Genomic DNA, 547,016 nt, shown 5'->3' on the forward strand with positions numbered 1-547,016 from the left:
TTCATATGACACACTAATCCCTCATAACCCAGTTAACCATAACATGTGAGTGCAGTCAGTGAACCTGTTCACTAGACCTGTTCACCTAGATTGAAGAGTCCTGTGTGTGTCATAGAGACGGCCTACATCAGTGAGGAAACCCTGGAAACTGAAGGGGTTAATTTGAGTTCCAAACTAGCTTTTGGCAGCATTGAAGCTTCCGGCCTAATATGGCTTCCTCAAAGAGAACTTTGGAAAATGCTTGCTTCCATGTCTTTACTTGGAGTTGGGGTTTTTCTGGAACGCTGACAGCTTTCTCTGATCTATCAGGTAATCTGAGGTTAGCAGTCTCTTCTCTCTTCCATGTGTCTCTTTCAAAAAGATAGCGTCGGAAAGCCTCCCAGCAAAAATGGGCTTCCCTAGGCCCTCCATCACTGCACACGTTTATAAAATGTGCTGAACCAGTTAATTAAGCCAGGAGCATATTGACGTTGTGCTAAACTTTGTTAATTCTTCGTGAGGGTGAGCATGTTATATGCAAACACAAGGAGTGTGCTTAGATTACAGATCAATGTATTGTGCAAATCCAGAAAAATATTGTGTAAATACAGTATCTCTCTTTTTGTACATTTTGTCCATCCTGAAAACATACAAGGGGTGACTAGGGAATGATAAATTCCCTCAAATCTGCCTGTGTCCAGACTGAGTCTGGCTATGCTTTAGGAGGAGGTAGCACATCAGACTATCCCAGTTTCTTTCTTTCCTTCTTTCTTTCTTTCTTTCTTTCTTTCTTTCTTTCTTTCTTTCTTTCTTTCTTTCTTTCTTTCTTTCTTTTTGAAAGCTTAATGAATTAAACAATGACAACTTCCTTCTTCAGTCAGCTGTGTCACACAATGTCTTCCTGCTTTTGAGATTCCTCCATTTTACATGCATTGTTGTCTAATAATGGGATTAAAACTTTATTGGAGTCTTGTCATAAGTGATGTTGATATCTGGTAGCTGCACTTTCTTTGCATGTTAAAAAGGAGAGAGAGAAAGCGAGAGATGGATTCTGTTTGGAGTATAAGTGATAGCCAAGGAATAGTTCTTATGGATCAGGGGTGTCAAACTCGTGTTGTCATGGCAATGTCACGTGATGTATTGTGACTCCCCCCCTCTTCGCTAAACTGGGCGTGGCCAGCACATGACGCATTGGCCTACAGGCTGGGAGTTTGACACCCCTGTCATAGATTGAGACAATAAAACTGCAGCCACCTCCTAGAATAGGAAGACCATCCCATTCCCACAACCAACTCCATCCAGTTCTTCTGCATGTGATCCACCTCAGAGACTGGGAGAAGTTGTTCTGTGAGTAATTGGACCTAGCAAAAGAGGAATGGAAGGGGGTGGTGGGGTTAGAGTCCTCCTGCTTCCATTGTAGTTTGGTAGCTCTTTAAGAGGCAGAAGAAAGAGTGGGCTTGGGGTCTGACAGGACTGCTACATTTATTTCAGTGGGAATCCCTGGGTCAACTTTTTTGTAGATACAGGATACTGCAAGTAATGATTGTGACTGTGAGTATAATTCAGGATCCGTCAGTCTCCTGTATCTTCAGTCATTTCGGAGAACTGGTGTTGGATGTTGCATTAAATTTGTGAGCTTGTACTCCTGTGAATACAGGTAATCCTTGATTTACAACCACTATTGAGCCCAAAATTTATATTGCTGAATGAGACATATTAAGTGAGTTTTGCCCCATTTTACGGCCTTTCTTGTCACAGTTGTTTATTTATTTATTTATTTACTTGATTTCTATACCGCCCTTCTCCAACAGGACTCAGGGCAGTGAACAGCCAAGATAAAACATAACATATAAAATTTAAAAAACAGTTTAAAAGTCAATAAATAATTTTGGCCCTCAATTTAAAACAACCCAGTTAAAAAAAGTTTCAAATTAAAACCGAAAGGATGGGATCAAGCCAGCCCGGCCAGATGAAATAGATGTGTTTTCAAGGCCCGACGAAAAGTCCGGAGGTCTGGTATCGTGCGTATCTCTGGGGGTAGGTCGTTCCAGAGGGCAGGTGCCGCCACAGAGAAGGCTCTCCCCCTGAGGGTCACCAGCCAACATTGTCTGGCCGACGGCACCCTGAAGAGGCCCTCTCTGTGCGAGCGAACTGGCCGGTGGGAGGCTATTGGCGGCAGAAGGCGGTCTTGTAGATACCCCGGCCCTAAGCCATGGAGCGCTTTAAAGGTAGTCACCAACACCTTGAAGCGCACCCGGAAGACCACCGGAAGCCAGTGCAGCTCGCGCAGGAGAGGTGTCACATGGGAGCGCCCCGTCGCTCCCATAATCCCCCGCGCAGCCACATTCTGGACCAACTGGAGCCTCCGGGGGAGCCCCATGTAGAGAGCATTGCAGTAGTCCAGGCGGGAAGTGACGAGTGCCTGAGTGACCGTGTGTAGGGAGTCCCAATCTAGAAAGGGACGCAACTGGCGTATCAGGCAGACCTGATAAAAAGCCCCCCTGGCCACGGCCGTCATATGCTCTTCTAAAGACAGCCGTGCATCCAGGAGGATGCCCAAGTTGCGAGCCAGTGATTTGCCCCCAATAACCAACGATGGCACCAGCTGGCTATATCGGGACGCCGGAAGCCACAGCCACTCGGTCTTGGAAGGGTTGAGTCGGAGCCTGTTTCTCCCCATCCAGGCCCGCACAGCCTCCAGACACCGGGACATCACTTCAAGGGCATCGTTGGGGTGGCCTGGGGTGGAGATGTACAGTGAATCACAGCAATTGTTAAGTTGGTCACACAGTTGTTAAGTGAATCTGGCTTCCCCATTGACCTTGCTTGTTGGAAAGTCGCAAAAGGGAATCACATCATCCCAGGATACTGCAACTGTCCTAAATATGAGTCAGTTGTCAAGCATCTGAATTTGGATTTCGTGAGTATGGGGATGCTGCAATGGTTGTAAATGTGAAAAAGTGTCACTTTTTTTTAGTACCATTGTAACTTTGAACAGTCACTAAATGAACTGTTGTACGTTGAGGACTACCTGTAATGCAAGCACAAGAGCAGTTTGTGAGAGTTCAGAGCAGGTTGGAGAGGATATATGGGCTGGCTTCTATGAAGCCAAAAAGAGAAGGTGGGACACCAAACTGTGCCTTTCATGCACCACCGTATAACAATCAGAGGATATGAGAGCACTCTGGATTTTATCCTCAGTTTTCCGGGTGCCTTGGGTTATTCCAGCATTGGGCAGATTCTTGAGAGTTTGGGCACTTTTTGAAAGAAAAGGACTTGATCTACTAAAGACCAAACTGAGGATGTAATGCCAGCAGCCATGCCTGCTTAATCTATTGTGTTCCTTGTCATCCCATATCATTTGGAGTGGCGCAGAGTCTTGTATTTGCATGAAAAGAAGAAGGTTATCTATTTTCCCCAGCTCAGCAAATGTTTGGGGCAATGAACCGTAACAATTTAAAAGGGGGAAAGAGTTTAGCTATTCTTCTTAATATAACTCTTTGCTATAAAAATCAGACCCTTACCCAGCTTTATAAGCAAATGTGGAAGATGCAATTTAATAAATGTCACTGATGTTATTTGTTTCTCAATGGTCCTGAATGGATTGAGGCTCTAGATCTTCATGTGACACTGCAAATATCCCAGGCCTAAGCTTGTTTTCCTGATTTCTGCAGATCCCCACCCAAAAAAAAAAAAAAAAAAAAAGTTCCATGGGCTGAAGACAATGGTGGAGTTCTACAGATAGAAATTCTCAATTTCCAACTTGGGATTTTTTTGTAATATCTTTGCCTAATCTGGATCCATGTTTGTATCAATGAGTCTCTAATTTTATGTCTATGGAAATATGTCTTCCTTTTCTTCTCTGCGTCCCAAATATGGGCATGCCACCCTTTTTGCAAATCGTGGCCTTCTAGGGTAAGAATCCTCTTATTTTCCAGGGTAATCCAATCTCTTATCCAGACTAACTTAGCTGCCCTGTAATATATTTCCCAATCAGGGAGACCAAATCCACCTATATCTCTTCTGCCCCTTAAAATTTTGATAGAAAACCTCGGTTTTTTCCCCTCCCATATAAATTCTCTGATGATTTTGTCTAGTTCTAGAAAAAACTTTTTATCTAAATTTATCGGTATGTTTTGGAATAAGAATAATATTCTGGGGAGAATGTTCATCTTAATTGTGGCTATCTTGCCCAAAAGTGATAGTCTTATTTTCTTCCATCTGTCAAGGTCTTGTTTCATCTTTCTAATTAGGGGAGTGTAGTTGTCGTCTTTCAGGGTCGAACATCTTGATGTAATCCAAATTCCTAGGTATTTAATTTTTTTGGCAACCTGTAGTCCTAATACTTCTTCTATCTCGTTTTTCTGATTCTCAGTTGTATTCTTAATCAATACTTTGGTTTTAGTTTTGTTCAATATGAAGCCTGCCACCTCTCCATATTTACTCTAGCACTTTTGGTCCCGATTCTATGGGGTCTTCGAGAATTAGAGCTACGTCGTCTGCAAACGCTTGCGTCTTGTAAATCTCCTTCCTGATCTTCAATCCTTTTATTTCCTCATTAGATCTAATTTTCTGCAAAAGAACTTCTAAGGCCAAAATGAACAATAATGGGGATAGGGGACAACCTTGCCTTACTCCCTTACTAATTTGGAATGTTTTGGTCCTGTCCCCATTCACCAGAATGCTCGCCTTTTGGTTATTATAGATAGATTTAATCATCATTTCAAAATTTGTTCCGAATTTCATAATCTCAATTTGTTTAGTCATAAATTTCCAATTTAGATTGTCAAATGCCTTTTGGGCATCGACGAAGATTAGGGCCATCTGTTTTCCGGGGTGTTCTTCGTAGTACTCTAGGGTGTCTAGCACAATTCTCAAATTGTCTTTAATTTGCCTCCCCGGGAGGAATCCGTTCTGATCTTTGTATATCCAATTATTTAATATCTTTTTCATTCTTTCTGCCATTATGCCCATGAATAATTTATAGTCAGTATTTAGGAGCGAAATTGGTCTGTAATTTTGAATTTGTTTTGGGTCGGCACCTTCTTTCAGCACAAGTGTGACATGTGCCTCCTTCCATGACTCTGGGATTTTATATTCTGTCAGTGCATCATTAAAGATTTCTACCAATTTCGGTTGGAGTATTTCTTCTAATTTTTTGTATATTTCCCCTGGGAATCCATCGGGTCCTGGCACTTTGTTATTTTTCAATTTGGAAAGGGCCATTTTTAGTTTTTCAATTGTGATCTTTCTATTAAGCATATCTTTCTCTTCATCAGTTATTTGTGGGAGCACTGCATTTGTCAAATATTGTTCAATTTTATCATCCGGTACCTCCTCTTCTTTGTATAGGGATTCATAATATTCTCTCGCTCTACCCAATTTTTCTTCCTCTTTAGTCAATAGCTTGCCCTTAGAGTCTTCTAAGATATGAATTATACCCTTTTCATTTTCCTTTTTTAATTTATAGGCCAGCCACCTGCCCGATTTGATAGTATTCTCAAAAAGATGTTGTTTCGTTCTTTTCATTCTTTGTGCCAGTTCTTCTTGCTCCATGATATTTACTTCGTGCTTCCACATCATCCAATTTTCTTTAGCTACTTCATCTTCTGGGTTATCTTGAAGTTTTCTTTCTGATTCTCCCATGTGATTTAAATAATCTTCCAGGATCTTCCTTTCTTCTTTGTTTTTATGTACGGTATATGAAATCACGACTCCTCTCAGGTAAGCCTTCATAGTATCCCATACTATTGCGCGGGATGTGCCCTTGTTTTCATTTTCCTTGAAAAAGAAATTTATTTCTTCTTTGAGTTTTTGTATACAATCTCTATCGCCCAGTAGTTTAGCATTAAACCTCCACCGCCGTTGGTACTTTCTCTGTACAGACTTCCATCTAATTTCTGTTGGGTTATGGTCTGCCCAATCGTTCGGGTTGATTACAGCCGTTCCAATTTCTAACCCTAAATTCCTGCTAACCCATGCCATATCAATTCTAGACCACGACTTTTGTGCATTTGAAAAGAAGGTATATTGCCTATCGTTTGGGTGCAGGGTACGCCAAATATCAATTAGGTCTAATTCATCAACTAAATCGAAAAAAGCTCTCGGTAAGTTTGTCCTTTTATTTTTTTTTACTTTATTGCTCTTGTGGTCCTTCTCCGAGTCCACGATGCCATTAAAATCCCCTATCATACAGATTTCATTATATGCCATTTTTACTAGTTGTTCATGAAGTTTCTTGAAAAATTCTCCCTGTTTTTTATTTGGGGCATAAATGCCCACTAATAATACCTTGGAATTCCCTCTCTTAATTTCAATCATGAGGATTCTACCCTTTGTATCTTTAAACTTTTGCTCTGCTTCAATTCCTTTTTTTACATAGATTACCACCCCCCTCTTCTTTTTCTCTGCCAGTGAGACAAATGTTTGACCAAATTTTTTATATTCTAGACATTTACCCTCTTCTTTTTTTATGTGTACCTCTTGTAGACACATTATATCAACATTTTGTTTACCTAGTTTTGTTAATATTCTTTTCCTCTTTTTGTAGTCGTTTAAACCATTGACATTTACAGATATTAATTTCAAGTCATTCTCTATACCCCTGCCTGGTTACTGGTTCTTGTTTGTTCTTACGGCTCTTACTGGTCTTGCTTTCTTCCCTTTGGCTTCTTCTTCTTCTTCTGTCTTCTCCTCTACAGTTGCTTCATTTGTGTTCTGTTGGTGTAGGGCTTCCTCCTCCACTGCTACTGTCTCTAGTTCTTCTTTGCTACCCTGCTCTTCTTCCACACCTCTCAGCTGGTCAAGGAAATCTTGTGCTGTACTCAAACTTTCTATTTTAATTTTTCTTCCTTGCCAGGTTATTAGCATCCCTTCTGGGAGGAGCCACCTGAATAGTATCTTTCTTTTGTTCAACTGTATGGCCAAAAATCTGTATTCCTTTCTCATCTCCCGAACTCTTCTTGGTATCTGTTTTAGAATTATTATTTCTTTTCCTCGATATGTTATCTGTTCGTCTCTTGCCATGTTGTATAGAATATCTTTAACTTTTTTCCTTGCAAAACGGATATGTACTTCCCTGGGAAGCTTATTCCTTCTTGCATAGTTAGTCTGGACCCTGTATACGTCGTCCAACTCTCTAATTATCGCCTGTTTATCTTGTTGAAGTGCATCAGATATCAGCTCCTCCATCTTCTCGCCTAGATCTTCCTCTTCGTCCTCAACAACATTCTGAAATCGCAAGTGGAAGGAAGCCCTGTCCATCTCTAATCGGGTTATTGAATCTTCTAACTCTTTATTTTGACTTGTTAATGTTTGGTCCACGATATCCAATTTCTTTTCGGTTTGGACAATTCTTGTTTCGGCTTTTTGAATTCGTTGCTCATTATTAAATATTGATGTTTGGATTTCATTCATTTTCTGGTCCAATGCATGTATATCTGATTTTAATTTGACATGGTTATTTAACAGTTTTTCCTGCATTGCCATCATCGTTTCTTGAATCAAGGTTAACGACGCTTGCAGAGTTTGCATTGCCAGGCCTTCTGTTGATTTCTGTGTTGCCGGAGAGGTTGTAGTGATAGTGGGATTAGAGGGAGTCTTTTTTCCTGTTTTCCCCACTGTTGATGACATGTTTGTCATTTCTTTCAGGATTTTTTTTTGCTCTCTAATTATCCTATCAATGTTACTCCAAATTCTCATTCGCCAGTTAGCGCCTCTGTTATCTTTCTTTTATATATATATATATATATATTTCTATATCAAATTGTTTCTTGTAAATCTTTGGGTGAATAAAGCTAATTTTCCAGTGGACAATCACTATCAATATCTATAAAGGGGTCTAAATCTCTTCCCAACAATACCTTATATTCAATATATCGTTAATATTTATTAAGTTGGCTTAGCAGTTATAAGTTAGAAAATTTAATACTAGACAATCAATATATCAATCAATCAACAATTCACAATCAGTGTATCAATTAATTTAGCTAAGTGTTGTACTCTTAAATGCTTAAAATACTATAAATACTATATATAGGAATTTTAAATACTTGATTATAGATACAATTATAATTTTAAGTACTATAGATACTAAACAGCGGAATAAATATAGAGGAATTTAAAATACCATTGCTTGAAAATATAATATATATATCTAGCCCAAGAAAAAACAATTTATGGATATATTTACAATTCTTGCTGGTAATAGTAGTTTTAACAATCAGGATACTGGGAAAAGAGTATCTAGAGGCTCAAACGCTGTTAGCTAAATATTTTATATTCTTCTTCTTCTTTTTTTTTCCCTTTAAGATAATTTTAAATAATGATAATTTTTAAATAATTTTTAGAAAACTCCTTCAAACTCCTATATGACTATATACCAATGAATTAATTAGCTGAATACTGTAATTCTTATATTACTAAATATTAATAAATTAATATATAAAATATGCAAAGTTACTATAGATACAAGTGAGTATACTTAGATAATTAATTAATTAATTAAATGAATGCAAATCAAATAACACTATATAAGAGTATATCTTGTAAGCAAGAAAAGTCAAAACTTAAATAACCTAAAAATTAACAGTTCTTATTAATAACACTATTACTATGCAGAAGGTCAGGAAGTTAAGGACAGCGTTATCAAAAGTAAAAAGAATAAAGAGGAAAGCTATCAAGTTGCAATAAGGGACAAATGGTATTTTCCACAAAGATAAAGTTTTTTGATTTTGATTTTGATTTTTTTTTTCACTCAGTCATCAATCTCCTCCAATCCTTCCTTACCCACAGCTGAAGCTCTATGATAAATCTCGCAGCTAGATTGTCTCTATGCCTGTCCTTTTCAGTTTTTGCTCTGTCAGGCTTCTTTAATGGCTGCACTTCCTGTTCTCTGGTACAGGCAAGTAAGGTCCGATCTTCAGCTTAATTCACCTGATCCACCCCAATAGATGGGGGATGGAGAAAATGGGCAGATATAAAGATATCTTAGACGAAGGAGGGAAGCTTAAACCAAATGATACTTTACGAGAGCAAGGAATAATCTTAGATTGGTGGACCTATTCGCAAATAAAATCTAGATATCAGAAAGACAAAGAACAATACGGTTTAGAACTTGGATCAAATGGATTGGATAAAGTCCTGATGGGAACAAATAAAAAGATTCTGGCCAAACTATACACCAGTGGGCCTGGTGGCCCAGCAGACTGATAGCATTGTGATTAACACCAGCTGTCTGCAATTACTGCAGGTTCGAATCTCACCAGGCTCAAGGTTGACTCAGCCTTCCATCCTTTCTAAGGTAGGTAAATTGAGGACCCAGTTGTGGGGGCAATAATCTGACTTTGTATAAATATACAAAAGTATGAAGGCTATTGCTTAACGCATTGTAAGCCGCTCTGAGTCTCCGGAGAAGGGCGGCATATAAATCAAATTTTAAAAAAAAAACAACAACAATTATTTATTAGGTGATGAGAAGTCCGAAGATATCACAAAGAATCAAATAAATGCATGGGAGAAAAATATAGGGCGTGATATAAACTTTGGGGAATGGGAGGAGGCATGGAACAGGAATCTTAAACTGACTAGAGTGGTGGCCTACAAGGAAAACCATTACAAAATGCTCCATAGATGGTATTTAGCCCCGGCCAGACTAGCAAAGATATATCCTAATATACATCCCAATTGTTGGAAATGTGGTCACGGTCAAGGCACCTTCTTTCACATGTGGTGGACATGCCCGGAAGCGAAAGGATATTGGAATAAGATCAGGAAGTGGTTATATGAAATAATTGGCGAAGATATTGAACTAACACCAGAGATATTTCTCCTGGGAATAGTAAAGAAGCCATATGGAAAGGAAAAGATACATTTAATGATTCACATGATTACAGCTGCCAGATTGGCATACGCACAGTACTGGAAAGAGAAAACTCAACCACCAGAAGAGCTCACAATTAGGAAAACATTGGAGTGCGCAGAGATGACTAAATTAACCCATGAATTAAATGATGATGAGAAGTCAGTTTACTATATTGTGTGGGAAAGGTGGTACAAGTGGATGCATGATAAAATGAAAGAAAGACTTAAAGGTGTGTTAAATAATGGTTAAAAATGATTTGAAATATCACCAAGTATTATTTATGTAAATAGTTAAAACACTGCACATCCGATATCAACAGAAAATGACATTACATTTATGTTTTTTATGTTTTTGTTTATATGTTTTTCTTTTTCTCTGTTTGTAAAAAATCTTAATAAAGTTTAAAAAAAAAAAAAAATTCTCAATTTCTCCCCAAAATGGATTTTTTTTTTCAAGAATGGGCTGTTCTCTCCACTATCCTTGCCCAATCTTTCATATTCATTGCTAGTCCCTGGCCATCTCCATCCCCCATTCTCAGAATCTACATTGATTATTGCAAGTTGTACGGATGTCTCCAATACTGCTCAAGTAGTACAAGATCAAGGAGCAATAGATCTGTTGTGGCTGCATTTGACTGAATACCATTCTTTTATCCGCTGCTGGCAGCAAATGGATAAATAGATCTGTAACATCTTCCGTTAGCTTAGCTGCACTTTCACAAAGCCATTTGTTGGCTCCTTTGTCTACCAGATGTTGCATTGGTTGAAGTGGAGATGGGGGGGGGGAGAAGCGAGAAACTCACTGGACTGAATACCTGGCTCAGGAGCAAAGGCTGCTCTTAATGAAAAATTGACCGTAGGTAAGGTGGGGGCAGCTTCTGAGGCTTTAGTGTAGGGGTCGGCAACCTTAAACATTCAAAGAGCCACAAAGGTCCGAACTGGAAGCCCCCATTCAATTCTGGAGCCAACCGGAAGTCCGCTTCCCCCACCATAGAGGCTCCTCCTAGCGCGGTGTCCTTTTTTCTCTGCTGACTGGAAGTTTGGTTCCCCCCACCATAGAGTCGTCTCCTAGCACGGCATCCTTTTTCCTCTGCTGACTGGAAGTCGGTTGCCTCACCATAGAGTCTCCTCCTAGCACGACATCCTTTTCCCTCTACCTGTCCTAACTGAAAGCCCTATCTATTGTGGAGCCAACCAGCAACAGGGAGCCACAGCAGAGGGATGAAAGAGCCACATGCGGCTCCAGAGCCACGGGTTGCTGACCTCTGTTTAGTGTACCTGATTTCTTTCCTTTAAAAAATTTTTTTTGTTTCCTTCTATTTTCTTTGGTAGACATACCTTGGAAAAAACTGCCCAGCATCTAATTAGTTTGGACTCATCTTGGAAATTAAGCATAGTAGCACTGATTAGTACTTAGGTAGATCTCCAGGAGATATCAGGACTGTAGGGTAGATGGGGGTCTTGAAAGAGCTTTTTTTTTGAAGAAGAAAATGGCAAATCTCTTCCATATTATTGCCAATAATCAATTAGTACCTGCTGCCTTAAAACTTTTTGAGGCCAAAACATTGGCGCAAATTCTTTATGGGGCACAAACAGGAATCCTTGCAAAGAAAAACTTGCTAGAAACTATACAAACCAAATTCCTGCGAGCCAGCTTAGCTCCACCCAAAGGAACTCCAAATGCCCAGTTAAGAATTGAGACAGATATGCCTCAAATTCAGGTAAGAGCCTGGAAGATGATGATCATTTATTGGTTAAAAATTCATTAATTTCCAGAGGGACTGTCCCCGCTAGTGCTGACTGACAACTTCCCCTCCCCCTGGAAACAGGCGATAGATCACAAGCTGGGCTCTTATGGGCTCTCATCGATATTCGTAATGTCCCTCGGCTTTGACAAAGCAAAGCAAGTGGTAATTGATAGAATGAAGGACATGAAGTTCCAAGAAGAACTAAATAGGTTGCCTCTCCACAGTAGGGACAGAATCAAGCAGGGTGTGTGGGAATCAGCAGGATATCTAAATGATCTGATCTTCCCAAAACAAAGAATAGCTTTCTTCAGAGCCAGATTTAATATACTCCCCATAGCACTTCTCCAGGGTAGGTACAAGAGAACACCAATAGCAGAACGGGTATGCATATGTGGAAAGGGAGAAGTCGAAGATATCTCACATGTTTTATTGTACTGTGAGTTACACAGAGAATGTAGGTCAATATACATTCTCCCCTTACTAGAGAGATTGCCAGGGAGGACAGACAACTTTTATGTAGGCTTTCTCCTCCAAGACTCAAATTCGGTTACCACGCATGCAGTGGCAAAATTCTGTGTCGCTGCAATATCCACAAGAAAAAAATTGGTTACCGAATTATAATGTCAACTGGTGCCAATTTTTTGAGATATCTGTAACAATACATTTACTCACATACTTATCTGCTCTACACACATGTAAATTAGGTTTGAGATCATGTATTTTCATAACAGATGTTATTTTTCACGATTAATGTCAGTATTATTTTTAATTTATTGTATGTCTATTGCTGGTCAATGACCATAATAAAGTTTTATTCTATTTTATTCTTCCATATTATTGCCAAAAATCCTCACAAGAGCCTGTCCGTGAAGTCTTTGGGAGATTCTAACCCTTGCCTCAAAGAAGATTTTACTTTATACTCAGGGAAACTGAATTTGGAAGAAAAAACTTGGTAGGAGACAAGGTTTTGGCCAGTATGCCTGCTTACAGCGCTTCCACTTGGATTATAAGTGATTCTTTCTGCAAATTGTGAGTGATGGTCCAGAGCTGGATCCATGTTGAGCAGATCTAAATCTCTTGTGCTTTACTACTTCTTGGCATCAATTCCATCTTCTTGGAACTCCATTCTGCCTAAGCCGTATTTCTGACTTGAGAAAGAAAATTCATAATGCGTTTCACTGACTCATGACATACACTCTTTTCTACATGGTGAGTTATCTCCAGGTTAGAAATTGTGATTAACACAGTGACCCTTGGTTGGTCCTGCCCCAGCTGCAGCTGAAGTGATAACAAGAAAAATTGATTTTAATATAACTTTGGTGAGATAGATATTTTTCTTGAAAGGCCCTATGAATAGGAAATAGATTTTCCTTCCCCCCCTCCCCAGTAGTGTTCAGCTTCATTTCTTCTTATGGGTGATACTTCTTCCTAATGTAGTTGTCTTTTTCTTCTGCCACAACTCTTCCCTTTGACTATTTCAGGTTATAAAAAACTGTTTCAAGAGTTGTCCATATGATCCTTTTTTGTTTTCTAAGCCATTTCTGTTCTGACCTAGGCTTCCTTACAAAGTATACAGCACAATCTTAGTCCCGACAAACCTCTTTTATTCATACGGCTGTGAATTATTGTCATTCACAGACTGAAAGGCTTCTCCAACAGTCTTTCAGGGGAATGTTTATAAACACCCACCTTATCTTCCTTAGAATGCTGCCAGAGAACTAATTGCCAAACGTAGGGCAAGGCCAAACTTAGCACAGAGTCAAACAGAACTTTCCAAAGCTTTAACCGACCAGATGAACTAATTGCTTCCTGCAAAATCTCACATCCAGTTTGCTCCTCTTTTATGTTTTATGGAGGGACCAATCATCTCCAAGACTTACTCCCAAGTTGACCCTGTTTTCTTAATTGCTCTTGTCTTCTGGCAGCTCTGTGCATGCGCACACTGGGAACAGGCTCCTGCTGTTTTGCCTCGCTGATGTCAGACTCTGGAGGCTCTGAAGGCACCAAAGAACTACCAGATGGCCTTGGTCCTCTCTGCCTCCCACTCAGAGCCCTCATCCAAGCCTTCACCAGACTCCAGGACTGGCCCATGTTCCTCCCCAACCTCCTCACTGTCCGAATCTGCTGCCACTGGCAGGCCACAATAGAAAAAAGTCCCAGAAAAAAGTTTCTGGAATCTAAATTCCCCTCTTTCAGAGCATCTCATTTTTACATTAAGTATTAACATCATCTGCTGCTCCCCATTTCCTGCATGGAAGAAGTAGAATAAAACTGTAGATGTACAGGACAAAGGGGAAGGTAAATAAATCCTTGAATGAAGCTTTATTCTTGGTGACTACAAGAACACCTCCAGATAGTTTAATTTCCTTGGCACAATAACTTCTTTCAGAATTTTAGTGTTGTCTAGTTCTTAATTTACTGATCATTGCCCATCCGAAAACTAACCAACCTGGCTTAATTAATTTAGAAGCAGTTAAGGTTGTCCAGGCACTTCCACTTATTGTGGCTATAAGAGCAAAGATACTATATCAATCCAACGTGGCAACACGTTAGCAACATTATTGTTTATTCAGAAACTTTTCCCTACCATTCCAATTTTATGCTAAAAATATCACACTATGAACATCTTGAGAAGAATGTTGTTTAATGTCCTTAGCAGAAAACTTGCCTTCTTTGACATTTTCAACACTACTAAAAAAACCCACCCGCTTTTGATACTCATTTTGCAACCCTTACAGAAAATGTTTTTTGCTTATTTAAATTACCCTTATAAGCCTTCATTTCTCTTTAATTACCTCACTGGCCTTCATGTCTTTCTTATTATTCTACCATGTGGCCAATTGCTTTTATTATATTCTTGGTGTTTTTATAGATTCTCTGGTATTAACATGAATGTTATACAATTCTAAATTGGAGAATAATGGCTAATTCAGGAAGGAATCAAAAATAACAATACTGAGCAGTGTAGAAGAAAGTGACTATTCACACAAACATAATATGCCAAGTTCTTGTCAATCCTCAGTAGACATTGTTCCCAGCAATGGAAGGCACCAGTAAGTTTAACTACTGCATATTTTCCTTTGTAACTCAAAGTAAAAGTGGCAAACTGACTTTTAAGAATAATGTAAAGCTGGTAGATAAAGGATGAGATTTAGAGTATTTTTGAAAGTCTGCTCATATTTTAGAGGTATCCTGAAAAACAGAGGCTGCCACTAACTCTGAGCCCTGCTGGAATACGATCAGTCATCAAAATAAACATGTCCCCATTTCAAGCTCTTTGCTCTCTCCCCTAATGGAAGCACGATATTATTAAATCCGGTTATTATTTATTCATTCTTAGGTGATGTCTGAACCACGGCTGCTAGAGCAACTCATTTATAAGGACAGAAGCTCTATTAAACTCTGCAAATATTAGATGCATTCAGCAGTGATACCTCCCTCACAGGTATTAAAGCTAAAGGCATGCAGATGTAAAGCTCTCTTTTCTCCGGTTAGTTTTATAGATACCATCCAAGATTGTGCTGCCTACACCAAATGGCTGCCTGGATTTTAATATTTTCAATTCAGCCTCCCACATCTGGCTTGGTATCAGTTCACAAAGGCCTCCGAGCTATCAGGCTGCCAAAGCTATATGCAAAACAGTGCCTCTTGTTCTTTCAGAAAACACTGCTTTTCTGGTGTGCGTGTTTTAAGGACAGGCAAGGTAATTTAGAAATGAAATCAATTCTCACATCATGATTGTTGGAAGTCGCTGTTAGGAGTTCAGCAACATCTAGAGGGCCAGAATTGATCACATCTGGTTTAAGAGAAAATTAATATAGATTCCCAATGTACAAAGTAGGGTAGCCATCACCGGGCTGCAAAAATCCAGATAACCACTAGATGGCAACAAATGTGAATAGAAAGCACTAAAGAATTTTTTGGACATAGAGGAGTGATTCCCTCCTCCCACCACCCCCTACCCCGATTCTGGGATCTTCTTTTTGTGCTCTGTCTCTCGGCTATGACCTTTCCTTCCCTGACCTCTGAGGAATCCTTCACCTTTCTAAAATAATGGAACATGTACCACACCCTAAACCACAATTATTTGTTTGTTTATTCATAACACCCAGCCAGAAACTTAGTTAAATTTCTGCGCTAGTGGTTATGGCAGCATATATCACTGCCAATCTTATGTGGGCTAAATCACCAGCTGAAGAAAAGAGTCACTTTCTTTTGATAAAGTCTTATAGCAGTAGAATGTTTGCAACGCTTCCTGACCTCATTGGACAGACAGTTAGTGTTTGATCACTGTAGATAATAAATGGACCACTCCTTCCTCCTTCCCTCCCTCCCTCCCTCCCTCCGAGTGGAGTTAGTTTAACTCTCAGCATGATTTTGTTTGGGGTTACATCTAACTCCCAGAGGTTATTTGATGAATGGAATAATTAACTTATTTTGGGGGTTCCCGCAACACATTAGTACTGACATCGATCCAGTTAAGAATGTTGGGGAACAAGCCATTGTAGATCAAGGTTATGATTAAGGTTGAGTGGATGGCTAAGGATGAGTAGTTATCGCTCATCAGTCGAATTAATCAGATTATAGTTGATAATTAGTTTGGCAGGTTATCTGAGCCCAGTTACCCTTTAGTCTTTTGGGAAATGTAGAATAGCACTGGAGCATTGGCAGAGCAGACCGTTCTGCAGCAATGCTTGTGCTACACACCCACTTGCTTTTTCTCCTCCTTTGGTGTGTTTTGAAAAGATTGTGGAAAAGATTGTCTTTTCCACCAGCTGAGAGTCAGAATTATTTTTGTCTTGCCATTGTCCAGCAGAAAATGTTCTTTAGTGCAATTTGTTAAGATTCTTACCAAAAAGAAGAGGAACCAAGAAGCTAAAGTTGGATGTGATTTACCATGTCATTAGGGGTCTTGTTTAAGGCATTTGTTTGGTGAACGCCTTATCCAAGGTTACTGCTAAGCCAAGCTTAGTTTCTTGTGCAAATGCAGTTTTATAGTTAACAGTATTCTCTCATGACAGAAATCTGTGCAGTTCAAGAGAGGAACAGAAACGTCTGTCACACTAGCCTTTGAAGACCTATTCTATATCTTTCTGAAGCCAAAGACAGATTCAGTTTTCTGACCTTCTTGTGGGTTATAGAATAAGATATGTAAATCAAATTAGCATCACAAGAGAAGAAATGCTGAAGATAAATCCATGCAGGAGTTTCTAAAATCTCTTTAGCTGTTGGCGATAGATGTCGTATGTTCCATAGATTGAAATGAATTTCTTAGCACTGGCTCAAATGCTGTGCAGTTCTGAATATGTATTAATATTCCAACCTCTTCAAAAAGGTTATTTTTTAAAAAATCTACCCTTACCATAATGTGGTTTAGAGGATTATTCCCCCCAGTTTATTATATGGGGAAACCTATCACTGTTGGCAATTTTTTAAGAGCATCATTCTCCATTGTGATATTGTCCTTCAAAATTAATAGAAGCCATTGTGGAAATCCATTCTATTCCTGCATGATCTTCAGGTACAAAAACACTGTAAAGTAAAAGATCTTTGCTGTTTGAGAGTATCTCAAAATTGGTAAATATGCATCTTGGTTTTGGAGAGCTGCCTTGATGATTTATAAAAATAAATCATTTATATAACCCTTTATAAAAAACCTGCTGTTTGTTCTGCATTTTCACTGTCACTTGGTTTCTGTCCTGTTAGCTGCAACTTGTTCCATCCTCTGTGATGTATCAGAGAGACCTCTTTTTATTTTTCTCCTGTCCAGAACCGGCAGCTGTTTTTGTTCAATGCTGCCTGTTTATTAAAAAGGATCCATGGAGACCACCTGATGGTCAATATCTTCCAGTCACATAAGCCTTGATACAGATTAGCCAAGAGTCACATTTTAGCATGGAAAACCAAAGCTGAAAGGCAATAATGATTCTGAGTAAAACCAAGAGAATCTTGAAAAATGCAGATTTTGAGACTGGAACTCATGGAATGATTAGTGGAATGATGGAATCATGGAATGATTATTTGGGACAAGATAAAAAGAAGACTGCCCAAGAAATCCCCTGCATAAAAATGCCTTCTGCATAAAAATGCCTTCTTGCTCTTTTTAAAAATAAACCATGTTTTAATTTTTGCACTGTCCTGTTTTTAAAGACCATTGGATTATTGCTGATAGTTCTAGTTAGGCTTTCTTTTGTTATTTGTAAATTTCTCAATATAAACAGTATAGAAACAGAATAAATAACCAGCGATGCCTTTCCGACCATAAAACCTGTGTTCATTCTAAGCCATAAACCAACTAACCATGTTATGACCTAATATAATGAATCTGAAAGCAAGTGGACAAGGTGTGCTGGAATAACTACTGACTGAACAAGATCTCCAGCATTTGGGAGTAGCTCTTCAGATACTAGCCCAATAGTTTTAGTTGCTTGAGGAAGAGGAGAAGATAGTATTCATCTTGGAATCCCATTGAACTGGCAGATGTATCTTATTTCCACACTGGAAACACAAAAGGCCAGATGGGAATGGCTGAAGAAAAGCTGTCTTCCCCAAGGCAAATGGTGGCTGAACAGAATAAGCAGAGATTGTGCAGACTCTCTTAACAGAAGTGGTTACCTTAGTCAGCCAAATCTTGTATGTATTGAGGTACTGGTGTATTTATTTAAATTTAAACACCCATCCATCTAGCATAAGTAACTTTGGGTGATGAATGATGAATACCAAAAAGGTCAATATAATAATAAAAATGTGTGTATAATAATAAATATATATGTGGGCTTGCTTGCAGCAGTTCTTTCACTCCTGACTGAAGACTATTCCCCACTGCTGAATTATAAGTATCATCCATCCTCAGTCGACAGCATGAAATTTGCTGCCTCTGTTCCCTGACCTGCCTTTATTTCTCTGTTCAAAGTTATCACCAAATGGAGCAGTTCTGTGCAGCGTGTGTAACAGGCAAAGTGATTGGTTGAATCTGCTCGCTTTAGCAGTGCTGTTTCTCCATTCTCTTCATCCTCCTCAACTGGCGGGACAAACAACCACTAATCTCACTGCTAGAAAAGGAACAGGAAAAGTTTCTGTCGATCATCTTTCATTTTTTCCTTGTGCCCTCTTCTCCTTCACTCCATTCTGTCACAACCTCAATTGTACGAAGTTATTTTTTAAAAAAAGAACAAGAAGAAAGCAGCTGGGGATCATGAAGATAGATGAGTCACAAACAGTGGTGGGTTTCAAATTTTTTTACTACTGGCTCTGTGGGTGTGGCTTGGTGGGCATGGCATGGCTTGGTGGGCGTGGCTTGGTGGGCATGGCAGGGGAAGGATACTGTAAAATCCCCATTCCCAACCCACTCCAAGGGAAGGATACTGCAAAATCACCATTCCCACCCCACTCCAGGGGAAGGATACTGCAAAATCACCATTCCCACCCCACTCCAGGGGAAGGATACTGCAAAATCACCATTTCCTCCCGATCAGCTGGGACTTGGGAGGCAGAGAATAGATGGGGGCGGGGCCAGTCAGAATTTTTACTACTGGTTCTCCGAACTACTCAAAATTTCTGCTACTGGTTCTCCAGAACTGGTCAGAACCTGCTGAAACCCACCTCTGGTCACAAGTGGTAAATGCTGCTTAAGATTTCTCTTATCCTTCTTTTATAAAGGCAACAAATTTCACTACTTAGGAGGCTTTGTGTGTGTGTATAGTGGAGCTGTTGGTTCTATGATTTTGGTATCACCATGGTGGCGCAGTGGTTAGAGTGCAGTACTGCAGGCTACTTCTGCTGACTGCCAGCTGCCTGCAATTTGGCAGATCAAATCTCACCAGGCTCAAGGTTGACTCAGCCTTCCATCCTTCCGAGATGGGTAAAATGTGGACCCAAATTGTTGGGGGCAATATGCTGACTCTGTAAACCGCTTAGACAGGGCTGTAAAGCACTGTGAAGCGGTAGATAAGTCTAAATGCTATTGCTATCACAGTATTTCTACCTGTTATGCTATTTCATTTACTCCATTTCATTGTGATTCCATTCCATCGTTGCACTGTTTCATCCTTAGGCTAAATGGCATTGAAGTTCAAATGCTTCTAGTATTGCAAGCTGAGTGTTCTAGCATTATTATGTACTTCTGAAAGTGCACCAGTCCAGCACTGCTGTATCCAGTTCATTCTGCTCTCCAAAACAGGTTGGAAGCAGATGAGGCTGACCAAAAACCAAAGAGAAAGATTTGTGCTCATTCCAGCTGCTATATCCAATAAACCATCTTCCATTCTTACCTATTACTGGTGACCTGCCTTTGCCTCTGTTGTAATGGGTGGCGAAACATAATACCTTGCAGCTGAGAATGGATGCGGTCAGGAGAAAATTCTATTTGAGCACCGGTATAATTAAGACTGGCTTACACATGCCTCTTTCATGGGTTGGAGATGTGATGAAGGCAAGATCATGAGGATCTAGCAGAAAAAAGATGCTGCCAGGGCATTTCGAACCATAATTAGGTGCAAATGAAAAAGGGCATTTCCCCAAATGCGATCCATGACATCATCTTGAGTTATTCACTTATTGTGTTATCAGTAGTGAGAGCAGATGATCATCTCAGCAATGACTGGGTGATGCTAGGAGATGCTATACAGTAAATGGCCCTTTGGGAAATAGCCACATCAAAATAAACTTGATACTAAATAAGAAATCATCTGTTAGTTTCTATAGTTTATAGAATATTAAAGATTATTTTTCAAGGAAATATTTCCTGTTGAAACGCTGGTTGGATTCATGTAGGCTGTTTTCTCATGATCCACTTATTTGTGGTTGACATAACCATGACTTGCTCAATAATCACATGGGCCGAATATAGACTTAAGTTAAATGCTGACTAGTTTGCATTTCAAGGTAAATATGGTTAGATTATGATTCAATGTGTTGTGTGAACTCTGTCAATTGTCTTAATTCAGTAAACCAACAGTTATGTGCATGCAAGCATTGTACTCTGTTACTTAGCAAATGTGTGAATCCAGCCAAGTGTCTGTCAACAAAACCCTAGGCAAGGAGAATCTACTCCATTGATTGTAACTTGATTCAAATTGTTGCCTTGCAGATTCTCACAGCTATTATTGCTGCCATCTTTTGCTTCATTATCCCTCCACAAAGACCTTTGCTGGCATCATAAAACTTGGTTAAGCATTCAAGAAACAGCATTTCTTCATTTGTGAGGTTTTGAGAGATTTATTACTTGCATGTAATGATACCAAATACTTAAAACAACAATTCCATGCAACCCCCCCCCCAAAAAAACTATAGCAGTGAAGCAACTTGGCAGAAATACAAAGATTAAATCATTTTGATAAAGTGCAGTATAAAGTCTATCCAAAAGGAAGAACAAGAGTGAAAGCCACCAACATGGAGGAGGATTCTAAAAGTTACATAACTTTATTTAAAGACCTTGGGGGTGGGTGGGTGGTGGAAGTGGGATCAAAGACTGTCTCAACTTCATGATGGAAAAACAACATTGATGCTGATCTAATAAGAGAATCCTCACTGAAAAGGCCTGTCTATTAACCATCCTTTGTCTTTTTTGAAAATGATTTCTGGAGAACACTTGATGGGGATGTCTACTACAGGTAGTCCTTGCTTAATGACCCTAATTGGAACTGGCAACTCCATCAGTAAGTGAAGCAGTAATTAAGTGAAAAATCATGTGCCATCTCCCTGTTAGCAACAGTAATTCTGGCAGTCCCATTAAGCGGGACCTCAGGTGACCATGACTTGTGACCTCCTTCTGGCTTCCCCATTGAGTTTGCATGTGAGAGAAGCCTACTGGGAAGGACACAGATGATGATCATGTAATTGTAGGGATGCTACAATGGTTGTGTGAGGACTAGTCATAAGGCACCTTTTTCAGTGCCATCATAATTTCAAACTGTCACTAAATTCTAAACTCATTATGTGAGAATTACCTGTGCATAATGAGGTATCTGTATTGAAAGGTTGGCAGTTCAGCGGTTCGAATCCCGAGTGCTGTGTAATGGAGTGAGCTCACGTTACTTGTCCCAGCTTCTACCAACCTAGCAGTTCGAAAGCAAGTAAAAAATACAAGTAGAAAAATAGAGACCACCTTTGGTGGGAAGGTAACAGCGTTTCCTGAGCCTTCAGCGTTGAGTTAATGGACTGAGAGGATGAATAGCTTTTTTTTCATCTGTTCTTTCAGATGGAGGTCCCAGCATCAGAAAAGAGAATGGGATCCTAGAAGTGAACAACTGGCTATGTAGATGCTGACATGGCAAAGAGTTGGGACTCTTGGTCTGCATTGTATTTATAAGAAGGCTTTCTGTCAAGAGGTGGGGCATATTTCATAAAGAATGGGAAGAATGTGTTTAGCAGTTGTTTTGCCAATTTTATTAATGCTAAAAGGAAAAGGTGGCAAAAGCCCAAAATTGTGTATGCTGCCAAAAACTGGAAGCCAACAACACAGAAGATGAAAATAGAAGCATGAGGACTGAAGAGGAACTTAAAGATTGGCAGGAAACCACAATTTCAACTCAGTAGTTGATACCACTCACTACCTCAAACGTTTCTATTCCAGTGCAGAGAATATGGAAATCAAATTGGGAAAACCTGAAAACCTAACTCTGAAACTTGGTGAAATGATGCAGATATAAAGAAAACATGTTTGCACAGAAATTCATGAATCAGAGCATGGAAAACGTGTTGAAAGAGAGTGGACAAGAATAAAAGGCAAAGATACAGAAGGAATATTGTTACGAAGTTTATCATAGGCTGCTTGGGCAGATGGAATAATATGGAAGACACTTTTATAGCTGTGATGACCAAATGTTTTAAAAGACACATCTCAACTCCACTGACATATGCTGGAAATCTAAACCTTCCAAAAGTCTAAGATCCAACTAAATTTTCCCTCTCATGCCAACAAATTTGTTTGATAGAAGCTGGAAAGGAGGAACAAAGGAATCTGCTGCCCTGGATCTAATCCACACTAACAGGGAGGTATTAGTTCATGAAGTGAACATAATTGAAATCTTGTGAGAAAGTGAGCGTGTCATCCTTCAAGTTCATGCAATCAAAATGAGAAAGTCTAAAGAACAGTCAGATTTGTGTACTTTATTTCAGAAGAGCAGATTTTAATGAACTGAGGTGGAACATAGGTCAGGCCTTGAAATCACAAGAAGGGAAAGGAAACCTTGCAAAAGTCCAAATAGAAGAAAAATGTGGACATCTAAAGAGAGAGGTGTGGGTACACATAGAGCCTTTTAAGACGCTGCAAAGGAAATATATGTGAGAAATGCTCAAAACAACAACAAAAGGCTTTTTCAGGTACATCACAAAGTGAAGGAATAACAAAAGGCTTTTCAAATACATCATAAGATGGAAAAAAAAGAAGCTGTAGGTCAGTTACAGAAAAAAAGGTGAATTAGTTGATGGATGGTAGTGAGAAGGCACTACTCTTTACTCGTATTTTATGACTGTCTGTTCTCAAAAGGAAACAACCCTATCTGGTTATCATTGTGCCACTAATAGAAGGAGGAAGCTGAAGCTAAAAGAAGGTGAGGATAAAAGTTACTTTACTACTGCAATTTGAATGATTGAAGTCTTCAGGCCAGATGAATGACACCTTAGGGCATTGAAAAAACTAACAGAGGTGAATACGGAACTATCAAAAATGATCACACCTAATCTTTGAAAACTCCTGGAGAATTGGCAACGTCCTAGAAGACTGGAGGAGAACAAATATCATCTCCATCCTCACAAAAGAAGAGGGGGAGAAACTGAGAAACTGCAGTGTTGTCGGCTTAACGTCTGTATTGGTTGAGGTTTTCGAGCAGAATTAAGTAGAATGTTTGTGTGCATTTGGGTAGCAATGCAGCAATTATGTGCCACACAGTCACTTTTCAGAGTGATATGGGCGGCATATGAATTTAATAAATACATAAAATTAATAAGAGTAGCACATATTTGTTACAAATAAGTCACGCCAGAGTAACCTTATCTCCTCTGACAGTTTATAGATCAGGGGAATGTTGTGGACATAGTGTTATTTGCCAGCAATATGGGCTATTTAATATCTAGTTACATGGGTTACAACTAACCGGCTGATTGCATCCAGGGAGAATTCATAAATGGCTCCCCATGAGTATGAAGGTTAGTATCTAGATGTGTGCCATGGGGCACTGTCCTAGAGCCTGGGCTGTCCAACATTTTTATTAATGACCTGGATGATGAGTTTGAGAGGATTATTATCAAGTCTCCAAGTGGAACAAAGCTAGGAGAAGGAATGGATAAGAGTTTAGAAAAGAAAGATTTAAAAGATCTATACTGGCTTGAACAGTAGGTCCAAATGAACAGGATGAGATTTAATAGAGAGAGAATATAAAGTCCTGCACATGTATGAGGTATAGCATTGGTTTGGCAGGGGTACGTATAAAGAGGACCTGGATGTCCTAGTAAATCACAAATTGATTATGAGCCTGTAAATGTGGTGCAGCTGCTAAAAAAGGCAAATAATATTTTTTAATGTATTAGGAGAAATTGTCCCATTCTATCCATCCTTGGCAGGTTCATTTGGAACAGGAGACCTGTTCCAGACACCATAATTTAAAAAAAAAAATCACATGAACAAAATGAAATGAATGCAGAGGAAGGCTACTAAAATATGGTGAGGCAACTAGAAACCAGGTCCAGCGAGGAACAGTTTAAAAATCTGGGCATGTTTTAATTTGCAGAAGGAGAGACCTAAGAGAGGTTTAATACTTTTCAGATATCTAAATGATTGTCACACTGAAGAATGTGGGCTTATTCTTATTATTCCCCAACCGGAAAGTACATTCTGTTTTGATATTAGGAAGAATTTCTTGACAGATAAAACTGTTAACCAGGTTAACACTTGCATCATAATGTACAGGTAGTCCTTGGGGACTAGGAACTCTGTTGCTAAGTGACAGGATCATACAGTGAAAAAATCATGTCAACATGTAGACTTACGATGGTTACTCTGGTTGCGGCCATTAAGTGAATTGTGCACGGTCCATATTTCTGATGTTGCAAATAGTGATCACATGATTATGGGACACTGCAACCATCATAACTGCACACCGGCTGCCAAGCGCCTGAATTACAATCATGTGACTTTGGGGATGCTGCAACGGCTGCAATTTCAAGGACCAATCACAAGTCTCCTTGTTCAGCATTGTGGCAACTTTGAATGGCGACTCACTGAATGAGTAGATGCTTAATGAGGTTTACCCTTAATATGTTCCCCTCTCCCAGGGACCTTCAAACAGAGGCTAGATCACCATGTCTCACCTGGAATGCCCCTCCAAACCTGGAGTGTGAGAGAAATGGAGTTCACAACCTATGTGGCCTTTCTGGAAACGAAAAGTTTAAAAAGCTGAAATAATTTCAGTAATGTTACAGTAATGCTACCGGCTGTATAATGTCAGGGCATTTCATTCTGTCTGTGAGATTTTAATAGCTGCAATAAAATGAAGGTGAAGGAAGAATATAAAATATAGGTCTCCTTTTAATTTGAAACTTTAAAATTTAATTGAAACCTAATGACTTTTATTGGACAAGAAAATGCAAAAGAAATGCTCCAGGTGGGCACAAGATGGCACCAAATAAAATAATTCTGTCAGGTGCAAAGAATCAGGTCCACACATTAAGTTTTAATTAAACTGTTTTATGGCTTCTGCCTATGCACAAGAATCTAGTCAACTGTCAGCACTAAATTGGTGCTAGTTAAGAATTAGCAGAATTCAAGAGGGGGCTGGATTTGGATCACTTATGGGAACATAATTACTCTAGGTCAGAGATGGCTAACCTTTTCCGAATCACGTGCCCAAAGCATGCGCACAAAAGCGTGCATGAACCCCCAAAATGCAATGCGCGCGGAGCCCTGCACATGTGCCCCGTCCCCATGCATACATGGCACAGGTCCGGAGACCAGCTAGCTGGCGGGAGGTGCGTGCGCATGCACGGTGGAGCTGAACTGAGGTGACGGCTCGTGTGCCCACAGAGAGGGTGCTGTGTGCCACCTCTGCCACACTTGCCATAGGTTTGCCATCACAGCTCTAGATAGATTCCTCTCTTGACTCCGTCCCCGTGCTCTGTTTCCTCTTCTCCTACAAATTCTCTGTAAAGAGTTAGGAGACTGTAATTATATAGTTCATGAGAAAATCATAAATATCTTCTTGTGTAACCTTAGTAACCTAAGGTCTGATCCAAGACTGATACATCACAGTATTTTCTAAATCTGTATGATGAAATAAGAACGTAACATTGAGTTTCACCCAGAAAAAAGGAGGAAAAGCTAATACAAATTCCTGCTAGTCTTTTTTTTTTTTACTTATTTTATCTTATGAATGAGTAGTTACATTAACAATAATCTGATTTGAAATTACAAAAAACTAGTACCAGTTGCACCTGTTAGAACGTTGAGTTTAGCACTTACAAGTTTCTATTCTTGACTCAATATAACACATATTTTGGATAGTCTAGAACAGGGCTCACCAACCTTTCGGACCTCAGGGACCACTAAATTCATAATTTTAAATCCTGTGGACAACTAATATGATCTGCCTAATGACTGGCTGGGTGGGTGTGGCTAGGTGCTCATGTGACTGAGTGGGCGTGGCCAACTCTATGTCACTCATGTTAAGGGGCGCCTCACCAGCCTCTACTCACCCATCCCCTCCCAGCCATTCCTTGCCTGCCACCCCGGGCTCCTTAGGGCCCCAACAGGAAGCAGTTGTTGGAGCTAAGCAGCCACCACGAGAAAGAGTCGGAAAAACAGCTGGCTCAGTTCAAATTGGATCTGACCTAGAAGGAGGCTCAGCAGAAACACCTCACTGAGGACTAGGAGCATAGGCTTTCCAAGCAGAGGGAAGACCTGCGGGAGTGCAAGGCCAGGTACCGGCGCCTAGAGGCTCAGTGGGCTGAGATGGTCAGCCAGTTCCAGGCCATGATGCAGTCCCACTGGAACAAGGCCCTCCGGTTCTTTGCCACCAGTGGCACTTCCCTCCAGCCTTCCCCCAAAGCCCTGCACCGGGAGGCTGAAGCAGACCCCAAGTCAGAATTTCTTTCCCCCCTCCAACCCCAAAGGGGTCTTGCTGCAGCAACACAAAGGTTCATTCCATGTATCTGTCTCAGGGGCCGTAGTTTGAGGACCCCTGATTTAGTGCAATAGAAAAAAATGCAAATAATTTTTCTGCGGACCACCAAAATTTTCTCGCAGACCACCAGTGGTCCACAGACCACCAATTGGTGACCACTGGTCTAGAAGTTTCTCTCAGTGCTGCCATGTTTTTTTTCCTCTCTGAAGCAAACAGAACAGTATTGGGAGGGACAGCATGCAGGAAATGAAATTGTTTTTAAGTGCCTTAGGGCTTGGCAGGGTTTTTTTGTTTTTTTTAAACTAAAGCATGTGATCAGGGGGTGGGTATTCTGTTTTTCTTCATTGACAAAAAAAATAATCCAGTCTAAAATTAGCTTTTTCTCAAGCCATGTGCTGTGCAAGATGCTTCTCTAACTGTTGGCTTGTGAGACATCTTAGCAGGCTGCAGGCTCTACTTATAGAGCTGCCTAGCTAAGTCAAGCTAGGTTGCATCTGGTTTCTGGTGTAGGCTGTGTGCAGTGATGCGGAACTAGGCAATTAGCTTCTTATTCCACATCTGCATGAAACTTCAAAACAGTTCTGAGGTTTATAAAATAGACCTTGAATAAGCATTGGGCTGCCATGATCCATGCCTTGGCAAGGCAAAACAGCATTGGGTTTCATACCATATAGAGGATCTGTCCTGGGCATTTGAATATATTAGCTCAAATGACCCAACGTTGATATTTTTTTTAATTATAGGACTTGATTTCTTTGTCAGTGCTATTGTGCATTGTTTTCTGCAATAATATTTTTATTTGTGAAAATAATTAAGATGGGTATTACACGAGACAGAAAATAATTGTTTTACCCTATTCTGAGATGAAATTATCCACTAATGTTAAAAGATTTTTCTGCCCCTTGCCCTATTAGTCCATTCTAAAATAATTTTGACTATTACATATGTCCCAAATGGTGGACAGGCTGGAAGGATTACTGGGACTGGAGTCTCTCGTCATACCTCTGTCCATTTTCCACAAGGCTTCTGGTTTGTAAACGTTCAGTGTAAAAGTCAAAAAGTCACACTTTTGGCATGGACTCTGTTTCCCTCTTCAAACTCCCATTTCTGATGTCAATTTAAGAAATCCAGGAAGGCAGGATGTACATTAATCAGTTCATTCACTAGGGCATGGAGTATAAGGTTCAAAAGAGACTTTACGAAAGTGGTAAGTGTTAAAGGAAACGAAGAGCAGTACTCTGTACATGCTCAAGAAACAAATCAGTTGCTCCACTTACATATTTTTTGCAAGCAGCCTCCTGACTTATTTCCAGTCTTCTTTCCTCCTTTTTCTCTTTTAGTCCTTTTTCCAAATCTACTTGTGGCTGGTTTCGCCTCATTTTGTAGAATTTACACCTATTGACTGTCAAGGCTTGAGTAGCATCTTGTGTAATTTGCATTGGTTGTCATGAACTCTGGAGAACAAAATTATATTCTCAACATCTATTTTTGTCTGGAAGGATAAAAATAGCTTCCATAAAGCACACCCTGGAACAATTTATATTGTCCCCTTACCATGCAAACCAGCTAGCCTGCGTGGGCTCTTCTTGTCTAAAGACAAGCTGAAAATGAAGCTTTGGGTGTGTTAAACTGCCATAGTAATGCTGTGTCTGTTGGGAGTGTTACAATAAACCAGCAGTGATAGGAAACTGTCTTTTGCTTCCAAGCCCTTAAAGCAGAGACCAGTTTGCACAATTGAAAGAAAGGCTGCCTCTTCTTTAGTCTTTAGTCAGGACAGCAAGAGAGAGAGAGAGAGAGAGAGCTTTCTTATGCTGGATAAAGGCTTGCGTACATAGCCATCTGTAGGGTCTGTAGAAGTAAAAAAAGAAAATCTTCAGAAGGGGTATAAGAGACGCTAGAAACAAATAATAGAGATTCCCCGGGGTAGGGAATCTATGCTAATCTGCTGTTATATGACTAGAATTTCCCACAGCCCCAGCCAGGATATTCAGGATTATGCAGACTATAAACCAGCAAGATCTGTAGGAAACCACAGCGGAGGCCCCTTCTTAGTGCTTTCCTGCTCTGTGCTTTCCCACAGGACGATCTGAATGGCTGCAATGGAAATAATCTGCTGGGTGAGTCAGCTTGATCGGCTCCATTTTTCTTCTGCCCATGTATAGGCATGAGAGTGATCAGATCCATGGATTTCTCTTGGCCAGGGCCCTTCCTTTTAGGAAGGATGCTAAAAGAGAACTTTCCTGCCTGGTGCCATAACACACTTACAGGTTGGGAAAAGGTGGCCCCTTGTTTGATCTGCTGGAATAGGTATTGCAATCCCAGGAAACCAAGTACAATTTACATAAAAGCTTCCTTTTTTGTTCGCTTGTTTTTATCCTGCAGGAAGTACTGCAGTTATGGGTACAAATATAAAACATATATTTATAAATATAAAAGAGTCATAAAGAGATGTTGTGCTATTAGCAGCCATTTTTACCCTATAAAGATAGTTCTGGTGCAACCATCTATTGCAGGATGCTTGCTATAAAGTAGCCACTGATGTCACCACAGAAAGCCACAGCCCTCAACTATTTTAGACGCTAAGAAAAGGAGTTTGGAGTGATTCATTTTAAAGGAAAAAGGAGAGTTGGGTTCACACACAGTATAGTTCACACAGCCTAGTAGTAACTAAGTTCTCAAAGTAAGTAAGAAATACACAAGCAGATTATACCTCAACATTCTGGGTAAATAGAGTCCTAAAATGGAATGTAAATAGGCAGTTTGCCCTCTGTCGCCCTCTCCTGTCTTCGTTTGGTAGAACAGATTTTTCTCAACTTGGTGCCTTCCAGGCACTTAGAATAGATGAGCTGGAAGGGACCTTGGAGGTCTTCTAGTCCAGCCCCCTGCTCAAGCAGGAAAACCTATACCATTTTAGATAAATGACTGTCTAGACTCTTCTTTAAAAACATCCAGTGATGGAGGGCCTACGAGTTCTGCAGGCAAGCTGTTCTACTGGTTAATTGTTAAATTAAGAGTACAGGTACCAGAATGGTTGTACTGGGAATGCTGGTAGTTGTAGTCCCAACACATTTGGAAAGCAAGTGCAGTTTTATACCCACGTAGTCGCGTTGGCGCTTTTGGAATGAGGAGTCTGCAGTTAAACGCCGCCTATAGACGCTCATGGGCATTCTAGTTCTTTCAAATATTTCACTGCCATAACGTCCTAACTTGTGAGGGGGAAATGAGCGTGCAAGCAGGGGAGAAGAGGGGGCGACGATCTGCTTTTTTGGAGTAAGGGCTGGGCGAGAGCTCCTCCGCCAAGAGGCACCGTTCTTCCTCGCGGAATTGCGGACGTCTAATAAAGCGCACGCCCACGCCTCTTTAGCTTTTCCAGGCGGGTGGGGACCACGCGGGCGGTAGGCGACCCCCGGTGCTTCCCCTCCTTCTTCGCTAGTTCCTCCCACCGCCTGCACGCCCCACAGCCCCACCGGCGGCGCGCTTCCCCCTCCCTCCCGGAGGCTCTCGTTGGTGGCGTAGTCGCGCGCGGGGGAGCGGGAGGGACGCTCCGTCGGCTCTAGGCGCGAGCGTCTTTGGCCACCGCCACCGCCGCAGCCGGAGCGCCAGCAGAAGTCGCTCCGGAAAGGCTGCGAGTTGCTCGCTATGAAGCGGGCGCCTGGACAGAACTCGAGAGCGGCTCGGGACTCCCTCTGGGAGCCCAACTAGACATGAGGGCGATATTCTGGCGGAGTTTGTAACCTGCCCTGCCGCTTGAGGGAAAGAGCGGCTGTTCGCTGTCAGTCCTCGGTCGGGGTCTGCAGCCGCGGCTAAGCTGCCTCCTGCCTGTCCCGGGCGCGGTTTTCTTGGCTCGGTCCGAAGCCTACGAAGAGGATGGAGGCGCCGGCGCCGCCCTGCTCGAAGAAGAGCCTGTCCCTCTCGCTGCCGGTGCCGCGGGAGGGTCAGGCCACCCTCAAGCCGCCCCAACACCTTTGGAGGCAGCCCCGGACGCCCATCAAAATCAAGCACCGCGGCTACTCGGACACGGAGCGGCACCCCCACCGCCAGATCGAGAGGGCGGACGCCATGGACACGAGCGACCGTCCCGGCCTGAAGAAGTCTCGCATGTCCTGGCCATCTTCGTTCCACGGGACCACCACCAGCAGCGGCGGCGGCGGCGGTGGCCACAGCCACGGGGGCAAGCGGTGAGTTCAAAGCGCTCTTACCACGTGCGGGGGGTGGCGGCGGCGGGAGAGGAGCCCAGGTACTCGGGAATAGCCAAGGGCTGCGCCCAGAGAATGCGCCGCGCTGTGGGATTTGTGTCCGGATTGAGACGCCTTTTGCTGCTGTTTATAACTAAAGCGGTTCGGTTATCTTCGCTTGCCGGTGCCATTTCTTCCACCGCTCGCCGCTCTCCAGGTATAACCAGGACGCTGTTTCCTCGGTCCCGCAGCTTGCTTGGCAACTATAAAGTGCGCCCTTCCCTCTACCTGGAGAGCTGGCCCGGCCGCCTTCCCTCCGTCCTCTCGGCACCCACAGTCCTCGCAGCTGCCGCGGGCAGAGCAAACAACGTAATTGCTTATTGAGGCGGAAAAAGCACTCTCGGGTTGCTTGGAAAAGATACTCGTGGGACAGTTTGCAGAGCCCGAGTGAGCTTAGCCCTCTCTGAAGTTAGCAACCTGTTTTACTTCGGAGTTTGCCAAAGTGGCCCGGTGCTTGAAGGTTCCCACGCAGAGCAAACGAGATGTTCCCCATTTAACTATTTTAACACATAGATCCTCTCAAGTTCTCAATCCTGTTCAGGAGTCCAGCAGTTCATAACAACAACACGGTGCTGTTTGATAAGGATTTTCAGTAGAATGGAAAGCTCGAGCTCACTTTCTCAGTCCAATTGTCTGTGGATGTTTGGGTAGAAATTGGTGTGACTGGAGGCTTGGAAAGCAAAAGATTGCTGTTTTGGGTTGTAATACATCTTACAAGCCCAACTTCATGATTTGACTGTGAAATGCAAAAGAGAGAGACAGTGTAGCAACAGCAAACCTGTAACTCATTTTTAGAGAGAACTGTGGGTATTGTTGAAGTTGTGCTTCCCAGTTATTAACCAGTGCCTTGCTGCCCTTTTTTCTATGTATTGAGGCATACATAAAAAATGTATGGTGGGTCATTTTAAATGCCTTACGGAGATGTTAAATGCACATCAAGTTTGGTTTTTTCCAATTTTTGTCTTCCAGCGTTCTGAGTTTTAATAGATAATATGCTAAATCCTGCCTTTATCTGTGTGTCAGAATTCTTGCTGGTTTGGTTCACTGACTGCCCTCTCCCACAATATGCTGTTTCCTTTTAAATTCTAATTAACATTTTGTAACAGAAAGCAGAAGGGGCGGGGAGGAGAGAATGCTGTTAAATAAAATTTAAATCTGAAGGAACAAGTTGGTACTACTATTAGTTGAAGCATTATGTGAGGTTTTCAGCTTTATAGAAGATTTATAATATTTATAATAAATTGACTATTAGTGTTAATGAATTTAAGTGTGCTGATTAAATAAGTATAAGTATAAGTATAAGTAGATATATTGCTTGGCTTACTGTTGTGCTGAACTCGGAAAGCAAGCATCTTTTCACTTCATTTCAACATGCTAATCTTCATAGATCAACAGCTGTAAAGATCTGTTTTGTTTTGTTTTCTAGTCATTTTTGGAGGCTTGAGGATTATTAAGGCACACATACTCCTTAAAACATACTCCAGACTTCTTTACAAGTCCTTGGGTTTCTATGACTGATATTGAAGAATTCCTCAGCATGTGGGAATATATAGAAGAGGTAAAAGATAGAAACTTCAAAAGCCTAGGCTAGGTTTGTCCTTTTCTGATTAGCTATAACCTAACAGGCTGAAGTAATGTTGCTCAAGTGTACTGTAAGCACCAGGTAGCCAAAAGAACAGTTATTTGACTTACAGCATATGCCTTTTTATTTATTTATTTATTTTTTAATGAATTCCTATCCTGTTTGATTTCAAGCTGGTGTACACAGGAGTTCCATTTATATTCCCACAAAATCAGTCCTGTGAGCAGTTTATGCTGAGGAAGAATAATTGGCCAAAATTTATCCACCTAGTTCCATGTTTCAATTAGGATCTCTCCTAAAACTGCTACATCTGAGCTGCAAAATTTGAGGCACCCACTAGATGGCAGTAAAGAAGTAGTACTTTCTATATCTCTTTTCTGACATCTAGTGGCTATCTCAATTTTTATAGCCAAGTAAGAGAACTATCATATTTCCGTAGAGATTTATATTCAAAGGTAAGTCTTGGAGAGAGTTCTCCCAACCTATTTCTTCTCAATACTTCCTCAATACTCTGAGGACAGTTGCCTTCTCCTTATATGTAAGCAAAGTATGCATAATTTGCATAAGTCTGCTTCAAAGAGTCCTTGATCTAAGGATGAAAAACTTCTTAAACATGTTCAGGCATCTTTTTCATACAGGCAAATAGAAGCTTCTGGAATTCCATGGCCTTTAGTTACAGTGGCACAAAGAAGTCAGCCAGCCAGGCAGCCATGTACCCAAAGCTAACTTCTGTATAATCTGATTGCAAAAGTCAAATTGATGAATTCTTCTCACTAGTAGTAGTGAGTAGTAGAGGAGATAAGATGTAATTTTGTTCCATGTAAAAGCCCAAGAAAAGTATTCCATTGGTTTCCATGCTTCCTTCCGTTCTTGAATTTCTTATTGAAAATATTTACTGCATGTTTATTTTGCCTTTAAGACAGTGTTTGTGCGTGTTTGCCTTTGAGTTAGTGATGACTCCTGGCAACTACAATTCATTGCAGTTTCCTTGGCAAGATTTTGGAAGTGGTTTGCCCTTGCCTTCTTCCCAGGGTTGAGAGAGTGTGATTGGCCCAGTCACCCAGTAAGTTTGGTGTCTTAAGGCAGGACTAGAAGTTACCTCCTGGTTTCTAGCCTGGTGTCTTAACCACTACACCAAACTGGCTCTCATTAAGTCAGTTACCGCTCCAAAATTAGCTAACATTAAAAAGAGATAAAATGTCTAGATAAAAAAGCAAGATGCCACAAGGTTTCTTTTTCTCTATTCTGATATTTCTGTAAAATTTTTATAAGCATATAGAAAGGATAGACTCTCAATAATAGGTAGCAGTAACTTTTTGAATACTAGCATTCACTTGTAAAAAGGTTCTACAGGTAGTCCTTATATTTACAGAGATACGCCTGAACATACGAAGACAATGCTAATGTGGCCCAAAGTAGGTGTATAAAATTCACCAGCCATTAGTGGGTAGAGTTTAGGGTTATATGTAATACCACACCCCCCAAATTAGCAAAACAATTACATTGCTCAAAATGTAACTCAAACATATGCAAATTGGTTGCTAAAATCCAGCTTTTTAAAATGTGGATTGACTGGGTACATAACTTATTTTTTTAGCATATATACATACAGGTCACAGTTTAATATTAGACTGCAATTGCTTCACTTATATTTTGGAATGCCTTAGGCATTTTGCTAGACTTTGCAAGCTTGGAAGTACTAAAACTTAAAAACTGTTTTTTTTGGGGGTGGGGGTGGGGGTGGGGTTTGTATGTGGTTCTGTTCTCCCTTTCTATTGCCCTCTTCAAGCAGAGATCTATTTTTCCCCTTTCTCCTATATCTTTCCAATATCCTTTTAAGGTACCCACCTTTGCTAGTACATCTCTCATCTATGTGGGGTCTTTTGAAGCAGGCTGTCTTTGGGGTGGCTAACTTCAGATATCCACTGCCCACAGACAATCATTAGCTGTAATAGAACAGCACTGGCATTTTAAATGTATGGTTGTGAGAGTAAAGGGAAATTAAAAATCCTCTAAGTTTCTTTTCAAGTGAACTTCATTTCAGATCTCAAATGAAGCCTATCAAGAGTGTTCTCATTCCACTATCTCTAATAACCCTTGATTAATATTTTTATATCATTAATATGTTCTTTTCTAGCATGGTTCCACCATTTTAAAGAATTTGGGGAAAGTACAGCTCTCTGAAATGTTCCCTCTTTTTTTATCATATTGAGTTTAGTATTCAAAATTCTCAAAATACGATTTCTTGAATAGTCTTCTATGCATCTGATCTGTATAAACTGGTAACCTGACATATAGAAAGAAATATATATGAAACAAAACATGAAATCTGATAAATTCAGTATTGTTATCATATGGACTTTGCAAATCCTTGCTTTGTTCTCTATTTTTTTAAATATGTATAGGTAGAGAAAGAGAGAGAGAGAATTGCTGAATACTAACACATTTACCACTCATGAAACTTTTTAACTATGCGACACCTTGGCTGAATCATACAATACAACTGCAGTTCATGAAATTGCAGTTTATTTTTAAAGAATTAATTAAAGCTGTCACCAATGCTGATGTATTCCAAACGGAGATTTAACAAAACCTCTTCCAACCCCTGCAGTCAGAAAAAGAGCTATATAGGAACATGAAATGGCTAGAATATCATGGAACAAACATTATCGTTCCCTATGATTCATAGGGAGTAAGGGGAATCCAGTTAGCCTTTCACAAGACCTGTTTGTTTCCTCCAGCGTTTGGACCAGGAGGTTAGGTGAGCCGGGCTGTGGATGTGGGTTTTTTTTTTAATGATTAGGACTTATTGTGTACCTCAGGCATCATGAATCAGTTTTGTAACTGCTGTTCCAGTCCTTGTATACTGCCCAGAATTAACTGTTGTGCAATGGGGTCCGTATAGTTTAAGCAATAAATACATCCAGAAAGCTGTTGGTTTTGATCTTAACAGTATCTGCAAAACTCCCAAGATGCTTTTTGAAGCTTTTATTGAGATGCTGCTGCTCACAATAATATGGCAGGAGGTTACCCTGAAAAAAAGCCTTTATTGGAGTAGCTTTTTCAGCTGTGAAATACTCTTAAGAGATCTACTGAACATGTTCATCAAATATATTTAGTCTAAGATCTTCTTCCAGCTAATAATTTTGTTATTGCAGTATTTTTCTCCTTTCCCTTCTAAATTCTTGGGGCATATTATTTACTTACGCATTTGTTTGTTCAGTTTATGTGATGTCCTTATTATGGGTAGCTAACAAAGGTTCAAAATATGACAATATGGGAAAAAAGAATAAAGCATCAAAATAAGCCACACCGGGATCAAACAAAGATCTTACAGCATTACAGCAGGCTCATGGACCATGCTGGTCCAACATCTGGGAGAAGAACCACAGGTCCTCAGGACTTTCTTAAAGGCTAGCTGGGTGGAGCTATTAACATCTTTGTGGGAATGGAATCAATTGTGGCATAAGTCGAAGATTGCCTATAATATTCTTCAACTTTTTAAATGTCTGCTTTATCACATATATTCTATTTTCTGGCCTTTTTTTCTTGCAGGCCTATGTAAATTTCCAGCCTTTGGCTGTACTAAGAAATGTATTCATTGAAAGTGGAGCTCTGAACACAGAGATGTTGTATGGAGAAAATGTCTTCTAGCAATGTACAGTATGCTTAAAATAATCAAGCATAATTGCTTAAAAAATATCTGCAGCAGTATGATAGGAGATTTTTGTATTGCCCCTGAATTTGTAAATGCAAACTGAAAGTGACTGAAAGCTATAGCATTCACATCATTGAATTGGAGTTCTCAGTTCTTATACTTTAAGATACAACTTCTGATCGGTTTTATTGCAGTAGAAGGTGGAGATCCCTTGGTAAGACATCTTATGTGGTTATCTATCAATATTGCACAATATCTTGACGGATTACTTGTCGGTCTTCGGAGGCTGCAGCTTTTCATTGCATTGTTATATAAAGTATGATTCATGCATGGATGAAGACTATTTTAATACCTTTGGCCTGTGGGGAAAGACAGAACATCAGATATTTTATAAACCTGGCCGGTGATTGCCAGTGGCAAAGCATTTTTTGTGACACTCTTAAGGACTTTGAAGAATCCATGGTTCTGCTTGCAAAAATTGTAGTATTCCCACATGCAAATTCAGAAGCTGTTGCTTGATTCCAATATTTTACAAAACAATGAAAAGAGTCTGGAATAGTCTGTTACTTTAGTCTTTGAGTTGGAAAATGTGTATTTACTTAAAGTTGTTTTATGGAATATAGAAGCAGTCCTTGGATTGGGTAGCTGTGTGAATGTAGGAGAAACTAAGCAAAGAAAAACAAATGCTGAAGAAATTGAGGGAAAAAGCATTGAACCTGCGGTTTTTCTTTTCTTTCCTTTTCGCTTGAACCTGGGGAGATTGAAAGAATGGTGGTTCTTCCATTTCTAGTGCTCTATACACATTACTTCTGCCTCTGTGGAATTGCTTTGTTATTTTACACTAACCAATAGTAAATCACTCTGTGTGGCTCCATCGATAGAATTCTTAATTATTGATAGGTTGATTATGTGCTATCAAGTTGATGTCGACTCTTAATGATCACATAGATAGATTTTCTCTATGATAATCTGTCTCTACTCCAATCCTTCAAGTTTTTCAATGGTGCACCCATCACCACTGTAAGCGAGCCCATAATATAAGGATAATTTAAGCTTAGACATTTGTGCCTCAAGAGAAAAATCTGGATTGATTTTTTTCAGTTATGAATTTGTTTGTTTCCATGATGTCCCATGGTTCGCTAGCATTCCAGAGTTCAAAAGCAAGAATACTGCTGTTGCTACTTCAAAGTCCAACTTTCACATCCATAGAATGTCACAGGGAATATCATCGCTTGCATTACTAAGTAAAATACAGCAATATATTCAATTGAGTGTGGAGGTATCATCCCAGTACTGGATATGAGCCATTTATTAGTGTGATAGAGTAAAAGAAATATGGTTCCTTAACAGGTTACTTGGCAAGGGATTGATTGGAATGACCAATGCTTGGATCAAAGGCTGGGAGTATTTTGGTGCTTCACTGTTTTTTGTTTAAAGGATGTCAGGTGAAGATTATGTATGATGATTAGAAGGAAAACTATTTGATTTTCTGCCTCAGACCCTAAAATAGCTTATGCCAACCTTTGAGATGCTGTTTTATATAATGTAGTTTGAACCTTCTAATTGAGTCACAATTTCTTCCTAAAGATTCCCTGTGTTGAATCTTTAATATGGAATGCTATTTTTTTTTACCTACTGACATATACTCATTTTCTCTCCAGCTATGGAAATTTGACACTCACCAGGACATAGGCAATCAGTGCTGAAAGAGATAATTAGGTAACAAAGCTGTATGGTTGAAGGAAAATGACAATAACACATGAACTGAAGCCGGAAGGAAGATAAGAAATTGATTCTGTGTAGACACTTTGTTTGGTATTTAGGACTCAGGTTTCAGACTTGCAAGACACAAATTTGTGTGACATTTGCAGATTTAGACATTATTAGGATTTATTCAAATTTCACAGCAATGAAATCCAGCTGGTCAAGCCATTTCTAGATTCAGGAGCAGTGAATCATTTCTCGTTTCCAAGGTATTGTGCCCCTTAAGATCACAAAGCACTGCCGTCAAAACTGTTGCTTTAAGTTAGTTATTTACATGGTTTTCAGTATTCTTCTAGTGGGAAATATTGCAGTGTTGGGTGTCTTATTCCAATTCCTTTATGTAAAAGCTATTAGCCAAGACTAACTTAACTCTTAAGCCCTTCAATGTGAAAAATCGCACCGGGCCACAAATTGAAAAATGAATTCAAGCTACCAGATCTATTCTTCCTAAAGTAGTCAGGGAACTGAATAAACTTCATATCTATCCATTCATATCACATTTTTTAACTTTTTTTAAAAAAATTTAAAATTATTTTTTTTAAAAAAAATGCACCTTAATGTATATACAAGCCTGCTGTAAGTAATTAAAATCTATTTCAATATAAGACCACAAGTAGAGGAGTCATACTAATTCATTAAGTTTTTGTTTGCTATAAATGGATAAGATTGGTAAATTAATAAGACTACATCTAATAACTTTGTTATGATGTATTTTGGAATTTTAACCAGACACTATACAGCATATAGAGTAAAACTGGTTTTAGCAGTGAGTAGTGGGCAAAATAAAAATGAATTATATTTCCAGTGTAATTGTACCCAATGTCATATGGCACTGCTTTCCTTGCTGTATCAATACAGAGACGGCTTGATTTCTTCCATCCTTGATTTTAAGGAAAGGTTATCTGGTATTCACAATTAAGAATTTAGATTTGTAGAGACTAAAATGTGGCAGAGTTCAAAGGCTATCGTACTTTTAGATAGGATATTTCAATTCAACAAGTTAATTTTAATATCTCTTTCCCTAGTCATTACTCCTAGTAGCTTTTTTTCTATTTTGTTTGCTATGAATCCATATTTTAGTAACTGAAGTCTCCTCTGACACTCTAACAAAATAGCCTCTTAATTGGTGTCATTCACCAATAAGTCTCATTCTGCAAATAGTGAATTTTCTGAGGCTGAATCAGTGAAGTCTAATTAAACACTTTATTCTCTCACTGTCAAAATGAGTCTTGACTATACAGTTGACTTCAGGTTATTATTCAAATGTTGTAAAATGAGTATGGTAATGTTGGGGAAGGGAACCTACAAGCTGGAGTTGCTGTCCAGTCTTACAAATTACATTTCTCATGAAATCTCTTTGGAGATGAAATAAGCTGTAATCGAAATCCTTAGATAAGACATCACCTTATCTATTCTTTCCCAGCCCTCAAAACAAAACAAGCCACTGCTCTCTTAGGGTACATGTTTTTCTAGATGTAATGATTCCTATCAAAAGCATTTTTAGTCAAGTTATATTTAAGGTTAAATTGGCAAAACAAAATAAAAGGACAAAAAATGGAAATCTTGATAGCCTGGAGCTGTCAAGGTGATTAAGAACCAAAGGCAGTTATTTCTGGGGAAAAAAACAACCCTTTTTTACCTTTTAAAATTAAAAGGGAGTTAATTAGGAGTTAATTTTCCTCTCCATTGGAATGTTCTTCAGCCAGATTCTAGGCTCATTTCTGAAACAGACCCAGGAGGGAATCTAATGGAGTAATCTGGAATTAAAAGAAATGACTTGCATAGAAAGGCATTTTGTATCAAAATTATGCCATTAAAAACAAGGTTAGTATGATTTGATTTGAAAGAAATAGGATAAAAATCAGATAATTTCTAATAAGTCTGAAAAATGGACTATAATCAGGCTGTCCTCCTCTGACTTTAGAACCTCTGAGTCTGATTGTCCTATTTGTTTATCAGGAAAGAGAAAATACAGAACTTAGCTCCAGGACTGAATTAAAGCTTTCTCCACTATGGGAGAAAGGAACGGGGAGAACTGTAAATCCACTCTCTGTCCCATCATGGGCAAACCATTATTGAGGATTGCTAAAAGGAAGATGTGCAACATTGACTTTCCTCTTTGGATGCTGGAGCTCTTTCTCCAACCTCAAAATAAGGTATCAGAAATGCAGATGGACCTTTTTTTTTGGCAGTTTTTCCAAATGACCACTAGAACTGCAAATCTGACGTAGCATGAAAGAATAACACAGGTAGTGCTTGACTTACAACCATTCCTTTAGTGACTGTTCAAAGTTACAATGTCACTGGAAAAAGGGATTTAGGACCATTTTTCACGCTTACGACCAGTGTTGTAGCCTGTCGGCCACCGGCCCCTCCAGCAGTCAGATCAGAGGAGGAGAAGGCATGGGAGTCAGGATCAGCATCAAGGCAACCTGAGAGCTCCAAGTGGGAAGAGGGAATGGAGCTGTCAGAGAGAGAGAACAAAGGCGGAGCCTGGGCCATCCATCATCCCTCATCCCTCAGATGGAGAGTCAACAGCCCCCAGGTCTGGAGGTGGCTGATGAGGAAAAGGAGGAACAGCTGGGTCCAGTGCCTGACACGATGCGCAGAAGGCAGAGGAGAGGAGAGCAGTGGAAATCCATGGGTCTATCCTTGGAAAGGAAGAGCCACCACTGCTAGCGAAGCCTCACACCTAGATCTAGGGAAAAAAGGCAGAGGGTGGAGATGAATAGATGTGGCATACAACTATTCATCTTCTGGCTGTATGGACTTGTTAGCTTGTGGTGAGAGAGAAACTTTTTGCTGGGGCTGCCGGCACTCCTAATAAAGGAATTGTTGGATTAACTTCAGAGGGTTTGTCGTGTTTGGGGAGCTGGATCAGAACAGCAGCATCCCTGTGGTCACGTAATCAAAATTCGGATGCTTGGCAACATGACATGACAAGGGTCATGCAGTCATGTTTTATGACAAGCAATGTCAATAGGAAAGCCAGCTTCACTTAACAATCGTGTTACCAATTTAATAACTGCAATAATTCACTTAAGTATGGAAAGAAAGGTCATAGAATGAGGCAAAATTCACTTTAACTCTATTGCTTAGCAATGGAAATTTTGAGGCCAATTGTCATAAATTGAGGATTATCTGTACTTGGAAATGCAGAATATGTTTTCTGTAGTATAGGATAACTTCTAAAACATGATGGGAGCAGAACAAAAGGAATAGTGTTTAAATAGATATAACATGGACCAAGAAGCATTTCAGCATAGATATTGAAGATTCTACGAAATCAGGAATACAACTTTTAGTACCTGCTTTAATATTATGGCTGAATGGTATATAAGTCTGGATAAATGAATAAGAATTAAATGGAGATGTCTCTCCAAAATGGAGATAATTGTTGCATCTTATAGAATTGCCTATTCACAATATATTAGACATTAAGACACAACAACAAAAAATGCTCTCAGATTTTTTTTATAGTTGCAGTTGCTTAGCAAAAAAGCCAGGGAATGAGTTGTATAAGATCACTACAGACAGAATTTGATAATAACATTGGACATTAAAAATTATACCTATCACTCTACCATAAAAAGAATGCATGAATAAAAAGTACAATTTTTGCAACAATATATATGTTTTAAAAATGAGATTCTGTAAGATGGAACTAAGAGAAAATTGACTACGTTTATGGATTCCTACAAAAGAAATATAATTTATAGAAAAACGCAACAATATTTTTCAACAATGTAAAGCCTTAGGTTTGAAGATGCTATTCATCTTTTTGCTAATTTACATGAATGTTAATATGCAATTTCTTAATTGTTGTTTTCGTTTTCTGCATACGTCTATATTTATAGATTTCTGCTTTTAGTATGTGCTTAACAGTGATACTCAATATGTAATGATCAATCACACTGTAAAACTAAATAGGATAGCTCTCCTATCCTTTACATCTTTTCCATGCATGCTTTTACGGTACAGACCCAAGCTGGTGTTTGCTATTTAGGAAAGATCTTAATACTTTGAGATTTAACCAGGGTGGATAAAAATCAATGATTTTTTAAAAAAAATCAAAAAAATCGGATTTTTTTTTATTTAAATTGGATTTTTTTTATTTAAATCAGATTTTTTTGATTTTTATCGAATTTATTTTAATAAAAAACTTTTGGGGTAAAAATCTATCATAAGATAGTTTTCTATTTAAGATACATAAATAATTTAGTTTATTCAGCATGAAATGGAGCTTAGTTATGTAACACGAGGCTGTATATTCTGCAACACTGGGACTACCGGTGAGTCAACAGTGGGTCAAAGGAGTAGCAGAGATGACAGTTGCTCTTTAAAAATTATGATTTAAATCGAGTTGATTTAAATCAAGTCTTTTTACTAGCGATTTAAATCATGATTTAAATCATGATTTAAATCGACTCAATTTAAATCAAATCCACCCTGGATTTAACAAATGTTTCTTTTATGGAATACTTTCCATATGAATGTATTTTCTGAGAATCATTGAACATCTTGTTTATTGAGGAGCAGGTTTCTGTATAGTATATGTCCTGATCAGTAGTGGGTTCCTCTTACCTGCGCTACCGGTTCAGAACCAGAAGCACGCACCGCCACTACTACTGCTTCGCCCGAATTGGGGTAGAAACCCATCACTGGTCCTGATCTTGCACTTCTTGCAAAGTGCCCCACCAACATGCCTTCGATCTTGTTCTTATGTGTTCCCACAGACCATTTCCATATGAATAAATACGTTGCAGAGAGGTAAAACAAAAGCAAAGCAACAAACTGCATTTCAACAAGATATTTGCCTCATTACCACTGCAGGGGTAAATGCTGTCTTAGGCCTTTTTGTTCTGCCCATTCCACTATACTTAGTTTTGGCATGAGAGCAAACTAATATTTTAAGTCGGGGTCATTCACAGTTCTTGGATCTTTATTGATTTTGTGAACAATAGACTGCAGAACAAGAATAATAAGGCTATTTTAAAACCTCTTGACTCTTAGGACAAATTGACCCTTTCTTCCTGGATACAGGAAAAGAATTTGGTAATTGTTTCAAGTTCTGACTCTTCTGCATTCTTTAATTATGGGGTTGGGGCGGGGTTTGCTTCTCCAGGTATTTTTCTTGCAAAGGTCACAAAATACAGGCAAGTATGTTTCCTGTCTCTGGTGTGTGACAGGAACCCTTTTTTTTAATTGCAGGAAGGGTAAGGTTGCTGAGGAGAACATACATTTGCTACATTATTGCTAAGTGTTTAAAGTTCTGCGCCTCTTTCAACTTCTCAGTATTGCTCTCTAGACCACAATCGGCCAACGAAGGCTAAATCACAGGAAGGTGGAACTCTAGTCTTGCTTTTATGTATTATATTCAATATAAAAATAATTCAACACAATTTTAATAAATTATTATTTTTTTTGTTTTCTGAATATTAAAACAATAAAATAATTTTAAGGGCTGCATTTGAGCTGCAGAAATCTGTATGACCACTAGACGGTAGCAACATATTAGAAATTTCTGTATCACTTGCTACCACCTAGTGGTTATCTGGAAATCTACAGCCCATATATTTACCCATGTAAGGCTGTATGTTGCATTGCATTCAACTGTTTGCAGAGGTGGGCTGCTGCCAGTTCGTATTGGTTTGGGCGAACTGGTAGTTAAGATTCTGTGCAGTTCAGCGAACCAGCAGATACCACCATTGGCTGGCCTCGCCCCTGCTTGTTTTTTGGCCTGTTTTCTGGGCCCTTTTCAGGCCATTTTTGGCCCAAAAAATGGCTGGAAAACAGCCAGAAAACTGGGGGGGGGGAGTCCAAAAAATAGGTGGGGGCGGGGCCAGTCAGTGGTGGGATTATCCCCAACTGGCTGAATCCTGCCTCTGCCTTTGAGGAAAGTGGCCGGGAGGCAGGACTGGGTGTGATGAGTGATGCCACCCACCCAGTCACATGACCAACAGGCCATGCCTACCAAGCCAGAGAACTGGTTAAGTTACTCAAGTCCTACCACTGACTGTTTGGTTTTAAGAACTGAACTAGGCTAAAGAACGCAGCTCTGTGTAGGCAGTTCTTTGGGGCCCCTAGGGTGGCCCATGTTACACTGCTGTTCCACGAGCTGCACTGATTGCCAGTTTGCTTCTGAGTCCAAGATGTTGGTTATTATCTTTAAAGCCCTGCATGGCATCGGTCCAGGCTATCTGAGAAACCATCTCATCCCAATGGAACTAACCTGCCCTACCTATGCTGGCAGAAGAGGCCTGTTGCGGACTCCATCAGCCAAGGAATTCTGGCTGGCAAGATCCACGATATGAGCCTTTTTTGCTGTGGTGCCCACCCTCTTTGCTCTAATGGGTGAGTGGCACCTTGGAGGTGGTTAATGCATTGGACAGATCCTATCTCCTCCCCATGTGCCCTTTGCTCTCTATTGTGGTCTGCCAGCAGCCTGCGGAGCTGGCAGCGGAGTCAGACAGCGATGAGGCTGAGGAAGAACATGGACCAGTCCTGGAGGCTGAGGAAGGCCTGGATGAGGGCTCTGCGTCAGAGGCAGAGATGGGGCCACGGCCATCTGGGAGTGATGTGCGGACTCTAAAGCCTCCAGAGGCTGACAGCAGAGAGGCAGAGGAACAGGAGGAGCCTGTTTCTAGTGCATGCATGAGAAGAGCTGCCAGAAGGCAAGAGCAGCTAAAGCAAAGAGGACGACTCAGGAGTAGGGCCAAGAGATTATTGGCCCCTCCCATAAGGCTTAAAAGACCAGCAACAGCTCTTGGGCTTTTTGTCGGAAAACAACGTTGATAGACTTGTTCTTGTCTTGCTGCACTTATCTCTTCTCAGCGTCTTCTGCTTTTGAACTTTTGCCAAGAGAAGCCTGTGGCAGTTTGCCTAATTATACCAAGGTTGGTGATTAGACTGAAGAATTTGTGTTATGAAGAGTTTGTTTTGATTTAGTTTGGACTACGCTGAGAATGAGTTAATTCTCAGCTGCTCTAATAAAGTCTGTTTGTTTTGGAACTGTTTGTGTCGACTACTACCTACTTGGGCCTGGGTCACAACACTCTCTTCCTCCCATGTTGGTTAATTGAATTTTAACTGAATTTTAAATTTATGGTTTTTATTTAACATTTTATATTGTACTTTAATTATGTGACTATAAGCCGCCTAGAACACTTCAGCAAGATGGGCGATATACAAGTTTAATAATAAATAAATCAAGTAAAGCTACAAATTCAAACTTTAAATTCTTAAAAGCATAATCAAGGTTTTCCGCCTTTGCATCTTAAAAGCCTGGCAAGGCTGATCTGTAGCGGGTACCAGATTAGGGAAGATTGCCAGTTCTTAATACTTTGAGGCCTTTGCCCATTTGACATGAGAAAAAAATCACACCACTAGTTAGGCTTTTCTTCAAGTCCACAAGGCCGCTTCTGCAGTCTTGATATGGGAAAAAAATCAATTCAACCCCAAAGAATAGGAAAAAAAGTAGTTGAATTCAATAGAATGCCTCATCATGAAGTCAATTCTTAGCGGAACATTGATTGCAGATGCTAAAAGGGACATGATACAACAAGAACAAAATAGACGGAGTCTGTTTCCCAGAAACCTGCATTTTGTACTGGGCTAGGCCTAGGTCAAATTTTTATTAATATTTATTTCATGCATGCGAAGTTCCATTTGAAAATAAAAATGAGCTTGAAAAATGTAGTCCTTTGAGGGCTTTTGGTAATTGAGTTTGGTTCCAATAGTAGCATGTAATACATGTAGCTCAGGATTGAATTGTTAGGTTCTCTGTGTCTCTGAACTTACTCTTTTTCTTGCAAAGGTTTTATTACTAGGCTAGGTAAATCATGGGTGGTATAGCTTGCTGGCAGTTTATATATAATAACTATCCTATAAGCCTAGATTAGGCTATTGTTTCCTCTTTAATTGCTCTTTGAAGGAGGCATTGTTTTTCCTTCATTGTTCTAGTTTATGCTGGGCCCTGCTTATCTGAGTGCTGGTGTATAATGGGTTGGCTTAATTGGATAAACATAAAATAAAACCCCCTCTAACTTGCGTACTTCCTGAATAGTCTCTGGACTAGTTGAAAAAGGAAATATGATCTAGATTGACGCATGCTAATAAGCTATGATTTGTTTCATTCTTAATTTATTAAATTAACACCAGATGGCTCACATAATATACTAAAAGCCATAAACCATGATTGATAAACAGATGGTTGTCTCCATGCGATACATTACAGCAGATGAATAGTATTGTGGCTTAATGTATATGGACTAAGCAAATATGCTTACAGCCATTTACTTTTAAACTAGGTTTGGAGGTGGTAACAGAATAAAAGAGTTGGAAGGAACCCTGGAGGTCTTCTAGTCCAACCCTCTGCACAAACAGGAGACCCATACCATTCTGGACAAATGGCTGTCCAATCTCTTCTTTAAAAAATTCTTCATAACTGGCTTGGGGATTTGCATGTTGATAATTAGCTGCTTTGTCTTTATCTGAAAGCCTCAAAACAAATGTCTAATTGCCAAGTTATCTGGCTCCCCTTTAGAGCAACATCAACTCTAAGGAACTGTATTTCCCAATAGAGTATTTGTCCTGTACAGCAAATAACTACATTATGGACTAGGATGGCTGAATCTTATTAAGAAAATAGGCAAAACACAGAAGTTAATAGTTCAGTAGAATTTGCCACTTGAAATTTTGTCTTGGATTGTCAGCCAACCCTGGGACAATGACACGGCCAAATTAAGATTCTACCAAGATTTTCCTACTTGGACCAATTTAGATCATGGCTGGTTCACACATGCTAAGCCAAAACGTAATTACATTCTGACTTGGAATGATGCATGAACCCAATTGTTGCCTATGGAAACCTTATTTTATAATGTAATGTTACATATGAACCAGGACATTGTGGCTTGTTCAGCAAGCAATGGTCAAGATATTCTGCGGTTTAACATGATTCATGAACCAATCCATAGGTTAATGCCGATTTGAATGTTTTCAGCACAAAGTTATATGTAAACAAGGCTTTAACTATTGCTTAACTTTTGCTGGGCCTCTGCACAACTGGATATTTGCCAAGAATCCCTTAGGTTCCATAGCTTTTTTTTTTTTTTAAAGAGACAAGAGATAATATGTGGGGAATACTAACAACAATGAGGTAACTACACACCTCCCAACACAGCCTCCTGCTCTCCTAAAATGCCAAGGCAACCAGCTACCTATGGTCTAGCCATGATAAATGAATGTAGAATTGTGTATGTATGTGTGTTTCAAGAATCAGATGGAAAAACAATAAAAATACTTCAAAATCTTGAAGAATGCCCAGGAGATAACATCTGCTTCTGATTTTCTTTCACCCTGATGTTTTTTTAAAGATAGTCCTTTATTCTGCAAAAATAATGTGAAAACAAATAAACATTGTTTTCCACTCAGCCAGCCAAATGTGAAATGAGGCATATTAGATACATTGAACTCCACCACACTACCATCTACTCCATCTGCAAATCATTCCCAACAAATCCAGCCCAGATTTGCTTAATGTTGTCCTTATGCAGATCAAAGACATGTGGTTTATGTAACATAAGAATATTGTAAAACAGCCTAAGTGCTCCATAAGAGGAGTCCACTGAATATCATGTCAACAAACCAGGAGGACAAATGTCAGAAAATGTTGTGCGTTACCCTCTTCTAGATTTTTGTTATTTTGGTTTAGGAATTTTTCTTCCCATTGCGAGCTCAATAATTGGGGCATGAGAGAGGATTGTTAAAACTTGATGTTGTAGAGATCCAAAGCTGCTTTCATAGCAACCAGTGGTGGGTTGCCCTCGGTTCGGATCGGTTCACAAGAACCCGTAGTAAAACCGGCAGGAGGCTCCGCCTACTGACCCCGATGTCATCAGGATGCACAGAAGCTTCTGCGCATGTGCAGAAGCGTGCATGAGTGAATGAAGCGACCGTGCGTGGGCGGCTCCATTGCAAACCAGTAGTAAAGGTAAGTATAACCCACCCCTGATAGCAACCCTCTGCATTTCCCACTCTGTCTTCTTGGTAAGGGAGCAGAAACCATTGCAATGGTCTCGCGTGACGTCGTGCCCAAGGCACAATTGAGAAGCACGACACCATCTTCCCCAGCAGTTGCGACAGCTGGAGAAGAGGAATGGAGCAATGAGACAGAACTTGACGTATCAGGTCTTGAAGACTTGAAATCCTGTCTGGAGATAGAAAGACTTGACCCTGAATAGAATCTATCACCGCCCCCAAGTGCAGCAGTGATGTGGACGGGGAAAGGTGACTCTTGGGAAAATTTATTGAGAACACAGGGTTACAGGAATTGAGAGTGGTACCTACTGGAGTCACCATTGTTTTTCTGTTGGTAATAACTGTATTCATGAATGGGTGTAGTAATGGATGTATGTGGCTGCAGGTAGTCCTCAACTTTAAACCACAACTGAGACCAAGAATTTCTGTTGTTAAGCAAGGTGGTTGAGTTACACCTAATTTTATGACTTTTTTTGACATGATTGTTAAACAAATCATTGCGGTTAAGTGAATCATGTCATTAAGTCAGGGGTGGGCAAATGTGGCCCTTTTACAACCTGTGGACTTCAGCTCCCAGAATTCCTGAGACAGCTTGTCTCAGGAATTCTGGGAGTTGAAGTCCACAGGTTGTAAAAGGGCCACATTTGCCCACCCCTGCATTAAGTGAATCCAACTTCCCCCCGTTGCTTGCCAGAAGGCAGCTGGGAAAGTCTCAAATGGCCTTGGGGATGTCGAATTGTTGAAAGTGAGAGGACTGGTTGAAGGCCACTTTTTTCAGTGCCATTGTAACTTTGAATGGTCACTAAACATATTGTTGTAATTCAAGGACTACCTGTATTATCCACAGAAAACAAAAGCTGCTCTTTATTGGGAACAAAGTATTTATAGCTAAATTCCAGCAGGGAGACTTCTGGTTGCACACAGAGATTTGTGGTTTTGGAAGAGATTAGAAATCAGTTTGGGTTCTTCTTTTTTTTTTTTAAAAAAAAAAAAATCCCTTCCTGAATTTAAAATAATTATGAGGCCAATTATAAGATCAATTAGAAATAAAACTAATTATAAGACAGCACCATCTTGTGGTGTCTGCCATAGCACCAGACATGTGCCAATTTTGCTAAAAGCGCAGAGAACTTGTTCTTGCATAGGTGCGAAGCACTGTAAATGGTTCAGTGTGATCTACTCATTAAGAGATGCAATATATCAAACAGAATGTTTCCTAGTTCCATTTTCCTTTTCATAGCCTTAGGCTATGCTTCTTGGCTGAAAATGCCAAGCAGATTTATTTTGCTTTGATATACTGATGCACTTTTCATTAAAGTAGCTGTGGAATTAAAAATCAAAGCAACACAGCCTTTTATATAAGATCTGGATGGAAACTTTCAGAAAACTCTTATCGTGCTGTTCCTCTGCCTCACTCAGAATTTTATTGGAGGTGAAGAATTGATAAGTAAAATAATATTGTGTTTTTCATTTTGTGGTGGGGGTTGGGCTACGCTCTCTCTTTTCTAAAAAATCTTTTCAGAGGGAAAAGGAAGAAGAGCTGCACAATAGTTGGTGATTAGTAATACTCATCCTGGAAACACCAAAATACCATGTGAAGGCTCAGGGCTAGATTAAGTAAAAGCATTCAGAAGCACAAGCTGCTATCAGATCCTTTCTCCCTATTGCGTAAGTTCTTTTATCTGGTAGAGCATTTATTAAAGCAAATTCGCACCCTGACTGATTCAAACTTCAGTGTCAATAGTGTAATCACTTGCATGTCATGAAATTCTGAGTATGTTATAACTATACTTGTTCTTTTTTTTTTTTTTAACGGAGATGTTTTTTTCTCTCTCTCATAGAAAGACCTAAGCAGATCAGATCCCTCAGAATTTACAGTTTGGCTGTAGAAATTTTGTTTCACTACCTTACAGGTTGGGGCAGAGATCTTTTCAAATCCAGACTTATGGTCCGAAAGACTGTTTCCATCCAGCCCTACTTTCTGGTATTTTAAGTACAGGTCATCACTGATTTACAACCACATTTAGGACCAAAATTTCTGTTGCTAAGTGAGTTGTGCCTGCTTTTAAAAACTGTAGTCATTAAGCGAAACTAGCTTCCCCGATTGACTTTGCTTGTTGGAAGCCTGCTGGAAATGTTACAAATAGCATACACATGACCTGTTGTCATGTGCATCAACATGACAACATGTTGCTGCAACTATCATTGCCACATCCCAATTGCCAAATGCCCAAATTCTGATCACACCATGTGGATGCTGCAACAGTCATAAGCGTGGGGATCAGGACCTTTTTCTGTGCCATTGTAACTTCGAATGGTTGTTAAATGAATGGTTGCAAGTCAAGAACTACCTCTAGTTGGTTTACAATCTTCATAGATTGTCATCCAGCCAGTAATTTTGGAGTTTGATTTTTAAAAAGTACATATGCAGCTAATTTTTCTGGTTAAATAAAAGCTAGAAAGGAATGCTGCTTCTTGCTTTGGGGAAATGGAAAATGATAAGTGTATTTCATCATAGAAAGTAACTGTATATTCATAATATAAATCAGCAGTGTGTCAGTGGAGTAATACATATTTTTCTTGTGAGTGGGCTTTATAGTGCAGAAATTAGCAAGAACTGCAGAAGGAAGATAACACAACTTATGGAAGATAATTGAATTGTAGGCTTAAAATGGCCAGTGCTTTAAAAAAGAAAAAGGATAAACCTTTGCCTTCATATAAAATCCCATGCAAATTGAAACAGTGGATATGGAGATGGGATTAGTGTAGGAAGGTAGCAGGTTATGCAAGCCTTAGGAACAAAGAAGAGACTTTGCACCTGCAAGGATCATTGGGCCTTCAGAATTCCCCTTATCTGAACCCCTTGTGATGTTTTCCTCTCTCCCTCTGCCTCCTAAGGGAGGGGATTTGCTTTTTCAAACTGACAGCTGAGTGCATTTTGTCAATTTGACCTGTGATTGCTTGTATTGATGAAATGTTTAGCACCAACAAAGCTGGCAAACCATAGCACATTGCTGGTTGACAGTGTTTTCACCTTTTGCTAACAAATAAACTTCAGTGTGAACTCTAAAACAGTTTTAGGTCTTCCCATTTTTTTTGTCCCCTCCTATCACGAATTCATGAGCATTAATGTTCCAGGATTTCATCAACACTTGCAAAAAGCCATCAGAACTATTACCAGCCACCACAGCAGTGGGGGGTTGCTCTTGGTTCGCACCGGTTCACAAGAACCGGTAGTAAAAATTAGTAGTAGCTTGGAGAACCAGTAATAACATTGGCTGGCCACGCCCCCAAACCGGTCCCCAGCCTGGTTGCCACTCGCTTACCCCGCCCACCTCATCAGAGGCTTTAAAAAAAAAAAAAACTTTTAAAAGCATTTTTTCTACAACCTCTTAAGGGGCAAAACTCTGCTGGGCAAAACAAATACGCATTTTTGGCCAGCAGAGTGCTGCTGGAGGCCAGAGAGGCTGAAAATGGGCCACGCGGAGGTGCTGCAGGAGGACTGGATTGGACTGGATTATAATTATGTGGCCTCAAGTAAGTGCCTGATCTGGATAGAAAACAAGCAACATCCTATGTTAATACTACAGTTTAATGCCAGATTTTATATACTGTAGGTCCATTTAATCTATAATCAACAATCTATAATTGACAGCCATTTCTATTTACTATCCTGGAAATTTATCTCTGCTATTAGATCTTGTATTATCATGTTATTTATGCTATTGTATTTTTATTATTACTTGAATAATAAAAATACAATAGTATAAATAGCTTTTCTGCCCAGAAAAGCAATTTACTATTAAACAATATGGTATACATTTAGAAATAAAAAGTTCAGTGGAATGTGAAGAATAAGTAATAAATGTTTGCCATTAATATCTGGTAGAAGAGATAGGAAAATGGTTATAGTAAAGATCTGTGTAAAGAACGCAAAAAAATGCATTTTGAGCCTGTGTCAAACACCCACTATGGCCACACCTACCATGACCACGCCCAACCCTGGCCACACACACGCCGGCCTTCCAAAGTCAAACACAACCCTGATGTGGCCCTCAATGAAATTGAGTTTGACACCCTTGAGCTAGAGTAATTATATAATGAGATTTCTCTTTCCCAAAAGTACACATGTAACACACTTACATGTGTAGCTTTAGAGTAAAAAGTACATACAGCTATGTATATACATACGTATGTGTTATGTATGTGTTAGAACCCACATTTCAAAAAAGGCAAAGTTGGTATGTGAGAGAGAAGAAAACAGGAAGAATATTAAACACCAATTCAAACAATGCAGAAGTCAATTTTCTGAATGCACCCACTTTTTAAAAAAACTCTCAATCCCCCAACTGCACATACCCGCATTCCCATCAGACAAGCTACTCTCAAATGCAGAAATATGCTAATACATGTGTGCCCATACACACATAGGCACACCCTCCGGTCTCTTTCTAGTAAACTGCAGGAAGTAAGAAAAAAAAATATGGAGATATATTGAGGGGCACCTGCTCTGGGAAAACAAGAGAAAGAGGGCACAAAACTGGAATGGAGATAAAGTGAAGGAAGAAAGAAGAGGGATGTTAGAAATTATAAAAAAGATTATGAAAGAAAGGCTTAGCAAGCTATGGTTATTCTCCAGGTTCATCCATAGTTTGTAGTAGTTGTATCCAAAGTTATTTGCTCCAACCTGTTTATTTCTTTTCAAAATGCCTTCTATTCTTATCTGGGAGTAAGTAAGAAGACAGCTTCACCCTCCCACCCCCCCAAATTCATCAGTAATTATTGGGGAAAGAAAATTGTCATTCTTAGTATCCTACAAACACCCAAACAATCTAACATGCTTCTTTTCTGTTGGGAGTTTGAGCTGATAGAACAAGCTGTTTTGATTAAATATTCCAAAGGCTAGAAAATTCCCTGCGCTTTTCGTAAGCACTAGGCATTTTATTTTGTTTTGGTTTTTTTAAAATAACATTCCATTTAGTTATATAACCTTTTAGTTGTGACATTTAAAAAGTAATATATTAGAAACAGAACTGTCCTACACATTTTATCCTTGATTTCTTTTGTCAGAGAAATCTTTGTTCAGGTTGTACTTCAACATTGCTTTTGTTCTTGGGTTGTCTGTTGTATTATTCAAAGGTCTTCCAAGAAAAGATATTCTTCATAATTCAGGGATTCTTCATAACTCTGATTGCCTAATTAGGCCATTAGGAACTGCACCATCAAAGCCATTCTTCTGTCTTTGCATCTCATAGTTGTGTGTTTTGCAGAGAAATTGTATATTTTGATACTTGGTACATCCTGTTGTTACTTTATAAAAATTTAATTCTATGGGACACATTGAAGTGAACCAGGAAAAAGTTTGGTTAGAAACTAATGAATTACATATTAATTAAACCTTCAATTCATCATGAATACATAATATAACTCGGAACAGGCCTTGGTGGTACAGGGGTTTAAAGCACCCTGTTATTAAGCTTATTAAGACCAGCTGCCTGCAATTACTGCAGGGTTCGAATCTCGCCAAGGCTCAAGGTTGACTCAGCCTTCCATCCTTTCTAAGGTAGGTGAAATGAGGACCCAGTTGTGGGGGCAATAAGCTGACTTTGTATAAATATACAAAAGGATGAAGGCTATTGCTGAGCACATTGTAAGCCGCCCTGAGTCTTCGGAGAAGGGCGGCATATAAATCAAATTAAAAAAAAAACAAAAAAAAAAACAGGTGTGTAATATTCTGGTGGCCAGGAGTCATAATTGACCATAAATTGGAGATAGAGGCAGGAAGAACCTATTTAAAAGAAGTAAATGATATCAGGAGAAAGACTAAATTTGATTATTATAATTTCATATATTTATTATAATATAACTTTTTAATTAAATTTGGTATGATTCCATCCCATGTATTACTTCCTTCCAGGCATTTTTAAATTTGCAATTTTAATTTCAAGCTTTAGAGAAGTTGAGTGAGCTGTACCCAGAATTTATTATCCATGGAATCCAGGTCTGAAGGCTGAGCCACTTTGTTCTGATGTAACCAAGTTTCTTTATTGCTTCAATAAGGCCTTTCCAGCTTGATGCTTTTCTAGTACAGGTGTCTCCAAACTTTTAAGACTTGTGGACTTCAACTCCCAGAATTCCTCAGCCAGTTGCCAAGTTTGGAGATCCCTTTTCTAGTATATTGAAATTGTTTCTTATCAGCATGCTTTAGAAATACCTAGTTAATCCAAAATATAATTTCCACTAACCTACCTTTTGAATAATTTTTGAGTTCTGTATTTAATCTAGTCTTACCTGCCTAATTTAGTCAATAAATTTATTTTGGGGTATCTAATATGGCTCTTGTCAGCCTGATGCCCTTCCAATATGTTATAATTGCTGGCTAAAAATTTTGGTGACTCCTAATGTAGAGGATGCCAAGTTGGTGAGGCTACTTTAACGTTGGACTCCCTTTGGCTGGCTCCAGTGCCAATGAGACAGTGACAATGATACAACCTTTATTGTATCATCAGAACTGAAGATAGAGGATGCCAAGTTGGTGAGGCTACTTTAACGTTGGACTCCCTTTGGCTGGCTCCAGTGCCAATGAGACAGTGCCAATGATACAACCTTTATTGTATCATCAGAACTGAAGATAGTTGCTGTCTAGCTTTTAAGGCTGCTGCACCCATTTTACATCCTCCTGGATTTAATTTCAGTGTCTTTCCCTGTGCTCCCCACATCTTTTGCCCTGTGCTAGGTGGCAAATGTTATTTATGGACCTTTTCAGCATTCCTGTCCTAGGAAGCTCTGCCTCAATGGATGTCCTGCATCTAAAGCTGTTATCTGTGTGGTTTTAATCTAAGTGTTCCCAGTGCCACCTTTAAGCCTTACAATATTGCTGCTGTCCCTGCCATAAATTTGTATGAAACATGATGATGATCAGAGAGAAGCTAGATTTTCTTTAGAGATACAAAGTAGGTAATTACCTTTGGATTTTACATAGCTCCCTAGATTCCTTTCAAAGATCAATAAAATACAGATTAAGATTTATTACTGTTCCTTAGATAAAAGCATGTAATCAACAAATCCGAGTTGGAAGAATTGTAGAATTCAAATGTTAGACTTTTAGTCATATAACAGAATTAGAAATGACTAGGTATAATTCCAGCTGTTAATGATCTAGCCAGTAATGCTGGGCATATATAATACAGAACATCAATAGCTTCATAGCTGTTTTTGCCTAACTTTAAGCCATAGGATCGGTTCGAATCCCTAGTGCCGTGTAATGGGGTGAGCTCCCGGTACTTGTCGCAGCTTCTGCCAATCTAGCAGTTCCAAACCACGTAAAAAATGCAAGTAGAAAAATAAGGACCACTTTGGTGGGAAGGTAACAGCATTCCTTGCGACTTCGGCGTTTAGTCAGACCGGCCACATAACCACGGAGACGTCTTCGGACAGCGCTGGCTCTTCGGCTTAGAAACACAGATGAGCACCCATACCCTAGAGCCGGAAACAATTAGCATGCATGTGCAGGGGAACCTTTACTTTTACCTTAAGCCAGTGGTGGGATTCAAGTAATCTAACAACTGGTTCTCTGCCCTAATAATTTCTTCCAACAACCAGTTTGCCAAACTGCTCAAAAAGTTAACAACCAGTTCTCCCGAAGTGGTGCGAACTGGCTGAATCCCACCACTGCCTTAAGCCATAGGATGTTAAGTCACCAATGCATTATTGGTATTCTATATGTAGCCATCAGGCTTCAGCATAGCTATTTGGGTTTTTTGTTTTTCTGGACAAGCTAATTGCTACAGAGTTTACTGGGTGAAATAAAGTAGCATCAACTTCAGAATATAAATAGAGCTACATAAATTCTCCTAACTCTATTTCAGCTATCTAAATTCTGTTTCCCCGTAAATAACATAGTGGATTCTCCAAGCATGTATCATTACGGGACTGCCTTCTGCCACCGAGAGCCTCCCACCGGCCAGTACGCTCCCACAGAGAGGGGCTCCTCCGGGTGCCGTCCTGGCAGCCCCCGGGGGAGAGCTTTCTCTGTGGGAGCACCTGCCCTCTGGAACGAGCTCCCCCCGGACTATTCCGGACTTACGTACTTTCCGTCGGGCCCTCAAAACCTTTTTATTTCATCAAGGGCTCGTCTAATCTCTCCAATTGTGTATTTTAATTTGGATTTTTAATGGGGGATTTTAACTGTTGGGCCAAAATGTTTAATTTATTTTTAAATTGTTTTTAAATTTTGTATTTGATGTTTTTTACTTCTGGCTGTTCACTGCCCTGAGTCCTTTGGGAGAAGGGCAGTATATAAATTTAAATATTAAATTAAATTAAATTAAATTAAATTAAAGGGGTGCTTGAGAAGAGCAATGGCAAACAGGAATGATTTCATGCGTTTTCTGTCCCCTTGTCCCAGGATAGTCTCCAAGAGAGATGCAGATTGGGTTCATATGCAGCACATGGGTAGAATTCTTGAGTTGGCCACGTTGATTAGTTCATAATGCTAGGCACCAAAGGCTATTGTATAACCCACATTTGTTGGATTCATAAATCATGTTAAACTAACACCAATCAATCACATGATGGTTTAATGCGATGGTTCATCTTTGGAATGGATAATTATTGATTCGTTTATGAAATCTATCAACCCCCTCATGCCAGAGATTCAAGGCAATGTTCCAAATCAAACACAGTGTTAAATACAATAAAAACATACTTTTAAGCACAAACAGAAAATAATGACCCAGGTTTTCTTCTAGCCGCTTAATCACCAAAGGCCTTCCAGAAAATCCACCCTCATAAATCTAAAAGGCTATAAGAGGGGGATATTTTTCCTCAGGTTAGCTGACTCGAAGGAAGAGAGTAAGGCACTGAGAACACAGGCCTCTGTCTCCCTTCATACCTCTTGAGAGGAGAGGGCCTTCAGTAGGTATTCCCATTCACCCAGCACATGTGGGCAGAATGGATTGATTCACTTCTCTCCCTGTATGTGTAAAAAGTGAATAAGGTATACTTTATCTAAAGGGTTAGAAAAGGCATTGTGGACACAATACTGTTATCTGCTTGTTTCTTGAAAAACACCAGTGAGTGGTGTGTAGAGGATGCAGGGTCTGTAAAAAGAATAAGGTGACAGCAGGTGCCATGTGGGAAACCATTCAAAATTACAGGAAAAACTTTCAAGATTGGATTTGGCACAGGCTTTGAGAGAGCTGGCATTGGGAATGTAAGGGATAGTTGTCTTGGCATCTGTGCTTGGCTGATATTGTGGCCAGGTGTTTGGATACACAAGGATGAGGGGCCTGCAATAATGCATATGGAGTCGAGGGGTGCCACTGAGGCTGTGTCCACTTTGCGCACGAGAGTACATTAAATTAAACCCAGGAGGTCAAGACACAATGTTGCATGATGTCCACATCTACCCCCTTTCCTGTGATTGTAATCTCTACCCGTATCCCATTTTACAAAAAAATCGATATTAGGGCAATTAAAGTTGCAAATATAAACAGCAGTGCAAACTACCCATTTTGCTGGCAAATAATTCCTCATGATTGTACAATAAAACGATTTGGGCAAGCATCAGGGGTGCTTTGCAACAAGACATCTAAATTGTTTTTCTTTGATTACTTATTCCTGGAGAGATGTTCCCTCTGAATTTCCTTTCAAATTGGAGACAGTTGGTGTTTTCACATCTTCTGAGTAAGAAAGGTAGACGTTAGTAGTATTGTTTAGGACATTACTTTGACTCAGGCTGTTTGGTTGCAGTTTGATTTTAAGCAGTGGATCAGATGGCTCTGTGGTGCTCTTAGATTCTGCTCTTTTGGTTAGTGCTTGATAAGAACAGTAACATTAAATTAAATATCTAAGGCAACCTGTGGCTCTTCCCATCCCTAGCTGGTGTAGGAGCACAGTCATCACCCTTTAAGGCCATGCTTAATGATACCTTCAGACTTTCTACTAAGCAATAATATTTTTTGTAGACTTCTATGAAAAATTATTGCTGTTGAAATAAAAGACTAAACAGCATGAGTGAATGAATAGGGAGATCCAACAAGAGTTTGAAATCTTTTGTTCATAAAACTGAGAACACAGGAAAGTCCTCCCATCATCTACGTTGGATATACCATGCTTTTCTTCTTCCCAGAGGAGGGCACATATAGGTGGATTGTCTTTCAGGAAGAGAAGGTGAAAGTAGTAGAATCAAAAGGGCTCAAGGAGAATGTTTCTACAGTGTAAAACATCAGGGAAGGTAAGTTGTTCCTGAACAGGATAACTGAAGCCTCTCAGGAGGGACAGAGAAGTGAAGGCCAGATAACACAAAGAGAAAGATAAGTGGAAGCAAGTGGATGAGACGCTGCTTATGGAACTCAAACTCTCTTTCTAGAAGATAATATTAAGCCATCTGAGCAAAGCCTTATGAACACCAGCTTCATGGAATGGACTAGAAGATACCAAAGCATCCTTGAATGAAAAGGAGCACAAGAACCCTTTTGAGGAAGCAGAAGCTGGTTGTGGTGGAGGAATAGTTCTTTCAGTGTATAGATTCAATATGACACCAAGGGAAGTGGGTTATCTTCCAAGAACTCATATGCAGGATAGACTGTCAAGACTCTTCAAACTTTCCAATAACCATTCCTTCGTCCTGATTCAGGTGGGACAAATGATACTGGAAGAAACTATGAGGACTTGGGAAGAAAGGTGAAAGAACTTGGCACAGTGGCTAAAACACTGAGCTTGTTGATCAGAAAGGTTGGCAGTTCGGCAGTTCAAATCCCTAGGTTCAAATTGGAAGGTCTCCTGCGTGAGCAGGGGGTTGGACTAGATGACCGCCTTCCAACTCTGTTACTGTTAAAAAAAACTTGAATACTTTCATCAGTCCTTCTAGCTGAGGGCTATGTTGCAAGAAAAGAGAACAGGATCCTGAAAGCGAAGAAAAGTGTACATAGAAGATGCCACTGGCAAAGAAAAAGTTAAAGTACTGAGGCTTCCAAGAAACGCCCAAAGGAAGGGGGGGGGAGGCTTTTTCAGGGATTCCAGAAACAAAGGGAAAGCAAGAGAATGTAGGTCTCTTGCAAAAAGAAAGGGTGAATTGGTCAACAGGTGATAAGGAAAAGGCAGAATGTGTTGACTCATAATTTATGTTTCTCTTCTCTCAGAAAGGAAAGTAAAATCCTTAGCTGGCCATCACTGTACCACCATTAGAAGAGGGAACTGGAGTTCAAGATAGATCAGGTAAGGGCAACTTTGATGATTTAAATGAGGGCTCCAGGGCCGGATGAATTGCACCTTAGAGTACCAAACTACTCTAAGTTATTTAATATTTGAGAGCTCTTGGAGAATTGGCAATATCTCAGAAGATTAAAGGAGAGAAAATGTCATCCCAATTATATATATAAAAAAAAGGAAAGGCAGAGAAACCAGGAAATTACAGACCTGTCAGTTTGGCGTCTATACCAGGCAGGAATTACCCTATTGGAGAGATGGGCAGCATATAAATCTAATAAACAATTAAAGATCCTCAAACAGATTATTAAACAGCATGTTTGTGAGCATTTGAATAGTAACACAAAATGTGATATAGTGTTTAAGGCACCAGGCTAGAGACTGGGAGAGAGTGAGTTCTAGTCCCATCTTAGACATGCAGCCAGCTTGGGCCAGTCCCCCTCTCTCAATCCTGGGAAAGTGGCAATGGCAAACCACTCCTCCCACCAAAAAATGCCAAAGAAAACTGCTGAGACTAATCCAGGCAGTCACCAGGAGTCAAAAACTGACTCGAAGCTACACAAACTGTCAAGTAGTGGAAAAAGTTGTCCCATTAGGTTCTCCTTCGGTGGAGATTTTCAAACGGCATCAAGACCTGGAAGAGATTTCAAAAGCATTGATCAAATATTTTCCATGTGTGGTTGCATTGGGAGGACACATTTGTTGAGTTGAATTTGAAAAGGATTATCCTTTGTACTAAGATTCATTAGATGCCTTTCTTTCAGGTGTAAAAACTGATCAAGCAGCAGTCGCTTATATTGATCTGAAAACACTGAGAGCTCACAAAGAACATCTTCATCCATCAATGCCCACCTACTTTCCATTCAGATGAGCTATAGAAGAATGGAACCGTTAGAAGAAGCAACATCATCCAGTTGATGCCCTCTCTCCCTCTTGTAGAATAACAACAATACATCTGCACTCAAAAGAAATAAAACAAATGTCTAACTAACCTGTCCTTACTCCATGTTTTTCACATAAATATAAATTTGTCTGGTAGTTTGCAAAAAAACCCCACAAAACCAAACCCTGAGAGGTTGTTATAATAGGAAACTTCATGTTAGAAGATTGATTATAAAAGTGTAAACAAAAACATCCTCCAAAGACTCTGCAGCTATTTTGCTGCCATTCTCAGTTGCATTTAAGTGTTCGTGTTAGTTGTAAAGAGGAATTGCTAGCATGCCAGCAATTTTACAATGGAGTGCTTTCCCCAGTAATTATGAAAATAATTGCATGTTGCTCAGATGGCTAGTTGGTGGAATGGGAAAAAGTAAGCTCCTGATGATAAATGTAGAACTAGGTAAGCTATAACAGGTTGCTGAACATATCCGCCTGCACTGCAACCATCTGATCTGGTCGCCCCATCACTGTGAGAGAGTGAAGGGGCCCCAGCTTCATCCTGGCCAGCCTCCTTTGCCATCTCTCACCTCAATGACTATCTTTAAATTTCGCTGACATCCAAGGTTCCCCTTTTCCATCTCATCATACTTGTATGGCTTATACCTCGGCAGATTTGCTTGCGCTGCGAGATGCCCCCCTCTCGCGGCGATGGCCTTCCACTCTATCGAAGGCCTACCTTAAGGACGGGCTTTGGAGCCCCGAGAGGTGGCATGTTTTAAAGCGGGGATTGAGGGGTTTTTTAATTAGGGTTTTTAATAATCTTTTAAGGGGAACTGGGAGGGTGACCAAAGGGGATGGGGGGGGGGTAATCCACCTAGGTCAGGGCCCAGCCTGGCACAGGGTAACGGTCTGGAGGGCGCAGGATGAGGGATTGGGGATGTCATCAGCACGGTGGATGGGAGGGGCAGATATGGCGGGAGCAGAGGACCTTATCTTGTGCCGGGGGTGCGCACTCGCTACTTGAGAGCGATTGCACGCCCCGGTCCTCAAGGCTCCCCTCGGATACTAGGTGGCTCAGATACTCAGGACCTGGGCCTCCAGCTGATGCTGTGCAACGCCAGGTCCGTGGTAAATAAGGCCCCCCTCATTTACGATCTTATTCAAGAGGGGGGAGCGGACCTGGCGGGTATTACGGAGACCTGGTTGGGCCCGGAGGGAGGGGTCCCTCTGGTTGAGATGTGTCCACCTGGCTTCAGAGCATTCCATCAGCCGAGGGCCCAGGGGATGGGCGGGGGGGGTGGCGGTTATTATTAATGAAGGTCTGGGTCCGAGGGAGACCACTGTGCCACAGATTGCCGGGTGTGAGTCCCTCTTTGTGAGATGGGGTCATGGGGTTCAGATGGGCTTGCTGCTTACGTACCTGGCTCCCTGCCGCGTGGCAACGGCCCTGCCCGAGCTACTCGACATGATAGCCACGGTGGCAGTTGATACACCCAGGCTTATGGTCATGGGTGATTTCAATCTGCCGTCCGTTGGTGAAACGTCAGAGATGGCTCGGGAGTTCATGGCTTCCATGACGGCCATGGACCTGACCCAGTTAGTTCATGGCCCCACTCACGGGGGACACACGCTGGACCTGATTTTTGTCTCTGGCCAGTGGTTGACTGGTCTTATTATAGGGGATATAGACATGAAACCCTTGTCATGGTCAGATCACTCACTCCTTCGTCTGGACCTTCGAACCGCTACACCCCACCGCAGGGAGGCGGACCCAATTAGATGGATCCGCCCCAGGCGCCTGATGGCTCCTGATAGGTTCCAGACGGAGCTTGGGCCAATTCCTGAAGATCTGGCACACGACTCGGCCGAGGACCTGGTAGCTGCCTGGGATCGGGCGGCTGGTGGGGCCTTGGATCGAGTCGTGCCTTTGCTGCCTCTGACCCTGTGTCGATCCCTCGCGGCTCCTTGGTTCACCGAGGAGCTGAGGGAGATGAAACGCCGGAAAAGACGCCTAGAGAGCGGTTGGAGGGCCAGTCTCGCTGAATCTGACCGAACACTGGTAAGGTCGCATATTAAGACCTACCTAGTGGCGATAAAGACGGCAAAGTTTAACTACTTTTCCGCCTCTATTGCGTCATCAGGGAATCGTCCGGCCGCCCTGTTCAGGGTAACCCGCTCCCTGCTCCATCCGGGAGCGCGGGAGGATCCCTTGGAAGGCAGGGTGGAGGATTTCGGACAATACCTGTATGACAAAATCGCTCAGATCCGGGGGGATTTGGACTCTGACTGGGTAGATCAGGGCAGGGTGATGAGGAATAGTCTTGAGAATGTTACCTGGGAGGAGTTTGATGCTGTGACTCCGGATGATGTGGACAGGATTTTGGGGAGACTTAGTGCGGCCACATGTTTACTGGACCCGTGTCCCTCCTGGTTGGTACTGGCCTCCCGGGAGGTTACACGAGGCTGGCTCCAGGGTGTTATCAACGCTTCGTTGAGTGAGGGTCACTTCCCCGCCGCCTTGAAAGAAGCGGTGGTGAGGCCTCTCCTCAAGAAGCCGTCCCTGGATCTGGCAATATTGGCCAACTATCGTCCTGTCTCCAACCTTCGCTTCCTGGCGAAGGTTGTTGAGAGTGTGGTCGCGCGACAGTTTCCACAATTCTTGGAGGAAACATCCTATCTAGATCCGTTCCAGTCAGGTTTCAGGCCTGGACACAGCACGGAAACGGCATTGGTCGCGTTGGTTGATGATCTCTGGAGGGCTCGGGACAGGGGTTGTTCCTCTGTTCTGGTCCTGTTAGACCTCTCAGCGGCTTTTGATACCATCGACCATGGTATCATGCTGCACCGGTTGGAAGAGTTGGGGATGGGGGGCACCGTATTACGGTGGTTCTCCTCCTTTCTCTCCGACCGGTCGCAGTTCGTGTTGGCAGGGGGGCAGAGATCGACCTCAAGGCCTCTTATATGTGGAGTGCCTCAGGGGTCGGTCCTCTCGCCCCTCCTGTTCAACATTTATGTGAAGCCGCTGGGCGAGATCATCCGTGGCTTTGGGGTGAGATACCATCAGTACGCTGATGACACCCAGCTGTACATCTCCACCCCAGGCCACCCCAACGATGCCCTTGAAGTGATGTCCCAGTGCCTGGAGGCTGTGCGGATCTGGATGGGGAGGAACAGGCTCAGGCTCAACCCTTCCAAGACTGAGTGGCTGTGGCTCCCGGCATCCCGATATAGTCAGTTGACTCCATCACTGACTATTGGGGGCGAGTCTTTGGCCCCCATAGAGAGGGCTCGCAATCTGGGAGTCCTCCTGGATAGGCAGCTGTCCTTGGAGGAACATCTGACGGCTGTTACCAGGGGGACCTTTTGTCAGGTTCGCCTGGTCTGCCAGTTGCGGCCCTTTCTTGATCGGGATTCCCTGTGCACAGTCACTCATGCCCTCGTCACCTCTCGCCTTGACTACTGCAACGCTCTCTACATGGGGCTCCCCTTGAGGAGCACCCGGAGGCTCCAACTGGTCCAGAATGCAGCAGCGCGGGTAGTGACGGGAGCAGCCTGGCGCTCCCATGTAACACCACTCCTGCGCGAGCTGCACTGGCTCCCGGTGGTCTTCCGGGTGCGCTTCAAGGTGTTGGTTATCACCTTTAAAGCGCTCCATGGCATAGGGCCTAGCTATCTTCGAGACCGCCTGCTGCCACTGACGATCTCCCATCGACCCGTGCGCTCCCACAGAGAGGGCCTCCTCGGGGTGCCATCAGCCAAACAGTGCAGGCTGGTGACCCCCAGGGGGAGGGCCTTCTCTGTGGGGGCACCTACCCTCTGGAATCAATTGCCTCCAGAGATAAGGAGAATCCAAGACCTCGGTGCCTTCCGCCGTGCCCTTAAAACCTTCCTTTTCCAGCAAGCCGGGCTGGCCTAATTTTTTAAGTGTTTTTAAGTGTTTTGTTTATTGTTTTTAATTAATGGGGCCAAATTTATATATGTATATTTTAACTGTATTTTAATATTTGTACTTGATGTTTTTACTTGGCTGTTCACCGCCCTGAGTCCTCAGGGAGAAGGGCGGTATACAAATTCAAAATAAAATAAAATAAAATAAAATAAATATCTGGGACAGTGGGGGAGTAATGACTGGCTTGAATCCAAGAGAGGGGCAGAAGCAAGACTTCATGTATAAACATACATATAGTCTGCAGAACTAATGCAAAAGAAAAGACCAGCTCTGCTATGTTTCAAATAAACTCTAGTAGAGAAATAAATTGATTCCTTTCTCCCAAATAGACAATGAGATAAATCAGGTCTGGAACCAATCCCCAAGGGATACAGAGCTCCCTTGTGTATGAGAATCAGAGAGAATATATGAACTTTGACAAGATTACCTCTGTAACTTTTTATATTGGACTTGAATTTTCATTGCCACCTCCTGTTACGCCTAGAAACTCATCACCATCTACCCCAAGCCAAGCCTGTACAATATAAGAAAGCTTCATAACAGGATAGTATTCTTCAAACTGTACTCCCTTACAAATTTACTTATAAGAATGGATGGCAGAGTTGACATATACCCCAAGACCGCTGACTCAATCTAGGAACAGCTTTATCTGAAGAACAAAATTTTTGAGGGTACACAAGAATGAAATTTATTTATTTATTTATTTATTTATTTATTTATTTATTTATTTATTTATTTATTTATTTATTTATTTATTTATTTTATTCATTCAATTTCTATGCTGCCCCTCTCCGAAGACTCAGGGCAGCTCACAATGTATTTAAAATCATTATAAAAGCATTTAAAAATTAAAAACATTAAAACTCATTCACACCATTCATGGCCAGATCTCGCTGGATCGCAAGAGCAAGATCAACGGCCCCAGGCCTGCCGGAAAACCAGGTCTTCACCACTTTTCGGAAGGCCAATAGGGTGGGGATGGTCCGGATCTCTGGAGGTAACTGGAATTAAAAGATGGAGGAAGGACATCATTGAGGAAAAGGAATAACATTAAAGGAGGATATGGCTGAAGGATCTGACCACTCTTATACTACTTGGAGGACTCTGAGTATGAGAGTTGAGAATTGGAGTGCCTAAACGTAAAACCAATATGTGGAGGCTCTTAGTGGATAACAATCACTATGTGAATTTGGAGAGATACAGAGCCTGGCCCAGAAACATGTACTGATGATGATGATTATTTTTGGCTAAGGGCCAAGAAGGTGGCTTCATTCTAGCATTTTAAAGTTTGATCTAGGAGGAGGCATAAAGTATTTTATTATAAAGAGTCTATTTAAACAACCCTATTATAAAGGCTAAATACAGCCAAGCATTTAATGAAGTTTTCCAGATTCTTGCCTGCAAATGTAGCGAGCCCTAAAGATAACCAGCATACCTTTTTCAACCTGAGGCCAGCAGTTGTGTCGCTCATTATGTAGAGTTTAGTCTTGCCCTTCTTTTTGAAGAACAGTTCTTCAAATAAAGGGCATGATAAAACTACATGCAGGAGAGACAAGCAGAATAAATGAATGAGGAAGTTAATTCATCATATCTATTGTGACCCAGAAGAAAGAGCTAGAAATTGCAATTACCCTTTAAGCCAAAGTATACCATAGCACATAGCACCTCTGTAGTCAAAGAATTCTAATCATCAAATCCCAAGGTTAAAATTTCATTTATTTCAGTTTAAGCAAAAAGACCAAAAGTGGTTTCCAAGTAGAAATGAAGCTAGATAGTCTTTTCTTTAATCACAACAGTCAAAGCAGCCATTAACTTCACCATCCATTCTTCCATTGTTGGTATTTGCAAGTCCTTCCATTTCTGCACATAAAGAAGTCTTGCTGCTGTTAACATTTTTAAGAACAAAATTCCTTCCCCCCCCCTCATTTGTCCATGAAACCTAAGAAAAAAACATCTGGTTTCAAATGTACAGCCATGCGTTTCATTCAGTCATGCATTTCTTAATTAGCAATTAATCTCCTGCTGCAATTCACAGGCGTCAGAGATTCAGTTCTAATCAGAAATGGTTTTCCTCTAATAATAAGCTGGAAATGGGAGAAATGTCCAGGATGCCTGGTTTGCATTGTAGATGTTTATGTTCGTGCCCAGACTTCACATAGGCATATTTATGTGTGTACATATGCAGTATAAACATATATATCCCTGTTTCAATGTAATCATGTAAACTCTTGATAAATGGACATGCAAGTCTTCTGCATTTAGAATTCTAATTGCACTTCCATAGCACATTCAGGTGCACCTTTTCCCACCCACAGAAGCCTTGAAAAATCTATCTGGCATCCACATCCTCTAAAACAGACAAGCTAGCTATTGAAAAGAAAAGCAGACAAGAGATCTCTGTCTTTGCCACAGGCAAACAAAAGTTACAGTATATGAGATCCAAGGAAATGTTTTCTGTCTTTTTCCTCCCACTGCCCACTCTCAGCAGTACTACTTCCCCCATGAATAAACAGCCTCTTTCCCTCTGACACTGTGCTCTTGCTTGCAACAGAAACCAATGGCAGTAGTCACAAGAATAGTCACCAATAATAACTTCTTTGCACTGCTTTATATTGAAACCTCCCCTTATCCAGTGTTGGTTAAAGGTTGTGTACAATAGCTAAAATATACCTTCCCAACCTGCTGGATCAGGAGGTTGAAGGAAGCCTTATTTATTTAGGATGGGCTTGGCATCATTTGTCAATTTTTAAAAAAATACTTGCACTCAGTTTTCCCTGTGACCCGTCTTTCCTGTTTGCCAGACTTGATCTTAGAAACTGCTTGAAGTAGCTCCAGCCAGACACCAGGCACGATGGTGGATTTAATAAGCTTTGGGTGACCAAGCAAAGAGCCAGTTTTTCTTCTTCCAGCTCTGCAAAATGACATCAGTTATGAGTAATGCATCTTAACTTGGTTATCACTAGAACCAAATACACAAGGAGTATAGTTCTGAGTATTATATTTTTGGAACTAAATATTCTGGAAACCAGTTTAACAAATCTCCCACCTTTGGTGCCCCTTTACCTTATTATCTCCTCTTCTTTCCAGCACTGTTTTTCCTCCAAGCTTCATCTTAAAGTCTTCACTTGTTTACCATCCATTTATTTGATTTTGTTTCCTCCCTGTATGTGTCCTCAGAATCACTAGAAACAACTTTTTGTACACCCGCAGTGCACCATTGGTGCTAAAAACCTGTTTGCTGCTTTTCTTATTTGGAGGACAGAATCCTGCATGTTGAAAGATGGAAGGTGGTTGAATAATGTGAATGGACAGCTTCTGATGTGATCTTTATTTATTGACGCCCAGCTAAGTAGCAAGACTTGTCTGATTTTCAGAAACTAAGGAGGTGTCAATCTCTTTGCAGCAAAACACAGTCAGGGAAGCAAGAGTCACAGAGTTTCTTCAATTAGGTTTAATATCCAGCAATAAGGTACTAGGATCCAGAATCCTGGAAATTGACTGTACAATCCCCCTGCTTTCATTTAGGAGCAAATTCATTAAGGTGGGGTCTGTGCTTTGTTTTAACCTCCTTTTCCTCATTAAAGGACTCAGAGCATCTTTCCCAGGCGGATCTGATACAGAAATATCTGTCAGTGATATTTTGTCAGTGATGCTTTGAAATATTCTTTCTTTCTCTTTCTTTATTTTTTTTATTTATTTAGTTTGTCAAACATGTATAAGATAACAGATATAAGTATAAACATGATTATGAATACAGGATAAGGGTGCAAATAAATGGGGACAGTAGGACAGGGATGGTAGGCATGTTGGTGCGCTAATGCATGCCACTTATAGACCTCTTAGGAATGGGGTGAGGTCAACCGTAGAGCGTAGACAGTCTAAGCGGTTAAAGTTATGGGGGTTTGGGGATGTAACCACAGAGTCAGGTAGTGCATTCCAGGCATTGACCACTCTGTTGTTGAAGTCGTATTTTCTGCAATCGAGTTTGGAGCGGTTTACCTTAAGTTTGTATCTATTGTGTGCTTGTGTATTATTGCGGTTGAAGCTGAAATAGTCATTGACAGGTAGGACATTATAGCAGATAATTTTGTGTACTATGTTTAGGTCAGACCGAAGGTGGCGTAGTTCTAAGTTATCTAAGCCCAAAGTTTCAAGCCTGGTGGCATACGGTATTTTTCCCTTATAGAACATTTGCTGTGGTTAGTCCAATATTGTGTAGTTACCAAGAAAACTAGAGGGGTATGTGCAAAAAATCACTGGGAGTCAAGCATGATTCACAAGAATCCACCCTTTTAATGTATTGATAATGGAAGTTGGAAAACAGTAGTTGAGTGGAAATAGAATGATAATGGAAAGAAAGGCACAATATTAAGAGGTTAGATTAGAATCAGATATATTTTTTGCCTTTTCTTTCAGTACGCATAAAAACTAATGATCTTCAAACCATTAGAAGCAAGATGGTGTCATATTTTTCACTTATAATGTTATTACTGCATAATAGAGTCCTTTATGTCTCTGGGATATATTTGTTTGAAATGATTGAATATGTCCATGGCTCCCATGAAAACGTAAGAGCTTCGTTTTGTCATATTCAATGGAAAAAAACATAATACCCTTAATGTGTCAGTTGAGCATGTCAAGGACGACAGTCTCTTTTTTGATAGGGGAATTTTCCATTATATGAAATGTTCTACCCCAGCCTGCAATTCAAAGGATGCACTACAGAAAAAAAAAGTTTGTCTTCAGAGTGCTTTGAGGACCCTGATACTACTATGAAACTTCAAGCTGACAGTGTTAAATCAGACTTGGGTGCAGGTATAACTGGATCATCCCCAGATCTCAGAGCATTATGGGGTGGAACCAGTGGTGAAATGCAGCCGGTTCTATCTGGTTCTGGCGAACCGGTAGTGCCGGCGGCAGGAGGCTCCGCCCAGCCACCTGGATGTCATCACGTCCTGTTTTTGATGCTCTGCGCATGCACAGAGGTGTTGCACACGAGCAAAGCAAGCACACACACACGCTCCCATTTGCAAACCAGTAGCGAAGGTAAGTGGATTTCACCCCTGGGTGGAACTGTTTTGGATTCTGAAAACAATGAAATTTCTATCCTACTCTTCCTACCCTCTGTAACAGGGGTCTCCAAACCTGGCAATTTTAAGATTTGTAGACCAGTTGAAGAATTCTGATAATTGAAGTCTTAAAGTTGCCAAGTTTGGAGAGTCCTGCTCTATTAACAATGAATATCACAACAGAAAGGAGAGTCCAGGGAGTTTCTTGCCCAAATCTCAGATGTTTATCTTCACAGAGGTTTCAAATACACCTTCCTAATATATCAGTCTGGCCTGCCCTGCTGGGTATTTGTTTCTTTATCAAATTTCTTTGCCACCAACCTAGTTGAGGCAACTCAGGTGTGGTAGTAAAGACTCAGTTTAAAAACCAGCAAAAGTGATCTACTTGGAATTTTTCATATTGAAGGCAGACAAACTCAATTCAATTTTTTAATCTGCCACTTTCCCCGATGGCATGGGGAAATTGAGTTTCATGAACATCCCCTTTTTAGATACTGATTAAACTAGATAGCACTGGCCATTGTGTCTCTGACATGGCTTGGTAACTAAATAATGAATGATAGGAGATACGGGCTGGAAAATTATATATATTTTTTAAATTGCCAAAATAATGTCCCCACTCCACAAAGTCTACCTATAATCCAAAATAGATAATTAAAGCAAAAAGCTAGCCTTTCATAGCTCTTGAAATGGGTTGGACAATGTGTGAAATGTGAATTTTGGGATTTAACAGCCGAAAATTTTATTCAGGAAAAATGGTGTCAGATAAGCCTGGAAAATAATTATATATTGCCTGATAAATGAAATAGTCTTCCCCTACACCTTGACATGCATCTCTCTCAATTAATACTGTTGATTTTATTTGTGAAAGGTATTATTTTTTTCTTCCTTATTTAATTGGATCTTCCTAATTCTTTCTTGCTGAATCCCAACAATTCTCTTGAAACAATATAACTTGTTTATAATATAATTCATAACTTGTAAGGCAAAATCAAATTCTGTCACGGATTTGCTTCCCTTTCTATTAGACATTACCTGTTACATGTGAGCAAACAATTCAAGTCAAGCTAGCAAAGAAAGAATGTAATCTAGGCTGTTTTATGTCTGGGTAAATAAAGATTTAACATGACTGAAACAGCCACTCTGAAGCTGATTATTAAATTTCCTTCCTAACTCAAGCACTCAGATCACAGAGCTGGAAGAAAGGGTCCTAAGGGAAGGAAGTCAAGTGAGGTCCCTGAACTTTTAATGAAACCTGAAAACTCTTGTTTCTTACCATTTCTCCTTTCATCTGCCCCCAACTGCATCAGCTGAATTGCTTTGATGTCAGAGAATGCCAATACGGATTTCACCCTACCTGTGGATTGCTTCAGTTGGATTTACTAATGGAAATGTATTTTCGGTTGCATGGAAAACTCACACATGATAGCATGCTATTGCCTGGCAGAAAGTGAAGGGTAAGAAATGAAAGACTGGAGGAGGGGTCACTAAGCTACTTTGCCGATACCTTCTTGCTTGGAACTACGTGGCCATTTTTGAATGACAACATAAACATAAACCATGTTTGAGATGAGTTTGGGGCTCTCATGATTGTGATGAAGGGTGCCATGTCATTTCTGTTTTAATTGAATATCCCTGTTGCAGGATATGTCTTGCTTAGCAGCCAGATACATATTAAATACCTGATTACATGGTAATTAGTGTGTTTGATGAAAGACACACATTAAGAAGCTCTAAGATTAGTTTGCTATTAGCAGCAGAATAAAAGCTCTTCCTTCCAGTTTCCTCATTTGTAGGACCGATAGGAAAACAAACATGACAGAGACTGTAGCTTTTGATTAACTGATGGTGTCAAGGCTTAGCACTGTTTTGCTATATTTATCTCTCTAGCTATAGATGTATCAAACTAATTAACAAATGTATACATACATGCAATAGTAATTTTGTAGCAATGTAATAAAATAGAGGAGGGGAAAACAAGTCTGGAAAATCTGTGATAAGCATAAAACAATCTCCCAAAGTTTGATTATATTTTTTGAAAATTTCTTTCTTGGACTTTTGTCAAACTGCATGACTGCTTCAACCTTAATTCAAAAACTGACAAATAATAGATATTGACAATGCCTTGCTGTAGATGACTGTAAATGTCTCTTTTAGTATATGTAATTCTTTGTCAGCTTGATGTCTTGATAAATTGTAGCTAGAGAAGTGTCCAAAATCAACCTGATTTAAAGTATGTTTAAATCAGATTTATCCAGATTCAGTTTAACAATCTTGTTGATCTTGACCTATTATTGCCTCATTTTGGATTAAATCTGAAACTAATGATTTCAGGTTTTAGCTCCAGGGATTGCAACCAAGTCTCATTAAACATACCCTCCAATGTACCCAAAACATTGTTTTTGTATTAAACTCATTTTAAGGTTGAAGAAAACTAATTTTACATTATTGAAATCAATCAGTCACTGTCCACAAGAATCAAATATTCAACCTTATTGTGCCAGTAATCTTATAAAGAGCCAATTCCAATTTCATCAACTTTCTCTAAGACTATCTATTGGCTTAGGATCTACAATTCATGTTTCCAAAAACTCCAACACTATGCAACTTTAAAAACAGCAATGGCATCTGGAGTACATTTATTTATTACACACACACACACACACACACACACACACACACACACACAATACTATATAACTCTCAGCCCGTCAAATTTCAAATATTTGAACTGAATAAATTATTAAGAAACACTCTTGAGACAAAAACTTTTTTTTAGTTCTACGAAAGTTTTATAAATAACTTTCTCATTAAATTGTTCCAAAACATTAATATTAGGGGATTGCCCAATTTCCTCAGAACACAAACTTACCCATTTAAAAAAAACAACAGTTCAACGGTAAGCTTTTATTACAGTAAAAGAATCAAACTTAAATCTATGCACGTAAATAAGTTTATTGATATAACTACAGGCCATAACATAGTTATGCCATAAAATACCAATAAAAGGATAAAACAGTGAAATTAGAAGAAATAGAAATATTAGATGTAAACAGGTTATGCATAAGTAAAGCCAAAGCTACAGCTAAGAACTTGAGCATTTCTTTCTAAGCTTAAATGGCAGCAGAGCAAAAGTATTAACTTGGTTGCTGACCGTTGAAAACACATCTCTAAGAAGATAGCTCAGTTTTTCAGGGTCAGAGCAGGGATGAAATGCTGCCGGTTCACCTGAACCGGTAGTTAAAAATGCTTTAAAAAGTAAAAAAAAAAAAATGTTCCAAATATCAGCTGTGCGACACACGATCGTCAGAACTGTTTGTTTGTTTTTTTACTTTTTTAAAGCATTTTTAACAACCGGTTCCAACCAACCGGTAGTTAAAAATGCTTTTTAAAAAAAAAAAAAAAAAAGCAGGAAATCCAAAAGTGCGCATTTGGTGCAGACTGTGCATGTGCGGGCAGCAAACTGGTGGCGACCCCCAGAGGATTTCAGCACTGGATCAGAGTCCTTGAGTTCATCTACCATTAAAAACCTGGACCTGATCTCATTGTAAATGAGTCAGTGGAAGACCTAATGGATAATGTCCTCCATTTGACCAAGACCACAAGGACAGAGGGTTGTTCGTTGTTCAACAGGGAATTTACAAAATCTCCCTTTGAGGTATGCAGAGATGCAGGCAAAAAGATGTTAAAGTACTTCTCAGTGAAACACTGGTTATGTTTACTATGTGCTGGGACAGGCTTCTATGTTTTTTATGATACAGATATCAAGATGAACATGTGGATGATATTAGATCTGTGACTCAGTATTTTTCGTAGTAATCATGCAGATATTGAAATTGATCTCCACTCAAGGAGGAAGTAGAATAACAGAATTGGAAGGGACCTTGGAGGTTTTCTAGTTCAGCCACCTTCTCAAGCAGGAGACTCTATACCCATGATGGCAAACCTATGGCATGCGTGCCAGAGGTAGTACGCAGAGCCCTCTGCTGGCACATGCACCATTGCCCAGGACAGATCTCCGTGGTGTTTCTTTCGTGAGCTTCTGTTTCCCTGCAAATGACAAAACAGAAGCTCATGAAAGAGAAAGATCTTACCTCTTGCCGCGCTGCCGGTATTGGGATGCCTCGCCTTCCGCTGGCCAGCTGGTCTTCGGGTCTCTGCTGCGCATGTGTGCATATCCACGCATGCGCACATGCGTGCGTGTCTGCATGTCCGCCATATGCACATATGCGCATGCACATTTCAGTTTGGGCATGCGTGTGCACACAGTTTGGGCACTGGGTGTCTAAAAGGTTTGCCATCACTGCCCTATACCATTTCAGACAAATGGCTGCCCAGTCTCTTCTTAAATGCCTCCAGTAATGGAGCATCCAAAACTTCAGAAGGCAATCCATTCCACTGGTTAATTGTTCTCCCTGTTAGAAAATTTTTCCTTAGGTCTAGGTGGCTTCTGTCCTTGAACTCTTGTACAGTACAGTGATTTCAGTGGGCATCATTGTTTTGGTGTATGATTATTCGAGCGATAAGAGGTTCCTTGCAATGGATCCTTTTTAAGCCATTTTGTGCCCCAGCAAATGATAATACCTACATGGTTTGGTCTTTTAGGACTTCTTGATTGGTTCTTAGGATGTTGATGAAATCAAAGCATGTATCTTATCCTCCAGCTCTTGTTCAGCATTTTGTCTTATAAGCCTTATCATCTGGAAATTTAGTTGAGGAGCCCCTTACTTCACAGTACTTGCTGGTGTCAGATAAATGAACTACAGTCTTGTAAACCCCAAAGAAGATTAGCTTCCATTTGCATCGATGGCCATTAGCATGCAAAGAAAACGTAGAGGAGATCAGTTTGTTACTGGTTCTTTAACTCTGTGACTTATCAGTGAGGCAGACAAGGGAACTACTAGGTAAAAAAGAAATACAATTTTCTCCTGTTCTGTTTGCTGTGCTGAAGTCAGAATTCCACTTCTTCATTTCAACAACTTATTTTATGTTGGTAAGTATTTGTATTTAACTTGTTAAGTAAACTGTATACATCTTCCAGTACTGTACTACTCTACATCACTGGTGAGCAGTTGCCAGTCAGTCTTGGGACTGATGTTTTTAACAATACTTCTGGAGATGCCAGGCCTCTTCTGCAGGCAAAAACATATATTGCAGCACCGAGCAATAAACATCCCAGTTTAAATTATATTTGTGATATTTTTACAGTATCCCACCACCAGTCAAGTTGCCAACTAAGTAGCAGTTTTATTTGCTTATTTTGTACATCTCTGCGGCTTCCTGGGATGTCTTGCTGAGATGGTTTCTGAAGATTATGAAATAAGCTGTTGGTCAGCTCCATTGCCTTGCATACTTTATAAATCTCTGTGTGAGAGAAATATCAGGTGCTTGCCTAGGTTTTAGCACTGCAAATTGAGGGAAGGTTTATGAAACGAAGGATAATATGTTGTGATTACATTAATTATTTTCTTTATGGATGTTTAAAAGCAGCACAGAAATTTTCCACAGTCCCTCCTTTGGCATCCAGTTGTGTGGACATGGATGTTGTTCATTTATCTATTTAATCAGAAATATACAGGCTCAAATTATTACTGTAATGGAGGAAAAGATCCAGTTTGTTCCTTTATAAAGCAGAACTGAATCCTCATGAATGTCTGAGATTTTCAAAGCATCTGTCAATTGAGTCAGAACTAGCCTAGGTGTCAGGGTCTAGCACCTGGCCAATGCAGTTGAATAAACACGAAGTTCACCTAATCCAAGCATGAATGGACAAGAATGGTATTTTCCTTTCTTGTCACTGCGAATCTTAATACACAGCCAGGGTCATTAGTCTGACTGAAGTTATATCATTACATGTTTACCTTTTTAATACAGTCAAGTGTAGTGTACAGGTAGTCCTTGATTTACAACAGTTCATTCAGAGACCTTTTGAAGTTACAACAGTATTGAAAAACCGGTGACTCATAACCATTTTTCACACTTACAACCATTGGCGCATCCCATGGTCACATAATTAAAATTCAGACGGTAACTTACTCATATTTATGATGATTGCTGTGTTATCCCAGTGGTGTTATCCCAGTGGTGAAATTCAGTTGGTTGGCATGGTGTGGCTTGGTGGGAATTGGTAGGCATGGTGTGGCTGGGTGGGCACAGCTTGGTGGGTGTGGCAGGGGAAAGATACAGCAAAATCTCCATTCCCACCTCACTCCAGGGGAAGGATACTGCAAAATTTCCGTTCCCACCCCACTCCAGGGGAAGGATACTGCAAAATCTCCATTCCTACCCCACTCTGGGGCCAGCCAGATGTGGTATTTGCCAGTTCTCCAAACTACTCAAAATTTCCACTACCAGTTCTCCAGAACCTGCTGGATTTCACCCCTGTATTATCCCCTTTTGTGACCTTCTGACAAGCAAAGTCAATGGGGAACCCAGATTTACTTAACAATTGTGTTACTAACTTGAAAACTGCTGTGATTCACTTAACAACTGTGACAAGAAAAGTCGCAAAATGGGGCAAAATTCACTGAACTGTTTCATTTAGCAACAGAAATTTTGGGCACAGTTGTGGTCATAATTGGACTATATGTATTGATCTCTGCTATTGTCCTTGTCCTAAATTGCCCTTCCTCCCCAAATCCAACTAATTCTGACTCTGTACGTTTCATTTGTGCTGAATAAGTAAAGACATATTAAAACAAAAATAATGTTAATTGATGTAATCAATGTAGTCTTCCTTTGCTTACTCATTTCTCCATTACCCTATCTCTGTACCCTGATTTTAGGCTATAACCCTCTTGGGGAAACGATCTGTTACACTTGTTGATTGCGACGTGTCAGTCTCATAGATGATGCTCCATAAACAAATAATCAAAACAATGTCTTGAATAGCTTAATTAGAATATTCAGTTTATCAAAAGACTGCTTGCATTCTTTCCTTTCATTCATTTATTTTTATTATTTGGAAAGTAAATACAGATAATTACAAAGAAAAAGGATTGATATACACAAAATGGATAAAAATAAAAATCAGTAAACACTACAGTAATAAGTCACAAAGAAGAAAATGCCTCAGAACATCTTACTCAGATTTTTGCATGAAAGTACAAGAAGGCTGTTTTAAAACAGCAGATTGCGACCTCTCTGATTATAGAAAGGAAGTGAATCCAGATATTGAAGATGTATCTCCAAGGTTGGTTTTTTAAAAAATAGAAATAATTTGCATCCCTGACAGCCATGTTAAGAAACAAAGAAGACACCAATGGAAATTTTCGTTTGCCTTGGAAACAAAAAACAAAACAAAAAAAACATAATTACAAAGACAATCTCAGAAGTTTTATATAAAGAACTAACTGCTCAGGACTCTTTGGACAAGGAACAAAAAGACAATGCAAACAAAGAAAAAGGGTAATTAAACATAGCAGCATTGAGCTGAGTTCCTAATGGAGATGGCACTGATGTCACAAAACGCAAATGGATTAAATTCACTAATTAAAAAAAAAAAAGGGGGGGGGAGACACCTTCAGCAAGCCCAGTAAAGAAAATGGTGATATTATTTGCTTACCAGAAACACATATAAAAACAGACCAATTCAGTTCGTTAAAATAGGAAAAAATTAGGACAAGAATACTAAGCTACAGAAAGACTTAAGGAAAATGGAATAGCAATTTATCTGAAATCCAAGGAAGTATGGTAGCTGCAACACAGTTTTTTTCCTGTCCTGCTCTGTTTTTTAGTTTTTTTCCAGAACTCCTAGTTATTTTAGGCTAAGAGCATGGCTGTGGGTGCTTTTCCATATCCAGCACCAGCGCAGAAGCAACAAATTAAAGATAAAGCAGGAGGATTCCTAATTCTGAAATTAAGAAGAAAAAATTATAAAGCTGGCCTCCATCTATACCCCAAACAAAAATAAATAACAATTTTTAATAAAATACTTTTTTCAAATGATTGGATAAGTTTTAGGAGCTGAATACTTGTTCTTGAAGACATGAATTAAATATAAGGTCCAAATTTGGGTTTATTACACTGCAACAATGGGAATCATGAAAAAAAATCAGTAAAGTTCATCTCAAGTTATAATTTAGGGAAAAGTTGATATAATAGTTTTACAGATGGTACTCACTCCATCAATAGTGATAATCACATTTATCACATTTCCAGTAAATGGTACTTTTGTTTTTTTTAAAAAAAGTACTGGGGAGAAATTAAAAATAATTATTGCATATTTCTCTCTCTCTCTCTCTCTTTCTCTCTCTCTCTCTCTCTCTCACACACACACACACACACAACACACACACACAGAGTTTGAAATGAAACCTTAATTATTTCTACAAAGAATTGTTCCAGGCTATATAAACAAAAATATATATAATAAATATGGCACAACAGGAAAAGAGATAATTTGTCAGTGGGACAAATTATGTCCCACTAAATAAAGGATAAATAAGACTGGGAAATGAAATATAGAAAACATGCACCAAGGAAAAAATTCACAGCTTATATTCTCAATAAAAGCTTACTTAAATTTAAGGAAGAATGTTGTGTGTATGTGTGTCTGGGCAGGCTTAGATAATTACAGTTTCTGAGAAAAAATATTGATGAAAAACATTCCTTTCTTTTGAAGGGTTAACAGCTTTTTGGAAAGTAAACTGTTTGGATTTCTAAAGGCAATTGTCTGCCTGGCACCCATAGATGTTGGACCATTCTGATTTGCTCTGGCAAGGATGGGATGGCATTATTTTTATGCCCTCAATTTAAGCTCTACCATTCTTCAGACTATTTAGTCATTTATGAAAAGGAATTCATCCAATTTTAAGTTGGACAGGAAAAAAAAATGGGTGAAACATTAAAAAAAATTTTTTTTTGCCTGCCAACAGATTTGCCAGCTAGTAGCTTCACTTCCCACAGATATTATCAGCCGCCGCCTGTGAAATAAACTAAAAATAGATAGGATGAAATCCAATGGAGGCAAGAGACCTCCGGTTTGTTTTGTGTTGTGAATGAATGTCCCAGTCTTGGAAATTGCCTTAGGTCTCTTTGTGCCTTGCTATTCTTCATCTTCAAGAGATGTAATCCCACTCTGAGCCCAGGCTGAGCCAGCAGCCAAATGACTGAGGCTGCATCAGGAGGGAAAATGCAAAGAGCTGGAACTGTAGCTCAATTTTTTGTTCAAATTTTGCTGTTCGTTGACCAAATGAACAGTGTTTCATTTATGTAGTATGTAGTTTTTCTCCTCTGAGCTGCTTTGCAAGGGATTTGGAGAACCATGTGCACTAATAACCTGCAAAGCAGGTCAGGCTACTAGAACACTCACTTTCTCATACATAATAGCATATTCTCATAGATATGCTATTACCATTGACATATTTTATAATAATTAATAAATCTCAACCAGGACATATGAGAATCCAGACCTAAATGGCCTTCCTTTAATCTTCTTAAGAATGAGGTAAATCTGTTGATCGTGTGGCCTAGCACCTGAGTAAATAGGCTAGCCAAAGGATTAAATTAATTCCTGTTTTCAGCTCATTGCATTTAATAAAGAATCAAGGAGAGAAGAGTAAAAAAAATGGATGTTGTTAGCAATAAAACAAATTTAAGCTTATCAAGAACTTTAATCTTTCAGGGTGCTTTCAGGAGGAACTGAACAACAAGAAGTTAGGTCTGGACTCATGACCCTTGTTTAAAAAAGTCATCTAGTAAGAAGGAATGCAATGTTGCTTTCTGGAAACTGATTTTTCCAGATGAATTGGATTATGGCAGTAACCCTTCAGTCATTAGTGAAGGCTGTCCTAATTAACCTCTTTATGGATTGCTACTGTACAGCAGTGAAGGAATTTGCCATCCCAATGACTTTCTGAGCCATTGGAAGTATATATTGAGTGTGCACCATGATAAGCAGACCCTAGACAAGATCTCACTGGAGAAGGAAATGACAACTGACTTTTGAGTATTCCACCAAGAAAACCAAATAGAGTTTTGCAAATGGGATAATGTTCACTTGTTCTGGAAGATAAGCCCCTGGGTTGGAAAATATCCAGCAAGCTACTGAGAAAGACCAACGGGCAAGTTTAAATAACCTTGATGCTTATAGTGAGCTTGGATTTATACCAAAGAATACAAAAAGAAAGTCTGATACTGCAAATATATGTATACTATTAATAGATGGAATGCCAGAACCATGTACCAAAGCAAACTTGATGTTGTCTGAGAAGAAATGTCACGACTGAACACTGTCATTCTAAGAATCAATGAACTGAAATGGACTGGAATGGGCCACATCAAATCAAGGAAGCATATGATTTATTGTAGACAGGAAAATTATAGAAAAAATGAAGAAGTCATTGTTATTAATAAAAGGCTGTCAAAGTCATTGCTTATATACAAGCCACAATGGGAGTTCAAGGCAAACCAATCAATTATGATGATTCATTTGTATGCTCCAATCACAAATGCAAGAAGAGACTGGAAAGTTCTGTGGTGAATGTCAACATCTTGTTGACACAACAACAAAACAAGACCATTGCATTAATTATTGGAGACTGGAATATTAAAGTTGGAATTGAAATAGAATCTGGAAAAATGGGGAAATTTGCTAGATGAATCAAGAGACAGACTGATAGATTTCTGCCAAGGAAATTCAATTTTTATAACAAATGCTTTCTTCCAACAATCTAGGACACAACTCTACACATGGAAAAGCAAAGATGGAAAAACCATTTCTAGTTAGCAAAAACAGAAGCAGGTGCTAACCATGGACTTCTTGAAAAATGGCAACTGAAGAGAACAAAAACAAACTAACAAGGTAGAACTATAATAATCTTCTACACAATTATGCAGTGAAAGTAATTAATAAATTTAATATATCAGATCGGTCAGTGGACTGTCTGAAGAAATCAGCTGAATTTTGGGGCATCAGCAATGATGAAGCAAGTAAAATAATGCAGTAAGAAAAGAATATCAAATGACTATTTGCTGATTCATTGATACCGGTAATAGCTAAAGAAAGCCAAAAAGCAAAAAGCAATAGAGGCAGAAGAAATTTTCCCCAATTTAAATGTTGTGTCCTAGAAAAGAGCAAGAAGAGACGAGGAGTTATATCTATATTGGTGAAGCAAAATAATTGAAGATAAGGGCAAGAGATTTATTTAAGAAAATTGTAGAAAATAAGGAAAGCTTTTACACTCAGTGCAGGACCCGGTGTGCAATCTGGATGACCCCCTGGACTCATGACTCCTGCTCAAAGAGCAATTAGCAGTCATGGCTAGTAGGAGAGTCTTTGTTTTTTGTTGTGTGCCTGTTATGCCTGTTCCTGGATTGGACAGTTACTCCTGCCCTTGTCACCTCTCGATTGGATTACTGGATTACATGGGGATGCCCTTGAAAAGCGTCAGTTGGTGCAAAATGCAGGCAACATGGGCAGCTGTGTGCTTCTAAAACAGCACAAGTTATGCTTCTGCTCCATAAACTGCATTGGTTGCCAGTCTGAGTCCAATTCATGGTACTGGTTTTAAACTCTAAAGCCCTTAGTGGCACAGGTCTGCGTTATTTGAGGGACTGTCTCTCCCTGTTACATCTGCTTGTCCCGTCAGATCTGGCAGAAGAGAAATACTGTGTGTCCTGTCTCTCAGGGAATGACACTTGGTGAATTTGAGAAAAAGGGCTTTCTCTACTGTGGTGCCTGCCTTATAGAACATTCTCCCCCCTGAAATGCTCTGAATAGCTCCATCTCTCCTTATTTTTGAGAGGTCCCTCAAGATTTGGCTTTGGCATTAGGCCTGGTGTTTGAGAGGACTGGGGACATTTTGAAGGTGGATCCTTTGCTGATCTCTTGTGTTTATCTTTTTTGCTTAATATGACTGTCATGATTATTGTTTTGATACTTTTTTTTTTTTTGCTGTACTCCATTCAGGGTGACTTCTAGTGAGATGGGTGGTCATATAAATTTGATAAATAAGAAGATGCAGTTGAAGTGCTACTTGCAGTCTGCAACAGGATTGGAAAACATGGTAGTCTGCCCAGGAGACTGGAAAAAACCAATTTATATTCTACCGGTAGTGCAAAAAAAAAAAAAAAAAGAAAAGAAAAGAAAAGAAAAAAGATTTCTAAAGAATGCTCAGGCTATTGAACAAGTGTACTTCTTTCACATGGTTGCAAAAAAACACTCAAAATTCTGCAATCTAGATTTCAAAAGGACAAGAAACGAGAACTGTCATATATGCAAGGGGGATTCAGAAAAGGCAAGATCACATTGCTAATATCCAATGTATTATGGAAGACAAGACATTTCAAAAAGTTTTTTTGCTTATTGATTATATTAAGGCTTTTATTTGGATAAATCATAATAAATTATGCATAGCTCTTAAAAACGGATGTACAGGTAGTCCTCGGTTTATGAGCATTTATTTGACCACTGTTCAAAGTTATGACAGCACTGAAAAAATGGATTATAAGCAGTCCTTACACTTAGGACCATTGCAGAGTCTCTGGAACGTGATCATGATTTGAGCACTTGGCAACTGGCAGGCATTTACTGCCACTGCAGTGTCCTGGGGTCACCAGATTGCCATTTGCAACTTTCCCAGCCTGCTTTTTACAAGCAAAGTCAATGGTAAAACCCCGATTCACTTAGTAACCACAACAAAGAAGATAGTAAAATCAGGCACAGTCATGTGATGACTCACTTAATGACCATGTCACTTAGCCATGGAAGTTCCGGTCCAAATTGTGGTTGTAAATTGAGGGCTACCTATACTTTGGTGTCTCCTTTGTCCATTGAAGAATTTGTATGATGAACAGGAAGCAACAGTTGGAATGAAATTTTGTGTAGTTAAATGTATTTTCATATTACCATGTAAATTAGCAATCTCAGATGCTGTTGTGTCTTCTCTATCCACCATATACACTGAAGTCTATACAAAATCCTGGGCATTTTCTTATTAGTAAAAAAAATGCAGTTATTTAGTAGTTTGAACAATATTTGGCACTGCCCCTTTTTGTATTGGAATATGAATCGAATGCATCCATTTCCTTGATCCATTCCCACTGCTATGCTTTTGAAACTGATTACAGACTGCTAGTAATACTTAACTGCATTGTGATTCTACAACGTGTAGATTGGAGGCTATTATAAGGATTTTGGAAAATAAGGTTCATTGGATTTGGGGGAGAGGGGAATAAAGTATTTCAGACTGGGAGGTAGCTGTATAAATGATAACTTTTACTTGTTCCTTTCTGCTACACAGTGTTTGGAAAGCTGTCTTTTGATTGTGAAGATTGTGCCATGTATGGTTACAGTAGCTGCAGACCTCTGTAATTCTTTAGAAACCTAATCTTACAGACTTCATGGTAGCTTCAAAAAACCATTGTTTACATGATACCTTTCATAGTATTAGTCATGGTTTACTCCATTCTCGTATATAATTTTCCCCTGACAATAAATACCACTGAAAAGAACAAAAAACTGCTGCTGTTTGTAGTCTGCTATATGAAGATGGTGCAGAAACCTAGTTTCGGAATCACAAATATATGAAGAATCTACATTTTTTTTTTTCCAGATTATATTGTGGGAAAAAAATACCTAACCATCACTACTGCTTGAAGGACGAACCAGCGGTGAAATTCACTTACCTTCCCTACCAGTTCGCAAATGTGCATGCGCTGCATGCGCAAAGCCTTCTGCACATGCGCAGAGGCTTAAAATCATCGCAAAAAAGCAACGTCGTGACGTTCAGGCGGGTGGGTGGAGCCTCCCACAGCCACCACTACCGGTTCTCCCGAGCCGGATAGAACCGGCTGAATTTCACCCGTGGGACAAACCCCATTCCAGTGCCAGAATTAAGTTAGTGAGGAGGTGAAATCCCATCAAACTCCATGCCTTCCAGACCCATATGAAGACAGAAATAATTCATTGGTACTATATCATTGCTGGCCCAAAGCATTATATTATATTCTTAATCCTAATTATTCCCTTTTCTAGGAAGCACTTGGAATAAAAGCATATGCAGATCTGAGATGGAGCAAAGGAAAAGCAATCTCTCTTCTGAAAGGGAAGCACACTCCAGCTGTGACATGTTCCACAAATTAGCCAGAAAGTACATCATTGTCATGCACCTACCTGGACATAATCCAAAGGCAATTTACAACTACAAAATGTACTTAGAATGTTGCCTTGCAAGGTAGAAAATAAGTGTCTGAATAATTAATTATTTTGTGCCACCTAAATGAATTCAAAAGTGAATTCATTTAAGTAAGTAAAAAATGAATTCCCTGATGCCCAGCATTATCCCAACATCTATAGATCACATATTTCTGGCCATACCTGCTGTGTTGCTAATCTGTAGCACTGGAGTAAACATCTGATTAAACATGCTTAAAATATTTTGCTTACAAATTATTTTTGCAACTGAGAAAACTAGCAGCCTTTAATCATGGCTCCCAATTTATCCTTGGGTGGTTATCTGTCTGGGTTGGGATTATAGTAGAAATGTACTTTTAAAAAAAGCATTCCAAAGTTCCTAAATAAGAGGGGATAGATGTGATCCGGAGAGGCCATTATGTGGAATGGGAAGAGTTGCAGTTAATGAAATTCGGGGGACAGCATTGGAGTTTAATAAATGAAATTGCATTGCATCTTGAGAACAATCAGGATGCAGACACAGCATCTTTTGCTTCAACTCCTTCTTTGCTTTCCCAGTTTGCCATTCTTTAGAGCTAATGAATGTACAGTTGGCTTTCAAGCATATTTACCTTTGCATCTTTTAAGTAGGTAATTAATTTTGCGCCTTGTAAGGTGCTGGAAGAAATGAAACACACTATTGACATACAATAGCTAGCTTATTGTGTCTTCCAGCAAACTTCTGTTCCTATACAGTTTTGTTAAGGTTTGTTTCCAAAACACTGGAAGAGGGCTCAGTGTTGGGTACTAATGCTAAATAATGTATTTTCCTAGCATTGTGTAGATGTATTCCCTACATTACAGGTGGGCTCTTCATCCACTTAAATTGTTCAAGATAGTTGTTTCAGCAGAGCCACCTTGATAACCTTGGTATTTAGTGGTGGTTCTCTGCTAACAATCCTGGTATTGTGTATCAAACATAGAACATTGGTTCAATTTTGGTAGTATTGTTTTCTCTAAAAACGATTTGAGCAGTATGTTCAGTTCCAGGAGAGGAAAGCATCTTCTGGAAAGCATCCTGAAAGTAGAAGTAGGCAGTATGCATATATTTTATTTCAAGTGTTTCATATAAATGCTGCTCCTAAGGCAGCATTTAACATCCAGCTGCCTGCAATTACTGCGAGTTCAATTCTCACCAGGCTCAAGGTCGACTCAGCCTTCCATCCTTTCTAAGGTGGGTAAATTGAGGACCCAGTTTGTGGGGGCAATAAGCTGACTTTGTATAAATATACAAAAGTATGAAGGCTATTGCTTAACGTATTGTAAGCCGCCCTGAGTCTCCGGAGAAGGGCGGCATATAAATCAAATAAAAAAAAAAAAAGTCACATCCATAAAAAGTTGACAGTCAATACAATTCATTTAGTGACGGTTTGAAGTTACAATGGCACTGAAAAAAAGGCTTATGACTATTTTTCACACTTACGACTTGCAGCATCCCCATGGTCACATGATGAAAATTCAGACCCTTGGGGACTGACTCACATTTATGACCATTGTAATGTCCCGGGATCATGTGATCACCTTTTGTGACCTTCTGACAAGCAAAGTCAATGCCAGATTCACTTAACAACTGTGTTACTAATTTAACAACTGCAGTGATTCACTTAACAAATGTGGCAAGAAAAGTCGTAAAGTGGAGCAAAATTCACTTAAGAAATGTCTCACTTAGCAACAAAAATGTTGGGCTCAATTGTGATCGTAAGTTTAGGACTACCTGTATTATCCCTAAACTGTAAATGGAAATAAGGCCAGGAAGACAGCTAAATCTGACTGAGAGATGGTTTACTAAAATGTGCTTTTGGCATTAGAACTGATGAGGAACAGGGAATTCTGATCTTGCGCACTTAGTGGCTACACTGTGCAGCTCAAATGTGTGCCTTGAGCCAGTAATGATTTCACTCTGCATCTACATCAATCAGACTTATTGATTCTTGAAGTTCTGGAAACTGCAGTTGGTTCCAGCTATCCTTATTTAGAATAGTGTGAAATTCTATGCTTAATGCATGAATGTACTTATCTAGGAGGAATTCTAATTTTTTTCTATCTCTACAACCTTGCAGGGATAAAAAAAATTCTGCTTCATAAAGTTGCTTCTGAAGGGGAAGGGACCCAACTTGCAGATGCTTTACACAGAGAAGAAGATCACTGGTTCAGTCCCTGGCCTTTCTCATTTCAAAAGAGAGTAGGAACAAAGAAGATGTGGAAGAGGTTTGCTAAAGTCCTGAAGAGCTGCAGTCAGGCAATAAAAAAGCCAGAAGTGGCATAAAACATATTTTGCTAGGAGTGTATCTCATGAGCGGTATACATCAGGGGTGGGTTCTACTTACCTTTACTACCAGTTCACAGCGGGGCTGTGCGCGCGCAAAAGCGTTTTGATGACGTCAGGCTCGGTGGGCAGAGCCTCCTGCCAGTTTTACTACCAGTTCTGTAGAACCGGTGCGAACCAGGGGCAACCCACCACTGGTATACATGCTCTGCACAGAAGAAGCATGCATACTGGCAGGGAATTATGGGAAGAAATCACATACTGGCAGTAGAGAACACAGAGGCAGCTGCTCCTCATTGCTCCTAGCTTCTATGGGTCACAATAAATACTGTTCATTTGTCTCATACAAATGACGTTGTCTTTGTTTGACAAACATGGGGAAAAATGTAGCTACCAATAAGAGAACACGGGGTTTTTAAAACATCTATCAGCATCAAATACCTCAGCATTGCTGCTGATATTACTCATTCAGAAATACGTTGACTTCTAGTATTTTAGAAAGTTTTGCCTGCATGTTTTCCCCAGATTGTGCTGGCAAATAGTTAGAAAAGAAGTCTCTGAATATGAGGAGTTAATTTTCCTGAGTTTGTAGTATTGAGAAAATTGTACTTTATACTTTTCACTTTGTTTAGATATATTTTCTTTTAACAATTATTCTATTCAAGTGCAGCAATTGTTTATTATTTAATAATGGTGTAAAGGGGAAAGTAGGATCTATTTATATTTGCCATTGTTCTTGATAAGATGCAGCTGACTAATTTATTCATAAATATAGTAGCATTTTTTTATGGAGGCGTCATAAGAAGTTGGTGGTTATCTTTTTTTTTCTTTTTCTTTAAATAACTGTTCTACAAAGCAGTTGCTTGGGGGAATGTTTTTCTCCTAATCTTCCTCCTAAAAGGACCCTCTCCAGTGTTAATGATTAAGCTCTGCTTGCTTTTTTCTTATCATCTCACAACAGGTCCAGGCATTGCAAATGAAACTCACGTTTTAGCAGTTACAATTGGAAAAATAGCTTCTCATAGGGCTAACCTGATATCTCATCATTTTTTGAGGAAAAGACTTTGAGAAAACCCCTGTAAGGTCTGAATGAGAAAAAAATGAAGCTCAAATATACTCTCTTTTGAACTATCCTTCATGAGTGATAAGCATTCTCAAACTTGGGAAAGATTTATATGCTAATGATTACTAATCAATTTTGTGTAATGTTGTTGCAAATATCTGATTCCATGTAAACTGGAAAAGGGAAGGGGCTTAATATGGCATCATACCTAAAGATTGGTGGATGCAGTTAGTTATAGTGATGGAATTATAACATATTTGCAAACATGTTGACTGATTTGATTTTGATTGACATGTCATGGAGTATTCCTTAAACGTCTAGTATAAGGCTCATGCAATCTCAGAGGAGGAATAGATGTGACATTTAAATATCAATGTGAATATATTCTGAGTATATGCCAGTGCACTGTATGTACTTCTTACAGAATGGGAATGGAATAGCATAGCATAGCTCAAGCTTATTTGGCATAACCTGGCTTTTGGTCCCATTTGTGGCATATTGGTGCAAATGTGTCAAACCTAATTTTTACTGCCCTTACTGATAGCAGGTCATGCTGCTTGTGGAATGGCTGCAATGTAGTTTCTAACTTAAAATGTTATACAAATATCTTCAATTGACTAAAAGTAGGATGGATGGCAGAGGTCAGTCTCTATGGACTTATCTTGACAACCATGTCATACAAAATATTGCAACTTGACATGTAATAGAAGTAACTGCAAGTTTAAATCAAGAAACGAAGAAATGAAAAAGATGCATTCAATATGTTTCTGAAACTAATCTGTGTGTGTGTGTATGTCTCATAAATTATGAATTGGTGTTGTCTAAACGGTGGGTGCATATGAAAATAGGAAACTAGTTGATGTTTTTATGTTATGTCTTGTGAATTGTGGTAATGGAAGAATCAGGAGAAAAACTGCAATATGAAGGCAATCCATGGAAAGAAATTATTCTGCTTTGTATTATTACTTAATGGGTGGGAACAAAATGAGAGTCCACAAAAAGTGGTTGGGCCACTTGAAGCCTCAAGAATAAATGAGAATATTTACAGGAGAACCTATAAAATGTTCTTTAGTGAAAGAAGCTGTAGCTAAATCAGAATAACTGCAGGAAGAGAAAGAAAGAGTCCTGTATAAAAACATGTATTAGAAGACTGACCACCCAATAGAATGAATAGAAACAAACAAACGGAACTGAGTTAAAATGAACTGTGTTAATGTTACATATAATATTCATACCGAGAAAAAGATAGAAGAGTAAGATTTCTGCAAGGGAATGAGAGTGATATGCCAAAATACAGAAGTGAGTACTATAAATTCTGGTGTCCAAGAAAATTTGATTGGAAGGAAGTCATGAATGCTGTAAGATATTTTTTTTAAAAAAAGTTACAGATGCAGACATTGCAATTGAGGAAATGTTAAAATAATGGATACCTATTTATCTGGCAAGCTGTGTAACATTTAATGTGTTTGAAAACTCCAGTTCTCTTAACAATTTTAAGAATGCTGTTATTTATCCCATGTACAAGGGAAAGGTAGAAAGAGTAAATGCCAAAAGTTTGAGGGAAGATATTTGGCTGAATTTTGATCAAAAACATACCAAGGGATAATGAACGAAGTTTGAGAAATGCAGTGTAGTTTTATGCCAAGTATAGCATCACAGAAAATGTGTTTGGTCTTTAGCAGGTCATTGGGAATGAGTGAAGTTTATGTTTGATGATTTGCAAAAAGTGAGTTAATAAATTGGATTTTGGTTTGTTTTATGCAAACATGGAATTGAAAATTGGGTGCTGCCATAAGCATAGTATATTAAAGCATGCATATAAATAAAGGAATGCTTAGTGAATGGTTCAACTTGAAGAGAAGAGAAAGATGCGAGATGTTCCCTTGTTTTCATGTACTGTATAAATGTGTAATGAATGCTTGTGATATTAGAGGTGTGCTGGCTTGGGAGGAAATGTGTATGTACATTTGCATGCAGGTGATGCCATGTTGTTGTTAGAGAATACAAATGATGCAAAATTATGTTATATGATGCAATGAAGAGTATGGATTGGAAAGTTAAATATATATCAGTATCCAAGGTAGTTGTGCTTAACACCGAAGTAAATTATGTGTTATACATAAATAAGGAAAAACTAAAGCAAGAAGATGCATTTTTGTTCTTTGGTAGAATATTTAATGAAGATGAGAAAGTGGATTGAGTAATTGAATAATGGTGGTAGAAATGTAATGGATAATTTATGGTCTATTTCAAGAAATGAATGCTTGTTGAAGGAAGTAAAAGTGGCTATGCATAAGTGCAGTCTATATTGTGTGGAAGTGGGATTTCAATATGTCAGGAACACATAAAATAAGTTGAAATACAGTGATACTAGTTGTGTATGCTGTAAAGCAAAGAGACATACAGCCAAGAATGAATAGATGCTGAATGAATGTTGGTGGCACACAAGAGTGACTAGCACAAAAAAAGTACATTGAAAATAGGATTGTTCATATAGAGAGAATCAAAGAAGAATCAGATTGCAAAACAAATATTTGAAAGAAAAAGGAAGGAGTGATAAGGAAGGAGAAAACTGAAAAAGTAGTGGATGGATGGAGTTGGTGAGATCCTGAAAAAGAGAATCGTGAAAAGCTTAAAAAATAGAAGGAAATGTTTGAAGTACTTTATAGATGTGGTGAAAGCAACACTTGTTAACAAGAATAAGAAAATATGGATAGATATAGTGAAATTATTGTATATAAATTTATTCCTTTTGTTTAATTTCATGTCGTTTCCTATTTGAGGAGTCCTTGATGTTTGCTGAGCTTGATTGTCTATTTGAAGATGTTTCATTACCCAACTAGATAACATCATCAATGCTTCTTTGGTGATGCTACATAGGTGGATAATGAAACATCTGCAAATAAATAACCAAGTTTGGAGAGTACCAAGGACTCCACAATTCAACCCTGAACTACAGACACTTTTTTCTATTGCTTCCTATTTTTTATTCTTTTTCTACACTTTTCATAATGTTGCATATTGCATAGGGAAATAGCATGATGGATATCTATGTATGTATGAAAAGATTATTTTGAATAACTAATGTGAATCAGCTGAGTGGTTTGGCAAGGGTTTTTGCCTCTAGTGACTCCCAAGCTTCTAGGTTGGATATGTTGATCTTAGTCCTGGCATTTGCAGAGGTACTTGCATTTGAGTAGCCATCTGCTTTACTGATGCAAGTGCCAAGACAGGTTGTTCTGTGATTCTCTGTGTATAGTTGAGTTGCCTTTTTGGAGATGCAAAATCTTCTGTGTTCTGCATCTATCAATTTTTTTTATAACAGATGTTACAATGTGGCATTAATCCAGATCTTGACCGTATGGCAAATGGATTTGTTACTGATTGAAATTCTGAGGCACAATAAAGAAGCTACATTCAAGGGCTGCCCCAATTGAATAACCTTCCAATAAATTTAATTCTATTATTTTAATGCAAGCTTGGTGCAAGTGGAGGAGGGAAGCCGGTACATAAGCATCTTTAGGGGATATTATTCAGCCAAGCAATTAATGCTTATATTTATCGTTTTGTTCCATGCATAACAGCCTCTTGATTCAAGCAAACAGTATGGAATTCAGTTTACAGGGAATAAATAAGCATGATTTCTAAAGCAAAGCTATACTACTTATATATTCATTTTATAAAACGTATGTACCACCTCTGTCTTTTGAAATGTGCCCTTCAAAAATCCAAGATGAAGAGAGGTTCCAAGGTTGCTTGTATTGTACATATTCTTTTTAAGGATAGGTGAGAACTGTTACAATACAATAAAAACATTCTGAAGTATCCCTTCAGTTTATTAAACTCCTATGGCATCAATAATATCTAATCCCAGAAAATCCATCAAGCTCAATACTAACTGAACCTTCCTGCAGAAGACATCCAAAAGCAGCGTACTGACCCCAACCCAAAGGCCTCTGATGTTGAAGAAGGCAGGGGTGAGTGTGCAGAACTTATAGGAACATATGTCAAGATTTTTGAAGGAGAGGGCATCCCAGAGGAGCACATAGCCATGGGGTTGGTTAGTTCTCTGAAAGCCCTCCCACTGCCTTTTAACTCATTTTAATAGTATTTAACCACTTTTGCTTCCCCCTACATTTTTATGTACACCGAGAGCATATGCACCAAGACAAATTCCTTGTGTGTCCATTCACACTTCGCCAATAAAATTCTATTCTGTTCTATTTAACTTTTTTAATATACTGTTTTAGATACTAATTTTATTGTACAACACCCAGAGTCCCTCTTTGAAAGAGATAGGTGGTTCAGAAATGTGGAAAATAAATAAATAACAGTATTGATATTTTTGGACTTGGTGTTGGTGAAGACTTCTGAGAATATCATGGACAACCAAAAAACAAACAAATGGATCATCAAATGAATCAACTCCCTTGAGGCACAAAGGGCAATGCTCAACTTTTCCTACTTCAGACACATTGTGTGAAGACCTAACTCTCTAGAGAAGGCTCTAGAAGTCAACAATGACTTGATGGCACATAATCAATTAATCAATTTAAACTGAAATACCAGTGCTTGGAATTACGTACAGAGGCAAAAAAAAATGGTGCAATTGCTTAAGAATAAGAAGTTACTATCTGTGGAGTCATTCTACATTTTCAGTCCAGCAGTTATTTTCTCAGCTTAGAAGTCATTAAATGCTACTCCAAATGCAATACACTGCAGTACAAAAATCTTGAGTTTACTCAGATATTAGAACTATTCCTAGGTTATTTCTGTATGGGTAGGATATGATGTGATATGATATATGGTGATACTATATGAACAATTACTGTAGGCCTTGCTTAATGACCCTAATTGGAACTGGCAACTCTGCCACTAAGCAAAACAGTTGCTAAGTGGGAAATCATGTGACTCCACTGGAAACAGACAAAGGTAGCTAGTTTCAAGAGGGAAGGGGAGAAGGAAGTGGAAGGGGAGAGGAGAGGAGCTTTAGATTTTCTTTGCAGCAAATTTAAGTACAATTACAAAATTATCTCTTGTTCTATGACTACAAAAAGTAAAGCTCGCTTTTTTTTAATTATCCAAGCTTTTTTCTAATCATTAAAATTACAAATCATAAGTGCATTTTTTTTTTGTTTCATGCAAAAAGTCTATAAGGAGTATTTAATCAGCCATAAACGTTTTTCCTCCAAAATAAAATCTAAAACACTGCTAGAAAAGAAAAGGCTTGATGATGTATCAGTGTCAGACTTCCTCTTCTAAGTTTCCTTTGGGAAGACATTAAAAGTTATTAGTGCCACCACAAAGAAGTACCTACCTTGAAGTCTTAAGCACCTGGGACCTCAATAAAATGTACATGGAATACAGTATACAGGAACCTCAGCTGAGAAAGTGTTTTTGTATGTTATAATAGCCTCAGTAAGCCTCAGTTCAGCATCAGTAAGACTCTGAACAATATTTGAATATTGAGCAAATCCAGGAAAAGCAGTAAACAATGCAATAAATAGGCATATCTATATTGAAATAAACCCTATTTGTGCCTCATAGTATACATTAGCATCACATTTTTTTTTCTTTTTAACCCAGAAATCAATACACCAATTTTGGCTTTGTTTAAATACTGTACATTAAAATAAATATTTGTTTATACTGAAAATCTTTGTCAATCAAAGGCTCTTGCTTAACAAAGTTGGTTAGTACTGCCTCGCTCCATGGAAGTTTGTCGAATTGAGAAGCAATTATTTAATCCTCTGTTAGGAGATTCTATCCATTAATTGAAGAAAATAGTTTTAAAATGTAGCACAACATGACAATCCTGTCTGGGGTTAATGTGCTATCTCTAATCATTGACATTTAGAGTAATAAGGAACTTATTAAATGTTGAGTCTGAATCAGGGAAAGGAAATTGCATTCTAGAAATCTCATTAATACTGACAGTGTGGCCAAAGAAACATCTGTCAAGAAAAGGCAGAGGAGAGTTCAAAGGGGACCAGCAGAAATGAAGTGAATGTTTAGTACATATTGTAGGCCCAAGCCATTCTAACTTATGGAAGGCTAAATCATCTTCATATTTTCATTCCATATAAACAACAAGTATGGAGCAAGCATGTTTCAGTTGACTCAATTTAGCTTTCCAGGAGCAGTACTTTTGAAGTGCAGTGTAAGAAACATACATGCTGCTTACAAAGGTATGTATTTGGAAATCAGCAGGCTGCAAAGCAAAATGTCAATGCCAAGAACAATCTGAATTTCTATAGACTCGAGAGGCATTGGTAGAAGGTAAAATGATGGATCTTCCACAGTTGGATGTTTTATTTGCAAGTATGCCTCTCTATTCAGAATGTGACTGAGATCAGCTTTGCCACATAACATGCATACCCATCATACTATTCAGGGTAAGCAATGTTATGTACAATAATGTTTCTTAATCATGGCCGCTTGAGGATGTATGGACTTCATCTCCCAGAATTCCCCATCCAGCACAGCTGGCTGGGGAATTCTGGGAGTTGCAGTTCTCACATCTCGAAACCACTGAGGTTGAGAAACACTGCTGTAGAGAGTTAAGAAATACTGTAGTATGAGTAAGCCAAAGAAATTAGAGACACAAGGTAAGAAAAAGTCACTTGTTGAAAATGCTGCCATACAAATTGAACAAATAGATAGATAATAGATAACTACTGCTAGTTTATACCAGCACTACATCTCTCCACATCTTTCCTAATAAGCTATTTTTGCTTCTGGTATGTCCCTGTGCTGCTTTGTACAGTGCATTCTGTTCCTTAAACTTCACCTCGCTCTCTTTCAGGATTTCATCAAATCTATTTAATCACGATTTCTTTGTTTTCACCCTTTCCTCTTATGTTTGTTTTGAAGTTCAGCCCTCAATTCATTCTCTCTGTCAGACTTTACCCAGACCAATTTTTAATCTAGGAGGGGTGCAGCCAGAGAAACAGAAACAGAACTCTTGATAAAATAATTTTATTGCAGATACTAGAAAATTCACTAATAATGCAAAAAAATAAAATAAAAACCAAGCTATTGCAAAATATAAATCTTTATGCATATATATATAGTAGGCCTAGGGTTCAAATCTTAGTTTAGCACCAATTGAGATCTGTTCATTTCTTGTTAAGAAAGCTGGTTGATATTTTCCTCTTTCTAGACCCCATTCTACTGTACCACATTTGCTCCTATTCTTCACTGAATTTCTTCACTTAATTATGTGTTTAATTTGTGGTACCTATTCATTTGAGTCTATCTCTACTAGCTTTATAACATATCCTTCTATTTCCTCATTTGTTTATTATAATTTTTATATTCCTTAACTGCCCTATTCCCATTTTTATGAAAGTAGGTGTGTTTTAAAAGAATGAAAAGAGTACAAATTCTTAAAGAGAAAGGTAAGGAAAGTAAAGAACTATAATAAGTAAGTGAAAGAAGTACAAAGAAAGAATTAGAAAAGAGAAATTAGAAAAATAAAACATTGTAAAGAAGAAATTGTTTCCAATCATCTTGAAGCGGTTACAAGTACATTTGTATTGTACCTTCTTTCTCTAAGGTTACAATATAATTTTCTTTTTTTCATAGTCTACTATTTCTAATCATCAAACACATAAATCACAAGTTCATTTTTTTCTTCTTTTCAGCAAAAAGTCCATAAAGGGTTTCCAGTCACTAATACAAGTTGTCCTCGACTTACAACCGTTCATTTAGTGACCATTCAAAGTTATAACAGCTCTGAAAAAAGTGACTTACGACCATTTTTCACACTTACCACCATTGAGCATCCTTATGGTTACATGATCAAAATTTAGATGCTTGGCAAGTGACTCATATTTATGATGTTTGCAGTGTCCCGGGGTCATGTGATCGCCTTTTGTGATCTCCTGACAAGCAAAATCAGTGGGGGAGCTAAATTAATTTAACAACTGCAGTGATTCATTTAACAACTGTGGCAAGAAAGGTCGTAAAATGGAGCAAAATTCATTTAACAAATGTCTCACTTAGCAACATAAATTTTGGGCTCAATTGTGGTCGTAAGTCAAGTGCTCCTTGTATAGTTATTGTCCTTTGTCTAATCAAATAAGTCAATTTTGCCATCTTTGCTAATTCTGTCACCTTCACCCATCAATTTTGCCATTGTGGGTATTTTACAATCTTTCCATCTTTTGTATATAATACAAAAGATAATATATCTTTTATATATAATAGTCTTGCAACAGTCATCTTATATAAAAACCATCTTCCATAGCTCTTTTCTAATTTGTCTATCCATTAGAGTTAGACCTCAAAAGAAGAGCTCTAGTTTCAATTGAATGTTAATCTTCAAAATTCTTTGCATCGCTGTATGTATTTGAACCCAACATTTTCTGGTTCTTTTGAAGGCCCACCAGGCATGATAAAAAGACTTAATGTTTTCTACATCTCCAACTCTTATTCCATTTTAAAAAGGCAGTGGGCAAAATGCTACTCTTACATGCAAGCAATCCTCAGACAAGACACTGTCTACAACCCACTACCTTCCTGCTAGTATTTGCATTTCTATTTTTATTTTCTTGCCATTTATAAATACTTGCATTCTATTTTCCCTTTCACAACTCTTTTGGTCTTGGATACATTAAATTTCTGTTTCATATTCTTTGTTGTATCAGACCACAACCATCTGTTATTTGCTGCAAATTGATTTGGTTTTCTTCCAATAGTGTGGCAGTATTTGTATAAACAAGTACACCTATGTTAATGTTCCCAACCAACATACATCTGACTTATCACAAACATTCCTTATAGTTGTATCCACAAATACATTAAATATTTAAGAAACATTGCACATTCTTATTTGGTTTCTTGCTCATATTTGTTTCAGTGCTCCCATTGCTTGAGCATTCCATTGATTCTTGTTCACAATTCAGGAGGAGTCTGGTACCACCTTTTGGGGTTGACAGATGTTAATAACTGGCATAAACTTTCATGAGTTACACTGAAATTAAAGATTATGTCTTTTAATAATATTTGTTAGTCTGAAATGGTGCTACTAGAACCTTTGATTTCTTCCTGATCACATTACAGCAATCTTATTCAGCCCCCCCTCCCCCCACTTGGGTGATCTTTTTTCTCATAATTGCGGTATCCATAATGAGTAGAAACTTTAACAAAGAGGGGAAAAAACACAGCAAACTTAAGACTTTGGAAGGTAAATTCTGTGATTGATATTCTGTCATGCTTAAAGACTGGAACTTGTAAAACTAATTATATATTTGTGCATGTATAAGGAGGCAGCCTGGGAAAAAGTTGTGTTCTGTAATAATTTGCATTATGGTGCATATTGTGGGGGGGGGGGCTCTTTTCTTGCCATAGTTGTATATGATTTGCTGTACGCAGTTGTTTCTCCTCTTGTAGCAAATAAAGCATTGTGAACATGATCGTATTAACTTTCCAAAGCGTTGCTTGGGGAGAAATATTTGCAGATTGATTCTCCTTTATTCAGGATGTTTGAGAGAAAAATGTTGACTCATTTCCTTTATAATATGCAGTATTAGAAGCCATTATCCTGATCTTGTTTATAAGGTGTAACCATGGGTCAATACTAACTGAAAAGAAGTTTTATCTTCTTGGTTCTTCTTTCCCTGTACCTATTCATTTGTCTCCAGTGTACCAGCTTCACAAAGAAGCTATAGCTATAGACTGCTTATTCTAGATATAAGCAATCTCGAACAGTTAGAAATATATCGGATTAATTAGGTTATACACAGGCTATTGCAGTTTGTCAGCTGGGTTTGCTAACCATTCTGCTATGGTTTTCCTGCTGATTTTTCCAGGCCATGTCATTTTAGTGAGTAAATCCTCCTTGACCTATGTTGACTGAAAAAGCCAGCAAATAAAAATATACATCACTTGTTGACACTGTTGGCCATAAATCATGGCTAGGTTCTTTAGCCTGGTGTACCCATGGCCAAAACAACCAAAAAGGTAAATAAATATCTTTTATTTATGAATAAGTAAAGGTAGGTGCCCCACAAGTACAGGATGGAAGACCCTTAGGAAGGGAAGAGATAACTTTATATACAGTTTGAACATTGGAATGGGTTTGGAATGTTTTCTCTCATTGCATAGCATAATATAAGTCATAGGCCATCTAGAGAGCATGCTAACCCATAATATGCTTAGCAGGATCATTTAAATAAACTTCCTATGAACTGTGGGTGGAGAATTTGAAATGTTAATGAGAAAAAATGTCATAAGATTACTTAAGAATCCACGAAGAGACAAACCAGATATCAATTAACACTGAATAGTTCTCTATCTAATCAGAAAACAAACACACTTCTATCCTAGTCTGGAGAGCAAAGATAGTTTATCTTGCAATATGGGGATGTTGTATCAATTGGTCCATGAGTAGTAACAGAGTAAAATGTTTTCTACATTCCATTCTACAATGTTTTGATAAACTATTAACATTACATTTAAAAAAGAGAAAAATCGGTCAAAATAGAAGAAAACCCACACTTATCAAATATAACAATACTACAAAGTCCATGTGGTGTAGCCCTCAATATCTCTTGATTCTTATGAAGCCAGGTGAAAACCCAGCTGAATGGGTAGACTTTTTTCTAGCTTTTTGATGCCATTTTGGGCTTTGACTGCTATTGCTGGCTGGGAGATGATGGCAGTTAAAGTATGGATTCCAAGTCTGACCCTAATAAATAACTGGGAAAAGAAACTTAAATGTTCTTTTTGGAGACTTAACAGTAAAAGAAGGAATAATGTATATTATTCTCTGAGCTCATTTTAAAAGGACTGTGAAGCTGAAGGACAGCACAAATTCTATGCACTATTAAATCACCACTTTACCCAGGGTAATTGACTAAACTACAGTTGGTTAGATTCATTTAATAGGCCTAAACTCTGACTATAAACCACAGTAATTAGGTTACTACAATATTCTTTACCAAAATCAAATTAAAAACCATATGTCAGCTTAACCTGTGTGGCAAACCAAATCAAAGTCACTGGGTCCTGCCATTTTATTACTGTACTCAGAAAGATTTTTAAAAAAGAAAAGAAATCAAAATAGATTCCCATTTTCACCTAATGTGTTCATTCTCTTCTGCTAAAAAGAAGCAACCTGAGCCCTCTGTTTTACTTGCACAATATATTGTCTTTAGCATGTCATTTTGATAGTGAAGGTCCAGGTTTAATCCCTGTTTAGGAATGAAAACTTGTTTGAATGAAAATTTGTTTCCTAACCCATCTCTATCTCTCATGCAGATGGTTCCATAAGGTGGTCCCAGGGATAAAACAGAGAAAGGAAAAGGAAAAAAAGATAAAACAACTTAAGCCTCTGGAAAAATGGCAGGATATTAACATATGAAGTAGAAATCTGCACTGCTATTCTACCCATCTTTGAAGTGAGGACTTAGGTACATTTCCTTTGCTTTTTCTTTTTTGCTCCACATTTTCTCCCTATTCTAGGCAATCATATATTTTGGGTGCTTCGTGCTTCTGTTCCTCACTTTATATTAAAATATCATTAACTGCAGTAGATTTACATGTCTGATTATTTTCCTTCACATTTGACAAAACTGGCAATTCTTTGTGTTCTAAAAGAGCTCTGCAGAGATTTGACTCAGCCGTTCCTACAAATGGAACTCCGCAAAGATTAATTGTCTTCCTCTGCTTTTGATGGATGTAGAGGAGGTAATTTTGGTGCAGTTATAGACGTTGCTTAATCTCTCTCCCTCTCTGTTATTCCAAGTGTTGGATGAGTCACCTGCCTCTATTAAAAGTGATTCACATTTGTTTTAAAAACGCTTGGATAATATCCAGTTTACTAGAAAATCCCACACCAGCCAGCATGATGCACTCTCACAGCCTTCCAAAAATAGCTGCTGACAAGAAGGCCAAGCACTGATATTTCCCCAACGCCCCCGGCTTTGCTGCTGGCCTGTCAAAAGTGCCGGAAAGAGATGGTGTTGCATCCTATGGATTTTTATCTTAAAAACACAACAACCTTTATTTTACAAAAGTTCCACTGCGTCAAAGGGTTGCTAAATGCTATTGACTGATTGTGTAGTTTTCACCAAATAAATTTTTGGTTGAGCCTTCTCCCTACAAAACTTTTTTCCTTCTGTCTTTTAAAGACAACCATAGCAACATAGGAACAAGTCCTGTCAAACATTTCAAAACGGGGAGGGGGAAGAGAGCTGCCATTCTGTTTTTTGAAAAGTGTGGGATGCATTATCCTTTCGGAGCCTCAGCCATGCAAAAGATATATAATTGTATCAAGTACCACAGTAACAGGGCTGCTACGTGCTAGTCTGCTGGTAGAAAATCCCAGTTTTGAACTTTAAAGTCTTATTAAAGTCTTAAACAATCTTATTGTTGAACATATTTTCATCCTGTTTCATTTCTTAATAGAGGCATGATAGAATTATATATTTATGGAATTGAGGCACTGTGGTAAGAAATTAACATCACTGACAAAATGAAGAACATATTGGCTGAATTCATCTAAACCAGAATATGTCTTATTTGATGTTGGCTTAAAATGTTGTGTGAATCCATCTACTCTGTTTTTGGATTTGGCATGTGATGCTGATCCAGGAAATTAAAGTTTATTCATAAATCAGTAAATCCAAGCACTGACACCTGGGAGAGTGCAGTTAGTTTTATAGCTCATCTTAGATTTTAACATTTTAATATTGAATTTTATGTGTTTTATTGCTGTGAGCTGCCCTGAGTCCTTTTCGGAGAGAGGGCAGCATATAAGTTTGATAAATAAATAAAATAAAATAAATAAATAGATTTGGAACCTAATATTTTGATATCTGCCGTTTTATATGGCAATAGTGATAGCACTAAGACTTATATACCACTTCATAGGGCTCTCTAAGTGGTTTATAGAGTCAGCATATTTCCCCCTAGAATAACTAGTTAGATCTGTGTCTCTTCCATTTTGCTTTCTTAAAGGCTGCTCCAAATTGGTGGAAGATGTGGGACGTTCATAGTCTTTATGGTAAAATTATCCTCTGTTCCAGTTCTACCAGTTCCTTGTGGATTTGCAAGAAATTGGATGGTACAATTGGATTGTATGTGCATTGTAAATGTACATACAATGCACATACAATGCAATCCAAATAGTAGGTGCCCCCACAGAGAAGGCTCTCCCCCTGGGGGCTGCCAGTCGACATTGTTTGGCCGACGGCACCCGGAGGAGCCCCTTTCTATGAGAGTGTACCAGCCAGTGGGAGGCTACTGGTGGCAGCAGGCGGTCCCATAGATCAGTGGTCCCCAACCTTTTTATCGCTGTGGGCCAATCAGCCTTTGATAATTTTACCGTGGCCTGCTGAGCGCGCGCAGGGGTGGGGGCTTTGGGCCACATGTGCATAACTGCACGGGGCTCTCTTCCCTGGAGCCTTTGCACACGGCCCAGGAGCTTTTGCGCACGGCCCAGGAGCCTTTGCGCTGCAGCGTTCATGTCCCCCGGCCGCTGCGCGGCCCGGTGCCAGGTACTCCACGGCCCGGCACCGGTCCGCGGACCGGGGGTTGGGGACCACTGCCATAGATAACCAGGTCCTAAGCCATGGAGCGCTCTAAAGGTGGTAACCAAGACCTTGAAGCGCACACGGAAGACCACCGGGAGCCAGTATAGCTCACGCAGGAGAGGTGTTACATGGGAACGCCATGTCGCTCCCATAACCACCTGCGCGGCCGCACTCTGCGCCAGTTGGAGTCTCCCGGTGCTCCTCAAGGGGAGCCCCATGTAGAGAGTATTGCAGTAGTCCAGGCGGGAAGTGACAAGGGCATGAGTGACCATGCGTAAGGAGTCCTGATCCAAAAAGGGACGCAACTGGTGAATCAGGTGAATCTGATGAAAAATCCTCCCGGTCATGGCTGTCAAATGCTTTTCTAAAGACAGCCGCGAATCCAGGAGGACGCCCAAGTTGCAAGCCCTCTCCATGGGGGCCAGCGATTTGTCCCCAATAGTCAGTGATGGCACCAACTGACTATATCGGGACGTTGGAAACCATAGCCACTTGGTCTTGGATGGGTTGAGCCTGAGCCTGTTTCTCCCCATCCAGATCTGCATGGCCTCCAGGCACCGGGACATCACTTCAAGGGCATCGTTGGGGTGGTCCGGGGTGGAGATGTACAGCTGAGTATCATCAGTGTACTGATGGTACTTCACCCTGAAACCACGGATGATCTCGCCCAGCGGCTTTACATAAATGTTGAACAGAAGGGGCGAGAGGACCGACCTTTGTGGTACCCCACATATGAGGTGCCTCGGGGTCGACCTCTGCCCCCCTGCCAACACAGACTGCAACCGGTCGGAGAGAAAGGAGGAGAACCACTGCAAAACAGTGCCCCCCACCCCTAACTCTTCCAACCAGTGCAGCATGATACCATGGTCAATGGTATCAAAAGCCGCTGAGAGATCTAATAGGACCAGGACAGAGGAGCAACCTCTGTCCCGAGCCCTCCAGAGATCATCAACCAACGTGATCAATGCCGTTTCCGTGCTGTACCCAAGCCTGAAGCCCGACTGGAACGGATCCAGATACACCATTTCATCCAGGTGCTGGGGGAGCTGTCGCGCAACTGCCTAATCCTAAAGGATTAGGTTTCTTTGCTGCCTTGAGTTGGGCAGGATAAACCCCCCCACTTTAAAAAAAAAAGCCTTACATAGGGTGTTTGTCAAACATAACTGGAAGAAACTCAGCCACAAACAAATATTTTGGAGGGGCTCATCCTCCAGCACTTTATTGGCTCCTTGGAGAGAGAGGTGACTAGCCCAGTATCCTGCAGGAGAAGTCAGTTTCCACCAGATTATGGATATGGAGCACAACTTTCTCTTTTTACTCCACGTACATGCACTTCTGGCTAGTGTAGCTAGAGGGAAATAGAGGGCAAACCTCAAAAGAGAAGATGGAATGTGCATGACATTGTAAGGATAAGTAGATGTTATCAACAACTCAAAAGTTATTGTTGAAAATAATCTTGATTGTTGATAAGCGCTGTCAACATTGGAATTTCTGATAGTGGATAAGGGAAAGGGGGAAATTTGTTTAGTACTTAATTTCTAGCCTCTGTTTTCCATTTGGGTAGTTATTAAGTTTACAATTGATAGTACTTCACTCATACTTTTCGTTAATATTGTTGCTTGTACTTATACTTCTGTTAATTTTGCAAAATAAAATTATTTTTAAATGGTTTTTATTGCTCTTTGACTGTTGGAAATGACAGTGTAAAGCATCATGTATCGTGCTACTCTGCAAGCAAAACTTCCAGAAAAGTGGTTACTAACAACTCCATTTTGGTACAACTCCAATTAATATGTTTGAGATTAGAATTTATAAAGAGGCTGTGGATTTCAACGTATACCAACCCATATAAGAATTCTTGTTATCTCCATGTATGGCTGAAACTGCAGTCCGTTTATGCTTTAATTCCAAACTTCAGACGGGGCCTTCATAGGAAAAGCACATTGCTTTGTCCTCACACCTATTGGTTTCAGCATTTAGCTGCATATTTTAGTCATACCCAAGTTCCACTAGGTTTGTTCACCACCTTGAGTTATTTATAAAAATAATAAAGGAGGGATATGGATGGATGGATGGAGGAAAGAAAGAAAATGTTATGGCATCAGACACATTATTATCATCCTTTAAAGAAAGAATAAGTTTATTTTCTCCAAAGTTGAGAAACTGAGGTGGTTTGAACTATCGGTATTCAAATATTATACTTCTCACTATAATTTGGACATTAGCTAGTTTTTGTAAATGGCATATTAGTTACTTGTTGTGTTAACATGTTTTTACTAAATTTCACCATTGTGCTTGTTTTGCTTTCTTAACTTTTCTTCTTCTATTATTGTTGTTGTTGTTGTTATTATTATTATTATTTAAATGCACATGCCACATAACTTGCAAAACTCTGGGTGGTTACAGACAAAAAATGCAAATACAAGGGGGGAAAAATACAGCCAATGAAAAAATGAAAAAGTAAAGATAAGAAAAATTGTACTATCTTGTGATATATAGCTAGGAATAGTGCAGAGCAAAATTTGGCATCCATTTTTATTAGTCTCTTCCCTAATAAACAGTGATATATATGTTTAAAATAAAATCAGTAAAAATAACTAAAAAATTTAAAGCACATATCCTCTAATTTATGTTCGAGTACTGTATTTTCCAGCATATAAGACGACTTTTTAACACATGAAAATCTTCTCAAAAGTTGGGGGACGTCTTATACGCCGGGTGTCGTTCTCCTGTAACCAGGCAGACCAGCCCGAAAGGCTCTGACGAGCCTTAAATGGCTCTGGCGATCCAAGCTCTGACAATCCCAGCTGAGTTGCCTGCTAATCAGGCAACACATCTGGGATCGCCAGAGCCATGTAAAAGGAAAAAACTTTTTTTCTTTTACATGGCTCTGGCGATCCAAGCTCTGACGATCCCAGCTGAGTTGCCTGCTAATCAGGCAACGCAGCTGGGATTGCCAGAGCCATGTAAAAGGAAAAAAGATTTCCCCCTCCAGCTTGCTTACCTTAGCTGCTAGTCGCAACGCTTGCCTTGCTTCGCTTGCCTGAATCCACAAGCCACTCCCTGCCTGCAATCAAGCAGGCAGGGAGTTGTGGACTTCAACTCCCAGAATTCCTCAGCCAGCAAAACAAAGCTGGCGAGGAATTCTGGGAGTTGAAGTCTACAAGTCTTAAAGTTGCCAAGGTTGGAGACCCCTGTTCTATCGGGTAAGTTTTTTTCCTCTTTGGGAGCTTTAAAAAAAATAGTTAATTGGGGTTTTTTTTTAGTTGTTCTTTTTTAGACCTAGCCATTTAAAGTTTAGGAAGTTTTAAATTTAGTTTTCATATAAAAATAAAAATAAAATAAAATAAAATAATATTTGTGCAGCTTTCTGAGATTTAGTGTGTTTCTGTAGTGTTTCACTCTAATTACACAAACACACAAAATCTCATAAAGCTGTATGTGGAATTTTGTGTTTGTAAAGTGTGAAAGTTGTTTTTTTTGGGCTTTTTGTGGCTGTGTGAGGTTCCTGCTTGTTGCAGGGGCCATTTTGGGTCTAGCACAGCTGCTTTTACATTGTGGGTGAGCCAGTTGTGTTGTGTTGTGTGTGTGTAAAGTGTGAAAGTTGTTTTTTTGGGCCTTTTGTGGCTGTGTGAGGTTCCTGCTTGTTGCAGGGGCCATTTTGGGTCTAGCACAACTGCTTTTATATTGTGGGTGAGCCAGTTGATGTTTTTTTAATTTTTATTTGGTGTGCGTTGGAAGAGGGGTAGTCTTATATGGAGAGTATAGCCCAAACGCTATATTTTAACAGGAAAAGTCGGGGGTCATCTTATACGCCCAGTCATCTTATACTCCAGAAAATACGGTAGCTCCATTTAGTAAGTTAGAATACGGTTTTTTTTCCCTTTTAAAAACAGGAGGATGAGAAGATATAGAACATAGAATCATGGAGCTGGAAGGGACCTTGGAGATCTTGCCCTCGCCCAAGGCAGGAAACCTTATTCCACAAACAAAGTCAGGGGACATGGTGCTTCCTGATGTTGGTAATGGAAAGCTCTAATATAGTTTACTCTTGAGGTTTGCCAATCAGTTGTCACAGGTGTCCTGGAGACACCACATTTTTCAGAACGCAGTCTCTCAGCAGAACCCTTCCCTCAAAAAAGGGTTCAGTCTCCTTCATGTTGAACTCTGTTCCTGATGGTTTCATGGACACGTGTAGTTTTTTGTCAGTGACATGGAAATATTTTCTTTTATTTCACTTCTAGGTGTGTCCTAGAAGTAAAGAAGGATTCACTGGCAATTTTCCATTTAAGTCTCAGCCTTGCTTACCTTTCTCAATGAATCAAAATCAAGTTATTGCCATTTTGGGACCAAATAACCTTTCCTCTGACACTTTCCCCCCTACCCATAGAAGATTTTTTTTGGATGTATTCCTTAATGCAGATTTTCATCTTCTTCCTGTTCTGGAAGAGTAAATTTGTGAAGCCAATTAAGGACTGAGGTAATATATGATGGCAAATTAACAGCCTTAGCCAATTATCTTTCACTTATAGGGTTGATAAAACCCACATGAGAGTTTTTATTATCATTATCCAGGACTTTAGGAATATATTATTTGCTTGAGCTAATGGTCAGGAGCTGTAATGGAATGTATGGATGATTTTGGAGAACAAGAGGAAGAGATGCTGCCTAGGAAACAACCAGATCAGAGAGTCAGGAGCCCCCAGTGGTTTAATGGTCAGAGAAAGAAATTTTGGAAGGACTTGTCTTAATGGATCAAGCAGTTAAAAGTGCTGGCGGGAAGTTTCTATTTTCAGGCTTGCAAGTTTCTATTAATGTAGCCTTGCATTAAAATAGAACTAATTCATCAGTTGTGCTTCCTGTCTGGCTTACCTGAGAGGCTGACAGGAGCATTGCAGAGAGATTCAAGCCTTTCTAAATTCATTTGGATTCACATCAGAACACACATGCATCTACAAATAGCAATTTATTCAAATGATTCAAAAATGATTTTGCATTAACCAGAAAAAAGAAGTTGATATGAAGAACCTGCTGCTGTATTACTTTTCTTGTTTAGTTCTCTGTATGAAAGCTGAAATCTTTCATTTGCTTATCTGAAAATAGTTAGATCTATGAAATTGGGCTCCTGAATGCATGGATAAAATGCTTGGCATCTTGACCAATCACATAGCTCTTAGAAGGGCATTCCAAAATATTTTATCCTATTTTTTCTCTTATTAATTATCTTCTCTGCTTTAGCTTCCCTCAACCCTGGAAAGTATAATCCATCCTCTACTCACATCATCGTGCCCCAAAGTATATGATATTTAATTGCTGATTGGTGCCTTGTGGGAACACCTGGCCTTCATTTGGTCCAAGACTGATCAGCTGGCGGTTCTTGCAATCAATAATATTCTTAGCAATTATCTCCAAATGCATAAACCATAAGATTTCTATCAACAATCATTCTTTGAACTCAGTTTTCATAGACATGGATTAAGATTAAATCATTTACTTAAAACTATTTTGAATTTTCTTGGCATTATTTTTAAAAGTACTTCTTAAGGAATTATGCTTTTTAATTCTTATCCTTGATCTACGTTTGCCATTGCCCTCTTCCTGCTGTTCTTTCTGTATCTAACACATTGTCCATTTGTATCTATTCTTGAGCCTAAGAAGACAAAGCCATCTACCATCTTTGCCAACCATTTTTATTACACTACATTTGCCACCTACGTCTTCTTAATATTTAATGATGTAGATAAACTTTGGTAAGAAGCTTTTCTAATTCTTTCTAAGTAGATTTGTCTGAATATCCCAAAATTGATTTCCTCTGTCATCTTTTCCATTCTGCCATTTTTGTAGTATATTTTCTATATCAGTTAAACAGATACACTGACAATATGCATCCTTGTTTCATTACCTTCCCTATTTGGAACACTTTACTTTTCCCAGATTCAGTTCTCTCGGATACAAAAGATCAAAAGATCGTTGTTCATTTTAAAGATGCCTCAGAATAATAAAGTGTTCTTGGACCACCCATTAGACTTAATATATTCCTCATTTTGGTGTGATTTATGGTCTCGCTGTAATCTGTTGGCTATATATGGCTCTATTCTTCATTGTAATCTTTTTAATAAAACTTGATAAATGCAACGTGAGAAATTAAGGCAATGATTCAATAATACACACATTCTCTTACATCTCTCTTCTTCCACTTTTTTTAGATGCACCATTCTTTTCCAAACTCTGGGCCATACAATCTTATTCTATAGAGCTGCTAGTGCTTTAATTGTCTCATTGCCTACTGCTTTAAATATTTCAATGGGTGCTTATCTGCCTTGGTTTTTTGTTATTTGACAATGGTCTCTTCGGTCTCTTATCGGTCATACCTCATTTTCTAGTGAAAATGATTTTTGAACATATTATTTCTTAGCAAAAATTTCTGTCTTTAATTCTGTTTCTAATGGGTTTCCGTCTTCCTTTAATTTTATATCCCATTATCCTTGGAGGACACACATGAGTATTCCTAGTTAGATTTAAATGTTCATGTAATTTTGTTAAAAATATCTCTTATTTTATTTTTCTTGTTATATTCTGTGGGGACTGCTGGGCTACTTTTAATAGCTTTAGATTACCATAACCTTTGTTATTTGTTTCTGTAATGCAATGTATTGCTATCTTTTTGGCCTTTGAAAGCAATAGCAGTTAGATTTATATCTTCACTGTGCTTTACAGCCCTCTTTAAATGGTTTACAGAGTCAGCATATTGCCCCCCAAAAATCTGGGTCTTCATCTTACCGACCTCGGAAGGATGGAAGGATGAGTCAATCTTGAGTTGGTGAGAATCAAACTGCTGGCAGTTGGCAGAATTAGCCTGCAGTATTACATTCTAGCCACTGCACCACCTTGATGGTAAATTAATGAAGTATAATTGGTATATTTTCTATTCTTGACTTAAGATGCTTTTCTTCATTCTTCCTGGCTTGATTTTGACAGTATGTATTTGGTCATCCTATATTTCTTTAGTTGTCTAAGTCTTTTAATTTTTTACTTTTCTTCAAAATTTCCTCAACTTTTGTAACAGTTTGCTTTGAAAACCAGTCAGATCTACATCTCTCTTCATCTCTTTCCAAGCTCTGTAAGTTGCTATTTTCCGTTATCCATATATCGTTGTATCTGTTCCTTCTATATCTTTCTGGTATATCTATTCTCATTATTTCTGTAAACATAATATATATATTTGACACTAAAGCTTAATGTTGTGTTTCATAGTGCGCCCTTGGAGGTGCCATGGCTGATAGTTTACATTTTTCCATCATCTTTCACATTTTGTGGTTGATTGATTTTGATGTCCACCTAATAATGTACATGTGCAGAGATTAAATACTGAGCAGAAGTTGTCCAGTATGGTGGACAATAGCACTTAAGTTGATATTACACCTACATAACATTGATGTTTATGGGATAGCTACTAATACTAATAGATACAATCCAGTCATTAACTGGCTGTAGGGTCTCCTGCTTGAGCAGGGGGTTGCACTAGAAGACCTCCAAGGTCCCTTCCAGCTCTATTCTGATTGATTAATTTAAATTATAAGTTTTGATTCTGAAATGCCACTGGATGTTTTAGAGTTGCTGTTGGATTCACAGGTTTCAGAGAATCTAAAAGCTTATGCTCAGTTTTTGTTCAGGATATATGTGCACACTGAGAGGAGCTTCCCTGCAGATTTGCTTCTCCCAGGTCTGTTTTTCATCTGATAAGTATTGGAAATACAGATAGTCCTTGACTTGCAACCATTCGTGGCACTGGAAAAAGTGACTTATGTCCATTTTTGACACTTACAACCATTGCAGCATCCTGATGGACACATGATCAAAACTTGGGCATTTGGCAACTGACTCATATTCATAATGGTTGCACCGTCCCAAGGTCATATAATCACCTTTTGCGACCTTCTGACAAGTAAACTTAATAGTGAAGCCAGATTTGCTTAATAGCCATGTTGCTAACTTAAGAACTGCAGTGATTCACTTAACAACTGTGGCAAGGAAAGTCATAAAATGGGGCAAGATTAGCAAATGTCTCACTTAGCAGCAGAATTTTGGGCTCAATTGTGGAAGTAAGTCAAGGACTACCCATAGCTAAACAGGCCACCAGCTGGTGTCTGTTTCCTCTGCTGTTCAGAGCAATTGCTGGGCTGGAGAATTATTCTTCTCACCATCTCCATGCAGTTCGTGCACTGAGAAGAGAATGGAAGGGTAACTATCTTTGCCATAGTAAGATACTGAGTAGAGGAAAAGAGAATGGGAAGGTCTTGAGATAAAATCATTTTTGCCTATCCTTGTTCAATCTAGATCAGTGTTTCTCAATTTCACCAATTTTTAAGATGTCTGGACTAACTCTCAGAATTTCCTGGCCCGCTTAAAGTTGTTGAGATTGAGAAAAACTAATCTAGAGCTTCTCTTCGGAATCTAATCTAAATAAACACCACAATAATGATATTTCTCATCTTTTCTTCGCTTAAAGTACTGAGAAAGCTCTCCTCTTGTGCAGTGTTTCCTGAGTGAGAGATTTGCTCACTGCATTGTTTGCATGTTGCTTAGAAACCACTGTGCTTAATTTGAAGTGAAGGAATATGGAATTTCGCCCTATGTTGTTTGGTTTGATCTGTGATGGCACATTTATAAGGGAAGGGAAGATCTTGTCTTCCTCTTGCAGTGGTAGCCTTTGTTTGTGTGGTTTTGTAATGAAGACAAATTACTCTCTAGCACAACATCTATTCAATTAGGCTAAATGATACTTGGCCTCATTAACTTCCAGGCTTAACTGAGCTCTGAAAGATGCATATAAGGAAAGCACTCTTTGGTAACTTTCCTGGACAGCAGGAATCTCTACTCAGTTGTTGCTTACTCAGAAGAAGAAAATTTATGTCAGGCTTGATCTGAGTCTCTCTCTTTTAGAAAGCAGTATTAGAGTTTAAGGCTTTGGATGTTCCTTGCAGACAAATGGGCACAAATTATTTAATGCCATTCACTATTGTAAAGGGTTTCACTGTTCTGGGAAACGGGATTGGAAAATTGCTAGTCAGGGTGCAGTCAACTCATGTTCTCATATTCCTTCTGCTGTACTTTCTTGCATTGATTGCAGTCCTAAAACAGACTTTGCCCTGAAAACTTAAAAGTATCACCAGAGACATGAGCAGATATTAGTACTTTTGTGACCACAATTGGGACTAGCAACTCAGTCATTAAGCAGAGTGGTCATTAAGTGAAACCCCGACTGTGCTTATGATCTTATTTCAGCTTTCCTGTGTTTTACAGACCTGTGAAGATTATAAATGTGAGAATTTGTCCTAAAATTACTTTTTCATCACTGTCGTAACTGTGAATGGTTGCTAAACCAGGCAATCACTAAATGAGGACTGCCTGTAACATAAACCAGAGACAAAAGTATTGGAGCCACATATACCCCCCAGAGCCTTTCTACTGCAATGTTTTCTTTTTAAATGGACAGAAAAAAAGAAGTATTAAATCCCATATGGAATAATACTGTGAAGTATGTCTAATTAATTGAATAAGATCTTAAATACAATTACATGTAACCAGATTAGGTTTTTATTCTAGATTCATCCTCTTTTTTTTTTTTTTTTGGCGTCACAGTCACCACAATTATGTCACCCAAAACCCGTGATGGGCCTTAGCTTGAGGAAATGTGCAGATTCTTGGGGCATGTTCCCTGACTCACATTGGTGTCTCAGTTTTTGGTTTTTTTAAAAAAAAATCAGAGCCAACTTTATTAGTCTTTGATTTAAGAGTATTGTTGAAGGAAAGCAGATTGCTTATATCAGTTTATTGCTCTCATCCTTAACAATAAACTAAAACAGAACACAGCATTTAACAATAGGAAATTTGCTATTTCAAGAAGCCATGTGTTTGAAAATGGATTGCCAAGCCACTTAAAAATGTTTGTATATCCAGATTCACAACTACATTTGGCAGCGGGTATTGCAAATGTAACCACCTCCTTGGTTTCCTTCCCCCCCTTCTCATTTTACAAAATTTGAGAAGGGCTAGTTCAGAATTTTCTGTATAGTGGAATGAGTGGACTGTTTCTAGCAGAGTTGGAAAGATGACAATGCAAGCAGTAATTGCAGCCTTAAAATATAAATTATATTTTATTAATATATTGAAAATTATATTGTTCCTGATCATTCATAGCAGGCCGGAACAATTTTAAATCACAACTGAATACAACACTATAAATAAAAATGCAACTCTCATTCTATATATACGCCTAATGTTCTTCCTATATCACAGCTTGCATCATCTGAAATGCAAGAGTAAAAAAAGTCTCCATAACTTGGATGCCAGAACATACCTTTCCCTTTTGCACACAAATGCCTGAGTCTATTAAAGCTGTGGGTTAAAAGATCTTCCAAAGTGAAATGTTTCCCAAGTATATGAATAATTCAGAACAGGGATTCATCCAGTTTGTAATCCTCATTTGTCAATTTTGCATATCTATACTACAAACTGGGTGCCATTTTGCCAAAAATTCTTCAAACGTAGAGTGTTAAACAAGGTTCTGCATATGCCTGTATGTCCTACCAGATGTCCACATTTTCTTTATAAATGTGCACATTCACATGTAAATGTGCACATCCTTTAACAAGGTTGTGTGCAGTTCTTAGAGAGTTCTGATCCATAGAATGGCCAACGGTTGTACACAACTGAATGGCTTATGATGATGCATTTTGTCCAAAACAATTCTGAAAGCTATTTACAACTGCACAATAACACATGCATAATATTTATTGGCAGCTCTTTTCAAGTATACTGGTGCTTCATTTGTATGCTCTATGCTGTGAAATAAATTTCCTGAATTATTTCCAAAGCATTGCCTTGCTCTACAGGGTTGATGCCTGATCCTACTGACAACTAAGTCCTTGATCTGTCTTCACCCATTATCAGGCCTCCAGATAAACAACCTTTTGAACTGTTTGTCTTCTCTATGTCTGAGAGATATCTCCCAATTGCAGCAGGTAAATTGTCTGCCACCCAGATGTAAAATAGTCTAATAATTCCTGGATATATTTGCTTAAGAAGCGGGGGAGTTGTTCATTTTTTAAAAAGTGGTTTCCTATATGGGTAGGTTAGTTCAAGGGCAGGTTTAGCTCAAGGGCAGGAAAAGATAAAACACAACGCCCTGGAAACACATGATCCACATGCATGTAGTCCCATTAGAGATTCAGGTGCCAGCAAGCATAAGAGGGCTGTTAGAAAACAGATTGACTTTTTCCAAACAGTTATTAATATGGTAACAAGTACCAAATTAGCTGAGGACAGTTTGACTAATAACTTCATTTCTGTTTTTGATTAACAAAACATTGATCGACTCAATGATGAAAATGTTAAAAAAAAACAGAAGAAAAACATTTTTAAAAAGTGAAAATCAGAAAATATACAATAAAAGCAAAACACAGTTTGACGTGACTTTACTAAAAATTAAATATGTTGTTGATGATTTGTTCATACAGGATTCAATCAGGATTCAATCCTAATTTGATGGTACTTAGCTATGGCACATCTCCACTGGCAGAAAAGTTTGTTTGGACATGATGCAAAGAGAGAAAGTTGCCCAAGTGAAGATTTGGGATCTTCAGAGAATATTCTCCCTCTCCTCAAATTCACTAGGTCTGATACTTGCTTTGTCATTATGAGCCAACCAAGAATTGTGGACTGAAATAAACGTTGGTTTGATAAACCAACATTAATACGATCCAGGGTTGATGTCTGACTGGCTCTCTTAATCTTCCATACATTCAAGTGTGAACAAGTGGGATGACCCACCTGATACTGTTCTTTACAGAACAGTAAACCCCTCCCACCCTTCCTCTCTGCCTGAAGAGAGACCTTTAAATGTAAACACCCACCCCAATTCCTATTCTTACATTCCTGCTGGGGCTCTACAAACAGCTCCCTGAACAACCCAACACCCAAGGAAATAGACTAAAAGCTAGAATTCAGAATTAAAAATTAAATTTGCTCAGAACACTCTGCATTTGAAGCACCTAATCTGTATAGTAGGCACCGAAGGACAGTGCCTATTCCCTGACTGGAGTCAGGATCTCTCGATATCAATACCACTGGCCTTACACATGGTATAATACTGGTTGTCTCAATTTAATGTCTTTGAAATCTGGAGCTACCTATGCTACCAAGCCCTCCCATCGCCCCACCCAACACTCCCCTGTACCTTCAAAGGATAAAGGCAAACTTTAGATGGACACAAGAGTTTTGCTTTTTACATCCATTGAGAAGGGCTAGTAGAGGCAAATTTTTACTGAAAAAGTGGCCACAAAGAGAGGGAAGGGTTAAAGGTATAATCCCCTTTCCAAAGGCTGTATTCCTACAATTAGCCTTCTTCTGATGCAGGTTCTAGTCCCCCCCCCCCTACACACATGAATGAGTAATTGAGGATATTTGGGAAGGAGTTAAGACAAATACACCAATAAAAAAGAAAGTTCTTGTGTCTCATAGAGACATAACTGTTATCCCCTCTCCTTAGTTGGGTTCAACTGCATGGTACAAGTCCAGGGCAAGGCTCAACCAACAAGTATACCCAACAACCCCCAATCACAGTTCGTCCTTCAATGGGCCCTCTGTTTCCTCTTCATCCACTAACTAATTAACTAACTAACCAACTAACTAACCAACTAACTAACTTAGAGTTTGCTTTGCAGAAATTCATGCCTAAAAACAAGCCACTTCTGTGGGAAAAGCTAAAGGGAAGGGAGTATGTCTCTGTGGATGTATCCAGGTTCTCTTTTGGACTTTGCAGTTCCGCTAATGCAGGAATTCTCAAATTGGAAGTGGGTTACAGAACTTTTTTCAAACTGTGCAGGTGAAGCAGGAGTGCTGTCAAAACCCGCTTCTACTTTGTGAAAGGCCATAAGCATAGAGCAAGCCCAAGGCAAGTGTTGGCAGCACTCATGCACTGCCAGTACAAACCTGGTATCTTGTATAAGAAATGGGGAATAAAGCCTGCGGCAAATTTTAAAAGATTTCTGATCCCTTGGGGGTAGCCATCTGTCAAAAGTTCCACCCATCTTAACATTCCTGTAATTGGCAGATAGCTGGTGACTTCCACCATGGTGTCTGGAAGCATATCCGAAGTCTTTGTAAAAGCCAATATGTCATTGTTTTTATCCAAACTACCATAAGTATCTAGCCTTTCAAAATGGATTGGGGTTGCCATGTCATGAAGTTTGAGAACCCTGGTGCCGAAGTATTATGTGCAAATTCAGCTGGTATTTTAATTGGTTTCCCCAATCATTAAATATAATTTGTTTGGGTGCCCTCCAAATTCTTCTGAGTACCCTCTCCGCAGTGGTCACTATTTCTTAATGCAGCCTTCCCGTCCCTGGCCCTTCACACAAGTGGATCAACCTTAAGAATTCCCAGCCAGCATGCCATTATCCCCTTTGGGGGGAGAGTTTAAGTGTAGATAGTAATCTGTATGTTCTTTCCACATTTTAAAAAAAATAACGATGACCTAGCTTTCTTCCTCTTAAGATTTTGAGGAATTAATGTAGCCTGCTGTTAAATGTTAAAAAAACCACTATGTATAGATATTGTCGAAACTAGGATGCTGTGAAGTCTTTAACAGACTATTACTATATAATAATACATCATTTCTCCAACCACCAAAGACTAAATCATTTTTTAAAAAATCTGCTAGTAGGTGTGTTTACTAGGAAGCTCCACTGAACATTGTAGAATTGGCTCCTTCTGAATTATTTATTTATTTATTTATTTATTTATTTATTTATTTATTTATTTATTTATTTATTTATTTATTTATTTATCCGTCCGTCCGTCCGTCCGTCCGTCCGTCCGTCTGTCTATTCACATTTAGAAGCTGCCTATCTCCCAAACAGAACAACTGTAAATACGGTATGCAGAGAATTACTTTGCCCATCATTGGAGTGCAACATCATGACTTTCTTTTTTTTTAAAAAAAGACTTCAATGTTTTAATACAGTATTGTTTAGATTCTACTATGTGACAACATTCCTGTATTCCTACGTTGCTCACTATGAACTGTCTTGAAATCATTATGGTGGTTCATTTTCTCTATATTGATAAAAAGAGGTATCATTCCATTACTCTGTTTCTCATTATCTTGAACTCAGGCTAGTCAGTTGTGAACTGATTCAAAAGCAGAAACCAAAAAGCACTTCAGAACAGTGATTTTCCCCACCTTATTATTACTATTTCATATGGCAAAATAATATCCCACTTCTTGGGGTGAGAGTGAGGAACGCATTCTGATTCCATGCTGATATGAAGGCTATTTACAAAACTGGTTTTCTTTGCTACTCTCTGCCTGCACTGTTTTCTCTCTCATTTCAAAGCTGTTCAAGATGGTGCCTTTTGGTGTTGCTGAGCCCATTATGGTGGATAGTTTAGGGAAATGTAGGGATGGTGAGATAGGAATCACATTCATTCCAACAAGTCATCTCTAGTTAGCATATATTTATTTTTCACTGGAGGAACCATATCCTCTATCTCAGGGGTCTCCAACCTTGGCAACTTTACGACTTGTGGACTTCCACAAGTGAAGTTGTCAAGGTTGGAGACCCCTGCTCTATCTTGCATCTCTCAAAGTCTAACTAGCATTTCCTTTTGCCCAGTTTCAAACTGGGACATCATGATCTTATTTCCTTACTGAGAAATGTTTTGGAATGCAATTTTGTTGAAATGCTACTATTAAGGAATTGCTGGGATGCAACATTTCATAGAATTTACTAAAATATTGCCTTCACACAATTTATTCTGGAACATGGATCAGATTTCATGGTGGAGAGAACTTTCCTTGCATTTACCCCAGTGGTGAAATCCAAATTTCTTTACTGCCGGCGTGGCTTGGTGGGCATGGTATGGCTTGGAGGGCGTGGCAAGGGAAGGATACTGCAAAATCTCCATTCCCACCCCACTCCAGGAGGAAGGATATTGCAAAATTTCCATTCCCACCCCACTCTGGGGACAGCCAGAGTGTTGTGGCTCCATTACCTGAGCCTGTGTCATCGGCAGGAGAGGACTCCGAGAGTGAAGGAGAGGAGTTGGCAAGGCCTCCCTCTCCAGGACCCTCCTCTCTGGCAATGCCTTCGGTGTCTGCCGAAGGGCAAGAGATAGGGCCGGGGCCAAGCACGTCCACGCAGCCACAGGTGGATAGTGATGAGGGTAATGAGTCTTGGCTGGATCCTCGGCAGCGTTGCAGAGATAAGCGCGCGCAATAGAAGAAAAGGCATGCCAGAGATTAGGCTGAGTCACTGGACCATACCCCACAGGGTATAAAAGGGGGTGAGGTGGCCATTCAGACTCTGTGACGGACAAAACTAACTACTATCGAGTCACATTGCATCTTTGGAAACAACATTATCGGCCTTGGATTTATTTTACGAACTGGACAATTCTTGACTGTGGGTATTTTGTTTATTGAGTAAAGTTCTTGGCAAGCAGCTACTGGGTTGCTGCCAAGCGTCTTATCAGAAGAATTGGTTGTCTGCCAGTTTATTTAAGCCCTGGCTGTCTGTTTGTGTGTGTGTGTGGGACGGGGACAGAACACAGAGGTGGTATTTGCCGGTTCTCCAAACTGCTCAAAATTTCCGCTACCGGTTCTACAGAAACTGTCAGAACCTGCTGGATTTCACCCCTGATTTACCCCCATTGCAGCCCACCAGACGAAATATTTTGTAAGTCAACAAATGTACACAATTTGACTGATCATGCGTCATCATGTCAGGGGACACATAGCTAGATTTTCTCCAGGATAATTTGTCTCCAGTCTTTCCTTCAAATCTTCCAGTGATGCACTACCTTGAAACAGCAAGCACTGAATGGCTACTGCTTGCAGATAGCTATTGATTACTTGAGTTATGGGCCATGATTGCTTCAAAGTATTTTGTATGAGCTCCAAATTTGCGTAAATAAATAAGAGCAAGCAGAAAGATTTGAAGTTTATACAAATTTCAATCTTAAATAGGATAATCTTAAAAATGGTTGGTTTTAATATATATTATAATCTATTGGCAAATGGAAAAAGCCTTATGGTATTGCAGGCCTCCAATTTCTATACTGACAGGTAGGATCATTCTGTAACATAAAGGCTGTTAGCCTCTTATCGTAAGCATTACATGAGCAGGAATAAGGAGAAATGACAGTGCGGTGCCTTAGAAATGTAATTATTCTGCTTTGATGAGAATAGTTCAAATAATAATAATAATAATAATAATAATAATAATAATAATAATAATAATAACAACAATAATAATTATTATTATTATTTTATTTCTATACTGCCCTTCTCCCGGAGTTCTCAGGGCGGTGTACAGCCTATTAAAAACACAAGACAAACATCAATTAAAATAATTTAAAATTATTAAATAATTCGGCTCAATGTAAAACCCCAGAAATTTAAAACACCCAATTTAAAATTATTACGTTGATAGCCCGGCCTGGCGGAACAACAGGGTCTTGAGTGCACAGCGAAATACCCGGAGGTCGGAGATCTTACGCATTTCCAGGGGCAGTTCATTCCACAGGACTGGGGCTCCCACAGAGAAGGCCCTCCCCCTGGGTGTCGCCAAGCAACATAACTTGGCCGATGGCACCCTGAGGAGACCCTCTCTGTGGGAGCGAACTGGCCGGTGGGAGGCTATTGGTGGCAGAAGTCGGTCAGGAAGGTACCTGGGTCCTATGCCATGGAGCGCTTTAAAGGTGGTGACCAACACCTTGAATCACACCCGGAAGACCACTGGGAGCCAGTGCAGCTCGCGCAGGAGGGGTGTCACGTGGGCACAACGGGTTGCGCCCATAACTACCCACGCGGCCGCATTCTGGACCAGTTGGAGCCTCCAAGTGCTCTTCAAGGGGAGCCCTATGTAGAGAGCATTACAATAGTCCAGTCGGGAGGTGACAAGGGCATGAGTGACCGTGCGCAAGGCATCCTGGTCCAGAAAGGGCTGCAACTGGTGAATCAGGCGAACCTGATAAAAGGCCCCCTGGCCACGGCCGTCATATGCTCTTCTAAAGACAGCCATGCATCCAGGAGGACACCCAGATTGCGAGCCCTCTCTGTGGGGGGCAAAGATTCACCCCCAATAGTCAGCGATGGCACCTGCTGACTATATCGGGACGCCGGAAGCCACAGCCACTCGGTTTTGGAAGGGTTGAGTCTGAGCCTGTTCCTCCCCATCCAGACCCGCACGGCCTCCAGGCAGCAAGACATCACATCAAGGGCATCGTTGGGGTGGTCTGGGGTGGAGATGTACAGCTGAGTATCATCAGCGTACAGATGACACTTCACCCCAAAACCATGGATGATCTCACTCAGCAGCTTCACATAAATGTTGAACAGAAGGGGCGAGAGGACCGACCCTTGCAGCACTCCCCATGCGAGGTGCCTTGAGGTCGACCTCTGCCCCCCTGCCAACACAAACTGCGAGCGGTCGGAGAGGAAGGAGGAGAAACACCGCAGAACGTGCCCCTATTCCTAACCCCCTCAACTGCTGCAGCATGAGACCATGGTCAATGGTATCAAAAGCCACTGAGAGATCTAATAGGACTAGGACAGAGGAGCAACCCCTGTCCCGAGCCCTCCAGAGATCATCAACCAACGCGACTAATGCCGTTTCTGTGCTGTACCCCTGCCTGAAGCCCGACTGGTAGTAGAAGTAGCTATGATGGGACTCTTCAGTCCTAAAAAGTAGCAGGATCTACTCAGCTTTAGCTTTTTCTTGCAGAAGGGCTTCAGAGACCCAGAGAGCGTGTGCAGCTTTTTGCTTAGCATTAATAGATGACTTCTGACAGCCTGGCATGTGTTTTGGTTTCCCTATTAATTATGCACTTTCTTCATGCACGACTTCTCTGTCTATGAAGAGGTGAGAGCACAAAGGTGTATGATGGGTGCTGGCAGCCTTTCAGTTCTGGGGAAGGTACCCTGAGTTTTGTCTCCCACCCTTTGGCTTCTTTCTCAACAGGACTGCTCTGTTAAAGGTAGTCAACTTTGTCTTTGATGCATGGTATCCTAGCTAAGGTTACATGATTAACTTTTGTTACTATCACTAAAAGTCCACAAGGAGCCTATGGCTGAGCTATTAATACCAGTTTAATTATGACTGAACATGGATCACTAAAACAGTATGGGTTTAATTTTCCCCTTGTTTAATCTACTTCCCTTGAAATAAAAGTTCTTCTCCCCAAATATCTCTGTGAATTGTGTATAGGTGTAAATCCTTTGTATATGAGTCCTGCTGAAATTTAACTCTTGTTGGGGGCAATATACTGACATTGTAAACAGCTCAGAGAGTGCTGTAAATAAAGCACTGTGGAACAATATATAAATCTAAGGGCTATTGCTAAATGCTATTAAACATTGGTAGGAGTTCCCATACTGTCACCTGATTATCATCCCATTCAATGGAACAGCTGACTCTAATTTTCCTTTCAAATGAACTGATAATGCTAAAGTTCACATATTTTCACCATATACAAACATGTAGCTTTGGATAAAATTTCCCTCAGTAAATAAATACATAAATAAATATTTTTTTTTGATTTATTTGTTTAACTGGATTCTCTTAGGTTCTTTTTATCTAATTTTTAAAAGTGTGGAACACAGATCCATGTTTTAGGTCATATTTGTGACCTAAATATTTATGCAGAAATATTGAAAATTCAAAAGGTTCACAAACTTTTTCAAGCACCACTGTACTAACAGTTTTCATTCTTCCTCTCCATATTTTTCTATCCTGTCAAACCATCCTTCTTCCATTGCATCCATATATCACTTCATATAGTGTTTTCTCCAGCCACAAATTCTCCATCCATGTTCCCATTTTTAATAACACTGCCGATATAAACAAATCCATCTACTTGCTCTGTTGTTTGCCAGTTATTTTTATATTGTATTGCATTTTCTATATCACACCATCACTTTAGTCTGGGATACATTAATTTTCAGGTCCATATCCCTTGCAGTATTATACAGTCCATCTAATTTTTCCTGCAGATTATTTGCGATCTTTGCCAACATTCTCTCTCTCTCTCTCTCCCTCTCTCCCCACAGCTTCATGTCTTCAAACAACATACCTCTAACATCACCAGTCTTCCTTTTATTACATTTTATGCCATTAATACATGAAAGATATAAATGAATAGTTGTCTTATCTCCTGCACAATGCTGAAGCATCCCATTTATTCTCATGCATCTTTTATTCCATGATATGCTGCTCCTTTCAGCAGCAAACGTTCAGCTTCGTAGTCAAGTAAAATATTTTCAAGCCTATTAGTTGTATTACATTATTTTTTAAAATCAAAACATTTACTATATTTTTTCATATTCATACATTTCTCAGTAAAATTCTCATTTCTCAGTGAGCCGCCCTGAGCCTTCGGAGAGGGGCGGCATATAAATTGAATTAATTAAATTAAATTAAATTAAATCCTTCCTTTATAGAAAACCCTCTGTCAGGGTTCCAAGGAACATCCCCAACGAAATAAAGCTCTGAGGCCTGAGGTTCCTGAAAGTTCCAATTTATTAGAGATGTCATGTTGGCACATCTGGGAAAACCCGAATCTGAAAGCTTCCAGGTTTTCCACACCCAGCTGACAGTTCACAGCCCTGCCCCAACTCCCACAAGTTCATCACATTGTCCAATCAACTCTTCACACTCAACTGAATACAATCTTCAGGCAGTCTCCCTCAGATGCATTCCTTGAATACGGAATGTTGTTATGATTAACTTTCTACCGCTCCAACGACAACCCCCTCCCAACTTCCCCAGCTAAAATATGTGGCAGTTAAGAAGCAAAAAAGAAAATTGTCTTCCAAAACTGATACCCTCTTCCATAAAGCCATAGAGTACAACATTTCTCAAATGTTGTTCCTTGTCACCTTTTCTATCTTTTCAATCAGAATTCTGTCGGACAACTTCTCAGATATGTTTTAACAAACTAATACCACTGTAGTTTTTGCCTTCACTACTTTTACTTTCCCCTTTCAATATATTGGAACAACATTTGTCCATTGTTGAGTCTTCTCAACCATGTTAAAAAAGTCACACAGCCTCCCCACAAGCAAACCACATCCATATTTTAACATTTATCCAGATACAGCTGCTGCCGCACAAACTTTTCTGTATTCTGAGAGCACTTATGTTTTCCTTTTAATCATTTTTTCACTTATATCATTTATTTGATTTCCAGTCTTGAACATATAGTACTTCTACCATTTCTAGTCAAATCTCTAAATTAATCTATCACTTCTATCACTTCCGTTTTTCCCCAAATCATTTCATTATAACCCTTACATTACAGTGAGAGTTAGGAGTGACCCCCGTGCATCATCTGATCTCCAAATGGTCTCTTAACAGCTGTTTCCTGCATTTGCTTTGTTCATACCTGCTGCACTGAAGTATTATTTGTTGACTGAGACACCACTTCTGTTTGGAGCCCAGTTGGGACCCTACAGTTCCTTCACTCTTTTAAAGAGGCTGCAAACAGAATTCTTAAGGAACTTAAGTCCCTTTAAGTAAGTGAACTGCTATGGTTTCTGTGCAATCCTATTGATGAGAAATGAAAGTGCATGCATAGCTCTTAACAGCACACCAAATATTTGATATATTGACCTTTTTTCAAGTTGACTAGACATTGATTTATTTAATTTATTTATTAATCAAATTTATAAGATTGCCCTTCTCATGGAAAGCAACTCTGAGCATCATACATACCGTAAAACAGTAAATAAATAAGACAATAAGTTAGTTTAAACCATGGTATAATCATTTTCAAAAAGGAATTAAAAATTATAAAATCAATATCTAAGCCCAATTATGTTTCTCAGCTCAGAAGAGTCATAACCAAGTTAAGATTTAATGTCCTTCCAACAGCTGTTCTGTGGGACGTTCTACCTGAACAGAGATTTTCCTGAGTGGAAAAGGAGTTCTTGAAACATTAACCCACTTTGTTTATGGAGGTTCTCAGTCATCCAAGCCATGGTTGTCCCAAAGGTGCTTTTTCAAGAGGCAACTGCACTTTCTTGTTATTCTTTGAAGATATTTCACTTCTCACCCAAAAAGCTTCTTCAGCTCTGGCTGGATGGTGGGGAATGGAAGGATTTATACTCCTTGCAGACAGCTAATCATTTGCATTCTTTTAGAGAGTTGTTGAGGCCATTTGGAGGTGTATCTGCGTCTTCAGGATCACCTGAGTAGTGCAAATGGGTATGGAGTGTTTATGAAGTGGTTTGTTTCCCCAATGTACAGATCTGCAGATCAGTGAGATGTCTGTACATTGGGGAAACAAAACAACCACTTCATAAACACATGGCACAACATCAGAGAACAAACCCATCAGGACAAGATTCAGCAGTCCATCTGCATTTAACAAAGGCCACTCTTTTGAATACAGCAAAGTCCATATTTTGGACAGAAAAGACCGCTGGTTTGAAAGAGGGGTCAAGGAGACCATCTATGTCAAAATTGAATAGTTCTATCTCAACAGAGGGGGAGGGATACAACATCATCTATCTCCAGTCTACAATACAATCCTTTCAGCAGTTCCAAGAAGACTGCACATCCATTTGCACTACTCGGGTGACCCTGAGGACACAGATAAACCTCCAAGTGGCCTCAACGACTCTCTAAAAGAATGCAAATGACCAGCTGTCTGCAAGGAGTATAAATCCTTCCATTCCCCACCATCAGTAAGAGCTGAAGAAGCTTTGTGGATGAGAAGTGAAATGTCTTCAAAGAATAACAAGGAAGTCCAGTTGCTTCTTGAAAAAGCACCTTTGGGATGAACCCCCTTTCTTTTATATTACTCCTGTTGTGAAGATGCGAGGTTACAGTTAGTAATATCCCATGTAGTCAGATTTCCAGGCTATCCATTATAGTTCCTACTGTCCAAACAATGTGATTTTATTTCTCTTAATGCAGCTAGGTTTTGTTTTATTGTTTGTAAAGCATGTCACACTTTAACCACATCAGTTTTATGATTATTGGGTTTTACTGTGGCTTTTATGTGCTGTCTCAAACTTTGTTTTGTTTTTCTGTTTTTGTGTGGATCTATGACAGCAATAAAATATCTGATTTTGCTCTGTCTAGCTTATAACCACATTTGTTTTTAGTAAGGTAGAAAAGAAGACTTTTAGTTTTTAGTAAGGAGAAGAGCCTTGGTGGGGCAGCGGACTAAAGTGCTGCTAAGTAGCACTTAGCTGCCAGCTGCCTGCAATTACTGTGAGTTCAAATCTCACCAGGCTCAAGGTTGACTCAGCCTTCCATCCTTCCGAGGTAGGTAAAATGAGGACCCGGATTGTGGGGGCAATAAGCTGACTTTGTATATAAAAGAACACCGCTTGGGGGCCCCCGAAAGCCCTACTAAGCAGGTATATACAAAAGTATGAAGGCTATTGCTTAACGCATTGTAAGCCGCCCTGAGTCTCCGGAGAAGGGTGGTATATAAATCGAACCAATAAATAAATAAACAAATCATTAGTCAAATAGCCTGCTTATGGTTTATCTTAGAAGAGACTAACATTTTGGAAGTGTGCCTATTAGGTGGACTTTTCCTGAGCAAGCTTGCAACTTAGTGCACATTGAATTGGATATGCTGCGCTTATCTATGATAGATAGAGCCCACTCTTCTTGTGGAACCTCAGTGAATAGTACTGCTATCTGGCATGCTTGGTGGGTAAGCAGACAAACTGTAAAAGGAAGCACACTTTTGTCAGCAATGTCAAGGTACAAGAGGTAAGATAGATTGTCACTTTGCTCTCCATTACCATAAGACAGCATCCGATTCCCAAGCCGATTATCTTATTCAGTACAGTAATGAGTCTTGGTTAGGCAGGAGGGAAGCTTTGTTAGCAGTCCCTCTCTGGCCTTCCTGTGCCTTACCAGTGTCACCCCTTCCAGAGTAATAAGAAATCACATGCTTAGATACTTGCAGATTAGACGTGGTATCCATACTTCTTACTGTAGATTTGCTTGTTATTCAGAGCCACTATTTTCCTTTCTATGTTCAGTTCCAGCAGAACTGTTTACTTTGGGTCCCTATTCCCAGTTTTTTGTCATGTTTTGTGGTATTAGCATTTTATAAAGCATGCTACTATTAAAAAAAAATAAGTGAATATATTCTACCTCCCCTTTTACAAGTTCCTATGGAGAAAGAAGCCAGGAAAAAAAAAATCCTTTCAACAACTAAACTAGATTTAACATGTTAAATTTCTCCCATAAATCCAGCTTTCCCTCCTCCATTGGAGCAAATGCTACAGAAACTGAGTTGAGAGGCATGAGCTGTAATAAAGCCGCTTGGAAACAGGGACAAATTACCATCCTCTCTGTTGTAGCCTGGGCAGCATTAGAAAGGTTAGCAATTTGTGGCATGTAGTCCTGCCCAAGCAATTTGCAATGAGCATTGTGCTGGCTTTCTATTTATATTGCATATTATCAAGTCCATTTTGCTTTTCAGCTCTCTTGCTCAAGAGTGAAGAGAATTAACCCTCCAAAAAGGCTGTTTGGTTGTCTGCAATTTCTTCTCTCAGACACTTCCCAAATAAATGCCCACTTTGTCTGCCTCCTCCTACAGTGGGCTGTGATAGCACTCAAAATACATCATTTTGCTGTGTGGTATCACATTGAGGCAATCCACTGATTACAGTGTAAGCACAGGAATGGAAAGGCAGGGTATATGACTGTTGATGATGGAAGTGGTTAAATATGATGATGATTCAAGAAACAAAAGGCTTGAAGCTGTAAAATTGTGTCTTGGGCAACTAAGATTAAAACAGTACAAAAGTAAAAACATGATACAATTGAGACCAACTCTCCATCACTTCGTATCAAATAATTACAGATGAGCTCAACTACCACCTTGGGCCAATGCCCAGAGAATAGCTAAGTCTTCAAAGTCTTGTAGAAGTCCAACTCTTCTTGGAGGAAGCTGTTCCATTCAGCAGGTGCTGCAACACAGAAGGCATGCATCATGGGTCCTGTCAGATGACTTGACGTTACAGAGAAAATCTGAAATGTATCTAACTTGTCAAATCTCACTGGCTTCCTTAGGAGATTAGCAGTCCTTGAATTACCCAGTCTGAAGAGCTTTACAGATAGCAACTGACATCTTGAATTGCATCCAGAAGCCTATAGGAGCTAGTATATGTCACAGAGTAGTAATGTTACATGATCATATCGTGCCACAACCATAGGTATCCATACTGCTACTGTTGCTATATTCTGAACCAATTGCAACTTCCAGGTATCTTCAAGGTCAGCAACATGCCCCGTGTAGATTACAGGGCAATAACCAAATCAGGAGGTGGCTAGGGCATGAATGACTGAGATGTAGACCACCTAACTATGGATAGCACGTAAAATAGATTTGTGCAGAGACCTCACAACACCTACTCTTGAGCAGGAGGTAAGATTCCAAGAGGGACCCAAATTGGGCACAAATATTGTCTAGGAAAGTGCAACCCCTCTCCGGAACTAAAGATGGAACATCTCCAGATCCAAAGGTCCTCAATACTCATAGTCAATCAACATTGTTAGGTATGAACTGAAGCCTGATCGTCCCTCTCCAGATCCTCATAGCTTCCAGACATTGTGGGGAAAAAAAACCTTGAGGACATCACTTGATTGGCTGATGCCAAGACGTACAACTGAGGATCTACCTTCACTTGTTTTTTCTTTAGGCTAAGCATACCCACAGTTTTCCTCATAGGGCGTAATCTCCAGATCATTACCATCTTGGTAGGCTTCCAACTTGGTTTCAATTTGTCACTGTCTTTTTTGAACAGTGATGTTAGAACTTCAAATAGAACAAGTAGAGTAAAATAATCATTTCCTATGATCTGGACTCTATGCTTCTCTTGATTTACCTGAGGTAGCATTTACCTTTTTAGCACTGCATTCCAATGCAGATCTCTGCCAGGCCAGATCTTCCCCATTTTATATGCTTCCTTTACATTTTTTCCTACACAAATACAGAACCTAACATTTCCTTCTGTTAAATTTCACCCTATTTCACCCTATAAATTTTACTCTATTTCAGCCCATTGCTGAAGCCTGTCTGGATATTTTTGAATCTTCTTTTTCTATTCAAAGATGTTAACTATTCCTCCTGTGTCATGCAAATTTGGTAGACATCTCTTTGACTCCCTCATGCAATTCATCTTATCATTGATAAAAATATCAAACAGCACAGAACAGTACAGAGCCTTATGGCACTTCACTCAATAGTTTTGTCCAAGTTGAAGTAATTAATGAGCACTCTTTGGGTACTGTCAGGCTATGTTTCTCATAATAGTATCATTTAGCCTATATTTTATTGTTATACTAAGGGGGGGATCAAAAGTGAGTTTGCTGAATGCTTTGCAGAAATTCAGGTATACAATGGATGGCATCTATTAAGCTAATAACTCTATCAAAGCCGCTGGGTGAGATCATCCAACAACACGGGGCGAGGTGTCAGCAATACGCGGATGATACCCAGCTGTATATCTCTACCCTGCGTCAATTCAGTGATGCGGTGGATGTGATGTGCCGGTGCCTGGAGGCTGTGTGGGTCTGGATGGGAGTCAATAGTCTCAGACTTAACCCAGACAAGACCGAGTGGCTGTGGGTATTGCCTCCTAAAGACTATGTCGATTGTCCATCCTTGGTTCTGGGGGGGGGAAGAAATTGTCCCCCTCAGAACAGGCTCGCAATTTGGGTGTCCTCCTAGACTCACAGCTAAGATTAGAGCAACATCTGACAGCTGTGACTAGGGGGACCTTTGCACAGGTTCGTCTGGTACACCAATTGCAACCCTACTTGGATTGGGAGGCTCTCCTCACAGTCATTCATGCCCTTGTCACCTCATGGTTAGATTATTGCAACGTGCTCTACATGGGGCTACCCTTGAAAAGTGTTCGGAGACTACAGTTGGTCCAGAATGCAGCCGCGTGAGCTGTCGTGGGTACACCTAGGTACACCCACATTACACCAATTCTCTGCGAGCTGCACTGGCTCTCTATTGGTCTCCGGTCACAATTCAAGGTGTGGTTATTACCTTTAAAGCCCTACATGGCTCAGGGCCAGGTTATCTTCAAGACCGCCTTCTGCCGCATAGCTCCCAGCGACCGGTAAAATCCCACAGAGTTGGTCTCCTCCGGGTCCCGTTAGCTAAACAATGCCGGCTGGCAGGCCCGCGGGGGAGGCCCCAGCTCTCTGGAACCAGTTACCTCCTAAGGTCTGGACCATCCCCACCCTATTGGCCTTCCAAAAAGCAGTGAAGACCTGGCTTTTCCAGCAGGCCTGGGGCCGTTGATCTCGCACTTGTTATCTGGCGAGATCCGGCCATGAATGGTGTGAATTAGTTTTTAATGTTTTTAATTTTTCAATGTTTTTTTATAATTATTTTTTAAAATGTATTGTGAGCTGCCCTGAGTCTTCGGAGAGGGGCGGCATATAAATTTAATTAATTAAATTAAATATGCAACCAACCATGCTGGTTTCTCTTAATTATAGCATAGCTATAATTAAGTACATACTTCTTGGTAATTTGTTTGAGGATCTTGTCCTGAACAGAAATTAAGTTGAGACATCTGGAGACTCTCAGATCCTTCTCCCTTCCACTTTCCCTTTTTGATTATGTGAAAATTCTGTGGAAGAATTGCTAATACAACCAAAACTTGTCTTTCCTCAGTGGAAGTAAAGTTTAAGTTTGGGTTTTCCATGCTAAATTTCAACCTGGAAACTTGGCCTGGCCTTCTATTGATTTTGTTTCATTTATACCATTTGTTTGTTTCATTATGTTTCAACATTTTACACATTTGCTGAATTTATACCCAGCATGCTTAATTCTAAACCTAGTTAATAGATGCTCTGTTTATGTATCATGCTGTGCCTAAACAAATAAACTATACCATCACTTATTATAATATCCTGGTTGACAAACCATGCCGTGGCGATAGCTGAATCCTCACAACCTTCTAAACCAGTGGTTCTCAACCTGTGGGTCGCGACCCCTTTGGAGGTCGAACGACCCTTTCACAGGGGTCACCTAAGACCATCTGAAAACACATATTTTTGATGGTTTTAGAAATAATTTTATGGTTGGAGGTCACCATAACATGAGGAACTGTATTAAAGGGTCGTGGCATTAGGAAGGTTGAGAATCACTGTTCTAAACCATAAATCACTTAACCTCCTTTTATCTCAGATTATTATATTGTGCAAATCAGTGGTGAAACCCAAAATTTTTTACTACCGGTTCTGTGGGTGTGGCTTGGTGGGCATGGTGTGGCTGGGTGGGTGTGGCTTGGTAGGCATGGCAGGGGAAGGATACTGCAAAATCTCCATTCCCACCCCACTTCAGGGGAAGGATACTGCAAAATCTCTATTCCCATCCTACTCCAAGGGAAGGATACTGCAAAATCCCCATTCTCTCCCCACTCCTGGGGAAAGGATATTGCAAAATCTCCATTCCCATGCCACTCTGGGGCCAGCCAGAGATGGTATTTGCTGGTTCTCCGAACTGCTCAAAATTTCCGCTACCGGTTCTACAGAACCTGTCAGAACCTGCTGGATTTCACCCCTGGTGCAAATCCAACCATAGTTTCAAAATATGCTCCTTGAACTTTGTGGTTTCCAGAATGACATTCTTGAGAATTTCTAGCATGTAAAGTAAAATCGACCTTATTGCTATGTGGTGTAAAAAAGTGGAAATCAAAGGGTTGGGATTTCCACATATTTTCATCACATAGCAATAAGGTTGATTTACATGGCCCTGTGATATTTAAGCTATAATAAGGTTGACCAAGTCAGTGGCTACATTGCTGGACATTTCTGTTCATGCCAAACACAGTCATTTTTCCTAATGTGGTTCATTATTTGTTGTAGTATAATTGCCAACAGAAATACAGTGTGTAAGGAAAAAGCACAGGACTGGATACAGATTGTAGCCAGAGCATGCTGGTTGTAGAAGTAATTAGGAAAAAACCAGTCTCCTCTGAGCCAGAGTATCTCTCATGTGCTTTACTTTGGAAGAGGAGAGAGAGAGCTGCTAAGTTCATACCTGGCTCTAACATGGTGGCCTTTAAAGGATAGAAATGGGAGCAGTTCGTCTACCACAGGCTTCCTGCTTCCATTCCCATCTCTCAGGTGGGAAGAGTAAATAAATAACATGATCCTATCCATTCCTGTGACTCAATCACTCTTCCTGATTGAGAGGGTGTCATGGAAAAGTTGTTCACCCCTCAACCCACCGTTAGGATTGGTTTTGTCACAATGTTTTATATGTGCTTGGTAAATGTAGCTTGTTTAATCAACCATGTTGAAAGCAATTCACAGCTGGAATTCTGTTTATACCTATCTGTACATCAGCTACAGAGCCCTTTGTGAAAGAAGTCTTGAATCTCAAGAAGCACAAATAGGCTGGGAAAGAGTCTGGACAATGAGGATTACGAGAAGTGGAAAGGCATTGCTTACCTGCCAAATAAAGAAGCTATCTTTGAATCCACTGCCTAGAATGACACACAATACAAATGTGTCTTGAAGTCAGACACCTTTTCATTCTGTCCTATCAGGATGTTTGTTTATCATGCTTGCCAAATCTTCCAGTGCAAGAAACAAACATCAATGTGTCCCTTAACTGACATCTCACTCTCAGAGGAGACTGGATACCCTGCAGTGAAGTCATATCTGAATTAGTTCCGATTCCCAAAAAAGCACCTTTTAGATACGATTTTTTTATGGAGTGAAGAAAAGCTCCAAGGGACCTGGAATAAACTATTTTCAGTTGTTTTTCTTGATTTCTGTGATTGGCACAGAAAATCAATTTGCCCTAATAATTAAGCCCAAAAAGAAACTTGTCTTTCTGCCTTTGTTATTGTTCTTTGCCATCCTGATGAGTTTGACCTTTGTGGTTTGTAAAAGGAAACCTGGCAAGGAGATTCAGACAGCACCAGTGGGAACTGCTGCAAAGCTGAGCACGAACTGCAACCCTATGTAGATAACAGTTGGTGGCTCCTGATACTTAGAATAGCCAGTTTTCTCATTTTGAAGAAATTAACAGGGTCTTTTTTTTAAAAAAAATCCTTTTACTAGCCCAAATAACTAGATTTCAGTTAGTAAATATATCTCTAATTTGAAACATTTCTTTGCTAGCACGATTGCTGTCACAATTCTGCCTATGTCTGGTTTCTCTTGCATTAAAATTTCTAAAAATACCAGTCATTTGGATGCTTGCTGTGCCTGGTCGTCTCTCGGGAAGTATAGTGCTGCTTTCTGTAGAAATTACATGATTGTTTAGGCATCTGTAACCAGAGCAAATATTATATATTGTTTTTGATCAATGCTGGGATTGAAAAGCATTCATGGCTTCCTAGTTTTAGTACTCAGATGCAACGAAGACAGCTCTTTGGAGAGGAGGGGCAGCATCTATGAAAACAAATCAAGTGTCTGCCATATGGAGGCGGGGCCCCTTTCCTCATTAGACGAGTGGTTTTCTGTCTCTTCTGTAGCTTCACAATACAGCAGTGGCAAACAACAAAGCATCCCTGCCTGGTTTAGATGGAACACCCTCGTGTTCACTTCCACAAAGCATGCCAAGAATCACGATAGTGATAGCAAGACAGGATAGTTGTTTGCCCACACTCGCAAACTCAAAGGGCTGAAACTGCTTTTCGTGAAAATTGTTTGGACAGTGTAAAAGCAGTAGGGACAGCCTTCACTCCACATTTGATAACTGATTGGTTAGGAAGAAGCAGTGAGGAAGAAAACAAAATGGCAATAGACCATCAGGCAGCTCAGCAGGGTGGCAAATAGCCAAATGTGAAACAGATATATAACATTTATTGTAGCTTAACAGTATGGGAGGAGAGCTTTCTGGTTCATATTATTACAAAAAGCATGCATAATAGTTTGAAAAAAAATATTTTAGGAGCAAATCACTTGAAATGTGATTTCCAAAATCTGGATTTTTTTTTATATTGTGTCTCTTCTTGGCCTGGAGTTGGAAAACTGAATATAAGCAAAACTTTGCTTCAATCTCTATTACAATTGCCATCCAATTAACAGTTCCAGATTAGATCTCTCATTATCCTCTCCATTATTTTCCTTTCTCATAAAATGGTGGTTGTCAAAGATGTGCCACAGCTCCTATGAAATTCAGAAGGTGAGCTGTTATGATTTCCAGGCAGGCCAAACTTTGCACCTCTTTCCAGCCAGGGCCTGTCTAATGTCTTATGAATCCTCACTGATCCATATTGAATTTGGCTGCTCCTATTTACGTTTGCCTGGTTGTTGGAATATTCAGTTCAGAACAGAGCTGGCACTTTGATTTAATGTGCTTCCCTTGTGTAGCATAGCAATCTGAAGTGACTTGCATCATTTTTGTTTCTAAATCCAATGTACATTATGTAACATAAACAATATAAATCCCTAAGTTTACTACTGCATCCTTATTATACTTTTATATGATAAATCCTATAAATTAGTGGTTGCAGTGGCTCTGTGTTCCTCAGCTGTGGAACTGATGTTTGGTCAAAATTTGTGGATCAAAGATAGAATATTTTTTTTAAAAAAAGATGTAGCTAAATTCATGTTTATTATGGCAGAGAATCAGTCTTAGCATCCTCAAAACCAGTAGCCTGCCTTAGATAACAGACAGAGTCCTCTTAACAGGTAAGAACCCCTTCTACCTAGGTTCCTTGTTCATTGTGATCCTACACTGGTGACTGCTTTCTTCTTCCTGTTCTCCACTTGGCACCGAGTGGGGTTTACATTAATTGTTCAGGCTGATAGAATTAAGGCAGGACCGGGCCACTTTGTATGGGTATAAGGCCATGTTGGCAAACCTATGGCATGTGTGCCCAAAGTGGCATGCAGAGCCATGTCGCCTGGCATGCGCAGCGTTACCGGTTCCTCTTTCAGGGTTCTGGCATGCGATGATCAGCTGGCCTTTTTGCGTGCAGCAGTGCTGGAAACTGGAAGAGCTGGTCTTCCATTTTCCTGCATGAGCATGCACACCAGCCAGCTGATCGTTGTGAGCGCATGCATGCCAGAAACCTGGAAGACAAGCTGGCCAGCGTGCATGCGCTCGCCGGAAATCAGAAGTTCATTTTCGGGTGTGCGCATGCACCATTGGCAGCTCCTCTTCCGGGTTGTGGCCCTGATGGGTGAAGCGTGCGCTCTCCCTTTTTGGCACTCGGTGCCGAAAAGGTTCGCCATCACTGGTATAAGGCAATTCTTGCTTGTGGAATTGTATCCTTGACACTAACGTTGTATTCTTGACATCCTTGTATCAGCTTGCTTGCTTGCTTGCTGAGCACTGCTCCTTGACACTGTAGTTGCTCGCATGCACCTGCTTAGAATCTTTATACTAGCCTGGTTTCACATTAGTTGTCTGTCAGTGGGCAGAAGAGACTCTGAGTGATAAATGCCACCAGGAGAGAAAGTGAGAAAAGAGAGAATATGTCTTTTCAGTAAGCAAGGGGCTTTCTTGCCCATGATTGATTTCTCAGCAGAGCAAAGCTGCATATTTACCATCTCTCACTTTGATCAATGGGGCACTGCTCTGAGAATTTGTGCTGTAGAATTCACTCAGTGTGACTTTTAGCATCCCCAGATGCTCACATGCTGAGAAATCTGAATCCATCACCAAATAAATTTTTAAAAAATGTTTATTCCTGAAGGCTGGCAGAAGACATGATTTTCTTTTTTTCTCCCCTTGTAAATGACCAAATTAATAATGGGCAGGCTTTCCTTATCGATTGAAACTGGGGAAACCCTTCCTTCCTTCACAGAGTATACATAAAATTTAAGCAACCATAGAGGAAAGAGGATCAAGTGCATAGTTTTTCTCAATCTCCTAAATCCTGGAAACAAAGTCCTTCAGTTGTGGAAGAAGGAATGGCTCTGAATGATGGAGGCATTCCTAAGCTTCCTTCTGATTTGTGCAAGTTAGTTGGCTTCAGGGAACCAATTTCAAACCTGAAAAGAAAAGTCACTCTGAGACAACATGAATTTGCTCACCATTTTAAATTTAAATGTGCAGAATTGGTAATGCTGTAATCATTAAGTATGATTAAGTATGTAATCATACTACTAACCTAGAGATATATCTTTGGGGGGTGGGGCAGGGCAGGGGCTTTGGAAAGTTGCACCATTAAATACAGTTTGACTTGATTGACTTGATTCAAAAATTGTGCAAAGCCATGTTTTGTCCACCATAATTCAGTGAATACATTACTGTTGCCTGAGTCAATGCAAAACATTAATTCAAGGTTTACAAGCCACGCTGACTGGGCTTAAACACTACCATATGCTAAGCCTAACCTAAACAAAGCATGCAATGACTTAGTGCAGAAATGCCCCATCTTTTGGGGCAGAGAGACTATTTGGACATTTGAAAACTAGATGTGAGTGCTATGGCTGCCATGGAGTCAGATGGACATGCAATTGAGATGACTGTGCAGTGGTGTCTCCATGTATAAGATGATATATGAAGCAAGCCTCTATATAATTAATTTGCTTTTCAGTCACATGAAAAATTACAGCTTGGGAGCAATTTTTTAGAGGGCCTCTGGGGCTGCAAAATATTCAGGGGAAGAATATAGCCCTGGGTCCTGACTGTATGTAGCAGCTGTAGATCCTGAATTTAATAGCCACCATTTGTCATGCAGAAGAAAATAATAAGATTAGCATTGTAATTTTTTTTTAAAAAAATGTTATATTGTGATTTTAAAAAATAAGGAAAAAGTTGTTTCTCAGGAGTTCCATATTGGGCTGGGATGTCACTACAGTCAGTCACCCACTGCTACTCTCTTGGAGATCCCTTGAGGATAGATAGAAGCAGCTGAAAAGAAAACCAGGAGAAGGAGGACATAAAGAGAAGGCAATCATTGCAGCTGCAAGTGGGGTTAGCTTTTGCACCTACTCATGGATTCAGATCAGTCTTTAAACCAATGTTACTACAATCCATACTTTAAAATTGAAATTGATTTGAGGGCTTCCATGTCCACTGTGGTTTAGGACTACCAGTATGTTGCTTTTCAGTGTCTATCACTTTCTTGCTCTCTTTTCAAACTCAGAGGCCTCTGAAACTAAATCAATCATTTGAACAGAAGTATTAGAGCAGGGCTGTCAAACTTGTGGCCTGCCGGCCGGATACATCACACACTAGCCACGCCCACACCAGTTTAGCGAAGGAGAAAAAAGTCGTGATACGTCACGTGACGCCCCCGTGACAATATGAGTTTGAAACCACTGTGTTAGAGCAATTGTAGCATCACAGTGAAGTATAATTAGTACAATACGGTCTGTCCACCAATTATACAGCATAGTAAGGCATTGGATTTAACCAATAATGCTGTTTGGCATATTGCATCAGCTGAGCCCAGCTACAAATGGGTTTTTCAGAAACCTCTCTAGATAGGAGGCCTATCTGGTTTAAAAGCAATTTCTGTAGATACTATAAGTGAGCTATTGGGAAAATTTAATTAGTGTCAACCTAGTGCAACTCAGAGTGCTGCTGGCTCTTAAGATAGCAACTGAAGTTGGATTAGACACCAGGTCTTTAATGGCTGGAAGTAACATTGTGCCCACCAACAAATTACTAGAGTCTAATCTATTTTAAAGAGAACCAGTGTGGTGTAACAGTTAAGACATCAGGCTACAGACTGGGAGATTGTGAAGTATAGACCCATTTTAGGCACAAAGCCAGCTGGGTGACTGTGGGCCAGTCACACTCTCTCAGCCTTAGGATGTAGGCAAGGGCAAACCACTTCTAAAAATGTTGCCAAGAAAACTGTAGTGTAAACCACTACTTCAATGTCACTCTCCCCCTCCCCAGCAAAAATAATGCATCTATTTTTAAAATTAAACCAAATCTAGTTTATATTTTAAACCATGCTTCTGGGAACCAAATACTGTAGATCCTAGATGTATTTTTGATAGAATAAAAAAATTGGGAGGTGGCTGCAGACAACGTCTTCGCTTTGGGGCAACCCTTGTTTTGTGATTGATCTCGCCCACCCTCTCATCCATTCTGCAAGAGGGCTCTCACAGATCCAAAGTTACCTGCTGGCTCCATATGATCTGTGTTTTGGACTACCCTTTAAAAGCTAGTAAGACTGTTTAGCTCTACTCTTGGTCTTTCAATTAGAACAAGCTGTTCCCTACAGTTTCCAGCCTTCATCTGAGACTAATTGTCAATTAAGTAAAAGAGAAATTAGGCACAACGTAGACGCGTCAGGTCTGTGTGTGGTAGTAATCACTAGAGCATGGACTGGAACAGACTGCTGAGGAAAGCAAGCCTTATTCTTTACTGTGTTCTAGGTCCAGGCTAGCATAAACTCTGTGCTTCCCTTTGGAGAATCAACATATTCCTCTGTATAATGAGGGCGAAATGTAAACCTTTTCAGAACCTTTTGCAGGTATTTTGCAGGCTGTCATTGTTATATTCTGAACTTTATTATCTACATTATACATGGCTAATATAGTTTAATGATAAAAGGCTCTGTGCCCAAGCCACTTAGGTCCTGTATCAGAAAAGCCACGTTTCATTGTTTTTAAACCAAGCAGTTTTGCATATTTTGCCTAGTTTGTCCTCCATATCATTTTTATCTATGTTGCTCTATTTATCACATTGTCTGCGGTTGTTCAGTCACTTCCATCACTTGTACTCAATTCTCTTGCATTGTACGCTCAATGGAACAGTTTGTCTTTAGAAGTTGTGTGTTAGAAAAGTTTTTAGTTTAGGTTGTAGAGGTCAATAAGATCTTGGAATGTCCCAGTAGCTACAATTAAGTCAGATTTCTTTTATCAAGAAAAACTTTGTTTATTTAAAATCAATAAACTATTTACATTTTTAAATCACAGAACATTGTCTCTTGGTCTTTATTTATTTCTGAGGTAAATGTGCCTAGAGCATAATCCCTTCTTCTCTCTTTCTGTCTCTCCTCTCCTTCTCTCCTGTGTGTCTCCTATGTGTTTCCTATGTGTGTGTGGGTAAAGGGGGTCATATTTATAGAGTGGCTAAGCCACTCCTTCTTCAGTCCCTTAGACAAAATGAAGGGAAACTATAAACAAAAAACCATCCTTCCAGTATAGACAGTGTAGTTCAGTGGCATTGTTTTAGATTATTATCTGACATTGTGGGTGCTTCATCACTGGAGGTCTTTAAGAAGAGACTGGACAGCCATTTGTCTGAAATGGTATAGGGTCTCCTGCTTGAGCAGAGGGTTGGACTAGAAGACCTCTAAGGTCTCTTCCAGCTGTATTCTGAGTGATAACCTGATGGATATCATTTTTCCAGAATGGTCTGTCAGTTACTATTTCTTTCAATTCTTGTAAATTGTTGAGCATCAACAATAATGGTATCTAGCCTCCTTATCTTCTGTCTGTTTTTTAAAAAATTGCCTTTGATTTTTCCAATTTTTAATACTGCTGTCTCACAGGCTATCTATAGATATTCAGGATTCTTTGTATGATGGCAAATATTCCAAGGTTCAGCTCTGATAGACTTCCAAGCTGACATCTGACACAAATGAACCCATAGAGCATGAGTGTCAAACTTGCGGTGTCATGTTGCCATCATGTGACATTTCGTGATGTTTTTTCCCTTCATGGAGCTGGGGTGGGCGTGGCCTGCGTGTGACGCATCTGGCCAGCGGGCCACCAAATTGACACTAGAGAAATTCTCTAGGAGAATTTATCCCTTAGAGAAAGAAAGACTATTGTCCACCATTGATTAGGAAATATAGGCTCTTACATGTTGCATGGCAGCCATGCATTTTTTTTTTTTTTCAATTTCAAACCCTCACAGGGGAGAAATTGAAAAAGTCAAGAATTTAGGGTTGTTTTGCTTTCTTAGGGGGAAGAGACAATCTATGTGAAAAATTGGAACAACAGTCTTGTGAATCCACATATTTCATTTGCTTTTTATGCCATAGTTGAAAGATTTCATAAACTGAAAGATTTATATGACTCATTTTATGTGAGTTTTACATGCTTTATATGAAAGGTTGTGCTTGTTTTCTTACTCCTATATACTCAGGCAACATTCATGTTTCTTAATATGGATGAGAATTACAGTACAGAATCAAACCTTGTTTTGCTTCTTAGTTTTGAGACAAAATGTTGGAATCTTGGCTCTCAGGTCTTCTTCTACACCCTCTCCCTTATTTTTAGTTGCCTAAGTTTCTGTTATAACAATCTGTCACATTTCAGATCATAAGACTTGGGTCTGTATTGATGCCTGGTGCTTTCTTCAAATAGCATTCTCTCTTTCTTGTTCTCATGTTGCTTGTTACAGAGGAATCAGTGAGTTGTTAGATGTTATTACAGTGACATCTTTTGATTATACTGGTAGAATAAATTGTTTGGATTTGATAGGCGGCATAACACTATCTAAAACATCTGCAGAAACTTTCAAGATGGACAGTTTCTAACATTAATATCAGAACATTCTGCCTTTTTCTACTTAATGGCTTTTTTCCACCAATAAGAAAAGAGACATAAATAGTAATGGGAGTATCTGGGCCAAGCTGTCTCTTAGAATTATATGGACAAGGCTAGGTGATTGCTCAATTAAACCCTCATTTTGGAGTTACCTACATACTTTGTTTATATGCTCAGCACTTCAGGCTTCCATTAATTGTAGCTTTTTAACACATTTTAATTAAAGTTAAAAGAAATGTGTTCCATTTCAGTGTTTCCATTTCTCTTCTCTTCTAAACTGCTGAGGCAATGATCAATACATCATTAGTTAGTGTCTGGAGTACTGGGGAGAGTTTGGTGGGGGCGTGGAAGGAAAGCCCAACTGTGAATTGATGGCTTCTTTGCAGATACACCAAGCCCTCTCTTTGTTGCCTTTATCCAGCCTTAAAGCCTGTCATTCTGGGATGGGGAAATCTTTCAGCCAGTTGTAGCAATTCATTTTTTATGGCCTATACCTCTGTTTTCAGTCCTGACTCCTGAAGGTGATGCCCCAGTTCCAGGTGAAATTAAATGTTGCACCTCTAGCAGAATGGAATCATAAATGATTTGCTGGATTGTTTGAGCAAGAAAATTATTTTTCCCTTTCCATAAGAGATCCATACTTTTCTCTCATGATTATGGGTAAGGTAAGTTCCATACCTTATTCTCATGAATATTATGAATGTTTAATGAAAAAAATTGGAATTGTAAACTTTTTGAAGATGCTGAGGAATTTCAGATCAGGTGGTCTGAACAGTGTGCTGGACTTGAGTTTTGAGACAGAAGAGCCTAGAAAAATATTCTTTAAATCTGCTTGTTTTCTCATTGCTTTGCACATTGGTTAAGTACACATTTTTTGATGTTTATGAATCTTTACTAGGAAGACGTGGGAAGAAGCAGAAATTAGAGGCAGGCAAAGGCACCTACCAACCATTATGATATTGTCTCATTAGTTCAAATCGATATTCAAAATTCACTCAAACCCCTTAACTTTCCTTGTGCCTTTAGGCATGTGAAATCACACTGCTGGCAATACCAGTAGAGGCTCAATTGGCAGGATCCTTCTTTTATGCAACTCTTACAGATACAGCTGTAATTTAATGGTCACAGACCCCTTGATTTTCTGTCTGGTAGTCTACTTCTATTGAACTACCTTTTGTATTTACTCTGCTCCTCTATCAATAATACATCATGACTCATTGTTAGAGTCTGTGTGAGCTTTCAAAATAAAACCTCTCTGACAGTCATCTTCATTGCTAGTGACTCCATGAATGTTTCCCTGTTCATTTTTGGCAACAGCTGAGAAGGGCTTTGCCAAGGTCTTCTGGAATATTTTTCGATATCCCAATCTTGTTTACAGTCCCTTTTGGACTCCAATCCAAGCACTAACTCACCCACCCTAATGCTAAAAAATATTGCTGCTTTTCATCGCTCACATCATCATTTTTTTTTTTAAAGAAAATCCTGCTCACCAATCCATTACTTACTTGTCCAATCTTTTTTAATTCTACTGTTTCCTGACATACCTGGTTTCCTTCTTAACTCAAAGAATATAGTCTTTCTGGACCGGATAAGAATGCTAAGAATTTTTTTCAAAGAGCCTTCTATTAGATCATTTCCCCATTTCCTGTATTTGTACCTCAACCCTCTGCCCTTTTGATCCTAATTTTCCTTCAAGCTTCCCTTTCTTATCCCACTGACTGCTTTTGACGTTTTCTTTAACCTGTTGAGCTTTCTGCTGCACAGAGAGACTACCCTTCTCCTACCCAGCCTCCTACCCAAATCTTTTTTGTCCCTAGGGCTTTGGTAAAATTTAAAGCATAGGTGATACTATTCTTTTCCTTGCAGAAAATGAATCTCAGATATTCAGACTCTTTGTTGGTCTGTACTGTAACTCAGTCAATCTCAGAGAGGTTATTATTCTTACCTAGCAGTAATGGAGCCTAGACAATAAATAAATAGACACTATTCAGAGGTGTTAGTACAGTCTGGAGATAGGTATTCTATTTAGAGTCCAGTTGCATAATAATAATTGCAACAACTAATACTACAATTGCTGAGTCTTATAACAACAGTCCATTTTTTGGAATCAGCATATTTGCTTGTCAGAATTTAAATTTCAGCATTCATCCATAGCCAGAACAAAATATCATATAAAACATAAAAACATAACAATTTCTTCAGAACGTTTGGTGAAAATTGGCTCCTCCACATGGCAGCACTAAAGCGCTGCTATCCCACGCAGGAGCTGGCAGAAAACTAAGATGGCCTAAAGAAGTGCCAATTGCTATTCCAATTCAAACTCAGCCTCAGCAGTGACATAGGATTAGAGGTTCTCTCTGCACTGGAAGCAGGGCTTTAGCGAGGAGGATGTCTCCTTTGATGCCAGTAAGTGGCAACAGAAGACCCAGAGATTTCTGCTATGCCAGTCTTACAGAGCATTTATTCCCTGGGATCAGAAAACTGGAAGCACCAGAGCCATATTTTTCTCTAGAGATAAAAGGTTGCTACTAATTCTCCTGGCAATAAAAAAATATCTGGTTTACCTTTCCAACCATTTTTCTTTTTTTTTTTTTATAGAAACTTTATTGAGATTTTTTACAGAACAAAAAGGAAATAAAACAAACAAACAAACAAACAAACAAACAAACAATCATTCAAACAATAACGTAGAACACATAAATATAATAAACATTTTCAATTTGTATCGGATATGCAGTGTTTTAACTATTTACATAAATAATACTTGTTGATATTTTGACTCACTTTTAACCAATATTTAACACACCTTTGATCTTTCTTCCATTTTATCATGCAACCACTTGTACCACCTTTCCCACACCATATAGTATACTGACTTCTCATCATTTAATTCATAAGTTAATTTAGTCATCTCTGCGCACTCGAGTATTTTCTTAATTGTAAACTCTTCTGGTGGTTGAATTTTCTCTTTCCAGTACTGTGCGTATGCCAATCTAGCGGCTGTAACTATATGGATCATTAAATGTGTCATTTCCTTTCTATATGGCTTCTTTATTATTCCCAGGAGGAAAATCTCTGGTGTTTGTTCAATATCTTCCCCAATTATTTCGTGTAACCATCTCCTAATCTTACTCCAATATCCTTTCGCTTCCGGGCATGTCCACCACATGTGAAAGAAGGTGCCTTGGCCATGGCCGCATTTCCAACAATTGGGATGTATATTGGGATATATCTTCGCTAGTCTGGCCGGGGCTAGCCCCGACCTTTCCAACCATTTTTCATGCTTTCAGATTTCCAGAGAAGAAATGCTGTTTTGATGACAGCTCCATGGTAAATGGAACAGCCAAGTACAGCAGAATAAAGAACTGGCAAATAGACTGGCTCTTCGGGATACCTCTCTGGACAAGGAGAGGTCTTGAGATTTCCCATAAATGCTCCAGGCAGCTGCTCCTTATGAGGAGACCACAAAACAATGGTTTCTGAGAAGGTTCAGAGTTCTGGAAGATGAGGGAATGCCATCTTCTCCCAAACCATGATTGGCACCTTTGAAAAAACAATAAGTTGGCATACTCATTTATTTATTTATTTATCAAGTTTATATGCCGTTCATCTTGTGGTTCAGGAGAGCACTAAGTGGCTGATACTTCTTTTTCTAATCACTTTGGGAAATTGCTTGTTAAGTGCATATTAGCAATCAACAAACTTCACAGGACTGGCTGAAATTCTTTCAATCCTCAGCAAGAGAAGTTTTAAGTACAAGTTTAAGAACATAAGATATTTTTAACAGAGCAGAAGAGTGGTTAAAACTTTGATTTTCAAAAGTTGCAAATGAAAAAAAGGGTCCGGGTAAATTTGAAATAAGACTTTGGAATTAAATACAAAGAATCTTTCCCATGGGAAAATATACACAATATCAACCCTGCTCCTTCAAGGGTATCTCGTTTACCATGAATCCTCACCAGATGTCTCCCCAGAGTAATGTTTTAAAACAGGGGTCTCCAATCTTGGTCACTTTAAAATTTGTGACTTCAACTCCCAGAGTTTTGCTGGCTGAGGAATTCTGGGAGTTGAAGTCCACAGGTCTTAAAGTGGCCAAGGTTGGAGACCCCTGTTTTAAAATATCTGAAATGAGCCTGACAACAGCCTTGGTTTTTAGCACTTTCTTCATTTTGCCATTTACTTCCTTTAAGCAGTAATGAACAGAGGAGGGATCACCACCTGCAGAGCGTCTTCTTCTTTTTTTTTTTTAAAAAAAAGAAAGGCGTTACAGAAATAGAAAAGTTCATTCATATAAGCACCCCTGAAATGTCAACTCCTGCTCATTGTTATTCAGAGGAAGGAGTTCTTATCAGCCTGATGCTGATGCTGGCCACTTGTGTAACATTTATCAGGCATAGAGCAATCTGGCTGTTTTCTTCAGTCAGTGTTAGAATTGATCTTAGCTCGCTGTGACAACAGTGGCCAGCATTCTGATTAGATGGCAACGGATATTTCAGTAGTTATTTTCCAAAGAGAAGGGAGGCTTAATATTTAAAACTTCCAGATTTGCTTATTTGCTGTGGAAACTGGTGGAATCTGTCAGCTGGAATGCTTTTCTGTTTCTACATAGGACTATGTAAAGTCCCCTTTTGTTTATGGGCTGTACACTTCCCTCGTGTGACTAAAATTTGAGATGACAATAATTATTTGCAAAGCGGTCTGTGGCCTGGGACCATGTGAGGATCTCCCTGTGCATATATGAACCTGCCTGGACCTTTCACTTAATGTTATAAAGTTGCCATGGGGAAAGGAGATGGACTTTGGTGTGACTGACCTATGCGTGCCACATACTTTCCCACTGGACAAGCGTGTATTTTTAATGCACCTTAGTCAGATTTTTCTGTTTTAGAGAAAGGGATGGCCACTTTTAAATTGTATGCTTTACTTTACCTGTTACTTGAGGACTGTATCCTGCTGTTGTACACTTGTGCTTTGTATAATATTATTTTAATTGTTTACATTGTGAGAAGATTTTCGCTTCAAAAAAAATCACATTATTTTAATCAGAGAACTTCTTCTCCTGCACTTCTATTGACTTTTAGAGGAATCTGCCAAAGTTGCTATGAACTACATCTCAGCCAATTGTATGAAAATTGCATCTGAAGCAGTGAAATATTTGCTGAGCTTTCAAGGGGACATAACTCTCCCCTTTCCCTTCCTACTCAATCTATGTCCTATGCAAACATGGTTTGTTTCTGAGGATGCTTCAAACCATCTGTTGTCTTTTTCTTCTTTCCTTGCTGCTGCTGCGGTTTGTACTCTCAGCTTTTGGGTGGTTGGTTTGAGGAAATGGTGAACTGGCACCTGGCAATTATTTCTGTCATCGTGGAATTGCTGATTATATATTTTTGCATCCTCTCTCATACCTAGGGATTGTTGGAAGAGACACTGCACAGGAAAGGGAAACAGTTTGTTTCAATATGTACCAGCTGCAGGAATGAGATGAAGCTCTTTGTCAAATTCGTCTTCTTATCAACTATTGGAGAGACAACAGTGCCACAGCTAGGGGATGCAAGTGTTCCAAGTTCCTGCTTAAATTCATTTGTGTTGTGGGATTTCAGCAGAACAGAGTCCAGGATGGTCTTTGTGAAGATACTTAAACACCTTCCTCTGATCTGTACAGACTCAGAACCTTTACAGTTTTGTATATTAAAACTTGGGGGAAATGTTGCTTTTGGTTGAGTTGCTGTCTCAAGTAATCTTTCTGTCATTTCCAAAGGTGTCAGAGAACATGCTTTTGCAATGCTCTCCGGACAGAGTATCTGCAGAGCAAATGATGTATTAGTACATCAGTACAAAGAAGGGAAAATGAAATTTTGAATGAAAAGATTGAATGCAGCTCCAGACTCTACAGCAAAGATTTTGCTGGATCATAGGATGCCTGAGATGCTGCTAAAAACAGATTTGTCAGAGGACTCGAACCTGGGAAGAAGAGCGGGGGAAGGAGGAAGAGAGAAAGAGAATAGCAAACTACCAAACCCCTAAATGGCAATGACTCATGCTGCGCCATGCAGGGAGTGGGGAGGGAAAGAGCTTTTTGGTTTGGATTCTTTTCTTTTTTTCCCCTGGTTAGCTAAATAGCACCCAGTGGCTTATGACAAAATATTCAGAAAGAACATGTGCTAAAAAATATCGCCCATTTTCTGGGCTCAGGTGTGTCTTTGCTGGATTTAGGGGATGTGGGAAAGTAAAAGCTCATTCTGTTGCAAAATGAAATATTCACCAGCATTCATCTTTTAATGGATTCCTGTAATCACATTTGGAAGGACACCAGTAATATTCATTTGCACACTTCAACATGATTAAGAATGCAATAACTGTAAGTCTATAAAATTCTCAGAGATAATCTCTCTATTGCCATCAGAAGGTAAACCAGTGCTGGTAGCTATTCTCTGATTAAACATTTTCTGAAGTTTGTTATATAGCCTTATTTGAAACAGTACTAGAGTACCACAATGTTGTGGCTATAACGAATATTGAACTGGTTGCCTTGTTTCCAATTACAATTCAGAGCCAGACTAACATTGTTTGCAGTTTTGTCCCACCTGATGTGTGAAGACATCAATTCTAGTTTGATAACTTGAGCTTCTACTCCTCCTTCCAGCAACTTGTATTCAGAAGAAACATAGTGTTACAACCTGAACATTCCATTTATGTAGCATTGCTAAAACATCTGCTGTCTTAGGTGACAATTTTTTTAAAAAAAAACTATCATTCCATTTGCAGCACAGGCAACATTAGAGGTTTATTCCATTTTTTTGTTGTAGTTCCTTCACGTGTTATTGTCATGAAAAGGGAGTGAGTTTAATTTGAAAGAAGGACAGATAGTTGAGTTTTTAGTAATAAGTCAATATTTTTGTTAAAAGTATTTATTTGGTTCTTCTTAAAATCACATTTATGTAGAAACACAATTTAGACATCTTCCTGAAGATATCCTTAAGTAAAGGTTTGATTTTATAATATTTTGATTATAATTTTTTTTAAAAAAAATAATATTTTGATTGATCCTAATTCTGTTATTTACCTAGAATGTGGACATGAGTTATTGTTGGGACTATTGTGGCAATCACTGTTGCTTATTGTTTCAGCCAGGAGCTGAAACAATGAAGTTTATTCTGCCTCATCATAGCTACAGGATTACTAATATTTGATGTATCTGTCTAGTCCCCAATCTAGTTTGGGGACCGTGGGTCCTTGGTGCTCTCTGAGCTTGGTTGTTTTCTTGCAGACCTTTCATTACCCAAAGTAAGAAACATCATCAGCACTGATGATGTTAACCTGGTTTAGGTAATTAAATACCTGCAACAAAACAAGCAAGCTCAGAGAGCACCAAGGCTCCTTCATTTCAACTCTGCGCTACAAATATTCTCCTTTATTGATTGGTGTATTGACTATGTATAAGAAGCATGGCTTCTTACTTATCTGAACCCATGCTAATGGCATGAGTTTATGTTGCATTGTGTATTTTAATAGTGCTATACATGACTGTGAATGTGTAGTTTTCAATGATGGGAGTCACATCATGCCCCTAGGAGATGAAATGGCAACTTGATGGGCAGCAATATGATTGTGAGGAATAGGATCAGGAGTACTTAGTAGGTTCCTGAGGCTGCAGAACTTCAGTTAGAAAACAGCACCAAGGACAGCTCCAAGACATACTTGCGGTTTAATAGCATTGCCATCAAGATAAGGGCATGTTTTAATAACTTGCTCAGAAATCTAACATTTCAGATTACAATCCAAGGATGATTTTGCCTGTGTCAGAGTGGGGAGTATTCAAAGACTTGTTTCTCTTCAGATGGGCTTTGGAGTGTGTGATGTTGCTGAATCATCACTGGCAGTGCCTGACTCAAGCGATGTGATTGGACAACTTCAGACCTTTTGTATTGTTGATCCATGTTCAATATAATTGGATGCAGTCATGAAACATATACATGCTCATATTGTCTAATTTAGAGTTACCAAATAAATCATCATTTGTCTGGAATGTTATAGAGTTTCCTGCTTGAGCAGGGGGTTGGAGTAGAAGACCTCCAAGGTCCCTTCCAACTCTGTTATTCTGTTATTTATGAGAAAATGTTAAAGCAATAATCTGGACTTGCTGCTTTAAAGTGTTAGATCTTGTCAGAACTGATAGAAAACTTGTGAATCAAGTGTGCATCCTAATCTGTTAGTCTTCCGTGCAAATCAAAATAGTGCCCCAAATCAACTACTTGATATCATGCAACATATGCAAAATACATAAGGTGAGCAGTAATTTTCCTGGATATGTATATTTTTAAAAAGTAACCTTTGTGGCTGGAGGCTGCAGTTTCTTCTCCTATTATTTCTGGTGGCTGGAGAACACAAGGAGTAATAAAGTCATACTAATACAAGGCAAATTCTAATTTTTGCTCTATTTTTTTCACGGAGGTTTTTAGCAGCTTATGTGAAGGTTTAAATATATATATTTATTTATTTGATTTCTCACTGATAATTGGCAGGAAACCATGACATTTACAATTTACCACCAAATTTTTGTACTGCAGTCACAGGGGTGCTTTGAAAAACACCAAAAAGGGGGATTTCATGGTCACTTGAGGTCTACAAATTGTTTTCTATCCAGAATACTTCATAGATTGGAAGGTGCAGACATAACACAACAGAGCTGAAATAGTCTAGTGGCTATCAAATGGGACCTACAGTAATTGTTCTAATTAAGTTTTCATAGAAACAAGTACTAAAAGGTTTAAATAATGCTGCCAGTTATAAAAGACTGAGTGGTAAATGTTAGTTGTTGATGCAAAACCCTGTTACATAAATATTGGAATAATATATTACAAGCTTTAAATGCTAACTGCAAATTACACTTTTATAATTGCTTTAGAACACTTTAATTTGAAGTTATCAAATATGTCAGTGAATTAAATACACACTCTTCTCATTTTATCATCTTTTATCATCTTGGTTTAATTCCAGTTCCAGTTTTAATTCAGCTGTTGAAACAATTTACTTCTTGAACATCTGTGCTGTATCTCTACATGAATTGTGTACAGCAAGCATTCCCAAGTACGTTTTGATATCAGAATTAGAAGGTCCAAGTGCTAATGAAATTGCACAAACCATTTTCAGTTTAGGGAGCCTTACACAGAAAAACATTTCAGGGTTGGTCTCTGTATGTTCAGAAATTGATTCAACATTTCTGCTTCTTTATTATCATCTTGTTAATCGCCCCCCCCCACTTGTATATAGGGCTTGTTGCTTGATATGGTTTGAACATAAGTCCCTCTCATTGGTTGGAATGTAGGACAAGAATCTCTTTTACAAAACCAAAGAATAATAGTGAAAGAAACTTTCTGATGAAGAAAAACAAGCCCAGTATTCTCCTCAAATTGCCAGTGTATCCGAGTCTTATTGAATTCCATTATTTTCCCCAAATTAAGGTTGAACAGTAAAAGTAGCCATTCTCCATGTTTTCACATCCTATATATCACATTGCTGTAGTGCTCAGATTCCAATAGCCTTAACACACAGGAGCATTCGCCATTGCAGAATTATTACATCTTCTTCTAGGACTCTTCAGCTTGGAAATCCCAACTTCCTTAAAAACAGGGAGTATATCTGCATCTGAAAAAGAATGTGTATTTCTGGAAAAAAAAAACCAAGAAAACAAAATTTTCAGCAGCTAATAAATCAGAAAACATTCTTTGTGGAGAGATTTATAATCTTTTGAATTATTTTTTAACATTTACAGTAAGGGTGTCCAACTTTGGCAACCTTAAGACTTGTGGATTTCAACTTGGCTAGCTGGGAGAATTCTTGGAGTTGAAGACCACAAGTATTAAAGTTGCCAAGGTTGGACACCTTGGTTTATAGGACCATACGTTCTGTTCATGATGAACAGCTAATAGCAATTTAATTGGTGGATCCTATATATTTTCAATATCTTACTCTGAAACCAGAGTGTTAATACTTGCTATTAATGGTCTGAAAAAGTCTCCAAACTGTTTTGACTTTGAAAGAGTTGTGCACCGCCACAAGAATCTAAAGAAGGCTATTTGAAATGCAAAACATTTGAAATTCCTTAGATTAGAGTTATTGGGCAAATCAGCCTTCCCTAATTAGCTGCCCTCCAGAAGTATTGGATTATAACTGATTTCACTTCCAGACCCACATAGCTAATGACAATGCTGGTTGAGGGATGATGGAAGCTGCAGTACCATTCTCATCTTGATTTATGCATTTCTGGAGGCGCACAGTGGCTGATTCCAAAGATCCTAGGTAAGAAAGAGGCTGAATATTGTTTTTAAGAGTTTTCCTACTTGCCAGCTCTCAACAGACATGGACATTCGGTGCCTTCCAAACAGCCCTGAAAATACTTTTGCTTCTCTGAGATTGCCTCTGGAGTTACTGAGCTGAAGCTGTAAGCAAATTTGCCTTTGGGAGGCTGATTTCTTGGGGAATTTCAAACTGTGCCGGGCAGCTGTGGGGAAGCTGGCTCTAGGGAATGGTTGTTCCTCATAGAATATGCAGTGCAGATCTTGGAAACTTCAGGAAGGAGAAGAGGTGTTCTTCCTTCGTGGGAGAAGGCGGAGACCTGTCTGCTTCTCATGGCAACAGGCAGGGATCAATTGCTGTGCAGCAAACTGAATATTACATACTGTACATTTTAAATAGATTGAAGATATGTATAATTTCTGACTTGAAGGCCTAACTCCCAGCCCTTTCTGACTCTAATAGCTGGTGATGGGGCTTTGCTGTTTCTCTCCCACTCCAATGTTTGATGGCTTTCTACTCAGGTTCCCTTAGGCTGCAATAATTTTGTGAAGAGATGTCATTTTGTCTAGGTATTAGCATTTTGGAATGGGAAATTTGTTTCTGTATCTATTCTAGCCCTATGGAATTGTAAGCCCTGAGTAGAATGAATTTTGAGCGTACAAACATACATACAATCCCTAGTGAACTGTGCAATGTTGTTACAAACAATGATCAGCATAAATGCCATACACTCGTCCAGGTTGCCCATATCTATAGTTGTAGGAATTGCTTTGGAAATAATGAACTGGGAAAACATAAGGAAACTGTCTCTTGCCATGAATCAATAGGCTGTTTCATGGGCAGCTATTAATTGTTGTGTTTGAACACTGGGATCTTGAGCTTCCATCATGTTACATATATTTAATTAGCTCAGTGTAGTTAGATAGTACCTAGCACAATAACCTTACTCAGTGCCTGAATGATGCTGTGGAGCCAAGAAAGAATGCAATTACAGTAATAACAAAAGCATAAGTGATAATTTCTAAAAATCTATATGCGTCTATTTCACTTACTCAGATAAAACTGGGAAATGTATTTCTAGAAGAGGAAAAAGAGAAGTGACTAACAGGACTGCCTCCCACCCTACCCTCATCCAATTTATCTTCATTTATTGGTATGCTAGGAAATAAGCAAGGTTTATTATAATCTAAATCACCATGAACAAGTTTATTTCTCAGTAGAGCAACATGTTTATAGTATTCTATTAAATCATTTTAATAACTAAGTGAAATTGAATAATGCTTACAACAAAGAATGACACTCATATTTTGATTAGGGCCCACCTTTCTAGATGGCAATTTTCAGGATTTATAGTGAAGAGCTGCATTACCCGTTTAGATATGCTGGGGTTATTTCAGGAGGTCCTTTGGCACATGTTACAGTTTCTACTTCAAAAAGCAATGCTGAAATTCTGCAGCATAGAAGAAGAGGATAGGCAAAATGAGTTGAAGGCACTGAAATTGCAGGTAATCTACTCCATTTTAAAAAGTCTACTGCTTTTGATTCATTGGCAGCCATTGGTCCAATTCCTGGAATCTAATTAATACATATTATTTGGGTAAGAGTTTTCAGTTAAAGGGTAGTCCAGCCTTGTCTAACCTGTCTTCTTCCAGATGAGCTGAAACACATCTCCATTTGTAATACAATCTGGCAGATTGGAGTACATGGATTGCCACTACCTTCTTCCAAGAATCTAGCCTACAGCCTGGATATGTCTCCTACCTAATTCCTAACTAAATCCACCACCGCCTTACCTTTCAGAGATCAGCCCAGGTTAGTTGGGCTCTGCTACCTAGCTAGCTAGACTGAGCAAAGAAGTTTTTAAGAAGGAAAAACACTCACTGCTCAGTAATACCCCATAGGTTCTGGCTTAATGGATGACTATTGAGATATAAAAAGGTATATGGTAATTTCCTCTCCTGGTTTGCTTGTTGGCTTTAAAACATTCAGGGAGACATCCATGCACTCCTGATCTGTACTGTTTTTCCTCCTTCTTATCTCTATTGCAGACCTACCTGCCACATGCACATCCAGGGTTGTTACCCCCAAACAATATTTTCATAAACGACTTGGAAGAGAGAATAGAAGGGGAACTTATCAAATTTGCAGATGATACTAAACTGGCAGGAATAGCCAACACCATAGATCAGGGGTGTCAAACTAGTGGCCCACAGGCTGTGTGGGCCGCCATGGATGTGTCACATGCAGGCCACACCCACCCTGGCTCCACAAAGGCAAAAAACATCACAATACATTGTGTTACGTCACGTGACATGATCAAGTTTGACACCCGTGCCCTAGATGATAGGGTGAACACTGGGCCCTAACTAACTTGAACGCTGGGCCCTAGTGACTTGAACACTGGGCCCTAACTAACAAAATGAAAATCAATGTAGAGAAAAGTAAAGTCTTGCACTTAGGCAAGAAAAACCAAAAGTACACATACAGATTGGGAGAAACTAGGCACAACTGTAAGAGGGATCTTGGAGTCTTAGTGGACAACCAATTAATTATGAGCCAACAATGTGCAGCCAAAAAAGCCAATGCAATCCTAAATTGCATTAACTGAGGGATACAATCAAGATCAAGTGAGGTACTAAAACCACTCTATAAAGCCTTAGTAAGACCATACCTAGAATACTGCATCCAGTTTTGGTCACCACACTATAAAAAAGATGTTGAGACTCTAAAAAGACTGCAGAGAAGAGCAATCAAGATTATTAGGGGACTGGAGGCTAAAACATATGAAGAACGGTTGCAGGAAGTGGACATGGCTAGCTTAGTGAAGAGAAGGACCAGGGGAGACATGATAGCAGTGTTCCAATATTTGAAGGGCTGTCCAGAGAGGAGGGGGGTCAAGCTATTTTCCAAAGGACCTGAAGGCCAGTCAAGGAATAATGGATGGAAACTGATCAAGGAAAGATTCAACCTAGAAATAAGCAGAAATTTTCTGACAGTGAGAATGATCAACCAATGGACCAGCTTGACTTCAGAAGTTTTGGGAGCTTCATTACTGGAAGCTTTCAAGAAGAGATTAGATTACCATCTGTTAGAAATGGTGTACGGTCTCCTGCTTGGGCAGGGGGTTGGACTAGATGACCTACAAGGTCCCTTCCAACTCTGTTATTCTGTTATTAAACCATGAGGCTGAAGTCTTTCATTAGTCTTTCAGCATAACTTGAAGTCACACGTATTAGAAATAGAAGATAACAATTACATTTTGTTGACAATCCTAACACAAAAGAGCTAATAAATTTCCAGCAACTTTGTGGCACATAAATGAAGTCAGGACGGAGAACTGTTATTTTCTGTTGATAGCAAAGGTCACAAATTATAACTGGTTGACTCTGTGCAATGCAGACAGTTAGTATCCCCTCTGTGCAAACAGCATGGATCCTTTGAGATTTGAAAGGGTCCTTCACCTCTTTATCACTGTTGACCAACAGTTGCCCCTTTACAGTTCCCACTGCTTAAAGGTTAAAAAGAGCAGGCTCAAATTAGGGTGCATACATCACTATAAATAAGCATCTGATATGGGCTTTTTTTAAAAAAAAATTACTTCTCTTGTTTTTTCCTATTTTCATTTTAATCAATTGCTGTGCAGTGCAAATGAGCAAACCTCTCTAATGAACTCTTTTTGCTTCTTAGTGGATAAAAAGGGAAACTGCCACCAAATGTCAATGGGAGGGGAACAGAATTAGACATTTCTTCACAGATGCACATTTAAATTGTGAGGGTTGCATTCTTTTTCAAAAGAAGTACGTAAAAACCTTCTTTGGGAGAGAAAGGGAAGAGGGAGAAAGAGACTAGAGTTGCATGTTCAGGCACCCAAAGTTGAGGAAGAAACCCCATTTTCAAGATTAGGTCAGGATAGAATCCAGGAGGAACATGGAAGGTCTTTTTAAAAACTATTCAGTGTTTTGTCAGCCAGTTCCTTTTAGCCACTAAAATTCATTTATTTGCAGTAGTTGTGAAAAAGTGATGGCAGATATACCTTTGGCTCATTGAAAATGAGTATATAGTAGATTATTTTGATTTCAGATAGAGAGGGATTGAAATCTACTTTCTACCCTAAAATAGCTACCCATATCTATCTCTCTTTGCTGTTGTAGCACATGTTCATCAGGCAACCATATCAGCAGCAGCAAGCTTGAGTTAAAGATGTTGTATTTGGAGAAAAAAGAGAAAGAACTGGCCAGCAATAGACTCCAGTTAAGATAAATCTTTTATCCATCCTTCTCTGAGGATGAAACATTGCAGGTGAGACGTTGGGCAACGTGTACACAGTGCCAACAATCTCTGACAATTGACGGATGCTTTTGGAGTATTAGTGTGGCAACACACACAGCTTGCTCCAACAATACTGTAAAAAGGAGCCCTGGAATATAAACCTGCATTAAGGAGCTTTCCTCACTGTGGTTCCTCTTGACATTTTATAGTTGCAGATGGAGACACAGCGCATAAAATGTGTGACTCATGCAGAATGGCAGTGGGGAGTGGGGTAAGGTGGTGTGGGGGAATGAAGTGAACTCATTTGTATGAGTGAATGAAGCTTTTTACCCAGGCATACATAAAGAGAAAAAATGGGCAAGTAATATAGGGAAGTATAAATCATTCCAAGGCTGTAACATAGTTCACTCAGCCTCTGGATGCTGCAAGCAGGAGAGAGGAGAAGGCATTAAATGTCCAGAGAATAAAAGCTTGTAAAAAAGAGAATAGTGGGTGCTAAAAGGCTATTTGGACATCATGATTACTGTGAGGATTTGTGCAGATATTGTATCAGTTACTACCCTTTCTTTATGTACTAATACTGCAAATACCGCAAATGTGCTTACTTGCACCAGTACCTCCGTGAGTGGTTTGGAGTCTTTATCAGTTTGTATGTATTCTAAACATGTTTTCAACAGGGACAGCCTGTGGGATTGGCATGCCAAGAAACTTCATCAGTAGGAGAATTGTGTGTTTTCACACACAAGTTTTCATTATACCATAAGGAGTGGAAGGATGGATGGATGGATGGATGGATGGATGGATGGATGGATGGATGGATGGGCATGCAAGCGGGCAAAGAAGTGTTGCTCCAAATAGAGACTCCTTGCTAATATCAGTTTTTTGTTTAGTACCTTCAGGGTGTCCTCTTTATCTGTCTATTGCTCATTTTCTTCCTGAATACAGAGTGCTGAACCACAGATATCTCAGGTTGTCTCAACTTGGGTACCTCTGGTAGATTGGACCTTCTTCCTAGCCATCGTGATCAAAGGAATATCTGGGGAACATTGGATTTTGGAAGGCCGAAGTCCTCTGGTCTTGGCTTAATTATCCAAGTTCATTACTGTATGTCCCATTACCTTTGAATGATACTCTTTTTAAAACAAAACACTGGTTGCAAGTCAGTTTGTCTATAATTTTTTTTGTATATGATCTCCCAAACCCCTCTTTTTACTTTCTAGAGAGAAAGCAACATTGCTTTCACTCCGGCTCTGAATGCTTCATCTATATACCTTTGAATGCTGTGTACGGGTGGGTGCTTGCCTACAAGTGTATACCTAGGGAAATGTCTGTTTTACTCCTGCTACTCGCTTGGCACCTTTTCAGAGCAGATGGTGGAATGAGCTTGGAATGAGCTATTACCAAGCAACTTTGAAATCCAGCTCTAGAATCGGTGAGAAATTGGTGCAGAATTGTTAATGAGTATGTGTGTGTGTGAGAGAGAGAGAGAGAGAGAGAAGGAGGGAGAGACAGAAAGAGAGAGAGAGAACTCTGTTGTCCTAAGCATCATAATTTTTGTTCTTCTCAATCTGTTTCATTTGATATTGGAGGATAAATAGATGTGGAAACAAACAAACAAACAAACAAAAAAAGACCCAGCCTGCTCTACCCACCTGTTTCTCTGGGAACACGTTAGTTTTTCTCAGCCTCAGTTCCTATGTAAAATTATCCCCGCAGCAGGGGATGGGATGCTAGAATCATAGAGGGAACTAAAAGTTGACTAAAGAGCTAGGCACTCTACAGGGATAAAGGTGAACAGTACATCACATGGATGAACTAGTTCAGTAATTTGTTTTTCACTGATTTTCCTGAAAATGTTAGATCTAAAGGGTGTATGGTAATTGAAACAGAGGATTCTTAATATGTCCACCAAACAAAATAACCAAGATTTTGGTTGGTTGGGTTTACAGCATGAGTCTTATAGCTTAGGAAAGTAACTAGAATAATTATGAGGCTCCACTAGCTAGCAGGAACTGGTTGGTATCAGGCTGAAAAAGAATGGTCTTGAGTCTTTCTCATTTTTGGTATTTCCAAAGTGTGCTATCCTAAGGAATGAGATTTCCGGGGCTAGAGAACATCAGGGTAAGGAAAAGGATAGAATTCCTTAGTGGGGACCCATCTCCTGAAGGAGGCCCCAACATTCTCTGCTGTGAGGATACCCCTCTTAGGAGCAGGGGCAGGGTTCTGGTAGTGGCAGATTTAATCAGTATAAATTTAGAGAAAAAGGTTATTAGGTGATTTGCCTGTCTGGTACAAAAGTTCTAAATATCATGCACCATCCACATAGGTTGTAGAGAGTGCTGGGGAAGAGACAGCTATTATGTAATATTTTGGCTGCAAAATCCTTGGAAAATGTAATTGGCAGATATCAGATTTAGGGTATAATAGAGAGAGTAACAAAGTCCAAAAACTCAAAGGAAGAAGTTAAGAATATAGACATAATAAGAAAAAGGAAAATTTGCGGAAAGAAGAAAATGGTGGGGAATGAAGGAGGAAAGAATTTGAGGAGCACTTGGTTAGACGTACAAAAGACATCAATAAGAGATTCTTCATCTATATTAACAACAGGAAACAGCCCAGAGAAACTGTTGAAGCACAGAGAATGAGGGAATGAAAGGAAAACTCAATCAGAATATGATACAGAAGAAAACAAATGATTTCATTGTATCTGCCTTCGCTATGGGGGATATATGACAGCTAATGGTGCCTAAACCAATATTTTTCAGGGTGTGAGTGTGCAGTTGAGGCAGATCGAATATCCTTTCTTGTTACATCTATACAGAATATATTGAAAAGCTCAAAATATTGCCAGGGCCAGATGGCATCCACTCAGGGGTCCTTAAGAAATTAGGATGCTGATCTCCTGGCAAAAATATGTAACTTAAAGGCTATCATTGTGCTTCAGGATTGGAAGATAACCAATGTAACTCCAATTTATAAAAGAGAATCTGAAGGGAATTTTGTAAATCACAGGCTGGCTAAATTAACATCTGTTCCAGGCAGACTGGCAGAAATCAGAATCAAAGATAAACTCTGAAGTACATGAGCACTTCTTTCTGAAGTGGAATCACTATGGCTCTTAAAGGAGTATAGGTTCTATCTCATTATAAAGCCCATTCAAGTTGTTTGGATGTATGAAAATTAGGTGAGAGGAGATGATTCTGTTGAGATTGTAGACCTGGACTTTCAAAAATCTTTTGACAAAGTTCCTCATCAAAGACAATTAGGTACCCTGAGGACTCATAGTATTGCAAGGAATGTCCTCCAGTGGATTGGTGAAGGTCTGAACAATTAAAAATAAAATATAAAAATAAACAGGCAACTTTTTCACAATGGAAGGATGTAAAAAATGAGCTCTGGCACGGATCTGTTTTGAGCAAGTGCTACTCAACTCATTCATATAAGATTAGGAGTTGGGTATATCCAGCAAGGTAGTAAAACATACAGATGATCAAAGTTATTTAAGGTTGTGAAGAGCCAAATGAAATATGAAGTATCATAAAAGGGATCTCTCCAAATTTAGTGACTAAATACCGAATGGCAAATACCATTGGAAGGCCAGTCAGTATGTATGAAACAAAGTATGTTGGAGCTAGACATCCATACTTTGCTTAAAAACTGAGAGGGGAAGAACTGTGCCCAACTGAAATCATAAATGAAATCATCTACACAGTGTGCAATGGATGCAAAAAAGGCAAATTCAATTCCATGCCAAGAATCTTTAGAAAAGAGATATGGTAGGCAGCAAATCAGCTAATGCAAGTACAGTATGTCAGTGGTGCAACAACATCTAGAAAACAGGTAATCCTTTGTACAGGTAGTTCAAAGTGCTGAAAAACTGGACTTATGGCCAGTCCTCAAATTTCTGGCCATAGCAGTATCCCTGTAGTCATATGATCAAAATTCAGACCAGTCCACACTTGCCTGCAACCTTTTGCCTGCACCCCCAACCCTTACTGGTGGCATCACTTGCCAGCACCCTAATGCCAGCCCATGGCACCCACTCCTGCCTGTGGCATCCACCCATGCCCTCTAGCAACTTGCCTGTGGCAACTCTCCACCTTTAGTTTCCCTCCACCCCCATTTCTCACCTGCTGGCCTGCTTGCATGAGATTCCCGCTTCTTCCCACACCACATCACATGAGTCCTCAATGAGCCATGCAGGTTATGATGGCAACTATGACTGATGGGCTTGCTGTTGCTAAACAATGCAGTCACATGAAGTCGTGCTTTACAATTGCATTACTTAGTGACAGAAATTCTGCCCCCAATTGCCACTGGAATGCAAGCACTACATGTACTATGCACAGTTCTGGCCTATGAACTGACAAAGAGAGCCATATAATCATGCTTAATAAATAAATACTGTGATGCTGGAGAAAGAACAGAAAAGGGCAAATAAGATGATATGGAAGAATGAACATTATCCATGTGAGCACAGAATGTAATGGCATAGACTAGAGGAAAGACTCATATGAAAGATATTATAGAAATTTATAAATTATGCATGGGTAAAGAAAGAATAAAATGAGAATTTTTTTTCCGTCTCCCGTAATACTAGAAGAAGAGGTCACCCAATGAAATTAACTAGTAGAAGTTTGAACACTATTGAGAGGAAATATTTATACAGTGTGGAATATACTGCCACAAGATGTGGTGCTGGCTAATTTGGATGGCTTCAGAAGGGGGTCAGACACATTCACAGAGGGCAGAGGTACTAACCCTATGATCCTCAACCCTATGATTGGATGCTTCCTCCAGACAAAGGTGCAGTCTATCTCAACATAGATGCATGGGGAGCAACAATTTGAGTGGAAGGCTGTTTTCACAGCTGAGGAAGAATTGAAGAGATGGAGCTCTACTGCAAAAAAGACTAGGTGTTCAGTTGTAAGCATAGAAAAAGATATAGAGATGGATGGGTCAGATGAGACTGGAAACCCTGGTCCCTTGATTTAATATTATCATTATGAAATGTCTGCCTTGGTTTCTTACCGGGTTATAGATAATCCATCCATCATACCTTTTATGTCCTCAGAAATCCTTCCTCAGTTGTTTACAATCCCTTCAGCAGTTTATTTAGATAGCTCTGTTGTAAAGCAGGAAGAGAGGCTATAGATGAAAAGTCCTTTGGGCTTAGCAAAAGGGAAACAGGCCATACACCAGGGGTTGAAACCTAGCCTTTAGTGCACAGATTTTAAGAATGATAGCTTGGTGCTCAAGAAATATTTTGCATGCAAGGTGCTCTGCTTGGGGCAAAGGAAGATTAATGACAGAGATCCTGGGCATCCCTTTCTGATCCATATAGAGAACTCAAAAAGATCATTGATCCAAGACTGTTTTGAACACCAGGGCAAACAACCTGGTGTCCTGATTCTCCTCCCTCTCCTTCAATCCTTTTCTGCTGGACATGCTGGCAGATATTTTGTGGAGCTGAAGACTTGAACTTGGGCATGGATAGGAAGATAACACTATTGGCCAGCACTGCTGTTGTCAAGGTGTGCTCAGATTTATATGTTGCTATACAAACAACAGCATCTTGCAGTACTTGAAATTTGACTGACTTAATGGAGCATGCAGAGTCATGGATTGCCTCAGATGTTACTCTGCACTCCCTTGAATTTTGCAATGAAAAGACAAGGGCCTCCAGTATGATTACATTTCATGGCCTTTTGACTACATGGCTTATATTTCTGCTTCTGTTTATCTCGTTCTCAGATCTATGTGCACACGTGCATATATGCACACAGTATCCTCCAGCTGAGGATTACATTCCATGGTTGGGTTGAGATTGCTCTAGTTCTTGTCGTGTGAGTTTTTGTCATATAAAATGGTTAATTTTTAAGCAACATCCTTGGCTCCCTTTACTGCAGTACCTTAGCGTTGCTACTTCCCTTTGCTTCTCTGAGGATGAATTATAGCATCTTATACAGGTAGTCCTCGACTTACAACAGTTCATTTGGTGACTGTTCAAAGTTACAATAGCACTGAAAAAACTGAGTTATTACTGTTTTTCACATTTCATTGTTGCATCTCCATAGTCACATGATCATAATTTGGGTGCTTTGCAACTAGTTCATATTTATGGTGATTGTAGTGTCCCAGAGGTCATGTGATCAGAATAGAATAGAGCTAGAAGGGACCCTGGAGGTCTTCTAGTCCAGCCCCCTGCTCAAGCAGGAGATCCTATACCATTTCAGACAAGTGACTGTCCAGTCTCTTCTTAAAAACCTCCAATGATGGCGTGCCCATGATTTCTGAAGGCAAGCTGTTCCACTGGTTAATTGTCCTCACTGTCAGGAAGTTTCTCCTCAGTTCCAGGTTGCTTCTCTCCTTAATTAGTTTCCACCCGTTGTTTCTTCTCCTGCCCTCTGGTGCTTTGGAAAATAAATTGACCCCCTCATCTTTCTGATAGTCCCTCCAATGCCGGAATACTGCTATCATATCCCCCATTCCTTCTTTTCTCTAGACTAGTCAAACCCAAATCCTGCAACCATTCTTCATATGTTTTAGTCTCTAGGACTTTAATCATCTTAGTTGCTCTTCTCTGCATTTTTTCCAAAGTCTCAACATCTGTTTTGCAGTGATCACCTTTTGTGACCTTCTGAAAGCAGTCAATGGGGCAGCCAGATTAATTTAACAACTGTTTTACTAACTTAACAGCTGCAGTGATTCACTTAACAACTGTGGCAGGAAAGGTCATAAAATGGGGCAAAACTCACCTAACAACTCACTTAGCAATAGGCATTTTGGCTCAATTGTGGTTGTAAGGATTACCTGTACTTGGTACCAGGCTGGAAACTGGAAGGCAATGAGTTCTAGTCCCGTTTTAGGCTCAAAACCACTGGCCAGTTTTGGGCCAGTTAGTCCCTTTCAGCACTAGGAAGCAGGCAAGGGCAAATGACCTCTAAGGAAAGCCTTGAAAACTGTAGGGGGACGTTCGCAGGAATCAAAACTCAAAGGCTCAAAAATCAGGAATCATGACTCAAAGGCACCCCTCAAATGTGGGGCACATAGAATTAGGTAGCTAGACTGAGACCCTTTCTCACACTATGCTTTGGTGACTTTTTTAAAAACAGATTTACATTATGTGAAGTAATCTTGGTAGTTGTCAAACTCCATGAATGTGGGAAGATTGAGGAAGAAAGAATTATACAGACTTTATTTATCTTTAATGCAAGATAAAGACAGAACCAAGGAAACGCAAGAGAAATGCCAACCCTTGTTTGTGGTGAGTTCATTAAAGTAGAGTCTGTCAGAGTATTTTGAATAGTTTTATTTCCAGGGTTTTGGCCACTTGATAAACTTGCTGTTTAAAAAAATCCTAGAGTGCCAATAGATTCTTCTGCTATCTCGTGATTGTTTAGTCCTAACTTTTCCTTCCTAGCCTCTTCTATGTTTCTCACAGTAATTGTATGTAAGTTACTGAATGTCTGAGTTGGGAGCAATGGCTATTTTAACTGCAGCAACTCATAGTACTAGATTCTTCCCTTTTCTGATATACCCCATCTAGTTGTTAAAACAGTCACCTGTTTTCCTGGTGCCATTTTTGGAAGAGCACAACAAGAGAAACTTTTAAAATCATTTGCAGATAAAAGAAAAAAAAACTTTTAATTTCATTCCTTCTAATTACTGTATTCACCAAGAATCTCTTCGTCTTGCTGGAGAGAAGGGAGGGGTAAGAACAGAGAACATAATGTTGAGTTTGACACTAGAAAAGATAGCCTATTCTCTCCTGCTGGTTAATTACTGATTTAGCTGTATTTGTCTCTTGTTCTGAGGAGGGAGAAACAGGACAAAGGGACATAGAATTTATGCTTTCTGTCTGCTTGCTGGAATTAAGGAAAAATACAACAGGAAGACCAATAAATTTAGTTATTTGGATTATGTATTCTGTATGGGAAAAGTTGGTGCAGTATTTCTCTGGCAATGAGAAATATATCACAATCATACCACGTAATAAGCCAAAATGAAAACGCATCAGGAATATGCCTGCTTGTGCATGAATGGTTCAGCTACGAAACATTGCTTTAATATATTGTGTATTGCATTATCTACAAGATACATCTCAGGCTGCCTAAAAAGCACCCTATAAACAAGATTAGCTCAAAACATGGCTTATACTTTCCAGAAGTATAAATATAACATTAAACAACAGTTCTGTTGGGAGGGACAGGTCCAACATGGATAAGTAGGTGTCAGCTGACAGTAGGCTTTACCTCAACAACCATTGTGCTGCTGAATAAGGCCATAGAGTATCTCAGTAGCCTAGGTTCTATAGAATACATTTTGAAACTAGATTTTTAAAGGAATCTGCGATTGGCTCTCACATCCTGCCACAAAAGTCTAGCCAAGAAGGACTGATCCCTGGATGTAGGTTTCATAGCTTTCAGTAAATGGTAAAACGGGTTTATTTTAGATTCAAGACTTTCCTAATTAAAAGAACTGCTTGGGAAGCTGCTTGGCAAGTTGACTGAAAGAGTTTGCCCATGGACCCCTTGGGTGTGTCTCTTGTTTAGGGGTCACAAAAGAGAGATAAGGAAGCTGAGGTTTCAAGCTGCCTTGTACCTGCTTCCTCAAAACAGGCCTTCCAAAAAATGCTGAAAAAAAGGGAAAAAAAAGTCCATCCCCTTGACATTTCTGTTTCTATTGGTGATGCCCATTTTGCTTGACATTAAAAGATTTTGCAAAGGTCTGCCAAAATTTAAAACCCTGGCTCCCGGAAAGGCAGAGGGTCAGCACCACGATTAAACAGTGACTTTTGATGGTGCTTACTACATCCTCCCACTTCAGTGAGGTATTAAAGTCATCTGTCAGGGCTGCCAGACGCTCCATTAATAATGGATTGGCAGCATGAAGAGTCTGTCTAGGATGGATGTGCCAGTGACAGCAGCAAAAGCAAACAGAGGAAGAACTGGGAGGAATATGTTTGGCTTCTTGATTCTAAATGTACAGTCAGGGGGCAGTGAAGATGCTGGGAGGACAGCCATGATTGTTAATGTGCCACACTGAAGTGCAAAGTAGCAGGTGGGAGTCAGAGGTAGACTTCAAACATCTGAACATGTTTTTAGTTATTAATATTTAGCTAGCGACGTTACTGCTTGTTCAATGCTGTCAGTTGCTCTTGATGGTTCTACATATTGCAATTTTACAATGAAAATGATGTAAAAGACAGCCTAAACATAGATTGTAAAAATTGTGCAGGAGCTGAATCTTCACCATGCCCTTTAAGTTCAAGCTGTTCTGTCAGGCTAGTTTATTTCTGATTGTGAGAGGACGGAGGGTTTGAAAAATGCCTGGCATGAGAAACTCTGGGGAAGTAAAGAGATTCTCCCATTCTGTCGCCACACCTTGTATGTTACCAGATCAAATAACTTATGAGATATTTCATTGCCAAATTAGGTAACATCATCAAGGCATTGATGATGTCACCTAGTTTGGTAATGAAATATTCACAAAGACACCACCAAGCTTAGAAAACAACAAGGACCCCACAGTTCAACCCTGAGCTACAAGTATTTTATTCTATCAGTACTTGCACTTATATTGGGGTAGTTTGAGAAATTAACCCATGCCAAGGAGGAAGTACTAATAAGCAACTCACATTGGACTTTAAATTGAAAATATTTCATGTTGCCTATCAGCTTCATATTGCCAGCCAAAATTGTCTGGACCACTTGGAAATACATAGATTATCTGGAAAAAAGTCTGAAATAACCGGAAAGAGGATACCTTTTTTTTCAAGTTCAGGGGTTACTCATGAATACATTTATATACCTGGATGCTTTTAGCTAAATACCCATCAAAACATAAGTTCTTCAAATACACCTTCCAAAATAACTTTGGCTGCTCACATTAGACACTATCTATTGTTCCTCACTCTCCTGAGCTGTTAGAAGGGAATTGACCATAAATATATAAAGATAAATTGCAGTTTACTGTCTGATTTCTGGGCAGTTTAGGATCTTAAGACTTCTAATTTTCACGCAATAATAACGAGGATGAGCATATATTTTCTGTCACATTATCAACTAATACTATCTCTATTTATCACCTAATGTAATGTTTGTCCCTGTCAGAATATTATCCCAATTCTACTAATCTAATTTATCTGGCTATGAGGCAGGAGTCTGGTGAAAGATATAGATATTCGCAGTGTATCCTTTTGGTTCTGGGCAGTCGAAGCTGAATTTTTAAAAAAATGTTTTTAAATTCATTATTAATTTTTTAAATATAATTTTTAAACCACCCATCTTCAAATGTATAGGGTCAATGTTATAAATAAACATAAAATAAAAAATTACGTTCTCATCAAGTCAAAAAGAATTCCACCTGTTTCCTCCTCTCTCCTTTCACCTCTATTGCCCTCCTTGGTATTTTTTCTTCCTTTGTTTTCTTCCTTCTGAGGGCATTTAGAGACTGCACATGGAGGATGCAGAGGAGGAGTGGCAGTTGAAGGAGAACTATGTACCTCTTGCCCACCAAAAGTCCCCTACAGCTCTCCTCATTATAACATCTCATTCTGCCAAAACGGCATTCACTTAAGTAGCAAACATATTAGGTTGAGGTTGGTAACAGAGACATAATGATTTGTTGAACAAGTAAGTTTATTGTTGTAACCATAACATAGTGTCATAACATAGTGTGCCATAAAATGCAATAAAGATAACAGTAAAATAGTAAGATTGTAAAATAAAGTAATGAAAGAGTCACAAATTACTTTGTCGTTGAAGAATCATTCTACCATTAGATTTTGCAAATAAGTTATTGCTTAAAAGAAAGAAAGAAAGAAAGAAAGAAAGAAAGAAAGAAAGAAAGAAAGAAAGAAAGAAAGAAAGATCCAGCCTCCCCAATTCTGTAAACTATGTTTGACTAGGGAAAAAAAAAGAACCAAAAATCTGAGGTTGCATGGCCACCTGGCTGTCATCTGGAGTGACTTTCATATATTTATCAAATGTGTATCCCATTCTAGCAAACTAGATGGCCCTAATTTTGATTTTTTAATAACCCCTTCCCCACTATGTGAATTATCATCTGTGCTAAACTCATATATTGTGTTAGAAGGGCATTTTTATTATCATGTATTATCTGGTATGTCCTTCTACTGTGTTTTGCAGCCTTAAAGAGCTGAATTGTTGTTGTTGTTATTATCATGTCTCTAAGTGCTCTTACGCTGATCTGACAGAGATTGCTTATGCAGTCAAAACATCTAAAGCACTTTCTATCTGCAGTGGATCAGATTTTTTAAAAAAAATTTCCACTCTTTCCCTGGCAAGGCAAAATGACCATATTTGCTTACTTGTATTCTGGCATACTATGAAGCAGCCAAACATGGGCAGATAAACTTTTCTTTTTCTTTAAAAAAGCAGAGTTTTGCAAACAACAGCAGAACAGGAGGTTAAGTAAAAAACCCAAATATTCTAGTTGGATGATTGGACCAATCAGGATGATAAAGAAATTGGAAGAACAGCAGTAGCTGTCCAGTGTGGACATAGTTACAAACCTGGTGAATAATAATGCTTCTCCCCAAAAGTTATTCAAATGAAATTTCTCTCTTGCTTAAATGTAGTATCTGGAACAAGGAGTCACACTGCAAGCTCCTGCTGACAGATTGGCTAAATCATTTGCTAAAATCTCACATAAAACCCAATCCATTCTTTTCCAAACCCACCTACTTGTTCTTCTTTTCACGGTATCATATATCCCTCCTTTGTTTGACAAGTCTTTCTCCTCAGTTCCACATGGAATCAACTGAGGAAAGGTCTTGGAGATAATGAGGGAATAAAAGAACATCTATCTTTGTGACACACACACAGATGCACCATTCCAAACAATGAAAACTTAAACTAGATCAGTAGGAACAGAATAGAGTTCGTGAAAAATATGCCACAGTAAAATACGGAGGAAATTCTTTCTGGAGAGGTATATCATATCCTTTTTCGAAATATCTGAAAGTTAAACTTAGCTTTCAGCCCATTGTCTGACTCAAATAAACTTGCATCTGAATCTGAAATACAAGATTTATTGCAAAATGTGTTTAACAATTAACACTAAATACCTTGACAGAGCAGTCTCTTTGGCTAAACCTGGCAGATAAAATACATCCTTCTGTCAGTTCCTGTGAAGTGTGCGGAGGTGTAAATTGATAGAGGATGTTGAAAATAATTCAGTTGCAAGATGTTCAAGGGGCTGCAAGTTCATATTTTCCCATATGCTTGGAAGAGCAAAGAGCCTCTGGCTGTTTCCTCTGAGAGTTTTTTTGGGTTTTTTTTTTTTTTTCTTAGACAGATAGGAACAAGTGCAGACTTAAATCTCTGGCTGTCCACCTTCTTCTAAAGAGATCATAAGAGACAGAAGGGAAGCTATCCACAAAGTTTCTTGGCTTTGGCTGGGATTTGATTAATCCAGATAGCAAGGATTCTGTCAGAGAATGCAGTCCTTTAATGGTGAGAACTAGATGTTGCAAGAAGACAGCCAAGAAAGTTCTCATAGACAGCTTCTTACCAGCAGTTTGACAAAACCGAGGCTTAGTACTCCGCAAAGAACTTTTATTGAGGGCTTTGTCTGTGAACATTGAACTACCATATCCCATGATTTCTTCTTTTCAGGTGGTTAGTGTTGCCTTCATAAGCATATCGTGTTTGTGTTTTTTTTCTTTTGAAGAGTATTTCATTGGGTGAACTATTTCCTCTGCTTTGAAGTGGCATAGCCTGGACACTGATCACCTTAGGAAAAAAAAATAGGTTTAGGGAGTGGGCGTTTAAAAGTTTGTACAGTGTTAATGTACAGATAGGAAGATGTCATTAATACAAGACAGGATTCCTGGTAATGCTGAATAGTGGGGTAGCTTCAGAAAAAACAAAAGGAGCTGCTTATTCACACAGTTCTTGTCCTAAACTATGGAGTTAGCCGTCATAACACCTCCAGAACAATAAGGAAGTTATTTCAGGCTGTTGAGTTTGATTTCTTATCATAGTGAAAGAACAATAAGATGTAGCATTAATCTTCCTAATAACAGGTTCATACAAAAATTGGTTGTTCAGTTTTTAAATCATATTAAAATAATAGAAGCCAAATAAATACTTGAAGCCTGGAAAAATAAAATGGACATGAAAAAAGAACATGAAGAAGGCACCAAATGAAGGGAGAGGGCTTCTACTTGGTAGCCTCTTTTCACAGCCAGGGTGCCTCCTGCTCCTTCTTGAAGGCAGAAGCTGAACAGGAGCTCGAACAGGAGCTCTAGATCCAAGCCTTCTCTGAATATCATCCCTACAGAGATCAGATTGGCCCCAACCCTGCCAGCCTTTCACAAGGCCTGGAAAACATGGTGTGGTAAACCTTGCAGTAGCTATACTGATTGTTATTGATGGATGTGACTGCCTCCCTCTGAGGTTTATGAATTCGTACACTTTTATTATGGCTTTTTTACACTTTTATTATGGCTTTATTACACTTTTTATATTGTTTTTAAATTGTTGTATTTTTTTTATCTGTTAATTGCTTATAAGCAATTGCTTATAAATTGCCCAGAGTCTTATAGACAGTAACTATATAAATTGAAAATAAATTTGTATTCATTCATTCATTCATTCATTCATTCATTCATTCACAGGGTGAAAGTGATATGTTAAATCATCAAGCCATCCAACCCCTTGCTCAGTTGAGGAATCTAAATTAAAGCATCCCCCACAAATGATAGTCTACCCTCTATCTGAACACGTTGAAGGATAATCCATTATCTATGGGTAATTTGTTTCATTGTCAAACTGCTTTTGCTGTTAGGACTTTTTTCCCTAGCATTCCATTAGAATGTGCTTTTCTATATCTTAAATCCATTATTCTGTGTTCCACACCATGGAACTAAAGGAAAACAGGTCTTGATCTTTTTCTGTGTGATCCTCTTCCCTGAAGCATTCCCAATTCCTTCAGTTGTTCTTCAGAGGATTTTATTTTTAGTCCCTTGATCATTTTGGGTGCTCTTTACCAACCTTTCCTTTTACCTCATGTTTTAATCCTACAGCTTTCTTTTACTCTTCCCAGCTGCCTAGTGAAACATAGACTCTTGTTGGAAAAAGATTTAGCAGTTCTACCTTTTCTTTGTGGCCTGTTAATATTTTGCCATTTTTTACTGAGAAACTGATCTAGTAATTATTTTTTCTTCTCTGAATTCTGAACCCTTTTTTGCTGCTCCTTGCTTCTTTTGCTCATTCTTTTTTTTTTTATTGAAAAAGTTTTTCATATACAAATTTCCCCCCCTTTTCTCCCCCTCCTCCCTAACCCCCCCTCCCCCTCCCCTCCCCCTGTGGCTTCTTCATAATAAAACCCAAATTCATAACAGATTATATAATACTTTACCATCCCCTTACTCCATCCCCATATGCTGACCCTTTCTTTCTAATAATATTATCATATCCCCCTTATACTATACATTTCAAAATGACATTCTACTATAACATTATATAATAACTCCTAATTTAGCATAATAATATTATTATATCTTCCAGTTTAGCGATTTCTGCTCATAATCTACCCTTTTTCTACCCCCCCATACATATATCTCTTAAATCAAATCTTTTATGTATATTAATATAACATTTCAAAGCAATCTTCCACTATAAAACTATATAATAAATCCTAATTTAACATTTATTCAATTCATAGTCTACCCATTTCCTTCACCCCCATCGTTATATCTCTTAACTCAAATCTTTTACATATATTCATATCTAAACATAATATCCCTTTTCTTAAACTAAACAATCAATAAACTAACCTGTCTCCACCCACTTTCCTACAAGACTACCATACTTAATAATTCGTAATATCTTTATTCTTCTGCCCACACCACTAAAAAATATTCCCTTATGTAAATAAAATCCTCTTAAAAAAGACTTTAAGCTTGTAATCCATATGATATCTTCTATAATGTCTTTCAGCTGGATTGTAAACTCCATCACCCATGTTAGGGTAACATCAATCCTAATTCCAACAGTATGTTCGGTATCTTCAATTACCATCTGCCCCCATCAATAGCAAATATCTTCATAAAAAAAAAACAACAACACCCACCCGAGTGACTTTATATTTGCATTCCATATAGTATCTGTAGAGGTGTCTTTTATCCAAATTATTAATTCCAACCACCGTAATAGGGTAACAGCCAGATCATCTGCGTGCCCCAACTCTCTTGCCTTGTAGCTCAGCATAAACGTAGTATATTTAACAAAGAGTCCAAAAAAAAAAAGATAGTTCCAATCATTTCAGTTTAAGGCCCTTTTCACATCCCAAAAGTACAGCACTGCAGAAGTCTGTCACTCTCCTCAGGATAATATAAACCAATACTTCGCCTCAACTATCTTTTCATGTATTCAATCATCACTTAAATAACTGGCATTACACTGTTGTTTGGTTTAAAAGTTTTTGTTTTTGTGTGACCTACTTCTTCTTTTCTTGACTTTTTGTGGGTTAGATCTCCATCCTGATTTCCTTTCTATAAATTGTATATCAACTGTTTGGTTTTCATGCTGATCTATAACTTGATCTTGTTGGTTTTGCTTTTGTGGCTTAAGTCTCCATTCTGGTTCTATGAGTTTTATATCAACTGATTGATTTCCATGCTGGTCTGTAACTTGATAAGTCATCACTTTAGAATTCAGAGCCGCCTCTCTTGTATTTATAAATAGTCCAGCTGAGACCTCTGAAGGAGAATCCAGAAGCGGCTCATCTACAGGGACCTCTGTAACTTGTTGTTTTTCCATTACTTCCACCTCCTTTTGCTTATCTTGAATTTCTATCTCTTGTTGATTTTGCTTTTGGAGAACCTTGTAGTAAAATTCTTCCGCTTTTTCAACAGTATTTAGCTGATATCTTTCTCCTTGGTATTTCAATATTATACCAACTGGAACGTCCCACCTGAATGAGATATTTTGTTTCTTAAACTCAGTCACCAAAAATCTAAATTTCTTTCTATCTTTTAGAATCTTAGGCAGCAACTCTTTATATATCCAGATCTTTCTTCCATACAATTGTAGAGTAGAATTAAAAGATTTTTGCACAATATCACTTCTTATTTCTTTGTCTGTGAAGTAAATCACCACATCTCTAGGCAATTGCCTTTGCTTTGCAATCCAAGAATTTACTCTATAAGCCTTGTCAATCTTACAAGATACCTCCTCAGGATGAACCTTTAAAATCCCGGCCAGAACTTGAGCAGATATTTTTCTTAAATCATCTCTATTATTTTCCTGTAACCCTCTCATTCTAACCGCAAATTCCGTGAGCCTGTATTTCATCATTGTAATTTCTTTTTCAATCCCTTGCTTTATATCTTCTGCATTGTAAGTCTCATGAGCAGCTTCCTTTTTAGACTTTACTTCTAAACTATTGTCTTGAATATTTGTCAAATCATTTTCAATTGTTTGTATTTTATTGTCCAAATTATTAATCTTATCATCAACTTCCTCCATTTTGGACTCTAATAACTTGATATTTGTATCCATCTTTATAACAATTTCTGAAAAAGCATTAGTCACTGTTACAATCTTTCGTTGCAAATTATCATACTTTAGTTGTATCATTTCTTTAATTTCTTGCCTAAATTTTTCACGTTTCTGGTTCACAGTCTCGTGATATCTTGCCATTTCCTCCTGGACAAATTCTTTTAAATTAAAGCCATTCTGCTGAGTCTGTAAGCTCAGAACTTGTTCACATAATTGTAAATGGGGGAACACCCCCCCCCACGGCTTGTTTGTCAGGCTTTATTAGTTTTAACGCCATCCTGCCACACAAACTCTTTTTAAAGAAAGAAAATGTTTCCCCAAGCAAGATCAAGTACAAATCTCCAAGAAAAAAGAAACCTAAAATAGATATTTTTCTTCCAGATTCTAACCAGCACTGTTTATTCCGCTACTTTGTAGCTTGTTACGGAAGGACTTTCACTTTCGGCTTTCTTCTTCTTCTCAAGCCTCAGCAGTCGCCATTTTAAACTTTTTTTTCCCTTCACTCTGAAACGCTTGTAAAATCATTAAAAATACTTGCGATTTAGGGTCCCAAGTCCAAATCTCGTCCTTTTTAATTAGTCCATCTGTTAATTTCGTTGATTGGTCCGGTTCCAGCGCCTAGCTCTGCAAAAAGGCAGAGTTCTCCCGAAGCCCGGAGCAGCGGCGAGCGGAAATAGGGAGCCACAACCTGCTCGTCCCCAAGAGTAAAAAAAAAACTCTGGGGACTTCGCAGAGGGCTCTACCTGCCCTTGCCTGCTCTGTCTCACATTTCCTTCAGGAAATGGAGTTTTTCGAGCCGCCTTTCAGATGTAAAGGCGGCTCTTTACAGGCAACGGGGCTGACGGTCTCAGAGGACCGTCTGGTGGCGATGGAAGCCAGACCCACTTCTTTTGCTCATTCTTAACTTTAGCATTCCAGACACAATTTCTGCAGTTCTCAACTCCTTTTGTCTTTCTTTTAACCTCCTCTATATCCTTTTTTTTAGATCTTTAGTAGCCTTTTCGTGTTGCCACATTGACTTCTTTCTACTTCCATTTTCTCATTTTTTAAAGGAACTCCCATCCATCTTGAGCTCTTTTCCTCTTATGCCAAGAGGAAATATCCCAATTATCCCAATTATCATTGCTGTGAGTTTATTAAAATCCACTTTTTAGTCAACCAAGATACATATTTGACTAGCTTTATTAAAAAAACAAAACAAAACCCAAAAGCAGCCTGACTTAATCACTTTCCATAAGGTTTGTGGTATTTCTATTTCCTCAACTTTTCCTCATGACCATAATAATGGGCCTTATTTCTGTCTTTGAGTCAAAAGGAAAAATATATTGTCATAAATTGCACTGTCCTCACAGGCTACCTTTTCTGTGCATCAGCAGTTCTGCTAAGCTGTATCATTACCCTTCTATAATTAATACAACAGTTTGAGGTAGTGCTAAAGCACCAGGCTAGAAATGAAAGACCATGAATTCCAGTCCTGCCTTAAGTATAAGGCCAGCTGGGTGACTTTGATCCAAGCATGCTGTCTCAGCCTAGGAAGGAGGCAAGGGCAAAGCACTTCTGAAATCTTGCCAAAAAAACGGCAGGGATTTGTCCAGGCAGACATCTTTCTGTAATCTCACTACATCAGAAATTCCAGCCTGTAGTAACCTAGACGGCCTTGAAATGGCAACACAATAGAAAATGGATATCAAACTTCTCCCCTATATTCCCTCACCTCCAAATGTCTGCCTAAGTGATCAGAAAAGTCAATTCACAGAGGAATTCAAACCAAAGTGCTGGCAATGCTATTGTGCATCTAGATATTTCTTAGCACAGTAAGTAAAGCTTATTTTGAGCCCACAATTTTATGTGTTGGTTAATATTCATCCAAGAACGGTCAATTCACTTGATCCTTCCTCCATCTTCTGAAGGAGAAAGTTGGAAGGATTGTGCTGGGCAGAGTTTGTCTCCCAACAAATTTGGGGCTAGTCAAATTCCACATCAGTATTACTTCTCATTGGAAAATGTTCAGTTTGGTTTTAGAAGCATTTCAAAATATTTTTTCTTAATTGGTTGGTCAGTAATATATACCAACAACAATATTGTTTTTACTTGTTCCTCCATCTATTTTTAACCCAGATGTTCTCTACAATGCTGCCAAATTCATTCACTTGGGTTTCTAAGCAAGAGTGTAATACTTCTAACAGTTCCTCTTTCCTCCCAATTGCTTCTGTTCTTTTTAAATAGATTGTATCTTTCAACTCTATTATCACGCCAAAGGCAGTGGAACATTGTTCTTAAACATTTCCTAAGGTATAACTGCAAATTTAATCCTACACGAAATAGGACATAGGAAAGCTCTGAATTGTCCCTTTCAGTATGTATTGTAACATGTTTGCCCAAATCTAGGAACTTCTCTTCTCTGGATGCAATGCATAGGCAAGCAACTATTTGATTTTTGTACTTAATTTTTATAACATTCTATCAAGCATCTTTTTATAATCAAAATCCCAAGCTGTTGTTAAAACAACTCTATTTAATGGATTAAATCAAGCCGGATTGGCTTTTCATCTTTTTGGTTCCTTTTCTCAGTGCTTTATTCTTTTCTGTTGAGCAGATGGTTGCATTTAAAGCTTAAAATCCTGCTTTTAGGGCTGCACCCAGATCTGATGGAAAGATATGTGTATCCAGTAATGCAATGGTTGAGCCAAATTGGATGCCTCAGTGCTGAAGAATTTTGAAACTGGACAGCGTGGGTTAAGTTGTAGCATTTTGTAACTTTAGCTTACATTTGATTTAGCCAGTCATTGTGCCCTGGGGAGGCCATTTTAATAGCTGTGCTCAAGTGAAGCGAAAAAGACATTGTCAATATGCAAACACTAAAAAGAATTTCCTAAGAAGGCAGAACCTTCTGCAGTGCAGAATTGAGGCTGCAGGCTCCCTTGGGCTCATTTCAGTTCTCTGAATTTCATTTGGATGTAAGAACAGGGAGAGGTTTGAAAAAGAAAAGGGTGTGTCAGATATGGATGGGCACCTTATCCATCATCCTGCCTTATTTTCCATGTGTCCCCAAAGGAAACAAGCCCTCAGCTATAGTTCATAAATGTACTAAACATGGAAGGGAGACCAATGTGGTTATAATTCATATCAAGAATTTAGGGAGCTCATCTATTATCTAAATAGCCTTCACAGTACCTTCATCTACTTGGGGTCCAGTTTAAAGCATTGACAGGAAACGCTGTAGTCTTTCCTTTAATACTGTGATTACAGAGCTTATCAATTCACAAGGCATCTGCTTGTAGTGTGGAGTCATTCTGATTACTTTGAATGTTTTTCTAAAATCTGACACTTTAGAGATTAATTCTATTTTTCTTTGTCTAGAACCCTGAGACACTGAAAACAAGTAACAGATTATCGTGTTGAAATTTTTCTTCAGTGTAATATCATTTTCCCCCTAATCTATTTTACAAGTCTGCTGTGGATAAATGATCTGAAATGTTTCACTTTTATAGTATCATCACATGGAAATTTGCATGTCTCACAATCAAGTTATTGGGTTGGTGTTAGTTAATTTTAATAATTAGATTCCTTTCTAAACAGATACAAACAAGAATAAACATCCCAAAACATGTGAATAGATAAACTCCTGGTCCACACTGGATACTCCAACTGGACTATGCTTTTTGCATGTGAGAATTCAAGCATGAGATTGTCATGATGTCTGCATTCAACCGATGTCCTTAAACATCTTTTAATATTTTTTCTTGTTAAAATGAATGGTTATTTACATATTAATCTATTTTGTGGTTCAGTCTGTATGACCTTTCATTCTTGTTTGAAATCTTTCAGTCCTATTAAATGGTAGAATATCCTTAATACTGTTGGGGGGAGGAGTGGTAAATTACATAAAATGTAATGTTCGAATCTAAGCCCTGAAAATTAATAGTGTATTCTAAGGGTTTGAACATATCACTGTTAAAATGTTGACTGAAGCAGAAAACTGTTTCTCATTTCATCTTTATTCTATTTACTTTACGATCTGAGCTCAGACAAAATGTGTCTGGCAGTGCCTGTGTCTCTAGTTTCTTCTGCAATCATAAGGAAGTCTCTGTATGCATGGTTGGGTTGCTGACACATATATTCTGTTTGATTCTACATTCCAGGGCATGCAGATCTTCTACATACATTTCTCATGTACAGTTAAGCAATGTATCTAGCTGTATCAAGTGTGGGAATTATTGAATGCAAGCTTGAGTTTCTAGAAAGCTATGTTTACAGTGGTGGGTTTCAAAAATTTTTACTACCGGTTCTGTGGATGTGGCTTGGTGGGCATGGCATGGCTTGGTGGGCGTGGCAGGGGAAGGATACTGCAAAATCTCCATTCCCACCCCACTCCAGGGGAAGGTTACTGCAAAATTCCCATTCCCTCCCAATCAGCTGGGACTCGGGAGGCAGAGAATAGATGGGGGCGGGGCCAGTCAGAATTTTTACTACCGGTTCTCTGAACTACTCAAAATTTCCACTGCTGGTTCTCCAGAACGGGTCAGAACCTGCTGAAACCCACCTCTGGTGCTGAGCAATCTAGTGTGAAGTGTAACATATGGTGGTCAAGGAAATACCTGTTTTAAATCTCTATCTGGCAATGAAGAAAAAGAGAGAAGATATTCCCAAAGACTGGTTGAACCATTAAGAATGGACTCTCATGCTTTATTTAGGTAGCCTTTAGAAGTAACTGCTAAGAAAAGGCTTTTCAGTTTTCTCTTTCAAACACTTCAGCCATGTAGGATCATGTGACCAAAGTGGCATCGAATCAAATTGCTTACCACCCTGGCACCAAAGTGCCCATGATGCTTAGAGCAGAAATGGCTTCTGAGATTCTCACTACACTATTCTTGCCAGAATTGAGAAAAGGTTTTCTATATCAATCCTCTCCTAGTGCTTCTGATTGTTAACTCCCCTGAAAACTTTAAAGACAGTGGGATAGGTTGCCTAGGTCAGCAATGACAACAGGAATGGGAGAGGGTATTTAAGAAACCTCTGCTCCACCTCTGACTCCCTCGTCACCAAGGGACAATCAATGATACTCATTCTTGATCTCTCATTGTGAGGGGGATCCAGGGAACCTGTACATTCAGCTGACATTAATAAGAAGCTAAGAAAAAAGATTAAATCTCCCTTAAACTGAGCTTAACATGCCCATGTTTTTCTTGGTAAGAATATTATATGGCAACCATTGCTATTTGGGAGTGAGGTGAAGGTTCTTTCAGACTTTCTGAGCAAGTTCACAACCCTGGAATTTTGGGGGGGATCTCCCATCCAAAAATTAATTTTTAGTTGTTTTGAGGTCAGCTAAGATTAACCACAGCACTGAAAATTATTTAGCAATGTTTGCTAGATTCTGATCTTTGCTGTCTGCTCTGCTGCTACTTTAGCTATTTCAATGTTACTTTGCACTTTTGTTCTTTGTAATTGCCTGGATTTATTTATTATAAGTTGCCTATAGTTATTCCTTTTATTCTAAATAAATATGTATGGTATATATTAATAATAAATTAATCAAAATTGGCTCCGGTGACCAACCCAGATTGGATCCAGCAATATTATTCTGGGACACGTATATTTGCCTTCATTCGTAATAAAAATTAAGCTTAGCCAAAGGTTTGGAAATGTTTATTTATTTATTGTTTTCATTTCCATGTCTTCCTGTTCTCAGACGCTCATATATTCATTGTTCTGGCAAGTTTCCTTATTTATACCAATACCGCCAATATATTTTTGGGACAGAATCCAACAGAATAGAAAAATTCTGTAAATAAATATTTTCTTACCATAGTCTTAACCAAATACTTGGAAGCATGAGCTTCATTGTGTGAAGTTAGTATCCTTTTAAAAGTGCTGACTGCATTTGAGTGGAGATGATTTTTCCTTATCTCTCAGAACACTAAACCTGCTGAAGACTGATGTCTTGCAGTCTCCTCACAAGGAGCAACTGTCTGGAGCACCTTTGGGTGATCTCAAGTCCTCTCCTTATCTGAGAGGAGTTATGAAGAATTAGTCTGCTTGCCAGGTCTTCATTCTGATGTGGTTATTTGCTCCACTTTTACCCAGGCGGTCTTCAGTTTGCCATTTCTTCTCAGGAAATTCAAAATTATCAGTATGTATTTATACTGTTAATCAGTATATGAGAGTGCTAAATTATCAATATATATTTAGGTCAGGGTCACATTCCTCTAATTCTACAGAGCCCTGGCAAAGAGGCTTAGGAAGTCAAAAAACAATACATTAACATACACAAATTCCTGACAGCATGTGCCCACTTAATAAGCACAGGAAATTATTATAATGCCTGTTATAATTTATGAATGTTACAACTTACCTGTGCCAACTTTTCAGGGTTTAAAATTCCATTCTTCTCAGCTGGGCCTTATCTCCACAGCAACCACTGTGAGGTGGAAGAGGCATCTGGAAGCCTTCTAAGCAAAATGAAATAAGAACTCTCCAAGCATGTACCTTTGAAAAATGCTTCTTCCATTTATAATGCAAGTACTGTACCCAAGAGATAAATATTCTTGGGGCACTGATTTGATTAATCTTAAGACTTTTATTTTAACCAATATGGTTTTTTTTCCTGAGCCCTGAAGCTGTTGCTCCATCTGTTGGGGCTCTTTGATGCATCTTCTTTTAGTATTCAAGTGCCAGCAGTCAGCCTGTATCACAAATACAGGAAGTCATTGCTGAAAAGGCAAAGCTACAATGCTGTTTGCCATGTACAGAATATGGTCCTTAAATCTCTCATTGGTTCATGTTATTATGCAATCAAAATAACCACTCTCTCTTAGGCTCAATTTTTGTCAAAATCCAATCCCTTATTCGTTTTAAAAGCAATCTCTGACAAGGATTAGGGGACACATGATAACTGTCTTCCAGTTCTTGAGGGGCTGCCACAGGAAAGAAGGGACTGACTTATTCTCCAAAGCACCAGAAGGCAAGATTAGAAGTAGTGGGTAGAAGCTTGTTAAAGAGAGATCCCACCTAGAAGTAAAGAGATATTTTCTGACAGTGAGAACAATTAATGGAATAGCTTGCCTCCCAGAATTGTGGGTGCTCCATTACTGGAAGTTTTCAAAAATAGACTGGACAAACATTGACCTGGATGGTATAATATCTCCTGCCTTGAGCCAGGTGTTGGACTAGAAGAATTCTGAGGCCCCTTCCACCCCTAGGATTTTGGGTTCTATGAGAGAAACCTTTCCCAGTATGGCATGTTTGTTTCCAAATATTTTTGAGCCATAACGTTATTTTACGCAAATTAAACACTGCCACAAATGTTTTTAGATACTGCATAATAACTATTTTGAGATGCACCAAGCTGAAGGCTTAATCTCATTCTATATGGAAAAAATGTATCTGCCAGATCCAGGGGTGGGATTCTACTGGTTTGGACCGGTTCAGGTGAACCGGTAGCTCCGATGATCAGTTGGGAACAAACCAGTTCGTCCCAACGATCAGATGGGCCCACCCGCCTGCCTGCGTTATTTTCCTACCTTTATCTTCTCAGCTGAGCTGATTGCTGTGCCTCAGCTGTGTTTCTCCTCCGAAAAAATGTGGAAGTGAAGATTTCCTTAAATTGTGCACACACAATTGTACAAAGCACGCAATCACCGAACCGGTTGTTAAACCAGGAGGATCCCACCACTGGCCAGATCTCTCCCTACCTTTCCCCTCACCTACTAAGCAGCTAGATATCTTCTTTTGTTTGCCCTTAATAGTCTCACACGAAGCTTATAAGGTTAAAAAGGAGAATTTCTGTGCTTGGGATCTACTGCTTGCAATTTGCCTATTGAGTGCCACAATGCCACATGCAGTATATCGGATGTAGATTCACACAGGACCGGAAGAGATGCAGACCAATATTGGAGATAGCTCATCCACTCTTGACAGGTCTGACTACAAAGCAATAATAGAAGTTTTGGTTTTGTCAATTTGTCATTTAAATTTCCTAAACCACCAGCAATTATACTAGGTTGTGATGGAAAGGTCCATTATTTTGGCAAAATTAAAAGTTCAGAATCTCCTCCAGCCTGCAGCAGAATCTAAGTCGCTCAGGCAATGGTTGGAAGTTCTCCCTAAATGAAAGAGGTTCACCCTCCTCCACCTTTAATATTTTATTAAACATTATTTAATATATAAAATATTAAAATGTCTTAATAATTAATAAAGCTAATTGCTTTAGGATTGAGCCCAATAGTTGTTCAAATCTTTTTTGAGGTTACTGTAATGGATTGCATGACTTTTTCTTTCATTTGAAAAAGTTTGAATGTAGCAACTAGTAGTTAGTTACTCAAGGGCTTTGTCTACATTAAAAGAACCAAAGATCATGGAAATTACAGTTTGTTAACCACAGACTGTAAGTGTTAAGGAGCTTCAACAAATGTAGAGTTAAGGTATGTGTGCCAGCCTGAATTCTGTGCAGGAAGAGAAAATTAAACAATAATCAACAGTTTTCAGCATTTCTATGGCACTTTTTAATCTCTTCTGATCCTTAGAGAACAGACCTGGAAATCGAGGGAAATCTTATTCTTCCCATTTTGCAGATTTGAGTAACAGCTGTAGCTGTAAAAAAAAAAAAAAGTCTTGCCTAAGGCTACCTAACCGATTCAGAGCAGAGGTGAGCCAGCATTTTCTGATTGACGGCCCATTCTTGTTCCAGATGTTGTGTCAGCCCTCCCAAAGTTAGCAACCTTTAGATGGGTTGGATAACAACTTCTATAATTCCTAGCCAACATGTTATTTAAAGAGCACCAAGTGGAGAAAGGCTCCACCAGTTCTCCTGGGGAACTTTGTTTCTTCATACAATTTAATGCTAACTCTTGGTGTTCTCAGCTCTTGCTCAGACTGAACTCTACGTGGGCTTCTGCAGCATTCAGTTCCTGCAATTGTGCTTTCTAAGTAAGGACCAGAGCCAAATGTCTACACAATACCTTCTTATTAAAAGAGCGATTGGGACACTGGCCTTGAGGGACCAGTTCAGACCTGAAGTGTTAATAATTTATGCAGAAAAATGCCAACATCCCTATGTTTCATTTCATTAGCATTCTTTCAACTGCCATTTGTAGCTCTGCATTGGTCCAGGGGGATCCATTGCCTTGGTAAATTGGGCCCTCAGCATCAGGATGGGCAAGACCTTTTGTATGTTTCATGCTGTTTAATAGCTCATTAGTTCTGCAAGGTAGCAATTTTCTTTTTTAGACGCAGAGAAATATTGGGGGAGGGGGTGGAAAGAGAGAAGAGAAAAAACCACTGATTGGAAAACAATCCCCCTTCTTATCCATTCTTTTGAATGTATGATATTCCTTCAGAATTATTTGCAAGCAAGGAAGTTAAAAAAATATGTGCCAGGTAAAATTGTTGCCTCCCAGTTAAAATTTTCAAAGTTCCATTATGATGGGAATGTCCTTTGTTAAAATACAATTAGTCATGCCTCCAAACAGGTGTTTCTCTTAATTTATCCAAGTTCTTTCTTATTTTTCTTTGATTTATCCTACCCCTATTTTTAAATGAACTTTTCTGTTTAGCTTCTGCCATTCAGAGAATGTCTGCCACGAGTGTATTAAGGCATTGTTTGGAATCTAATTCTGCCAGTCTAGGAAAAGAAAAGAAATCTTCACAGCGTTTAACTTTACTTCTAGACTCTGATTCAGCAGAAGTCTTGTCAGACTCACTCCAAAGGACAGCTAAAGAAGAATCTTTATTGCTAACTAGAATGGAGTCATGATGAACAGCTGATTGTCAGTTCGAGGATGCAGGAATGGTTCCCTTTTATATCTGCAGCATTTTAAGCCCTATTATTGCTGCCTCCTGGTTTTCCCATTTTCAATGAACTCTGCCTGGCCTTCATGCCCTTGAAGGCAAAGCACTGGTTGGTCATTGACCTGACATCTCTGTCGTGAGAACTGCTGCCTCTCAGCTTAGCTTTCACAGATTCAAGGGAACTTATTTTCTTTTTGATGTTGTTGACTAAATAGATATATTTGTGTTTGATACACGGAGAATAAATGCAGGGTTTGAAGAGCAATAGCTAAAAGATGATAATAGGCCTTCATCACCATTTTCTTGCAGAACCATCCTTAACTCTAGACTTTGTAATGAAAGCATCTGAAACATGTAATATACAATATCCATTCTTCTGTTTGTGTCAACAACTGCTGATTTCCTTCCAAACACATCAGAATTCAATCAGTCTAATGTGTGTGCTGAGGGGTGGGGGTGGGAAATTATGAACAGCCTACCGATTCTTTTTTGTGGCATGTAGCCATCTCATTGATCTTGTTATACACATATTTAATAGCAGCAGCGTCTATAGATGTTAGGATGGGTGACAATGTCAGAGCTGTACTGTGTTTGTCTTTGTCATTATTTTCACCAGCATTTTCAATGCCAAAAGACAAGCCTCTGTAGAGTCTAAACAGGATTTTGTTTATTTGGCATTGAGAACTGGTATATCAAAATAATAAATGAAATTATGGTACAAATGTCTGATGATCCCTCTGCAGGCCTGTGAATCTTTGTGGTTTCCTCATTTGTGATCCAAATATTAGAGTTTTAATTAATTTTTGTCCCATTTTAGATGCACTGCAAGTTGGTCTTATGATTTCACCTTAAGACATTAAAATCTCAATCCTCTGCTATTTAGCAATATCACTTTCAGGTTTCAGGGACTTTCTGCCCCCCCCCCAACATGTAATTCCTAACTATTTTATTGATTGTAAAGGGAAAGACATGACAAAAAGGGGGGGGGGAGATTGTGGCACATACTAATCTGACAGTTTTCTTCTTTTCTCTCTCTACCTCCTGGGTGAGACACCCCAAATCAGCCAGTGTGGTTGAAAGTGTTTCTGCTTGCCTATTATTAGCATCAGTTTGGGATCATTCTCATAGATCTATATCTGGTTTAGTGGTGGAAGTTAAATGAGGCCATACTTCAAAGCATAGGCAAGTAAGAAGCAGTTTCTGATTCCTTAGTAAGTTATTGATTCCCATTTGCTTCATTTCAGCCAATTACATTTTGCCTCCAGCAAGAGCATGGGGAGAGGGAAAGGGGAAAACATAGATGAAAGAAATGAAATTTCTCAAATTTATAATTTATAAATTTCAAATGACTGACTCTTCCATTGGAAGGGGAGTGTTATGTTAGCTGGAGAAAAACAGCAGCACTCTATAAACAGGAGGAAAGAATTATAAATTATTCTGTTATTCAGTTTTAGTACCTGCACGGACAATGTCATGATGAAGCTTAGAACCTAGATGGCACTAAATTTTAATTGTGTCTGGGTGGAATGTGGAGTTTCTTGGTTTTTTTTTTTTTTTTTGTCTCATTTAAATCAGATTTGTCTCATTTAAATCAGTAAAATTTTAATCTAGTTTATTTATGTATGTATCCTAAAGCTAAGTTTTCAGTGCTACAGAACCCCTAGGAACTGGAGGCGGGCATGTTTTGGATGCTGGGGGACATACTTGATAACTTTGGATTTCCGAAGACTGTAGGAGTGGGAGCACGGTTTTAAGAGGATTTTTCCCCTCTGAAGAGATTTAGGAGCTATACTTACTTTAATTTTTTTAAAACTATGTTAAGGCTACTTTAGGATTTACAACACAATTTGCTAATATTTATTTATTATATTTATTTATTGAATTTATATTACCGCCTATTCGCCCATGGCGACTCATTTTTAGGAAACATTTCTTAAAAGGAAGCCATTTTGTAACATCTGTGAGTAAGTGGACTACAAAAGGAGCTTTATATCTGTGAGGTATATTTCTACGGAGCCGGAAAGAAAAACCTGCTTGCCTTTAGTGTAGCAGCTCAACCATAATCCATATAAGTAGTCATATTATCAGTTCCTTCAAACAGGATATCTAGCATAATAGCAGTGCAATGATATCGATACAATAGCATTATTAAAAATGGGCAATCTTGGTGGCTGGGGCCACATTTAACAATTGGGGAGGGGCAAAGGACCACAGTGGATAGGAGCATGCAGAACTGGGATTTTCTGTTTAATTCTGTGGGTTTGGAGAAGTTCTTTTGTGGGAAGGATAGTTTGTTTTATCCCCCTTCCAAATATAGTTTTCACAAGAGTCCTGATTTCAAATGGCATCAATCGTTTGAGTGCCACACACTTTGGGGAAAAGAAAGGTATGATACTACCTAGGTGGTGGTAGTGGTAGAAAAGAGGCATTGACAGGAGATTCCAAGGAGAGCTATATAATGCCAGCCTTAAGGGTCCTTCAGCTTTAGAAAGGCCTTTTATTTACTAGTGTGACCAAGCCTTTATCTACCTTCATCAATTACTTGCACTGATTTCAGTTATTTGTATTGATCTACATTTACTGATTCTGTAGTTAATTAGTAATGAAATCAGAAGCTTAAACGCTGCACATAAATGCTTTGAACAAAGGTTCTCCATCTGGATGAAGAAAAGGTCACAAGACAATCTGGCAACAGAAGCCGGAAAGAATGGAAAATAAAATACTGGGTCCATAAACTCCTTGATATCACTGCAATTCCAGACACTCTGCAGTGTCCTCTACATTTCACTAAAACTGTATAGTATTTCAAATGTACATCATTTGTCTGGCACATCATGATCCAAGCTTTCCAGAAGGAAAAAAAAAATCTCCCAACAACCTGATTCCAAAGCAACTAGCAAAAGGAAACAACTTTTACTCTGACTGAATATACTTTAAAGATGAAACCGAGGGCTTGTGCATAGCTGGATTCAACATCAGGAGACCTGTCATTGGTTCTCCTGCAGTCTTTTGGTTTAAAAAATATAACAGCAACCAAAGAGTGGGAAATTGAAGTGAGACTTTTGCACTGAGGTAAACTGCTGCTTTGGCATTTCTCCCTTGTGCTGTTTTTCCAATCAACATCCTCCTTAAACTACCTACCCACCACACATTTTTATTTATTTATTTATTTATTTTTAATTTGATTTATATGCCGCCCTTCTTCGGAGACGCAGGGCGGCTTACAATGCGTTAAGCAATAGCCTTCATACTTTTGTATATTTATACAAAGTCAGCTTATTGCCCCCACAAATTGGGTCCTCATTTCACCTACCTTAGAAAGGATGGAAGGCTGAGTCAACCTTGAGCCTTGGAGAGATTCGAACTTGCAGTAATTGCAGGCAGCAGATGTAAGTGAATGTTAATTAGTCTGCTGAGCCACCAGAGCTCATTTACCCCATAGAAGAAATTTATCAGTATTGATTTGCTTTGATTTGAATATTGCTTTGTAACGTTCAACTTGATGAACTCTGTAGCCCAGCAACCTGTTGGGGAGGCAGGCAACCTCCAGCAGAGAGCTCTACTTACTCTCCTAAATATTCAAACTAAGAGAGGTTTGAAAGCTGCTTTCCGGAGATAGGTATATTTCCTTTTTTATTTATTTGTATTGCACCTTTATTATTTTTACAAATAACTTGAAGCAGAAAACATTCCTCCTCCTATTTTTGTCCTAACAACAACCCTATGAGGTGAGTTAGGCTGAGAGAGAGTGACATTGCCAAAATATTATGATATATTATATATAGTGTTATGTCATGTCATAATATGATGGACAAAGCTAACTCTCCAGTTTACTGGCAACAATTGTGAGCACTGGGCACAAAGACATGTGTGTTGCTGTGTGGTAGAAGAGTGAAAAAGAAGTGGATTTTTCCAAGGGAATTTTTTTACAATGCTGCAGGAGCACTGGGGGAACCACCAATTTTAGAGAGACAATATTCTTTGCGTAGAGTTCTGCTCGGTGCCTCTGACTTTTAAATATGCACACTCCTACGCATAGAGTTTTAAAGTTATCATTATTCAGAAGGAACCAGAGTACAACTTACTAGTGTGTTTCAATCAACTATTTTCAAATACAATAAATTCACTGCTTCCTACGCAAAGCATTAAAGAAGCTTTAGAGCTGCTGCTTCAGGTTCTGTAGCCTTTCCTGTCCCTACAGGGCTTGTGATTTATGGGCGCAGCCTCAGCTCCATCCTTAGGATCTCTTTCAGCCACTTTGACATCAGTAAAACAATTGATTGCCTTCCCTTCAATGCAAGCATAAAGTCATATTTTTTTGTACTGAAGATGCTTTGAGAGGAGGCTGTGTTAATCACTGCGTGTCCTCCTCCGCTTCTGTTCCCCTCCTCCTGCCTTGGAGTCATTTGCTGTAATGAAATGCCTGGCACTGCCATCACTTTGAAAAAGCGAGAAGGCAGGCAAGAAATACGAGCAGGACAACTGGGAAATCCTGCTCTAGGAGATAGGAGAAGAATGCCTATTAATGTTTCCCACACAAACGTTGACCCTTCTTGCATAGCTTGACCCATAATTGGGGATGTCCACAAGGTATGGTCAAATAAGGTGATGGCTATGGGATCAAAGCCCTGCTTGTTTTTTATGTGTGATGCACATAAAAACCAGATGGCACTTTGATTATACCATCTTGACTTCCATCTTGACTGTTTGGGTCACATCCTGAGGATATTTCTGACCATAAGAGTTTCTGTATGAACTTCTAGGGCCCCCCCTCTTGAATATCTGCCTGTCTTGCCTGAGCTGCTGGCCTAAATATTTACTGTAAAACTGACTGGTCTAAAAGCATGGAGGGAGCTTGTCTTCCTTCAGTCCCACCATCACAAATCATCCCTGAAAATAACAGGTTCTCATCTTGACTTTGGAAATGGCAGAAGTCTAACAATACAGTCACCTTTGGTAGATTGCCTTGTGTTTATTTGCTCTTTTAATCCTATCCTTTGTCAAGGCAGAAAGGGTGGGAAATCCTACTTTATCCTTAAAAGGTAAAAATTCCCCTTGCACATATATGCTAATCGTTCCTGACTCTAGTGGGCGGTGCTCATCTCTGTTTCAAAGCCGAAGAGCCAGCGCTGTCCGAAGACGTCTCCGTGGTCATGTAGGCGGCATCACTAAATGCCAAAGGTGCACAGAACGCTATTACCTTCCCACCAAAGGTGATCCCTATTTTTCTACTTGCATTTTTTACCTTCTTTCGAACTGCTAGATTGGCAGAAGCTGGGACAAGTAACGGGAGCTCACCCCATTACACGGCACTAGGGATTTGAATCGCTGAACTGCCGACCTTTCTATCGACAAGCTCAGCATCTTAGCCACTGAGCCACCACGTCCCTCACTTTATCCTTACAGCAGCCTTATAAAGGGAATTAAGTTAAGAGGCTGAGTAACCGTCACAAGTACAGGTAATCTTCGATTTACAACCACATTTGAGCTCAAAGTTTAGGTTGCTAAACGGCTGTTAAGTGAGTTTTGCTCCATTTTGAGACCTTTGTTGCCACAGTTGTTAAGTGAATCACTGCAGTTGTTAAATTAGCCACACGGTTGTTAAGTAAATCTGGCTTCCCCATTGACTTTCCTTGACAGAAAGTCACAAAAGGTGGTCACATGACCCCCCGAGACCCTGCAACTGTCATAAATATGAGCCAGTTGCCAAGCATCCAAATTTTGAGGGTGCTGCAGTGGTAGCAAGTGTGAAAAGCTCATTTTTTCCATACTGATGTAACTTTGGTCACTAAAAGAATGGTTGTAAGTCTTTTGGTCCAGTCCTCCCACCTCCTGCCCTTCAGCCACGTTGGATGAGAATTCTGGGAATTGTTCTCCAAATCAACTTGAAGACCTTGGGCTCGTGTGCTCTTGGTGACCTTTCCCTAATGCTGCCGTTAGATCATAGTGTCACTTGAACTACCTGCAATCAGTTCAAGGTTATTCAATCATTAATATATTTCTAATATTTTATTTGAAATCCCTTCTTCTCCCCTCACCTTCCACCCCTCCCCCCCCAATGATAGAGAAGAGGTTTTGCATGTTGAAAGATGACAAAGAGAAAGTGTCCTGAGGGAAACTAGCAAATCTGTTCCATTATTTAGGGCTCAAGCACTTCTCTCAAGTGCCTGAACCTCACAGAAGCCATCACTGAGTGAAATGTCAGATTCTATCCCCAAGAACAATTATTCTTAACTGTGCTCTGAAGACCACAGAGGTCAACCCGTTTTCTGTTGCAACTTCCCCATGTTTATCACCAGCCTGCTTTCCCCTCAGCTTCCTTCTTCCCAAGTTCATCATCAGTCAGCTGGTTCACAAAAATGAATCAGTGGCTGAAAATGAGTTCTCTGTAGGATACGAGGAGCAATGGCAGAACTAAAATTCAGAATATTGACAACTATTGACAACAGTGGTCTTGAGAGTAGCTACTGACTGTGAACAGACAAATACTGTGCTAAGTTGAACTGTGATCTTTCAGAAGTAATTCAAAAAGAAAAGTGTGAATATGAAATATATCACTGACTTTCTAAAAACAGGATTTCAGATTGATGATCCTCTCAACTCTAGCACCAGAGAGGTTTTTGTTGAAGAATATTTTTATCACAAGTTTATGCTACCGTAACTGTTGTTATTATTATAGCGTGAGATGCATAAAATAATTCAAATGGTAAATAAATATCAGATTTCTGATTTTTTTAGGAGTGGTTGGTTTAAATTTAATTTAAAAGGATCTTTAAAAATGGAGAGGAAGGGAAGGCATATTCAAATACAACTATAACTATAAATGTGAACTCCTTTGTACTTAAAGACAGGGGTCTTTGTCTACCAGATGGCTCCCATACTTTCTGAATGTTTATTTTGTGGTCCCCCAATTGCAGAAAGTGTGAGAAATGCTTCCGGAGAATCTCAAGTTGAAAGTAGATCTTTGAGAGCTATGTGGGAAGAAAGTCTTTGAAAGTTAGCAAGCAACAGTACTTGTCCAAGCTGACGTTGGATAAGGCAGTAAGTATTCCAACTGTCTTTCATGGATGTTTCATGGCAGGAGAAACATTGTATAGAGAAAACAACTGAGTATCGTAGTCTGCCTACAATTCATTTATGTTTCCTGACCAACCAGAAGAAGAGAATGGCTGGGCCAGAGGAAACCTCCCTACTCAGCCCTGGCCCTGTGCAGAAGTTATAAAAAAGCTGCCCCTCAGAGCCAAATTTTTCAGCCTGGTTGCTCTTTGGGGAAAGTAGGATGCTAGCTGTCTGTGACTGATGAAAGAATGATTAACAACTCTTTTCTATTGCTCATATCTTTTTAAAAACTCATCTCCTTATGCGCAGCAATTAGGCTTGCAAAAAGGCTTCCATTATCTTTGGGATGGTTTTGCTTACTGGTTCTCTGTCTATATAAATGGATGGGTACATATATTGAAAGAGAGGAAGGAATTGCCTTGCCCGCTTCATGCTTTAACTCATCCATCCTGGCACTTTGTCTCTTGAATTCCAAGGCCTGTTCCTACTGGCTCCAGCGGCTACTGAGAGGCACTTGGGCTCCTCTTGGAGATCAGGCTATACAAAGATAGGAGAGGCCAAGCAGGCTGGAGCCACATCCCTTAAAGCAGGGGTGTCAAACTCATGTCATGGCAGCTTCACGTGACGTATCGGGACTTTCCCCCCTTACGCTAAATCAGGCGTGGGCATGGCCAGCACGAGACGCATCCGGCCCAGGGGCCAGGAGTTTGACAGCCTTGCCTTAAAGGAACAGTCCTGAGGAAGGTTTGTGAAGGTGGCTGTTAGTAGCCTACTAGAGCATTTTGTAAATGCTGAATTTGTGCATGTTATAAAGTTGGCTTGACTGTGCCTGCCTGCTCTGAAGTGCACATAATGCAATTTGTATAACCCTCAAGCAGTTATAAGAACTGTGAGCTCCAGATGACCCCTTTAGTACACAGATTTCACAGCTATTAAGTCACTTGAGGCATCCATCCCATCATGTGTTATTTCTCCTGTTGAAAGTAAAGGGCTGTAATGTGTGACTCCCTCTTCACACTTTGCCACACATTCATCATTTTCTGCATTTATAGATTCCTTAAAATATTTGAGTTGCCTCTGAAACATGCATCTCCAGGATCTACTTGACCATTATACATGCATTGATCTAAGCATTTGTTTGACATCTTCTGTTGCCCAGGTACCATTTCATGGCAAGTAATTTCAAGGCAAATGATGGCATTTCAAGACAAGTAATTTCAAGGCAAGTGATGGCATTTCAAGGCAAGTGATGGCATTTCAAAACAGCTTCATTTTAAGAGAAGGCACTAGAAGATATAAATTGAAAATGATCAGGTAATACTCTAGTTCACAGGTGTCAAATTTGCAGCATCACATTGCCGTCATGTCACATATCACAATGTTTTTTCCCTTCACGGAGTTGGGGTGGGCGTGGTCTGCGCATGAGGCATCCGGCCCATGGGCTGCCAGTTTGACACCCCCGCTCTAGTTGAAACAAGCACACTAGCTTCTATGCTGATAGGCCAATAGAACAGAATCTGTCACCATCCTGCTATCTTCCAGATTTATTGGATCAGAACTCCCATCCATTATTGGACTGTTGGACTGATCTGGAAGGCATCAGGTTGGAGAAGCTACTTTGAAAACCAAACATTTTATACAGGACAATCAAATCTAAACTACTAGTTTCCAGCAATCTTCCTGTAATGGAATGTGTGGATGACCTTGGCAGACAAAGGAAAGAAATGCTGCCTAGGAAACAATCAGACAAAAGAGAGCAAGGAGTTCCCACTAGCTTAAAAGTCAGAGAAAGAAACTTAAGAAGGACTTGTCCTAATGGTTCAGAAAGTTAATAGTGGCAGTGGGAAGTATGTACCTCAGACTTGCAAGATTGTAGCTTTACAACAAAGTAGAATTAGCTCATCCAATTGCATTTCCTATCTGGTTTCCCTGGCAGAGGGCTGACACTATCCAACAAACCCAACTGATAAATTAGGCAACTGGAAACAGGTGTGACTGGCTGATAGGCAGCAACTGTTTCTTAAAGCAAGCCTCTAGTTATCTCAATGCTAGCAGTTAAACTGATATTGCTTATCAAAACTGGAAAATGCATGGGAGCCATAACAAAAGATGGAACTTTCCTATCACAGTGCCTTCCAAGTATATAGCTGGCCAGACAAAATAGTCCTTCTGTCCAAGGTGCTGATCAGGTCTGCATCAATGTTTATTGACTTTCTAACCAAAATTGTTAAAATCACGAATGTATGCCTGCCAATTAGCTACTGAGTTAAGATTAAGGGGATGGGATGTTTTTTAGGGAGGGTTGGCATATTGGCATTCTTCATTTTTATTAATGATTTGAACAAAGAGGTAGAGGGAATGCTTATTAAATTGATAAACCACACTGAACTGGGTGGGATAATTAAGTCCCTAGAAGACAAAAGCCAAACTGAAAATGATCTTGATAAGCTAGAGAAGTGGATTGAAGGCTACAGACTGGGTCCCAAAGGTGCTTTTTCAAAAGGCAACTGGACTTTCTTTGTTTTTGATAGATAATGTTTCACTTCTCATTCAAGAAGCTTCTTCAGTTCTGAATGAATGGTTCTGAATAAATTCAGTTCTGAATCCATTCATTCATAACTGAAGAAGCTTCTTGGATAAGAAGCGAAATGTCCTCAAGCAAAAACAAAGAAAGTCCAGTCTCAAGAAAAAAAAAAAAGAAATATCTATAAAACAGGGGATATCAGGCTTAGAAATACTACATCTAATAAGGATTTTGGAATTGTTGATCACAAGCTGAATATACTCATGGTTGCAGTAGGAATACAGTTGTTCAGGCAGACAGAAGCAAGTAGGTTTTTAGATTTAAGAAGAAACATGCTCCAACCGGGGTGGAATGCCAAATAAGATTTTATTGAATGACTCTTAAGAGAGGTAATGGAAAGTCACACCCACCCATTTCTTTACGGCATGCCAGGAATCCCCCAAAAGGCAGCAGAGAGATGCCCAAGAGCTGGTAGTTATAAAGTATCCTCCTTGGAATTTAAACCAAAGTTCAAACTTTCTGGAGCTTTTGCCACCTTCTAATTCTTTTCTTAAGAAACAGGGAGTATAAACAACAAAATTTGGAGATGACTTGGTAGCAGGAACTTGTCCATAACTTTAAACAGTGGATCTCTGCCAAGGATGTTTTAAGGAAGATAGAATCATTAGCAGACAGCATCAGGGGATAATGTGATGTCCTATTTGGTCAAAATCTAGTATCCCTTCGTTTATGAGAATATTGCTTTTAGGCAGCTATGATTCGCCTTTCTTGGTAAGAGCTAGATTAGGAAGCTGGCATTGACCTTTTTATCTTAATGGTTACAGACAAGAATACACTTAAGAAGCTAGCAAGACTGAGTAACATTGCAGTAGTGCAACACACCAAGCTCAAGCAAGGTACAGCTTGCCAAACTACAAACATAGTGGCTGTAACTGGCTAAATAACTGTTCCTGCACAGATTTGTAGGAGGAGAGCTGTGTTAGTCTACAGTGGCAAAAAAAACCCAGGAATCTGATAGCACTTTTTCTGACTAATAATTGTCATTAAAAGGCATAAGCTTTTGGGAACTACATCTCATTACATCAAGTGCATAGAATGGCTAGACTAAGGCAGGTCCTAAATAATAAATGGGATAATAATCACTGGTGTGCCGGGGATGGGTGTTAAATCCAAAATACTCTAGAGCATCCAATGTTTAAATCTCTTACAGTCATAGAGCTTTCTGCAAATATGTCAGGACGCTTTGAGGGAGGTGGGCTTGTCCTCCCAGGAGAGCATCACTTGAGCACAGGTGAGAATTGTTTTATTAATTTCTAATGGTTTTCTTTGGCTTCCTTGAATTCGATTTGTACTTTTCTCAAGCTGCAGGTGCCCCATCCCGTTAGTGTACAAAGCACTGTTTGAGGTGCTTCTGGGTTGAAAGAATTAACCAGTGACATCACCATTTCTAGGGGATGTCTGTGGGGGCTCCTTTCATGCCCCATCAAGGAGCTGGAGCAAATGACAGGAGCTCACCTTGCCACATAGCAGCACTCGAGTCTCAAACTCAGGCTTCCCAACCTCCAACCCCGTGTCCTAACCAGGAGTGGGTTCTACTTACCTTTACTACCGGTTTGCAACGGGATCGCGCAGATCGACGATGACAACATCCAGGGCAGTGGGCAGGGCCTCCTGCCAGTTTTACTACTGGTTCTTGTGAACCAGTCCAAACCAGGGGCAACCTACCATTGGTCCTAACCCACATGAGCCACTGTGCTGCAAGCTGCAGATTAGATATCCAGTTTATGCTCTTGGCTAAGGAGGATACGAGTTGTAATCTTACTACATCTGGAGACTCCTGGCTGGGAAAATTTGGGTTTACAATATTTTGGTAGTTCACAATACATTTAGCAACAACAGCACTTAAAGAAACCCAGATGATGTTTGCAGAGGTCCTACACCAGAAGCTCCATCCTTTTCCTGTAGTTTTGACTGCAATATGTAGCAATTTGGTAAATGTAATCAAGCTTAATAATAAAGGCATGTATTTGAGCACAGGCTTATCATTATAATCATTATTTTTTTTTGTGAAAGAAAGCAAGACTATGATTTCTTTTCTGTTTCTGTTTACTGTTTTCTTGATTCTCAATTCAAGTAAAAACTATTTATAGGAACTTGCATGTTTTTGTTCTAAGTATTGCTGTTTACGCACTGTCTGCATGAAATTAGCACAGATTTACTAATTTCATTGTAGGGCCTGCCATAAACTGGCAGCTCAGTGCAAATCAGAATGTTTTTGTTTCAGTCAAGTGGTTTCTGTCCGGGAGATCCAACACCTGAAATAGGGCAGGCTTTCTTAATCAGGTATGTTGTGACTCCCACAGCTTCAGACAGCTCTAGGCTGGGAAAGGTTGCTCTATTATTAAAAGAGGTCAAACCTAATTTAATTTGGAAAAGTTGGAATGTATAGAAAAGGAGAATGGGACAATTTCATTCATTCCTACTGCCTGGAAGAAAAAAAATAAACTTTCTTACTTGTTTGAACCAAGTTGCCTGCTTTTCTTTGAGGAGGTTTGTTATGTCTTGCTATTATTAGCTCAACTACTCCACAACCAGCAGAGCCAATGAAAATGCAGTTCCAAACCAGTTACACAAATAAAAGTTAATGATTGAAATAGTTAGCACCTATTGTTGGTCTCTTGCTTTGATTGGACTCTCTTGTCCTGTCAGTCAGGTGAGTAGTCAGTAGTTGACGACAGAAGATGAGCTGTATTAATAACCTGTCAGCCTACGCAGCTCCTTTCTCCTTCCTGACACCTTGTTACATATTTCATCCAGGTGTTAAGGCTTTCATAACTTAGAGCAGTTTAATTGGACTCTTTCTGTAAAGTAGGAGTCACTAAGTTTTGGAAGGCCCTGGGCATGTTTGGGATTTTGAGAGGAGTCCCATGAAATGGTTATTCTCATGGTTGTCTCTATGGGATCCAGAGGCATTGTTGGAAATACAGGTCATGCTCAAGGCTGCTCTTCTTCTTGGCAGCATTCTAGATCCCCATTAATGTTTGTTTCCAGATGAATCTATAAAAAGTAAAACTAAGCATGGCAGGCAGCTTGGCAGACATCAAGGAACTTAGGAATTGACACGATATACTGCATGTTGGCTCCAAAGAAGTGTTTAGCTGAAATCATAAGCCCAAAGAGATGTTTTCGCAGGGAGTTAACATTCCTGTTGCTGAAAGAACTGGGACTATCCTAGCCTCTCCCCAAACACCATGTGCCTGAGGGAAGCCACTCTATTGCTTTACAGTCTGGAAGATAAGGCCTCCCGGGTTCCTCACCAAGTTTATCTCATAAGATTCAGAATGGTACAAGGAAAATAGAACCCTTCCCTCTTAGCTTCTGAGTCCAGGGATTGGGTCTGGACCTTAAATTGTTCTTGGGTGAGCAGTATTAGAAGCCATTCCATAAAACTCTTTTTAAAGGCTAGGAACAAAGTCCCCTTGGCATTAATCCAAATATTCAGACTCAGAATTCTTAGGGAAGTTGAGGAGGAGGAGGAGGAGAAACTGCCTTTGGAAGCCCAGTCAATGCCTTGCCAAGAGAGAGTGCATGCAGGAAGAGAATCATGCATGTCATTGAAAATGTAGATAATTTTTCTGTCTCTTTCCCACAATTTTATAACTAGGAGTTGTTCAGTATAACTAATGGATAAGAGACTCAGGATTGGTAAAAGGAAACAACACAGAGTTCAGTTATGGAGCTTACAACCGCTAGATGTAAAGAAAATTGGACAAATCCATAGAGGAAAAATATTATCAATGCCTTCTGAATCATATGTTGCTTCTTCACTGTTAGCTGGTAAAAAGCCACTAGAGATATTACTCTACTTACAAACAGGTTGAGACTTTTCACAAGTCTATTTTGTTTGCAAGTCCAAATGAGTGTAAAAACATGTACAGTAGAGTCCTTACTTTACATAAGTGGCAACATTGCAGTAAAAGTTGATGGCAATAGTGTTGGCCCATTCTCCAGAATTGATATGACATGTTTCTCCATCTTCCCAAAGAAGCATTCCATTGAAGTTTGGGTGATGGCCTTCTTCCTTTCCTCATAGATAACATGGTCATAGCAGTGGATTGCATCATGGATAACTGCAACACATTGGTGAAACGCTTGATGTTAGGGTCCTACATGTCAAACAATGAAATTGCTTTCTCAGTCAAGCTCTTCCTCTTGTTTTCACTGGCTTTCCAACTCCATGAAATCTTTGTTGGAGAAGTCCTCTGTGTGTGCAGCTAACAGCTCATCAAAGTCCTTCTCCAAGTTGAACTGAAGCTCCTTGATGAGGGCAACCAGGTTGTGACCACAACCTGTGGCTGCCTGTCCCCCGCTTCAAACCTTCATAGGTTATCGACAAACTGAGGATATTAATGTTTCCACACCCCATTCAGGTTCAGAGGGGCAACCTCACACCAGACTGCATCAATGTTTTTGACAATCTTGTAGATGTCATAGGACTCTCAAAACTGTTGCAAGGTCATCTGGGAATCTGCTTCTATCTACCTGCCTAAATGTGGGTGTAGATAATGTTTTTTTGAAGGTTGTTATCACCTCCTGTTCTATAGGCTGCAGGATGGAGATGGTATTCGAAAGCAGATACACACACTTTACACTTGAGTGGAAATCATCCAGATAAGATGGATGACCAGGATATTATCCACAATTAGCAAAATCTTGAACTTGATGTTTTTCTCACAGTAATAACTATTTCTGGAGTGAAAGGGTGGATGAATCAGACTTCAAAGATGAGAAGGGTGATCTGGCTTTCTTGTTAGCCTTCCACACAACAGGAAGTGAACTCTTTCAAGCTCATCAATACTCAGAGTGGTAGACTAGCAGCAGTTTTAGTCTCAGAACAGTAGAAGTATAATTGCCTAGCATCACAGTTAGCCTATCCTTCACAGATTTGAAGCCTGTCATCATCTGAGCCGAGGCGGTGCAGTGGTTCTGCTGACTACTAGATGCCTGTAATTGGCATTTCGAATCTCACCAGGCTCAAGGTTGACTCAGCCTTCCATTCTTCCGAGATGGGTAAAATGAGGACCCAGATTGTTGGGGGCAATAGGCTGACTCTGTAAACAGCTTAGAGAGGGCTGTAAAAGCACCGTGAAGCGGTATATAAATCTAGGTGCTATTGCTTTCTTCTCCTCCTTGCTGATGCAGGTTCTATTCTTCCACTCTGAATATTTGTTGGGGCAAATACACTTTCATTGATAATTTCCTTGAGGGTTTCCAGGAACTCCTTGGCTGCATCTTCATCTGCACTCACCACATCTCCCCTCACTTTCATATCGTGCAAGTTCATATGAGCCTTAAAACACAGAAACCACTCATTTCTTGCAACAAATATATCTTCAAGCAATGCTTTCACCAGCCTTCTCTTGCAGATCATGGAATAAGCTCTTAGTCTTCTTCTGGATTGGCATTAGGCTAAGCGGCACACACCACTGATGCTAATATTCAATCCACATGGTAGGCAGCATCTCATCTCTTCCATCCCTTTTCCTGTCCTCTCGCCTATTATCATGGGAAGACACTGAACTTTTCCTATCTCCCATCATCTTTGTCTTTGCTCTTAATGATTGTTCCAGTCATGAACTGATTCATGCCAAAAGAGCATGTCATGTTCACCATCTTCTCCCCACCTCTATTCTCTTCAATATTCCACTTTCATCTGCCTTGTGATGGATTGGCACTTCTTTGAGCTGCCATTCTCCCCATTATCACTCTGGCACTCTGGCACACAGACATTCATAATTGTCAAATTCTATACACACAGTTAAAGGGTGAACATTACTGTTCTGTTTACAAGTAGATGAGAGAAGGTGAGAAAGACTTTCCAGGGTGCTGCACATCAGATATTAACACTTTCCCACCTTTTCCTGATTTCTGGACCTTCTAGGATGGATTTGTGGACAGGTTTGTTCATATCAGTGAAACTCAACAGTTCTAAAGTAGAATAATATCTATATATAAGAAGGTTATCTTCTTGGAAGCTTTCTGAAGGAACCTGGTTGGCTACTGAATGAGACTGAAGACAGGAGACCCTTCAGCCTGATCCAACAAATCTCTGTCTCAGGTCTTACTATTAGTTAATGAGGTTGTAGCTGCCTTGGGAAAAAAAACCCTCTACGTGTTTGTGTGTCTTCTATGACTCAGCCACTGCAGGTTGGAGCCTAAGAAACAGCTGCAGGGTCTATTCAATAAATCATCACAGCAAGTTGTACCCTTGGAAGGCAATGACATGACCTTTGTAGTGACAAGACAAACAGGAGCCCCAGTTTTATCTGTCAAACTGCATCAATCTCAAGGGAGGCAGCAGACTTGGCTTTTGACTGCAGTGGAGATGCTATGCACGACGTGTTTGTTATCTATAGTAGAAAGAGGGGAGGGGGGAGAGAGAGCCTGAGGCCCTAGCTTCTCCTGACCAATCTGCATTTATTGATTACTTGGCAGAAGAGCGGGAAAACCCACAAAGCTATTGTAGTGAATTGGAAGGCAGTCTGCTTCTGGGGACTTTGTCTTTTGAGAATTTTGCATTTAGATCTTTTCCTTCTTCCCAGTAACTATGTTCAGCTCCAATAAAAGGTCCCCAGTAGTAAGTTCGGCAAGTGCAGAGATTTCCTATTCATCAGTGCAGATCATCCTTGGCTAAACAATATGTGTCTTGGGAAAGCATCATTTGAGGAATATTTTTTTTAATCTCTTTTCATTGGTCTTTGTTTAATTAGTTGGAGAAGACAAATGGGTTGGATCTTGCCAGAACCATGAGAGAAATATTTGAAGAAAGACTGTAAAGCAGTATTTAACCACATGCTTTATATGGAAAAGCATTTTCCTGGTATTTTTAGTTTCAAGAATTTTCAAAAAGCCCTTCTTGAAAATTCCCAATCTAAATTAATACCAATGGTCAGATTTGGCATGCAGTTTCTTCCTACTAACGATAGAAGTTAGAGTATATAAAGTTTTAGATGGAGACTTGCTGAATTCGTTTAAAGAGAATACAAGGAAAGAGAATTATAGGGGTTATTCAAATAAAAATCCATGGAGGGCTTCAAAATTGGAACAGATTTGTAGAGATGGAGGAGGAGAGAGAGAAAGACAGACACAGAGACACAGAGAAAGAGACAGAGAGAGACAGACAGGCAGACAGACAGACAGACAGACAGACAGGAGACAGAGTCAGTGAAACAGAGACAGATGAGAGACAGACAGAAAGAGAGGGAGAGAAAAACAGAGAGAGAGACAGATAGGAGAGAGAGAGAGAGAGAGAGAGAGAGAGAGGGAGAGAAACAGTCAGAGAGAGAGACAGGAGAGAGAGAGATAGGAGAAAGACACAGTGAAACAGACAGATGAGAAAGACAGAAAGAGAGAGAGCAAAACAGAGAGAGACAGGAGAGACAGAGAGAGAGATAGGAGAAAGACACAGTGAAACAGAAAGACAGATAAGAGAGACGAGAGAGAGAGAGACAGAAAAAGAGAAAGAGAGAAACAGACAGACAGATAGGAGAGACACAGACACAGAGAAAGATTCCCAAATCAGATGTGATGCCTCTTGCCTTGTAGGATGAAGGCTGACAGGTTAATGACATAAAATGTTGTTTTACCTAGCATAGAATCAGCCCTTAAGAATGATTGCCAATTCAGCAGGATGAGAACATTTCCTAACATTCATGGGTAAGACTACCATGAGTCCTCCTTGCAAATGCCCTGTTTTACCTCCAGAAAGCAGTTGCTGGAGTACACAAACTAGACCGTGCAATCTCCTGCTTCTGGGCTTCCCACAGGCAGATAAATTATACCACTGGTCTAATCTGTCAGGGCTCTTCTTCTTGAATAAGCCAATGCAGAAAGTCTTCTTTTTCCTACATGACGTGGATGAGAAGCTAGATTTTTTTTTCCCCTGCAACATTAAATGCAGTAGCTATAAGAATAAAGTCATTTGTCTCATTGTGTCGTTGCTGAGCATCACTGCTCACCTTCTAAGGCCACGCATGCAAGAGCAATAGAAGGACAAATGTCCATTACTGATCAGGTTGGCCAACCATTTAGTCCTCTGCTTGTTCCCTCTCCCTTGTTCCTGTCTGCTCACCTGGAATTCCCCTGCAGTGTCCAGATATTCATCAGTTCCTTCTTCTGGCTGTCCTTAAACCCCAGACGAGCTGTGAGCTGAGAATGGAAAACTGCTATTTCTGCTAGTGATGAGTCAGGAAACTTGTAGATTTGGCAGCAGCTTCGATACCTATATTAAGAGTCACTTTCAATTCTTGGATGCCGTTCCTATCAGCCCCTGAAAATATTGGACCCTGCTGAGAAGACCGTCAAGTGAGAAGGCTTGCAACACAGAGGTAGATGGCCAGTGGCAGCTACCTAGACCTGTGCACCGCCTTGCAATCATTCTTCCCCACTGGAATTAGAGTTGAATTGCATATGCATTTCTTTCCTCTGGAGCCCTGCCATAAAACAACCACTCTCAGCCTGTAGTTGCTTCTTCGAAAAAAATACTGTATTTAAACAGTAGCCCTTGCCCATCCCCCTCCAAATGGAGGAATTACAGTTGGCTTTCAAGGAGAGATTAAGTACTGGGAACCACCCCCTTCCCTTTTTATATCTGATTAGGTGAATATTGCTTAAGCAGGAGTGAAAAATAGTCGTCTGACTAACCTGCCAACAGGATGCATCCTGTCAGAGGAAGAGAGAGGAGGAAATCACTGTAGGTGAAAGAAAACAATTTGTCTCTTCCATGCTACCTCAGAAGAGAAAATACTATTGTTCATGGGCTGGATATTCCTGTACTTAAGAAACCATTTATGTACCCGCTTTCCACGACAAGCCAGGGTACGGCTCAAGCCACAGATATAATGAAGCCCCTCTATATTTCAAACAAGCAGAGCTTATACATATGAGGGTCTTCATCACATTTGATTTAGAGACTGAAGCATACTTAAAGACCTTTTTATTTGCAATTTTGTTATTTAGTTAAATTTTAAGAACTCTTTGGTTGCAAAACACATTTGGCATATTACTGAAGACTACGGAAAACAAAGTTATCCAGGAAAGCATTCACCTATGTAACCAGTACCATCACTTATGGACAGTGCAGAGGACATGTATGTTGGGCCATCCCAAGAGGCAAAATCGGACAGGAAGTTAAGCCTTGGAGGTGTTAAGACTATTTTTGCCTCACTTCTAATCAACTTAATGGGGTTTGTGCAAACTATCAAGTCCCATCACTGTCTAGTTAAGGCTTTTTGTTCATTATATTTACACTCCTAGTTTACAGTTACTAAGACTGAGTCATATTTGACATTTTGCTGCTCACTCACTGAGCTTTGAGAGGTCCTTCTGGAGTTTTTTATGGCAGTGAATTTAAATAATAATAATAATAATAATAATAATAATAATAATAATAAGAAGAAGAAGAAGAAGAAGAAGAAGAAGAAGAAGAAGAAGAAGAAGAAGAAGAAGAAGAAGAAGAAGAAGAAGAAGAAGAAGAAGAAGAAGAAGAAGAAGAAGAAGAAGAAGAAGAAGAAGAAGAAGAAGAAGAAGAAGAAGAAGAAGAAGAAGAAGAAGAAGTCAGGGCGGTGTACAGCCAGAATTAAAATACAAATATACAATATCTAGTTAAAATTAATTAAAATCATTAAATAGTTTTGGCCGAATTTTAAAACCCAAAATTAAAACCCAATTTAAAATCATTCAATTTGACAGCCCCGCCTGTCGGAACAGTAGGGTCTTGAGGGCACAGCGAAAAACCCGGAGGTCAGAAATGTTACGAATTTGCCAGTGCACTATTCACCCTAACTCCAGATAATTTATTAACAAATATTGAATCCAAATAGCCATCCTTCTAATATGAAGGTTCTCCTATAATCTTGTTTTTTTTTTCTGTTCTCCTGTTTTCCTGTTCTTTAAACACCCATCTACAAGAGGATCTATCCACAAGCTATGATGCTAAATTTGCTTAGGAGTCTTCAGTGAAGTTCTTTTTATGAAATCACATTTGAATAGGTTACAGACAAGATGAACAGGGCAATTATGTCCATGCACATTAGGAAGACTACGGGAGGGTTCACGCTGCAGTTGTTCAAACGAAATTAGAAGCCTGCTAACTATCAAGTTTCCCAATCATAGAAAGATTTTAATTTACAATCAGAATAACAGAATGGCAGAGTTGGGAGGGATCTTCGAGGTGTTTTAGTCCGATCCCCTGCTTAAGTAGCAGACCCTATGCCATTTCAGACAAATGACTGTCCAATCTCTTCTAAAAAATCTCTAGCAATGGAGCACCCACAACTTCTGAGGCAAGCTTTTCCACTGATTAAATGTTCTCACTGTCAGGAAATTTCTCCTTAGTTCTAGGTTGCTTCTCTCCTTGATAAGTTTTCATCTGTTACTTCTTGTTTTCCTTGTTACCTCAAGTGCTGTAGAGCACAGCCCTTTAGATTTTGGAAGACTGCTATCGTATCACTTCTAGTCTTCCTTAGTCTTGTTACATTAGATGTACCCAATTCTTGCAACACAATCTTCACGTGTTTTAGACTCCAGCCTCCTAATCTTGTTTCTTGCTTTTCTCTGCACACTTTCTAGAGTCTCAACATCTTAGTGACCCAAACTGGATGCAGTATTCCAAGTGTGGTCTTACTGGTGTGGTATAAAATGGTACTAACACTTAATATGAGCTTGATACTAGTCCTCTGTTGATACAACATAGGACTGCACTGGCATTTTGGCAACTGCAGCACATTGCTGGCTCATATTTAAGTGGTGGTCCACTAAGACTCTTAGATCCCTCTCACAGTTATTGCTGTTGAACCACATACCACCTATTCTATACCTTGCATTTCGTTTTTCTTGCCTAAGTGGGAAACCTTATTTTTCTCACCATTGAATTGCATTTTGTTGGATAGGGCCCAATGTTCAAGTCTGTCAAGATCCTTGTGGATCTTGAGCTTATCTTCTAAAGTATTGGCTATCACCCCCAGCTTAGTGTTGTCTGCAAATTTGATGAGTTCCCATTCTACTCCTAGATCTAGATCAGAGGTGGGGAATGACGGCCCCTTTATGACTTGTGGACTTCAGCTCCCAGAATTCTGGGAGCTGAAGTCCACAAGTCATAAAAGGGCCGTCATTCCCCACCCCGATCTAAATTGTTTATGATGAATTTGAGGAGTACAGAGCCTAAGACAGAACCTTGAGGTACCCCACTGCTTACTTCCCTCTGTGTAGTTGTAATTCCATTAAGGACACATATTGAATGTGGTTTATCAGCCAGTTATGAATCCATCTGGTGGTGATGCTGTCTATCCCACATTTTTCTAGCTTAACTAGAAGTAGGTTGTGGTCTACTTTGTCAAATGCCTTACTGACATCCAAGTGAATGTGAAATCAGTTCTACACATGTGATCTTAGCTAAAAGTCCAAGAAGCAATATTGATTCAACATTTTAGCAGAGTTACTAAGAGTGAGTTGGGTGGCCATAAAATTTTCTTCAATAAAATAAATAACATAGGCCCGTGATGGCGAACCTATGGCACACGTGCCACAGTGGCATGCGTAGCCATATCGGTGGGCACGCGAGCTCAGCTCTGGCACGCATGTGTGCACTGGCCAGCTGATTTTCAGGCCTTCCGGTCCCCCCGGAAGTCAGCAAATGGCCTGTTTCCAGCCTGCGGAGGGCCTCTGAGCGGGTGGGGAAGGCCATTTTTGCCCTCCCCAGGCTCTTAGAAAGCCTCTGGAGCCTGGGGAGGGTGAAAAAAACAGGCCTACCGGGCCAACTGTGCCATCACGTGCCAAAAGCGGGGGGAGGCGGGGGGTCACGCGTGCATGTGCGGGGGGCCAGGGCGCATAGAATTATGGGTGTGGGCACACGCACATGTGACCCTCCTGCGCTCCCCCTGTTTCTTTTATACATTGCTCTTATTCTACTTAGGTTTAATGCCCAAACAGGGGGAATTAAAGCTTATGTTGAAAGCTTTTGAAAGCTCAGTGATAATCATGACAACTGGAATATTTTAACAATTCAGAAGCCTGAAATATTTTAACTTTTCTTCTTCTTTTTTTTTAATTTGATTTATATGCCGCCCTTCTCCGGAGACTCAGGGCGGCTTACAATGCGTTCAGCAATAGCCTTCATCCTTTTGTATATTTATACAAAGTCAGCTTATTGCCCCCACAAACTGGGTCCTCAATTTACCTACCTTAGAAAGGATGGAAGGCTGAGTCAACCTTTGAGCCTTGAAGAAATTGATTAAATTTTGTTTATTATGTATTTCTCTCTAGTATATAATTTTTGAAATATTTTTTTACATACAATACCTGTAAATATTATTGTATTTGTGGTCAAAATGTAGACCAGTTTTGACAGTTTTATTTTTCTTACTTTTCTAATGATGCTTTTTCAGTTTTTAGTTCCCCGGAACTTCATACTTACCGTATTTTTCGGAGTATAAGACGCACCTTTTACCCCCAAAAAAGAGGGTGAAAATCTGGGTGCATCTGAATGTAGCCCAGCCCAGGTTCTCAAACAGAGGTTTCAGAGGCTGAAAAAAGCATCAGAAACGAAGCTTCAGAAAAGAAGCCCCCAAACAAAACTTCAGAAAAAAAGCCCTCAAACAGAGCTTCAGAGGCTTTTTTTCTGAAGTTCTGTTTCGGAGGCTTTCAGAGTCAGGAAGAAGTTTTTTCTGAAACAGAGTTTCAGAGGTTTCAGACGCAGAAAAAAAAGCAAAAAAAAAGCAAGGCACAGAGCTCATAATCAAGGAACCTGTTGCTAAAATTCACCTCTGGGAACAGCTGATTGGGGGTATTCTGGGAGGCCGATCCATCTGCCAATCAGTTGTTTTCTTATTTTCCTCCCCAAAAACTAAGGTGCATCTTATACTCCGAAAAATACGGTAATGTTGTGGACAGTCATAAAGAAAATAATTGTACACCTCATACATATGCGAGCTGTATTTACTAGCAAACCTAGGGGATCTCTCTCTCTCTCTCTCTCTCTCTCTCCCTCTCTCTCTCTCCCTCTCTCTCGCTCTCTCTCTCTCTCTCTCTCTCTCACACACACACACACACACACACACACAGAGAGAGAGAGAGAGAGAGAGAGAGCTTAAAGTGCCTTATAAGAAAACACTCACAGCAAGCTAAATTGGCCCTAAGTGATGATGGGGAGAAGAATTGGTTAGGAACCCATGGCCTAGTAAACCTGACCATATCTCAAGAGATAATATGGCTAGCATTCTTATCTAGTAGGAAGGGATAAATAATAAATTCATCCCAGATGAGTTTATTGAAAGTATTCTAATGCCATGCTATCATTTTCACTGTGTCTGGCTTTTTCTTTGCATTGGTTTGCAATGCAGTAGGCCAAGGATATATAAACTCTGCTTCTGCCTTTGCTCAGAACTTCCCAACAAGATGCCAATGCTTTGTTGGCAGCCCATTGTTTGCATGCTAATAAAATTATATTGTATTCTCAGAGTGATTTGGTGAACTAAGTTTTGGTCATATTTGAAAACTTGGAAAGTTCCTTCTTTCAATAGTGTTGGACTACAACTCCCATCACCCAAAACCAAGGATGACTAGAAGTTATCCATGCCATGTCAACCATGGCTAGAAGTAGTGGAGATTGTAAGAGAACCCATCTGCCAGGATAGGGAAATATGCTGTAAGCTTTACAGTGTCAAGTATAAAGAAACTTTTCACATTCCCCTCTTGTTATATTTTTTACCTGGTTAGCAGTGAGATCATCAAATAGGAAATCAGTTGATATGAAACTAACATATAGTGCTATAATTTTGGGAATTTAATGCACAGAGCAGTATAACATTTTGTCCCTTGCTGCTCTGGATTTTTTAGAATGAGGTAGGTGAATCTTGGTTATGTATGAAAACTTTCTCATGGACCCTTTTGGCAGACTACAAGGAGCTTTGAAGTTTGGGGGACAGTATTCCTTTAATATTAGTTCATCATAGATGATGGATTTTGCTTTTATTGGTCTGCTTTCTGATATGCAAATGGAAGGATACTCTCAGAAGGCAATTAAAATGATCAGAGAGTAACATATATTAAACTGGAGACCAGTGCCTTCAGAATAGCGTTCTTTGAATCTGCTTGGATTCAGAGTGGAAAATGCATGTATCCTATATGGACAGGCTGGGAGGACCGGCAAAGAATGGGAAAGATGGGGTGACCATTCATCATGAGCCTGATAAACTAAAGCAGAAAATTACTTTTGAAGTTCAGCAGATTTTCTATACACGTGCAATTTGTACATTGGGGCTGAGGAGAATGGAAACACAAAAAGACAAGAAATTGCTCTCTTCATATGCCATTGGAAAAACAGTACTGGGACGGACAAATTCAGTCCCATTTGTCGTGATCATCCTGTCATGCGTAAAAGTAAAATTTGGCTCCCCGGCAATTGCTTTGTGCTGGCAGAAGCCAGCTGTGGAACAAAGCTGCATTGTCTGGGTTTCCTCATCAAGGGCTGAAGCCTGGGCTGAAAGAGCCCAATGGAAGAAGATGTGTCTCAGGATCTCATGGAGGCTTGCCCTCCTTCCATGGGGGAAAGCTCTTTAACTGACGTTTTCTTAATGCTTCCAATTGCTTCCTGTTACCAACATAAGATTCATGAAGGGAAAACAATGTGCAGTGACTGGGCAGATACAGCTAAGCTTGCTTTGGGGGAAGAAAAGCGAAAGAGAAAAAAGTGGGGCAGGATTGGATGAGGTGTCAAACATTTGTTTCAGACCAGCTAGCTAGACGCAGTCTTCCCTCTCCCACCTCCAACGTTCTTCTCAAACCTTCCCACTTCTCTAAGTTTATTTATCACTCCATACTCCTTTATTTACCCCAGCTCTCTTTTTACCCCATCCTCTGGAGGGGAAAAGGGGGCCATGGAAATAATCTGTAATTCAGGAAAGGATTTTTGGATTTGCAGCTCAATGCACAGAAAAAACAGTGTTTTGTTACAGAAGGAATGGAAAGTCTATGTGAGGTTTGTATGTTAAAGTCAAGTGCAAAACACCCTCTGCTGGTTGATAATTTTACTTCTAGAAGTCCAAATCCCTGCTTCCATACTCTGACACAAAATTACTTCTCAAAATGACTGCCCATCATCCAGGTAGCCATCCTGTTTTATCCTTGTTTATTTTTACTGAATGTTTAGACAATATGCTAGTTTACTTTTTTGCTACAATGGATGGTGCTTTGATTCTCCATTTCTTTTCTTTTTAAAAATATATATGCTGTGGTGTGGTTTATCTCTGTGTGTGTCTATATTTATTAATCAAATTTATATAGCCACCCATCTTACTGACGTGATTCTGAGCAGCAAACAACAGTGGATAAAAAGATATAAAAACAGAGAATACAACTATGAGCCACCCAGAATCACTCAGCAATGAGATGCGCACCATATGAATTTAATAAATGAAAAATAATCATATAAAAATGTAGTAATCAATATCCTTAAAAATCCAAATACAACCAAGGTAAGAGGAGAATATGAAATAGCCACCTAGACCAGGAGTCTGCAACCTTAAACACTCAGAGCCATTTGGACCCATTTCTCACAGAAAAGAAAACACAGGGGGCCAATAATTTAACAACCGGTGTGACTGGGTGGGCATGGCCAACTCAATGTCACTCAGTCCCACCCAGTCACATGACACACACCCCAGCCACGCCTACCCAGCTGGTCATTAGGGTAGAGAACCGGTTATTAAATTATTTGCCACGGCTGGCCATGCCTCACCCCTCGTCTCGCAGCCACCTCTTGCCACGCCCAGCCTCGGGTGTATTGTGTTATGTTCGTGGGAAGGCAGGCAAAATCGAGGCGACTCCGTATAACATCAACTAACAGTTTATTAACAACATTTCCAGACAGTACCTTACTATAACAGCTAACATGGCAGGAAGATAAAGAGAGCAAGTTCCCTCACAACTGACAGCTCTTATATATCCCCCACTTGACATCGTCTTAACCAATGAAACTACACCTTATTTCCCGCCAGTACAGCGCCCTCGTCTGGCGGCTCTACTTGCCATGCGCCGATAGTCAGGACATAACATATTGTTCACCTTTCCCACACCCTCTCTGTCTCTGTCTCTCTCTGTCTCTGTCTCTCTCTGTCTTTTGTCTCTCTCAGTCTCTCTGATGCCACTGCTGTTGCCAGGGGCGAGTGGGGCAGGGTCACATTGTAGCTCCGCATCGTAATGGGCTCCAGGAGGAGGTGGGGACCCCGTCTCCCCCATTGTGAAACATGCTAAATTTCACTGTCCTGCGCAAAGTGCTGCGAGAGCAGCAGGCAGGCCATGGAGGTGGCAACAGTACTGAGCCTGAAGTGCCCGAAGTGCTCGGGTTACAGCTCTGAGCCCGAAGCGGCGGGAGGTGAGGGCTGCCTTGAGCGCAAATGTACCACAACGAAGGCAGTATGCTGTTACCGCACAAAGGCAAGTACAGGGCCGCTTCTCTCCCGCTCTGGAATATGGAGTAAGATTCCATCTCCCATCCCCACTCTTACCTTCTCAGGCCAGGTGAGGAGTGACTGGGAGGGGAGGGGGCAGCCAGTGGTGGGATCAGCTGACAGGGAGCCACAGCAGAGGGCTGAAAGAGCCACATGTAGCTCCAGAGCCGCTAGTTGCCAACCCCTGACCTAGATTAAAGTTTCTGGTTCCTTGGGAGTCCTGGGCATAGTCAGGTCATATAGCATATAGCCAGATGGGGCCAGTCTAATTTCAGAAGGAAGGATGTTCCATAAAGCAAGTATAATACTGTATGTAAGCCTCAATGGGATCCATACACTTCAGTAACCACCTGCAATTTATTTATGTACCTGTCTGCCTGCCTACCTATTTTATATTTCTCTCAGTTACAATGTCAGAGCATCAAGGCGATGTTAAGATGTACTTCATCAATCATAAAATAATTAAAGCTGTATATTTTAATAGAAGCGAGAGAATCTAAAGGTCTGCAGTTCCTCCATCCTCCCCCTTTTTTTGAAAAACGATCTTGACCTGATACTTCTTCTTCTTCTTCCTAGTGTTATGCCCACGCTATGGCTCGACCTGATACTAACTATGTGAATTATTCAGATAAGGTCACCTAATGCTTATATAAGTAAGCAAAGTACTCAAGGGAAATGCTGTGTTCTTCATTCCCAAAAAAGCATTGTGAAGAAATCCTCCCAGTTTGGTACTTTCAAAATGTTTTGGATTGATGCCAGTTTTCCGCTTCCCTAACCAATATGGCAATAGGCATCTTGGCTGAGGCTCATGGGGATTATAATGTAAAAGGATCTGGAAGCCACCTGGTTGAGAAGAACTAGTTTAGAAGCTTTCCAAAAATTGGTCAGCCTCACACTCTGGAATCATAGTTGGATCACAGCCTGGATCCTGCAAATCTGAAGCCAGTGGCTTCCTTTGTTATGACCCACCAGCGCCAGACTCAGATGATGAGGTTGGGGAAGAGCTTGAGCCAGTTCTGGGGCCTGGGGAATGATGGATGCTCTGATGGATGCTCAGCGTCAGACACTGAGATAGAGCCAGGGCCATCCGACGTTTTCCAGCCACCGGAGGGGCAGCTGCCTTTGGAGGCTGTTATGAGGGAGAACAGCTGGGACCTGTTCCAGATGTGTGTATGCGCAGAGCTGTTAGGAGAGGAGAACAACTGAGGACAAGGAGTCGACTCGGGAAGCAAGGCACATGCGGATGCTGAATGGCCCCTCCCTGGCTGGGGAATAAATAGAAGGAAAGGGGAGTGATTGTCGTAGGAGACAACAGTTTGGATTTTGGAATATTTGGCTCATCGTGTTTCGTGTCTCAGAGACTGCTTGTCAGAGCTTAATTTGCAGCCTTTCGGCTGGGAGCTCACGGCCTGGCAATTATTGCAAGGAACTGATAAGGTCTGTTACTGCAATTAACTCTTTGAAGGACTATTGTCTGAACATTTCAGTGTGTGAATGCCATTAATTCACAGGAGATAAATAAAGAGAGGTTTTTCGTGACAAGGAGTCTCTTTCTTGTTTCTGCTGGATCAGAACATCCTTCTTCCTGTTAAGAAAAGGAGAAGAGGGAAGCTTCATAAGGAAGCGGTGGTCTCCGTATGCCATTCCTGTTTTTTTTAATGGTGGGAATTGAAGGCCATAAAACTGTGAATACACCTAGCCTGGATGATGAGCAATTGAGAAGCTGAATTCTGTTTAATCATTTGAACAGGGCTACCTTTAAGAGCTAATTCTTGTGGCTTCATTCTATGGAGCACTACAAGGGAAGGAATAAAAATTAGAAGCTGTTTTTTAAATCGTTCGTTCATTTAATGTGTCATATTTTGACGCCATTTAACTCCCACCTGACTTTACAAACTATAAAACGCACATATACAAAAGAAAAGAATATACAGCAGGCAGTAAAATACAAGTGGCAGGAAGCCACAATAAACACTGCCTGTTTCCAGTTCACCCAACATTAAAAAAAAAGACTATCCAAACAACCTAGTCCCAGCCTGGACAAGCAGCCAGATCTTTAAAGATTGCCTGAAGGGAAGCCAAGTGGGGCTGTGTGGATCTCCAAGGGGATGCTATTCCACGGTACATACGTATGTACCCACAGAGAATGCCTGCTTTCTGGCTCCCACTAAATAGCAGTTTAATGGACAAGACCTGGAACAGCCAGATCCTGTTGGAGCAAATAGGACAGGCAGAAACTGCCAGAGACAGACTGTCCTCTGATGGGTAGAGTTGTAGTGAATGGTGAAAAATTCCACACCAAGAAGTCGCTAGTGAAAGTCATTCAAAAGTAAAATACAAGCTTAAGTTTGATCTTCAATTAGGCTGGATTATAAATCTGGATAGGGAGCACAGACAATCCGTGCCAGGGACCAGAATATTTTCCTTCTTAGCTGAACTATTTAAAAAGGGAAGGGACAGCTCTGTCTTTTTTTTCAAATAGGTAGAAAGTTATTTCCTGACTGGCTTAGAGCAAGGTAACCAACACTCAGGACTCTGGCCCTGGAGATCCAGAAAACAGACTAAAAATTAGTGGAAGCTAGATGCAAACCAGAAACTGAAATGTTTTAAATTGAAAATTATATGAATTCTGGTACTTTTCAATTCCATTGTCCTATTTCATTCTGCCTTTGCGGTTTGTGTGTGTGTGCGTGTATGTGTGTGTGTATGCATGCATGCATATTCCTGGCTAGAGGCCCAGTGTTAAAATATACCCTGCAAACATCAGTTCTTCTTTTCTTTTAGTTCCCATTCAATTTTCACCTCCTTTTAATTCCCTAACCTTGATATACATAATAAAAACTTGCTTTTTTAGTTGAACACGGCTCTCTCTTTCATTCTGAAAGGATTTAAACTTTAGTACACCTCCTCCCCTTTGATTAAGCGGAAGGGAAAAAAAAGCAGAGGCAGGAGGCTTGCAAACTTTCTTCCTAGTAAATCAGTGCAAAGAGGACTTTCTCTAGAAAAAAGGTGGATGGTGGCATTATAGCATTTTCCAAATAGATCTCCCCCAGGAGTGGTAGGAGGTTACAGGAGGGATCTGACTGGGTGAAGGATCTAGAGACTCCTAGTAAAAGCTAAGGGACCCAGTCTACCACAGCTCTGTGTTCATGGGTAGGCATGTGCAACCACACTCCATTAGATGTGGCAATTTTTCTGGAATAGTTTGCAAGGTGTGGAAAGTGGGTGGAAAGGACATGGAGGCATGACATGATGAAATACTTGATTTCTGCTTTGAGAGCACAAGGGGATGCATGTACCATTCTGATAGCTTCCAGCCACCATGCAATCTTTAATCCCCACTTCAAGTACATCACCCTTCTTTTACATACTTGCAACTGAAGCTTTCCTCAAAACAACTTCATTTCTCTTCTGGCTAGAAGAAAGGTAGGCTTTTGTACTTCATCAAGCTGAATTTGCATAACTTCACAATTTATAACATCTGATGGGGAACTAATTATCTGTTTTGGATAGAGCACATCTGCTCCATTGATTCTATGACAGCGAATTTGCTTGGAGGCTGAAAAACAATAAATCTTGTATTGGCTCACAACTGACCGGAAAAAAAACCCCTAGCTTTCTGCCTATGGTAGCCTCATTCAGGATCAGCCATACAACTTCCGTCTGCAGGGCTGACATCAGGATATAATTCAGGCCATCTGAATCTGGCTTTTGCAGGGCCAGGAGCATCCCCTTATTTATCTAGAAGGAAAGTTATTCTGAATTTAAGTGTCCTGCTAGGGTTGATTAGAATGATTAGACCAAACCAAAAAAAAAAAAAATTAAATTCATTTGCTGTGTTTCCCAGACAGCTAAAGTGAGGTTCCAATTTTTAAAGTTAAAAAATTGTAGGGAATGAAGAAGTTTGGCTTCTTCAGAAGAACATGACCAGTGTCCTGCTGGATCAGGCTTCTGGTCCCTGTAGCCCAGCAGTCTGTTCTCGCAATGGCCTACCAACTGCACAAGGAAGCCCACTAGTCTCCCAGCAGATGGCCTTCAGAAGTAACCACGCTGCCAGCAAGGCTAACGATTATTGATCTCCATTACTTCCCCAGATTGGTCCCACTCTTTTTGAAGCCAGTCAAGCTGGCAGCCAACACCACCTCTTATGATATCAAACTCCAATTATGCATTTTGTTAAAAATACAATTTTGTCTGTCCTGATTCTTTTTCCTTCCTTTCAGGTAGACTCAGTAATTTCTACTATGCAAAGCATATATGAATGAACGCGGTGCCATTAATTTAGGGCTTCTGAATTGGTAGAACCCAAACTCCTGGGAGATGACAAGCACTTTTTAGGGTGTCACAAATAAGACAGACTGCTAGACCATGAAGAGAAGGTAGGAAGAATAACTGGCTTGGATAGATTGCTCTTTAAAGAAGGAGAAGTCCAAAGGTAGCAATAGCAATAGCATTTAGACTTATATACCACTTTACAATGCTTTACAGCCCTCTCTAAGCAGTTTACAGAGTCAGCATATTGCCCCCAACAATCTGGGTCCTCATTTTACCCACCTCAGAAGGATGGAAGGCTGAGCCAAGCTTGAGATTCAATCTGCCAAACTGCTGGCAGCTGGTGATCAGCAGAAGTAGCCTGTAGTACTGCACTCTAACCACTGTGCCACCGTGGCTCAGGTAGAGCTGCAGGCCTGTCCAAGCAGTGCAGGACTTGCAATCACCTTCAGATGTTCAACCCTTCACACAAAGCTGTCTGAACTCTGTCCAGTTCTGCCTGACAAACCAGCAACTATACTATTGTGCTTCCACTTCTTCTGATGGCCAGTTTCTCTTAGAGTTCACAAAGGGCAGAAGGCAGCAGCACTCAGGGAGGCATCAGCACTGTCTTCCTGAAGCCTAAACGCTGGAAGTTTTTCTGGCCTGCTATTCTGCACCATCGCCAGAGACACACACGCCCCTCCCCATACACCACCATTCCACCTTGGATCTGGTCCTGTGGTGTGCCTGTCTGCATATTATGCAAATCTAGGAAATGAGTTTTCAGTAATTGGATTACGAGTGTTACGTAAACACAGTAATTGTGGCCATACTAGTCTACTTTGCCAGAGATGAGTTCTTTCTTCAGAGAACCCATAAATTGCTGCAACTTAATTTGCCAGCACTCGGGTGGGAATGGAATTCCCCCACCACCAACTATGTGGCCTTAGATCCTTTAGCTGCAGGTGTTGCAAATGAGCACAGGCAAAAGCTGTGAAGAGGCCAGACAGAATTGGAGGGCAAGAGATGAGCTTAGAGTAGACAATGGGCTGGCTGTGTGGGGGGAGCAGAAATCCTTCTGTACAGCTTTGTTACCTCTGTTGGACTTCTCTTAGGACAGAAAAGCTGTGGGGGAGAGGAAGGAAATGTTTCCTTGACAACAGAATCTTGTTTTATTGGCATAGCAGCTTGCTGGCTTCCAGCTTTCTGCACCGACTTCTCCTGGGCTCCATATGAGCTACCAGGAACTGGTTTCTCCCTCCAATCTGTTCTTTCCGAAATTCAATCTCTCCGCCGCCGCCGCCACCCCCCCCACACACATCCAGACCATTCTCTCTTATCAGCCAGGTGTTGCATACTGGACCTGTGTCTCACGAACTCAAACCCCATATAGCTCTTGGAACCTTGCAAGAAGCCAGTCCCTCTGCCTGGACAGGCCAGAAGCACAACCGAGCTTTGACAGGGCTCCAATTTTGCATTGCAAAGGAGATTTAAAGAATACAGTAAGGAACCCATTCAGATCTTAACTATAAATTGGTTTATTTCAACTGGAGCTTCTTAGTTTTATTTATGGGGGAGGGGTCACAGATTTATCATTTTAGGGGACCTGGCACTACAAAGTTGAGAACCCCCTGCATTAGTTAAAGAGAATCCTCTGGTGCCTTTAGCATTAAAGCTGAAAGAAAGCAATGATTTAAGCCCAAGGCTGATGAAAAGAGGAGCAGCCAGACTGACTGCAGAAAAGGGTCGAATTGTGGTAAGAGCAAAGTCCAACCAGGGAGACAGGATGCTCAACAGTCATCCCTGGGGACATATTCAAAGGGTACCATTAAATACATGTCTTCCTTTCGGCCCCCAGACTTCCCCCTTCTTTCTTCTTTTTACACACATACAGCTTTATTCTAGTGCTCTAAGTTTGTAAAATAGTCGGCACCCTGTGACAACCCTGTGGCTCAGCCCTCGCCTTCCTGGGCTGGATGCTACCTTTCCTGTGGTTAAAGATTTCCAGGGTCTCTGCCTCCATAGTCATGAGCTATGTTCCTAATTAAGTCACCAGAAAGACCGAATAAAGAGAAACAAAGGAGGCACCTGTTTCTCCTAAGCATCTGTGGAGATGGTAATTGGAGGGAACCAAGAGTGTTAATTGTAGAGTACAAAGCATTGTCAGCTTGGCACAAATGCTTGCTTTGTTGCAACACCCAAAATCAAGTTTCTTTGCTGGATTTTGACAGAGCTGCCTTTGTTCCTGATTGAAAGCATTATCAGTCACTGCTGTCCTGGTGACCAAGAACTTGAGCAGTCACCATTTCCAGTGAACACTTGTGTGGAAGGAGTGAAATCTGTGAGTTTCACCTGTGCAATCCAGGAACTGGTTCAGGTGCCCTTAGTGAAAAAGAGTGAATGTGGGGTGATCAGGATGGACATAAGCACACAGAGAAGAGCCTAAAGAAGCAGAGTAGTAGTTATAAGGGATAGATTCTTGCAGTTTCAGGTACAAATAGTTTAATATAAGGAGAAATACCTCACAAGAGCAAGCAGCCATTGGCCACAGTTTCCTCTGCCAGCTATGTTCACCATGCTTCAAAGTTGTGTAAATTTGGCATGAAATGTTTTTCCTCCTTAGAGGTCAAGGCGGCATAAACGGGGGTCACCTCTTACTTTATCCCTATGGGTACAACCCTACAAAGTTGACTAAATTGGTTGAGGGGGATTAAAATTATCCAGTGAATTTCTTGATGATTGAATAGGGACGTGAATCCCACCCCAAATGTGGCACGAGATGATTCTGATGATCAACTTCTAGATTAGGGATTAGAATAAAAAATGTAGTAGTTTCAGACTAGGATGGATTTCTGATGTGATGTGCATAGTACAATGCCTTCTGTTTACCTTGTCCTCTTTGGACCAACATGCCTGTTTTAGCAACTGGTTGGTTTTCTCCTTTCTCTTGCTTGACATGGTGGTACTGCTTGCCCTGCTCCTACATGTTAAGTGATGTCCCAACTTCTATCAGAAGCTTAACTTAGTCCTCCAAGTCAAAACCTACTTGCTTTATCAAATACAAATCAAGAAGCTCGAAAATATGGAAACCTCAGAAAGGGTTGGTGGGATCAATTTAGTGCCTAGATTCAGATGAAGCAGATTCAAGGAATCCACAGATTTTCTTAAACATTAGAATGCTTGGCTGTTAACTAGCATTACACATTTCCCCTGTCATCAACTTAGCCTGGCTACTGCCTAGCGGGTAATACAGAGAGACAATCATAATGAGAAAAATTAGTCAAGGGTGATTTAACTACACCCAAGGCTCTTGGGTCACTGGTTTCTTTGCTCCTTCAAAAGATGCTTCCTTAACAAATGAATTACTTCTGGCTCTCCTGGGAATCTGTTCTAATGTGTAATGCATTAGTGTCTTTATTTGGCTTCCTATAATTTGTTATCACTTGAGAAATCCAGTTTAAGTGCTCATTAAGAAATGTAGCATAGACTTCAGGTTTTCCCAGGGTATCTTTGTTAACTGTTAGAAGGGTGCTCCTGGGGTCCATATAAATGTGAACTGGAGAGTGGGGATATATGTCAGTTGATCAGATTAAAAAAAACCCAGAATGGTATACTTCCATAACCATAAGCCAAGAATGGCATGCAAAACCCATCAGCTGATTTCATTTTTTAAAGAGAATAAAAATAAACATGCTCAACCCTTAATGCATCAGCTTCAGTATTTCACAAAGGAAAATAGGGGTGCTGTTATTACAATTATCATCTATCTAAATAGCTCAATCTCTTACCACCACAAACAAAATTTTCTTAATGAAAATCAATTCACAGTCTGAATTAATCCAGAATGCATGGCAGATACTTATGTGAAAGCTTTATTATGTGTCATAACAAAGATGCTACAAGATTCTAGAATTTTGTTGCAACAGCCTAACACCATTTTCATTCTATGTGATATAAAATGAGATGATTGTTGTTCTTACTTGTCCTTCAACAGAAAGAAAAGAAGCTAACAATGGAATGTTACTTATCCTACTTACTGAATGTTACTTATCCTACTTACTGAATGTTACTTATCCTACTTACTGAATTTCTTAGGGCATGGGTTGGCAGCTCTGAGGAACAACATGCATCTAATTCCTCATCCTCTTACTACTATGTATCTGTGTATCAGTGTCAGGATTCCAAGTAATATACCCATAGCAAACGAAACACTGAGGCAGGTAGATTCCTCAAAGAATAAGTTTATTGGATATGTCATACTGGTAGAGGCTGGTGAAAACCAACTCTGAACAGTCCCACAGTTTTCACCTAATTGAAAGTAAAAGTTTGTCACTTTCCCAAAACAACCAGTCACATGGCCCAATCAGGATACAGTCCAGTTGCTAGGTGACATCAGTCCCCTCCTTCCAAACACCTGCAGGAATGCACTTGGTTCCCAAGAGAAAGCATTTGGTTTTGACTATAATACCCCAACTATCTCTGTTCCCCACTACCTATCCCTCAGCTGCTGTGTGTCAGCACTGAAGTCTCAAAATGGCCTCAGCCAGGACAGCTTCAGGGTTAACATTAAGATCCAAAATAACACTATTTAACACTATTGAGTGTTTCTTAATCTCCACTCCTTTAAGATATGGGGAATTCTGGGAACTGAAGTCCACACTTTTCAGTTGTTGAGATTAAGAAATACTGCTTTAACCTATAAACTAATGGCTGGCAAATTGATAAGGCAGTAGGCAAATGAAACACTGAGCATTCCTCTGAAGGAACAAAATTTCCTTCCTTATTATTCCATCAGCTCCTGCCTCCTAGATGCTAATAGAGTTTTCAAATTATACAGTTATAATTTATACAATTATGACAATGCCAGAAATATCCCTTCCTGGTTTTAACCATGCTGAGGGAGGGTTAGGCATGAAAAGAGAGAGGGAGAGAAGAAATGCAGTCTCTTTTTTATGGGTTGTTTATCCAAAGGATTTGTTTACATAGATAAGAACCTTCTTACTGATCTTTTTTCAAAATGAAGCCATTATCTTCTTGACCTACTTGTTTCCTTTCTTCACACATTTAATTGGCAACTTTTGCTCAAGAGTGGCAGACTAGATGAGTTTTGTGCCTGATCCAGCACAAATCTTCTTAACAGTATATGCTTAGGCAATTAGGTGAAGCAGAAAATGTGAGGTTTCTGCAAAGTAGAGAAGCCCTCAAATAAGAGAAACATTGGGTTGATATCTGGCTCTAATCCCTAAAATGGTTGGTTTGTTTTTCACACAGCAATAATAATAGCACTTAAACTTATAAATGTATGTGGAGATTCTCAGTCATCAAGGTCATGGTTGTCCCAAAGGTGCTTTCTTTCAAAAGGCAACTGGACTTCCTTGTTTTGCTAGAAAACGTTTCACTTCTCACCCAAGAAGCTTCTTCAGTTCCGACTGAATGGTGAAGCATGGGAGGATTTATATTCTTTGCAGTCATGTGGTCATTGGCCCTCTTTCTGAGAGTCATTGAGGCCACTTGGAGGTTTATCTGTGCCCTCAGGATCACCTGAATCCTGTAGTTTGCAATTTTTTCCTGGAAATCCTTTCATACTCCTGCATGATTCGAAGGGCAGTCATCCCAAAGTGCATAGCTAGCAAAACAAGAAAGTTCAGTTGCCTTTTGAAAGAAAGCACCTTTGGGTTAAATTTATATAACACTCTACAGTGCTTTATTTACAGAACTCTCTGAGTAGTTTACAATGTCAGGATATTTCCCCCAACAATCTGAGTCCTCGTTTTACCAACCATGGAAGGATGGAAGGCTGACTCAACCTTGAGCCTCTCGGGATCGAACTGGGCAGAGTTAGCCTGCAATACTGCATTCTAACTATTGTGTCACTAGGGCTCCAACCCAGCTCATGGTGGGTAACTTTCTGTTGATTTTTAAGAGACCTTGGGCACCATTAAGGTGTAGATTGCCTATGAAGAAATGGATTCTTTTTTTTTTTTTTTTGCATATGTGTATCAATAATTTATATTGCATTTTTAGATGCAATGTTGAACCTCATTGTTTCAATAACAATAAAAATATCAATTTCACGAGCTTTCTTCAATGTCCCTTTAAAAAAGTGTGGCTGATTTAGAAGACAGATAATTTTTCTTAAGTCTCAAACTGTTCTTAAATTTCAGGAGCAGGATTCACACGTGATCAGAAAAATCAGCTAACAAATGTTTTAACAACAAATTGTTAAACAACAACAACAACAAATTGTTTTGAGAACAATTTTTATTATAAGCAAATGACCAGAAAAACCAACAAATGTCAAGCATTCTGGGATAAATCCAACTAATTTTAAACATTTTGCTGATTTTTTTTTTTAAATTCATAGCTGTAGTGAAGTAAAATTATAATATTACAAGAGGCCCAGTAAATGCGAATGCTTAAATTGAAAATGTGAAAAATTAAAAAATCGTAATTATCATAAGAAAAATTGTACAGATGTTGCTTTATTTCTTTATTAAAGTGATTGATATGATCATCCATCTCAAAATGTCACTCTGGGCTGCTAACAATACAATACAAAAAAACCTACAACAGTCACCAAGAGCAACTAGGAGAAGGGCGGGATATAAATTGAATAAATAAATAAATAAATAAACTCCAATAAACAACAATAATAACCTCCCAGCGGCCCCCATGTATGGAGAACCTCCAGGGCTCCAGGGCTTTACAAAAGGCCAATAAGGCTGGGACCAATTAATCTTGCCAATGTAAATGTGTTGAAAAAGATATGATGGGATAAATATGGGAAGACCTTTGAAAATCAGCCAATTATATTAAGGTTTCATTTTACCTATTTACACATAGGAGTACTAAATCATTAATTTAGATCTTCCTTTGTCTGCATCGAAATGGGTTGTGCTAAGAAGGGCATCTGAAAATTTCTTTGCCAAGATAAACAGAGAAGTCAGAACATAACCTAAAGTCCCAGTACAGTACTTATACCTTTGTCACTATGACCCTGTGCCATCAACTCAAGTTTTTCATATTCATAAGGTAAACCAGAGAAGATTCCAAATTCATGTATTAAGTAAGATTAAGGATAAAGTGTTCTTTGGCACTGAGTTTATTTCCAACCTGGTTGGCATTGTAATCGGAACAGAAGGATAAGGTTACTACCAGCTTCAACAGTGATTTTCCCTTTGAAACAATGGAATGAATTATTGATACCGTACAGTTTAGGGAAGGCAGAATTAAATTATGTATTTTTGTTGAAGATGCTGATACAAATAGGACCCCCCAATTATAAATGAAGTAAATAAAGATGCTGCTTGCTATATGTTTAGCTGACAAACTGTCAAGTCAGATCTGATAATCCAAGTATGGACAATGCAGATAAGGCAGTGATGAACAAGCTATGTCTTGTTTCAAGTTACAGATAATGATAATAATAAAGTGCCATGAAGCCAGTCTGATCTCTCCTCAACCTAGTTCTTCAGGTCTTCAAATGGTACACCCATTACTGTTGTAATTGAATCCATCCACCTTCTGGCTAATCATTCTCTTTTTCTTTCTCCTTTTACCTTTCCCTGCATTGATTTCTCAGAAGAGCTAGATCTTCACATAAGGTTTCTAAATTATAATAATTGGAGCCTGGTTGTTTGTGCAAGTAATACCTCTGAACTGATTTGTTCTATGGACAAATCTTTGTTTTCATAACTATCCATGGTATTCTTAGGAGTCATCTTCATCTCCAGAGTTCAGAAGCATCAATATGCATTTTATCCTTCTTCAAATCCAATTTTCATTTCTGTAGATATCACAGAGAAAATCTTTGCCTGTATAACTTTGAGCATAGATATAGACACATCTCGGTATCTGAATATCTTTTCCATCTTTTTCAAATGCTAGTCTGTGATTATTTCTTGCATGTCCTGCATGTCTGTCCTTTAATTACCTCCTGTAATTCTTCTTTGGTAATCTCTCTATTTAACATCTCTCTATCCTCTTCTGTAATTACTGGGAGCCCTTCTTCTTCCAAATATTATTTTATTTTCCCATTCGATACTTCCTCTTTGCTATATAATTCCTGGAAGTATTGAATTGCTATCTCTTTTTTCCTTTCAGTACCTTTTTGTAGATTGCCCTGTTTATCTTGTAATTGGTGTATAGTCCTTTTCTCGGTTTCTTTTCTTAATTTGTAGGCCATCCATCTCCCTGGCTTATTCGCCTGCTCGAAATAATGTTGTTTTATATATTTCAAAGAATTAATAGTCTTTTCCTGTTCAAGCAGATTTAATTTGTGTTTGGCTGTTATCCAGTTAGTTTTTATTTCATTGTCTCCTGGATGGGTACCTAATTTTTCTTCCCAATTTTTAATTTCATCTTGTATGTTATTATACTCTCTTTCCTTTTCTTTTTTCCTTTTACTATTATAAGCAATAGTTATACCCCTAATATAGGCCTTTGTGGTGTCCCATAGATTCTGTAGGGATGTCTGATCTTTATTGTTGTCTTTGAAAAACCATTTGAGTTCCCTTTCTAATTTATCAATATATTCCATCTCTTTGATTGTCTGTACATTCATCATCCATCTGCCTTTTTTTGGTGTTTGCCCTTTCCATTCTATTGATATTGGATTATGGTCTGCCCATTCATTTATTCCAATATACTTCAACTGTTCAACTTCCTGGACTAAGATCTTAGAGATCCAAATCATAGGACCCAGTTATTTACGAGACCACCTTCTGCCTCCGATAACCTCCCACCGGCCAACACGCTCCCACAGAGAGGGTCTCCTCAGGGTGCCGTCTGTCAGGCAATGTCGGCTGGCGACCCCCCGGGGAAGAGCCTTCTCTGTGGGGGCACCCGCCCTCTGGAATGAGCTGCCCCCAGGGATACGACTAATCCCGGATCTCCGGACCTTCCGCCGGGCCCTGAAGACGTTTTTATTTCAGCAAGCCGGGCTGGGTTAAAAATTTTTAATTGGTGAATTTTATGGGTAACGGGGTTTTAAATTGGAGAAGCCTAAGATAATTTAATTCTGTTTTAATGTATTTTAATATTTGTATTGTGTGTTTTTAATTTGGCTGTTCACCGCCCCGAGTCCTTCGGGAGAGGGGGCGGTATAAAAATTTAATAAATAAATAAATAAATAAAATATCGATCCTTGACCAGGACTTGTGTGGACTAGAATAGTAGGTAAATTTCTGCTCCTTTGGATTCTGAAACCTCCAAATATCTATCAAATTTAGCTCTTCTGTTAAATTGAAAAATGTGTTAGGTAATAAATTGCTCTTCTTTTTGTTATTTTGATTACTTTTATAGTCTTTTTTCAAATCCGCTATTGCATTCAAGTCCCCCAGTAAACAAATAGACTCGATATTTTGTTCAAGTATTTTCCCATGTACTTTTTGGAAAAATTCTTTTTGACCATTACTTGGCACATATAATACTACCAACAATACTTTCCTATTCTTAACATTTATTTCTAATAACAAAATTCTTCCATCCAAATCAGCATATAACAATTTACTTTCTACCTTCTCCTTAACATACACTGCTACCCCTCTTTTTTTTCCTCAGCTAAAGATGTATATACTTTTCCTAATTTTTTTACATTGCAAGTATTTTTCATCCTGCTTTCTTATATGTGTTTCTTGTATGCACACTATGTCTAATTTTTGTCTGATTAATTTCTTGAATATCTGATGTCTTTTAACTGTTGAATTAAGTCCATTAACATTTAATGAGATAATTTTTACATTCGAATCCATAGCCTACTCTGGATGTGTTTCCTATTACTTCTTGTCTTTCTTCTTCGCTTCATTCATTGCTCTTGTTGTTACTCCTTCTTCTTCCAATTTCTCATTTTCTTCCTGCGTCTCTTTTCTACTATTTCTCCCCTCAAAAGATCGATCTTGCTGTTCCGTGGCTCTCCTGGGTCTATTTCTCCCTTCTATTTCTTCTCTTCTGCCATTGGTTCTTTCTGCCTCGATCACTTGGTCATGTAAAGTTTGTGCTTTTTCTATGGTGTCCACTTTAAACTTTTTCCCTTGCCACGTTACCAGCATCCCTTCTGGTATAATCCATCTAAACAGGATTTGTTTTTTATTTAATATTGATGATAGAAATCCATACTCTCTCCTCCATTCTCTAATACGTCTCGGGGTCTGTTTCAGTGTAATTATTTCTTTTTGTTTGTAATATATCGTTTCATCTTTTATTATTTTGTAAATTGTGTCTCTCACTTTTTCTTGCAAATCTTACGTGGACCTCTCGGGGGAGTTTATGTTGTCTAGCATAGTTGGTATGCACGCGATATACCTCTTCAAGTTCCTTCATTATTTCATCCTTATCTCATTGTAGTACATTTACGAATATTTGTCCCATTACTTCACATAGATCTTCATCTCTCTCTTCTTTAATATTTTGGAACCTCAAGTATAACTCTGCTTTTTCCATTTCAAGTTGTGCCACCGTGCTTTCCAGTTCTTTATTAAGACAGTTCATTTTTCCATCTAATAGTTCTATTTTCTCCTCTACCTGTCCTGTTTTCCCTTCTATGGCTGTTATCCGTTGTTCGTTCTTTAGAATCAATTCTTGGAATAAGTCTACTTTTCCATCCAACTTTTGAATATCGTCCTTGACGGCATTTTTAACATCGTCTAAGTCCTTTCTAGTTTGTTCATAGTTCTTCGTCATGCATTCCTGCATTTTTAACATTGTTTCCTGTATAGATACTAAAGTTGTCTGCACGGTCTGCATTGTCATAGTAGGAGTTTGTTTTTCAGTTGGAAACATAGTATCTAAAGTTTTTTGCGCTATTGGGGAAGCCGTCGTTCCACTTGGTATTAAAATTGTTTTTTTTCCCAGTTTTCCCTGTCGTTATAGTTGATGTCATATCGTTCAAAAGTTTGTGTTGTTTTTCTAATATTTTGTCTATTCTTTCCCAAATCAGCATCCAATATTATTGTGTGTTGTTAGTATATATAAATATCAATTTCCATTCCAATCTTGTGTAATTTGAACTAATTTGCTATCTGTTATGATCCTTATTTTACTCTAAAATTTATAGTTTAAAAAATATGAATATAAATATGAATATAAATATAGAAATATAAACTCTAAAATACTAGGTCACCATCTGGTCTAATCTAATCAAATAGTCCTGATAATTAATTAATCTGACACTACTAAAATTTTAAAGAACTCACTTAATCATTTAAATAATAAATGAAGGGAAAAATAAGAGGGAAGGAGAACAAGAGAGCAATACAATCTAAACAGTAATCAATTCATTAGTAAAAATTAATACTCTTAATCTTCTATAATTATTATATTAAAGGTATATATGAATTTATAAAGTTTTTAAAATATAAAAGTTATGAGGTTATCTAGTTATAAAATATTGCACTTATAAAATTGTTATTATCTATATTTCAAACAATTGGTTATAGTTGTCACCAGATCCAATCACTGAGTTCAAATATCGCTATCCAGTCTTAACTTATTCAAATTCACTCCTTATGTCCTTAATAATTTTCAAAATTTTAACAGGAGCTCTTTTTTATTTTTGTATTTTCCAATAGTCCAAAATGGCTGCCACAGACACAGTATCAGTCTTATCTGTCACTCTTATCTTCTTATCTGTCACTCTTCACTTTGTTTTGCCCCAATAATCTTCTCCTTTAGCGCAGTTCTCCGTTCTTACTTTATCAGTTCAGCCCTCTGTCCTATGCTCTTTTCTCTTCCAACAAAAAAGGGAGAGCTTTAAACTTACTGTCACAAATCCTAAGAGTCCGGTTTCGCTGAGTCACTCTGGCAAGTCTTATTCTTTGCCGCTTCTTCCCTCGTTACGCCACTTCTTCTTTCTGTTGCGCTTCTGGACCTTAAATCTCGTCCTCTTTTGTCGGTCCCTCAATGCTGAAAACAATTTTAACACTTGATCTCTGCTCTTGCTGCCAAATTTCACCGCTCTCACTTCCTTGTCTTCCTGTTCTTATACGCTCGGGACGTCAGGTCTCTGGATCCACCGAATCGGAAGTCGCCCTCTTTCTCCCGGTCCTCACCCAGACCGATCGCCCACTTTACAGGTACCGAAACACAGAAAATCGCCACGAGAAAGCGGAGCTCTCCTTTCTCGTGCCGCTACGACCTACGCCTCCGCCGGATGTCCGACAGAGTGAGTTTCCATTACTTGCCTCAGCTGCTGCCAATCCAGGAGTTCAAAATCATGCAAATGCAAGTAGCTAAATGGGTATCAGTGTACCTATCAAATGTAACAACATTCTGTGCACCTTTGGTGTATAGTCATGCAGGGGAAACTTTTACCTTTACCTTTTTTATCCACAATATTGTTATTATCAATTCTACTGCTGCTTGCTGTTGTTATTAGTTTAGGCTTAATTTTGGTTCCAATTTTTCCTGTGCTTTTTGACTTTCATTACTAGAACTTCCAGATTATTTGCATGTTCAGCTGTCAGAGTAGCATAATCAGCACAATACAAGTTACTAATGTTTCTTCCTCTGAATTTAAAATCATATTCATCTTCTTTTAATCCATCCTCCCTGGATTAGAATACCATGGATAGTTATGAAAACAACTATATATTTAGCATATAGGTTAAATAAATAAGGAAAGAGTTTTCGGCCTCATCTCACTTCTTTACCAATCTGAAGCCAGTCTGTTCCACTTGGACTATAACTTCCTGACCTGTGAGCAGATTTTACATGAGGACAGTGAGATGTCCTAGAATTTCCATTTTCCTAAGTACATTTCACATCTTGAATGGCCTTATGGCATGGCATGGCATGGCATGGCATGGCATAGCATAGAATAGAATTTTTATTGGCCAAGTGTGATTGGACACACAAGGAAGGAAGGAATTTTTCTTGGTGCATATGCTCTCAGTGTACATAAAATAAAAGATATGTTCATCAAGAATCATAAGGTACAACACTTAATGATAGTCATAGGTTACAAATAAACAATCAGGAAACAATATCAATATAAATTGTAAGGATACCAGCAACAAGAAGGAGCAAGTAGTCAAAGGCCTTTAAACTGACTTTAAGATTCTTGGGCCTTCTATTATCCAGCATGCACCAGTGATAATGTCTCTTGTTCCTTGGCTTTTTCTAAAGTTGCCTTGAATATCTGACATCTCGTTTCCATGTAGGGACCTCCTCTGCATTAGATGATTGTTAACGTTATTTGGTAGCATGTGAAGTTAAGGCTCTTGTACAATGATTTGCATATAAACAAATATTTTCATTTTTCCAAATGTTCTGACATAGTATATAGTTAGAATTGTATATATTATTTTTCTTCTTCCCATGTTTCTGTAGATAATCTATCAGTACCTGCAGCCTTCCAGATTGATGATCTAACTTTGTGTTGTACTACTAAAACTAAACTTCAGCTTTAAAGAATTTCAGTGTAGTCTTCCCCTCTTTGTTTGATTTTTTTAAAAAATCAGTTATTATCTGTCAACTGGTGTCTCTTTCTGTAAAATTCAAGTTGGAACCTCCCTCTGAATTTGGGGACATTTTGGAAGACTTTGCTTGTTTTTTTATGTCTCTCTTCATCTTTGATGTCTTTACAGATGTCATTGTAATACTGCTTCTTGTCTAAAAGCTTTCTGAAATTCTTTATTAAGTTTTTTCCTAAGATTTTTATCTTTTTTGTCTGGCTTGTCTTCTGTTTTTGACAGTTTCCACTATTTGTTCTGACCAGTTCCTTTTCTTCTGCTTCATAGAACGACCCTCACAAGAACAGCCCTCAATCCTTTAGTATGTATATTCATCCTGTATATGATGGAAATGTTCTCTTAATGATAGGATTTGACAGGAAATCCAAAACAATATTCCTATTATCATGAATGTTTATTGTGGAGGATTCTAGTAGAAATGGAATACCTCACCCCCCCCGCCAAAAAAAAAATTGTGGTTCTCCTAACCACAATTTCTGCAGCAGGTTGTGGTTAGATATTGGAAAGACTATTCACATTTGTCTAAAAGTCCTTGCTCTTTGATACATTCTTTGGAACATAACCCTTACAGAGAAAATTACATATCATCTGGAGATTAAAAGCTCATCTACCAAAGATGTCTTTGAACAAGTTTTCCAAAAAGTAGTTCAAGATTATAAGAAGCTTATCTGCTATCTTGTCTATTTTTAAGAGTTTTAGACTTTTTAAATAAAGAAAAAAAATCATTGGGTTGGAAGAAATTGATAAATCATTATCTTGCTTCATTTCATTTTCCTAAATCATATAGTCCAATTACCTTTTCCTCCTTCCTATTCCCAGCATTAGAGTTCCTGCTTCCAACCATATCTTGCTTGTATGTTGTGTTAATTTCAGGCTGAACTTGGTCATAAAGCTTATCCATTTCCTTTTTTGCTTTACTGATTGGAGCAAGAACTTGAAAAAAATAATAATAATAAGGGCTGCCCATTTACATCTCTTATTCAGTCATTGATCACATTGTACCCAAATACAGTCCTCCCTCTATCCTTCCTGACAATGAAATAGTAACAGCACTTACCCTTATATACTGCTTCATAGTGCTTTACAGCACACTCTGAGTGGTTTACAATGTGGTTCGTCATTTTACCAACCTCAGAAGGATGGAAGGCTTGAGTCCACCTTGAACCAGTCAGGTTTGAACTCCTGGCAGTCAGCAGAATCAGCCTGCAATAATGCATTTTAACCACTGCACAGTCAGGGAATGCCATTCCCTCTTTCTTTTTCATGTCATAAATAATAAACAATATAGCATTCTGATTGAAAACGTCCAGTCAATTTACTTTAACATGTAATCATTTCAGAATAGAATATAGAATAACAGACTTTGATGGGATCTTGGAGGTCTTCTAGTCCCTGCTCTCGCAGGAGACACCATGCCATTCTGGAGAAATGAGTGTCCAATCTCTTCATTTCATCTTTCACTGTGTTGAGTTTTCTTTATGTTCATGTTTCTTATGTGTCCTGTTCCCACTGTAATTCTGTCCCTGCAACTTCAGATATTCTTTTCTTGCTTGGCAATATTAGCAACTAGACATCTCAAAGGCTTTAATCTAGCCATGTCATAAACACCATTAGTACACTGAGAGCTGAGAGTAGCTGTCAGCTCCTCTAGAAAGAACAGACCAAGAAATCAACTCCACAGGAAGGCTGTAATATAACTCCATAGGAGATTGGCTATAATAAGAAAATCTTGCAAGTGTGACTGTGTTGTACCTCCCGTCCTCCTTATGCTCCAGCGAATCAAGGAGGCATCTGCCTGAACCACTTCCAAATATTATTTTGTTTGTCAGGGTTTAAAAGAATCTTTCAACCTCCTTGCTTAAGTAATTGTTCTTGCATATTTATACCAAGTCATCTCCTTTACTCTTTAGAGTAGCATGTTGAGTGCCATCAGACCTCCGGATCCCATCATCCAGCAATGTCAATCATTTTATATTTTATATTTTATAAATATTATAAATATTTTATATTGTCTATCTGTGAGGGAGTTCATTTGTTTCTTTTTAGTGAAGCACAGGAATGGTTCGCCATTGCCTTCTCCCATGCAGTATGAATTGATGCCTCCTCCATTGTCACTGCCGCCCAACATAGGTGCCTCCTTGCTTTAGCTGGACAGTCAGGATGACCTTTGTGCCTTGGGTGACCCTGCTGGGAGTAGTGTATATATCTTTTGCCCATCCTCTCAAGAACAGCTGCTTTACACCACAATGGGACAGCACAGCAGGACTTAGAGGGGAAGGGAGTTGTAAACACAAATGTCTAACAGCCTAGCATCAGCAGATCACTCACTGTGCTCTTGTTGATCTGCTGCTGATCTCTTGGAAATCCACAAGCAGATCCCTTTCTTCTTTTTGCCTAACCCTAATAAAAAAATTAAAGTTCATCAGTTACATTCTGTAAGATTAGTTGTTCCTGCAAACAAGCAAAGATTGTTTGGCTGCTCCTGCCCAAACCGCAAATCATCTCCTCCTCCTCCCCTTCTGATATTCCCATTGACATATTTCAAATTAGAGGCTGTCATATCGATTCATCTGACAGACCCATCTCTGTAGCTATAAAGTGCTTGTAAATTTAAGAATTTTTTATTTGTTTATCAAATTTACAACCATCACAATAAACCAGGCTCTCTTTAGTTTACAGTAATGAAAAACATAAAACAAAAGCAATTGCTAATAAAATGTGCATGATGAGAACTAGAGCCATTAAAAACACAGTAACTCAACATTAGTCAATTGTTAAGTCTCCTATCAGTTACCAAAACAGTAATTTTTAGAAGAATAACAATTTTGGGGTCAGTCTGATTTTCAAGGAGAAGCTATTCAATAATGTAGAAGCTGCCCTTGAAAAACAGTGGGTATATAGTAAGTCTATTTTCGATCTACATTACAGAGTGATGAAAACTTGATAAAATGATTTCCCTTGCTCAATGACTGAATTCATATAATAACTTGCATTAGGGTGGTAGAGACATTTTTGTAATCAATTAAATATGTAAATTTGATCTGTTCAGTTTAGGCTTAGCATATGACGTAAACTAATTGCAGTTTATTTCATAAACCATAATTAAATAAACTATGATTTATCTTTTGTAAACCCAATCTCTCTTTCGCCTTCTCTGAGCCAGTACCATAAAACATTACTTGTGCATAAACATGTGATGCCACAGTTGAAGTTCTGAATAATAGCTAATTTCAGCATGAAATCCATGATCCACTGCTACACACATAAATTGGCTTGGGTTTAATTACCATCTCTCAGCCAAACTATTCCACAAGAAGGCAGGATTATATATGTAGTATAAACATAGACAGTAATGGACATTAACAAATATGTATATTAGCCATTTTCTCTAGAATTCTTTAAATGGAAGGGAATTACAAAAACATTACTGTGGCAAAAGTTGTTCCTCTGAATTGGACTTAGACATTGAACTAAGCCATGGTTTGTTTTCTTTTTTGTTGAACAATCTTGCTCATACATAAACAATGCCTAAATCAAACAAATCACATTACACCTTAACGTGTATACAAACATGCCACAGAAACTTTTGATAATCTGAGGTAGAATCATTGATGGGGGTGGAGGGGAAGAATCTATATAGATTAGCAACTGGAAAGTTTTCATTTTATGAGCTCACCTTTTATAGCCTTTCCCAATATGGTGTTCATCAGGTTTGCTAGGGTTTGCAACTACAACTCCCACAACTGGGTATTCTGGGACTTCTAGTACAACAGATAGTACAACAGACTTGGAGGGCATTCTCCCACTCACTATGCTTCCAAATACTTCAGAACTGTTAAAATACAGGCAGAAATTCAGCAGGCAAAGTTGTACCACTGTGATAACGGTTAAACCTTTTGCATATCAAATAAGTGTTTAATGCACAGAAGCTTTCGTCAGGAAAATAAATCATCCAAGCAACCCACTCCATTTTACTGGGTTTGAACCTAAGATTGTTACCTGCTATTAGAATCCATGTAGTGCAGTGGTGAAGAAGTTGGACTAGGACTGGGAAAACCAGGCCCACATCAACCTGTCTGGGTGACCTTGGGCCAGCCAGCCTCTCTCAGCCCAGCCTACCTTCACTGGGTCACTAATGACAAAAACAAAGAATTGTAACAAAGAAATTAACACATTCTTGCTAACAGCCACATGGGGCCTGATTTGTTGGCTGATTTCTTTGAGCCCATAATTTAACTTTGATTTCTAGTAAGAGATCTTATCTGTCTTCATTTTTAGTCATGGTTTGCAGTGTGAAATTAAGTTATACATTAAGAAAGGAAGGAACTGAAGGAGAAAAGAAAGGAAATGAACTGCTAAAGAAAATAAAGATGGCTGTGAATTGTTATCTCTGTATTATTGTTATTCAGACTTTTAGTTGGATTAGAATCAACCGTTTTGTTTTCACCACTTCACAGTAGCAAAATTATCTATCCCATCTTAAACTCCCTTAGTGCCTGCCAAGTCTTTGGCCCTTTACAATTTCTAAAAATTCTTTTAATTAAAAATATATTAAAGCTGCCAGGCTATAAAAAGGAAAGGATAATTAGTATTATATTTATTTGCAGCAATGCCTTCGGTTCCACCAGTATGGTGAAGAACATCCTGAGATGATTGCTTAACTTCTGATAAAGATCTGTTTTGTAAAGGACAATGCCCACCATGGCAGCCATTTTGGGAACCGTCCAGTTTTGTGAACAGGCCCCCAACCTGCTCTGAAGGTTTCCCTGAGTCTCTTGTCTCAAAGCCTTTGCATACTCCTCTGCTTGGAAGAATTGCCTACCCTACAATTTCAAGCCATTGCTGTGCTTTTCTCATAAATCAAGAATTATCAAATAGGTTTTTGAATAACAAGATGACTCACATGAAAGAAGAATATATAGCCTTTAGAGTTGCACAAAAGCTTTCTGCAAGATCTAATTAAGATTTCTGGGTATCTTAAAGATGATGTTCTGTTCTCTCATAGGGAAGCTGGAACAAATAGAAACTGAGCCAACTAGTTATCTTACCTGGCACTATCACCAGTCTAACTAAATTGTGCGTTTTTTCATAATTGTACACACTTTTTGTGCCCAAAAAGATCCTGAGAGCATGAGACAGTTTTACTCTCATACGAGTACACCATATCTCCAATCGAGCCCATTCAGGAATTTCTTCAGTGACTTTCCCTGAACATTTCTGGTATCGTACCTGTTGCTTCAACAGCAATCTGAACATTAGTGACAGCACCATGGACTCACAATAGCAACACGTGATGTCATAAAGTGGAAACAGTCCAATATCCTAGCATAAATAATATACATTCCATGCTGGAAGGGATTCTGAACTCAAGCAATCAGGTAAAAACAAAAACGGGGCAATATAATGATTTAAAAATCTGTCTGAGAGGGTGGAGCTCGAGTGAGTGGAAAGGAAATGGAGCTTCCCTTTGCTGCCCTATTTAAGTTGGTAAGAGCTAAACATACTGAAAGCACCCAATTCACCGCAGATTTGTCTTTTCCAGAATTGCATTCATAAGCTTGGTTGGCAGAATGCACTAGGCCAAAATGGTTTGTTTGCTTAAGGCAAAGTATGCAGTGTGAATCCAGCCATTGTAGTTTATAAATTGTATCTTATACATTTTACACAAGTTATTGTCCGATTCTTTATGACCCCATAAACCATAGCACATCAGACCCCTCCTGTCCTCCACCCTCTCCCAGAGTTTGCCCAAAGTCACATTGATGACACTATCTAACCATTTCATCCTCTGCAGTCCCCTTCTCCCAAGGAAGTCCTTCCTCCCAAGGAACAGACAGGGTTGCTTTCCTTTAGGATTGACTAATTTGATCTCCTTGCTGTCCAAAGGATTCTCAAGAATCTTCTCTGTTGCGATCATCCGGTGGGCTCCCCATGAGGGGGTCCAGATTAGAGAAGACACAGGCACAGGTGTTTCTCGGGATGAGAGAGCCTTGAGCTGACTCCAGGCCTCTCTTTTATTAAACAAGGGTATAGGGCGTATCAGAAGACATAATTACAGCTATACATTCTCATATTACATTCGTGATTAAAAGGAAAGTATTCAGTTACTACATTTTTACCCCATATATGGGCATAAGTTTCATATCCTACAATCCCTACAGTAAATCATATGATTTCTAGGAAAGCAATACCTAAAGCAAAAACAAAACTTAAACAGTCTAATGGTTCATGATCTCCAAATTATTTCGGTGCCAGGCTCCGCATATGTGTTCCAACCAACCAGTCTGATCCACATATACACCATGGCTACCTCATTCCCACATTTCCTCTGTTTTTGTTTTTTGCAACAGGGTTAAAGGGAATTTTTCAGTTTCGTCCCCGTTACTCTCCGTTCCGGGGATATTGAGTAGAGATTGTCGTTCAAGGTTCAGCTGTGTTGTTGTTATGATGTTTTCTTTACGTTTGGCAAATATGTTTGTCATCATAGCAAATGAAGCAGGAATACATTGGATACTACAACATACAGAAATAAGCAAAGCAATGATTATGAGTACAGTAGACAATATGTTCTTCAGCCATCCGGTTTCTGCAAATGTTTTTAGCTTACCCATCCTTTTATTACGGTGAACAAAGTTAGCGGAAAAGTGGCCAGGAGATGTCAAGCGAGGTAGGTTATCAAGTTTCTGAGTTGTATTCCAGTTATACATTTCCACAAATCACTCGCACAAATTGTATTCCCATGCCGGTAGAACGAATGTATTCTCAGGGCGTGTGCCAGGCAGTGGAAGAATTTTTGTGCAGGGTCTGTAATGTCCGAGAGCTTCTTTGCGGCAGAATTATTCCGTTTGATGCATAATTCCACAGGAAATGGGATAGAAAGTGTCACTGAGTAAGTTTTGTTCATAGTGGGATAGTTTGTAAAGTCATTTATTATTTTTTCTTTATCTGTGACAACTGAGGGGTGACTGAGGAGCCTCTCTTCACCTCATCTACATCAAAGAAGGAATGTGCCCGCCTACGTGCTGAAGACTTTTACAAGCATAATTTCTTTGGCACAATATTATGAACAAAGAGGGAACAAAAAGGGCCCTTTAGTGATAGAAACTTTCACTACGTTCTTATAGGGGTGACTACTGAATAAACACGTTCCAATAAACAAATCTATAATATAAAAATCCTAACAAAATATAAGAAATAAAGGCACATAAAGGGTATATATGATTGTGTGTACTCTTTTGAGTCTCAGGAAGATTCTCTCCATTATTCCCCTGGTCCCATTACCACATATGGATCTGACTCCATATCTGTAAGTTCTTCCACAGGGTAGGGACCAAGTTGATTAAGAAAATGTTCTGTCAAAGCTAGTTCCTTCTCAATTTGAATCTCTTTTATTACGGTCCCATTATGATTGAACGTAGAGGCTGTTGACATGAAGGATCATGAGATGTAGGGGCAATAGATGCAAGATCGTGACTGGTTTCTCCTTCTTTTTGTTGTAAATGAAATGGTCTTACGTATCTTTTGGGGATCCAAATGGTGCGATCGTTGTACTGGACAGCAGTGTATCCACGGCCCCAGGTAATAAGGTCAGCGGGCCCTTTCCATGTAGGATCGGGTGGTTGGTGGAAATAGACCTTCGGTTTTGGGGTAGCTGATGGGGAAGCAGAAAAATGACGGGTTACAGCTGATGTGGGAGGCTGTCCAGTCAGGTTTAGAAAGTTCAAAGTATATAACAAAGATTGAGTTTGTTTTGCATGGCTGGGAGGCCGAGGCATTTTTCCTCTTTCAATTTATCCAGGGCGTTTTTGAGGGTCTGATTAGCCTGTTCTGCAATTGCCTGGCCTTGAGAATTGTAGGGTAAGCCAAATTTGTGTGTGATGAACCACTTGTTACAAAAGTCTGCAAAGGCAGTACTGGTGTACGCAGGTCCATTGTCAGTTTTAAGTTCAATTGGGCGTCCCATCGATGCAAAAGTCCGAATACAATGATTTATTACATGTTTGGCTGCTTCTCCCCTTTGTGGGGATGCCATGATGAATCCTGAATAAGTATCCACGGAAACGTGCAAATATTTCCATGGGGCAAAGGAAAGGTATTGAGTCACATCCATTTGCCAGATTTCACAAGCTTTGAGACCTCTAGGGTTTACACCCATAGGGATAGAATGAACTTGTTGACTACAGGTAGGACATTGTTGTATGATGGCAGTCGCTTCGGCTGCCGTGAGACCAAATTGTTTCGCCAACGCTTTTTTATTTTGATGAAAATAAGCATGACTGTCCCATGGTGTGATGGGAGCCATAACCATGAGTGCAGTTGCAGCAGCATCGGCTTTATCATTTCCGTCCTGGAGGGGGCCCGGGAAGGGCTGATGACTTCTTATATGGGTCACAAAGAATGTCTGAGTTCTGTCAGAAATAAGTTTCTGTAAAGTGAGCATTAAGGTTAACAGATCAGAATTTAACGCAGGAGACAAATAGGAATAATAAATTTGTTTTATAATTTGAGTAACATACAGACTGTCCAGGATTAAATTGAAAGGCGTATGAGCAAAGTGCTGAAAGGTCAATATAGCGGCGGCAAGTTCAGCCCACTACACAGATGTTTGGGGTGAAGTAATTTTGGTTTGCCATTGCCCGTCAAAGTTCCAGGCACAAGCACCATATGTTTTGCTACCATCTGCAAATACCGTAAATGTATCCGGAATCGGCTGGGTTGCCATGGGAGATTGCCACACAAACGGGACTGCTTTTAGAAGAGCCAGCTGTGGACCAGAAGGAGGATGACATGAAATTTCCCCCGGCCATTGTGCCAAAGAATTTTGTAAAGGATCCAAATTAATGTACATGACTTCCCAATCCGCCAATGAACAGGGAAGATACAGGGTGCTGGGTTCAATTGCCATAAGGGCTTTAGAGCGAAGGCGTCCTTTTTGGATCAGCTGAGCGAATTGAGATGATTTTGGAGTAATTGTTCTACGAGGTGTGTGCGGTAAATGGAGCCATTCAATAATTAGGAGCTTGTCAGTTTTTTGGGCGAGTACCGCAGTGGGTAAATTTAGAGTGTTAATAATTATTAAAGTAATAGGCGTGTCCATCTCACAACGATTGACCCATCGCTGTTCCATGGTTTTTTGTATTAACTCTACCACATTCAATTGTTCTTGGCCCAATTCAATCCTGTCTCCCGATTGTTTTCCTTTTTTCAGGGCGTCAAAAAGAGGCGAGAGTGCGGAAGTAGAGATGCCAAAGAATGGACGAGTCCAATTAATGGCACCTAAATATTGTTGTAATTGCACAAGAGTAGTCTCAGAGGGAAGCTTTAGCACAGGAGTAAAGGGAGCAGCATGAGAAGAGAGCAATTTATGACCTAAATATTTAAAGGGTGAATGAGTTTGGATTTTTTCCGGAGCCACATGCAAACCATACACCTTTAAATGGTTCATAATTGTTGGTAATTTTTGCGCCACCGTGCCTATAGGGCCCGGGGCTGCAATCAAAATGTCATCCATATAATGGTAGACAAGAAAGTGTTTGTAAAGCTGTCGAATTGGAGCTAGAACCTTGTCCACATAGTACTGGCACATGGTAGGGCTATTTAGCATTCCCTGTGGCAGTACCTTCCACTGAAAGCGTTTGGTGGGCTTGATGTTGTTAGGTTCCGGAATAGTAGCATCTTTTAGGTATCTTCTAGTTCGACATGAGCAGAGAAGTGTTTCCCAGCATTTTTGTGACATTGCAAGTCATAATAGCCTATCCCTGAAGCTTGGAATGCATGTTCCTTTAATGCTACATCTATGAACTGCTACTTTCTCTTAAGCCAGCCCTGCATTAAATCGTGCAATTCAGGAAAGGCACTTGGAAACAGAAGAAAAACAATTATAGTGTTATTGGAAGAGCACTGCCTGTATATTTCAGATAAATGCTAACCAATGTAGGAGAGATGAGGATGGACAAATACTGATAGCCATGAAAGGACAGGGAGACTTGTAGATTTCAGTCACATCCTTCCCTAAAGCCATTTTATAGAGGTGCCGATGGGTGCAGCCTAATATGTTGCTGGAGATATTTCCAGGGAATGAATGCTGAGAGTCAGAAAGCCACTTTTTTTTTTTTACAAGATTATAGAAATAACCTTTGTAGAGAAATGTTGGACCTGTGGCATGCACTTAGATACCAAAGATGCTAAATAGGGGGGGAAATTTTGACTGAGAGAGAAGGGGGATATTGTAGAGAAGAGGTACTATATTGCTAATCTAGTCCTGTGTGGCCATGAATGCATCCTGTCTTGCCTGCTTCTAACAGCCCAGTCTTTCTACAAGATATTCTTCCAATTATACATCAACAACCCCCAGAAGGATTGAGAAAACTCTTGATCATAAGAGCCCTCTTGAATAGATGGAAACTTTGGAGCTGAGATTCATGAGGACCTTTTCCAAAGGAGAACCACAGATCAGCCTAGAGATAAGTCTGTATGGGGCTAGTGTGACCTGCACAACATCCTTGTACATGTGACAACACAGTGTTTCTTTGGAGTGAGAATGGGAATGAAATATTGAGACTTTTTCTCTTTTTTGCTATAATGCTGATCTTTCTGAAAATGCTGTTAAAATAGGCTTATGTCAACACACAACTGGATTTCTGAGTGTCCCCCAAAAAATGCTTGGTTGGATACACCAAAAACATTACAATGAAAGTATTCTTTTACTTTCAGTTCACAGTAGTCTGGAATTCTGCTTGGTTAGTGCATATTTTTCAGTATATTTTCTCTGTAATGTTTTCAGGGCCTGTGCTTATGCTTTTCTGACAAAATGCAGTATATTATCTTAATGGTGCCTCATTACTACCCATCTGAAACATAGTTGAAGAATTGGGGGCGGGGGGGTGTTCAGCATGAGACACTGCACTAAATAGAATATTCTTAAAACTTGAAGAAGCCGGGGGAATCAGAATAATCATCTTTAGCAAGTCACCTTTTCCTTCTCTTTTTTTGCATGAATATGCTTTTGGTCAGAACTGATGTAGCTCTCTCTCTCCAGGACAACAGTAAAAATTGCCCCCGCATCTGAGTTCTCTGTCCTAATAGATCTCTGAAATTAGATGCCTGTTTCCTTTTCTAGCATCACATCCTTTGATGGACAATAGCACTGACTTCGTGGGAAGAGTCTGGCCAGTAGTAATCTTACCAAGGAGGAATGGATTCCTGTATCAGTTGGGCTTCTAAGAAAAGGTGTAAACTGGCACTTCAGGCACTGTGTTGAGACAAGAATAACCAGAGTTGTCAATGCCTGTTTCATATGTTCAAGTACATGGTATAATATTTAACTTATCTTTTTAATATTTAAAAATATTTAAATATTTTTATTTTTTATTTTTTTATTTTACTTCAAATTTATATACCGCCTTTCTCCCTAGGACTCAGGGCGGTGTACAGCCAAATAAAAACACATAATAAATACATTAAAAAGAAATATCTCAATTTGGCCCAAAATTTAAAAAGACAAACAAATTTAAAATCATTTAAAAGATTTGTTAGGCCAATATTAATATTACACAGGTTCTTTTTAATATTTAAAAAGAGCCTGTAGTACAGTGGACTAAAGCACTGTTATTAACATCTGCTGCTTGCAATTACTGCAAGTTCAAATCTCACCAGGCTCAAGGTTGACTCAGCCTTCCATCCTTTCTAAGATAGGTAAAATGAAGACCCAGATTGTGGGGGCAATAAGCTGACTTTATAAAAATATACAAAAGTATGAAGGCTATTGCTTAACACATTGTAAGCCGCCCTGAGTCTCCGGAGAAGGGCGGCATATGAATTAAAGCAAAATAAAAATAAAAATCTGGTTACTCTTCACTTAGCTTTCATCCCACTGTCTCATTGCTCTTCAGATCTTTTCCCAAGCTGTCCACAGCTTGTTCCAGCCTTCCTCCTTGCCCTTTTCTTGGGCTATTCTAACCTCCCCTCACTAGCTGTCTATATTGCTGAACTGCCCCTCTTTAGAACATACCAGCAAAGTTCCTCACAACTTTATTTAGGCTATTTTCCATATTGCACTCCCCCCACCTCCACCTTGCAGTCAACAAACAGCATGGTTATACTAACCCAGGTTTTTGGAAGCAACATCTCTTTTGAAAGTTCTGGGTCAGCCTTTCCCAACTTGATATCCTTCAGAAATGTTGAGGTGGCAACTTCTAGAGTTTCCAATCATCATGGAAAAATCTGGAAGTTCTGAACTCTAGAATTAACCGTGTTTCTCTGCTTTATCTGGCCAGTTCTTTGCTGCCTTGAATGATTCGTACTGCCTTCCAAAGTTGTTCATATGCCTAGCGTTGCTGAGAACAGCAATCTTAAAACCCAACAGCAGAATAAAGTTGAGCAACAGTGAGTAGGTCATTTTCCATCAGCTGTTTTTAAATCCTTCTGTATATACTGTATCAGAATGTTCAGAGGTTCTAGGATGGAGCATTGTGATTAAAGAGACTCTCAGAACATCCGTAATCATGTATTTATTTTCTAGTTCCCAGTATGTGAAATAGCCACAAAAGTGCTCGATTCACAGTTATATCACAAGTAGCAGTACAGCTGCAGCCTCCATATAAGGATTCCTGGTGTGTAGGTTATAACATGTTCCTCAACACTAGCAGTAGATTATCATTGTGTGTGTGTGTTGCTCTTTACCCAGAGATGCAGTTTAATGGCTTCACAAATGAAAAACCAGTATAGAACTAGCTTTACTGACCTTTAACAATGCTTGTGTTATCTGTTCGGTGAGACCTTTTCTGTAATTTCTTCTCTGCTTCAGGGTTTAGGAAAACTAAAAATCTCAACTTCCTTTGTTTAAGATATGGAAAATAGTATGTGAGGAACCATTGTTTCTCCTAGGTAATTTATCAGCTTGAGCTCTGTGGATAGGAATCCACTGCTCAATGCTGTCCACCAAGACGGCACCCTTGCTTTCCTGGGCCAGTTTGTGAGCTCCCTCAGATGGGGGAGACAAAGTGTTCAACACTCCTGAGGGGGTGGGGGGGAATTGTTTATTTATTTAAATTATTAGCCAATGAACCTGGACCCCAAATGTGGCCTTATTTGCCCTTCCAGCTAGCCTGCAGCCTTCAGAAGTGGCCAAGTGAGGATGCACTCCTTCTCCTCTTAGTTAAAGGAGATGCCCAGATACTGAGTCTCTTCTGTCTGCAGATTGATGGAAGGGAGAGCTGTTTTCCTGGAAACACATAGATGGATATTTTCTCTAAATTAGAGGGTGTGCTTGTGGGTCCTGAAGATGGAAGGAAGCTCTACCTTTTCTTAAACTGCCATTCTCCTCTCCTTCCCCCTTTTAATAGAGCCCACTCCAGATGGAGAGAAAGCCAGCCAGCCATTTCTGAAGGGCACTAATTTGTGTTTAGTGCTGGGGGGCTCAAAAGGAAAGACAATGGCAAAATACTTTTAATACTTTTATATCAGTTTCCACAGTAGAACAGCTCAGAATGTGTATGTTGTTTGTTATGTATTTGCAGACGTGAACTTTAGATGCCATTGATGTCCCTGATGCTATTAAGAGCAGTGTTTTTCATTACACCGATGCTTAAAGCATGCCTTTCCTATTCAGGTTATGTGGCAGTGCCTCCTTTAGAGCAAGGAGAATGTTCCTGTGTTGTTTGCTTAGTAGTGTATTTGTAGTGTTGTTCTCAAGGCAATAATAAAGTGTCTGAGTTACATTTTAAAAGCCAACTTTTTAGACAAGATTATAGTTTTGAATAGGATGTGAAAAATTGCTTGCAAATATATGCAGGAAACCAGTGACATTTCTCTTTGTTGAAAAATGGCATCTTCATCATTCTATAAAGAAACAATTGATCTTACAGGGTTTTTTGCTTTTGACAACACAAGGACCTTGCTCTGAACTGAAATATTCTGGAAGGAAAGAGGCATTTAACAATGTTACCAGCCTTATCAGGTGCCTCCAGGGAATGCTTGATGTCCTTACCTGCTCGAAATCCTTATGTGGCTCTTCCATCTTTCTCTCCATAATGGTTTTGGATGTGTGTGTGTGTGTACAGAGAAAAAAAGTAGCAGTAAAAAAAATGGCAGCGATAGGTGATCTGTAATGTACACCCTTCATACCAAGTTGTATCCTTAAGCTAACCTATGAATTGGTGCCATTCAGTTCAGTGAGGTGTCCTTCTCAATTAAGACATAATTGAAGTTGCTGTTGACAATTACTAGAGAGAAAGTTGTATTTTCAGATTTCTTTCCTCTAAGAAGCAAGCAGCCTGTTATTATTATAAGTTATGTTTAGAGGAAGGATGGGCAATATTTTAAACCGTGAGATCACATGCAGTAATGGGTAATCAATCAGGGATTGCATTTACCTGCATTGGATGAGTCCCAAAGAGCAAAGAAGCAAAAATCTGTATGAACACTCCCATTGAATGCTCACACTCCTCCCTTCCTTCCATGTTTCAGGTACCTTAAACATTGCCTCCCCCCCCTCACTCCATCCATCAAGGCAAAAATTTCCTCCATCATCTAAATGCAGGTTCATGGGAAGCAACCACTTAAAAGTCTTTTGAGCTGGAAATTTGGTAGCAGCTTCCGAGAATGTGTGCTATGCATTTACATAGCCCTGTGCATCCCACAGGTTACCCTGGCACAGTGGTTCTCAACCTGTGGGTCGCGACCCCTTTGGGGGTCGAATGACCCTTTCACAGGGGTCGCCTAAGACATCGGAAAACACATATTTTCAATGGTCTCAGGAATAATTTTATGGTTGGGGGTCACCACAACATGAGGAACTGTATTAAAGGGTCACGGCATTCGGAAGGTTGAGAACCACTGCCCTGGCATAAGCTAAGGAATTAACCTATTGAGTTAGGCTGCCATACACAAGGAGCCCTATTAGTCCGAACCTCATAAGAGCCACCCATGTGAAACCCTTCCTGGGTAACCCCAGGAGGTAACTGTGCTGTGGCCACTTTCCCTCAGCTTCCTCCCCATTGGGCTGGGCTAGGCCTGTGCAAGAGGCATCTGAGGAGTGTCATCCCCATACCTTCTTCATGAACTAGACCAGGGGTGAAATCCAGCAGGTTCTGACAGGTTCTGGAGAAGTGGTAGCGGAAATTTTGAGTAGTTCAAAGAACCGGCAAATACCACCTCTGGCTGACCCCAGAGTGGGGTGGGAATGGAGATTTTGCAATATCCTTCTCCCAGGAGTGGGGAGAGAATGGGGATTTTGCAGTATCCTTCCCCTACCACACCTACCAAGCCACGCCCACCAAGCCACGCCCACAGAACCAGTAGTAAAAAAAATTGGATTTCACCACTGAACTAGACTGATAACAAACATTGGTGGGTAACATCCATGGTGGTTTCCACAGAAGCAAAAAGAAAAGATTGGGAAAGAGAGAGAGCACAGCCTGCTAGTTACAGCCACGTTGTTCTATACCGATGCTTCCCACCCCCACCCCGCAATCATTCATTATAAAAGGCTGAGAAATGAGCTGAATATTGAGCCAGTGGAGTTTTGGGAAAATTCCATCACACTCCCTTTCCCACTTTTTTACACCAAGGACTTGCTAATAAGAGCCAATTTGGTGCAGTGGTTAAAGGTACCAGGCTAGGAACTGTGAGCTCTAATCATGCCTTAGATACAAAGCCAGCTGGAGGACCTTGGGCCAGTCATTATCTCTCAGCCCCTGGAAGGAGGCAATGGCAAATCACCATTGAAAAACTTGCCAAGAAAATTGCAGGGACTAAAAATTGCTAAGAATCAAAACTGACTCAAAGTTGTGCATACACACAAAATTATAATTTGCAATGTAATCTTCTTTGAGTTAAGCTTAGCTGATCACTTCATTGGCACAGAAATCATTTACAATTGTTGGATGATGTTTTGGTGGTCTCCTATTTTGATACTTTATTTTTTATTGTAACAGTTGTCTAATGTCAATTACCCATAGATTTACAAGGTCCAATGATGCTTACCTTTCTGAGATTAGCCAATGTCAATTTTGTGCTACTCCAGCTGTAAATACCCCTGGTGCAGGATAGCACCTTCTCATCATACATTACATAAAGCTTTCATGTGGTTTGGGTCAGGGGTGGGTTCTAAATTTTTTTTACTACCAGTTCCGTGGGCGTGGCTTATTTTGTGGGTGTGGCTTGGTGGTGGGGGTAATGTGACTGGGTGGGTGTGGCCAACTTTTTTTTTTTTAACTTTTAAAAGCATTTTTTCTACAACCTTAAGAAGTTGCAGAAAAAAATGTTTTTAGAAGCCTCTGGTGATCAGACAACTCAGTTGGGATCGCCAGAGTCTTTTAAAGGCATTTTTTTTCTACAGCCTCTTCCGCCAAAGAGGTTGTAGAAAAAATGCTTTTAAAAGTTAAAAAAAACCAAAAAACCCTCTGATGAGGTGGGGGGGTAAGTGAGCAGTGACCGGGCCGGGGACCGGTTCAGGGGCGTGGCCAGCCAATGTTATTACCGGTTCTCTGCAAATTTTTACTACCGGTTCTTGTGAACCGGTACGAACTGGGAGCAACCCACCACTGGTTTGGGTTTGACTTAAAGTATTAAGTGAATTCCGTTATTATGGTTGATAGATGTAGAAAGCCACAAAGATGATTTGGGGGAAACTATGCCAGCGACATTTATTAAAATTTATTTTAAGCCCAGGAAATGAAAGCAATATATATATATAGCTTTCATTGGAATTTTTCAAACAATAAAAGCATCCAAAATGAAAAGATTAAGAAATAAAAGGGAAAAAAAGACTAAAAGAGAAGAAAACAAAAAATTCTTCCTCCCATTCTTCCTTCTACTGAATAATTTCCATCTTATTCTTTCCTCTTCCTCTATGGCTCTTTTTAATCCCCAAACTCAGAAATAATCAATTCAATCTTTTCTCCTTTCAACAAAAAGCCCATATAAAGTCCTCAGTCTTTCGGGGGGGAAAAGAGTTTTTGACATTTTTTTTTCCTCTGACTAAAATGTTCACATTTGCAATTTCTGCAATTTCAGCCAAAATCTAACCTTCTACTGTGGGACTGTCTCAATTAAGTACTGTAGAATTCCAGCCATTCTTGGAAACTCTTTTTCCAGACTCAAAGGGCTGGTTATGACAATGGTTATGGCTCACAATGTTGTGCGAAGCCAGCCCATGACATTTCTTTAATAAATCACAGTTAAATAAGCTACGGCCCAGGACGAAGTGTGAACTGAGTGATAAACACGGCACTGGACTGAAAAAACTTTTTGGTCTCACAACAGGCTGAAAAGAAGCAATTTAACTATTAAAAAGTGCCAGTAAAAAAATTCCTCTCAAAGATAACAATAGCTATTCTGGGAACAGGGAGAAATTTGGGGGTTTAAAAACAAGAGATGTCCACCTGGAATCTCTTGTGGCATACCAGCAGTATTCATGCATTGTTTACTTGGCTCTAAAGTACTTTCTTGTCACCTGTTCTCCTGAATGGCCCTAAAATGTTCAGCAGATACAATAGTAAATTCTACTCCAAGATAATGAAATACAAAGATTAGGGATGTCCCCTATGTGCAGGATCTTTGCTGTATGAGTCACTCCAATCAATTTCTTGGCAATCATTTACTCCTTATGGCCACTAGATGGCAATGGTACCCTTTCTCCAGGATATTTGCTGCTTTTCTTAACAAATTTTCTTAGCCATTTACTGCTCCTAAAAGCATCAGAAACAAGCAAGGGAAAGAACTGTTTGATCAATAAGGTGTCAAGAACGGATGGAAAGAATATATAGAAAAGCTGTATGCCAGCAACAAAGGGGCTCAGCTTCCTCAGGATGATGAGGAAATGGAAGCAATAATAGAACCACCAGCCATTTTTCTTAGGAAGAAGCCAATTGTCAAGCATGGACACAGCTGTTGATAGTATCCCTGCCAAATTGTTGAGGCTTGTACCACCCTTGTGCCAGAAAATTAGAGAAGCAAACACATGGCCACAGGATTAGAAACAATCAGTATTAATTCCATTTCCAGAGAGGGTAACTTCAAGGATTGCCCCAATTGTCCCTCACACTAGCAAGATTCTCATTAAGGTCATACAATAACATCTGGCCCAACCATCAAAAAGGAATTACCAGACATTCAAGCTGGCTTCAGAACGGGTCGGACTCGTGGCACTTGTGACCATATTGCAAATCTATGCTGGATCTTGGAAAAATATCAAGAATATCAAAAGAACATCTGTATCTGCTTTATTGCTTACAAGAAAGCCTTTGATTATGCCAGTCATGACAAACTATGGATAACCCTAGAAGACATGGGGGTGCCAACACATCTGGTAAAATTGGTGAAGTCACTGTACACAAATTAGGAAGCCCCAGGGCTCACACCATATGGTAGCAATGATCGGTTCAAGATAGAGAAAGGAGTTCAGCACTGTTGCATCATTTCATCTTTCTTATTCAACATGCATGCCAAAGTGATCGTGAGGAAGCTGGAACTTGAAGAATTAAAAATCAGAGTAAAGATTGGAGGAAGGAGCATAAATATCTCTGATAATGCTGACAACACAACTCTCAGAAACCAACAAAGCCCCGGAACATCTGATCAAAAGATTGAAAGAAGAAAATGAGAAAATTAGACAGTTCCGGAACATCAAAAAGACCAAGCTCGCGACCACTGCGAGGAAGAGAAATGATATTAAAATAACAAATTGACAATAAAGAGATTGAATGCAAGCAAGAATCACAGATTGGTCAAAGCAGTGAATGCAATCCAGAAAAAACACATCAAGTTCAGTGGTGAAATTCAAATTTTTTTACTACTGGTTCTGTGGGTGTGGCTTGGTGGGTGTGGCAGAAGAAGAATACTGCAAAATCTCCATTCCCACCCCACTCCAGGGGAAAGATACTGCAAAATCCCCATTTCCTCCTCACTCCTGGGGGAAGGATATTGCAAAATCTCCATTCCCACCCCACTCTGGGACCAGCCAAAGGTGGTATTTGCCGGTTCTCCGAACTGCTCAAAATTTCCACTATCGGTTTTCCAGAACCTGTTAGAACCTGCTGGATTTCACCCTTAATCAAGTTGCACTGGGCCGCAGAGCAATGATGAGCATGAATCAAATATGGAAAAACCTGGCAACTTAAATGCAGATTAGTTTGTGCTGTTGTGTTTCCCATAGCTACCTTCAGTTGTGAAAGTTGAACCATGAAAAAAGTAGGCAGGAGGAAAATCGACTCATTCAAACTGTGGTGTTGGAGAAAGCTCCTGCGCATTTCCCAGACAGCAAAAGGTGGCAAGCAAGCAAGCACTGGAGCATATAAAACCAGACATATCGCTGGGAGGCAAAATCTCAACATTCTGCCTTACTTATTTTGGCTATGTCATGCAATCAAACTCACTGGAAAAGACAGTCATGCTTGGAATGGTCAGCAGTAAAAGGAAATGAGGCTGCCAAAAAATAATGGTGGCTGGATGCCATAGAAGCTGACACCAACCAGAGCCTAAAACAACTGGGGGAAAAAAGAAAGAAAGAAAACCATAGATCAGAAAATATGGAGAGAACTGACCCATAGAATCCTGAGAGCTGGACATGATTGAATGGATACCATCATCATCATTTTTTTTTTAATTTGATTTATATGCCGCCCTTCTCCAGAGACTCAGGGCGGCTTACAATGCGTTAAGCAATAGCCTTCATACTTTTGTATATTTATACAAAGTCAGCTTATTGCCCCCCACAAACTGGGTCCTCATTTCACCTCCCTTAGAAAGGATGGAAGGCTGAGTCAACCTTGAGCCTTGGAGAGATTCGAACCAGCAGAAATTGCAGGCAGCTGTGTTAATAACAGGGTGCACTAAACCCCTGTACTATCAAGGCTCATTTCTTAACAAAGCTGGCCTTGGAGAGGATTTAAGGGAAAAGGGAGTACATGAATTCCTTCTCTGCCAGAGTTTCTTCATTTCTCTCTCCCACATAGGTCTGACACCTCTTGAAATTAAACAAAACAAATGAAAACTGTAGGTGTTTTGCTGCAGTCTGGAAGGAATGTCTGAACAATGGCAGGCAATTTTAATCAAGCCCAGAAGTGGGCTGTGAAGCTGAAAATCCATTTCAGAAATACCCTTGATCCTGAAATGAGGTTGATTAGTTTGTAATGAGCTCTATGGCTGAAGGGGAACTTGAACCCAGGTCTGCCTAGTCCAAATCCAGCATCTTAGGATCCTAGTCAGCACATGACTCTCTTTACTTACTTGCATAGGTCTCTCTCTTTCTCTCTCTCTCCCTCTCCCTCCCCCCCTCTCTAACACACACACACACACACACACACACTTACCTAAGTTGGCAGCCCTATCACTGATAGACTAGAAGAGGAAAAAGGGTTATCATTTTTTCTCAAAGTCCTCCTCCAACAGGACCCATTGCTGTGCAACATGGATATGATGGGAGTTGTCATGCAGCTGGATGACATTTAAGTGTGGAAGGGAATGTAGTTTAAGAAACATATCTTGATTGTATACTCAGCCTTTTGCATCAGAAGAGGAAGCAGCAATGCATAAGTCTAACTCATCTGCCCTTTATCAACTCTTCTGTTCTACAATGGGAGATGTCTGGGACCTTGTATGAATCAGACAGGGCATCAGGGGGTGCAGGATGCCAACTTCCCCTGTATTTTGCTGGTTGCTTAAGCTGCAGTTGGAGCTCTTACTGGACAACCAGTTAAATATGAGCCAGCCGTGTGCAGCAACAGCCAAAAAAGCCAATGCAATCCTAAATTGCATTAACAGAGGGATACAATCAAGATCAAGTGAGGTACTAATACTAGTCTATAAAGCTTTAGTAAGACCACACCTAGAATACTGCATCCAGTTTTGGTCAAAAAAGATGTTGAGACTCAAGTGCAGAGAAGAGCAACCAAGATGATTAGGAACTGGAGGCTAAAACATATAATGAACAGTTACAGGAACTGGGCATAGCTAGTCTAGTGAAGAGAAGGATCAGAGGAGACATGATAGCAGTGTTCCAATATTTGAGGGGCTGCCACAGAGAGGAGCAGGTCAAGTTATTTTCCAAAGGACCTGAAGGCCAGACAAGGAATAATGGATGGAAACTGATCAAGGAGAAATTCAATCTAGAAATAAGGAGAAATTTTCTGACAATGAGAACAATCAACCAATGGAACAGCTTGCCTTCAGAAGTTATGGGAGCTTCATCACTGGAGGCTTTCAAGAAGAGACTGGATTGCCATTTGTCAGAAATGGTGTAGGGTCTCCTGCTTGGGCGGGGAGTTGGACTAGACCTACAAGGTCCCTTCCAACTCTGTTAATCTGTAATCTCTGCAGGTTTTTGTCAGTCCGTATTTCAGTCCCGTTGTCCACTTTTGAGAGGTGACTTTCTCTTGGGCAATTTAGTAGAGTGGATGTGTTTGTATTCATTAGATGGCTTTGAGATCCTTCTCTCTGCTTCCCAAAGAGTAGTAATTATGGTAGGCAAGGTTGACAAAACAAATAACAGCCGGTTTAGTCACTGAATTTGGGAAGGTGAGAAATTCCAGTTGGTAATTTCTGTCTCAGGATATAATTTTTAATTATATTTTTTATGTTTTATTTGGAGGGCTTTGGCTTCACCTGTCAGATCTCATAATTAGACCGTAGCTAATTTTGTGCATTTTTACTGAGGTAGCATAGCAGTTATAAGTATGAAAGTATGCTAAGGTTTATTTATTTATTTTTTATTATAAATAAAGTTTATTTCTTTATATATTTAGTGCTGAAATTGACTTTTGTTCAAATGTGGGAATGAAATCCATGCATATATGTAGCTTTCAACATTTACCAACATAATAGAATCTTTTCCTGTAGAGACTTGCCTGTTTAGAACAAAAGCCTTAGGACTGTTGTAGGCTTCATATAGATTCCCAGGTGGTTGGCTCCTGCATGTAGTGAGCTGTTTATTGCTGGGGGGGGGGTTGTCATTGCAAACTTCTTTTCCTCCTAGAAAATTTGTTCTTGAACAAACTTTCTAGGAAGAAAACAGGCTTTCAACAACTAATTTTTATTTTTCGAATAGTAATTAAATTGATTTTTAGCCTTGGTTAGTATGTAGTAGTAGACTATGTCCATTAGAGGGCAGTACAATCTCATTTGTGTAACCAGACCTCTGGTACTTTCCTCTTCTTTTATTCTGCTAAAAATTTGAAAGATCTGTGTTATGGGTTTTTGGAAGTGTTTTCCTTCAGGTGTCATTTCAAAGCAAACCCTAATACTTCTCTGCCAGAAGTTCAGTTTTTTTCTGTCTTCCACTCCCAGATATCAAGGGTGTGTGTGGGTGTGGGTGTGAATCCCCTCCTAAGTACCCCATCCCTGAGAACTAAAGGTTACTGCTGAATTTCAGCCTCAGGAAGAAGGAAATGCTCCAAAGCAAATATTTTGCAGCTCTGTAGAATTTGTGGAATGGTAAACTCATCCCAGACTTCTCTGTGGGTGTGTAAAAACATTTGTTAGATTTATAACCCGCTTTTCTCTAGGAGGAGTAGAGCATTTTCAGTGGTATTTTGTTTTATCCCCACAACAATTTCGTGGCAAGGTAGCACTGCGAGAGCCAGAGTCATCCAGTGACTGTCCATGGCTGGACTAGAACATGGCTCACTCCTGTCCAGTGATCTTATAGCAATCTTAAACTGCTATACCACATTGGCATTTTCTTCAACTATCGCTAAAATAAGGTCGATATACAAGTTCTGGTTATTAAAAACTTGAACCTTGCTCAGCATTAACTATGAAGAGAACTAAGTTCAGTCCTAAACCTAAGAGTTCCCAGATCTCGGCTGCAAAATGTATCGAGGAGCAGTAGGTGGCAACAAAGAGTATTGTATTCTGCTTTTTAACAGTGTTTTATTGAATGCATATTGTTGTATTGTTTTATTTTTAACATTGCAAGCTGCTCGGAGTCACCTCGTAACAAGATGGGTTGCAAAAGAGAGAGAGAGAGATGATGGATGGATGGATGGATGGATGGATGGATGGATGGGTGGATGGATGGATGGATGGATGGATGGATGGATGGATGGATGGATGGATGGAATAAAGAAACCTACCCTATTAGACTCTTTGCTGCCATCTGGTGGTCCCCCAAATTCCCACAACCCAGATCTGGCAGTCCTAATAAATGTACATTTATTGGTTTATTGACCATTATTTATGAAGTATCCCAATTAAAACAATCGTAGTCTGTAAACTAAGACAGCATGCCGGCTGGTTATTTATAGCATTATAGGGGCCTGATGGCTATGGTTTCATGTGAGCAATGGTGCCAGTGTACAAGATATAGAATTGTGTTTGAAACTCCTTTAGTTGGGTTAAAATCAGTGGGGTTGTGGAGCTTGGGGAGGAATACTCCTTTTAAATCATTCCTACCATTGCTATAACAAACAAAAGAAAATGGAGGAAGGGCTTTGGTCAAGAACAAAAAAATGAAGTGCCCTTCAGTCCCATAGCCATGCTTCAATTCAGGTGATTTAGTCCAGGACTATTGGGAGGGGCTACCCCCCCAAACCTGCTACCTTTCAGTAGTTAGTCACAGAAGAGGACAGAATTAAGAATGAGGAGCTGCAGCTGGGCATTTCTAGTCCTGATGTTTGCTTCCCCCACTTTTTTTTTTTTTTAGTTCAGGAATGGATGCTATATAGCAGGGGTCTCCAACCTTGGCAACTTTAAGACTTGTGGACTTCAACTCCAAGACTTCTGGTCTTATCCTCGGGTGCTTTGGAGAAGCTGACTTTTATTAGCTGATTTTTCAGCTATTATTAGCTATTAATTTTAGCTGTTAGCTGATTTCTTTCAGGGACTTCAGGTGGAGCTCTTAAAAGGCCGTCTCCTGATGTTCTTATGAAGCAAGGGTTCCATATGGAGGGTTCCTCTGCTTCCCTCCAGGATGCTTTTCATTCTATTCCAGGACATTGTGTTTTCATTGTTAAATGTTATTTTGCAAGCTGGGCATTTTCCTATGCCTGTTTATAACCCTCACAGGTGCATACATTTAATCATGTCAGCTACAAAAAGATCCTGACAATGAAGAACTGAGAGATCTTTGAGTATCTCAGTATCTGTGACTATGTCTTATTCTATGTCTCTAGAGAGCCAGTTAATTTCGGTGCAAGAAAATGCACTTTCTCTACACTCATGAAGGCAGAACTTTGTTGTGATTCCATCTCATATTTATATACTACTAAAACTATCATTATCATGGTTTTTACCTGGGCAAAAGTTTCCCAGCCAATATCACAACCCCTTTCTCCCGGCAAAAACCATTTACCAAAGGAAAGGGAGAAAGATTTCTGTTGCTCCCTGTCGATTTCTCACAAAGAAACTGGAGAAGCTGGTAAGAAATCAGAAGTTGCTCCTGCTCCCCATGCCTTTTTGCCCACTCTCTGTGTGTACAAAGAAATATCTCTGAAACAATGACCCAATTAGTACCCTCTAAACATCTTGAAGACTTTAGTCAGTTTCATGCATACCATGGTTGAATACGCATTCTAGCATGGATTGGATAACCTTTTTGATGGTTCTTGACTTGCCTTGAATGGTGATGATATAGGAAGAATCTGATTTGGCCTAATGAGCAAAGACCACAAAATGTTCTCCCAGAAACAAGTGAAAGCAAATTTAGCCCGACATGTTTTTGTCAAATAATAATTATTAGCAATGAAGGACACCATGTTTTCTACTTTAGTTTAACTGTTCCTGCCCCTCCCTGGTTTTACTTTTATGACTTTTAACAGAAAATACCCTATATGTTGGCTATGAGATTTAAGGAAACCACTGAAGTAAAATCATCATGTTATATTCAGCTAATATATGAAATGAATATGTTGTTTCATTCTTCCATCTCCCATGACCTATGAGGTCTCAGCCAAACAGATGCTGCTGTGGTTTGCTTTTTCCCACCCACTGCAGCTGGCTATCTTTGGGGACCACAGCAGAAATTTCTTCAGGAAGGCCAGCCAAATTGGAGGTTTTTAAATGTTGCCTTCTGCAGTCTAATGGAAATAGAAAGGAGGGATCTGTGCTGAGTTTTTACATTAGATACACCACACAGTTCATTCTTCCATGCAAGCAATCTTGTATTTTTCTAAAAACATTAGTTTTTATTTTGAAACACAGAACATTATTTCTATTGATTATAGATGAACATTTAAGAAATATGTCTGAATTTTGCAGCAAAATCTTTGAAATGTCTATGGAGATTCTCAGTAATCCAGGTCATAGTTGTCCCAAAGGTGCTTTTTCAAAAAGCAACTGGACTTTCTTTTGTTTTTCCTTAAAGACATTTTGCTTCTCATCCAAGAAAGCTTCTTAGTTCTCCTAGCTGTAAGGACAAGCACATCACATAGCAAATCATTTTGGCCCACTAGTGTTTCTTTGTATATGGCCCTTTATAGTGAAAAATATATGCAAATCAGTCCCACAAGCGAAATCAATGCCCGCAGGCATGTAATAATTGATTTCAAACATACAATACAATCTTGAAACAGATGTTTCAGTTCTTAGTTTTTCTATTCGTTATTTTAGAAGGAGAATTTGATAATATTTTTGGAGAGAAATCTGGTGCACACGTGTGTATTAGCTTACTACTTTCTACCTGGGAATCTTGACAACTCTGTGACCTTGCAAGCAAAAATGTTGTTGTTGTGAGTGGGAGATTCCCCTGATTTTATTCCTGCAACAATCAAGTGGATTCAGAAGAGTCGCTTTCCTAGTCCTCCAATTAAATCTGTGGTCAAGAGAGGATTTCCCCAGTCCAGTTTTGATGCATTTGTAGCAAACATGGAGAAGAAAGACCCACCAAGCATGACATCTTCATGATGTTCTAACATCTGAACATTCCAAGCCTGTACCAGCTTTAATGTCCCTTATTCCAAGCATGTGTGTGCACCCCAAACTAGAATCCCAAGGGTTGCCTCTTACAGGGGTGCTATTGTTGCCTTTAGGGTGTGGGCATTTCTCTGGAAATTTGCTAAGGCGGCCCGTTCAACTAGAAATGAGTCAGAGTTTGACCTTGCTGCCTGTTCTCTAACGTCACACAGAGATCTATTGGCAAGTCCTAAACCAATCCAGTACTGGCATTATGGCTAAAATATTTGAAATGGGACGGGTTTGTTTTGTTTGTTTTCTACACTGCCGGTCTCACCAAAATGAATCTTAACATATGCTTAGGCTGGCCTCTGACCTTTCACAGAGAGTGGGGGAATGAGGCATGGCATTAAACTTGGTTCATCCAAGGTCAAGGGACAGCAGCCACTATACCTCATTGTGACCTAGAAAGGGTTTCTTCCTTCTGCCGAAAGATGACGGGGAATTCCAGAAAGGTTGAGCAATTTAAGAGAACTTACAGTTCCCCTCTACCTGATGTTATCAGGACTGTTGAGCACACTGGCAAGGGAAGAGACTGGATGCTTTAGGCCAGCCGTGAGCTGATCCCTCCTACCCTCCTACTCACTCATTCCAAGACCCATGTAACCTGCTGTGGGCTGAAGCTTCAGTGGGGGTGAATTAAGGAGCCAGAAGTTTTGTATGTTTTTAAGGGAGAGAATTATGATGCACAATGAAAGGAAGTGACTCGCTAAGGTTCATAGAGTGACTCAGGGTCAAAGCCAGGAAGTGGAGATAATGCTGATGAGCATGGGGGGGGAGGTTGCTTTCATTTTTTGTTCTTAGAATCAGGAAACAATTCTCACTCTCAGTGACATTTGATTCTGAGTTTAGGGTTACACAAACCCTAACATAGATAACATTAGATAAAGGATATCTAAAATCAACACACATTAAGAATATGGAGAACTCAGAAAGAGCCCCCTCTGATCACCTCCGCTGCCCCGTTTCCTTGTGCCACTCCTTCCCATCAGCCTCAGGAAGCTTCACAAATTATTGCCTTAGACCTGGACCCGCATTCCCCCCACTCCACCCTGCCTTCTTCTTTTATGAGGCTTGAGAAATCCCGGTAGAGGAGGAATCTCAATCTTCAAGTTTTCAGCTTGCAGGGATGGGGCTTCAAGGCTTTTTCCACAGAGGGTACAAATTAAGCGGCTTGCATACATTCACCCACACACTCCGGCTACGCCAAGCCAAGGGCACTTCCTGTGTATCGGGGGCCAAGTCAGCTGCAAGCATAGAGACACCAACCTCTAAGCCAGCCCACCCAGGTTGTCTCTCTCTGGCAGGAGTTGCAGGATGGACTAAGGGATCTATCCCAGCAATGGGAGCTCTGAGTTGGGTTGCCGCATCCTTTGTTTGCCTCTTTTATTAGCAAGCCTGCAATCTGGATGCACAAAGTAGTAAGAAATAGAATCCAGTAAAAATGATGCCTGCAGGGCAGCTGAGTACAACGGTGCTAAGCAGAAAGTGCTATCTTAGCACTTCTTAACTGCCTAGGAAAAGAAGAAGAGTTCAGAGGCAGCATCAGCATCAGTGTGCGTTAAGTGAGAGCAGACAGCGTCCTGCTGACACATAATTCTGCGTAGGGAGAAGCAGAGACATCAATGCCATGAGTCGATGAAACAGGTTTCCCCCATGCATCAAATGAGTTTCATTGAAAGTCAGCACAAGGTAACGGTATAAAAGACTTGGGAAGGACCTTGGAGGTCTTCCAATCCAATGGCCTGCTCAAATAGGAGACCCTATACCATTTCAGACAAATGGTTGCCCAGTCTCTTCTTGAAAACCTCCACTGTTGGAACACCCACAATATCTGGAGGCAAGTCGCTCCATGGGTTGATTGTTCTCATCAACAGGAAATTTCTCCTTGGTTTTAGGTGGTCTCTCTCTTTAATGATCTTCCATCTGCTACTTCTTGTTCTGCCTTCTGGTGCTTTGGAAAATAAGTTGACCCCCTCCACTTTGTGACAGCCCCTCAAATATTAGAAGACTGCTATCTTATCATCCCTAATCCTTCTCTTTGTTAGACTAGACATACCCAGTTCCTGCAACATTCATCATACAATTTGGCCTCCAGTCCCCTCATCTAGAATACAGATAGTCCTCGACTTACAATAGTTCATTTAGTAACTATTAGAAACTAAAAAAAAGTGGTGTATGACCATTTTTCACACTTAAGACCGTTGCAGCATCCCTATGGTCGCAGGATCAAATTTCAGATCCTTATTTATGACGGTTGCAGTGTCCCGGGGACACACGCTCACTTTTTCCAATCTTCTGACAAGCAAAATCGATGGGGATGCTTGTCACTTAACAACTGTGTAACTAACTTAACTGCAGTGATTCCCTTAACAGCTGTGGCAAGAAAGGTCATAAAATATAGCAAAACTCACTTAATGGCTATCTTGCTTAGCAATAGAAATTTTGGGCTCAATTGTGGTTGTACGTTGCAGATTACCTGTCCTCAAGGTACCACAATCAGCTGTAGAACCATGATCAGCTGTCTTATTAGAATGGGGGTTTAGGTGTTTAGAGAGCCTAACTAGCAACATTTGAATGTCTACACCGTAGCTGAAAGCCTGTTATCTGTGGCCAGCCATATATTTTCAGAAAAGTTAAGAGAAGGTGAAGATCTCCAGCTTCTGTTACTGAACAGAATTAAATTTACAGTTAGGACATGAGGGTCTCAGCATCTCTTACTTGGTGGGAGCTATGCTTCCTGAACAGGCAGGTTCCATTTATTTGTCACCATTGGATGATTGATGTCTGAGACACCTTCCTCCTTCCCTCCGACTACACAGAGTGGGGAGTTGCTGGTTAGAACAAAGTGTCACTAGGATGTGATTTGACAAAGAGGAGGCAAAGAATCTAGTGTTTTTGTCCCCGTGTAAGGGAAAGGTGCACCTTGTCCCAAGAGAGTGGGTAAACTAACCCTGTAAGGGCCAGTCTCATCCATGTACTCGCCTCCACAGCCAGAGGCACAGAGGGAACCTTGTGGCAGATGGATTCCTCTTGAGGAAGAACTTGGTGGTCACCCTTCAGTAAATAAGTGGGTGGGACATTAGGGAGGTATGTTTCAAAACATGAACTGGAGTATTTCGATCCTGGCCCCAGGAAAATAGGAGACATTCCTCCCTTTTCTTTTTCTCTGACGCCTTTTCTTGATTTGCTGTTTTTCCCATGTGCTTTTCTGGGTTTTACTTCAAAAAGTACATGCGTAAAGCATTGTGGCAAGGAGGATTTTTCCTTTGCATCAGGATTCTGGATTACATGTACAGTTTCATCTCTCTGCCAACAGTTGGGTGCTTATTTATAACTATTGTTTTCATTTACCGATTGTGACGTATGTGATTCCATACATAGAAAGCAGCACATCCAATTCTCAGCTGCGAGACTGGCCATGGGCTTAAGTGGCTTTTATAAAAGATAAATCTCTGGAGGACAAGGACCTAACAATGCAAGGATTCTCCTTTTTGGAGATGGTAGAATTCAGAATGCCAAGCCTTAAGGGCACAGCTTTCCCTTTCAGCTAGACACTGCCCACAGCAGTATGGCTAGTTAATGTTGGAAACAGATTATGGGCTACATTCTCACTCCTCTTTGTTTTTAATATTTGTAGACCATACTTTAAAATAAAGCCTTTTCTTCTTGTCTTTAAGCTCAGTAATATTCCAAAGCATAAAACAGCAATAAAAATTGCATCATTATTGCTCTTTGAATATTCTGACTGTATATATCTCAAAATGTAGCTATTGTGCTAACGGCAATTAAATGTTTAACTAATAAAGATTTGCAGCTTTGTGCAGAGGCAAAATACAGCATCTGTCTGTAACTTTTTAAAGCAGCCAAGTCTTGGGAAAAGATGTGGCTGCTTTAAAATACTACAGATTTATGTGCCCTGTCTGCATTCTTAAATCTTGCACAGCACCAGAGATGGCCAGAATGCTCACCCATCATTTGTGGAAAGCTTTGATACCAGTATTTGCAGTATATGAATTTTCAACATTGGTTCTTGACTACGATAGATACTCCAATCAGCTTCTAGTCACACATTACTAAGTTATTGTTAGTTAAGTTCCATGTATCACATCTAGGCCAATATGTTTCCTAGAACCATGGGTAATCCCCATCTTAGTTTCAAAACTAGGCAGTTTTAAAATGTTGAGAGACCCTTCCTAATTTGGGGAAGAGCAGATGGGAGGTCTCTCACTGAAGGGTTGATTTGCTGTAGTGCAAACTATTAAGAATGTTTATATTCTTATACATATTTATATTTTCCTGATTATCAAGGTGGATACTGCAAAAAAAAAAAAGATGAAAGAATTAAGCTTGGTATCAAAAGAACAAGAAAAGGAACCGATAAGCTTCATATTCAGCTTTGGCTGTAACAGTTGGCTGTGGAACCTGGGTCGAAGGAAAGGGGTCCCACAACGGGATTTCTTTCCAAGTAGGAACAAGGAAATCTCTCTTCTCACCCATGGTCTGTTTATGCGGACCGAGAGCGTTTTTCCGGTATGCCAGGCTTAAATTGGAGGGGGAGGGGGAAGGGATGGGCCTCTGTAGGCAAAACACGCGCCGTCTCCTGAGTTTACCAACTTTCTCCCCGTAGCACCCTCGCGGAGGACAGCGCGGGGAGGCTTTTCCGCGCCCTCTCTGCGCTTCTGGCCACTTTTCCGTATACCTCAGCAGGACCCTGTGCTCCGGCGCCGGGCTTTCTAGATCTCAGTTCCGCCCCCTCCGCCCCAAATACAGTCACTGCCACTGCCAGCGCCTCCTCCTCCTCCTCCTCCTCCAGCCTGAAGTCCCAGGCGCTGGCGAGCGCGTTGGGGATTTTCAGGAAACGCGGCAGCCACTCCAAAACCTGGGCGACTTCTGGGCTTCGGCACCGACTCCCCAGGGCTGCCTTTCTTCCTCTATGAGCGGCTTCTCCCTCGTGCTCTTTCATGCCAGCCAAGGCCTTCGCGCCGCCTCGGTTCCTCGGGCTCCCGCCGGGTCACCAACCTGCCGCCGAGGTGGACATGCATTTCTCCTTCAGCGAGGAAGACATTAAGCGGCACCGGCTGTTGGCAAAGTCGGTGAGGTGGGTCAATTCAGCCTTGGGAGTTTCCGGGAGAAAGCCTGCGGTCGCGCGGCTTGCAAGGGTCGTGGGTTGTGGCAGATATTTGTGCAGACGGGTGTCTGCGGACAGCTGGCTTCCTCGGCGGGAGATGGGGGAGCAGAGCTCCCGTTCTCCGCCTCCCTCAAGCTTTTATTTATCCTGCTTCCAAAAAGGGCCTCGATAAGGTTCTGGATAGGGTAGAAGCGGAGTGAGAGCCATTTTAGTCTCTTTCTTGGGGATCCTGGTCAGAGAGTCTGGTGGTCGTTGTGAATGTAAATGCTGTTTCTGGCACCAACAAAGTTTTCTATTGTAACTCAGTCTCCAGCAGTGTTGTGTACAACCACAACTGTCCAGAGTTCTTCAGGATTGCAGTAGTTTAGAAATGTAATGAATAAGCTATCCAGCCCCATTTAACTTGCTGTGCTGTGGTTACTTTTTATTTAATCTTTGATCCAAAAGGACCCTGGGAATAAATCGCGATTCAGTAATGGTCTTGTAAAGCAAGCTACTCTTATCTCTGTTGGGGCCCAGCGAACTCTGAAAAGTTGAGTTGTGAAGCACAGTTGTCAAAATGCAATCATTTCCATTGGTATTTTGGATAACGTTATCTTTCAAAATGAGTTTGTGTTGCTCATTTGGGCAAGGCAGCCAACTCTTGAACTACAGAAAGAACTGAGTCCTTCTCTGAGTGTCTTTCCTGTGTATTGCTGTACTGCTTTTTGTATGCTGTGGTTGGTATGTTGTTACCTGAAACATATGTTGAGAAGTGGCATAGATAACAAAGAAGATACAGTAATTTCTTTTTATTCTGGTTAGAGGGTTGCAGGTTCTCTGGTGCCCTCCATGCCACTAAATGCCCGTTGAGACTTGGCTGCTCTCAAGATTCATTGGAAATAAACCCATTGAGGTCCTGGAGCTCCTTCTTTGTCTTGTCCCCTGGCTGGAAGGAACAGCATTCATGAGGAGGGAAACGTATCTGTCTCACGAGGACAGGAACATATCTGTTGGTGTTTGTGGCTGCTGGCTTTAGCCCTTCTCAGCGAAGCACTGCCGTTTTTTTGCGTGCATATTGAGCAGGGAAATCTCTGGGCCGTGTGCCAAAAGGTCTGCCTGTCACCATCTGCCATAAGATCTGACTGGCTCTGTCCATCTTGAGAAAGTCGTATCTGCCTTGGGCAAGTGGTCAACCATAGCTTACCTTCTCTCCCCTTTGGGGTCACTCTTGATCCTTCCTTCCTGATTCCCTCCATTTTCTTATTATGCCTTTGAAAATATGTGCAGTTTCCCATCAAATTTCTTTTTTGTCTGTTGCCTTGCATAAGATGTAATCAGGATGTTTAAAAAATCCTGGAATGTTACAGTATTAAGTATCTGTAACATTTTAATGTGAGATTTGCTACATAATAAGAAAGAGGGCTAGTGGGTTACATTAGGGGGTCACAGGAGGATAAAGGGTAAGGGGGGCATATAAATCGAACCAATAAATAAATAAATAAATAAGCTCAGAATTCCTGCAGCCTTGTACCCAAGCGGGCCAGACCCATGGCTTTATGGAAGAGAATATTTGTAGCTTAGGGTTGAACTCTGCAGTCCTTGGGGTTCTCTGAGCTTGATGGTTTGCATACAGATATTTCATTACCCAACTAGGTAACAACTTCAGTGCTAGTGAGTGTAGGGTTTGTTTCCTAAAAGCAATATCCTAATCAAGTTATTACCAAGGAGAAAGCTACACTCCCACCCGCAGTGGCAGTACAAACTAATGTATATAAATAGGAAGCAAGCCCCATAAACTACATTGATGATGTTACCTAGTTGGGTAATGAAACATCTGCAAGCAAAATAATCAAGCTCACATGGTGGCTCTGTGGTCAGAGAGACAGACAGTTTTAATTGTGATCTAGACAAGGGCTCCCCAATTCCCAGGACCGATACCAGTCCATGGCCCAATAGGAACCAGGCCAATTAAACAAGCAAAGCTTCATCTGCACCTGGGCAGGATCTAGGTATACCATGTGCCCTCAATCTGTGGAAAATTATTTTTCCACAGAACCAGCCCCTGGTGCCCAAAAGGTTGGGGCGCCACTGATCAAGATAACAGAACAGAATACAAGATCTGTGTGGTCTCTTTGATCTGGAATCTGTCTTTTAAATTTGGTTCTCCAGAGAAAATAATAAAGCTCTCTCTTTCAGCATCGGATTTGAACAGAATCCAAAAAGCATTCTGTCCCCTATCTGTGAACATGAATATACCATATATCTATCTTGTGACATGTTTATGTGCTGTAATTGGAGACCCATAGAAACTAGGTACGGTAAACATTTAGTTCAGGCTTCCTCAACTATGTCTCTTCAGATTACATACACTACAACCCCTGTCATAATTAACCAGCATCATTTTATTTATTAAACCTATTTATATGGGCGCCCAACTCACATACAGTGGCTCTGGTCAGTTTTTAACATTAAAAATCCATTACATAAAACCCCACCTCACACACACTCAAACACCATGGCAGCAGCAGATATAACCGCTATTGATTTATTAAACAAATTTATATAACCGCCCAATTCACCAACAGTGTCTGTTGTTGTGGCTGTTATAGTCCCATAAATATCAAGAGCACAGGAAGCACTAGAAGTATGTGGATGTACAGAAAAACCCTACCCCAAAATATTACTCCTCCCGTTAAAAAACCCACACAGCAAAGTTTCACTCTTCTACCCTGGCAGCTATTGTCCCTGTTTTCCTAGCAGATAAGTGATGCTTTTGCCAAGACTTTGGTGCCGTAGGCAAATGTAATCATAGCAGATGACAGCACCTAGCCACTTCGGCTGATCTGGAAAACTCTATGCAGAGTCCAGTACTTGGGGGAAGTAAAAACAAAACAAAACGAAAGGATTATGGAATGTTTTGAAGTCACCAGAAGAAGTGAATTCAAGTGAGGTCTCTTGACTCCCTTGGTCTCAGCATATACAGAGCAGTGCTATTCATGGTGACAGTCAACTTGGCATAGTGGTTAAGACAATAGATGGGAAACCAGAAAGTACCATGTTCCATTTCTACCTTAGGCACAAAGCCATTTTGGCCAATCACTGTCTCTCAGCTCTAAGAGGGAGGCAAACCATTTCCAAAAACCTTGCCCAGAAAACTGCAGGGTCTAGTCCACGTAGTCACCAGGAGTCAACACTGACTTGAAGACACACAATTACCACAGCATTCATCAAAGAATCTACTTCAGTGGGGAGCCCCTGTTTTCAAATTCTTACCCCTCTCATAAAAGCCTCCACTGACTCCTGATAATAGTTGGTCGCATAATCAGCCAGATGTTTGGACTGGATTTGACATTTTTATCCACCTATCTAGTCCTTCTCAAGGACCTCAGAACAGACAAGCATTAAAGGTATGGGGGTAGGATGTTCACTGCTCCAAGTAAAGCTGTCTTTTGCAATTTAGTGATGGTGATTTTGTCAGTGCTGAAGGTGTTCAAGTGGTGTTCCAGATGTTTTGGGATTGTACCCAAGATGTCTATTACTATGGGAACTCTCTTTGCTTTCTTTTGCCGTGATCATTCTACAGGTTTTGGTATTCTGGGATTCTCTCCAGTTCTTTTTCTTCCATTCTGCTGTCTCTGGATACTGCAGTATCCACTATCCAGACTTTTTTTGTCTTTCTTATCTCAGTTGTTAAGTGTGGGGTGTTTATGTGCCAAGTACTACTCTGTTTGGATTCTAAAATTCCAAATCACTTTAGCTTCTTCAATTTTTATTACTATTATTTATTATTTTGTGGTCTCGACAGTTCTGCTTGAAGATAAATGGAATTTTTTTGCAGATATTCCAATGCACCATTGTTGTTACGTTGTCATACCACTTTACCTGTACCAGATCAATTGTCACCTGACAAGAAAAACAATGGTAGGTGTCAGTGTTCTTGGGTATTTGGTGACAAGTGGACTACACAACTCAGGAATGTTGGCTGAGCAACCAGGGCCAACAAGTGTAAAATTAGTGGAAGAAAAGTTCACAAATACCATATATGAAGATTGAAAGCAAATAAATTATGTTTATATTTATTTATTATATCGTATCAATGAAACCATGAAATCACAGCTGCCAATTCTTTAGCTGGTACTGGTCTTCATATGCACCAAGTTCTTTTCAAAAACCTAGGATATTGTAATGTATTGGTGTAATATATGTGTGAATCCAAGTAGTGTGGCCTTTTGTAATTGACATTGTCAATGCACAATTTTTCTAATTGCTGCCCAAGATTTTTTGATATGGCACCCAGGTGCCAATAACTACTGAGATCACCTCAGCTGGTTTATGCCATAATCTTTCAGTTTCAGTTTTCAGACCTTGATACTTCGTGATCTTCTCCATTTCTTTATTTTGTATTCTTTCTCCTGATGCTGCCACATCAATTATCCACACTTTCTTTTTTTCAATCAGAGTTATATCTGGTGTGTTATGAGCCAAGACTTTATCACTGTGTATTTGGAAATCCTACAATATTTTAACTTGATCATTTTCAACTATTTCTTTCAACTATATGTTGTCATCAATTTTTCATTAGTGGTATATGCTAATTTTTACAGATGTTCCAGTGAATCATTTTGGCCACTGAATTATGTCATCATTTATATTCGGTTTGTGCAATCTTCTTTCACAAGCTGAGTATATGATCTACTGTTTCTTCTGTCTCTTTGCACAATCTTCAGTTTGAATCATATGATGATTTTTCAGTTCTGGCTGTAATTGCATTAGTTTGAATTGTTGATCTTGCACAGCCAAGATCAAGTTTTCAATTTTTTTTATTGTTCCAGTTGTAAGCCATTGTCAGGTTTTATCTTTATCCACTTTGCCCTCAATCTTTTGTAGAAATTGACCATGTAATGCTTTTCCTTGCCAGCATTCGGTTCAAGTTTTTAATTACATTATTTTGATATTCATGTACATATAATAAATTCCAATTTTATAATAATCCAGACAACATGATATTTATTAAGCACTAAATAAATGTAATAGCAGACAATTAATAAAACTTTATTTACAAATTAAAAAAAAATAAATTCCAATTTTAATTTGCAACAATTGTTCTTGGCTATATTTTACAAAATCACCCAATGCATGCTTTTCTTCTTCGACATTTTACTTGAAGTAAACTATGTGTGTGTGTGTGTGTGTGTGTGTGTGTATACACACACATACACACATGTACATATATGTATATATATATATACACACATATGTATGTGTGGATAGATAGATAGATGATAGATAGATAGATAGATAGATAGATAGATAGATAGATAGACAGACAGACAGACAGACAGACAGACAGACAGACATTGATTGCCATACCAAAAAATCTTGAATGTCACTTAGTAAATCTGTGCATTGACAAAATTTCCATCTGTCAATTGCAAAAGGCCACACTGCTTCAATCCACATAGATACTATACCAATACATTACAACTTCCTAGGTTTTGGGGAAGAACTTGATACATATGAATGCCAATACCAGCTAAAGAACTGGCAGTTATAACTTCACATAGTTGTGAACAGAGTTTAATTATTATTATTATATTCTGACTTTTTAATATATAACTTAGGAAGCAAACATACCTAACACTCCTTCCCCCTCTTATTTTTGCCACATAAACATGTGGTGAGCTGAGGTAAGCTGAGTTGAGCTGAAAGAGAATTACTGGTCCAAGTTCACCGAACTGGCTTTCTTGCCTAAGAGAGGACTAGAACTCATTGTCTCCTGGTTTTTATTTATTTATATATACAGCCACCCATCTTATACCATGGTGCCTTAATCCGGAGATAAAACCACATCTATGTACAATAAAAATATTAAAACCAAAAAACCTGGCACCATAACTAAACTTAGCTCACCTTATCCTTATATGGTTTCTGGGCCAGCACTTTAACTAAACCTGCTGTCTGTGTTAGTCTCTTCCCTAATTAAATTTATAGGGCCAGTAACTGTGACCCTCCTACTGTGAGACTCACTGGGCTCCTTATATTTTTCAGATTCCTGCATTAAGCTGCAGCACTATTCATTCTTCAGACTCCAAAGTGAGGAGTTAAGGCTGCTCCATGTAACTGGATGGGCTGTGAGAATTCGATCCTCCCACGCCATGCTGGGCCCCATTGTCTGTAGTTTTTCTTAAAGAAACGTCTGATACTGATTTCAACTTTTTGAACAGCACAAGCAAGCCCCTGTTTGTGTATGCAGTTAATTTATGGTAGGAAACCTGTGTGGTGCTTGACAAATAAATTGATATGTCAAGAGCCTACTTCTGTAGATGCAATTTTGTAAACTAGGCAAAATGCTGAGCACAAATAGCATATATGCCCAGGTGCAGAAAAGGTTTCCATTTTCCAAGTAGGAGAACAAAAGAACACAGTAGATGCCTGAAACTTAAGCAAGCAAGAGAAGAATACAATCATATATCCTGAACTTGGAGATTTTGTTCCATCAGCTGTGAATCATGGAAGGATCTGTGGAACATTTATTCCTTGCATGTCTTCTCAGGAATAAATCTCAATTGAATTCAGTAAGGCTTTTGTGTGTGTTATAGCAGCCTTCCCACCTCCTGGATACCTTGCAGATGTCTGAAGTATCCATTGTTGAGAATTCTGGGAATTGAAGTTTACATATCAGGATATTTAGGAAGGAAGGGTGGGGTGAGGATTGGAGATTAAGCTTGCTTTGGGGCTGTTCTTCTGATTTTGCTTTCCATCTACATCGTGAAGGTGTTCTAGTTGAATATATATATGCTCTATGATCAGTGCTGAACTTCTCATGCACAAACCTAGAAGGAAGTTGCGGAAATGCGAGTAATACATGTCAGTAAACCTATTTAAGGATTTGGTGCATAAAAAACCTTCTTGGTGGATTTTACTCATTGCTTTGCTTATTGTCCAGTTTCCCTAGTTTCCATTTGTGATGATGTAGACGGGTTCCTGCCTGAGACTCCATCAAGCCTCTGTAACAAGAGCTAATTTTCCTTCTTGCATAGATTTGTGCCCATGTGGCTTATGCCATTACGGTTTCATTTCCATTGCATGATTCTTAACTATTTTCCAACTGAAAAAATCCATAAAGCCTCAGCTTTACACTGCATGCTTACTAGAGCATGAGCCCAGCTGAGCTCCACATATCTGATGTCTGAAATACACTTTCTCTATGTTAATAAGAGAATGGAGATTTCTTTCCATGGTTTCCTGCATCCAGTTGCTACAGCCTCTCTTCCCTTTTTCTTTTCCATCCATTTTCTTTGGCAAGCCCCTCTGACGAGTTTAGAGAGAGCTGTCATTAGAGTGTTGCCTGCTTAGCTGGGCTGGACAGAGAAATGTCAAAGAGGAAACCAGAGAAGAGAAGCTATATTTAAGTTCTGGTGAGGTAGCCTGCTGTGTGACACTGCATCCCATGTTGGAGACTTTTCCTTGAATTTCAGAAGGTCAGTTCTGAGTTCTTTACTTTTCATTCTCCTACTCTGAGCAACTTGAGGGAATCTTTTCTGGATGCTTTCAGCTAGACCCAAGCATCCATGAAAGGCTTGTGCAGATGTGGGAAACGGATCCAAGCTGGAGTAGGCGCAAGCATGAGGCCGGACATCCCAGCCACATGAGAATGGAGCTCTGATTCCACTTGGATGATGCCCAGGAGAATTGATGACGCACTCAGATGAGGCTGTTGTCTCAATTCTCTGTGGTTTCCCATTAATGAGTTGGCCTCTCACCAACAAGGAATAGACGGCAGGGAGCACATCCCTGCAAAGGCAGTGCAAAACCTAAAAAAAAGAGAAAAAGTTAGAACGAGGGATGGCTAAAGATTTTAAGGCATTGAAAGTGGCAGGAGAAGGGCATTGGCTCCCTGTGGTGGTTTTTAGCTCCTTTAGTCTGACTGGCTTTGGAAACGGTACAGATGTTTGCCAAACCTGCTTAAAAGGGATGAAAGTGGGATAAGCATAGAAGCCTGCTGCCAAAATCCCTTTTAAAACATGCTCAGTGGTTGGGGGAAGGGGGAAACCTACTGTCTCTAGAACTTTGTTTCAGTAACATATTATTTAAATTGTTCCATAGATTGAGCAACAAATGTTCCCATTCAGACTAGAGTCTTTGTATTTGCTAAGTGGCTGGAAGTGGAAATATTTTTCTCTCCATAAATTAAAAAGCTAGAACCTCCTCCCGCTCCCAAATTAAATGGCTAGAGTAAGTGGACAGTCTGATCCTCCCCCTCATAACTACAGTCTTGAAAAAAGGACCTAAATTGTTTTAAAAGTCATTTTAAACTTTTTATGGGCCATCCCATCAGGCTTTAGGTCAGTGGCAAGCTTGGGCTATAGAACAGCTCAGTTCAATGATTGAAAAAATATCACCCTAAAACTCTTAACAGTTGACACTTGGATTTAATGGTAGTGATCTGTTGATCTGTTTGGATTGTGGTTTTTTTTTTTTTTTTAATTTTCAACATTGAACCCTGGACTGGCACTTAAGGTAGAATACATACTTTACATGCTGAAGATTCATGGTTTAGCACCTGCTATCCACCAAGGTGATTCCTATTAGAAATTTTGGACATTTTTAGTCTTGAAGCTCATGAGTTTTTTTATAAATTTTATTAAGATTAATTGTAAGATAAAAATACAGGGAATAGTTAGAAAACTAAGAGAAAGAGAGAAGTGAAAAGAGAGAGGAAAAAATGACTTCCAACTTTTTTGAGTGCAGTAAAATACAAAAAAAAAAAATACAACCTCAACCTTTTGCTTTACATTTCATGACATTTCAAGCTGTTTCTATAATAACAAAATCATTTTAATCATCAAAATCTAAAATCAAAGTTTCATTTTTTTCAGTTTCAAACAAAAAAGTCCAGAAACACTTTCCAAGTAGAAATAAAACTAGATAAATTTGTCTCTTCCAATAAAGCAGTCTGTTTCACCATTTCTCTTAATTTCTTCACCTTTATATCCCCCCCACTTCCATTGTGGGAATTAGTGTGTCTTTCCATTTTTGTGCGTATATGATTCTCACCACTGTCAACATGTGTAATAACAAAGTTCCAAATTTTCCTTCAAGTTCTTTATCCATGAAACCTAAAAGGAAACCCTGAAGCTGATATTTAAAACAAACATGAATTTCTTCAATTTTTTGTTGAGGATTTCTAAATATCAATGACTTTCTGAAAGTTTTTCCTAATCTACCAATTGCAGACAAATGCTTGTGCTTAAGAGTAAATCATCTGAAATCCCCCACATTGATGACTGACGGGATGGAAGGGCATTGCTTCCTATTACTGAGCTGGCTTGTAGATTAAAGAGAATTGGTGACGCTGAGTGAGGTTTCAGATTTTTTTTCCAACTTATTGTTTGCTCAGTAAACATCTGTCAGCCCTATTTAACATCGAAAGAGAAATAAGCATAACTGAAAGAAGAAGGAAATAAGATATCCTCAATTCTTCCTTCTTTTGAGTCATGCATTGAAATTTGTATGGTTGTCGCCTTCTTAGTCTGATTCTGCCAAACTGCATAGTTTGGCTGCGGCATTGGCAGCTAGAAAGCACAACTCAGACCTTTCAGTGTTGGGTTCAGCCTGTGTTGCTCATCGTGATCCTTCTTGCTTTCTGAATGTTGGACTCAGAGGGCTCCAGCAGATTATGGTCTGCTCTGCTTGCCATACATTTGCAGTGGAGATTTGCCACGGTGTAACGCTTATTTTGAAGAACATCTCCTGTTCGGTAACATAACTCCCCAGGCAGAGAATATATGGTTTTTTAATTAACCACTGGGGTATTATTCTGTCAAGCAGGCGGCAGGATCAAAAGCTGCCCAGAAGGATATGGTATCTTGCAATCTATTGGGACAACTTTCCACTCGTCCTTTGGTGAAGATTTATTTGTCATTTTGAAGAATGTCCAGTGTATTCATTAGACGGTGTTCATTAGACAGTACTCTTAACTCCCAGTTGTACTGTTTATACTCATAAGTACAATTATTCAGGATTAATAACTCTCTGTTCAGACAATTTTGTCTTATTCCAGCACCGACAAATGCAGTAAACACTGACCCAGTGATGCTCCAGTGTCCCTCTCTTCCTTTCACATGTATTGCCTTGCTTCTGGTTTCTGGCACACTGGCTGGGCTGATACGTCATGTTATAGAGCAAGTCTAATGCTCATTTCTGATTTAGTGTGATAGGTAAACCCAGCTATTAAGGCTTGCAAATAATTATTTGTGACAGCGTTATGCGTGACCCCCTCCAGTTTAGCTTTAGTCAAGGAACATAGTTAAACCATGGATTGGCAATACATGAATACAGTCACTGAACCAAAGCATCATTCTTCCTCTCTCAGTATAACTTTTCCCAATTGGTTAATCTGTTTTCACTGACAAATTTCCTATTAGGAGTATTCACTGTGAAAATGTATTTGCTTTGGATTAAATGCTGGGAACATAATAATGGGAACAGCTGTTTATTTGCAGAAACTGGCTAGTCTGTTTCAGCAGCTTCCAACTACGATAGGTACTCTAAAGATTCATTTCCCATTTACAGTGACCTTCCTGTCTGCTGGTAATGGGACAGCAATTTCAGGACTTTCAAAAGGCACTAGCTTGGGGCAGGCGGACTTTTTTTTTTATAGGAGAGCTATCTGATAAATGTTCAGTTCTCAGTAATGGATTGAAGACTTCTTGGTTGAAAGCCATTTGTGTTTGCACATTAAAAAGGCTACTTGGAAGCTCATCATGATGCTAGTGTATCAACCAAGGGACCCACTAACTAATTGGTCTCTGTGGGGAGGCCTTGAGCATCAGAGCATCGATTACTCATGCATTACTCTTTGAACAGCTTCTCTTCCCAAGTCTTCCGAAATAATGCAAGAATTGAGATCCACTATTGGTACGTCTAGTTGGAGAAAGTAGAGATAGGAAACTCAAGAGCCATTGCCCATGTTCTCAGAAAGTGCAGTGCAGAGAAGTTCATCACTTCTTTTGTATTGCATCTAAGCAGTTCTTCTCTTTTTAATCCAGGGTAAACATTCTATGGTAGCCAAGGGCTGTATTTAATATATTGGGGAAGTTTCAAATTAGATGGATCTACATCACTTATGTGGAGCAAGTGGTACCATAGTTGGGGGAGGTCTTCGTTTTTTTAATGACATATGACTTTTTTTGGGTTTACATCATAAAGTAGTATTTCCCAACTCAAATAGGTCATGAAAGGAACACATTTGGCTTTCACCAGTCTTTTCAGAGCAGGATCTGCTGATTGCATAAAAGGGTTCTTAAACCCTAAGGAATCTTGTTCATGTCTCTTTGAATCTTTATAGTACCCTTTTAAGGTAGGCCTGAGTAGATTTCAGAACTGAAGTGCACCTTCAGAGGTTTATGGATTACCAAAAGCTACATTGTGTGGGGAGTGAGGTAGGGGGAGGAGAGGTTGTGGCTGAGAGGAAATTCATATGGAGAATATTCATAGCTCAGAACCTCAGTAGCCTATACCAGCTGACCAGTACTGGTCTGTGGTCCATTGGGAACTGGGTTGCACAAGCTGTGGGCAAGCATGCAAAACTCCATTTGCACATACAATACCAACCCCTTCCCCCTACCACTGCCAGCGCCCACTGTCGGCGCTTGATCTGTAGAGCCAGAAACGTTGGGGACTGCTGGCTTATTCCAATAAAAATGTTAGGCGTTGTTTCCCACCAAAGCAGGGCTTTAAACTCAGGAATTCTGGCCTTTTATTCCTATTGATTTCACTTGTTCTCCTAACCATTGTGTAAAATAGTTACAGTCTCCAGTTGCAGCATCAGTTTTCAAGATTTCAGTCGCCAGACCTCTAGAGAATGCCAGATGGGGAAACACTGCCCTAGCCCTGTCCTGATCTTGTCTTCTTGGCTAAGATCCCAAGACTTCTTTCTCTGTCTTTTTCACCTTTTCTCTTCTCTTCTCTTCTCTTCTCTTCTCTTCTCTTCTCTTCTCTTCTCTTCTCTTCTCTTCTCTTCTCTTCTCTTCTCTTCTCTTCTCTTCTCTTCTCCTTCCTTCCTTCCTTCCTTCCTTCCTTCCTTCCTTCTTTCCTTCCTTCTTTCTTTCTTTTTGCAAATGCCTATGTTGAAAAGTGTCCACCCTACTGATTTCCTTGCCCTGCAACAAGGACTTTATTTTACTTTATTTTTCATTATTTCTAAGCATATCTATAAAAATGTGAATTTATCAAATTTATGTTTGCAGAAATACGAATCTCATTCAGATACTTATTGGGCAGCCAGGATCATTTATTTGGACTAATTGTCTTGCTTCTATATCATATGTGAAGCAACTCTGAATTTAATTCTAGCTGAGTTTCCAATTTGGCAATGGCGTACAGAACCTCAACCTAGTACAGTTTATGGATGAAGAAGCTGTTTTTGTAAATCAGGGGTGTCAAACTCAAAGTCCGGGGGCTGGATCCAGCCCACAGGGTGCTTAGATCTGGCCCGCGCGACTACCCTGGAAACAGTGAAGGACCAGCCCGCAGTGCCTCTGCCAGCAAAAATGGTGCTTGGGAGGGCTTTTTGCTGGCAGAGGGTTGCAGGAGGGTGTTGTAGCCGAAATGGAGCTCGGGAGCCCATTTTTGCTGGCAGAGTGCTCAGGCCACCACAGGCGCCCCTGACATGAGTGATGTCGAGCTGGCCACAGCCACCCTGATCACACCCACTCCAGCCCCCCAAGGTCAAACACAACCTGATGCAGTCCTCAATGAAATTGAGTTTGACACCCCTGTTGTAAATGAAGCACAGCAAATTAAAGAAAAATACAATGGCTTTATTATCTCTCCTTGCAGTAAAAATCTCTGGATAGCATATGTTTAAAAATGCTTCCCTTGGATTAGTTTTCAAATATGTATTTCTGGCTGTTGATTTAAGGAGCTTTGTGAAGTTTTAGAGCTGATGATGTCTCTACACCAGACTTCCTTTTTCCATTTTGCCCCACCACTTTGGATTGAAGCTCCTCTGGGCCCATCTTTCTGTGCAGCCCAGCTGCAAAAGTGACAATCGACTTTGATGCCTAACCTTACATGAACTCTGTGAGCGAAGAACCTCTCCATATCACAAAGCTGCCAAAGAAATAACCGCACCCATTTTGATTGGAAACAGAGAGGTTGCTGTGGATTTGTAATCAACATCTTGGCTTTATTCATTTCCCATTTTCGAAGGATACCACCACAGAATCAGCGATCTTACATTTTTAAAAAATGTTTTATGCATGTAAGTAAAGCAAGGCAAAAATTACTTTCTCTGAATTCTGAAAATGAGAATAAACCACATTCAGTGCTTATCGCCCATGATAAGTTCCAATACAGATGTTCTTACCTTTGAGTTTGAGTTTATTTAGATTTATATACCGCCCTACTCCCGAAGGACTCAGGGCAGTGAACAGCCAAAGATAAAACAGATACAATATAAAATTTTAAAAACAATTTAAAAACATATTAAATAAATTTGGCCCATACTAATTAAAACACCCCTGTTTTTAAAAACAAATTAAAATTAAAATTAAACAATTAAAAAGAGTTAGGCCAGCCCCGCTTGTTGAAATAAAAAAGTCTTGAGGGCACGGCAGAAAGTGCATAAATCCGGGATCCTCCGTATCTCCAGGGGGAGCTCGTTCCAAAGGGCAGGTGCCCCCACAGAGAAGGCTCTCCCCTGGGGGCCGCCAGTCGACACTGTTTGGCTGATGGCACCCTGAGGAGCCCCTCTCTGTGGGAGCGTACTGGCCGGTGAGAGGCTACCGGTGGCAGAAGGCGGTCTCGTAGGTACCCAGGTCCTGAGCCATCGGAATCTCCCATCTATGTGTTCTTTCCCAGGTTTAACAAGTTTAGTTTCTCTCACCATCAATGCCGCATGCTCAGTGAGTGCTGTGACTAATGCAGAAATCCAAGCTATCCCGGGGGCTGCACATCTGGTAAGAAGCTTTAGAAAGCTACATGTGACGTTTCATGGCAAATGTTTCCATTACTAGCATGTCTTTTTCAGTCAGTCCCAGAGAATCTGAGTCCCCCAAGATAGAGCTGAATTGTAGCATAGCTCATCGGTGCCCAAGTTGCCTGAGGTTGAAGAGTTGTACTTCAGGAATATTTAAATGTCCACACGTTTCCTATGCCTGGCTTAAGGAATATTTAAAATTGACTCTAACATCTGATTTATCTAGCCTATTATTCAAGTTTTCTTGGACTGTATGTCTCCAGATATGATTACTTTGCAAATCATGGGAGGCGTATTATTAGCATTGTGGCTAGCACACTTTCAGACCACCAGAAGCTTGCTGGATATTCAACCAATAGTGATTCCGTAACAATAACAGTAACAGATTTGGAAGATACCTTGGAGGTCATCTAGTCCAATCCCCTACTCTCATAGGAGACCTATACTATTTCTGATAACAGGCTGTCCTGTCTCTTTAAAGCCTCCAGTGATGGAGCACCCACAACTTCTGAAGGCAATTTGTCCCATTGGTTAAATGTTCTCACTGTTAGGAATTTTCTCCTTAGTTCTGGGTTGCTTTTCTCCATTGCTTCTTGTCTTGTCTTCTGGTGCTTTGGTAAATAAGCTGCCCCTCATCTTCCTTGTGGCAGCCCTTCAAGTATTGGAAAACTGCTGTCTTGTCACTCCTGGTCCTTCTTTTCACTAGACTAGACATACCAAATTCCTGCAATCATTCTTTATATGTTTTAGTTTTGTATATGTTAGATTCTTTTCTTTTCTTTCTTTCTTTCTTTCTTTCTTTCTTTCTTTCTTTCTTTCTTTCTTTCTTTCTTTCTTTCTTTCTTTCTTTCTTTCTTTCTTTCTTTCTCACCCATCTCCCTCAAAGAGGGACTCCTTGCTCTTGCTTTGTTGGATTCTGTTATAAAGAGACATTGGACTATCCATGTAGCTAAGCGGTGAGTGGGGGGAACTCACATTAACATACAAATAGTTCTTGGCCTACAACCATTGGTTTAGCCAATTACAGCAATTACAACAGCAATGAGAAAAGTGACTTATGACTAGTCCTCACATTTATGACCATCACAGCATCTCCATGGTCATGTGATCAAAATTCAGGGGCTTGGCACCTAGCCATATATTTACAATCGTTGCAACATCCCAGAATCATGTGATCACCATTTGTGACTTTCCCAGCTGGCTTTTGACCAGCAAAGTCAATGGGGGAAACAGGATTAATTTAACGACTGCAGCGAGTTGCTTAACAATTGCAGCAAAAAAAGGTCATAAAATTGGGCATGACTCACTTAACAATCGTCTTGCTTAGCAACAAAAATTCTGGTCCCAATTATGGTCATAAGTCAAGGACTACCTGTACAAAAACTACCGTATATGCTGCCCATAGAGCACAGTGCTTGCCAAACACTGCTGTGAATTGATATTTTCAGCCTTCCTCTTTTGATTTTGCCAGTTTGATCTACTGGGAGTTGTAGTTCAGTAACATCAAAACTGAATTCAATAAGTGATTTTCTTTCCCAGTCCTAAAATATTTACTTGGGAGAAACTGTTTTCATCTGTTGATGGGATTCCAGATTTAGGCTACAATCTAAGCAACATTGTCTGAAAAAGGTTTTAAACTGGGCAAGTAGTATACTGCTCTCTTTATCTCTTATCTACCACTTGTTTCCATCCTGGAATGACATGTCAGCAAGCAAATGAATACAACCTCACTTAATACTTACATAATGTAGTTTACAGTTCATGTGTTCTTCGATTACATATTGTTGTTTGTTAATCAGCAATATTGGAAAAGCAGAGGAGAGCAAAGTGCTGTAAACTAAATGTATTGAAGAGAAGCTAGTGGAATATTAAGGCAAGATGCAAACTGATCCAGTTTCAGCTTTTGGGCAGTTTAATTTTTTTAATAAATAAAAAAAAAATTCACCCTTCTTGATATAGTAAAAGAATCCAAAGCCTCCAATGCTTTTAATGTTGCCTGCCCTAATTCTCCACCCTAAAATACTTTCCCTAAAGCACCACCCTTCTTTTCACATCCCTAAAGGCACTTTTCTGCCTGCCAAATTCTTTTATTTTTTATGTAAATGTCTTGTGTCCTCTGCTGATTTTAGAAGCAGATTATACCAGTAACTTTAACCTTACATTATTGAAATGATTGATCTGCCTCTGTCATCTAGACACAAAGAGGGAACTTGGATGATGAAGCTCCCTAGCCAAAAGTCTCACACCAATTATCTAGTCTTGAAACTCTTAGTAAAACACAGATGTAAGACAGGACTGAAGTGACCTGTTGTATCTCTCTTATTTAGTAGCGATTGATGGACAGAAACCCTGTGTTCATAACTGGGTAGAATCCCAAATGCAATGGAAATGTTCTCTGTCTTCTGTTAGGTCACTAGATGTCAATCCTACGAAGGAAGGGAGGAAAACCCTGACTACATGGCCAGCCTAGAAACCTTGTAAAATGCTGGAGATTGGATGAGTCACCGTGGTATGCCAGCATTTACTTTGGAGCAAATTCAGTGCTTATATTTGTATTCATTCATTCATTCATTTTATTTGCCCCTCCCAATCCCATCTTGCCACAAGGTGACTCTGAATAACTTACAACATTAAAAGAAGTAAAACCATAACAATAAGAATGCAAAATTATAATTAACGATGGAAGGGGGACGGAGCAAGGTGCTCAGGGGAGAGATGGGATCTGTTATTAGTCCACCAACCATCTCCAGCCTCCAGGTACTCACTCTTGGAGCCCAAGGCCAACTGGCACAGCCAGGTCTTCAGGCTCTTACGGAAGGACAGGAGGGTAGGGGCCAATCTGACCTCAGGGACAAGATGTTACAAAGTACCAGTGCCACAGCAGAGAAGGCTGTTTTTCTGGACATCATCAGCCAGAATTCCTTGACTGGTGGGATCTACAGCATGCATCCTCTGCCAGCATGGATGGGACAGGCCTGCCTCATAGAGGTGAGATGGTTATTCTGAAACAAATGTCCATAAGACTGGCACCATCGTTTCTAATCCTGGGAAGGTTTACTTAGTTGTAGTAATATTGAATTCAGTAAGTTTTAGTCTTGGCTAAATATGTTTCATTGTGCAACATATTAATTATGCATATATGTATATATTCAAAAGTAGCACCAGCAGTATTTAATGGGTCATACCCTCTCCAAAATATTTGCACCTTTTCCTATTTGCTTCATCTCTGGAGCATTAAATAATGTGGGGAGAAGTCATTTGAAGGAACACTCACATTTCTATCTATGCGCTTCAGAGATGCTGCCTCTAAGCTGTGGAAGCCACTGGCCTTGTGGTCGTGAGAAATGGCTATAATCCCCACACCAGTGAAATTCCGGTCCAATTGAAAGAATAATTATTTATTATAGCAGATCTGTTAAGAGTCACTAAAGCCTACTATTTTATATATGCCTTCTCTTAGGAATGTGAAAAGTGCTCCAGGCCTGAGGGCTGGGACAGAGCTAGAAGTTTTGGCCAAACTACAGAAGTTTAAAGCATCTATTTTACCTCTGAACACAGTTCCCCCCCATCAAAAAAACCCCAAAACGTTCTAGGCTCTGTCCCCAGGCCAACAGAATTTGCTAATTTAACGTGAGATATTTCTAGGGGTTTGTATATTCACTGTTGCATTTGGCTGATATTGCATTTCTTTTTCTTGGCTGGATGATGCTTATAATTAACACAGTTGCTGTTTGTAAGTTATTTTGTATTTGACTGATACTTGTTATTTGTGCATTTATGGCATTATGTAGTAAAATTGTTTAGTTTGTGTATTGATGCAGTTGGAAGTTGCATTAAGGGGATATCACTTCAAAAATAACTTAACAAATATTTTCAACAAATAGACTGAGGATAGGTTCTACACCTATGAATGACATTATATAATTATGGGAACTGCTTTAACAGAAATGTCCTGTTAAAATAAGACACACATAATCTGTATTTTTTTTCTGCTCCAAGGGAATGAAGTCAAGAGACAAAAGAAAGGCAGGAAGTAAGTCCTCATTTTTTCCCCTAAGTGAATGACACAGTTGAAGGTGTGGAAAACTGAGAAGCCTTCAGTCCCTGGGAGAAAAAATATTCCATACCCCAAACTATGGGCAGGACTAACTTTTGTTGTGTAAATTCTTATTCTTATTACTCCTCTGTCCTGACACTGATAAGGCCACCATTACTTTCCTTGCCCCTCCCTTGATATCCTTAATCTTATCTGTTGCCCTGGAGTAGAATGTCGTCAGCAGCTCTCTCAACATCTGTGCACAGTGATCCTTCAGAAGGAGTTGCAGCTAAATTGACTACAAAAACAGCTGTGTGTGTATGCGCACGCATGCACACACACACACTCCCACACACACATACCAGATAAAGTGCCATGATATATGCAGAGGTACAGCCAAGATGAATTGGATGTATAAAAACAATGCTTAAGTCGCTCTAAATTATTGACGCAAACAGCTTGAGAAGGAAATTAAACTGGTATTTGGTCTGATGTAAGGTTTACTGCATAAAAAATAAAATAAAATCCAGGAATTGCATTCAGGAAATGAGACAGGGCTGATGCTCTGAAGGTGAAGTCTAGGGCTTTGTTCAAGAAGCTCAAGTACACTGGGTCCCTTTACCATATTTTGAAATTCTAAAAAAATCTAAAAATGAATTGTAAAGCTATTTGGTCCAAGGGTAATTTGTCCACTTTCCAAGCAAGTTGTGCAAAAGGCTTGCAAAAATGATGAAGCTCTGGCAGCGTCCTTTCTAATTTGGTTTTAATTCTCTCTTTCTCTCTCATGCTAAAAATTCATATTGAGATGAACTAGTAAAAAAAGAATAGGTATTTAAACTTGCTGCTGCTGCAAGGTATCACTTTTTCTAGCTTTGCCTTATGTGGCAGTTTTAATGTTCTTGTCTCTAGCTGTTGATCGGAAGACGCCAACAGTGCTGCCTTTTGAGCTTCCTCTGCTGTAACAGAATGAGAGACTTCCTAAGGCTTTTTCTGCTGTTGACAACAGGCCTACTCCCAAACACCAAAGGGCTCAGCTGGAAAAACCCGTGTGCTGATCCAACCTGGTTTGATAAAGTGGCATGGGGTGGCATGTTTGCAGCTGTACTGATTTAGATTCATGGTGATGCTGATTGTGCTAGAATGGTGTATATAAGATATACCTGTTCTGACCTAGGCTTCCTGATACAATAAAAGCACACAATGAGTCCCAAAAACCCTCTTTTTATTTCAACGGCTGTGAATTCTGCTCATTCAGAGCCTGTTCATTCTCAATCTGTTCATTCACAGATGAGTCCCAAATAGTTGTAAAGAGTCCAACAGAAGTCTGCCACAGTTCTTCTGATAAGGCTGATAAACACCCACCTTTATCTCCCTTGACACGCTGCCAAGACCTAATTGGCAATTAACTTTGCAAAGCCACACGGAACACAGAGTCAACGTGGAGCTGCAGTCTTGAAACCGGCCAGTATGAACAACAGTTGCTTCCTGCAAAGACCTACATGCCTTTGCTCCTCCTTTATGTCTTATGGGAGGGACCAATCATCTCCAAGCCCTACTCCCGAATCGACCCTTTTGTTTTAACTGTTCTTGCCTTCTGGCAGCTCTGCGCATGCACGCAGTGGGAACAGGCTCCCCCTATTCCTCTGCCTCATTGATGTCCGACTCTGGAGGCTCTGGAGTCCGCACATCCCAGATGGCACTGGTCCCATCTCTGCCTCCGACGCAGAGCCCTCCTCCAAGCCTTCCCCAGCCTCCAGGACTGGCCCATGTTCCTGCCCAGCCTCCTCACTGTTTGACTCTGCTGCCAGCTCCACAGGCCGCCAGTGGACCACAACAATACCAGAGAAGAAAGCTAACAAACTATTTACCCTGAATTATTATAACCAGGGCTGTATGGTTCTTACACTAATAACCATGCACATACAACATGTAGATATATTTCCAGCACATGGTTTACTTTTCTCACTGCGTTTTGCTTTGCCATTTTGCACTGATGCATAAAGCTATAATCTGTTCTCAATGCCTGAAAGGGACTATGGTACCAGGCAGAGAGATTTAGAAGACACTGGAGAATTAGGGTGGGAGTGGGGTCGGTTCTACTTACCTTTACTACCGGTTTGCAACGGGGCCATGCACGCTCTCTTCTGCGCATGTGCAGAAGCATTCTGATGACGTCGGGGTCAGTGGGCAGAGCCTCCCGCCGGTTTTACTACCAGTTCTATAGAACCAGTCAGAATCGGGGGCAACGCACCACTGGAGTGGGAGGAGAGATAAGCCAAACCTATATTAGAGAAACTAGCCTCCCTTGAACCAAAATGATGTCTCATAACTTTAAAAAGGTGGAAGAGCAAAATTTAAGCCGACTCCTGACAACATTGAGTTTGGAATGGTATGAATGTTTTGAAAATATTGTAAGGATAGGACCAATGTGAAAAGTGGACTATGAAGGGTCATAGCAGTCAGGAGATAAAAGGAGACAAAATGGCCCCAAAAAAGATTCACACCAACATTGAAAAATAACGTAGGTATTTTATAGGTATTTCTCTGCCACTATTACACTATTACAAGATGGGGAATTAAGAATATTTGGCTGTAAAGAGAATGTAGATATGTTAGATATGGTAGTTATAGTAGAAACCAGGTAGAACAGAACAGAATCAACAGATTCTGTTGATATTTGGGGTATTTGCTGATTACAAATTTTATAGAAAGAACAAAGAAGGGCATCCTGGAAGAGGTGAGAATCTGTCAAGGAAAATAAAAAGCCTAACATGCTAGAGAATATTGGAAGACCAAGCATCTCTCTGGGTGGCAATATCTGGCCATAAATACATATTAGACCTAGGGACATGCTACTACCACCTGATCAAAATACCAAGGGTCATCCTGTAATGATGAAATATATCAGGGCAATATACAAAGGAGATCATTGTAAAAATATTTGTTGTTAAGTCACTTAATACCTTCTGACTCTTTGTGCCTTGAAAAACATTATTTTGCCAGGATGGTCAGCAACTCCTTTGACTTCTTACCAAAATGGAGAACTTCAGATACCCTTAGATAGGCTGACTCCATTCATGCTTAGACTACAACAAAGATACTTCATTTCTGAATGACATATATGAAGCTGTGCCTTGGGAGAACTGTAGAATTAATCATAAATAGTAACAGTGACCTGGTCGAAGATGCAATTGTGGTAGAACAGACTGGGAAATAGCAAGTATTTTGTTATTATATTTAGCATACATGCAAATGAGAAAAGTCAAGAAATGTTTTTGTATTTCCTTGTGGCTATTTAAAAATACAATAATTGAAGCTCAATTGGAATGTAAGAGTCAGCCAAGTTCAGAAAGAGGCCAGCACTGCTTTCTAGTAGTATCCAGGAAACTGTAAAAGTTAAGAAGACTTCCTTCAGGAAATGGAAAGTCTGTCCTAACACAAAGAATTCAAGTAGGACAGCCTGTATTGACTTTCACATGGAGGGAAGAAATCACAAAAAATAGAAGTAACAAGAAAAAAACTAAAATTTTGAAGGACTGCACAGTATAGTATTAAAACACTCGGGTCTGATGACATCAATCCAAGATTATTCATCCTTCTATGTCTGTCTATCTGTCTGTCTGTCTTAACTATCTAACTATTTATCATCTATCTATCTTGGATGATGTCATCAGAACCCAGAGTTTTATACTATGCTGTATGTGTATGTATGTATTGATCTTCAGATCAGGCCCAGTGCCAGAAGACTAAAAAGTAGCAGATGTGAATGCTTATTTTTAAAAAGAGGCCCAGAAGACACCTGGGAAATTATTGACCAGTCAGCTTAATATCTGTTCCTGAAAAATAGGTAGAAACAGAAGAAAAAATAATTATGTGCATGGAAGAATGAACCTTGTCAAAAGAAAATCAGTATGGATTTGTAAAAGTATCCCGCTTCAAATGTCTTTGGCAGTTCCTTGGCAGAGTTCCTTGTCCATGACTTTTGAGTAAACTTATCCATGACAGCTATGGAAAATGTAAATTCCATATTAAGGGTCATTAATTGAAAATAAAATTGGCCACTTTGTAATGCCCTTTTACAGATCTTCAATATGTGCTCATCTGGAATATTTTGTATAGTTCTGATCACTATCTTTGGAAAAAGATAGTAGAATTGGCAAAAGTACAGCAAAAGGCAATGAAAATGATCAGCAACCTTAAATACTTTCCCCATGAAAAAAGACTAGAGAGTTTGGGACTCTTGAGTTTGGAAAAAGAAGGCAGCTGAGAGGGCACATGACTGAAAAGTATAAAATCATGGCTGGCATGGATTGAGAGAAGTTTCTCTCTTTCTCTCTCTCTAAATAATAGATCCTCAAGTCATCCAGTGAAGCTGATTGGAGGGAAACTTAGAACAGATCAAGTAAAGTACATCTTCACCTACAACATACATTCATCAGTGAAATTAATTACCACAAGTTGGGGTAATGGTTACTATCTTGAATGGCTTTCAAAGGGAAATGGGTTTTTCATTGGTTGGTTGGTTGGTTGGTTGGTTGGTTGGTTTATAAAATTTATAGGCTGCCCATCTTACCTCAAGGTAACTCTGGGTGGCTTAAATATCATAGAGGACATGTTTGTCAAGGGCTATTGGTCTTGAAGACTAAGCATTACCTCAAGGTTGGAGTCAACATGTCTCTGTATACTACAATTAATCCTTCTGTGGCTTAATTTATTAAGAAGGGATTCTTCGGAAGTTTGAGATTAATAACGTATCATTCTAAAGGAAGGTTAGTAAATTATTTGCATTCAAACAAAAGGCAGAAGTTGGTGGATATCTCCAACTTAAAACCATCCATGTGCACTTTCTCATCAATTCACACCCACCAAAGCCGTGGTGTAAAGGGTTATGTGAATCGTAGTCCAACATGACAAGTTGAGAAAGGCAAACATTAAAAAATAGAAAAATATTAATACTATAATATAATCAGAAAAATAATTTAAAAATAGATAACAAGCCAGGGAGAATAAACTGAAGTAAATTATATTAAAAGTAGAACAGCCCCACACAAATTGATCAATTATTCTTCCTTGTTCTAATACAAAGTTTAGCAAACAATTCTTATCAACAGTCCATTGATGTAGATCAGACACAGATTTCTCTTTCCAATGTTCATAATAATTCTTTTGGCGAGCGCCCTTGCTCCTCCACACAACCTCACAGTTATTTATTTGCAAAGGAGCGAAATAGGAGGTATAGAGGTAGTCCTTGTACAACAGTTCACTTTTTTTTTTAATTTGATTTATATGCCGCCCTTCTCCGGAGACTCAGGGCGGTTTACAATGCGCTAAGCAATAGCCTTCATCCTTGTATATTTATACAAAGTCAGCTTATTGCCCCCACAACTGCGTCCTCAATTTACCTACCTTAGAAAGGATGGAAGGCTGAGTCAACCTTGAGCCTTGGCGAGATTCGAACCTGCAGTAATTGCAGGCAGCTGTTCTTAATAACAGGGTGCTTTAGACCACTGTACTACCAAGGCTCTTGGTAGTACAGTGACCGTTAGTGACCATTCAAAGTTACAACAGGACTGAAAAAAGTGACTTATGACCATTTTTCACACTTATGACCTTTGCAGCATCCCCATAGTCCCATGATTTATATTTGGGTGCTTGACAACTGACTTATATTTATGACAATTGCAGTGTCCCAGGGTCATGTGATTGCTTTTTGTGACCTTCTGACAAGCAAAGTCAATGGGGAAACCAGATTCACTTAACAGCCGTGTTACTAATTTAACAATTGTGGTGATTCACTTAACAATGGTGATGAAAGGTCATAAAAAAGGGCAAAACTCACTTAACAAATGTCTTACTTAACAACAAAAATTTTGGGATCAATTGTGGTTGTAAATTGAGGATTACCTGTATAGGCTTCATAGAATTACCATACTTTTCGGATGGTAATTCCGAAGATGCACTTTTCTTCACCCTGAAAGAGGGTGGAAATGTTGGTGCGTCTTATACACCAATACAGCCATTTCTGGCCTCCCAAAGCCCCGCCCCGCACATCCGGTTTTTGTGAAAAACTGGCCCATTTTTCACAAAAACAGGGCGCCTAGAGGCTTTGGGAGGCCTGCAGAGTGCTCCTGGGGGCTGGGGAGGGCAAAAATGCCCCTGTTTTTCACAAAAAAGGGACAAAAAATGGGCCCGTTTTTCACAAAAATGGGGTGCACAGAGGGTTTGGGAGGCCTGCAGAGTGCTCCTGGGGGCCGGGGAGGGCAAAAACATTTTTTTTCTTGCTTGCTTCTTCAAAATCTTGGTATGTTTTATACACCGGTGCGTCTTATAGTCCGAAAAATATGGTAAATAGGATTTGACTTGATAGCATCTTCCTTCCTTCCCTGTGGCGGTGCTGCTAATTCCAAAGAAGAAGCAGCATACAGATTGTATATAGCTGGCAAACTCTCAAGAGGATGATGCGTTGTTGTTATCCAGAATTTTTCCCTACATTTGGAGTTGGACTGTTACCTTATGGAGCTACACCAGACAAAAGTGATTTACAGAGCAGGTGTTTATAACAGGGAAAGGATCTTTGAATGATTGCCAATGGATTGAATGAAGCAACCTTTTGTTGTTGTTGTCACTAGGCTTTTAATTTTTAATTTTCTTTTTGATTTCATTTCTACTGCTCCCTAAACAATTAGGCTTGGATATATTGAAATGGACAGCAGAGGGTTTTATTTTTGCCCCCTCTGTCTTAGACAGGAATATCTCGAGTGTGGAAGGTGTGTTTGTGGGGGAGAGAAACGGGTAACTCAAGGTGAAAGCCTCAAAAGCTGAAACCACAGTAAAGAGGAAGTCCAGCCTTCCGAGGAGGGCGAGCGCACTCCCTGGAACCCTTGTTGGGCATCCTCTTGTTAGATTGGCTGGGAGAGATCCTGTCACTTCCACCCAGCCACAACTAAGCCTTAGTTGTCAAGTGATGAGTCAGCCTATCGCTCTAGTTGCATTTCTCAACTCGATTGCACCAACATCTCTCAGCACAACATAGGGTGTGACAAGGGAGAATAGCGGCTTGATTCCTGCAGATATCTGGATTAGACACCTTGTAACCCAGACTTCTTTCTCTACGGCAACCAGGAGGATGGCTCATGTCCACACGTCAAGCGGCATTGATTACAACCGGGTCATGTCTCTGCCCAGCCTCCATTTATCCATCCGAAGGTTAGTTGGGCAATGTGTTGTGTGCCACAGCTAGCACTGGGTGTTGTGTCTGGGGCACGGGTGCAGCTCATGACTGCATGTTTCTAGTCAGGCTAGAGAAAACTTTTTAGTTGCCTGAGTCAGTGGTGAGAGATAGGCTGCAAGAATTGGGGGCCATGGAAAATCTGGAGTTTGTGACTCTTGAGTTGATGAGAAGCTAGCATTTGCTAGTATTTGAGGAATTGCACATTGTAATGAAGGGCACTAGTGGTGTGTGGTTGAGGATACACAGGGTTGGAGAATAGCACTGAATCTTTAGAAGAGCACCGTGGATGCTGTCTTTCACCATATTTCCGAAGAACTTTTAACTCACTGAAGGGTGGGGATTCTGTTAATATTTTTGCATAGCTTGTTAATGCAAACATCTTACGCCATTGTTTTGTTGAGACTTTAGGAGGAAGCACCCAAAAGACAGAATGGGGCTTATGTCAGGGTCCAGAGAAAAAGATGGCCTCCAGGGCTGACAGCTTACTTCCTATATATATTGTGCTGTCAGTTTCTTACAGTCCAGGAATGCAATTGGAACAATTAACCATTATATAGAAATGTGTATATGTTAAACAGGAACAGTTTATTGACCAGCAGGGGGAGTAAAAGGTAAAAAAAAAATGAGGAAGGAAGAGAGCGATTCTCTAAGGCGTCATTTATGCCGGTTACTAAACAGTTCCACTTTTGCATAAAGGAAATCTTACATGCTCTGTTGTGAAGCCTAGTATCTATGTAAAATAAATAAACCAATATGGCCGGTATAAATTGGCTAGTTTTATTTACACATGCTCTATTTACAACTTCGGTGGAACTCTTTGCTTGAACTTTTACCTGGCTTTGTGGATGGGTAGAAAGATATACTTTATATATAGCCGCCCTGACTCTTCGGAGACGGGCGGCATATAAATTTAATTAATTAAATTATATTAAATACTGTGGGCGATGAGCAGAGTGCAGTAGAGTGGCAGTGAGACCAAAATTCTTTCAACATTTAATTCTGAAATTTCAGTTCACATTATTTCTAAAATATTGCTCCAGTGTGAGATCAGTAGGTTTTTTTAAAGTGGAAAGTGAGAATCTAGATTTTGAGAACTAAATTGAGATTATGGTTTAACCTTTATGTGCCTGCATCAGATCTGCAAAGAGTGAGGAAAAATATATCTTTTTTAATCCAGCTGTAAATTTGGTGTAGGTTTAGTTTACAGAGGATTCTAGAAGATAATCTGTATTAAACTGTTTTGTGTTTATGAACTGCTTTTTTAAAAAATGAACTTGCCCCAAGTAATGTACATGATTTCCTGTATAACTATTTAACACATAATGTGATTTTTGTGCATAGTGTTTTGTCTTTTATAGTTTATTAAACATGCTTATATCTTAATATAATCTTTGAATCCCACCAATTATGGTTTAATCAATAAACCATATTTAAGTAATCCATGATTTAACCCAGTATGCAAAACAGCTCTGTGAATAAGAGTGGATGCTGAACAGAGCTCCTGAACACTCTTTGAGTTGGTTATTCTTCTCACATTAATATACTGGAAGTTCTATATTTTTAATATTGAGTGAGTAATGTTCTTGAATTCCTTGACATGTTTCTTTTTTCCTCTGGCAGCTTTGAAGTGGAAAATGGCCCATCTCCAGGTCGCAGCCCCCTGGATTCCCAGGCCAGCCCTGGATTGGTGCTTCACCCCAGCTTTCCGCAGAGCCAAAGGCGCGAGTCCTTCCTATATCGTTCGGACAGTGACTATGACATGTCGCCAAAGACCATGTCACGCAACTCGTCCATTGCCAGTGAAGCGTAAGTCCCTCTTCTTTCTTCAGTAGGATTTCATGGAGATCATAGAGCAATCAGATAAAGCCTCAGGTCTCTTAAATGCCCAGGCAAGTAGACCTTGGGCTGGAAAACACACGGGTCCCATGGGTGACCGGTGGGTTGAAAGCCAGGCACCTTATCGCATCCCCTTTCTCAGTGACAAGCTCCCTGAACCAAAGGAAGACCAGGAATCAGCCTATTGACCACAGCACTGGATCAGTTGTAGACTGGGAGGCTTATGGGCTCCCTTGTGAATCTTCCATCAGTACCAATTAAGTCTTTCCCTTCGTTAGCTGGCAATCCTGAGTGAGTGCAGAAATGCGGCCTCTTAAGACATGGTTATTGGTAATTGCGAAGGAACTACATTTTCTTTTCTGAGCAGAGCCAACACTCTTTGCATGAAGGCCTGTTCTCAACATTGCAGCCTAATTTTCTTGCAATCACAAACAAATTCTGCAACATAAAGTAAAAAGGCTGTTACCTGCAGCATAATTGAGAAAGGTAGCAAAGCTCACTTTTTGCATGTGTTTTCTTAGCCCCTTCTGTCAGGGAATTTATATGCCCCTTAGATTGGGATGCTGGAATTTGGAAGCAAAAAGGAAAAAATGGTGGCTGGCTTCCTTTCCTTTCCTTTCCTTTCCTTTCCTTTCCTTTCCTTTCCTTTCCTTTCCTTTCCTTTCCTTTCCTTTCCTTTCCTTTCCTTTCCTTTCCTTTCCTTTCCTTTCCTTTCCTTCCCTTCCCTTCCCTTCCCTTCCCTTCCCTTCCTTCCCTTCTCCTCCCTTCCACTCCCCTTCCCTCCCTTCCCTTCTCCTTTCCTTCCTTCCTTCCTTCCTTCCTTCTTTCCTTCCTTTATTTAGATTTACCCAATTCCATTTGACTCTAGGCTGCTCACAGCTCATTGTATGTATTTTACAAAAATACCGAGTGGTTATAAGACCACTCAGTTTAACCATACTGTTTTACATAATGTCCACACACACTATCCAAACGCCAAAAAAGAGAGAGGGCCAGATACTTTATTAACCTCATGTAAGTTTACATTGCTTCTATGTCCCCTGCAGCATTTAAGCTCATGAAAGTATGACAAAAGTATTGGAATGTTTCCATAATAAAGTTAGCCACCCTTTCTCTGGATCAGTGTTTCTCAATCTTAACAACTTTAAGATGTGTGGACCTCAATTCCCAGAATAAAATATCTAACTTGCCCATATGCAAGAGGCTAGATATAATGCTAAATTACCTTTGCACTCTGGAATGGAAGTTCAGGAAAAAAAGACCTAAAGTTGCCTTGAGTGACAGAAAATCTGTTCTGATATTATAGGGATAAGCAAACTGCAACTCATTGAGTCTCCCTTTTGTAAGCCTTGGAGCCTCCTTGACCCAACTTTGCATGTTATCTGGTCCCAACTACTTTACTGCTCTCAGCACCAGCTCCCCAGCCCCCAATTTAGCATAGGCTTTGACCCCTCCTCTCCCCCCCAGGAATATCTTCACCAGTCCAGCAAAGTCCTGTCTCCTACTGAAGGCTTAGGAGAGGGAGAATAATATAGGACGATTGGTGGGGGGAGGAATCTGGTTAGCTCTGAAGCAGATTTTTACAAGGTGCTTCCCTGTGGAACAGACTATTTCAAGGTCCTTGATGTGATTCCTCTGGACTCTACTATCAAACGATCTTTTTCACTGTATTTTGCAAAATATAGACAGTTTAAAGGAACACAGCAACCAAGGTTTAAATAATGCACTTCAGGAAGAAAATGTTAAGTTAGTTGTGGTATTCAGTATGTAGTCTGGGATTGCCTTAGGGACCATTTTGATTGACTTTTCTTAAAAGTAATGGTTTCAAGGCTCAAAAGTGAACTTGTCTGCTTAAGAAAAATGACTTACAGTATTTTCTCTGAGCATCATCCAAGTCTTCTGCCAGAAAAGGTGTGTAGCTCAGATTATGGGATGCTGTGGGTTTAGTTATTAATTCTTTATTTCTTCCCATCTCTATCCTATTTTTTTCCTATAGACGTTGATGGCAGTATGCTTGTACTTTCCCCTCCCCTCTTCCCATTTTGTCTTCAAAACAATCCTATGGTAAAATAATTGTCTGGTTAAGTGAAGACCTGGGCTTCCTCTGCCTTCATTTTTTTTATTATTTTTTTTAATTTGATTTATATGCTGATTTTATATTTAAAACTTTTAACTTCAGATTCTGTTCCCTACCTCCAATGTAATACAGCTGTCATTTTTCTCCTTTACAGGCATGCTGAAGACCTAATAGTAACACCATTTGCCCAGGTATGGCTCAAGCCCCTGAGAAAAATCCGCTACATGTGGGAGGATCATATTAAAAATCCCACAAAATACTTTTAAGTTCTCTAGAGTTTTTCTTCAGATTTGATGTTTTGCAACCAAGTAGGGAGGAGTCAATGGCCAAGAATATCTTCTTTTTCATATGCCAGCTCTCCCTCCTTCTCTTCAAAAGAACCTTCTTTTCTAGAAGGAATCAGTCATTATTCAAACTTTGAAGCAGCCTTAATTTGTCGTTTGCAAACTCTTGTACACTACTGGGGGGTGAGGGGGTGTTGATTGGTCTTCATTATTTTTCTTAATTTCAGAATTGTTCATAAAGCTTACTACGTTACAGTAGATCTTTCATTTCACATTGGACTGTGACTGAATAAGACACTTTTATGAGAGGCTAACCACATTCCTTAAAACACACTTCTCAGTAGCAGTATATATGAGAGGGTCGGTCCTCTCGCCACTCCTGTTCAACATTTATGTGAAGCCGCTGGGTGAGATCATCCGTGGATTTGGGGTGCTATGCCATCTGTACGCTGATGACACTCAGCTGTACATCTCCACCCCAAACCACCCCAACGATGCCCTTGAAGTGATGTCCCAGTGTCTGGAGGTCGTGCGGGTCTGGATGGGGAGGAACAGGTTTCGACTCAACCCTTCCAAGACCGAGTGGCTGTGGATGCCGGCATCCCGATATAGCCAGCTGGCGCCATCACTGGCTATTGGGGGCGAGTCATTGACCCCCACAGAGGGGGCTCGCAACTTGGGCGTCCTCCTGGACACACGGCTGTCTTTAGAAAAGCATATGACGGCCGTGGCGAGGGGGGCTTTTTATCAGGTTCGCCTGATACGCCAGTTGCGCCCCTTTCTGAGTTGGGATTCCTTATGCACAGTCACTCATGCTCTCGTCACTTCTCACCTGGACTACGCTAACGCTCTCTACATGGGGCTCCCCTTGAGGAGCACCCAGAGGTTCCAACTGGTCCAGAATGCGGCCGCGCGGGTGATCACGGGAGCGACATGGTGCTCCCATATAACACCTCTCCTGCGCGAGCTGCACTGGCTCCCGGTGGTCTTCCGGGTGCGCTTCAAGGTGTTGGTTCTCACCTTTAAAGCGCTCCATGGCTTAGGGCCAGGGTATTTACGAGACGGCCTGCTGCTACCGATAACCTCCCACCGGCCAATACGCTCTCACAGAGAGGGCCTCCTCAGGGTGCCGTCAGTCAAGCAATGTCGGCTGGCGGCCCCCAGGGGGAGGGCCTTATCTGTGGGAGCATCTGCCCTCTGGAACAAGCTACCTCCTGGAATACGGCTGATTCCGGATCTCCGCACTTTCTGTAAGGCCCTGAAGACGTTTTTATTTCAGCAAGCCGGTCTGGCCTGAATAGGTTTTAGGGGTTTTTAATTGTATTGCTAGGGGTTTTAAATTGGGGTGGCCGTTTAATTTAATTTATTCTTAATTATTTTAACTTTTATATTGCATGTTATTTTAATTCTCGGCTGTTCACCGCCCTGAGTCCCTTCAGGGAGAAGGGCGGGATATAAATTTAATAAATAATAATAATAATAATAATAATAATAATAATAATAATAATAATAATAATATGTAGATGAAAAGAGTTGCAGACGATCAGTTTGATAGCATCCTTTGTATTTCTAGCAGGCACCAATCAGCATGGTTAAGTTTTCTTTTTTCCTTGTTTCTATTGATGAAAAATGTACTGAGCCTGTGATCATTTAAAGAAATGTAGAGCTTTTCTCTGTTGGAAGAATGGAAAAGGAAGTTAATTCTTTTTGTGTCATATTAGAAACAACATACACTTTTCCATTTGGGCCTGGAAAGCCAACTTTCTTGGCTCAAGTCTCCCTCTTCCCTTTACAGCCTCTGATTCTTTAAGTGGAGGAAGACTCCTTTACTTTGATACCTTTTCATTGTTAATTGTCATTATTCTATTGCAAGCTTTAGCTCTTAACATTCTTGTTCCATATGTACTTTCTACAGGTCTTGGCAAGCTTGAGGAGCGTACGTAATAATTTCTCCATCCTGGCAAATGTTCCTACGCCAACATCCAATAAGTAAGTGTCCATCAAACCTGACGAGTTAAACTATTGATGACGCCTTGATCTTTTATGAAGCCAAGTTATAGATACCAGGTCTTCAGGTCTATTAGATAAGCAGCTTTTAGAGGACCTAGTTGACACTCATGTGCAAAATTTCAGTTTCTTCCAGATTCCTCAGAATCTGCTGCGTTATACTCCCTTTTTCGTAGTCCACATAGCTGATAAAGAGCTACTGGAATGGGAGATTGTATGCATCATTCACTGCAGTAGCTAAATAAACTCCTCAGGTATAAGGATTGTGTTCCTTTGAATACCAGTTCCTGGAGGGCAAAAAGCCAGTGAGAGTTGGCTGTTGCTTATCAGTTTTCTCTAAGCACCTCCAATCTTATCCAATCTAGGACTGGAAAAAGATTGTTGGACTATCTAGATCCTTGGATAATGCCAAAAAGGCTTTTTTGTTTAATATTCATATTAAACTATGTTCATAGTGCTAAAATGATTTCCTGACATTGCTAGACATCTTTACTTTAATGCTTTAACAGACAAGTATTCAAAAATTTATTTCACACGTATTCTTTTAAACACAGGCAACATATGGACTCCAGAAAGCTTTGGAGTCTTCGTTATCCCCACACAGAATGATTCGTGTTGAAGGATAGTTGGAGTTGTACTCCAACAACTCTCTAGCACTCTGCTAGTGAAGCAGACGTTTCTGGCCACTTAGTTATTTATGAAAAATAATAATAGTTTATTAGAACTTTTTTGTGAAATCAGCATAATTGTAACCTTTGCTAGCTAAACCACAGATGCCAACATATTTATAAAATGGGGTGGGGGGGGAAATCCTCTAATAGTGAGTATGATGGCATTCATTTGTTCCTTTCTTTTCAATTCACTCCCATCTGTCAAACTCCTGTCACTGACTAATCAATGCCAGAGACAGAATTCAGAACTTTAGAACACACTACAAGAATGGAATGTAGCTCCATTTGAATATTCACAATACTATGATATTAGAAGGGGCCAGTCCAAGGAGAAACTCCAGGTCTCCAGACATTGTTGGCCTATAACACACATCAGCCTCAACCAGCATGGCTATTATTGGGGGTTTTATGAGTTAGAATTCAACAATATCTGATGGGCTCCATTTCTTCTTGACCCTACATTCTGTGTCAAATGTGTAGCCGTTTGAAACTTCCTATATTTAAAACTTGAACGCAATTGCTGCTCCTTAGAGGTAAGAGAATCAAGGGAAGAACCTTAATTTCTCAAAGGCTCATAGAGAAGAGGTTGCCCCAGTTCCATGTTTAAAGACCTCTATAGTTCCACCTCATAGCAATAATTTCTAGAACACAAACTTGGTGCTGTGGTATGTAATATATTGCCCAGAGTAGCCCCATGGTGAGATGGGTGGCTAATAAATTTAACAAATAAAAATAAATAATAGATAATCAATGTTATCTGCAAGCATGTTAAAGTGTTATCTTGTTGAACAAGGTGAGCAGAAGAAGATGCTTAACTCCTTTTATATTTTGTGCAGCAAGGAAGATGCTGAACTTTTCCATATATTTTGCTCCCTTAGGAGATCTCCCTTGGGTGGGCAGCCAGCTGTTTGCAAAGCCACACTCTCAGGTAATGCCACTTTGTTTTCTATGACCAAGAAAATTCTGGTTCAGACAAGAGAGCACACATACAACCTATCTTACAGACTGAAATTGGATCTCAGCGTGAAAAATCTTAAAAAGTACAAAGTGCATCTATTGAAATGTATTGAAATGTATGGAAAGTGTCCCAGAAAATTCCACTCTCTGTGAAAGATTATTGCTTTGGATGAGTCTACATCATCTTCCTCTGGGGAAAAGCAAACATGATTGAATGCATTGGGTACCAATGTGGATCTTACTTTGAGGCAAGTTAAGGCAACTCACTCTGACATCAGGTTTGGAGGAAATAAGAACCTGAGGGCTGTAAGCAAGGGTTGTGCAAAAGTTGTGGTAAAGGACACATGTTCTTCACAGGAACACCAATCTTGTGTTCTGTTCATTGATGCTTGTAGGAGGGCCTACAGACAGGCTGTGTCCATATTAATTAGGGAACTCTTCAAAATGTCTTCTTGGCTAGGCCAAGCACACACTCTTAAGTACAGCATGCTTATAGAAAAAGCTATGCATCAGTATTCAGCCCTCCGGTTTTACACTTTAGATAGCATTCATTTTTAAATGTGACATTCACTTTTCCTCTGGAGATGTGTCAGAATGGGAAAAATCAACCCAATTTATCTTTCTTTGAGGAAGATTGAAACACTTTGATAGCTCTTCAAGTTCTTGCCTCAGGAGGAATCTGTCCTTAGGACTTCTCTGTTGTTTAAATGAAAGGGTTTAAATGAAAGGGAACCTTCCAAGTAAAGTAGTATTATCTAGTTATGACATTTGAGGAGTGACCCACATCCAAAAATTGACCAAAGATCCTACAACTGTAGAATCTTATAATTAGTGGCACCTTTGAAGATCTGCTATGGGAAAGATTTACTTCAAAAGTTGGGGGTTTGTGGGGAGAACCCCTCTAGATGAGATAGGACTACAATTCCAATCCTTGCTGATCATAGACCATGCTGATTGGAATGATGAGAGGTGAAATTAAACATCAGTAGAGCCACAGCTTGCTCAGCCTCTGTCTGATGAATGATAAGGTGAATGGTGAAATGAAAAAGAGTCAACTTCAGAAAACATGCAGCACCAGCTGCCTGATATTAATACCAGGAGATAACATTGACTACAAATTACAGCTGTCTAAGATGCAGAAAATGAGGGACAACTTCTTGGTCCTTCACAAAAAATACAGATGTAAACGCAGCAAGTACGGTATACAGTATATAATATATGCCATGTTAAGAAACCTTCCATTAATTCCTCAGCTGCTGGAATTGTGGCAAGTTTATGTATATCTGCTTATATCTATGTGAAAGCATATGAATTGTTAATAGATGCAAATAAGTTGTGGTCTGAGCTCTGGCCATGTGTGATGCTTGTATGGTCATTGAAAGTGGCTACTTTGAATGGATGCAGAAATTGATAGGTTGCTAATACTGTGCTGTGCTAAAATATGCCAATTTATTGATTGTGGCAACTAATGGGCTGCCGAGATTCATTTTGTTTTTAATTTGTATGTAAATGGAAGCTTTCATCAGGATTATTGAATAGGCCATAGAGAATACTTGTAGTTGACAATTAAAACTATAGGGAGCTTCTGTGTTCAGCAGTCTAGAAATATAACAGGCCAGAAGCAGGAAGGCCTTTCAGTTCCCTCTTGGTTTCTCTTTCTCTTTCTCCTCCTCCTCCTCCCCCCACCTTCCTCTTAATAGAAAATTATCTGTCCCAGAGCAATCCACTCTACCTACAGTAGATGAGTCATGTGAATTGGAAGGGATAGTTGCAGAGGCAAATAAGGGAAAGTTGTCAAACTATGTCACACCTCTCAATTATTGTTCTGCCCTTGGTACAAAAAAATTAAATTCTGCTTTTCACCTGCTATAAGGAGGTAGCAGAAATTAACAAACCTATCCCCAGGATCAAGCATTGCCTGATTGAAACACAGCTTTGTTAGACTCCCTGTTGAGGACTGCTGTTTGTCAGAAATGGTGTAGGGTCTCCTGTTTGGGCAGGGGGGGGGTTGGACTAGATGACCTACCAGGTCCTTTCCAATTCTGTTAATCTGTTATCTGTTAATTTTAGTAAATAAGGAAGATACTATGGGAAAATATGAGCCTTGTAGGATTGGTTTTACTATTAGAGAAGTGGCTGTCTTAAGTTAGCTGATACTCATGCCATGACTCTAGTTTATGGCTGGGAAGAGGTGCTTGTGGAATCCTATATCGGAAGTGCCAAAATAACTTCATTAAACAGAGCATGCTATGCCATTTGTTGCTCTGTCTCAGGAAGCAAATTGTTTTGTGCCATCCTAAAGTCCTGAGTGCAGAAGTTCAATCCCAGTTCCAGATGTATTGTTCTTAAACTAGACATGCACCACCTTTGACTGATTGCAGTATTTATATCCTGAAATGTATGTCAATTGTCACTCACTTTTCCCTGTGTGTTTTTGCAACCTAAAGAAAGTTTCAAAAATAGAAAACATATTGGGCCCTGGTGAGTTACCTTAGATAATTGGTTGGGTTGCTGGATGGCTTTGAGACCATCGTCTTCTTTCCTTCCATTCTAAAGATGATCTTCTGGACATGATTGTCTAATTTAGCTTGCATCATCTCAGTGAATCTGATCTTCACATACTTTTAGCAAGGAGATTGAGTAGAAAATTATAGAGGGAGACATTCAGTTCTTTTGGAAATGCTTGAAAGATCACTTGAACCTAAAGTTTGATTTGTTTTCCCACTTCTTCTGTAGAAGAGACATACCAACAACTAGCCAGAGAGACCTTGGAGGAGCTAGACTGGTGTCTTGACCAATTAGAGACCATTCAGACCTATCGCTCTGTCAGTGAGATGGCATCTAACAAGGTAAGGAAGAGTGTTCAGCAAATGCAACCGATGCACCATGGTATCCAGGACGCTGTCAATATTTTGTCTGTTATTGGTTCCACCCAAATATCTGTCAACTTGGAAATGTATACAGCCCATATTTGTCTTCTCTATGATAGTTTTATTCTATATATTACAGCATATATTATATAGTATGCATCGTATTTGTGTTGCAAAGCCAAAATATTGCAACATGGAATGGCTGCTGACCCATATCGTCCTCTGAAATATTTCAGTCTCTTTGACGTTTTGTTATGCTCTGTTCTCCAGTAATCACTCAGCATCCATGGCAGCTAAGTTTATATAGTCACATCTTGGAGGGTCCTTTTTTTCGGGTTTCCACTCCAAACATTTGCTTACACCCTCAAAATTTCCTTAAACTTGTTGATGTTGTGTTTGGATGATTTATTTTAGCTATGTAAACTGTGACATGCTCACTGCCTGAGCATCAGGAAGACAGGGAAATACAAAAGATATTTGTCTGAAAGTGTAATAGTGCTTTCAACCCCTCACTGTTGTTTCCTTTTTTTTTAATTTTTATTGCAAATTATTAAAAATTACAGAAAAAAAATATAACAATATGGATAGAATTGCAGAGAGTAATGTAATACATATAGCGTTTTAAAGTATCAATTTTCGCCTAGAGATAGTACAAACCTCCATTAAACCAACTCATCAAAAGAAAGAAAAGTTTATCCAGAAGAAAGAATTCTCAACTGCCATGCAATGCTCCTATAAATATTTACCCACATTCACATTAAGGTTAATATTTTCATTCTTCTTAAGATTTCTTTTTTTGCAGCCAAGCATACCACCTGTTCCAGTTCCTATATAACCCTGATTCTTGTCTATCTCGGAAAAGTCCAGTAAGCTTGTCTGCTTCTGCACAGTCCATGATCTGTGCGGTTAACGTAGCCTCCGATGGAGTATTTTTGGATTTCCATTCATGCACAAACGAGATCCTGGCTGCAATGATGATGTGGAGAGCGAGATACCAATTAGATTTGTTTAAATTCTCTGGTTTCATGCCTAGTAAAAACGTTTCCGGGTTCAAATCTATCCTACATCCTATGATTTCTAAAATCCATTTTTGAATTCTAGCCCAATATTCTTTTGCTCAGGGACAGGTCCACCAACTATGAAAGTAAGTTCCCATAGCGGCGTTGCATTTCCAACAAACCGGAGAGGTTCCCGGGAACATCTTCGATAATCTAGCCGGGGGCAGGTGCCATCTATAAGCATTTTATATATATTTTCCTTATAGGAAACCGACATTGTTGATTTTAAGGTTTTCCCCCAAATTTCTTCCCATTTTTCAAGTTCAATCGAATATCCCAAATTTCTCCCCCAGGCAATCATTGAGTCCTTGATAACCTCCTCTCCAATCCAATCCATTAAGAGGAATTGATACAGTTTGGATAATACCTTCTCATCCTTCCCCAACAGGATCTTATCAAGTTCCAGTAGGGAATTATAGATTCCTCCCTTGTTTTTATCCTGAGCTGTCCTGTCCTGGATTGGATCTGATTGTATGTCCACCAATCTAGTTCATAGCCTAATTCCTCCAGCGTATTTCGAGATTTTACTTTGCCTAAAGGATCCAACAGAACTTGGTAAATGAATGGTTTATTTCTGTTATAAAGAGTCGGGTGTATCATCGCCTCTAAAGGGGAAAGCCAAATCGGAGTCATCAGGTAATATTTATTTCTTATTCGATCCCAAATAGTCATCAAAACCTTTCAGATAAAGTGGTCCATAAAGTATTTATGTTTTTTGGGCCTTTCCTGACTCAGATAATAATGCCACCCCTGTTGCAAAGTGTGGCCTTCCAAGCTAAGGATTCTCCTCCTCCTCAAAACAATCCAGTCTCTGATCCAATTTAAGACAGCTGCTTGATGATAAAGCTCCCATTTAGGTAGGCCAAATCCTCCCCTGGAAGGGGATTCTTGAAGCATTTTCAATTTAATCCTGGTTTTTTGTTCTGCCATACAAATCTATATATACATTGATCTAAAGATTGAAAATTTTTTGTATCTAATAAAACTGGGGCTGTCTGAAAGAGAAAAATCCATTTAGGCAGGATATATGTCTTAACTACTGCAATTCTACCTAATAATGATAACTGTAAACCTTTCCATCCTTCCAGCATTTCTTTAGTTTGACCAAGTAGTTTCTGGTAGTTGTCTTCTTTAATGGTCGAGCATTTGGATGAAAGCCAAATTCCTAAGTATTTCAGTTTTTTAACTATCTGAATCCCTAGTTCTTCCTCTAACTGCACTTTTTGATACTTCATTATATTCTTAATTAGGATCTTGGTTTTATCTTTATTTAATTTAAATCCCACTACTTTCCTGTAAGCCTCCAACTCCTGGAGCAAGATTGGTCCCGATTCCAAAGGTTCTTCCAAGACAAATATCAAATCGTCCACAAAGGCTTGGAGCTTAAACTCTTCCCCTCTAATTCTTAGCCCTCTAATTCCTTGGTTCCTTCTGACCTCATTCAATAATAACTCTAGGGTTAAGATAAATATAAGTGGAGATAATGGGCATCCCAGTCTCTGGGTTTCAGTCTCTGTTGTTTCCAAATGCATTTATAGGATCTGATTGTCTTGAAATCAGGAGTTACAGAAGTATAGTGATTTGTTCTTTATCATCTGAAAATGGAATTTATGGATAAAAAAATCATACTCTTAAGTGAAGTTAATAGTCATTGTTGGTTCATCTTCTGGAAATTACCAGTATTTTTTAAGAATATCTCTCTAGATGTCTCTAAGGATTTGTAAGATGGTTTAAAGTGGATGAATAGTGGCCATAGAATTGTGAATTTTTAATGATATTGCACATTAATTCATTTTTATTTTAATGAAAGTGAATTAAATAAAGTTATCTTTTGTTCTGTCAGCATTCTCTTTTTGGTCATTAGTAATTTGCTCAAAGTCCAAGGATGGCACACTTTACCTGGAGAAGATTCGTAATCCTAATGTACAACTTTGATGTGGAGTACGATGGCACTTACTCTGAAGCAACTTGTTTTTCTTCTAGGAAAAAAAAAGAATTAGAAGACTATGTTTATTTTGGATTTAGTTTAATCTTGAAGTTAAATAAATTTCCCCAGAATATGTTTGCTGCTTTTAAGTCTTTAAACTTGTTACTAGCCTAGTTTAAACAGATCTACGTGAACTCTTAACTGTATTGGCACTCCATTCAGGCAACAGAGATGCCTGCCAGCAAGTCTCAGACGGACCTAACTAACGTGGTAGGATGTTAGATTTTCTCTACAAATGATAAATTAATATAACTTGGCACTAAATATCTCACTCTGCTGCCAGCCCTTCAGGGTAGAATAGGATAGGAACAGACACCACAAGAAATAGTAGAACACCATTATATCAAGCTATAATAATATATTCTTAAAAACCTAACAAAGTTTGTCTTTTCCTTCCTCTTATACTGAACAGAATCAAGACAGGCCATTCTTGTATTTCTTCCTCACCTACTCCTTTCTTTCCGAGCTAAGCTGATATTTTTGTAATGGTTGCCATATAGTTTCTTTGAGGTTGTCTCTGTATCCTCTACATCTGCCATTAAATGTTTTCTTTGCTGGGTTATTATTTTTAAAAGTATCTGCTTTCTCCTTTTCCAACTGGAATCTTTCCCAGTATATTGGGAAATTCCTGATCATGCTTTTTGGAATCTAGGGATTTGCAATTCCCAATACACCTGAAGGATCTCATGTTAGGAATATTTCCACTTTCTAAATAAAGCTCATGAATCTTTGGAAAGTTTCTACACAGCTTTCATGCAGTTTTTAAAAAAATCTTCCCAAAACGCTATTCCTGTTTCCAACAGTGTCTCCCTACTTGATGTCCAATATCAAAAAGATATCAAAAAGACAGTGCAAAACAAGAAGTTTGCTTTTCAGTTATCACCCAGATTATTACTACATGGGTCTCCAATCAGAACATTATTTCTGGTATCTTTTTTGTAAATTTGCAGTGGCTGTAAGTAAGGAGTTAGATAAAAATAGAAATATCAATAGCACTTAGATTTATATACCACTGTCAGCATATTGCCCCCAACAATCTGGATCCTCATTTTATTGACTTTAGAAGGATGGAAGACTGAGTCAACCTTGAGCTAGTTATTATCAAGCTCCAGGCAGTGGGCAAAGTTAGCCTGCAATACTACATTTTAACCACTGTACCACCATGGTTCTTATAAAAATCTATAAAATAATATAAATTTAGTTTCCTGCCTCCCTAAACAGATTTGTGTTTGAGAGAACCAGCATTTTATTTCTGTTGGCATATTTATATTGAAATAAAATAAGCATGGTAAATAAGTAGAAATTGCTTCAAATTAAGCAAGTGAGAAAGAGACAGGTGGCCTAGGGCAGCCAAAACAATAGGGGAAGCAGGCTGGGATGCAGGAAGAATCTGAATAAAATTTTAAGGCAGGGTATCTGGATTTTGTTCTCTTGTGGTGTAAGGAGTGTCCTTTGACCACTTTTGCTCAATGGCAGCATGCAATCAAGATAGGTATTGGGAAGGCAGAAGGCGGTGCTCCACAATCTGATTCTGCAGATTGAGAAATCAGCATATCCTGTTGAAGGGTATCATGTCCTACCTCTGTGGTCTCTGAAGTTCAGGTTGCCATGTTGCAATCATGGAACTGATGTCAGGATGCAGTAAGGCAGTTGATGGCAGGTGGTTCCTTTGCTGTCAGCATTGTTTAAATGTAAAAGCTTCTTCCTGTTAACATTGCCATGTGGTTCTTTGATGGGCTAGAGGGGTCATTGTGGTACATGAGTCCTATGGAGATAGGGCGGCATACAAATCAAATAATAATAATAATAATAATAATAATAACAACAACAACAACAACAACAACAACAACAACAACAACAACAACAACATGTATGAATAGGCCAGGGAGTATTTATATATAGAATACTGAAACACATCTACTGCACACCAGATGTAATCATCTAGATCAGTCATTGGCTTTTGGGTGCGAAATTCTTTAGACTCTTGTTTTATTGAGTAACACCAGTTGTTTTCAAAGAAAGGGCAGTGTATAATACTCTTAGCATACTGTGGCAGTTTCTTCTTGATTAAAAAAAAGTTAGCACTGGATACGTCTGAGAAACAAATTCCAAATCAGTAGCTGGTCGGGCCAGCTGGTATTCATGGCATAGATATATAGGAAGAATATAACTAAATGCTGACAGCACAGTGCTTAGGTAAATACAATATAATTATATTTATATAATTATATTACATATTATATAAATATAATATGTGTGTAGCCTAATATATTAGGCTACAACCCTCACTTCTGTGACTTCCTCACATTTTTAGTCTGGACAGACACTCTTAGCTCTTTCCTATGATCTTGTCTTCATCGCTCCACTTGAGATCATTAGAGCTATGTTTTACCATGTCAGACTGGAAATAATACTGCTAATAGTTGGTCTGGTGGCTCTTGGTCAAAATCGGTAAGCAGAGGCATCCATGCCTGGCAATAAACCCATGCCTTTTGCTCAGATCCATGCCATCCTCACTTTGGTTGCAGAATTGGGGAGGGAGAGATATGGCCTCTGGTCTTCTGATCTGCTCATCACCTTGCTTCTATTCCCAGTCCTGGCAATAAGGAATGCCTGGCTGAGAGGCAGCTGTCCAGAATATTAAATCTGTCCCTTTATGCCCGGTGTCCATCCATTTCCTCCTTGAGCAAGAAGATATGGAACCTCGGACACTGTCTATGGGGTGTTGTGTGGAGGAGGCTAGAGTCCACAACAGTTCTGACCTCTGGAGGTCCCAAGTTTTAAAATCCATCTAATTTAGATCTTTGCAGAGTGGCCCTCCCCCTGCCTCTTCTCGCTTCCCCCTGCTATGCCGTTCATTTCTTTGCCTCCTCCTTCTTTGGCCAGCTTTTGCTTCTGTGCGCCTCTAACCACCTCCTCTGTCCTGCCCCTCCTCTTCCCTCCCTCATTTCCACTCCCTTTCTTCTCTCTCTATCCCTCTCTCCCTCATCGCCACCTGACATCATATCCCATGCACCCATTGCTGCAGTGAGAGAAACGTGCATTCACACACACACACACACAGAGAGAGAGAGAGAGAGAGAGAGAGAGAAGCGCACACACACACACACACACACACACACACATGCATGCCAAGCCAGGGAACAAAGCTGCAGCTGAGGCCATACTAGGAGTTACCGTCTCCGTGGTGACCGCTGCCCTCAAACGCACACCAAAGAGATGATGGGGACGTGCCTTTTAGCAATGCAGCATCTGCCTTGCTAGCTGGATGCATGCCATGTGGTACCCAGAAATGGCTGGGAATCTCCCTCCTGCTCCACCTGGGTGAAACCATTCTTCCATGAGGTGACTGCCTGCTGCCGTCTTCGCTTCTTCTTTCTGTCTTGCTGAACTGCCGCTGGATTGTTTCTTCTGAAGATGTGACCGGAGGAGAAGGAGAGGGAGGCACATTGTCCAGACAATTGAGGAGGATTGTGCTTGCTGATAGCCAGAGCAGCTTTGCACTGTAGGTATCCGCCTCCTTATCGGCAAAATAGCCAGAGACGCGAGGCTTTCAGGTGTGGGCCTATCTGGCATATCTTCTTCAGCCACGGCCCCCTGGTGGGGAGGACCAGAGGAAGCGCAACAGAGATGTGAGAGTTCCTGTGCAAGGCAGGTTGGCCAGCAAGAGCCATGCAAGGCCCAAACCTGCATGTGGAAAGAACAGCTTTGAGGAATTAACCCCTGCCTTTCTTGCCAACCCCAAGGAAAGGGGACACCACTAATCAGCCACTCGCCTAGAGAGGAGGAATACCACCTTGGTGGGCAACCCAGAGAGCCCTTGCTGCTCACTGGCCAAGAACAGAAGATGCCCTTAGTGGATTTTTTCTGTGAGACCTGTGCAAAACCATGGCTGGTCGGCTGGTGGGACCAGGTAATCTGGATATATCTGGGTTTTGTCTGCTTTGTTTCTGTGGATAGATACAGTTGGGAAGGGGAGTATGCATGAGCTTTTGGATAGCCAGCGTCTGATCTGATTTCACTGGCTCGGGGAGATAGATTAAAGGGAACCAAGCGGGAGCCTTACATCAACTGCATACTTAATGTTACTGAGAGGACACGGGGCATGTCTAGTGCTGCAAGCATCTCTCTATAAGCATGCATCCTGACAAGATCAGACATGGGCACAATCAGCTCAGGGTCCTGCTTGCAACAGTGTATGGAGTGCTGTGTCGATCAGGGAGACGAGAAAAGACCTGTGCCCTTCCTGGCAGCCTACAATGTCACACTGGAATTGCTGCCGTGTGCCCTGTCCTGTGGCTAAACAGACCCTCATATAGGGTACCCTCTGTCAAATACGATTTGAGTACTGCTTGGACTAGCATAGCTAGCTCTGAAACATGGGTTGTAGTGCTGTTTTCCCTGAGCTTGTGGGATCAGCCAAATAGTACATGTTTGGGATCTGTTGTTATCTTTGTGGACATACTTGGCTTGTGGCTGTCTGTCAATGACTTTAGTGATAGTTTTGCTTGTTATGATTGATGCATGCCGCCTTTGCAGACTTTACCTAGCCTGAAATAGTGAATATTTTCATGGTTGACTGTCAGATGGGACTGTAAAGGTCAGCAAGAATGTAGGAGTTTGCCCTCTATTTTCCTGGGCTTGATTAATTTGCTCCGTGTATGAATTTTAAAAAGAGAATGGGATCTGATACTTTAGAAGGGATGCTACAGTTTGTATTGGTTTGGGGAGCGTATGCTTACCTGAGTAAACTAGAGAGCTTTAGGAATGAAATGCTACTGTGATCTTGTAGAGGTCAGTCTCGGGGTGGTGTTTTTGTCTAGGATGATGGGTGCATGGCTGCCAGTGCCTGCACGTGTATGTGCTTCAGCAGGCTGTGGGATGTTAAGGGTTATCAGTGGAATGGTACATATTCATGTGCTATGTTGTCTGTGTAAAGAGCTCAGCTAGAACAGTGTGTCTGCAGGAGAGGGCAGTATGCCAGAAATTTGTGGGTGTGTGATATTGGGCGTGGTGGGGTAGAAATGTTTGTTGAGCTCCATTTCTTTATACTGTGTGTAGGTGTCTGTTCGCGGACATTGTTTTTCTATGTTAATAGCAGAAAAACACTCTTTGCAATAAATCCCTGAACTGACCATTGGAGACCGGAAGTTGAGATTTGCCTAGCCCATAGAGTTGGATACGCTGGGTTTTAAAGGCAGTCCTTTACTCTAGGCTTTGAGCTGGGTTTATATATTCCTGTTTTCCTATTTTTCCTATTTTCCTCCATTCTGCCAATCTGACTCAAAATGGAAGAAGTTGAAGAAAGACACAGCATAAGAAAGCTTTGGTGAAACTGTCGCTCGTGTTACCAGTGCTGAGCAACTGGACATCAAAAATCTTATTCCTTAGGTACTTTGTCAATGACTGCTATCCCCAAACCTGTCTCTCCCAGGGTTCCAATCCTTAGGGATTCAAGGCTTCCCCTTCCCCCCAAACATCCCATAATAACCCTAATTTTCTCAGATTAAGTGCCAGATCCGTACCTAACTACTATGAATAAATATATTGTCTTTTCATTCTGTGATTTGTACCCTGACTGAAGGACTTCATTTTCCCTTAATTTCTTAGGTTTTAAAAAGTATGTTTAAGTACCATATATTATATACTAGTCAGACCTTGAACAAATCTAACCACGGTGGCATTTTCCCAGGCTATGAAGCAGACCTGTTCTGGAGGTGGTAGCAGCTGTAGTAGAGCTGAAAATCTTAGAAGTTTTCAGGTGTTCTGGTATTTCGGTTTTTCCCATTCAAATTCCAATGCAGAGATAAAAGGTTTCAAAAGGGCTTTCCTTTTAACTGCAAAACATTAATGAAAAAGACACATGCATGATTCAGAGCAGGATCTGTGCATCCAGTGACTCATGGGTAGGTGCAGCCTGTGATAGCAACATACACTTTAGTCATTAGCCCATTTCTCTTCCTCTTTACCCAGCATCACCCAGCATCTCTGCAAGGCTTTGTCCCTTTGCTGCTGAACTTATAATCAGCTTTTGCCTTCCGAAGTTCTTCACATGTGCTGGAATTGCAACATACATAATTGTCAGCCAGCAATTATTATTAAAATTATTAATCTTTGCAGGGCATTATTTCTCTGAATAGCTATCAAGATATTGATCATTACAGATCATCAGGAAGTTCTTATACATTATTCTTTTCCAGTCTAGCATTCTTGCATTCAAGCTGCAGAGAATTTTCAGTAGGACTTGATAGAAGAATCTTCCCTTGGATTCTGCCTGCAAGCCCATTTGTGGCATCTCATGCCAGCTACACATTGTGAAGTCCAACACCTGAAACAAATCTCTTTCTTGCCATGTGGAAGGATTGTGGTTGCGGTGTTCAGTTAAATTAAAATTAAGGCACCAAATTGCTACTTAAATTGTTTTAAACTTAGAGTTAAAAAGATACATCTTTATAGATTTTCTAACTACTGAGAGGGCAGGGCCAAATGCAACTTTTGAGAGAATTTGTTGAAGAACCTGGGAAAGTGCAGGAGAAAGCCCTCCCTTGTGTACCACAGGAATGGGCCTTTGATAACAGGGATACCTTCAAAAGACTCTCCTGCAGATATTAAGAATTGTGGATTATAATGAGAAGGTGATATTTGGACTTTAAAGATCAATTCCAACATCTTAAATTGCATCCAGTAAGCAATTGACAACAGTGTAAATCTATCAGCATGAATAGTTTAATTGACAAGTTTGTACTGGTTTCAGTTTCTGGACATTATATTAGTCAAAGGTTGAGGTTGTAACTGAGATGCAAATACGTATTGCTATTGGACTAGACATAAGTACAGAGGGCCTCTATCACTCCCACTTCCTATGAATCCAATGAGAAATGAGGATCTACTGTTTCAGAGAAAATTTTCTCACTTTGTCTACCCACATGGTGGATGGACATCTGGAAAAATACATTCAGATGCCATGACCTGTTCATACCTACAAAAATCAGAATCATGCAGGCAGGGAGTAGTTTTTCCTATGACACTCCATGGAACTTAAAGTTGGACTTTGAAAAAGCAGGATAAAGTGAGCATTGGTGCTTTGGGGGAGATTTCTGAGGATACTACAGATAGCCAAGAAATTAAAAATTGGATTATAGAACAAAGAGTAAGGTGCTTTTATTATCTAGCTTGCCCATGGTTTCCTGGGACCATTTGACTTTACCCTCCAAATTCTTTTCCCAGGGTTCAAAGAGAATATTCAGTGACAAATAACTGCTGTATTCAAATTCCTTTTTATCAGACCTGCTTTCCAGGTTTGGTTCCTCTATAATATCTCTGGGTCATGATTTAGTTGAGAGCTCTTAGAGTCTCCCGTTTCCCTGTGCAATGAGCTCTTCTCCTAAATTGGATTTTCCAGGAAAAATGTTGGCACAATTTGCAAAGGTTTGTGTCTCAGATTGCACTGCCCTCCACTTTCCACTTATCCATATGTCCAGATCCACAAGTCAGGAGTTCTGCTTGTGTTTCATTTACTAAATTCATATTTTGGAGGAAGGTATTATCTTTTTCCAAAATTAAAAAGGTTACACTGCAATTTTTGAACAGAAGTTATCCCTGATGAATTTTGGCCCTTCATAACTAGACTACCCCTGATTCTGGATCCTTGACTTTGTCAATTATTCTAGTAAAGGAGATATATCTTCATGCGCCTGCATACGCATAATGGCTGTCTCTTATACCATTCTTTTTTTGACTCTGCTGATACTGGCTTGTATTTTTAGGTTCAGCTTTTCAAACTACCAGCTCTCCAGTTTAGTGGAGTGCAGCTAACACAATCCCAACCAACATAAATATTTCATTTAGAGTCCAACCCATCTGAAGGGCATAAACTGGAGGCAGCTGTGATAGAGGTTTGCGGGTTGAGCACTGGCTTTCAAAGATGCAAGGAGGCTGGTATGTCTTTGTCTTGTATTCACATCAGTGCCTCTATGGGAATCATAACTCCTTAAAAAACTCTTCTGCAACACATATTGTGTTAAGCATTTGTGGGAACTGAAAGAACTTCCATCTCCTAAAATAGGATGCTGAACTCTGAGGAAATATAATACTTGAAAATCACATCCTTGGCATAGCTGGCTTGTTGTTAGTTGCGAAGTTGTGTCCGACCCATCGCGACAACAACTGCGACCCATGGACAACTTTCCTCCAGGCCTTCCTGTCCTCTACCATCCCCCAGAGACCATTTAAACTCATGCCGACTGCTTCAGAGACTCCATCCAGCCACCTCATTTTCTGTCGTCCCTTTCTTCTTTTGTCCTCAAACTTTCCCAGCGTTAGGCTCTTCTTCATTGAGTCCTTCCTTCTCATCAGGTGGCCAAAGTATTTGAGTTTCATCTTCAGGATCTGGCCTTCTAAAGAGCAGTCAGGGTTGATCTCCTCTAGGACTGACCAGTTTGATCGCCTTACAGTCCAAGGGACTCACAGGAGTCTTCTCCAGCACCATAGTTCAAAGGCCTCAATAGCTGGCTAGAGGAGTCAAATAATACCTGGGCATATACAGGTAGTCCTCGACTTGCAACAGTTCATTTAGTGACCATTTGAAATTACAACAGCCCTGAAAAAAGTGACTTGATAGTTTTTCACACTTACAACCATTGCAGCATCCCCTTGGTTACGTGATCAAAACTCAGATGCTTGTCAACTGACTCATATTTATGACGGTTTCAGTGTCCCGTGGTCATGTGATTACCTTTTGTGACCTTCTGACAAGCAAAGTCAATGGGGAAGCTGGATTCACTTAACAAGCATGTTATTAACAACCGCAGTGGTTCACTTAACAACTGTGGCAAGAAATGTCCTAAAATGGAGCAAAATTTACTTAACAACTGTATCACTTAGCAACATAAATTTTGGGCTCAGTTGTCGTTGTAAGTCAAGGATGACCTGTATATAGTTTCAGCACTTCTGATCCTGAAAATATTCAGATTGCCCTGATTCATACTGGTCTCTACTCTTTGGGGACTGGTCTTGAATTAGCAGAGCAGATGCATTTCTCTCTAGAAGATGTTCTGCAATGATGTGGTAATGCCCATGAGAACAATACACTCTTGGTTATCCCTGCCTACTGGTTGGGACTAGAAGCATATTTGCAGAAGTTGACTAGACACAACAGCATTTGGGGAGCAGGCAGGAGAGTCACAAGCTACTGTTTTTAAAGGTGTTTTTAAACTTATGCAGGTTGGTGTAGACAAAATGAAAGTGGCAGTTCCACAAAATTTGAGAATTCCTCTGATATACATTGAAGTGTAATTATTAAAACTAAATACCATTTAGCAAAGAACCCACAAGAGTCACAAGATATGGTTATGTATCCATTAAATAAATAAATAGTATTTCTATCCAAAGAAAGAGATTACAATATAAACAGTTATCCATTCTATCTTCTGGAAGGCAGCCCTTCCTTCCTTCCCTCCTTCCTTCCTTCCTTCCTTCCTTCCTTCCTTCCTTCCTTCCTTCCTTCTTTCTGTTTGTCCGTCCATCAGTGTTGACTCTCATGGCTGCCTGGAGTATTCCCTACAGGTGTTGTTTGTTTGTTTTCTTGTTTGTTTGTTTGTTTTTTTTAACATTTCAGAAGTGGCTTGTCATTGTCTCCTTCTTGGGACTAAGAGAAAGGGATTGACCCAAAGTCACTCAGCTAGCATTGTGTCTAAGGCTGGACTAGAACTCAAAGTCTCCTGGTTTCTACTTTAGTGCCTTAAGCACAACACAAACTGGTTCTCTTTCTATATAGTCACTTTATAAAGCAGTAAACATATATTTTTATTGATCACATATTCTTTCAAGGAAGCATTTCTGTTTCAGGGTTCTTTCATTTTCCATACTTCCTATTATAGTGATGTATTGATAATTCTCATTCATTCTCTAGCATCATAATATTTTGTCCAATATGTGCTCTATGAAGCACATATTGAGGCACTTGTTGCATTATTGCTAATAAGAAAACTGCCCTATTGAAAATAATGGGTATTTTAAACACGTCTTCACATGCAAAGAAATAAACCACTATCAACAGTAAAGCTATTTTTTTAACTGTTTATTTTCCATAGACAGTCACATGGCACTTAGTGTCCAGTCATCATTTTGAGACTTAAGTGGAACTTCCATAAGGTGAATAGAGAAGGAATTTCTTGCAGATTTATATATCAAACTTATTAACCACCCATCTCTTTCACAGATGGGCTCATTGTTGAGATCTGCTTGTTTAGGTATTCTTTTATTCCAGTAAAACATCAAATTAAAAATATGCATCAGTTGAAGATTCATTTCTCTAACAAAACTTTTCCCAGTTTATTGTTGGGTGTGCCCAATTATAAGCCCCATAATTCACAACCAATATTGCCTATCTTTTTTTTTACTGACATCGAGAAACAATTACCTGCAGTTTTGCAATTCCCCTTTTTAATCTTTCCAAAATGTTTCTAGTTTCTTTGTTTCTATAGCCCTGCATTTTTGTTTTTTCTGTGTGGTGATGGTAGGGTTACAAGGTAGGTGTAAGGTAGGATTTGCCTTTGAATCCTTTCCAGCTTGTCAATAGCTGTATTTTGTTGAGCTATGTACATTGGCCTTCATATAAAACCTATCCATTTTGAAAATAGCAGTTTAAATGCATCCTAAATCCTTAAAATAATGTTTTTATTAATGGGATTTTAAAATGGCATTGACAATCTCTCTTTTGGCCCAATTCATTCTTTTAGCAGAGACAGATCATAACATTTATCCCCAGCTATATCCCTTTAGGCTAAAGTTGCAAGAATATCCAATTCTCAAACAAAAGAAACATTCTTCCTGTGTGAGAAAACGTGGATGATTCTTATAGCAATCTTTACTATTTTATCACTTGCTCTGATTAATAAATAATTTTGCCGTCACTGCTTCACATTCCATTTCTTACCTACTTTGCTCTTAAAATATTATCAGAAGTGTTGCCCTGTAGCCAGATCCCCTTTTTCCTGCATGCAAACATCTGTGGTCATCCTAAAATAATCTCATTTTGCTGCTTTGTGTCTAACTTTCTGGGTTCTGAGATCATTTTCAGTTGTTAACCTATTTCCAAGACTATTTGATGGCATCCACAAATTCAAAAAATATGTCCGAGCAATCTTATGATTCTTGCGTAAAAAAAACAGTTGTTTTTCTAAAGAAGAAAGACTAGGTTAATTTAGGATTTGTTGCTTTAAAAATTCTAGCTACTGCTAAGACTTTTTTTTTCCTAAATGTTTCTGAACATACTGTTTTTCCATTCAGCATTGACGTTTGCAGGACTGTGATTCCATTTGTTGTCTTCTTTTCCTTTTTTTAAAAAAAGCCCTGAATTTTACATTTGCTTTTCATCCCAATTGGCCCACAAACATTTCCATGGATTTTAAAATATGTGGCTATTATTTGTAAGATTTCTCCATTAAATTCCAGGATTTGCGTAGTAACTCCCAACTCAGTCCAAGGGTTACTTTCTCAGACCATTAAGGTCTGATCATCCATTAATGGTCCTTAATGGAGTAAACACTGCAAGAATGGTTTAGCTCTGCAAACTTCAGTGACATTAGAAAGAAATTTGAAAAAACACTACTGTGTTTTTCCTATTCATTTTATGCAATACAATATGTATTGTCTCTTGGTTTTTCTGTTACAAACTAATTTCTGGAGATCTTTGGATCAAATGCTACATGGCTTTACTAATTTCAGTTGATTCTCCCAATTATTTTGTGACCTTTTCCTGTATTTTTTTTAATCTGTGTTCTTTCTTTTAGTTTCTTTTTAATGAAATTGCTGTTCTTGTTTTTCTACCAAGATTGAAGCCAGGTTGGCATTGGTTGCTTCAGTTCTCTTTCAGTAGTTCTGTGAGTTTAAATAGTTTGCATAAGCCAAGTTGTTATTTATGAATGGACCATTCAGAAGAAGATACTCTGTTTTGTATACCTATAGCTCCATTCTCAAGAGCAGTCCTCCCCAGCCTGAAGTTTCCCTGTTATTTTGAAACTCCAAGTCTCAGAATTCCCAGCCAGGATAGCCATTGACAGTAACTTGAAGATGTTGTACTACTCCTGGTCTAGTATTTGGTCAAAGTATTCAAAGGAGACTAATCTGGACAGCTTGGAACAATTATCTAGCCAGTTAGCTAGAAATTCTTGCTTCTGTTGAGTGGAAAGTTAATCTTTAGCTTCCTTATGAAGCTGAAGTTGAAGCTAATATGGATAAGTATACAGACAGTCTCTCTCTCTCTCTCTCTCTCTCTCTCTCTCTCTCTCTCTCTCTCTCTCTCTCTCCTCCCTCCCTCTCCCTCTATCTATCTATCTATCTATCTATCTATCTATCTATCTATCTATCTATGCATATGCATGGGGCTCTACAGCTGGAACCAGCTCCATCTGCCTGATTTAGACTGAGCTTTACCAAGGTGCTTTGTGTGAAATGTTACTCCCTTAGAAAGGGGAATGATAGAAATGAGGAGGAGGAAGGAAAAAGTGAGGTCATTCAGTTTTCTTGCCTTACAATGCTCTGCACTGAAAAATATGAAAGAGGCAGGTAATAGACATGGGAGGGCACCAGAGTTGATCCAGCCTAATAGAAATCGCTAACTATAGTGAAGGCAAAAGAAGAAAATGCTCACTTATCTCAGATTCAGATTGTGATTGCATTTGGCATTATCAGTCTGTGGAATTTTGGGCTATGGGCAAACAATTTCCCCAAAGATCAGTCAGAATATGTACATGTTTGTCTCTGGATGCAATGTGTTACATTCAAGAGACATGGTCCTTTCATGGAGGGTTTCCCAGACCCTATCCTTTGCTCTGAAGATTAAGGCAGTTGCTAAGGAGATTCTTGTTGCTATGGAGATAGCTATGAGGCACAGCTGATTGGCTGCGGGAGGTGATGAGGTTGCCACTTCGATTATATTCCCCTTTTCCTGGCTGCTGTCTCCCCCCCATTACAGTTTCACTTCATTCAGCTTTTGAGGAAGTAGACTATGGCAAGCAAGCATGGAAGAAGAGGTAGCTAATTCGTGAGGTGGGAGGAAGCTGAAATAAAAAAAATCAAGGATGAAAGGAGATAGAACTGGTAGGCACAGTGTGGAATTGGGTCCCAGCTGAGATGACATAAGTCATGAACTAGTCACTGGTGATAGCAACAAGCCTCAAGTAGGTGCTGACTCCAAGAAAACAGAAATTGGAGCAAGAGAACTATGTGACGCTAGAATAAGTTTTCCTATTGCCCAGTGATAATTCCGACTTGAGCCCAAAAAGATACAGTTGTAGTGGAAATCCATTCACACAATTCCCATGATATCTGTAGCAGTCACTCTTTCCTGAACACAAACCTGATAATAGGCTAAATTATTTCCTACCAGTATAGGAGTGACACTAATGTACTTAATGGGCTACATATAATGGAATGGACCCATACAAAACCATTTCTACACATTGAAAAATAGCATATCACGGAAAAGGCTTAGTTAGAATTCTCATAGCGTTCACATTTTCTTTGTACATTCAATTCTGTTTATTTGCTAGAGGAAAGAATTCCAACAGCTTTGTTTCATATTTGAGAGCACTAGGAAATACTATAATTTATTTACCTTGTGATCAGTCAAATTATGCATTCAATAAAACAGTAAAATGGTTCCTGTAGTGTTCTCCATTACCCTTTCATAAAAACAGAGAACCACTACAACTCTTCTCTTTTCCTGCAATTTTCTGAGTAGGTGTTACTTTATTATTTTTTTCCTAGGGATTACACAAATAGCACAATGCTTATAATCATGCTATTTAAAGAAATGTACAGTACAGACATCCGTGGTAATTGCTTCAGAAGATCAGGAAACCAGAACTCTTATTTTGGAGTTCTTTTTGAAATCGTCAAAGACTGATAGTGAGGGTAGTGACTGGTAGCTTTGACACAAATCAGCGACAGATATTATCATTGTTACCCTCTGACTGCCTAGCCCACAGAGTGAATGGCTGAGGCTTCTCTGTGATTGCACACCAGGCCAAATATTTCAGAAGGCCTTGAGCCACTTGCTGAGCAGTAGGGAAAACCCACAACCAGGAAGAAAAAACTTTGCTTCTTCTTACAGCCATAAGTCATTTTGATAATGAGCTTTTAGTCATATTCAGTTAGAAATAATTATATCGCCTGCCCAGATTCCACAGGGTGACTGAACTTCAACAAGAGCACCCACCATCGGGAAATCCTCCAGAGCCTTGTGGAATATGTTGGAATTCTGGGGGCAGACCATGCTAACGGTTCCCACACTCCTCAGAGGATAATAGTTGTTATAAGTCTAAACCCCAACAGGAAATGGTCTGACCATGACAAGGGAATATATTCAAAACTTCTCAGCTTCGGATCATCCTTCCCCTTCCCAGGAGAAAAAATATAGATCCATTGTGTAACCTGCCACATGTCATAGCCGCCATGAAATAGGCAATATTGAAATTCCTTGGGATCCCGTTTCTGGGAATTCTTAACCCCATGTGAGATCCCTTCGTAGCTGGTCAACTCAGAAGCCTAGATGGTACACTAACAGAATCTTAATCTGTCCTGAGTGCCCAACACACATCTAAATCTTTGAGATTGCCACTAGAATAAACAGGGAGCCTGGAAAAAAGTAGCCCTGAATAAATGATCATTCTTCTCCTTCCTGGAGAGATTCTCTCATGCTACAACAAATGGGAGGGGATGTTGATTTTAAATATACATGATACTAAGAAACAAATATTCTGGTACCTGCTGCTTTTGTATGTTTAGTGTTGGATAATTTAATTGTTGCATTTTATGGTACAATTTCATTGTTCAGATTCATTTGCTAATTTTTCACACAAAAACCAGCAAATAAATATGAACAATAAAATTGTAAGCCACCTCGACCTGGGAAACTTAATTTTGAAAGGAATTCTATAGATCCCACAAAAAAGTGGCATTTGATGTCAGGGTTAGAATTAGACTGTCTTGTTCTAATTTTGCATAAATTGAGTTGTCATATTGGCAAATCAAAATCATCTGAGATTGGATATGGTCCTTGCTGCACTGAACTTTCCTTTGCGCCTTCATCAAATAACAACTGAGTCAGGAGAGAGCAATATGTGGTAAATATGTGACAGTGTAACTTAAAAAAGCTATCTGGAATCAAATGAAACCGCTGAGTTGATTAGGTGGCTCAGTCCTCCTTTGGGTGTGCTCATTGCAACATGTTGTTTCCAGCAAATTCCTCAGGAAGTCTGACCTGTGAACTGAACATTTCCCACCACCTCCAAGATAGTTTGGTAGCATCAGGATATTATTTATTTATTTATTGAATTTATTTGCTGCCCATCTTGTAGCAAACGACTTTGGGCAGCTTCCAGTATTAAAACATTAAAAACCTAACAAATCAATGTCTTTAAAAGAGTAAAAATAGAAATCCCAATCCAGTTATTGTTAAAACATGTGGAGGGAGGGAACAGGATACAAGAGGGGAGGTGGGATTGCCTCTTAATTCAACAACTACCTCCAATGTAATGTTCCATCATTAGTTGATGATGATGTAAAGTTGGCCTTTAATTGCAATATATGGAACAATTACAAGAAGTCAGAATCACACCATTATTTTAAACTGCATTGATTATCACTTGGAAATCTTTTCTCACTTTAATTATTACACATTTACCAGTATTCACAGTTTATACTTTTCCTGGATTTAATAACAATACATAAAACACTTGACACAGAGATGTTAGAGGCTGAAATGTAACCTTGGTATTATACTTTTGCATACTGGCAGTAGATTTTTTAAAAAGGCTAATACAAAGATGATTTAAAAATTGCTGTCTTTAACATTGACACATCAACAAAAAAAAGGATGCCCATAAGAGCTTGAAGAAGCATAATCATCTTAATTGTATTAACTATGTTTGATTCGGGAAGAGTAAGGAAGCTGTACAGATGTTTTATAATTCAATTCCTAATGCAGCCTTTGATCTGCCTGAATGGTTAGATCAAGTCCCTTTCTCATAGCTTCTCTTCGTGCTCTAAAACATGGAATTGTAGTAAATTGCAGAACAATTAGAAGAGATAAATGTCATAAATAATGTTTCCCATGTGTGCCTGTTCATCATTGCTTCCTAGCATATTTTTGGCTTTACATTTGAAGCCCTCCACATTCCTATCACAGACGAGGAAAGATCTTTGCAATACAAAACTCTTCTCTTTGCTTTCGGAGGGATGGAGTGCAAATAATAGAAAGGAATTGGAAATGGAAAACCACAGATGGGGTAACTGTTGATGTAGCAATTTCTCTTATCTGAAACACTTAAATATGTATGCATGAAGTCTAAAGATTGGTTACAAAAAGTTCTGTCTCTCAAGTGAAGGCTTCTTCATTGATGAATCTTTTGTTTGCCTGACCAAAGGCAAGATTTTTATGAAATTATTTCCTCTAAATTTTCTCTAGGTTTCATGGATTGTTGTTAGCCAGATTCCCTTAATCTGAAAATATGGTCCTATATATTCTAGACGTATAGCGTTTCATTATTCTAGTTCTGTTTTACCCAATTTGGGACTCTGTGTTTCTGTTACAATTCCTGTCATCCTCAGCCAATGGGCATGTTGTTTCAGAATGATGGTATAGTAGCCCAGCACATCCAAAGAATAAGATCAGAGAGGTCTATTAGCTGGATTCTGACCAGGAAATGGTACGTTATTAAAAAGACGGAGGCCTTTCTCCCTCCTCCTTTCTTCTGTGGTCTCTGGAAAGCTAGCCAGGCAAGCTTGCATCATCATACTAATAATGTTCAAAAAACCAGTCTGTCTCAACACTTCCATAGAATCAGATTCACTCAAACAGTATGTCTGGTCTTTAAGACCCATATAGACCTGTTCCAAATGCCCTGTTTTGCTTTTTTTCTGTACCAGTTTCTTTTCTTTATAAAAATATTTCCTCATCCCACAAATAAGTAAAAATGTTAGTCATTCATGTATCAGTTCATCATTTAGATTGCCATTATGTTCTTCCTGGTGCAGCTCAGGGTAACATTTTGATCTCACAAATGTTCCTTAAGGACAGACAAAACAAGTTTAAATTGGAAAACTGAGCAGGATTGTCACATGGAGAGTCCTGGCAGGGGAAGAAGTTGGTTGCCCTAGAATGAAAAACACCTGGATTTTGAATTAGGATTCTCCATCGAGCCAACTTGCCCTTAATCAAGGGCAGTTGGAGCGTTACTGAAAGCTTTCCCATGTCCTAGAAGGTAACTTTTCCCTTTCATTCTTCCTGAGGCTGGCTGCTGTGCTGGAGACGCATGTTTCAGCTAATAAGCCTAGTTGATGACTCACCTCAACTCTCCTGCCAGGGAGCAGCATCCGGGAGTTTTCTCAAGGACAAAAGGGTTTTTAAAAAGAGAACAATATCAAGCATCAAACTGTAAAAGCAAATCTGTTCATTTATCCCATATACTTTCTCTTTTGATACAACTTTGGAAAGCAGAATTTGTTTCGCTTAGAGTCAAATAATGCCGAACTCCTGGATAACATTGGGTAAAAAATTGTTCTGATGCAGAGTTACCAGATATTGTTTCCCAAAAACAAATATACACACAAATCTTTGGATATGTCCACGCTTAGAACTCACATTGGTGAGGGTGAAAATCTATCACTGTACTCAACTCCAAAACTGCTCTGTGTTGATTATTATTATTTCCACCCACACCAAGCAAGTTCAATTTCCTCCTCCTCCGATTTCTTTAGGAGGTTCTCACATCAAAAATCCTCAGCTGTTTAGACTTCAGGTTAGCTCTGACCTGGAAATGGTCTTCCATTTTAAGTTTGCAGCTAGATTTCTTTAAGAAAAGCTGTTGAGAATAGTACTAAAAAAACATCACAGTTTTTCCAGGAGAGAATGGGATGAGATGGAATAATTCAGCACCTTTGGGTCATGGTTCTTCACAAGAAATATCATTATAGACTAGAGTATCCATAGTACAATCTAGGATATGATAGTGCATCTTTGTGGTCTGCTTATTATATCATGTGAACCCAGAAAATTGGGCCGAGAAGCCCATGGTTTAGTTAAACAGCGTCCAGACACTGCCAGAATGCTAGAATTTAGTTGAGCCAATGGGAATTTCAACAGTATTTGCCCTCATTTTGCCTACATTTTGGCAGAGAAAAGAGAAAACACAGGAGAGGATGTGGGCTTGGCAAACTCAAGGATTCAGACAGGAAAGGCAATGAACAAAAAGTACCTTCAAAAGATAGAGAATGACGGCAATTTCTTGCAAACCACAGAGAGAAGCAAAATGTTGTACCAGTAAGGAGGAGGAGAAGGAATACTAAGCTAGATCCAACCCAAGGTTTTTTTAAATTCTGTTTCATGTGTGGAAGGAAGGAATTACCTGAGAGCCATGCAAAATGGTGTTATGAACAAAAGCTAATTTTGAGAGCAGCAGAGGCTTGTAAGCCACTGGCGGCTTTTGGTCAGATTGGAGCAAAAATTACTTAAATAGTATTAATGAATGAGCAGAAATTCCACAGGTAGAATATGTTGAAGATTAGAGTTGAAACAGACATTTTAAGAAATCCAACTTTTTGCTACTAGCTTCTCCCACTCTTAACTTTTTATCAAATAATTGTCTCAATAATATTCATTCACAATAAGACATGTCCTAATGAGTTATTGGAGTTATGAGGATGAAACAGTCTTTTGAGCTGTTTGCCTTCACCTCCCTCTGTAAGGAAGAAGCCAGAGATTATTTCACCCAGGATGAAAAACAGAGGTAGTTTGCAGCTACAATAGTTACTTCTAATATACAAAGAAAGGAAAGCAAATCCTGCCTTATTCATTGAAAGTTATTTCTCAATTCAATTTATAAATTATAAATTCATTTATGAATCACTGATTCTTCATTGTTTTTGAACAAACTAGTCATAAAAGCATTGATTGGGGATTAGGAAGAAGAGCTGAATACCTTGTTTGGCTCATTCTGGTCAGTACATGTGAAAAGTTACCTCTTCTGGTCTGGCTGGTTTCTTACCATTCCCTCTTAATCATACATGAATGTGATGATTAAGTCAAAAATGGTTTGGTCCTTTAATTTGTCAAGAGCTACTGAAAACTCAACTCTTCCTCTAATTTAGGGCTAGGCTGCAAAAATCAAAAAGACCACAAGAGGGCAGGAAAGAGTTTATGTTTTCTGTTATCTCATTGCTGTTTTTATTGGTCGCCTGCATCCTGGCAACCAAGATGCATATAGTAGGGGTGAAGGCAGAAGTGCTCATGGGTAAATAATGTAGTTACATTCATAATAAGATTGGTTTTAATGGGAATGAGTTTGTAGTGAAATTGACACTCGTGTTGACCTCTGTATAACACTGAGACATACATATGTTCGATGTCTTTTAAATAGCTATGGTATCATTTCACTTGGATAAATCTCAAGCTTTTTTAAAAAATAAAGACATGGATATGTAATTAAAATCGAATTGGAAAATAAATAATGTATTTTAAGAACATGATGTGTTTTTCCTAGTTGTTTATAATAATGTACAATTTTCCTAATATATTGCCTTCCAAATGTTTTAGATTAATCAGTCGCATTACCAAGTCAGTTTAGCCATATGTGTTGTATATAAAGATGATGGGAATCATAGCCCAAAGGTTATGAAAATCTATTGTACAGCAACATATCCAAAATCCTCATTAAGATATTAACCAAAGTCATAAACTACCAGGAGGCCTCAAAACGCACCAGAGATTTTCCACTTTTAGTTCTACTACACCAGTCATACCTAGGCATCCTACATTCATGACTCTTTCTTGAAAAGCAGATGCAGTCATGTGGGCTGTGGGCTACTGTTCAAATTCATATCGGGTGGCAGTTGTATCCATTTCTTGATCAGGAATCCCTACTCCCAGTCACTCAAATCCAGATTATCTCATATCTGGATATGAGTGGATATGAGCACTCACAAAGTGCTCTACATGGGGTTCCCCCTGAAGACCACTCAGAATCTACAGCTGGTCAGGAATGCAGCACTAAGGGTAGTTATGTATAGACCTCAGTACACCCATGTAGCACTTTCCTGGGACCTGTGTGATGTGATACTATACTATATGATACACTATATACTGTATTGTACTACACTACATTACACTACACTATACTATACTATACTAGTGGGTTTCCAGGTGCAATGGAAGATTCTGGTTATTAGCTTCAAAGTCTTTCATAGCACAAGGCCTACTTATTTGGTTAGGCACCAGGCTAGAATCAAGGAGGCTGTGAGTTCTAGTCCTGCTTTTAGCATGAAAGCCGGCTGGGTGACTTTGGGTCAGTCACTCACTCTCAGCCCAACTCACCCCACAGGGTTGTTATTGTGAGGAAAATTAGAGGAAGGTGTCTTGGATATGTTTGCCGCCTTGAGTTATTTGTAAAACTAATAAAGGTGGGATATAAATAAAATAAAAACTCTGGGATTGTCAATAGCCAATTATCTCTGTCCATCTGAAGGAAATCTGTCAGAATAGGTGTCTCTTGGGTCCTATTTCTCATCCAATGTCATCTTACAGGAGGGCCAGGAAATGTGCCTTCTTTGTCACTGCATATGCCCTATGGAGTGCTATTTCCTCCAAAATTTGGGTATCCCAACCATGTATATATCTCTCTTTTGTAAGATCTTGAAGACCAGGTTTTCTACCAGATATTAAGTTAGGAGGGTTTGGGAAGGCATCTGGATGGATTGTCTCAATTACTACATTGCCTCTGGCTTACTTTATTATATTGTTATTGTTTTTAGTGTGGTTATTGTTTTGATACTACTCTGCCCTGAATCATTTGGGATTATTGTTCTCTGCCCTGAGTTGTTTGGGATGGGAGTTATAGAAAAGTCATCTTCAGATGTGTTGAGAATTGCATAAATCATCAGAAGACAGCTCATATATATGTTCACAGATATGGCAGAATAGATACATTCATTAAAATGTGAGCATTCTCATGATTGGATAAATAAATAATTATATGTCTAGCGAAGTAACATTTTTACATCTTAGGCAGTTTGCAATTGCAGGCACACATGGCACTTCTAGATGCAGAAAAATCTGAATCTGAATGTATAAGACATGCAGGCATAAATACAGTATCCATAAATTATAATAGAAATGATTTGAGAACTTCATACTATTAAAGAAAACCTTTTTTAGGCAGCATTCTGTTGTCCCTTGCATGTTAGTAGAATTCCCAGGTTACAGAGTGTTCCAGTGCTTACTGAACTCTCACAGATTCAAAGTATAGCATGTATGTTTTATTAATGTACTTTGACTCACCAGCAGCAGCTTGTAGCCATTCTTTTTCTCTTAAGTCTGTCTCCATGCCCATGTGCATTGAAGCTAAGTGTCAATTTATCCTCATTCATGAGATTGCTCTTGTACATGATTGCTTATTCAAGAAGAAGTATACAGTCATGCACTTCCATTCTTACCAGGGCATGGACAGAAAATATTTATTAATTATTTCATTCTCTTTTTGTGTGTCTCTAATAGTTCAAAAGAATGCTGAACCGTGAATTAACCCACCTCTCTGAAATGAGCCGTTCTGGAAACCAGGTGTCTGAGTACATTTCCAACACCTTTTTGGGTGAGTGTATGGAAGTGTGTTTTTAACATTGCCATAACCCTACTGCACCTATAACCCATGTACATTCTTTTAAAAAATATTATGCAATAGTGGTATCAGTATCTATTCTACATTATTTTTCAATCAAATACAATCAGGCAGTTTGCTAAAAAAGGAAACATTCTTTTTAGGGTTCACAAGTTTTTGTACAGTAAGGCAGAACAAGATATAAAGAACGTAATTGGCATTAACCTTTCTTCTTATTGCTCAAAGTGATATACCGTGTTTCCCCGAAAATAAGACCCTGTCTTATATTTTTTTGAACCCTGAAATAAGCGTTGGCCTTATTGCCATGCACTCAAAAGCCCAATTGGGCTTATTATCAGGGGATGATCTATTTTGGGGGAAACAGGGTAGTTTGACTCTCACAGTTTCATAAACTATTCCCCAAAGAAAAAAATCATATGAATAAATAAGTTAAATAAGGAATTGCATCAATACCTAATTTTGAAATAACATAAACCTATTTATGATTGGTAAAGGTTCTATGAAGATTCAACCTTTTGTTGGATAAATATAAATGTTTTTTTAATTCATTGCACTTAAAAAATTGTAGTCATTTTTCTCATTAAAGCAAATACACTCTTCCAAAGCAGGAATGTAATATACTCTATTGTTATAAACACTGATGGCAATGTCTATAGTTCTTTAACGTTGATAATTTATCTGGAGTATAATAAGAAAAACATAATTACTAAATCTTATATGTTCTTCCACATCTAACAATGAATGAGTCTCTGAAACCTATCTGTCTTCCATTCTCGGCTGTTATTTTATTATTTCCTTAGAGTTAAGCCAAAATAGGAGTTTGGTTCCACATATTGTTTCTTCGTGCATATCCCAAAAGTCCTCCATCTCAGAGGTTGGGAGGAACAGTTTGGACAAGGACAAAAATATTCACCGTGGGAGGAATAAGTGATGGTCCCTAGCCCCAGTGCAGTTTGTTTCCTCATGACTCATCCTATGCAAATGTGCCTGAGGTTGCGTGTTCCAATGCACGTCCCATCGAAAGTAATATCATGAGAACAGAGAACATTTACAGGCAGGTGTGCTTCTGTGACGCTCTCCGCAGTATGTGAAGTGCTGTAGACAAGGAGCATCCCAAGTGCTGAGGTAGCACAGTTGCCTTGGCAACAGGGAGATTCCCACTCCTCCCTTCGCCAGTTTAAACTGAGGGCAAAGATTTGGCTTTGTTTGCCCTTATTGATGTCATCTTACAGCCAAATCTGATTGGCTGAAGTCATTTGAAAAGAAGAAAGCCCACTGAGGGAAAAACCGAGCAGAGACTAACTGCAGATTGTTACTACAATAGAGTCCTTCCTCTTCCACTGCTAAAGCAGTATTGGGGAAGGGATAGATAGCACCAGGCATATTCATGTGATGAAGCCCAAACAGACACAGCTCTTCCCCAGCCTCTTCATACACTGATGAACACGGAGATTTCCCTCCAATTTTCAGGAGGAATTAAATTCAAATTCTGCTGCTCTGTACAGGTTCATTTATACCTGTCTCAGAATGCCAATCCCTGGGTATTAGGCAAGAAGAAAGACTGTGCTCACAGGTTTCTCCTTCCCCTTTCAACCTGCTCTCCTAATAACCAGCTAAGTAAATGTTTGATAAGATAGTAGAAATACACAGGTATTTGGGCACTTGGATAACTCTTATACAGTGCTCCCTCCCAAGCACACTTGTGGCAATTATATCAGCATCAGTAGGAAATTGAGGGTGGGGCTGAAACTGGCTGGGAATTCTGGAAGGCGCCAATTGGAGAAAGGGTGTAGGCATAATGTAAATATTAGAATCAGAAAGTGATGGTGATTTTTTGTGGTCTTTGCTTAATATCAGATAATCTGAATCTACAACACAATTTTCAGTTTCCAACTTGTATTTGATACGTAATTATGTCCAGGAATTTAGGTTCCTGGATTTCACAGTTGGATCATGCCATGATTTTTCCATTCAGAGACATACAAGCAATGTGGAAGAGGTTTTCTCTGAAATAAACTCCACTCAGATTAGTGGGACTTACTGTCATATAAATGAGCATAAGGATGCTGCCTGTAGCTTCATTCTTGAACATATTTACTTGAGAGCAAATCTTTACATGACTTACTCTGCAAGTAAACCTAACAAGGTTTAGAATTAGCCTGTGAGGCAGTTTTATCCTCTTATGCACAGATCATCGTACTGTATGCACAAATCTAAGCAGGTTGTTCTCCTCCAATCTCCATAAATATGTGTAAACATTGTGTTTACATAAAAATGAAATAAGTACCGCATTTGTGTGCTGAACCATTCATGATTATCTTAGTATTTGCAGAATCAGAGGCCTTGCCATGTATGTCTCCCCTAAGAGCTGCAGACTTCCTGAATCAGACAGAATAGCTAAGAACTTCAGTCATCTGAAACAAACTCCTGGGTGCCTCCTGTCCACTGCAAAGCAGGCCTCCCATTGACGTCAGCGGATGCAAATACCCAGCCCTAAGCAAATGTTGATGCAAACTACCACTTCAATGGAGGCCTTGTGTGAGAGCTGGAACATGGGCTGAAAACGCAGGCCAAGTATCGGTTGAGCAGGGGCCAGAATTCACCCTCCCTGCTCCTCCTGAGCAGCTGTGGCATGGTCTGCCAATGTCATGTGATGAGGCAGTGCCAGGCCACAGTGGTGCAAAAGAGGTGAAAAAAAGATAGTGAAATCCTATTATTGAACTTAGCTGGTTGACTTCACATACACACCCCTCGCCCCATGAGAGATCTTCCCAATATGGAATTGCTGTGGAGAGAGGAGTTTTCAGATAATGAACAGATGGGGAGGACCCATATCAGTGTAGCTAGCTTGGTCCCATGCATTGGGGCTTTGGAACTGTTTCTATGTTGGCAGAAGTTGTGTTTGGTAGGCCAGCCTGGGAACTGCCTTGAGTATTTGGATTTCATTCTTGGCTGTGGCACCAAAGCAGAACCGAGTGATTGGTAGGAAATGGCCAGAGTAACTAGTTGTTTGTGGCTGAGGGCTAGAAGCAGAGCTTGTTGGTTGAGGTGAGGAAAGGAAAGGAGTCAGAACTCCTAAATTTATTCCCAACTTTTTATTCCAAATTTGCGTCAGCCATAAAGATACACGTGCACAGATGCTCACTTGCCTCAAACGCAAGAGGTGCCCTGAGATGATAGCATCCCACAATACTGAGGCAGCCTATTCTTCCAGATTCTCAAACTCCCAGGCAAACCCTCGAATCTGCTTGATCATTTATGAAACAGGTGAGATTGCAGATGTACTTGAGCTGTTTTGTTGCCACAGGAAAGCTAGTTCTTTCAATAGGTTGTCTTCCAGAGTCTGACCACCATCTTAGTGTAAGCAAAGGATCTCCCCCTGTATTTGCCAAACTTGGTAGAACGCTGGCTGCAGAGTTATCCAAAGCCTTTTCAGGTGAATTTGGGGGGAGGATGGAAATATTGGGAACTCTGTTAGGGGCAGTATTTGAAAGAGTTTGGCTGCATGGCAGTTAACTTGAATATTCTCTGTTGTCACAATCCTTCTTCCTAGTAACTCAGAACCCAGCACTCTAGAATGGTACCATAGCTTATGCCCTGCTTCCTCCCGGGGCCTGTTGCCCGCCCCTTCCACTCTGCCATGAGGCCCCCGTGCCGCTGCTTCTCCCGCAGGTACCATTGGGGCATAGCTCTGCCATGTCATGATGCGACTCCCTCCCAGTACCCTGTCACCCTGCGCCCTCCCCATTTTCTGCCTCCCCTAGGCTCCCCCAGTGTACGCCACCTCCCCCTTGGCAGGCTATCTCCTCCCCCTGCTCCGTACTCCCAGTGGGTGCCACCCACACGGGACTTCTTGCCCTTGGAGACGGTCCTAGAAGAAGGTGGGGGAACAAGGCCCTCCACTCCTGAGGGTGAGTCTCCCCCCCAAACTGCTCTACGTTGTACTTTGACTCTTCCAGTCTAGAAACCTAAACTGAACAGTTTTCCTTCCATCTTTATGAACCTGAAGTATCTACAGGGGATGGAGAATGAGCAGGATTGTTTTCACCACTACTTTGGCCTAATGGCCAGCATTATATTTCTCCCTTTCTTTCTCTAAAAGAATAATAGCAACTATTCATTTGTCTGGGAAAAATGAAAGACTACAGTCAGGGACAGAATTAAAATGATGAATAAATCCTGTTTGACTGGTTTGTTTATTAGAAAGGGGGAGATGCTGTATCATTCCGATTCTGAGCACTTTTTTTATTACATCTTTAATTATATGTGTATAAACAGAAGTCTTCTAGAAGATGGAATGTATGCTGATATAAGAAAAGAATCTCAGAATGACGTTGTTGAGAACAATTTATAAAAAACATAACTGAACCATATCACTGCTCATGCAGATCAGCATCCTTTCATGCTACTGCTATTGCTAATAATAACCATTTTATTAAAGTAGTTAAAAATAAATAAAAATAGTTGTTTAACTGCCCAGTTTATTGGTACTGTCCAGTAGGTACTTATAAGACACACAAAAAACATTTGGATGGTTTTCTTGTCCTTTTTTGGATACTGCAAAATTGAAACAGCCTGAGCTCATGATGAGGCAGAACTAAATATCTGAATTATAGAAAACAGGAGTCTGCATATACCTTGAAGAACAATCATATCCTGAGGCTATTCTACTTTTAAAATAAGGGAGAGGGGGAAATGTATGAGGGCAACAAAGACGGAGGAAAAATCTAAAAAGACAAATAAAGTAGGACAATTACACAATAAATGCACCTCCCAAAACTTCAATAAGCATTAAGAAGTTTTAACATTTAAGAAGTCCCAACATTCCTGCAGTATCCTGATTTACTTATGGGAACTTTAAGCTACCAGGAATTAGGTTAAAATTCCTTTTGCTCCATAAATTCTGAGCTTTCATTCTTGGCATCTTTGAGACAGTAATGAAATTCCATCTGGGAGCAATGTCATTTGGATGATGGATGGATGGAGATAAAATATTTGTGTCACAAATCCTGACACTTAGTCCAGAGGCTACTTCTTAGATGAGGTAGTGCTCTCCCAGTTTTTTGCCATTGTCATTTCTCTCTCTGATGCAGTCTCTTTTCATCCACAGACAAGCAGAACGATGTGGAGATCCCATCCCCAACACAGAAAGACCGGGAGAAGAAGAAGCGGCAGCAACCCATGTGCCAGATCAGTGGGGTCAAGAAACTCATGCACAGTTCCAGCCTGACCAATTCCAGCATTCCTCGCTTTGGGGTGAAAACAGACCAAGAAGAGCTGCTCAGTAAGGTGAGCATTTAGCAAGATGAAAAAAAACAAGGGAAGGGAGTGAAGGAAGTCTGTGCCCATCTTTGCAAAAGATGATTTGGAAATTGTGGCTCACACTTTTAACAGTCTCTAGACTCTGAGAAAAATGCCAGCCTTAGTACATTTTATTTAGGTTGATTTCCAGAGGCAGCTTCTGCCTTTGATGAGATACTAAGGTATTTTAATCTCAGATTGTTTTGTCTTTGAGGCAGCATTTCCCCCAAACAGGATATTGAACTGGTTCACTAGAGTCACTTCCTCATAATTTTAGCACATTTGACAAAAAGATTTAGCTATCACTGAGTTAGTGTATTCCTATTCCATTTGGATTGAAACTTTTTGCATATTTCTCCAACACAAGAAGATACTTGTTTTTATTTATTTTTTTGTGGATTATCCTAAACAAATTGAGCTAGTTTACAACAAAGGAGCAAAAATAAAGAAAGAACCATGACTGCAGAAAAATAAACAATACAAACACTTATGTGCAGAAAAACAAATACAGAATTAAGTGCTCATAGCCAGCAAAGTGAATGTGCTGCCAGGTGACCTTCTTGAGATAATTGGGCCAGACAAGTACAGTTGACTTTAGTAAGGTGGTGCCAGATAAATCCCAGGGCGTGATCGGGTCCCATCAACATAATACTCACTTGTTATCCTGAAATGATTGTAAAAGACCAGTTCAGAAATAACTTTCTTGGCTTAATAAATCATAATTCAATAAACAAGTAACAATCCCTTCCATTCTTGTCTTTGTTCTTTCAGTCCCAGTCAGTTCGCTGTAACTGCTAGTGACATCCAAAACTGCGAATATTATCAGAATTCTAAACCAAGTGCAGGGTGAGCAAAAGAGTATAGGCTTGAAACTTGCAATCCAGAAATATTATGCATGAACAAGAGAAACACTTATTTCCAGAAATTTAGAGTCTTTATAACTGCTTCACCGATTTCCACTAAATGTCCTCTTAAAAAAACTGATCAATACTGTCACGTGGCAAGTCAATAGGGTTATTAGACTGCTAACTAGCTTTTAGTCTTAGGTAAACTAATTTGGAATGGTGTAGAATCTCCTGCCATGGGCAGGGAGTTAGACTAGAAGACCTCCAAGGTCCTTCCATCCCTATTATTTTATGTTCTATGTTTTAATTATATTTTCATATTCCTATAGATATTGTTCATATCTAATGAGTTATATAGTTAGATGATACCTATTTAGATTCACACCAATTATTTTTGCAATATTAAATACAAAAATAAAGATAGACTGCCACATAGCAATCAGTTTTATTCAAGGAAATTGCATTTTATGAATTGAACCAAACAATTTTGAATAATCTTGACCTTTTCTCTGTATTTCCATAGTGTATAAGTCTTCATTTTCTTATTTTACTCTGTTTGTACTAGCAAATTATACCTTATTTCTTGTGGGCTACATCAGTATTGATAGCCAGTGACTATACCCAGATAACCAAACCTTGTATTATTGAGAAAAAGCATTATAAGTTGAATGAAATTACTTTGTTCCTTTTTCTATACAAATGAGTAATTAAACCAGGAAATGTTTGTTTTGGTTCCTCATGTTCTTCAAGCCAAGAAACTGGTTGATACTCTCTAAGCAAACCAAAATATGAAGCTAACTTTTATTTTTAGCTTAATGTCTTGACTTGTTCAGAAAAGATCAGTATATTTTAATGTATGCATTATTTGTATTCTGGAATATATCTGAAATGTTTTAAACTGTAGATTTAGCTTTCCATCTTTCACAAAAAGGAGATGAAACAATTGTTCATTCATTTCTAGTTTTATTAAGCTGAGAATTGATTGCTCAAATGTAATCCAGGAATAAGCAAGACAGAACTTGTTAATTAAAGGAACTCTTTGAATCATGTCCATCTGGTGCAGAACAGACATGTGCTACAATTATAAGGAATAAATATTTTTTAGCATTTGCTCTTAAGTGGTAATGCACTACTACATAATCAAAGGTTATCAGAAAAGTGTGTTCCATTGAGAGAAATTGAGATAGATGACAGTATTATGTAATCTAGGTTTTTGATTTTTGTTTGCTTCAGAAAAGATTCTTGTTTTGCTTTTGAGCCAAGGGAATATTTTAGAAAATCGTGCTGGAACTGGACTGTTTATGATTCTTTTATCTCAGCATTCGAGATCAATGAAAATAAAAGAAACATTGCCTGGTTTTATGTCCAGACGTTTAGGCTGAATGTAATGGTCTCATGGAGTATTCACACTAGATGACATTCTTAAATGCTATGGACTTTCCCAGTGGGTTTTCTTGATCTTACGCTTGAAGAATGGCCTTTGAGTTCCAAATCTGAAATGACATTTCAGATTCTAGTGGCATAGCAAAGAAAATATAGTAGGTTTGATTTCTTCATCTGCCATTCTCTCTGTCCTCCTGGATCTTTATCTTGACATCCATTGTGCCAAAAATTCACTGACTTCTTCCCCTGTGGCTCCCTCTAGGAACTGGAATATCTAAACAAGTGGGGCCTTAACATTTTCCGGGTTGCTGACTATTCCAACAATCGGTCGCTCAGCTGCATCATGTATACAATATTCCAGGTAAAGTTTGCAGAGGCCACTATTTTCTCCCCTGCTAGCCATGCACATAGCCACACATCTCAGTCCACTGTCTGGTTTGGTCCAGTGGTACTACTGAGAATAAACATGAGAATGCTATACAGTCTATCAGTTTGGAGCATGACCTTTTTAAAAAAGAAATTCACTCTCCAAATTATTTCAACGAAATATTGAGTTGGATACAGAAATGAGTCAAAAAGCGGCATGTGCAACAATATGAACAGGACTAATTTATTATGTGGGCAGCATCCTAAGCATTTTAATGAAAGAAAGAAAGCATTTTGTGCCTTGATTTGAGGTTCAGCTGCAGCTTCTGAGATCTATCACCCTGTATTCTGAGGTGTGGGCCTTCCAGGTTCTTTTCCTATAGTCTATAGGAAAAATGTAATCACAAGTGTAACCAGTACTGCTTGTCCTCTCTGTAGAGAGAAAGTGCCTTCAAAAAGTTATTCATCTATTCATCATTAATTGTTCAATCTGACAACCCGATGAGACCAAAACTACCATTATTCCAGCCAGCAGAGCCAAAGTACTGAAAAATCTGCGGCCACACATTTGGAGAGTTTTATCTCAAGATAATTTGTTTTTTTCATGAATCTGCAAAGGTGCTAGCTTTGCACTAATCTCCTAAAGCACTAGCTGGCTGGAGGTTAGGATCAGGGTTAGAGTTAGCAGAGATGGCAGGACTATTTTTGCTTTTATTCATGTACAGCACCTTATATAATGGGAGGGAGGGATGACTTTTATACACACAAAGTAATAATGATGCCTGGGAAGCAAGTCTGCTGTATTCCGTGTGGTTTCAAAGCAGGGAAAGGGTGGATCTAGATTCATGGTGGTGGTAGAGGTAGCTCTTGTTCATTGCTTCCTGGTATAATTATTGCTTAGGAGCTAGAGTCAGCCGTAATTGGAGAGGGCAAAGATTCTGGTGCTCATTTTTCAGGAACTAGTTTCCATAGAAGAAACTGAACTGTCGCTTTACTATTTCAACCACTGATTTCCTTTTCCTTCTTTCCCCATAGGAAAGAGACTTGCTGAAAACTTTTAAGATCCCTGTGGACACATTAGTCACTTATATCATGACACTAGAAGACCACTACCATGCTGACGTGGCCTACCACAACAGTCTTCATGCTGCTGATGTCACTCAATCCACGCACGTCCTCCTATCTACACCAGCCTTGGATGTAAGTCCTGATCTGTTGCAGTTTATGAGTAGGAAATGTGGGGATCCAACACCGCTGTTGCTTCAGCCTCTCTGAGGGCCTGGTTTCCAGTCCCAAAAGATGGGGAATTTCTGTTCTTTTCCCTGTTTCATTTGGAACAGCAGTGGGAGGCAGATTAATTTACAATTGCCTGATTGTTATGACTTGTATTATAGCAATAGCACTCAGACTTACCGTATTTTTTGGACTATAAGACGCTCCACAGTATAAGACGCACCTAGCTTTTGGGGAGGAAAACAAGAAAAAAAAAATCTGTCTCTGCCTCTGTCTCCCAGTAATTTGCCTCCTTGCAGCAAACAGCATGGTCAGCTTCAGCACAGCCTGATTTAGCACGAGCAGCTGATTGGCAGTTGGATCTGCCTTCCAGAATACCTTCTATCAGCTGTTCCAGGTTGTGGGGATCAATGCTGCCCATCGGTGCCGGCACCACCCATCGCTGCTGTCACCTATCGCCACCTCTGCATGCCCCATTTTTGGCCTCTGTGCATCCCATGTTTGGTCCATTCCAGGCGGCACAGATTGCGGCCACCTATCCCTACCGCTTGGAATGGGCTGTAAATGGGACGCGCGGAGGCCGTAAACGAGATGTGCGGAGACCGAAAATGGGGTGCGCGGAGGCAGCAATAGGTGGCAGCAGCGATGGGTGGCGACGGCACCAATGGGCGGCGGAGATCCCCGCACCCTGGAACAGCTGATAGGAGGTATTCTGGGAGGCAGATCCAACTGCCAATCAGCTGCTCGTGCTAAATCAGGCTGTGCTGAAGCTGACCACATTGTTTGCTATTTGCTGCAAGGAGGCAAATTGCTAGGAAGCAGAGGCCGAAGGGTGGGGGCCGGTGGGTGGGCGGGGCTTCGGTAACATTTGCTATATAAGATGCACAACATTTCCACCCACTTTGGGGGGGGGGAAGTGTGTCTTATACTCCGAAAATACGGTATATACCACTTCAGTGCTTTACAGTCCTCTCTAAGCAGTTTATACTTTATAATACCCATAATACTGGGTATTATGCTTCCATTATAAAATTTTATTATGCCTGTCAAACATTGAATCTTGCTGAACTTTTAAAAGTGCCTACTATTGCTTTGAGCGATAGTGGATCACCATCTAGGGCAACAACACACATATTTTGGGGATCCAAATTCTAACCCCCGTTAATTCCTTTTTATTTGCTGGCAGGAGTTCTTCCATGAAACAGGGCAGAAGCACCAGGCATTCATTCCCTTTCTCCTTTACAGGCTGTCTTCACTGACCTGGAGATCTTGGCTGCAATCTTCGCTGCTGCCATTCATGATGTGGACCATCCTGGTGTCTCCAACCAATTTCTGATCAACACCAGTGAGTGAAGGCCACATGGAACATAAGCACAAGGGGGGAGTGCCAAGGAGTGGTGGGTGCATGTAGGCACATGGCCAGGATATATGTGGCTTGCATACAAGTTAAGCTAGATAGAAAGGGAATTGAAAAATGTCTTCCTTTCCTCCACAAAATTGAATATTGTCAATTATATACTGTTATACTGTTATATTTTTCGCTTGCTTTTTATTTATTTTTCCTTCCATTCAATCATATCCATTTTCAAAGACTTCCCTGCAGTTTTCTTGGTAATGTACTTTAGAAGCGGTTTGTCATTTCCTCCCACCTAGACCTAAAAGTGACTGGCTCAAGATCACCCAGCTGACTTTGTGCTTAAGGTGGGACTAGAACTCATGGTCCCCTGGTTTTTAGCCTAATGCCTTAACCACTATACCAAACAGGCTCTCAGATACTTTTTTAATTAGACAGACAGAGAGATTATTTGATGTGTTCTGTCTGCTGCTTGGAGCACCTTTGGCCATACTTCCATGAGCAAATAAAACCCTCCTATTCTCCATAACCCTCTCATCGTCTATGTCCCTTCCTTGCAGATTCAGAGCTAGCATTGATGTACAACGATGAGTCTGTTCTGGAGAACCATCATCTAGCTGTGGGTTTCAAGCTGCTGCAGGAAGAGAACTGTGACATTTTCCAGAACCTGAGCAAGCGACAGCGACAGACCTTGCGCAAGATGGTCATTGACATGGTGAGCTTGGGATGGAGGTGGGACTGGTTCCTGTGGAAAAACTTGCCTCTTATCTCCTGCAGCATTTCCAATTAGAAGTCCCATCCTCCTTTACTGGGAGAAACCTAATCCTTCTTTGAAGAGTCTGCATGATACCTTATATGGAAGAAATGTATTTCTGGCAGACCATATGTAACATGGGAAACGGATGGTTTTCTCTTGGAGGAAAATAGTTACCGTATTTTTCACACTATAAGATGCACTTCCCCCCCCCCCCAAGAGAAGGTGGAAATATCTGTGCGTCTTATAGAACAAATATTGCAATGGGGAGGGGGGTTGGTGCGGCGGTGACATTTGCTGCCACCGGCTGTCATTGCTGCCATCATTTGCTGCCAGCAGGAAATGCTGGAGCCTTTGCTGCTGAGCAGCTGATTGGTGGTTGGATGGGCCTCCCAAAATATCACTGATCAGCTGTTCTAGGTGGCAGGGATTGCTGCTGCCGCCAATCGTTGCTGGTGATTGGCAATGGCAGGGATTGGCGGCGGGGATGGACGGCGATTGGCAGAGGCAATCCCCGCTGTCTAAACAGCTGATCGGCTGTATTCCAGGAGGCTGATCCAAATGCCAATCAGCTACTTGGCAGCGAAGGTTCCAGTGTTCCCCAGTGGCAGCTCAGCTCAGTTGACCAGCGGTGGGCGCAACGGAGCGGAGCCCTGATGAGCTTCGTGCTGGGGCTGCAATAATGTGCTGAAGCTGACCAGGCTGTTTGCTGTTTGCTGCAAGGACGCTAGCCAGATGAATACCGAATGGATGCTGGGAGGCAGAAGCAGATTTTTTTTCTTGTTTTTCTCCTCTAAAGCTAATGTGCGTCTTATGGTCCAGTGCATCTTATAGTGTGAAAAATATGGTATGTTCCCTGCCATTTCTGTGCTTCTCTCTACATGTGTTGCTGCTGCATCAGAGGTTCAAAAATTCACACAGGAAAGATTAACCTAAGAAAGTATATACAGCCAAATCTCAGTTGGAGGAAAGGAGGCTATCTTGGAAAAGTCGGGAACTAAGTTAAACTAGCTGTTTTCTTACCAGCTTCCATATGGGGAGCTCCTTGACCAGAAGCTGCTGGACCTCCTTTTTACTGATATATGGCTACCTTCTTAGCAGGATAGATATCTGAAAGAGACTTCATTTTAATACATAATAATTACTCCATAATACCAGAACCAATCTCAGATGCCCTAAATGGAAGTGGGCAGCTACCCATCTCTCCTTCATTCCCGTTTCACAACCACTCCAACTTTTCCTTTCTGAAGGACAACTCAGTGAGTTGGTGTGAAAGCCACAGGATAGGTAGCAGCCCTACATCTCAGGCAAAAAGGGTCAACTAATCCATGGGGGTTGGGTTGTGATATTTAAGGAAAGCAGCAGAAGAGTTTACCAATTAAGAGGTACAATTACCTTTGCAAGGTCAGCAATGGGCCAACAATCTAGAATTAGGTAGGTAGAATTGGCCCTGTAGAATGTCAGAGGCAAGCCAAGCAGATTAGAATAAATTGCTTTTTCTCCTTTAGGGAGAAAACCTTAATTTTAAAAAAACATGTTTTGCATTAAATTCCAAGAGAGAACAGCTAACTGGCCCCTGTGCGTATATGAGCCCTTAATGCTGGAAGAATTTAATCTGTTGGTCTTTTCAGAGGTTCCTCGTCTTTTTTAAGAAAAATTCTGACAATAAAGTGCAAACTTGTTGAGATGTTGATACTGTGCAGAATTCTAGAAATGATTAATCCCTTTGTTTTCTTCAATTGTCTTTTTCACAAGCTTCACGTTAAACTGACTTGTTTCTTCTTGGATACATTTTCTTATGGTCTTGCAAAGTTCAACGTACTCTAGTTTATTAGTGAAACTTTCAGTATTCTTCATTGTGCATCGTTTTTTTAAATTAAATCAATCATTTTAAGACATATATGAGGATTTTTTTAAAAACTAATTTCTTTCTGGACTACATTTTGAAGAGATGGGAGGAAGGAGAGGTAGAAAATTTCCTTTGTTTTTTAAGTACAGAAATTCATTTAACCAAGAATAGCCAGGTGAAGCCATGAAGATTTTTCCCCTTGCTTACTTTTATTTTATCCTGACAATCAACTGTTCATAGCAATTTCTAGTGAGTTTAATATCAAAATCTCCAAATTGTCTGGTTAGCACTTTTTCCTAGTTTCTAATAGGAACAGTTTTTCTTTTTTTCAAAATATTGGAAAGGGGGTTCTGAACTATGTCCTCTAGGACTTTTTCTTGGAACCATGGAATGACTTAAAAGAATCAATATATTATATATTGAGTCTGGTGATTTTTAAGGATCTTGAAGTTTTCTCATGAAATAGATATGATACATAGGAACTTGCCTTGAAGATCAAGAGCTAGGCTGTGTCCCGAGATGGCATGTGATTTTGTTAGATTGGTTTTTGAAGTATTGAGAATTTCAAAGTTAACTCATCTACCACAACCTCTGGCTTATGGACTCACCAAATCTTGCTAAGGATCGTATCCATAAAAGTGTCTTTATCAAGTCGGAAGGCAGGCATGTATGAATGTGTGGTGTGAAACGAGTGAGGAGCTACATCTTTGTTTATTTCAGTGATTATTTTACAGGTCTTGGCCACTGACATGTCCAAACACATGAGTCTCTTGGCTGATCTGAAGACAATGGTGGAGACCAAAAAAGTGACCAGCTCAGGGGTGCTTTTGCTGGACAATTACACTGATAGAATACAGGTGAGTGAGGTCCACACACCTTGAATTAAGAGAAAGTAAAAAAATATCAGCTATGCACAAAGTAGACAGCTGGAAGCTAAACTTTTCCTAGACAATCTAAGTAAGGATGATGCAAAAGTGGCATTGAGTTTATCTGAAATGGTATGGGGTTTCCTGCCTGAGGTGGACTAGAAGACCTCCAAGGTCCCTTCCAACTCTGTTATTCTATTCTATTCTAAAAAGTTGGCCTAAGCAGTCTCTAAGCAGTTTCTTCAAAAGAAATGTAGTTTGGGTTGAGATCCCAGTCTATCACTTAACATTTTATATTGTCAAGGTTAATATTTTTAACCGTGTTCTTTTGTTCAAAATGCTTCTGTTCCAACGGACAACATGCCTGAGCATCACAAAAATTTACCAGTGATTACACTATAACCTCCTGGCTAACTACATTCACACCATATATTACAGCATTTTTCCTAGCTGTTGAAATGAAACAGGAAATGAATTATGATAACTCTATAGTTAATTTTTTGAGGTGGTTTGCGCATGCCATTCCTTTCCTGGATTTTTCATTTGCCATTCTCCTATTGTAGGGGTCTCCAACCCCTGGGCCACAGCCCACTACTGAACCATAGCCTATTTGGAACCGTGCCACGTGAGCGGTGGGCCAACTTATGCCAGCAGCAGGCCATCATGCATGCACACACGCACATGGTCAACTTCCACAAGTTAAACAGTGCACACATATGCATGCACGCTGGTCCGCCACTTGCACAAGTTGAGCTGTGCATGCACTCATAGCGGCCCACCACTTGTGCAGCCCAGTTCTCTTCTTTCCCACCGGCCTGCCAAGCCACAAAGGTTGGGGATCACTGTCCTATTGGGTTCTGTGCCAGAGAAATGTTCTACTGAGGCTCTTTAGTCATCCACACATATCCCACAGCACTGAGTTTTTAAAGCTTTGATACTCTGAACTACGGTGCAGGCAGAGGTGTCACACACTGAAGCCTCTGACTGGCCCTGCTTTTTTGCCAATTTCCTCAGGTCCTACGAAACATGGTTCACTGTGCAGACTTGAGCAACCCCACAAAGCCTTTGGAGTTGTATCGGCAGTGGACAGACCGGATCATGGAGGAGTTCTTCAGGCAGGGTGACAAAGAACGGGAGCGAGGCATGGAAATCAGCCCTATGTGTGACAAGCACACAGCCTCTGTGGAGAAGTCACAGGTACGTGTGGTAGCTGTATGGGATCATAGCTCAGTTAAGGAGAAAGAAAGATCCTGTTCCTATTCCCCCTACTTCTTCATTTCTGCCAGCATCCAGAGCAGGAATAGCCTTGTCTGGAGGTGGGTATTGGTTGCTATAGAAACCTTAACTCCATTACAAGGCAGCTCCACCCCAAAGTTGCAGTAGAGGAACATGGGAATTTCATTATATAAGACACTTGCAACTAAGAATTTATTGAAGATTATGCTATGTGGGTCCGTTGTGCACCCCCCTTTACAAAAAAATTGTACCTAAAGAAAGTAGCAGAGCTTGATCAATGAACCAGAAGTGGCTGATATTGATGCTCTCCACCGTGACAGCATCTTAAATGGTCTTTTGGACTGAGCCTTTTTTTAATCAGGAAGATTCATCCTGAACTCTTCACTTAACCAGCAAGCTGAGCTCCCACTCCATGGTTCCTTGGATTAAATCTGGCCTTGTTTACTTGGAATACATATTTTCACGCCATCCCCCCTTATTATTTCGGCTGTTAAAAGTTATGCATTGTGAAGTTTAACTGGGCAAAAGTGAGGAGTAAATCCAACATTACATTTAAAGATGTTCTACACCGTTTTAAAATATTTTAAGAACTCTCCACTATTCAGAAGTCCATTCTGGTATGAATGGGGATTGCAGCATTTTAAAATGCATGTAATCATGTTTCTTTGGGGGTGGGGGGAGAATTTGCCCCAAATTCCAAGATTGCCTTTTCTCTTGTAGGACTGCTTCTTCTATATCCTGTTGCTTTTGAAATTTTAAAATAATACTTATGTAGTTCTGAAGAGCAAAAGCATTTTCTTTGTATGTACAACATGGTTATTTAATATATAGTATTAATGCTAATTTTACCATTTAAAGATATATTTGTGTACATAATGTGCAGAATTTGCTCTAAAGCCTTACTCAATTTAAGATTTCTCGCACTCCCCCAAGTTATCAAGACAGGTTGGCAGATTGGAAATATTCAGATCATAAAATAGAAGATGTGGAATCCACCCTTTTTGAATGATAAGTACCAAACCAATGGAAATACTCCATTTGAGATGCTTGCTTTGGATCCCCAAGAATGCTAAATTTGGAAGTGTCAGAGCAGACAATGAATTCCACTTTATACTTGCAGTCATGACACAAATTTACCTCTTGGGTAGGGAGGAAGTCTTAGGGGGAAAAAACAGGTTTCTGCATCCACCCGTCCTAAAATTCTATTTGGCAAATTCTTGAATCATACTTGAGAAACTCAGATGAAAGCTCCAGTAATGGAAGGATGGACACATCCACTTTTTTCTTCCATTGCTGGCATTATTTAGTGACTCTCTCCTCTATTTCTCCTCCTCTTCTTCTTCTTCTTCTTCTTTTCTCTTTCTCTCTCTCTCCCCCTCTTCTCTCTCTCTCTCTCTCCTTTTGCGAGTGATCCTTTGCTGGGTGTTCTTCAATAGTTGGGTGGGAATGGGCCAGTCAATCTAACCTTTTCTCCTCCTCCTCCTTCAGGTAGGATTCATTGACTATATTGTGCACCCATTGTGGGAGACATGGGCCGACCTTGTCCACCCTGATGCACAAGACATTTTGGACACTCTTGAGGACAACAGGGACTGGTATCACAGCATGATCCCCCAGAGTCCCTCCCCACCTCCAGACGATGCCGAGAAGGATGAGGAGGCCTGTCTAGAGAAATTCCAGTTTGAATTGACCCTGGAGGAGGAAGGGGAGGACTCAGAACCATCCGAGAAGGACCACAGCAGTCCTGGAGATGAGGACAACAGCTACTACACAGCCACAGAAGAACAACACGAGTCCCAGAACGGGGAGGACAGACGAACGGACAGTACAGCAGTTGGCACATCATCATGACTGTGGGAAGGGACTACTGAAGAAAGCAAGCTCACCTAGAGACACACACACGGAAGTTTTCATGAGGGAGGGGTGGGGATAAAAAAATGGAAAAAAACTCATTTTTTATTTTTATTGTATTTTTTATAAAATGAAAACTAAGAAAAAAAGGGGGGATGGGGAATACACACAACAACTGTAGAACCAGGTTGGCCCCAGCAGAGGGTAGTAGCCTGCTGCTGTAGTGACTGGCCCAAGCACTCCAGAAATAATTTTTCATTTCTTTTTTTTTCTCTCCCTTCCCTTCATTATTTCTGACTGGTTGTTTTTAATTACTTCATTTTGCTAACTTTTTTAGATTTCTGCAACCAGGAAAGGGAAGAGGGCACTGATGATGTGAGGCATGTATGTAGCAGCAGAGAGGCAAAGCCAATAGAATTATTTTTAAAATAGTGATTTTGCCTATTTGTAGTAAAAATAGATGCAAGTGCAAGGAGCTTGACAACAAAAACTGGTAACCATTTGACGTAGATACACAGAGAGAGAGGTTCTTATAGTGTTTTTCAACCATGGCAACTTTTAAGATGTTTGGATTTCAACTCCTAAAATTCCCTACCCAGCTATCCTGGCTGGGGGGATTCTGGGAATTAAAATCCACACAAAGATGCTGAGGTTGAGAAACCCTGCTGTAATTCCTTTGTTCCAGATATGTCCTCCCCATTTAGCTCATGTATTTGTGCCTTTATTTCATTGGAGGGAAACCTCTGAAGCTCTTCAGAGGGTGTCAGAATCTTAACTCCAGTGTTCCTTTAGAATAGCTGGAGGTTAGAGTCCAGCGCCCCCTGGAGGCCCAGATATTTTTCTCAGTGCCCTTGGGAGCACAGCTCTCCCAGCTGTGGACGTTCAAATATTGGAGAAGGGTGAGAGGAAAAGTATTGTTTTTATTTTTGTAAGTTATTTTTTAAGCTAGTGGTTATTTATTTTTGTGAATTTACATAGTTGATTTTTATTATGGACTGATAAGAAAGTTTGCCTTTGAGGATTTTGTTGCTGTTCATGTTTTTTTCTCCCTTCTTGGAGCAGTTCTTTGTTTTCTATTTAATGTATAGTTTGCAAGTGTGGATTTTTAATTCTTTGCCTACAATGCCATAGATTTCTCCCAGAGCAAATGGGAGAAGATACTATTTTACAGAAAATGAAACTAAAAAGGGAACAAGAATCAAAAACATTCTATCCAAGTTTCCAAATAGCCGAGTCTTCCTCCGCTCCTCATTTTGCACAAAAATAAAAAAGCAATAGGCCAGGATCAAATATTTATGCTGGCCAACTTGCTTAGACAGCTCTCAGCTGGGGATCTCAGGTGTGAGTATTCCCTCCTCCAGGTTGGGGACGGAATCAGCAGATATGAGGACTGGAGAGAGGGGTGGTGTACGCTGAGTGGCGTTTGTTTTATCAGTGATTTGCAATTTTATCTTTTTTATCTGTGTCTGGATGCTGCTTGATGAATCTCTGAAATGCAGTGCTCACAGATTTCTCAGCTACAAAAAGCAGGTGTATTGAAAGGATCTTCCCATTTTCCCACAGAAGAATAGAAAATTAGCAGCCTTTCCTAATGAACTTTCTTTTTATGTGATGTGGTATATCAAGAAGGCTGGAACACAAACGTTGATTTGTGGAGTTGAAACTGGAACATGAGAGATGGGTTTGTTTTTAATCTGTTATGAATTTCAGAAGAAAAAGCCTTTTAATGTCTTTGGTTCCAGAGATGGGGATCTGTCTCCGACACCCTCAGCTACATAATAATAAAAGAGCCCATCTCTTTTATTGGCTCAGAAAGCCACATCACTTAGCTATAAAGTAGGGATCAAATTGCTTGCATCAGATTTGAGACCCCATTCTAGGTGGTCACAATAATCAAATGAAAAAGTCACCTGCCTTGAAATCAGATCTGGAGATAATTTTGCCAACAATGGTTAGCCAAAGGGAATCTGACAGGTTTCCTTTTCCTATAGAGCAGGGGTCCCCAAACATGGCAGCCTTAAGACTTGTGGACTTCAACTCCTAGAATTCTCCAGCCAGCATAACATAGCTGGCTGGAGAATTCTGGGAGTTGAAGTCCACAAGTCTTAAGGCTGCCAAGTTTGAAGACCTCTGCTGTAGAGGTTGTGAAAGTAATCCAAGTCTTGTTCCACACATTACCATGTCAGATCCCTCTTTCCTCCATCCTGGAGGTGTCTGTAGTGGTGGTTCTTCCCAGAAAAACAGAGCCTGCACTAGCATGGCAAAAAATAAAACTAGGCCCTTCCATGAACCTGCTCTTATCATTTCCCAGGAGAAATCTGTTTGGCTGCTAATTTTCTTTGCCTTAACTAGCAAAACAGTTTGATTTGCTAAATGCAGCATCCTTGCATCTTGGCATTGAAGGGAGAGCATTTTCTCATTCCCAAAATGCTTACATCACATCAAAAAGGATATTCGCTACTAGGCCACTAGTCTTTCAGTGGACAAGGAACATTGCAGGATCCAGTCTTCAAAGTTGCAGGACCACAATCCTCTTGGCATTGTTTCTCTGCCTCTGTGGACTAGTCTTGGGCTGGTTGATGTGTGGGCATATTCCCCACTCCTTGCTAAGCAGCATGCCTCCTGCTGTTTACTAGTAGGAAGACAGCTGTAGTTTTGGATTTGTTGAGTTTCTTGATGGCAGAGCCATTGAGTGTTGTAGCCTAGTTCAGCTTCTCTTCCAGACTCCTGGGAGAGAAGATATACTGCCCCCCCTTTTGTCCCTCTTATATGGCTACCCAGCATCAGTGCACGACTCCCATAACCCCCCCCCCCACACCTTGCAAGAGGTGAGGGTGAAGCAATAACAACTAAGCCCTTTTCCTGCCCCATTGCTACAACTGAGCTGTTGAACCAAAGCCAAACCTCCCCTTTTGCAAAGGTCTCATTCCACACATGGACGCCACCCACTTTGCATTGGCTGCTCCTTAGCCAGCTCTCTTAGCATGCAAGCTTAGCAAAGTAATGTTTCAGGCCTAGGTCAGCCCAAGCTTGGAAGAGGAAGTTGTGGGATATGCGCTGGGGCTGCTGCTTGGGTAGATCAGAGCATTCCCAAGGGCTGGCCTGAGACCATAACAGCTTTGGTTAGCCACACATCAAACCCTTGGAGGCGGCCAGCTGCACAGAGAGCCTTGGCGAGGTTGCTGTCCCTTGGTGGCCCGCCGGCTAAGAGCTGCCATTCCTGCATTGCCAGTCTTTGCAAGGCGGCCAGTGTAGGGCATCTCCTTTCCAACCCAAGGGAGAAAACATGGCCATTTCTGAACACAGTACTGTAGCTATTTTCTTTGTATTTTTACTTTTCTTTCTTGAAGCCTCAATTGTAAGGGATAAATAAGAAAGAGAATCTCTTTCTAATTTTCTGTATAGCTTTTATTTTTGTATGCAGTTCTGTTCCACAAGTTTGTTGGGTCAGGTTTGGACTGTACATAATTGTGAATAAGCAGATTGTAAATTATTCTAAAAAGTAAAAAGAATCTTGCAAACAAGATCCCCTTTCCCCTGCTGGCCCTTCCTCTCCCACCCTCCACTCCTGCCAGGGGTCATGCTGTGCTTGAGAGCATCCAGGGAGAAGAATGAGAGCTCTGGGAGACTCTCCAGCTGCATTCTCTCAAGGGCTCTAGGGCACAGACCCCATTGCACCCTCCTCCTCCTCCTCCTCCACCACCACCACTCCTTTCTCCTGTCTGTGTATTTATGGTGTAATATAGACACACTGGACATTGTAGACTTGTCATTTTTCCTTGCAGTGTCGTTAATCAGCTGTTGCAATGTTCTCTCTCAGATGTTACCAAACCGTTCAACAGCCAAGCTCACAAATAAATCAGGAGGAAGGGTTTCTCTGTGCCTCCAAAGATGACCTGGCTTCTCTGCAAGGCTGGGTGAATTGGGGAGGGGAAGGGAGGGGAGAGTTGGGAAAGGAAGAAAGGTGCAGCTACAGCCTCTGCTAAACTGGCAACTTCTCGAGGTGTTTGACTACAGTTCCCATCATTTTGATAACCCCATGGATGACATAGGGAGTTGGATGCATAGGGAGAACACTAGGTTGAGCAAGCTATGGCAGTAATTTTCAGCTGCCCAAATCATTAACAGGACAAAGAAATAGTATTTAAGCTAAAGGAATGCTATCATCCTCCAGTGGATTCTTCAAAGACTTTTGAGCCTTAATGCTAGAAGGCAAGTAGGGACTAAACTCATGAATGGAATGTAAAACTAATGAAATAATTTACTGCAAAGGATTAGGCTAGATAAAAGGAGAGGAAAAATGGCCCTACATGTGAAGGATATGCCTTCATATATTGAGACTCTGGATGAGGATCCGAGACCCTGTAGGTAAGAATAAAATAAGGCGAAACAATAAAGTTATTACTGGGGCGTGTGCTATAGGCACATCTGGATTACGTCTTCCTGGGTTGAATTGTAGAACCTTTGGGGAGGACAATTTTATGGGAGACTTTTAAGTGTTCCCAAATTCCTCAGTGTTCTTGTTTCATTTTCCAGAAGCCTGAAGAAGGCAAGGGGATTGACTCTCAGATCTGATCCCGAGTCCTGATATATATTTGCATGCTGTACAATGAGAGAAAAAAATGGGTGGGAGGAGCAATTTTGGGAAATTGTGGATGCACAGGGAGTTTTCACTTCAATTAAAAGTGAAATAGGACATGTGTAGGAAAAGAAGGATGGCTGTAATAACTAAGGAGATTAAAGTTAAAAAGGCTGCAGCACAAAAGGAATTTAGCCAAAGCAACGTAACGGGCTTTTTGGCAAAGGATCCATGCATACAGTCTCCTTACCCTGGTGCAAAGATAGTCTCAACTGCACAAATCCAGATGAGCCCTAAGAGCCAACAGATTTTTTTTTTAGAAATCCTCTTAAACGTTTTGCTGCCTTGAAATGGTCAGTAGATCAAATTCTATGGTTAATAATACAGTATTAGTACATACTAAGTAGGGAAAAAATTACATGGATATATCTGAGCACTCTCCCCACAGCAAAACCTGGCCAAACAAAGCCAAAAACATTTATGCAGTAATGCCTATGGAGATTCTCAAGTCATCCAGGTCATGATTGTCCCAAAGGTGTTTTTTCAGGCTTTTTCAAAGAAAAACAAAAGTCCAGTTGCCTCCCGAAAAAGCATTTTTGGGAGATCTATGCAGCAACTGCCTCCTGGTAGGACAAATTTGGGTGACTACTACATTGCAAGAGAAATGAACCTTCTGCTATCTGCTACTGGCTGTTAGGTCAACAGGTCAAGCATTCTTGGGGGGGGGAATAATGGATAGAGTATTTGGGCCGTGCAAGTACTGTCTTGCAGGGTCAGTACAATGATTGCTGGTTGCTTTTCCTGGGGTTGGTGACATTTGCCTCTCAGTGATTGGTGATCCTATCCTCTTCTGGATGCAGTGTAAGGATATGCTTTCACAGGGCAGCAAAACATGTTGTCAGTGAGTCTCTCCTGGTTTGGGGATAGGAGGAAAGAATTGCAAGAGCAGCTGTGTGGATGAGACACTAATAAAAAGGTGCTGGGTCCACTGATAAGAAAAGAAAGGATAATAAGAACTGATGGGGAGAGGACAAAACTGCTCTCAACTTTGCTTCAGTCCTTTCCCCAAAGGATTTAAGGAAAACAATGGGAAGCTTAAAGTAAATCTGGCTATCATGAAGTCAAAACCAAAACAAATATATCCCAGACTCTGAGTTTGCAGATGTCATCTTGAGACTCACTCTATTATCCCTGAGAAATCATGGAGAACCGGTGAATCATGGAGAACTGGTGTAGTTCCAGAGGATGACCAAAGACAAATAATATACTTATCATCAAAGAAAAGAGCTAGTGGAGAAAGGATTTAAGTTAACATATTGAAAGTTTTACTTAACGCTAAGCAAATTAAACTTAAAACTAAATTAAATGGTTTATGAGCATTTAAAATAAAATGCATTGATTGGCAAAAGATAACCTGGGTTTATCAAAAGCAAATGTTAAACCAACCTATACCTTTTTCTGATAAGAGTGACATATTCTGTTGACAACAAGGATATATGTCCCTTGATTTCAGCAAAACATTCACCTCCCATAACATTAGCAGGGAAGGTGACAAATATAGGTTGGCTTAGGCTACCAGGCCCCGATTTGCTCAACACATTTATAAATTATTTGGATAAGGGGTTAAATATATGATCACCAGATCTGAGATGGCCAAAAGTTAAAAGAGGAACTGCAAACATCTTAATGGGAAATATGAAGTTTTAGGTGGATCTTGAAAAGGTAGAACAGGCAGAAAGCAGTAAAATGAATTTCAGCTGGGACAAATGCAAAGTCCTTGATTTGGATAGGGGGAAAAAATTAAAGCCTGTACTCACTTGCAGTACATTCCTTGATATTCTTTACCATATGTCCTATTGCCATTTTTCTTTAGGGGTTTCAAATGCAAGATCATAATCCATTTAGGATAGCACATGCTGATTCATACGAAGTACCTTCACTCAAGACCTTTTCATTACTGTCAGTTTCTCCAATTTCTAGTACTCATGCTGCATTATGCGTAAGAGCCTTGGTGGCGCAGTGGTTAGAATGCAGTACTGCAAGCTACTTCTGCTGACTGCTGGCTGCCTGCAATTCGAGTCTCACCAGCTCAAGGTTGACTCAACCTTCCATCCTTCTGGGATCAGTAAAATGAGGAGCCAGATGGCTGGGGACAATATGCTGACTCTGTAAACTGCTTAGAGAGGGCTGTAAAGCATTGTGAAGCAATATATAAGTCTAAGTGCTATTGTTATTATTACTTCTATACTTCAATGAACCAGTTTTCATCCAATGATCCACTTTCTTGAACCATTAACTTCCCATAAGACAGTTGACAGTAAAAAAAAATATAAACTCTGCTTGTTTAAACTGGATATTGTACAAATGAATGGCTGGCCTACTATTTTGTAAAAAGCAGTTAGGCTGTGAGTGGGGGAGACGTTGCCAAGTCCTACATTTCCCTGTTGATAGTATGATCTCCAGAAAGCACCAAGCAAAGTTTCCAATTAAGTGTCACCAGTTTGCAATCTCCAGAATGAATCCTTGGTGAAAATGGAAATCCTGCACTGTCGCACTGAAAAAGCCATACAACATCCTAGGAGGTTACTGGCAGTAAACACAAGTGTGTGTGTGTGTCGGGTGATACTAAGTGAGAGAGCAAGTTTCACAAGAAGGCTGATGGGTCTCCATGGAGCACTGGCAGTCTACAAATCAGACTGAAAATCACCATATAGTCTAATGGATGCTCACTGGATACTAGTGGCTACAATTGCTTTTAGTACTCAAGTGAGTCTAGCCTGTCATTAAGAACACAAGTATTCCTGTAGAAGTACACATACAACCTTGCTTGTGATTAGACAGAAATACTGTTGTTGTGTATGGTGAGAAGGCCTGCCTTCACTTAGCCCAGAAGTCCATCTACTCCATTCTTCCTAGATTCAACCTGCTTTATTCTTACTCATTCTACTAAATCAAGCATTGGGAAAAACAAGAAAGAATCTACTGTAGTCAAAGGTTATTTTGCAATTATTAGCTATTTACTTAGAAAAGAAATACATACGTTCTGTCAATGTACATCACAAAATTGAGGGGCCATCAGCAGTTTCCCTGGGATGCATGGATTGATTCTGGCTGAAGGAAGCAGTCCTGCAAATACCTTACTGCCAAGTGAGCAATGTTTTAATAGCATTTTGAATTATACTCAAAAGCCGATAGGAAGCTAGTGTAGATCTGCAATATCAGCATAATATGTTCATTGCAACAAATGCCAGCTAATATCTGGGCCCTCGCATGATGAACACTAAGTGAAGCTTTTGAGTGACCTTCAGAATGGTCATGTAGAGTGCAGTGCAGGACAAAAGGCATGTAATGATGAGAGCATTAGTTACAGATGTGAGGTCCTCCTGCTCCTAGTAGGACTAGTGTGGCAAAACTTAGGGAAAGGCCTCCTGGCCATACCTCCACCTGCCAATCTATCAATAGGGTTTTATTGCATTAACTCTGGAGCAGGTGGAAGGAGTTATTGCTGTTAAAGGAGTTGCTCCATTTTTATAGATGACCAAATAAGACTGAGATCTCCAAATCTGGGATGATGCCCCTATGAGCCCCTTTATGAGGGAGATGAGCGATTAAGAAGTTTGATACATAAATACTACAGATCTGCTCCTTCTGTGCTACTCCATCCAGAGACAACACTAGAGCAGTCACAACACCTTAAAGTACAAATGGCAATTCCATCTCGCTTGAACTCAAGATGCCAAAGGTAAGCTTGGTGTAGCCAAAGACTTATGGTTTTCAGCAATTGCTTCAGATAAGAAAGTTGACGGAAAGAATCTGGGAATAGAGGCATCAACATAAGAAGGAAACTTCATCTTGAGACAACCTAAATTGCACTGGGAGGGAAAGGCATCAATTACCCATAGCACCATTCTCAGGGTTATAGTGGTTTCTCAGCATCATCGCAGATTTGGAGATCTCAGAATGATTTTTATTTGGTCATCTGTAAAAATGGAACAGTTCCTTTAACAGCAGTGTCTCCTGCTATCTGCTACAGAGTTAATGCAATAGAACAAACTCAAGGCCCGCGGGCCGTATCCGGCCAGCAGGATGTTTAGATCTGGTCTGCAGGGCCACCCTGGAAACAGCGAAGATCTGGTCCACAGTGCCTCTGCCAGCAAAAATGGAGCTTGGGAAGGCTCCATGTGCAGCTCTCACAAGCTCTGTTTTTAGCCGCAACAGCCTCCTGCAGCCCTCTGCCAGGGAAAATGGAGCCCTCCCAAGCTTCATTTTTGCTGGCAGAGAGCTGCAGGAGGCCGTCCCAGCCAAAAATGAAGCTCAGGAGCCCGTTTTTGCTGGCAGAGCACTCAGGCCACAGGCCAGTGGTGGGTTGCCCCCGGTTCGCACCAGTTCTATAGAACCGGTAGTAAAACCGGCAGGAGGCCTGCCCACTGATCCTGATGTCATCAAAACACTTCTGCGCATGCGCAGAACCTTCTGTGCTTGTGCAGAAGAGCGTGCGCGCACACGAGCGAAGCAAGCATGCGCACGGCCTCACTGCGAACCAGTAGTAAAGGTAAGTAGAACCCAACCCTGCCACAGGCACCCCCGACACGAGTTACGTCAAGCTAGCTCCCACCCCCGCCCTGAGGTCAAACACAACCCTGATGCGGCCCTCAATGAAATCAAGTTTGACATCCCTGCAATAGAAGAATCCTTCATCATCTCAATTCCTCCTTTCTACAAGTGAGACCACTAGAATCACATTTAAATGCTTTGCCTCTACTGTCATCTCCTGGACACATTGTGCAACCACAAGTCCCAGGAAGGTGGGTAAACCCAGTCCACCGGCTGCCTTACTTGCTGCCCCCAACTGAGCTATCCTTGCAGCTGCAAGCTTTCAAACTCTTCAGCAGAGATGTGTTTTCCTGCTTGATGAGGCTGAAATCAATTGCAGAAATAGAATTCTGTGTGGTATAGCAGCTTTCCTTAAAGTAGTGCCTCCCTCCCAGCCAACCTTGGATTGAGATTATGATGGAACTGACTGGGAAATTCTCAGTTATAGACCCAAAGATCTCAAGGGCATCAAGTTGGGCAAGACTGGTACTTTTGTAAAAACAATTTGAGCCCTATGTAGATGAAGGAAATAGGTGGAGATTGCTAATAAGCTTTGCCAGTGGAAACAGCAATTAGTGCTGGTGCTATTCATTTGTGTGGAAAGGACTGCGGTGTTCCACCAGTCACAGCAGGTAAACCATGGAACCACATACATGAGTCATGCTTACAGGCCCTTTGATAATTCTCAGTCTTGGCATTTTATTATTTTTTATTTACATTTTTGAACCACTCATCACCTTCAAAGAGGGCCTGTATTAAGATGTGTGAGCTTTTCCTAACCAACATGAATTCTTGGGAGTTGAAGTCCGCCCATCTTAATATTGCTATGACTGACAAACACTGCTTTAAAACAATTGGAAATCAGAACTGACAAATCCCTACACCCAAATCTCCAAAACTGAGTAGATTTCCGTCCCCCACAAATGTTTAATGACTAATACTCCTTCCAAATTCACTTCCTCCCCGCCCCCCGTCAAAGGAAAAAAAATTATAACCTTTTACCCATTTCTTCTTCCAGAGAAACCCAGACTGAGCTCCGCTCTCAGCAATGGAAGCTCGCCGGGTGATTGAGGCTAATCTGGGGGGAAAGTGGAGCGCCAAGGGCTCCTGGAGGAAAATTGGAGAAGCTAAATCTCGCCAACTCAAAAACAGCTGCAATTAAATGAACCGCCACAATCTCGTCAAGTTCCTGTCGTCAGCTCAAAATGCTGATGGGAAACCCGGGAACCGTCCGGTTGGGATTGGATTTTATTTATCCTCACCGCCACTGCCCCCACCCCCACCCTCACCCCCACCCATTTTTGGAGCGCTGCAGGTTCCCCTCCTCAAATTAAAACATTTTATTGTCCCTTAAAAGATTGTCTCGTCCCCACGCCGGCATCGAAACTAATTCCTGCAATCCGAAATTTTGCAAGCGTGTTTGAAAGCCGCCTCCGTCCGCTTTCCTTCTCGGGCCAGACCAGGAAAGCGAGCCGCAGCCCGCTCGAGGCTCCCAGCACGGCGCGAGAGGAGTGGAAGCGCTTCCGCGCATTTGCAATGGGCGTGCCTCCCTCTTGTCTTGGCTTTCGCCTTTCCCCACCGCGGAACCTCCATTCCCTTCCCCGGGTTGGCCTCGCTTTTGGATCCGCCTCCGCGCCCGCCCGCCCGGCCCCGCGCCTTCCTGTAGCGATCCGCCTCCCCTGAGAGCCGAGTCGGCCTGTGTTTAGCAAGCTGAGGGACTCTTATTCTGAAAGCGGGGCGGCTAGTGCTCTCACTTGCTTAGTCATGGTGACTTACACCCCATCTTCTTCTCCTCCTCCTCCCGCCCTCCCCGCTTTCCCCACCCGCAGTGGCGGCTGGCTGCACTATGGAGGGACAGAGGAGGTGGGGCGCTCAGCTGGACGGAGGTGGGGAAGGAGGCGGTGGCGGCGGCCGAAGCGGGTATCGGGGGCAACCGTGGAGGGGTGAGTGGACCCTCGCGCCAGCGGTTCTGGTCCCGTGCACGGGCGGGAGCTTGCCGCGCGCGCTCTGCTGCGCCTCCTCCTCTCCCTCTCCATCCCTTCCGAACAACCGAGCGCGTAGTTAGGACAAAGCGGTTGGGATCCACCTTTCTGCCGGGGCTGCAAGGCTTCCCGCTCTCTTCTTCCAGCAGCTCCAAGGGGCGACCGGTGGTGGATGGCGGCGGGGAGGGAGAATGGCTCGAATTCTTGAGACCCGCCGCGAGCGGGACAGGTGGCTCTTTCTGGGTTTTGGAGAGGCGGGAGCCCGAGCGCCTTTGTTGTGTGTTGGGCACGGGGGCCGATCGACGAGGCGCTGTTGTGATTGCGAGCGGGAGTAAGGTACGAGGGGGTGCAGACTTCCGGGCTTTGCAGCTGGAGCGGAGAGAGGCCTGGAGGTGTCGGCTCGAAGTTGGAAAGACGCAATTTTGAACCGTGTCAGTGGGATCCCGGGCGATGTCGGTGTTGCTGCGCGTCTGATCCAGGCGCGTACAAGGGATCTCGGGCTGGCCTCTTACATTCAGGGAAAGAAAGGAACGGCCCGCAGTATGACTGGGAACATAGTGAGGAAATCGGAGCATGCTGGGCCAAGTTGTCCTTAGTGGAAGAACACGTGTGAGCCGTAAACGAAACGGCCGAGTTTGTATGTGGCCGCCGGAGAACTGTACTTAGATATTGGGCAGCAATTCCGTGAAGGAAGGCTTGTCGTCCAGCCCGCTGGGCCTACCACAGTGACATCAACCAAGCTCTCTTCAGCGTCTCCTTTAGGTGACCTCATCCTTTAATTGTCAGCTAAAGCTTGGGGTGTGGAGAAGCAGGGAATACAGAGTTGTGAGGAGAGGAATAGTGTGTTGATGGATTCTTAATTGATAATCTGAAAAAAAAAAAACACAATTCAAAATATATTGTAAACTCTTGAGTTTTGGAAATTTAAGACTTACAAAGCCCCCCCCCCACCAATTTCTTAGGGCTCTTCCATATCTGTTGCATTTCAGAAATGCTTCATAGGAGTTGTCTCCTACAAGCCCAAATGCCTGAGCTAGTGCTAACTTGATGCTATCCGAAAAGCAACCAGAGAGATGCAACTTTCTGTCTTGAAGAAAAATCGTTCATCCCACAATGGGCTTGCATTTACTATATTCCAAGCTTCCATGTTGTTATGGCTTTTATGTTCTGTTAAATGTTATGGAAGGAAGTGCTTCTTGATTAAACAAGGCAAGCAAAATTGGGAGTAAAGATTATCTGTCATACTTTGGTTTTCATTCGCAACTAAAAGAGCAAACTGGAGCTTTGTGGTGTTCAAATTTTTGGGGGTTTTTTTGTTTTTTTGCTGATCCAGTAATACTGTATTTGATTGATTTAGCAACTAAAGGACGAGGATTGTGCTGACTACAACTTTCAGCAGTCTTCGCCTATATGGATAATAAGGGTGCTGGGCATTGTATTTCAGCAACAGGTATTTGAGGACCACAGATAATCCACAGGAAATAAAGTTAGGTCTTTAAATTGAACTCAACTCCTGGTGATTACCAGGCATTTCCCTGTAGTTTTCTTGGCAACATACAAGTAACTTGCTACTGCTGTTTTCCCAAAGTGGTATTTTCCCCCCATTGTTTCCCAGTTTAACTTTTGTTTTTCTGGAATTTTTCTGTGTAAGTAGTAACCAGGTCCAATGCTGCTTAGAGTCTTGAGCATAATTATAAAGTTTGCTTTATTTAAAAGAAAAAATATTGTGGTAGGATTTAATAAAATTCCTAAACTGTAGAATGGAGTACATCAGAAAGAAAGAATTATTTGCTCTAATAAAGGTTGCACCAAAGATTGATCATTTAATTTCTATTGCCAATGTGAGCCAGCCTAGAGAAACTAAATTGGGAAAAAATCCTAACAAGGAATTAGATCAAACTGTTGGAAGCAGGCAAATACTCATTAAGAAAGATACATTGCTTAATTGTCTTAAAGGTGTTTTTAACATCTTCCAAAAACTGATTGATAGATACATAACAACATAATAGCTGGACTAGCTATAGAATAAACCTAGGAATGCAGCTTCATAAGCTTCTTTCTTGGGATTCTCTGCAAGTGCAATAGTTTTATGATGTTCTCATTGGGATATGGAAAATCCTTAGAAGAGGCCTTCTAACTTCAGCTGGGAATTCAGTATGCCGAGGAAGCAACTGTTATAGAGCATAGGTGGCAATTGGCATGGTTTCTTGGCATGGTTTTCAATAACTCTCAACCTATTTCTGCTCTACTTGCATACTTGTCCTCTCCTTTAAGAAACTGTTCCTCAGCAGGCCCAGTAGTAGTACAAGAATGGGGTGTTTTTGCATCATTGTTTACAGAGAGCAGCGGAGTAAGGTTCTTGTATCAAGTTCTAAAGTTGACCTCTCTTCCTAAAAGCACATGACTTTGGAAGGAGGAAGGCTTTGTTTACCTGTAGCAATAGATAGGCATCTGACCTTCTAGATTATCCTCCTGGGCTTCAAAACATGGTCAAAGTGTGCTTACTTAGAATGATTACTGCTTTAATTGGAAGTAGTTGCAAGATTTAAAGAAATATGCACATATGTCTATTTTATTATTTAGTTGACATATATTCATTTATTTTTCGTTTACAAGTTTTTTTTTCTTTTGTTCCAAACTCAGATCTGGAAAATAATTAGAAAATGGCCAAAACTTTGATGGCCTGGCCAAACCTAATACTGATATGATTTTTGTGATATTTCTTTTACTTTATTTTTATTTATTTATATCTCACCTTTATTATTTATACAAATAACTCAAGGTGGCAAACATATCCAATATTCCTTTCTCCTACCATTTTCCCGACAACAACAACCCCATGAGGTAAGATGGACTGAGAGAGAGTGGCCCAAAGTTACTCAGCTGGCTTTCATGGTTAAGACAGGACTAGATGGTCTCTGTTTCTAGCCTGATGCCTTAACTGGTAGACCAAACTGGCTCTCTATACTTGCCTTTCTCCAAATTCTTGCCCAGCTTCTGTTTTATGTGGAGACTGATTGCACCAGTGGAGATAGAGTGGAATCTACCAACAGGATATGTGGGATCTGTCTTCTTTTCTGATATTCTTAATGATACTCATATGCTATCTCTGCATAACTAACTGTAGGGTAAATTCTGACATATATGTATTTGTATGTTATAGCCAGGATTTCAAACATGAATGGCAGACAGTTCTTGACTACTCTTGCTCTACTGCTCTTGAGAAAAAATACAGGTGCTACATCCTTAGATCATAGATGCATTTACAAGCAGCCTTGGCTGGCTTCTAACAAGTCAGAATCAGAAGCCATGATTTCTTTTTGGCATCTATTCCCTGAGTTGTTTGGGAAGGAGGAGCCAGGTTTATAATCCATTTATTAGAGAAAATGTACATGTTTAGACACTAGAGAGGAACCAAAAAGAAGCAATTGAGCAGCATGTACTAGAATGATGCTTCATTCATGATATGTCACATTTTGTGACAATTCCATCTAACTCCAACATTTAATATTTCCATTTCATTTAATACATGATTTTCTGCTCTGATGATGCATTTTGGAAGCAAATCTTGTATTAGGTCAGTTTTAGCGGGAACTGACGTAGTTATAGAGATGCATGGATATGATTGTTTTGATTCCCTTCCTAGGACATCTGCAATATTTGTCCACTGTTCTTGCAACATCTCTTAAAACATTTGATGATGGCTACAGCTCATCTACTGAATTAGAAAAAATACACAGAAATACAATTTTATAGTCAACTCTGTTTGTACCTCACTTATTTTAGTAGGTGATAAGCCCATCAACACTGGAATTATTGTATTAATAGACTATTGGATTTACTACTTGTAAGAAAGACTATCCTTCCCTTTCGAATCCATCATAGAATATTGATACTGGAACTATGGTAGACAAGAGTTCTTTGGAACCCTACTAGCACACTAGACTGTTTGGACAAAAGAAAGATGTAACCGTATAGCCTTGTTGTTCCAGAGGCCTTTAATGTGCAGGTTTTATTTGCCCTCTAACAAATTCCATATGCTGATATTAAAGCCTGATAACTGCTATATTTGGTCCATACTGATGATACAATTGATAACATTCTACAGACAAGATTCTGCCAATAAAATTTTAATTTTATATTAAGGCAGCAGCTGTAATTTTTTTTAAAAAAAATAATTGTTGGGCTGGGATCCTTGCATACCTAATTTATTTATTTATTTTTGCTTTAATTTATATGCCGCCCTTCTCCGGAGACTCAGGGCGGCTTACAATGTGTTAAGCAATAGCCTTCATACTTTTGTATATATTGTACAGTCAGCTTATTGCCCCCACAATCTGGGTCCTCATTTCACCTACCTTAGAAAGGATGGAAGGCTGAGTCAACCTTGAGCCTGGTGAGATTTGAACTTGCAGTAATTGCAAGCAGCAGATGTTAATAACAGTGCTTTAGTCCACTGTACTACAGGCTTTTATTTGGGTACAGATGAACAAACTGATGTTCACAAGTACAACCATGAGGACCCCTGGTACAAAACTTAAATTCCCATTTCTTCATATTTTCCAACTATATTTTAGTATATTTAGTATATTTTCCAACTATATTTCCAACTATATTTATTACTATATTTTATCTTATATGTTATCTTATTAGAATGTTTGCTGTCTTCCCCAAACCTCTTTCAATTTTTCACCCCTATCCTGAGTGTTTTGTAACCCAGAGGAAACAAGATACTTCCTTGTCCCCAATTAGATGACTCCGTTAAGACCACATTTCTGGCTTTATAATTCATTTCATAGGTGTGCTTCAGAAGAAAAATGCATCATCTGGGCACAGTTTCCATTTCCAGTTAGAAAGAACAAGCCTGTGTTTGTTTATGTTGGGCCGAGAGTGCTCCTGGTCCTCTCATCCTGGTCTGATGAATTCTTGATTGCTTCTCTTCTGGCATGAGAGGTCAGCCATGAGAGCAGAGCTTTGAATCAGAGCAATGTCTGTGGGAAAAATGAGGTTGTTTGTGAATTTTGCTCTGGCTATTCAGGAAGGACATCAGGAACTGGTAAGACAAACCATAATGGGGCATATCCAGGGGTGGGTTCTAATTTTTTTTACTATCGGTTCTGTGGGCGTGGCTTATTTTGTGGGTGTGGCTTGATGGTCATGTGACAATTCTTTAGGATTTAGCAGAGGTACTGGTCTATCAGGCTTTTAACTGCTTGCAGAACTGTACCGGTCTACCCATTTGTTTTTGGAGGCACCGGTCTACTCATTCGTTTTTGGAAGCTCCGGTCTACTCATTCGTTTTTGGAGGCCCCAGTCTACCACGATACTGCCTTTTAACACTGATCAGCTGTAAGGCGGCCCTTTGAAGCCCTGCGGCAAGAGTTTAAACAGTTTTTTTCCTTCTAGCCGATCAGCTGGGACTCGGGAAGCAGCAATAGATTGGGGATGGGGCCCAATAAAATGTAAGAATAACACGGGGGGGCAGAGGGGGCGGGAGGACCCAGCTCCCAAACAAAGAGAACCGGTTCGGTGACGTCATATTGTCACCGCTACCGGCTCGGCCGAACCGGGCTGAACCGGGAGGAACCCACCACTGGGCATATCCATCCTAAGGGCCCTATCTACATGGAGAGCAGGAAATGGGTATTATGAAGAAATTCAGACTTAAATAGCTATCTCCTTGGCAACTTGTAGCTTGTTTTCATTAGGTCATGGGAGGTGAGTCAAGCTTGAGGAAACAGGGCGAAATGTCAAAATCCTCCATTTACATTCTACACAAAGGTAAAGAGATCTCAGGCTGCTTGAATTTAATTGCCTCTGTGTTGAAATTGCTGGATCCACCACCCAGATCAGAAGCACATACAGTACAGTATATTTAAGAGCAGCCTGTCCTTTAAGTCTGGAGCCCATTTTGAACCTGGGGCTTATGTTCGTTAGCAAATAGAGCCTTAAGTATGCTGATTTGCCACCTGAAAGCCTAAAGTTTCCTGCTATATGCCGTCATTTTGTCTCTTGGTGGAATAAACCAGGATAATTTTCACTATATACACCAGCTGAACTGGATTCCCCAGTTCTGGAATCCCTGAACATACAGCAATGGTGTGTGTAGTTGTGCATGAAAACGCCTTGTTGTATGTGACCATGTGAACTGAGTATGCAACTGCTACAATAATCTAATCAAAAACACATGGCCCCCATGCTCAATGCAATGCCATTTTTACGAATCTTCATTGGAGAGGCATAATAAATAATTGCTGCCCATCGCTGCAAACACTACCTCACCTTCTGTTAAATTTCAAGGGGCTTCCCCCCCACCCACTTCATTGGATTGATTTAGATTTTTGATTAAAATGTCTTTCATGAATAAGCCACATCTGTGGATTAAAAGAAATGGACAGGTGGCAGTGAAGGGGTTTACAGGGATGTCTTATCCTTCAGAACCTCATCCATTATGACCCATCTTTCTCATTTAGTCAGAGTTTCTCTTGGCTTCCAGTTTGGCCTGAATACAAGGGCAAGCCATTTCTGAAATCTTGCCATGAAAACTTCAGGGACTTGTCCAGGCAGTTGCTAAGAGTCACCACTACTTGTAGGCACCCCAAAAAGCCACAATCTATTGTGAAGAAAGAATATGAATTAATCTTACAATAATATATTGATTCCAGTGCAAATAGTGGAGGAAATACCTACAAACCTCAGTGGCCCTGGAATGACTAAGCAGTCCTAGGTTGTAGCCTGCTGAGTCATAATGACTGTGTTAAGTAGCACAGAGTGGCATTGTATGGCGCTCTCAGTAGAAAGTTCTGGTTGACCTGAGGGAATCACACGAAAAGGACATCTTGCTCCCTCTTCTAATTGGGAAAAGGGGGAAGGGATAGCTTAATCTGCGCAATATTCCCTTGTAAGTATTTTGATTTTTAAACTCTTTTTAATTTTCTCCATTTCAAGTGTACCTGATACTCTTTGGAGCTAAGATTGCAGGTTCTTTGTCTGGCAAACCTCACCTATATGCATGCCTGGTTTCACAGATGTGGGGAGGTTAAAGATGATCTTCTGGAGGGAGGGTATATTCATTCATTGAGCTCCTGAGTGAGGCAGCAGTGCAAAGCCAGAATTGAGCTATTGCCTTGGGTCGTACATTACCTAACTAGACCTCTTGCTTCTCTGTCCCCTGTGCAGGTATCAAGACTTTGCTGCATGCCAGGCCTCTGTAGGAAGGCCCCCAGCTTAGCTGCCTCTGCTGGTGCCCCGTCTCTTTTCCTGCATTCCTTCGTGCAATGACCACGCGACTGCTTCTGTGATGTATGCCCCAGAGTGCAAGGCGGAGGTGACTCCTTCACACAATGGCAGTCGCACTTTCAGCTACACCCTGGAAGATCACACCAAACAAGCTTTCAATATTATGAATCAGTTGCGCCTAAGTCAGCAACTTTGTGACGTCACCTTGCGGGTCAAATATAAGGACATTCCCCCAGCCGACTTTCAGGCCCACAAGGTGGTGCTGGCCTCCTCCAGTCCAGTCTTCAAGGCCATGTTCACCAATGGCCTCCGGGAGCAGGGTATGGAGATAATCCCCATTGAGGGCATCCACCCCAAAGTAATGGAGCGCCTCATTGAATTTGCCTACACCGCCTCCATTTCTGTGGGTGAGCAGTGTGTGCTGCATGTTATGAATGGGGCTGTCATGTACCAGATAGACAGTGTGGTAAAGGCCTGCTGTGACTTTTTGGTGCAGCAGTTGGACCCCAGCAATGCCATTGGCATCGCCAACTTTGCTGAACAGATTGGCTGTACCGAACTCCACCAGCGGGCACGGGAATATATCTACATGCATTTTGGAGAGGTGAGAACATGTGCGAGGAAAGGGCACCAAGGGAAACAGGAGCAGCCTGCGTATACTAGTGTTCAAAGAACGTCTGAATTAGAAAATGGCTTTGCTTTTGACTGCCTTTCACAATTTATTTTCTGTTCTTGATTATGAAAGAACAGCTCTTCTATCTCTTCCAAAGAGGCAAGATACTATCCCCCCCCCCCCCTTTTCTGTGCTGCAAATCTTTCCCAGTCACCACCTGGATGTCTGATATATTACTCATTGTGTTTTTGCAGACATAAGGGGCTGGAAACTTGGTTACTTTGTGGTGATCGCTTGATAAACACTGAAAAGTTGTAAAAAAATAATTCTGTAGCCATCACTGGCTTCTGCCTCTTTTCTAAATTTGCAAATAGAACAAAGCTAACAGGTTGGTTGATATATTTATTCAATTTATATCCTGCCTTTCATTCAGAGGTCCTAAGTGGCATACCTAGTACTCTTCCTTCCTTTTTCCCCCCACAACATCTTCCCTATCAGAAGTTGGACATTGAAAGAGCATAATAGACCCAAAGTCACCATGAGCTTCCATGGCTGAGGGTGGTCAAGAACTCTCTGTTCCTAGCAGAGCCCTTAGCCGCTAAACTTGGCCATCGCAGTATTTCTGCTGGGAGAACCAATCCTCTAGCTAAAAAGTGCAAAACAGAAATCGGGAGACTATGTCACATGAGACTCTGCACGGAAGCCGGTGTTTCCTTGTCCTTATGAAAAATCTGTGCATAAACTTTGTGTCAATGAATGTAGTAGCGCTGCTCCATGTTTATTCATAAATATTCAAAAATATCCTCCCTCTTTTTTTTTATTTTGTCACCTTCGGATGAGAAGTTGGCCATCTTGTTGCTAAGATCCCAACAGTAACTAGCCTGTAAGAATTTTGCTTGCTTCCTTCTTAAATTATAAGAGTAAATGCCAATCTCTATTTTGGGAGGAAGAATTGAGAATACTGTGGACTGTCAGGGGAGGCATGGCTTCCTCTTTCCACTGCAGGGTTCATTTGCCAGCCATTTCAGAAGCCTAGAGGAAGCAGGGAGTGGTCATGAATTAGCTGTTTCTGTGCTAGATCTGCCACTCCCTGCTGATTCAGCACAAAGTAACATGGATTGGCAAAGGACCCTGGCATTGCTTTCTCCCTGCTCCAGTAGTCCCTTTGATTTCTGTGCTGAATGCACCAGAAAGTTTTGTCATCAGACACCAATAAAGCTTTGCTTTGTGTGATTAGTGAAAGCCCATCCAAAAGGGCTGATCAAGTAAAACAGGATTCCTAATTTTATAGCCCATCTGTCTTCCTTGGGTTTCCTTCGTTGTCAGTCCCAAACCTGAGTGACTGGATAAAGGAGGGCCAGGTTGTGGTTACTCCCCTTCATCTCTCTGCACTGCACATCCTTTGTTTTGCACATTAACTTGGTTAGAATTCCTGGTTGCTGTTGGCAAAAGATTTAAAGGCAAAACTGCAGCAGAAGCATGGGAAGAAATCATGAGATAGAATACCCAGGCACATAACATGTTTTTATGTGTGCAAAACATTAGAAATGGGACAAAATATGATAATTAGTTTGGGGGTATTTTGTATTGGACAGTTGTGCAGTTTACAATGTTTTGGACAGTTGTGCAGTGAACAAGCCACATTTGGGTTTAGGTTAATATAAACATTCAACCTTTGTGACAAAGATGGAGCATTTACTGCTTAGAGTCAGTCTAATAAATTAACCTGGTGTTCAAATGTAATGACATTTGAACACCACACTTAAACTAAATCTCCTACAGGGAAACCTTTTGTTAAAAACAAAGTTAATTCAATACCTGGATTTTATAAGGGAACAACTGTTTTCCTGTTTCTTCATCCTAGCAGACCATAAGAGAACTTGTATGTAATCTGACATCCGTTTTGTATCTGATGAAGCCTAATCTGTAGCTTCCAGCTTCAGAATTTAAGATTGGGCTTCATTAGATAAAAAACTCTTGCAAAAGTGGCTTGAATCCCTCATTTGAATCCCATTGCAATTTGATTCTCTAATTGCCATGTTTCCTGAGGAAGAATTCTTCTAAAAATTGGAAACTTGCATGCTTTATTAAACTTCATTTGGCCTACTAATGATATTGCCTCAAATGCATTTTGCAATAGGCATAAACATTTCACACTGTTTCCATTCATCAGTGGACAGTCTAGTGAGTTCTGATAGCAAACGGAGAATGAAAAGTCTAGCTTCCTGTTGGCTTATTTGTAATCCTTGCATTAGTACCAAGAACCACATTCCAAGCTGGGAATTTTTATTGTCTTCCTGCTGCTGATTTAAACTGTCATCCAGGAAAGTCATTTTCTTGATTTGCCTGTCATGTATTCCCAAGGGATATATACATATGAATACATATAGACACGCATACCACACAATAGCCACATATGGGGGAATGATAGAAAGACAGAAAGAAATGAGGTGTAATATTAAAATACAAAGAAATAAAGAGAAACATTAGAAAGTACCTGATGTGTCTCGTAAAAATGCCTTTTTCAAACCCAGTATTTGTTCTGTTTCTTATTTCTACTGTATTGTATTTATCCTATGAGATGTCCGTAAGTCTTACACTTTTTTTACAGATATCCAGAGTCTTGCCCATGGATTGTCACTTACCCTACCAAATTATAATTTAATATTCCTGACAGATTGAGCTGAATTAAAAAAAAACTGTTTTGCTCCTGAGAAGAGATCTGCTTTCCTTGGGGATCACATCTGATAAATTGAGTTTAGAAGGTGCTGTGTAGGAGTAAAAGTATGCAGGGTAATTATTTCAGCCAGTTGTCAACAATAGTATTGGCGCCTACATCAACCCTATAAGGATCCACTCATTCTCCTTTTAGGATTTTTGTTATTCTAGAACAGAGGTCTTCAAGCTTGGCAGCTTGAAAACTTGTGGACTTCAACTCCCAGAATTCTCCAGCCAGCTGGCTGGAGAATTCTGGGAGTTGAAGTCCACAAGTCTTCAAGCTGCCAAGTTTGAAGACCTCTGTTCTAGAAGTTATCAGTCCAAAATCTTTTATCTAGGCAACAACCCTTTATGACTGACAAAATAAAAATATGTTTATAGATTCTAGAATGTTGCTAGATCATCATTTCATACTGATAATTTCAGAGGCTAAAAATTCTATTTTTTCCCCAAAACTTTATTTATATTCTTTAAATTTAGGGCAGTTCTTCATAGCAGCCTTCACCTACTGGTTGAATCTGGCTGAAGATGAACTTGGTTTTTAAAAATCTCTGTTTGGATTTCAAGTTTTGATCATGATGCTGGTCAGATGTTCTGTTTGGACTTTGTTTTTTAACGGGCCCTGAATGGTGGATTCCACTGCTTCTTTATCCCACCTGCCAGTGCTAGAAAAGCAGTTGCCAGTTGCTTTCTTTTCTGTGAGCAGATCTCTGCAGGGATGTGCTTTCCCTCTGTGTGACATTCAGCAACCATCCAGTCATCTATGCAGAAAGAGTCCTAGGGCTCATCTAGAGCAGATTTTAGCTTGCTTCTCAGGAGCATATCCATCTGGTTTTGTGGGTTTCACTCACAGTCTCTCTTCTCCTCTGGTAGGTGTCGAAGCAGGAGGAGTTCTTCAACCTTTCACATTGCCAGCTGGTGACCCTGATCAGCCGGGATGAGCTGAATGTGCGCTGTGAGTCAGAAGTCTTCCATGCTTGCATTAACTGGGTGAAATATGACTGTGAGAACCGGCGACTCTATGTCCAGGCCTTGCTGAAAGCTGTGCGCTGCCATTCCCTCACACCACACTTTCTCCAAATGCAGCTGCAGAAGTGTGAAATCCTTAAGTCGGACTCCCGTTGCAAGGACTACTTGGCCAAGATCTTCCAGGATCTCACCCTGCACAAACCCACTAATGACATACCCTGCCGTGCACCCAAGGTGGGTCAGCTGATCTACACGGCAGGGGGCTACTTTCGCCACTCCCTGAGCTACCTGGAGGCTTACAATCCTTCTGATGGCTCCTGGATCCAACTGGCTGACCTGCAGGTGCCTCGCAGCGGCTTGGCTGGCTGCGTAGTGAGCGGACTGTTCTACGCGGTGGGGGGGAGGAACAACTCTCCTGATGGCAACATGGACTCAGATGCCATTGACTGCTATAACCCCATGACCAATCGATGGTCTCCCTGTGCCCCTATGAGTGTGGCCCGTAACAGAATTGGTGTGGGAGTAATTGATGGTATGATCTACGCGGTGGGCGGCTCATTTGGGAGCACTCATCACAACAGCGTGGAGAGGTAAGGGAAAAAGAAGCATTGAAATAATCCAGTCTTCCCAAATCTGGCTTGTATATTCTGCTCCCTTGCAGGGCAGGCTTCACAAATGCAAAATGGTCTTAATAAGACACTAGAGACCTGGGTATTGCTCTGGTAAATGGTATATCTGGTGTATTGATTTCGTTGGGGGTGTTACTTGGAACTCTTACAGTATCCTTTTGAAGATTTCTCCTGTTTTTTAAAAATGACATTTTTATTCAGATCTGGCACAAATAGGCTTAAGCTAGTTTATGAGAGAAGGGGTGTCTCAAGTGTCTGCATAATGTGATTGGATAGCTTGGGCTGTTCCCATGTGGAGGGAAAGAGATTGCTGCTGACTTTCCCATCAGCCTGTCTGTAGTAATAGAATGAGGCCTTCTTGGCAAAGGTAACAGGGACACCTGGATTTTTTCTCATGTACTTAGAAGGATTGATAAAGGAAGAAAATGCATAGAAGACTTAATGGTGCAGATGGGAAAAAGTGTTTTGGAGAGCCTCTAAAATTGTAGTAGAGAGGCCTAAAGAAAATCCATCATTGCTTCATCTCTTTCCTGATTCATCCTTCATCCAGCTTTCTCCGTTCTTCTACAGAAAACTGGCACAGTAAATTAGCAACTGTCAATTAGCATCCTTGTTCAAACAACATAGACAGCAGAAACAAGTACCTGATGTAGCATCTCTTTTTCCTCCAGGTACGAGCCGGAGCGTGATGAATGGCAGTCAGTGGCTCCTATGCTGACGCGGCGGATTGGGGTCGGCGTGGCTGTGCTGAACCGACTCCTGTATGCTGTGGGGGGCTATGATGGCACTAACCGCCACAACACTGCCGAATGCTACTACCCAGAGCGTGATGAATGGGAGACTATTGCGTCAATGAAAACTATTCGGAGTGGAGCAGGTATGCGCAGCAGCAGGAACTCCATACTTGGGACTACAGATGTAAAATTTCTGCAAGTGCAGAAACCACAGGGGGGAAAAACTGGCCTTTTGTTTTTGTTTTAATGGAAATTTAAAATTTGGACAAATGGCAATATATGCACTTTTATACGAGTCACTTTCACATTACAATTTTAAGAATGTGCAATATGTGTAACTTGGTTTATTCATGCCCTACTTGTCCCCCCTTTGCAGGAACTTTCTTCTTCTGATGGTCTAAAAAGCATTCCTGTAACAAGTTGTAGGGCACCATTTGCGGGAAATGATTGACAGCAACATAGGAGCCCTTTGTCATACTCCTTTCATAAATCTAAGACAACAGTTCTTTGTTGTTTTGTTTCACTTTTTTATTCTTTCTCAAAATTTTCATTTTTTCCTCAAAAAACAAGGGAGGGAAAATTGTCCTCTGAGCTTTATGTCTACCTTCAACAGAGAACCTTCATAGTTGCACATTGTAACTCGCTGCTATCTCTTCCCATTTGTTGTTCCACCTCCTCAATTTAAGTCTAAATTCTGTTATCTTAGTGGAAGAGTAAATTTGGGTTCTATGACTTAGTTCTGTTGCCAGGGATGGTAGCGGTATCCAGAAATGGGTAGGAATATCTAGCAGGCGGTTGCTGTGATGTTAGCTAAGCACTTGGCATATAAAGTCCCAGCAGAATTAGATGCTGGCAGCACAGAGTTCAAAGATGTAATGTTTTATATCATCTGGAAAGGTTGAACCTGTTAATCTTGAGGAAATGGGCAGAATTTCTGGTGCAATGAGCTGCACTGGCTATGGCTTGATCCCTACCAGTTGCTAGAAATAGGCAGCAAGATCCAAGCTTTGGTGAGGTGGGGAGAAATCACAAGCTGCCAACCTGAGTGCCTGGATCACAATCATATGACCGCAAGAGAGTTGTGATAGACAGAACCTTCACACCTCCATTTTTTCAGTGCCACTAACTTTGAATCGGCTCTGGATGAATGGATGTAAGCCAAGGACTACTTGTAATACAATAAACTGGACTATGTGGAATGTTGCTTCACACCCAACTGGTGATAGTTGTCCAATTTAGTTTTACACTGGAGTTCTGGATCTAAATTGAAATGGATGAACTAGAAGCTGATTTTGGTTGCAGCAAGAGTAGAGACCTCATGCCTGCTAATTCCATGGTATTCATATGCTTGGGGAGATTTCCCTACATTCAAAGAGCAATGTAGCTGTTTCCTTGCTTCTTCTGTTTGATGCCAAAAAATGGACATTCTAGGTCCAAGAATAACACTGCCTTCTACTTGAGAAATATTGCCCAGGATAGATAGAAAAGATTTCCAGGCACTGGTAAAAGGCCCTCCAGGCATTGTTAAACTCTAACCTAGCACTAAATACAACAGGCTTTCTGCTACAGATTAAGGTTGCAAGAGATCCTGATCCTGAGAATGTGTTATCCCCTGAGTGTTGGAATAAGGCATGCCTGTCTTAATGCTGTTCTTTCCTAATGCAGGAGTTTGTGCTCTGAATAATTGCATATATGCCATGGGAGGCTATGATGGAACAAACCAACTGAACAGCGTGGAGCGCTATGATGTGGAGGTGGGCACCTGGTCCTTTGTTGCACCCATGAAGCACCGTCGGAGTGCCCTCGGGGTCACTGTATATCAAGGCAAGATCTACGTGCTAGGTACGTTGGTCGAGGACTATAGCAAGTACCTCTTGGCTGAATATGGGAAAGTACTAACAGCAGTCACACAAGCTATGGGCATTGGGTCCAGGGGTGGTTTAGCTCACTTTGTTAATGAGGTGGAAACCAAAGCTATATTTTATTTGTTACAGCTAATAATCTATTCTTGCACATATTTACTTGGATGGCTTAGTGAGCCCTTGAGTACATTTTATTGAGATGCACTGGATTGAAATCAGTGATGCAAATTTGTGTAGAAGTGCTCTTACTTACTAGTGTGCGCACACTATCTCCACATAGCAATTTTGGTAAGTCTTAAAGTGTTTGCATCTGCTGAAACACCTGGCTCTTGGAAATCTTGATCAAAAAACCAAGGACAAATAACATTACATAATAATTATAATTCAGGGTCATTTATATTCTTATTTGTATGATGCCATCAAAGTTTTGCCCCATTCAGCATAGTAAATACATTTTGTCACCTTTTAGAAGGTGGCACAATGGATGTAGCAAAGCAACAGGATTTATGCTAGCAAGAGGCAGAAGTTTCCCAGCTAGAAGTCTTACATGCTAACTATGGCTAAGACTCTTCTACCCTCTTTTCCTTGTTGCTGAGATTCCACATGGCTGGCTGTTACCTTTTGCCAAATAGAGCTACTTTCTACCCAGGGAATTAGAGCTGTACTGTGAGTACAAAGTTGTCCTGCACGGTTAGAAGACAAGGCTTTGGGGGTATTGCTTCTGATTCAGTTGAGTTCAGTCAAGGGCCTTCAAGGTAGCCTCTGGCCTCTCTTGGTTAATTGCTGATTGTTTTTCCTGCAGGTGGCTATGATGGACAAACGTTTCTGGACAGCGTTGAATGTTATGACTCCGCCACAGATACTTGGACTGAAGTAACTTGTATGACATCAGGCCGCAGTGGGGTAGGCGTTGCCATTACCATGGAGCCATGCTGCAAGCAAACTGAGCAGCAAAAATGCCATTGTTAATGGTAACATGGAATGTGCTCCACTTCCCTTCAAATGGAAGGGGGAAAACAAATTGGAGAAGATTTCAGTATTATGAAATACCTGCTGCCAAGTTGTATTCTGCCAGAATAAAGGAAAAGTGCCAAAAAAATGAGAAACGCTTTAAATCCCATATGAACTGGCCTTGAGGCAACAATGAAGAACAGCTCATGCTCTGTGCTTTACAAGGGTAGCTACAGCAAATCTGTGGTTGCCTCTCCACGCTGCTCCTGCCTCAGTTTGGGATAGATGCATCAGTGAAGGAAACCTCTCTGGGACAACTACAGGAGAGCTCGACTCACACTGGCTGTCTCTTTTCTGGCCCCTGGCAGGGAATGGACCTTCAGGAAATGACTTCCAAATCAGGATGGGTGGAAGTATTTTGTACATAGTGCAGCCCTGAGCCCTCCTTAGAAATGTGTATTATTCATAGTTTGGCAACCAGTTCAAGGTTAATTTTTTGCTTGTCAAGTTTGTCCAGGTGCAGGTGAGGAAAGGGGAAAGGTTGTGGGGCACTGTTCTGTGACTGCTGATCTGCAGGTCCATTGCATTCAGAAAGTATTCAGACCTCCTTCATTTTTGTCAATTTTGTCATGCTGCAGCTCAATTCTAGTGTTGTTGAAATTCATTTTTTTCTCATTAATCTACACTCAGTATCACACAATGACAAAGTGAAAGCAATTTTAAATGTGTGTAAATTTATTAAAAAGAAAAAACTGAAACATCACATTGGCATAAGTATTCAGACCCTTTACTCAGTACTTTGTTGAAGCACCTTTGGCAGCAATTAGCCTTGTCTTTTTGGGTATGACACGACAAGCTTCACACACCTGGATTGGGGGATTTTCTGCCATTCTTCCTTGCATTCTTCCTTCCTTCAAGCTCAGTCAGGTTGGATGGTGACCATTAGAGGACAGCCATTTTCGGATCCTGCCAGAGATGTTAAGTAGGGTTCAAGACAGAGCTCTGGCTGAGCCACTCTAGGACATTCACAGAGTTGTCCCTAAGCCATTCCTGTGTTGTCTTGGCTGGGTGCTTAAGATCATTATCATGTTGGAAAGTAAGCCTTCAGCCCAGTCTGAGGTCCTGAGCGCTGTGGAACAGGTTTTCATTGAGGATATCCCTGTACTTTGCTCCATTCAGCTTTTCCTCAACCCTGCTCAAGCTGTAGGAACATGTCAGCAACCATCAAGAGAAATGGGAGGCACTGAAGCTAAATTTCAAGTGTTGTTGCCAAAGGTCTGAATACGTATGCCAATGTGATATTTCATTTTTTTTAAAATAAATTTCAAGACGTTTCTAAAATTCTGTTTTCACTTTGTCGTTATAGGGTACTGAGTATAGTTAAATGAGAAAGATGAATTTTAACTATATAACCAGGCTGCAGCATAACAAAATTGACAAACGTGAAGGGGGGATCTGAATACTTTCTGACTGCACTGTAAGTGAACACTGATCACTACAACTTGAAAACCTCAGGTGGACCTTTACCTATGCTGCTTTTCTATTATCCCACAAGGAAGGGCTTACCCAGATGGCCAACTGCGTTTTTTTCCCCTTACCTGTGGGTGGTACATCCTCTTAGGAAACTGGTTTTGAAGTAGTTCTTACATGAATAAAACACTTTTTGTGATTAGTATTAATGTTTATTTTGCTTCAGTCTGTATTATTCCATTAATACTCTTCAGTATACTGTTCTGCCAAAAAGTATAACATAGAATGAGCCATTGAATAGGAATATCTACTGTATTATCTACAGTTTGCCAAAAGCTTCTTTATTCACCATGATGTATTCACCAGGTTCCAGAGGTAATCACTGATAAAGCAAGGAGAATGTTGACTACTGTCAAGGTTGATAGATTGAGCAATATCTGGTCCATAATGGGCTGAGAACAAAGAAAATAGTTAAGGAAAAAGTTACCTGAGTTTCTTCCCTGATCCAACCCCCCCGTACCATGGAATGGAACATATCAGGCTCCACAACCAAGAAAGACACATTGAGATTCTTCTAAGCCGGGGGTGTCAAACTCGCGTTATCACATGACTTATTGGGACTTTTTCCCCCTTCGCTAAATCGGGCATGGGCGTGGCCAGTGTATGACGCATCCGGACCACGGGCCATGAGTTTCACAGCTCTGTTCTAAGCAGTTTCCTTTATGTTCCTCACCTATAGAAGAAATCTTTTCGAACTAAAGCAAACTACTTGCACCCTAAAACATAAACTCTGGGATCTATTAGGGAGGAGCTGTCTTCACTCTCTTTCGCCCTCAAACTATTAACAGTGGGGTGTCTTGCTTCTCTGAAATACACTCCCTCTCTCCCGCCCAGGAATCCAGACATTACAGAAGGATACTTCCTTTGATCAGAGGTGGTTCACAAGAATAGTCCCAGTCAATCTGGCAGATCTGATAATAAAGATGTACAAGATACCTGGCAGACATAACAAAACATGAGTTGCTTGTTCTGGTGCAGATCCTATCAATATCTACAACTGCTGAAATCTGTTCATAGGGTATGTTGGCTAATGATTCACAGGCCTCGTGTCAAATGAATCTGGAAAATGCAAAGCAAGGGAAAGCTGGCTGTGCGGTGATTTCCTGGAGTGCTGCTTTGCTTTTTGTTCAAAGCAGGATGTCTCAAAATAGTCAGTATTGATTCCCAAGGGGAGTAGTAGTAGTCTAAAGTAGTTTTTATTAAATTATCTTCACAAAATAAATGTCTGAAAGCTGATGAATATAATCTGAGGTTTCATGAGGGTTGTTGAACTGAGGAGTTTGGGGACCCTGATTAAAAGTCTACTTCTTTTTCCCATTGTCCCATTTAAAAAAAAAAAAAAAGCATGCAAGTGTTCCAAATATACTGCATGCATTAACTAGTTTAAATTGTCCATAAATGTATATTTTTACTAAAGTTCATAACTTCAAAACAAGATTGTCAAACTACATGTATCCCCATGATAAATCAAAAGGAAATTTGGGGGGAGGGGAAAATAACATACATTAACATAGCTTTTTTATGGTTTGATCACCATTTTAATAATTTAGAATGTTTATCTGGCTGTCCAACTCAAATTACTTGCATAAAGGAAATAGATAACCAAGATAGAAGATGAGTAGCCTAGTCTTGTAATTCACCTTTTGCAAATGAGAGAGATTAGGTAAGATCTTTACTCACGTAGCTGACATAGATCTCTCAGCTTCTTCTGTTGCTTTCCATTGCTGCTGCCTGCTTTCTTCTCTCAAAGTCTCCAGTTGTTTTCTTAATTCAGTATATTGTGTGAGTGAAGGAATTCAAGTAATTCTCCAAACTAACAGAGCTCTTAATAATACTCCATCAATAATAGTTTCCATATTGTGGGAAATGATGCTGTGTTACCTGAACCATGTTTCAAAATAAGTGCCTGGAAATCCTTGGTATTTAGGCACCAAAGTACACTTCTGCACCAAATAATCCATTGGTTGTCCCGTTTTCTTTTGCATCAGAATCAAAATCTGAGCAAAAGAGTTAACTGCTCCCAATGAACAAGTACAAACTGCCAAGCCTTTTTGAAGAGGCCATCCATAGAATTGTTCATTGGTTCACTTTTATTTTCAAAATCCAAATTAACTAAAGCAAAATCTAGTTAGTTTATAGAACAACATGTCATTGTTTTCTTGCTCTGAGTAAACTTTATAGATGGCAGGTGTGGTTGGAATCCTGCTCAGAGCACCAATTTTAGAGCGGAGGTGGCGCAGTGGTTAGAGTGCAGTACTGTAGGCTATTTCAGCTTACTGCTAGCTGCAGTTCGGCAGTTCAAATCTCACCGGCTCAAGGTTGACTCAGCCTTCCATCCTTCCAAGGTGGGTAAAATGAGGACCCAAATTGTTGGGGGCAATAGGCTGACTCTGTAAACTGCTTAGAGAGGGCTGTAAAGCACTATGAAGTGGTATATAAGCAATAAGTGCTATTGCTATTACTATTAACAAGCCAGGAAGATTCTTAGACAACATAGTATTCAATGGACAAAAAAATAGAGAGCCCCTGTCAGTCAAGGAGTACATCAATGGAGATGGTTGATGGACTAACTTGCTGACCCCACCTCCCTCCTGCGCTTCCTGCTTCCGTTGTGCTCATCATTTTAACTTCATATTACTGTATTTCCCGTTTATTTTTGTTTTATTCCTTTACTGTTGTTATTTTTACAATTTTATCATTTTTTTCCGTTTTATTGTTGTATACCACCCAGAGTAACCCCACAGCAAAATGGGCACCACATTTAACAAATAAATAATAAATAAATGGCAATCACATGACTGTAGGATGCTGAGACAGTTGTAAATACAGGCTAGACACCAAGTGCCCAAATTGTAATCGGGTTACTTGCACTTACACTATGATCATCAGAATTTTGAAGATCAGTTGTAAATCCCACTCATTCACCTCCACCATAACTGAGTGGCCATTGAGAGGCTGCTTGTAAGTAAGAACTACCTATACTTCTGGTTTCAACATCTTGAGAACTATGCCGACTCTACCATGGAGCATAATAGGACACAATTTCTGTCAAGCCAACAAGACCTTTTCAGATGGCTCAGATGCTGGGCTTCCTGTTCATAGCACCAGAAACACTGAAAAAAAAATTACCCTTAATCCCAAAATAGGACAGTACAACCAGAATTTCTTTGAATTCTGGTCATACTGTCCTACCTTGGGATTAAAGGTAATTTTTGTTTACCTTTGAATTCTGGTCACGAGGTGTTCTCAACAACAGAGATAAAAGTTTATAGCTAAGAAACTCACCATGCAGTTTTACACATATTACATCACCTTTTCCTGCATACAGTACTTTATTAGGATAAACAACAGTTGATTTAGGAAAAAACTTGCTGCTTTCTCTAGGAATTTATACTGTAAAAGACAGCAGTATGGACAAAGAGAGCTTGTTTTTGCCTGTGCTTCTTAGCACTTATTCCTTTCTCTGCCAGTACTTTATGCAATATACTTGCTATTATATCAGCTTCTAACTAACAGAGTCATAGAAATGTTAAATCATAAAAAACCAGACACATCACTAATCAAGAAGAGAAGCAACTTAGAACTGAGGAGAAATTTCCTGACAGTTAGAACAATTAATCAGTGGAACAACTTGCCTCCAGAAATTGTGAATGCTCCAACACTGGACATTTTAAAGAAGAGACTAGATAACCATTTGTCTGAAGTTCCTGCCTAAGCAGGGGGTTGGACTAGAAGACCTCCAAGGTCCTGTCCAACTCTGTTATTTTATTTTATTCTATTCTAATTCCTCACCAGAAGCCAACATGAAAGGATATTTAGTGTTGATCCTCAATTTTTCATCCTTTTCATTTGTCTGAAGCAATTCTTCTTCAATTTCCTGCAGCTTTTGGATACTCGCCTTCAACTCCTCTTCCCTGTCAGAAAGTCTCTGTGCCACTTTCTCCTCAGTAATCATGAGCTCTGTAGTGAAAGCAGAATACAGTATATATCCAGTTAAAATATAACTGGTTAACAAAACTGAGTTTTCAGCATTAGTTTTCTTTCTCATCATCTATTAAAATACTCAACAAATTTCTACAAATTCTCTCATTAGACTGGGCCTTAGTTTAATTGCAGCCAATGATTTTTGAAATACTTTTATCAGTTTTCTTCAATTTGATGATCTCCAAACATACTAAAATTTCTCATAATCCTTGCTAGAATAGCAACAATTCATTAATTTGACAACCCTAGTTTGGGGAAAATAATCCATAAAATATACAACAGGGATGTGCAGTATGCACTATGCAAAACCATTCTCTTTAAAGAATAGTTGGTTTCAAACAACCCATATCCAAGTTAAAATATATCAGTTTGATTTATGTGACAAAATGGATCTTGTTTACAATGGAAATTAAAATGAAGATTTCCGGCATGAGGGAATAGTAAAAAAAACAAACAAAGTGGATAATTTATTTGATGGTAAAGTTTGCAGTGATGATAATGGGAATGGGGAAAGAAATGAAAAATGAAAAGGATGTGAGAAATGAATGACCATTATTATTTGGTGGTTATTCATTATTCATTGGTTATTCAGCTGCATAATCATTGTTATATTAGGAGGTTCCGTGGTGCTTCCTATAGACATCAATGGCTGCCTTCTCTGCTCTTTTATTACATGGAGATCAGTAGCAGTTCAGAGTGGGAAGGAAAGGCATGGGAAAACCAGTCAGATAATAGATGCTGAGAGCTGCAAAATTGGTAATGGTGGAAGCATGAAGAATTATCTTTTTTCTGAATAAACCAAGGCAACATACACCAGCCTTGCACTATTTGCCCCATAATATCTGTCAGGGATGTTCCTACAGGTTTTATTAAATTGAAAGAGGGAACAACTAAAACTTTCCAACTTTTTCCTTGCCAAACTGTGACCATTTCAAAACAGTAGAATTTCCAAAACTACAATTTGATTCATGTTTAAAACAACATATTTTCTCCACTGAGTACATAGCTGTAATCCAAATTCAATGGGCTATAGGAGAGAACTGGAATACTAAAAAAAGGTCAAATATGCATCTCCAGATCAATTTAGTCTTTGAGTTTAGCAAATGTGAGAATGGGTAAAATGTGGCCCTTTAGCTTACTTTTAATCCTCTACCATGCTCAGTTTTAACTCTTTGACTTGAATTCTTAGTAAACTTTAAAAAAAAAAAGATGTAAATCTTTTTAACCTAGTAATATATATTTCAAATATGTTAGATTTTAATTATATATGTGACTGCTTACAGATATCAAAGTAAGGCTGTTCTATTTTCAACATACGAGACTTCCAAAGTTTTCCAAAGTAGTATAAAATTTAATTTTATCTCTGATCATCACTGGAGGTTCTTAAGAAGAGACTGGACAGTCATTTGTCTGAAATGGTATAGGGTCTCCTGCTTGAGCAGGGGGCTAGACTAGAAGACCTCCAAGATCCTTTCCAGCTCTATTCTGATTAATTTGACCTTTATTATAACAAATGTTGCAAATCACAATATATTTTAAAACAATAAATTTTAAGCAGGATGTGTGTGTGTGTGTGTGTGTGTGTGTGTGTGTGTGTGTGTGTGTGTGTAAAACCAGTGGCTTGTCATTGGTTGCACTATTACTGTCAAAATAATTTAAAATGAGCATAGAACCAGAAAATTGAGCTGTGATCCTAATTACCTTAGTATATTTTATTTTATTTAAATGCCATCTAATATCACACAGCTTTAGTGATATTGGATTTAAATCCTTACTGTTTTGTCAGTCTATTGCAATGATCCTAACTTTACTTCCATTTTTTAAAAATAACTCTTCATACTAAACAATTTCCTACTTTTTAAAAATGCCACACAATTTACATGGAGGTTAGGCAAGCCCTGCTCAATTATCAGTGGTTAAGTTTAAATTTTCCTCCTTAAATGACAAAAGAACCAACAAAGACTTGACTGCAGTGTTAAGTCAGGAAAAGCCAAAAAGTACCTTTGATCAGCTGTTTTGTGGTCTTCTGAGTATTCAAGAGTTTGTCAATCATTTGATCCTGTCGGGACAGATTGTGCTTCAGCATGTCCACTGCCTTGCCTTCTGTCAGCAGTTTGAGCAGCTCCCTTCTCACTTTTTCCATATCTTCAATTCGTTCACTGACAGCAGCCATTGCAAGTGCTAAGCTAAGAGAAGAATCCTCATGTTTGAGGGAATCTTAGTAAGGCATGGTTCCTTAGGAAAGAAAAGTGAATACCTAGCAAGTTTATACCTGAAACCCAGCAGATACAGGGACCATAAGCCCTTTATTACAAAAGGCAATCCTTTATTTCAGAAAGTTGTCCATTAAGTTAATCATTTATTTTCTTGGTTTTGCTCTGGATTTTTTGTTTGTAAAACAAAGCTATAAAAACACTTTTTTATGATCCTCTCTCATGTTTTGTCCCTTTTTCAGGTCTATATTTTATGTTTTCCAAGAAAATATGCCTCACTCTAGGATAGTATAATGGTTAAGGTGCTGAATAGCTTTTACGTGTCCTCCATCTTCTTCACTGATGGAAACTCACTGGGTGACTTTGGACTGCCATTCTCTCTACCTACCTACCTCAAAAGATTGCTGTGGTCAATAAATGCAGAATAGGATGCTATGTGCACCTTTTCCTCTTTGGAACAAAAGATGGGATATACAGGCAGCCCTTGACTTACAACCATCCGTTTAGTGACTGTTTGAAGTTACAACAGCATTGAAAAAAGTGACTTATGACCATTTTTTTCACTCTTCGACCATTACAGCATTCCCTTAGTCAGGTGATCAAAATTTGGACACTTGCAGTGTTTCAGGATCATGTGATCACCTTTTGTGACCTTTTGACAAGCCGTCAATGGGGAAGCCAGAGTCTCTTAAGCACCATGTTACTAACTGAACAATTGCAGTGATTCACTTAACAACTGTCTTGCTTAGGAACAGAATTTTTGGGCTCAATTGTGGTCGTAAGTAGAGGACTACCTGTAAAGGGCAGCAGGACTGCTAGTTCTGAAGAAAAAATGGGATATATTAACCAACCAACCAAAACAAGTTAAAAAGGGACTTCTTATATTTAAAACAAAGTATGATATAACTACAATAGCACAAGATATGAAAAAGGCTAAGCAGGCAAGCGAGCTCCTTATTGACATGCACTTCCAATACAGCGCTAAAGCCGACTTTTGGGCAATTAATACAAGCTCCGAGCGACGGTTTCCCTCTCCCGGACTTCGAAAGCGTGTACGTGAGAATCCATATCATGCAACTGCCCACCTTCGCCACTCGAGCGCGAGCCCTCCACTCCTTACCCAATGCCGCCGACCCAGGCGAATCCAATCCTGGCGCCCTTAAACCTGTTAGGAATACGCCACTTCTATTGGTTGCCGTCAAGATCTGCAGGGCCCTGATTGGTCACCTGCATCATGTGCCCCCCCAAATGGACGCGTTCAAAAAATTCTATTCCGCATGCGCAATCCGCCACTGTCTTGCAGGCTTTCCCAGGTTTCCAAGAAATAGGAAAGTTAAGAGATGCGCACTGCTGCAATTTTTTTTCGACGCTCCCATTTGAACGCGGAGCGGGTTTTCTCACGCTGATATGAGGATGTAGTTCATCTTCTGTAGAGATTATAACAGTCTTAATCTTGAAAAGGAGGAAAATCTATAGCGATTTTCATTTTTTTCGCTGAACTGTGTCTGTTGAACATTTTCATACTTCTGCCTCCTAACAGTATCATTCACGCATGTGCTTAACGACTTTTCCCCGCCCACTTCGTGCGCATGCGCCTACTAGTCTCATCTTCCCCTCTCAGCAAATGGGTTATTTTGAAAGGAAGAGGAAAGGTGTGCTCTGTCGTTTAACAGACGACAGAGGGCGCCACTTCACCTCACGGATCTGCTGTCTAAAAGCTTAAAACAGCACTTAAAAGGAGAGACGGTCTTGCATAAATTTTGCATATCCCCAGCTATGTGTATAGATAACAAATTAGAAAGAATCCTGGTAACCCAGTATGCCTTTATCGTACGAAGAAAAGGCTACGATTAGATTATCTATTTGGCTGCTTAGTTTTCATAACTATAATTTTTATATTTAAAAAATAATTTCAAATAACACAACATGGCCATAATAAACAATGTATACAATGATGGTATATCATGAATGCTAAAAAGTGCTGGATAATTCTAGCTGTTGGAATGGGCAGTTCTTCAGCAAGAGGGCACCTTTAAACTGAAATTTATTTTCATGGGTTCTTTATTTATATAGTGCTTTTATCTTACCTTTACAGTAGCAATAGTTAATAGGCAATTTATTTAGTAACCAAATTATTTGCTGATCATTTTGAGGGGCCAAGTATAAAACCGTAATATAGTTTCCTCTCATACACATATGGGACTGTAATCCAATTAACTATCTTATGAATTATTAAATAAAAATATCTTTTAATTATCTATGGAGATTCTCAGTCATACAGGTCATGGTTGTTCTAAAAGGTTTTTTTTTTCCAAAAAGCAACTGGATTTTTTTTTCCTTTGAAAACGTTTCACTTCTCATGCAAGAAGCTTCAAAAGTGAAGAAGCTTCTTGGGTGAGAAGCAAAATATTTTCAAAAGGAAAATCAAGAAAGTTCAGTTGCCTTTTGGAAAAAGCACCTTTAGGTCTATTTATTTATATATTTATATATATTTACGATTCTGTCTGAGCCAAGGTGTAAAAGCTATCTGAAGAAGTGTCCATTAGCTTCATGTTTTTTTAAAAAAAATTAAATTTTTTTAAAAAAAATTATCCTGTAATCTACAATTACTACATTGCAAAAAAACATATGGACTACACATCTCGACCAGGGCAAAGCAATAGACAGAGTTTACATAGACTTCTGTAAAGCTTTTGATTCAGTGGTACATGACAAATTACTTCTAAAACTAAAATTCTATGGCATTTCTGGAATCTTACATAAATGGATAGCTGCCTTCCTGTCAAACAGACAAGTGGTCAAAATAGGAAGCACTGTATCAAATCCTGTACATGTTAATAGCAGTGTTCCCCAAGGCAGTGTCTTAGGTCCAACACTCTTCATACTTTACATAAATGACCTTTGTGATCATATTAAAAGCAACTGTGTTCTCTTCGCTGATGATGTTAAACTATTCAACACCACCGACAATGCAACTACCCTTCAAAAAGACCTTGACTATGTGTCAGATTGGTCTAACAAGTGGCAATTTCAAATATCAACCAACAAATGCTCTGTCTTGCACACTGGCAAAAAAAATCAAAACATAAAATACAAATTAGATGGACATGACCTTGTAGATGACCCTCACTCTGTCAAGGACCTTGGAGTACTCATTTCTAATGATCTAAGTGCCAGAGCCCACTGTAACAACATTGCCAAAAAGGCATTAAGAGTTGTTAACCTAATCTTGCGTAGCTTCTTCTCTGGTAATGTTGTACTACTAACTAGAGCATACAAAACATTTGATAGACCAATTCTTGAATACAGCTCATCTGTCTGGAAACTGCACTGCATATCGGACGTAAATACAATTGAGAGAGTCCAGAGATATTTTACAAGAAGAGTCCTCCATTCCTCTAACCGCAATAAAATACCTTATGCCACCAGACTTCAAATTTTGGGCTTAGACAACTTTGAACTACACAGACTTCAGTCTGACCTAAGCATAGTACAAAAAATTATCTGCCACAATGTACTTCCTGTCAATGACTCCTTCAGCTTCAACCACAACAATACATGAGCAAATAATAGATACAAACCAGGGGTGGGTTCTAAATTTTTTTACTACCGGTTCTGTGGGTGTGGCTTATTTTGTGGGCGTGGTTTCATGGTCATCTGACAATTCCTTAGGATTTAGCAGAGGTGTCTACCAGGCTTTTAACTGCTTGCAGAGCCGTACCAGTCTACCCATTTGTTTTTGGAGCATTCTGGTCTAACTATTTGTTTTTGGAGCGTTCTGGTCTATCCATTTGTTTGCACTGGTCTACCACCACACTGCCTTTTACCACTGATCAGCTGTAGGGCAGCTCTTTGAAATGCTGTGGCAAGAGTTTAAACAGTTTTTTTCCTTCTAGCCGATCAGCTGGGACTCAGGAGGCAGCGAATAGATTGGGGCCAGGGCCAAGTAGAGGTGGTATTTACCGGTTTTCTCTGAACTACTCAAAATTTCCACTACCGGTTCGCAAGAATCGGGGAGAACCGGTAGCAACCCACCACTGATACAAACTCAAGGTATACCGTTCCAAACTCGATTGCAGAAAATATGACTTCAGTAACAGAGTGGTCAATGCCTGGAATGCACTACCTGTAGTTTCTTCCCCAAACCCCCAAAACTTTAACTTTAAACTGTCTACTGTTGACCTCACCCCATTCCTAAGAAATCTGTAAGGGGCGTGCATAAGTGCACCAGTGTGCCTACTTTCCCTGTCCTAATATTCCTTTTTACTTACTCTTTTCATGTATTCAAATTATGTTTATACTTTTACCTGTTATCTTATATATGCTTGACAAAATAAACTTATGACTTATGTAGTTCCCATTATTTGAATCCTATATGTCAGATGTAAATGCCTTATTCTCTAATGTGAAAATAGTATATGAACGGGGTATCAGGGGTTAATTTATTCTTCACTTCTTAATGTATTCATAATTCACCACTCCCTCATCTAGCTCCACCCATTGTATATATAAGGAGCTGTATGCACCCATTTCCTTGCTTCTATCTGTGAATATTCAGTGAATATAGAATGCCTAATGTAAATAAAAGGAGAAATATTTAAACCTTTAACTCTTACTAAATTTATTGAGTCTGATCCTGAAAATATTGCAACAAGCTGGTAGCAGAGGATGGTTAATTGACTCAATAAAAAATTTAAAAATGTCTAAGAGAGATAGGCCCAACACCAGGGCATACAGCAAAGAAATGGAAACGGACCAAGAAATAATCGACGAATCCACAAACGCGATTTCGAGAGAATCCGAAGAATACACCACTGAAGATGAAGAAATAATAGATGGAAATGATGATCGGGAGGAAATCGAAATAGAAAACTACGAACTCAGGTCAGAGATATTAAAACTATTAAAGAGCCAGAAGAATGATGAAAGCCTCATCGCGAACCTCCAAGATATGCTGAAGAACAGCGGAGCAGCGAGAGAGAAGCACATCACTAATGAAAAACCAAAAGACCCAAAAATAGTGAGTGATATGACTGCAGAAAAAAATACTGTGAAGAAGAAAAACGATGATCCCGCGCGAAATTTTGAATGGCAGCCATATTGGTTTCAACAGACCTCCAGGGTGAGCGAAGCAGAGCCAATCAGAAAACTCGATTCAAAATTTCTGGCGCAAAAAACATTACCAGACAACGAAAACGAAAAGGAAGATTCAAACACCTCAGAAGAATCAGAATCGGAAAGTGAAGGTGATTCAACGGATAATCAGATAAAATCAGCAATGAAAACGCTTTTTGCTGCATTTGGGCCAAAACTAAAAATTACCAAAAAGCTAACTAAGAAGCGAGCGAGCAAGCCAATGCCTCAAGACCTACCCGCTGACTACGAGAGCGCCGACGCCTGAACCCAGAGAGCCCTGCCGATACCGCCCCACGCCACAGACCGAAGCAAGCACCAACGCTCTCAAAAGAAGAGGAAGAGCAGCCACCATCGTCAGGACTCCCAAGATCGAGCCAGAGACCGATTCGTCTGAGGAGGAGCAGAACGAGCGAGCCGCAACAACGAGAACCTCTCACGACGACTCCAGGGACGAAATGGACAACGCGCATGCGCAAGACTACGCAGACAGTCCGGGAAGACATGAATTGCTGAGAAGACCGTGCAGGCTCGTTGCGAGCATCCCCACGCCGTTTTGTAACTTTCAGCATTTACGTGACCACGGACTACCTCAGGTTGTAAGTAATGGACCTAATAATGTCGGAAATTTACCCAGTGACTTCCCAAAGCTGAGGATAGATGGCATTAATTTACAAGAATGGTATCAGCAGCTCCAGGTTGTCTTTATGAAAGAAAACTTACTGTTCTTTATCACTAGTCCCCCAAAAAGACCTTGGACTCTAAAATTAGACTGTTTACACCATAGAGCATTTTTCTTATTAATTTCTAGTGTATCTCCTGCAATGTATCACAGCATTAAGCAAAATCTGACTGTTTCAGAAATTATTCAATGCATGTTCAATTTGTTTCACAGTGACAGTGTAGCTACCACCACAAGGTTGTCTAAAGATTTCTTTTCATCTAGGATAAAACCAGGGGTTTCCATAAGTGAGCACTTAATATCTTTAAACAAAATAAGAGCTGAACTGCATTTAAGGGGGGAGGTGATTTCAGACCAAACAATGAAAAGTGTTATCATCAACTCACTTGACCCATCATGGGATAATTATATGTCACACTTAGACACAATCAATCTAGGATACTTATCCATAGAAAGTCTATCCAATAAGTTAATAGCAGAAGACAATTCAAGAAGGAATCGTTCTAACAATCACATAGAACACAAACCATATAGAAAAGTAGCTTTTCAAGAAAAATATAATGAGACATTTAGATGTCACAACTGTGGATCCAGGGAACACAATAGAAGAGATTGCCCCAAAATTTCAAAAGAAAGACATAGGTCAGAATACAGAAACAAATACAATTATAGACAGTCTTCCATGGATAGACATAGATATAGAAGCCCACCAAATTACAAAGAGAATAGAGGGGGCAGAGATAATTCAAAGGATAGAAAATCTGGTTCACTGAATGGATTAAATAAACAAGACAACATTAACATACAGCAGAATGAGAACAATAATTGGCTTATTGATTCTGGAGCAACTAATCACACCACTAATAACAAAAATATATTATCTTCATTTGTAGAAGATAAATTTGTAATAAAGGTAGCTAACCAAGAAAAGGTTCAAGTATTAGGTAGAGGGAATGTAACCTTACCTGGCCTAGGAAAAATAGAGGGGGTATTACTAATACCCGAAATACCTCATAACATACTAAGTGCCATAAAACTAAGCAGGGATTCTGATATTAACATTGCTTTTTCTAAAGGAAAAGCGACTTTGGAGAAAAATAAGATAGATATAGGCACTGTGATGATTAAAGGAGGCCTACCTTATCTAATAACAAAGGAAAAATGGTTGCACAACATTGATTCAAATATGGAAGATTGTATTGAAGTAGATGATGAAAACATTAGCAACAGTGACAATGATGAATGTAAAATATCTCATGATCACAAAGATGCACATAATGAAAAAAAAACAAAAATAGGTAAGCCAATTCATGATGAGTGTGCTCACATCTTACATAGGAAGTTAGGACATGCCAGTTTTCCTGTAGTACAAAAAATGACTGAACACGCAGAAGGTGTTAAAATAAAAAATTGTGAAAACTATTTGGAATGCTCAGTATGTAAATCTACAAAACTAAAAACTAGCCCCAGGCCAAGAAAATCAACTAGGTCAACCAACAAAATTTTTGATTTAGTACACATGGACTTAGTTGGTCCACTAACTCCATCAATCACTTATAGAAAACGTTACTTCTTGACCATAGTGGACGATTATAGTCGCTATGGATTTGTTTATACATTAAAACACAAAGATGAAACCTTTCAGAAATTTAAAGAATTTTATAAACGCATAGAAACACAACACAACATCAAAATAAAACAAATCATGACAGATAGGGGATGTGAATTCATGTCTAAAGAATTCTCCCAATGGCTGAAGGACAAAGGAATGTTACATTACACATCTAGTCCATTTTCTGCGTTTCAGAACGGGATTGCAGAGAGGAAGAACTCAACATTACAAACCATGATTAGATGCACATTGGAAGATGCTGGCTTAAGCAAACAATTCTGGTCAGAAGCCCTACATTATTCCAATTACACACAGAATAGAACCTGGTCCAGCATTGTAAATAAGACACCATATGAAGTGATGTATAATAGGAAACCAAAATTGGCACACATGCACATATTTGGAGTCACTGCAGACGTACACATACCTAAGCAATTAAGAAGAAAGGGAGAAAACGTGTCCAGAAGACTCAGATTTATGGGATATGAGACAGGCACTAAAGGGTACAGATTCATTGATAATAATAACAAATTTATAGTTTCCAGAACAGCTGTGTTCCATGAGCAGGCCAACTGGTCTAAAATACATCTTAATGAAATATTTCCAAGTAACAACAAAGATTCAAAATCTCAAGAGAAAGGGACTATAGAAAAGCAAAATAACAACAAACATAGAAACAAAACCAAAACATGGACAAATAGCCAACACAAAATAAAGACAGATACACTAACAAAAAAGGAAGCAAGATATTTGCATGATAATAATAGTAAACCTGAAAAAACAATTAGAAACACCAGAAATCAGATGCCAAATAAATACAAGGATTACATAATGCATATGGATGGTGAGTCAACGACACCTAATACATATGAGGAAGTGTTAAAACTTCCTCGTAAAGAAAAATAAAAATGGGAATTAGCAATGAAAAAAGAGATGGAAAGTTTACAAGGATTAAACGTATTTACACCTGCAATTGCACCAAAAGACAAAACAATTATTGGTACTAGGTGGATATATAAGATTAAAAACTTAGAGGGAGGTAATACTCTATACAAAGCTAGACTAGTTGCACAAGGTTATGCACAGAAATATCCGGAGGACTATACTGACACATATTCCCCCACAGTAAGAACTGAGAGTGTCAAAACAGCTCTAGTAGTAGCATCAGCACTCAATCTCGATGTATTCCAATATGACATACAGACTGCGTATCTACACGCAAAACTAGATAAGGAAATATATGTAAGAGCACCTCACAGTCAATACACAAACAGGAATGAGACTTGGTTGTTAAACAAGAGTTTATACGGGTTAAAACAATCTGGTAAACGATGGTATGATTGTTTAGTAAAAGTACTTAAAACTATGGACTTCAATGCTACTACCGCTGATAACTGTTTCTTTGTCAAAAAAGGTGATGATTACATAGAGTTTGTATTGATCTATGTGGATGACATTTTATACATAGGTAAACATAAAGAGAGAAGAGAAACATTTGTAACTAAGCTAAATGAACATTTCTCATTGAAATCTTTAGGCAAAGTAAATAAGTATCTTGGTGTTCAAATTAATAAGACTAAAAGAGGATTCAAACTTACTCAGAGAGATAAGATCATAGAGCTCTTAAACAAATGCAATCTAAGTGATGCCAAACCTTGTGATACTCCTATGCAGACTGACTTTCTAAGAAATGCTGATGAATCATCCCCTGAATTCAAAGATAACACGTTTTATAGATCAGTCATAGGTTCACTTCTTTATATCTCTAATTGGACAAGACCTGATATCGCTTTACCCCTCAATTTATTATCCAGACATGTCAGCAAGCCAACAATGTACCACTGGGAAGCTGTTAAAAGGATACTAAGATATCTGAAAAATACATTAGACTTTTGTTTAATGTTAGAACCTAACAATAATAAAGAACCAAACCTCACATGTTACGCAGATGCGGATTGGGCTGGAGACACCTCATGTAGAAAAAGTACATCTGGTTATATATTCCTCCTAAATGACTGTCCAGTTTACTGGTACACTGGTAAACAAGAATTAGTGGCCACTTCAACGACAGAAGCAGAATATGTTTGTTTATCTAAAGCTGCAAATAACCTTGTATGGTTTAATGATTTAATTTCAGATGTTTGGAAAAAACCTGCTTTACCTTTTGTTATGCATGAAGACAATAAAGCAGCTATTGAAATATCTAGATCTGACGCCATTGGACAAAGGTCCAGACACATAGATATAAAATTTAAACATGTGAGACAATTATCTCAGGATGGATTTATTAAAGCAGTGCATTGTGAAACTTCAGAACAATTAGCTGACATACTGACAAAGCCTTTACCTTCTAAGCAGCATAAATACTTGACTTCTAAGTTATATGTTTTGTACTGTCCTGAATCTGAATGTAATTGGTGTAGCATAACGAATCGGCATTTAGAGGGGGATTTGTCAGATGTAAATGCGTAATGTGTAAATAGTATATGAACGGGGTATCAGGGGTTAATTTATTCTTCACTTCTTAATGTATTCATAATTCACCACTCCCTCATCTAGCTCCACCCATTGTATATATAAGGAGCTGTATGCATCCATTTCCTTGCTTCTATCTGTGAATATTCAGTGAATATAGAATGCCTAATGTAAATAAAAGGAGAAATATTTAAACCTTTAACTCTTACTAAATTTATTGAGTCTGATCCTGAAAATATTGCAACACTATATATTTTTGTTTGAACACCTAATTTTTTTATATTTAACCAGACCTGGCAATATAAATGGGATTATGCGTACCGTGCAATGTTTGAAATAATCTCATACAGACTGATGTTGCATAGTGCTCTTAAACCAGGGTTGAAATGCTCCCGGTTTGGACCAGATCACCCGATCCAGTAGCGATGGAGGCAGGTGGTTCGCAGAACCGGTAGCAAAAATCCCTGCCCCCCCCTCAGAGGCTTTTTTTTTTTACTTTTAAAAGCATTTTTTCTACAACCTCTTCGGCTCAAAAAATGCTTTTAAAAGTTAAAAAAAAAAGCCTGTGATGATCGTGCGGCTCAGCTGGGATCGTCAAAGGCTTTTAAAAGCATTTTTTTACAACCTCTTTGGCGAAGAGGTTATAGAAAAAATGGTTTTAAAAGCCTCTGATGATCCCAGCTGAGTTGCCTGATTGGCAGACGCATTTAAAAGAAAAAAAGCCTTTGCCAATCAGGCAATTCAGCTTGGATCGTCAGAGGCATTTAAAAGAAAAAAAGGCTTTTTTTCTTTTAAATGCCTCTGACAATCCAAGCTGAGTTGCCTGATCAGCAGACACTTTTTTTCTTTTAAAAGCCTCTGACGATCCAAGCTGAGTTGCCTGATCATCAGAGCATTTAAAAGAAAAAAAGCCTCTGCCGATCAGGCAACTCAGCTGGGATCGTCATATCCTTTTGAAAGCATTTTTTTACAACCTCTTCGCCGAAGAGGTTGTAGAAAAAATGTTTTTAAAAGTAAAAAAAAAAAATTGCCACGCCCACCCAGTCACATTACCCCACCGCCACCAAGCCACGCCCACAGAACTGGTAGTAAGAAATTTTAGATTTCACCACTGTCTTAAACTGCCCAGTGAAGATTTAGCAGCTGCATTTGGACATCAGCACATGTAGCTAGTGCTAATTTTGAATTTCCTTTTCAGGGGCATGTTATTTGAATCCAACCAGCTCAATTAATTACCGTATTTTTCTGAGTATAAGGCGCACCTTAGTTTTTGGGGAGGAAAATAAGAAAAAAGCTGATTGGCAGGTGGATCGGCCTCCCGGAATACCCCCAATCAGCTGTTCCCAGAGGTGAATTTTAGCAACAGGTTCCTTGGTTGTGAGCTCTGTGCCTTGCTTTTTTTTGCTTTTTTTTCTACCTCTGAAACTTCTGAAACTCTGTTTCAGAAAAAACTTTTTTTCCTGCCTCTGAAAGCCTCCGAAATAGAACTTCAGAAAAAAAGCCTCTGAAGCTCTGTTTGGGGGCTTCTTTTCTGAAGCTTCTTTTCTGATGCTTTTTTCAGCCTCTGAAACCTTCATTTGAGAAGCTGAGCGGGGCTACATTCGGAGTATAAGATGCACCCAGATTTTCACCCTCTTTTTTGGGTAAGGTGACCAGACGTCCCGCTTTTGGCGGGACAGTCCCGATTTTTAGCAATTTGTCCCGCATCCCGCAGCGTTTTAAAAAAGTCCCGATTTTTCATTCTGCCTCCTGAGTCCCAGCTGATGGCTAGAGGGAAAAAAACTGTTTAAACTCTTGCCGTGGGGCTTCAAAGGGCCACCCTACAGCTGTTCTGTGTTAAAAGAAAACAAATGAGTAGACCCATGCCTGCAAAAATAGAAAAAACAGCCCCCTACAGCTTCTGCATAGGTTAATTAGCACGTTGATTAGCTCGGCTTCCCCACTCTCAGCTGATTTGCTCTCAGCTGTTTTGCGCAGGGCTCTTGCTGCTTGCTAAATTGCTCAAGCAGATTTTTTTTTCTCCTTGTGCAAACCAAGCTCAAAACGAAACTGAAAGTAAAACAGGCTGTTGGCTTTGCTGTTTTCTCCAACGTTGGAAAATTAGGCAGCAGATTTCTTTTCTTTTTCCTCACCAAAAAAGGTAAGTGTAAACAATGGGAAATTTAGGGCAAAAGAGGAGAGTTCAAGATTTTAAAACATAAAAGAAAAAAAGCTCTATTTAACTAGGGAATTGTAATAATTGAGATAGTATTAATTGTATATTGTGTTGAAAGCAGAAATGGTTAAGTTGTGGTTTGGAGGAATATATGGGGGAAATTATTTGGTTTATTATTATTGGTAAATATAATTAATTGATTTGTAAGAAATTAGATTGCATGGAAATAATTGGAATATTCATGTTCATATTGATTAATATACAAAAAAGATAGTTATATAACTAATTGATTTATATTAAAATGTTGAATTTGTATTAAACTGTATTACATAATTACATAATTACATAATTAACCAATGTGAGGATGGATATAAAAATAGATGACAATGGGAAGGGGTATAATATAGAATAGAAGGGAAAAATTGAATTTAATTAAGATTAGAGATGAAGATGAAGGGTAATATTGTTTTTTTTTTAAATAGATGAGGAATAAATATGGCAAAAAGGAAATATAGAAATTGTAAATTTAATTGAAATGACTAAACACTGTTTAAATTTGTGAACCAGCCAAATATTCTGTTCAAAGAAAATACATTGTACGTTTGTATGTGTGTTTCTAATTATTGCTATTTATTCATATTTGTTCTCTTTTATTCTTTAAAGTTTAACAATTCATTCTTTATCTTAATATCTTTATATTTGTTTGGGATTGGCTTTCTTCCCTTTCATCTTTTTTATTGTACAGCAATCTTTCTCCTCAAACCTACCACGTCTCTCTTTTCTTTCCTTCTTACTTTCTCTTCCCCCCACCCTCTTCTTCTCCTCTCTACTTCCTCTTCCTTTCTCCTTCTCCTCCTCTCTTCCTCCCTCTCTTACCCTCATTCCTACTCTAATTTCCCTTCCCTTCCTTCATCCCTCTCTATTGCTGTATCCTTTTATGCATATGGATTACTCAGAGAGCTGAAAAAGTTATTTTTGACTGGTCCTCGCACTTTTGACCAGTCCTCGAACTTACGACTGTCCTCACATTTTACGTTTTTTGCCCTATCTTATCACCATGGTGAAGAGAAGCAGTTGTGAAATGAGTGACATGGTTGTTAAGAATGCTGCACAGGCATAAATATGAGGATGGTCATAAGTATGAGGACCAGTCAAAAATGTGAGGACCTGTCAGAAATGACTTTTTTCAGCCCTTTGAGTAGTCCCTATACACATAGCCATGGCCACCCGGTCACATGACCAGCTGGCCACACCCACCCAGTCACATGATGTCCAAGCCACGCCCACAAAATAAGCCACACCCACAATGGTGTCCCTCTTTACCAATGTTAAAATCTGGTCACCTTATTTTTTGGGGGAAAAGGTGCATTTTATACTCCAAAAAATACGGTAGTGATTCAATCAGGGGTGGATTCTACTTACCTTTACTACCGGTTCGCAGCGGGAGCGCACGTGCGCACTTGCTTTGCTTGTGCACGCATGTGCAGATCAACCATGATGACGTCATGGCGGGTGGGCAGAGCCTCCTGCCGGTTTTACTTCCAGTTCTATAGAACCAGACCGAACTGGGAGCAACCCACCACTGGATTCAATGCATCTGCAAAGTCAGAAAAATTGATAGCTAGATTAAGCATATTTGGGCAAAAGTAGCTGCAGTGAAGCCCAGATTTCCCTCCTTTAAAAAGTAACTATTGCCTTTTCTATTTCAACAATCATGTTGAGCAATTGGATCTCTGAACACAGCTCCCCCTCCCCTCATGCACTCAGATTTAACCTTGATAATAGTTATTCACAAACATATCCTGCTCTAACCCAATGACATCTATTTATATTCTGAAAAGACTATGGACAAGTAACATCATTCACACATAGCAGTTATTCTCTCATGTATTTTCCAAAGTAATGTGCCATTTTATGCTACAATCCATTCAAGCCATATATAACAACTCCAAGCAAAAGACACTTGCTGATAACCAAAAAGCTAATAATATAAAAACCAGAGAAGAGGATTTCATGCCTCCCCCTCTCTCCCCCCCACCCCCGATATTTTCCAGTCACATTAAAGAATTTGAACTTTAGCAAAGGAGCTTCAGAAGCAGACTAAACTAAAAAAGCTATCAAGGCTTTTTGAAGTTCAGTTCCATCTTTGGAGGCTTGAAATGAAGAAAGAGTTCTTTTCACTCTATGTGATTTCATTAGCTTATTGAATGCTTAGATGTTCTGGGTTATCAGCAGCAACTCTTTTCTAAAGGGCAACTGTCAAGAATGGGATGATCACTATCCTGTACTTTGTGGATGTCATTTCCTTCTGATTTCATGGATATTTGCCAAAGTAACAAAGTAGGGCGAGAACAAGGGTCAGTGAAATCAACAGTAGTAAAGCAAAGTCATTTAAAATCCAAAAGGAAAGGGAGAAGCATATGACAGAGGGGGAGAAACAAAAAAGGAAGAAAGATATGAGGTCAAAGAGTAGGAAGAGGTCAGGATATTTTTTTCAGAGGAGGAAGAAGTAAAGCAGACAAATTCTGGCTGGAGGGCAGACCCAAATAAAAGAGCTTATTACAATCTACTCTAAAATGAATAAAGTAGCAAAGAAGCACTCATTTTGCACTGCACTTGTGTCTCAGTGCTGTACAGTGCAATTTCTTGTATGATTTGTGTTTGTTATTTTTTTCCAGAACAGCTGCTATTTTTTTTAAATCTGTGTTCTCTATGAGGCTCAGTCTGACTTGTTTGTGAAGCAAATCATCTTCAACTGCATAGTCTTTAAAACTAAAACTGTTACCTGCCTGCTTAAGATTTCCTCTTTGGGGTCATAATATCCAGCATAATATCCAGCAGGAAGGAGCATGGGAAATCATCTGTGTTCTTGAGCAAGAGGGAAGCATCCAAATCCCCCTGGAAAGAAAAGGATTTAAGTCCACCTTCCTTAACACAAGAACATTTTTTTCCCGAACACCATCACTTTGCTAAACAAATAATTCCCTCAACACTGTCAAACTAGTTATTAAGTCTGCATTACTATTAATCTTCTCATCGTTCCTATCTCCCATCTCCTCCCACTTATGACTGTATGACTGTAACCTTGTTGCTGGTATCCTTACGATTTATATTGACTGTTTCCTAATATGATTTGATTGCTTATTTGTTCGCTATGACTATCATTAAGTGTTGTAGCTTATGATTCTTGACGAATATATCTTTTCTTTTATATACGCTGAGAACGTATGCAATGCACCAAGACAAAGGGCCTTGGTAGTACAGTGGTCTAAAACACCCTGTTATTAACACAGCTGCCTGCGATTACTGCAGGTTCGAATCTTACCAGGCTCAAGGTTGACTCAGCCTTCCATCCTTTCTAAGGTAGGTGAAATGAGGACCCAGTTTGTGGGGGCAATAAGCTGACTTTGTATAAATATACAAAAGTATGAAGGCTATTGCTTAACGCATTGTAAGCCGCCCTGAATCTCCGGAGAAGGGCGGCATATAAATCAAATTAAAAAAAAAAAATTCCTTGTGTGTCCAGTCACACTTGGCCAATAAAGAATTCTATTCTATTCTATTCTAAACCAAAAGGCTGAAGTACAAAATGCTATAAATAGAAGTTGTCCCCCAAACCTTTTGTTTTTTGATGGTGAGTTTTGTTTTGTTTGTTTGTTTTGCAGCAAATAGTCATAAGGCCACTAAATTTTAGTGAGGAAATTGCAAAAAAAGGGATGATGAGATTCCCAATGATTTTTAGGTGGACAACCTGATTGCTTAAGCCCTAAAATAGACTAACACCCTTTTTTTAAAAAAAGTAATATCCCCCAAATTCCATCCTCCCCCCTTCCCCCAAAAAATAAAGAAAAATCTCCCCTGTGATTTTGCATCAATTCTATGTCATGGCTTCACATTATTCATATAACTAGCCCAGATAATATGGCCATTTGCCTTCCCCTCACAATTAAATATTGACTCTAGCCTTGAAAAAATTACCCCCTTTGTAATTTAGAAGATCTTCCTCTCTGCTCTTGGAGGCTATTACTCAGGAAATACCATTTTAAAAAGACAAGGAGAGAAAGAATAACTTTGGGTCATTGCCACATCTGGACCATGTTACATTTCTAGATGGAGTGTGAGGGTAATTGCAAACATACAATATGATCCATACTAGGTGTACAAAAAGTCTTCTTAAGGTTGTATTAAAAATTTGCCCATGACTTCCTTAGAATTAGAATTAACCAAAAGAAGAAATTGGGTAGACTTAAATATAGGACTGTCTTCTAGGCCAACCTCTTTGCTATTATAATGTGAACCTATCCAGCGTGTCAGGATGATAGTTTAGTGCATCTTGCAAACCAGAAAATACAATTAATTTGGTGAACACTTGCTAATACTGGTACGGGCAAGTAAAAATGTCAAGTAAATATTACATATGAAAATACAAAATGAAGAAAGAATAAAATGCAGCTGTTTGAGCAATTATAGCATGCTTCAGTATACCCATGTAATTAACACCCATCCTTCATGAGGAGTATTGGTTACCAATTTGCTTCCAGATGCAATTCAAGCTGCTGGTTGTTACTTTCAGTATAAAGCCCCATATGGCATAGGGCTTTTTTACTTGAGGGACTGCCTTTCTTCCATAACAGGGGTCAGCAACCCGTGGCTCTGGAGCTGCAGGTGGCTCTTTCATCCCTCTGCTGCAGCTCCCTGTCGCCAGTCAGCACCACAATTTTGAGAGGAGCTTCCGGTTGGGGGGGGGAAGCACGGTGCTCCAGGAGGAGACTCTATGGCAAGGGAGAGGTTTTCCGTTCGGCTCCACAATTGATAGGGGTTTCGGTTAGGACACCGTGCAAGGAGGAAACTCTATGGTGGGGGAACTGGATTTCCAGTCAGCTCCAGAATTGAATGGGGGGCTTCCAGTTACGACCTTTGTGGCTCTTTGAGTGTTTAAGGTTGCCAACCCATCCCATAACATCTGCCCAGCTGATTGAATCCTGCAGGGTACCTTCAAGTAAGTAATGTTATCTATTCAGAACCTAGAAGGCCCCCTTCTCTGTAGCAGTGCCTGCCCTCTGGGATGCGGTTCCGCTCCCCAAGGTCTGGATGGCCCCAATTCTGCTGTTCTTTATAAGAGCCATGAAGACTTGGTTCTTCACCCAGGCCTTTGAAGTGAGAGTGGAAGATCCCTCACTTCATCGCACTTTCTGTCTTTTATCTTTATCTTTATATTAATTTTATCGCAACTCTTTTGTTTGTTGTGAGCTGCCCAGAGTTGTTGAGAGTGCAATACATGATGATGACAATATGCTGAATAAGTGACAAGGGCAGGCAGATCAGGAGCATCCCTAGGAAAGTATTGTAGTGGAAAAATTTATTCCTGCTTTAAGAACCTGGAGAAGGAGCTCAAAAGAGGATGAATCAAGGATCCCACCTCAATGCTGATAGAGAACTGTGAAGAAAGAAAGGTGGTCAGAAATCAGATTCCAAGAAATCTCTTAAAAATTATGGGGGGGGGGAGACTGACAAATAATTGCCATTTGTGCAAAGAGAGGCAGTAAGAGGCAAATAGGATTCAGAGGAAAGGGGACAGGGGAAACCCCTGAAGGGAGAAAATCAGTTTTCTTCTCTGCATAAGGAAGGGAGGGAGGAAATGAGTAGGGCAGATTTGTGTGTGACGTTTTCATAATATATTTTAGATACCGCTATTTAAAGTACAGTGACAGGTCGCTTATCAACCCTTCTTAGTGCAATATTAATGCAATATCAGGGGTTTTCAACTCAGTTGTATAGAATGTGAAGAATGTGTGTTTTTGTTTTATTTCTTATGTTTAATGTACACTGAAGATGGCACTTAATTTCGTTGTACGAGGTGCAATGGCAAAGTAAACTAATTAACTTAGCTTCTATCCTTTTGCAAGATAGAGAAACCCCCACCCCCACCGCGCCTTTCCCTTTCCTTTTTCCCGCCCCGACAGCTTTCCCTGAATGTGGTAACGAGCACTAGACCTCATGCGGATTCCCTGCACGCGCCCTTTCCTCCCTCTTGTGTTTCTTCTTGTAGAGACAAGAGGCGCCTGGTTAGGATCCCAGACGAGCCGCTTCTGCTGCGAGAGGCAGGCGCAGCGGCACGAGCCAATCGCCGTTTCTCGCTGGAGACTCCCGGGTGGGGGCGGGACGAGGAGACGTCAGTCACCATGGACAGCGCCTACAGTAGCCCGGCCTCGCTTCTCTCCCCCGCTCTTTAGACCTCTTCCGCACCCCCCCACCTCACCCCGTTCTCCCTTTCTCCGTCTGGAATGGTAAACCTGTGGTATGCTTCCTTTTGCAAGGAAGGGTCACTCCGAAAGAAATCGGACACCACACTATCCAAACAGTGCCGAGACTGGGGAATTTTCACAAGGGACAAAGATCTTTAAGCTAGACTTGGGACTATATTACTCGTAGGGGGACAACGGGGGGTGTACGGGGATGGCTGCAATGGGGGAAAGTGACGCTTTGGACGAGATTTCCCTTTTAGAATATTTTTATGTGGGGCTCTCTTTTTATTCCCCCCTCCCTTAAACCTAAACCACATTTTACAAGTTTCCTGTCTCAAAATACCCTTCACCAACCTTTTCTCATCCTAAAAAAAAAAGGAAAAGGAAAAGCTAAGTAGGGTCAGATCTGCCACCCATTTAAGCAATCTATTTTTGGCAACAAGATCAAAAAGGATTCCGGGGATCACACAAAGGCTTGGATTGCAGTCCTGGGGCCACAGGCAGCTCTCCTGTCAAGGGAAAGAAAAAGATCAATCTGGACTAAACATAAGAACAATTGCTAGACAATGGATTATGAAAGAAAAGAAATTAATTGAAGAATGAACGCAGGCTTTATCTCTGAAAAAAAGGGTTGTTGGGGATCAATTTAAATATCAGTTTTGAAAGTGCCTGCCAAGTTTGGATTGCTCCATACAATGAAATAAATAATTCTAATAAGCTAGGAATGTAAATTCTTTTAGTTAGTCCACATGAATATTACTTGCACTAATACTGAAAAGTACTTTTCCTCAACTATATCCAATTTACTTGAAGAAAACCAGAGCTCAGCTTCTTCCCTTTCTCCTCTAGTCATCTTCAAGCAAGTATATACTGAATGAGAGCCTACCCTTGAACATAGCTTGGCAGTGTCAGGTGATCAAACATAAAAAAGGCAGCTGCATAAATATTTACATCCTGATGCATTTTAATAAATCAATCACATCCTCAGGAGAGTTTTGGATGACAAGATGCTTCAAACAGTCTGCCAAGCAGCACTGGAGGAAATCTCTTTGACAATAAGACAGATTTCTCCAAACATGTCAAGATATAACTTCTGTTGCAGCTCTGCATATGTTTGTCTGTATTGATGCATGCAAACGCCATGGCATTTTCCTATGTGAATTTTTGATCTTCATGTCTCTGCAATCTACAGTTCAAAATACAACTACCAGAAGAAGGTTTCCTAAAACCAGGATTGCATTATTCTCATTGCTGACCATCTAGGCTAGTTGCCAATTTACTTTGGAATGTTGGTTTTGATGTTTTGGATTCTAAGGAGCACAGAGACATAATATTCTCTCCTTTCACAAGAACTTGCCAGAGAAATCCATTCCATTAAGGGCATCCATTATGAATGCCCTCCTTTGCATTCTCCTAACATTTGAGGTTCAACAAATGGATATGAAAAAAGAGCACTTTCCCAGTTGTACCAACCATTTATTCTTCTGTTGCAATTATGGACCACTGGACAAATCAGTGAGTCTCAAAATGTAGTCCACTAGCCTGCTGCCAGCTCCCCATGTTTCCAGGCCAGAGCACACTCATCGCTTCAGAAGTTGCAGAGCAATGGAAAGACATTGAAATAAACAGCCTCCCTGTTAAACAAAACACTCCTCCCTGCATTTTTAATAGCACAATAGTTGTGCTTTGGAGTGAATAATTTGAAGATTATTTGCATTGCCTAAACTTTTAAAAATCTAGTTTAACTAAACATTGGCTCCAAAACTGAATCCAAAATTATTTACCATATTTTGTACCTCCACAACACATAACAATAACCCTTAGTACAAGCTTGCTCTTCAAGCATGTTCTTTGGTAGAAATCACTGAGTTCTAAGGGACTGAGGTGGCTGGATCTCTGGCCCAATAAAAGACCTTGTTTAGATACTGTATTTTTCATCAACTTGTCCTATTTTCACTTTTGTTTGGGGACACGTGAGGATCTAAACCCAGCTTTCCCTAATACAAGTCTAGAACTTTAATCATTGCCCTACACTGTTGCTGCAATAATAGTGTGTGTATAATCATCCAAATGGCTGGTACCCCAGACAGCTGCCTTTCCAAAAGGAAGCAATGTCCTGTGGCTTACTTAGGGGTTATGCCTCGATTGCACCAGGATATGCACAGAGTGGACTCTGCAATATGCCCCCATGGAAATCTGGATTACTGCCAGTATATCTGCTAAAATGGGACTGCTAGAGAATTGCTCTAGGCAGCTAAACTAGGGTTGGCTGTGCTTTTTGGATTCATCAATGCCAACTGATGTACTTAAATGCTCTGCATTAGACTTGCTCTTCTTACCCCTGTAATCCCCATTCAATATATTGATCTGGGCCATCTCCTGGTCTTGTGTCAAGGCTGAAAAAATGGGCTGGATGCTGCTGGCCCACACAGTGCATTTTAGCAGAGATCACTTCTGGAGTCCTCGTGCCCCTGATCACAAAGGGCCATACAGGATTTTTTTTATTGAGAAATCTCCAGGATAAAAGTGAAATTGGAAAGTAAGTGTGCAGGGCTACTAAAGCAATTCGTGCTCTAAATTTCTCTGGAAAAAATCACTTATTTTTGCAGACCTCCAGTTAAGAAAATCTTAATCATTTAGGAGTTACCTCCTGCTCTAATTAACCACAATGTGTGGTGACATCATAGTTTATTGAATTAAATCTAGTGGGCTTCAGTTTCCCTCATGGGAGCCACAATCAATTCACATCACTTACAGTTTTCCTTCCCTCCCACCCAGAGTAACTTGGAAAATGAATATATGATATTCTTTCAGGGAAAACAAAGAAGCAGGCTCCAGCTTAGTTAGTGACTGCAGTTTAAGCCCAGGGAAATCCTGCATCCAGACATAATTAAAATGGAAAGCTGAATCAAATCTGCTGGTTTAAAGGCACAACTCAAAACACTGGCATCATTTTATTATGCAAGTTGCATTTTCTAGTTAAATAAACCTCTATTTTAAATTATTATCATGGAATACTCGGGCACAGAAAGATGCTGTAGTAGAATCTGTTCCTGGATCAGATTTGCCTGATTTCTAATGATTCTGCTGCCTTTAATGCTAGTCATTTTCCTTTTATTTGTTTAATGGATGGTTCTGTTAATAGATTAATATACTTTTTTTGGAATCTATTGATTTTCTTGTTCAAATTACAGCAATGAACAATGTGTGAGCTGGCATGACTCTCTTATAATTTGTGTCACTCTCATATCCAAGATAGGCAGATGAAGCATTAGGGGACTTTTGCCTAAGACATACCAGCCAGAATTTGAACCTGTCACTCTAACTGCCACACTATCCAGGCTCTATGCATATTTTGTTGATTAGTTTTTTAATGGTCACATGCATTGCATTTTCTGTAGTGTTTTTGTACACTATCAAGTAGAGGTACTTAAAAACTAACATATTCATATGCAAATGCTTCCAATGTAACACCCTTTGTTGGTTTTTCTGTGACTGACAACTTCAGCTACCCCCTTCTGCATTCTTTTAACTAACAGAAAGAACAGGATTCTGCCTGAACACCAAATGGATCCAAATGCTGACCAAGGGCATTTGGGGTAAACAGGCAATGCCCCACAGCCCTTGACGGCGTCAAACTAACTGATGTGTGACCATACAAGATATCACTGCTCTGAGACTGATGTCTGAAGGAGCTGCCTTGCTTTAGATAGCAGTAAGGCTATCAGAGTCTGTGACCCTGGATCATAATAGTCTATCAGTGTATCAGAAATAGGATGACCTGTTCCTAAGAACATTAAAGAACAGCATTAAGCTGCTCTAAAACTGATTCTACAGAGACTTCAGTGACACAGCTGACTTCCTTCAGGGCAAGTGGATTGAGGATGTATCTTGTAAAAGACTAGAAGCATAAAGCTCTACATAACAACAGAGCTGTGGTCTCAGATGTCCCTGGCAAACCTATTACTGTAGTAATTTTCCCTTGGGACAAGAGACTGCCTGCAAGCAGATACATGTCTAACTTTTGTCTCCTTGGCAATGGAAGACCCATATTTGCAAATCTACTCCCCAGCTGGAGACCATGGTTTAGAATTTCCATGACAACTAGACCTCATGTGTTGGAATATCTTGCAAAAATGTGTGAGGAAAATTTGACCATGGCCACATAAAGCCAAGGCTTCAGTTTTCAGTTTCTGCCTCCATAGCAACATGCTAGTGTTCCAGCATTTCCTGCCTTAATTATGCCTTGTGGCATGGAAGAGACAGTTCAGCTTGGCCTAGGCAAGGGAGGCCTAAATAGACTTCAAGGAACTGTTTCCCTGTTTCTGCCTCCTTTTGTTCTCTTTACAAATTTTCACCTTCAACCTCTTCTACTGCCACATACAGGCAGTCTTTGATTATCACTGTTTGTTTAGTGCACGAGTGTCAAACATGCGGTGTCACGTTGCCATCACATGATATATCGTGATGTTTTTTCCCTTCACAGTGCAGGGATGGGCGTGGCCTGCATGTGACACATCTGGCCCGCAGGCCGCCAGTTTGACACCCCTGACTTTAGTGGATGGTTACCACAGAAAAAGTCATTTATGACCCGTCCTTGAAGTTTATTTATTTATTTTATTTTATTAAATTTTTATACTGCCCTTCTCCTGCAGGACTCAGGGTGGTGAACAGCCAAGAATAAAAAAACATCCAATACAAAATTTAAAATTATTAAAAGAATTAAACAAATTTTGGCCCAGATTTGAAACATCCCAACTAAAATCCCTTACAATTAAAATATCTAAAAGGTGTGGGGGGGGGGGTTTACGCCAGCCCAGCTTGGTGAAATAGAGAAGTTTTGAGGGCATGGCAAAAAGCACGGAGATCTGGTATCCATATCTCCGGGGGCAGGTGCTGCCACAGAGAAGACCCTCCCCCTGGGGATTGCCAGCCGACATTGCCTGGCTGACGGCACCCTGAGGAGTCCCTCTCTGTGGGAGCGTACTGGCCAGTGGGAGGCTATTGGTGGCAGAAGGCGGTCCCGTAGGTACCCAGGCCCTGTGCCATGGAGCACTTTAAAGGTGGTAACCAACACCTTGAAGCACACCCGGAAGACCACCGGGAGCCAATGCAGCTCGCGCAGGAGGGGTGTCACATGGGAGCGGCCCATCGCTCCCATAATCCCCCACGTGGCCGCATTTTGCACCATTTGGAGCCTCCGGGTGCTTCTCAAGGGGAGTCCCATGTAGAGAGCATTGCAGTAGTCCAGGCGGGAAGTGACGAGAGCCTGAGTGACTGTGCGTCAGGAGTCCTGATCCAGAAAGTTACAACCATTATACTCCCCCGTAATCACATTATAACCATTTGGTGCTTAGCAATTGTCTCATATTTGCACCACTTGAAGCGTTCTGTGGTCACAAGGTCACAATTTGCAACCCTCCCAGCCAGTTCCCAACAAGCAACATCAGTTGGGGAAGCTGGATCCACTTAATGACTGCATGATTCATTGCAATAAAAATGGTCATAAAATTGGGTCCAATGACATGATGATTTGTTTAACAACTGCATTGCTTAGAGACTGACATTCTGATCCCGATTGTGATCATAAAACAAGGACTACTTGTAGCCATCATTCTAAATGGCCCTCATATATACCGTATATGCACATATAATTCTCAATAGCTTTCATTTCAGCACGATAGTGAGGCATTCAAACCTAAGTTTTTTAGCTTCACTGGTTAGTTCTAGAAAGGAAGTCCTTTGGTCGTTATTAATACAAGAATAATTTTGAGCAAAAAAAGTCGGTTTTGTAGGCAGGCTTATCAAGGTACAATCTGGAAAAGAACATTTTTTTTAGTTTAGCATGTAAAAAGTGGGTTCAATAATTGTATCAGCAATTGTAGGGTTCATTACAAAACTATAATCATCCACCTTACTTTAGTCTTCCTAGGAAAGCAGAAGTAATTAGAACTATTCATAAGTGTTGGAAGAAAAGACCAACATCAGAATTTTACCACCAGAATTGTTTTATCTTAGACCTGGAACTTGTTTTTAGATATACTACACATCTTATATTTATGGGAACAATCTCTCTGCTAGTTGGGGACTTACCTTGACCCTGAAGTCTCCTCACTCTAGGAGGAACTCAGTTTGTGATAAGGCTGCTTTAAAGACCAGGTAGAACCATGTGGGTTTTCAGGATCTCCTGATTCTGATGAGTTGGGAGCTGCTCCATCTGCAGGACAGCACATCGAAGAAGTAGCCAGAAATTCTGTCCTGTAGTAGGTTACATCACAGCTGTCCCAAGCAGCAATGGTCAGGGCTAGTCCAAGACAGCATTGAAGGAAAAGGTGGCAGCTTTTCTCTTACTTTATGTGTAAAGCTACTTGGAATGGCATTTGAATCTAATTCCACTCTTGGTGAGATGACACTGTGCCTGAAAGCACAAGGTTAAACTTAGAAGTTAGGCCATACTGAACATATAGCAGTTGCTCTTATTCCCACTTGCTGCAATCAGAGGTAACCATGTCATTCTGCCACATGTTAGAGCCAGTTATAGCAGTGATATCATTAGCCTCTTGAAATATTGCCCTCCTTCTTAGAGGAACTCGGGAACATAAGATGGGTGAAGAAATACTTGGAGTGGTGATGGCAGAAATTGAGATGTGTAACAAGACGTGGGTCTTAGCTCAGATTTCAGCCTGTTGTGCAAAGGAGAATGGCAAAGGAGAATGATTTTCCTGCCTTTATTGCACTTGTGAGGTGTTGGCCTACTGCACTATTCAAAATACTCCGATGACCCTTTTAAGGTGGGAGTGACCAGAAAAACCAATTAATGTAAACTGTGATCATCTGACAGAGTGTTTTGTGGATTACGGTTAGGATGAGCATTTTATAGATAAAAGCACTCACATTCACTGAGAAGCAGAAATCGATAGACAGGACTCACTGAAATGACAGAGCCAACATTTGCAATGTTACCAGAGAGGTTTTTGAGCCTGTGGACTTTGAAGAAGTCAATGAGTTTTTTTCTGTAATCTTAGCTCCAGCACATTTATTTATGAATTTATAAACCACTTCAAGTCAACTGAAGAGAATACAAAAGCAACAGCTGAGGCAATATAGTGTATAGATTGGAGGCCAAATCCTGTCCCACTGACCGTAAAAATGGCTAGGAACTACACAAGGAATCAGATCCAGGAGATGATTAATGCCTTTTTGAGAGTGGAAGAGATTTCAATAGCTTTGAAGCAAGTGCAGCTCATCTACCTTCAAGAAGCCAGACCTGGATCCAGTGGTAGGATTCAAATTTTTTTACTACCGGTTCTGTGGGTGTGGCTTAGTGGGAGTGGCATGGCTTTGTGGGCATAGCAGGGGAAGGATACTGTAAAATCTCCATTCCCACCCCACTCCAGAGGAAGGATACTGCAAAATCCCCATTTCCTCCCAATCAGCTGAGACTCAGGAGGCAGAGAACAGATGGGGGCCGGGCCAGTCAAAGGTGGTATTTACTGTTTCTCCAAACTACTCAAAATTTCCCAGAACTGGTCAGAACCTGCTGAATGCCACCTCTGTCTGGATCCAATGGTAATGAACAGCCAACATCTGCTCTCCAATCTCCTCTTTTTGGGGAAAGTTATTGAGAAAGTGATGGGATGACAGTTACAAAGAGTTTTGAAAAATACAGATTATCTGGATCTATGGTAGTCTTTCCTCAAGCCTGGATATGGGATATAAACCACTCTGGTCATTCTCACTAATGACTTTTTGGCAGGATTTGGGTTGTGGGAGCAGGATCATTCCAGTCCTGCTGAATTTTTATTTATTATGGCTTTTCATAATAATCATGGTTATTTCTTTGGATCACCTATGAGGTTCTATATACAGTTTGATTCCATTAGTTTAGTATAAGTTATCATCAATGAGCAGAATATATCAGTTATACATATCGATCCTGAGCTAAGTAGGCAATGTAGGCAGTAGGTGTTTTAACATGGTGCATGAAGCTGCTGGGGTTTAGATGGGTAGAAATAGCTTCAGACTCAACCCTAACTTTGGATTCCAAAGACTTTTGCTTCCCGACTATTACCAACTGGCTTGTGCTTCTCGAGTAAGTGAAGGCCAAGACCTGGGGCTCATGCTTTTCCTGTAACCAGTTTTACAGAGGTTAAAAAAAACCCAGAATATTTTAAATATAAAGAACATCTGATGAACTATTTTGAGACAGAAATTAGTTCAGGGAGAAGTTCCATATGATCTTTAGTTTTTGTTATGTTTGTTCTTTCTTTAGTCAAGAGTGTCCTTAAACTTTCCGGGAGGGGAGGAACAACTGTGGATGTGGCCTTAGACTGAGATCCTTGAAAGACAGTAAAGCAAGAAAATGGGTCATTTCCACTGTGAAATATTTATTGGATCCTGATCTGGGGAAAGAATGGGGAAAGTTGTGTTCTGTTCCTTCCCCAGGCAAGGAAGCCAATTGGATGATTTCATATCAGTCACTTTCTTTCATCTCTAGGTAGAAGGCAATGGCAAACAGCTTCTGAAAATGTTGCCAAGAAAACTGTGGGGACTTGTCCATGTCACCAGAAGACAAAATTGATTTTTTTAAAAAATCTACAAAACATTGTTTTATAACAAATTGGTATGTTTTTAAAAGGGCATTTGTAATTCTTCTCCTCTTCCTATGCTAAGAGTGTAATGGCAGCTACTGTAAGTTCTGGTTCACTCAAAGGGATCACCAGCTTGCTGCAGGAAATATACAGATATACTAGCATGTTCTTTATGGTCCTTTGTTGCATGTAAATATCTTCCTTTTTAAACCAAAAACCTCCTGACCAAATCAAATGGTACTCTGTTTTATCAAGTAACATTAGTTAAACTGCTTTCCTGAAGCTTTAAATTGTTATTTGTTAGATATGTAATCCTGTTGTATGGGTGAATTTCTACTAAAAATTGTTAATAGTTTAGAAAAGCAGTACTCAAGATCCTTGAAACAAAGACCATAGATTGGCTAGAAATGATGTCACCAAGCTTTTTTTTTAATTGCTGATTCTTCATTCCCCTGAAAGAAACATTGGGTTTATGTCTTTGAGTGAGACCTGCTCTGTGACTTGTTTTGAAGGAAAAAGAATGTCACTAACTGACATACTTATTATTTTAATAAAAGCTGCCTACTTTTATTAAAATATAATGGAGCTCCTCCGGACCAGTCATGTCAATCTCTATGCTAATTTAAGAAAAATGCTGAGATGCTAGAAATCTGATTGATCCTGACGCACATGATGCTTGAAAATGACATTGTGTTCCTAATTCTATATTTTCCCTGGAGAGTCAGTCATAGGATGATTTTCTGATGGATTCTGATGGATTTGATGGATCAGCCTGGTGTCTGCAACACAGAGGGGTGTTATTCTTTGAGCAACTGACCTAGCCACATTAAATACATATGGGTGTCACAAGAATTAAATGACATTCCATAATGAATGCTGGGACATAGCATTATAACATAAAAAGAATGCCTTGGAGTATGTGACAAGTTTATTTCATTTCACCTAATCTTTCCCCTTGACAGACACATTTTAGATTAAGAATGTCTGAACCTTAACCACTGAAGTGGACCAAATATAATGGTGTGTTGTGTCAACTTTGCTAAAGAAGGTTGGGGTGAGGAAGTCAACAAACACTGTGAGAATGGACTTGGTATAGAAAATGAACAAGTGGTTTGTTTCGGAATTGCTTATCTGACTCCATAGCTTTGGAAATAGGGAGAAAACAGTGTTGGTTATATGCATTTGTTCCAATCAATTCTATATTCCTTTTCAGAATCAAATTTGTCAGTCGACCATCAGCCTTATTCAAAACAAACATGTGTAAAAACATAGCTTAAAGTAATGCACCTTGCCTCCAAGGAGGTATGCTGTACTTCAGTGGCCGCCAAACTTTTGGGCACCAGGGACTGGTTCTGTGGAGAAAGAAATCAGGGGACATGGTTTCGCACGCTGTCTGCATCCCACAGATGGGGCTTCGCTTGTTTGCATGGCTCGGTTTCTGGCATGCCGCAACCCAGTGCTGGGCCACAGACCGGGGATTGGGGACCCCTGCTGTACTTAATATCCTCTCAAACCTGGAAATCTTTGCTGTATAGGGTACATGAGTCCTAGGTTCTTCTTATCTACCCAGTCCAGCATGAAAACACAAACAGGTTATAAACATTTTATCCTTTCTTCTGAAAAATATCCTGTCTAGCCTTACAGAATTTACAGAGTGAGCTTGGAAGGTAAACAGCGTCTGCAATGATTTTTGGGTTTTCAGCATTAGAGAACAAGCTGTAGCCGCCAGCAGGCTGGCCTAGCTACCTCTTTGTCTGATTTCTTTCTCTTTTCCTCTAATGGTGGGTCAGAGGCCAAATTCCCTCTCTTTCATTATGGAGCCTGCCTTGCCTGCACTTCTAACTTTAATAATAAATCACCTGCATGAATATTTTATCAAAGCTAATTTTTGAGGGTGGGCGGGAACCCAGGCCATCTCCATTTGCTTTCAGGCTTAATTTTTCTGGGCATAGAAAAATCATTGGGCACAGAAGAAACATTTCTGTCCCACCACTGCTCTACTCTCACTATACGAAAATGGCATTATTTTGTCTGTTCATCTAATATACTGGGTTGGAGCAGTATAGTAGGCAAGAAATGTTACAGATTCAAATCTCTCCTTTAACTCACTTCTCAGACATAGAGAGTCAATTATGTTGTAGTTCTCCATTTCTCTGCAACATTGGATGTGTGTTGAGGTAATATTGATTGGCCTTGCAGAATTTTCTCTGAGAGGTAGCTTGAAGTGTTCTGATTATTTAAGATCTTTTGGATCTTAAATGTATAGCCTATGCAAAGGCCATTGTGGTTTTGTTTGTATGTAGGTTGTGCTTTTTGAACAGTATAGGATAAAACCATATTGCATTCTGTGGCATCCTGACAAGATGAGGGGAGAATTCCACCACTATCAATACCACTCTGATCTTACCAGGCTTTTTTTAAAAATCTAAGCAAACGGAAGAATGTGACAAAATAACTCTGTTTATAAATAGTCCTCACTTACCAGCCACAGTAGGGAACAGCAACTCCATTGCTAGGGGAAGCAGTTGTTAAGAATGATGTCACATAACCACACTGACTTGCAACATCAGTTCCAACTGCAGTTATTAAGCGAATTACCACAGGTGGAGTAACATCATGTGACTTGCAACTTCCTGCCAGCTTTCTCACTGACTTTGCTTGTCAGAAGCTGGCTGTGACTGTTTGTCTGTGGAGATTCTCAGTCATCCAGGTCATAGTTGTCTCAAAAGTGCTTTTTCTCTGGATTGTTTTTTTTCTTTGAGGAAGAAGAAAACATTTCACTTCTTATCCAAGAAATTTGATCAATTGTGATGGTGGGCGATGGAAGGGTAGATACTGACAGTTGAGACTAGATGGTGGGGGGGGAGGATGGAAGGATAGGTTCGGACAGGATGACAGGGGTGGATGGAAAGACTGCAAAGAAATACAATCCATGTCCTAGTTCCATGATGGTGAACCTATGGCACGTGTGCCCAAAGTGGCACGCGGAGCCATGTCACTTGGCATGTGCGGTGTCGCCCATTCCTCTTTCAGGTTTCTGGTGCGCATGTGCACGCGAAACCAGCTGGCCTTTGTGCATGCGGCAGTGCTGGAAACCGGAAGAGCTGGTCTTCCGCTTTCCGGTGTGAGCATGCATGCCAGCCAGCTGATTGGTGTGTGTGCATGCGTGGCAGTAACCAGAAGACTTGCTGGAAACCGGAAGTACCTTATCCGGCACGCATATACCCCCTGGGCATCTCCTCTTCCTGGTCGCAGCCCTGACAAGTGCATGAAGTACTCCTTTTTTGGCATTTGGTGCCATCCACATGCATGCACGCTCCCTTTTTGGCACTGAAAATGTTCGCCATCACTTTCCTAGTTTCACATGCTTACAGCTGTCATACTGGGGGGATCACTAGATGGAAGCAAATAGTCCATGTTTTCTTTATCTTTGCTGCTACCTAGTAGTTGCTGGGATTTTTTTTACCTCAGGTATGGTAAATGTATACATGGCCAATATACTACTGCTCATTTTTGTTCTCTGTAAACGAACCCTGAAAAAGGACAACTGATCTGTCACAAAGCAGAAGATGATGTCCTATGCCCGAGCATACTTCACTGAGTGGTCTTTTCTCCCATTCATATTTTTATGATTTTAGGAAATCTTTTAATAATGCAAAGAAGGCTGAAACTCGGTATAAACAAATAAAGAGCATATGGAACCAGACTGCATTAACCTCCTCTCTGCAATGTGTAAACATAGTTGAAAATCTCACCAAGTTCTGCTCAGGTTTTTTATTGATGCCCTTTAGATCAGGGGTTTCCAACCGTGGCAACTTTAAGACTTGTGGACTTTAACTCCCAGAATTCCTCAGCCAGCTGGCTGAGGAATTCTGCGAGTTGAAGTCCACAAGTCTTAAAGTTGCCATGGTTGGAGACCCCTGCTTTAGATCATGGCCAACATCAGCAGCACAGCCATGCCTTTCTCCTCTTGGTTTCTCTTCTGTAGCTTCTTCACCAATATTTTTTATCTTAATCTTTTGTAATTCTACCCTTTGCCAAATCAGGATGTACCTGGATTCATCTTGTACACACAAGGAACCCTGAGAGAATTTGGTAATGGGGAACGATGAAATAACCATCAGACTAATCCCAGGGTTCCCTAACATGGATAAGGAAGGCCAGCTTGCCATTCTGGAAGACTTTGTTCTCCTTCTCCATTTCCTATGGGGCAAGGGGTCAGAAAATGCTCAATAATGCAAGACAGCTCTGAACCTATATCAGGGTACTGTGACAGGACTTCTGTCACTTCTTTAAGGACTTCTTTAAAATTTAACATTTTTATTACAGTTGCCTTGCTCTCTGTATTTTCATTAGCTACTTTTATTCCTCTTCCCTCTCTGGCTTGTAACTGTGAGGATAACAGGTAGTGGGTGATCCAGAATGAGAAAAGCCAGAGAAACAGAATATCAATGGGAGACCTAACCAATGGTAAAAAGGCTAATGATTAATCCTAAACTGAGGCAATTACTGGCTTGATAGAAACTGTGCTTCATAAAGGCTTATTCTTGAGGGGTGGTAATTGGAGCTATCCCTCATCCGATTGCAGGGGGACCCTGCATAATTAATGGTTGCATGAATCCCCTCCAAAGAGAAAAGCAGAGGCTGCATTAGAACCCATTTTCTTGCTAGGCTACTTTTCTATATGAAGGGTTTCAAAATATTATATTCACAGGTAGTCCTCAATTTACAAACACAATTAGGACCACAATTTTCATTGCCAAGAAGTCAGTTGTTAAGTGAGTCATGCCCAATTTTATTACCTTTTTGGCCGCGGTTGTTAAGCAAACCACTTCAGTTAAGTGAATCATGCAGTCATTAAGTGAATCCATTTTTCCCTATTGACTTTGTTTGCTTGTTTGTTGGAAGCTGGCTGGGAAGGTCTCAAATGGCAATCACATGACCCCATATCACTGCAATCATCATGAATACATGCTGGTTGCAAAGGACCCAAATTGAACGCTGCAACAGTTTGTAAGTGTGAGGTGTTGCACATTAGTTTTGTCCCATGTTCTTTGTCCCCCTTGTTCTCTCTTTTGGAGGATTTCATCAATTTCATTGTAGAATCATAAAATCATAGGACTGGAAGGCACCTTTTCTAGTTCCAACCCTCTGCCCAAGGCAGGAGTCCTTATTCCATCCCAGACAAATGGCTGTCCAAACTTTTCTTGGAAGCCACCAACAATGGAGCACCCACAGCTCCAGAAGGATAGCTATTCCATTGGTTAATTGTTCTCACTTTCAGGAAATTTCTCCTTAGTTCAAGGTTGGATCTCTCTTTGATGAGCTTTCACCCATTGCTTCTCCTCCTGCCCTCATGTGTTTTGGAGAATATGTTAACCTCCTCTGCTCTTTGACAGCCCCTTAAGTACTAGAAGACAGCTATCAAGTCACCTCTAATCTTTCTCTTTGTTAGGTTAAACACTCCTAATTCCCTTATCCCTTCATCATACAATTTACCTCCAGACCCTTTATCATCTTTGTTGCTCTACACCAGTGGTTCTCAACCTGTGGGTCGCGATCCCTTTGGAGGTCGAACGACCCCTTCACAGGGGTCGCCTAAGACCATCGGAAAACACATATTTTCGATGGTTTTAGGAATAATTTTATGGTTGGGGGTCACCACAACATGAGGAACTGTATTAAAGGGTCCTGGCATTAGGAAGGTTGAGAACCACTGCTCTACACTCTTTCTAGGGTCTCAGCATCTTTTTAGTATCATGGCAACCAGAACTGGGCACAGTATTTCAAGTGCAGCCTCACTAGTGCAGTATAGAGTAATACTATCACTTCTCATGATTTTGATGCCCTGTGTTGATGCAGCCTAGGACTGTGTTGACTTTTTTGGCAGCTGTAGCATACTACTGGCTCATACTTAAGCGGTAGTCCACTAGGACACCTAGATCTGTCTCACAGTGTTGGCCAGTACCATCTGTTTTGTACCTGTGCATTTAGTTTTTTGTATCTAAGTGCAGGATCTTACTTTTTTCACCACTGAACTGCATTGCTGGATCAGGCCCAATGCTCAAATGTGTCAAGATTCTTCTGAACTTTGACTCTATTTTCCAATGTGTTGGCAATTCCTCCCAATGTCATCTACTAATTTGATGAGTTCTCCTTTTATTCCCCTCATTAGAATCTAGATCTAGATCCTTTATGAAGATGTTGCAGAGTACTGGGCCTAAGATAAAACCTTGAGGTACCTCATTGCATGCTTGCCTCCACATAGATTGAGAACTACACGCTAGGTGTAGTTAGCTAGGTTAGCTAACTGTGAATCCATCTGGTGATAGTACTGTCTATCCCACATTGCTGTATCAAAAGGTAGGCTGTGGTCTACTTTGTCAAATACCATACTAAAGTCTAAGTAAACTATATCCACAACATTTCCCTGATTCAATTATTTAGTCATTTTATCCAAGAAGGCAATAACGTTTGTCTGGCATAATCTGTTTTTATCAAACCCATGCTGGCTTTTTGTGATTGCCTTGTTCATTTCTAGGTGCTTGCAAATCAAATCCATCCATTCTTCCTCCTCACTTTGACCCATTATTTCCTCCTTCATATACTTGTTTTGTAGTTCTATCATCATTCATTCTCTCTATACGATCAAACCACCTCAATACATTTCTTTCATACTTGTCACTCACTTTTATAGTCAATCCACTTATATTCAGTACCCATTCATTCTTGACCAGATTTTTCACAGTTCTTAAGTACTTCACTGAGGTACTTCAACTTGAACAAAGCATTCAGCTTTTAAATTTCCTCTGACAGACCCATATGCTATTAAGGTAGAATATTCTATTTGCATAGAAAGAAGAAATATCATATTCATCCATTTTTACTTTGTTCAATAAAAAAGCATTCCTTGCAACACATCCACAACTATCTGCTAGCTTTCTAACAGCATATGGACATCTAATTTCTCCACCCATTCTTCCAGGTTTAGTGAACATTCAACCAAAATTTTTAAAATCATCTACTTATTCTATTGTTTTTTTCCCATTTATGCCTATCTTGCAACTGCTTGCTTTATTTTTCCTGTCAAACACAACTACTTTGGTCTTAATATTTAGGTCCATAATTCTTACAGCAGCAGATAAACTATTTAAAGTTCACTGCAAATAATTCACATTTTCTGTCAACAACCTAACAATATGCGCATACATTTCCCCAATTTACCCACCTCAAAAGTCCCTTATGCCTGTCTTCAGAAATACATTAAACAACCAAAGAGACACTGCCTAGCCATGTTTGATTCCTTGCTCAATATTGACTTTCCATTTATTCTTACACATGCTTCACTTCTATCATGCGCTACTCTTATTTTCTCTAAAACAATTAATATATAACAATCTTTCTTTCCCACATTAGTATCTTTCTCAATGATCTGCTGAAGAGCAAGAATGTGGTCTGCATGGCCCTGCTCAACTTATAGCTCATTGTATTGTTGTCCCTTTGAGTCAGGATTTTGCCAAACACCTTCCAAGTCATAGTTTTCAAACTAATCTCCCTATAGTTTTACACTATATACAGGGGGGAAATAATGGGATCTTCCAGACGTCAGGCACAGTTGTAGTCTTCACACACACACACACACACACACACACACACCCTGACCAGTGCACATCATTCCAATAATGCTACCTACACCTTCCCCTTTTTATCATTTTCATAGCATTTATTCCTTCTTTTTCATTCATTCCTTTGACATTAGCAGTTACAGTATTTGTTTCAATTCCATTCTTCAATATACCTCTAAAATTTCAATTCCAATCCCTAAAATATTCCTTCAGTTTCACCCTAAGCAAATTCACTGGTTTTTTACTTTACCTGGATTCACTCTGCTGGCATTCCTTGTTTAGCCTTTTTCATCCACTTCAGAAACAATCCTGTATTTCCATCAAAATTATTCTACACTTTCTCTCCTAGCAATTCAGTGTAGATATTAAATACCATAGCAGGGAGACAACTGGATTCCCCAGCACCTCCCAAGAGGATATCCATCTGTCCTTTCCCACTGCTGAATGGAACTCCCACATCCTGTACGTTTCCATCAACTCCATTTTATTTAGAACTATTGCAATTTTCCTGCTCTCTTAGTTGCACACACAAGAACTACATTTATTTTTCTTTCTTTGGTTTCATTTAATCGGTCATGTTCTTTAATTTACTTTCCTTATATTGCAAGTCATAATCCTCCATATTCATCATCAGATAGTAATATAGATGTTGCCTTCTACTATCCATCTTCGCTTTGGTTAATCAAGGCCTTCACTTCACTTTTTCAGCAAATAAGAGAAAGTGTAGGATGGGTTATTAGCCTGAGTTATACCCATCCTGCATTAAGTAATAATTAATCAATTCAGACATATTTTGACTAATCTGCCATAACCACAACCAAAGCCCAACCACACCCGCACTATCCTGTGAAGAGACTAGAAATTCTTACGTAGAAGCCAATATGCTGTTGCCCATTTTCCAGCTGCTAGCAGATATATGTAATGTACTGACACATTCAGGATGTGTAAAACAAAATGAATAATTAAAACAGTAGGGGGTAGGGGAAAAACCCAAAACTATATAAACATTACTTACTCTTACAACCTGCTAGAAAAAAAACACAAATAAAATGTTTAAAATGCTTCTTTTTCTAATTCAGATTAAGGGTGTAAAGGAATACTTAACTTCTTGAAGACCTCCCAGTGTCATTCCTACCTTGCACACCCACAAAGTGAGCCAAAATTAGCTATATGCCTTTTGATAATGTCACAAATTTACCTGAAGGCCTTTTGCACTCTTCCACATAAACAAAAACTGTGTTGCCAATCCTATCTCTCAAAAATTGCCCAATCCTTTTGTCAGGCCCAAACTCAAAGATTACACAGCAAAGTCCAAACGAATCCTATTCTTTACTCACTTTCACCTAATGGACAGAATCTTGCCAAACTTAAGCTATAATCTTCTAACCTACTAGAAATTGTAGAGTATACTGTAGCTACCCTGAATGCTCAGGACCATTCAGTCTATTAATCCGGGACTCTCTCTGATGAGATTTACTGCCTCCTCCCTGGAAAAGCTGTGTGTTGCCACAACTTTGATCCACTGATCAAAGTGCACATTCCATCCCACTTATTTTATCTGAATGCTCTTTTTAAAAAACAAAACAAAATAATCTATTGTATTCATGGAGTTTAAGGAGGTAAATATATTTATTTAATTTATATGACAGCCCATCTCAAATCTATGACTTTGGGTAATTAACAATTTAAAACCCCATAAACAACACATAACAATAGAAATAATGCTTATATAATTGGTAGCCAATGTAACAACCAAAACCAACCAGGAACAGATCAACACAACCATTTCACAGGCTCTGGCACACATCCAGATCCCCAAGCTCAGTGACACAACTATGTTTTGAAGGCCTTATGGAAAGCCAGCTGAGTTGAGGCCAATGTAATCAGAGGGAACAATGATTTTGCAAATGTGGGTGTCAGAGCATCAAAAGCTCTTTTCCTGGGTCCCTCCCTGGACAGGACCCCCCAGGGCATGCCTTTCCTGGCAGACATGACGGAATGAGAAGGCCTAATTGGGGAGAGGAGATCCCATAAATAAATCCCACATTTCCTCCAAGAGCTCAAAATAGAAGCCTACTATAAGAAAAATAACAGATAAACTGATAAATGGTTCATGGGAAGATCTTGTGCAGCTTTAAACTATTTAAAATCAAGGATAGTGTCAGGTTTCATAGCAAAGGACACTTGACTGGTATTGAAAAATGAAATCCAAGATCGAAAAGGAAGGTATTTTTAGTACCGGAAATATGAAAGTCATTAATTCAGAATTCAAAGTACAGTAATGGAATTTCTTACAACCAACTTTGAAAGAAATGAATTTTTAGAAAAGAGATATGGTTTTCCAGAGAAGTTTTTGATTTAATAGCAGACAGTAACATCAATTAAAAAATACAATACTCCTTTAAAAATATATTGGCAAGTCATGAATTCATTGATGTTTGGATCTTTTGTAGAGAGTCAATAGATACACAAATTGATTATACTTCTATTTTAACACAATGGCTATTTGCAACTCACCTGAGACTCTATGAAGGCACATACTAGTGAAATAAAATATAAACAATGAATAGAGCATTAAGATACAAACAACAGAACAAGAAATAATGGCACTAAAAGAGAGATACAAATGAACAGAAGCAAAGGAAATATGGGTAGAATTAAGGGGGGAGATAAACAAAAATTGTTAAAAGGGGAAACAGATTCAAGTGAACACAGTATAATTTATTAGATGTATGTGTTACTTTAATTTGTTTAGATGTCAGAAAATTACTGATGCATCAAAATTTGTTAAAATATAGAGGTTGGGGACATTTAATAGCCATTCATACAATCATAACTGCCGGTATGCAAATAAAAATTAATGGTTGGAGTTTCAAATTTAAAATATGCAGAGGGATACTAACCATTAATACGCCCATCATTTTTGTTATTCCTCTGCCAGTCAAACCTCTATCAAATGCAATTAGGAAAAAAAAGATTAATTAAAAGCATAACAATAATATTCACTATAATAAAGATATATTCATATTATAAAACACCTTTTCAGTATATAACTGTTAAAAGTGTAGATACAACCGAAAATTACATTGTAGGCCCCCTCTATTCCCAATGGAAAACAATAACACCTACCTTAATATTCAGTGACCCAGATAAAAATTTCCTTATAAGAGAGGCAGGCAAATAATAATAATCTGAATGCCAATTGACTGAGAAGAATCATTTGAGGGCCATTTAACCAATTTTAAGGACTTGACATTCTTTTCTAAAGCACAAAGTGAATATGAATAAATACATGTAAATGATTAACCAGATACCTGGGGAGAAACTAGATGACCTTAGAAAAACTTGTATAAAAGAAGTAGCAGAAAATATAAATAATTATTAAACACAAAGAAAATATCTATTATCTATGTACTGATTGGGATACGTGTAAGAGAAAATTCCCTGAAAATTATTGAAGAATGGTTTCTTCAGTACTAATAAGCTGCATTTATAGTAATATTTTAAACTATTGATAACCCCTTAATGGATTTTTACCTATTTATGCTTTTCATGAATCCATTGCCTTATTCAAATGTTAAATATATACAATAAGAATAGAGTGTTTGGGAAATTTCTTTAGGAAGCCCTTTAGCAATGAAGTTGATTCTTTCTCTAGGAAACTTGAGCTGTTGTTAACCTGAATTGCTTTGACTCTGGTCAGGGAACTTCATTTAGTTCCTTCTGCTCCTATTGGTGTGACTTGAAATGAATGCGCTACATCCAGGAAATGGGAGGACATACTTTTCAAAAATACATATTTGGATTTTTATAAATTATCTTTAGTCTAACTTTCTCTTGGCATATCTTCAAATAGATATTTTTCTTTTTTTTCAAATAATCTTATTACACACACACACACACACACACACACACACAGAGAGAGAGAGAGAGAGAGAGAGAGAGAGAGAGAGAGAGAGAGAGAGAGAAAGTATATTAAATCTTCATGATGGTCATAGAGCAGCATAAATCTATGCCTTTCATAAAATGGTGATACTCCGCTTATCACCTTCTCCAAATATGAACTTTTTCAGCACTTCATCCCTTTCAATCTCTCCAATGCCCCCCTTCAGAAAAGCAGTCACTGATAAAATTATGTTTCCCTTGGCAGGAACATAAATGTGGGAAAGCTTACATTTTTCCAATACAAAATCATAATATACTACTATTACATCCACATTCTGTGCAGTACATGAATATCCTCATATTGCAGATTAAAATGTATAGAAATTTCATTTTGTTTTGGACAGAATTAAATGCATTTTGCTGTGTTTTTGGTGTAAACCAAGCAAATTTTCTGTTTAGAAGATAAGTCCACAGGAAATTTATCTGTACATATATTTATACAGTTCATTCTTTCATATCATGTAAGGTTACCGTATGATGCTCGGGTTACAAAGAATATTACTGGTAATAGATCTGGGTTTAGTGCTCAGGGTCCCTTCTAGCCTATGATTCCAGGTCAGCTTTAATTAACAGTGTTTTTGATCATATTAGACTAGAACATGGTTCAATTCCTAACATGGCTGTATCTCATCATGCTTTACAGACCTGCAAAGGTGGTAAATACAAAGACTGCGAAGTTACTTTTTAATCACTGTTAAAATTGCAAATGGTGACTAAACAAGACAATTGTTATCAACAAGGGTTATCTGTAGCTTCATGGGAGAGCCCAATTCTCATTCTGTCAGTCCTAATTTCTACTTCAATCTCTAATGAATCTCTGTCAGACAGTTAAAAAAACTGGACTAATAAAAGCAACACATAAAGCTGCTATGGGCAGAGGAATGATAAACTACTGTGTGATGTTACATGACACAAATCGTATTTTTACCTGTGCCCCAAAACACTTGCATGTAGTCCTTACACCAAAATGAAGGTCTTGGAGCTTTTAGGAGCTATGGCCACTTTTGCATCAGCATGTCCTCCGATTCCTGTCAAGGAAACTGATGGAATATAAAGTGCCAGCCCGAGCTTGTGTCACTTCTTCATGAGGACTTGTTGCATTCTTCTTCCTCCCAAAGCCCAGCTCAATATTCTTGATAGCAGTGGGGAGATCAGAGATATTGAGCAACAGCCCTGGGAGATGGCAGACTAGGCTGTCTTCCTGCTCCTTTCAACTGTCCTGCTCTGGGACATTGGAAGAACAGGTATGCCTGTGGAACAGACATATAGAGAGAAAGTGATGTGTGTGGGAGAAGCATTCACAAAAGAAAAGAATATTTTCATGTAATTGTGTGCTTTGTCCATCAAGGGTTGGGTATTAGGCAGGAACCACTCAGCTATTTGGGGTAGTTTTGTGGACAGGCTGTCCTTGGGAGAAATGGCCTAGCAATAAGAAAGTAACCTCATGATGAGTGCTTAGAGCAAGTCCACACATTCCTTAGTATTTCTTACTTTTTGACTCAAGTTTGACATTGCAACCTTACATATGAAATGCACTGTCTTTCCAGGTTAGATGATTTTCTAAGCCATTTGCTTGACACCAGGATGTCTGCAGGCTGTAGTCAAAAAAGTCAAAATATCAGTCATTATGGTGCAATCTAAGAAGAGACCCTTTTCTGCTGTTTTGCCCACCCTCTGGAATATCATCCTCCTCCTGAGATTACACTTGCTCCAAATCTGCTAGCCTTTCGCAAAGCATTAAAAACCTGGCTTTGCCATTTTGCCTGGGGCTCTAGTAGCATGGTGAACCTGTTTCATGGCTGATCTTAATGTGAGTCGTTTTGAATGTACTTGGCAGCTATTTTATGTTATTGATTTTTTATGGCTTCCTGTGGAGTGACCAAAGGGGTCTGAGATTCAATCCAAGGAAGCAGTTTTCCTGGCACATCGGCTGTTATAGCTGCTATTTTGTGGCAGAGATTTGCAGAATAACAAAACCAATCAGACCACTTCATTTCACCAGGAAAAAGGGTCTGCCCTTTGCCACATGAATACAACAGGGAGCCACAACTGAGGTTCTTCCCCCTGAATCAATGCCCCAAAAACATAACAGAATCCCACCGTTCCCAGAAATAGGGTCTGATTCAATTGGGTCCTGTGAATGTGATGGAGGCAGACTGCTGCTTACAAGCCTGTCTGCAGTAATCAGATTGTATCCAATTATTTCTATGGAAATAAAGTCCACACTGAATTAATGCCCTGTAACGTTAAGTACAGGCAAGGGTCGGTTCTAAGGTCTTCCCTCCTGTCCCAAAGGAAAGAAAGTTTCTGGTTCTCATCGAGGATCTTTAGTTCAAATAATTGGGAAGTGGGAACGCGCCGGATTCCATTCCAGAGCTGCCCTCCACGAAGACACAGTATATTGCGTCGAAAGGGCACCCGGAGTGGAACTTGAGCGGGGTAGGGGGCGCCGCATCTTTCGTCGCTTGCTTGGCTACCAAGGTCGGGTTGGCGGTAGCCAGCGAGTGCGCCAACCCCGCCCGCGGCGCAAAGAGCTGGGAGCCGAGGAGGGGCAAGGGCCGCCCTCTCCTCCCTTTCTCCACCTCCTCGTGGGCCGCTTTGCAGCTCTTGCAGCCTCCACGCCGCGCTCGTTGGCGGAGAGCCAGAGGGGCGCAGTGTGGCCCCAATTCGGGCCCCGGATCCGTTCGCAAAATCCGAGGAAGGCGAGCGTGCCTAAGACGAAACAGGCGACGTGTCCCGAAGGGCGGCCGGCGGCCGGTCGTTCCCGCGACCGCAGTTGGGAGGCAAGGCGACCGATCCGCGCAGCCCACCTGGGCAGCCCCGCCCTGCGCTCCAGCCTCTGCGGCCGGCCCACTCCTGCCGGGGCCTTGCAGAGTGCGGGCGGCGCGGGAGCTACACTTGGCCGCCGGAGGCGCGGCGAATCGATGGGGCGAACCCTTCGCGCCGCCGGGAAACGATGGACGATTCCGGGATCATTCGCCGGCGGAGGCTCCAGGTAAAGAGCGTTCGGCGGATCTGTCCCCCCCCCCACCCCCCACCCCACGCTAGCCTGCCAGCTTTCCCGCTATCAGAGCCCCCACCCCAAGAAATCATCGCCCCACTGGCCGAGATCGAATTAATGCTGGCGCTGCCAATGAGACTTGGCCAGAGAGGATTAGAGAGGGCAGAGCGGCGGCGACATCTCTCCTTCGCCTCAGCCTTCCTCCGCCATCCCTGAGGGAACCTCCGGGCAGGGAGGCGATCATGACTTCATCTTTCTGCAGGGCACAGGTGTGTGCAATCGGCTTTCCTGCCGGGACGGGAAGGCTGGAGCCGAGGGGGTCGCCTGCTGCGCGCCAGACCCAAACAAACGAAATCTTGTGCTGATGCAGCGAGGGAGAGAAAATCGGGGGTAGAAGGCGGGGGGCTACCTGCAGCAGTGGCGGTATAAAAGCCAAGTAAGAACAGCCAAATTGGGGTGGTGGGGGGAAGAGAGAGAATCAGGTCAGCTTCTGCCAGTCTTAAGTGCCGCCAAATAAATCAAGCTGTGACGCCCTAGGCTAGGGCTACCGTTCCGAGGATGATGGGAATTGTGGTTCGGGTCTTCCGAAGAGCCCAAGTTCTCCTGGGGATTTGAGATGGTGGCTCCCCATTTTGCAATAGGTTGCTGAGATGGTTGCCTGGAAAGAGGTTAATTCTGCCTTTCTTCTCCATCCCATCTGCTCGGGCAGAAGTGAAAGGTTGAACCCCGAATCTTCCACCTGGCTTCCTGCAAGGGTTCAGGCAAGCAGGAGAATAAGAGACCCTCCCGATTAGGATGCCAGACAAATGAGGGACAATCGTTCCCTAAGTACAGAGAATGTTTTATAGCATTAAAATGGCAGGTCCCTGCCCCAAGGAACTTAATGTTCTAAGTACAGTGTGGTCGGAATGGTTGTGGGAAAGGAAGAATGGGAGAAGGGTTGTGTAATGAAGGATTATTTAATTATATGTATTTTATATTTTATTTGGATGCGCTGTCCTTGCAATGCATTTAAATGTAAGATACAATAAAATATTTAAAGCATTAGAAAATAATATTTCCAATTAACTTTTTTAAAAAGCAATTTGATAAAAGCAGATTAACACACACAAAAAAAATCAAATGACCCCAAGAAACTAAAGGGATTGGTGGCTGATGCCAAAGGATGCCTTTGGTGTAGATGGTTTCAAAGCCAAGATGTCACCACCAAAAAGGCCTTCTCTCAAGTAGCCACCATTACACTATGGATGGGAAGGGTCTTTGATGAGGATCTCATACCATGGGCAGCCAATATGGTGATGGATGAGATAGATTTGGCTAAAAGAGAGTAACTCTGAGCCAAAGACACCAAGTCAACCAAAAACATCCATGGCTGAGGAGGGAGTTTGGTCTTCCCATTTCTTGTCCAATACCTTAACCCACTATTTCTGCCCCTCTGAGATTTCCCATACTGAGATTCACATCATCATCACATCATCATCGTATTTTAGGCTTCTTGTTGGACACTTCCCAGTGTTTGGTAGCGTGTTCTTGTTTCTCTCTCTTAATTTTAAAATACTTTCCCTGCTTTTTCCTCCTCCTGCTATTTCTGTCCTATTGCTTTTCTGAGCTGCAAAATGTGTCTTTCTTCTCAGTGTCCACTGGTGAGATATAATATTATTGAATCGGGAGCTTTTTAGAAAGGGATTATGAGATCTTTCTCCCCTACACATCCTTCTGGTTTCTTGCCTTGCTTTGGAAAGCAGCCTTTCCTAAATAGGTACTTTCCAGATGTGGGGGAATTAAATTGGTAGATCAATACAGATGGGTTGCCGTATCAGGGAAGGCTGATTCCTAATGTTGCATGATACCCCCCCTCCCTGCTTCATTGTTAGGAAATGTAGAGCAGCAAAAAGCTGCAATGGAAACCTCCTGTGCCAAAGCTCTTAGAAGAAGCCCTTGGAGGCCAATCTGACAACATTGTAAACATGTTTTCTTTCTTTCTTCCTCTCTTTCTTTCCTTGCTTCCTTAGGTTGGTTTAGATATTAGCTTGAAAAATTCATAATACAACTAAAATGTACTTGCCTGTAGATTCTTGCTGTTTAGATTTTGCAAAACCAGAAATATAAATTCTTTCACTTGGATTCAGGATTTCTCTTACTGCTTGTCCTATACTCATTATGCAATACTTACATCTGTCAAGTGAAAAATATAGATATTTACCATTTATGTATTTCTTGCTTTTCTTCCAATTCTTATTTCAGAGGTTGGCTTTTTTTTGGTGGGGAGTTGCTTATTTTTTTTTAACCCCTTTCTTTTATTAATTTCACAGAATTGTTGAGAAAAGGAGGGCTGCCTCAAATGTATTTAATGCTGGTGATTTGAACCCCCCCTCCCCGCCTGCCATCTCATTAGCTGCCTCCTTTCATTCAGTGCTTTGAAAAGAGCTATTTTTGAAGGGAAAACAAAAAATGATTTCACTCATTATTATATGATATTCAATTATGCAAATAGCAGTATGTTGAAATTTAAGGGCAGCAATGAAATCATGGGCAGTTTGACCATTATGTGCCACAATGAAGTAGAATTGCTCCAGGAAGAAGAACTACAAAAAGTATTAGAAGACCAATTAATTTCCCATCCAAAAGAATGGGAAATAGCCCTTAAAAAAATTTAAAAATCACTTCCAATATTTTATTGGGATGTAACCCTGGAATTTTTCTTTCAGTGTACAGGTACACTGAACCAACCAACCAACTTACAACCATTCGTTTAATGACTGTTGGAAGTTACAACAGCACTAAAAAAAATGATTGATGACCATTTTCACACCTACAACCATTGCAGCATCCCATAATCACAGGATCAAAATTCAGATGCTTGGCAAGTGGCTCATATTTATGATGGTTGCAGTGCCCTGAGGTCATGTGATCACGTTTTGCAATCTTCTGACAAACAACTTAATAATTGTGGCAAGAAAGATCATAAAATGGGACAAAACTCACTTAACAACTGTCTCGCTTGTTGGGCTCAATTGTGGTTGTAAGTCAAAAACTACCTGTCGTCCAGCAAAATGCAAGACAAGTGTCCCATCCTTTCCTAGAAGGCTGGATTAGGTAGAAAAAATACGCGTGTACATTTTATCCTCACAGGAGCCTCGCACGCTGCTCATACTGGTAGCCTGTCTAGATGAGGTTTGTTTGGGGAGAAGGCTACCTGAAGCCTTGAACTAGGGCTGCCAAGGAATCAATCTGGAGCTCCCTTATGGAACTGCAATCTCCACTTCTATTGTTTATGGCAGGCTAGACTGAGCAGTAGTTTAGTGTCTGCTCCAAAATGTCACAGTAAACTTTCAAAACGGCTTGGAAATTTGAACCCAGGACTTTCACTTAAAGCCCACGTTCTTATTCACTAGAGGAAGTCCTTGTTTAGCAACTGCCAGTGGGAAGGGTGACTTTGGTTAAGAGGAGCAGTTGCTAAGTACAAATCACATGGCCGTGGCTGTGTTTACAATTTTGCTTCATGCTTTCCTTCAGCGTTATTTCTCTTTCTCTTTGAGGACATCTTGGGATGCTATAAATCAGTGAGTGAAAATAAAAGTAAAGAGATGTTGCGAAGGTTGTAAATGTGAGGACTGTTTGCTAAGTTGTTTTAGCACTATTGAACAGTTACTAAATGAGGCAGTTGCTAAGCGAGGATTACCTGCATAGCACATTGTTCTTTCCAGTCTTTCTAACTATCAAACTGCAGACCCCTTGGTTGCAATAAGGACCAGCTGACCACTGAGATGGATCTCTCTCAGTTCAGTGTGTTGAGCTGCTGAATCTGCATACTGAGATGCTCCACGGATTTCTTAAAAAGCACTTTATGATGTCAACTGATACCCAGAATATTGCAGCTAAAATGAGTTTTGAGAAGGCAGGCAGCCTTTATAATGGGTTTCTTCTTCCATTGTTCACCCCTGAGCTTTTCGTATGTCCTGTACTGTAACATTTGAAATTAATGAGTTGGAAGAGGCAGGGTGGGAGCACTGCTTATCTAATCTGCAGAAAGCACAAAGGTGAGTGGAATACTTAGTACCTTAAACTATGGCAGAAAAATTCTGAATGATCTTGATAGGTTAGAAAAATAGAGGAGAAAACAACTGCATTAATAGAAGCATTGCAGTTTTTCCCCATAGGAAAAAGAAATCATTAAGAAATATATTTTCAAGTTGGCCTCAATACATATATGATGATTATGTGAGCATGTCCATGCAGCTTTGATGTTCATGCAGCTGATGGCTACAATATGGAAGTGGTTTGCCATTGCCCTTTCCAGAATGTTTTTTCAACTTTCAAGTTGAGCCTATATTCCAGTAGTGGGTTCCACTTACCTTCACTACCAGTTCGGAACTGTGAGTGTGCGCAGAACCTTCTGCACATGTGCAGAGCGTCCGTGATGACGTCCAGGCAGATGGGCGGAGCCTCCCGTTGCCGCCACTACCATTTCGCCCAAACCGGGGCAAACCAGTAGAAACCCACCACTGCTATAGTCCTTGAATTCCTACGGTTTGGGGTGTGGGTCTTCTATCCAAACATCTGTTTAGTATCCAAACTCAGCTAAGATCAGCTAGGTGTAATCACTTACTAAAAGCAGGCATAGCTTCTAAATCTGTTATTCAACTTATTATAATCTCCTAGTCTTCCATACTATTCTTTGCATTAAGATTTGCTATAGGAGAAAGACCGTAATGGCAAGCAAGTGTATTAGAATGATATCCTATCATGTAGCTTTCTTGCCCTATCAGGGTCTAAAGGTTTATTTCTTTTTGTGAATACCTAAATTGCTTCTGTAAAGCAGGGTTATCACTGCATCCAATACTGAAAATTTCAGCTCCTTGCAGGATATATGAGTTGACAACCTGCTGGGAATTCTGGTACTTTTACTCCCAATCCACCTGGAAGGCACCAAGTTCAGAATGTGCCAAGGAGCAAATCATTGAGCGTCAATGATGCTTTGCATGCTTGCTCTAATTTTTTTTTCATTTCTATGCAGTTTCAGTCTGAAAAATATATGTGGGGGACTGCAGAGTAGGTAGTCCTTGACTTATGACCACAAATGACCCCAAAATTTCTATCGCTAAGTGAGACAGTTAAGTGAGTTTTGCTCTACTCTATCACCTTTCTTGCCACAGTTGTTAAGTGAATCACTGCAGTTGTTGAATTAGTAACTATAGTTGTTAAGTAAATCTGGCTTCCCCATTGACTTAGTGAGAAAGTCACAAAAAGGGATCACTTGATCCCAGGACACTGCAACCACCTTAAATATGAGCTAGTTGCCAAGCATCTGAGTTTTGATCATGTGACCATGGGGATCCTGCAATGGTCGTAAGTGTGAAAAATGGTCATAAGTCACTTTCTTCAATGCTGTTATAACTTTGAATGTTCACTGAATGAATGTTTAATTGAGGCCTGCCTTTACAGGCCCAAGCTTATTTCAATACTAGGGTTCATTGTGATTTCACAATGTTGCCTTCATCTAGCTCAGAGATTGTCATGTAGAAAGTCCATAGCAATTATGAAAAGTATTTATGAATATTATGAATAAATAAGCACACCAACCTTAAGTCTCAAGATGGCGTTGGCTCCAGCCAACTGTTGGGACAACTTGAGGTGTCTTTTTGGTAGTAAAAAGTACCCTAGAAATTTTGTTGCCACCAGATACTGTGTATTTTATATGTGTATATGTGTATCTAGGGCAAACTTTGGTGTCATCCCTAGGCTAAATCCATTTTTCTTCCCTATTTCCTGAATATGTTTTAACACCAAATGAGCGGTGTCAATATATGCAAGAATGAACTTTCTCTATAGTCATCCTCCTCTGCCTCCTGACAAAAATAAACACATTTCCAGTGGATAGAAGGTTCATTTACAATGCACAGATAGCAAGTTTCAAGGTTTTCTTTCCCATATTCAGCACAAGTCATATCACTGCATATTTTTGAATTTAAAAAAAAGGGGGGGAGAATAGAATTATTCATGGATATGAAAAGGTAAAGAAAGAAAATAACTTTGCCAGTTCAGCAAAATGTTTAGAAAAGGCATTTTAAGTGGATCTAAAAACATTATTGAATGTTGATAACCAAGCACTCCTTTTAATCAAACCATACATTAAAAGCCAGATTTACTATTTCTAGCTTTCAGGGAATCTTTGGGAGATGTTGAAATGCTTTGAATGTCGGATGAGGGAAACCAAGATCAAAGTGTTTGCTGCAGTAAATCCTGTTGCTGCTTAATCTAATTTTCAGGATAGCTTTGAGGATAAAATGGCAGAAACTTGTATACCTCCTGAGTTCCTGAAAGAAATGCTGAGGTAAAGTTCTGCTATAAAGTCTAAGCCAAGGAAAGCATCCGTTTAATAAAATCCATACCTATCACAAATTCATTAGAAATAATAATTTTAGTTAGTTTCTTCCCAGTTCTAATATTATACTAAACTAGAGTTGGCAAAGGAACTATTGTTTAAAGGTTGCAATCAACTTGTTTGATTCTTGTTTTTGACCAACTATAAACCATGTTTTGGCCCCTTAGTTTTGCTAGATGGCTGAGCTGAGACTTTGTTTGATGACAAAAATAATAGTCTGGGCTGGGCTGGTTACATTTTATTAAAAAATAGTTTAGGGTTTTTCTTTTCTTGAAAAGCAAGACGAATTATTCACATGATACTGATATGTAATGCATTCATGTCTTAAAAGGCGTAGGTATGCAGTGCTGATATTGACACCAAATTAATATGCAGGAAAGGAAACTCCTGGATGCAAGCAGCTTCCCAATTGCCTATTTAGATACTATGTTCAATGCTCACAATTGGGGATCGGTCTGCATCGGGCACGGGAGTGGGGGCACTGTAGTGCATATTTGTGTTTCTTACATTAAGCTGTTCAGGACAGAACGCATCATTTCAAGAAGTCTTTTTCCAACTTAAGGAAGAGTCTTGCTTGCTGTCTGTTTGATAATTTGCTTTGATTTCAACAAAATTATTATTATCCTTTATTATTATTATTGTCCTTTTACTCACCCTCTGTCTGGTTCCAACAGCCAAGAAAGACATGTTGTGATTCTTCTAAGCAGATTTTCTTTTATTGTTCCTCACTTACAGACAGAATCTTGCCAAACTAAAGCAGGCTACTAGCCTCTTAAAACCTATAGCCTGGGAACTTTAAGGAGGAACAATCTTCACCTTCTTTTTTCATACAAACTATCTAAACTGCAGGAGCCTTGGTGGTGCAGCAGACTAAACTGCTGTTATAGTAGCACTTAGTTGCCAGCTGCCTGCAATTACTGCGAGTTCAATTCTCACCAGGCTCAAGGTTGACTCAGCCTTCCATCCTTCCAAGGTAGGTAAAATGAGGACCTGGTTTGTGAGGGCAATAAGCTGACTTTGTATAAAATAGAACACCGCTTAGGGGGCCCCCAAAAAACCCTACTAAGCAGGTATATACAAAAGTATGAAGGCTATTGCTTAATGCATTGTAAACCGCCCTGAGTCTCCGGAGAAGGGCGGCATATAAATCGAACAAATAAACAAACAAACAAATAAACAAACAAACAAACAAATAAACAAATAAATGTCTCTTGTTCCTCTGGAATGTACCCCCTCCCTCCTGAGAATTCAGACTACATTCTGTCACACCTTCTTTCTCCTGGAAGCAGCATCTGTAGTGGGGATGTCAAAATTAGCAAAATGGCAGGTGGAGTACCTTGATGCAAGCCTCTTGATTTATGTGTGACTCTCACAGAAAAGCACCCTTGTTTCCATTGTGACATTCTGCACACTGTCCTGCCAATTATAATCCCCCCTGTTGTGAAGAACCACAGAGCTGACCTTGGAGAAGGAATGCAAAGGCTGTTAGCAAAACATGGGTTAAACTGTGAAAAGAAGAAAAAGGCATTCAAAGCTGCCCCTTAAAGTTGGGAAAATGCTGTCAGGCTTTCTGTTACTAGCGCCTTATACCAAGAAAATAAAGTCCAGTATTTCTTATGGAGTCCTGGCCTGTTTCAAAGGGCTGATATCAGTCTTGAAATTTTGTATGCATATACTTTCCCAATTCTGGAAGAGGAACTGATTCAGCAATTTACTTTTCAGAATGTTACTGTCAAGCTTCAATGCTTCGACAGTTACTTATTGTGCTCAAATATTGGTTCTGTTCCATTTTATTTATTAAGTAATGAATGTACTTGAAACTAAGAAGCAGGGGAAATGAGGCTGAATATGTAGGAGTAGGTCCTTAAATAAACACTGGTAGAATTGTGTGTTAACTTGTTGAAAAGCTCCTTATGCTGGTTTTTCCCCCTCTGTTCTTGTGATTTCATGTCTTTATGGTAGTGTATTGTGATCATTTTAAAAATGTTTAAATTGGCCAAGGAAAGGTCTAATCTCTCATTAGAATTTCTATTTATGATCATTAAAAAGGGCCACCGTTCCCAAGATAAAACACGTTTAATGGTACATGGGCATATTTTTAATCTGGATCTTCAAATTGCAACTGAGGAAATTCTGATAATCAATGACTGATTTGAATGTGTTTGAAGACTGAAGGAAATTGGCACACAATATGGCTGCATTGTTACATTATCTATCTGTTGATACTGGAGTTTTCAGTATATCAGAAGATCAATCATCTTCTGATATACTGAAAACTCCAGTAGATTGTTATATAATGATAGACAAATGAAAAGCCTCTGCAAATCTAATTCAGACATCCTACCAGTTTAACAGATACCTATCACATATTAAACACTGGAGTAGCTATCCAGCAAATTGTGTTTGTACATAGTAGATATCTGTCTGTCTGTCTGTCTGTCTGTCTGTCTGTCTGTCTGTCTGTCTGTCTGTCTGTCTATCTATCTATCTATCTATCTATCTATCTATCTATCAAATTCTGGCTTAGTAAAACACTTCAGGTATATTCCTTTATAAACCTCTTGCTGTAAGACTTCTACTAAGACATCTATTCTTGAAATCTGCTTGCTAAATCATTTTACAATATTTCTCTAAGGAAAACATTTATTTGGCTTGACTCACACTATAGAAAGCCTAATGTGTCAATGAATGAGAAATAATATGTGACCCAATACATTAATGGCCTCATAACACAGTCTGATTTGTGAATATCAACTAATAATGAACAATGACTTTAAAAAACTTCCCTCTCCTTTTCCATTTGTCTTGGAATTTCCCAGCTTCATTGTATAGAATTCAGCTTTGCCTGTTTTGCCGATAATGTATTTTTTCCAATCTATATTTTGTTAGATTGATCATAATATGAGTTAGCAATGTTTAATGACAAACATAGTCATGATAGTCAAGTTGTATAATTATTCATAATATTATGTCCACTTATCAAGTCCTTCCCAAGGACATGGGATAGGCAAATATGGAAGTGTGATGATGTTACATGTATCATCGCAGGATGTAAGCTGTTCCAAGTAAAGCTGCCTTTTGCAATTGACTGATGGTGATTTTATCAATGCCAGTGATATTCAAGCAGTGCTCCAATTGTTTTGGAGTTGCACACAAGGTGTCTATTACTATTGGTACTACCTTTGCTGTTTTTTGCCATAGTCGTTCTATTTCTATTTGCAGGTCTTTGTATTTTATTATCTTCTTCAATTCTTTCTCTTTTATTCTGCTGTCTCCAGGTACTGCCACACCCATTATATAGACTTTTTAAAATCTTTCTTACCAACAATTATTAAGTTTGGTTTTTTATGGGGCAGGTATCTGTCTGTTTGAATTCTAAAGTCCCAGACAGTGGTGAAATCCTCTGCAGATTGCCACCAGTTTGCTGCCTGCGCGTGCACGGTGTGTGGCAAATGCACGCTGCGTGGCAAATGCGTGCTGTGCATGCACAGTACACGCTAAAAGCACACTGCACACACATGCACAGTGTGCGCCAAAAGCACACGCATGCGCAGTCTGTGCCAAACGTGTGCTGCATGCGAATAAAGGAGGCTTGGGAACAGGTAAGTAGAACAGCGGGGGGGGGAAACAGCTGTGCTGCGCAATTCAGCTTCTTTAGAAAGCAGGATTTCATGCTTTCTAGCAAATATAAACTGCGCAGCACAGCTGATCCTCGGAAATACCAGTCCGCCCAAACTGGTAGTTTTTATCACTACTGGTTCACCCAAACTGGTGCAAATCGGTAGCATTTCACCCCTGGTCCCAGAGTACTTTAACTTCTTCATTTTCTGTTATTTTCATCACAACAACCACCTTCTGAGGTGGATTGGGCTGAGAGAAAGTAACTGGCCAAAGCCCCCCAGCTGATTTTCATGTCTTAGGCAGCACTAAGACTCACAGTCTCCTAGTGTCTAGATCAGTGTCTTAACTACCACACCAAACTGATCTATACTGTAATGAACCCATTCTGACTGAATGAGGAAGCTAGCCTTGACCACATGCCTGCATGGTGCTACAGTCTTATAGTCTCCTGGGTATAAATCATGTTGAGCTTAGTGAGATATGTTTTCAAATAGATAGTCATACAATAATAAGAAAGGTAAATGGTATGTTGAAAGAATGTGCCAATTATTGGCATCTCTTCCCTTACTGAAATTTAAAACCTTTCATATTTATACGTGCAGTGGACAGATGTAATGCATTGAGATCTTCACCGTTACAAGGATTTTTAAAAAATATATCCTCATTAAATAGATTTAAACTTTACTTCTAAATATTTAAAGCTCTGTAAAGGAGAAAAAATAATTTCCAGACTGATACCACTGTGAATGTCTTCTGTAAAAACCTTTAATGACTAATTGTAAATCTACTTCCTTTATTTTTTTTTCTACCTGTATCAGGATCTATTTGCCACAACTGACCAGTATAACATTAGCCTATTTAAAGCATCACACTTACTTATTATCTAGCCTCAGAATGGTGTTTTAGAAAGAGGCTTTGGGTGTGATTTATCTTTCCATTTCTTAATGTAGCTTTCTGCATGTACATGTTCTACATATATACTCTAGTTGACTGTTTAGGAAACGTAAAAGGATTAGGAAAGGAAAGTTACTTGAGAAATGCAAAATTAGCTGGTTCTACCATTTTCAAAAGGACAGCTGCTGTGAAAATATAATGTGGGTTGCTTATTTTGGCTTAGAGGGATTAGTGAAGAAAACACGGTTTGTTTAAAATAGTATATCACCATTTCAAAGCTTGACTTATTGTTAACCTACTGGTTGATCGTTTATTTATTTTTATCTCACCTTTATTACTTCATAGGTAACTCTAGGCAGTGAGTACTTAATACTGTTTCCTCGTAAATTTTCCCCATAACAATAACCCTATGAGGTGGATTGAGAAAGAGTGACTGATCTGAGTGTCAACCAGCTGGTATTCATGCCTAAAGTGGGACCTTCTGGCTTCTAGACTGGTACCTTAATCACTAGACCTAAATATTTAAGCATTCTGTGATAATGGACAAGTGGTTATATGTGCTGTATACACTATATCCTATATTTTACTGTTTTGAAAATAATCCCAAAACTGGATTGCAACTGCAGTCTAGCATGATGTCTAGATAGTAATTGTTTGTGGCTTAGTCCTGATTTGCTATTGTGCCATGCCCAAGTAACAGTAAAATAAGTCACCACAAACAGATCTCTGTGTGCCACTGGTCGACATCTGTGCATGGTCCAGATAATTAAAATTTGGCAAGCACAGAGGCCACTGCTCAGAAGACTGCTGTGAGAACTGAACTACATTTGTCGGAGATTATGTGTTGATAGTCTGGCTCTTCAATGTGACATGGATATGAGTCTCTTTAATGTAATTGGAAGGAAACACAATCAAGAGCCTTGATGGTACAGTGGTCTAAGCACCCTGTTATTAACACAGCTGCCTGCAATTACTGCTGGTTCGAATCTCTCCAAGGCTCAAGGTTGACTCAGCCTTCCATCCTTTCTAAGGTAGGTGAAATGAGGACCCAGTTTGTGGGGGCAATAAGCTGACTTTGTATAAAATATACAAAAGTATGAAGGCTATTGCTTAATGCATTGTAAGCCGCCCTGAGTCTCCGGAGAAGGGCGGCATATAAATCAAATAAAAATAAAAATAAAAATAAAAATGCAGGATTATGAGAAGCTTCGGTTTTTCTGCGCAAGAGTAATGCAGAAAAACCCAGCAGAGTCCATTTAATTCACAGATGATGTTCTACCAGTTTTGCATAGATCTTTGACAATTTCAAATCAAAGAAAGGCTTTAAAAACTTGCTGAAAAATCAGTTTTACAAAGAGAGATGCTTTCTTACATGAGGTGTCAAAAAGTGCTGTGATAATCCTCCCCCTCATAGCAAGTTGTCAGTGTTGATCATCTTGCCATACAGTTTCTAGTTCCAACTCTGCTGGATTTACAAGAAGTAATGATATTTATCCTATGAAATGAGTAGTCATCAAGCTATTTCTCTAGAGAGACTGTGGCATATATTAAGTAGAATTGGATGCTGGAACAGGGAGACAAATTCAGGTCACCAACTCAATTAACAGTCATAGTGGTTAGATTCACACGTTCATTACTTCATAATATGATTTGTTTTTGATGTATCACACTTACAAACACATTTGTATAGCTTAGAATTATGTGCAATCCAGATCATTATAACTTGTTCAATAGATCATGGTTTTAAAATCTTGTCTTAGCGTTATGTGCTTATCTCTTAACTAATTCATTGTTCCCTTACTTTACATAAGATAATTTTCAAACAAAAAGCTGTCAAAATCCAAGTGCAAGGATTATAAGAAAGATGCAAGGAAAGTCTTTGGAATTGCATACTAACAAAGAACAGTTGGGCAATAAGCTAACAAAGATAAAAATTGTCAACATTTGGCATGGTAAGATTCATTGTAATTGTATGTGACCTATATCGTAATTGCAATTTTATTTAATTGCATTTCTTCCTTCCATGCCCTTATTTCCAAGTGTAGTTACTTCAATATTTTTCAGATATTCTGTAAATATTTTTAAATAGAAATAAACATCTATAGGCAGACCAGCTAAATAATTAATCTTGTTATTTGGATAATTATTTACCTTTCATTGACATTTGTATGAAACCTACTCAAGGAACTCTAGGCATTGGTATTTTTGGGGTGCCTGTGAAATATCCAGTGCAAAAAGCATCTCCTGTAAATGCCACTACAGGACGTGTTGGGACGTGATGGTCAAATAACCTTTGTGTATCTCAACATCATCTGCATTACCAATCCTTGAGAGTTGGACCTTGCAACTCACTGGTTTTTTTTCCCTCAGTTTACTGTATGTAATAATGGTAAGAAGGCTGAACTAAGGCTTTGTCACTGAAATAAAGCAGAATCGGCAGGCTTTCATCAAAAGGAGCAGCCTTTGCTGCGTATTTATCTCATGTTTCTAATCCATGAAAATGAGATAAACAGGAAAAAAGGAGGACCATCATATCGGGGCTGCAAAGTTCCCAATGTCCATTAGGTGGCAATATATACCACCCATAAATACAGTAGAAGGAGTCTGGGGAAGTCTTAGCTTGCTTGACAAAAATAGATGCCTAAAATAAGTTTTATGATTTTTGTACTCTCTGAATGCTTGGGATTACAACTCCCATCTCTCCAAGCAACAGAGGGCATTATTAGAGTTGTAGTCCAATAGATCTGGAGGACAATAGGTTGGGGAAGAAATAAAAAGTTCCTACTCTCATTTGAAAATGAAATGATAACTGTGTGATGTGTCTGCATTCAAGAAGGTGGAGCCGGAGGCTTCTGCATGCAGCTAAATACTGAATGTGGGCTGGAAGAGGATAGGAAAGAAGAACCCAGAAATTCATATCACTTTGTTTCCTAAAGAGTCCTAAAGATACCTGAGCAAGATAGTTCATTAGCCACTCCTTTAAACTTCAAAACACCCTGGCAGAATGACGACATGATAATTTGCAGAGAACAGAGAGGCATTTTTTTCTAAATGACCTTTTTACTGAGGATTTTAATTACAATAATAAAAGCAAATACAAACTAAACTCAGAGAGAGAAGGAGAAATAGAAAATATAAAATGCAAAGGAAAAAGGAAAAAAAGAAGTAATTTTTTAAAGAGAAATAAATAAGTGACCTACAATCTTCCATCTCAGAAAGTATAAACAAACATAATTCTTCCTCCTCTATAATGTTACCAATATTTGTTCTTCCCACAACACATTCCTTATCTATATGCAAATTCATAAATCATCAGCCCTAACCCTTTTCAGTCCTAGTGTCAGCAAAAAAACTGTAAAGCATTAACAGAGTTTTATAGAAACGTCTTACTTTAACTTTGGTCAATTATATATTTTTTTCCTTTTATTTCTGACAATCTTAATGTTTAATTTAGTCAGATATTGTTGTAAGATTTTATCTTGGTTCAATTTTTCTTTTTCCCATTGCAAAGGTTTCTTCAATGCTTTAGCAAACCTCTTTTGTAAAGGCAGTCAAAAGTCATTGTCTAGACCATTGTCTAGATTTGTCATTTGTCTTTTCCATTTTGATTTTCAAAGCTTTTGAAGAAGAACCAACTTTTTTGTATATCCAGTGGAAAGTCTTTACCCAGGTCATGCTTTTCATTTCTCATTTGTGTTTCAACTTCAAATGCCTTCTCTGTCATATAATTCACACTTTTGTTATTACCCAGTATTTCTGGTTCTAATACGTTTGCTTCAGGAAAAATTGTTTCATATCTGTCATTCCTTCATTAGCGTCCTTTGAAAATAATCTCTCCATAGAAATAGACATCATCATTGATATTGTAACTACTGGTATTTCAAATATTATTGTTTATTATTTATCGCTTTTAAAATAGTAACTGTAACAGTATAGGAATTAAAGATTAACATTCTCAAGAAAAGAAACCCACACAAAAAGTGCTTTTGAAAAAAGTTTTTAAAAATACAACAGAAAAATGAAAAATTAATACTTGTATATTGTTATAACTATAGCTATTGTTAGTAGTTACAATTCTGTATATACAGTACTTATCTGATATAAATATTATTGAACTGCATATATATATATATATATATATATATATATATATATATATGACACTTATATAACTATAATTTTTAATTTACTGTATTTTTTGAGTTCCATATTTCATTATGCTTGTCCATATAAAGTCTACATCTGGAGGCAAAGTCTACATCTGTCATAGGTGGCAAGTGTAACCAGGTCTCCAGGCCATTGAGTGAATAGATTAGGCCATTAATTTACTTTTTAGTATCTGCATATCAAGTGGTTTTGACAACAAATATCTACAAAAACTCATACTATAGTAGTTTTTTTAAAAAAAAAATTAAAGGATTTAACAAGTTGTTTTAGTATCTCAGATGTCTCTGAAAATCCTGCTGGTCCAAAGAAACTTGCTAATAAATATTATCATTGGGTTACATCTAGAAAATGAAATTTATCTCTTCATATATGTTAAAAATCACCTCTATTGTTTCTCATTTGCTCTAAAGTTTGATGTAGTGGTTAAGGTACCAAGCTAGAAATCAGGAAATTCTGAATGTTAGTTCTGCCTTAGGCATGAAAGCCATCTGAGTGATTTTGGGTCACTCAGGCCAACCCACTTCACAGGGTTATTATTGTACAGAAAATAGGAGGAGGAAGATATGTTGGATATGTTCACTGCTTGAGTTATTTATAAAAGTAATAAAGGCAGGATTTAAACAATCCAAATAAGTAAGTAGAATAAAATAATTTTCTGACATTGTTTCCAGAGGTACTAGAGTTCTAGTGCATTTTGATTCTAATACTGTCCATACAACCAAAGGTACTATATATTCCAAAGTTTCCCAAATCAGAAAATTAACACTAATTGTTGGCTCCCAATATTTAATATTTGATGACAGGTAAGCATGGCATATTCGGTAGTTTCTGATTCAGAAAATAGATTTCTCCGTCATTAACTGTTTATTGCATTTTCAATAAAGTATTGTCAGAATCAAAGAACCCCATAGTAAATTTCTAAACAAAGAATGTATTTTTTGAAAATATTTTCCAGATACATGAACTAAGATTCCTGTCAGTATACTGTACATATAAATCTGAGAATAATATTCATTTTGAGAATTTTCCCAAAGGATGAGATTTAATGACTCTCATTATCAATTTCTAAACCAATATCTTCCTATATTTTATTTATGTTACATGTTTATTTATTTATTTATTAAATTTCTATACTGCCCTTCTCATCTAAGTGTCTCTGGGGAGTTTACAGTAACATAATAAAATAATAAACACTTAACTAAAAGCACAGTGAAAGAGACATATTACTAAATATTACTAACCATTACTAACTATTGTAAGAGCTGTGCTGGCGCAGTGGTTAGAATGCAACATTGCAGGCTAACTTAACAGCTCACTCACTAGAGTGATTCTGAGCAGCTCACTCAGCCTTCCATCCTTCAATGGTTGGTAAAATGAGAACCCAGATTGTTGGGGGCAATATACTAACTCTGTAAACCACTTAGAGAGGGCTGTAAAGCACTGTGAAGCAGTATATAAGTTTATGGCTAACCAAAGTATATCTTTTGGAATGCACATAGAAATTTAATTAATCATATTTCTATGCCGCCCAACTCCCAAGGTTTAATGCATATCAATGCAGCATTGATATTCTTTAAATGAAATTTCACTTATTGGCATCAATTTTAATTTGGACCAGTTAATATAGCATCCTGCTATTTTACTAAAAAACAGTGTTATATTAACACTGGAATAATAGTATTAGGATTACAAATAAACAAAATAACATCATCCACAAATAAAACCAATTTGTATTCAACTGAGTGCACAGACTCTGCCTCAGACCTGTCTTGGCTGTAATAAATTCTGATTCCTGAAAATTGCTTATATAGGGCAGAGCTACACAATATTTTCTGGGATGAAAATCTTTAGAAAGTTGAGGTGGGGGGATCGGATCCAGACAAACATTAACTTTGATTTCATTTCATTTGGAGTACAGCTGAATTAAAATGATAGTTAATAGGATTGCATTCACACCATGTATTTATGGTTTTTCTTTGCAATCTTATGAAAAATAAAATCACATTATAATGCTTTTGACAGTTTTCATCTGGGGCCGTATGAAGCTTAGAGACATTGGATACCATGCAGAAGCCATTCTCTCTCTCCCCCACTCCCCTCTCCTTCCTGTGTTTACAAATTTGTGTTTACAAAAATCTACTTTTGAATCCTGCTGTCCTTGTAATCCTTGATATCACATTTTTTTCATCCTGTCAGAAAAGAGGGAGATTTCAGTCCAAAATGAGTGACTGCCATTGGAATCCAAGCTTTTAAACAGTAAAATTAAATAAGGTTTTGGCAATTGCACTGCATTTTATAAGTATATGTTCTGGCATGTGATCAATATGGAAAATCCAATATCTCTGTCAAAATAAATTTGTGTATGTGTCCCAATCTCTCCCCCCCTCCCTCTCACACACACACCTAGTCTATGGAAACCTGCAGACTGTTCCTTTTTCATTTTTATTTATGACACTGCCTCAGAAGCATTTTCTCTACTGTCCATCATCCTATAAACAGAATTTTTTTATTCTATAATATTTTAATTCAAATCCTGCCCACCCACCCCACCATGAAACACCCAAGGAAAAAAGGTTTTCAATGTGTTGACACAGCATAAAGTCAATTAATTTGCTTAATTTCTATTGTTTGTGTAATTTACTCTGCCTTTTTATTTGTATTATATTACATCATTTATTCAAGGCAAGGAGGTAAATGTACGGAGGATTTGAATGCCTCACCCTTGGAGCGCAGGAACTGTATTTAGTCACTGCATGTCTGCTGAAATCTCAAAAGCTAAAGTAATTGCTAATAATCACTTCAGCTTCTGAGATTTCAGCAGACTTGCTGTGACTAAATACTTACGACTTCCCAACCATGAGAGGTAGAATTGTGTCTACTCCACAAGGGTCATAATTGAGGAAGCTGAATTATGTGCAAATCATCATCATTGTCTTTTCCTTTTGTTTTCCTCTGCTCTCCTGCAATCATAACAAATATGTATCCTTGCCTCAACCTCCTGAAAACCGTTCTTGCATCATCACAGATTCAGTTGCTCTGTGTTAGCTGCTGCTCTAACTCTACTGGATTTCCTCATCCTCCTTTTGTCTAGTGGAATCTAGTCTGTCTCAACATTTCTGACTGGGTTTTATTGGTATAACTTTTTCAATTGAAGCTGTTGAAGAAAATAATTGTTGACTAGCTGTGCTGACCCTCTGCCTGTAGAACAGCTGGTTTCCATATCTTTATCTTACCTTGGTATGAATCAGAATACTCTCCTGATGACAAGGCTATTCAAGAAATAGGAAAGACAGTCAAGACTGAGGTTGTTTACTGTTTATTTCCCACAAAGAATAGGATGTGAAAATGAGCAGTCAGTTTTCCTTTCTCCTGGCTCTCAGTTTGGAGCTGTAACTAATGGAAAGTGTTCTTTTTTTTCCTTTCCAGAAGGACCTCCCTTTGCCCAGAAAAAGCAGCAGGTAAGTAAAATATTTTTAACTGATAAGAACATTCAGAGGGGGAATAATTGTAGCCTTGCTGTTTCTCCTATCCTGGTAGTGATCCATGCTGTCTGCCTAGCTGAAGAATTTATATAAATGAATGAAACCTGTGGTGACCAAACCTTCCCATAATAATGTTTTATGTGCACACAGTGTTTAAATTGCCTTGCTGTGTGCAGGATCCTCTTTTCAGGCTTCACATCCTCAACAGAAACTGTACCTCAGCTTTTCCTAATCTGATATCTTCTTGCCTGAGGATTGTGAGAGTGGCAGTCCCAATATATCTGGAAAGCATAAGTTGAGCACAATTGTCTACGGTTGGCTTGATAAAGAATACAATGTGGAACTTTTAAGCACTGAGAATAACTAAAGGAGGAGAATTTTAGCAGATGCAACAGAGGAGCCATTCTAATGTTATCCTTAAATGCCCCTACAACCAACATTCAGTATTTTTGCTGTTATTATTGGTTATTCTTTTAATTTTCCTTCCAGCCTGCCCCTGTCCTACTTTTATTAAACTTAGGTTGAATAGTTACTCGACATTGGGGACAAGGGGTCTTATCTCTTTACTGAATTATTCATCTACTTTTGAAGGTACAGAGCAGTACATTGAAATGCTACCCTGCCTCTTTGGTACCTCTTGTGAGTCATTGCTGAATGATGCTATTCCATGGATGTATGTGCAACATATGATAGCCAAAGACATTGGTTGAGTCTTCTGGCTTTGCTGCTCATTCTTTTCAAGCTATTACTTGCTGGCAGGAACAGCACCCACCAGTAAGGACACTATGGCAGGAAGGGGTAAGTCTGAAAGCAGAATTCTGTCTGCCATTGCTCTTAAGGTTGATTGGCACAGCCAGGTATGGCCACTAATTGCTTCTTGGGAGCAGGAAGGCATGATGTTGCCCTCTGTGTGTCCTTAAGCTAATGGGAGGACCACCTCCATCTCTCTTTTCCTTCTGTGCAATAAAAATAATGTTTTACGATTTGTGCCAGTATAAGTAGTGCTGAGCGGTTTTCCTCCTGTGCTTTAAGAAAATCTTGTGTGTGAGATGGGGAGCTGTACACATCCAATAAATAAATAAATAGGCTGAGTGCATTGTGGCAGGAATGCTTCTGCCTCTCTGGTTACCCGTCACAGTAATTTTGTCCTAGGTTGCTGGGCTGCCTGCCCCCTTCTGAAGGGATCGCGACTGATGAATCTCTGGTTTGGCTTTGTTTTATTAATATCACCTGTGGATTAGTGAAACACTTACAAGTTTATTGGAAGGCTCATACAAAAAGTCTGGAAAAGAATAACATTTAGATTAGATTAAATTAACAGAGTTGGAAGGAACCTTATAGGTCATCTAATCCAACCCCCCGCCCAAGCAGGAGACCCTACACCACTTCCAACAAATGGCAGTCCAATCTCCTCCTGAAAGCCTCCAGTGATGAAGCTCCCACAACTTCTGAAGACAACTTCTGTTCCATTGGTTGATTGCTCTCACTGTCAGAAAATTTTTCCTTATTTCTAGGTTGAATCTCTCCTTAGTCAGTTTCCATCCATTATTCCTTGTCTGGCCTTCAGGTGCCTTGGAAAATAACTTGACCCCTTACTCTCTGTGGCAGCCCCTGGTCCTTCTCTTCATTAGACTAGCCATGCTCAGTTCCTGTAACCGTTCTTCATATGTTTTAGTCTCCAGTCCCCTAATCATCCTGGTTGCTCTTTTCTGAACTTTTTCTAGAGTCTCAACATCTTTTTTATAGTGTGGTGACCAAAACTGGATGCAGTACTCTAGGTGTGGTCTTACTAAGGCTTTATAGAGTGGTATTAGTACCTCACTTGATCTTGATTGTATCCTTAAGTTAATGCAATTTAGGATTGCACTGACTTTTTTGGCTGCCGCTGCACACTGCTGGCTCATATTTAGCTGGTTGTCCACTAAGACTCCAATAACCTTCTCAGTCTAACAGTGGAGACCACGTATCCATAAAGACCCACTCACAGAAAGGAAAGCAGCACCCGTGGGAGGATAAAGAATTCTCCAACCAGAGGCCATGGTCAGCACATCTGCTGTGGCCAAAGTTGAGGAAGTCTGGAAAGAAATGTCTTAAGCCAGCTTTCTTTCCATCCACCTGTGCATGGAAGTCAAGCAACTTAAGGCTGCAGTGCAGAAGAGCCTAAGACTAGCTAGCACTGACTATGTTATCTAGTTGAGTAGTGAAACATCTGCAAAACCCCTCACAAAGCTCAGAGAGCACCAAGGACCCCACAGTTCAACCCTAATTTACACATATTCTGTTCTATTGGAGCCTTAGACTCCATGCTGGCACACACAAGCATCATGAACATAATAATGGGAAGACAGTACTTTTATTTATGAGCTGCAGTGGTGCAGTGGTTAAAGTGCAGTACTAATAGACTAATTCTGCTGACTGTTGGCTGACTGCAATTTGGCCGTTCAAATCTCACCAGGCTCAAGGTTGACTCAGGCTTCCATCCTTCCGAGGTCAATAAAATGAGGACCCAGATTGTTGGGGGCAATATGCTGACTCTGTAAACTGCTTAGAGAGGGCTGTAAAGCACTGTGAAGCGGTATATAAGTGCTATTGCTATTTAGGATTCCTCCCTTTTTCTTTGTAGTCACCAATTGTTGACATGCAGACTTCTAAATGGTCTATTGTAGAGACAAAAAGGAGTGTGTATTGGTCCTGACATTTCACTATTACACTTTTTCACACTGTTACACTATTTTCCTATTAGGCTAGTTCAGGCTCTACAACTTTACAGACCAACTAACATTAGTAAAGGTTCGCATTATAGACCAAATAACTTTCTTAAAATTTTACATCTTGCTAAATCCAGCTCTTTAGGAAGCAAATAGCAAAACAGCAGCAGAAGAGTCTAGCACTGGTAGGGAACACACACGTCCAAAAGAAAGGCTATTTTAACCCCAGTTGAGTTAAATCTGCGTCACTCATGGACTGGAATGAGGCAACATAGTGGAAACATTCGTAATTGTCGAGAAATGATAGTACCTTGGTTAATTGCAACTTAGGACATATCCAGAATCTATTTAGTATATTTTTTCCTGCATAGCAGTTAAGTTTCTTGGAAATCCACCCATGGAATAATATTGTGTCTAAGGCTAAGACATTTGTCTTCACTCTTCAAAGTAGCCTGTGTAGGCAATAATAAAAAATAATAATAAAAATACAGGTATTTTTTTACCATTTTATCAGCAACTGTGTTTGTATTCGTTAAGAACAAAGTTTTCTCAGCAGTTGCTGAGTCTGTGCTTAAATGGTAAGCAGTATGCAGCAATTTCTGAAGGAATAATCTAATGGCTGATGATTATACCACTGTTAAAAAATTCTGTCTGTTTCACTTCTTTACTGAATATTGTAGTTTGGGAATTGTGGAATATATATCCTTTTTACTTCTGTGGTCAAATATTCTGAAGTACACTTAACTTCCTGAATAAACTGTTTCAATTAAAACTAATATGTCGTATCTAATGTTGGAATTAATGTGTAATAAACTTTCAAAAGAATTTGTATGATCCCTTAATATTGTTTACACTTTCGTTTTTAGATTATTACTGTTGCATTTCCTCCATGTGTGGAGAAATAAATAGAGATGCATATATAAAATGAAGCTACTCTGAAATTCCTGGTCCATATCGATTATTTAGCAAAGATTCATCAGAACCTGGAAGCTCACAGGTGTGTTTGAACTGTAGCTTTCAAAACTGAAGAAAGCCATGCTAGCTGGGAATTCTGGAGGATATATATATATATATTCATTCTTACTTCTTCGTAGGGTTTATGTTGTTTTTCTTCTAGCCAGGTTACGTAGGGAAAACCTGGCTAGAAGAAAAACATATATATATGTGTGTGTGTGTGTGTGCGTGTGTGTGTGTGTGTGTGTGTGTGTGTGTATTATGCAAGTCTTGGCGTATTCGGGTCTTTTCCCATGTAAGATTGAGAGTATCTTGGCAATGTTTCGAGGAGGTCCCACTCGTCATCTTCAGGCTGGTACTTTCGGCTTCGTGTCTGTGCAAGCAAAGCGTGATCGGAGCTGCCGTCTCTCTATAAATACTGGTGGGGAGGTGTGGGGTGCTGGCTTTGTTGCTGTGAGCGGGTTGGTTGCCTGTGGTCTTACATCTTGATTAGTTGATGGAATTGATGTTTGCAGATTAGTCGGCTGTTCTGTAACATCCTGTGTGGGTGAGGTCCTTGATGTGTGCCCATTAGTCTTTTGTGTTTTAATGACCTGGGTAATGGGCTGGGTAGTTGATGTAATGTCCTGAGCAGATGGCTGTGATGCCACATCCCGGGCTTTGATTTGGCTCCGAGTTTAAGGTCTTGTCATGTGTTCATGGCGTGTGTCAGTTTGCTTTGTGTGGGGATCGGGGGGGGGGGTGCAGCAGCTGGTGATGCCGCCATGGTTTGGCTTCTGGATGGTGGTTGTATTTCGTCTGTGGGATGGGTTTGGGTTTGAATCTGGTGAGGATGATTGGTGGTGGTGTCATGTATTATCTTGGGTCCGGTGTTAATCTTCATGGCTGGGACTCGTCTGTTGACTAGGGCTAGTTTCCAGATGTCCGATCCAGAGGTATCGTTGCGTTTATTCATGTTGTGGGGGTGTTTCTCTATTTCGATGGCTTCCATGATTATTCTCTTGTTGAAGTGTTCAGTTTTGGAGATTAATTTGGTTCCTTCAATTTCATGTCCTGTTGTTTTAAGGTGCTGGAAAAGGGAGGAAGTTTTTTCTTCTTTTCTGATTGCGTTCTTGTGTTCTGCAATGCGTGCATTTATTCTCCTATTAGTTTGTCCAATGTATGTGGCTGGGCAGATTTTGCATGGTATTTCATAGACTCCTTGGTTTTCTAGCTGGATCTTGTCTTTGGGGTTTCTTAAGATGTTGGCTATTTTTTGGTCAGTGCAGAAGGCTGTCTTGATATTGTGTTTGTGGAGAATTTTGCTGATTTTATCTGTGGTGGCTTTGATGTAAGGGAGGAGGGCGATGCCGTTGTCCTGTTCTGTGTCTTGGTTCTTGGGGGATGTCTCCCTTTGGATTAGGTTGGTAATTGTGTTTCTTTGGAATCCGTTAGAGATTAATACGTTTGTGAGAGTGTGTAATTCAGTTTTCAGGTGGTCTTTGTCAGCTAGGCATTTGGTTCTGGAGATGAGAGTCTTGGCTACAGAGTTGATCTGTGCAGGGTGGTGATATGATTGTGCGTTTAAGTAGCGATTGGTGTGGGTTTTTTCCGGTAGATGGTGTGTCCTAGGGAGCCGTTGGGGTTTTTGTAGATTAGGACGTCCAGAAAGGGGAGTTGGTTATTAGCTTCTATTTCTATAGTAAATTGTATTTTGAGGTGTAGGCTGTTGAGATGTGTGAGGAAGTTGTCCAGTTTTTCCTTTCCATGTGGCCAAATTATGAAAGTGTCATCTACATATCTAAGCCAGAGTTTGGGTTTGTATTCAGATTTTTCTAAAGCATTGGTTTCCAAGTGTTCCATGTATAGGTTTGCAATGACGGGTGAGAGGGGTGATCCCATAGGTGCTCCTTCTATCTGTTTATACCTTTGTCCATTGTGGATGAAGTATGCGTTGGTTAGGCAGTGGTTGGTCAGATCTAGGATGTGCTTAGTGGGGTTGTATTTGTTTTGGATATCAAAAAACTCAGGATATCACAATACTAGAACTCAGGATGTTAACACACAGCCCATTACCCAGATCGTTAAAACACAAAAGGCTAATGGACACACATCAAGGACCTCACCCACACAGGATGTTACAAAACAGCTGACTGATCTGCAAACATCAACTCATCAAGATGTAACAACACAGGCAACCAACCCGCTCACAGCAACAAAGCCAGCACCCCACACCTCCCCACCAGTATTTATAGAGAGACAGCAGCTCCGATCACGCTTTCCTCGCACAAGCACGAAGCCGAAGACACCAGCCTGAAGATGACGAGTGGAATCTCGTCAAAACGTCGCCAAGATATTCTCAATCTTACACGGGAAAAGACCCGAATACACCAAAACTTGCGCACACACAATACACACACACACACACACACACACACACACACACACGTATGTGTATGTATATATATGTTTGTGTGTGTATATATATATATATATATATATATATATATATATATATATATACACACACACATATATATACACATATGTTTGTGTATATATATATACACACACACATATATATGTACACACACAGACATGTATATGATATTAGATGAGAAAAGTCTTCACAAGAGGGAAACTTAATTATGTGAAATTAGAAGTTATTTATTAGTTTTTTCATGTTTCTAGACAGATGTGTTTGAAATACACTCCCTCAAAGTGTACTTACTAATAATCAACTTATAAAATGGAGAAAACAAGAAATGTGTATTTAAGGTTCTTGCTTATTTTTGCATGCTCTCATCTATTCTTTACCTGATGCTTCCATATCTGTTAAGGACGGATTTTTTTGCATTGTATAAGTTGCTATGTATCCAAGTAAATCTGAAATGATTTATACTGATTATACATTGATTGTACAATTGATAGGAATTGGCTATTGATATCACAAGGACATTTATGGTTTCCCCAAAAGGTGAGGGACTATACTTCTTAATTCACTTCTGGAGGATTTTGAGTAGCTGCCTCATAAAATGAAAGCCTAGCTTCATATTGATCTATCACCATTTTCTCTGCTCCAGCTTTTTGTAGCATCGTTTTTTACACAGAATGGTAAAACAGTTCAAGAGAAAGTGGGCAGACCAACTGATTTTATATATAGGGGATTATTGTATAGAATTCCAGAGTATAGCTTTTCATTTTCAATCATACACATATATGGAAACACCAACTTGTCAGTAGAGACAACACATTCAGATGGAGCCACATCTTTTAACAATATATTCTAGTATTGTCCTTGGACTTATTCAGGTAAAGACACCATACATCACACTAAAGCTACTCATCGTGGCTGATTATTATTAGCCAGTACTTCTATTGTGCTGAGCAATTTGCTCTTATTAGACACAAAACTGTTCTCCAACTTTTGATTGCAATCCTTTGCTGATCCAGAACTGAGCTAAAAAAAGTTAGAAATGAGTTACCTCCCCTTCCAACTCCCCAACACTGTTTGCATTTCACTTGCATTATAATGTCAACATGCCGTTTGCACAAAATGAATATACCATTGCTGTGTTTAATGCAAGTTTTTGCTGCATTTCCCAGCACTGTTCTGGTTTAAAATGAAGTGAAGTCAAAGACATTGAATAGAGTAGAGAGGAAGAACAGAAATATTAGGGACAAATGACCAATGATAGGCAGGAGAAGTCAAGAGCAAGGTTTTAATGTTTCTGAGATTTTGATTCAAGCTTTCAACTTCTTTACAAGTACTTCTAACTTTTAGGGCAAGACAGCACCTTTTCAAAAATGGAAAAATTTCTCCAACAAGCTTAGGATGCAATGGCATTAGGCAGTCCATATATTTGAAAAGGCAAAATAGACTAAGCCAACCTTAAAAGTTATCATACCTTTAATAAAGCCTTTTTCATTCATGCAGAAATAATGTGTTAAAGTAGAATGTTTAGCTGGACACGTATACTTAATAGCGGACACCTGTTTTTTAATAATGTAGTACATCAGTGGTGGGTTCCTCCCGGTTCGGTCTGGTTCGGCCGAGCCGGTAGCGGTGACGATATGACGTCACCGAACCGGTTCTCCCCCCACCCACCCACCCCCCACGTTATTCTTACCTTTTATTTGGTCCCACCCCTAATCTATTGCTGCCTCCTGAGTCCCAGCTGATGACTAGAGGGAAAAAAACCGTTTAAACTCTTGCCGCGGGGCTTCAAAGGGCCGTCCTACAGCTGATCAGTGTTAAAAGCAAACAAATGAGTTGGGTCGTAAGTGCGAGGACTGGTCATAAGTGCGAGGACTTTCCAGAAATGACTCTGACCAGCTAGCCACGCCAACCTAGTCACGTGACCTCCAAGCCACACCCACAAAATAAGCCACGCCCACAGAACCGGTAGTAAAAAAAATTTAGAACCCACCCCTGTAGTACATAGCTATATTTCTTTGGTAAATACTCTAGCATTTATTACATTCAGGTATATTTCTACATATATCTCTTAAGAAGATTTTCTGTAGATTTATCTATGTTTCACTTTCTGTCAACTACAGAAAATGATAAGAAAATGTTATTGGAGCCTGGTATACAGTATACCACTGTGTATGGATTTTATTCATTGCCTTCTTGAGTAATACAAAGATGAATGGTTCATAGATAGTTTACAGATTTTGTTTTTAGATTTGAAGATTTCATACATCAAAATCAAAATGTTATGGTAGTGCTTATAGTTATGGGAATGGACCAGCAGGAATTATTGATTTAATGCACTCTGTTCCCCAACCTCACTATGATGAGGAAGTACAAAACAGAAGGTGTTTATTCTAGTTGTTTTCATTACATGTAAACTTTCCATCTATGTGGAAATTTTGTTTAGGGCTCCTTCAGGCAAGTCCCTCTAGGTGTTATCGAAGAGCCCTGTTGTTGTTTGGAGGATTATGCCCAAGTTCCCAGCCCACCTGAATATCTAAATCATATGGTTTATTTATTATTGGAGTTATTGTTAGATAAATTTCCATCTTTTCTCCAAGTGCTCAAGGTGACATCCATCACATCCTATAACATGACCTTTATAAAGTAGGTTGGAATGTGGGACAGTGATATTACCCCAAGGAATCCAGCGAATTTGCAGGAATGAGATGAAACTGACCCCCAAATCTTCCTAATCCTAATTCAACATTTTAACCATTAGATTACATTCTACTACTCTCTTAGATAAAAGACAACATTTGAGTCAGGAAGCATATAGTTTTTTTAATAAATTATTATTATTGTTGTTGTTATTGACTTAATCGCAAGCATCAGATTAATATCCATCTCTAAATGATTTTATTGAGTCCCACTGACTCAACAAATAATGGAACCTTGTTGGAAGTACTGTAAGCATCTTGAATTGACCCAAAGAATCCCCATCTAGTGACACGTGTCCCATTTCCCAGATTTAGCATTAAATTGCAGATCAGCTGCTGTTGGTTGGATGAATCAGCTTCAACCCAGATTGAGCAGTTTAAAATTAAACAGGCAATTGTGTTCCAATTTTGGTAGAGTTCCTTGCTTTATTTTGTTTTTTGGCGACAACACCTACAGCATCACATATAGTCAGGCATCTTGTGCATGTTTAGGGATGCCCATAAGCAATCTTTGGATTTTTTTAGCTCCGGACTACTTTGCATTCCAGGTAGTGATATATACAGATATAGCTAAGAAGTAGTGTATTATTTGTAGAAAAATATCAGGTTATTTCCGTGCAGTAGGTCCTTATTTGGTTCCAGTCTTTGACTGGAAGGAATACTGCATGAACCAAACCTTTGTCTTTGTACCGAACAAACGTGTGTGTACACAATCCACACCCATTTGCAGAGCACAGGCACTTTCAGTGTGTGTTCTAGCACACATTACCACTCATACAGCACCGCCCCCTCACGCCTCCCCCTCCTCGCCCTCTCTCTGTGCCCCTCCCTTCACTCCCTCTATTTCTCTGCTGCTCTCTTCCCCCCTCCATTGCAGATCTCCTTTCTTCTTCCAAAGGAAAGGTTTTCCCCCCCCACCCCTCCTCTCCTGCTCCAGTGGGGCTGAGAAGTAGCTTCTGCAGTAGGCAGCCCTCCCAGACTCACCACTATGGCCCCCCTGGGGGATGATGTCTGAGTCCTTGTGGACAGCGCTCTCCAATTTCTCTATGCCCGATTTCCTTGACAGCAACATGTTTCGCCGCACGAAAAGGTAAAAACAGTACCAAGGGGGAAAAGGAGCGTTGGCCTCCATCCCTCTTCTTCTCCATCTATTGCTAGCCCCTCCCCATTCTCCCCTCTGTTTCTGTTCCTCCATCCTTGCTGCTCCTGTCGCTTTCTTCCCCACCCCTTCTCCTGCTCTCCATCTCTTTTTCATTATTTTCCTCTCCTTACTCTTGCGGCATCCTCCTTGATTTTCTGTCCTGAAACTCACAGACTCTAAAGCTATTTGTATCTGTGAGGGTGGTGGGGTGTGATTTCCCCCTCCCTGCAAATCCTGGCCAGGCAGCTCAGGATCCCTGGGGAGGCGGCTCGGGGGTGGGGGGGCTGCAGTGGCTGGTGGGGATGTGGCGCAGTTCATGGAGTAGGGTTGGGGGAAGGGCTTGTGAAGAATAGGATGCCATGGCAACAGCCAGGCAATGTATATGAATGGCTACCCAGCCTATGGAGAAGTGGCATGGTCTTCCTCCTGGTCTGTCCTTCTCTGCACCTTTCTCTCAGATTCCAGTCCAGGAGTGCCCCATCATCTGAATCCTTTGCTCTCTGACCTGCGTAGGGGTGCTGAACAACTAGAGGAGGACCTGAGGATGGTGGGGAGACTAGCGAAGGGACTGGAGGAAGGTTGAGAGTACCTGGGATATTACAAGGTGAGGGAGGGGCTGAATTGATGGAGAGATGCAGAGCCAAAGGCATTTTACCGTTGATTTAGAAAGATGGGTGCCTAGAGACTGAAAGGGAGGGAGTCAGGTGGGGCAGAGATTTGGGCTTCTGCTCTTCATCATGTTCATAATACCACAGCTGGCACTTAAGAATCTGATATAGGTTCTGTAGCATTTGGAGATGATTGTATGGAAAACAATTTAAACCAACACAGACTCTTCCATCTCCTATTCACCACAACAACTGATAACTGCTGTACAGCAATAATGCGGTTCCTATTGGGATAGGAGGGCAGTGGTGGGTAAAGCCTGGGAATAGATGCAGATCCCATGCTTCTAATATACACTATGCACCTAATGCAACACAACTGCAGGATTGCTAGGCTGCAGAGCTGCATTCTTATCTCTGCAGGTCTCTAAGGATTATGTTTGCATTTCGGTCTCCCTGCTGTGCTAACATACTAGAAATTTACATATTTCCACTGGAGAGGTTCAGCTAACAGTGCCTCATCTATCTCTCTGTAGAGAGAATAGGCCCTTTGTTTAAACATTGATAATTAGAACGATGGATTTTGGCTTAATAACTCAATAAAAAGATAAGATGAGAAAGTGGACATATGCAGGAGATACACATGTCCTGGGGAATGCAAGGGTATAATCGACATAGATATATATATGGTATAGCTCACCTAGTGTCCAGGTGGTTTACAGTAACTCTTTGCATGGAACTATAATAGTAAAAGACACTTAACAAAGTAAATTTAGGCTCTTTTTAAGCACATAATTTCTGGGAGACTTAAACAGCACAATATTTGTATCAAAAGAAGGGAGCTGAACCGGAGAAGAGACAGAACTATCTTCTGCCCCTTTGCTCCATCTATAGGAAAGTTACGTTCTAAGTTATTGAAGAATTACTGTATTTGAAGAATATTCCTACTTTGTTAATAGGCTGAATGGGTTATTTTTTTCCTGTCACATTTTTATCCCTTTGAGGAATTCTGAGCAGTGTTTGTAAGGATTACTTCTCAATAGGTTGACCAAGTAAGATAGGCTGAGAACTGAAAGGCTTAATAATTTAGCAGGAATCCAACTGTAGTTTGGGCACTGGAGTTGGAAAAATGATTTCAGAAAACAGTTCCTGTTACTTTCTAAATCTTGGCTATAGTTTCTTTAAGTATTTGGAGAAATAGCTGCAAATTAAAAGCTAGCCCAAATTTAATCATCGCAATCACATCCCTTGTTCATTTTTCTAGTCTTCTTTAACTTGGTGTCCAGATATATTGAATGTAGTGGGATACATCCAGAACAAACACTTTCCGCCTTGTACAACAACAGCATCTCTATGGTATTCACTAAGGTAGCCTGATTTTTACAGCTTTCCATGCAAGCCTGAAAAGAAAAGCAGCTCCCTTAATAACCATCATTATCATGTCTTTTTTCCCCCAAAAAAGAATTGTGCTTGTTCTTGCGAGAATCTGATCTACTTCTTCCTAGTCATTTTCAAAATTGTCACAGTCCTGGTTGGATCACCCCCTAGCCAAAATCTCCATTGGGCACCAGGATAGAAACATTGAAGATAAAATAGCTTGTATTCAATCGAGTTTGCTCCCATATGAAAGGGTTGGCATACCATAATTAGGCTGCAAAGGTCCAAAGTATAGATGGAAGCAGACTGGCAGACAGACGTAGAAATCCACCTCCACCCCTAAAGGTCATCTGGAATTTTGCAGTCCAGATTGGGAATGGATTGAGAATGCCTATAAAGTATTTCCCAGTACTTCATTATCTATGTATTACTGTTGTGTCTTCGAGGCTACTGCATTGAATATGGAGCGTGCTGACATAGAGGCGTGTTTTAATTGGTTATTCTGTGACTGTGTCAAGGCGGGAGAACGCAGCCTCACCATTGGCTAGCCGTCTGACAGTGAAGTATATAATGAGCTGTCAGACAGTAAAGTGCGGGGTCTTTCTGGAGTTGCCTCATTCTACTTGTTAGCTTGTTAGCTCGTTCAGTAAAGGGTTGTCTTATTTAAACAACCGTCTTGCCTCAGTCAATTGCCAACCCGCGCTTAATATGTAATACTGGCGATGAGGATGGGATGTTCTGAGGCGAATGACAGGCTGAGTCATGGAGCTGAGCAAAGACACGTTGAGCTGAACGCTGCCTAGTCACTGAGGCAATCTCCGCAGCGGCTTGTCCTTTTCAGGATGGCTACACTGACCCCATTTGTGGCTTTTAGCCCAGCCACCGAGACCTGGAATGTGTATTTGGAAATATTTGAGTGTTTCCTGCAGGTAAACAATTTCACAGAACTGTCAAGTGGCTGGAAGAGAGCTCACTTTTAAAACTTATATGGTCCCAAAATGTTTGGAACAACCAGGACTTTAGTCGCCCCTCAAGCTATCCATACCATGCCTTGGGAAGTTCTGCTCGAGAAACTGAGGAACCATTACGCCCAAGTTCCATCGCGAATATCCTGATGGTTCGCGTTCCGTCAAAGGACACAGAAGGAGGGAGAGCCCATTAATCAGTATATGGCCTCCCTACAGACCGCCGCCCTAGACTGTGATTTTCACGACCCGGATGACTCCCTTCTAGAACAGCTAGTATGTGGTGTGAAAGACCTGCAGTTGCAACGCTGCCTGTTAGCACGGACCGAGCTCAATCTCCAGACCGCACTTGATGAAGCCCGTGCCTCTGAGATGTCTAATAAATCAACAGCTGAAATACCGAAGTCCCATTTTGGTGCTGTTCCTGCCAGCCAAACCGCAGCGGTTCATCATGAAGATAACAGCGACCTGGATGAGACATCTGATGATGATGGTGATTTTAGCTGCCTCAGGACATTAACCGGGAAAAATGGACACCAAAAAAAATTCCCTCAGACTCCATGCAGTGGTTGTGGTGGGAACCACCCCAGGGCAACCTGCAAGTTCAAAACTGCCATCTGTCATCAGTGTGGCAAGAAAGGTCACTTGGCCAAGGTCTGCCATACCCCTCTGCCTGTTACTGACCAGCCAAACCATTGGGATAAGCCACTTGAGCGTTTTTACACCAGATGGCCGCACAACAGATCACAAATATCAAGGCAAGAGCAAGACTGTTTCACAATCTCCAGTGACCTTTGCCACTCTGAAGAAGCTTGTAGCCATGCCACTACTGGGTCCAACAACAACAAGCTTTACCTCATCGTCAAAATAGAGGGTGTGCCGTGCAGGATGGATGTAGACACTGGCTCTTCGAAATCCATCATTTCCTGGTGCACTTTCAAAAGGTGGTGCCCAACATCTCTAAAAAATGCTTACATCAATGCAACATCAGGCTTCAGGACTATCAAGGAAACTATCCCAGTTTTGGGAAGGGGCTCCTTTCAAGTTGAAAGCTCCAACTTCACCAGCACACTGCAGCTTGTCATCATGGAGGACGCCATTCCTAGCCTATTAGGGTTAGATTGGTTCCATGCTTTGGGACTCAGCGTATCTGGCATCCATTTAACCTCTTCAGATGACTTTGCAGAGTTAACCAAGGAATTCACAGATGTATTTGATGGCGCCTTGGGTAAATATAAGGTCCCATTTCTTTCAGTTTAGACCCATGGGTTGCCCCTGTTTGCCTAAAACCTAGAAGGGTGCCCTTCACGCTCCATCCAAAAGTGGACGAGAAGCTCGATAAATTAATAGCCCAAGGCATCCTAGAACCAGTTGATCATTCAAATTGGGAAACCCTTATTGTCATTCCCATTAAGCCTGATGACACAATTAGAATATGTGCAGACTACAAATGTTCCCCCAATAGGGCATTACAAGCCCACACCTATCCTGTTCCAGTAGTCCAGCACCTTTTTCATTCTTTGGGCCAAGGTAGCATTTTCGTAAAGCTTGATCTGGTGAAAGCTTATCAGCAGCTCACTGTAGATGATGCACTGCAATGGCTCAGACCATTGTCATGCATTGGGGAGCTTTTAAATGTCGCCGCCTCCAATTTGGCCCCTGGCATATTTCAGAGCCTAATGGAGTGGCTGCTTCAGGGCATTCTGGGAATCATGCCCTATTTCGACGACGTCCTGATCTCCTCTAGGAACCAGACACATATCATCAGCAAACTGCGTGCTGTTTTGGCCCATTTTCAGCAGGCTGGTCTCAAGCTTATCCATGGAAAATTCAGACTGGGGATGAATAAGATAGAATTCCTGGGGTTTCTCATAGACTCCAAGGGAATACACCCTACTCCTTCCAAGGTGGACGCAATAAAAAATGTCCCAACCCCTAGGAATAAGGCAGAACTGCAAGCATTCTTGGGGCTCCTTAATTTTTATGCTGTTTTCCTGCTGCACAAAGCCTCAGTAGCAGAACCACTCCACAGACTCTTAGACAATAAATCCCCTTGGATGTGGGGTCTGTCAGAGGCTTTCGCTCTCACTGCAGTCAATGACCTGCTCATGTCAAACGCAGTGTTGGTCCAATACACTGACAGTCTGCCACTATTGTTAGCATGTGATACATCACCTTATGGGGTCAGGGCTGTCCTCAGTCATAAGCTTCCCAATGGGACAGAGGCCCCTATTGCTTATTTTTCAAGCCCTTATCTTCTACTGAACAGAACTACAGCCAGATAGATAAGGAAGCCCTAGCAGCTGTGGCAGGAGTCAAGCAATTCCACGACTACATCTACGGCCGTTTTTTCAAACTGATTACAGATCACAAGTCTCTCTTGGGTCTGTTGGCAGGTGACCGTCAAACCCCTCAAATCCTGTCCCCTCACATGATGCGGTGGACAGTGTTTCTGGCATCATATAACTACCGTTTGACCCATTGGCCAGGAAAAACCTTAGGCCACGCCAATGCCCTAAACTGCTGCCCTCTCCCAGCACCCGTCATTGACCCTGCCCCTGTTTCCTCGGTCCTGTTAGTCGAGGACATGCAGGTTCCCTTGACTGCAGCCAACCTCACCAAATTCATAGCAAAAGATAGAATACTGACACAGGTTTTGGACTGGGTACGCAGGGCATGGTGCCCGCTGAATTCCAACCTTACCGGAATAGACAGCATGAGCTATCTGTGCAAAAGAGCTGCCTTTTGTGGGGAAGCAGGGTGTTAGTCCCGACTGAGTTGCGAGCACCAATTTTGAAATGCCTACATGACGCGCATCCAGGCATAGTGAGGATGAAGGCACTTGGCTGCAGTTATGTTTGGTGGCCAGGGTAAGACCAGGAGATCACTGAATGGGTAGCTAGGTGCCAGGAATTCCAACAGTCCCGGCCAGCACCACCGGCAGCCCCAGTTAGGGAATGGGAGAATCCTAGATTACCATAGTTATGAATCCATGTGGATTTCACTGGACCATTCCTGGGGCGCACATTTATGGTCGTGGTGGATGCCTATTCCAAGTGGGTAAAATTGACCATTATGGCATCCACCACTTCTGAGGAGTAATTAGGGTATTGAGAGGGCTGTTTGCCACCCACGGGTTGCCCGACACCTTGGTTTCAGACAATGGCCCGCAGTTTATCTCAGCCTCCTTTCAGATGTTCCTCACCGGGCACAGAATTCGCCATGCTGGGACAGCCCCTTTCCATCTGGCTTGTAACGGGTTGGCTGAACGGATGGTCCATTCAGCCAAAGATGTCTTAAGTAAGTTAGGCCCTGGGGATTGGCAGGAGAGGGTATTCAAATACCTCCTGGTGCAACATGTAACTCTGTGTCCAGTCACCAACCGAAGCCCAGTGGAGTTGCTGATGGGTCGACGGCTCTGGATTAACCTGGACCGACTCCACCCCAGCTATACAGCCAAACAAACACCAACCACTGCCAACCACGCTCAAACTTTTGCCATTGGAGACACGGTTTATGCTATGAATTATGGGGGCGAACCTAGGTGGATGCCTGGGCTCATAACGGGAATAACCAGACCCTACTCTTATAGGGTTGAACTTAATGACAGCCGGACCTGGTGGCGACACATCAACCAGTTAAGAGGGCATGCGCTTGGTGTCTCCAGACAGCCTCCAGCATGAGCCCCTTCTGGCCAGACAGCCGGAATGGCAGGCACCAACCTCCACAACCAACTTGACTCCGATAACACACCAACAACCTTTGGAAACAGGCCTACCCTCGAGAGAGAAGCCTCCAAGCGAATCCATTGCGCAGTCGCCGGGACTTCTGGAGATTCAACGGCCACCACCTTCTCCTGTGGCAGCCACCCCTGCATTAAGGAGATCTGGGCGGAGCTGTCGGCCTCCAGCATACTTGTCAGATTATGCATGGTCCATCCTGGAGGGAAGGGGTGTTGTGTCTTCGAGGCTACCGCATCGAATGTGGAGCGTGCCAATGTAGAGGCACATTTCAATTGGCTGTTCTGTGACTGTGTCAAGGCGGGAGAACGCAGCCTCACTATTGGCTAGCCGTCTGACAGCAAAGTATATAAAGAGCTGTCAGACAGTAAAGTGCGGGATCTTTCTGGAGTTGCCTCGTTCTACTTGTTAGCTTGTTAGCTCGTTCAATAAAGGGTTGTCTTATTTAAACAACCGTCTTGCCTAGTCAATTGCCAACCCGCGCTTAGTATGTAATAATTATAGTTCTATAAGTGAGCATGAAACATAAATTGGGAATTAAAATCAATTTTGGAATAAAAATTCTGGAAGCAGCAGTATGAAGAAAGAGAAGGGACCTCCAATTCACATGTCCTGTTTGTTAATAAAAAACCAATCCCACTGCTCTTTTGCATATGCATGGCCTGACACCAGAACAAGCCAGCTGCACCCTTTTTAACGCACTATGGAAATGCTGAATATGAATTGTAAATATGTAATCATATTTACTTCCAGATATGCAAACAAAAGAGTCCTCTCTTCAAAGAAGGGTTCACTGTTCTGTCTCAAGTGCTCACTTTAATCTTTTATACATAAATATGCCACATTTTAACGATAATTTCTTTCAGGGCCCCTTAGAAAGTTCAACAAAAATAAAATAAATAAAAACCAACAATTATGTTGGTATGTAATCAGTAAAAGTAATTTATAACATTTTCTTGCAGTAAGGTTCTAGCATGGGATTTCTGGGACCAAGACGTTTTCCCTTCCATTGCCCTGAAGATGAACTTTCAAAATTATTCCAAACTGTAATTCATCTTTCTCAGTGGAGACAGCTATGAATCATGGAGTGATGTGAAATCACATAATGATTCATTATATGGTATGTAAGTAACATCTTAAGAAATTATGTAAGGAACCAGTTTAGTTCACCCAGCCTGACTAATGATTCTTCTATGAAGTGTCCAGTAGCATCTTTTCAGACTAAGAAATTTTTTTAAAATGCATACACTCACTTCATAAGATGCGTGCCTTGGCTCCTCCTCCTCCATTGTCTTTTATGAAGCATGCAAATTTGTACAGCAGTTTCTATAAGTTGGATATCTTTGATAATCAAAGGTTACATACCTGTGAATCTCCTGTATTTGAAAGCTCAACTGAAATTTGAGGGACTGCCTCTCCCCAGTTACATCTGCTCTTCCCATCAGATAGGGCAAGAGAGGTACTCTTCAGGCCCTGTCTTTCAGGGAATCACACTTGGTAGGCCCGAGGAAGCGAGCCTTCTGCTGTTGCATTCACCTTATGGAACATTAAACCCCCCGCCCCCCAGAAATGAGGCCAGCTCCATCCATCCTTAGTTTCCTGAAGTCCCTGAAGACCTGGCTTTTTCATCAGTCCTGTGGGTCTCAGCAGGCAGTGAGATCTTGAGGTTGGTCTATTGATGATCAAATCTCTTGTTTGCTTTTTTATTAAAAATGACTATGCTTGATATGTTTATTGTTTTTAATCATTTTCTCTTTTTCTGCTGTAGTTTAGTTTAGTTTAGTTTAGTTTAGTTTAGTTTAGTTTAGTTTAGTTTAGTTTAGTTTAGTTTAGTTTAGTTTAGTTGATTTGTATACCGCCCTACTGCCGAAGGACTCAGGGCGGTGAACAGCCAAACAATAAAATACATAAATACAAAAAATTTAAAAACCAGATAAAATCAAATTAAATCATTTTGGCCCGGACAGATTAAAACACCCCAATAATTTAAAAACAGATTAAAATTTACATATTAAAAGAGGGAGGAGATTAGGCCAAGCCCGCTTGATGGAATAAAAAGGTCTTCACAGTGCGGCGGAAGGTGCGCAGATCCGGGATCCTCCGTATCTCTGGGGGGAGCTCATTCCAGACGGTAGGTGCCCCCACAGAGAAGGCTCTCCCCCTAGGGGCCGCCAGCCGACACTGTTTGGCTGACGGCACCCAGAGGAGTCCCTCTCTATGAGAGCGTACTGGCCAGTGGGAGGCTACTGGTGGTAGTAGGCAGTCCCGTAGATAACCAGGTCCTAAGCCATGGAGCGCTTTAAAGGTGGTAACCAAAACCTTGAAGTGCACCCGGAAGACCACCGGGAGCCAGTGCAGCTCGCGCAGGAGAGGTGTCACATGGGAGCGCCATGATGCTCCCATTACCACCCGCGCAGCCGCACTCTGCGCCAGCTGGAGCCTCCGGGTGCTCCTCAAGGGGAGCCCCGTGTAGAGAGCATTACAATAGTCCAGGCGGGAGGTGACGAGGGCATGAGTGACCGTACGTAAGGAGTCCCGATCCAGAAAGGGACGCAACTGGCTGCTCAGAGTCCCTTCTTATGAGATAGGCAGTCTTATAAATTTGAGAGAGAGAGAGGGAGAGACAGAGACAGAGACAGAGACAGAGACAGAGACAGACTGACTGACTGCCAAGAGTTATTATGGAAATGGATTTCTTTCACTTTCTTTCAAATGCCATTTTTTAAAACTTCCCAATCCAGCCCAAGTCCTGGGATATCTTGACCAGAGCTACAGAGTATAATATCAGCCTTTGAACTAGGCCCACAAAGATACATAATTCAAAATATTATAAACAGTTAGTAGTAACAAGGTTTGACTATCAAGACTTTGCTCTTCTAAAAAAAAACAAAAAAAAAACACTCCTGCAAACTTAAAATTGTACCAGATCTAGTTCTCTTTCTGAAAGGATGGATCCATAATGCCAACCCTTTCAACAACCAGAATGGGGCATAGTTCAAGCATATTTGATAATTATTAAGCTTTGGGATAGATTGCCTGTAACCTCAGGTTGCAGAAGATGAAACAGAGTAAGAGTGTCCAAGCTGCATTTCACAAGATATCTACAGTATATCAATAAGCAGTTTTGTCTATAGATATGGAATTTTTAACTTTAGGTATGGAATTAAAAAGATTATCTAAAAAAAATGAATATGTGGGTTTCTTGGTGCTCTCTGAGGTCAGAGAACACCAAGGACTTGACAGTTCAACCCCAAGCTACAAATATTTTCTTCTATTGAAACAAATAGGTAGTTTGGGTTTATTTGTGAATTCAGAATGTCGGCAGAGGTCTAGCAGCTCTTTCCTCAATTAGATTAGCATACTTACCATTACTAGTACCTTAATAATTTCAGATAGATACCAGCTAAATGCATGCTAGCCTTGTATGAACCCAGTCATGCTGTGGTGTTAATTGTTGCCTTATCACTAACACTGAGGATGGCTATGCACAAACCTGGGTTAAAAAGTGATTGGCTAATTTATGGCTCACTCAGTGTGGTGGATTGAATGGATTAAACCAATATGACCTTCCCTTGAAGGTGGTCCAAAAGCTTAACTGGTACAGAATGCAACTCTCAGATTGTTAAAGGGGCAGCCACATGGGATTCTATAAAACAAGTCCTCAAGGCAGGGATTCTTAACCTTTTTGTACCATAGTCCTATTTGAGAAGTTGATAAGTGTATAGCTCTCTTTTGAGAAAAATATATTTAAATGCATAAATATATTTAAATGCATAAAATAAAACAACAATAAATTTATATTTTCCCCATCCAAGTTCATAACCCCAGTGAAAGTGCAGAGAAGAGCAACCAAGATGATTAGGGGACTGGAGGCTAAAACATACAATGAATGGTTTCAAATACTCGGCATGGCACCCAAAGCACCCAAAGGCCAGACAAGGAATAATGGATGGAAACTGAACAAGGAGAGATTCAACCTGGAAACAAGAAGAAATTTTCTGACAGTGAGAACAATCAACCAATAGAACAGCTTGCCTTCAAAAGTTGTGGGAGCTTCATCACTGGAAGCTTTCAAGAAGAGACTGGACTGCCATTTGTCAGAAGTGGTGTAGGGTCTCCTGCTTGGGTGGAGGGTTGGAGTAGAAGACCTACAACTCTGTTAAATTTATCCATGCACCCTCAGAGGATCTGTAGATCCCAGACTTGCACTGGCTGTCAGTAAGCAACTAAGTCAAATTTATGTTGTTGACATTACCGTATAAATTCCTGAAGAATTTGACCCCAATTAGTATCAAAGGGTCTGTGTATTGATACTTACCAAGGATCCCCTGGTTTCAGTTCTACCTGTTGGAATAGCCACAGTATGGTTGTGCAGAATAGGGCCTTTTCTCTGGTCATGTCTTATTTATGGTTGTAGAATCCCCCCATCCCCCAGGAGAAGTCTCTCTGTCTCACCATATTATCAAGTTTTAGATACCCATTCACCAGGGTAATTTTACCAAAAACCAAATTCTTTTTGAATTGGCATCCAATTGCTTTATAGCTGATGCATGATAGGGCCAGCATAACATCTCTATTATCCCCAAACATTTTGTCTAACCTGAAGGCAAAAGCACCTTGAGAAACCTGAAAGAAAAGGGGGAAAATCTATAGATAGTTTTAGATAAATAACAGTGATAAATGATATTTAGATAAATAGATCGGTGGGCATGAAGGTCTTTACAGACAGACAAAAAAAAAACCCTTCAACTGATCTATAGATACAAATATATGTCATCAAATTGAAGAGAAATTTTCAGATGTAGAGATGCATAATCATGGATGATCTAGGCTAGGGTGTTTTGTTCCTTGTGATGGAATGAAGTTCAATCCACTGGAAAAATCTCCTACTGTACCTTGCCTGAGATGAATATCTCAATCAAAAAGCAAGAGCAGTCCTGGGTGTGTGCTCTGGCACCAAGCATGTTTGTTCCTTCAAGGATTGTTCAAGGGACCTTTCTATCGTTTTCTCTCCACTACTTCTGATGGTTGGGGACATTCAGCATAAGAAAAAAATCTATGAAAAATGGTGTGTGTGTACACATAATTTATCTGTTCCTTAACAATTTTCCTTGTTTTTTTCTCCATCCTTCTGCTCTGCAGATGTTTGATTAATCAGAATAATCAGAATCAAGTGTACTATTTGGAAATCATAAGGATTGACTTCTAATACCATTAAGTAATTTAGAATGAAATATTTGTATAGATCAGACACACATCAGGATTTTTACAGCTTCCAGTAATAGTAATTGCTGTTGAATAGGATTCCATAACTCTCTCCTTGATCATAACTATTCTTATAGATATTCATAATCTTCATTTTATCACCGCAGAAAAGTCCTTCCTTCCCTCTTCCCTCTTAATTAATGGAAAAGGATAAAAGGATGGTTGAGTGTTTTCTCATTTACAGCAAAGTTTGGAGAAATTGGGGGGGGGGGTTTGTAGAGGAAGACTTGTCTTTTTCTCCTATCTCAGTGCAAATAAAATATTTGCCCCCTCCCAAATATTTCATGCTTGTCCAAGGCTTCAAAAAAGGAAAAGGAAGTTGCTGGAAATTATGTCTGGCTAACAAGTGGTGACTTGACTTTTAGTGGTATCATTTGATATAAAGCAACAATTTGGATGCTCATTGGTTCTTCTTTTCAGAGTCCATTCCTCTATTTGAAACTTGGCTCAAGCCAAGTTTGACTTAAGAGAGAAAGAGGTTCATTACTGAGAGTTTTTCTTATGCATATTGTTGTGTTTCTTTTAATATTAGCTATGCTATAAATCCTTTTTATGTATAACACAGGTAGTTCTTGACTTACAACCATTTGTTTAGTGACCACTTGAAGTTCCAGAAACACTGAAAAAGATGACAGTTTTTCACACTTACGACCATTGCAGCATCCTCCTGGTCATGTGATCAAAATTCAGATGCTTAGCAACTGGCATGTATTTATTACGGTTGCAGTATTCCAGTGTTATGCGATCACCTTTTGCAACCCTCTGACAAGGAAAGTCAGTGAGGAAGCCAGATTCACTTAGCAGCTGTGTTACTAACTTAACCAATGTAGTGATTCATTGTACAACTGTACAAGAAAGATCATAAAATGGGACAAAAAGTCAACAACTGTCTTGCTTAGCAATGGAAATTTTGGCCTCAACTGTGGTCGTAAATCTAGGACTACCTGTATCAGTGGTGGGTTTCAACCGGTATAACAACCAGTTTGCTTCGCACACGTACTTTGCGCAAACTGAGGCGAACCGGTAGAAACCCATCACTGACCTGTATACAATGAAAAATATTTTTAAGAAAGCTGTAGCCAATAATTAATAATAATAATAATAATAATAATAATTTTATTTCTATACCGCCCTTCTCCCGAAGGACTCAGGGCGGTGTACAGCCTATTTAAAAACACAAAAAACACGACAACAATTAAAATTTAAAATCATTAAATAATTAGGCTCCAATTAAAATCCCAGAAATTTAAAATACCCCAATTTAAAACATTATGTTAATAGCCCTGCCTGGCGGAACAACAGGGTCTTCAGAGCGCAGCGAAACACCCGGAGGTCGGAAATCTTTCGTATTTCGGGGGGCAATTCATTCCACAGGGCTGGAGCTCCCACAGAGAAGGCCCTCCCCCTGGGTGTCGCCAGCCGACATAACTTGGCTGATGGCACCCGGAGGAGACCCTCTCTGTGGGAGCGAACTGGTCGGTGGGAGGCTATTGGTGGCAGAAGTCGGTCTCGAAGGTACCCGGGTCCTATGCCACGGAGCGCTTTAAAGGTGGTAACCAACACCTTGAATCGCACCCGGAAGACCACTGGGAGCCAGTGCAGCTCGCGCAGGAGGGGTGTCACATGGGCACAACGGGTTGCACCCATAACCACCCGCGCGGCCGCATTCTGGACCAGTTGGAGCCTCCGAGTGCTCTTCAAGGGGAGCCCCATGTAGAGAGCATTACAATAGTCCAACCGGGAGGTGACAAGGGCGTGAGTGACCGTGCGCAAGGCGTCCCGATCCAGAAAGGGCTGCAACTGGCGAATCAGGCGAACCTGATAAAAGGCCCCCCTGGCCACGGCCGTCATATGCTCTTCTAAAGACAGCCGTGCATCCAGGAGGACACCCAGATTGCGAGCCCTCTCTGTGGGGGGCAAAGATTCACCCCCAATAGTCAGCGATGGCACCTGCTGACCATATCGGGGCGCCGGAAGCCACAGCCACTCGGTCTTGGAGGGGTTGAGTCTGAGCCTGTTCCTCCCCATCCAGGCCCGCACGGCCTCCAGGCAGCGGGACATCACATTCAATATGAGAGTTTATTTTTGCAAAGGATTCTAGGTTTATTTACAAAGATTAATAGGTCTCAGGCAAAACAAATAGCAATAGCACTTAGACTTATATACAGTGCTTTACAGCCCTCTCTAAGTGGTTTACCGAGTCAGCATATTGCCTCCAACAATCTGTGTCCTCATTTTACCCACCTCAGAAGGATGGAAGGCTGAGTCAACCTTGGGCCTGGTGAGATTTGAACTGCCAAATTGAAGGCAGCTGGCAGTCAGCAGAAGTAGCCAGCCTGCAGTACTGCACTCTAACCACTGTGCCACCAAGGCTCATCATCATGTTTGAAGCCTTGTTGTGCCAGTTCAATTTTGAGAGGACTTTAAATGTAAGGTACTAAATGATTCTTCTTAATGCTTTAGGATAGTGGTCCTCAACCTTTTCAACTCTGTGGACCAGCAGTGGTGGGGGGTGGGTGTGGGAAGCAGATGGATTGGTGTATGTGCCCGCTGCTTGCACTAGTAGAGCTTCACACTTTCGCCCACCACTGCACAGGGTTGGGGACCCATGCTTTAGGATGTATTGAAGCAACTATCATGATCCCACCTATGCTTGCTGAGAAGCCATGGGTATTGGTCCAACATATCTCAAGGGCATCAAGTTGGGAAATTGTGGTACACCCATCTGGAAAATATTTCTTAGAGGCCTCTCATGATTAGTCACTATGATATCCAAAAACAGAAGTATTGCAAATCATTCAACATTACCATGTTTGTGATACCACAAGTTTTCTTCGACCAGTGGCATGTAAGACATGTAGGCTAACAGATATGATACATCTTAAATGTATGGAAAATATATTTAAATTACAGTCCTTCAGAAAGCATTATTGCCCGGAATTTCACATTCTGATATTGTTGAAGGAAGAAGCGTGCATAGAAGACAGATGGAGAGAACATGAACAATTAAATGTGTTCATTTTTATTTTCTTGTGGCTGATCAGAATATAGTTTTACAAAGTGTACCTCCCCTCCCCTCGCAGGACTGTTTTTCAGTAAAGTAGTATAGAAGAACAAACTGCATTGACATTTTTTTTATCGCACATACTTACCTGCCCTTTTCCCGTTCAGGTTGTTCATATTTTGTCAGCTTGGAATTGCAACACGTAGTAGATATCAGGACTGCTATACATCAGCAAATAATAGCCCACAATAAATGACCAGACAATCTCTGAGCTGCCATGCAACCTGAGGCTCTGACAGCAACAGGCTTGGGCAGACATCCAGCCTTGTCTACAGCTAGTAACCTACACCGTAGTGCTTTTGCAATACTGAACAAGAGCTGGCAGAATAATGCAACCACTTGCACCTGAGGAACTGCAAGGAAATCCAAGCTGGTCCTTGTCAAGGTGCACATCTAAATAGTTCCAGCCCAAATTACATACTGTATATATTCTGGCAGACGGTCTTTGTTTTGAGTGCTTTGCTTATTGTATATTTTGCATTATATAATATGACAATTACTTCATCATGGCAAGGTGTGACAAGTGTGGAATTGAGTCTTCTATCCCATGGGTGGAAGGCACTGTTAAGTCACTTTAGAGAGAGAAAGTAAGACTGCTAATCATGCTTACAAATGTTATTTATTGATTATTTAAAAATTTTGTTCTGCCTTGCTCTGCTACTGTGAATGGAGCTTCTTAAACAGCCAATGCTCTCCTGTTTGTCTTTCAGGGGAGAAAAAAGCTGAAAATCTGGTGGTTCTAGTTGTCAGGAATGGATCCTAAATTTATAAATTTAAAAAAATATGTGTGAGATAGTGCAAGAAAGAGAGAGTCTAGTGTTAGAGCTCCAGTTGGAAGTCAGGTTGAAGGAATGAGGGAACTTGGTAAATCCTTCCACTTTTGCAACATTTGTTGATAAGTCCTTCCGATTTGTAATGGCCTCCCATTGCTGTAGGTTTGCATCATACATCACGTTGGATCCATGACAGTAACCTTTCTTCCTGTAGCTCCTCTTGACAAATAAAACTTCCAGATCCCAGAAGGAAGTCATACTTCACTTAGAGGTCTCTGCTTCAATCCTCAGCTTCTACAGTTAACAGAGTTCAAGCGGCAGGGCTGGGAAAATTGTCAGCTTGAGACCTAGTAATCAAAACAAGCAACATTGTGTAAGGCAGATCAATGGTCTGACTCAGTGGAACAATCCAACTTCATATTTCATTGCTGAGCTAATAATCAAGTGGGAGATTGCAAAAGGTAACCATCTGCTACAGTTTGGAATAGTCCGTCAAATTGAGCTGGAGATAATTAATTGGCCAAGTTTTCCATCTGTGGTCTTCTAAGGAGCCTGCTTCCTGGTTGGCATTCTTTATCCATGCACACCCTGATTTAGGCCTTTCTTCTTTCCTGCTCTTTGTACAGCTGCCGAACCAGTAACAGAAAAAGCCTGATCCTGACAAGTACATCACCAACACTGCCACGACCTCACTCTCCACTCCCAGGTCATATTGGTGAGTTAGGCCCTTGGCCCTCCTTCTTCCAAGAATTCCAGCCTTGAAGTGCCTCCTGCAAAATTGTGTATGAGTCACAAGAAAATTCCAGGCCTTTTAAGTCCTGCTTTTCTGTTCCTGCCGTTCTTTAAATAAGCTGCCTGTTTAGACTGAATAAGTTACTGAGAAATAACACACTGTATCCCAATTGTTATTGTCCCTATCTCCAGGAATCATTCAATGTCCTTTTTTAAAAAAAAAAAATCAAGGGCATATATCTTTGTCTTTTAATCTTTGCTCTGTCCCTCATTTTTAAAGTGTGGGATTCCTTCTCATTGTCAGAACTGACCAAAATGTGATATGTGTGTGTGTTGTGTTGTGTTGTGTTGTGTTGTGGTGGGGTGGGGTGGAGTGGAGTGGAGTGTTCCATAATTTTATGTTGTACCTATTTGCCATAGTGAGGCAAAATGTCCACAGAAATCTGAATTTATGCTCACTCACGTCTTATTCATCCTTATGAGTTTATCTGTATGTTTACAGTAAGCATGACATTGACTCCAAAGTAGTCCTATGAAAATTATTCATAAGCAGTTTTGGTCTTAAGTGGTGCATCCATCTTTCTGTAATTCTCTACACCCTATTCCTCCTTTGTTTTTTCATTATTTTATGTATCCAGGGCATCTGCCTTTTTATTCCACATATATATTTACATAAAGAGTATATTGTACAACCATCTTATCCATCCTTCTAACTCTCTGAAGTTGTCTGTCCACTGGCCTGATTTTCCATCTTTCCTCTAATTAGTTTCTGATTCACCATTTAAGACTCAATCAACAATCCATTGCTGTGTTTGGTCCATTGGTCCATCCATCCATCCATCCATCCATCCATCCATCCATCCATCCATCCGGTGTTCTGTTTCTTGGCTTCCTTCTGTCTGTTTTCATATTTAACAAGCTTCTCTATGCCCTTTCCAATCTTGCTAGTTGTTGTTGTACCATCTTGACTGATTTTTCAATCTTTAGAATTTGCTGGCTACTGGAAATAGATTTGATTTGGTCATAGTTCAATAGCAGCCTCATGTTAATTTTATTTTGTATGTTCCTATCCTGTCCTGTCTGCAGGTAGCAGTCCCCTTGACAGTCCTCGGAATTTCTCCCCCAACACACCAGCCCACTTTTCCTTTGCTTCTTCCCGCAGGTAAGAGGAGCCCTCCATCTCTGGGACTCAAGAGAAACATAAATTGCGTGGAAGATTCACTGGTCATCCATCCTTTATAGTCCTTTACCTATCAGCTGTTAGCATTCCATAAGAACTGACTGTAACTGTAATATTTCCTCTATAGGAAAGTGACATGCCAGAATTAGAGTGAGAAAGTTGCTGGTCTACTTCTGGAAAACAACAAAAAAGATAATCTTTTTATATATATAAAAAGACCAAACTCCTATGCTCTTTGTATTTGCAGTCTTGGGTATTTGCCTCTTTTCTTCTAATGTTTACCACTTCCTTTGGTGATGCCTGGTCTTTATGAATTCAAGCCTGCCATTATAATACAGGAATTAGACCATTCTCAGCCACAAACTTTCCATATTTGATTGTCATGTTATTGGTTCACTTGGCTTCCTGGCTCTTGTAAGCTTTGAAGGAGAATGCAGGATTTTGGCTATTGTTCTAATATTTGATCTATTAAGCCATCCCATCAGGGACATTTGAGGTTATGGAAGAACTTCCCATCTGCTCCCTACTTCCCATCTGCTCTCTGCTCTTTTTATAGACAGGCACATACAACTTCTCCTGCCCACCTCCACCCACAAAACCAAAGGAACAGACTGTGAGGTTCCATCAGGCCCTTAGCAAAATATTGAGTAAATCCATTCTGGGTTGTTTACATATTTTTGTTCTGCAATTTTTTGCATTGCACCTAAAGGCATGAGTGCTTTTATAACTTAAATTGCTTTTTATTTGTAAAGCCTATGCTTGATAAAGTTTATGTAATCAAATTAGATGGAAGAGATTGGAATTATATAATTGCAATCTGGTACACTGTGAATTATTGATATGGTTAATTGATAGTAAAAAGGGGAAGTATAACCCAAATTATAGTCATTATTATATCACAAAGATTTTTTTTTCTGACAGAATATTCTACATTTCTGGGTGCTTGCCTAAAAATACTTGCGCCACATGAATGTCTTACAGCAGGAAAGAACACATTGTATGTGCTTCTTACCACACATACCTTTTCCTGGATAGATTGATTTTTACAGATATTATCTTAAATGGCATTTTTTGGAAGTCATGCGGATTCATACTGGACAACAGGTAGCCAAAGGTGTTTGATATATAGGACCTGTAGGACTGGAAATCAACTTTGCAAGCAAATTCATGAACCTTTGGGTCAAAAGTTTCAGTTATTGCACAGAAACGTTGTCCACACAGATCCATTCAGTACTAAAATAGTTTTACCAATATATGGATATATTGCTGAAGAATCAGTGACAGATTTGGGCTGGTGACACAGGCTGGTGGGTCAGGATGAACAAATGTGCCTGGGGAGAGAAGTGTAAATCCATGCTGGAATATAACAATATTGACCCTTTGGTTTAATATTTCAAATCTAGTGCTTTCCATTTGGGTGGGATTGCTATCCCATTCGATCAATATGAGCAATGCCAACTCATCTGGAAGCATCAGTTCAGGGAAGGCTGCTTTAAGCACCACTCTTCAATCTTAGAGATATATAAGCAGATTTACATTTATTTGGTGAGGGTTTATTACAGATTGGGGCTCATTCATCATATTTTATGGTTAAAATATGAGCGGCATATGATATTGTCATCCATTCATAACCATCTTATAGCTTCCCTGTGCTCCATTTGTCTTATTTCTTGCTGCATAAAATCCTTTTTTCAACAGAATAAAAGTATGACCCTCCACAGCTGTTGATGGCCTTAGCATTAATCTTATACATTTTAAATCAGCTCCTAGGTTTTGATATGACCAAGATTTAGAGGGCAAGTAAACTCAGCATTTACTCAGCATTTACTCAGCATTTACTCAGTTTAACATCTTGTGGTGGGTGCTGTTTCTAACTGACTTTTTAGAATCTTAGATTTCCTAGATTAAAAGCATTTTGGATTAAACTAGTTTTTGTAACATAACATTTTCTCAAGAATCTGTTAAATGGCCCAGAATCTTCCAAGAAGCTAAATTTGACTCTTCTTGTCGAGATTACCGGTAGTTATTTACAATAAATGACATTTCAGCAAATGAGACACAATTGACTGAACTTGTATTTATGACAAAATTGCTTTTTCTAATCGGGATTAATTTTGCCTTTCATTCTTAAATCTTAGAGTCACTTAAAGTTTAATGACATCTGGAGCATTACAGTGATATTAAGATAATGATATATGTGATGATGGAATCTGTGTGAAAAGCAGCAGTTATATACTTACATCCCAGTGATAGTAGTACATATATCACAGCATCTGCCCAGTGATGTTGTCACACAGATTATGTGATTTGCCCCAACCTCATCCCATCTTGAGTATTCTCATTTTTATATTCACCCTGTTACTTTCAGGGCAGATGGCCGGCGTTGGTCTTTGGCTTCCCTACCATCATCTGGATATGGAACCAACACTCCAAGTTCTACAGTATCAGTAAGATAAACAAAAACGGACTAGATAAAAGAGCTCTTTTATAGACCAGTGTTGCTTATGAAACACTATGCCCAGAGAACTAGAAATAATGTATGTGTTCAGAAGAAATTGTTAAAACCAGCTCACTCATCACCAGAGGACAACTGTTCACACAAACAACACCATCAAGAAAATTTTATATGCAGTATACTCTGCATAATGCAGAGTCATCCAACGGGCCAGGGAAAGAGAATGATTCAGTCTCTGCTGTTAAGGAACATTAGTGCACTTCTAGGGAAAATGTTTACATAATGTTAAGCTCTGATTTGATAGGTGAGATAATGGAACATAGGGAACAGATTGGATCTGCCTGTTCTCTCTAATTCCACAGAGTTGGCTGCAGTCACATGTATACTCTACAATGCTGTTTGTGCATGGTTCACTGTTTGTAATGCCATGCGAGCTTCTTGGTTACAGATGAACATGCATTTAATTCTCATGTGGCAGATCATGTGGGTAGCATGCCAGTGGCCCTAGTTCAATCTCTTTTCACTGCTAAGGAGAAGTAGGCTTACCATCAAAAATACGAAGAGTCCTGTTGGTTAGTGTTGACAGAACTGAACTGCATAAGCCAGTGATCTGACTTGATGTAAAGAGCTCTAGATTGATTTCAATATATGTACAGGTAGTTCTCGACTTATGACCACAATTGATGCCAAAATTTCTGTTGCTAAGAGAAATATTTTTTAACTGTATTTTGTCCTATTTTACGACTTTTCTTGCCACAGTTGTTAAGTGAATCACAGCAGTTGTCAAGTTAGTAACATGGTTGTTAAGTGAATCTGGTTTCTCCATTGACTTTGTTTGTTAGAAGGTCTCAAAGAGTGATCACGTGGCCCTGGGACACTGCAACGGTCATAAGTATGAGTCAGTTGCCAAGCATCCAAATTTTGATCATGTGACCAAGGGGATGCTGCAAGGATCATGTGTGTGAAAAATGGTCATAAATCACTTTTCAGTGTACGGTCACTAAATGAACTATTGTAAGTCAAGGGTACCTGTAATTAGCAGTTGGATTATATTTTGCTTTTTGCCAAGTATTGTGGCATTTATTGGAAAGCTGAACGTCCCATATAGAGGAACTGGAGATATATATCCCAGAAATAGTTGTACTTCAGTGAGGTTTGAAATCTCTCTCCCCCTCCCTCTCTCTCTCTCTCTCTCTCTCTCTCTCTCTCTCTCTCTCTCACACACACACACACACACACACACACACACACACACACACACACACGCACACACACGATAGAACTGCTGCATCTCAGCATTGGTGAATGGTCACATGGCCAACTCTGTCCCTTCTGTTCCTCACAGTCATCCTGCTCCTCCCAAGAGCGCCTTCACCAGCTGCCTTATCAGCCAACTGTGGATGAGCTGCACTTCCTGTCCAAGCATTTTGGCAGCACTGAAAGTATAACCGATGATGACGGGGGGCGGCGGTCTCCTGCAGTGCGGCCCCGGTCCCGGAGCCTCAGGTAAGGATGAGCAGCCAAGACAAGCCTAAACAGTAATACTTTTTATATTATGACATACAAAAAATCTGCTTTCTAATTTTTTTCCCTCTGCATGACCAATTCTGTATGATGTGCTTTCTTTTTTCTGTCCCTTATCAACCTTGAAGGGACACTTTATGCCAAAGTTTAAAACAACCCCCTTCTGGCATCGTACAACAGCTATATATTTAAGCAAGTTACATACGTCTACCCCAATTTTACCAATTGAAACAGTTAGAGGTACTTCTTTGCTACCAGACCTAAAGTCCTATAGGTATATATCTCTTAAGTAATCTAAGATACTCCTCATCCCTAAAACAGCATCATCCATGATCTACTTTTGAAAGGGCAATATGATAGTTTTAAGGAATGGACTTAGTTTTCTAAAAGAGAAAATGGGATGGAATAGAACTGTGATGGCAAACCTATGCCCTCTCTGCGGGCATGTGAGCCGTTGCCTCAGCTCAATTCTGCCGCGCATGCACATGCACCTCCCGCCGGCCAGCTGGTTTTCGGGTCTCTGCCGCACATGTGGGAGACGCTTGTGCATGCACGGGGTGCACACGTAGGGGTGAGGTGCACATACAGGAGTCACCTGCGCATGTGCAGGGGGTGCACACTCCCCACATGCATGCGCGGGGAGGCAGGGCACACATGTGTGTGCGTGCATTGCATTATGGGTGTGTACACGTGCACGCTTTGGGCACTCGGTGCTGAAAAGTTTAGCCATCACTGGAATAGATGATACGTGCCATATCATTTATCACAAAACAATACAATATATCACTTATACCAGTAAATATGAAATATATTGCAGTTCACATTTTCAAAGAGACAGCCTTATGTACACTTATCAAAGTCCCATTGGCTCTTACCCCTAAGAAGATCAGTTTGCTATTCTGATATGAGCCAAAATGGAAGTGTGAAAAAAAAGTTAAACTAACTGTATTGAAAGGTTCCTGTAGTACAATTAGTGAAATACATCTATAATCAAAGGGCTCTGTTGCAATTCCATTCTACCAGCCTTCCCAATTTACTCTCTTCCAGGTATGTGGTAGTACAGTTTCCAGAATTCCATGCTGGCTGAAAATGCTGGGAGTTGTAGTCTCATACATCTGAGGAACAATAGGTTGGGGAAGGACGCCATACTGTTTCCAAAGTGGTGGCAATATTTTTTACAATACTTCCTATATTATTATGCACAATCTTAATCAAAGGTTAAACTTTCAGAACAGAAGAGGAATCTCATTTTTGTAGGTTTCACCTTTTATTGCAGTCATGCCGGCTGTAAATGGTAACCTGGACATAAGATGGGGGTTATCATTGCATGCTTTACCATCCCAGCTGACATTCCCTTATCCCAGCTTGTTACCTATTGTTAACCGTTGGTTTTGTGCCCTCTTTTGCTGGTGTGTAATGATTACTGATTGTGGAAGTGAGTGCACTAAGAGTAGGGTTATTTGATGTTGTGGGATCTACTTTTTTTTTGGGGGGGGGGGGTAGACTGAGCAGTTGACTCCAGATGCAAAATACTGGCTCATTAGGGTGGATGTGCACTTAGGATAAGCACACACTTAACCAGAAAATTGTTTTCAGTGCTCACAACAATGTTGCACAAATAGTTTTCCTTAGATCATCCATCCTTCCCATGCAGTTTCTTTTTTTCCAATCATCTAATGTCAGAAGGCAGGGTTTTCTTCTAGTACTGCTATTATTAAATAGTTTAGAGTGAGAAACCTGTGGAAATTTATATAGGTATCTTTTAGTACATATCTAGTTGCTGTCTGCCAACCTCTGCAATACAGTATATACTGCCTCATTGAATAAAGTAAAATAAACATGGTATGAGATTTTCAAATAAAATTGAGGGAAATAGAAAGTGTAAAGAAATGACTATCACCAACTGATTTGTGGTTTATTTATTTTTTTGCAGTCCGGGCCGGTCTCCATCCTCCTATGACAATGAGATAGTAATGATGAATCATGTTTATAAGGAGCGATTCCCCAAGGTAAGGGTTGAATAGAAAAGAGAGCCTAATCATTGAAGCTCAAACTGTTTTACACAGGAAAAAAAAGCAGCGGCCAAGCTGGAGGCAGAAAGATTGGGTCCATCCCACCTTCTTATTTTTGACATTTAAATGAATTTGAGAATGAACAGAATCACTTTAGATTGTCTCTATTTTAATATTCCAAGAAAAAAATTGAGAAAAGAAACCAAGTCAGAGGACAACAGGTTTATTGATACTAGATAGAGCAGACGCTTTTTAAAGAAAACAGCTCTAATATCCTGATTAATTCCCTTTAAAAAGACAGTAGTAAAGGAATGGCTTTATGATCCAGATCTATCTCTCTATCTCTCTGTCTCTCTATCTCTCTCTATCTATCTATATCTCTCTTTATCTCTCTTTCTCTCTCTCTTTCTCTCTTTGATAATCTGGACAGTGTGGTTAATGCAGTGTAAAGTTTGAGGGTAAAGATTCTCATATTCTTTTCTGGGCTTAAAAAAAATGGGGCTTAGTCTGAGTTATTGGGAGTGTCCTTTTTTACTTTATGCAAGAATTGTTTCTTACCCTAATAGGCCACAGCGCAGATGGAAGAGAAGCTACAAGATTTCATTAAATCTTATGAGCCAGACAGTGTGTTGCCTTTGGCTGATGGGGCGCTCAGTTTCATCCACCACCAAGTAATTGAACTGGCACGAGATTGTTTGGCCAAGTCCCAGGAGGGTCTCATCACTACTGTCTATTTCTATGAGTTGCAAGAGAACATGGAGAAGCTGTTGAAAGATGTGAGTGTCAGCAGCCCGGGAAATAAAATATCAGAAATATGAATAAAACTTATAGACAGCTTAGTTCAAAAGGGGTCTGAAAAAGCAAGCTGGCTTGGAGTAGCCTTTACGAGGAAAAAATAGATTTTAGTGATGGAAGTTGGAAAGGCTGTGATGTGCCTAGTCAGCTGGTGGAATTAGAGGCTCCAATAAGGAGGTCATGGCAAGATAGCTTTGGTAAGTGCTGTGGTCTTATATAATGGCAGGCTAATTCCTCCACTAATGAGCCATCTCTTTTGTTGCTTGTAGGCTTATGAACGCTCTGAGAGTGAAGAGGTGACCTTTGTCACTCAACTGGTGAAGAAGCTACTCATTATCATCTCCCGTCCAGCTCGCCTACTAGAATGCCTGGTGAGGCATAGAAGGGTGGAGTGCATGCATATGTGTTGGTATGCTTTGAATTGGCAGAAGGACCCAAAGTGTGTGTCCCTGTTGTCGATAGATTTTTATATACAAACATAGCATAAGCCTATCTTAGTGACTATATAAACATTCCACACAGGGAAGATTACATAATTAACAGGTATGGAAATGGCAGTATTGGAATTAGGAAGAAGATTGTTATGATTTTGGTCTTCCTTTCCTCTTGTTTATATTTATTTCATTGGGCCTTAAAATTCGCTTGTGATATTGTAGAGTCACTGTGGGCTGCACAGTGACTCCACACATCCCATTCTTAAACAGACACAAAGATAGATAGATAGACACATGACACAAAACCTCTACCTTCCTTCAGCTATCTTTGCGGCACTGAATTCAGAAGAAAGTGGTGAGTGAAGAGTTCCCCTTGTCCTAGCAACTGAGATGGTAAGACAGGATAAGATACTGTAGCTCACCTGGTTCAGCTGTCTTCCATTCCATTCATGCATGCATATGAATTGTCATGGTCTTTATTTGGAGCAGATACAGATCAAAACAATGGTTCTGGGCAGAAGTGGCTTGTGGGAGATAAGAGCAAAAAAAAGCCAAGGTCTCGGCCCCAGCATGTTTCCACATCAGCAGCAGCATTAGCAGCTCAGGGAAAGAACAGGCAGTAGGGAAAAGAAAATACTAGAATCACTGCGTGAAGCCAGTGAGCTATGACATTTAGGAAGTCTTTACTACTGAGAACATTACCATGAAGAAGAGGTACACCAGCTACTACTTCAGCACCAGCTGAGGGAGAAATAAGAGGAAAAGATGTGAGAAAGATGACAAAGTAGGTAGGCTGGCAAGCAGGCCATGAGGAAAAGGAGGAAATGGGCAACATCATTAGCTAATAATGTCATTGAATCCAAAAAATAACACGCTTTCAAACATTGAGAACATATCTGAAAAATAAAACAAAAAACTGGGCTCCTGCAAAACTGAGCACATTTTTGAATATTTTCTTATGGATGTTGTTGTCAGACAACAACTTATTATTACAACTTATTAAACAACTTATTAAAAAGAAGAAAATGAAACGTGCAGTAAAGGATTTAAAATACAAGAACCAAATAACCAGGCAGGATGAATGTAATTTTGGTGATAGACAAGCTTTTTCGTTAAGAGTCATTTTTCATTCCAATAAATCTGAGAACATGCTATTCCTCCTTGCTTCTAGTGTGTACAGACATGACCCATGCTGGTAGAACTTAAAGATTAGCAAATTAGAAGCAGGTAAAAGCTGCTTTCAGAAATTATTTATGCAATAGAAAATGGAAGAGAAATGGAAGAGACGCCATTAAGAAGGATAAAGTATTTAAATCAATCAAAGGATTTGGAAATAATTCAGAGTGATAAGTGGAAGGACACACATCTGGTCTTTATCACACTTACATTGCAGCAGCCTGTTTTCAGTACTTTTGAAGAGCAGGTCTGGTGATTTCATTATGTGAGAGCTAGGTTTCTAACCAGTAAATGATTGTTTAACTGTATTACTCCAAAGTTAAAAGATACTGATTATTTTCCAACACTTAAAGCTTTGAACAAGTTATGGACTACAGGTAGTCCTCAACTTATGAATGGTTGTTTAGCGACCATTTGAAGTTATGATAGATACCTCCCCCCCCACAAATACAATCTGATTTTGAAGTTAAAGTAGCCATAATCCCGAAAACGGCCAGAAAAAGGCCAGAAAAAGGGTAGAAGAAAGGCCCGAAAAATGAGCTGAAAACAGCCTCAAAAACGCCCCCAAACAGCCCGAAAATGGCCCAAAACGGCCCAAAAAACCAAGCTGAAAACAGCTCCAAAATTGGCCCCAAAACAGCCCCAAAACAAGCTAAAAATGGCCCAGAAAATGGGCCACGGAGGGCAAAAACAAGGTGCAGGGGGGCCCCTGTGTCCTGTTTTGGCTAGCAGAGTTCTGCAGGAGGCATCTGTCCCACCCTGCCAGCCCGCGGAGGAGAACTACAATGCTGTTCCGGCCCTTGAAGAAATCCAGTTTGACACCCCTGTCCTAGAAGCTCATTTATCTGGACTGCATGAAAGGTTTCCTATCTCCAAATGTGGAATTGTTTTCTTTAGAAATTAGATCAGTCTCTACTTTCTTGGTTTATTAAAGACATATTTTTATCCGGTCTTTGAAATTACTAACAGCTGGTTTAATATGGAGATTGGGAGATTGGAGTTAATATTCAGAAGATTGTTTTAATCTTTCAAGATATTCATATTTATAAAAAGTGATTGTCAATAGCGTTGGTGACAGTTGTTGAAAGACATTATTGCCCTCAATAAAAAGACTGATGAAAAAACAGCTTATTTTAAAGAAGTGGTTTTGCTGTTTGCCTAAATGGGATTTTCAGCAGAGCTCTATGTGGATAGTACACCATGCTATTCAATGATGGGTCTTTGGGATTTAATTTTTTTTGAAGCTTTGGATTTTTGCTTAAGCACCAAAACTATGATCACAAGCCCTCCAGGAGGAAGTGAGATCTTCTTTCAGCTGGAATTAAGCTTCTTCTAGTTCAATTCCCAAGCAGAGCACCATGTTGTTGCTTTACATACACCTTTAAGTCTGGTATTGAAAACCAGTTCTGAGCTGAGCATGAGCAAGCTTCCACCTGGCTCAAGAATTCCTTCTATCTCCCCATCTGGGCTCTACCCTTTATCATTGGAGGGCTCAGATCATCAACCCAGCTTGTATCTGCTTAGACTACTTTTGAAGGTTCCTGTGCGTTACCTTGACAACACAGCAGCCAATCACAGAACACTTTTTCTCAACCAGCCAGTTGCTGCACTGCATTGGCTAGGCTGACGCTGTCTTTGTTGTCCTGCTCAGAAACATGGGAGCATCAGAAGGAGGAGGATGGCGGACAGGGGCTCCTGTTTATGCCTCCCTTTTCTCCAACCTGGAATTGAGACAAACAAAGCTTTTGTTTCAAACATAGGTTTCAGAAGGGTTTTCTTTTAAACAAAATTAAAATGCTTAGCTGTGTTTATTTAGCTTCTCTGCTTTTTTCCCCCTTTTCATCTAGGTCAGATTATAAACGGAGCTGTAAAAAGGCTTCTTAATTCCTCATAGCAATTTTCCCCAATGTAATCCCTACTAGACCCATCAGTTAAAAATCCAGTCAGATACAGCATGATGGCAGGATATGATGGGAGTTGTAGTTCAGTTCAACTCCCAAGGCCAGGCTAAGCAAGACTAATATAAAGTGCCACATGATAGGATAGATCATTTTAACCATATATTCAGTGTTAGGGATTAACTATCATCTGATTAGGGAAGGGAGTCAGTATCTTGTATCCATCAACGCAAATGTTTCTGGAAATCCAACAGGCAAGGCCTTCTCCCACTGTTTCTTTTCAGCAGCCAGCATTTTGAGGAATATTCCCTCAAAAAATGGAGACTCCATTTAGCAACTTTGCAGTCTTTCTCCACTTCTGCGAATTCGAGGTCACAGTCTTGCTACAAATCCTTGTAATTTATCTACTGTGATTCAGCTCTACAGATGTTTCAGTGGTTGAAATCAAATTCTCAGTAACAGCAACTTTTTATTAACATTAAATTTCACTGATGGCTGTTAACATAAACAGTTCCTAATGATCAACAGTGGTTGATCATTATGCCATACACTGTAAGGTGACCAGACGTCCCGCTTTTGGCGGGACAGTCCCGCTTTTGAGCAATTTGTCCCGCGTCCCGCGGCGTTTCAAAAAAGTCCCGATTTTTCTTGAGCCCCAGCTGATGGCTAGAAGAAAAAAAAACTGTTTAAACTCTTGCCCGGGGCTTCAAAGGGCCGCCCTACAGGCAATCAGTGTAAAGCAGTTTTTTTTCCCCCTAGCTAAGCTTCAGAAACGAAACCGAAACCGAAACCAGGGTCTTTGGTGCAGCTTGACAAAATGAGGCAGAGAGAGATTTATTTTTATTTTTATTTTTCCTCCCCAAAAAAGGTAGGTGAAAAACTGCAAACAATGGGAAATTTAGGAGGAGACTTCAAGATTTTAAAACACAAAGGAAAAAAAGCTGTATTTAACTAGGGAATTGTAATAATTGAGATACTAATTAATTGTATATTGTGTTGAAAGCAGAAATGGTTAAGTTGTGGTTCGGAGGAATATATGGGAGAAATTATTTGGTTTATTATTATTGGTAAATATAATTAATTGATTTGTAAGAAATTGGATTGCATGGAAATAATTGGAATATTCATGTTCATATTGATTAATATACAAAAAAGATAGTTTTATAACTAATTGATTTATATTAAAATGTTGAATTTGTATTAAACAACTGTATTACATAATTACATAATTAAACAATGTGAGGATGGATATAAAAATAGATGATAATGGGAAGGGGTATAATATAGAATAGAAGGGAAAAATTGAATTTGATTAAGATTAGAGATGAGGATGAAGGGTAATATTGGTTTTTTTAAAAAATAGATGAGGAATAAATATGGCAAAAAGGAAATATAGAAATTGTAAATTTAATTGAAATGACTAAACGCTGTTTAAATTTGTGAACCAGCCAAATATTCTGTTCAAAGAAAATACATTGTATGTTTGTATGTGTGTTTCTAATTATTGCTATTTATTCATATTTGTTCTCTTTTATTCTTTAAAGTTTAACAATTCATTCTTTATCTTAATATCTTTATATTTGCTTGGGGTTGGCTTTCTTCCCTTTCATCTTTTTTATTGTACAGCAATCTTTCTCCTCAAACCTACCACCTCTCTCTTTTCTTTCCTTCTTACTTTCTCTTCCCCCCACCCTCTTTTTCTCCTCCCTACTTCCTCTTTCTTTCTCCTTCTCCTCCTCTCTTCCTCCCTCTCTTACCCTCACTCCTACTCTAATTTCCATTCCTTCATCCCTCTCTATTGCTGTAATCCTTTAATGCATATGGACTACTCAGAGGGCTGAAAAAGTTATTTTTGACTGGTCCTCGCACTTTTGACCAGTCCTCGAACTTACGACTGCCCTCACATTTTACATTTTTGCCCTATCTTGTCATCATGGTGAAGAGAAGCAGTTGTGAAATGAGTGACGTGGTTGTTAAGAATACTGCACGGGCATAAATGTGAGGATGGTCATAAGTGTGAGGACCAGTCAAAAGTGCGAGGACCTGTCAGAAATGACTTTTTTCAGCCCTCTGGTTAGTCCTTTTGTGCATATGGACTACTCAGAGGGCTGAAAAAGTTATTTTTGACTGGTCCTCACACTTTTGACCAGTCCTCGAACTTACGACTGTCCTCACATTTTACGTTTTTTTCCCTATCTTATCACCATGGTGAAGAGAGGCAGTTGTGAAATGAGTGACATGGTTGTTAAGAATGCTGCACGGGCATAAATGTGAGGATGGTCATAAGTGTGAGGACCAGTCAAAAGTGCGAGGACCTGTCAGAAATGACTTTTTTCAGCCCTCTGGTTAGTCCTTTTGTGCATATGGACTACTCAGAGGGCTGAAAAAGTTATTTTTGACTGGTCCTCGCACTTTTGACCGGTCCTCGAACTTACGACTGTCCTCACATTTTACATTTTTGCCCTATCTTGTCATCATGGTGAAGAGAAGCAGTTGTGAAATGAGTGACGTGGTTGTTAAGAATACTGCACGGGCATAAATGTGAGGATGGTCATAAGTGTGAGGACCAGTCAAAAGTGCGAGGACCTGTCAGAAATGACTTTTTTCAGCCCTCTGGTTAGTCCTTTTGTGCATATGGACTACTCAGAGGGCTGAAAAAGTTATTTTTGACTGGTCCTCGCACTTTTGACCAGTCCTCGAACTTACGACTGTCCTCACATTTTACATTTTTGCCCTATCTTGTCATCATGGTGAAGAGAAGCAGTTGTGAAATGAGTGACATGGTTGTTAAGAATGCTGCACGGGCATAAATGTGAGGATGGTCATAAGTATGAGGACCAGTCAAAAGTGTGAGGACCTGTCAGAAATGACTTTCCAGCCCTCTGAGTAGTCCCTATACACATAGCCATGGCCACCCGGTCACATGACCAGCTAGCCACGCCCACCCAGTCACATTGCCTCCAAGCCACGCCCACACAATAAGCCACGCCCACAATGGTGTCCCTCTTACCAATGTTAAAATCTGTTCACCTTACCCTATACACATAGCCATGGCCACCCGGTCACATGACCAGCTAGCCATGCCCACCCAGTCACATGACCAGCTAGCCACGCCCACAAAATAAGCCACGCCCACAATGTCCCTCTTTACCAATGTTAAAATCTGGTCACCTTAATACACTGGCATCTCAGCTGGGATACTCTTGGTGTAAAAGAATAGAGTCAGGGGGTCCTTTAGCATTCAGCTGTCATGTTCACCATACATTATCTACAATATTGAAGGCAGTAACCAGTCTCTTGGTTGTGTGGTGTCTGATTGTTTGGATTCTATACAAATGTAGTTATTTCTCAAAATGCATATCACAGATTAGCCAATTTCTGTGGCCTGCAAAGCCCCATTTTTTCCTAGACTTCCGTTCCCAAACAAGTATACTGCCAATTCCCTTGCTTCATATAGATAATATGAGATTGAGAGGTAGGACAATAGGAAATGCAGTGCATGGAAACAGACAAGATATTTATGAAAATGCAGTGCCACTGTCATCAACAGCCAAATGGACTATAAGTAACCTGATAAATAAAAAAGCAGGAAAAAAACCTTAAGTTTTAAACTCATGCATATGTAAACACACATACACAGACAGACAGAACTGTATACTCTATTGATGCTGTTCTTTATCATAATTAGGGCTGCTTAATATTTGAATGAAGTTACTTAGCTATCCAAAACTACTCCTTGATTTGCATACCAACTTCCAAGTATGTTGGTGTGCATTTGCATTCCTGGAGTTGTATTTATAGTCAGATTCAAGGAATAGCCATGAGAAATGTTGTCATATTTGTCTACTAAGGATTTCAGGACATAGCAACTCTAGCAACTATTCCTCTTGATTCTCGCTATTTTTCTTCCCTATAAAGGCTTCTGTTTAGATTTTACTATGAAATTTCCCAACCTAATTCACAGAATTTCATAAGCACTTCAGATAACCACCTCCATAAATAATTATCAATGTTTTCACATTCCTATTTTCATCTTATTTTCTTTCCAGAAAAAAAATCCTTAAGGGGGAAAAAAAACTAGCTGCAAGGTACTTTCTTGTCTGATAAAACACTGAGGGTAATGTTAGCCTGAGGAACAGCAGCTGTTTCAATTTACAGATCCTGTGAGTCCTGTTACTCAGGTCCACATCCATTGTTTTTAGCATTACACCTCCCTAGCTATCTCTTTTCTGGTTCCTGAAATCAGTTCTTCTTTGCTAATCTCAATCCTAATTCTGGCCTGCTCTGTGTTTTATCTCTAGGAGTTTAATCCTGAAGAGTTTTACCACTTGCTGGAAGCAGCCGAGGACCATGCCAAAGAGGGACATCTGGTGAAGACAGATATTCCTCGTTACATCATAAGTCAGTTGGGACTGACTCGAGACCCATTTCCAGGTAATACCACGAAAATTATCTGATATCCAAGTGGCCTTGTCTCTGTATATGTATCCAAGTCACAATATTTGTTATATGTCAAGTGACCATACTTGTGTGTCATTTCTTGCATGTATTAGCATGATCATTTCATAACTCCTTTGGATATGTGGCAATTTGTCATGCTGACTATTCAATTCAATATTACATGGATTCCACACAGCACAAATTTGTTCATTTTCTTCAATATGATTCTTTATTCTTGGGCCATTTTTGTTCCTTGTGCATCTTTGAGGGAAATCTGACTACCTATTCTATATAGGGGGTAAGATATAAATAAATCGACACAGAATTTAGTTCCACAGAGTTGGAAAAAGAAGTTAGCCAGGATAATACTATAGGCATATTTCTAAATTCTTAACAAAGAAGTTAAATTTATTAAGGAACTATTAAGAATTTGTTAACAAACTGTCCAGTTGAAAGGAAAAGAAGATAAATTGTCATCTACTAGTAAATTTCTGGATTACCATCTTGTATTTGATGATTTCTGGGATTCTTTTCAAGAGTGCTGGAATACATAAGCGCTTTTTGGAGATTAACAAGAGAAAAGCTGATAATGAAGCCTTAATTATTAAGAAATCCCAAGCATGCACACTTTTTTTAAAATTTAAAATTCATATGGAATAGTGTAAAAGGAAAATCAGTCTAATTGTAGAAGAAGTCTGGTTATGATAAGGGATCGGAATCTTTCACATGGCAAAAAAATGCTGGATGAATAGCAAGTCTTTTCTCATCGTGACTTCAAACCTCAGTTTTCAGTGTTATGGTAAACCTTATCTTACAGCATCAACTATTTCTCCAGTGCTTCTACATACACAGGGTGACTTAATGAAATTCAGAACCCCATTGTCTTTTTTTCAATTGTAGCTAAATATATACAATATAGCCATTAAAAAATTGTATGGAAAGACACTAACATAAAAATTTCTCAATTTCCCTCCTTTCAGACTTTTACCAAGCTGAATAACTTTGTATTTCTTGTGTGTTGAATTGGGCTGAATTATCTAAATGTTGATACTCCAATCCATGACATCCAGGGTTGTGAAATTACTACAGGTGGCAGATTCCAAAGGCTGGATTATGCTGCTTGCTTCATCTGAGTAAAACTAAGAACAAACAGCGCATCATGTGAAGAATTTTTGGAATGGCTTCTGTTTTTATTTTTAGGACCTTTGCTGTAGGCATCTGGGCTCTGGATTTTATCAGACTGATGTGCAAAAGAGGGGTGTTAACTCCTTTCCATCAACTTGGCTTCCCATTCAAAACTGACCCTCCATTTCACTTTTTCCTCTCCACGGTGGAAGCATTGTATGGATTCATCATGTGTGGTTGATCCTATTCAAAGTTGTCTAACTAGGAATCATGATCTGGATTTCCAGAGAAGTAGTAATGGAATTTGTATACAAATTCTGGAAAGTGGTAGATCAAAGGCCCCAGGTGCTAGAAGGTCTGTTTTGTGTTTCTTCATTAGGACAATTTATTTTTTAATGCTTCAGCTTGTCAATGCACATTTTCACACTGGCAAGGTAGCATATGCTCATCTGCATCCAGTGTTAAATATGTGCATATACACGTATATATTTCTCTAAGATGGATTTCATGAGTGCATCTATATTGCATTGTGAGTGTGAGTAAAATTGCCAATATGTGCACATCAGCATAACGAGGCTTTTGCATATCTGCTGTGTGTTGAGCTGCATGCAGATGTGCTTGCAAGTGCATGGTCGAATCTTCTGATTTGCCATTAGAACACATGGAGCTTTCATATATACCCATTTATACCACATGCATGTGCCTTTGTGTATATGCATGGCTCTGTGTGTGTCTAGATTTCACCCTTTCTGTGCTTTCATAAATGACAATGGGGTTGCTAAAGCCTTGTTCCCTTGGCTCTCCCTTTGGCTCTTCCCAAACCTTGTTGTCGTCAGATGTGCTGTATGTGGAGGAGCACGATAGTGGAGGATCCAACACACCTGAGACAGAGGAGTTCACCGAGGTCAGTATACAGGTCAGCTTGGCCAACCCCATCCTAGCCAGTTTTTTTTTCCACACAGGGATTCCCACAGACTCACCTTTATTGTGATTTGTTCACTATGCTGTGCAAATGCCTCACTTGCATTCTGTCATTACTACTAAGCCTCAGAGGAACATCCCATTTGTGTAAGAAGAAAGAAATTTTCATAACAAGCTGAAATTGAGTAAAAATGTGCAATGATATAATACCCAAAAACTGTATCGATGCAAAAACATAAATTATGGCATTTACCAGGGACATATCATTTGCCTTTCCTTCTTCCCCACAGATGCCCATGTTTAGAAGTCCTAATCTTTGAAATTCAGGATTATATCTAAAGTTCTATACTATACTGGCAGCAATTGGAAATAAATTAGACATCAATAATATGGATACTTTAGGAGGAGGGGTACTACTTAAATAGCAGCACAACTTTTGTGATCTCCAGAGTACAGTGTTGCTTTGGGTAGTTGAAGTGGTGTTGTTCAATCACTATGTACTATATTGTATTTTTCATGCGTTCATTTTATACTGTATTTAGCTTTCCAAGATAATTTCCCCCAATATACTTACATCTGTCTTTTGTAAGTTAATATGTATTCATGTGAGAGAATCAACATAGATTGCATTTCTTTGCAGAAGTAAATCCTAGGTTTCATGCACACAGTGCTCTAGAAAGGTTAATTAAAATACAATACATATTGTTTCTAAAACAGAAGCCTAATTTCAAAGAGCTGCCCAAGCTGGGTTTTGCTTGTGGAAGAGATTTGCACTAACCCATTACCTTTTTCCTACTTTTTCCCCTTGGGCAACTAATAATGCTGTCTATCCAGTAAATTACAATATTGCAAGCCTCCCTCAGTTTCAACAATTATTTTTACATTGGTCGTTTGGAATGGGGGGCACGTGTTAACTAAAATACATGCATCCAAACCTCTCATGGACTTGTTTAATTATATTTCAACCTCTCTCGGTGTATGTGGTTTTGAACTGTTGAAGAATGTTTGAAATTATGTACAATGTAGTAAACAAATGCCAGCTTTGCTTGTTACAAGGAAAGACTATCTTTAATATTTTGATCAATAAAAAGTGAAATAAATGTGCCCTTAATTTGGAATTAGTTAATCAACTACGAATTTTGATTGATCTACTGACTAAATATAGTAAAACCTGTAGGCTGATTTAGGATTTTCACATCTCACATTTTAAAGTTTAAGGCAGTTAAAGTTTTGGAGAAAGTGCTGAAATTTAATCACCTTTGTTCAGTCATGATGAAAGCAGATCCTGGGATGGCAACTCAATTAGCCATTTAAGATGGCTACAATTTAAAAGAGAGGTGGGCTTCCTGTGTGTAGCTGTCTAGCCCCATTTTTGTGACCTCTCCCCTAGATTGTATTTATGCAATTTTATGGCTAATTCCTATCTAAAGTATATATCCCCTCTGGAGGTATTACTATATCTATCTTTTATTTTAATGAAAATCTGAACCCTATGTCTCAGTTATGTTCCCTACAATATTTTGGGGAGAATGGCTAAGCAATAAATAATCTAAAATAATGACCCTCTCCCTGAAGAAAATTGCCCATTTCTGCTTTGAAGGATGTCAGTGAGGCTATATGCTATTGGCAAAATGTACTTTTTGATTTTTATAGTGCAGCTGAAGATGTTGGAAAGTTACTATTGCTCCTTACGACAAACTGATTCTAAATTGCTCTGCCCAGTGGTGGCGGCAGCAACAATTGTTGTTAGAAATGGGTGAGAAAAAGGTGGGAAGAAAAATCCACTTATGGAAGAGAGGAGCGCTATGAAAGAGGCACGAGATGGGTAAGGGACAAGAGGAAGAAGCCTGGGCAAGAATGATGGCTTATGAATGTGACTGATGGAAGAGAGGAGAAGGTAAGAAGGAGAAGTGATCATAAGAGATTGGACAAGAAACAAAACAGACAGATAGAGGATAGATGGATTATACATGGGACCTGCATGTGTGAGAGAAAAGGAATAGGCTGAAAGTAGAAGAAAGTGGTGGAAGGTCCAGGATGTTAACCTTAGTTATTAATTAGAGGGTGCATTGTTCCTGAATCATACTATTTCCTGGCTGGAACTGCTTCCCTTGCTCAATCTCTCCCTTACAACTATCTGTTAATAATTCAGGGATGGCATATTTGTTTTGGGCAGAAAAGGCTGAATAGAGAGACACTAAGGGAACCTCTTCCACCTCCTCTTCGCCCCTTGGAAGATCATCAAATGCATGATTGTTTCAGAGGCACTAGAAAGCTAACCAGCTGCTCTTTGGAAATGGAGTTAAATTGGCAGATGGCATGATGTTTTCAGTGTCATTTTCAGTTTATTAAATATGAATGGTGAATTTACTTTTGATTTTTAAATCACAGTGAATCAATTAAGTCCTTAATATGCAAACATATTATAATGTAAATAAATGGTAGAAGAATCCTTAGGGCTTCATAATTTTTTCTGAAGACTTACAAAGATTAACTCTCAATAGAAGATTAAAAGTTTACATAGAATCAGTCATAATTTTGGTCTTTCTCCTTCATACTTTGTCTTAGCCCTACTTTTGTGGAATGAGGTGGCCACTGCAAGATCTATTGTGATTTGCAACTTAGAAAAGGTTTTGCAGCTTTGTTCTAAGTTTCTTGTTCTTTATTGGTGAGAATGTGATGAACATATATATGATAGTAGCTCTTTCCTGAAGAATAGAGATTCTGCCTGGATTAATATATATATATATATATATATATATATATATATATATATATATATATATATATATATATATATATATATATTGTATTATTAGGACTTAAATGCTGCTACTTAACTATGTATTTCATTGTGCACTTGGCTCTTCTTAAATTTGGGTATATCTGCATTTATAAATGAAATGACTACTGTTTCTGAATGACGGAATTCAGATTCAAATGTTGTGTTAACTTGCATCTAAAAAGCATCCTATAAGGTAAATTCTATTAGAACTGAATTCTTGTCTCTTTATGGACCATTTGTGGCCTCACACGCAGAATGCTTAATATTGCAGAGTCGTGGGACCACTCCAAAGCCAAAGAAGCCACCAGGAGAAGGAGACTTTGAAACTATTAAACTTATAAGCAATGGGGCCTATGGGTGAGTGCACTATTAGCATCAGGCTCCTTGGATCCACCGGCTGCAGGAAAGGATCTTCGCTTCTGGGTCAACATTACAGCTCCAAATCGCGTGCGCTTCAAATATTTATTTGAGCCAGTCATTCTGTTTCTATAATGATAATGTGGCTCAGGGAGCTCCTCTCCACAGTTATAGCAAATCAAGGTATAAATTAGGACAATGGTTCAAAGAGGCCAGAAATATAGGTTATGATTTTGAGAACAAGTTCAATGTTTCGATTAGTTGATTATTGAATAAATAAAATAAAATTTAACCTGATATTGAAAAGTAATATACTGTAGATTCCAAACAAGCCTGTCTGATGAAGACATTCCTCAAGAAGACACTGCCATCTCTGGGGCTATATAGACAGTTGGAGGAGAACCTCTGAAGACAATGTCAGTGAATAGGTGGGAGGAGATATTCTTTCCAAGACCAAGATCTCAAATCCAGGATAATTCTGGATTCTGACTTCCCACTGAGTAGTAGCCCAAAATGATTTTTCTATCTTAAAATGTGCTGTAGCAAACTACATCTAATAATTACATTTTTATAACGTTCCTGCCGGACCAGCCGGACCTCTTGGCAGGAGAACAAAGGAGACTTGAAGTAGGGGAAAAAAATGTGTGAGAAGGAATGTGGATGGAGGACATGCGCAGTTTAGCTTACTGATAAGAATTCTTGGCAAGCTACGAAAAGTCTGATAGTCCAGAAATGAGAGCTCAGCTGGTAAATAAAAAACGCAGTGACACACTAGACAGGCGTATGACCATGTTTAATTTTCTCCTGTACAAAGCATTCTGTAAATGTTAGTTTTTTTAGCCAACCAGAAAAAGGAGGTGAACTCTAATAAATATGAAGGCCCCAGCAATCTTTCTTTAAAGAATATGAAAATAAAGGTAGTTTACAGAAGGATTGTGATACATTGACTCCAATTTCCTTTTTGTGGCAGGCAAATATAGACTTTTGGGGCAGAACCTAAAAATGCCTCTTGCTGACCTCTGCTTTCTTCTTCTCTCTCAGAGCTGTATATTTGGTGCGACATAAAGAGACCCGCCAGCGCTTTGCCATGAAGAAGATTAATAAGCAGAACCTCATCCTGCGCAATCAGATCCAACAAGCCTTTGTGGAGCGTGACATTCTGACTTTTGCAGAGAACCCCTTTGTGGTCAGCATGTTCTGCTCTTTTGAAACTAAGCGGTACCTCTGCATGGTCATGGAGTATGTTGAAGGTACGCAGTCTCAGAATTTGTAAGGGTTGGTACCTGTGAGATGCAAGATCTTTATAGCAATCTTCATCCAATATCATGCAAGAATTATGTCATGTTAGCAGCAATCCATGGGAATTGGTTAGATTGATATGCCCTAAATTACAGGTCATTTACAGCTTTATCCAAACTGGATTCCAAATATATTAGACTTCAACTTCTGTAATCTGATTTGAACATAGGCAATACTGATTGCAGCATTATAGGGTGAAGTTAGTCTATTTGGAAGCAGCTGATTTGAAAAGACTGCCTTAGGATGCTGAATTTTATAAAGAAAACACTAAGTTTAACAGCACATTATTTGAAAGAATATAACAAATACCATATCTTACTAAATATAATAATGAATGTGTCAGTAAATAGATTACCTACAAGAATGATAGTTAGGAAGTGGCCGTAATTTAGTACTTAAGCACATGTCTTATATAAAGAAGAATTTATGTTCATTCCCTGAAATGCTCAGGTAAGGTGAGGGAAGATTCTGCTTGCAATTCTGAAAATCAGCTGTTCCATCCGGGTAGATATTCTTGAACTAGCTTACTTAAGGTGTTGACTTAATACAACTTTCCAGATTGGAAATTATGGCCATTGAAGTTGTCCACATCCTAGTTATAGTCTAATATCCTGTTGAAACTCTTTGATGATGTGATACAACCTCTCGAAGAAGTTGAAAATACTCAGTTCTGACTTTGCAGGGTCATACCAGAGAATTTTATTTTATTTATTTATTTATTTATTAAATTTGTATATCGCCCTTCTCCTTTCGGACTCAGGGCGGTGAACAGCCAAAATAAAAACATTTGTACACAAAAGTTAAAATAATTATTAAAACTAATTAAATGAAATTTGGCCCATAATTTAAAACATATCAATTAAAATCAATATCAAACGTTAAAACCAACATGGAATCAGGCCAGCCCGGCTAGCTGAAAAAAGTAGGTTTTTAGAGCCCGACGAAAAGTCTGGAGATCTGAGATCACTCGATCTCAGAATACTTGAAGACCTGTAAGAGCTGAGATGAAAAAATATGAAGAAAAGAGGATTAGTATCCAATAAATTCCTATCACCTCCAATAAGCTTGGGACATTGACAAATTCATTTTCTTCCAACTTGCCTTTTTGGTTGGACTTGAAAATCAATTGACATGTATGCAGACACCACACTACAAAAATCTTTGAGAACTTGGTATGGGTTTTCCATACCTGACTGAATTGGGCAGCTTCAGCCAGGAAGACAAGACTGATTCTGTACTGCAGTCAGCCCCATTAGCCTGTCTTTCTAAGACATTACAGATTTCGTCATTCTCAAGTGATCCATGTTCTGACTTGGTCTATTTGCATCTCTTTTAACCCACTGCGTGCCTGGAAAGCATCTGAAAACTCATATTAATCTTAATCTACCAAAAGTTATATAATGGCAATAAATTTGGCATTGCCTTATAACTAATACATTTAAGGCAATGAAATGGATTACAAGAATATACAACTTCTACAAACAAAAATGTGTGCCAGGCTAGCTTTAGTCAACCATTTTCATTGACTCATCCCCTGACCTTAAAAAAATTGCAAAAATAGTGTCATAGTAGACAGGCTTTGAAGATTACAAAAGGGCTGCTGTTGTGACCATTGGACTGCATTTTTTGGCATACTGATTTATTATTCATTTTAATACAGTCAGAATTATTTTTAATTTTAAGAAATCACAGCACATTATCCACCAATTAGTTTTCCTATTAATAAAACCAGTCCATTCCACTAGGCAGGAAAAGAGTTTTTAAATCAAGAGGATTGATATAAATAGGCCAAGTATGAAAAAAACAGAATTTTTCCTCTCTTTAGTGAATGGAGGGGTGGGGGGAAGCAGTTTTTCCTCCCTATGAAAGGAGAAACACCTAAACAGGAATTCAAGCAGAGTAGATGGTACATCTAATTTGCTCTTTATTCACAAAAAATATTCTTTTCTTGAGGAGTTAGCATGATAGCAGATTCATTCTATAGCATCACAGATTCACACCAATCACTTTAAATTCCATATTAAAATTTACATATGTGATTTTTGCAGAAACACTCTACCAAGAATAATTATTAACAAATAATATTAAATATAAAATACATGCATCCTTCATTAACCAAATAAACGTAGGTCAAACTTTGAGAAGAGTTTTCCAAGAGTTGCAGTTAATCCTGTTGGTATCACTTTCTAAGGATGGTGCTTCAGTTTCTTATTCAAGAAAAAAATCTTCTGAGGATTCTTTTTTGTATACAATTGCTAGTCCAGTTTTAATTTAAGATAAGTTGTAGAAGACATTATGATTGTAAATTTCAGAAAACATTTCAGCATCCTGTATTCTTTTTGAAATGAAGAAATTAAGGTTTGAAATCATGTAGGCCATTAATACAGTCCATAAATCATTATCTTACAAATTATGTGTAAATAAGATAATAAAAGAGGCCAGGGACAAAATGAACAGATAATGAGAGTTACATCTAAAACAGGAAAAACTAACTGGGCTATTACATCACAAAGGAAGAAAAGAAATATAGAAGGAAGATAAGGACTGCAGAGAACTGAATGAATTATTTCCATCTGTTTTCCCTCTAGAAGCTATAGGGCAGAAAACTACCTGAACTGATACTTTCAGAAAGTAAGTCTGAGGCATGGACCTAAATAGGGTAGACAAAATAAGAAGCTCTTTATTTAAATCTCAAAAAACTCAAATGTGCAATTGATGATCTTGTGGCGAAAAATATATAGTTAATAACATCTTACAGGCTTTCCTAGGAGAGGGCTGAAAAATAGCCAGAGGAAAAAAATCTGGATAAATAAGATTCTCGGGAATTTCAAGCCAGTTAGGTTAATGCAAATCACAGATAAATTGCTAGAAAACATGGTTACCGACTGAATTGTCAAGTATATAGAATAGGTTTTCCTGAAGAAGAATGAACATGGCTGGAGAATATTAGCAAACATGTTATAGAAGTTATCAAATAGATACCACTTACTTGGACTTTCGGATAACTTTTGACAAAGATTCCTGAGCAAATTGAACAATTATGGGGTAAAAGGTGCATCCACTTAAGGCTTAATAACTGGCTCAAAGAACAAAATATACAGTGTGTGTGTAGCCAGTGCATCTGTATTTGGGATTGGTGGTTTTAACTTGTTCATAAATTAGCTGATGAAAACAAAGTGGCAAGTTTGCTAATAATGTTGGATTATTTAGGAAAAGGAACAATGAAAAACGCAGAATATAAGCAAATATAAAATGATGCCTATTGGTTGTAAAAACTCCCATTTCAATAATGGGGACTGAGTTTGAGTGTGGTTTGTCTACGATTGGGTTTGCATAACCTATAGGTAGTAGCCAATAATACAGATCTCCACATAGGTTGTTGTTAAATTATGAGTTTTGCTCTACAAAGTAAAGCTATGGATGTTAACACTGATAACTTAAAAAACCTATTCAGGTCTGCAAGGTCTTATGTGGCATAGACCTGGAGTTTTAAGTTACCTGGAAGCCACCTATTCCCATGCAATTGGTCCTATGTTTTCAGTGGGACATTTTTTTTAGTCTTACCTTCAAAATGTTCACAACTGATAACCAAGGCCGCTTTTTCTATGGCAAGGCAATTGTAGTTGAGGTTGTTCATTAAATTACATTTTAATAAGGTTCACAACTTCTATTTTCAGTTTTGATGTTCTTGACGGTGGAATTTTTGCTACCCAGAAACATACAGGAATGGATAACACATACATTTGTAAAATGTTACCAAAAAAAAAGAAGCAAGGTAAACTTGTTACTAGGTTGTAACTGGACAAATTCATGGAGAATAAGGCTATCAGCATCTACTTACCATATCAATATGAGCCCTAGAATTTTGGCTTAGCATAATAATAAAAAACCACAATAAATTGGTATGCACCAATAATTGAGAATCCCCCAAACTTCTGGCTTAGCATGCCTTCTGACCGAGACTGTTATCTCCCATTTTTAGATAATGTCTGATTACAATATGTTTGAATATCAGGTGCAGATAGAGATACTTGAAGAAGCTTTTATATACTCATTTTGTTTGTGAGTTTCCTATAAGGCATCTGATAAAGAAGGCTAAACAACAGCCTCCAGAATCACACTTCTTATATTCTTGAGACTGCAAGTTTCAGTCAAAGAACTGGAGAGAATAGTTGGCTAAATAGAATGATATCCTAGCCATCTTCCTAACCATTTCACCTTCCTTTGCAGGTGGGGATTGTGCAACATTGTTGAAGAACATTGGGGCTCTGCCTGTAGAAATGGCCCGCATGTACTTTGCTGAGACTGTCTTGGCCCTGGAGTACCTGCATAACTATGGCATCGTCCATCGTGACCTCAAGCCTGACAAGTATGAAGTTAAAAGACCAGGCCTGTCTTTAGCTGTATTTAGGAAGTGGCTATGATTGGTTCTGTCTAACTGATGTTAGGAAGTGGCTATGATTGGTTCTCTCTGACTGATGTTTATTCCTCTGCTTTCTCCACAGCCTACTTATCACTTCCATGGGACATATCAAATTGACGGACTTTGGTCTTTCCAAGATGGGGCTGATGAGCCTTACCACAAACCTGTATGAAGGTCATATTGAGAAGGATGCCAGGGAGTTTCTAGACAAACAGGTGGAACCCTGTTTAAGTCTGTTTGTAATGTCGTGCTGCGCATATACTAAATGTGAAAGAAGTCAAATATTCAAAAAGCTAAAGCTGTCAGAAAATTCCATGAAAGCAGTGATGCAGATATTTTATTATTGATGTATTTATTAGATTTTTATCCCATTTTTATTACTTTATTAGTAGCAATAGCAACAGTACTTAGACCTATATACCACTTCCCAGTGCTTTACAGCCCACTCTAAGCAGTTTATAGAGTCAGCATATTGTCCCCAACAATCTGGGTCCCCATTTTACCAACCTCGGAAAGATGGAAGGCTGAGTCAACCTTGAGCCAGTGAGACTTGAACTGCCAAAGTGCTGGCAGCCAGCAATTAGCAGAAGCAGCCTGCAGTACTGCATTCTAACCACTGCGCCTCTTAATTCAAGGTGGCAAATATGCCTAATATTTCTTCCTCCTATTTTCTCCACAACAATCCTGCAAGTTGGGTTGGTCTGAGAGAGAATGACTGGCCCAAAGTCACCCAGGTGGCTTTGATACCTAATATGGGGCTAGAACTCACAGTCTCCTGGTTTCTAGGCCATGCTGAATCTATGAATATAACTATAAATCTAGTAGATTTTCCATTCTGATTTCTTTTATTCCGGCTCTGAGGTTATATCAACCGCGGTGGCGGTTGATACTCCCAGACTTATGGTCATGGGGGATTTCAACCTGCCATCCGTGGGTGAGGCGTCTGAGGTGGCTCGGGAGTTCATGGCTTCCATGACGGCCATGGACCTGACCCAACTAATTCATGGCCCTACGCACACTGGGGGAAACACACTGGACTTGGTTTTTGTCTCTGGACAGTGGTTGAGTGATCTCGAGATAGGGGATATAGTCATCGAGCCCTTGTCATGGTCAGATCACTCGCTCCTTCGCCTTGACCTTCGAACCGCAGCACCCCGCCGCAGGGAGGCGGAACCGGTAAGATGGTACCGCCCCAGGCGCCTGATGGAACCTGATAGGCTCCAGATGGAACTTGGGCCAATCCCGGAGGTTCTGGCTCACGCCTCATCTGGGGACCTAGTTGCCGCCTGGGATAGGGCGGCGGCTGGAGCCCTGGATCGAGTCGTGCCTTTGCGGCCTCTGACCCGGCGCCGATCTCGCCTGGCTCCTTGGTTCACCGAGGAGCTGAGGGAGATGAAGCGCCGGAAAAGACGCCTAGAGAGCTGTTGGAGGGCTAGTCTTTCTGAATCTGACCGAACACTGGTAAGATCTCATATTAGGAGTTACCTAGTGGCGATAAAAGCAGCAAAGTGTTCTCATTTTGCTGCTCTTATTGCGTCATCAGATAATCGCCCGGCCGCCCTGTTTAGGGTGACCCACTCCCTGCTCCACCAGGAAGCGCGGGAGGACCCCTTGGAGGGAAGAGCCGAGGATTTTGTTCAGTATCTGTATGACAAAATCACTCAGATTCGGGCAGGTCTGGACTCTGACGCGATAGATCCAGAGAGGGTGATGGAGACAGGTCTTGAGACTGTTATCTGGGATGAGTTTGATCCTGTGACCCCAGATGACGTGGACAGGATTCTGGGTAGATTGAACGCGACCACATGTTTGTTGGACCCGTGTCCCTCCTGGTTAGTGCTGGCTTCCCGGGAGGTGACGCGAGGCTGGCTCCAGGGGATTATAAATGCTTCGTTGGGTGAGGGTGTCTTCCCCGCCGCCCTGAAAGAGGCGGTGGTAAGGCCTCTCCTCAAGAAGCCTTCCCTGGACCCGGCAGTATTGGCTAACTATCGTCCAGTCTCCAACCTTTGCTTTGTTGCGAAGGTTGTTGAGAGTGTGGTTGCGCGACAGCTACCCCAGTACCTGGATGAAGCGTCGTATCTAGATCCGTTCCAGTCGGGCTTCAGACCTGGGTACAGCACGGAAACGGCATTGGTCGCGTTGGTTGATGATCTCTGGAGGGCTCGGGACAGGGGTTGTTCCTCTGTCCTGGTCCTGTTAGACCTCTCAGCGGCTTTTGATACCATCGACCATGGTATCATGCTGCACCGGCTGGAAGGGTTGGGGGTGGGAGGCACCGTTTTACGGTGGTTCTCCTTCTTTCTCTCTGACCGGTCGCAGTCTGTGTTGACAGGGGGGCAGAGATCGACCCCGAGGCCCCTTATATGTGGGGTGCCGCAGGGATCGGTTCTCTCGCCCCTCCTGTTCAACATTTATGTAAAGCCGCTGGGTGAGATCATCCGTGGTTTCGGGGTGAAGTACCATCTGTACGCTGACGACACTCAGCTGTACATCTCCACCCCGGATCACCCCAACGATGCCCTTGAAGTGATGTCCCAGTGCCTGGAGGCCGTACGGATCTGGATGGGGAGAAACGGGCTCAGGCTCAACCCATCCAAGACCGAGTGGCTGTGGTTTCCGACGTCCCGATATAGTCAGCTGGCCCCATCGCTGGCTATTGGGGGCGAATCATTGGCCCCCACGGAAAGGGCTCGTAACTTGGGCGTCCTCCTGGATTCACGGCTGTCTTTAGAAGAGCACTTGACGGCCGTGACCGGGAGGATTTTTCATCAGGTTCGCCTGATTCGCCAGTTACGTCCCTTTCTAGATCGGGACTCGTTACACACAGTCACTCATGCCCTCGTCACCTCTCGTCTGGACTATTGTAATGCTCTCTACATGGGGCTCCCCTTGAGGTGCACCCGGAGGCTCCAACTGGCGCAGAGTGCCGCCGCGCGGGTGGTTATGGGAGCAACATGGAGCTCCCATGTAACACCTCTCCTGCGCGAGCTGCACTGGCTCCCGGTGGTCTTCCGGGTGCGCTTCAAGGTTCTGGTTACCACCTTTAAAGCGCTCCATGGCTTAGGACCTGGTTATCTACGGGACCGCCTACTACCACCAACAGCCTCCCACCGACCAGTACGCTCCCACAGAGGGGCTCCTCCAGGTGCCGTCGGCCAAACAATGTCGGCTGTCGGCCCCTAGGGGGAGAGCCTTCTCTGTGGGGGCACCGACGATCTGGAATGAGCTCCCCCCAGAGATACGGAGGATCCCGGATCTGCGCACCTTCCGCCGCGAGTTGAAGACGCTTTTATTTCATCAAGCGGGCCTCGCCTAAATTTTCTCCCTTTTAAATGAAAATTTTAAATTTTTAATTGTATTTTAAAATTATGGGTATTTTAAATTATGGGTATAAATTCAGCCAAATTTATTTAATCTATTTTATTCGATTTTAAATTTTGTATATTTATGTGTTTTATTTCATGGCTGTACACCGCCCTGAGTCCTTCGGGAGTAGGGCGGTATAGAAATTCAATAAATAATAAATAATAATAATAATAATATGTATTTTCATTTGAAATACAGTAATAGAGAAAAGTTATAAAGTATTGCCCAGTCCTTATGCCACTTGAAAGAGGACTAGGGAGACAAAATACAAGATAATACAAAATACAAGATGATACAAGATGGCTTAGGACCTGGTTACCTACAGGACCGCCTCCAATAGCCTCCCACCGGCCGGTACGCTCTCATAGAGAGGGGTTCCTCCCGGTGCCATCGGCCAAACAGTGTCGACTGGCGGGCCCCAGGGGGAGAGCCTTCTCTGTGGGGGCACCTACTATCTGGAATGAGCTCCCCCCAGAGATACGGAGGATCCCGGATCTGCGCACCTTCCTCTGCGCTCTTAAGAGCTTTTTATTCCATCAGGCTGGCCTGGCCATCTTTTCCCTTTTTCCCTTTTTAAAATGTAAATTTTAATCTGTTTTAAATTATTGGGGTTTTAAATCCGTCTTGCGCCAAATTGTTTAATTCGGTTTTACTTTGCTTTTAAATTTTGTATTTATGTGTTTTATCTGTGGCTGTTCACCGCCCTGAGTCCTTCAGGAGTAGGGCGGTATATAAATCAAATAAAAAAAAAATTGCAACTGACAGCAATCTTTTTCATTTTTTAATATCTGTTGTGGACTTTAACTATTTGGCACACTGACTTTTTAATGATCAAAGAAAAGCTTTGTTTACTGCTTTATGTTAACAGATCTGTACCTCTATACTTAGAAAAAAACACAATGTCAAATTGTGTTATATGTAAGAGAGAAAATTATAGTGTTCCCATATTTAATTTGACCTAATTAACACCATGCGCTGCAAGTTTTGAGATACCTGACACTCAGTGGATCAGCATTTTTGACAGCTGAATAAAGACAAGTATCTTAACAGGTGTGTGGGACCCCCGAATACATTGCACCTGAGGTGATCCTTCGCCAAGGTTATGGGAAGCCAGTGGACTGGTGGGCCATGGGCATCATCCTCTATGAATTCCTGGTGGGCTGTGTACCATTCTTTGGAGACACTCCTGAAGAGCTGTTTGGCCAGGTCATCACTGGTACGTAGAGCAAATGTTGCTCCTCTTAGGGGATCATTGGTTACTTACTTTAGAATTTGTTCCAAGTTTGTAGGTGGATTTTAGACTAAACTGACACCCCCCCCCCCAAAAAAAGGCAGAGGAAATACAAATTACTATATTTTTGCAAAGAAGACTACATGGGCATTTCCATGAAGTCACAGGTGGCTTTTCTTCTGGATAAAGAAATAAAATGGAGGAAGTAAAGAGCAACATGAAATTGTGAGGGAAGCATTGTGTAGAACCAATGTTTTGAGATACAGCTCCTGCTACCCTGTATTCTTAAATTACATCATTTAAGTTGCAGCCTCAGTAGGAGGAGCTATTTTTATAACCCCTCCTCTTTTGGAGCCTCTTCCACCTGATCTGCTTTCCCAAGTGCCATTATCCGATTGCAACAGCCTGTCTTTATTTCCTTGCTTTCAGATGACATCTTGTGGCCAGAAGGAGAGGAGGCGCTCCCCTCAGATGCTCAGCATCTGATCTCTTGCCTCCTGCAAACCAATCCTCTTCTCCGCCTGGGAGCAGGTAAGGTCAGACAAGAGAGGGAAGGAGCTATGGGTACAGCATTCCAGCTCATAAGGAAATAGGTTTTTCTTTCCTCTTAGGCTTCAAAGAGTTGACCAACTATGGCCATAGCAAGCATCCCCAGTTCCCCATCCTTTCTCTCTATAAAGTATCTCTGGCAACAGGATCCAAATTTCTTAGCTAAGCACTACGGTGGCTCCTTGGCTCATTCTTTTTTCTTAGGGTGAGTTTTGATCTTGCCCAGTAGAGGACAGCAAACCCTTGTTTTCCTTCATTTACACAGGTGGCGCCTATGAAGTGAAACAGCATGCATTTTTCAAAGAACTAGATTGGAATGGGCTTCTGAGGCAGAAAGCGGAGTTCATCCCTCATCTGGAATCTGAGGAAGACACCAGCTATTTTGACAGCAAGTGTTAACTTTTCTTTCTCTCCCTGCCTCAACCTGAATATTTTAGTTAATAGTTTGAACTCTGCTGAAGACAGTTACCTAGTTGTCCCTGACCATACACCTTTAAATCAGCATCACTCGACTGGCTTTTATAGAAAGATCCCAAGTATTCTTGTGATTTTCTTTCCTCTCTTGATAAAATAGCAGCTATGAATGAGCAATATTCATAAGGACCACAACAAGGGGGAGGGGGGTAGAAGGCTATGTAGCTTTAATGGAAGCATTCTTGTTTGCCAAGCAGAATAGCTGCCTAATATTTCCAGGAAAGGCAGGAAAACATCCTAGAACAGTTTTTCTCCATCTTAGCATCATTAAGATGTCTAGACTTCAACTCTCAGAATCTTCAGCCAGTAGTCTTACAACCACAGTTGAATCTAGAATTTTACTCATCAGTCATTGCAATCATGTGAATCACTATGTGACTGGACTCCATTTTATGACCATTCTTACAATGATCATTAAATGAATCATGTGGTCACAAAGCCAAATTGGCTTATCCAATAGGTGGTTTTTGTCAGAAAACAGCAAAATAATAATAATAATCCCAAAACATGATCATATGACTGGTCGTAAGTGTGAGCCAGTTGCCAAGTGCCTGAAATGTGATCACATGACCATTGGGGATTGTGCGGCAGTTGCAACCTTTTTTGAGTCTGTTGTAACTTTGAACAGTTGTTAAGCTACTGGTTGTAAGTCAAGGACTACCTGTAAAAGTTGTTAATTTTGAAAAACGCTTTCCTAGACAGCAACTGGCAGCCATTGACACCGGTGCTGAACTAAGAGCCAATGTTCTGGCACCGCGAAAAGACACTGCCTCTATTCCTGGAAAAGTTTTAAAGCATATCTATCTACTTCTCTGATATTTGATGCTGACTGTCTTGTAAAAACAAGATCTGCGAGATTCTGACAGGAGAAATGTTACTTTTATTGTTCTTGTAGTCCAGTCAGTTATGAGACATTAAAAGAGAACTCTTTCAAGGCACATGGGAAAGAGCACCCTGTACTGAGATTTTGTTTACCTAAGGCCACTTAAGTAGTGGGCACAGGGAAGCAAAATCATTGGGCTAAGTCCCAGAAGTTATACCACCTGGATTTCTGTGAGCCTCATGAGCTCTTCTTTCTCATTTTAGCCCGCTCTGATCGTTACCACCACATTAATTCCTATGATGATGAAGATACGACTGAAGATGAACCAGTGGAGATACGCCAGTTTTCATCTTGTTCTCCCAGATTCAGCAAGGTAAAGCCCTTATTTACTGCAATTCTTTCTGAGGGCCACTTTGGTGTGAAAGAAGGAGAATAAAGGATTAGAACGAAATACCAGGAGACCCTGAGTCCTGGTCTTCCCTTAGGCATGAAAACTGGCTGGGTGAATTTTGTGCCAGTCGGTCCCCCTCCTCCAACCAGAGGTGACTATTGGGGAGAAAATAAGAGGAGGGAGCACTATGTATGCCCCTTGTAGTTGTACAAAATAAAAACGGGCTTAAAATCTAATAATTGATTTGTAATACCTTTGCACGGATGCTGTGGAATACATATAAAGAGCAGGAATGGGCATTCTGTCACCCATCCAGTTGTTTATAGCACAACTTGGAGAGTGCCAGATTCATATTCATCACTGAATTAGGAAAAGTGTTAGGGCAACCAAAGTTTGCTATTTGCTTTGTAAGAACCATGGGATGTGTGAGCAGGTTACAAATAGTTCCCAGTAAATACAAACCAGAAACTACATTTACTGGCTTCCATTAAAACCAAAATAGGGAAGCCAACTTTGAGCCACAATACCTTAGATTCATATCCTGGTTTATTCACCTGCATTTTAAGTTTGTTTGTTTGTTTGTTTGTTTGTTTATTATATCATATCTGCATAGCCACCCATCTCACAAGACAATCTTTTCTGTTTTTAAAGTGCATATTTAAATCTTTTTTAAGTTAACAAATAATGCCTCAAACTCTGTAGTCAAGATTGAAGATAAAATGTGCAGACACTTGAATAATTCTGTGAAATGGTTGATGCTTCTGCTGCTTTTATTATTAGCCTGCCCTGTCCAAAAGATTATACAAGGTTGAAATGAAAACAGATTATGTCTGAAATTTACATCATGGATATGCAGATATTTTAGGTTGCAATGTTACAAAGAAGCATAAGGAAGCATGGATTGGGGATAGTTGTCCCACAATCCTATGAAATACTTTTTTACTCACATATAAGTTGCTGTGTGTTTTCCTACCTCCATGTTTGCTGAGATAATCTGTGTCTAAGGGGAGTCCAGTTTTAGGAGATGATTGACAGGGGAGGGGAGCTTAGTTTCTCTGGCCCTGGCCAATTCTCTATGTCAGGGCTCCCCAACCCCTGGTCTGCAGACCCTACTGGTCTGCAGCCTGTTGGGAACTGGGCCACCCAAGTGCTGGGTGAACGCGCAAAGCTTCATTTGCACATGCGCAGGATCTAGGTTACACACGCGAAACCATTCCCCCACCCCCACTGCTGCCGTCACTGCCTCCATAACCACTGCCAGTCCACTGAGCCAGAAAGGTTGGGGGGCACTTCTCTACATGACCTCTTACTGAGATTTTCCTTCCTCCTTGATAGGTGGAAAAAGTGATCTGGGATAGACTGGAAAGTGGGAGAATTGACCAACAGGAGGGTGTGAAGGCCCATCATGAATTCTTGTGTTGGGGAGAGGATTTTTATTCCTATCTTGGGAATGGAGGTGAATTTGTGGCTTGTGGCTAGGATTGTGACTGGATTGTGTCATATACTGTATCTTCCATTAATATTTCTCATTAAACTGGTACAGCCCATCTCTTTCCTCCTCTTCTTTGCCCTTTTATTCCAGGTGTACAGCAGTATGGAGCACCTCTCCCAGCATGAGCAAAAGACTTCAGGTGTCACCAAGCGGGATCAGAGCAACAAACACAAAGATGACAGGCTTAGCAAACGGGAAAGCCTCGGCAGCTTCACGCTTCGGGACAAGAGCTGGCGCACCAGCTCTCCAGAAATGTGAGTCTCACCTGGGCTGTTCTGCAGCGACTGTCCCTTTCCCAGGGCAGGAGGGTTATATCTAGGGTGGCTAGGGAAAGAGAAGGTCAGTGTGGATTTGAGGGGCTCCTTGGGAGATCTGGTGAGCTGGCTGTTGCTACTCGGCAACAAGGGATGGGAGGTCTCTTTCTGAACATTCAAATCCTTGGTGATGTGGCAGTGGAAACTAACACTTTTGGCATTGAGAAAATGGTTCATATATCTAGCATAATCAGCAGCAGCTCAGTTTGTGTGTGTGAGGGAGGGAGGGGGGGGGGAGAGGGGGAGAAATGTGAGAGGTGTGAAAAGTGCTGCCTTTCATTTGTACATGTTTTCTTATTTCAAAAAATTGATTGAAAAGGAAAAAGAACTCAGTCAAAATGTCTATACAAGTAGAAATAGAAACTATCTGTCCCAATGAAACCTAGATGGCTTTTCAAGGAAAAAAAAAAAAAACTAATGATAAAGTGTAATAAATACGTTTATTAAGAGGGAAGGTCATATTTTAAAAGGTCTTGTTTATTCACACGGTATTAACTCTAAAGATGCAAAGCAACCAAAAGGAGGAGGAGGAGGAGGAGAGTTCATGGGCTCAGTTTCAGCCTCACTGATTACAATTTGTTATCACTGACCAAGGCAGAACCAAACTGAGATTCAGTGAACCACTCCTGGTGAAACTTGTGGACTTCAGTTAACCCTGGCAGAATTTTTCATAACAACCTTTGGTCCAAACATATCGAGGCTAAGTCAGTTTGCTGGCTTCTGTCCTACAGGAAGCAACTCTCGGCCTCGGAGTCATCATACACCGAGAGTGATTCGAGTCCCCCACTGGGAGCCCGACGGCGTTTCTCAGCCCTGATGGATACCAGCCGTTTTGCTGTGCCATTGGAAAGTGACAACGAGATTCCTGGCAAGGGACCATTGAAGGCTCCTGCGGAAAATGGGCCTGTAGGAGCCACCCCTCAGTCTGAAGGCAAGGAGGGCAAGGAGGGAGCAGGAGATGTTGCACAGGGTCCTGCTCCTGTGGAGACTGAGGCAGGTGAGTACAGACTATGGCAAGGTAGGTAGCCATTTGCAAATAAAAAATAAAAAAAAAGAAAAAAGAAAATCCTGTGGCTTTGATGGGCTAAGAAAATAAACCAGAGTCAAAGGTTTCCTACATTCGTTGCAGGATGTCTCCACTATGGCTTAAACCAGTTTTTGGTCCATCATCATTCTTTTCACCTCTTTTCTAGGCCACAAATCCCTCTCCCTTCCATTCTCTAGGGAGGAGTAGCATTCTTGGTCAAAGTGATCTCATTTCACTGGATAGCACAGCACCTGGATAGTGTAGGTTGAGTCACCTTTGACTGTTTCCAAGCCTCCGGGCTTCATTTCAGTATTTACCTGAAATGTCTATTCAGAGTCTGGTTGTCTTTCCAGTAGATATTATAACCTGGATGCCCAGATCCCAGCAAGTGTGGGGATTCAACGATTTGTTCTCCAGCGTAGGCATCTGTTTGGAGGAAATAGTAAATTTCCAGAATGCCTGCCGCAGGGTTTGGCTTGAGGAAATGCATATTTTTGCCCTGGCTCCCACTCCCCTGGTAGCGCAGCTGTTGCAAGAAGTGCATGTTCAAGCAACGTATCAGAATAGTGGCAATGGATATTAAATTTGGCCTTTTACTGTGATGCCTAAGGCAGGAATTGTGCTCACACGCACACATTACATCCAGAGATGGAAGTTTTTGAATGCTCTTAAGACCATTGCTTCTTGTCCTTTTGAGAGGGATGGCTTCAAACGTTAGTGGCATTGAGTGACGCAACAGTTCCTTTTACAACTGTGTGCATATGTATGTATGTATAAAAGCTTTCATGCTGCCTTACTTCTGCAGAAGTAAGAAAGTGCTCTCTTCATATTAGCAGCCCTAAAAAGACAGTGTCCTTTCAACCCATTTTATTTTATTTTTATCTCAGTCATGCTTATTTCCCTTTAGCAGATATTGTGTTTGTGATTTAGTTTTAGGGCCTTGTACCTTTCCGAAGCCATTTTATTTACAATATAATGGTGTTTATTTTGCATAGTTTATATCATAGTTGAGTTTTATATCAAAAGATTGGACCTACATGTTGTCATCATGTTGCTGTTAAGAAAGGTACCATATGTCTTAATGTGGGAAAAGAGAACCAGGAGACATGCTTAATAAGAAACTCTGCACAGTACAAGCTTTGCCTCTTGTCTGAACAGGAAGTCTGCTCTTCATTGTGCTTGGCTTTTGATTCCTCACCTGGTTACTCTACGGCAATAGACTGCTGAGTTGTAAGTGTTTGGTGCTTCCAAACGTAATGTGATTTTTGGAAGCTGCCATCACTTACCGTTCTGAATTTGGAGTCCCCTGAAGGGTAGGTTGCAAGCTGGGATTTCCCAACCATTAAACTCCAGCTCTGCTTTACAAATGTCCTGAGAATTGGCAGAGAGATGGTCTGCTCCTTTGTGGAACAGAGACAGTTGTGAGGCACAAACCACTTAACAACATCCTTGGTGATGAGTCCCAAGGGGGATAAACAGGACCCATTCCATCCCTTTACATGCTCTCTAAGAGGTCAAAAAAAAAAAGAAAAGAAAAGAAAAGGTTTCTAAGAGTTTAGCAGCCCAAGAATCTTAATTGCACAGCTTTGACTCTCTGGCAACTTAGTTTGTGCAACAGCACCTTCTTTCAGACCACGAGACTGTTTAGCAATACCAAGGCAAGCACATTTCAACATTTAAAGGGTCAGCCATCATTTGTCATTCCTTTTCATAACACTCCTATTAGAATGTGGACCAGAAACCTAAGCTTAAGCCTTTCATGTTACGTGATGATGCAGATAAAGCCTCGGTGTACATGCACGCAAACAGGCACATGCATACTCATATCACCATCTCCACTTTCTCTTGAATCCTGCTACCTGCTGCATTATATTTCCCAGAATGCTTTGATGATGCTGGCTGGGAATTCTGAAGCAACACACGGACAGCATCAGATTGATGAAGGCTGTTGTTGTGGGAAGGGTTTGACGAGCAGCATTATGGTTTATTTGCCAGCGGTCCTTCAAAGAACAGGGGTTGATCTGTAATCCTCACAATGCCCTCTGTGGGGTGGAGGGGGTGATGGTGGGCAGTTCATGTGGTGGTGCCCTGTGGCTCTTGTTTGGAGGTGGGGTTCCCTGAGTGTGGTCCTGTGATCTAGGGCTTGAGTCATCATCCCTCTCTCTCCCCTCCCCAATAGGCGATAAATCAAAAGCGGGTGAGCTACAGCCCCCCAAAGAGCTGGACCCATCTGCCCCCAGAGCTACCAATGACTTGGTGCTGCGTCGGGCCCGGCACCAACAGCTCTCAGGGGACACCGCCACGGCTGAGAAGCGCAGCTCCCGCACAGGGGGCAAGGTCATCAAATCTGCCTCAGCTACTGCATTGTCGGTCATAATCCCCACAGGTACGCCCCCTCCTCCTCCTCTTCATCCCTCCCCCCACACACACTCCCCAGACCCCTAGAAACGGCATCCTCCTTTGAGCCTGACCCGCCCACGCTCACTGAACACCCTCCAGTCACCTTCTGTCTTTGCCCCACCAGGCTGTTCACCACACAGACCACTGGCCTAAGACACCCACCCACCCCGCCCTCTCTTGCACTGTGTCCTTCATGTTCCCTTCACCCTCCTGAGCACTGAGCTCCTCTAGAGTCCCCCATTTCCTTGGTACAGGGATTCTCTCTCCCCACTCTAATAGGAATCAGTACCAAACTTGTGTTCAGTAGAGTCCCCATAATGGTTGTCTTGTGGCTTTGCATGATCTCTTCCACCCACCCACCCTGCCCTTTGGTTCTTCTAGTGTAGTTGCTGGGCTGTATGTATTCTGCAAAAAGCCTGTCACAACAGAAGTGGGATGCTGCAACTCTTTGTAGGGTTTATGCAAATGAAGCAGATTTGCTTGATAGAATGTTCTTTGCATGGCTGATCTTTTCTGTTCAAATCCTCTGCTTCTGTTACTTATGAGAAGAGGTAAATAAGCTAGGGGGAGGCACCCAAAACTACCTCACCTGACCAGTAGCAAGAGTCTGATTCAGTCATACCCACTGAGGTCTCGCTTGGCACACATTCGGTTGTATCTCTCTAGTCATCGACAGCTAGAAACTGGAAGGCTGAATTTTGTGCCAGGGTAGCCTATGTGCAGCTTGAAAATGCACCATGCCCTCAGCCCTTGTAATTGCCTGTATGTGTCAGTGGTTGGTACTATGTACTTAAGAGTCACCCGAAATATCCCAATGATACATTACTTGGGGAAACATTTCCAGCTAGAAAAACACATACAAGTAGTCCTCGACTTATGACTGGCCGCTTAACGACAATTCAGAGTTACAACAGATTCCTCCCCCCCAAAGATGCTTATATGACCTGGTTTCAAAGTTACTGCTGCTGCAAATGCCCTCACCATTGCTTATCCTTACCATCGACCACAGGGATGCTCCACCTATCACCCTCACCCATCCCACTGGGTCCCTGCAAGGCTCGGCCTGCTCCCAAGCCGGCCACTCAGCCACACAAGGGAGCCTAAAGCCAGTTGGCAGAAATGACCAGCACACAGAGGAGCCCAGCCGATGTGATGCAAAGTGAAGCTCAGCATTCTCATGCTATTCTGCAAGCAAGTAGTACCTTCTCACAAGATTGTAAGGGGTCTGGTTTTTTTAAGGAGGCTCCAGAAACTACACAAGCAAATAGAACCTTGTTGCAGCCCATCGCAACATGCAACCATAATGGGCAGGTTCCATCATGGTCATAAGTCGAGGACTATCTGTACTGGATATTTTTTAACCTCTGGTGCCTGCAAAAACACTTATTATTCCTCATTAAAAAACCTCTACTGACCAGTTTTTAATGTTACCTGTCCTCCAGTAGTTCCCCAGTGTTCTAAATTCTGTACCACTCCCTTGCCAAAATGTCCTGGGAGCTGGCAGAAAATAATAAAAGGGTAAAGCTAGGCTGGTGCCAATGCCCCCAAGAAACTGGTCTCCAGTTACTACAGCAGGGAAGCAAAGAGCCCTGTGGTGCGCTTGTCCTCTATGTCCATGGAAAGCATCTTGCTTACCCCTTAATTTTCTTTTGCTCTCTCCTTTCAGTGGAGCAGCACAGCAGCTCACCACTGGCCAGCCCAATGTCTCCCCGATCACTCTCCTCTAATCCTTCATCCCGAGATTCCTCCCCATCCCGAGACTACTCTCCTGCGGTCACCAGCTTGCGCTCCCCAATCACTATCCAGCGGTCAGGCAAGAAGTATGGCTTCACACTGCGTGCCATCCGTGTGTATCTGGGAGACAGCGATGTGTATAGCGTGGATCACATTGTCTGGGTAAGAAGACATTCTGGATAAGAAAATGGTCAAGAAAGAGCCTTATAGCTAATGAAATAGAAATTAGCTGCAAGGACTCTCCTGTCACAACGATGAACCTATTGTCCTATGAATAAATGGGAGGCAGCAGTCTTGAGAGACATTCTCTTGGCTTTTTTCTTGACAGCATGTGGAGGAAGGGGGTCCAGCCCATGAGGCAGGTCTGTGTGCAGGGGATCTCATTACTCATGTCAATGGAGAGCCAGTACATGGTCTGGTGCACACTGAGGTGGTGGAACTCATCCTAAAGGTAAGCAGAAGTATGCAAGAAATGTGGAGAGTCTCTGATGGAGCCGAGACCCTGTGTTTTTGTTACTTTCCTACAGCCAGCTTACCTTTCTTTCCCCTAGAGTGGAAATAAGGTGATGGTGACTACTACGCCCTTTGAGAACACCTCCATCCGGATTGGACCAGCCCGCAAGAGCAGCTACAAGTCCAAAATGGCTAGAAGAAACAAGAGGAGCACCAGCAAAGAAGGGCAGGAGAGGTGAGCTGCATAGAGAGAACGGGAGGGGAACTAAAGGAACAAGTAAGGTGTATCAAGGATAGCTTGATCCCCTCTATGTTCATTGGGGTTTGGGAGTTCATCTAGTGTAATGCCCTGCTCAATGTGATTTCTTTATTCTAGCAGCAAGAAGCGCAGCTCCTTGTTCCGCAAGATCACCAAACAGTCAAATTTGCTGCACACCAGCCGTAGCTTATCATCCTTGAATCGCTCCTTATCCTCCAGTGATAGCTTGCCTGGCTCACCCACCCATGGTTTGAGTGCCCGTTCACCCACCCAGAGCCTGAGGTCCACTCCTGACTCTGCATACCTAGGTAAGAGGTTGGGACAGCTATGGTTGCTAATGGTGGGGTTGGATGGGAAGGGAGGATAATGAGAACTGTTTATGACAGACTTATATGCTAGGAATATTTTTCTTGGCCTTTGAAGAAGACTGAAGACATAGCTGGGGCACCTGGCTTCTTTTTTTCATCAAGCTTTCTTTTCATAAAAAAAGGTGATATTCTTTAGTTCAGATGGGAAACCAGTAATCCAAAGATTGCTGAGCCATAATTTCTAGGATTACCCAATGGTTATATTAGCTAGCATTTCCAATCAGCGTTATCTAAAGAGCCAAAGATTCTCCACTTCCCATCCCCAAAGGCCTGATTTCTGTAAAATGCTCTTTTCCATTGCCAAGCAGGAATCCCCATGGTGGTCCTTCCAACTAATCCTATGCATCTGATAGGAGGTTTGAGAGAGATTGTAAGATTCTACTCTGCGTTTCTCACTTAAAGAAATAATGAAATATAGCAGTGGCAGTTCCTAAACTGGATCCTCAACTCACAAATGAGCAATTACAAATTGCTCCAATACCCCAAAGATAAAGCCATAATACTCCCAGTTTAAGAACGACTGATCTAGATCAGTGTAAAAATGTAAGTGTGAATAATTGCATGAGGAACATGTCCTGGTCAGTCTTCAGGTGGATCTGTAAGATGGAAGCCCTATGCCATTTCCTTGCAGGGGAACCCACAGCACCTCTTCTGATTCTCTAAAAGCGTGAGAGAATGCTCCATGGTACATCTCATCTTTCCTCTCTTTACCTCTTTGTAGGTGCCTCTTCTCAGAGCAGTTCCCCAGCCTCCAGTACACCCAATTCACCCGCCACCACGTCCCACCACATGCGGCCCAGCACTCTGCATGGCCTATCTCCCAAACTGCATCGCCAGTACCGTTCGGCCCGTTGCAAGTCAGCTGGAAACATTCCCCTCTCACCACTGGCACATACGCCCTCACCTACACAATCCTCACCGCCGCCACTTCCCGGCCATACCGTGGGCAGCTCCAACACCACCCAGAGCTTTCCTGCAAAGCTTCATTCTTCACCACCAGTGGTACGGCCACGCCCCAAGAGCGCAGAGCCCCCTCGTTCACCACTTTTGAAGCGGGTGCAATCAGCGGAAAAACTGGGCTCTCTCTTAAGTGCGGAGAAGAAGGTGGTAGTGAGAAAACATAGCCTGGAGGTGGTGCACTCTGAATACCGCAAAGACTTCTATGGGGAGCCTGGCCTTCACAGCCTAGCTGAGTCAGATGGGGAAAGTCCCAGTGAATCTGGCACTCCAAAGCCCTTGGCCACCCGGCGCCTGGGCCGGCAGGAATCCCCCCTTAGTTTTGGGGTCGGAGATGGAGAAGCAGCTTCGGAGACCAATGCCAAAGCAAGGGGGCCAGATGCTGTTCCTGGGGATTGCAGGAGGAGCCAAGCTGTGCAGACCGAGGAGGCTTTTGCAGCAGCAAACCGAGCCCTGACTAAAGCCCTGAGCCCTGTTCAAGAGCACGAGCAAGGCAGAAAAGGCAGCCTGGAGGCAGATGTGATTCCCCGGGGCCCTGTCCCCATTGTGTTGGAACCGAAAGAGAGCCAAGATCCTGGCCCTCCAGGAAAGACCACTGTGCAGCCTGTCCAAGACAAGATTGGCTCGCCCAAGGAGAAGTGGATCTTGGAGGTCGTGGAAGAGCACACCACGTTGGGAACCTGTGTAAAAACCCCCAGTTGCCTCTGCCCAGAGGAAACCAAGAATGGACTGAAGCGAAGCTCAGCTGAAGCCAAGGGAAAACGAGGGAAAGAAGAGCTACCTGTCTTGGCATCAGGGAGCAAGTGTGCAGGAGACACGCCCCGACCCCCAGCTCCTACTCTGGAGAAGAAAGGGGCTGCTCACTGAACCAGAGGAGAGTTGATTTTCTCACCCTCCTGGCCCCCCAGGACCATACTAGTAGAACCAATGTCGTATTTGCCTTCCAGCCTTCATGGTATGGCAGCAGTAAGGTAGCAAAGCTGTATTCCCAACAGAGCTGGAAGGGGGCGCTCCTTAAGCTCTCTGTGAATACGAAGGGCAGAGGCAACAGTGCCTCCGCCTCAGCCATCCCTTTGTGAATGGCATGTCTACTCCTAAGCCTTGTAAAGTACCTATACATATCTCTTGCTATATATATATATTATATTATAATATTTATATAAATATAAATACAAATATATATATAAATATATATATATATATATACACACACAAGTAAAACTATACATGAAATGGTTAATACTGTGATCACTCCCTTCCCCAACCTCACACCCATTGTACTGTGCTTCAGGCTATTTCTTGAAATCTGTATAATAAAAAATAATAAGAATTGATGTTTAGGGAAACAATTAGAATTGGAATGCAAAACACCAGGCAATGTTTGAATGCAGCAAGTTTTCATCCTTCACAAAGTTCAAAAAGTCCAGTGAAAATTCTTGTGGCATCTGAATCTCTGCAGGCAAGGCTGTATGCAAAGAGGAAGGTCCAATGTCATGCACATTTGTCACAGAATGATTAGCACTGGGGCATGGGAGTTGAGGGAGTGGACAGGAGAGCTCTTGGGATATTGTCAAAGTAGCATCAAAGGAACTGCAAGTAAGCAGCTCCAATATTCACGTCCCCAGTTCACCCACCTGCATAACAAGTCACCTTTCTGTCTGCTTCAGGTGAGGCTGGTTCTTTCTATTTTGCTTTCCTAATTTCAACGATAAATTATTGGAGTTATATATGTTCTTCACATGTGAGCAATTTGAATAACAAATGAGTTATCAGGTGAAGTAAGTGGGTCAGCCTTTAGTTGTGGGGTTGTAAATCTGTTCCATCCCGAAGAGGAGCTAATATTTTTATTTATTTATAGCTGAATGGGACAAAAAGCTTGCATATCATGAAGTCATGGTAAATTAGTCTCCTGAAGCAGTGGATTTGTAGAATCAAAAATATTGATGGAGAATACTTCTGATCTAAGGGCATGATGTTTGGGAAGTTTTACTATGCAAGTTCAATGGAAATAGGATTTGCTCTGGATAATTCTTCACCATTGGGACATTTTTGTATCAGGCACCCAAAGTATCTTTGATGTCTTTTTGCAGTGTAATGGATGAAACCTCAATCTGCCCCTAGTGTTTTTTGGAAGATAAATTTTCATATTAATATCCTTGCCACTGATGGCAGGCACAACATCCCAAGCCACTAATTCATTGTGGACAGGCTTTGCTCTTCTCTCCCTTAATAACGGCCCTTAATGAGCTCACTTAGTTTTGCTCTCAGCCTGATAGTCCTATTATGCAAGTGGATTCTCTGACTGTGATTTTGGGGTTCTGACAAAAGCCTTAACAGACAATGACTGGGGAGAATGCTGCAATCTAAACTGATAAATCTGGAAGTGCATATGAAGCTCAGTTCAAAGAAGTGCAGGAACAGGTCTCAAAGTCCTGTTTCAACTTCCCTCTCCCTATTCTTTTGAAATGGCTGACACTGGAAACCTGGTTGGCTTCCTAGGACTATCAGGAATAGGAGGAAAATAGGCAGAGCCTATGAATTGGCATATAGGACAGATAAGGCTCTTTGTGTGTCCCTTTAGGATATGGAACTACTGTGGAACTCCTAAAGAGACAGGAGCAAGTACTAGGAGTTTCATGTAAACTGCTAAGTTGCAATAAAGGGATCATGTAAAATTAAGGTGGCTGCTTGACCACATTGGTCAAAATGCATGACGTTGCCATCCTGCCCACTCATGAATTTATGTCATTGCTATTTGGGCAAAGATGTCATCATGCATGATGGTGCTGTAAATTAGCAATGTCATGTTTAAGTGTACAGCTGTGATTTCAAATCAGGTTGCACTTAATAGATTGTTTATCCAGAAGCATTTTGCAGATACCAGTTCTGATGCAATGGAGTCCAGTGAATGAGAAAAAGAGCCTGCTCCTCTTGGCTTCTCTCTGTTCATCCTGAGACTTGGTTGCTTTGCCTTGAAAAAGAAGTTCAGTTCTCAAATTTAGCAACCCAGATTTGGCACCATATCATTAGGAGTGTATCAAAGTTGTCTTAATGGTAATAGCACTGCTGCTACTGCCTGGTGTAGCTGCTGGTCTCCCCTCTCCCCCCCCCCAATGCTTTCCCTCTCCACCTGGAAGGAAAGGTATTCTCTATGCAAGTATCAACTAAATGGTATAAGTCTGTTTTTCTCCCCTTTTGATTCTCAATTCCAATCCTATTAGCCAGCATCACCACCTTTCCATTCACGCTCCTCTATTTACCCCGATAGCACAATCCTATGAGTCCCCAAGAGCCCTTTGCAACCTCCATGCTCCTCTTCAGTCACTTCACTAAGCCAAATGCAGCCCCACGGAGCTGCCTTGCCTGCCCGGAGCTACACAGCATGGCACACTCAGCAAGGTTCATGGCAGATTTTATTTGGCCCTAAATATCACACTTAGTCCATAAAACTCTCCCAGATGCATGAGAGCTGGCCCAGTACTTAGGCATCAGGTTTGCTCCAAGCAAGTCTGCAATGTAGTGTACTGTGTAGATGTTGAAAAGAAGTGGTGCAGAACTCCTAAATTTTGGAGAAAGGAATCAGGAGGCAAATATGTGGGTGGGGAAAGCATTTTATTTGCAAAGTTCATTTTCCTTCCAAATCCAGAGCTAAGGAGCTCTTCCTTATAAGGGAGCAAAGCAATTAGAAAGACAGGAGGAAACCTCCAGGGTTGGAGCTCCTACCTTGCAGGGAAGGTACTGTGTATGTGTATGAATGTTCTCCCTCTCTGATGTAATGCATGAGTGCTCGATGAAAGACTCTGGCTGTACTGTCTGTACTGTGAATAAAGGCATATACCCTATCTTCCATCCCAAGGAGCTAGGAAGCTGACTGCCACGTAATCTGCCTGCAAAGTATTTCTCTTGGACCATCAAAATTGTCTCTTGGCTTACGCAGGCAGAAGCATTGTCATGTTAATAAACCAATCTGTACAGCGTGTTTGGCTTTTACCTTCTCTGATCACTGATTATTTGGGTTTGGAAGGGGAACGTCTGATGGAAAAGCAGAAGGTTCATCTCAAGACTGCCTGTCCCACTCCTTATTTCCTAGAATCCAGGGACTGGGCAAACGTTTTTAGGGTGAGAAACCAGGGTGTGGAAGGAATTGGGCTTGAAGGTAGAGTTGCCCCAGCTAGTCTTAACCAAAGGGATATTCGCCCTTTCATGTGCTGCCTGAGTCACATGGCTCCTCGGAATCATTTCCCCATTCCACTCTCGGGCTTCCTCCCTCCAGCAGCCTGAGCTGGGTGTTACATAAGAACAAAGGCATTGTGCCAGAAGGTTACTGTTACAAACGGCTTCTGTTGTGCACGTGAGGCTCCTCTCACACGGCATTGTGTGCCAAGACAAGGAAACTAGACAGAGTCAATCCATCCTACTAGGCTATTCTGTCACTGGGTCTGAGTGACCGATTGGGCTGCTCTTTCAGTATTCAGCCAACAGACTTACTAAACAGTAAAGCAATTCTTGGCTTATCTGATAGGGTTATATCTCTGGTCCAGTAGAATGGTTTCATTGGTCAAATTTGTGACTCTAGACCTGGTTGATTGATAAGGTCTTATTATCCTAAATTTTCTATTTAATTAGAATGAATATTCAAATACTTGCCAGCCTGAACCATGTCATCAAATGCCGTGGCTTCTAAATGACCATGTCTTCTCTCTCTTAAGCCTGCCGCATCTGAAGCTCTCCCCTTTGTATCTTGGGATTGAGCACTGGAATAAGGGAAGTTATTAAGACCTATTCCCCAAATTACAAAACACCTTGGAAATTAAAAAAAAACAAGAAGAGAGAACTGGCCTGTTCACATACACATCTCTTAATAAACCCAAACACCCTTCCAAGGAATGATGAATGCAGGCTACTGTTCAGAAGGTTATTGAGACATGATACAGAAAGAATTTAATTGGTGTAAGCCTTGATTAAAATGCATGGGAGTTGTGCAAAAGAAGGAAGTGACAGAATGGCTTGTGCAGAACTTCCCAGTAGATAATCTGTATCAGTGAATGAGTAGCTGAAGATCAGTCTGAAATGCTAACAAGCATGCTTTTTGAGGGAAGTGACAAAACTATTGCTGGAAGTGGTGGTACACCTAGTACATTCCAACAAGATAGATGTAGACTATCAGGGCATAATTTTATATTTATAGTATTAAAGTACAGTATTATATTTATATCAAATTTGAGCTTGATCTACCAAGATGTCACAAACACATCAGAAAATTTTGGGGAATATATGACATCCCAAAGTTGAGTAGAGCAAAATAAAAAAAAAAAAAGGTCAGCTTTTTTTCTCTCCCATGTTATTTGCCCTGCATTGTCTCTCCCCACCCCACCCCCACCCTGTCCTCACATAACAAGGGCCATCACTTTTGCTAGAAATCTGAATTCACTGCAAAGGCATTTTGATATTAGGAAGAGGGACAGCTCTGACCCCCTGGGCTTCCACCAACTCTTAAGCAGCAGCATTCACTCTCTTACAGAGCATGAATGCCTACGTAGAATGAGGTAACGCCTAATAACAATTTCCACAGAGGTGCTGGTTAAGCCCAAATTCATCAGTGGTGAGGAGGTGCAGCTGCCTTTCTTGAGACACCAGTTTACAAGCCTGTGGAGATTGTCCTGTCACTACTCACTTGACTTTATAGTGACTCAGCAATGTCTGGAAGGCCGTGGCTTTGAAGGAGAAAAGGTGACCAACTGGTCACCTGATCTCAAACATCAGTGATGATGATCTCATCTAGTTACTGGGTTCCTTGTTTTCTCTTGATTGAGGGAGATTCTGGCAGCTAACGCCTCCTGGCCCAATTTACCAACATGCTTATCCCAAGGGCAAAGAGCCACTGGAACAATTAAAACTATCCCAGTAATCACAAAGCCTTTACCTTAACACAGCACATCTCCCTGAAATGGTAGAACTGTTTTGTCTCCACCCTCCTGAGTTTTCCGAGTTTCAGGATTTACAGAGCTGCAGGTCCTTTCCTGTTTCATCTTCAAGGCAAATACTGCCATTGAGATGAAGCAATAGTTTATCACATATTCATTTTTTTTCCTGACCCACAATCAGCTCATGGGCCTGTTCACACTGCTAGATTGCCACTGCAAGAAAATGGATCACATGCAATTGAGGTTGAGTGGAACTTGCATATATTTTCTTGACTGGGGTGCATGATGCCAAACTCTTCCTGCATTATAACAAGCTCCAATGATATGCCACGAGCGCTAACAGAATGGACCCCCCTCATTCAATTTAGCATTTCTGTTTGCCCTTTGGGCAACAGCTCTACGCCACTCACAGCTGATATTAATAGGCAGTTATTAAGAGTTACCACTAGTCCATGTATGATATACCATACACTAAATAAATAAAAAGAGCTACCACTATATAGATAAATTACTCCAACTAGAGTTAGGAGCGTCTGATGCATCTACATATACTGAACTATCTAAATGAACTATCTTCAATGCCATCTAAGACAATGGTCATCAAGAAAAATTTGGGAACTATCTGTGAACTGAGGAGTGTGTTGTTACAAGTTGAACTGCAGGCTACCTTTAGAACTAGACCAGCATCATAATTTTTTAATGAACGTATTAGAGAAGACCAAGATGGATCTGTCCATCAAGCCAATGAAAAAGGACAAAAAGGATACCATCATTTCAAAGATGAGAAGTACTGTAACTGAAAGAGGTGATATGATCATAATCATGTTAAGTGGGAATCTAAGAGAATAATGCTTGATATATTTATTTAATCAAGAAAAGGAATCTTAAGTAGCTTCTAAGTTTAAACTGGTAGAACTACTAGGGAAGTTGTCTTACTTCAGGTCTGATTACAGTATCTATCCTTCCAGCTTGTATTGTTTGTTGAGATTAGTTTGTTAGACTGTTCTGTGACATTCATAACTTTTATATGGCATTATTTTATTTTATTGCAGTCATTGGCAACCTAAACCAGCCTTACCCATCCTGTCTAGGAATTACAGAAGTTGAAAAGGGCGTCTTGTTGGAGAAGGCTGTTTTAGGGCAATTCATTTCTATTTGGCTGTATGTTTGAATATGGTTATTAAATCACTTTAATGCTTCCAAGATGGATGAAGGTTACTGCCAATGCTACAGCTAACAATGGGTGTGTTCTATAAACTGCCACTGTTAATAAATTCAGGATTTCAGCTACAAAAGGTTGAGGTTACATTTTTAAAAATCATATTAAACCCAACCTCTAAATTTATGCCCCATTTGTTGAAGGATTGTCTGAATGTTTATTTGTTTTCTGCATTTCATTCCACTCTTAAACATTTTATAGCTTTACAAATTGAGATTATTTTTTTAAAATTTAAAAGATGTATATGATCTCAAGAAACACAACTCTAGGCAGCTCACAACAATAAATACGATAAAACCACAAAAACAAAACCTGGTGCCTCAGCCATTGCTCTTCAATGCATCTAGCAACCATTTCCAGGTTCCAATCTTATTCTGTCCCAGTGCTGGGGGAAAGAGCCAAAATAAAAGGATGGGGCCTGCCAAATGCAGGGAATGGGTGCTCCATGGAGCTGGGACTGCTATAAAAAAGGCAGGAGGGGTCTGGAGGGTGACCACCTAATGCAAATAGCCTGGCTTTGTGCATGTAGGGCTTCAAGGTGATAACCAGCACCTCAAAATGCAACTAGAAAGAAATGGGAGCCAGTATAACTCACACTGTCATAACATGATATGGGCAAATCAAGGGACATCCAACATTGCATGTACCACGGACTCGGGAGCAGTGTAACTTTTGTGTGGTCTTCAAGAGCAGCTTCATGTATAGCGCACTGCTACAGTCCAGCCATGAGTGGCTCTACTCTTTCATCCTCGCAAGAGGATCATAGCCATCTGCCAAAGGTCTGTGTAATAGGCTGGTAATAATAATAAAAAAACAAGTTGGCGCCTCTGCTTGACTTCCATTACATCCTCCTCTTTTGAGGAAGATGTAATTCCTGCAGCGCCCTTGGATACGGCCAAAGCAGCAGGTTCCCTTCGTAGTCGGCAGAGCCATATAAAAAAAAATCTCGGGCTGGCCACACTCCCTCTTGGTTCACCCATTCTCTGCTCCCTTTTCAGCTGCTACTGTTACTATGGCAACACAGGCTAGGCTTTGTGGAGGGGCTGGCTTCCTGATACAACACTGGCTCTCAGCCAGCCTCGAGCTGCATGCTTGTGTGTGTGCGCAGGGGGGGGGGGGCTAGTGACCTACTTTTCATGACACAGTTTTTCTCCCCCCCCCCCCGGGTAATCGTGGATAATCCTACCCTCACCCACAGATTCAACCAAATGAGAAAGTCCAGCTTTGGAAAAGAGGCTAATAGCTTTGTCAGTGATGCAGAAAACCAGGTGATGGGCAAGGATTTAAAATAGAGAATAGCATCACTCCCATCTCTCGCTCAAGCCTGCCTTGTCCAAAGCAACCAACAGTAGATATGATGAAAAAATCAGAAATTTTAGTTCAGGAATAGTCTTTGTCCTGACTCATTAGAATAGAATTAATACAAAAATGGCTGGTTTCCCAGAGCTAAATCACAATGCCTCAGACTCTTCATCTCTTGCAAATAATCACCACCACCACCACCATCTAATAAATCGTTAGCAAAATTAAAGGGTGTCTGTTAAAGTTGAATAAATGCATCAGACATTTTTTTAAAAAAAACTTTTAAATAAGTAATAGGCTTTTTGGAACCCCCAAACACACTTGCACATGTGAAAGTCTCCTTTACTGACAACAATAATACCCATTTTGTGGCCAAATGTCATTTGCCAAAAACAGACCTCATCAGTATTTTAGGGCATAGCTCAGTGCCTGGATCCAGCAGATTTTGCCAATTAAGTCCAACAGGCACTAAGCAAAGGTCCATTAAATCAAGGGTTTACTGTACTAAATAGCAATCACACTTTCTAGTGCTCTTTTACAAGAATCCTTTTTTCTAAAATTAAGACATTTCCTCTAAGAAAATAAAATTCACATTATGAACATCAAAAGTTGAAGCACAGCTCTACCCTTAATCTAACCCTTCATCAACCTCTCAAATATCCATTGCTTGTAGACTTAAATATTTCACATCCACATGGGGAGAAAGATGATTTCCCCCAATGGTAAGAAAATGATTAAAACTGTAAGTCAACTGTGCTTACAACTAGAAGGCAGGCTTGGAACTCAAATAAACAAATGCTATTTCTATTTACTGGCACAAGATGCAAGAAACACATTACGGTGGTGTTGAATGAATTACATTAGCTATTTATTGGTTACTAAAGCTTGACCTTCTTAACTCTACATAACCTGAGAGGGTAACTTCCTTGCACCCTAACCTCTTCAGCCGCCACTTTCTAGTTGAGGTGAAACCAAATTTTTCCAGAAGTTCAGTGAAAACAGCACATTGCTAGATCCTTCTTTGCTTGTTTCAAACCCAAGTTAAGATTGTCATCCATTTATGAAGAATAATTTGTGGTCTGATCCTGGTTTTACATGTAACTTCTAGGAACACCATTCCAAATAACTGTTATTTTATTAATTCATTAGCTATTTTTAGTATACGTTTTATTTCTCTTTGTGAAGCTCTTGGATGGAAAGGCATAATGCAAAAGTACATTGTTTGCCCTTAAAAGACTTAGGTACCCACCTGTGTGTTCCGTGTCAATCTTCCTCTGCTCCCAAGTCAGTCAACAACTCTTAAGCATTTCTTAACATTTTTCTGTAGGTTTATTTTAGTAATTAAAAACACACAATGCTTGGTTTGGCCAAGCAATTTCTGACAGAGAAAATACAGTCACTGACAATCCATTTAGGCATCCTTATTGTGGGTGTCCAAGAACCTTAACATCAGTGCAGAATGGATTAGACGCCAACTTTTGGGTACTCTCCTATCGATCACAATGCCAGAATTGTTATCAAGTTAGAATACCATTAGGCATTCACCCATCAAAACACATCTCATCTACACCCTGAATTCTGGAGCCTTAGAAAACAGGAGTCCCATCACCCACTATACCTTAGTAATTCCAAAGTCTTTTTCTGAGGCAGCCCCACCCTATCCCCCATGTTCAACCTACGTATCCTCTTTTGCCATCTCATGATCCCTATTCCCCCCAGATTCTGAAGTCAGCAGGTGCAGGTCAGCCATGGCCCTCTTCTCCAATGCTCGTTTGGCCATGTAAAATCCCTGTCTTGTACCAACACCCAGTTCAATTTCTTCTTCTTACTTTCCAAATCTTTATCCAGACCTAGGTCTTCTTCAAGTTGGTCTGGGGCCATCATCATGACAAGCATCCTCCCACCTGCTGACATGGTCCTTTGGGACTGAGTGATCTGGAGGCAGCCCTGAGCCATGACACAAAAGTCTTTCCAAATTGCCACTGGAGGCGGGGGGCTCGTTCAGAAACAAAGCTTGCCGCACCAGGGCTGACATCTCCTCATGTCGGTCGCTGTCCCAATCTGAGGCTGTCGAGACTCCCTGGCAGCAGCCAGCAGGAGCAGTGCTAGATCCGGGGAATGGTTCATGAATCCCACTGCTGTGCGCTCTGCACTTGAGTCGAAGCTTGTGTGGGAGAGCTGCGGTCTTCACGTCAGGGTGGGTGTCCAACGGCACAGGGAAGGGAGCAGAGGAACATCCCCAGGAGGGTTCTTCACTTTCCTCACTGGTGTAACCCTCAAAGGGGGATCTAGGCTCTTCAACTTTCTTTATGTGCTCCCCCTCCAAATAACCGTCAGAAGCATTACAGTTCTGGGACTTAGAGCAATACCCTGAGTGCGTCTGGAGCTCCCCCTGTGAGCAGTGAGGATCACGCCCCCTGCAGTGGCTTTTGGGACTCTGGTTCCCACAGCCTTCTGCCTGCCCCACTTCTTCAGGAAGCAAGGGTTGCGGAGGGGCCACTGCAGTGAAGCCATTGGCACTGAAGAGGATCACACTGCGGGGAACTGAGCCCTTAGGCTCTGGGTAAGGCTGCAAGGGGGCATCCCCATAGACACGATGGATGGCCTGGGCTTCCTCAAGCGTCTGGGGGAGAGGGCTGTCCCGAGATGAGCCATCAGACAGGTCAGAGAGAGAGTCCCGGGGAGAATACTTGGCTACCGATACACTTACACTGTCCCGGCTTGACTGCTCAGTTTCAGACGAATCCTCTGAGTGGGAGGCTCGGGACAGGGAACTGGGATACAAACTGCTGTTGCCGACACCATATAAGTGAGCTGGGTTGTTGGCACTGGCAGTGCTCAGCTGCTGGCTCTTTTCCATGAAGGCTGTTGTGCTGATGAGGCCAAAACGCAGCTTCAGCTGCAGTAGCTCTGTTTTCAGCCGCACATTCTCCTCGTTGAGTGCCAGCACCTTATTCTCCAGAACCAGGTCATTGAAGCGCCGTTTCTCCCGGGAACGCTTAGCAGCCTCGTTGTTCTTCCGACGCTTCTCCCAGTAGCTGGCATCTTTCTTCTCATCGGAGATGAACTCTCGCTTTCGCCTACAGTTGGCATTCGGCTTGCTCTTCAGGGTTCGGGCTCGCTGAATAATGCCGTTGGGATGGAACTCGGGAAAGTTCCCAGCCACACATAATGTGGGGGAGTTGAGACTCTCCATCACAGGGGTGGGGGAAGGGAGGGAAGTGGGGGGGCAAAATGTCCAGATGCACTTTGTCTGTCGCTGGAGTATTTCCCTTCCTCAGAACTGTGGCGGTGGCTGCTCCTGTTGTTCCACAGGATACTTCTTCCCAGCTGTGCACTCCAAACTCTTACCAAGCTATATTGCCTGGGAAGCTGTATCCAATATGGCCTTGAGCTGTCCTCCAGTTGCTACAGTCAGATGGGATCTGGGCTCCCATCAATGGAAAATGAATTGTCCGATACAAGGAGACCATCTTCCAAATCACCGCCGAAAAGGGACTGTCTCCAGATTCCTTGGGAGGGTTTTACTGTCCTCAGTCTTCAGCTCAGTAACGCTCCAGACAACAGGAGTCGGGATGTGGCTGGACAACAGAGGCACAGTGGGAAGAGTAGAGAATCAACATCAACTGCTGGGTCAGGCCCAGAAGGCAGCAGAAACGCCTAGGGAGGAAGGATACAAAAAGAGGGTGTTACATTTCTGCCTAGTGCTGTCACACACCTCAGGCTCTGTTTACATAATCCAGCAGGTTCAGACAGCATCACCCTGGCCCTTGGTTTGCATGGGCCACACCCCACATTCCAGCTCCCCTCAGAAATAAATGTGAAGTTGGCTCTACCGGGGGGGGGGGAACCCTGCCCCACAAAGCAGAACTACATTCAGCTGTAATTTCTGCTTGGCAATCAAAATATATGCCCCACCTTGTCCCCGCCCCAAACCCAAAGCATGCCACACCCCAGAGATGCTGCACCCACATTGAGATCTCTGCCAAACATACAAGGGAAAAACGACTTTTCTTACTGGCATACCCCCAAGAAAGACAAAGGAGTCACATCTGACCTTTTCCAGATACAGTGATGCATTCATTAGGTTAAGACTTTCCTCTTTTAAGCCCCTCTTTCCCTCTGAGATGTCTGCATACAGACATGCCTGTAGGGACAATGCCACTCTGATACACTCCAAATGTGCCACTGACTTCCATTTCATTTACAAAAGTACTCTCCCCATCTCTCTCACACACACAGATGCATACATACAGACAACCCCCCCCCAAATTCCTCATAACATGGGGAGGAAGGGAGGGAGGGAGAGTAAAGGAGATTACAAGAAGTGAATCCGGACGGGGATTTTTAACCTTGAAGCGGAGAGATCCAAGGCAGGGAATCTTCCAGCCCCCTTTTGACTGCTGAGGGATAGGCCAGCGAGCCAGACAGGTTGCATAAAGAATGCCACCCCAACCTTCCTTCCACATCCACCATGACACATAGATAGGAATGCTGAAGCTCTCCTTCCCAAGAAGGCAAGGCCATGTGTACCAAGTGGCACGCACGCTCCCCCACGATGATGGCAAACCCCCCTCCTTTCTTTTCCTTGCATGTGATCTACGCGCACCAGGCACAGGCAGCAGGAATATAGGTCAGTAAACACTGAATATTTATCAAGCTAGGCAGTCAAAACAGGTCTGATGATTATGGATTGCACAACAGTTACAGAAAAGAGAGAGCGGCACAGCGCCAACAACCTACTGGCCTACAAACTGTTTCTTCACAAAGAAATAATAGCAGCAGGAGGCAGAGAAGGCAATATTGGGGACCGATAGGAGAAAATACTGCTAACAATTGGCCATAGAATCATCTTGATAACTAGTCAGTTCCCTGATCAGCCTTGCTCCAATTTCCAACCAGATTCACCACACATTTCTTTTTTCAAACCTGGATATTTCTTTTATAAGGTATTTCCTCTCTCCTTGCTCCCCTGCCCTACAAAACTTCTTCCATGAACAAAAGAATGCATCACAAAGCCATAATGCTCACTGTATGTATTCCAAACAGAAATCTTACATTTATGCAGCAGGTCCTATTAGTGCCATATTAAACAAAGTAGTACGTTTAAAAATACTAAAGTAGACTAGCCTCCAATTAGACAGAGGAAATTTCAGTCTTTAGAAAATGACCTTTAGAGAGCAAAGACCCAAGGGGAGGATAGACTGACAGAAACCTCACTAAAAGACAGCAAATCTAACAGTCTTTTGCAGTGAGTAGCTGTAACAATTTTAATTCATAATAATAGTAACTGCTACATCAGTAGTACAAATAAAAACAAGATTTCTAAGCATTATTCATAGAAATTCATAGACCTGTGTCAGGGTTCCAAGTAACACCCCTAATTAAAGAAGACTCCGAGGCTAGCAATTCCTCAAGGATCCATTTTATTAGAGATGTTTATTAGAAGATGTTTGTTAACCCTCCCAATGATCTCTCCCCAAAGTGGGAGTTAACAATTGATCAGCATGAGCAGTCTGCATTTCCAGGCCTTTTTTTTTTTTAACTTTACCTTTTATTTGGTCTCTCCTCCCAAATCCATCACCTGGTGCTGAATCGAAAGGGTGCAACTGCTATCAATTTGTGCTGGGGTGCACCAGATTCCCAGCCTTCCTGGGCTCTTGATGTCAAAAAGGTAACATCCTCCCTCTAGGTTCACATATTATTTTCTTGCCTTGACCCAGAATGAGAAAGAGTTTTCCAGCTAAGCCCAAATCCCACACCCTGATCTGCCTACAGGGCCTGGCCTCGTGTCTTAGAGGGCACATGGAACTACTACTAAGCTGGATTGGGTGTATACAACCAGGATCCTGCAAGCTCAGGCATGAAGAGGAAGCTGACCTACTTCTCAGTCTGCGTCACCCCCTTGGGGCAATAGGTCTGATAGGATTCAAAAGAGGTCAGAAGAGAGAAGGACTGCTGCTCACTTTGAGCTCTCGGTATAGGAGGAGCTGGATCTTACCAATTCGATGTAGCATCAGAATGAAAATACAGTTGTACAGTTACATAAGAGCAGTAATCAAAAGCAAAGCAAAAGATAAGAGTGCATCTGAACTGATGCCAAGTGCTTTGCATTCACAAAAGTGTCACAGACAGGCTTTCAAATTAAAGAGAACAACGTAACTTTTGAGCATTTTCACTTTGAAAATCAAGTTCTGTTTGGGGCTTTCCTGTAATAAAAGCTGAATGGCTAGAAATTGTTCAGCACGAAGGAAAATGATACGAGTGTGCAGTAAAATTAAGAGTGCAATTAGGTTCTGAAAATCAAATCTGACTGTAAGCAGAAAAGCACATGGAACAGAAGACTGATTATGAAAGTAACAAGGGCATACATCCAAAATGACATGCATGTTAGGTTTATACAATATATTAGACCAGTTAATATAGGATAAGGCTGTTTGTGATTCAGTTTGCTGAAGGAATCCAATGTTTATTACCGACTCAGGCTGTCATGGTAAACTATAACAGGATTTATTTGTCTAGGCACAGCAGGATATGTGAACACAGCAATGAACAGATTTAGTTGAGTGTGTTATGAGAACACAGCCATAATGGAACAGGTTTACATTCCTCTTGGAATGAGTTCCTTGAATTCTGAATTACAAGATCCAATAATCCTGGACAACATCTTAAAGGAAAAATGAGGTCATGTCAGCAAATTTATAGCAAGGCTATTAAAGCTTCTGGGATTAATAAGTGCCGGATTATAGAGGAAGCCTCTGGACATCTTTCTTGAACAGAGCCTGAGACTATCACAGAGCTGAACTTTTAAACTTGCCCCCATAATGCTATTTCTTTGGCAAACAATAATAGCTAAGGTTATGCTGGGAAGATCTTCTGTTCAATTTCTGCCCATGAACTCTCTTTTCAAGGCCCTGAAGCCAGGCAAACCAGAGGGCATTTTCTTTCCTGAACAACTAGTATAATGCTAATCAGTGCTTTGGATAATGGGCTACCCACACAGAGAACGGAGGATCTAACTTGGTCAAGTGATGCCATTCTCATTATGACAGGTAACTTCCAGAAGGAAGCTCTGTTTGCCTGCTGCAGGAAAAAAATGCCTTTGGTGCTTCAGAAACAAACAGATTTATTATGACACAATCCAAATTCTGTGTTATTAACTTCCTGATGTCTTATCTGCGGATGGTGTGCACATACCACCATACCCGCCTAAGGTTCTTCAAATCCATTGAAAGAAACGGCCCAGATACCCACAGTCAACTTGACTGTCTTTTTATTGTCCCTCTTCCCAGCAACAACAGGCTATCCAGAACCAATTTTATGGCCAGTTTCTCTGCAAAATTCTAGGATGGCAAGACTAATACTCCTATTGGTTTATTTGGAATGGATTTCAGTGTACTTAGTTAATCCAAAATTCCCTGCAGAAAGCAAGCCAACACTTCCTCCTGGAGGGTTGCTTTGCTCTGCAGATTCCTTCCCTTGACTTGCACCTTCCAAAATATCACTCCCTCCTCTAGGTACCCTCCCTGTAGGGCTTCCCACACAACTGCTTCATGATGTAATAACTGTTGCAGATCGTGTCTCCACTTTCCAAGCAAGAATGTTCTGTTCCTGTCAGGTCTGGAACTGAGCCACCATCCTTCAGCTGCCTCCTCCCCTTTGCTTTCCACATCTACTCTACTTCTGCATAATCAGTTCATCATAATCCATATTGCCATTCTTCAGGGAGAGGGGGAAGAGGAACCTTCTGACTAGCAACTCAACAAGTAAATGCAGATTATAATGCTGTGACGAGAGGATGGCCCAGTTAGAATAATCTGTCCCAAATCTCAATCAAGAAAAGAAGCAGAAACCTTCTGGGGAGCCATAGGGGAATCTGTGTTGAGCAAAGGGTTTCCAATAGTCCTATGGGCAGTGGGAAAAAGCCACAGGTTGTTTCAGGACTAACCAAGATAAAATTAAGCAGAAATATCAAGATGTCAACTAGAAAGGAACCAGCCAATCCGGCATGCGGAAGTAAAGCAAGTGTAATAACTTGCTGGTAAAGGTTAAGTTACTCAAATGATAGCAAATCTAGGCAAAGACTGAATATTGATTGATCTAAAGAGTTTGGATGTCTGGAATATTGGATGTCTGGAATAAAGAGTTTGGAAAGACTGGAATATTGAACATAGAAAGTTTTGACCTTGAATTTGGATGGCATGCCTATTTATTCTATGACAACAAAGTGGATAAAGTATTCAAAAGCCATATACTTAGAGATTCTTTGATGAGAGTTTGGAAGAAGCACCGATTCAAATGGGATTATAAAATACCGCTATGGCTGGATCTTGGTCATATTATGTGGAATATAAATATAATGTCACTCGGGGGGTTTTTATACAAAGAGGTTCTTTTTACAGATGCGGGCAGATGGCAGTTGAAGACTTTACAGACACTGTTGGATGAAGGGATTAATTTAACTTGGTTTCAATATAATCAACTACAATTGAGATGGAAAGAGGACCAAAAAATTGGTATTATGTTGCATGAGGAAGAACTGGTTAGACACATAAAAGAGAAAGGTCCAATGCATATTAAAAGACTTTATAATGTTTTGTTAGAAAGGGACTCAGAAACTGAACTAGTTAAAGACTGTATGATTAAGTGGGCACAAAATTTTGAAGAACCAGTGATGTTGGAAACATGGGAAAAAATTTGGGTTCAGAATGTTAAATTTACACAGTCGCAGAATTTGAGGGAAAATTTTTACAAAATGTTTTATAGATGGCATTTAGATCCTAAGAAAATGTCGTGTATGTACCCTAATGTTCAGCCAAAATGTTGGAGGTGTGATTGCACAGATGCTACATATTATCATATTTGGTGGACCTGTAAGAAAGTTAAGGCTTTTTGGATAAAAATTTGATGGGTCATGCAGAACGTTTTGAAGAAAAAAATTCAATTTTCTCCACAATTGTTTCTTTTGGGTATAGTTAAGGGTTTTACAGTGGATGAAACAAAATTGATTTTGTATATGATTACAGCAGCGAGATTGTTGATAGGTAAATATTGGAAAAATGAAGCTTTGCCTACTGTTCAAGAATGGACTTTGAAGATGGCCAGTTTCGCTGAGATGGCGAAGATTTCAGCATACTTAAAAGACCGCTCGCAAGAGACTTATGAATGTGAATGGAAAAAGTGGATAGATTATGTGCAGAACAAATATCAAACTAGGAAGTATCAAATAGCTTTTTATTGATAGTATTATATTATATTATACTAAGATAGAAATATTTGAACTATGTGAAGATGAAAAATGATATGGGGGTTGGGGGGGTTTAGAGCTCAAGGTTTTTTTTTATATAAAGGGGATAATGATGGGGTACATTCTATGGAAGTCCGGGGGGGAGGGGAGGGTTAGGGGGGGTTAGGGAGGGGAGGTTTGGGGAGTTCGGGGTGGGTTAGGGGGGTGAAAATGGGGTGAAAATGTAATGGTAAAACTTTTACAATAAAAAAAAAAAAGAGTTTGGATGTCAACTAGATCACGGGTCACCAACCTTTCGGACCTCAGGTACCGCTAAATTCATAATTTTAAATCCCACGGACCACTAATATGATCTGCCTAATGATCAGCTGAGTGGGTGTGGCAAGGTGGTCATGTGACTGGGTGGGCGTGGCCAACTCGATGTCATTCACGGCGAGGGGCGCCTTGCCAGTCTCTACTCGCTACTCCTCGCCCGGGCTCCTTAGGTTCAGGCGAGGAGTAGGAGGAGTTAGAATCCTGTTGGAGTCCTAACAGGAAGCAGTTGTTGAAGCTAAGCAGCCACCATGAGAAAGAGTTGGCAAAACAGCTGGCTCAGTTCAAATTGGATCTGACCAAGAAGGAGGCTCAGCAGAAGTACCTCACTGAGGTCTAGGAGCATAGGCTTTCCAAGCAGAGGGAAGACCTGCAGGAGTGCAAGGCCAGGTACCAGCACCTGGAGGCTCAGTGGGCTGAGATGGTCAGCCAGTTCCAGGCCATGAGGCAATCCCACTGGAACAAGGCCCTCCAACTCTTCGCCACCAGCGGCACTTCCCTCCAGCCTTCGCCCAAAGCCCTGTACCAGGAGTCCGAAGCAGACCCCAAGTCAGAATTTCTGCCCCCCTCTGACCCACACAAGAAGACCCTGAAGGGGGAGACTCTCTGCAGCAACACAAACATTCATTGCATGTATCCTGTCCAGGGGCCGTAGTTTCAGGACCCCTGATTTAGTGCAATATAAAAAATGCAAATAATTTTTCTGAGGACCACCAAAATTTTCTCATGGACCTCCAGTGGTCCACGGACCAACAGTTGGTGACCGCTGAACTACATAGCAGCAAGAATTGAAGTTTTATCTATTTCATTTCTGCCACCTAACCATTGTCTAGATGTTTGCAACCCAGATCTAATAGCCCCAAAGAAGTTGTTGTTACAACTTGGGCCTCTGTGTTTCAATTGACCACCATCAATCATCATTGCTAGGTCATCTTGTTCTGACCTAAAGTTGTATTTTTCCCTTACATTTAGCAACTGGGAATCATAACTATAATGCACTGGTGTCAAACCAATGGGTGAGTGTTCATTTATCTTTTTTAAATGGAAAGGATCTCTGAAGGGGTTATACTCAAGCTTAATGCATCTCATCTGGAAGTTGAGTCATGGCAACTGAACTTCTTTTCTTTTTTGGTTTGAAACGTTTCGCTGCTTAGTGCAACCCAGGGAAACTTGGTCAGCATGGCAGAGCTTTGCGTGCAACAGGCACGAGATCTCTCCCTCTCCCCCTCCTGCCTGCAATACTCATGAAACACATTTCACATCCCAGTGTCAAATTCCATCATTCTCTTTTTGGCCTGCCAGACTTTCCAGAAAAGCCTGAGCACATGAAGTATGATGACGAATGACCCAGAGTTAGGCGTTTCAAAACCTTTTTCATTCTGCATACAATAGAAAGTAACCACTCCCATTACGATTGTGACATTTTTTTCCTTCCCCATTTAAGTACACCTTAGAGGTAGTACTCCTAAAACCAGGCTCTACATAGCTTTGATAATGCTGATAACGCCCAAGTGAACTGAGCTGCAATGTTTTTTAGACTTCAGTTTATGAGTAGTCCTCAACTTATAACCATTTGTTCAGCACCTGTTCAAAGTTATGACAGTGCAGAAAAAAGTGCCTTATGATTGGTTCTCTCGTACTTACGACCATTGCAGTGTCCCTGCTGTCATGTGATTACAATTTGGACACTGGGCAACCAATATGTATTTACAACAACTGCAGCAGCTCAGGATCATATAATCACCATTTGCAGTCTTCCAGTTGGCTTCTGACAAACAAAGTCAATGGAAGAAGCTGGATTCGCTTAACAACCACAGTAAAAAAATCATAAGATCAGGTGAAATCATACGATGTCTCACTTAAGGACTGCACTGCTTAGTAATGGAAGTTCTAGTCCCAATTATGGTTGTAAGTTGAGGACTACCTGTACACATTTCCAACAGCATCTGGATATACAGTCATGAACAGGGAAATGGAGATGAACCACTGCAGAAAACTTTCCTTGCTTATTTTCTACACATTCAGCTGTTGTTTAAAAATAAAAGAGTAGACAAGCTTGCCAACTAATCAAGAGGAAAAATAGTTTGGCTCATTCTTTTGCCTTTTAAAAACAGTTTGCTCGGCACAAAATCATCAGGCAGAGTTTTGCATACATGAAGTGAATCGTCGTTGCTTGCTGCGGCTGGAACTCAAGCTGCTGTTAAAAACACATATAAGTAGAAGACTGAATTTTTAAAAAAGAAAATGTATCATGCATATGAATAACCCATTGCTATCTAATGCCAACCAAGCTTCTAGAATTCGGATTTCACAACTGTGTTTGCAGCTACCACCTTCTTACTGCATGTCTACAACTCAGACCCTTGTTTTTCTGTTTGCAAAAATGTGGCCAGCTGAGCTGAGTGTCTCAGAGCAGGCAGAGAGCTTCTAAAGCAAAAAATTGCTCAATCACTCTGTACTAAGCATTAGTATGTAGCCTCACCCTTACACAGACCATGTTGAAATATGCACCAGGCAGTGGGGTGTAGTGGTGAAGGTACTGGTTTAGAAGCAAGGAGACCCAAGCCCATCCTCAACCTTGGAATCTCACTTAGTGATCTGGGTTAGGATCACTCTCTCTCAGCCCTGCCTCGGATGTTTGTAAAATAAAATTAGGGAACTCTATAAGATTATCTTGTATTCTGAATAAAATGAGGAATAGAGCAAATACAAATGTTCCCCTAGGTTCATTTACAGATTTCTCTAAGGACTTTTATGGGATCTCTTGAAAACAGAAGTTTTGCACAGCCTTGAAATGGCATTTGCTTGGCTCTATGGAACAACTGATGCATCAGTGCTTAGTGCATGGGGTGGGGTAAGGAACACCTACCCAAGGAACAAAGAGGAGGGGCCAAAGTCTTTTTTCTCCTGATTTTCATTTTGGAAGTCAGCCAATGAAAGAGAATGGAGGCTAAAGTGGGCAGAAGAAGAATGTTTCATCCAGAGGTTTGATAGCCAAACTTTTGTCCGATTTTTGTGTCTGCATGGAAAGCAGGTGAACAAAACAGGTATTCCCAATTAAATACAGAATCACAGCCTCTTCTGCTCCTTACTTAGTCTCCAACAGCAGCATCACAGGTTCCCTTCGGCAACATGGATGCTTCTTAACAGCTCCACCTCTTCAGCAAAGCCTTCCATTCCACTTCACCAAGGAACTATGATCAAGAGACATGATTTGCTGACTAGCTGTTGGAATAGGCTGGGACATCCTGGGTTCAAAATCCTGATCCTACATAAAGCATACAACATAAAGTCAGACCCTCCAAAACTACATTCCTGGACTCTTGCAAAGATAAAATTGGTAGTGGGATGGAGGAGGTACTGTAAAAATTGCCCTAAGAAGCTTGGCGGGGAAAAAGATAATGCATATAAGCCTGCAGATAGCAGTGCTCACAGCAGATGGTGATGACACCCAAATGAGAATAGACATGTGATAATGTTATAATGCAAAGGCTTTTACTGATTTGCTTCCCTAGCCTAAAGTGGCTATGTCAATGCAGCATCCTCCCAGACATGCCATCATCTAAACTCACAACACACTGGGCACTACCCTGTATAAAGACATTTAATTAATTTGTTACTCATTGGATTACATGAATCCAGAACATTGGTTAGTTAAGCCTTGTTCCAAGCCCAGCCATTGTGATTAAATTTGTAGGCGGGAGGGAAGATTCTTCATTTGATTTGCTTAGTGATTCTATTCATCCAAAATCAGTTAGTTGTGTACTACTGTACATATCAGACCTACCAATGTTTCAAATATTGAATACTGTAATACATTATGTTTCTTCAGACTGCATGGTAAATATATGTTTTAAAAGGGCAATTTAAGTTTAGAAACATGAAGTGTTATACAAAATATAAAACTACATGGAAATATTCTTGTGTCCCTTTACAAAGGAAGAAATGTGTCACATTAGTAGTATTCTTTAACTCTACTACTAATTACCGTAAGTAGAGGAACAATATTATTTTTCTATATTTAAAACCACTCCACCAGAGAAGTCCGAGAAGTCTGTACCCTATAAGGAAAATATTTATAAAATGTTCTACAGGTGGCACCTCCCCCCCGCACACTTGGCAAAGATGTTCCCCAACACCTCACAAGATTGTTGGAAATGCAGATCACAAAAAGGGACATACTATCATATGTGGTGGTCATGCCAAAAAGCAAAAAATTTTTGGAAAATGATCCAAAAACAATTAGAAGAAATTACTACCCAGAGAGTTCCATTGAAACCTGAAACATACCTATTAGGAATATTAATAAATCATTATGAAAAAGAAATACAATATTTGATAACTCATATCCTGACAGCAGCAAGAATCACATTCGCGCAAACTTGGAAATTAGAAGACATGCCATCGGAGGATAAAATAATACTAAAAGTAATGGAATGCGCAGAGATGGACAGGCTTACCAAAGAAATACAAGAAAAAGAAGATACGAAATACTACCTGGTTTGGCAACGATGGTATGACTGGTTGGAGAAAAGGAAAACGGAATAAAAAATAGGAAGATACAAAAAAGAAAAAAAAAGAAAAAAAAGAGACAAATTAGTAGGACAAAAAGGGAATACCAACTAAGGAAATAATAAATTAAGAAACAAATTTAAAATATCGTTATATAATGAAAGATGTAGAAATATATAAAAAGAAATATAGAATACCGATGTAACTTTCTTTTTCTATTTAGACTCAAGTTGTAAGACTTGATTTAAATGTATATTTTGTCTATGTTGTGTACTGTTATAACTGTATTTGTTTGTCTTTTTTTTTGTTAGTGTGTTTTTAATCAAATAAAACTTTAAAAAAATATAAAAAATAAAAAAATAAAATAAGACCACTCCAGTATGGCACCCTATCTCCAATTGTATTAGACTACAACTCTCAACTCTCCTGCCTGCAGATTAACTGAGAACAGGACAGCAGGAGACATAGTGGGTGGCTAAAGTGTTGGACTAGAACCAGGCCATGGAAGTCCACTGGGTGTCTTTGGGCTAATCACTGATTCTTAGCTGAACCTACCAGGGTTGTTGTTGAAGGAATAAAAATGGAGGAAAGAGGGAGCATAAATTTAATTAAACCGGTGGCGCTGCAGTAGCATATTTGAAAAAGATCAGGATGAATAAAAGTGGTTTAAAGTGAAATACCAAATGTACTTTTTTCTGCATTGATGGATTTTGGTTTTTTAAAAAAAAAACATTAGAAAAATATAAATAATGTACCCTGAGTGGAATAGTTGATAGTCCTTCATTTTACTTGCTTTCATTTTTATCATCTGAAAAGCAGAATCAGGATTTCCTAACCACTCAAATAATAAGCAAGCTATATTAAGCAATCCTCCTCACTGTACATTTTAAAATCATAACAAATTCCACTTACTTCACTTATCTGTAAGAGTCCTCCTAATCAGAAAGTGGCCAGTTGCTTACAAAGAGGCCACTGGACCTCCTCTCCCTTGCCCAGCCCTGCAGAGGCTGAAAGGTTTTGTTTACTTGCACAGCTACAAGCATTATGGAATGAGGGATGAAACCTTCCTGGGCCAACCAGTCACTGGATTACAAACTTCCTGTTCCTTATTTACTTTCCTGTGGTCAGGTGGATAATTTCATTTAGAGAAGAAAGGGAAGAACCCTTTCTGGCCCTCTTTCTGTATCTCCTAGTTGCATCTCCTGCTAAGCTAAATATGTGTAATAATTGGGTAGAGGAGAGGATCTCTGTACCTCCTCAGAGACAATCTGGCATGCCGAGGCTGCAAATCCCAAGGCCAACAGCAGATTTAAGGGTCTCTGTCATTAAGACCCTGAGCCTCAGGGTACTCGGATCGCTCTCCCAAGGCAAGGCAAGCCACTTACATGTCACTGTTACCATTCGCTCTTCTCAGCAAGTCAAGAGCTGCGTCCAGAAGCCTCCCGAGTTCCTGAACCTCCACAACTCGGCTGCCTCGCACACTACTACCACGCACACTCGCCCCATCCTAAAAAAATGTAGGTCAGTCAGGAAAGGAGGGAAAGAGCCGGAGTGTTTATGTTGTTCTGTGCAACAAGAGACGAGGTCGGCACCACTCATCCACCCAGATACGCCTAAGCGCGGCCCCTCCGCCGCGCAGCACCGCCGTCCTTTGCCAAGCGCGGATTTACTGCGCAGAACTTCCCCGACTCGGCCGAGCGCAGTCAAAGAGCCTGCCTGAACGGGGCTAAAGGGAGGCACCAGGAGCCCAGCGGAGCAAGAGTGCCACATGCCCGCTGCCCGCCATGTACCTTGTCCGCAAACAAAGCACACCCGCGGCAACTCCTGCGCGCGAGAACACGAGCCGGCCTCTCCCGGGAGAAACCCCCCCCCCTCCAGGCCGGGGGGCTGCAGGTGGGGGAAGGGCGGGTGGGGGGGGAGGAGCCGCCGCAAGGCGTTCGCGTGAAATCACCTCTTCCAGGCGCCCCTCGGCCACCGCTCCAGCGGCGGGAAGGAGTCGCCGCGCGTCTTTCGCGAGCTTTGCTGCCGCCGCCGCCGCCGCCGCCCTACTTCTTTCCCCAGGCGAATGTGTGTTAGTAGGTCAGCCGGTTGCATAAGCGCTTCTAAGCGCCTCCGTCACGCTCCCGAAGTCGCCGCACAAAACAAATCGAGGGGAGGAGCGGGGAGAGGCGAGGCGGACGAGCGGGCGAACGAGAGGGGCTGGGCCGAAGCCAGAGGAGCGAGCGAAGAGCCACGCGGGAGGCGCTGTCGCGGCTGCTGCTGCTGCTGCTGCTGCTGGGGAAGAGACGGAGCCAGCCAGCCGCTCCCTCTTTTCCTCGCCCGCTCGCGTTCAACACTGGAAGCGCCTGAGGGTCGCTTTGCTCCAAAGCCGCGAGGAAAAGAAGCGCGTCCGCGCCGAGGCGAGCCACCGCTGCGCCGCTCGCAGGATTCCTGCTCCAAGGAGTTACCGAGTTACCCGTCTGGCTTCTGACCCGATCTGCTGATGTGTAGCGAGAGAGCTGGCTTGTTTGTAGGAAAAGACTCCCTGCCCGGCCGGGGGCTCCGTGGTGCCAAGGCTCGCCAGAGCAGCAGCGTGCGCTGAAGCTGAAGGCCGGACGCGTCACTTGCGCCAGAACAATAGCTTAAAGCGAGGTCCCCTGTCTAAAGCAAGGCGATGTTTCCTACCAGTTATAGTGAAGAAGAAAAGGAGCGAAGGGCAGGCAGGGAGAGCGCTGAGCTGAACCTGAACCCCAATACCCCAATGGCTGGGAAGACAAACATACCCCGGGCTCTCTCTTCTACTTCTTCATAGCTTTCAGGGTTTAGTCCTAATGTTGAAAAACAGAAGCTGAAGCATTGCGTCTATTCTCACCTTTTTTGGGAAAAAGCTGCGATGGCCAAGGCAAAGGGATCCAAATTATTTTGTAAGAACTTTTGGGAAGGGAAGAGAAACATTGCATTAATGCATTGCATTAAATAAGTCAAGAAACGCATTTAACTTGAGCACTTTCTCTCTTCCCTGTTTTAAACTCAAGAAAAACGTCTCAGAATTTCCATGACCTTTGACCGTACTCAAAATGGGCACAACACTGTACACATGTGTCACGTACAATTAGCCTCCTCCTGGTAACAGGAAAAATAGAATAGAGCAGTGTTTTTCAAACTTGATAGCTGGTAGATGTGTGGACTTCAACTTCCAGAATTCTCTAGCTAGCCATGCTGGCTGAGGAATTCTGGGAATTGAAGTTCACACTCCTTCAAGCGGCCAAAGTTTAGAAACTCTGGAATAGAGTACTGTGCGCTTTGTTGGAGAGCTAGTGAAGCTAGAGGCAAAGGAGGTGATGTGACAAAAACACTCATATGTTCTCTTCCTTCATCTGCAGCTTTGGGGAGTTACATCGTGAGTTTTAATCTTAGCTGGTGGGTGGAAAATGCTCCTAAGTCTGTCTGCTACAGAAGCCATATGCTTCCTCTAGGCGCCGTGCACAATTTCAGAACCTCTGTTCCCTCTATCCTGAAAAATAAACATTGAGTTAGACTTGCAGGCATGCCCAAACATGAAGAGTACTGGCAAAGGTACATTTAATTATAGATGCAGACATGCACAGATATAAACAAGCTATGAAAATTGTGGTGTGCCTACAATTTGATGTTACAAGGTATATACACTATGTAACAATAGAGAAATCATGTGTCTGTCTGTCTTCCTCCCTCCCTCCCTCCCTCTCCGTTTGTGTGTGTGTGTGTGTGTGTGTGTGTGTGTGTAAATCATGCAAAATCCCATTCAGGGAACATTAACTTAATATCTCTCTCTGTTCTAAGAGCTTAAGGAAAGGTGGGCTCTATATACCATTCTGATACAGTTTAATGGAAACTGAGACTGCTCATTAATGGGAATTCTAGAAATTATTTTAACTGAGCAGAGTTTGTAGTTCATAGGACATAGTACTTAGCCATATCTGATTGACTTAATAGAACATATTAAGAGCATTTGTTGTTCTTATAAAGCTCTATATTTGTAGGTCTAGTGGTTAAGATACCAGTCTAGAAATCAGGAGATTGTGAATTCTAGTGCAAGCTGGCTGGGTGACTTTAGGACAGTCACTATCTCTAAATTCAGATCATCTCACAGGGTTGTTGTGCAAAAAGTAGATGGAAGAAAGAGTAATATGTATGTTTGGCACCTTGGGTTATTTATAAAAATAATAAAGGTAGGATTTTTAAAAATCTAAATAAATAAAACCTATCTTGTCTGATATTTTTAAAAATTACATTTCGATATAAATAATCCTTCCAAAACTACTTAATTTATGTAAAGCTGTAAAATAACCTAAGAACAAACAGAATTATTAGTACTGTATTAAAAATTAAAACAGGACACAGATCAATATCAATTAGCCCAGGGACACCTTATAGGTGAGATGGGCGGCATAAAAATTTAATAAATAAATAAATAAATAAATATACCAGACAAGTCAATTAGCAAAACTTTGTGGTCAGTAAAAACCTACTACTCATCCAAACCCAACTTAGGAACCTTTAAAGTGGTCGTGAAGGAGGAGGAACAAAGGTTTCCCTTGACAACAAAGTTGTGGCTTCAGTGGATTGGCAGCTTCCTCTCATGCCCCTGAAACTTCCTGTTTGTTAAGGGCATTATTTTACTCATGCTTTCCAGGTATGTAATTAGGGAGATGGTAGAGCTGATGACCTTCATGGGAGAAAAGTAAAAAATGGCAATTAGGAGCAATCCTGTGAGTGGGTCAACTTCTCTCCCAGGGTTGTGAGTGAGCAGTAATATATTTCTGAGCTCCAGAAGTCCTGTTTTGCAGGAGAGGATTGGAGAAAATTTTCTGTGCTGCTTTGGGCTGAATACTGAGCCATGCAGGAAAGGAGAAGAGACTAAAGTCAGGCACGACTCTGCTCACAAGCCAGGGCATCTCTACAATATGGTAGACAACATGAAAGCAAGAACTTGGTTCGCTTCGTCTGCCTTAAATAAGCACCAAGAAATAAGCTCAGGCCACATGGTCACTCTTTAAAAAATGAGGTGTAAATGAATACAATCTCACTCAGGTCATTTAACACTTTATAAATTAGTGACTTGGCATTGGTATATCCTTATAATTTAATATGATCTCAAATGGGGGGGCAATTACTGTCCCATTTTCTGCCACCATATCCTGGCCCAACACTTCCCACAATTGTTACTCATTTATTGTAGGAACCCCAAGACTTTCAGACAAGCACATCAGTGCTCCAAATCTTACTGTGTTCTGACTTCTTCGCATTCTCACCAGGATTCCAGTTTCAACATAGTATTTGTACCATGTAACTATGGGTCAGATAGTGAGGTCACCACTGTGTGGAATATGTTCTGTGCACATAATAGTCACATTTTTCATAATGTGTGTGTTGCATCATGTACATTTCATCTGCAGTGGTTGGAATTCAGTTTTTGACAGTCATGCTATTTAGAGGTGGGATAACATGTGTTTATCAATGTGTACAGATAGTCCTCAATTTACAGCCATTCATTTAGTGACTGTTCAAAATTATAGTGGCATTGAAAAGTGACTTATGACAGGTTTTCACTCGTACGAGTGAACTATTGCAGCCTCATGGTTATATGTGATGAACGTTTGGGTACTTGGCAACTGGCATGTATTTATGACAGTTGCAATATCACAAGGTCCTGGAATCCCCATTTATAAACTTTCCAGCTGGCTTACAACAAGCAAAGTCAATGGGGGAAGCCAGATCCGTTTAAGTGCATGAGTCACTTACAGTAACAACTGTAGTAATGCGCTTAATAACTAGCAAAAAAAGGTTGTAAAATGGGGCGCAACTATTTAGAAATAGTTATTCTAAATAAAAGTATTTAGAAATGTTAACAATGCAGAACTGCATTTCCAAAAGTTTTTGTGAGTTGAAAACAAAAAATAAAAATTTCATTTTCAAGGCACCTCATGAGTCCTTTGCAGAAATGTTCTGGGCTACAGGCAAAGATCATAATGTGGAACAGGTAAATTAACAACAAAATCCTAAATAGCAAAATCCTATGCAATTTATTCTCAGATATTTGGGTCATGGTTGTCCCAAAGATTCTTTTTCCAAAACTCAACTGGACTTTCTTGTGATTTTTTTTTCTTTTAAAACATTTTGCTTCTCATCCAACAAATTTTTTTTAGTTCTAACTGACTGATGATGAAATCCCACTCCTATAGTGAATGGCATTTGAGTGAATGGAACTCACTGCATATATAGAGACTCTTACATATATGATTTCCGTTACCATGCATATGACTAAGACAATGGTTCTCAACCTGTGGGCCGCGACCCCTTTGGGGGTCGAATGACCCTTTCACAGGGGTCGCCTAAGACCATCGGAAAACACATATTTTCAATGGTTTTAGGAATAATTTTATGGTTGGGGGTCACCACAACATGAGGAACTGTATTAAAGGGTCACGGCATTAGGAAGGTTGAGAACCACTGGACTAAGAGAATGCCTTTTGTGTATTAGGTTTATCAATATACAAATCATTTTAAGAAAAGACTCCTGAAATTGTTGTTGGGCTAGACAAATACATCAAAATGCACCCCAGGCCAGTGTGTCCACAAACTTGTCATCTGTCAAGAAATCTTTAATCCGCCATCCAAGGAAAAATATTGGATTCTGCAGAACAAAATGGTTGCTAAAATGGAGCATACCTTGGTGTTGGGGTTCAGAATATCCAACGAATGTCCCCCACAGTAGTAAAATAGCATAATGGAAATAATTCACCTTTTATCTATTTAAACATTTATAAACCCAACCTTCAACCCCCCTTCCCTCCCCCCCTCCCCCGACTTCCCAGAAGAAAAACAGGGTATAAGTTTTACCAAACATATGCTAAAATATGCTAAGTTAATGCAAGACATTAAAACTCCCTAGACCCCTTAACTCCCCTTCTACAGATTATTCAACAACCTCCCTTTAAACTCAAAATAACATATAATTCTTTAGCCCTAAGAATTTTTAAAAACCATTAACAAACACTAGTAGATCATTCAAAGCCTAAAAATCTTATAATACATCTGTAGGATATTCTTAGTTCATTTACTTAATCATTTAGCTCTTCCTCCTACTTTTGTTCTCAATATTCAAATATTTTTAAAGATCTTAATACAACAATAATTAAACCTTAATTAATCATTAATTGAACTCTTAATTCATTTACTTAATCATTGTAATTAATCATTAATACATCAATAGTTAGACCAGAGAAAGTTGATCTTCCATTCTTCCTTTCTTTCTGTATTTTTTCCAGTCTTTCTTCCTCCCTCCTTCTTTTATTTTGAGGAGGTTTTGAATTTTAACTGGGGGTTGATGTATCTTTAAAACTTGTCCCTTTCTTGGAACCATTTCCTCTGATTTAGAGCCCCCATATCGACTCTTCTTGCTTATATAGTCAGTCAGTTCATAGAACGAAGAATTAACTCGATCAGTTTGCAAATAAAAATCCAGTTGTTGCATTTCAATTAATTGTGTGAAAGCCTCTGCCAAATCTTCTTTATCCTCCAAAACCTCGTAGGGCTGGTCAGTTTCTTCTTTCTGCTCCAAATTATATTTTTGAAAAGATCTGTCAGTTAATTCCAAAAGGGCAGGAAGAAAGTTTGAAGATTCTTGAGAGCCAGCCAGTTCCAGCTTCTCTGTTTTTGGTCAAAATGTCTCCTACATTGTCATTGTGCTTTCCTTCAAAAACACCCTCAGTTGCTTTTATATCCTCCACCGGTTCTATAAATTTTTGTTCTATGATTGCTGTTAGGTTATTAATAATTACAATTTGGTTATTCATGGCTTCCTTTATAAATTCTGTAAGGTCTCTAAAAAAATCCTCCTGGCTCTGTGATTCAGTTCTCTGTGTCATTTCTGACGCCATTAGAGAGCCTCCACCACTTTCAGAAACTCCTTCCTTGGAAGCCATATTATTTTAAAAGAATTTTTCTTTTCACAGCCATAAAATCTCTTGAACAGCTTTCTCAGATTTATTTGTAATTTATCAAGCAAGATAGTCTTTTCTACACCCAGCTCTCAAATTCCAGCAGTTTAAATCCAGTCTCTAAGCACAAATCTGTTTACAAGCACTTTCATTTCCAACTTTCACTTTCACACCCACAACGAAGATGCCATTTCCACCTCCAGCTCAGCAAAATCAAATAGAAACAATGTATCCCAGGAGTTAAGCATATACTTGCAAAAGCTTGTTCTCCTGCTTCCGTTCTGTCTGCTTTTTGAAATCAGTTAATCTTCTTCTTGACAGCAGAGTCAGTCGCCGGCATCTGGCTCCGTTTAAACGGAGTCGCCACGAATCTGGAGCTTCAGTGGGCTGAGCGGGGAGCTCTCACCCTCCAAGCCCCTGGAATTAATCCAGGGGCTCCCGGGGAGCTCTACCCTCGCCCACCGGCTCTCCTCTCCTTCTTCTCCTGAAGGAGAGGTTTTTAAGCCGTCTGACAGCTAATTAGCGCTGTCAGAACGGCTCCAACGGAATCACGGGGCTGGCGGTCCAAGAAGACCATCTGCGACGCCGGCGGTGCCAACCGGAAGCCGAAATAATTCACCTTTTATAATCTTCAGAATCTGTTACTTCAGTCCAACTAACCATGGAGTTCAAGCCATGGAAGAAACTGAGGCAAAGCTTGCCATGTTGGTGAATCATGGTAATCATTGGGTGGAAGAACAAAACCAGCCGCCAACTTTGTGCTTACTAACCACTTGGGAAAAATTATTTCTGCAAGATACTTATTCCATTTTCCCATGGATTTTTACAAGGGCGGATTGCTATTTTCTATCCAAATGGGCTCCATCCTTCCACGCAAAGAAATTAGATTAAATAAATACCAGTTATGTGGAAGATTTGCTTTGGAAAAACACATCCTTGACCAGCTGGGTGGCCTCATCCAGTCCCATCTTTGGGTGAGTGCCCTTGGCTGCATTTCACACCATCCTGCATCATGGTGGGTAGTCCCCATTTATTACTTTCCCAATGTCTCTCTGCTGACCCTCTCTCCTCCTTACAAGGCTCCCCAGCCTACTCTGGAGACATGCTGGTCTTATCTACTGTTCAGGAACAATCTACTTCCTTTCTGGCTTTTAGTAAAATTGAAAACATGACTGCCATGAGAAAAAAAGAGGATTAAGGGCGGGGACATATGGGAAAACACATACTGTAGATTTCCACTATGGATTTAACATGATAAAGCAGCAAGGATGGAGAATCAATGGACTTTTGACTAATATCATGTGGCCCTTGGCTTAATTTTTGCCTTCCACCACTACTACCCTCAGGCAGGGGATCTGTTTAGCTATGCTAAACATAGGACCACCAGATCTGGGCTACAAAAATCTGGATGACCACAGGAGGCCAGGAAAAAGTCAGTAGTTTTCTGCATCTATATTCCTATTATTTAATGTCAGTAAACAGATTTTGAGAGAGATTGGGCGAATCTCTCCACCCACTTTTGCCTATGGCTCTGTGCATGGCTTCTTTCAGCCCCACCCATCATGCCCTTCATGGAAAAAACTGCTTGCTCACTCTCCTTTGGTGAGAACCAAAGCAAAAGTCAATAGAGAGGAGTCAGCAACCTCAGCTAACTGCAATCTCAGGATTTGGGCTGGTTGGAGGACTTTTGCTCCTGGAACTGTTGGATAAATTGGAAACTTTGGCAAGGTAGGCTCCAGTTAGCTGTATCCTCCATCACCTCTTCACTGCTTCCTTCTCCTCCTTATCCATCACCTGCCCAGTCCTAAGGGCAGCTCTGCCATGATTCCATGAGGCAGCCCTGACCTTGGCACAAGTCAAGCTGGTACAATACAGACTTTGGGAGCAAAGAATGCAAAAGGAAGTCTGAAAAGGTACAGAGACAGTAAGTGTAACTGAGAGGGGAACAGCCAATAGTTAAGGCAAAAGAATCAAGTCAAATCAATCTGGTCCCTTTTAAATGATTCTGCAATGAGTGTGTCAATGTTTCTCAATTTTGGCAACTTTAAGATGTGTGGGATTCAATTCCCAGAATTCCCCAGCCAGCATGCTAAAACATGAAAAATACTGGAGTAACTCCTTTGCTTCCAGGAACAAAGTGCTCCTGAAATTTTAAACTCTCACAGCTTGGACAGCATATTTATTGTCAGAAGCCACTACATAAAAAATTGCTTTGTAGTCCTTTGTTTTCTTCTTCCACATCAGCAGAAAGTTTAACTTTATTTTTACTTTATTTATACATACACCTCTCAATTTATGTGTTGAAGGTGTAAGGCAATGGCTTTATTGCAATTGGTTACAGAAACGAGGATCATCGAAACAATTGGCACCTGGTACAACATTTTGTTTGTGGTTTAATCTATTATATTTGAATCATGTTTAATTTTTTTTTCTATAGCAAAAAAGTCAAGATGAAAACCACAATGGTGTGATCAAAATCAATCATAAAAAACCAGAGCTTCCATCACATTGTCATGGCTTCTTGACTTTTTTTACCCTGTCCTGCAGACACTCTTCTTTATTATGGCTGTGTAATGCAGGGGGCCTGGTATTTCCCAGGTTATAACAGGACAGTGCAAAATTAACTTCAAGTGGACACGACTGAAAAAAAGGAAGAAGTATGCACAAAAATAAGCCAAACGGCATGCAGGCTTTCTGGCCCCAAAATCTCCAGAAGTTTCAGACCACAATGCCCATCATGCTTGGACTTGCACATCTGGAGATTATTGCATCCTGGGAGGCATTTATGGTTGATTCTGTTCCCAATGGGTGGGTAAGAAGTCAGTGAAAGAAGCAACCAAGTGGGCATATTCTGACGCCCACTTCAGGAAAGTTTTTGAAAACTATCAAAATTCTCATGTCTATTATTAATAAGCAATAGATCTTATCCTTCCAAAGAAATATTTTACTCCAAACAGTGAAAGTAAATTTAAATTAAGAAGTTGCTTCTAGTTTTTATAGCTAGGATACAGACATTCAAACTTTATTGCATAAGTTTGTCTTTCTATATGTAGTAATTTTCATGGGAAAGCAAACAATTCTGGTTCTTTCACCTCTGCAAAAATTATGCAATAAGAAAAAGAGAGATCTGATTTCAGATTACAGCTCTGTACAAAATGATAGAAGGCTCATTTTAAGCAGTTAAGACTAGTCTTCAGTCCAGAAGACTTCAATTCCTACGATCCCTCGCTAATATGGGAACTACATTCTAATCTTGCAGAAAAAAACCTAGTTGTAGAAGGCTTAGTTGGATTTGTGGACTATATTTCAGAAATAATGGGTGCCTCTTCATAGAACAGAAAGTAGGTCATACAGCTTGATGATTTGTTATATGCTGCATTACAGTGTTGCCAGTGGACACATTTAATTGTGTCTGTGTGTGTGATAGACCTATACACTTTCCAGATGAAATTGGGTGGGAGGGAGACTTGCCTCTTTCCATTATGGTAAAATCTAAAATAGGATTTTAAACAGAGGCATCATCACAATAAATTATATGAAGGCATATTTTTCATTCTTCCAGACAGAAGATTTCTAGTACTACAGTCAGAAGCTATTAGGGTTTAATTCATCTTTTCACGATTCAAGATTATTCTGTAGGAGAAAAATGATGGAGGAAGTGATGGGAAAGTTAGAAAAATGTTAGCACTGTGCTGACAACTGAAAATATTTACTAAAGCACAGTATGGTACTCATATCTCAAAAAGGAATACATATTGAGGATACAGTAATTCAAGCGTTTATTAAATCACTGAAACAACAAACTTCAAAAACAGATGACTAATCAGATAACAGTTCTTCAACGAATACTTGCAATGTCAAATTTTCACACTGAAACAGATAAAATATGAATAAAGAGCATGTTGGAGCATGTGCAGAGTACTTTTAGCACAGTCTCAAACCTCAGAGTCAGTTTCCAGGCACATCTGAAGTACTGGGAAAAGTAATGAGAAATCCAGAGACTTTGTTCTAAACCAGTTTGCTAATTTTTCTGGGTTCACCCATCTTTACAGCTGATGTAGAGGTAGTTCTTGACTTACAGCCATTCTTAGACTAGAATTTCCATTGCTAAGCAAGGTGGTTGTTAAGTCAGTTATGCACAATTTTACAATTTTTTTTGTCATGATTATTAAGTGAATTGAATTACTGCAGTTGTTAAGTGAATCACACATTTGTTATCCAAATCTGGCATCCCCCATTGACTTTTCTTATCAGATGCCATGTGGCATACCGGTTGCTAAGTGCCTGAATTTTGATGACATGATTGGGAGATGCTGCAACTGTTGTAAGTGCGAGGACCAGTGGTACTGTTGTAACTTCAAACAGTCACTAAACAAATGGTTATAAATTGAGGACTACCTGAATGTTCATCATGATCTACTTCAAGTGTCTACCTAGACAAACCAAATGGGGAGAAAGAAGCTACATACAGCAGCCTGAAATCTACTTGGGCTCAGAAACAATTTTCTAATGATTATTTCCCAGAAGTCCAGATCACAATAGCCACTAATGTAACTCTTAAAGGAATAAAGGAATATAGTACATACCTAGCTTCATGGAAAATTGTACTTAAGGTTACCAGGTCTAGCACCTCACCACTACCTTTCAGATGCTTCTGGATCGAGAGGATTAGCCAGCTATAAGATGTTGCCCAGGGACACACATTCTTTGGGGAGGCTCCTTCGCAACTGTGATGACATGCAGACAGCAACACATTTGTATATCTGTCCTTAGTATCCTGATCAATGCACAATTGAGGACCTCATGGCAGCATGACAGAACGAATGTTACTAGTTTCTGGGCAAGATCTGTTTAAATTGTACGTACTTTGATCTTGTATTTTATATTTTATATTTTATGTTGTATAGTATGCCTTATTTTAATGGTGACACTTCTGACACTAATAAACAAACCAGATGTAGGATACAAAATTCAAGGCCATCACTAAATGGTTCTCTGCTGCCACCCACTGGTCATTCAGAGTTTTGCAGTCCATTTAACATAGCCCTGATCAAACTGACAACTATTACTCGTCTTATGGACCATGCAGAGCATATACAGTATACCTTGTGTAACAGCTGCTGGAGATCAATGAGGAAGAGCTTTTGCCCTCGGATCCACATTTCTAGCATCCAAAATGCATCTGGGTAGCTGCTGAACCCTTGGCCTGATCCAGGCAATGCCTGCTTTTTAAGGACAGATTTACCTAACTGAAGCTCATCTGGATTAGTGTCATCTTTCTTAGGTATGACAAACAGGACAGTTCCCAAAGGCCAACAAACTGCAGAGCTGCACCAGTCTTTCTCTCCAGGATGCCAGCAGTAGGTGTGCCCCATTCACCCCACCAAAACTGAACCAAGCATTCCCATTCTAGATAGCCTCCCTTAACTACATGTACCAGAAATCAATGTAGAATGTGGAAAGAGCAAGAAAGAGCACACAGTTAAAAAGTGGAGGGGCTTTCCTTAATACAAATCTTTACAACAAATGTAAACTCCTAGGGCTAAATGTATGCAAATGTAAATATATGAAGCACTGGAAGATGGGGTAAGGAGGAAAAATCTGGTAAGGATACAAGATTTGGGCTGCACAATTGTTGACTACTTCATATGGCAGGAAAGAAATGGATAAAAAGTTAGCTCTTTCCTACCATCTAGTGGTAATTCAATTTTTGCAGCCAATATTTGGTAGCCCTAAGAAAGAAGGAAAAAAAAGTGACCCTCTTCCATCTTTGTCCCCCCACTTCAATTCATCTTGATGAGGATTTGTTCAGAGAACAGTTTTTTCAGCTGGGCCACTTCAGCTGAAAGTGAGGCCAGCTGACATTGTAGGGAGCGGTTCTCTGCCTGGTACTCAGGTTCTTGAGGGCCCCCAGAGACTTCTGTTTCACAATTACTCTCAAATGCCAGGGTACCTAGAGAACACCCTGAGCTTGACTGCTCTTTTCGTGTCACCAGCCCCCTCCATGTTCCTCCTGGTGGAGAAGGTGGGCAATGTCCAGATTGTTCTCCAGCTATCTCCTCTGACCCTACTGCCATTTTGAAGCGCAACTTGTGGGGAAGACCTTTGATGCTCTCCCCAGAGTCGTAACGGCCAACACGGCCTAGATCAGCTCCATCAGCTGAAGCATCGGGTACTAGGCAATGCCTCTCATACATAATTCCTTCCTCTGACCTGTCACGTTCCTCAAAAAAGACAGGACTTCCCAGGTTGGAGCTTCCTGGGGTGGAAAAGCCAGAGTCCTCAGAGCTGGTAGCTGGCTCTGGGTGGAAGGTGCAAGGGTAGCGGGGTAGTTCAGGAGCCACTGGGAAGTGCTGGGGTAGAGTAGCTGACCGATGGAGTTCACTGGCCAGTGTAAGTGCTGGTTGAGGAGCTTCTACTGGATCCCGGATCAAGCCAAAGCGAAACTTGAGGGCTAGGAGTTCTGCCTTCAGGCGGGCATTTTCCTCCAGCAGGGCCAAAACTCGTCCCTCCAGGGCTAAATCACTGACCCGCCGTTTCTCTCGAGAGCGTTTGGCTGCTTCATTGTTCTTCTTCCTCTTGTCCCAGTAGCCATCATCCTTCTTCGCATCTGGAGTGAATTCACGCTTGCGCCGGGCCATGGCTGACGGCACCCCTTGCTCCTTCTGCTGTGCCCCCAGGCTGCCAGCTGCCCTGAGCAGGGACTGGCTTAACAAGCTATTGACAGAGAGGAATGAAACCGTCTCCTCTGCAAAACAAGACACAGCAGTCTGGAGCTCACACACTGGCATAGAATTTGGAGATGCTGATAGTGGTTCTGATGGAGGCTGGGTTGGAGGTTCCTCCAAAGGCAGATCCATCTCCCCAAAGTCTGCAAGATGAAAAGAAGGAAAGCAAATCAGAGCATGTTACAGCTGGATTTCCTCAGTGTACCCACTTGGGGAGGGCTAGCAAGGTCAAAGAGAAGGACATGCATATACTCAGCCTGCTGTTTAGTGGCCAAGTGGTTAGAGATCTCTATAGTTCTGAATCTTGGGTATATGGACGCTCCCACAGCTTCAAGTCCTCAGTCGTAAGACCACTTAATAGAGGAGATTTAGAAAACCCTAACTATTTGTGGTTCTCTGGTGGCTGCTTTGATAAGGTTTGATATCACTACTCACTACAGAAAGATGCAGTCCCATAACATACATTCCTATTATCCACACTAAATTAACTGCACACAGAATCGCAGCAAAATACGAGGTTTCTAGAAGATTGCTATGTCTCCATATATCTAGAAGGCAGAGAGACAATCTTTAAAATGTTAACGTTTATTAGTCATTCCTAAGATGCTTTTAACTGCATATTCATTTATCCTCAAAATAGTCATCTAATGAGATAACATACTATTTATGACTCATCTACAGATGGGCACTACCACTGTGCTGTCTCATGGGAAGGTTCGGGAGGGAGGCTCCTGGGAGGGATGAGAATGTCAATATATGCCCAGGGTATATATTCCCACCCAAGGCATGAAGGTTACCCCAGCTATATAGGTAAAGCAGACACCTAAACTGAGTACCAGTGATACAGGAAAAGGCTGGAGGTGAATGATCACTTCAGTGACCACAGAGAAAGCATCAGTTCATGCTGTGTGGGAGAAGGCAATGGTCAACCACTTGCACTTTTACCAAGAAAACCATACAGACAGAAAATACTAAACATTTGATGGCACAGTGCTGAATAATGGACCCTTCAAGTCAGATGGCACTTAACAGCTGAGGATTTTTGGAGTACTAATGTACAGTATTTATGAAATTGACTAGATTAAAATCTTTGGGATATCTAATTGCTGATCTTGCCTTCTTTTCTTTGGAAAAGAAAATCCAAAGCTGCAAAAAACAGGATTACAGTAGGAACATGGAATGCAAGAAGCATTAACAGATGAAAACCGAAATATGAAATAAAATTACATATATTAACATGTTGGGCATCAGAGAATTGAAATGGGCCAGGATTAGACACTTTAATCAGAAGATCACACTGCTTATTACTTAGAATGTGAAAAACAATGAAGGACTGGAGTTGCTTTTCTAGTTAGGAAGGGCACAGCAAGAACAGTACTTGGCTACAATATACTGGTAGTCAGTGATTGAATAATATTTATTAAATTTTTGTGAACAACCTTTTAATGTGACGATCATCCACATTTGTGCTCTTGATACAAATTTGTGATCACTGATACAAAAGAAGAGGAGGTTGATCAAGTTAAATTTGAAATTGACAAGGCTGCTGGCAAGTTGTGCTGCTTGTGATTGGGAATTGGGGACTGGAATGGCAAGCTTGGAAATATTAACGAAAATGTAGTTGGACTGTATGTCTTAAGAAACCAAAATGAAGCAGTGGAACAACCTATCCATTTCTGCTATTCCAATTAGTTCTTCATAGCCAACACTGACTTCAAGCTGGATTGAAAGAAGATGGGTATAATTTTAAAATTGGAGCAAATCAGCCAAGAAATATATAACAAGTTGCTTTTGGTAGAGCAGCCATGAAGGCCTTGGAAAAAATATTCAATTGCTATGATGTGTCTATACTGTATCTACAAAGATCAAAATAGTGCAAGTAATGGTATTCCTTGTGACCCTCTATGAAAGCAAAAGTTGGACTTTGTAGAAGTAGGATAACGCTCTAAAACCATTTCTCAGAGTAATTGACTATTGTGTTTCCCTGAAAATAAGACCCTGTCTTATATTTTTTTGAACCCTGAAATAAGTGCTTGGCCTTATTGCCATGCGCTCAAAAGCCTGATTGGGCTTATTATTTTTGGGGAAACAGGGTAGCAATGCATACACTTGCCTTAAATACTTACATTTTATTTTGTTATAAATTCAAATAATTTTATCTTCTACAATATACATCAGTGATGGCTAACCTTTTTGTTGTCACGTGCCGAAAGCGCCCGCACCCATAATGCAATGCGCGCGCCCCCATGCGTTCCCCGCCCCCTGCGCATGCATGTGTAACCTCCACACTCCCCCCTATGCATGTGCACGTGACCCACACGTGACCCCCATGCCCTGTTTTGGGCCTAGCAGGAGCAAAAATGGGCTGTGGGGGGGCGCCAGACCACCTGGCACCCTGTTTTGGGCCTAGTTATAACCCCTAATGCAATGCATGAGACCCCCCCATACACACCCCACCCACCCACGCATGTGCATGCGACCCCCCCTTGCACTCCCTCCGCCCCCTCCACATGCGCGTGTCTCCCGCATTTGTCCTACGCATGCACGGCAGAAACCCAAAAATCAGCTGGTAGGCGGGAAGTGCGCACATATGCACAGTGGAGCCGAGCTGGGGCGACGGCTCGTGTGCCCGCAGAGAGGGCTCTGCGTGCCACCTGTGGCACACATGCCATAGGTTCACAATCACGGATATACACTATGCAAAATACATTTGATTGGCTGAAGGCTACTTACTGACAATGTGATTTTTTTTTAAGCTATCCATGGTGGGGATTTTTTTTTTTTTAAAAAGAAAGGATTCTTCAATAAGAAACAAAAACAAAATTCATACAATAGCTGTAATACAATTATTGTGCAACATCACATTAAAGCTATGATCAGATAAATAAAATTTAATTCATGAATAAAGGATGGGTTCTTCAGCACTGCACACCACAGTGGCACTTGAGATACAGTATATATAAACCACACTAGAAAAATAAGTGACAAAAACAGGGAACAATGTCACTATGGATTCTACTGTTTACAATCAGCCCAGGTTCCAACAGCAAGTAGAAATGTTTATCTTCAGCCCTTCTCCTGGCTTTTAGAAAAGAGTAAAACAGTTTTTTTTTCCTTATTCTGCATTCTAGGCTCTGTTGTAACTAGGACATGCTACCACCTCTCCCAGCCACAGCTCCCCTATTACCCAGTTCATCTGGAACATCCTGGCCAAGAACAGGTCTAGACATGCTATCCTATCAAAGGTGCCTGGGCAAAAACTCAATTCAGTTAACAAAATCACCAGAAAAGCCACAACTTTGCCCTCCCACCGCCATCCCTAATGTTATTTACTTCTCTCATGGGCTGTTTCACTTGGCAGAGTTGAAATACTTAACCACAAGGCCTTGAACTGGCAGATCTAGAGAGCGTACATTTATAGCTATGATGGGCTGCAAGATGCTCCACATATAGCTATCCATGCAAGTGATTTATTGCTTCATTCAATGATTGCTATGGTGATTACATGCTAATGTAGACAAATCTGCAATGGCTAGATGATGCTATAAATTGTTAGCCAAAGGAAGAGGGGGGGGTTCATCACGGCTGAATTACAGTAATATTTACCAGTTCTTTTACTGAAAAAGTACTCTCACAAACAGAAAAACCACTGTTACCACTGGCTACCTCTAGTCTGCTTCAGGAAGGTTTGCAGTTTATGGATTCCCCAGCATTGTTCTCATGCTGAGGGGGGTCAGTTTAGGGACCAGGTGAATACTGGGAGAGAGCCATATGTGCAAGAATTGGACTGTCCTATTGCTCAGAGCAGAATGGCCTTAGAAAACAGCACCTGGTTCTCAAAGCAGAAGGGCCTGCATTAACTTAAAGAAGACAGTACAGTAACCTGATCCCATTTCCTCAAGGCAAATTTATTGTGACTCCAAGCAAATACTTGAAGTAGTTTTCACCCACAGCCAAAATACATCTGGTCAGCTTAGAAAGGGAAATGCTACTTTAAAACCAGAGCAGCCAAAAACAAATTTGACCTGCCGTAAGTATGGGTTTGGAATGAGATGAAGGTGACATCATGAGAAAATAGTAATTGGTGGGGCACATTTGGGTCATGGTTGGGTGCAAGAGGGAAAAGGCCTAATGAGTACATGATAGGAGGAGAACTTCATAGTCCTCTTGTGAACATTGATTCTTCATGAACTGTTTGTTGACTTACACTTACCTCACCCCAGTGGAATCTGGGTCATAGGCAGCAATTTCTGCAGGGTATGGCTGAGACCAGTAACCTGACTAGATGGAAATCTGTTAAGAGAGGCATTTTTGAGCCTTAGGGAGGAAAAAAGGGGGGGAGCCTTCATTTTCAGGCTACCTGAGTTGCGACTCTTGAAGCAACGTTTTAAGATAGCTATGTCTTATTCTGAAAACATATATTGCAGAGCCAACAATATGTTCAGCTCTAAAAGGATGACCTATCTATCATTTAGGAAAACGAGGAATATGAAATACTTCTACTGGATTACCCAAAGATCTTTTCTAACATCTGCTCTAACAACATCTATAACCATAGCAGCAGCATGGATTCTGTACATGCTCTGTACTTAAAGAGTCAAGTTCTGCACTAGGTCCAATGTTTCAGAATAATTTCAGAGAAATACAGCATACTTCTGTCTCCTCCAATGTAGATCTTCCATTGAGAACAAATGGAGTGGAAGAAGAACTGGTGGCCGCCTGGGAAAGGGCGGCCGCTGGAGCTTTGGACTGCGTCGTGCCTTTGCGGCCTCTGACCCGATGCCGATCTCAATTAGCTCCTTGGTTCTCTGAGGAGCTGAGAGAGATGAAGCGTCGGAAAAGACGCCTAGAGAGCATTTGGAGGACTAGTCAATCCGATTCTGACCGGACACAGGTAAGGTCTTATATCAAGACCTACCTAGTGGCGATAAAAGCGGCAAAATCTAACCATTTTTCCGCTCTTATTGCATCTGCAGAGAACCGCCCAGCTGCCCTGTTTAGGGTGACCCACTCCCTTCTTCGGGGGGGAGTACGGGAAGATCCCTTGCAGGGTCGTGCTGAGGATTTTGTGCAATTCCTGCATGATAAAGTCGCTCGGATTCAGGATGGCTTGAACTCCGATTGGATGAGTCCACGGGAGGAGACCGGGGCAGGTCTTGAGAATGTTATCTGGGAGGAGTTTGATCCTGTGACTCCCGAGGATGTGGACAGAGTTCTGGGTAAGATTAGTGCCGCCACGTGTTTATTGGACCCGTGCCCCTCCTGGTTGGTACTGGCCTCCCGGGAGGTTACACGAGGCTGGCTCCAGGGGATTATAGATGCTTCTCTGAGTGAGGGTGCCTTTCCTGCCGCCTTGAAAGAGGCGGTGGTGAGGCCCCTCCTCAAGAAGCCTTCCCTGGACCCGGCTGAATTAGCTAACTATCGTCCAGTCTCCAACCTTCGTTTTGTGGCGAAGGTTGTTGAGAGCGTGGTGGCACGACAACTTTCCCGACACCTGGATGAAGCTATCTATCTAGACCCGTACCAGTCGGGCTTCAGGCGGGGGTACAGCACAGAAACGGCATTGGTCGCGTTGGTGGATGATCTCTGGAGGGCTCGGGACAGGGGTTGCTCCTCTGTCCTAGTCCTATTAGATCTCTCAGCGGCTTTTGACACCATCGACCATGGTATCATGCTGCAGCGGTTGAGGGGGTTAGGAATAGGGGGCACCGTTTTGCGGTGGTTCTCCTCCTTCCTCTCCGACCGCTCGCAGTTTGTGTTGTCAGGGGGACAGAGGTCGACCTCGAGGCGTCTCACATGGGGGGTGCCGCAAGGGTCAGTCCTCTCGCCCCTCCTGTTCAATATTTATGTGAAGCCGCTGGTTGAGATCATCCGTGGTTTTGGGGTGAAGTGCCATCTGTACGCTGATGATACTCAGCTGTACATCTCCACCCCAGACCACCCCAACGATGCCCTTGATGTGATGTCTCGCTGCCTGGAGGCCGTGCGGGTCTGGATGGGGAGGAACTTGCTCAGACTCAACCCCTCCAAGACCGAGTGGCTATGGCTTCCGGCGCCCCGATATAGTCAGCAGGTGCCATCGCTGACTATTGGGGGTGAATCTCTGCCCCCCACAGAGAGGGCTCGCAATCTAGGTGTCCTTCTAGATGCACGGCTGTCTTTAGAAGAGCATATGACGGCCGTGGCCAGGGGGGCCTTTTATCAGGTTCGCCTGATTCACCAGTTGCAGCCCTTTCTGGATCGGGACGCCCTACGCACGGTCACTCATGCCCTTGTTACTTCCCGGTTGGACTATTGTAATGCTCTCTACATGGGGCTCCCCTTGAAGAGCACTCGGAGGCTCCAACTGGTCCAGAATGCTGCCGCGCGGGTGGTTATGGGCACAACTCGTTGTGCCCATGTGACACCCCTCCTGCGCGAGCTGCACTGGCTCCCAGTGGTCTTCCGGGTGCGATTCAAGGTGTTAGTTACCACCTTTAAAGCACTCCATGGCATAGGACCCGGGTACCTCCGAGACCGTCTCCTGCCACCAATAGCCTCCCACCGACCAGTCCGTTCCCACAGGGAGGGTCTCCTCAGGGTGCCGTCAACCAAGTTATGTCGACTGGCGGCGCCCAGGGGGAGGGCCTTCTCTGTGGGAGCCCCATCCCTGTGGAACGAACTGCCCCCGGAAATTCGTAAGATCTCCGACCTCCGGGCGTTTCGCTGCTCACTGAAGACCCTATTATTCCGCCAGGCCGGACTAACAACACAATAGCTTTTAAATTGGGATATTTAAATTTATTGGGGTTTTAAATCTGAGCCACTTTATTTAATTATTTTAAATTTTATATTGTTGTTTTGTTTGTGTTTTTAAACAGGCTGTACACCGCCCTGAGTCCTTCGGGAGAAGGGCGGTATAGAAATAAAATTATTATTATTATTATTATTATTACAGAGTGTTGGCTTCCAATAGGTTTGAGTAGGTAGAACTGCATCTAGTTAAGTGAACTCCACAAAAAATATATGTTTTCGATCAATCCGGGGGATTTTATATGCACAACACTACAGCATTAAACCATACACTGTTTCTGTAGTATTTCTTAACATTTACACTCTTATCACCACTTGTGGATATTGTACAAGAACAACTGTATTAGTTTATGATGACAAAAAAAAAATATCAGAAGCCTGGTAGTACCTTTTTCAGATACTTAGAGTGGCTAGAGCGCTAGACAAATGTAGGATTTTAAAGTGAATTTAGGAACTTCTCATTCGATTCATCAAAAAATTTCAGGCAATCTCAGGAGGTTTCAACAAACACAATGGGCTGTTAACATATTACGATTATTAACTGATAAATTATTTGTAATCTATGTGACATGTAATTTGCAGATTTTTGTGCAGATTTGCCTTCCCTCCCCCTTCCTGGCTTTATATCATCACTTGGGCAGTTTGTTGTGTTACAATATTCCACACACATGTGCATATCAAAGTACTATATAAGCATACTATATAAGCATATCAACATTCATATTATTAAAATAATTTGACATTGTTTAAATCATATACTTCATTCCTTAATTTTTTTAAAAAAAGAAGTAAATAACCAGGTAAGTTCAAACTTGTTCACATCCAGTTTATCTTCCAATTCTGCAAAATCCTCTTATTCCAAGTGACAGATGGGAGAAAACTTTGCTTAGCCATTCAAAAGTCCAAGGGAAGCATGTTCTGCACATGCTCAGAGGCACCTCCCGTCCTTAGTAAGATAGGGGATTCCAAGCCTTGAATGGAAAGAGATCCAGAAATGCATGTCCAGGTCGGGAGCTGGGGGGTGGGGAAGATGGTGCTTCTCTTTCTTTGTTCCCTCGGCAGATCGCTGAGGAGAAACCCGAAGGAGCGGGCAGGCCTTATCGTGAAAAGGGGGTGGGGGGGGGAGTGTTTTCCCTTGCGTTCTCCCTAGAGCTAGTAACGGGTTATTGGGCGCTTCCGTATAAGGCAGGGAGGCGGCGAAGGGACACCGGGAGGAAAAGAGGGCGGCGGGTGGACAGAATGAAATGGGGCAAAGAGGAAGGCGATCGCAAACATACGAACAAAGGAGCAGAGCAACGCCGCTCGCCCTTGGGAAAGTCTTCTCCGTAATTAAGCGCAGGGAGGGATTTGTTGACCCAGTTCTCAACAGGAGCGACCTATATCCTGCACGATCTCCTTACACGAACGTGTCATTGTTCGTAACTACGGGTCCTTCGAGTAACCGAGAGACGGAGTAGGACCCTCCCCTCCCAAGGCTGAGAGTCTCTGGAGCAGGAAGAGCTGGGCTCGAACAGGAGAGCGACAGACAAGTCTAACGCATCACTTTGCGGTACCTTAATGGACGCGATATTTGAAACTAATACCCCCCCCCAATACAAACTTGTAAGCAAAATAAAAACCACGAGACTTTTGGCTCAATCAACCTGCTTTTGGCCCCCGAGAGAAGCCCACCCAAAGGCTGCTGCGGCCAGGCCCGCGTCTCCCTTCCGCCCCGGCGGCGTCACCTCGCTTGGCTGGAGGACGTCCGCTCCGCAGTCTGGACAAGAGGGGCCGCAGCGACAATTCGCATCTGCCATAGGCGCCTCCCCAGCGCATCAGAGACGCCCTCGCCGAACTGAGTTCAGCCGAGGACGCCGCCTTACCCGAGTTAACTCCGGCACCCGGCCAGAGGGAAGAAAGCGCGAGTAGGAGCAGAGCCACCGATCCAGGCCAGCGGCTCAGGTAATATTTCACCCAGGGCTGCCTTACCGCCTCTGGCTGCCCCGAAGGGACCTTTCGCTCCGTCCCGTCGGCCGACTTCAACCGCTTCGGTTTTTGCTAGAGCCCCAGGAGGACAACAGGCGCGCGCAGTCCACAAACCCAGCAAAGCAGCAAGCAGGTGCCTCCTCCAGCATCTGAGGAGTATCTTTCAAAGCATCCAGTTCGGGTTTTCCCCCTCCCCTCTCCGTTCACAGGGGTCAAAGGATCTTTATTTAGAATGCTATTTGGTTTTTAAAACACCACCATAACGGAGCAGAAACCCTCGGGAATCTATAGGAACTATCTGGTGATCCATGAACTACTGTATTGCAAACCCCTACACCTTCTACCCCTCCTTGTTTCACAAGTCTGCATCTGCATTTATATTGGAATTTTTGCTCCTCTAATGTCCAAAGTTTTATATGGCCTTAGACACTATATTGCTGCAAAGAGGGATAACATATTTTAAAAATCAGTAAAAGTTTGTCAAACATAAAAGGAGGATGCAATCTGGAGTGGCTGATTATGTGTCATTGAGTCATTTTCAGGTCTATGGCAATTCTCAGTCAGAGGTCACAGTTGTCCCAAAGGTGTTTTTTTCAAGAGACAACGGGACTTCCTGGTTTTTCTTTGAAGACGTTTCACTTCTCATCCAAGAAGCTTTTTCAGCTCTGACTGGATAGTGGGGAATGGAAGGATTTATATTTCCTACAGACAGCTGATCATGTGCATCCTTTTAGAGAGTCATTGACACACTTGGAGGTTTATGTGTCCTCAGGGTCACCTGAATAGTGCAAATGTAGTCAACAAAGTATGTGTGGACATACCACAGATTGAAGATATGTCTTCCTCTATGTATGTTTCAGCCCTGTAATGGAAACCCTCTTACAACCACAATTTTAATGACGTGATCAAGTTTGGCACCCTTGCTCTAAGTGATGGATCACTTAGCATCACTAAGCAACTTGCATTCATCTTTTGGAATAGGAATCAAATGAGCCCAAATGAAACAGAGTAATGAAATACTGGCAGGTATCCAAAGACTATAATTCTTGAGATACTTTCTGTGATTTTATTTTGAATTGAATTAGCCCTTGAGACACTCACATGTAAAAATTAAAAATGCATTCCTGTGTGTATTTTAGTAATTCTAAGTAGAATTGCACACAGTTTCAGTTGCCTTCCCTAATGGTGAGCAAAGAATGCATAATACTTGGGGTGTCAATTTAATTGAATATTGAGATTAATTTGGAATCATTGAAAATGCATTTAAGCATTTTAAAAAATCCAACATTATGGCTACTATTACTATTATTATATTTTCTGAAAAATTAAGTGCATCAAGGCTTGATCCTGTAGGAATGTATGGATGTAATCAACCAGTTTTCCACTGATTCTCTTCTGTGTATTTATTTTCCCACCGTCAGCCCTTTTGTATTCTTCCATCCCCTCTTCCACTCTGTGGTTTCTGGCAGCTTCCTACTAGGTAATAATTTACTCACACCTTCTAGGAAACTAGTACTGATGGAAGCAAAGTGAAATGAAAGAGGCAAACAAAATGGAACAAGTATGGAATGTATGTGTATTAAAATGACAGTTATTTATGGCAGCTGGTCCATAATGCATTGCAGAAATCTTACATGACTGAATCTTTTTCTTTAATCTCTTTGTTGAACTACGCTGTAAATTTCAGTTACACCTTTGTTCATTTGTTGCCCAGCAGGTTTTTTGCCTCACCTTATTTGGTTTTATTTACTAAATTCTTTTCCTTTAAAAAATGAGAAGCCAGCCCACTGCAAAGCAAAACACCAGTGTAGATTATTTTCGATAATGCTACTGGGCTTTACATGGATCCCACACACGTTAGCAATTAAACTTTATAAATGCCTGCAGTTCAGAAATACATGTTTGGTCTGGAAACATGTCCACCTGAGAGGGGTACCCTGTAATAATGGATAGCATCATCAGGTGGTTAGAGGGTGTGCTGTGTTATAGTGTAGTGGGGAATCCAGTTCTCTACTTATGCTTTTTATGAAATCAATATCTTAAAATATTTTACATAGCAGCCTTATAGTGAATGTGCAACTCCATCTATGGCAGCCATTTTCAGAGAGCACCATAATAGGCTCTCCAGATTGTAAAGTTGGCCAGTGACTCAGAAAACTTTCTTATCCTTGTTTTAGTTTACATATCCTGTCCGCTTGGGGAATGGTGGTAATCCATTTGTTGGGGGTGGGGTTGGAGGAGCTTCTATTGTGAATTCATTCAACTCAGATGGGATATAGCATTGTACCGTCACACTAACTTGCACATAACACAGGGTGTCAAACTCAAGGCCCATGGGCCGGATCTGGCCTGCAGGGTGTTTAAATCTAGCCCACAGGGCCACCCTGGAAAGAGTGAAGGACTGGCCCACGGTGCCTCTGCCAGCAAAAACAGAGCTCGGGAGGGCCGCAGCTTCATTTTCAACTGTAACTCTCTCCTGCAGCCCTCTGCCAGTGAAAATGTTTTCATTTTCATTCACCACAGTGACATTGATCTGGCCACGCCCCCCCCGCCTCATCCCCACAAGGCCAAACACAACCCTGATGTGGCCCTCAATGAAATGAGTTTGACATCCCTGACATAACACATTCAGTCCAGGCAATGCCATCATCTGTTTGCAACTCTCACTTTGTTTTTGTTGCTTTTTCAATGCACTACATCTGTTAAGCGCTGGTGGTAAGATTGGGTTTTTTGTTTATTCCTGTTTTGGATTGTTCTGAGCTACCTAGCATCATTGTTTGAGATAGACAACCATATAAAATAAATAAGTAAATGATATGGAGTAGTTTTACAATATCTTTTTATTTGTAGTGCTGGAAATTGTTCGAAAGCAGTATCTGAATGTGAAATACACTGGAACCTTGAAAATATGTTTTATATCATGCAGTATTACAGCATGAGTCCAATCTGTGAGTCCATATAACCCAAAAGAGAACACAACGAATGGAATTACAGATATGAGGTATACAGTAAATGCCTTATATCCTCAGTATCTACTTGCACGCCCAAGATTATATTTGTTTTGGCAGTGCGGTTCCAGTGAAACCAAGATTTTGATTCTAGCTTAATCCTCTCCTAGTTACATAAGCACTGATCCAGGATGTTATAAACTTTTTTGCCAGGTGGAAGGTACTTCAAACAGATGGGCAAACTGCCATAGCATTGTGCAGGTGCACTCGATGTAATCCACCTCTTTCCCAACCTCTTTCTTGCAAACACACTCCATAGATTACACAAGAACTCATTACTGTTATGTAAGGGACTGGCATCAAACCAGCATATCTTGTACTATATCTCAGATCATTTGATAACAGCTGGGAAACATCAATAAACAAAACACAGATGGTGATGTAGGGAGAAAACAGAAAGAACTTATTACCCAGGAAGAACATATGCAAAGGTGCCATGCTATCAGGCTGGATATATACGGTATGCTTAATAATCCTTGGTTCCTTTCGCTCTTATCTGACTTGTGAATGGGTAACTGAAATTCACTCTAAAAAGTTGTGGTGAATTTCCAGATGTGATGACTCTATCCAAAGAAAGAATTATGAATATGAAGCAAAGAACAATGTAATTCTGAAGAGGTCCTTTATATTAATTAGGGAGAATCCTGCTTTTGAATTAAAGCATGGAGCCAAACACAAAGTTGTGAATAGCTGGTTGAGACAAGGGCAGCCTGTAAAGATAAGGAAAGACAACCTAGTCATTATGAGCAGATCCATCTGATTTCCTTTTTCTTTTTTGTGGTTGCTCCACACTCCATTGAAATGCACAAAAAGCACCCTCCAAAACAGTGAGATAGCTAGAATGTTTTTTTCTGCTCAAAATGTCTTATGCCACTCTAGGAAAGAGAAAAAGCAGAAAAGATGAAGGATGAAGAATGATAGGTTGTTTAAATATAAGAAAGAAAAGACAAGCAAGGAGGATGAACATGTGTGTATAATGGGCTGGGAGGTCACAGCAGTGCATTCATTTTATAACATGCATCAGCATAGAACTTAATGTTCTCATGTGGTTATTTATAGTGTTTGCTACTTCTTACTGCCTGTCCTCACTCTGCACTAGGATTAGGTGCTCAAAGCCAAGCCAACTGGGGAGGAAGGGATTACTGGATTATCCGACAGGCCTGGAAAGTGGATAGAATGTAGTGCTGTGCAAAATATTGAAGATACACGAATCTCACTGATTATAGACCAATGCTCTTCGTGTAACAGGAAAGCAAGCCAAACTAGATCTTTAGTGAGAGGGGCATGGCCTAGTAGTGATTCTAATGGGTTCTTTTGTATAACTGTAGCTTTCCCCTTTGCTTATGCACTGTAAAAAGAAAGGAGCTTCATTTTAAGAAATGCAAAGCAGGAAAATATGCACATTATTTGTTTGTCCTTCCAAAGTTCTCCCAATCTTAGATAAAATGAAATTTGAATATCACAGAAATCAAGTCCCAAACGCAATACTTATTACAGAAGAAATAATATAGATTACTGTATTTAGGGGACCATACTGTAGATTGAAAGACCCACTGAGAGAATTTGTTTTAGAATCAAAGCTACAAAGTGTGGCTAGATGGCCTATATCAGAGATTTCTTCAATATCTTATTTAGTAGTATTATGTTTGACTATTACATTTATTTGCTGCTCATCTCTCAGTGGAGCTACTCTGGGCAGCTTACACAAGCAGAATGTAAAATTATAAAAAATGTAAATAAAAGTACTGTAAAACCCTGAAATAATATAAGTATAGCAATATGAATTAAAAGATGGGCAGGGAGGCAACAGGATAAGCAAGTGGGGAGGTGAGGTCTGCTATTAATCTAATAGCCACCTCCAGTATGGTGCTCTCCTATTGGGTCCCTAGGCTAATGGGCAGAGCCAGCTCTTATGGAGGGACAGGAAGATGGAAACAAACCTCACCCTGGGGGGCAGGATGTTCCAGAAGACTGGTGCTAAGGCAGAGAAGATTTCTCCTTGATCCCGCCGGCTAGAGTTCTTTGACAGATGGGATACACAGCAGGCTTCTTCTGCTAGCACTAGCAGGATGGGCCTCTCTTAGTAGGATGAGATGATTCATCAAGAAATCTGGACTCATGCTATGGTGGGCTTTAAAGGTCATAACCAACACCTTGACCCTTAAACTGACCTGGAAGCAAACCAGCAGCCAGTGCAGCTCCTAACGTACTGGTGGAACATGGGCCATTTTAGGGGCCCCAAAGACTGCTCATGCTGCCACACCTGCATTAGCTCAAGCTTCTGAATGCATTTCAAGGGTAGCCCTATGTAGAGCACATTGCAGTAGTCCAGATGAAAGATGACTGAGTGTATGGAGTCCTGATCCAGGAAAGGTCACAGCTGGTGCACAAACTGATGTTGGGCAAAAGACTCTCCTAGCCATGCTCACCACATGCTCTTTGAGCAGGAGTATGCAACCCTTTTCATGACCATTATTTCAACAGGCAATTTGCTAGTTAAGAGGTTTGTCCTTCTGTATTTTAGTGTGTACATGCTAATTTATGATAGTGGCAACTATCAAGAGTATTTGTCAAAACATATTGTGAAATAATATAAAACTAATTGGTTTAATTTGTTATTTTCATTACATACATCTTTTATAATGCTAAATTGGAAATAAATTTACCATATTAGTGTTTGTAATATTTTATCAAGGACCACATAATGCCATTATGTCATATTGGAAACTGATTAGGAGTCTGTTGCTAAATGTGAATTGCAATAGTCTAAGTGTGGTCCATAATATATAGAGAAGCAAAGCTCTATGGTTGAAATTTGTTCATATGCTAAAGACATGTTAGAGAAAAAAATAAATTAAAAAAAAAACTTAGTATAACAGATATCAATTAATACATTTGATTAGGAGATTGAAATACATGTGTTTGGTATTTCTAGGAATATTTCTGGCTTTCTCTAAAGCCAGAGAAAGAAACATTAGCGTGGCTATATCCTGCTTTCGGTACTTTTTATAAATTGAAGCCTATATACAACATCTCTCTTTATGTTGCGGGTATATATATAAATTTGTTTATTTCAACCATGCTTTGACATTTCCATTGTGTGTAGCAAAATGTTTTGCTACCTAACTAGAAATATCAAATGTCACCCACTTGTGAAAGACAAAATGCATTACAAATTTACAGTATTGCAGTATACTTTTCATCTATCTGGAAATAAAATATGATATGAATAAGGTAAAGAACAGTTTGAGTTTTTCAAATACTCCCCAATTTGACAGTCTAATAATTTTGACTGATGTTGTTTAGATATTTATACAGAGCATTTAGTTGGCTATCCAAATCAAATAGCGTGACTCCAGATGGCATACAAATATCTTCTACAATGAACACAAAACACAGTGGAAAGCTACATACCAAATTAGAAACTAATTAAAATAATAAATAATGACTAGAACTAAACTATACTGTAACTCCTTCAATTGGAAGTCTATTCATTGTGACCAAAAGGCCTGGACAAAGAGCCAGGCCATAGCTGCTTTTCTAAAGGCAAGAAGGTTCAGGCCCAACCATTTATTGGGGGAAGATTGTTCCAAAAGGCAGGTCCCAGCATTGAGAAAACATTGCCAAGGTCCTATATGGTGAACTGGAGTGCACCCTCCCTTTTGGGAAGCCTTTGGGACAGACAGGTACCCTTGGATCAGGCAGTCTATAAATAATCTGGTCCTATATTATCTACGGCTTTGCAGATGATAATCAGGACCTTAAATTGTGCCCAGAATCTAAAACACAGAGACTGCACTCCATCAGACCATCACACTTTCACTCACCTATTTTATATTCTTCCTTTATTCTTAGTTTCACAGACTCAAAGATCCATCTTCCTTCCTTTCCTCTTCGTCCTTTCCTATTTATTCATCTGGCATTCCAAATCATAATCTTTCACATGCCTTACTATAGTCATCAATTGATGGCCTCATAGATATTGATTTGCATCATCTAATATGATCGATCAACGTTTTCACATAGCATTTTTTAGTAAGATAGAGAAAATAGACTTGTTTCCATACCCTATGCTATGGAGAACTGATCAGTTTCGGCATTCTGATGGCACTATATCACAGATGCAATCAATTGTACTGTAGGAAGTTAGCATCCACCTCTCTCCTAGAAGAATGAAATATTTTAGGAAATATTAAAAAGGCAGAATATATTTTCCCTAAAGGAGAAACATGTTTCTAAAAACATAAACTCGGAGCTTCAGCTCCCTGCCCCCCCCAGCAGATAATTTGGTGCCAAC

The 547,016-nt window shown here is 40.4% G+C and overlaps 6 protein-coding genes across 15 annotated transcripts; 3 read left to right on the forward strand and 3 right to left on the reverse strand.

Annotated features, from left to right (window-relative positions):
- Positions 1–30,571: 30,571 nt before the first annotated feature.
- PDE4A (phosphodiesterase 4A) lies at positions 30,572–330,557 on the forward strand. Of its 4 annotated transcripts, none has more exons than XM_070935225.1 (16): positions 30,572–30,882; positions 277,472–277,555; positions 279,201–279,386; positions 281,648–281,684; positions 283,693–283,766; positions 285,334–285,383; positions 288,149–288,261; positions 312,881–312,974; positions 318,112–318,290; positions 320,793–320,891; positions 321,932–322,096; positions 323,375–323,474; positions 324,044–324,198; positions 326,821–326,943; positions 327,967–328,149; positions 329,677–330,557. In XM_070935225.1, exons 1-16 carry the CDS (start codon positions 30,572–30,574, stop codon positions 330,037–330,039), a joined length of 2,316 nt encoding a protein of 771 aa, XP_070791326.1. In that variant the 3' UTR covers positions 330,040–330,557. The 4 variants fall into 4 exon arrangements, with proteins under 4 accessions (XP_070791326.1, XP_070791328.1, XP_070791327.1 ...); XM_070935227.1 differs by lacking the exon at positions 277,472–277,555 and adding an exon at positions 272,543–272,552 and having other exon boundaries at positions 30,572–30,857; XM_070935226.1 differs by lacking the exon at positions 277,472–277,555.
- A 10,519-nt stretch (positions 330,558–341,076) lies between these two features.
- On the forward strand, positions 341,077–358,593 carry KEAP1 (kelch like ECH associated protein 1). Of its 3 annotated transcripts, none has more exons than XM_070938202.1 (6): positions 341,077–341,154; positions 348,373–349,036; positions 352,637–353,322; positions 354,033–354,238; positions 355,761–355,937; positions 356,760–358,593. In XM_070938202.1, exons 2-6 carry the CDS (start codon positions 348,494–348,496, stop codon positions 356,924–356,926), a joined length of 1,779 nt encoding a protein of 592 aa, XP_070794303.1. In that variant the 5' UTR covers positions 341,077–341,154; positions 348,373–348,493; the 3' UTR covers positions 356,927–358,593. The 3 variants fall into 3 exon arrangements, with proteins under 3 accessions (XP_070794303.1, XP_070794305.1, XP_070794304.1); XM_070938204.1 differs by lacking the exon at positions 341,077–341,154 and adding an exon at positions 341,936–341,955; XM_070938203.1 differs by lacking the exon at positions 341,077–341,154 and adding an exon at positions 346,895–346,974.
- Positions 358,594–358,604: 11 nt separating this feature from the next.
- SPC24 (SPC24 component of NDC80 kinetochore complex) lies at positions 358,605–365,785 on the reverse strand. The gene is made up of 6 exons (XM_070938205.1): positions 365,756–365,785; positions 364,424–364,608; positions 362,254–362,398; positions 360,119–360,211; positions 359,298–359,374; positions 358,605–358,830 (listed from the first exon to the last, which is right to left on the reverse strand). The coding sequence occupies exons 2-6, from the start codon at positions 364,593–364,595 to the stop codon at positions 358,724–358,726; spliced, it is 594 nt and encodes a 197-aa protein (XP_070794306.1). The 5' UTR covers positions 364,596–364,608; positions 365,756–365,785; the 3' UTR covers positions 358,605–358,723.
- A 68,644-nt stretch (positions 365,786–434,429) lies between these two features.
- MAST1 (microtubule associated serine/threonine kinase 1) lies at positions 434,430–494,772 on the forward strand. Its single transcript, XM_070935229.1, has 26 exons — positions 434,430–434,515; positions 450,982–451,070; positions 452,174–452,249; positions 454,636–454,714; positions 456,068–456,228; positions 458,180–458,255; positions 458,825–459,034; positions 459,323–459,424; positions 466,863–466,995; positions 468,963–469,030; positions 472,104–472,189; positions 473,231–473,439; positions 477,719–477,857; positions 477,994–478,126; positions 482,328–482,493; positions 482,938–483,039; positions 483,323–483,445; positions 484,618–484,727; positions 486,328–486,491; positions 487,283–487,548; positions 489,758–489,964; positions 491,645–491,874; positions 492,041–492,163; positions 492,264–492,400; positions 492,542–492,732; positions 493,514–494,772. Exons 1-26 carry the CDS (start codon positions 434,430–434,432, stop codon positions 494,614–494,616), a joined length of 4,569 nt encoding a protein of 1,522 aa, XP_070791330.1. The 3' UTR covers positions 494,617–494,772.
- An 8,728-nt stretch (positions 494,773–503,500) lies between these two features.
- LOC139310945 (nuclear factor interleukin-3-regulated protein-like) lies at positions 503,501–518,372 on the reverse strand. 5 transcript variants are annotated; one of them, XM_070935230.1, is made up of 5 exons: positions 518,217–518,372; positions 517,651–517,772; positions 516,251–516,273; positions 514,846–515,021; positions 503,501–505,854 (listed from the first exon to the last, which is right to left on the reverse strand). In XM_070935230.1, the coding sequence occupies exon 5, from the start codon at positions 505,388–505,390 to the stop codon at positions 504,056–504,058; it is 1,335 nt and encodes a 444-aa protein (XP_070791331.1). In that variant the 5' UTR covers positions 505,391–505,854; positions 514,846–515,021; positions 516,251–516,273; positions 517,651–517,772; positions 518,217–518,372; the 3' UTR covers positions 503,501–504,055. The 5 variants fall into 5 exon arrangements, with proteins under 5 accessions (XP_070791331.1, XP_070791333.1, XP_070791334.1 ...); XM_070935232.1 differs by lacking the exons at positions 516,251–516,273; positions 517,651–517,772; XM_070935233.1 differs by lacking the exons at positions 514,846–515,021; positions 516,251–516,273; positions 517,651–517,772.
- Positions 518,373–529,948: 11,576 nt separating this feature from the next.
- On the reverse strand, positions 529,949–530,915 carry LOC139310947 (uncharacterized). Its single transcript, XM_070935235.1, has one exon. It carries the CDS (start codon positions 530,865–530,867, stop codon positions 530,010–530,012), a length of 858 nt encoding a protein of 285 aa, XP_070791336.1. The 5' UTR covers positions 530,868–530,915; the 3' UTR covers positions 529,949–530,009.
- Between the last annotated feature and the right edge of the window lie 16,101 nt (positions 530,916–547,016).

This window comes from Pituophis catenifer, unplaced genomic scaffold (genome assembly GCF_029215685.1).
Source record: "Pituophis catenifer annectens isolate HBS135680 unplaced genomic scaffold, rPitCat1.0.hap2 SCAF_2, whole genome shotgun sequence".
Lineage (NCBI taxonomy): Eukaryota > Metazoa > Chordata > Lepidosauria > Squamata > Colubridae > Pituophis > Pituophis catenifer.

Coding starts and splice junctions, on each gene's coding strand:
- LOC139310945 (XM_070935233.1), bottom strand. CDS start 505,390: ATGGAGAGTCTCAACTCCCCCACATTATGTGTGGCTGGGAACTTTCCC.
- SPC24 (XM_070938205.1), bottom strand. CDS start 364,595: ATGGCTGCTGTCAGTGAACGAATTGAAGATATGGAAAAAGTGAGAAGG. Junction 360,212..362,253: donor AAATTGAGGATCAACACTAA/ATATCCTTTCAT, acceptor CACACAATATAC/TGAATTAAGAAAACAACTGG. Junction 358,831..359,297: donor ACCACCTCTGATCAAAGGAA/GTATCCTTCTGT, acceptor CTTTGTTCTCAG/CCCATTATGGACCAGATATT.
- MAST1 (XM_070935229.1), top strand. CDS start 434,430: ATGATGTCTGAGTCCTTGTGGACAGCGCTCTCCAATTTCTCTATGCCC. Junction 452,250..454,635: donor TCCTTTGCTTCTTCCCGCAG/GTAAGAGGAGCC, acceptor TGTTACTTTCAG/GGCAGATGGCCGGCGTTGGT. Junction 483,040..483,322: donor TCTTCTCCGCCTGGGAGCAG/GTAAGGTCAGAC, acceptor TCATTTACACAG/GTGGCGCCTATGAAGTGAAA.
- KEAP1 (XM_070938202.1), top strand. CDS start 348,494: ATGTATGCCCCAGAGTGCAAGGCGGAGGTGACTCCTTCACACAATGGC. Junction 349,037..352,636: donor TCTACATGCATTTTGGAGAG/GTGAGAACATGT, acceptor CTCCTCTGGTAG/GTGTCGAAGCAGGAGGAGTT. Junction 354,239..355,760: donor AACTATTCGGAGTGGAGCAG/GTATGCGCAGCA, acceptor TTCCTAATGCAG/GAGTTTGTGCTCTGAATAAT.
- LOC139310947 (XM_070935235.1), bottom strand. CDS start 530,867: ATGGCCCGGCGCAAGCGTGAATTCACTCCAGATGCGAAGAAGGATGAT.
- PDE4A (XM_070935225.1), top strand. CDS start 30,572: ATGGAGGCGCCGGCGCCGCCCTGCTCGAAGAAGAGCCTGTCCCTCTCG. Junction 312,975..318,111: donor CATTTCCAACACCTTTTTGG/GTGAGTGTATGG, acceptor TTTCATCCACAG/ACAAGCAGAACGATGTGGAG. Junction 323,475..324,043: donor CCAATTTCTGATCAACACCA/GTGAGTGAAGGC, acceptor CCTTCCTTGCAG/ATTCAGAGCTAGCATTGATG.